Below are 448,937 nucleotides of genomic sequence, written 5' to 3'. Positions count from 1 at the left end.
GGCACCGGCCGCGCCCGCCGCGCCCCCGGGCCCGCAGCGCGGCTCTGCCCCGCGGCACGGAAGGGGCGCCCGCGACTCTCCCCGCCCCGGCTCTCCGGGCCCGGGATCCCCTCCCGCCGGGGTGCGGGAGGGCGGCCGGGGCCGCTCGGCTCGGAGCTCGGGTCCATGGCGGGTCCGGCCCCGGCGTTTCGCAGCCTCGGGCCTCAAGTGTGGCGCAGCAGAGTTCCTGCACGAACTGGTCTGAGCGGGTTTGGCTCCAAAATCTATCCAGCTTTTGGGATAGAAAATCATCAATCTGCAAATTAAGACATGTATGAGTACTCGACATAAACTGAATTTGAACTTGGAATTCAACAGGTTTTCTTCACAAGTGAACACGAACGTGGCAATAAACACAAACCAACGGAGCGAGGCTCAGCAATGGTCGCTGTGCAGAGGCAGGGCTCAGGACCAAGGCAATTGCTCCTGTTTTGTCAACTGCTGTCAGTTTTGTCAAACGTTCGTGGAGATGTTTGCTGGTGGGACTGGAAACTCCTAGCGCTGGCACAGCACTAACACCAGCCCGAGAGCAGCTCACAAATGAAACACGCTGCGCCAGCAAAAGCACCTTTGCCGCTGTAACCATTTCCACGCAGCCCTTTGCTAGTAAAAATACTACTTTAAAGTGTTTTTTCTTCTTTTGAATCACTCCTGTAAGGCAGAGGAGGTGAAGCGCCCTGGCAGTGAGGCAGGAGCCGGCCAGCAGGAAGGGGAAGGCCAGCGCAGCGCACTCGGCCGAGGCCGGGCAGCCGCGATGCAGCCGCGCTCACGGGCCTGTCCTTCGGGACACGACTGTGGCTTCACCGCCTGTCCCATGGCCTGGCCTCGCTGTTTCCCAACCCCTCAGGTGTGCTGCAGCTGTCTGGAGCAGGCTGGCACGCAGTGCCGCCCTGCCCCGCAGCGCCGGGGATTTGCTGGGCACGTTCCCCGGGAGCAGCGGGAAAGGCCCCGCTCCGCGGGCTCTGCCCCACGCAGCTTCCAAGGAAATGCCTGCAGCCCTCGCGGCGTGTTGCTGCTCGGTTCCCTCTCTCTCGACTGATTGCATCACCTACACCTACACCAGAGCTGTGGGGAACCTGCTGCCCAAGACATTTCGGTTCAAATAAGTCACTTTTTCCAGCAGGCTCCACTTACACACTTCAAAATAATTCTGTGTTTTACAGAACGTGAAACATGATGGCAGATCTTTGCTCAAATGGCTTTTATCCATAGAAACTCATACTTTTAGGAAAACCTTCTTGCTAAAGCAGTGCCACCTCCAGCATCCCGAGAGACCAGAAATTGACGTGGTTGTTTGGGAAGATTTTAACTGTATCTTCTGGAAACGTCACTCAGTTTTGGTTTTGTTATAAAGCTGTTTACACCTAGCTAATAGAAATTCACTGTGTTTAGTTTGGGTGAATACAAACAAGATGCAGGGGCTTGAGTTTCTGCTACATTTAAGAGGCAGTGAAAGTCGATTCTCTCTCCTGGAGCATTCCTGATGGCGCAGAGATTCTCTCCGGGGTGCAGATGCCTGCACAGCTCTGCAGTGCTTCTCACTAGAGACAGAGCAATAGACACAACAGATGGAAACTAAGAGGCCACCTGGTTTTAAAGCAAATCATATCATCAATCTATCAGTAGAAAATCTGAAACATGGGAAAGTGCTTAGAGAAACAAAATTAATTCAATTTTTTTTCTCCAAACTCAATTTTCTCCTAAAGTCTGTTGATGTACCATTTGCAAAAATGCATTCCTTTCTCTTAAAATGAGAATGTCAGTGGATTGAGGTGGAAGAACTTAAGTGCTTTACATCAAAACAACAACCAAAAAATATCTATTGTTAGGCTGCCATAAGTTACTGTCTATTCAGTAAAGCTGTTTTTAAAAATCAGCTACATTCTTGTGCACAGCTCCAAGATCCAGGTTTTTCATGGCTAAATTAGACCAGACAGAATTAATTTAAATTATCAACAGCAATTCAGTTAAGAAAGAAAATTAAATTTCCTCAATTAAGTCTTGACAGAAATAGACTTTTGTTCATATCTGTGCTACAGTTCTGTGTGAAATTCTCTTTCAAACAACCCCTAAAGTGAGAACTTTCAGATGTTTACATTACTTCTTATGTGTTTCAGGGTCTGCAAGAACAGCCACAGACCAAGTCTCCTGAAGTGTAAAAAATGTATTTTATACACACACATCTAAATGAGGGTTGCATCATTCACAGATCCCAGCTAATAATTTCATTTAATCAGTTAATTCTTTTATGTAGTTCAAGGATGGGTTGATGTACATCTTAATCTGCACTTCTTAAAATCACACTGATTCAACTGTCCAAAGGAATTCTTAGTAGTTACTCCAAGTCTGTAAGGAATGGAGAATTACCTAAATAAAAGTATTTAAAATAACTTATTTTTTAACCTAAAATACAAAGAAATAGTTTTTTATTCCTCTAATGCAAGGTTGTAGAGCACCCACAGCCTCCTCACTATTTACAGCCCAATGTTGCAGCACTGACCCACTGGGAGTGAGGCCACTTCATGAGGACTGATCCAGCAGAGCCAAGCACAGCAAGGGAGCACTGCAAACCAGGAACAGTCCTGTGTTACTTGTGGGTATGGAGATTCACAAGTCCATTTTGGGAAAACTAGAATGATCTTGACCCAAATCTTTAAGGATTTTAAATCAACATACAGTCAATTGGATTGACTTACTTTATTTTGAGAGCTAAATGCAACTGTCACTGTATCCTTCATCCTCAGTCCTTTATCGATAAATTCCTGGCCTTCCTGACTTAATATATGCCTATTGACTTCTTTATTTTCCATTCCTAATAGCACACAGTGAGCAGACTGCTAGAAGATATTTTTCAGGGGAGGAAAAGCAACACAAAAACAAACAAACAAAAATAAAAACAATCCCAAAATAACCTTCTTCTTCAAACGCAGGGTTTAAGGAGAGCCAGTCTCCAGCAGCAGCTGGAGAAGCCAGGCTGTGGATTCCTCCTTCCACAGGCAGGGCTGCAGCTCCCTCCACGCAGGCTGAGCTGCACAGAGCGGCTGCAGCCTGCACGCTCCGGCTCAGATTTCCATAAGGTTGGGTCCCAGAGGAAGCATTAATGCTGAAGGAATGCATACCAGCGTGGAACGAGGCGAAAAGGCAGCACAAAATCTCTCCAACAGATTGCTCACAGAAACACCTCTTTTGTACCATATTTAAGATCTGTAGATTGATCTCATGAGCATTTGTGCAGCAGTTTAGTCTCAAACTGATAAGCGTGCTCCGAAAGAAGAGAAACAGAATCAAGGGAGATTAAAAAGCGTTGGTTTGGGGAAGATAAGGACCGAGAGCCACCACGTGACTCAGAAAGCGCTCCAGCCCGGCCGCCTGCGGATCTCATCAGGGAACCAGATGTGACCAGTGGCAGAATATCCTTCTCAGCATGAGATCTGGAGGATGTGATTGCCATCCAGGAAAGGGGAGATGGGAAAGTATGATGGGGAAAATGGCCTTTTTTATAGAGTTTAATTGCTTAGAAGAAAGACGCGTTTTCCTTTAAAGAAGAAGGGATGCTTAAAAACAGGCTCAGGAAGGTGTCTGGAGGAAGGAGCAGAAGGATTTTTCACATGGACAGAAAACTGAAAATCGCTTCCTCTTTTTTGGTGGTTGTGTGTTTGAAATGATGAAGTGGCAGCAAAGAGTTCTCATTCATTTCTTTGGTCAGTTGAAACCAGCGCGGGGCAGTGCAAAAAAGTGGAAGAGGCCTGTTGTCCTCTTCTCACAGAGCAGGAAATTGTGCATTTTCATTCATAAATTTGCCCATTGTCCTGCATGGAGAGGACAGCTGGGAGAGGTGTTCCATCCCAGTGGAGGGAACACCTCGGCCTTAGCACACTCTCCTTGTCACACCCCAACTGCAGACAGCTTACAGCACGAGCTCCACTCTGCCTCAAGGGGCTGGGGGGCAGCTGTTACTGTTGCTTTTGTGGCTGCTCATTTGGGGTGAGGAAGAGGAGGAGGAAGTTTGCTGTACAGAGTTGCAGCTGGGACACAGAGTGAGCTATGTGTCCTGCACACACAGGAGCACTCACTGTGCTCTTGAGAGAGAAAGAGTTATGGATGCCTTGTCTCAGCCCCAGCAAAAGGTTTGGAGATGAAGCCTGTGCCCTCGAATCTGTATTCCAGCAGAGCAGAGAAGCAGTGCAGGGAGCAGCGTGCTGGGGTGAGGCCCCCAGCAGCCTGTGCTGCCAAGCAGATGGGCTGCCGTGTTCTCAATCAAGTGCAGTTTTTAAGGTCATGCCTAGATAATGAGCATCACAGCACCCAAGCCTACAGATCATGAATATATGGATGAATATTGACTCACTCGTTTTCCTTTCTGCAGCTCCGTCCCTGGAGCTGTCCCTCTGCTCCAGCTGTGCGAGTCTGGGGCTGCCACTAACCACTGGTGTTAGAGCTCACCCTGCCCTTGCTGCTGGGCTTTGGAGCACCTTCATTCAGGCGCCTCCCTCTCACTTCTCTGGGCAGGGTGTGAATGTGCTCACTGGGCTGGGGCCACAGAGCAGCAGGGTAACTGCAGAGCCTGGTCTCAGGAGTGAACTCAAACCATATGTTAAGCTGATAGAGAAGATAAACCCTTCTAACTACTTCATTATTGTGTAAGCAAGACACAAGCTTTATTGCTCTGTCTCCCTGTTTTCTTAATGAACTGCCTTAAGTTGATCCCTGTTTATACAGTTTATATAGTTTATATAGTGTCCCTGGTCATTAATGAGGCTCAAATGCCTCCCCTTGAGCAGCCAGGGAAGAGGAGAGAAGAAAGAAACAGAGAAAAGAGAAGGAGAAAAGCAATTGAAGCCAGATTGAGGAGCTCTGGCTTTAGCAGTCCTAGGCCCTTCCCCTGTTTTCACTGACATTCCTCCTGGTGACCCTTTCCAAGTGTTCCGGGCGAGTTTCGCAGGAATGCACAGCTCTGTCTCCGTGAGCTCGCCTTGTTATTCCAAAGGAGCTGGCACAGCTCCCCAGCTTTCACAGCCAGATGTTACAAGGGTGACCCTGCCAGACACTGCAGGCATGCACCTTCCCATTCCCAGCCCCTTGCATGGGGAATAGTTTCTGAGGAATCTATTCTGGGTAATACTTTTCTTTTGTGATTTGTTCTCTTCCTTCGCTCTGAAGATTGGTTCATAGCACCAATGCTGTATCATTTCACAACTAAGGAAAGTGGGATGAATTTTGCTATAAACTTTAACGGCAGCAAGACAGATTGGTAACTGAAGGATTTTTGGGTCCTACTCAAGAGTCAGGACCCAAGCTGTGCTTGCTGTTGTGAAAAAAAAAACAGGACAAAAGGAGACTCCTGCCCAGAGAAAGCTGCGGGTGGTTTTACATTTCAGACTAATCATATGGATCCACAGAGACAAAAGAATGCAAATGAAAAATGAGGCACTATTGGTAGCAGAACACACAGGGATCATATAACATCAACAGCTCTTCTCCCATCTTTTCTTTGCCTGTTCCAGATATTCCTGTAGCTTGTGGACAGTTCTGGGGGTGCCCAGACCGAGGTGCAGAGCCAGGGCCCATCCCTTGGCAGAGCAGCAATAAATCCATCACTGCACACTGACTGACAGCACAACTTTATGATCACAACCTCGTGTCCTGTGTGCTGTGGGACAGCCCAAGACTGTGTCAACCTCCAACCTTCTTTCTCTTCTACTGCTGTTCATAGTTTTGAACTAAACTATAAATGCTGTGTGACAAAAACTTTGTCCATTGTAGGAGCGCACTGGATTCCTGACCACTGTTATGCTTTCCAAGAGCTACTGCACTGCAAATGCTTAAAGTATGTCTCAGCACTAATGACTTGTAACTTCACTTAATTCATCAAGATGTCAAATGGAGATTGCACTTTAGCTCAAAATTAGCTGGGGTGGAGGTGGAAATAATGTCATTTAAATTTAATACCATCTTATGATGGTAACATACAAACATACAAACAAATTAGAAATTTAACCTTTAAAATAGTATTTTGAAAGGAAGTTAAAATAATTGCAGACCATAGCTCTTAAAGTTGAAATGCTTTCTGTTCCTGCACTGAAAAGTGCTGCAGAAATGCAAAGCATTATGTTTATTTATTAATAATCCCACAAAGAAATTTTCATGATCGCCACTGGGGACTGTCTGACAGGTGACACAGGCGACCTTCTGCCAGGAGTGACATCTCTCCCCTACAATTTACATTCTCTAAATGATTTGCGATCAAATTACTTACAGCACAAATTAGTTTCTCCCTCCACTGTTCACTCCCACAGCACCATATTCAACTGTTTGTTCCACAAGGCCATAAAAATAATAATATGGAAAGTCAGTGCCTCTGCTTCCAACATGGAAACAGTGCATTGGCCAAGAGATCGATTCCTGCACTCATTTTCTCAGGCACTGGGATTTGCATCTGGGGGAGATGCAGGTCATTGGCTGGAAAAGAGCATCCTGGGTTCACATTTTGATTGCACAACCAGATAAACAAACCAAGTGTCCCAATTAGAGGGAAGAAAATAATCAGCATTCGGTAGTACAGGAATGGAGCAGACTAAGGAACAGCTTTGGAACAGCCAAAGAACAAACCCCAGACATTTACTGGATATTAGGGAGACTGTAACAATCAGTGGCAGGGAAATGGTTAAATAATGGTTAATATATTAAAGGTGCAAAGGGTCTCCTGACCTCTGCCACTGTCAGTTCTGTCAATGGGCCAACAGACACCAGCAGAATAATTATGGCCTATATTTAGATTATGGATGCATCGGACAGGGTGAAGGTTGAACATGGGGAACATGGTTGTTTGCAGTTCATTAGTGATAGGAGCAGCCAAGGGTGGGAGGAGGGCACTGAACTGGATTCATCCCACCTGGAGTACTTGTGCTGAGCTGCATAATGTCAGGGAAAGAGATCTGATTAGATGGGGAAACGAAAGCAATAAACAATTGTGTTCAGCCTGTCACACCCAGCAAGCCCAAGGAAGGAAGGAAGGAAGGAGGGAAGAGCAGAGAAAGCAAGAGCAGGTTCTGGCTCCCAGCCATGCTGTTCCTGCAGCAAGGAAGGCAGCTGAGACATGGGGTGGAAATGCAGAGCTGGGAGCTCTGTGCATGTGATTGTGGGGTGTGTTTGCACACGCGTGTGTCACACAGAAGGACATAAGGAGTGGTCTGCAGCTGTACCCTGTGCCTGTGCATCCTGTGCCCGGTCCCAGCCCGTGTCCCTGGGAGTGGGGAGGCTGCTGTGGGCTGGAGTGGGCTGTACTCCATGGTGCACAGGCAGATGCACAGCAGTGAGATGTGGAAGGACTGTGATGACCCTGCTGACAAAGGCCTTGGGGTGCTGCTGCACAGGTCTCCATCTACTGATCGGTCAACACAACGATTAGTAAATGGCAAATCAGGTAAAGAAGAGGCTGCAGGGAATGTAAAATGCAAACCAGATGCCACAGCATCACATTAATTCTTCAATGCAGACTATAAATGACTGACAGTTTCCTATCATACTGACTACACAGGGCCCCAGTCAAATGGCTGGCAAAGTTTCTTTCAAGACACTGGGGATAATGAATTCAGAAGTTTCTGAACAGCTGCCTTTCATGGATCATTTGGAATTTGCGATGCAAATATGAAAAATCCATGTTAAATGCCCTCAACTAATTGAGTGGAGAACAGCGAATACAAAAGAATAGATCGCTGACCTTGGTAAAAACAGCACAAAAGCCTTAATCTGCCCAGAGAGACCAAGAAGGGAACTGAGGAGGAGGAGAAAGCAGAAGCCTCTATTCTCTCCCTCAGGTTCCTAATTCTGCTTGCCAAGAGATAAATACAGACTTTCCTTTTGGGAATATACAACAGCACCTACCTCCCTTCCCTACAACCCACAGCAGTGGAGAAGGAGCGGGTGGGGAGTTCTGACAAACTGCCAGTGTCAAACTTGACAGTTCAAGGCAGAATCTGACACTGAGAGATAAGAGACAACTGTTAAAGGGTAGCTGTTAGCAAAGGTGGGGAGGTGGGTTTTAACAGTTGAGAAGGCACAAGAGAAAAGGAGAAGAAAGGCAGGGCTGGGTGGGAGTGGGGCGGGTGAGAACCAGGACAGCTCAGACCCCTGGGGTTACAACAGTGCTGCTCACAGGCAAGGATGACATAGAAAATGCAACACTGGCAAAACTGAAAACAAGGGACAACTGTGGCTTTCTAGGAGGATGTGGTAGAGCTGTTCACCTTGGAAAAACAAACTCATGTTGCCTGCCTGTATGTTGCAAATCCCTAACACTATTCACTAGCTAGGTGTGTGCTCCAAAGGTATTAATTGTTGACCATCAGCCGCCTGGATGAGGGGCTGTTTCTGCTGAGCAGGCTGGACAGATAAGACATTGCTCTCCCGAGGCTCCCTGTATGGAAAACAGCAGCAAGGTCCAGTGAGTGAGCAAGTCTCCCCAGTTGCAGTTTTCCAAAATTGGAACATCATGTCTGCTGTGCTGCACATACCAGCTCTGGTCCTGTCAGCTGTTTCTCACTTTATCACTGTGCTTCTCCAAGGGAGACCAGATAACTGCTCTTGTGTTGCTGCAGGCACCGCCACACCTTTCCCAGGTTGTGTCTGTGAGAAGCAGCAGAACAGAAACACTGGAGACAGAAGAGGCCAATCTATTATTTATACTCAGCTACTCCCCTTGGGCCTGAACAAGCAAAAAGCTCTCTTTAAAGGCTTATAGTTCTTGGTCAGGTTCCAAGAGAGACAAAGGGATGTTGTAAAAAGAGTTTCATATGAGCTTGGTAAAACACTCTCCTAGGGAAGAGGCAGCAGGTTTCCTTTGTGTGGGAAGGCAGGAGGTAGACGATTTTGTTTAAATTTACATTCACAATGAAAGATTTTCCTGTGTGTTTCAATGGCTCTCATTCAAATTTACATTTCTTTGAGCAGTTTTCTGCATTTGTAGGGTTTCTGTGCCATTTCTAAAGCAGCAGCCCCGTTTCATGCCCTCTTAAGTCTGTACCACTCAGGAAGTTGAAAGTGCTGACTCAGCTCTCTGGAGAGCCTGTGAAGCATCGCTGTCCTCACTGTTTGCAGTTCTCAGATGTGAACAACCACGGAACAAAAATGTTTTGGTGCCCCTGGCTCAAATGCTGGGCAGATATGGGGCTTTCTTTTAAACTGGAAGGAAACAGGGAGGTACCACAGGGGCGCCGCTGCTGCTGAAAGAAGAGCAAAGACAACTGAAGCAATCGAGTATTGGGAAGAAAGCAGCATTGCAGTCAGGTGTTGTGCTAGAGGCTTGGGAAAATACTTGGAACGTGCTTTTGCTCCACTAGTTTCAGCCAAGATTTAAATGCCCAGAAAGGATCTGGAAGGTTGCCAAGACAACAGCGTTTTTGAAAACCGCAATGTTCAGGTTTGGGTGGGGATGAGGAACATGTTCAAGTCATTCCGCACTATCTGGAGTCACAAGCCAGCAAGAGACATGCGGTCAGTAATGCCCAGCAGGAACCGACGCAGCCGGCACAAAGTTCTATTATTCCTTTTACTCTGCACAAACCACATGTTTTTCATTAGGTCCAAATTGTAAAAGAAAATATATACATATTAAACCAAATACCAGAGTTGTGTGAATGTGTGTTTGGCAGTTTGCGTTCAGGTTACAAATGCTCACAGCGTATTTCACAAAAATGCTGTTTTACAAGGTTGCGATCCGCAGTCAATAATGCGAGACGTGCCATACTCTCAACCATCATTTTGGCCCACACTTCCTCAAAAAGCAAATAAACAAAGTAAACTAAATCATCCTGCACTTCAACAGCTTGCTTGGTTGGGTAGATTAGTGCCTCGGAACAAAAGGGTTCATGGATCAGAGAGCTCTTCGGTTTCCTGAATGTTTTAAGCCTGGCTTCCTAAGGACGCAAGACTCCTGCATTCACACCATCCATCTGTCATCTCCCCCCAACTCCTCCACCCCCATCTTTTTAGCTCACTGGCCAATTTTAAATAATTTTATGTAATTTGGCAGGCAGCTGAAAGAGGCTCCAACACCGAATTCAGTTTGCCAAAGTTTGTAAAAGATCAGTGGACTAGAAAGCGACGAGCTGAGTGTCCGTGCTGAGCCCTGCGGGCCGGCCGCGCACACGGCCGGGAGGGCACGCTCCGGACCCGGGCCCCAGGGAACAGGGGACCCGTTGTGCCCAGCAGGGCAGTGTCACACGCACACATCAGGGCACTTGTCACCGGAACAGCAGCGCTGTTTGGATGTGAGATGCTGCCGGCCCTTCCTCCAGGCATGCTGTTCCCTGGCATTGTGCACGGCCTGGATTTCACTGTTGAGAAATCGCTGAGAACAAGCAGGAACTGTTGAGCAGCAGTATAAGCGAAGGTGGTGCTTATGCCATAAAAGTATGCTGTGCTGGTGAGACATGTATAGAAGGAAGCAGGATCTGGGAAGTGATTGTTTTATGAGGGACTGACTTTAAAATGACTCATTTAGCACAGAGCAGCAATTGTGACTTTATTAAAAATCACCATGTTCTGGAGTGAACTCCTTGGCTTGGTTACATGTGCTGCCAACTTCAGCTTCATCAGAAAATAGGTCTTGCTGAATTCCCATGGAAAAGTCCTGGAGTGGCTCCCAACTCTGTCTCCCTCTGCGGGGATGGTGCTGGCACCCCTACTGCGGGGCAGCGGGGCTGGAGCCTGATCCTGCCCTGGTGCAATCACATCTCCTGCTGCTTTTGTAACAGCTTCCTGTTGTTATTTTTGTTCCTCTGCATTCTTTAGCTACATTTCGTGTCGGGCTCAGACACTTCGAAGTGCTGGTATTAAATAAAGCAAAAAACACTCACTTGAGATAAAAATCAGACTTCTCACACTTTCAGGATTTCAAACTGCAGCCCCTTCCCCACAACTGCCAGCGGGGGTGGCGGATGGCAGGATGCTCAGAGAACACAAAACCCAGGGAAAGCAGTGTGGGAGAAAGAGGACTTCTTGTAGTTAAGTTTCCACAGCCTTTAAGAGGATCCAACAAATTCCAATACAAAACAGACTGCTTCACAATTTAAGTGTATGGACTTTACATGGCCAATTTAGAACTCTGCATCAAACTGCTTTCATCTCTCCCTTGCCCCCAAAACAGGTTTTGGGGATGTAAATCCTGATCTAAACTAAATCCCAGGAGCCTGACAATCCTTCTGCAGAACTTCCCTGAGACCCTGGGATGTTGCCAGCTTCAAGAGATGGAAAGGAAGATTGCCAGGTCACAGGGCATGCCACAGATGGGATTTGACTTCTGAGCAGTCATTTAATTTAGGCCTGGAACAAGATTTATGAGACTCTATCTGAAATCACAGAGAAAGAAAAAGATAGAAGGCTGAGGGGACGAGGCAGGGAGATGTGAATTCAGATGACACAAACTTCATCTGAAGTGTGTAGAATATTCCTGTGAGGCTTCTAGTTTCCATCTCTGTTTTACAGATTGAAAAACTGATGCTTTAAGTCAAAAATCCATGCTAGCAGTGAGAGTATTAGCAGAGGGAAGACTAAGGTCATGCAAGTCCTGCTGCCCAGCTTTATGGTCTGAGCCTCCTCTTCCTGCACACAGTCCCTGTGCAGGGAGGATGGGGCAAAAAAGAAGAAATTTTGTATTATTTTCTGCTTGTACCAAACAAGGCCTCCACCATGGCATAGGCTTGCACACACATTATGCAGGAGAGGTCCAGGCAACAGCCCCAGAGAAACTTCCCCAGCACAATCCCTTTTTGCAAATGAGGCCTCAGCTCAGTGAGAGGGACAAATAGGTCAGTCCTGTTCTCTGGAACAGTTTCACCAGCTACCTCTGAGGCACTGCTGCTCCTGTTGGGCAGCACCTCACCCAGAACAAGCTGGTCTTCCCAAGTGCTTGTCATCTTCTCTCTTTGGTCTCCTCCCCTCTCAAACCAAACCACACCAAACCAAACCAAACCAAACCAAACCAAACCAAACCAAACCAAACCAAACCAAGAAACAAAATTGTTTCCCCATGGGCTGCAGACATAAGTGCAGGCTGCAGGCTGCACAAAGCTAATGAGCTCAAATCCCAGCTCCCCACACACCTGCCTAGGAGATGCCCAGCCTGCAGGCTGCCTAGGGGATGCTGCTCCTGTTTCAGTGGTGTTGGTGGCAGGACCCTGCTCCAGGATGCCACACTCACTTCACAGCAATGTCTTACCCTGAAGCATTTAAAAGTACAAGTTAAACATCAGCCTTTGCAGCACTGCAGTGCAGATGGTGATTGCTGTCCCCATATTACAGCTGTACAAACCAGGGTGCTGGGTACAACTGGGAACTTGTCTGTGCAGATCATGAGGTTTGTCAGGGCAAAGACACAGGGTGGCTGAGCCCACCCTGCTGTGCTGCTCCTTTCCCTGTCAGCTGTGGTCCCTGAGGTTCCAAAGCTCAGCCAAGGAACTCAGTTCCCTCCTTCTGTTAGTGGCAGTGACTGGTCACCATGGCAAATTTAATGTAGAGGGAGGAAATTAAAATGGCTCCTTTCCATTTTGGAGTAGCAGGAGCTATGTGAGACTCAAATTAGGCCAGGGGTAGCAACGTGCCACCACCTGCCCTGTGAACAGCACAGCTCACGGGTGCTTTCTACAGCAGGACCCACAGAGCTCCCCACGGGAGAGACACCGGAGCCAGGAGCAGCCGTGGATGGAGCCAGGCACCAACACCTCATCTTCTATCTCACTTCAGATCCCTGTGAAGTCCTGTACCTCACCCTGTCCCACAGGGAAACCACCTAAGAGCAGCTTTACACAGGAGTCCTGGCAGTGATGTGTCTTAATCACTGCAAAGCTCTGAAAGTCAGTGGGAGGAGAAACATGTTCCTACAGCTTTAGATGGTGCTTTCCAGAAGTGTCTCACACTTTTTTTGCTGGCAGCTTAGATTCCTATTACTTTGCCTGTTTGGCACACCTGGAGAGGAGGGGAAGCTGCCTCCTTCCCCTGCCCTTGACCGGCCGAGCTGCTGCCAAGCCCTGCACACCACTGGAGTGAGCAGAGGAACAAGGGGCCCACACTGCCCTTGCAGAGACCCCTGTCCGAGCTGTTCAGCTGCCCTCCCTGCCCTCCCAAGGGTCACCTTTCCCCACTCCTCAGCCACAAGCCAGACACATGTCATACTGCAACCTGGCAAACTTTACAGGATGCTGGAGCACCTCTCCCACACCCCAGGCTGACAGGGACATTTTTCTGCTCCACAACATTCCCAGTCATGTCCCACAGAGCTCTGCTGTTGTGATGTGTTCAGAGACCTTAAACATACAAACCCCAGGAACAAAGACACAACACCCATACCCACATGCCAGTGCCTGGATTAAGACAGAATCCATTAGGTCCTGCAGCCAGAGTGCCACACATGAACCACTTAACAGGAACAAAGCAGCCCCAGTGCCCTTGAGACACAGGCTTGGGAGATCCAGTTACCCTTTGGATAGACTCCCCTTGGCTGGTCTGCCCAGAGGGCAGGACACTGCTCCTCGCTTCTGGTCCAGGTGGGAGTTAACCCTTTCCTCCACATGCCACCAGTGTCGCCTGTGCAGCTGGTGGAGCAGCGCAGGCTGGGGCTGTCCGGGTGCTCTGGGGCTCTCCGGGTGCCCCCGGCTGGGACTCTCCGCGGCTGCAGGCTGGGGAAGCCCCTGTGCTGTGCCAGCCAAGCAGTGCCTCCGCAGCGTTCCTGCCCGGGCAGCGCTCCCCAGCTTGGCTGCTCTGCATTTACTCACCAGGAAATGTTTGAGCTTCACGGAGCTGCAAAGCTCTTTCTGCTGCTGGTTCCTAACCAGGGCAGGGCTGCGAGGGGGGCACAAGACGAGCCGGGAGCAGGGGTTGTTCACCCAGGCCCTGTGCACATTCAGCCCACAGCTGACAAGGGGCTAAAAAATTCTCGATGCAAACAAGTGGGACTCACAGCCCAGCCCCAAAAAGCCAGCACAAAGCCTGGCAGGAGCTGGACCCCGTGGGGTGGCAGGATGCAGAGCCCAGAGCTCAGAGCAGCTGCCTGTTTCCTCAGGGAGCTGAGCCGGAGCTCTGGCCAATGTGCCTGATTTCCCTCTCATTTATTTTAGATTTTCAGCAAGACATTTCCACAGCTACTCCCGATTTACACCAGTGGGAATAAGCGATGGTCCAGGCCCCTCCTCCCAGAAGCCTTGCCGGAGTTCCTCAGATTTCTTCCTTACAGAAAGCATTGAGGGTCCATTTTTTCCCTGTTAAATCATCTGATTTTTTTGGCTTCCCTTTTGAGAGGAATTCTTTCTTTCTTTTGAATTAATTTTGCTCAGTTCCAGCACTGACCCATGTTTATGAAAGGGGCTTATGAGCTGTAATGTTAACTAGCCTCAGTTTGCTGATTCAGCAGCAGAGTAAATAGGTAATTACACTCTGCCATATGTGTCTCTAATTCCAAATAGGTGGTGTCCAAAAGGCACTGTGCATTACCAGTGGATGACTGGAGTTGGGACTGTAAAAATGAGTAAATTGGTCCCCAAGGCCAGAAAAAGCTCTGTCAAATCCCACTGTTTATATCATACTGAGTGGCTGACTTGTGGTTATTTTGTAATTTAATACTGCTAAATGTCAACGGGAAATCCTTTCAACTGCAGTTTGATACCTAGTGACAGAAAATCATTCAAGACTTAGACAAAGCAGCAAGCTCAGAGAGGAGCATTTTTTTCTTTTAATCTTTGCATAAAGAGTGATCCTGCAGCAGCTGCCCTGCCCCGGGGTGGGGGGCACAGGGCAAACACACTGCTGCCCCCAAAGATGCCCCTGTGTCTGCTGTGCCTGTGGCAGTGACTGCCAGGCACTGGGCAGGGCTGCCTGTGCCTCCACCGGAGCAGCAGTCAGCTGGGCTCTGTGTCCTCAGTGCCACCCCAGGCAAGCCCAGCTAGACAAGTTTCTTTAGTCCTTGTCTTGCAAAGTTCAGTGTGCGAGCCCAACACTTCTGGCTGCATGTTAGTTTTTAAAAAAACAGAAACTCCAGAATTGCCACATTGTCCAAATACTTTCTGTAAACAAATCCAAACATTCAAGCAAGCGCTGCTCAAGCTCTGCTGGTGAAGAAGCTGCAGAGGAGATTGCAAATGACTTGCAGTGTGTCTCCTTCAAATGCTGAACTGAGTCTCACAGGCTGTGCCATATAAAAGTCCAAACTCTCCCAAAGCAGCCTACTGCACTCATTCACGGTGCTGTCCTGCCCCAGTGAGCTCTCTGAAGTGAGACAGCAAACTGGAGTCACCCACGCTGGTGCTTCCAGCTGCTGGTCACCTCCTCATCAGGAAGTCATCTCCTTTTCCCTGGCATCAGAGCATCACAGTGGCACATTGGCAAGGAGGAAGGGACTCGGCTCAGAGCTGGCTGGGCACAGCCCAGGGGCACCTGCCATCAGCTCTGCACTTTGGCAGGACTTTGTGCCATGGGGGAGCACCAGCTTGTGGCACACATGGCCTGGGGGATTCTGACACAGCCCAGACATGCAAGTAAAGAGTTTTCTTCCTCCCAACACGCAAGCATGGAGCTCTGCTCGGCCCAGGCTCTGGCTGTGTCCCTGCCACTCTTTGTGCTGGGCAGCAGCACCATGTTTCCCGGGGCTGCTGTCCAAGCAGGGTCTGTCGCACCTGATCTGCTCTGCTCAGTCTGCCTGCTGCAGATCCCTCATCTCTGGGGGCTGAGCAGAGTAATTAGAGGGCTGAGAGCTGGACAAAGCCTGTCTGGTGGATAGCTAATTTACAAATGCTCAGACTGTCCACAGTCCTAAGCCAAAGAGGAAGCTTAATTAGAGGCACAGGAGAAATTCATCTGGGAGAAAATTAAGGCAGAGAGAAGCCCCACCCCATCAGAGGCAGAAGGACACCCTCAGTGCAGCCTGATCCTTCAGGGAATCCTGCTGGCACAGGGCAGGGACCATGGTTTTGCTTGGAAGCAAAGGGCAAGCGGTGGCCCTGTGCCTAAAAGCAAAAAGGGCACTGCCATTGCTCATTGAGTCTCACTCCCTCCTGCTTTGGGAAGCTCTGACAGGATGCACTGTTCAGCTCAAGCATCTCTCCAGGGCTGCAGGGCCCGGCCTTATGTTGGCAATTCCAGCTCAGGCTAATGGGGTCTGCAGGGAAGCTGTTTCACACTCAATTCTGCTGTTCAACACTGCTGCCTGCAAAGTGGGGGGAGCTGCACAAGCTGCTCTGGCAATATGTTTGTATAGATCCCACAGGATCCTCAGTGACCCCTTAGGATCCAGTCTGCTTCTTCAGCTCTAGAAAACAAGTGAGTGAACAGCTCAAACCTTTCTGTGCCAGGCTGGGGTACAGCAGTGTCACACAGCAGGAGCTGCCCAGCTCTGCATCACATCAGGGCAATGGACACAATTCCAGCCAGGCTAGCGCCTGTCACAGCACCAGGAGTGCCAGCAGCTCGTGCCACAGCATCTGGGCCTGTGCCACTAGTTCCCCAAAAATCTAGTGAAGCCCTGTGATCTAGGAAATCATATTCTTCTCCCACTGTCTCCTGTCCCAGTCATGGGGATGGAGCTATTTTGTGGCTGAGGCAGCCAAAGGCTGGGGCACAGAGTCCGTGATCTGCTCCAGCCATTTGCTCTGGGCACTCTGCACTTGCACTCTGCAAGTGCATTTGCACTTTTTGGCCCAGTTTCTTGCATGCACTTGACAGAGACAGAAGCCAACGTTTAATGCATTCCTGCTTTCTACTTCCTACTTTGCGAGCTGGGCTGATGCTATCCCAGCCCTTCCCAGGACGGTGTCTGTCTGCAATAGTGCATGTGATGCATGCCAAGATCTGCAGGTAAAAGAAACAGGAAAATGCAATGAAATAATCTCTGTGCTAGCCCAGCCTGCAGAAGCTGGTGTCATCTTTAAGGATGATTTTAGTGCTGTAACATCATTTCCATGTGCTAAACACTGCCTCTCCCCACTGAAAACCAGCTCTTTGTGAGGCTTAGGGCACCTCCCAGGTAGATCGGGTGCTCAGGGCAGGACTGGCTCCAGCACAACCCACCACCAGCTTCTGCTGCTGCTACCTGATGCCAGAGAAGCACAGGAGAAGCAGGGAACGTCTCTAGCCTCTAGGAACTACAATTCATGTGATCCTTCTTTCCCCATGACCTCATCTGGCCCCAGCCCCAAATTCCACAGCACCCACATTGTGCTGCATCTTCACCCTCTGCCCTGCCCGAGGCTGTTGTGCATCGCATGGCCACAGCCTCTGTGAGTGGAGATAAGGCTGGGGGAGCTGAGATAGGATGTGCAGAGGATTTCCCAGCTTGTTCCATATCACTGATTTCTGCTTTTGGAATGAACATGGAAGGGAAAGTCTGGTTTGCACACCAGTCCCTGTAAAGCAAGGCAGCTGCTCTGTACAGCGGGAACAGCTTCACGCTGATGCTCCCAAAGCCAAGGTAACTCCTGAGCTGCTCACCCCTAAGGTTTCCTACAGCCAGATCCAGCCCTCTGGGGTGCTGAGGGGACCTGTGACACCAGGGGGTATGGCTTCCCTCAGTTCTAAAAATTTACAGCTAAAGACAACCAGTCCTAGTTTGTTTGATGAGGGCTCTGGGATGGTCATACCTCCTAAATGAAATCTGTTTTTCCTTGCATCCTTGAGCCTTTCACAGGGGACTGCTGACTCATGCATTTGGGGCTGCCTGGGCACACAGAGTGGCACTGGTCCTTCACACTGAGCATGGCTACAAAAGGGGAAGAGGGAACAGGGGAAGAAGAACAGCTTTGACAGAGTGTGACTGACCAAGACAGTCATTTGAGAAAAACTGGGATACCTGCCCTGGATGTAACAGCTCCCAACTCCAGGGACAAGGAGAGATGAACTCCAGAGCTGCAGGGCCCGTGGAAACAGGTACATTCTCTGTGCCCTGGGGTAAACGGTGTCTTGGGGAGGAGGCCCCAGGGAGGGGACAGGGGACATGTGGCTGTGCTTCAGCAGGCCAGATCTGCCCTGTCAGCCCAGCCTGAAGTGACACCTGCCAAGCCCTTCCACTGGCTGGGAGAGATTAAAGGATGAAGTGGCTGGCAGTTAAGGCTCAGTTCATTAGAAAGAGTCCTGTTAATTGGGTATTAACTGGCCTCTGCTGGGGATCAGGGACACATGGGCTGGGAATACAGGAGCTGCAGTGTGATGCTTGTCAGACATTTGAACTTTGGCAGGCTGGTGTAGCTGGCATGGGGAGGGCAGCCCAGCCCTCAGCTGGCACGTCAGGCCGTGCCCCTCGGAGATTCACGGCTTCTATTGTCTTGGCCAGACTAATCCTTCTTACTGGGATGCTGGTCTGGTGTTTCCTCCCCATCCCAGATTGTCTATCTCACCTCTTGGGCTTTTCTCAGTTTAAAAATACATGTTTAGGCCTTAATCTGTGCTGCTTTAGGGCACAAAGACCAGGCTGGCCCTGAGATCACCTGACGTTAAGTCCTGAAACAAAGCCCTTAGGGCAGAGTCCTCATACTCTGGCACTGAAGTCTCAATTCCTGTCGCCTGGAAACATAACAGGATTGTCTCCATTTAGTGGGATTATGTCTGAAAAAGCCTTTTGTTACTGCCATTCTCTGCTCCAGGGTTGACAGCTGAATCAAACCAGATGGGAGTCCCACGGTCAGAAGGAGGAAATGGTGCAGGGCTCCCGGCCCTGACATGGGTTGACCTCGGACAAGCCCCTCCATTGCCCTACACTCAGCCTCTCCTCCCCGGGGCAGGGGCGAGGAAAGGCCCCCAGGGATCAAAAGCCTTTTGCTGCAGCCATGCCAGGAAGCTGTGAGCAGCTCGAGTAGGGCAGGGGTTCCTGTCAGTCGTGTTCCTCCTTGACCCCAGAAGTGAGTCTTGTGTGCCACAACACATCCTGCAGTGTGTGCTCTTGGGGAACAAGCGGGGACTTCTGGCAATGCAGCAGGTCAGAGTCACAGGCACAAAGGGAACCTGGGCAGCATCGAGATCAGATGGGAGCAGGAGGCTTCCAGATATGGCTCCTGCCTCCCCTCCCAACAGCACCCTGTGCTACAGGCCAGGCCTCTGCGTTCTCAGAGCTGGTGCCATGAAGCTGCCCAGCCCAAGCTCACCCCGAGCAGTACCCGGGGAGGGGGAGGAGGAGGGTGCTGAGGGGTCTCTCAACACCAAGCTGCACCCAGCGCGCTCCCCCTGACACTTCCAGAGCTGCAGCATTGACGGAAGCCTCTCTACCTCTAAGGCATGAGGTATGCTATACACAGCAAGAAGGTTTGCCTAATTAACTCTGATTGTATATGACATTGTCATGTTGATTTACTAAATATACGCGGGAAATCTCTTTATTTCGCCAGCTGATTGGTGACATAATCTGGGTCTGTAAGGAACAGCCTTGACACCAATTCCCTCTGGTTATGTTACCTGTCTTTTCCACCTGCAATCGCATCAATGAAGCCCACAAGGAACTTCAATAACTAATTTATTCATTTTGCTTCTGATTTATAGTAAAAAGGAAAGGATGTCAGGATACACTTGTCTAGAATGACAATCAAGCCCAGAACCCTTCCAAGCTCACGCCTTCTCAAGAGTAGAAGGCTTCACCTTAGCAGCATGTGCACCGTGCTGATCGCAATTACCAACACTTCTGTGTTACTGCACACTCTCACCACCTGGGAGAAAGTTTCCAGGTAACACAAGCCTGGAAAAGTCAATTACCCTGTTCCCTTATCTGCCAAAGGTATGGCATCGCTGACTGACACATGGCATGTTCAACCATGCTCCTCATGTCCCCAGCTGCCCAGAGCAATTCTCCAGGTTTACCAGGCTGTGCTGAGAGCCTACTTTTGTACAGTGGTGTCCACAGAGCCCTGGGACAACTTGTATGAGCAGCAGGCACAGGGAGAAGACTCAGGTTGATGCAAAAGAATCCACAACTGTCTGTGGATGAGTCCCAGTAAACTGCAGTATGGCTCAAGGACTTCCTCCTTATTCACCCTTATTTACACCAAAGTACAGATATTCAATCAGTATTTGCTGTCTAAAGAAAATGGACTCCAAAACAGCTCTGCAATCTCATACTAAAGCAGGCGACATGGGAAATTTTCAGAAGTTTGTATTGGCAGGAAAACTGTTCCCAGTATCTGACCATGTGCCAGGAGGTCAAGGCTTTCCTCCCCAGATGGAGAGCAGAGGCATAATTACTGCTCTCCTCTTTGGAGGCCCCAATGAAATCTCTTTCCAAAAGAGAGTACAGTTTCTGGTGATGTTCTGAGAAGCAGCAGTTGTTAGTGACTGGTGCCTGCAGAGCACTGCTGAGACTGCCAAATGCCCAGGTTTGCACTAACAGGGCTGCTCTGTGCACTGTGCAGACTGAGGAACCTGATGTGAACTTTTCCAGGCTAAGACAGACCAGGAGCCACGTTCCCTGCTCTCAACAAAGCAATGGAAGGAGCAATGCTGTGCACCATTCATCCCACCCTGGCTCAGCACATCCCAGGCTTCTACAGTGGCATTTCCCATTTCCCACAGCTCTGCTTTGATTTGTTTCCCACATTGGGAGGTGTTTCTAAGGCTTAGTCCACAATGAAGCAGTAGTTCTCGGGGGCTGGCAATGTCAGTGGCCTTACACTGGCAGAAATACCCTGGGAGACCAAGAATGCCTCCTTCAGCAGTTCTCTGAGCTGCTCCAATTTCTGCCTGGAACAACTAAAGTTACAGACCAAACCCACTTCCTCCCGCACACAGACTGTCCTCATCAATGCAGCACTCCTGATCACAGTGAAACCAGAGCCTCATTTGGCAGAGCAATCAGGGCAGCAGGGTTAGCTGCTCAAGGGGATGTGCAGATACTCTGCGTCAAGCATGGAGCCCAGCTCAGCAGCAGGGAAAGCGGGGGACAGAGAACATGCAACTCCATTGGAGGAGAGCCTAGTTAGGACCCGTCTGTGTCAGCCCAAAGCTTAATCTGGATTGATGCAAACTGCAGAAAGTATCATTAGTGACTGTCTGGGAACTCACAGTGCTTCTCTGCTCCCTTCTTGTCTTCCACAATAATAGAGATATTTCTGTTTACAAAGGTGGACTTGATCCTCAGAATTTCCTCTGTAGATCTCTAGTATTTGCATGTGTCACCCTGTTTTCCCTGGCTCATTAATCACTCCCTGTGCTTGTCAAAGTGGAGCAGCGCCTGCTGTGCTCCCACAACCTGCTAGAGGGGCCCCGGGCTGTGTTTATGTTGCTGCAGTAGCACTGTTATGGCACTTGGGCCAGCCCCTGGTGTGCCCAACATGCCCCCACAGCCCCTGGGCAGCTCAGGGCACAGTCCTGCACAGCACATGCCTTGTGCTTGCTTTCCTGGCTGTGGAACTAAAAGCTTTCCCTAAACTCCAAAAAGCCATCTTCCCCCATCCCAGGGACCAGTCTGCTGTCCAACCTTCCCTGTGCCTCCACTGACCCTGGGACAGGGCAGCCACCCCGGGGAGTGGGATCTCTGCAGGCAGAGAAGGAGAATGTGACAGCAACATGTCAGGATTGCTCCTGAGCCAGGACGCAGGCAGGTCCAGGTCCAGCCTCAGCAAGGTCTGTGGCTGATGCCTGTGTTGAGCACAGTGAGGTTTGTCTCTGCACTGTGCAGCATCTCTGGCTGATTAGGAGCAAAGCCCATCTCCTCCTTCCTGCCTTTCCCATCAGCTGGTGCACACGGCTTACAGGAACAGTTCCTTGTTTTCTTGTCTCCCATTTTTAATGACCAATCTCTGTGATTGGCATGAGGAGCTGAGTTCTGGTAGGGCTGGGGAAATTCAATATTGCTAAGACCAGGACAGGAAACAGCAATGTGTTCCTGCAGTCACAACTCCACATTAAGTAATTTGTGTATTAAACTGAAGATGACACTATGAAATGCTGAAATTATCTGTGTCTATTCCAGCTTACAGGTCAAAATAACTTAAAGGGGTTCAGTTTGATAATTCTAGGACACCTATCACCTTTTTATCAAGCTTTGAAGCATGTATTTAGGCATTTTGCAGACCTGATCTACTGGGGTGGAGGCAGCACCATGGGAGGTCCAGTCACAAAACCTTGTGCAGAGCAAAGAGCATGCTGACTACCCCCTTGGTGAGCCCCAGAGCCACGGGACAGTGGGGTCCCTGATCCACAGGATCCACAGGGATCCAGTGGGATCCCTGGTCCAGTGCTCATCTACTATGCTGTCTTAACAACTGAAGCTGCAAGAGCTGCCACATGGTCCCAGATAAGGAAGCCCTGCAAGATCCCTATTGTACCGAGCAAGGCAGGGATGACTAGGGCAGGAGATGTTTCTCTGAGCACTGAAGAGGAAAATCCCACAGGATAAGGCAGTTCCTTCCATTTGAAGATTTTTAACAGAAATGTCCCTTTGCTTGCTGCTCTGCAGAGCTCGGTGAGAGACTTCTGCAAAGCCGGGTCTCTCAGGAGGTTTCCAGTCTGCCTATTTTTAGTCAAGTCAGAAGAACTCCAAGATAGTGCCAGTCAGGGCTGAGTGACACCCAGGAGGGCAGCTGGGCTCTGGCCCAGGCATGGAAAAAGTGAACTCTGCCTCATCTCCAGTGTCAGAGTCGTGGAGCTGAGAGCTCCTGCAGCCAAGACTGGCACATGCTGCCTTTGCTCACTTTGCTCTGCTGTGCTCTGCACCCCACACATGGACCAGGCTGGACCTGGGCACTTGCTCTGAGTGTGCCCGTGTCCATGTAGGGCTGTGAGACTCACTGAGGCTTCTGTTCCACCTCCCCCCATTTAAACTATTCCCCACTGAAAATCAGAGTTTGAAGGACAGTCTGAAATTTAAGCTTAATGCAAAGGTACTTCTGAAGTTCTATTGAAAGTTAAAATTAAACTCTGCAAAACTCTCATCAAGTCCCATGAATAGTTATTAAATTTACCAAAGGAGCCGATAACAAGTTTACTGATTTTTATGCTCAGAAGCAGAACACTGAAAAGAAAAAACCAAGACCACAGAAATCTGGGAGGGCATTGCCAGAATCACACTTTAACACAAACAATCACTGGAAGATATTTCATTTCAGGTTTTCAAATGTCAAGTTAAAAAAGGAAGTACAAAATATCTGTTGTTTTCAGAAATGTAACTGAACTGCCATAATCCTATGGATTATTCCAGGAAGAAACACCTGAAATGCCTTTTGCACAGCGTTATTATTTCTTTCCCACTGTTCATTAGGAAATTGCAATAAAAGCCTTACAAATACACACTCATGCATGTCTGTGAAAGGGAGGAGCAGGCTGGTGGAGCAACTCTGCCCTCCTCACTAACTCACTTAACGATGTGCTTAAATATAAGCTGCTACTTAGTCACATACCCACAGATACACACACACTTCCAATCCTATTTCGTTCATCCCAAACTTAGTATTTCTATTAAAAAACCTCTGCAAATGCAGAAAGCCAAGACATACCCCCGGTATTGAATGGCAATTAAGCAATTTGCTTTCCTCTAAAACTTGTCTTCTGTAATCTTCATCAAGAAAACCAAGCAAACCCAAAGCAAATTAATATAGATATGCCTGCTCAAAGTAAATAATTGTTAAAGCAATCTCCCTACTGGGGAGGGCCCAATTCTCTTATTTTCTTACTCTTTACAGAGCCACTGCCAAAGAAAGGACGTTTCATTTTCTCCAGTTCAGTGGGGTGACCTAATGGACCGGAGTGGACTCACTAAAGCTCCAGAGCATGGTATAAATGGGCAACAGCCATTAGACTATGCAAGAACAAGACAAATCAGCCCTTTCTAGCTTCAGGTCCTCTACGTGGCCCATGGGATTGAGCTAATGCAAGAACTAGGCAAATAGAAAACCAAGGATGCAGTCCCTTAATGACAGGAGCTGCCTTCCCTCGGGGACAGAATGCTTCCCTGCAAGCAAGACAGAGGGACATTGTGAGGGGACATGGTGGCAGGGAGCCACAATTAGGGGAGCTCTGTGGTGAACATAGCAGGGGAGGGGGATTTTCCACATTGCATGTTTTAGGGAAGGAGTTTGAGGAGCCCGTGGCACAGTTTCCCTGGCCCAGGGAAGGGACAGGACTGTTTCCAGCTGAGGCTGTGGGTGTTCAGGACAGAGACAGCCCCACAGCCAGCCCAGGTCGCTCTGTGCTGTCCTCCACAATACAGTCACCAGTCAGGACAGCTCAAATTCCCTTTGGCTCGTCCCTCTGGGGCAGCTCTGCATTTATTTGACTAACTTCAAGGAGCAGTCCTTGGCATAAGTGATCAGGAAAAGAAATTTTCAAAGTCACCTGAGTCAGCATCACTCGCTCAGCAGCCCAACCTGTCCCTCCCACAAAAGGCACTCAGACTGGCACTGCTTACAGGTTCTGCCAGTCTAGGCACCAGGAACAAGCCATGTCACCCTCAACCCAAAAGGGCAGAGCTGCAGTCTGGAACATCTGTGATCAATATATAGAATCAGAGAGTCTGAAATAGTTGCAGAACAGAAGTGAAAGTCCTGTTCTGATACTGCAACGTGTTCCAGGAACAGGCACAGAACAAGAGGGGATCAGTCACTGCTGTGGCCTGTGCTTTGGCCAGCACAGAGTCACACAGGGTTGAAACAGTGCCATTTCCTGGGAAAAGTCATTCAGATTCTAGTGCACACCCCACTTCCCAGCCCAAAGCAGTTTCTCCCAATTCTGCTCTATTTCTACCACTGCTCCAATGCTATGTCCCTTTAAAACCCTGCGAACACACCTGTTCAGAGGGCTCCATTCACTCTTTTCCCCCACATCTCCTTCCATAGCCTTGCTTGGTTTCTCTGCTGTGAAAATGACCACACCAGCCTTGCCTCAAGGTACATCAAGAGGAGTTGCTCTACTAAATGAGAGAAAAAACACTGGATGAATATCCAAAGAAAACGCAGGCAGCACATCCTGCATTCCCAGGGTTTGTTGGAAGATGAATAAGTGCACCTGCAGTGCACTTGTTGCTGTTGGGGATGTGTGTCTGTGCCTCTGTGTCTGACAGACAGACAGGACAAGAGAGCTTTGCTGTTGCCACTGTTTGCCCCATTTGGGCTCAGCCCTGTGAGCAGATCCAGGTCCATGCTGGGTGCCTGTCTCCTACTGCCCTTCAGTGTCCCAAAGCAGCACCGTGCACAGCTTTGGAAAGGCAAATGCCTTTGAGAGTGTGACCCACTGAAAGGCATTTACAGCTAATGGGGAATGGCAGAGAGAGAATAAATATGCATTTTTCAAAAGCCAGTATAAAAAAGTGTAGAATTAAGCTAGTGAAACAGAAATTACAGCTGAAGCCCATGATCCAGGCAGAATAACTGAACAGCTGGAGGCCTTGTCCTTGAGGTGCCGGGGTGGTTTGTTCTTCAGACAGGTATTTACCACTTGCACTTCCCCAGATCTATTTCTGTCTTGTTACAGTCTTGTTACAGACTTGTTTCAAAACAGTGTTCCCCTCTCCTTACACCAACATAAATTTTAAAAAGAGAGTCATAAAATACAGAGTAGCCACACATGGAATTGGAAGCATGGCAGCTCCTACCCACTGGGTATAATTTTTAACAACCCAAACCAGCTCCAGAATAAAGCACAGAAAATGTCACCTCTTTGTATGAAAGGGCTTTTGAAAAAGCCAAGCTGATTCCAATTTGCCAGAGGCATTAAGACAGCATATGTCACAGTGCCTGGGAACTGAGAGGAGCAGAGTTGGCTCCAATGTGCCGGATAACGGAGCCACTACTGCAGGTCCAGCGAGCCCCGGCTGCCACCCTGCTCCTGGTAGCAGTTTCCAGCATGCTGGCACTCAGTGCAGGCCACCTGCAAGCCAGATCTGGTCTGTCGGAGGAAACTGGGACCTCTTTTGGTTGCCCAGCTGCAGCTCAGCTCATTTGCACGAGGCAGGCTGCCACATGAGAGCTGCTCGAGGAAGCACCAGGAGGGAAACCAATCTGCTGCCTCCACACACAAGATGGGGAGGAGGGGGCAGCCCTGCCCTGCTTCCACAGGAGCACAGGGGGTTGCTGTGGCAGGCAGGAGAAGGCAGGGGCTGTCTCCTCACCAAACACCCTCTCTATTGCCATCTCTTCCCACGCCTGGCCTTTTATTAGATACAACTTCCTTCGCTTTAGTCATACATTCCTGCTCTCCTGCCAGAACTCGATCTCAGACCCAGCAGCAGAGATGGCTTAGCTGTCCATACTCATACATACTCCTGGATCCCCTTTCCTACTCCAGTTGCAAGGTGTCTGCTCAACTACCTGCAGAGAAACAATAACATTGTCCCTCTACAGTCAGTTGTCAGCCTCCAAGAGAGCAGAGCTGTTCAAGGCTGTTTATGTTTCAATAAAAAGCAGTGAAAATACAACCACAGCAAAGAACAAGAGACCTCTGTCCTCTGGAGAGAAAAACTGGCCATTCTCATCTCTATTAGCCTGTTTTCTTAAAAGAAACCAGTGGCCAGGTGGGATGGACAGGAATGAGTCAGACCCAGGACTGGTCATAAAGTGAGTAGGAAATGAGACGTACTGTTTGTGCAAAATGTGCTTATCAGAGAGCTGGAATGAAAACGTTCATTTTCTTAGGGAATGTTTTTAATGGAAATGTTCCAAGTATTTTTGTTAAGAAAAGGGCCTAATGCTTCAGTTTTTTCACTGTTACTTTTTTTCATTACAGAGAAAAGTTTTTAAACCATGTAGAGGCTGTTACTTGAGGGATAAAATGTTCTTCTGACATTAGCCTGCAGCGAACATCCCAGGAACGCTGGTTTACTGGTAGGAATGATCACAGCCCAGCAAGTCCTAAACCACCCTGAAAGAATGTTCCATAAAGGGAATTATGGGCTCATAAACCAGCTTTTGCACCTGATACCATGAGTTATGCTCCCCTGGTTTGGGAAGGGAAATGCTACCATGTGCACTGCATGTCAAACCAGAGCAATGCAAACTTCAATTGTACAGGCTGGCAGCTTCCTGTCACAAACAAACTGCAGACCAAGAGCTCCTCATTACTACCTCAGTCATTTCAAAGCGTAAATGTAATTATCATGATCTGATCAGGGACAACAGAGAAAGAGGCATAATTTGCTGACAACAGTATCTGCAATAATTAATCTCCCAGATCTCGTCTTACAGGGTCATGGACGTCTTGAAATGGGAAATGGGATGTTTAAATCATTTGAGTCCCTTTAATCATCTGCACCAGCCAGGGTGACTCAGGGACTCCTGTCCCCAGACTGGCATATCCAGAGGGGACAGGTGGGGCTCAGGAGCTCCCAGGGCTCAGCAGGGTCCTCTTTCCTTTCTCTTTCTTTCCAGGGACCAGGACTAAGCAAATCAGGAGGAAAAGCTCTGCTTTCAGTTAAGAAGGAGCTGTAAAGCCTTTACAGACATCAGTCCAGCCAGTATTTATCATCTGGAGTAGTTCAGCATGAAGACTGCAGCCCTGAACTGAAATGCCACCCAATTCAGTCCCCAGCTCTGGATTTACAACGGGTGGGCGTGGGGAAATTTCAGCTCTACTGAAGACTAAGGGGACACCCAGATAAGGCGTAAGATCAGTAACCAGACAGTGTGTCACGAGCAGGCACGTAGGCAGAGAGGAGTCAGGCACAATAGACAGGGCACCAGCAGGGTTTAGAGAAGCCAAGCCAGGCATTAACCCTGCCCTGCAATGTGCTGGAGGAGCTCAGCACCCAAAGCCTCCCTAGCCCATGGACTTGCTGACACTGCCCACAACAAAGCAGTGACGGTCTGTGGGAATAGCTGGATGCTGTGCTGAAGACGCCTTCACTCCCTCACAAAAATTAAGGATGTGTCTCACATCCTCCCTGTGCCCTGTCTGACAGCAAAGGGCTTCATTTCAGCCACCCAGCTTGCCTCAGGAGGGAAGGGATAGCATGAACAGGGACACGTGTGTTCCAGGTCTGCCCACGTGCTGCTGGTCCTCACGGCATCCTGGCAGGTGGGTGGTGCAGCAGGAGATGGGAATTGGCTGGTGCTGCTCTAGCAGCAACACACTGTAAAAATGAGCCTCAGAGAGTAGTATTTCTTTCATGGGGAAAAAAAAAATCCCTGCTCACTTGAAAGGCAGCTGAAGCAGAGATTAAAAAGGGAGCCTGAAAGAGGCAAATGGAGCTGGAATGCAGCTGCATTTGGAGACACCATTTCCAGTGCTGAGCTCTGGCCCCTGGGCTGAGATTGCCTCACTATGCTGCCTGGAATGAGACCTGTCAAAACTCTCCTACCTTTGATCACCTTTTGCAGGAAAATTATGTACACATTAGATGCTCATTAACATTTATGTAAGTCATCTGCTGCAGTAGCAGCTTATCTTGTCTGCTACTCGCCTGTGGGAGGAAAAAAGAAAACTCACAAAAGGCCTGCACAGAAAAGCACCAGGACCACAGCACTGAAATGATGGTGCTGCAAGGTCCATCTGATCCCTCAGCACCAGCTTTACCCTGTGCTCCCACAGTAATTCCTGCAGAGGCAGCTCCCAGGGAGCTCCCCAGCCCAAGCCTCAGCACTGCTGTACCAGGTGAAGTGGTTAACTGGATGTACTCTGCTTTTAGAAAATGGTTCGGTGAGCACAGCTGTCACCAAACTACAGCAGCAGAGCCTGAACAAATGCATTCAGGAGAAATCAGATAATAGAGGTGGGAAGTGTCCTGTGATCCATTTAACTGTGCCTGCTCCCACAGGAACACCACAGAGACTGCTGGGTTTGGTTAACCAGCATGACCGTGCACACACACAGGGTGGAACCGCTCACACCAGCAGCCCTGGGCAGGGCAGGACGTGTGGCCCTGCTGGCAGGACAGGACGTGTGGCCCTGCTGGCAGGACAGGACGTGTGACAGGCTGCGGGTACCGCACTGACCACGCTAATGGGCTCTGGGAGCAGGTCTGCAGGGAGGGGTGGGCTCTGTGCTGCGGCCAGGACTCGTTTCGCTGAGCTTGTTGCTTCACAGAGCCTGTTGAGCAGATGAAATCTCATCAAAGCACTGTGTGGCATTCACACTGAGCCAGGTGAGTCTCACAGGCTCCCCTGCTCACCTGGCTCAGACAGACTCAGACTACTCTTCCCACTGCTGGCTTAATAATTAAGGAGTTGTTCTTACCAGGTTAAGGACACATCTTTCTTTACAGGGCAGCCGGCTCAGTTTACCCCTAATTGCACTCTAGGTAAGAGGTTAAGAGGAGAAAGGATCTTATTATCTGGGTAAGCTGAAAAAAAAATCCCCAACCACGAGGGCCAGTGCAGCTGTTCCTGCTTCTCCAAGGGCAGGACTCTGTGTCTGGAGCCTCCCCAGAGCCTCATCCCTACCCTAGAGAATTAATTATCTGCTCTTTGTGCCGGGGCAGAGAGTGGAGAGAGACGATTCCCTTGTGTTAGGAGAGGAATTCTAAGACAGACGAATTAGGGCTCGCTCAGTGTTCAAAGTCAATCCCGGCCCAGCCCGGCACGGCTCAGGTCTGCACAAGGTGTGTGGAGTCCTGCACGTGTCCACACCCCCGAGCTGGGCTCAAACAACAAAGGGCTGCTCCTGCAAGGGCCTGACACCGCTCAGACCAATCCTACCGAGCAGCTGAGCCTGCAGGCAACCCCCGGGCCCCCGGCCGTGCTCTGCAGCCCCGGCACTGGCAGAGAGCGCCTGAGGAGTCCACGGCCCCGCAGTGAAGGTGCTGCTTCCACAGCTCCCTGCAAGCACACAGCTCGGGACGCAGCTCTGCTCAGCTCTGTCCTAACCAAAGAGGAGCAAGGAGGCTGCAATACAGCCGGTACAGCTGGTGCGAGGTGGAGCTGTGCGTGCCCAGCTCAGGGATGACGGGGCAGTCCCAGGGCACCCAGTCGGGATCCCTGCCGGACTCGCTCAGCCGGCGTTGAACGAAAGAGGACTTGATACAAATCACCACGACAATTCACCCACCTAGCAGAAAGAGGGCTTAAGTACAGAGTTTCAGAAAAAGCAGCTTCGGGAATGCTGAATTTCTGCAGCTGAATTGGATTGGAAATGGACAGTACAAGACAGCCATCGCTCAGCAGTAATTCTGCCAAAGGAATGTGGACCCCGTTTGGGAGGGCACATGGTCTGGGCTCATTTCCTTGCAGATGTACTTTGATTTCCTGTGCTGCTCAGGAAACATGCTTACCTTTTCCAGGTAGGGCTGCCTCTGGACACAGCTAAGAGATGCTGGAACACACTCTCTGGGAAGCACAGTGTGTTCCTGGCAGGAACCGTGTTTCCATTCCCCGAGCGCACCGCTCAGTTCTGCAGCAATTTCTCCTTCTCTGTTAACAATGTAAAGCTTTGGCAGATTACCCAACTTAAAAATAATTTAAACTGCACTTATAAAATATTTCATGAAACATTTCTAAAAACATTGCCACTTTCACTCCCCAGCCATGACAGCAGCAGTTGAAAGGAGGAGAGTGCAGTGAAATTTCTCTCTTAAATTCAGATCTCTTGAAATTTCTGCTGCTTCAAGCTGCTATTTCTATTCTGTATTCACTTAAAAGGTGTGGAAAATAGGCATATTCAATATCAGATTTTGTTGTTTTAAAACTCATGGAAGTAAATACTTTGATCTAATCACATGTAAATTATGTGTCACTGTTAAAATATGGGACTGCATGTAAATCTCAGATACAAAAGAAGTCATCACCGTCTCCATGTAGAATGAAAAGAAATATAGAATATTAAAATCAGGAGGTTCAACTTTATTAGCATAACAGCTACAGTTGATATTCATGTGCACCAAAAATGCATTCACAGCAAAATAACTCAGAAAGAAGAAAAGCCCTGATTCAGCACAGTAATTTAACTCATATTTAGCTTTGAGCATGTGCTTAAGTCCAGCTGGGCTTAAGTCCAGGTGAAAAAATATCCTCTGATAGACAAGGCAAAGTCAGTAAAAGTTAAGTAAATGATTGCAAACTGAGCAAAAAAACCATAATAGTTTTAATTTAAGTTCAGTCTTTGTTTCAAGTAAGTCCTGTTGTTACAAAACTCTTTGTCTGGGCCTATACAAAGCGACAAAGCTCTCTCTGATAAATTCATAATAAACACTCTCCTTGAAGGATGGGGAACAAAAGCTTTCGGGCTGCATCAATTTTCCATTGACAGCCAGAGAGAGACAGGGCAGTTACAAGTAACACCAGCAGAAGTCAAGTGGAGCAAACCGGTGTCTGTGGAGAGCTGAACAGGAGCTGCTCCTCCTCTGCTTTGTATGAAAAATTGCAGGAGGGGCCTGAGCTCCCACCTGCTCCCTTCTCCCTCCTGAGCTGGGCAGCAGCCCAGCACTCTATGGGATCCCCTCCCTGCCCATCCTCCTAGCTGGGGGCACACTCCCTTTGCTGAGAGCTGTGGAGAAAGGCCTCCAGCTCTCCCACGGGAGGAGGGCAGGAGATCGCCGTGTCCCTCCCCTCCACGCCGGGGGAAGGCGCTCCTTTTGCAGGAGGGGATGCCCACGGGCAGACGCTGGTCTGGAGGGGGCAGTGGGCACCACACACAGGGATCCCTGAGCTGCCAGGCGGCCGAGACTCCCCGGAGAGCCGGCAGTACCTTGTCAGGCTGCTCCCAGATTTCCCAGCTCACTGATCAGTGACAGCGCGTTACGGACCATCAGGGCACTGAATCCACGGCTCAGGAGGGGGAGAGCCGAGAGGGCTTCTCTCTGCCTGTCCATCACCGTGTGCATCTGTGTGTGTGTCTGTCTGTCTGTCTGTCTGACCCACCTCCAGCCCATGGAAACAGAGAAGGGCCTGGGGACTTGCCTGGGTGAGAACATGGCCCAATAACTGCCATGCTTGAAGAGACAGGGGTATGTTAAAAGCTGAGTAGGATAAAAATGATAAGGAATGGTTTTCAACCTCTGTTAAGTGGAGGAAACCTGTGTTACATTTTAAGTTACAGAACCTGGCTCACAAAGAGAAAAGGATGGAGTCTCAGCTCACACACGTGCCAAGGCCAACAGATGCCAGCTGAGGGTAACAGACCCTTGGACTGCCTGGGGAGGGTGGTCTGGGGCTGCTGGGCTGCACTGGGCTGTACTGGGACAAGAGGAGGAACTCCACAGAACCACTGCTGACACCAACCCTCTGCAGATATCAACAGAGCTGCTCGTTAAACCATGAGCCTTTCAGGGCAACAGCAAATTCTTACTCACTATGTACACAGCACCTAGAGAAGGAAAATACATTGTCAGTGAAGGCAAAGACCTTAAGAGAATTGTTCTCAAATTGAGGAAGAAACACACCTGAATAATCTGGGCAGTGGACTGTGCCTCTTGTGAGTGCAGGTGTCAGCAGCAGGGTAAAACATTTTGTCCTGTCTCAAAAGACTTGATGCCCTAAAAGCTCTAAACTCCAAAAAACCCCTCTTTAGTGACATGAATTCAGCGATTTCCCGGCAATCTTCTTTTCCAAAGCAACAGCGAGACACCCTCTTTCAAGGCACTGTGGAGAGTCGCTGGCCCCGTGCACACAGGAGGAGATCACTGCTTCCTCTCGCTGCACATTAGGTGACTTCACTCTGTTTGCTGTGAGCTTTTGCAAAAGGTTCCTTTCATCAGCTGCCTTTGAGGTTCTTTGAAAAATGGAAATAATTAGGCATGTGTATTTTCATTGGCACAGAGAGGCTGAAGCCTGATCTGAAAGGCTTTGCCTCTGCAAGAAAATAATAGGTCCAATTAAATGTACTTTATTCTGTGAAGTTCAAACGCCATAGCTTTGGGGGCAAGAATTACGTGCAGAACATGGATAAGGTATATATAGGACTGGGGTTAAAGATACTCTGCTTGGGTTTACCAAGTAACAATGCTGGTGATTAAGTGAGATGCAAAGGGTACAAGATTGACAGAGGGACAAGGAAAAGTCCTGTGTCCACTGGCACTCAGGCCACTGAGACCCGAGTGACTCCATCTGCACCTGCAACATCCAGCAGCCTGCTACAGCGATGGACATAGCTGTGATAAAAAACACTGGCCCTGAAGGGAGCTCGATCAGACCCCTAATTATCACTCGTGATTCCTTTTTCAGTTCATGCTTGCAAGAAGTTTCTAAAGTTTCAAAGGAATATAAATCTTATCAAAGTATTTCTAATTGCACGTAAATGACAGGTACCGAGTCATTTATCTCGGGCTGCAGGGAAGGGGCAGCAGAGCTCTCCAGAACCCGTGCAAAGGTCTAATACTGCATTCAAAACTCACAGAGAAATCAAACCTTCATATAAATGTTAACTGAGAGCAAAATTGCAGTTAAAAAACAGAGAGGATGCTCTAAAAGTAATTAAAAACGTGAGACAAATCAACATGCTCCCCTGCTTATGGGTCTGGGCTCTCTGGGGGCTAACGCCTGTCTCTGCCGCCTGCAATGGCTTTCTGTCTGTATGCTTGGACAAAAGACATTTTATTACAGTAATTTATCACCCCATAAAAGTGGCTTTCTTGTATTGCTGAATAATTTTGAAAGAAATATGTTTTAAAAATTAAAAATGCAGTCGGTGTACACACACTCAGGTCTGCTGGGAGACATTTCTGCAACTACTGTAACTGCCTGGGTAGTTTTAATACCTCTACCTTCTATTATTTAAAGTATGATGATATTTTTTCCTTCTCTGAGCTTTGTCAGCTATAAATAAAAGATAAGGGTTGAATTGTACAGGGTATCTGTAAGCACTTCCATTATTGATACTTAATGTTACTTGGAGGGGGTAGTGAGACCCTGGTGCTTCTCATTTGCACCTAAACCCCAAGGCCCAACTGAGAAGGGCGGTGGGTGCATGTTTGAGAGGTCATTTTCTCTGTGTATGCTTCCGTTTTTTGTCCTCCATGTGGCACCTTCCAGCATGAAAATGAGACCTATCTACAGATATTGAATGAAACATTAACCAAAGATGTTTGGGGTAGCTGTGAGGACTGCCAGACGGGACCCAGGATCAACAGGAAAGGCTTCCTAGGATAATTTCAGGACTCAGCAGATGTTCAGACAAGGTCTAGAACTGGGTCCATGATCCTGAAATAACAAAAATTTGTTTTGCATTTTATTATCCTAGATCTAAAGTGTTCTTTGCCTGCTGAACTGCAGCTGCTTTCTCTCCAGCTCCAGAAAAAAGGAAACCCTTTTCTTGGCACACTCTCGTCATCCAAGGTGTTGCCCTTGTTTTTAGCACCACATCAGTCTGTGGTTTCTCAAAAGCAGTAAATTGCAGGATGACATAAGGAAAAAGAACACACTGAGATGGGATTAGTAACAAACACACTCATCAAACTGCTGCAGAAGCAGAAGGGTTGTGTGACCTGGGGTCGGTCTGAAGGAAAAGGAATGTGTTAGCAATGCTGCTCTTAAAAGGCAGAGCTATAATTTGGTTTTGCAGGTTCCAGTGTCTTTTTTCCTCCCTCTGCTGTCCCCACCTGTCCCAACTCAGCATCCTTAGGCAGGACATTTGCCCCAAGGTGAGCGTCCCTATAAATACTTTATTTACAGCTGACTCACATCCTTGCTCCTCAGGAAAGCTGTGGCAAACCAAACCTCTTGTACATTTTTCTGCCCACTGATGTTGTTATTTCAAGAAAATTTTTGCTGTTCAAACAGACTCTTCAACAGGGTGAGGACTACCCCCTCCACAGTAATCTTTATCTCCACAACCCTCTGGGATTTGCAAAGTAGCAGAAACAGGGCTCAGAACAAACACATGGAAGTAATCCTGATGGATAAACTGGCATGAATCCTGCCCTTTGTGTCATTTCTTTGATGCTTTTAAGGATCTTGTGGCAAATTCCAGCCCATCCAGCCAGGTACAATACCAAAGCTGGAGAATAACTGGGAAGGGGAGTCAGTGTGAGACAGTTGTCCATGTATCCACAGGGTCACACAGGGAAAGGGACCACTCAGAGCAGCACTGCTTTGAAAACAGGGAATTTTCCTAAGAGCTAATGACCACTTTGGGGTTTATTGAAGCCCAGTGAGATGAGAGTAACCAGACTGCTTGGCCCTGGAACACCCAGCATTTCCCTGATGGATCAATAAGCACCCTGAGCTGAGTGTCCCCTTTGTGTTCTGCTTTCCATCTTGCCTCAGTCCTGGTGAGGTCTGTGTCAGATACCCTGTGCCAGCTGACTCTAACTGCAGACCTGCAAGCAGTCTGATGCCTCTTCAAACCACAATGTGATAAAATTAGATCATTACTCACATCACCCTCTTTGCTGACAATTATCAGAGGGATGCAACAGTATCTCCCCATTTCATTTTCTAAGAAGTGACTTCAAGACCCAGAGAGTGAGATAGTGACTCATGCTCAGAGGTTTCTTTACTAGCTTTTATTTAAGCAGAGCTAACAATGAGAAGAACTGCTCTCTGTGCACAGAGACCTAAAAACTGAACACACATGTTCACACTACAAGAACAGCCACACAAACCCCAGGCAGTGTGTAAATCCAAATCACTGATCTACATTTTAAAACTAAAGGGGCTGCTAGGCAAATTTCAGGCACCACTGAAAGCAGAAGAGTGGGAGCCTGCATGCAACCATGAGCAGAGTCCTTTATCTCACTGCCAGATGGGCTCCTTCTGTGTCACGTATCTTTGAACTGCCACTGCAGTTGGAAGCACACAGCAAACCACGACAGAGACCCAGCAGGATGCTTGCAGAGCCCCAACAGACACTCATGTTTTGCACTGGCAGGTTTTGGTAGAGTTACAGAGCTGTGTGTACCCACAGCAGAGGTTCACTGAGCCAGTGTCCCATCGCCAGCAGTAGCCAAAGACAGATGCCTACAGTAGGGTTTAAAGTTAGACCACTGTCTGTTAGGGCTGACCCAGGTCAGCTGTTCATTAAGGGGCTCATGCAGGGAAAGACATGCCAGGTTGAGCTGGAATTTCCCTCATAAGCATGGCAGCATTCCTGATTTCCCAAAGTGCTACAGCACCCCCAGCCCCACTGCTCACACTCTCCTGCAGCTACCTGTGTGTGTCTCTACCAAACACTGCTATCTTTCCAAGCATTCCCAGCCAGTCCTGCAATATCACAGATACTTTGCAAACCTGCCCTGATTATGCTTCATGTTACAGTCCCAGTTTTACACTGCTCAAAAGGCATTAATAAATAATGAATTGGAGTGGTTGGCCTGTTATATATATAAGCAGCATGTGTTCAAAATGGTTACCAGCACATCAGTGCAAGTTACCATAGATAATGATAAGCTACAATTAAAAGCAATCTATTGCTCTGCTGGACTGTGTAACAGCATGTAATAAAAGATTAATCACTTATTAAAACTGCTACAAGTATTTCATTAACCTTTATGCATTATTTCTAATGGGGCTTGCCTACACTGCAGTCACTGCAGTGACTAAGTGGGCTCTGTGGCAGGAGTGCTGGGCAGGATTTAAGCAGCCCAGTTCTGTGGAGCTGCTGCACTCGGAGCGTGGTTGTGCTCAGCCCCTCGTGTTTACCCAGCTCCTCGGCTGGGGTCTGCCCTCGCTGAGCCCAGCAGGACACAAAGCACAGGTTCTACTGGCTGGGAGTGCAGCTCCTGTGGGAACACACTCAGAGATGGCTCTGCACCACACTGCCCTGGCTGCTGCTCCCTGGGAAGTGCCCATTCCCAGAGCTGGCATCCCAGACTGACTGTCCTGGCTGCATTCCTGCACACTTCAAAGACATGCTGCCTGTGCCTACTGGTCATTCTCTAGTGACCAGCTGAGCTTTTGCCACCTGGTTTCCTCCCCATAATAGAAATCAGATTGGTCTGTTTTCTGGAGAGGGGCTCTCCAAAGAGCCCTGAATGTCTGTGCTTGCCTCACTTTGTGTCACCTATGCTGGGAACACCCATTTTGCCATTTGCACCTGGGGAGCTCATTCCATGCAGGGTGTTCTTCTTCCATTATCAGCTGGACCTGGATTTACATGGGCATAGGGAAACTCAGGCAAAATCTTTCCCTGTGCACATGCTATTAGCTCTGCTGATTACTCCCAGCAGTACTTATCACTGGATAAGAGAGGCTTTCAGAACTGAAGTACTTCAAGCACTGTGTTCCCTTCAGAGAAACCAGTCTGCTTCTTCAACACCTTGCTACTTGAAGCTTTCTGTGCCTATGGCAGCCTATCATGAGCCTGCAGAAACTAAATTAACTCAGAAATGATGTGTGCAACTGAAAAGTGGCTATCAGGAATGTTTTTAAAGTGTGTAAAGTAACTCGGTGGCTTGTTGAAAGCCATCAGGAAGCATGCTTGAGAAATGGTGTTTGGAGACAGCAGAAAATAGCTCTTCATTCCGATGGACAGCAAAATAGCTTTAGTTCTTTATTCCTCTCCTATGCAAATGTTATCCTTTAATGTGGCTGGTGCAAGGGTCATAAAGGACACAGCATTCTCCATCAGATGAAAGCGTAAGCTCTTCACTGTGTTCCCAATCACACTTCCTCTGTGCAGGAGGGAGCCTGAATTCTTCCTTAACTTCTCAGATTCTGCTGTGTTTAAGCTCAGCATTACACCCTATTTGGCTTTCCAGTTCTTCCAGCTCTCAGACAGAATCATCTGAGGCATTTCCTAGGCTGCAACCCTCCTTTTTGTCATATTAGTGGGACCTATTCACACATAAGGGACCTCCATTATGCTCGATCTGAAAGATATGTGACATGTGGAACAACATACTTTGAAACATTCATGTAGCAATTCCATAACCTCAGCCAGAGTTCACAAGCTGTACACAGAGAGATTCCCTAAATCACTCCACTGAAACACACTGCTCAGCAAAGCCACTTCTGTGCCTGGCTGCAGTTCGTGCTTGTTGATACCTTTTGCTTTTGAAAGCTGGAACTCGTCTGATATATCAAGGCTGGAAGAGGAAGAAGTATTTTGCTCACAAAGGTTTGAAATCCCCATCAGTTTGCACCTGTGCCTTCAAGCCAAACAAAGCTCTTTTATTGCTGGATGTTCCAACAACAATGAAAGGTGTTGCTTAAGCCCGTGGTGCCCTCGGCCGGAATCCCCCAGCAGGGAGCTCCCACACGGCCAGCAGCAGCTGCCGGAGAGAGAAGAGCCAGCGGTGCTGCCCAGGGCGCTGCCCAGGCGGGCGTTCCGCTGACCCTCCGGCACGGGGCAGTTCCTGCCTGAGCAGCTGGGTTTGGGTACCCGGCCCAGAACCACCAGGTGTTTGTAAACTCACTATTCTACAGGAGTAACGAGACAATCCAGACAGAGATGCCAAATATTTTTTTGCCCTGATAAATTCTTGACCCATACAATAACTTTGCCAAATTCCAAGGATAATTTGAATAAAGAAGGCTCTCTTTTTTTGTTATCTTAGGACTCCTGCTTTGCAGAACATTGTCTCTCTGCAAGACTTTTCACAGTAGCAGAAACTGCCCCAGTGCTGAAATGGGGGAAGGTTAATGAAAATTCAGGAGATAGCTGTGATTCCTTAAAACCTTCCTGGGGCATATGTCTCCCTTGACATTAAAAAGGAGTTCTCTGCTGTGGACCTTACAAAGAGGGTGTGGAGCACAAGGAAATTTATGAACTGTTTTCTGGAGTGCAAGTGCCTTTCAGTTCTGGTATGTACAAACTTACATCTTCTGCTCAATTTGACAAGAAAGCAGAGTTTCACTAAATTGTCCCTGCATTTGCTCCATCCCACTTACTGCTTTCACATGCAGAAAGCATTCTTCTTCTTTTCAAAGATCCAAAGAAGGCAGGTCTCAAAAGAGAGCATTCCTGCCCAGGGCTGGATCCAGAGCTCTGCACTTGACTCAATTAATAACGGGTGTCCCTGAACTCACTGTTCACAGGATGAATGAAATATTTTTCACCCTTTGTTTGCCTCCATTCTTGGCACTTCTGCAAACTATGAAAAGCTGAAAAATCTGGAGCTTGCCAAGAACTGTTATGGAAACGTAATCTTTCCTCTCTGGTCTGGCAGTCATATGTGTCAAACAACATCTCACGTCTGAACTTGGACAACACCTGAGCTTCTCCATAAAAAATGGAGCAGAGCTGGGGCTCGACACACATGTTGTACAGCTTTCCCTTCTCATGCACCATCAGGAGAAATCAGGCACTGCAGCACAGCTCAGCCTTCCTGTGCGCGGCTTTCACACCTACCTAGTTTGGCCTGTGCTGCTAAGTGGTATCTCTTGACAAATCAATATTCTTCCTAATGTTAAATATTTTGTCTCTCTTCAGTCATGCCAAAGTCAAGTGCAGTTTCCCTCAGAGGAGGACACACTACTGTGTAACTGGGTGTGTGAAGTCAGATACTAGGTCTGGTTTTAAGAAGTGCTGAGCACTCACAACTCCTGTCACAGCCAGGAGGGGCCTTATGTTCACTGAAACCACAAACCCTTCAAATCCAGATCTCCATGTCCCCCCATTCCTCAGTTCTGAAGCCAAGGCCACTGTATTCCCAAGTACTCCAGACTCTCAGCTGATGTAAATGAGCCGGACTGCACTGAGGTCAGCTGGACTCTCAGACTCGCACTGGTGCTCTGATCCCAGCTTTGGCAAGGACACCGTGGAGCTGTCCACTGTCTGGCCCATATTAGTGTTCCAAATGTATAAAATACTGCATGCAAGCTGAGATGAGACGGCTTGAATGGGATAGGGATTATCAGGAAGCCAGGCTGGGCAAGTAATTGCGTGATGTGCACGCCTTGTCCATGGCTGAAAGGCGGCAGCAGGCGCTGCTCTGCAGATCCCTGCGGGAACACCCAGCCTCAGCGGCCACGAGCAGAGCAGGGCTGCACACACCAGCCTTGACAGACTGTAACAGGAGCTGTGCCCCCAGCTGCACGTGCTGGAAAGCTCTCCTTGACACCACCACAGTCTGCTCTCTTGGAGCCCTGGAATGGTTTCAGCATTTCTCAGACAGTATCATATCAAATGACTGAAAGTATTTTCAAAGAGGTGTTTGCTTCCCTACATTTTGTTTGAGTTAATAAAAAGTGACAGAGTTGGAGAGAAAGCAAAGCACATGTGTTCCTGGAAAGAAAAAAAAGCCAGTCAACAAAAATGTGACCAACTGGAGACCAGTGCAATCAGGATGGCTTGAAAACATCTGCAGCCAAAGAATGAGGGAAGGACACAGAAAAAGAAGGAATGAGGAGGGGAGAAGGCAGTTCTGCAAACCTCAGGCTGCCCTCCATGTCCTGCCCTCGCTGCATTCTCTTGCAGATGCTTATTTAGCTGTGACTGAGTGTAACAAGCAGACAAGGTCAGCATGGCACAGGAACCTACTGCACTTCAGCAACAGCACCCAGCTCCTCAGGAACAGACACGGTCTCCAGGCTAGGAAGGAGAATCAATCTCCAAGGTTGACATTCGGGTACCTTTTAGGAGCACGAAATAAAAGATGGTGGCAAGAGGAGAAGAGGACTATTTTATTTACTTTTAAGTGCCAGAAAGCAGTTTTTTGTTTCTTTCTAAGGTCACCCATGTGTTTGTAGCTTAGAGCTAATTAAAATGCTAAATTACCTCCAGCAATTGCAGAGAAAAATCATAAGTTAATTACACGTGATAAAAAAATTTTAGTTTTTTTAGTTCCTTTTGAGATAAACAAATGAAACCACTAAGATTTGTTGCATTGGTGGTTTTTCATAACAGGAAATAGTAATAACACATTTCTGTCTGTAGGAACTTCCTCTGGTTCCCCTCTTGGCACCAAGGGAACTATAGGAAGCAGCCTGAAACAGGCACAAAAGCCTTTCTGTGGCAGGAAGCCAGTTCCGCTCACTTTCTGTCTCCTGCTGAGGGTATTGGGAACCTCTGAAAGGCTGCTGGCACTTGGCTGGAACAGGAAAGGACAGGTCTGTGTCCGGCAGCTCTGCATTCCCAACTTAGAAACACAAGGGAATTAAAAGAGGAAAAGTAATGCCCAGATTTCCTCTCCCAAGCTCTGTTTCTCAAGGCGATGCAGCCAATCTCCCTCGAGGACCAGAGTGAGGCAGTCTGACCCCAGACTGAAGCTGTCCATGCACACACACAGGTACTGCCCTCTGCGTTCATGGCAGCCTTCTTGCAAACATTAAAAGGCAGACAACCTCTGTGGCAACAAAATGAAAGCTGAACTCATCACAAATCAAGTCCTCTGGCATGTCACATAAGGTCCCATTAAAGTGTCCACATCCCAGCCTTAGACATCCCTACCTGAAGTTCCAGCCACTGCAGCTGCCATCCTGACCCTGGTCTCCAGTGTGGCCCAGCTGCAGGCTCAGAGCAGGGGCTGCGAGTTTGCCCCTGGTTTTAAGGAGCCTGTTGGTCAGTGCTGCTGAAGTTCCTCTGCCAGTCACTGTCCTGAGTCACTGAGTACACAGAGCTCTACAATGGCCTGTCACTGCTGTGTGGGGCCAGGCTGCCTGGGCACAGGAAACAGGACCTACAGTGCAAAGGGCAGGCAAGGGTAACACTGCAGATGCTCTGCGTGGGACACCTGGAGGGGCACATCTGACACTGCCCTGCCAAGTCTGTACCACTCCAAGGGGCCTTCTATGTGCCAGAGAAATAGAGGTCCTGAGTGTCACTATTAGCCACTGGAGTACGTATCTCAGACACACTGTTAAAATACATCTTTCTAATTTGGAAAAGCAGATTTTGCTATCCTCCCCCTCTTCAAGCTCAGAATTGTTAACAAAAGCTGCAGTTCAGAGGTATGAACATGGCTGTCCTAATAATGTGTCTCTCTAGATTCTTGTCATGCTGCCCTGGTGATATTCAGCGTGATAATGAAGGCAGCAGGGAAGGAAGAACAGAGAAAATAGCAAACAACCTGGGAATAATGTGGAGTTGCCATGAAGAGTCACAGATTTGGTTACTGGAATTTAGAGCAGTTTGATTTTTTCTCCAAAGTCCTGCTTTCTATAGCAGAAGCCCATATGTAGCAGCAGAACCACCCAATGGAGCTCAACACTGCAGGGGCAGCTCAGGTACAGATGAAAAGGTTTGTCCTGGGCACTTTGTCAGCTCAAAGATGCTCTTAGCCTACAAGATCCAGATGGAATGAGAGGATACAAACAGCCCCAGGGCTGACATCACCTCACAGCCTCCAGACATTCCTAGTTAAAATGCAGGAATGACCTCTCCTTTCCAACCACCCCTGGAAGGCATCTGGGCTGCCAGTCACTGAAGAGATCAAGGGTCAAGAGAGCAGAATGGAAAAATAGCTCCTCCAGCTTGCTGCAGAGCCTCAGAAGGTTATAGCAGCTGGGAGTGAGGGAAAGTGAGAGGGGATGGAGCAAATGAGAGAGGCAGGACCTGCTTGTAGTGGAAGGTGCAGGGGTAGGAGGGCCCAGAATGGCTCCATCCACACACTCTGGCCTTGCCCTTCCTTCTCTCACCCCAGCTACCTCTTGCCTGCACTTGCTCCTCACTCCCAGCACACTCAGCCCTCTGCTCTGTTGCTCCCAGCAGCCGTGGGGAGCAGCTGTGACAAGGATTGAACTGAGATCAGCAAGAGATCCAGACTTCTGCTCCTCCAAAACCGCAGTGCATTGGAATGAAGTCAGCTTTTTCTTTCCTGCTCATTTAACTGAACTTCAGTGATATGGTCAAGGTAGCAAAACTTCACTGCTTAACTGGACCTAAAGCTGTAAGAGCCTTTTGCTAGTTTCGGCAGAACTGTGTACATATAAATTTATCAATTTGTGAGATGATTTTTTTTTTGTCTTGACATTTGTTTTTTATCTTTCTTAATAGACACAATGTTTAATTCACTGTAACTAAAGACACTGGGATTTTAGTGAGTTTTCTGTCAGTTCCCATAACTCATTTTGATGGGAACCCATTGGATTTTAATGGAAACCTATTAGGTGAACATATTGTGATCATTAATGAACTTGATGTGCAATTATACGGGGAACCACCTAAAGGTAATTAAAACCTATCAAGACCACTAGGGAATAAAGAGAAAGGAAGTTACTCTTGTTTAAGACAATTAGCGTAGACAATGATCTGAAAACAAAATAAATGATCTCTGATGAAGAAAAGCTGTGTAGGTGGCTACCCTGGAAGACATAGGCCATGCAAACAAGGGTTTCTTTAGAAAACAACAATTACTGTAGATTTCTCTACTGCAAGTAGTGCTTTCACAGGGAAGTTCAGCATTTTCCTTCCTATTGCTTAACTCTTTGACCTTTTGCTAATGTCTGGTTCTCTGGGTCTGGGGTAGAAGGGCACAGATTGTTCTGATGCCTCTGTGCTTGTAGATCCAGGCAGAGGGAAGCAAAGTAATATTAATTCTTGTTGTTTCAGAAGGATCTGCTGATGACATTGTGCCTGCACTGTGCACCCACCCCCCATTTTCTCTGTGTCCAGGGTAGCTGGAGAGGCTGCATGTGGCTAACAGAGCCCAGGGAGGACAACATTCCAGCAGGTGGGTTCCAGCACAGAACAGAGGGAGCAGAGCTGTGTTCCACCCCCATTACAGGCACTCAAGTGCAATGAAAATTTTTCTTTCAGCTCTTTTACTGTTCTGCCCTAGTGAAGCACTGCTTGATCCCAGGGATAATATCCCCCTAACCATGAAAGACCAGCTATCTCACTGAGTAAGCAATCTGCAGACTCAGAAAGTATCCCCAAATCACTGCTATATTCCCCAAAATCACAAGAAATCTTGTTGCTTGCTGACCACTGGACAATTAAAGGTCCCTCACTCCATTGTCCCTGATCCACTCTGCATGCCTTTGGTGCAGAAGCAGGGAACAGAACGTAATTAGCTGGCGGGTGATGTCCACCAAATGTCACCCTGAACACATTTGCTTTAGTCCCTATTCACCAGCATCGACAGCAAGGCTGCTTCCCCATCCACTGGCAAAGGCTTTCGCCAAGATTTTAGAATTCAACAATGAAACAGGCCTGCAACTAAAACATTTATCTGGCAGTTTTCCCTCTTTAAGTCAAAGTGTTATGTTGGCACACGGCACTGTGGGTGGCGATTTGCCAGAGAAAAGCATGTGTTGGAAAACCTTGCTCAATATTACAGCAATCTCGTGCTCGCAAGCCTCGAACGAGTCGAGGAGGAGACTCTGCCAGGGGGGCTCCCGGCATCCGCCCCTTCCCAGGGCAGCACAGAGCAGAGCTGCACGCTCGCCTCGAGCTATGGACAAATGAGGTGTTGCTGGCCACAGCCTGGCGTGTTACATGTCCTGCTGAGGAGGAGTGGGAGAGCTGGGGGCTGTAGGGTGACTGCCTGGAGTACAAGTCAGCTGGTCAGCAGGAGGTTTTGTGGAGGATAGCACAGAAAGACATTGTTTTATATTTTTTAAACAGTGCCCTGCGGGTCCTTAAGTTTCTTTGGGACCAGCCCAAATGTTGGACAGCTCTAGTAGGCTTTTTATATGGGGCAGATAATCCTCACTAAAGCAGAAAGAAAGACCAGAGGGACTTGCCTGTAGTACAGAAAAACATATTGAGGAGGCAACAGTAACTTAATATGCAAGAGAGGCCTGGATTCAGAAGTCAGTTGCATCATTCATTTAGCAACACTCAAGCCATGGAGCAAGAGCTGGGCTGCCAAGTGTGTGCACTGGGCATTGTGTTCCTGCCAAGTTACATCTTAGAGGAACCAAGGAATGAGCCAGGACAAAAAAACAAGAGGATGGAAGGGAGTAGTACTGAGCCAAACAAAATCAGGACTCTGTTGCCCCTGGCCTCAGCTGCCCAGGTACATGGCCAATGATGGGACCAGGAGAACAGGGCGTGTGAAAGCTGTGCCCATCCCACTTGCCAGGTCAGCCGGGCAGAGCCTGTTGCCACAGTGGAGCTCAGTGCCAGCAGAGCTGGTCCCCTGGCGAATACTGGCAAGCCCACAGCTAAAACATCCCTCTAGCCATCCAGCTAACGTTCAGCCCTTTGGGGCACTTCTAAGCAGGTCTGTGAGACATGAAGTCTGCTGCTGAAAGAAAGGCTCTAACTCAGCCCTGGCTTCTGAGGCTGGTGCTGGGGGTCACTGGGTGAGAGAGGGGCCTCTGCTTTTCAGCCAGAACGGTCAGAGCAAACCCTCTTCCCAACAAGAGCATGAGCAGGACAGCAAGAACAACACACCTTCTGTTGTAAGACAGCTATCGACAAAGCTGTTACCACAACTGGCAGCTAAGTTGGACATCAAAAAGCCACAAAATAGCTTACCATTCATTCTGCTTTTTCAGCATTATGTACACCTGTATTTCAAAGTCTTCAGACAAAGCCTTATCCTGCTGCCTCATTTCACTCCTCTTCTGCTCCCTCATCCATCCCCAAGACAGCCTTGAGGCCAGATGTTCACCAAGCATGTGGCTCTGTGAATTGCACCAGACAATGGCAAACTGCACCTCCTCTGTCATCTGATTTTTCTCCCTTAGCTATACTGAGTGACAAAAACACTTTTTCACATCAATCTTTTTTATTATAAAGTTGTGCAATGCCTCCAGGGTCTGTCTGAGACTCCGTCTGTTGTGCTGGGGCAAGAGTTGCCCCTGTGATCACCAGGAGTTACAGCACCCCTTGAAAAGTGCAGTTTCAGCTTTGAATTCCTTAGTTTGGATTGTAATTTCTCATTACACTTTAAAAATGAAAGCAACAGACTTCAATCCTCTCCTATGTCCATGCAGCTGCAACACTAGAATTGTCTTTGAATCACCTGGATCTAGAAGATGTGGGACAAGCAAATGTCCAAGGTTCTGGGTGCAGTCTCACAGCACTTCTAGCTCTTCAGCCAAGCCAAGCCCGAGGAGCAGGGTAGCAACAGGAAGTGACAGGCCAAGCTGCTACAGCTATCACTGAGTGTGGTTAGAGCAAAAGCAATTTCATTTCCTTTTAATGAGGTTTCCAGGTAAAGCCATTCTGGGTTTTCCGGGACCTTCATCTTGCTCTGTTTCAAAGTGCCAGCAGGGCAGATGTCGCACAGGAAATCCCAGTGCTGGGCAGCTCCTCCTGCCCAGCAGAGCCTGCTCTCCTGAGCTGCAGAGCAAACACTGGAATCTAGCACACCTCAGTGGAAGTCAGTAGAAGAGCCCCCTTGTCGGGGCTCCTGTGCTTGGAGCACTTTCTCCTCCAACTGCCAGGCAGAGCAGGAGCCTTTCAGACTGAGAGGTATTAGAGGGCAACCACTCTGGAAGAAAGGATCACAGAATAAAACAGCCCTGCAGCATGTACTCAAAATTTCTATGTAAGCAGAGGAACATCTCACTTCCTCTGAAAAACAACATAATATAAAAAAAAAAGGTGTGTAGAGCAGGAGGAGAAAAACACGTAGCTGTGATTCATACATCAACCTTTTGTTAATAAGCCTTTATATTTCTATCTGCTCCACCTCACTGATGTGTGGAGCTGCTGTTTTTTCACGTCTTGCAATGCATACAGGGTCTTAAAAAAAAAAAATAAAGATAATACAGTAATATTGTGCTAGTGCCAGTAACACAAGTCATCCTTCAAACTGCTCCCCTCCCGACAGAAGTGCATGCAATGTACGTGCCTGAAATCCTCCTTAGGAATCCTAGCCTGTCTCGTCTTTACCCTCCATTTGAAATGAAGCAGGAGAGGGGAATAAAATCCTTTCATTTTCTGCAGTTCTTGCCTTTTGTCTCCATGGTGTGGCTGCCCTTGCCCCTGCTGTAGCTGAGTCCATTCTTTTGCTCCGTTTACCAGTTGGGATTTTTGACCTTTGGAAGAAAATAGCAGTTCCACCACCAGCAGGTTCTCAGTTCAGAAGTACTTCTTCCATAAGGGACACCACTCCATTCTCCTTTCCTCTTCCACCAGACCACCAGCAAAAGCTTCAATTACCTTTTCTTGCCACCCCTGCAAGCCATTTAACCCTCTGCTTTGCCCTGGGCAAGCTCAGTAACTGATCTGCCATTGCTTTGTACCTGTGTCTCCTCAGCTATCCGAAGCAGCACAGATCAGAGGGGCAGACACACAGCAAAACTCGAGGTAGGAGGTGGGATCTGGAGTGGTTTCACCTTTTTGCCTTTGTTTCGTGCGCCTCTCTTCAGCCCAGCTGCTTCTGATGAGGCCGTGAAAAGGACTTGAAAATGCCCACAAAAAATGAGGGAATAACATGGGATCCAGGATTTCATATTGTATTTGTTGTTCCAGTCTAACATATCTAAACATTAATATTGTCCTTGGATAGATTTACATGATTTTTGGTGTTTGCATTTCCTACATTTGACGGAACCATTCCAAACCTGTCACAGTCACTGCAGGCTGTCCCAGGCCCTTCCCATAAGGTGGGTGTCAAACACACTGTTTCTGTCTGTCTGCAGCCACCTAAACCAGTCACACATTGAGTCCCTGCTTCCCAAGACACACAACTTCCCTGTGCCAATATAATACACAGATCGTACCTGTATATCACATTAGCACTGTGATAGCCTATTTTCATCCCAATCCTCACACTTACTCCTGGCTCTAAATTGTTCTTTATAAAGAGGTCTGCAGGGACCTTGTTATTTTTATTGCTGTAATAAGGCAGCTCTACAGGAGAGAAGGAAAGTGTTTAGAAAGATAGTAAAGGCCCCGAGGCTGTCTGAATGTCAGGGAAGGCCTGTTGCAGAGGCCAAGCGACTTGGGCTCTTGCCTTGGTGAACACTAATCAATTTGGCTTGCAAAATGCATGCCAGACAATAAAATACAAAGGGTGGAGGTGCCCAGCTCGAGGATTAACCTGCACCAGCATCTCTGCCCAAGAAAGGAGGAAAACAGAAATACAACCCCTCCTCAGAGGTTCCTTTGGGGTGGTGCTCCTCCTTCCATCTCCAGGGAACAGGCACCTTCAGCCACAATGATCTGAATCCCCCGGGAAACACTCTGAAAAAGCAAATTACCAGCAGCACTTTTATGTATTTCAATTCATAGCACAGCTCATCAGGCAGGTGATTAATGGTGTCACCTAAGGTGTGTGCTCAGCAGGCACCAATGCTCAGCAGCCCTGTTAGAGGACCATGGACAGATAGACAGACAGATAGACAGATAAAATGTCCCATGGACTTGGAGGAGAGTAAGTAGCACACTGACAGGTGAGAGTGCCTGTTGGGAAAGAGGACCAGTACACTCACTGAAACAGCCATCGATCCCATCAGCGCCACTGTCTACTCCAGAAGCAAATCCTCCAACATGCATGACAAACCATCACAGCCTGGATCTAATTTCCAAATCATGCCGTAATAATGCAGAGAGAGATAATGCTAAAGGTAGAACAAGAGTAAGAGACTTTCAGGGTTACAGCTGAAGCAAAAACAAACATTAAACAAATTGGGTGACAAGAGCTGTGCCTGCCCTTGCCATAGCCACTTTGGCTGAGCAGAGATGCTCCGAATGCTTTTGACCAAATGTCAAAAATCAGGAAATGCTATTTCATCAAGAACAGAAGTGCTCCCTGGGAACATGGGCAGCTCAACAAAGCTTGAAATAGGAATACTTCTGAACAATTTGTTCCTACATTCTGAACTCTATATCCCTATATACTTTACTGTTATATATCATCTCTGACACTTAGAAATTATTGCAAAGAAATGCTTCAGTATAAGAGATTTTTAATGGTTTGATAATGTTACTTTCCAGGTTTTTTCCCAAATGAAATATTTCAGCTATTGTGACTAATATAACATTTCAACATTTTGATTTTAATCACAATTTAGGACCAAAAAAAAAAAAAATCTGAAATACTAGAATTTCTTGAGGGACCAATATTTTGTTTTCCAAAAAGCCTTATTGCTGAGGAGAAACTAAAAAGTTAGTGTCTTGGGAAGTGATTCAGTGCTGCAACAGCATCTCTGACATGAGAGCACACTGTACTAATAGATGAGGCTGTTGTGTGATGCTAATGTGGAAACTGGAGCTCCAGCAAACCGTTCATCTCCCTGGTGAACAGCTGAGCTCAGTAGCTCACAACTGTTTGCTTTATACGCTCCCTTGTTGTTGCCATGAGGCCAAGAACACATATTCAGTTCCCTCAACATTCCTGCAAGACTTAATACCCATTCCAGGTTCCCTCTTGGCACAGAGAATTTGCTGGCTTGATCCAAAAGTGAAAGCCTCTTTTCTTGTCTCAATCCCGTTGCTTTCAGCAAAGTGGCAACTCGCTTTTCCGAGCGCGCTGGGATTGAAAGAAAGAGCTCCCTGCTCCACACCTGCGTGACCCACAGAGGCTGGGCCTGGAAGATTTGCAATAGGAGCCATTTTGCCACCATTATCTCAGAGTTCCTCTTCAGATCTTACAAGGCAGTGATTGATCTGCCCATTGCAATGGGTTTGACTAACATTTCATTACCTGTCCCCACTGAAAATGTTGTTTGATTTAGGTTCAAAGAGCTCATTATGTAGGGCTTTTTTTTCCTCAGGAAAAAAAAAATGAAATGCAGAATAAGGGAGTATCAAGTCCTGAGCTAATTACTATTTGCCAAGGTTCGGTTGGTGTATGAGTGTGTCTGAGATTTTGCTCATTACCAGTTGTATAATATGATTTCTACTGCACAGTTAATTAGTACCCAAAAAAATAACCTAAGGAATTTACACAAGCCTAGTTGGAGGACAAGAAATAAATCACTGAGGAGTAGGTCTGGGGAAAGTCCCCAGCGAGGACACTTTCACTTGATGTAAACCACTCAGAGGTTTAACTTTCAAAACAGACATTTTGGGAGAAGCTCTGAAGCATCTCAAGGACAGCCTCTGTGCCATAATCAGACAGTTGAACTCCATCTCACTCCACAAGTTCTGTGCTTTTATGGGGCTGATGTCAGTAATCTCCAAACAGGCCCCAGCCCAGACTGGGGGCCCTGGTGTCCATTGCCTTGGCAGAGGCACCGAGGTGACATTCAGCCTGGCTGCAGGCGGCTGACTCTCATCGCTGCACTTGGCTTCCAAGAAAACCCTTCTTTCACCAGTTCCTTCCAAACACCTAAAGCTGACTTAGAGAAACTTGACTTAAGCATTAGCACAGACACCTCTTCCTTCCACCACCACAGTATTTACCCTGAGACAGTGGAAAATTTCATTGATCCTTTGAATTCAAGAGAGCAAAGATAGACTAGTTCACAGATCTGCTCCCCCATCGTCAATCAGGCTCCTTTAGGTTACGCATAGACATGTGAATTACCTCCCCAGCTGTGCAGTGTGACTGAAGAATAATCCTCTTACTCCTAAAAGGCTTCATCTTGGCTAGTGTTGTTCACCACTGCAGGAACGAGACATACTGGAAAGATGCCACTTCAATTTTGAGGCAGATGGGTTTTACTATATGTGTTGGTTTGGTGGATTTGGTTTGTTCAACAAGGTCATTGAGCTGTTCTGGCCTCTGGGCTGAACCTGAAAGGACCGTCTGTATATTCCTTCTAAACTAGTTCATTCAGTCCTACTTTCTGCCCTTCTCAATTCAAGATGCTTTTGCCCTTTCAAACATGTGCAGTTGTTCTATCATGAGTTCTACCAGCCAAAACAGAAAATAAAATTTACGATGTACACAAGCAGACTCTCAGTGAGCCTCTTCCAGCAGCTTGGCAAGAAATAAAGCCTACTGGGAAGTATTAAAACCAATGACCATCCCAGACTCTTTAAAAAAAAGTTAGATACCAGTAACCTAATACGTGGCTGTAAAATGTCTTGCTCTGTCTAGGTCTGTGTTTGTCATCATATCAAAGCCTAGAAGTGGTCTCCACTTTGCCTGTATTGGAATTCTTCATTATTCACCACTCCTCCCAAATCTGATGTGATCTGCAAACTAGGAAATCTTGCTTTCTATGTCCTCAGCCAAGTCTTTCATACACTGTAACTATCAGAAAGACCAGGATCTGCCAGTGCAGTCTCCTACAGTACACGCTCCTTTATTAACTTGTCTTTCATCTTGAAAGGCTTCTATTTATGCCTCCTTTCCCCACTCTGCTCCTGTCCTCTGGCCAATTTTCAATCAGTGAGCCAATTCTTCCCCTTTCCAACTCCCCACCTTTAGACATTAACCTCCGACGCGGGACCCTGTCAAACACCGTCTGAAGATCCAAGCCTCTCCTGACTCCTGCTTAGCCTCTTGTCTATGCCGACAGGAGTGTATGTTCTAAAAAAAGAAATTTCCAAAAGTTAGCGAGGCAGAAAAGGTCCTTTCCGGAAACCATACTGGCTATCTTTGGTCAAGCTGTGCGTTTCTCAACAGGCCACCTTTCATCTATTAAAACATTTTCTAAGACTTGTCTTCACCTGAAGGGAAACGAACTTCCCTGCAAGACCCTGGTGCACATCTGGGTCGTTCCTTAAATAATGGTGGGAGGCTGTCCGCCTTCCACCTTTGAGGAATCTCCTGCAAAACACTTCAGCTCTGTGAAGTGCCTGTGAAAACCTTTCCAATTTAGACCCACAGTTCCTTTAACCTCTTTAATAAGAGAGCCATGGAGTAGGGGGTTTGGTACCAACCATCCACTTCACACCCTTCAGCTCCCTGAAAGCTTCATTTTCTGTGCTCTCTTAGCCTTTGAGGAATAAAGTCTGGTTTCCACCTTTCTACTTACAACTTTGGTCCAGGCAGCTTCTCTCTGACTCAGGTGTATTCTCTCTGCCAGTAGCCAAGCCTGATATTTCTACTTGCCTTTTCTCTACTCCACAACCAATAGATTAGAACAAAATTAGTTTCTGTCTTTGCAGCCACCCTTTTCTACCTGCTGACGAGCAGACTCTGGCAGCTTGTTCTCACCTGCTCAGCTCCAATGCCAAAATGTCCCCAATTACCAAAGATTCCCATATATCCTGCTCTGTGTGTGATCATTCCTACACCATTACCTGCCTCTCCCAGAAGCAGCAGTAAACCTGTCTCAGTGTGCCACTTTACACCCACATCGAGTCTCCCTGGCCTCCAAGGAGCGTCTCAACTCACAGCCACTTGTTTGCCATGCCACTTATTGAGATACCTGTGTGCACAAGCAGCTTCCTCACATGCCACACGAGGAGATGAAGATCCTCTGTTGCTTACAGAGCTACATAAACAGGCTTTTTCCCAGGCCAATAGGTTGTTCTGCATGATTACAAAGAGCTGATTTAAACACATTCCCACAGTTTCATGGGCTTGTTACAGTCCATCATGGGGAGTGGCTGCAGTTTGTTTTCTCTGGGTGTTCCCATTGCCCTGGACAAAGATGCTACATTTATAAAACAGAAAGGAGCAACATCAACACTTAATTTGGGCAGTTGTTTTTGAGTTTGAGTCATTGTTGGTGCTTAGTGTGAAGCAAAAGAAGGCCCAGCTGTAAATAATTTCCAAGTCCAGCAAGGACTGAACTCTTCCCAGTTCATCCACAATGTACTGGTGTAGGGAGAAGTAGGAATGGTTCTGCTCTATCTGCCTGACTTCATGTTCTTCCCTGCAAGGCAAGGCAAGGCAACTCTTCCCTTCAGCTTCTCTTTCACTGTCCTGCATGTAGGTTATCCAAGGCAGAGATGGTTCCTCGACAGAAACCCTTCCAATGTCCAGGTGAAACAAAGCAGCAATTCTTCTGGCAGCTGGTGGAGCAGAGGACTGAGAACCAAGCTTGTCGCTCTTCATGGCATTGTTCCAGGCAGACAACCTGGCTGACAAAGCTTTACACTGTGGGCTACTCTGAGCAGCAGCCTTGTGAAGAGGAAAAACAGGAGCTCCTCTGGGTTTTCCCAAATTCTTCTGAGTCCAAGGGCTCCCCAGCCTCAGCTGCACCCACCTGGCCAGACGTGGCCTAGGGATGGTTCATTCTGTAGGGAAGAAGGTAAGTCAGGCCTCTCACAGGTGGCTTCCAGGCCACCCCTTAGGGTCTCGATGAGATCTTAAACCATCAGCTCAGCAGAGGTGGCAGGAAAGGCTGGAAAGGTGGACTGGCCCTCCACAGCACAGCCAGGGCTGCAGCAGGGACCAGACAAGGCATCTCCCCTGCTCTGCTGTCCTGGCTGTGAGCTCATCTGCCACTTCAGCTCCAAGCCGTGACTGCAGCAGACTCTCCGTGTCCTCTGGACTGCGCCTCTTTCCCCTTGGCCCGAAAGATAGCCAAGGTCACATTTGCTGAGCTCCAGGCTCCACAGAAATCTTTGTTTGTTTCAGACAAGCCAGGGGGAGCAGACAAGAGAGAGTCAGTTAGTGTTATCACAACTAATGCAGCTCATTAGAATTGTTTTAAGCTCTGAGAGCAAATGAATATCTAATGAGATTTCCCCCCAGGTGTAATTAGCAATAAGCTTTACATTGCTCTAAAAATACCCTCCAATTTTTTGAAAAACTAAATGCAGATAACTGGAAGCTCTAGTTACACTTAATGAACTGAACAAAGCACATTGAAAACTAAGAATATTTTAATTGTGTTTATTTAGCCTTCAGCAAAGGATCCAAGACATTTTCATAATCATCAAATTAATTTCAAAATGCTCCTTTGTAAGTTGTCCAGCCAGCAATGTCGATGTTGATCATATTCAAAGGACTATTTCCTGATCGGACAGTCCATTTACTAAACAATGCATTATTCAAGAAACTGGAGCCATCTCTTCACCAATTCTTCCTCCCATGGGCAGTTTAAAATATGAAAAGAATTTATTGATGCACGAAGAAACACCGTAGTTCTGGTTAGTGAAAATAATTATGATTACATATCTTCTTTCTCCATATTTGTCCCAAAAAGAATAGTGAGGAAAGTATTCACTTTCTTTAAAATTCCCAAATATTACTAGAGTAGATATTACCTTTCACATTCACTTCAGCAAGAAGTTGACTTCGTATCAGTGAGTATCTCAAACGACCAATTAATTTTGGCAACTATCAACCAGAGCTGTCTGAAACTTTGACCTTTGAAAGAAAAGAAGCTACAACTTAATACACATATCATCTTTCCCTTTAAGTGTTTAGCACTTAATTCTGGTTTTGATTAAACCAGGAAAATACCAGTAAGATTTTGTGTCATGTTTTCTCTGCCTCTGGTGGCTGCTGCCAGGCTTCCAAGATGGAGTGTGAAGTGGCCACTTGCCATCAGATACCTCCAACCTCAACCCACAAGCAGAGCTTGAGCCAAAGAAACAAATTCATAGAATGGGAGCAGTGGTGAGACCTTTTCTAGGAATTGTCAGTATTATTCTACTAGAAAATTCAAAATCCCACCCAGTCCCTTGGACTCCCCTGCACTTCCATCACAAATAACAGGATGGCTGCTTCTTCTCAGCTTTATCCACATGCCCCTGAGCAAGCACAGAAGAGCAGGACACAGGAAGGGACCATGGCAATTCTCCTGCCCTCTTCTGCTAACTGTGCTCCCGAGTGGCCGCTGGAGCCTGGCTGGGGCCAGCCCGGCCCAGGTAGTCACTTCCCATCCATGTCCTTTGTCTCCATGCTCGCTGGCTTCCTCTGAAGCATCACAAAGGAGAGTTAATTAATTCTGATCACTCCTAATAGTCTTCTAGGTCACAAATTGGTGATTCAGCTTCATTAATTTGATTTCTAACATTTCATCCTTTGCACTCTCTGCCCGATTAGCTTCTTGAAATTTAGTTTCAGTAAATGGGATGAGCAAGGCAGAAACTTCCAAAGAGATTTTCCTCACTGGCATTTGGAGGACACGCCACAGCGCAGAACCCCCGGACTCGCAGCCAGGGTGCGGTCATCTCAATTTTGCAAACTTCCTGATGACGGGGTGGTGTGGCCAGGCTGCAGTCCGAGTCACTTTGCAAAGGAAGCATTGATTCTCCTTTCACTCAGACAGGCCTAAATCAGGAAAAGCACCAGCGCAAATTGCACTAGAGCAAGACTAGCACAGGAGAAAAATCAGACCATCGAGTGTCTGAGAAGAAGAAAGAACTAATTTTGCTCATAGTGTTTTTAAATAAAAGCTGACATTGATTTGTAGGAGTATGTAAGCAGAGATTATATATACTGAAAAATTCTCCAGTCCCTCAGGCATCTACACAGGCAATGTTGGGAAACAAAGCCCATCGTGTCAGCCGCACTTCAGAGGAGTAAGGACACTGAGTCACCAAATGCTCTTCTTAGTCTTAAGGCATTCTTAGACAGGCCATTACTATATGACCCCTAAAAAGAAATATTGACGGTAGAGCAAGTGAATATATTCTACTGTATTTGGGATCTTGGTGGGGTTTAAAAACTAAAAGACTTTTTTTTTTAATGACCCAAAGATTATTATATTTCTGATTTTCAGATGAGAAATCTGGATTGTAACATGGTATGTTTATCTTTGTCTCCCTGACAAATTTTTATTGTATTCTATTGTACAGCTTAACTCCTCCAATGGGAGACCAAACCAATTTCTTCCTTGGGTAGGACCTAGTCCTCCTTCCCAATAAATAAAAACTTCAGAATAATAAAACATTCTTGCAAATCAATGCTGCATACACAAAAAATCATTATTTCAGCTGCAGCAGGGGGAAAGAGGGCAGGAGTAACATCAGTTGTGTAGAAAAGCAGCATGTAATTCTGTGACACTGAAAGTTTCATGAGAAGGTCAGAGGAAAACTAGAAAATGTTCCATGGTCCAGGCAGAAAACTGTACCTTTGTCTCCATGCAGATTCCTGAGAAGCAACATCTTCTAGCCCTGAAGCTCATTGTGAACGTCAGCCCCAGCCACGGCTTTTCAGCCAGTTTTGAAAAGGAGAGGTGCATGTGGTTTTGCCACAAAACCATGAAGCAATACAAGTTTGGGGACATTCTACCAAACCTAAGCTAAAGTTTATCAGAGCTGAGCCACGTGAACTCATCTCCCACCTGCCTGGTGGGTTTCACTGCAAACTCATCACAGAGCTCCAGCTGCAAAAGGAAAGAGATTTCTGGGGCCAGTGTAAATCTTGGGGTGAAAATATTTTCTAGGAAATTAGTTGAAACATGCAGATGTACACCCAGAGCAGCACAACCTGAGAGAGAAAACAAACCACAGCTGCGGCTGGAAAACCCCCTGCCCTGTCGGCAGCACAGCTTTTCACATCACAGGAGCCAATGAACAAGTGCTGGAGTGTTCTCACTGCTCAGACATGTGCAACCTGGACCCTTCGCTGGGCTTATTGTTCCCTTGCAAAAGGCCCATTTAGAGCAAGCCCAGCAAGCCTGAGAGGGGAAGGAGGACAATGGCAATCTCTCCCATTCAGCAGCACAGGCCTAGGAAATATTTGCTACTCCAGGAGAGCAGCAGAGGCGCCTTTTCAAAGCTCCCTTTGCTGGGAGGTGAGTGACAGCTGAATCACAGTGCTGCTTTCCAAGAGCCAGACCTCAGTAGCACTGCCAAGAGTGGCCCGTTGTATTCAGAGCCCCGACACAGCTGCAGTTACTGGGAGGTCCTGCCATTGTCCTCCCCCAGCAGAAAGATGTTTCTGTCCCCCCTTCACAGACCTCCATTGCTGCCCAGTACAGGCAGGCTGAATGAAAATGTCAGCAGCAAGCACGGAGCAGATGTGAAGGGACCATGCTCTCTGACCTGGATTCACCCATCACGTGGGCTAACGCTGTTCAATTGAGAACCGCTTTGTGAAACAAGTTCAGGGGGATGGGACGCTGCCACCCCCAGCAGCCCAAGCACAGGGCACAGATCTGACCAGCTCAGGAATGGGCCTTTGGGGCAGACTGAGCGAAATTCTGCCAGGGAGTCATCCAGGGAGAGATCAGCACCATAAGAGCTGTGCAGGATTTGTGCACTCAGAGTATACTAAAAACTCTCCCCGTCTAATCCCACCCTTAAATTCCACACAATACACGTGGGTGACAGCTAATACCCCTCTTCTGAAAAGTGACTGTAGGCTTCAAGTCCAAGCTTTTGTAGAAATAAAACCAATAAAACCCAAAAGTTTTAGAAAGCATTAATAATATAATATCTCCTGGAAGTAAGGCAAACAGTTTGTGGTACCATTCTTCTCCAGAATAGTAAAAGAAAGTTTATTCAAAACAAACAAACAAACAAACAAACAAGTTAAAATAACTAGTATAGTTTCACAGTCCAAAGTAAACAAGATGCAGAAAAAGCAAAGCTGAATAAACTGAGTGAAAAATGCCAGATGTTCAAAACAAATTTTAAGCAAATTTTGTCCCCATTATGTTTGTGACACTTCTTCAGTAAATGCTAGAACTGCAATTCATTAGCCCAGTGCTCACGGTGAGATCTTAAATATTCATCAGAAGCACATCCAAGTGCCTGCCTACACAAAGACTCATCCCTGGCCTGTCCCCGTGTCCCAGCAGAGCACTCACCGCCTGGGACCTGCCACGGCTGCATCCAAACATATGGGCACAGAGCTACAGCCACTGAGGAGAGCACCAAACAGCGTGACTGTGGCTGTGTAAGAAAGGAAAGGGAAGGGAAGGGAAGGGAAAAGACTTGGGAGGTCTGTCAACAGGGCAAGCAGTGTGGTCCAGGGGGGATTTTACTTCATTTGGGAAACAACAGGACACTTACGGAAGGGCCTGTGTTCCTGGGGATAGTACAGGAGAGCAGCTGCTTTACACTGTCAGCCAGATCAGAGAGAAGTCTGCGTCCAAGGGCTGGATGTGAGCCAGGTGTACTAAATGACTACAGAGATACCTAAGATACAGGGATGGTAATCTCTCACCAGGTTTGAAATGCAGATGAGGGTCTGCAGAAAGGGCAGCAACACAAATATCTTGGAGCTGAGAAACGCCAACTTTGAAGGGAAATGAGACAAAGCTGAAGGAAATTGGCTGGGATTCAATAAAGCCTGAGAAATGCACAATGGAAGGAGTTGAATGCAGTCAGAAATTACATTAGAACAATTCTGCTTTACAGCATTTTTTGCCTCATCAGAATTGTTTTCTTGTCTCTCTCGATCAGTGGGAGAAGCCAAAATTTCACAAGGAAAAAGTCTAATTGTCAAAGTACTAAAAACATGGGATCCATGGGCCCCCTGACTACTCTCATCCAAGGACGAAGGACCAGAGCAAGGCAAAGCCGGCGCAGGGAGCGGGCGGGTGTCAGCGGGGCTGCGGGAAAGCCTCGGCAGTTCCTACCTGCCCTGAAGGGCTCTCAGGTGTGCAGCAGGAATGGCCGCTCTGTCAAACAGCTCCCGGCAGGAAGGTCACTGCCGCGAGTCACAGAACAGAACTGGAGGGACGGAGCAACTTCTTACCCACACTTCAAAGCAAGCAAAGTGCCAGTACAGACAGCACAATGGGGCCATTGAAACCGGAGAGTGATAATGGGAGAGGAGGCAGCACCATACAGCTTAAAACCAAAGCAGATTCTTCCCAGAACTCGCTCCCAGAGGCATTACAAACTGAAGAGAAAAACAAGAGAGTAAAAATAGATTCAACTCTGATCCACAGTAATTGCACAACAGGGATAATAGGGATCTCAGAGGTGGAGATCATGAAGTGGCAGGATTTTAGAAATGAAAACTGTGAGCACCAAGAATTAAAGGAGAACTTGATGAATCTGGAAACTACAACCAAAAATGCTGCTTCAGCTCTGGGCTGGCTGGGACCTTTCTCTAACTTCAAGAAAAGGGCCTTCAAGGATTCCTTCTGCCTTGACAAACAGCCCCTTACCAGGAAAGTGGGGTATGTGAAGTTTATACAAGCACTAAACCCCAGGAGAGGGAAAACCGTTCTGCCCCCGCCCCTGGCTGTAAACAGAGCAGACATGAAGCCTCCACCTCTGTCTTCTCCCCGGCTCCGTAGTTATTCTGATGAACTACTGTTTTCCAGCCCAGCAGGATTCTTCCAGCTCGCAGTTCCAGGGGGAGCTCATACTGAACAAACGACGTGTGCTCTAACTTTAAAAGCTTGCTCTTCCCATGTATCTGTCTTTGTCCTGATTTTATCTGCCTCAAAAGGCAAGATAATTTTGACTAACAGAAAGCAATTAAAATGAGAGACTACTCAGCATTTGAACTTCTTCCAATTTACTGACTCCTAAGTAGGTTAGACACGGTGAGCAGGAGGCCCGGGCCGGCAGAGGCGCAGCCCGTGTGGTCGGGCACAGGAGGGTGCTCCACACCTGGGGAGCGGCTGTGGGACCCCTGCCCAGGGACAGCGCCACAGCCAGCAGCTCCTGAGCACGTTCTCTTCTCCCATCACTGGCCAAGAAATTGCCAGTGTCCTCACCTCCCAGGGGAGGGCAGATCAGTTCCAAAGAGCCTGGGCATGTGCTGAGTGCAGCTCCTTTTTTCTGTGCATATGGGCAGGTTTGGAACGGGGGTAATCACAGCCACTTTTATGTGCTAAAAAATAGTGACTCATTCTTCCTCCCCAAATCAACCACGTGATGGAGAGAAGAGATATACTTTGTTTTCTCTTTCTTTGCCTTCTGGTTTGTGGTCCATTCGCTGAATTCATTTCATGTTTTAAAACGTTCTCACAAAACCACAAAGATTAGAAATATCTTTGATAATGTAAGAGCTCAAATTGCACAAAAAGCCATTTCTTTCAGCATCTGGAAGGAAAAAAATCCCATCAAATATTGCAGAACTTAGTCATACTATCAACAGGATGCAGTGAGCCCTCTTCTAGCAATCCCAGCATGATCCCAGCAATCCCAGCACCTTGTTCCCATTAACAGTTCTGCCTCAGGAATAGCTAGGCAAAGTCAGAGAGCAAACCTGCTCTCACTGCTGCCTCCACCCAAGACCCTGAGGAACAGAAGCATGGCTTTTCTTGATTGACAGTTCTCTCACACCTGTAAGAAAATATTTCCAATATTACATGTACTGCTACTTAAAGAGAATCTCCAATCTTCCTGCACTTACAGCAGGAGCACAAGCCTGATGAAGAATGGAGCACTGGGTCTCTCTCAATGTCACACTAAATTTATACAGACCTCAGAGTAGAGGCATATGTCATTTTTCTCTGATTAACACGTTTCAAATGGGATCCAGACAAGTCTGATGGAGAGACAGGGTATGGAGGTAAATGAGGTGGTTTTGATTCGAACCCTGGCTTCCATCAAAATGCTGTGGTCTGCTTAGAATGTCTGCGGACATCATTTTACAAGGCACATTTACACAAAATCCCTGGGGGTTTTAAACACTGACTTGCAGCAGGACCCACACTAGAAACTTGTGCAACGAGACTGCCTGGAGCAGTCTGCCTGCACCCCCAGAAGATGCCAAGCGCAGTGGCTGCACCACACCACGCAGGCTGCTGCCAAGAGCAGGAGCTGACTCTGTACTCCCACCACAGAACCTGTGCTGCCTCACTCAGACAATGGGGATTTGTTCTTTCAGGATGTTCTACAAGTGCCTTAGGACTACATTTCTGAAAGCAAACCCTTGGCCTTGTTGCTGGCTTTAGGCTCCACTGCAGCTACCCTGGAGGAAATGTTTCCTTCATCCTGGCTCCTGGAGCAATGCCCAATGCACAAGGCAGCATCTCCTGTATTTTCACTGTCTAGTAAATCCTTCAGATGCTTTTGGCTCACAGTTCAAGCATTCGAACCAGCCTTGTCCCAGGGTAACACGCTACCCCAGTGTATAAAGAGCAATGGTTTATGCCTTTCTATCTGAGCACACAAGAGAACAGTAGCAGAATGTCACCATTCTTAGCTAATTTGGCACTTCAAGCAAGAACGAGGCTTTTATCTCTTCCTTTTCATTACAACATGGTGAGACAAACATTTGATATCAATAAATAACTAAGCTGGCTGCAGAGGACAAACAAATAGCTGCATACGGTTGTTTGGTAAGTGATGAGCCTTTTTGGGCTCGATCACCACCTGTAGGCAAGCTTTGATTCAGACATGAGATCATGGAGGAGAAAGGCACAAAGCAGACATGCATGAGAGCAGCACCTCATCTCTTCTGGTACCTGGGACAGCAAACAAGTGCAACTCCTGTAAACGCCAGTGGGGGAAGGGGCAGAGGACATTTCTCCAGTGCAGCTCTTTTTGCTACCCAAATTAATATCTATTCTTTGTACAGGTGCTCCTCCCTATTCCCACCCAAGCACACAGACTGCACTGTGTGATGATATCAGTGGTGCAAAGGCTGCTCCAAATAAACAATTTCATGTCACTAGAGAGAGTGTCTTTCTCACCTGGGTATACACATGAGCACACCAGCCAGATCACCAGCCTGAAAAACCTTTCCTTGGCGCAGGAGATTTAGTGGCAGCAACACAACAGCTTTGCTCTCATTCACAAAGCCAGGAGGAAAATCACTTGAACCATAAGCTGCTGAATCTGTACAGGGGGGAGAATTTGGTTCTGCTTCAGGGAAGTGCAGCCAGGCTGAGATGTTGCTGAGGCCAGGAAGGAACTTCAGTGCACCAGCCTGGCACAGCAGGACTGTGTATGGAGCTGGCTCCTGCCCCCGGAGGGCTGAACCTGACACAAATGTTTCCAAATTCCGACTCCAGTCCGGGACTTTTTGGCCTGACAGCATGTTTCACCTTTAAGCGAAGCTCAAATGTCAGACAGCCGCTAAGCCAAAGGGGAGCCGATCCGTGAACAGCACCAGCACGGCAGCGGGTGAAGGGGGGAGCAGCTGGCGGCTCTCACTGCGCTGCCGCCAGTCCAGCGGGAGCGGCAGCAGCGCCTGAACCAGGCGGGTTTAACCGGGGGTGCTTCGGACTCCAAGACCAAACCCAGCAGCCGCTAGATGGCAAACTCACAGCCCGGACTGCGCACGCTGACCGCCAGGCTCCTCCAGGGCTCTGAAACCAAGGGTGCCAAAAGCCGGCGGAGGGCGGGGACGCGGGGCTGACACGCACCAAACACGACGGGTTCAGCAGGTTCAGCCCCTCCGCGTGCTTCCGTCCCACCACTAAACTGCACAAAGATGAGCCGTAAACGTGCTGCCAACTGTGTAAACCAGCTCCTGGTGTTAATGTGGAGGTCCAAACATCCCAGGCACAGCTATGGCAGAAGGGACAAAACAAGATTCCAACACATCCACTAAAAACATATTGCTTAAGCCAGAAAAAAACCCTGCAGCCTGCAAATAACATGGCTAAAGAAGCCCAGACTGCAGATGATGTATTATTCATTGCTAACATCTCTGTAAGCCTCCAGCCAATCTCTTTTTCTCTGTGCTGGCTGCAGGAGACGTGGGGGCACTATGTAAATCAGCAATATCTTGCAAATGACTGTTACATATTAGCTGGGTGGCTCTGAAAAGAAATTAATTGCATGGTAGCCAAAGCTCTGCACAAGCAATTGTCTTTGTCTAGCAAAGTGGCCATTTGTATTTTATCTCAGCCTGTTATTATCCTGAATCAGTTCTTGAGCAAAGATCTAAGCTAGACTGGGTAAAGCACTTCTCACTCATTACATGCCAATAATATTTCTAAGTAGAATTCCTTTCCAGGAGCTGGAGTCACAGCAATGGGCACTGCAATGTGCAGGGGATCTGCAAAATGTCTGGGTCACACTGAGCCAAAATTCCAGCCAAGATGCTGAAGGCAGCTGCCCACCCCACACCCAGAGAGATGGATAGCCAAAATTGCTGTGCATCTGCACAAAGGCAGCAATGCCTTGGTAATTTTACAGAAAGCTCTGAACTTCTCCTTTAGCTGCAAGGGGAAACATCTCTTGCTGCAAAAGTAATAGAAAACAGATACCTTTTTATTTGGTGGCAAAAAACCCTGTGATTTTACCATGCTGCTGTACAGGGCACAACAAACTCTGAGGTAGTTCATTTCCCTTGTATGCTATAAGCACAGTAGTTACAGACTCTAACACAGAGCTGATCACAACAAATTTCATTTTCATGCCAATTCAAGTTAATGCTCGCCAATAGTAGGTTGTTTGTGCACTCAAAGTAGCAGTAATCCTGCAGACGTTACTGAAAATATTTTCCTCACCTGATGATACTGTTTCATGCCCCTTAGCAAATTCAGCTGAAATATAGTGTATCCTACTGATTTCTGGTCTTGAGTGTGCAAAGTCTGTCACAAGAAGAATTCATTTCCAAGACTACACTTTCACAGAATTTATTTTTCACCATCAGTGCTCAATTACAGAAACTCCAGAAGATCGGGGGATCACAACAGGCAAGGTGTGCTTTGGTTGTGACACTCACAATAACCATCTGCTCCTTGTGACTGCGAATCTCAGCTCCAGAAAAAGATATTTTCATTGATCCACTTTCCAAGAATCCAAACAGAGGTACTCTGAGGTCCATTCATATGGTTCATCCATATATACCCTCTCTGCTTTGCCTTTTTCAACCACATGGATTTACACTGGAAAATTTCTCCTGAAAGTGTGCTAACCAACAACACATTGTTCCCTTTTGCTATCCTGATTCTGCTGTTTCCCTCATTTCCATCCACTCCTTAAAATTGTTGACCCATCTCATGACATGTCCCTTATGACCAACATATTTGATCAGTATGTTGCAAACCTGAGCACTGCACTTGCCCATTTAATGAGCAATATTTTAGACATTTCCCAAACTTCCTGTCACCAGCATTAGCTAACACACGAGCGATCCAGACAGACTCTTTTGTTCTGAGCAGCTGTGCTGTAAAACAAGCTGAGTATCTCTGTGGCCACAAACTGCTCTCCAAGGTCTCCCCATTCCCGGTCTGCCATATGTTGCCCCTATAGCTTGTACAAACACTTTCATTTCCTTTCTATCCTGTTGCATTTCATCAGGTTTCACTAAAGCACACCCCAGCATCTGAAAGCCTGGCTGTTTGTGGTGCTCTGTGCTTTGCTCTGTTTTGCAAAGGGCACATAGCTTTTTGGTGTAGATCCTTACAGGGCCTCTCATTCAACTTCTCTGGTTTTTAGGGTTTTCAAACCCTTCTGTGAGCCTTTGCAGCCCACTCTACTGGAGCACTGGAGGTGCTACATCCAAAGCAGTCCACAGCAAAGAGTGTGCTGGGTGGTTGCACTACAGTGGGGCTATCTTAGGTCAAAACCAGAAAGTCAAAGATACTTAGATAAGGAAAACCACACCATTTAGCTACCAAACAAACACAATATCCAGCTCATCCATAACTGTGGAGAGAAAGGCTTGTGCCAAGAGCAGATTTTGAGAAAAGCAGGGAGAACCTCAGGTTGGAAGCAGCCATTTGTAAAGGCAGAGGCTGTGCTGTATAGACATCATTTGCCCTTCTCAAGGGGAGAGTTTGTGTCCTCAGTGGGTTCCTGGAGAGGTCGCACTAACACGACATAGCAGCGATGCTGAGATTGAAGAAGCATTCACAATCTCTTGAGCTCTGAACACAAAGAGGAGCTGCTTTAGCTCTTCTTGGTTTCCACTTTGGAGGCCAGTGAGACATGAGGATGTGTCAAGCGTCATGTTGGAAGGACGTGTATGTATAAGCAGTCTGACGGGCAGCCCCACTACCCGCAGCCTTGCTCAGCTCCGAAGGGGCTCCTCCCCGGCAGTCCGGCCCCGGCAGCTGCTGGAGCTCGCTCACTGCGGAGGGCCAGCATTTGAGTGGCAGCGCTGCACTCCTGCACCTGCAGCCCATGCACGTGTATTTCCGGCTGCACGGGCCGTGTGAGGGCCGTTCCCCAGCCGTGACCCCGCTGGCTGCACTCTGCACTCAGCAGACCTTCGGAAGCACCGTCCCTGCTCCAGGAGACACTCCCGAAGTCAGCAGAGCTCAGTCAAAATGTCGCTTCCCCTGCTTCCCCTGCATCCCGCTGGGGGACAGCACACTCTCCATTTCTCTGAACAATCTTACTGAGCTGCAAGCATCAGTAGCACTAAGTTCTGCTCTTTTTTGGGAAGGAGCCAAGACTGCCAATGTAAAGCACAGGATGTGATTTCCTGCCCCTCCTGGAAAAGGAAGCTACAGTCCAAAAGGTAGAGAAAGAACTATTAATCCAAGAACAACCATTTTAATGTGGATGATCACATGATGCAGCTGCAGAAATACCAGTTCAATTTAAACAGAACTTGTAATGTGCTAAACGTGCAGGACTCGTGATACTGAAAAGGAGATACCAGATCCGGGTGCCAAGAAGAGGAACTACTGTTCACAGTCTCTTGAGGAAAGATGCCCCCAGGACCACTGCTCTTCTGACAGAACTCTTTAATCAAGAAAATACTAAAAAAACCATTAAAAACTAGCAGAGATTCTCCACAGAATCTCCTACAGTTCTACTTTATACTGTGCATATGAGCCGATTAGCAGCAAGGTGCTGGGCTCCTTGGGAAAGGAAAAGCTTATGGAGTGAAAAGAAAACCAATGAACAGCCCCAGCAGGTTTACTTTTGCACAGGCTTTAAAAGAGATGGAGAAATAAGCAGTGCTATTGAGTTGGTGCAGAGATGGCCTGTACAATTCCAGTAGCTACTGCCTGCTTAAGCACAATGAAATAGGATGAATAGAAGCCCTAATGTGGCTGACTCACCCTCATTACCCAACAGCCTAAAATGGGGGGGTGGTCTTCTGAGGAGATCAGAAAGTGTATTTTCAGCTATCTGAAAGTGTGAGTGCATATGGATTATGCAGCCCAAACCACGAGTGCCCATTATTTTCCATCTGTATGGCTGTAAGAACTCTCCTCTGTACAACTACTTTTGTTTTCAGTGTCTGCAACCATTTGCAAAAGACTGACAGACATGTGTGTGCAGACACACACCCCGTGCTGTCATGGGGACTTGCCTTCTGTTCCTTCTCACTACAGTGTTCCTCAGCCTAAAATAAAAGCATGTTATGTGCAAAAAAACATAACACAAGAGTGTTTATTTGCCTATGAACACTATAATCTTCATAGATCGATGTTAAAACCCTTCACACTTATTTTCACTGCCTACTTCAATTGAACTTAGCAATTCCAGGGTATCTTGAAAGAGTGCTGAACAGCTGCAAACTAGCCAATGGATCACATTCCACAGATGGTGTTGAGTCCAAAGCTCTTCATGTTTGACTGTGGGATATGAGCAGGTCAAATAAGAAGTTACCCTATCTGGGATCAAGGTTTCACAATCCTTGCAGACTGTTACTTGTTTTTACACTTCTTTGATTTTATACTGTTTGCTTGGAAACCGTGACATTACAGGGGTTTCTGTAGAAGTAGCTCAAGGCCAATTGGCTTCACCAGAGCCCCATCATATGTGTAAGTTCAGGAATGTCCCAACTTTGTTGATTGCTTAAAGGTAAGGTCTGAAGTGATGTCTCCAGTGCTAATCTGACAGGTGTCCAGAGAAATGCATCAGGCTACACAGTGATCAAAGGACGGGATTAGGAGCTCGGGCCCATAAACTCCAGATCTGCTCAGTATCCTTCACTGTGCTTTGCCAGATTCCCTACCCTCATTTACAATGTCAGAGACACACAGTGCATTTCCTGGGTTGGGAAGGAGGAGGATGTACCTGGCTGGCTCTGGCAGGCACTGTCTGCTATGGCCATGCTCAGTGTCATGTGGAAGGTAAGGCTGGCAGCCCTGCCACCAGCACCCCTGCAGCTGCCTCCAGCTTGCAGCTCATGGTGTGAGTGGCAAGACCAAGGACAGCGAGTTGCTGTGCTTGTCATCATCCCTTTGCCTTCTCCTGAGTGATCTCTGTTGTCACTGGCTGTCCTTGGACTGGCCACTCACATGAGTGGATTCCCACTCAGGGCTCTCCCCAAGATACAGAAAGACAAGGATAATCTAATCACATCTGTAGAGAATATATCTGCATTGCAGCAGAATGGGCAATCTCAGCGCTTTCCAGTGGTATTCAGAGAGTCTTTCTTCATGTGAGCTCCCAGAATTAATCACCAGGGTATGAATTTGGCTTCCCATCCCTTTACCCAGCTGACAGGAATTGATGGCACCAACTGCCGTCACCATGAGAAATAAGTGATTCCTTCACTAGCATGGCAGACATATGCCAGCTAGGAAGAGAAGATCTGATCATCAGACTTGCTTGTTTTGGCTTTTCAATGCACAAAAGGCTGTTTTTCTCAGAATTAGGGTGACTGCGACAATCTGTTTTTAGACAGAGTTAGAACCACAAGATAAAAGAGGCAGAAATCTTCTCATCTGCATATTTATCATCAAAATGCAGCAACTGCATAATTTAAGCTTAGTGTTAAAAATATTGTATGTATATTTTAAGGTTTTCCTACTCAGGTGAAAAGGAGACATGCTTTCACTAAGGAGGTTAATTATTTTCTAATGGTGTGAAAACAACAGAAAAAAAGGAATCAAAAGGAATTTTTTTTTACCCTTCCCCCTACCCTAAGGCACGATAGAGAGGTATCTCTGTCCACATCCTTCACAAACACACACAGTGAACCGACTCAGAACAATAGAGCAGAGGATGAGCTGGTAACCAGAGTGCCACTGAGCCCTACGGGAGTCTGGACACTGGCACAAAGGTGCAGGTGACAGCACACTTGTAGAGAGAGCAGGAACATCCTCTCAGCTCACTAGACCTTTCAGCTGAGAACAGATGCACTCACAGGCAGGGAATGAGCACAAAGTGCCTGGAGGGCTCTGCCAGAGGACACGAGGGTCCAAAGGTGTCATCCAGCTGGGTGAGCACTGCACCGAGCAGCCTCCTCTGCAGGGGCAGAGCACAGCTGAGCTCAGGCTGCCCTGGATCACCCTCCCCATCCCATGACATGCACCCTCATGGAGAGGGCAGGGGTGTTCTTCACTAGGCCAAACCCTGCAGGGAAGAATGAACCAAACACAAGCTGCCTGTGTGGTACTCTGTGGTACCATGGCAGTTTCCTCATGGCTCCTCCCTATCTCTGTGTACACACAGAGTCTGTACTCCCTGTGGAGCTGAGGTGACTGCCCTAGCTGCGCATCAGATCCCTCTTCTTAGCAGGAGGACTTCTTGACCCAGAGGTGCCCTGGTTTATCGGCTTTCCCACTACCTGCCTTCTTAATAGAGACAGTTCTTATGTGACCTCTGCTGCTGTCCATGCGGACATGACACTCCAGACAGGACCTCACTTTCCCCCTAGGAAGCATGCTGTCCTCTCCAGCACTGCCCAGGAACCCCACGACACAATCAGTCACTGCTCAGAAATGTCTCTGGGAGCTTGGCAGCCCCTCCAGCGCGGCAGAGCGGGCTGGCTGGCCGGCCGGCCGGCCATCTGCTGCTCCCCCAGCTGACACAGCTTTCCCATGCTCTCTGCTGCCTGCCTTTGCATCCTCACACGGCCACACCATCCACTCTGCTGTGACAGGCCCATCCCTCAGATCCCAGTCCCTGTAAGTACCTGATATGCACATGTGCTTCTGTTTAAAGAGACATGTTGGAAGGGCAGTGCATGACAACACACCGCAATCTGAAGACAGCCTATCAAACCAATAAATCCCCCCTCGCTCCCCAACAGCTGTAGCCCAATTAAACTCAACAGTTCACAGGTGTTCATGTAATGACTTTAACACAAAAAAAAGCACCGCTCCCTTTAGGGGCCTTTAAAAAAATTTAGAGCTCTTTAAATTTTATATACCAACAACATCAAACCAAAGTAGGAAATAATAAAGAAGGAAAGGAGATAGAGCAAAGAAAATACACAGTGTCAGCATCAGCAACAGCCTAATTAAACAATAGCCAACAGGAAAATGCACATTCTGCTCACCCAGCCATGGTCCTTCTGGAGTTGTGCTGGATGCAAAAGCAGTTTCCTTATATTTCTTTCAGCATGGCTGCACCGGCCCTCTCCATTCATGCAGTCCCTCAGCCTCCCCAGAACAGAGCTGTGAATGAGCTCTCACTAGCAGAGCCAGGGCCTGCAGCTATCACTTCTCTCCAACGCTTTGCCTCTCTCCCTACCATGAGGTCGAGCCTGGGCTGGTCTCCCTGGCGTGCACAAGAGGCAGAGCTGCTCACCTCTGGAAGTGACTAATCACCTCACTAAGTCCCATGGCCTTGCAGCACACGTTGGCTGATCCAGGGAGCACTGGGGAAGCTGACACCATGGCTGGTCAAGTTGTCCGCACCATCTGTTTGCTGTGTGCCAGCAGCAGGCTCTTGCTAGGTACCTCCTTGTTCCTGGGTTTCCTTGCACCTGGCTGGCAGTTCTGGCCGTAGCATCGTTATTTGCTTTTGTAGTTTTCCCACTGCTAGCAGGTGTTCTCTCTCCTTCTCACTCACCTTCATCCCCCCTGTTCCCACAGACCTGCAGGCATGAGCCCCCAGCAATGTCAGGATCACAGCTAGGAGCTGCCACCTCTACTCACTGCAGGAGGGATGAAGAAACAGGAAACACAATTCCCATAAACCCAGGGAAGGCTGGCAAAGAACCAATTCTTATGGGACCTCACCGGGGTCTGAAGAGACAGAGTTTGCAATGCCTCAGTTTTGGGAGAAACCCAGTACAAGGCTTGTTAATACCCCTGTTTAGATTATGTGTTTGTTTCCCATAGTGAAATACTGAAACCAAAGTGAATCTAACACTTCTGCTTTGAAGCAATCCTGGTTTCAGCTCTTCATTATTATATAAAAACATGAGGTCCTCCTATAAAGGAACGTTGGTGTCCAAAAGACATTTTTAAGAGGGCCAGTGAAAAGACACCACTCTATTATAAGCCAGAAGGTTCTGGGAGGGGAAATCCATTTCTTTCCATCTTAGGGAAACCCAAGACCCTAAGAAACTGAAATATTTTGAGGCTTCAAGAATCAAGTTACAATGTAAGAACAGTGCAGAACAAACCTTTTCCAGAGTCTCTAAAGAGGGAAAAGGCCATCTTGGCAGGCCTGTGAAGCCAGGAATTTGGACAGGAGCAGAAGGGCAGCCATCATCCGTCCTCTCTGCTTAGTGGGACTACAAAATGTGATCTCCCTACAAAAAGGAGATTCACAGACAGTATGGAGGTCAGTGCTGCCCACATACCTCATTCGTGCACCTATAGCACCTTGCACACAGGGCCCAACCTGGGAGATTCCTTTAGGAATTATTGTAATATAAATAGTAAATAAGTATGAATAATTATGTGAGGATGATAACCAGTGATTTAGCTATGAAAAGGCCCCAGGATGCAAGTGCTAATCTCCTGAGATACTTAGCCATCCTTTCAAGATGCTTGAAGACATATAAGTAGGCTAATTACAAAGGAAAATGTCTCTTGTATATAAATCTCATCTAAATTCAGAAGTGATGCGAAAAACAAACTGAGAAGATACCCAGGAAAAGTTCAATAATGTTGCTGGGAAAGGTTAATTTTTAGAGATTTTTTTTAAGTTAACCCAGAAGATCCTTAAATATAAAAATAGTTAAACCTTATATAGCAACTGTAAGTGTCACACCAGAAAGGCACTCTAAAACGAGTAGAACTATTGAACTGTGGAAGCATCATGGCAAAAAACCACAATTTCATTTTCTTAGTTTAGTTTCAATTTATAATTCACACAAGTAGCTTAAACACGTCGATTTGAGATCAAAACAGAACTTCAGGTTACATAGCATCTGTTCTATAGGAGGGTGCTGTGTGCACTGAGATAATTTTAGATGAATGTGTTATAAACAAGATCTGTGGAACATTGCAGAGTAGCAAGTTTTGAGAGAGAAAAGCATACAGTTTAAATGCATAAATTGTTTAGAATGTTTAGCATGTGGTTGCAAAGCGATCAACCAAGTGATCTGTTTTCCAGAGTAGGACAGCTTGCACAGATGAAACAGCCGCTTCCTCAGTACTTAATGTAAGACTCATTCAACACTCAGAGGAGCAGCTTCACGTTCTGCAAACATGGTGATCCTACAGCCAGAGCTTTTAGCCACTGCTTTTGCTCTTTCCCAACACCTCCCCAAGCTGTGTATCTAGAAATGTAAATTAGATTAACATTGTCTATTTCTCTACAGCTCTTTTTTCTGCTATGGGAAAAAGAACATGTGTATGTGTAACACAGGAATTTCTGATATACTGTGCATCAGTTCATGGATACAAAAGTACTCTACATTCCAGCTCCTCCTTCAGTCAAAACTAGAAGCAAGTTCATTATAATGATGTGGTTTTGGTCAGAAAAGGCATTTCATATGTTAATACAAATGATGATGTATGAAAATATTTCTCCTTTTAGAAAAAAAAAAATCTGAGATTTAAAAAAATGGTGTGAAACAGCCTACCAAATAGAAGACAAAATCCATTCAGTTGGTAATGATAATCCTCTACAGGCTGCAGTGGAACATTTCCCTGAAACGTCTCCTCTTGTACTCGGTTATTTATGGTTTGCTTTCCAGCCTGACTGCAGCAACTGACACCCTGCACAGAATCAGCATCAGAAGGAAAGCAGCTCCCCCAGAGACAGCCACACCTTCAGGCATCCCTTACCAAGCCGTCACCACAAGGCACTACAGGAGCCCCATCCCGCTGTGGTGCTCCTGATGGTCACACCAGACCCAGGGCCTGTGGGGAGCAGCTCACGGGGTGGCCTCATTCAGCTCAACACCTGGATCAGGTGGCTCTGGAGATCTGCTCAGGTCTGATGCACTGGACAAGTTCTCACCTGGGTGAGACCTGTGCTGAACTGTCACATCACCTCGAGCGGGTGTTTGCAGGTACCCACTGGCTCAGAGATCAGCTGTGGTGAGGGTAAAGTGCCCATCTGCTGTTTGCACTGGCTGCTCACATGGCATGCTGTGACCTCCTCCCACCCTTCTCCAGACACCAGCCGCTTCCATACATCCATCTTCCTGCATATTGAGCCAGTGCGCTGTCACTCCCAAAGTTTATATTTAAATAAGCCCTTCTGTTGAACTCGAATTAAATATAGCCCTGTTGAATCTGATACCGTGAGAGAACCAAGGTTGGAGGCGAGAGAGAGACTGAGGAGGAGATCACAACTGAACAAATACATTTAAAGCTGCGAAGTTAACACCCGGCTGCACATCTGACTCCAACGCACACTGGGGTTGTTTCTTTTCAGTTCAGCTATAGTATTAGTTGCAGTGAGGTCACCCTCACATGTCCTTCTGCTTTATGTCTCTTACTAGGCAGACACACACAAATCTTCAAATTTTACAGACAGAATGAAAATTCAGACCAACATTTGTCTCCCTGACCTGTCAGCACTTACAGCGGTGTCTGACTGACTTGAGGTACAAGAGGGCAAGTCAGAACCTCTGAAAAAGGCAGGTGTCTCAGGACTAATTTTGGAGCCTACTGACAACAATAACAATCAGTTCTTAGTTAATGTCAGAGAGCAACAACAAAGCCTGTGGCAGCCTGTGCTGCAATTCCAGCCAAGGGCTCATTCTGGGCTCTCTCCTGATGTGGGTGGCCCTGCCAGCCAGTTTTCAAACAATGGTTAAAATGTGGTTTGGGGAGAGTGGCGGGGAGAGTGGCCTGAGTGTCTGGACCTGAGAAAGGATCAGAACTCAGTGTGTGCTTATTAGCAAAAATGTAATTAAGGAGCCCAGACATTAAAAAAAAACCAAGAAAATGTGTTCATAGCAGTAAAGGAGACAACTTTTACCATTGTGTTAAGAAAGTTCACAAGAAGTAATACAGTAAAGATAAAAACCACATCTTCAGGCCTGTGAGACTCAGGTGTTCAAATCCACTGGGTTGTGTCCTTAATGCCTAAAACTTTTTATTAGGCTTCAGGATGAACAGCTTCTAGCAGCAGAAGAGATTTCATCCAGGTCAGTCAGCCACAAAAAGACTCATCAGTCATCACATGATAACCCCGACTGAACCATCTATATATATTTAAGATACCAGTCCCATTAGTTGCACTGGAAAGAACCAAGCCAAGTTGTTCCTATTTCTGTCCCAGTATCCTAAAAGATAATCCTAAAAACTAGTCCAGGGCTCCTTTGCTGTGGCTGACTGACTTCCCTTACAGCTACTTGCTGTCTTTGACAGGAATGAAATCTACTACACCCAGTTCCAAACTGGGCTGGGGCAAGGAGCAGCAGAGGGAAAAGCATGTGGAGTGAACCATCTGGGCTGGCAAGAGTTAAAGCTGCTGTGAGTCCTGGTGCCTATGGACTGTCTGCAGCACGGATAAAACACTGTGTGGAAACATAGGATAGGCAAGCCCTGCTTTGTCCTCATGCAATCTCTTCAATTATTTTTTGTGTTGTGTATTTTACAAAGGATAAATCAGGGAACATTTCAAGAAATGTTTTCTCATTCTAAAACTTATCAAAATATTGCTGACACTGATCCATGGCTGGGAATGTCATTCCTGAATAAACATGATGTCATTCTCATTCCATTCATACTTCTCCTGGACAGCTGCTGTCAGCCTCAGTGAAGAAAAATGCCACCTCACCGGTGACAGCTGCCACTTGAGGTACTTTGTATATCAGCCTCCATAGGAGCAAAAAAAAAAAAAAGAGTCAGTCATGCACATGCTATTTAAAGTCTGTTGCATCTTGATGAGAAATGCAAAAGTTAATATGGGGCAGGTTGCTCAGTGTCAAAAGTCTGGACAATGAAGAATAAGGAACTTTTCTGGTCTCCTTCTGAAGAAGCAAAGCTCAGGCAAGGCCCTCACACCCGTGCTGTATTTGCTTTAAAATAAATTTATATTCTTATAAATTGTATCACAACAAAACTAATGAAACAATCATAGCAATCCCAGAATGGTTAGGGTTGGAAAATGCCTTAAAAACCATCTCGCTCCCCACCCCTGCCATGGGCAGGGACCAGGTCACTCCAAGGCCCATCCAGCCTGGACTTGAGCACTTGCAGGGATGGGGAATCAACAATTTCAGTTCCAGCACTGGAACTTCCCCAATCACATTTGCAATTTGTTGGCACCTAGCTCTCCTGCAATTGCTGTAGGAGTTGTTCTGGACTGGGGCAGCCCTCCAGTTGCTTTCCAAGCATGGAGACAGACAATCCCTGCCCCAAAGAACAGCCCAGACTAAATCTGTTTTCTGTTCCTTCTGGCCTCCAACTTGCACTGCTGCTTCAGTGTCAAAGGGGCAGATGTATAATCTGGGAAGCTTTCCAGATGCATCTTGAGCAAAGCAAAGCATTGTGAATCACTGGTACTAAGCAGGATCTTTCCATCTGTCACAGTACCCCCGGCAGCACTCACCATGCACTCACAGTACACACAGGATGACAAGCACCTCATGGAGGGGACACCAGCATCTACCAGCGCCAGATTCTCAAAGAACAAATAAATAAGTGCTCTTGTCTTGCACGCTGTGGTTTTTGTCACACAGACTGTGCCCCAGCAGCACTACTCTGCCCCCCAAAAGAATGGCAGCAAGCCCATGCAGGGCAGGAGCACCTTTGCAGCCATAAATGTTGCATTAATAAGTTTCTTTCTAGTACTGGGCTATCACTTTAACTTTTATTACTTCTCCTGTCCCATAAATGCTCTCAGGTGCTCTTCCAAGGAATCTGAGCAGATTGCCAAACAGAGAAGAATGACAATGACATGGCCTCTGGCTCTCCCCTGAAACAGCAGCTTTTCTGTCATCCCCTGGAAATGCTCCAGTTTCTTTACAGCTCTGGAAACGTGGCTCAAGCAAGGTTGCCAACACATGTTCCTCTGTGTCAGACATGACTCTGATTCTGGAGCTGTGAGGAGCCTGTCAGCTATCATTCTGCCAGGAATACCACAGCCCTGGCTGCTCTGCTTTCAAATTCAGTCTGCGTTAGGTTGAGTAAGAAGAGCTGACAGGTATCGGAAAAAACAATAGCAGCTCTTGCTTTAATTTGCATGCCTAGCCTTGAAATCCTTTGTCACTAACTCAAGTGGGCAGTGGATAAAAACTAAGTGAAATATAATGATGCAATTCACATAACTGCACAAAGAGAACATCTCTGCACCTAACCTCACACTTTGCGATGCTCTGGTGCAGATTTCTTGGGTGAAAGCATCAGAAAATAAGTGGCTATCCAGCATGCTGGAGTCGTCTGGTCAAAATGAGGTTTACTGAGTCTCCTGACAGGCTGTCCAGCTCTCCAGATTTCAGAGTGATATATCACCAGTCCTTTCTTTAACGTGCTCAACCCCAACACCTAAGCACCCCTGGCCCTGCTGGGCCTGGCTCCAGAACTGTCCCACATCAGGCTGCTCTGGCATTTTAAAGACAGAAAGAAAACATCTGTGTGGTCTTTTTTTGTGTGCTATGTCCTCTATGGCTGGACATAGAGGTCCTCTGCTTCTTGCTCAACTCTTCCTAACAGCCGGTATGCAGGTGACCTCGGGCAGCACCCGCACACCTCGGGAGCACCCGCACACCTCGGGCAGCACCCACACACCTCGGGAGCACCCGCACACCTCGAGCAGCACCCGCACACCTCGGGAGCACCCGCACACCTGGGCAGCACCCGCACACCTCGGGCAGCCGAACCCGGCACCTGCCAGCACAGCGGCCCCTCGCACCTTGTGGCGGGAGGGAAACGAGGAGCACCAGCACCTCCGCATGAAACACAGCCAAAGCGCAGAGCCGATACAGGACTTCCGCAAACCCTTGTTTTAAATCAGCACTGAATCACAGCTGAACTCTGCTCCACGACAAACCCCTCCAGGCCCACAGCCCTGCACCCGCTGTCGTCTGCCAGCCTGGCAGCCGCCGATCTCCACAGGGCTCAGGTGTGACACACACACCAAACCCCACGTCCTTCCTAATAAAGGTCCGTGAGCCTGCCAGCCCAAGTTCCAGGCTGTGCATCCCCAGCCAGGCCCCACGGCCTCCGCCTGCCCGCGCAGGGCCGAGCCCGCCTTGGGGAGCCACCGAGCATCTACCCACACACACCTCCAGCCGGTTTCCTCTCCAACCTTACCTGGTGTCGGCTTCTGGGCGCTGTTTCCTCACACGGTGCCCACCGTAGGCCTCCTGCTGCTCCGCTGGGTCCCCGCGGCACCGCCTGCCGGGGTACGGGGCACGGGCGCTCGCCTCAGGGCGCTCGCCTCAGGGCACAGCGCAGGGCGGGCGCCTCACGAAGGTTCCCGCCCCTGCCGCCGCGCGAGGGGTCACTGTGCTCAAGCGAGTTCTAGGATTTCCTCCCCTCGAGGATAAATCACTCCCTTTGCAGAGGCCACAGCCTCATCCAAAGCCTCTTGCACCTGAGCAGTGCCGCGGCTTCCTCCCGGCAGCGCCTCAGGGTCCCGAACTCTGTGGGACGCCTCTTATCGGAACACGGCGGCCTCAGCAGCCCGGCGTCACCTCAGGAACGGCGCCCACAGCCCCGCTGCAGCCGCTGTGGGCAGCCTGTGGTGGGCAAGGGCTGCCGGCCCACCCCGGCTCCTCACAGCGGGACCCGCCGCGGCTCCAGAACCCTCGGCCCCTTCCGCAGGGCAGGGCTGGAACCCTGCGGGGCGGCGGCGGTGGAGGAGCCGCTGCCCTCAGGAGCACGGCCGGCCGGGGGCAGCGGCGTGTGGGAGACGCGGCGGTGCTGAGGGAGCGGAGCGGGGCCCGCCGCGCCCGGGCCCATCGCGCTCTGCCCGGGGCCGCCCCAGCACCGAGTCCCGCGGGAGGGACAGGGCTCCCTCCATGAGCAACACTGGGCCTGCAAACCTCAACAAAGGAAAGCTCTAGAAAGGAGTTAATTAAAGAGTTCCAGTTCCCTTCGACGCAGCCCCTGGTCCTTTGTGAGCACAAAACGAAGCCTGGGCATTCCCACTGCTAATTATGAATGAGTTGAAGAGCTCTTTGATATTACTGCTGTGGTTCAGGCTGGTGCCATATAGTGCAAATAACACCCACATAAAACCTTCGGTGTGTTGGCTGCAGCCTCTCCCCTGTTCTGGTCATTTACATTGTATTTTGTTTATTTCTGTTGTGTTCATTGACTGTTTTCTGTTGAGTTACGCGTGTTCTGTTCATGCCAGTTGCTTGCAAGTTTCAGCATCAGTCTGTGTATTTCTGGAGCTAAAGCTGTAACTGTTTTCTCCAGAAAATTCTTACAACTGCTCCAGGTGAAGTTAGCCCTGTCCTGGCAACAGGGAAATTACAAAGTTTTTTACCTGTGAGAGGTTCCTGTATTTTTCCCTTCACCAAGTGGTTCTGCAGGTGGATACGTGCAGACCCTGTACGGCCGTGTTTGCAGCACGCGTTCCGTCTTTGGCCAAGGCTCACCAGAGGCTCCCGCAGCCCCGGCTGTTCCAGCGCGGAGCCGAGTGCCGGGAGCGGCTGCTCGGGGATGTGTGACATGGGGAAAGCAGAGCAGAAACACGGACAGTTCTTCAGGGCTGCCTCTGCTCCAGGGCTCACTGAGACACGCTCTGAGTGCTGACATATGCGGCCACCTGCCAGAAAGGGTGGGCAGGTGATGGCAGGTCACACTAACGCTGCCCCTTGCATCTCCGTGCCAGGGCATCCAGCGTTGCTGGCTAGTGCCAGCTCCGTGTGGGACGTGCAGTTAGACACAGTGCCAGTGGCCTGAGCCGGAGGTCAGCTCAGTACATGGTCAGTGTCACAAAAAAAAACAGCATTCTGGACTTTAGTTGCACTAAATGTTGCAAACACATGATAATTGTCAGCTCCTCTGCAGGATGTGTGGAACAGCAGGCGAGAAAACCGTGTCACAAAGGGGAGAATCTGGAGCTGTTTTCTCAGTGCCATCACCCTCAGGACTCGCCCCTTGCAGCCAGGCTTGTCAGTTTGTTACAGACCTGCCCTCACCCCCTCTGGTGAGCCTGACCAAGGGCATGGCTCGTGTTGGGCATTGATTTCCCCCGAAATTCCCCATGAGAACCCCAGGAGCAGCTGTAAGATGTTCCTCAGGTCTGCTCCAGAGAGGTGACACTGTCCAGCTGTCCACAGGCCACACTGGGCCTGACCTTCCCAGCTCTGCTAATCAGGGCCAGCTGCCACCAGCCCCAGCGTGAGGATCCCACTGGAGCAGTGAGGGGAGCAGAGAGCGATATCTGTGCAGGGGAACGACTGCTTCAAACAGGGACAAAATCAGAAAGCAGAAATTAGAGCTTCAACCATAAAGTTCAAAGAACACAGGGAAAAAAGCATGAAAAATAATTTTGACACTTTGAAGTAGAACTCAATTGTTCCATTAAACTGTATTTTTAATAAAAAATAACAATAACAGCATTCCAAATATCTATTTTATAAGCTTTACTAATGTATATTTTTTTAATACATGTCAGAAATTCTTACTTGAGGCAAATGCAATATTTATAGAAAGCAAGAGACTTCAAAACAGCTCCAGAGACTTTAAGCTCTCGATTTATTCACAGATTTAGAATAACTCAGGAATACAAAATGACAAAATGTACATTTTTTATATTGTTTACTAATGTATTGTCTCTTGTCCCTGATCCGTCATTTTCCTGACTGGAGGAAACACATTCAGCTTCTTCACTCCCTTTAATGCTACACATTTCTGGAGGGAAATATTCCCATTTGGTGAAAATCTATCACAATTCTGCCTTGCAGAATATCACTCCCAGAGAATTATGTGAAGATCATTAATAAATACATTTTTGCAATGACAATCATTCCTTCTTTGGTCATGATTTGTATCTATTATTCCCTTCAGCCTCTCCAGTTCCCAGAGAAATTGCTGGTGAGAGTGAGGAGGAGCAGAGGCAGCCGAGCTCCGGATGAATCCTGAAGGGAGGTTCTCCAGTGGCTGTAAAGGCAAAGAGATGCCGGGTGAGGAAAGCCCCAGGAGCCCGCAGCGTCTGCACAGTCCCTGTGCTGGGCTGGGCTGGGCGGGAGGAGCAGTGCCGGTGCCGGAGGTGCCGGTGCCGGTGCCCGGAGGAGCAGTGCCGGTGCCGGAGGTGCCGGTGCCGGGAGGAGCGGTGCCGGTGCCGGTGCCGGGAGGAGCGGTGCCGGGAGGAGCCGGTGCCGGTGCCGGTGCCTGTGCCGGTGCCGGAGGTGCCTGTCTGCCCCGGGACCGCAGCTCACGGCGGGCTCACCTCCCCCGGCCCCGGCCCGCCCTCGGCCGGGGTGACACGGACAGCTGACCAAGAGAGTCAGAACAATCCTTCTGTCACATTTGTACATCTTTCCTTTTCAAAACCAACGATGCACAAAAGCACACTGTTTGATGAGTACATCTGTATACTGTAAATACCTCCTCCTGTATCCTTGAGACATTCTTCAGTCTGGAGGCGCCTCTGAAAGTGCAGAATTTCTGCTGGTTCCTGCTGCCCTTTCAGCCAGAGGTGACAGGGGACAGTTTCACTGGGCTCCAGTGCTGTGCCCAGGAGTGGCACTGTCCCTTCTCATGTGTTTTTTCATGAGGTTACAGTGCACCTACATCTTTACAGCCAAACCTAAACACTGCTGGAATGGAGCACTGAGAAATTTCGGAGGAGCCAGCCTCACACCCCACCTGTGCACAGCACAACACCACTCCAAGGAGGATGAAGGGAAAAGCCTCCAGGGGCCTTGCAGCACAAGCTGAACTCTGCTGTCCTGAGCTCTGGTGGAACAAAGTTGTGATGTTCAGCAGCAAATACCTCATCAGTGAAATTTCCTAGCCAACACTATCTTTTGCTTAAAACACATAAATTCCTTTTACTCACTTATTTTTATTTCCACACCATGTAAGTTTCAGAATGAAAATTGTGTGATGTTCTTCAAAAAAGTAATCTGGCTTCTGATTTTGGGGTGTAAATTTATTCTACATACTTCACTGTGTGCCTGCCAGAGGACACTGGGAAGCAAAGGAATTTGACCCACATACACAAATAACTGTATATGCAGCACAACACGGATCTGGGCAGACACAGGGTTATTTTTCTTTTCCAGGAAAATCCTGGATCAGAATTAGTCACAAAGACACGCTACCCTGGCAAAAGACAAGTCCAGAGCTCTCCCAAGTGTGTTGCTGCTGAATCAACAGTGAGAGCACTCAGGCAGCTCTGGGCTGTGCTGGACACACAGCAATAAACGCTGGATGTTTGCTCCACACCCCACAGCAGCCACGATGTGCTGTGAAAGGTGCAACTGCTGAAAGATGAGCAGCACACACTGCAGAGGGTTTCTAGTCTCATTGGACTTGCCCTAATGTTTCTAACTTCTACCACTGTGTGAGATTTCTTTTACTGTTAGAAATAAGTGTTTTTAAAACTGATGCATTTGCATTCACGAGCCCACAAAAGAGTAACTCAAAGCACTAAATAAAAACAACTTAAAACTAAGTGCTGGGATTTTTTTTCCCTGCTGTCTCAAGTGCAATTCCCCACACAGTGTCTTGAGTCCAGCAGCTGGGCTTTAAGAAAAACCAGAAATTGTCCAACGGCATGTGACAAAACCAGGCGAGTTGTTAGAAGTAGAGCCAGAGGGGTGGAAGAGACTGGTGAGTCAGCTTGTCACAGAAACATGTCTAGAGTTTAACTGGCTGTAAAACCCAACAAGGGCTATGTGTTCTGGGGCACCAGGCCAAAGCATGCCTCCAGCTCTGGATGACAGAAGCTCTACCACGCAAACAAACTGGGGCAGTTTCACTACTAGCACCTGTACACTCTCTGACCTGAGTTATTTGATTTTATTTGTCCCAATATACACAAACCCTCTGTTTTTCAGGAAACCCAAGGACCAAGCCTTGCTGACACCAAAAACGCCCCCCATGTTCCCAGCTGCTGGATGAGCATCAGGTCTCAGTGCAGCAACTGGATGGGGGAGTGGGGGAAGGCTGTTTGTGCTTCGGATAAGCCGGATGAGCAGCAGCCATCAGCTCCTGGGCCACAGGAGCTCCTTTCCTCCCTGCTACTTTGTCTTAGCAGGATCTCACATTCTTGCATCTTGCTCCAGCGCTCATTCACAAGGCTGACACGTATGGCTGTACCCTGTGTGGCCCCTGCTAATTCATGACAACACTAGTGACTGACAAGAGCTGGCACCTTCCCCATCAACACACACTCTGGGCCAGCATGAGCAGCAAATCTATGGTCGAGGAGTCTCTTAAAGAAAACGCTGGAGTGAGTGCTTGTGGCTGCATCGTGCAAGCACTGTTCAAGAGCCTTGGCTCCTGGGGTGTCAGTATGTGATCTGATGTTAATATTAAAGTACAAATATGAATGCTGCAGCTAACACAGCCTGGTGCATGAGGCCAAGAGGAGAGTTTAGAGCAGAGGAGTCCCTGCAGCCTATTAGTTCTGTGGGAGGCAGCAGCCTGGTCCTTGCAGATGTGTGCCCTGGCTCAGCTCCACACGTGTGAGCACCGTGGGGCTGGCAGCTCCTCACACGCCAGATGTGTCACACACTGCTGGGAGCATCTGCACTGCCCACCCTGCCCTGCCCTGTGCTGGGGACACATCAGCCAGGTGCCACAGAGGCACAGCCAGCAATGCCCTGGAACTGCCAGTGGGGAAAAGAGGTCGAGCAAGAAAAGTGATATTTTTACATTTTTGTGTGTACCGATAATCAATAATTAGGTGTGTTATATATTATCCTCTCTAGTGTCACTGTCTGCCCCTAAAAGACCAATGTTTCCTGCTCTTCCTCTCTTTCCACAGAAAGCTATCAGTGACATCTATGCAGGTGGGGAACAAATTTTGTTCTGCCAACTTCTGACACATCAAACCTGACAAATATACAAGAGATGCAAGAGTAGCTAATGCTGTGTGCTCATTGCCTTTGTGCTACATCACCACTAAGGAGCATACAGAGGGGGCCAGTCCAGAGCAAAACTATTGTTTGCAATTGCCTTTCCCTTTTGACATTTTCATTGTATGTTCTTTTAGGATTGTAAATCTCCTGCGATGTCTTTACAACACAGCTGCGAGGAGGCAACATCTAAAAAGCTGAGGAAGAAAATGTCCTGCCACCTGGGATCAGCACTCTTCATCTCCCCAGTAACATTCAGGAGTCTTGGGCCGCTCTGGCTCTCTTCTCTTCCACTCTGATATTTTTCAGTCAATGCATGCCTGATTCTTTTTTTGTTCTTTCCTGAATTGCAGGTAGCTTTGAAAAAACACGCATGAACCAGCCCTGCCAGGTGAAAAATAAAGGCTCCTGATTGCTATCATTATTATTATACCACTAGACATTTTATTAACACTAAAGTGTGACATTTCCCTCCAAAGAAAGGCTTTCTCCTGCCCTTCTGCATGGCTACTTTATTGAATCCAAACTCCGTTTCCGAGGATCCTCACCTGTTTAAACGCTGCTGTATTTCTAAAAGCAATTTAACCTTTCATCTTTTATGGATGGATCCTTTTTTAACAAAAATCCTATAGGGCCATTTTTCTCCTCATCTCCTTGTGATCTCAGCGATATTACGTGATGTAGCTTTTGAAGAAGAAATGCCGAAACAGCAGCTTCACCACCTGCAGCTAATGCAGCAGGAAGACGGAAAAGGCAACCTGGAAAAATCCCTTTTCAACATTTCTCTCACAAGCTCCTGGTAAGAATCCCCCAAACTGAGAATGTCTCTTGCATAGAAATGAAGGGCAAGGGCTCAGGAAGGCGAGAGCAGCCTGGAGATTTGCCACTTTGTAAAACCCATCGGTTTGTTTTCCAGCCTCGCGTCCTCTCAATACATCGGTGACTCAGACACCACCCAGCTTTAATTATTTATTTTTGGCAATGGCTGTGTGTTGTCCAAGGTAACAGGAGCTCCTGGGATGAAGAACACAGCCAGTGCCCAAGAGGTGCAGTGTTCAGAGACAGAACAGTTTTCAAGGCATTGTTGGATGATTTTACTGCTTGCTTACTGCACGGCTCACATGGGACCCTTGGTTCAATAAAACACCAGACAAACTACAGACACCAGTACGTATTTTCCTCTACTAAATCCTCTAATCCTGGTTCAGTCCAGAGCACTCGGAGAGATTCAGCCTCTCTCCATGCCAGTCGTGTTTCTCCTTCTCCCTGCTGATGTCTGTGCTCACTGCCCGCCCAGCTGCCCCGAGCCCATCCCCCGGGCAGGAATACACCCCGGGGCCATGGAGCCACGGGCAGGTCCCTTTGTGCTGCCCTCACTGGCCTCGGCACCGGCACTGAGCGCAGGCCAGAGCCCACGGGGCTTTGGAAAGATCCCCCGCAAATGCCAAGCCCTCCCTGGGCTGCTGCCTCCGCTGCCCTCCTGGGACTGCCAGCACAGCCTGGCAGGTTGTCCTGCTCCTTCCCTCTCCCTTTCCTGTCCCTCTGCACAGCAGGTGCCAGTTTGTAGTTTTGGAGCTTTTGCTTCAGTAAAGCTTCTCCCAGTCACACCTGGGAACATCCTCTCGCTATGGAAGGTGTTACTGTGCCTTTCACCCCCAAATGAAAGCCTGTGCAGCCTCACAGATGTGCCACCTCTAAGCTGCAGTTAAAATCTACATTTATCTGTAATTTACTTTATAAAACACATTAATAAAAGTAATTAAAGCCACATAGCCAGAGCATCCACCAGCCAAAGAGACATCATTAAGATTCCCCACACCTGAATAACAAGCAAGGAAAAACAACACGGGGATTTAGAGTTCAACTTGCAAAAGATAACACCATGCATTAGAAGCGAATGAGCCTCCCAATGGGAGCAGCACTAGAGAATGGAAAGAAAATAAAGTAGGGCAGTGTGCCAAATTCAGGAGGTTTTAAAAAAATAAGCAGCACAGCCATCACAAAAGAATCCCCATTTCAGCCCAGCATGGGAGGAAGTATGAACTGAAACCCAACGAGGATTTCCATGTTACTGTCTTAATTTGTAAAGGCTTTGAAAAATAACACAATGCTGAGCTGGTCTTTCTTTTTTGGGAAGAGGGGAGAGGGTCAAAGGAAACTGTATTGGTTATCAAATAATGACAGAAAAAGCTATTCTCTCTGGCTCTCCTAAACTCCCAAGTGACTTGAAGGGACACAAAACACATCCAAAGAAACCCTCACACGGGAAGGCAAAGCAAAGCTGCACCTTTCCCCAGCACGCCGCTCTTGTGCGGCTGTGCCCGGGCTCCGTGCTGCGCTGACACTCAGCAGCTGCTCCGGGGGTCGGGGCTGCACCTTGAAACGGAGCCGGCCGCCTCTCCTCCCGCAGGAACACGGCCCTGGGCAGCCACAAAGCACGGGGCAGCAGCGGCAGGATCAGACCCCGAGCGTTCAGAGCCAGCTCTGGCCACTCGCCACCACCAAGGGCTCACACTTGTCATTACTGCTCCAAGCTGGAGGGAGTTTTTGCTCTCACTCCCGCAGGGACTGGACATGTCTCTTTTTGTCCATATTGTTGGGGGATGCCACATTCATCTCTAACTTTTTCTTTGCCTCCTGTTTTCAAACCTGTTCAGGATCTTTGCTTTTCCCCATTCTTACTCTGACAATTTTAATTGTACAAACCTAGCTTTTCACCTTTTGTTGCTCCACAGATATGGGAGAAGGCGAAATGCAGGTAGAGCACCACAAAAGCAAAAGGCAGGTGAGCTTTGAAGGAAAAGGGATCTAGGAAAGGGACAAAAAGGAGCATAGAAATGGAGGGTTGATCTCTGTTGTACTCACAGCATGGAGTAAGCCAAGCAACAGCTACTGTACCTTAACTAGGCAACCGGTAGAAAATCAAACCTTCCCTGTGATCAATAGGATAATGGTGAGAGTTTGATTAGCCTTGGAAAAATTACAATAAGGAGAGAATTTTTTCTCTCCATGGGTTGGGTGATTTCCCTGTGAAAGTTTTTACAAGAATGAGGCTGCATATAATGCGTCTTGTTAACCCAAATTACATGCACTCGAATTCCCTCTCTTTCCCCAAAGAAATCAGAGAAGAAATCAGGCGTGAAATGGCATGTGGGTGGGGCTGAGCCGAGCCAGCACCACTCTCATAATTAAATGAGACTCGCTGAGCCCCCACTTCTCAGAGCCTTTCAGTTCTGCTGGGCTCTGCTCAGTGCCCACAAACACGGGGCTGTACTACTTGTGTACGGGTTTTACACACTCTGCAGGCTCAAGCAGCTGTGGGAAAGGGGGAGCTCTGGCCTTTCTCCAGGTCAGGGACCCCTCAGAGCAGCCCTTCATGCTGCAGGGGGTTAAAGTCTGCGGGAGTTTTGCGGAGCCCTGGCCAGCCCTGGCCCAGCACACAGAGGTGTCACCCTGTGTGGGTGTGACACGGGAGCCTCCCCACTGCAGTGACACATTCAGAACTGCCCTTCGTGTTTTTTCCTGTGCAATGAGGCTGCAAAAGCCTCTGTGGTTTGGAGGGAGGCAATCTCAACCTGACTTTCCAGAGAAATGGGGGCATTTTCACCCCCAGGAGGTTCTTGCAGAGCACACAGGGGCTGCATCCCATATTCAAAACTCCCTGGGGAGCAAGGAATGGTGCTCGGGAGCCACTGCAGTGAGGCTGTGCTATTCCTGTACCCCACAGCTCCCTGGGGCTGTGCACTGAGCACTCATGTGGGCTTGGTGTCAGGTGTGGTTTTAGCTGAAGAGGCCCCAAGCTGGCCCAGCACCCCCGTGTGACCCCTGCCTGGACTGCTGCAGTTCACTGGTGAGGTGTCCCTGCCTGTGGAGGGGATTGGAACTATGGACTTGGAGGTCCCTACCCAAACCATTCTGTGATCCTGTGATTATAGTCTGAACCACAATTGGATGCACTTGGGAACTGCAATTCCCAATCCCTGGTATAAAATCCTAGGAATGGAATCCCTGTTTCCCAGACAGCACAGAAAACAGTGCATTAGGTTGCTACTATTACTAGCAACAGAAATGGAACCCCTGCTAATGTAAATACTACAGATCTGCACGGTGGAGGTGCCAGCAGGACTGTGTGTCCCACGGTGGGGGACACCTGGGCCAGGGCCCCGAGCACACACAGCACAGAGCCCTTCACAATCCAAGGACACTCAGCCAAATGCAGGTGGAAGGGGCACTTCAGCCCCACTCTTGCAGCTGACAACGGAGCTGCCAGTAGAATTTAATGGCAAGATGGATGTTTGGTTATGAAATAAAGATGTTGTGACTCTCTGGCTTTGCCATATGTTTCCGTGGGTAGGGGTAGAGAGCTGCCATAGCTTCAGGCTTGTGCTGCTCCGACTCTCTGGCCCTGCTCGTCCCTGGAGCCCGGTGCGTCCTGCGGGGCTCTGTGTGTGTCTGTGCCGCTGCTGTGCTGGCACCCTGCCTGCTGGGGCTCCTTCCTTCCCCGGTGCCTCCGCTCCCGGCTTTGTCTGCGCGCTGGTGCCCCGGTGACGCAAGGCGAGGCTGCGCTTGCAATAACGAGCGAGTAAGAAAAGCCCCGGGGAAGCAACCTGGGACAATGCACCCCCGGTGCTGCCTTCCTCGGGGAGCGGGGACAAGGGACACGAACAAAGGAGCCTAAGGCAGAGAGGCAAGCAGGTGGCACTGGGGAGGAGGCAGGTGGAAGCGAGACAGCGGCGCACAAAAGATGAAAAGAGGAATGTAAGGAGAATATGAAGCTGGAAGAGATGCTCCATCTGGGCCAAGGGAGCGCTGGAGAAGGAGCCACGTTTCAGGCCTTTGCAACAATAGGTTGTGAGGAGGTCTGCTTGAGAGAGGATCAGCTCGCCTCCTTGACTGGCAGCTGCTAAATGTGTCAGTAGCTCAAAAGGAGATGCTCTCAGTGCGTGCACCTCAGGCTGCCCTGCTGATCCGCTGCCTCAGGTCAGGTATATTTTACACACTATAAAACAGCAGAATTTCCATCAGTTCCTGAGAATCTCCCCTCCTCAGCACTCATCAAAATGCACTCCTCATTCACAGTCTCCTTCTGACACTGGGAATATCTCAACCCTTAGCAACAGGTGATGACAGGGCATGACATGTTGTATCAGTGTTTCACTCTCTAGAAGATTAAGATTGGATTTTTCCCACTTTTGCATTAATGTCCTGTGAGATGCACAGGGCTCAGCTTGCAAGCAAAGTATTGTGTTCCCTACAAACGGATCTGTGGCTGAGCTCTGCAAAAACACAAACTGATCTGTCTGATTTCTTTTATGTCATAATTCAGAACTTTACTCAGGGTCGACAGTGCAATGCTTTGACAATCCAGATGCCATGCCAAGAACACATAAACTCATTCTTCATTCATGCCCCCTTAAAACAGCAGAGATGGTCTCGTGGAAAGCACAGGCACAGCTGCTTTTTTTAAGAGATATTTTGTACAACACAGCAGTCACGAGATGACACGGGGGGTCCCCAGCCACCTCCACCTGCCTGGCTGGGGGTCCCACTGGGGCTGGAGGCTGTGGGCCAGGGGCTGCTGGGGCTGCCACCACCTGGTAACATGGCCTGGCCACTCCACAGAGCTGATCAGGGGCTCACCTGATAAACCCCCACAATTATGTGCTGCAGACTACTGCTTTCAGTCTTGATCTGTGTCCAAAAGCAGTAAGGACAATAAACGAGTTGTTATTTAGGTATTTACTTCTTGTTCTTCGTATATCCTAAATGTTCCTAGCAACTGTTAGGAAGTCTGAACACCAGCTTTCTTCCTGGTGCTGTGCCTCTGTGCAAAGGACTGTAAGCCCAAAGCAGGAGCTCTGGGAAGGACTGTGTTCAGTAGCAGGAGAATCTGGAGATTTAGTGTTAATCCAAAGAAACTGCTGCAGCTGGGCCCTATCAGCCCATTTTTGGAAATTAATGGAACAGTGGGGATGGACAGGTCTGGCCCACAGGACCCAGACAGGGGGATTTTGTGCGTCCCACCACAGGAGCTTTCCCAGAGAGGTGGTGCACGCACACACTGCAGAACCCCGAGCCCATCCTGCAGAACCCAAGCCTTGCAGCCTCCCTAATGAATCCTTTAGCTGGATCATTAACAGTGATCAGCCATGCAAATGGCAAAAGAGTAACCAGTTATTAAGAGGGCTCTTTTATTGTTTCTAAAAATAGGCCTGTGAAGTGAGGTGTGTTCTCGTTCTCTGCGCACACATAAAGAGAAACTGCAGAGCAATAAACGTTAGTATTTAAAAACACCCAACTTAAGAAGGGCACTTTCACTATAACTTTCCTCTTTATGGAGGAATAACAAAGGATCCCTAAGCTGCTATGGTTCTACAGAGACTATAAAACGATTGTGAGTTTAACTGAATCTTTCCTGGGTTTGAAGGTATAAGATTAGTGTCTGTCAAGGGAATTGGCTTTGTTAATACTTGAGGTTCAGTCCAGCTGCATTTTCCCTGCATTTTATGACGTCTGGTTTTGTCACTTTCAACAGTTTGGTAACGCACCAAGATAAGAAACATACCCAAAATTAAACTCTGTAAAAGGTGAAATTGGGTTTAGAGCTTCCTGTTCAGGCTTTGTACTGTTGGAAACTCAGCAGCCAGAATCGTGCGGCACCCGTGCAGTAAGTGACATTTTCCTTGTCAATTATTCATATGTAACAACAGATCTGCTGCTAAGTAAATACATTTAATGAAGAGAGCCAGCTTAGAGCAGCAAAGAGCAGTTTGGGATGCAAAGGCAGCATGTGCAATAGCTGGGTTTGTCTCCTTCACATTTCTGACAGAGCACTAGGCAATGTGAAAGAGAGCACACAGCCCTCTGACACTCTGCACCTCTTCCCTTCCCCAGCCCCACGGGAGGGTGGGACGGTCAGGTATTGCCAGCTTCCTCCCTGACCTGTGCAGCAGGAGTCTGAAATGGTTCCTCAAACCAAAAGCCTTTCTGGAGGCCAGAGGTGGCATCACCTCCAACGCAGTGACTTCTCCTTTTCCCGGGGATGCTGCACCCCTGACCTCCAGGCCCACTGCTCTTCCCAAACCCTGCTCTGTGGCTTTTGTACAGAAATGGGTCTTTGCTTTCTTTCAGCTGTAAAGCTCCTTGGACTTACCTGTCTCTCAGGGAAGGCAGAGGACAGACTGCTCATGCTCTCAGGCATACCTGTGCTGGCTGTGTTCAGTGTCCCCCAGCCCTGCATCACAGGTCCTGCTTTCTCATCTCCAGGTACCATACTTAGGACCTAGTGCCTCCTTCCTGGAAAACAGAGATCCCCTTCAGTACCTTCCAATCCAAATTCCTCTGAGCCTGTAGTGTGGGATTGATTTGTGCCTTCTCACATATCTTGCAAATGCCTAAAGGGAGGTGCAACAGTTTCTGGTTTCTGTTCTCCAAAGTAATGTAACCCAGGCCCTCCTGTGGTCGGCAGGGCCGGGTCAGCAGCAGTCGGGGCTCAGAGGTGAGATGGAGGTGCACACGTATGGTCACACTCATCTGCTGCAGTGCCATTTTCTCATGGCCTCCCATGGGAAGTGTAATGACTTCCACTTTGCCTTTTGCTCCAGTTTGGCACTGTTCACTCAAGGACTTCAAAGCACTTTCTCAAAATAACAGTAAGTAACCTCTGGCCAGCCTCCCTGTGCTGGCCACAGAGCGTCTGCGGTGGAAGCAGGAGGCAGGAGTGCTGCCCTGGCCTCTGCTCCAGCCAACAGGCAGAAAAAGAAAGAACAGAAATACCTGGAGTCCTGCCAGAAACACATTCTTCCCTCTAATGCCTGGCATCAGCTCCAGCATAATTCTAGAATTAAAATGGATTATATTTTTATGCAGATTCTTGTAAAAGCAGCCCAGCTTTTGGTCTGTCCCAAGGCAGCTGATAATGACGGTACCTGCATGTAAGTGGCTGCAACACACCTTGTGCTCCCAACACAGATCCCCAGGAGCTGGAGCTGTTTTGTGAGGAGAAAGTAGTTCTGCAAATAGCTGCCAATGTCTTTTCTGAGACTCCTCTTTTGTGCTGGAATAGCCAGAAGGGACTCTGGAGAATCCTGTCAGTGCCAGTGAGTGGCACAATCTATAATCTCTGGGATAAAATGGAGTGATAGAAAAAGAGAGTATGGACACAAAACATGACTAGGAACTGTCTGCACTCAGGGAGCTGAAGAGTAAGGAAAAACAGAAAATAGCATGGTACAGCTTTTAGATTAATCTAACATGGATTCCTGAATTCCATACACACAATAGGGGGAGAACTGGAAAAGACATACAGAGAAATGAAGGCCACAAATGGCCCTTGTTACTTTAAAAAGCCTCTCAGAGTGTGGGTGGTTGGGCCTGTTTCTGCAGCATGAGAGGCACTGGCTGTGGTGGAACTTCTGCTGTCATTCAGCGAGGTGGGTGAGGAGTCAGCGCCAGTGGGCACGAAATGGAGAAAGTCTGGGTCTGCATTAGCTAGAGGTGACTGAACGGGGTGGTAGGAACACCCATGACTGATCTTTTTAAGCACAACATCAGCTCCAAAATGCATCAGCAGCTGGCAAGGCCCATCCCAAGGACTCTCCTAGAAGCCCTGGCCAGGTGAAGGTGAGCACTGCAGCCAGTGCTGGGGGAAGAGCCTCCTTTAAAGAGAAGCACAAGCTCCTGGCTGTGACACCTCTCCTCTCCCCAGTCCATGCAGCTCACACTTGTCTGCCAGCCTCTCAGAAATGGTCAGATCATACAGGAACAAAAGTGGATACAAAAGCTTTTGAGCTACTTCTAAGGGATCCGTGCCTGTGAACTAACAAAGGCGAGTCTGTGGTCAGCAGGGTTAAACCCACCAGACACAGCCTGTGCTCCAGCAGAAAGTGGGGACGAGCTGAATCTGCCTGTCTGGGATAATCACACAAGCAATGGTAAATAAAGGGTTCTTCTGCCTCAACATGTTTCATAGGACTATTAACAAACTCTCAGAAGGTCTGGGTTCAAGAGATGAGATATCTTTGAAGATTTGGTCCAAGCAATGACGTCTCTTTACCCTCCTATCTGTCTGTGGGTGACAGACCAGCCTCCCAGAAATTGCTCTTCCCCACATTCCCAGAATCTCTGCCCAGACTTGGGCGAGACTTGGCATCAGCTTCTTGCTCAATCACAGCCTGCAGAGCCATATTACAGAGTATCTCTTTTGTTAGTCTTCATTTCCAGAGGAAGGACAGCAAAAATGACTGATGAAACACAAGGAAATTATGTGGGAAGGCAAAAGAAATAGTAGGTGAAAATGCAATTTCTGTAGGCTGAAGGGTGAAATCAGAAAAGAATACTTGGAACCTGTGCACTCTGCTAAGAACATGAATATGTCTCTTGGACTTGTTTCTTCCTTCAATCATCAAGGAGAGCTGGTATGACAGAGAGCTCTGTGCCCAGAGAGCCACTGGGAGAATTTGGGGGTTAGCTCTGTGCAGGGAAGGTTCATCTCTGCTGTCTGCTATGGGCTCCAGCCAGCACAAATAGTCCATGGGCTAGAGCTCCTTATCACTGCCACTCTGTGTCACACCAATATGCCCTTGGAAAATCAATACCCTTTTCTAGGAACACTAAATTACCAAAGCCTGAGGATCTTCTCACTGGTTTTGAGTAGTAACTAAGGAGTGTTATATTCACTGTGTATATAATTAATTACTGTGCCTGTATGTAATTACTGTGCCATGGACAGAGAACAGCCTCGGTAGTTTGGTGTCACTGCAAGAAGAACACGTGGTGGTTTCAGGGTTTGCAGTGCTGCAGATCCAGCGTGGCTTTCCAGCCCCAACCAGCCCTGGATGTGGGTGCACTGGAGAGAGGCATCACTGAGATTGATCAACTAAAACTGCTCCCACAGAGTGAAGTCATGCTTTCCAAATATTTGTGTCCTCTTGTTTTGGTTGCTTTCTTCCCCCCCATAGCTGCTGGGCTAAACTATGCAGGGGAAAAAATAGATTTCTTTCTTTAACAAAAAGCTTAATTATTTCCTTTTTTCTAGATTTTGTTGCAGAAGTGTAACTTCCTGTTAAGAGCTGAATTTTACAATGTAATAAATTGATACAGTGGCATGTAAACAAGCTGTGTAAATACAGGTGCAGAGCCATGTCTTTTACAGGGCAAAGAAGAATTTGCACAGAAGTGGTTTTCTGCAGAAATAATAATTTGCACAGTGTTATGCATTAGTACAATAAATGATATTGCAAGGTCTGAATTTACTGACAGCAGGTTGTGTACTTTGAGTACTATGTTTTGCTCAAATTAAAACTCAAAAAATATTTACTGGCTACAAAAATCCAGTTATTAGGCCAGAAAGAGCTGCTAACTTCGTACTAATCTGAGAAGAAATCCATTAAATGCCCAGTGTATCTTTTTACCCAGTCCCTGAGAAAAAGAACTGTTGAATTGATAAATGCCACTCACGGCCCTGGTCCAGCTCAGCTCTGGTTTTCCTGGGTGGAATGGTGATGTGGAGCACTTGTTTAATGAGCCTGAAGGGTTGGTGGAGAGTACAATTGCAGCAGAAATGGCAGTAATATAAATTTCTATCTATTAGGCCTGTCAGTATTTGCTGCTTCAGTGGAAGTAACTTTTGGGCTGGGCTCTGTCTCCCTGACATGGACAGGTCTGACGCTGGCAGGAATTTTTTGGGAGTGCTCCCCACTGTGTGTGGCAGTGTTTCACCTGCAGCCTGTGCAAAAGCAGGTGAGAGGGACCTCAGAGAGGCACAGGCTGATTTCAGCTAGCCACAAATTACTTGCCACCAGGGGTGGTACAAATCCTCCTTACTCAGAAGGGGTAAATCCCTGTGGGAGCAGGAGAAACTCCACCCGAGTACTCTCACCTAAGTAGGAAGCCCGATTCTTGGTTTGATTTGTGTCTTTTTCTCCTTTTCCTTTAGATGAAGATTGTTCTTACAGGTACCTAAGCTTCCTTCCAACAGACAAAAAAGAGCAAACACTTATAGGAAAGCAGCCTAATTATGTGGAGTTTTTAAACAGCTAGGAGGAAAAGGCAGCTTGAAAACCAAAATATCTTGGAGGCCCCTTCTGCATCCATAGCATATTTGATAAATTGACTTTTGCTTCCAGGGCACACATTCAGCATCTTCATTAGTATAATGATCCTTGGTCTTCTCTTCCCAAACTTAGATAATTTGAATAAAAAACCAAGTTTTATGAAATGTAGCCATTAATAGAGTCAATAAATTTTAAGCTGTGATTACATATTACTTGCAGCCATCCCATCCCTTTCGGCTGTAGATCAAAATATATTCAGCATTCTTAAAATACATTGTCCATTGTCTGTTTGACAAGAATAATCCAGTGTGCTGGTGAGTACCAAGGTGACCTGAAAGTTTTTCTAGTACATAATCTCCTCTTATTCTGTATTATGTATGAACTCAGAGACAGAATATCTGCATTATCTTAAATAAACTAGGTAAAATGTATTTCAAAAAGCTTCTTGAGTCAAAAAGTAGCAAATCATTGTATGTATTTCCATATTTGTATAGTTTCATTATATTCTTGTTCTAAGTTACTTTTAAGTCTCTTTCATATTTAAAAAATGAACTACACACCTATCATGCAAAATGTAAAGAAGTATGTTCAACTAGTTCAAATTAGATATACAGTAAAAATACACTTCCAAAGAAATATCATTTCCATTTTTGTTCATGTTTTTAACAGAATTTCAGACTAATACATCAAATGTGGAACTGTACAAGAATGTGAAGAAACATTAGGATTGCAGTAGTAAAAAAATGTACAGCATTCAAAACCAACAAGCTCTAAACAACCAAACAATACCACAGGATTGAAACAGTCATGGGGACAACATAGGTCATTGGAGCCAGAGTGAATCCTAATGCACCTACATAAAGACCCTACATAGAATATTGTCTCTTATTTATATGCAAAATCCCTGATTTGATTAAACCAGACAATTTCTCTAATTGTCTCGTATAGGTTTCAGATAAGATTAACATGAGAGTATTCCCCTTCATGAAGGTCAGGTGTTTGAAAAGGCAATATTGAGAATTGATTTGAAAGGTACTTTCCATCCACATGGATTCAGGTAGTTAAGATACAAGATCACAAATAATAGCAGTACAATTTTAAAGAACCACTGGAATTGTTCTCTGCTACATTTGTAACACTTCAGATTTCAAGATTCAGTATTTTTAAACTGTTCACAGGTTAATACACAGGGTTTTAATTATGGGCTGTAACCATTTAACAGTGGACCAAAATTGCCTTTTAAATCAAGAAAGATCCAGCTTACCATGTAAAAAGAAAAAAAAAATCTCCAAGGTGATTGACAATGAACAAAATGTTACAAACAGCAGAATCTCATGTCAGAACAGCTTTGAAAGGCAGATATGTACCTGTTACAGTTCACCAACCAGCACAACATCCTTATCAGACATTTGGATTACGAGGAAAAATGTCCTGGATAAACCTGTAACATTTATAAATTCAACACAAATCATCTTTTTTAATGTCTCATCACTGTGTATAAACTCAACAGACCCTGCCACCCGTGGGTTTAGTGACCAGACCCAATCCCTCTCACAGATTTCAGCTAGTTCCCATCTTTGAGGACTGTCTTGCTTTGCCCATAGCTCACCTCTGGGGTTTTTTAAGCTGAAGTGTTAAAAAGGTTAATAAATGATCCAATGATGTCAGCTTTTCTATCCCATAGTCCTCATGCTCTGAAATCTCTCCCTGATCTTGATAGGAATTTGGCTTGCACAAGAACAGCAAATTTGCAGCTCAGAAAGGTGAATAAATGTAGCACTTTTAAAACCAAAACACTGCTCGGAAGAAGTCCAGCCTACAAAATCATCTTCAATGCCCTGAGAAGGGCAAAGAACACAAATCTTGGCACCTATCTTGCTGTTTATTTGGAATAATCTTTTAGTAATTCTGATCCAAGGGGAATGAGGGATTAGTTTTAGAGAGCTGGCCAGTACAACCCAACATCTGACTGAAAGAACTGATTGGAACAGGTCTGAAAAGGAACAACCATCTGCATCTTATGTACCACTCCAAACCTCTAAACCTACTGGGCAAACAGCATAGTGTAGACTCATTCTTATACATATTTAAACTTTGCTGAGGTATTTATTTTATTACGGAAAAGCAGTTTTAAAAACAATAGGAAAAAAACCTCAAAATATGAGTTATATTCTGCAGAGATTTTTGGGGAGAAGGAATTCAATTGTGTTGAAAGGTCCATAATCCTTAAAGAAATAACCACTTTTAGTGTCAATAATATATTCTTCCTTGGCTTTTTATTCCTTCAAAACATTACAAAAAATGTAAGGCTGTGACTTTATAAAACGTAATTTTGCCTCAACTTTGCCCACCGGTGTTGTAAAATAACCTGAAATACTTCTGCCTTTTTCCTAGGGCAAACCTCTGCCAGTGTCCACCTTGGTGATGGACCAGCTGTGGCCACACAGCTGTGGGACCCCGCTGGCCTCCTCCAGGACATGGGACAAGCCACACCTTGCACAAAAGCAAGACTCATGCATGCTGGCCAAAGTCAGGTTTCTTTCAGGTGGCAAAATGAACCGTAGTTCTTCTATTGAGTTTTAACATTATCTGGTAACTTCTACCTGCAACTAACATTATTTCTCTACAATGAAGACACCTAGACTGTTGTACAAGCTGGATTTCTCACCCATAAATACTTTGGGAACCAGAGGAACGTGTACATCACATTTAGGGTTTTTCCTAGGCAGACACTGTGTTTGAAGTGCATTTTTCTAACCCTTTTAGATCCAGTCAGCCTACCTCGGTTGTGACACTAATGTTAAACGTAACTGCAGCCATTACCAAGTCATTTCCATAAGTGGTTTTATTACTGGTTAGATTTTACAAATTCTGGTATTCGAACAGACTTCGACCTTAAAATTCTAAAACAACAAAGCAACCAATGAAAGGCTTAGGACTATTCAAAGTAACAAACTCTTTAACATTTTTGCCCTGGTCATAAATATACAGAGAGAAAAAGAGAGAAGTGGACATGGAATCCAAAGAATGTAGATAAAACAGTATATAAGGCACATGGCAGTCTTTGAAAATACAGAAGCTTTAGCCAACTTAAATTAATTGCTGTTTCCCTTGCTCAGTCCACAAAACTGTACAGTTACACAAATGTTGTGTTGCAATAGATCTTCCAAGTTATTCTTCAGTCCATACTCCATAATACCAGAACACTACATTTCCTTCTGTTTTTTAGGAGAGATCCTAATTGTGGTTAGTCAGTTGCTCAAAGCCTCTATTAAAATACACTTGGAATTTCAGCTAAGAATAATTTCTTTTTTAAAGAAATTATTAAGAAAGAGTCATCAGAAAAGATTTGTAAGAGTTGTCTGTGAAGGACTTCGAGATTCATGAACCTCAAGACTTCCGGGCACTGATGTCAGGACCGACGTCACAGTTGGCATAGTGGGATTAGTCAAGTCTGTTAAAGTAGTGGGAGTGCTGGATGGACTCATGGAGGCATTGGATATTTCTGAGGCAGGACCTGAAGGGGTCCCTGCTTGGAGTGTTGAGTCTGAAGTCTTATCCACCCCTGTGTTTTCTTGACGTAAGAGGTTCCGTCTGAATTTGGCTCGAGCATTTTGAAACCAAACCTGAAACAGTTTAATATAACAGGGCAGCATTTAAAGACCTGCAGTGTTTAAAAATGCAAAAGCATATTCACAAATTCATCAATGCTGGAATTGGGAAAGACGTTTTTATTGGTAACATATTAGAAAAGCAGTCCTAGCCATGAGAAATGGCCTCTGCCTGCAGAATATTCCTTCTTCCCTGTCCTTCGATCCCTGCAAACAGTCTGCCCGGGCCAGGAGTGGGCTGAGGACGGAGGCTGGCAGGCTGACTGCACAAGGCAGGTGAAAGGATGCTCAGAAATTTGGCAGCATGCGGAATCCTCGAGAGGCCTCGATCCCAGCAGCACTGGTCTGGGTGAGGCCAACACCACGCACCTGATGAACACAAAATCAGGAGTTTCCTCCCTTCTGTCTCACATCCATCTCCCAGCAAAGTGCTGCTGGCACAGCCCAGGGCACCCTGCCTTCCCACGGGCTCCTGCTGCCCCCGGAGCCCCCTCACACACCTGCAGTGCTCCCCTCCTTGGAAAGGACTTTCCTTCTTTCTTCCTCTTCTCTTATTCTTTCTCAAATGCTCCACCTTCCTTCACCTATGCCTGTTTCCTTTATCAAATGTTTTCAGCACTGCTATAATGTTGGGAAAAGGGACTGGAAAGGTATTAAAGATCTACATTACAACAAAAACTGTGATTTCAGTAGGAACAGCAGCCGCACAGAATTTTTTTCCCAAGGTTTCTACTTCTTGCATTCTTTGCTTATCGGGGTGAAGGACAGGGAAAGTGAGTGTGTGGGACTCCTGAGGACACAGCAGCCCGTGCAGAGATTCTGCTCCTGGCTCTGGAGCTGCCTGGCCCTGCGGCGGGACGGGCTCTGAGCCGAGAGCCGGGAGGAGGGAGGGACGGAGCGAGCCGCAGGAACTGCAGCCCCAGCTGATGGACCTGCCTCGCCTGCCACACCTCTCTCCACCTTTCTTCACGTCTAGGGATGCTCCAGCTCCAAATTCCCCTTATCGAGCACTCTTCCTTCCTTGGAAAGCTCTCTCCCCCAGCCAAAGGTCTTTAATGTGCACACCCTGTCTTCTCACACGCTCTCCAGGGACTGTAAAGCTCTCTCCCCCAGCCAAAGGTCTTTAATGTGCACACCCTGTCTCTCACACACTCTTCAGGGACTGCCACAAGGAAGTAATCCTCAGGCACAAATTCAAGGGCCACGCATAAACCACATCCCTACAGGTCCTTCTTTCTGAAAGCTCAGTATTTTAGACCAGTTTTTGTTGGCATTTGCTTTGTTAAAACACCTCATTTAAAGGCTATTTATCAGTTTCGATGTGCACACCCTGTCTTCTCACACGCTCTCCAGGGACTGTCACAAGGAAGTAATCCTCAGGCACAAATTCAAGGGCCACGCATAAACCACATCCCTACAGGTCCTTCTTTCTGAAAGCTCAGTATTTTAGACCAGTTTTTGTTGGCATTTGCTTTGTTAAAACACCTCATCAGTTTCATATACAAAAGTTCTCTTAAACCAGCACAGGTAAAAATATTCCCATGATTTTATCAGAGTCCAGTGTAGCAGGGACCCTGCTACAGACCAGCAATGTGGTCAAAAAGGGGCAAACCCCAAAGTGATGTTTTTGCCTGACACGTTCCCAAGCAGAGTCCTCTCGTGGGACTGCTCAGAGCCCCTCGTGTGCAGGGGCTGTGGGTGAAGCCAATCACTTTGTTCTGGTCACTTAAACCACAAAGGCTCAAGCACCAACTGCTCAGGCGCAGCAAAAACAGCAATTGGAACTTTCATAGGACTTTTTACCTTTCAGATAGAAATCATTTCTATTTGTTCCACAAACTAATTTAGTGGTTGGTTTCTTTAAAATACCTTCTGGCAACTGTATAAAGGATAACAGCTGTGAAATGGAGTTTGGAGCTGGCTGCTCTCGCTACGTGTGTTCATGTAGCCATGGCATAATTAAAACACAACAGACAAACCAGTTGGCCAGCTGTAGATACACCTACTTCTGCATAATTTCACATTTATGTTCATTAAAATACCCATCTTTTTATATTCATTAGTCCCAAATATGGGAAACATGACACTCTCCTAAATGTCCAGCTGCTCCTTAACCTTACCAGGGCAAGAGGCTCTATGGTACTCTTTGGAAGCATGTAGTATATAAAGTGAGAAAGATTCCTGGTGTTTATGGATTTCCCTTCATCTTCCATTAATATGAAAACCTGAGCTCAGCTGCCCTTACCAATGACCACCCACACTGCTTTCAGGAGCTGCACATATAACATGGTTCATTGTCCCTTTTTTAGTGGCAATTCACGTTAGACATTGAAAATATCATATATTTCTGCAAGTATTATCTGAAAATAGAGATTATATGACTGCTTTTTACTTCCTTCCACACTGGAATATTGTCAAGGTTAATCAGTTAATGGTTACAAGGCTCTTTAAAATTGTATGATAATAAATATTTGTATTATTACTGAAAATATAGCTAATTATTTGAATTCTGAAAACACCTTGTCTTATGATGGAAGGGATAACATTATTTCCTCCATAGTGACATTCTGGCATGTGCTTTAAATCTGACATCCTGAGCAAAGCCTGCGTGTTAGAGAGTGGTGAGAGAGGAGCAGGGCTGCTCCTGGGGCTGTTCCAGGGCTGTCCCCGGGGCTGTTCCAGGGCTGCTCCTGGGGCTGTTCCAGGGCTGTCCCCTGCCCGTGGGGCTGTCCCCTGCCCGTGGGGCTGTCCCCAGGGCTGTCCCCTGCCCGTGGCCCTGGCCATGACCCTGGCAGGGACAGCAGCAGGGCTGTCCCCGGGGCTGCCCCGCTCCCATGGGCAGCTCAGGCCGTGCACCTGAAGGGCATGGCAGAAATAACCACCCAGCCACACAGAACTGAAGAATCCTTCCAGAAGGACTTATCTCACATCAATTACACAATTCCTTCAGGACTGAGGAATAAACAAAATCATCGGGAAGTATTTAGTGGGTTTCTGTCCAACTGTATCAGCACAAGGCTGAGCTATTTCAAATCAAAGGGGAAAATACAGACCAAAACTCCCAGTGAAAAATGAAAAGCAGCTGCAAGACCCACCACTGCTGCTGCCACACTCCGGTGAGCGGGGCTGCATGCGTGGAGCTGGGCACTCAGCAGTTAGGCAGAATAATATTTACTGAGGTGAAAAGATTGCACTCCCTCTTCAGTGATCTGTGGAACAAATTCTTTGTCTCCACCAAGTCAAATAGGAATGAAATAACATCTCCATATGATAAGGGAGTGTTGAAAATAAACACACTAAGTGTTGTGAGGGATTTGGATACTGAAATTAATGGGATCATCACCTTAGATAACTTTATTTTCTGGTTTGTAACACCTCCATTGCTGCATCTGTTACATATTAGCTGTGTGAACAGCTTCTGCTGAAAACAATTTTTTAAACCAATTTTGCTCATTCACACAGCTACCTGGAGACATTTAGGTTCTCTGAATTTCACTAAGTAGTAAGTGGAGAAACAAAACACAGAGGATGTAACACGACAAAGCAGACTGTGTTCACTCATTGCACACACATTGTGATGACTCTGCTGTAATTAATAACTGTTCAGTCAAAGAGATGTCTAATGAATGGGGGTTCAGGAAGAACTTGCAGCCTACAGCAAACCTTCCCCAAAGGGCAGCACAGGTCCCCACATGGGATGGAAATATTTTAGGCTCATCTACTACTGGAAACTGGACCAGCAGAGTCCAAATGCATGCAGTGATTTCTGTAGGATTCTGGTAGTGACTTTACTGGGGACTGATTCAAGAAAAAATAAGTGGTGTACAAACACACACTGAAAAATGATGCTTTATGTTCCTGAAGTGCTTGGGCTGTGGATAATCTTATTCCAGACACCCAGGGAGAGAAGAGGTACATACCTATAGCTAACACACCACACCTCCTCAGGGCTATCTACTTTCACCTTCCTTTTCTAAACTCACAGAAAGAAAGATCAGTTCCCCAGAGAGCAGCATTTATGCCAGTTAGGTTAGTTAGCTCACAATTAGCTGGGGCCGTTAATTACTAATAGCACACAATAAAGAGCTTGTGTTCCCCAGCTGTAGTACAAGAGATATATGAATTAAATTGTAAATGTAAGCTTAAATTGGAAGGAAATAAAATAAAAATAGGTGTTAAAAACATAAATAAGTTTGCTATGGTTTGAATGTGGCTGCTTTGAGAGAACAGTGTGCATTACAGAGGTGTTGAAGGAAATGCACCCTGAGAAGCAGAGTGTTGCATTTCCAGCCATCCCACCCCTGGACATCTGCAGCTGGTCACAAATTGTTATAAAGCAAAGACATCAGTTAGGGCTTCCAACTCCAGTATCACAGAACGTCAAAAACTCCTCAAATTCTCTGCTCCTCTACAAAGTCCCCTCATTACATGACATGTGACACTGTCAGTAACCAACACCATGATGAGTTTTCCCAGCAAAGAGCAACCCTAAAACTCATACATGTGAACTCAATTGTCACTCACAGGTAGAGATAAACCAACTGGGCAGAAAGGTTCTGAAACATACAAAATACAAGTTTGTGTTCTCATGGCCCAAATTAATTTTCAAACAAAACTTCCATGACTAGAGAGTGCTCATAAGAGGCAGGAAAATTCAAGTGATACCAGACAAAGTGTCACTCCATTTTCTAGAATTGCCTCCAACAGCATCATTCTCAGGGAACAATCCTCACCACCAACTATTGTCTTCCACCATGCTGCTAAAGGAGTCTGGGCATAAAGGAGTATTTAACTCTGAAAGTAAAAGAAGTGAAACACCAAAGACCAAAATGATAACAAAACTTGGTGGAATTGTAAAGTTCTGCAACAAACAAAAGAAGAACCACAAAGCACCTTAAAACTGCAAATTGTGACATGTGTAAGCCAAAATGAAGGCACTGTGAAGCAAGGAAGAAACTGAAAGAGGAACAGAAGAGAATGGGGTGAAGTCCAATTTTGGAGACAAAGAAATATGTTCTGAATAGGAAGAAACAGAGACAATAACTTGGAAAAAAGATGGAAGGAAAGACCCATTCAGTGAAAAGAGAAGAGAGAGATGGAAACCAAAGTTGGTGTGGAGTGACCAGAGAGAAAGATAATTGAAAGACACTTCCTAGACACTGATGTGCCATTTCTCAGGTAATTCAGGTGTGAATTGTATTACCAAAGTGTCTAAATTCTGAGGGTGAATAGAGGAGAAGGGTCAGTCTAAGGATAGACCAGTGCAGTAAATTACTTCAGCCATGTGTGTGGTTTAAGGGCAGCTGCTGTGAGACACCACATCAGGTGCTGGGATGTTCACTCTGCCAGAGGAATCTGTTCCTGCACAGCAAATCAGGCTCAGAAAAACAAACCCAATCCAGCTGGGAGGACGTAGCCACGAGAAGTCACTACGTGCGGTTTGGCATTTTACTGGGAAGCCTACAAAGCCCTTGTTCCTTCTTCTGGTAGGTGTCAGCTCTGAAAGCTCCAGGGTCCCTCCAGTGAATGCAGTTTTCCTCAGCAGTTGTCTCCTGCCCTCCACTTGCCTGTGACTTGTGAGCTGTCCACGATGCTTCCCAGGATGGGGCTCACAGCCCTACCTGTCTCTAGGAAGGTCACAAATCCTTTTTCTACAATTAAGACCCATTTAAAACTTTCTGCAATAAATCCTGGAATGTCATAGCTCCTATATGCCCAAGTTTATCTCTAGGTACAGGCATTTGGGTAAGTGCTCATTAAAACTGACTTCTTGAGTCAGAACTATAAATTAAAGTGCAGCTGAATCAACTAATACCATTCCCTTTCCTTCCCACAATAGCTCAAATGGAGTGTGTTCCCATGAACAAGAAAAAGTACTTTTAAAATGCAGTTTCATTTCATTCTAAGTTACTAAACTATGAGTAAAAGTTTTTGAAAAATTTAATTTACGTCCACTTCAGTTATGAACGAAAAGCCGTCCTCCTTGTCCTGATGAAATGAATTAAAACTGTTGATTAATTTTTTACAAAGGTAAGCATTGACAGGTTTTCTGAATTTCTAAACTAAAAGCTCTCTATGTACAGTGAGCACACTAACTAAAAGAAGTCACTTTTCTTGTAAAGCAGCCTGGAAGATAAAACATGCACCAGAATTAAAGAACTCCAGGAAAACAAGCAGGGCCCCAAACCTTCACAATTCTCATTAAATTTAGAACTCAAGTGATCTGCTTGAAAGAAACTGAAAAGAAATTAACTCTTCTCATACTTTCTGGGAATTAACTTAGTCTCAGAGAAGGTACGAATGATCAAGAATATCTTGAAAACCAGCCAAAGCCGTGGCTTTTTAAATATAAAATTGATATTTTGATTACTTTCCAAGGCAAAGGACGGCTCTTACCTGAAGAACTCTTTTGGTGAGGCCAGTTTTCTGAGCTAGCTGTTTCAAGTCCTTGGCATCAGGATTGTGGTTAATAGCAAAGTATGACTTCATTGTCCGCAGCTGGTGGTGCTTGAAGGACGTCCTCATGCGCTTTGTTTTCTGATTGCTGGGGTACTGCTGGTCTCTGTCCAGGTGGTCACCGTCGTTCTCATTGCAACTTAAAGCTTAAGGCAACAAGAGGAAAAGACCTGTAAATGTCCTGCTCCACAACCCATATTGTTCGCAATTTCCCTGAGTGCAGCAATTGAAATGACACACCACGGCACGCACTGGCACAAGCCCTACGGTCCTTTGCTCCATTTCATGGATTTGTAGGGCAGTTCAGTTTGGAAAAGCCCTCTGAGGCCATTGTGTCCTCGGGTTAACACAGCGCTGCCAAGGCCACCACTAACCCGTGTCCCCAAGTGCCACATCCACACGGCTTTGATGTCCCTCCAAGGATAGGGGCTTCACCTCTGCTTTTGGGGAAGTTTCCTAATATCCAACCTGACCCTCCCCTGGCACAGCTTGAGGCCATTTCCCCTTGTCCTGTCCCTGTTCCCTGGAGCACAGCCCGACCCCCCTGGCTGTCCCCTCCTGTCAGGAGTTGTGCAGAGCCACAAGGTCCCCCTGAGCCTCCTTTTCTCCAGGCTGAGCCCCTTCCCAGCTCCCTCAGCCTCTCCTGGAGCTCCATTCCCTTCCCAGCTCCCTGGACATGCTCCAGCCCCTCAGTTCTCTCCTGCCATGAGTGGCCCAGAGCTGCCCCCAGCACTGGAGGTGCCCCAGCAGTGCCAGCACTGGGGCCAGCACAGCCCGGGGGCCGTTGGCCTCTTGCCCACCTGGGCACAGCTGGATCACATTTTGCACCTTCCAGCCCTTCCCTTACAATAACCAGCCTGCAAGGACCCTGGCCTTCCCCTCTGTGGCTTTAAAATGTCAGCTCTGTTTCCTTTCCCCTCTGCCCCACCTCCACAGAACTTTTCCTCCACTTTCTGTGGGAGAACAGTAGCTGTCCTCAGCTCTGGAAAGGGTTTTACTGTACTTGGTGTCACCATAAATTGCACTGTAACACACAAAGAGAGCTGCACAATACACTCCAGTTAAATCTCACTGGAACAGACTAGTTAAAATCATAATTATTTCCTCCATCAAACTAAACCCTGTAGAGTACAAGGGAGACCATTAAATGAAACACTATAAAAGAAATAAAGTTTGTGGCTACCAGACAGCAAATTATGACTATAATCTGACTAGCTAAAGAAATAAAGCCGTTAATGCAACATATTCACTGGCATGCCAAATGAAAAATCTTTTTAATTATTTATATGTTTATGTTTCAATTTTTTTTAAAAAGTGTTTGCAAATACTGGTTTGAATTATCACTTCTGCCATATCCTTTTGAAAACGAGGAATGACACTGTTTGATACACTTACAGAAATCAAGCTCAAGAAGATCTGTGAGAAAAGACACTGTAAAAATTATCAAGTAGTATTAAATATTGAATGCCAAGCAAAATCATCTTGTAGACCAAAAGTAGTTTTTCATTTATTTGTGCATACAGTAAACCATAGAAACCCTCTTAAATAACATTAAGAACTGACCTTAAATCCAATAAAAAATTAGGAATATAACTGAAAATTAGTATTGACAAACTGTTGTTAATTAGCTTTTCCTGTCCAAATATCTACAAGACCCTCTTAATTTCCTACAAGTGTTATGCTAAAAGTAATGAAAAATGCGAAAAATTACCAAAAAATCCTTTTGTACAGGAATTGTTGGTAAGTTTCTTAAATGCATGAACAGGCTTGTTTTCAATTGTCCACCATTGCTGTTTAATTACAACTGAGTACATCTCATGCACCTATCTGTACATGTTACTTGAATTCATTGTCCATCAGTGGGTCTCAGCCCTAGTGAAAACACACACATTCTGAGAGCCATGTATTAAAAACAGATTTAAAAAATGCACGGATAATAAAATGCACAGATTCCTAAGTAAAGATGCACGCAGGTTCCCTAAGCAGGTTTGCAGTAGCTACAGCAACTGCTCTACACACCTCAGCCTTTCAAAACCTGCTAAAAAGCTGTGGCACAATACAGAGCAAGGCCTGCAAAAATTCAGCTCTAAGTCCAAAAGCACGTTTGTTTAACAGATATGCTCAAAGTGTCCAAAGCCTCAAAGTTTTCTGTGTGTTTCTGTACTCCTATAATTTAAAAAGCAGCTAAAAAAATGGTACTGTATATAGAAATGTGAGTGTCTGTGTGCGTGTGTGCGTGCATGTGCATACATTTGTATAAATCCTTTCCAGACCTCTGGATCTTGTGCCAAATTTTGGCCATAAGAAGCATTTCTGCTTGTTTTCCTGCAGCATGGAAAACTGCAAGCACCTGAATTTAAAAGGTGTAAGATACTTAGAGGGAGAGAGTAACAATGGAGTAGTAATGGAGCTGTTTGGGATGTAGCCAAATCTTTTTGGGTTTAAGATCTGGGACCTAGTTGCCCATCTGGAGTCATGGCATGTGCTCCAGTCTCCTTCATAGCCACAATTCCTGATATAAAGAACACGGGGATAAATAATATAATAATGCTCACAGAAAATTCTGTTATGGAAATGTAAAACCAAATCATGCTTGTTTTTAAAATGTACCCAAAGAATTTTAGATATTAGTAATGGAAAAGACCTTTGTGCATCATCTTAGAGGCTTTTGAACCCTCCAAGAAACAGCAAGACAGACATAGGAGGAAATGCATCAAAATATCTGTCTGCAGGACTGAGGTCTGGTTCCTGTTAATATGCAACAAAACAAAGCCTAGGGCTGCAAGGAGCTGGATTTTAATGTGTCCCATAGAGAATGAGATACATTCAGAATCCAAGGATATAAAACTGATTCTAAACCCTCCCAGAATGGAATGAGGGTGTCAGCTTTTCATCAAGCCCTGATGGGAAAAGGAACAACTTACTCTGGGAATTTCTCATCGTTTTACCTCATTATCTACTAAGTAAAAATAATATTAAAATGCCAGTAAACATGTACCATTTGAGAGTGGCAAAATGTCCTTGCCTACGATGGAAGTTGCAGAACAGATTTTGAAAGTGCGTGAGGGCGTGTGCCGTTCTCTGCCTTGTGCAAGTGGTTTGGCTACTCCCAGGCATCACCCAATATGACATAAATAGTCCTAGCTGGTGCCAATTCCCCTCTTGTATTTGGTTGTGGTGCCTGGCACCATCCTCAACAGGCTATTTTACTCAGTCTAATATTATCTGCATCTCTCACAGAATGTGCAGTGTCCATGGGTGTTACAGGCACAGATACACACAACGGGCCAAGGGTGTAAGTGGAGATTTTAAGAGCTGAGGAGTTTCTGCAAAAGGCACCAGGGTGTAAAACTAACACTGTACATGCTCCTCACGCAACCCTCTGTTTTCCAGGCACTGTCTTCCCTGTTCTTTTGTGGTGTCCTGTGTGTCTCCCAAAGGAATTGCTGAACTATCCATATGTAACATTTCCATTCCATTGCAGTATCTCAGGCTCCTGCTGGGATTTCAGAAATACAATTGGTAGAATTCCAGTCGAATAGAGGAGCCTTAAATTAACGAATGTTTCACTTCTATTTTTTGATAAAACAAATTCTGAAGCAGTGCCAAGTCTCTTTTTTGACCCTAGAACATTTCTAAGGTCCTGTGCCTTTCCCCAGGCCCCACACCCAAGCCACTGCCCTCCCCCCTGGGCTGGTGCAGCAGTGGCTGCACAACACCCTCAGCCCCATACGGGCCACCTGGTCACAGGATGGTGATGTCCACAGGCAGCATCCCTACACCCCTACAGATTAAGAGGAAACGTTTTGATATTGGTAGCCAAAATACCCTTTGCAGATTAATGTATAACACCTCCCTAAACCCAACAACAGGAGCATAAAGCAGGCTGTGCTGGTGCTTTTGTAACACAGTCTGTTAGAGGAGGAGAACTTGGGAACATTGCTTCACCCTCAGATCACCAGAGCCCCCCATGGCTTGGGACTCGGGGCAAAGTGTGTGCTTAGCAGTTAGTAGGTTGCTAAGGATTTGGCACATGAAGATGAGAAAGAGAAATTTCCTTTGGGGGAAATTTTGTTCTTAGTAGCTTGTGCTTGACATGTTAGATTATGCCAAAAGAAAGAAAACTAATCCTGATTCTGAAAGAGTGATGAAACAGGAGACACGTTGTGTGTGCATTATCTCTCAGTAGTGGCTCAGGAACATACACCCCTTTCCTTCTGTAATCGGAGTCAAGGGGGTGTTTTAACCTCCTGCTGCCTGGAGAGGGAACTTGTGATTAACTAGACCAGGCAGGGGTGCAGCCGCATTTGTTGTTTGGTCAGAGCGTGTAGAGGACTTTGTGGTACCCTTATCCTCAAAGGGGACAGAAGTGAGACAGAGCCCTCAGAGTGGTACTTGGGACAGGAACAGACATAGTCTTTCTCTTTGGGGGCAGGAGAAGACACAGAGAAGGCAGATTCCTGAAATTCTCACCACAGGCATTACAAGAGGTGAAGCTGTGGCACTGGGAGCAGGCAAGGTACCCCTGGCTGCTGCTGAGGTGCCTGGCAGCACTGAAAGGAGCGTGTCTCTGCCAAGCCATGGAGCAACAGACCCAACAGCGCTGCCTCAACCTTGACATTTCAAGAAGTGTTTCTGAGGAGATAAAGCCAATGAGTCTTAAGGAGCCCAGGCCGAGCATCACAAGGCCAGGACGGAGGAGAGCAGGATTAGAAGCACTCTTCCTCCGGCCTTCCCCGGGCGTCTCGGACAAAGGGGCTGCGCGTCCCGGTGCCCCCCGGGGCTGCCTGAGGCCCGGGCCCCGCGGCCGCGGTGCCCCCGGGGGGAGCGGGCCGGGCCGGGGCTGCGGGGCGGGAGAACAAAGGGGCCGGGAGGGGCGGCCGGGCCCGGGCCCCGCGGGAGGAACCGCCGCCAGGGTTTTTCCCCTCAATTAAGCCAGTTGAATGGCGCTGAATGGCCGGTGCGAGTGCGCGGTCAGTCCCTGAGCGCCGCGATTAACCCGGGCAGCCCCGGCCGAGCCGGGCTCCTCGCTGCAGCCCCGCCGGGGGAAGGGGCTGCAGCGGGGCTGCAGCGGCTCCGCTGCCCGGCCCTGCCCGGGGACCCCGGCCCCGCAGCCGCCGGGGGAGCGCGGGGCGCTGCCGGGGCCCGCTCGCCCTGCGGGGCGGGAGCGATGCCGGCGCCCTGCCCCGGCCCCGACCCCAGCCCCAGCCCCCTGGGGAGGGGCCAGATGCGCCCGGGGACCCGAAAGGTGATCACAGCCAGGGAGGAGGGAGAGAAGGGGGAGAAGCAAGAAGAGGGGTGGAAAGGGGTAAACCCCATTTTTTCCTAGGAAATCTCTGCAAGACATCCGATTTTAAGCCGCGATTCCCTTATGCTCGCTCTGTCACTGTAGTCACAAGGAAGCTTCTTGTGAGCTTTTAGTCCCAAGGGAAACAAGGAGGAAAGAGGGATTCGCTCTTCAAAACTTTCCAGGTTTTTCGCATTTTTGTCAGGAAAAAAAAAAAAAAAAAAAAAACAACCCAAACCGCTTTTGACACAGCCACTTGAGAGGGTCAGCTCCAGGCGTCCCCGGCGCTGCCCCGAGCCCTGCCGGGAGCTGGGTCGGCGCCTCCGCAGCCTCCCCTCCCCCGGCAAAAAGCCGCCCTCAGCCCCAATCCCCCTCCCCGAGGACGCCTATCCCGCCTGGATATTCCCTCACCCTCCCAACGAAGCACGAGGCATCTTCCTGCTAGCAAAGGAAGGAAGTGTTTCTTAATATCTTGGCTGTTTGTACAGATTATGGGTATTTTATCAGCCCGTCGTGCCCCAAGTTTGCGCAATACATCTGTCATTTTCCAGGATATTTTAGTGTCTTAAAGCCAGACTAGATACAGATGAATAAAACATAGCAGACTGTGGGAGGTTTGGGGTCTAATTCACAAAGGGAGTATTCAGAATTCTTTACAGGTGCTTCTGTGTTCAGCAAGCTTTCAGCCATTGATTTACTGACCTAAAAAACCCATCAAACTCCATTCCAACAAGTGAAGGAGGAAATTATGATCAGAGAAACACACTTAAAAAAAAAAGGAGAGAGAAAAGAAAGAAAAATAAGTCTTTTTGAAGTTTTCAGCATCCTTCTAAGCTATTTTCCACTTGTCAGGCTCTATCCACATCTAAACCCATCACCCCCCTGAAAACCGAGTCTCCTTTAAGTAGGAAAAAAAAAAAAAAAAGTCAGTCTAATTCGTGTTGCAGATGAGTATTTGCTGCAATTTACAAAATTATTTCAGTCTCGACTCTGCCAAGTTTATGGGTCCCCCTTTTCCCACCACCTCTGGGTGTAGATTTATTTACACAAAGTATTCTACACAAATCACCAGGAACAGATCCCCTCAGAGGACAACATTGTGCATTTGTAGTGCATTTCCGAGAAGGAAATGACAAGTTCCACTAAAAATAAAAAGAGAAACTATCACATTTTTAGATGGTTTATCTTTTAAAGGCACAAAATCCAAGGCTTTGCAGTAATTTACTCGTTTGTGGAATTTTACATCAACGAGCAACCCAGTCTGATTTCCAAGATCAATGGCACTTATTACCGCATAAATTAGTCGATTATAGGTCTAGTAAATAGTTAAGTAGATAAATAGCTTAAGCGAAGAAGCCAAAGGTTACTCAAAGAGGATCTCTAAAGTTTCAGTTGCACGCTCTAAACAACGATTAAAAGTCGGACGGCAATTATTTTGTAAACGAATTTTTCAAAATGCAGTTAAAGGCGGTTTATTTAGGAAGTCAGGGAGCAGTGAGACTTTCTCAGGCTGTGCTCCCATCCAGGACAGATGCCGCTGATTCGGTTTACAGGTCCTTTGAATCTGAACATCTGCCCTGCACAGGGAGACAGCGGAAGGACAATTAAAAGCTAATCCCTCCGAAAAGGAGACGTTTTTTAACGGGAAAAATGCATATTTGATGCATGTTTTAAAGCTGAACTGTTACTCGCGAGAACACTACATCCACCTTTCATCAACCTTCACCACTGGGACTACTACTGCTTTTTGCACTACTTCCAAATTATTCAGCAATTAGTACAACCAATAATAGCTGGCAAATTTGTTCCCGAGGTGCGTTTGCCGGTTAGAGATGCGCCTTTTCTCCCTGCCGTTTTCAGTGCAAACCACCCCATTTCGTCGCTATTGTTACTCCCTTCAGGCGCAAAGCACCCGTAGCCCCCCGTTCCCGAGCTGCCTCCCCCGGCCCGAAGCCCGAGCTCCTCGGCACCCCTGCACTTCTCGGTGTCCCCCCCGCGCCTTCCTCCCGCCGTTCCTCCTCCTCCTCCCAGGCAGGCGGAGCGGCAGCCGCCCGGCGCAGCCCGCAGCTGTCGGGGCGCGCAGAGATGCGGCTCGAAACAAACCGCAGCAAACTTGGCCTTCACCGAACGCCCTCTCCGGGAAAGAATAACGTGTTAAAGGCAAATCTGTGCCCTAGGGGACAGGTCCGAAGCAGGTAGGCTAAAAGAGAAAACAGGCTGGGACGAGCGCAGAAGCACAGAGGGCACCGAGGCACAGAACGACGCCGGGAAAAGAATTCGGTGCCCAGGGTCTGGCGGGACGGCCCGGGCGCCCGGCTCGGGAAACGCCGGACTGGGGGAAGCCCACCGCCGCCTCCAAGCCCTCGAATAAAACCAACATCTAAGAATTTTGTTTTGTCCAAGCTTTTTTTTTTTTCCCGTTGCATACAAGCAGCAGCACAGGAAGCCCCCAGGGTGGCAGGCGTTCTGGTGGCAGCTACACGGAGAAGTGGAGCCAGGGGCAGAGGGGAGCGGGGATGGGGGGGAGGGGGGCAGGAGGTTGCTCGAACTCGTTTGCCTGTAAAATTACAGTGCTGTGGCGGTGGGGAGGTTAAACGAGGAAACACGCCTGAAAGTTTGCTGCTGGATCCAGAGAGCCCCGGCTCGCTCCCGTTCCTCCTGCTGCTGGGCTCGGTTCAGGGGCAGGGGCTGTGCCGCGGGGCAGCGATGGGCTGCAGGGAGGATGCTGCGAGTTTCCCGACTCTTCCCCGAGTCACCTCTCATGAACAGAACTCCAGCGGAACTTGCCCCCGTGTGAGCAGGCTCTGTGCTGCCCGCAGACACCTGCTGCCCGCGGCCCCTGCCCGGGCACAGCCAGCCCTGCACCCCCGTGCGCCCCCCAACCCAGCCCTTGGGAAACGGCCACTTCCCCTCTCTCTTTCCTTCCAAAGCTTTGGGGTGCAAGAGCTCAGGACAGGGCTGAACAATTCACCCCTCAGCAGCTTTAGAGTGTAGCCACTAAGGAAAATTCACGGGCCTCTGAAGTGCTAACTTAAAATCTCTGGTTTCCAGATTTTATTTCAGGCTGCACTCCCCCTTCTTCCCCCCCTTAACCAGATGACCTTGCTTCAAAACATTTTATTTCCAGCTGAAGTGAAAAATGCTAACATATTAGCTTCTGTAATTGCAGTTTGACAGCACTTGATCTCAATAATTATGCTGCAGCTAAACTATTATTAACAGTTTAAGCTAAAATAAACGGAAATCCCCCTTTGGAAGTGAACAGAAACAGACCATTTGAACTGTTCTGGGGGAAGGGTCTCTTACCTGCATTGTAGGCTGCCAGATCTGCTCCAGGCCCCGGGCTTTTTCTTTTCCTGGGTCTCCCCTTCTGGACAGTCCCCACGCCATTGTAATAAGGCAGTCCCAAAGTGTTGGCAGAGCCCGCTCCCAAAGCCGGGCCCTTCCCAGCGGCTACATCCGAGTGATTGAAATGCACCTGGTACTCCCCCTGGATGAGAGTCTCGAAATGGAGGCGGCAGTACACCAGATTGTCCTTCATGCCAAAGTGATCGCCAGTGGTCAGCATCTTGTTGCAAGTGGTGCAAGTGAAGCAGTTTAAGTGATATACCAAATCCCTGGCCCTCATGACCATCTCGGAGGCAGAAATCCCCAGGTGACATCTCGCACATCTCTGCACCGAAAACCTCCTGCAAAACAGAAAGGCCAGAGGAGACGGTGAGAGGCGCACTCCCCCCCACCCCGTCCTTCATCGGTTCTGCCCGGAGGGCGGCAAAGGGCTGCGAGCCCCGGGACGGCCACCTCGGCTGGGGCAGCGGCACAAAGCCGGGACCTTTGCGGAGCTCAGCCGGGCGCGCATCCCGGGACGGAAGCGCCGGGAGTCTCCGTCCCCTTTCCCATCTCGCATCTCAGCTCCCACCCCACCAGGAAAAGGCACCGACCCCCGGCCCGCGAATGGGCCCTCGCCCCCGGGCCGCAGGAGGCACCGCCGGCGGGAGAGGAGCGGCCCCGCTGCGGGCCCCGGCCCCGCGCCCGGCACAGGAGGCCGAGCAGGGCACGCCTGGTGAAGGCCCCAGTAGCCAAAGCAGGCGGAGGTGAAGCTGTGCCCGGGCCGTTCCCCCCTCTCGGCAATACGGGACTCATCCTCACCACGAGTCTCCGTCCTCAGGGCGAGGTTTTAGGAGCTCACAGCCTGCCCCACGCGTGCCCGCGGATCCCCTCCGCAGTCTCGCCAGGACGGGGTCTGCTCAGCGGGGGGAGCGGCGGGCAGTGTCCCCGTCCCCGGCTGGCGGCCGAGGGCAGGCTGTACCTGTAATAGTCCTCCTTGCAGTAGATGCTGCCGTCCTTGCTGAAGCAGGTGAGCTCGGACTCCAGGTTGAGTTTACATTCACAGCACTTCAGGCAGCGCATGTGCCACTGTTTGTCCACAGCCAGGAGGTAATAACGGTCCGAGATTTTACCCCCGCAGCCGGCGCACAGGGCAGCCCTGTCACTGCTGATGGAAGGCATGGTCTGCTGGGGGAAAACAATTACAGACCGTTAGCGAGAGGGAGAAACTCTTGAGCACGGCTGAGCTCTCCCCTCCCCCTGCCCGGCCGGGGCCGAGCTGCTGCTCCCCTGGCAAAGCAGCGGGGGCTGCGAGCCGGCCACCCCGACCGGCCCCCGCGCCCGCTCCCCAGGGTCCCGCCGCATCCCACCTTCCCGGGAGGAGGCGGGGAAGCGGGCGAGACAAACAGAAAACCACCCTGGCTTTTAGGGGAGGCGTGCAGACCAGACCCAGAACTTTTTTTTTTCTGGTGGATTTTCCAGTCTCGAACCAAGAAAAGACGCTGTTCAATAAACAGGCGCAATAATAATAGAGTAGGGCAAATCACAGATAGTTCATTTTAAAATTCAGAATTACGGATATACTGAGAGTGTCTGCATAGTTAATGCTGTGTGAGTGCGTGTATGTGGAGCGTGTCTGTGTGTATATTTTCCTAGCTATAAAATTCCGAATGAATTACGATCAAACCCCCAGTAGTCACAGTGCTGCAGACACAGCTCTCTGCAAGCTGGTTCCAAACAACACGGATGGCGATCTGCTGTGACCCAAAGCGCTAAAGGGATCAGTAAATAAAGCTGCGGAGGAGATGAGCGTTACGAAATGCGAGGTGCAGAATGTTTAATCGGGAAAACGAAATAGTGGGAAACGTGCAGGAATGAGAGCGGGTTAAAACCAACAGAGCACATTAGATTATGCTAGGATAAACTTGGAAGCAATAAAACTAAATATAAGCCCTATATAATTTAATAGTTTAGTGTCAAATCGCAATCCAGTCGAAACCCTCAAAAACCCCCAAATTCACACATATCCTGTCAACTGCTACAGAACAAGAAAGAGGGAGAAATATCGGAACCATTTAAGCATGCTTATTTATTTCAGCAGGCTTCACTTAAAACAGCATTCGGGAGAGGAAGCTCGGGTGGAGCAGCGTCTGGGGCAGACCTTGCAGTGTGCTGCTTTCCACTTCGGTCCCAACTTACTCTTACCCGCTTTGCACAAAAGCCCACGGCAGATCTGTTCTTGTGCACAAGAACCCGAAACATTTCCTTACAGCTGTGCCCAACACGCAGTTTGTTTTGGTTCGGGGCGGGGGAGAAGTTGTTTGTTTGCTTTTACCTCCTCTAGAGCCTTAAATCCTCGCGCAAAGCAAAAGCAAAGACAGCTAATCGGAGGAAATCGAAAGAAACCGAGGCTGATTTTCCAGCACATGCCAAACCCATTGCTTTCATCCTGTGCTTGCGGGGATCACAAAATCCCATGTCTGTGAGCGCTCCCGTTTGCACCGCATCATTCCCACTAGGAGAACTCCACACAAATAAAACCCTGGCACTCCACTGGTGTTAGTCACAGGAACCCACCGGCAGCTTGTTTCTTTAAGGCATTAACTGAACTCCGAGTAGGGATCGTTTTATAACCAATGTAGTTTCTTGTAAATCCACTTTAAATGAAATAACGATTTTTTCTACTTTGCTCTTCCAGTAACAAAAATATTCTGCGGTCTAGAAATGGTATTCAAGGATCCAGTATTCCAACCCACTATTTGTTACATACACACGTGTATCCATATAGATTATATACAGTTACATAGAGCTATCACGCCACAATATTTATTCCAACAAAGATCATTGGATGTTGTTTAACTGTACGGAGAAATACTAACTTTTTAAAAGAAAACCAAAATCGTTTAGATTAGAAATCGCATCCCACCCTTCTAGTACAAAGGCCGTTTTCCAAACGGTGTTTCAAGATTAAATAGTCTCGTTGTCACCTTTAAGCAAATTTCATATAACATTACAAGAAAGAACACATACTGATGAAGTTTGAAAACCTGAGAACGGATCTTCCTTGCATATGCCTGTATCAGTTTACAAGACATAATTTAACCAATGTACGAGATAATTTCACTTCAAAATCGTAATTTGTTTTAAAAAAATAGTATACATAAATTGTTAAATCACTTAAGACACTTCGAAAATTTCTTCCACTTTGCCAGCTTAACGCTAGTTAGACGGATGCATCTTTTTATTATCTAAATGTATTAATATACAAGGTCTACGTATCAGCAGACAAGATGAAATGTGGTAAAGTTATAAAAATTCCCATCCATCCGTCTCCCTGAGACATATCTTCTAGTTCTGTTTGCCATGCTTACAAACCCACATATTAAAATTATTTTTAAAACCCCATAACTTAAAGACACTCGTGTTTGGTTTTTTTCTTCTTAAATAAATGCTATAAAGACTATCTCCATGAAGGCATCCTACCTGAAAAATAACACAGAATTGGATTCTTTGGTGTTTGTATTTCCATTCTGCAGACAAAAAAATTTGCTGTGCCAAAATGTTACTGGTATAAAACCACACTTTGCCTCTTCCTAAAAACTTTGGAAGGCCGGACAGGCTGGGGGAAGGGAAGGAGTTCTTGGACGCTACCAAAAGGCTGGTCTATCTGTTTTCTCACAAGAGCAGTACCGTTCATTTCACCCAAGCGTTACTATTACTATGCATATTATTAATAATTAACAGTTTCATGCCTTTCCCCACGGCTTCATTTAATCTTTTGGGGTGCCTTTATGCTTAATTTTCTTCTGATTTAGTATTTTGCATAGGCTTCCCCCCAGTTTGGTATTTTAGGGGAAAAGCTCTATCTGTGAGGGTTTTGGTATGTTTAGGGGGTGCATGACTCTCCCATTCCTTCGGCTCCTACCGTTTCCGTCTCTCCCCTGTCTATAGCCGAGCTGATGGCCGGTGCTTCGCTTTTGGTTCTCCGATCCATCTCGTCGATGACCCCGTGCATCTCCGAGCCGGAAAGACTGTGGAAAAGCATCGCTGAGGAAGCAGAGGAGGAGGGCCCGAGTTGCTGTTGCTGCTGACAGTTGTCGGGGTCCCTGCAGGAGCCCAGAACTTGCATTAACCGGAGCCCTCCCCCATGCATCTAGCACGGCCGCCCCGTCTCTCCTTGGGCACCGGGCTTTTCCCCGGCAGAGCTCTCCGGAGCGCGGCGCAGGCACTGATCCGAGGTTTCAAGGGATGGGGTGCAGAAAAGGCGGGCGGAGGGGATGAGGGAGAGGGGATAACTGGTGGTGTGAGCTTCGGGGCTTGGATCTAGTCTGTTGCGCGGCCCCGGCACATCTCTCTAGGAGGCTTCTTCAGTGCAGGGCTCATTGCCCCAGGTGCAGTCCCAGGCTTTATGCTCTGGCCCAGCTAGCAGAAGGCTGGGCAGGCTTACGGTTGGGAGGGATTAATAAATAGTCGAAATATATAAAAAAAAAAAATTAAACCATCTTCGGTGAGAAATAAATAAGAATTAGAAAAAAAATTACGACAAGCCCCTTACATCGTACTGTGCGAAATTTAGAGGAGGAAAGCAAGGGAGAGGGAGGCTACAGCAGGCGGAGAGCAGGCTGGTGCTGCAGGGAGGCTGGGGCGGATGCCCACCATACGCACTCACAGTCCAGAGGGCTGGCAGCGGCGGCAGCTCAGGGGCAAAGTTTGCTCCTTCCCCCGCTCCTCCCCCAGCCCGCTGGAGCTCATTGGGAAAAGAAAAAGCCAAGGGGAAGGAGGAAGAGTTGGACGGGCACCAGATGGGACGGGCACTCGCGGCCCCCCTCTGTCCTTAAAGCGGCGCGGCCCGCGGGGCCCGGGGCGGGAGCGCAGCCGGAGCCGGAGCCGCCGCGGAGCTGCGAGCGGCGCGTCTGCAGCGCGGGGACCGCGCGGGGCTCCGCGCCTTTTCTACAGCCCCTCTGACATCATGTCCTGCCCCGCCGCCATTGGCTGCGCCGCGCCCGGGCCGCCGGCATGTGCTCGGGGCCGGGCGGTGTCCCCGCGCTGTCCCCGCGCTGGCCCCGCGCTGGCCCCGGGCGCTGGCCCCGCGCTGGCCCGGCCGCCCGGGCACCGCGAGCGCTGCCGCGTCCCGCTCGCTCCGCGGCCTCGGGAGCGGCCCGGCCCCGCGCGGAGCTTGGCGTTTGTCGCCCGGTGACCGTCGGCGACGTGTCGGGCCATGGCGCGCCGAAGAGGCTGTGGGCACGACTCCTCCAGTGCGCGAGAAGGAGGCGTTCTAGAGTATATTTCGCTATTCCCCAAACATTTACGACCAGCTGAATGCACCCAATAACTCTCGTTATGAAAAATATTCTCTGTTAGAATACAATAACTTGAGTCGCTCCAGTTTGTGGAGCCTTCCACAAACCAAGGCCTCTTGCATCTCTCATTTCCAAGTAGACTGTAAGAAAACCAGGCCAGGAAGGTCCCTGAACTTGAGGAAAAGCTTCTGAAACTCTCCAGGAAAAACAAAGAGTGCACAGGGAGGCTGTTCATGATGTCTAAATATTTATCCAGGAGGTGGGTAGTAAGGAAGGACTAATTAGTATTAAAGATGTCAAATATCGCACTTCTAATTATGTTAGCAAAGGTAGCACAACGGAAGGTAAATCTGAATGCACATCTGAGATCATGAGACTCGCTGCCTCATCCGTGACTATGAATTATTACATCACTCTGCTCATTCCCATCAGATGTTTTTTTCTGACAGTGATTTGCCTCTTACAGGTGTAGTGCAGTTAAGATTATCCTTGTTAAAACTGGAATTCTTCTGTTTATAGCCCAACTTTGCTGGGTTTATACATTCCATTCTTACAATAATTGATGCTTTTTATCATCTTTCTGTTGGGATTGCTCTGAGTAGTTAAAGTCATTTGCATGTCACAGAGGAGAACAAAGTGTCTCTTGTAGAAATGCATATGAAATAGCCACAAGACCCCTCAAGAAACCATACAGAATGCAAGCTAATTTGGCATCTGTGGGAGCTATCCAAAGTCTGTCCTAAAATCAGACCTTGGAAACAATGGAAGTTCATGTTTGAATTCAGATTAGAATCCTGCAGCACCATTAGTGGCTCTGTAGAGTATTTATCTTTATAAAATCTTCGCTCCCTTCCTCCGTACAGTTGTGAGACGTTTTCAAGCCCCGTCTGTGCTGGGAGCTTTGCCTCCAGGAGCAGCTGTGGATCATTGCTCACCGGACACCACGGACCCCGTGGTGGGACAGCACTGGCTCACCTTTGCTCAAGCAATGCTGCAGATACCCTTCTCACAGCTGTGCTATCCTCTGCTTGTAATAGCAGATTAATTTCCTATCACTGAATTGATTACGTACTTTTTGCAGTCAAGAAAGGTCATGGATTTGTACACTCTATCAGACATTGCTAATTATCAAAAAGATTTTAGGTATTTAACAGAATTAAAGTACAGCATTTCATGTTACAGAATTGCCTCAGTGGATGGAACCAATAATACCAAGAGCACGCTGAAAAAGTATGGCACGGCCTCCAGTTCACAGGGTATCTCTGATTATCTTCTAATGGATATACAAACACAAGAAGACATCCAACCCTTGCTACCAAAACACAAGGAGAGTAACAGAATGTAAACATAAAGCTGCTAATGTACACACTGACACATGAATGGCATTTACATTGTTCAGAATAAAATCAAGGATACTTTCAAATAATGAGCCACAGAAAAATTGCTGGAGCAAAATCGTCTTCAGAATGAAACACAGGCTCATTTGAAATGAGAGTTTTTTCATTTAAAAAATGGTGCAGCTAATAATAAAGTCTTTTAACCTGTATTTTGTTATAGGTGACAGGTGAACAAATCACAGGTCTTGAGTTTCTCTACCCTGCCTCTCTTGGTAACGTCATCTCCAGTACCATCTGCTACCTACCAGACAAACAGACCAACCACATAATGAGGTACCAGCTTCCACCCAGCTACCGTGACTAAATCAGAACAAAAGATTCAACGCCTCCTTCAACAAAGGAACACAAGTCTAAGCTGTCTTTGCTAATTGCTGGGTTTCAGGTTGTCTGTTACAGATTTTAAGTGAGCTACAAACTTCCATCAAATACTTATAGCTGTTGGATAAAGATGCTAAGAATAAAAGATAAATGGAAGCAAAAGGTAAGAGAGAAGAGAAGAAAGCTTAGAAAATAAGCAACTACTTATGGTAATTTAAAGACTGTGGAATAATATAAACATGAAAGACCAGGGGGCAGAGTGATTGATATCTCATATGTTTTCGATGCCCCTACGGTTATTAGACTGCAATATACGGGAACATACAATAAACTATGAATTAAAATGTAATTGTAGCTTCAGGCATCTTCTTCATTGTCTGCTGTGGTGTTATGTCTTCATGCACCGTGATTGACAAGGTGTAATTAATCATCTTACTCAGTTGTAAATATGGGCACCCTTCACAGTAGGCATCAGGAAGTGTGTACCAGCAAAGGAAGCAATAGTTGACGCTGAGATACCATTAAATCAAAATCAGAACGCGTATATGTTCAGAAATGTGTGTTTGGTGTGATGCTGTTATCGTTTATTTCTAAAATACTGTACCAACAGATTTACTTGATTTGCAAGTTAACTACAACATTAACCGGTTTTATATATTTTGTCTCTTCTTCATTTTTATAGGCAATGATGTTGTTCTCCTAAAAAGTGAGCCAGTTTGCTTCCTGTCAGCAAGTGGAGCTCAGCTGAGCTCTTCCTCTCCCCAAGTTGCTGCAGACAGACCAGCAGCTCCATGGTCTCACTTGAAATGGTTCAGGCAAATTATTACTCCATTCATGGATCACCTTCTGCACTTCTTATATACTACGTTAGACACTTTGGGTCATTTTAAAGTGAAAGAGAATAATGAAATTATCCTAACAAGCAACACTGTTCCATTTAAAAATAGGACATTTCTTGCCACCAGTGCGGTCCCCAAATTGTAAATGAATGTCTTTTAAAAGATTTTTTTCAGTATTCCAGGGTAGGAAACATGTTATATCTCTTTCCTTTTGTAAATGATTGCTATCCTTATCTAGTTAGTACAGAAATGCTGTCCGGGTCATGGGAAATTAAGTGGTTTGTCTCAGGAAAATTTGGTGGTATGCATGTTTTTGATGCACGTAGAGCTGTTGAATGAATAATTGGCCCCTATTTAATGTCCTCTGCTTTAAAGCTGTCTAGTACATTTGCTGTTTAAAAAAATGTCTTTCAAAGCTGTAAAATATGTAACAAAAAGAGGTTGCTCTCCCCATTTTGACACGAACAAAGCCATACAGTGAGCTGCCCGAGGTACTTCCAGCATGGGACTAATTACAAACACAATCATAAATGGAAATTTTCAAAGTTCTCCAATTCTTTTTCTTTGCAATATCAGCTGATGAGTGTTTGATAAAAACAAGCAGTAAAAATATCAGTTCAGGAATTAGCTATTAAATATTGAGCCAAGCATTTTTCAGAGAGTATGGGATCTGTTGGATCTATAACTCCACCATTTACCCCTGATGGAGTGAGATCTCTGGCTGTCTTCAGAAGCAAACCGAGCTTAAAACAGGAGTGTATTCTCTAGAAGATGATCGACTAAGAATGTGTTTTATTTTGATTTGAAAAACCGTCAATCACAGATAAAAAAGACCAAATACTATTATTATATCTACTAGCTAAATCTATTTGTCTGGTAAACCAGGCACATGCAGGAAAGAGAACAAATACAGTTTAAAAGGAAAATATTCTGAAGGTTTTGCCCAGATGTTGTGCTGAAATTGTTGTTCCCTGGTACAAGCAATTGATTTCAGAGGAAAATGCAAGCATGTATCTATAGATGTGAGAGAGAAATAAGATGTCCAACGTCTCACATATTTCAGTTTATATAGCCACAGCTATTTAAACAATTCCAAAACTGCCTCTACGGGTGTCAAAGAGGGAGGGAAATCTTCAACCACATGATCTTCTCTCCAGAGTCCTGTTAAATCCACTGAACTTAAAACAGAACAAGAAGTGTGAAATATGGGTTTGAACATGTTATGTCAGAAATGTAAAGGTTGGAAGCCTTTTTAGTAACCGATATTAATATTGTATTAAATGTTATGAAAAGGTAGGTGTTGGAGAGAAGGGCTGGGCTCATGTGCAATTTTGTCAAGGTTTTTATCTGTGATTATGATTCCAGATGTATCTATTCCCTGGGGACAAAAATGAAGTAAAGTTGGCATGTGACATGTGTTTTAAGGTGTTTGGCACAGTTTCCCAAAGTGATGACAAAATGTTCATTTTTATTACAGTGAATTGGTACAGAAAACACGATTCTGAAGGTCAGTAGCTGTATATTTACCAGAGCTTTGGAGTTTTATTTGGGGGAATATACATTTTTGGTGATGTGCTTAGATCGGATAGCCTGACAAGCATCTATTATAATAAATAATGTAAATAGAATATCTTTTACAAAATATGAAGCGGTAATTACTAGAAAATCAGTAAATTCATGCACAGGACATGGCAAAGACTGCAAAAATGTCTATTTTTGCATCTAGTGGTGTAGCTGCTTCTTATTAATTTTTTTAAATCTGTTTATTGCAGACTAACCTTACTGCTCTACAGTTCGCGCTCAAATAATTGTAGCAAGGTCCTTCGTAGGAACATGCTTTTAATGTAAATGCAGGGATTTTTATTTTTCACCCGAGCGGGGAGGTTATTTTCTGGGTCAGGAGCTGAGAGCTGCGGTGCCCGCAGCCGCTGGCTGTGCCCAGCCCGCAGCCCCACGCTGGCAGCAGGGCACCCCGGGCCGCAGCAGCAGCAAACACTCCCTCGTAAACCTTTTACAAGTCCGGCATCCACCAATCGGCGGGGCTTGCAGCCTGCCCCGATTGGGTGTAGCGGGGCTTTGGTAAACACGGCTGCATGACAAAAACAAGGTTTGTACAGAAAACACTCCAATAGCATTGCCTCCTTTGAATATTCAGAGCCTAAGAATATGATTAATTCCATACTTTGTAAGTAAACTTCCCCAGCTCTGTATCCATCTGCAAATATTCAGAGCGATGTGCTCAATACATTCCTTTCTGTTCTACAACCACATTTCTTTGTGAATTTAACCACATCAGAAAGCACTTCAGATTTCCAACACAAATATTCAATGCATGTAATGTAAGGAAGCTTCCTTTATTGGAGGTGATTTGGAACATTTTGTATTTTATAGGTATATTTAAGAGGTTAGCAGTAGGGGGGAATCGTCTGTGGAAAATCTGTCTACAGCTGAAATTCTTAGATGCAGAAGTGTTGCTGAAATGCCTAATACATTTAGATTCTTTTGTTAAGTAGCTTACAGGACTATCCTCTTAGCTACCAGATACCCAGATCCCTTTTTTTTTTTTTTAAGGTCAAATAACATTTCTACATTTCTCCTCTTTCTTCTTATTTGTTATTTTCAGGAGAATATACTTGGTTTGAGGTTTTGTGCGCCATTAGAAGATTTTCATTTTTGCTGGCTTTTTTACTTTTTTAATCTACATTTTGTTGTTCTTTTCAATAATCTTTTGCAACTTTATTTCATCTTTAGTGCATGCAAAGAAGCCCCTCATTGGCTAGTATATTACTGAGAATGATTTACAAGTTTTCCCAGACTAATTTTCCATGGGATAATTTTTTCCCTAATATAACATAGCTCCAATTAAAAAAAAAAAAAAAAAAAAAAAAAAAGCCCAAAATAAAAAAAAAAAAAAAAAAAAAAAAAGAATGGCAAAGGTTAAGGCATTTTATAATACAATTTGGAAATTAATTTTTGAAGTAGTTGTGTTTGTATTTTAAATTTAGAATCTATTTATACTATACTCAGTATCAGAAAAACAGTGTAGATTTTAAAAATTAGCAGTCTGGTATTTTCCAGATATTGAAATGTGCCACCTAATGAAGGCAGAAGACTTGCTCACTAGATTAATTTTAAAGCAATGCTTTTAGATAGTCATAAATTAAAATGGCAGTTTTCAACTGGATACTTATTACTATTTTATTTGATATTTGCAAGATACCTGACCATTTAATATTTATCCTTTATTTCTCTGAGCTGATCTAATTGCACCTCTCTATTTTGCATTTATTTCTCTTTGCAAACACTACATTATTCACTCTCTCCTGTGCTTATTAAACAGTGCCACCTGCACCAAATGAAACAAAGCTTCTCCATCAATCTATCCCAGCTAAAGAACCCTGACTATATATTATAATTAATTGAAGCTCAATTGAACACTTGAGTCTGAACTAGATACAGTAACCTGAAAAAACATTAAAAAATTAGGATGTACTTTAAAGAAATCTTTTAAATGAAAATGTTCACTCAAAACTGAGAACCTAACCTTGCACCAAGCACTCTTCATCAGCTCTGCACAGTACCTCAAGTAGCAATTAGCAGGTCCTTTAATTAATTAACTATTCCCTGTACATCACAGGGATTTTTGTGGCACTAACGTCATCCCTCATAAGTGAATACCAAATCCAGTCAATATTTTGTCACTCCAAACCCTTCTCTGGACTACCTGAATGCCACCGCGGGGCTCTGCAGCATTCCCAGCCCAGGAGCAGGTATGGACAGAGGAAACTTTGTGCTGAGCTGGGCAGTGGGGACAGCCGGAGCTGCCACGGCCGGGGACCCACGGGGCACCTTGTGGGCAAATGCTGGCAGCCAGAAGAAGTTAGATAAGATGCAAATTGAAACGGTGGCAATGAAATCTTATCACTGTACTGGAGTGAGATGTTTTTCTGTAAAAGCTGAATGTACTGAGAACTTTGGGAGTGCTGGAGCTCTGCTGCTGGGCTGCCCCTCGCTCCCACTGCCCGCTCCCAGACAAGAGCAGATTAATTAAGTGGCAGGTCAGACACGAGAAGGTGAGAGGGCATTTCCCACCAATCCGGGACATTTTGCCCATTTTATACTTTGCAAACTTTTTATATAAACTTGGCTGATTATTTTCAATGTAATACTCATTTGGAAAATATGAAGTAATTTTAAGGGAACTACCACCTGAAAATGAGGCACAAAATGCATAGTGCTGGTTTTAAGGTTTCCAAAGATGCAGTATGTAAATTTGTTTATATAAATATGTATAAGATATATCACAGTATGAGGCTGTGTGTGTGTGGATGAACATATGTGTGTGTAACCATCTATCTATTTGCAGATTCAGACACAGACATATGTTATAATTACTTAGAGGCAAATATCTGCAGAAATAATTCTTTGTGTTCAGTAGTTTTCTTTAGTGTGCAGTAAGTTTCTCTTCAGAGATTTCTGTGTTCGGGAAAGATCTTATGAATTTATGTAATGTATAGTATTATGAAATCAAATAAAGTATGCCTTGTATGATTTTGCAAGAATTATACATTAGCATTCTCTTTCAACATGTGTAATATTTTGAATTATGTAAACAACTTTATAGATGTTTTAAAAATAAAAAATACATATGATGAACTTGAAGAAATACATACTGTAGAAATCTCAAGAAAGAAGAAAGTATTATTCAAATATTTTTATATGTTTGCCAAATGACATTATAATTTAAAAACCCACCACATTTAATTTGAACTCTTCACGAGGACTAATACGTATTCAATTACTAAAAGATAGTAAAAGATAGTAACTTACTGAACCCAGTAAAATTTCCTATTTTCTAAGAGTAACAGAAATTTTAATTTTCACTTTATGGATTCTCCTGCATCACTGTTATCATAACTTCAGTTAAAAAATTTTTGCATGAGCAAAATGTAAAGTAAAATGTAGAGGTCAACTGATAAACTATGATTGTATCTCTGTTTTTGCTGTGTAAATCTGCTCTTATCAATAATTCACTATTCATGTTCTACAAAGGCTCTGTCTTTACATTTTTAATTAGCTAGTAAAATTTTACAAAGATAATTAAAAAAGGGAAATACTCTCTACTTGGAGTCTTTATGTCATAATTTACTACACATTTTTTCCAATAGATTTGGCAAATGAATACCCTGTTTTGATACATCAATCTCAAACAAAGGTGGACTCTGATGCAATTTTTCACTGTTCATTTCCCTGAACCTTTTGGGATATAAAGAATCGTGAACAAATACTTAACAGCCTGATCAATAGCCATTGACCATTTGGAGCCCCTCGTACCCTAACAAGCACAGCTTGATCATGTATATTTGATCATGTAAAATTTCAAAGCACCTTGATACAGCAGAGCAAGGCTTTCTATGGCATCTTTGTGTTATTTCCTAAAGCACATATTTCCCATGATTTAGCTTTACCATTAATGGAAACTTATTGCACATATATTCGATGAAGCTCGAGATCATGAATTTCAGTGTTATATACCCACAGTATTTCATATGAATGGCAAATATAAAACACTATCCTAACATTTTAGGATAGGGAACTCTGGATGTGCCTATGGATTCAATGGACCCCAGAGTGCAAATCTAAAAAGCCCTATCGTTATAAATCTTGCATTCCTGTTAAGTGCTGGCATGCACATTACACTGAGGTGTGTTAAGTTTATTTTAGCGGAAAAATTGCAGCAAAAATCTTTCCCTTGATATCCTTTTAAATATATGTTCACATATGTATAAAATAAAAAATATTCACGTTTGCAGCTGTGTTAGCCTTCAGCCTTATTAATATCATGGAAAGAGATAAAGATCTAAGCAAAAAATATTTACGGTGAAGAATTTCTTTGCAGAACTTTATTATTGCTCATAATTCCACATCCAATGTTTTTCATACAGGAATTTTTAGTTTATCATTAAAATATAACACTGATGCTACATTTGTATAGCTGCCTTTTCTGCTTATAATCATAATGTTTATTCTAACTTTCTGGGCTTATTATTTTAGACAGATATCAGTTTAATTAGCTTAAGCTGTCATACTCTAATAAATACAGACGGGTTGCCTGGTTCGGGAGGAGGAAGGTGGCTGCAGATTTCAGAAGCAGAGACAGTTAATGCCTTGTACATTATCATGTAAACAGCAAAGGACAAAAATAATTACCTGATAAACTTTCAATTTCTGACTCTCCCCTATATGCTTTCTGACCAATTTTTCTATAGAAAATCCATTCAAATTAGGCAAGTCCTCTAAATATCTGCAGCATCTGCTGGTTCAGACACCTTCCTTTATGCAGAGTACCATTTTCATATGATAATACATGTAATATGATATAGAATGACAGAATGCATGACAGTTGCCCATAATACATAGAAAGTCACTCAAAGGACAGAAGCGACATTTGGATAATTAGCATCCATTGGGCAGTCAATCATGCGAATAGAAAAAACTGAACAAAACCCACAATGGAGTTAGAAAACAAAAGGGACCCTAGCCAGTCTCAGGATTAACTGCTCTAAAGCGATCTAAATGCTTTTGTATCTAAAGAACTGAGGCTCCCAGGGCTGCCCTGTTCCCCTCTAGATACCCAGGGAACTAATTGTGGCGATCAAAGTTAAAGCATTCTCTCTTCTTTATAGACTGCTAAATACACAGAAAAATTATTTCTCCATTCGTGTTCATTAAACTATTTTAAAGTTAAAAAACTGATGCCACGTTCTTTTGCCAAGTGAAATGAGCTAGAGCATTGAGATTGTCCTGCTTTTATGAGAACACAACAGACCTTTTAATTTAAACTCTGCCTTTGTTTGATTAATATTATTTTGCTGTTGTCCAGTCTGCTATCTCTTTCTTTTTGGATAATGAAGGCAATTGTCATTAGAAACTCCTGTGTGAGAAAAACCTGAACACAGGAATAGGAATAATAGTAATACAAAGCTCATAAATAAAATTAAGCAGGAAAGGTTCCCCAATTTCTTAGTAGCTTCCACTTCATAAAATAAATAAAATATTTTGTCACTCAATATATGCAGATCAAAATATTTCCTTTCCCCAGATTAGGTAGAAGATGAGGGCAGCCTCCTTTAAAGCTCCATCTAACAGAAGAGAAAGAGAAAGAGAAGAGATACAGAGAGAGCCCCAGGATGTGGAAAGTCATGAAAATACCTACCCTGGAGACAGTATTCCCATAGGATCCTTTTCATACAAATTCCAACTTGCCTAATGCCCTTAATGAATGAAATAAAAAGAGAATTCAGAAAGGCCCATGCTGATGGCTCCTGCTGGAAAGTGTGTGGTTTAAGGCATAGCTGCAGCAGTTCTGGGAGGGAATCAGCTCCGGTCCCCATCAGCCAAGCAGACAGGAATCACTGGGGCGAAATCTTCCCCCTCACACATTTGCAATTGACTTGAAATAACATCACGACACCTTTGGATAATTGACGCCTTCTTACCTTTCGTTGTCCTTTGTAATTAATATTTGTAGATCTAGAGGTTTCTGCCAGCCACAGATAACAGGAAGGTGGAAGGGGTGGGGAGACAGAGTGCGTGTGTGTGAGTGTGTGTGTGTGTGTGTGTGTGCGTGTGAGTGTGTGCGAGAGAGACAGAGGCAGAGGGAAGGAGAGAGGCAGAGAGAGCCTTTGGTTGTGTCTCTGCTTGGGGAATGGAGTGCTGCTGTATTTGTGTGGATGTGTACTGGGGGCTTTGCAAACCTCTGGAGCTCTAAAGGCAAGACAGAAAGTCAGAAGTAGGATGAGCTGGACGTCCCCTGTCAGTCCTTACAGAGTTTCAGCAGCCGTGACCTTCAACCCTTTTGCCGTGCGTCAGCCCCAAGTGCAGCCCCTTGCCCAGCTGCTGTGCCAGCCTCCCAACGAGGAGAAGGGAGAGGGGACAGCAGAGGTAAGGAGGCAGAGAGAGATTGAGATCAGAAGGGCTTTTCGCCCAGTCAAATGGGCCTCTGGTGACAAATCAATCACGGCCCTTTCAAACCAATGGTGCTGCCAGTCTCCAGCTCACCAAGCCCTCACAGCCTCCCCCGGCTCCTCGGGCTCTCCTGCATGACACTCAGCTGATGACGGGGGCTCCAGTCAGAGCAGGGCTGCTTTTCACAGGTTGATTTGGTCATTAGCATCATTTCTTCTCTATCTCCCCCTCTTGTTCCGTCTTTACCTACCATCTATTTATTTATTAAATATTGAAAACTAATATTAGAAGAGGGATTGAGATAACCAGAAACATTTGCAAATAAGTTGGTATACTGCCTTGCTAAAGGAATCCAGATTTATCTTTTTATTTGATTTTGTACTCTTAGGAAGAGCTACTTATTTTAATGTAATGAGTTGATCTGATCAGTATAATCAGGGACAAAGAAAGGAGGCCTTACAAGATGCTCACTTCACCTCCTCCTTCCCTTTATTTATTTTACACCAATAAAAACTAACCTCAGTGATTTTTCCTGCTATACCCATAAGACAGGAATTATTTTTCAATTTTCTTTTTTTGCAGACATTTGTTAAAATACGATACTAGGTCCCTTTTAAAGCTATGAGGAAGTTTCTTGTCTGAAACAAATTCGCATTGCCACTGAAATTCCTGTATTTCAAGAAGTGTACATTAATAAAGCTCTAAATGAGGTAGGAAAAGCCCTCAAAAAATGCTACTAAATCCTAATAAGTACTTCTTTCAATGCTGACTTTCTTCTGAATATCTGAAAAAGTGTTTTAAAGCAGAGAAGAAAGAGAAACAGTAATAGAAGAAGAGGGCTTAAAAGTTTAGGAAGAACAAAGTACTCTTCTGCAGATTTTGTGATTGCAGGATTGCATTCTCTGTTTCCTTTCTTCTCTCCTTGCCACGCCCCTCCCCCCAATTTCTAATACATAGGGGGAAAAAATCAAAACAAGGTCTTAACAGAGTATATCTTGCTCTGTTTAAATCTTCTTTAACCTTAATGTCTGGGATAAAATCCTCCTACACCCCCCCAAAAAAGAATATTGCACGTTAAGGAAAAGGGAGCAGTCCCTTCTCATCCTCGCTCATGTCCAGTGCCAACCTCCTGGGCTGCAGCCAGGGGTGGCACTGCATGTCAACTCACACATTTACATGTTGGCCATCTGAGAGCAACTGGCCAGTGTGGAGTGGGGTGGGAAAGAGGATGATGGAAACGTGCAGAACGGAGCCCAGCTCCTCCAGGCTCTGTAAAGAGAGCCTGGGCCAGGCACAGTGGCATCAAGAAACAGCACAATATACTCAAAAATGTCTCCCCTGTCTCCTCTCTACCATGAGTGAACTGTGTGAAACTGAAGTGCATTGCAGACAGCAGTGTGGGGTGCTGAACAGCCTGTAGCTGGAGAGTGCTTCAGTCTTTATCTTCAAAGCTGTCCTGTCAAATACAAGGTCTTTTAAACATCAGAGGGATAAAGTTTCTGATTCTGAAGGGTTCGTTTTCCTCTTGGTTTTCCTCAATCAGAAGTTAAGCCCATACGACCCCCACAGTAAGCTGGCTCTGGGATTGCTGCCCTGCTACTTGCCCCATGATTTGGGGATGCTTGGATAGAGCAATCTTGATTTGCTCACTGTTTGTTGAGTTCAGTTTTCTTCATGTTAGTTCTTTCTTCCATCTTACGTGTCTTGAGGCTGTTGCTGTGTGGCAGTGAATTGAATGTTATGAACTTAAAATTGTGGCTGGGACCTGGAGAATATTTATCTGCTGCAGAAAATGCTGAAGTCTGAACATGTGAGAATTGAACTAATGAGTTTTCCCCTCATTTCAGTCCCTCAGTCTTGTTTTTACGATACCTTAATTGCAGTGTTTTCTGACAAAATAATCCTAGCTCCTAAAAAATTTAAATGTGCATCTTCATTTCATTGCTTGTACTTCCTTCTACCAATATAATAAAAGAAATTAAGATGATTTACAAAATAATGTGCCTTTCTGTCATCTTACTGTCAATACATAAGTACTACACCGAAATCTAGTTGATTTCTAAAATGAAAATTCATTGCATTTCTGGAAACTTGAACAATCAGCTCTGTGCATTTTAATTAGATTGCCTGTTTTTTCATTTATTACTAATACAGTCCTCTTAACTATGATTTATTTGTTAAACAAAGTGCCATAATCCGTCACTTATTCATCTTAATTTCAGCAAAATTAAAGTAGTCGCTGTTATATTACACCTAATTGCACTTGCAATGAAAAGAACGGAGATGTTAATCAAAATAAATTGAAGATAAACAATAAAATCATTAAATCTTTGCTGCAGTAAGTGTAACTAATCAGTTTTGACTTGAAGCGACCGAACACAAATAATGAATCTGTCAGTGAAGACGCGCTCATTAAATCCAGCCTGGTCCGCCCGGGTCCGCAGGCAGCCGCAGCCCCGGCCCCGCAGCCTCCGCCGCTCCGGGGGACGCCGGGCTCGGGGACACCGCAGCCCCGGCAGGCCGGGGTGCCCGCAGACTGCCCTGCCGTCAGGCGAGGCTGCAAACGCCACAGGTACGCAGCAGCTCCTGCAAGCACCGCGCCAGCGACAGGGAAACATTCTTTGTTTTCTTCAGCCACCAGCAGGGCAGAGATTAGAAAAAGGGGGGAAAGGGAAATGAATCCCAGAAACTCAGAGGTAGGAAGCACCTGGTTTTAAAACTTGCTAGAAGTATTAGTTTCATAGCAGATCAATGTAGTTGGCATTGTGTTAAACAATGTATGTTAAATAACATGTTTTGCAGTAGTATGAAATACTGATTATAGTCTTCTGCTATCCCCACGGAGTAGGGACAATGCCTGGATTAGCAACAGAAGCTGTTCATGTCCTCATTGTCTTTCCACCAGCTACCACTTCTGGCCTCACTACCTCATTACAAGGGGCAAAATGGGCACTCCAGTTATTTCCGAATATGTTCTTACACTGGCAAGGAGTCCTGTATTTGAGCAGCCTGGTGAGCTGAGCTAGAGCAATCAGCACTTTCTACTTCAGCTTTTAAATTGTTTACTTAATGATTTCAGTTTCCCCAATGGAGTATTTGTGAGTAATCACTGGTTAGCAGGAATTTACATGGCAAGGAGCAATTTCTCTTAAAATAGTTTTGTGCGATACGCCTTTGTCTGATCTGAGCCAGCAACTCAGTGCAGATATAAAATACAGGCAGTGGTCCTTGCCTTTAGTCACACTGAGCAAAGTCATTATTTGCTTGAACAGTTATCAGTCCCTAAACAGAAGATACTGTTCTGTATTTTTATGTTTTCCCTCCTTGTATTTTATCAATCAGTTTACTTATTTACAAATCTTACTGTGCTTTTTAATTATAATTTACTTAAGCAATATAATTCAGCTTTAAGTGTTGACCAGCACAAAGGATGTCTGCCTGGCTCCTGGGATCAACATAACCAATTAACATTTTACAATGCTAATGCCTTCTCCTGTATTTTAAACAGTGGTCAGTACAAATAAGTGATAGTTTAACAGTTAATATGCTCTAGCTCAAGTATATTGAGAATTATACACATTTTCAAGCTTATTTTTTACTATCTCTGGATAAGAAATGGACAAGATAACCCAGTGCCCTCTGGGCAGGAGGCTAATTTCAGCTCACTTTTCTTTTCTCTTTCCTTTCTTCCTTTCTTTCTTTCTTTCTTTCTTTCTTTCTTTCTTTCTTTCTTTTTTTTCTTTCTTTTTTTTCTTTCTTTTCTTTCTTTCTTTCTTATCTGAGTCATAACAAAAGACAATAATCATGGGACAACAACCCCCGAATTCAGGGTTGGATGACGACTAAGCAATTTTTCCTCTCTGTTTTTCTCATACTAGTGTGATTTGATATCTGTGAATAATTACCCTTTATTTTTTTAATAAAAAGTCTAGCTGATGGACCTTTTAGTTTCTGTTCTGCATTTTTCCAGCATTTATAATGTTTAACTTGGGACTTGACATCTCTCAAGGTGCTCATTTGGAATGATTTATATGGGCTTTGTTAGTTCACTGGCAGGTGGGTAATTCTAGAAATTAAATATTACCTGGTTTTTATTGATATAACTATAAGCACTTAACAGAAGTAGTAAACATTACTATTCCTAATTTCTAGGAAAGGTAATAAAAATATAAACTGAAAAGTGGCTAGCAGGATAGGAACCAGGTAGTGATTAAAAAAATACCAAAAGGATGGACCTGATCCTTCATTAGCCAAAAACTCCTAGAGACTGCAGTCAAAATCTGCCTTGAATGAAAATGATCAAGGGCTTTGGAGCTGTGGCCTGTATAAAGTTAATCTGAGAATCTTATTCCAGTTGCTTTCAGCAGGTCTGCAAAAAATATTCCCCAATACAAGTGGCACTAATTGGACCCCATGTTGGGAGGCCTTGCAGAGGAGCTCACGATTGAATGGGCCCTGGCAAGTGAACTCCCTCTCCTGTCTGGCTGCGCTCCTCCAGGTCACAGTCGCAGCCCCCCGGGGGCGATGCACAAGGTCGCTTTTCCTTCCTGGTGCTCTACCTTTGCTGCAGTGAGAATCCTGCCATATTGAGGCTTCTCAATGTATTGCCTTCTGCTTGCTCGATATTTCAACTACCCTTTGTGGGCTTTTTTTTTGTTTGTTTGTTTGTTACTGTAAAGTGTTTTGGACATTCTTCAAGTGAAATACATTTTCAAACCAGAAGCATTGACCATACATGGTGAGAAGCTGAATGACAAGCAGTACATATATAGTGATTAAGGAAAGAGTGGGGGAAGACTGCAGAGCAGGAAGGAGGGTAGGAATTCTGTTTAGTCCCATTTTGAACAGCACATGATGATGAGGTATCTACGAAGACATTTCAAGAACACAAAGTGAGATTTCACTTTCACAAACAGGAGAAGACAGGTTCAGAATAAAAAAGTGGATCTGACAATTGGGAACATAGGGATGATAGCTGAATCTGTTTGACTGTGAGATTACACCAAAATAAGACTGGATTGGAAGGGGGAGAAGGCAGCAAAAAATATAATTCTGCTAAATATCTTCAGAGAGTTGGAAATGTGATGTCAGGATGAAGGATAAGTGTAGAAATTATTACAGAGGCAACTGAAGAAACATGAAAAGACAAAGGTCAGGGAAATCAAGAAAGACAAGATGTCAAAATCTGGAATTCAGTAAAAAATTCTAAATGATGAAATGCAAAGGCGAGCACAATTGGAACAGTATTTCTCAGCTTCAACAGAGAAGTCTGTGCTGTACACAGATCAGCCTACTTTGGGTATTCACCTCTTAGAGAGAAGGTTTGTGTGCATGTAACACAATTCTCATTCCAGATCTCTAAGCCCCATCCCACAGCTGCACTCACCACCTTGTGTTTATGCCTGTGAGCAGCACCCCAGTTTGATGGGCAGCAAGTGACTTCAGAGAGCAGCACAGCTGCTACATCAACAAGGTAGCTAAGGGTTGGAAAGAGAAGAGTCCTCTAGAAATAGAAGCATATTCAACTGTATCAGAATGTAATTTTGAGCATAACAATGTAACATTACAAACTTGACAAAGAAATAGAATTAATTTGAATCCCAGGACCTCTCAGTTATGGAAAATTATGCAAACTTGAGCAACATGTACTCTCCCAAAAAACACTGCAGGTTCCCTTTCCCCAAATGTTTTTCAGAATTTGGTAGGCTTTATTTCAATAAACTATCAGGCTTACTACTGTTTTTTTCCATTTGCTATTTCTTTGCTGGTTACTTTATAACATCCTTAGGTTTCTTTCCAACAGTTTTTGGTTATTTAATAGATAGCCAAGTTAATGCAAAAACATCAGTCTCCTAAATGCTCACTTCACAAACCACAGAATTTTGCCAGTTACTTTGCTGATTCTGGAAACATTTTAGTCTAGAAGGACAACATTAGATAATGTTGAAACTGCAATCTTCTTAAATATGAAAACCAGTGTATTCTACAGCAACCCAGGAGAATATAAAATGCCCCACTCTATCAGCAGCCTATCTAACCCAGTGGCCTGTTTCCAGAAAAGATGAGTTCCTACCAGAATCCTCAGAATGCTTCCCAGGGAAAACCCTCTTTAGATGCAGGTAGTTGGGACATGGCTCATTTCTCTTCACATGTGTAGGAGTTAGCAGTAGTTAATCCTACAACTACACTTAGCTGCCAGCCCTATAGAGAGAAAAAGGCACTTGCAGAGAGGGATTAATGTCCCCTATTTTGGGGTAGGATCCCAGGCCATGAGGGTCTCTGTTTGCTGGCCGTCAGTGAACCCAGACTGCCCTGGCTCTTTACCACTGCACAGCCCAGGTCAGGGCAGAGCCCTACACCTCTAGCACAGACATGCCTCACATTTACTTCTCATTCTACCACTGGATTCCTGTGAGACCACTTTTAGTTGGAAAATAGTACATTTTAAAACACTGAAACAGCTCTGTAGATTTGGAGGTCACTATACTGGAGGGCTGGAGAAGCATGTCCTTTCAGAACAGGCCTCTGAATTCTGATCACTTCATTCTAACTTAAGGGATGGGCAATTTTGTTTTAATGAGTTTATATTTCTTATGTATATGGATCTCTATGTTGACATTTCCAGATTACCCTCCATGCCTATTAGGGGATAAATTTCTACTTTATTATGTGTACTGATTTAAATCAGATTGTCTGTTCTTGTTGATAGTTCAGAAATTTCTGTTTGAAATCCCCTTAGAATTTATTTATTTACTTTCCAGTTTTAGGAGCCTGTTTTTAATTAATTTATGAATTTGCTCCAGCACATCTTTTAATTCTTATGTTTGACAAAACCTCTTCTGTATTACATAAGAGGAGAAAATTTAGTATGTCTATTTTACCCTAAATTCTGTGTGGAAATGCTAATGCAAACAAGTAATTTACCTTCATTTCAGTGTCACTGTATTCTCATTAGTTTTCTTACTTTTCTACCAAATAGCCCGCTGGACTTATAAAATGTCTTGCAGGCTTGCTGGTTCTTAATACTTGAAAAAATCTTATTTTCATGTCAGGCTATCTGCTCCTCAAATCCTCTGTCATCCTTCTAATCTCCACTGGGTATCTTAGCCACTGAGTTTTATCCCTATTGACTTTACAAGTTATAATTTTACCTTCAGAAAAATACACGTTTGACTATACAACTTGGTGAACCTTCCTGCAGCCCTGTGGCTTGTTTTTGCTTGTCAGCATCCGTGTTTGTTCGGGATTATGTGTGCCTTCTGCTACCCTGTTATGGTTGCTCAAGTAGCCTCCATGCTGAGTCGAAGGATTTTAATTTCCTCACTTCTGACTTTAGGGTCTTTTTAACTAGCTTCCTCATTTTTTGTACAATCTCTCCCCTGAGGATGTTGAAGTTAATTATATTGTGGTCACTATTACTTAGTGGTTCAGCTTTACTTACTTTATAAACTAACTCCTGTGTATTACTTGAGAGGCTTTTCTTGACTTAGTTCTTTATAGCTCTACGATTAAAACAACGAACATATGTATCAAAACATTTTTTAACATCCTACAGGACTAACTGGAAAGTCTCGAAAAAGGTGAGTACTTACAGGGGAATTAATAACAAGGACCAAGAGCATTAACCCTATTGAAATACCACCCAGTCTTCATTAACTGTAAGAGCAGGACAAATCAAACCACATTTAACGATGGCTCCATTTAGAGGCAGCAGGACAGGAGCATACTGGTATCCCCACCTTATAATTTTAAATTATACCACAAAAGTGTCAGAACTAGACTCAAAAGAGCATTTCCAGCAGGATGTTATCCCCATTTTAGAGCAAGGAAGCATATTTGCTGGCTTGCAGTACTGCCTATTTAAAGTTTCTCTATTGAATTCAGAGGAGGTTGGTATTTGCTAGCTCATGGTATCACCTCGTTATACCTTGATCATGTATAGTTGCAGTAATTACACAAATAAAATTGACTTTTTGTGAAGTATAAAGTGTCAGTGTCTAGGTAAGTGCACTTTGGGTTGTGTTTGGTTTTTACCTCCCAAAATATAATGGGATCATTAGCATCAAATAACTAATTAAAGTAACATTTAGAAATAAAGCATCACTCTTTTTTTTTTCTTAAACAATACCTACAGGTTCAGAAGAAAGCTATCCTGCATTGTGATACTGAAGAATAATGCTATGTTTTAAAAAATTAAGTAAACTACAGACACAACAATGACAATATAAAGACAATCCCCAAGTTAGTCAAGAATCTCTGAATTCTTAATAGGAGCAGGCTTCTTCCCCCACCAGGTACAGGACATCAGACACATCTTATTTGAACTTCTTGGACAAAATGGGAGTACAAACATGGGCAGATCTGGAACTTACTTACCCCAGTATCAATCAGGGGTAACATTACTGATGTCTTCTGAACATCAAAGCAGGAAAATCAGTAAAAGAAATTTGTAGGCCATCAACTCTATTTTATATATTTAAGTGCAGAACAGTTACTGCTTGCCTAGCATTAGCTGTTGCCAGAAAGGTAAGTTGGAATGGCATGCTTCAGCAATCATATGGAATTACACTCATATAAGACTCAGACCCCTACAATTAAATCACTGTTATGCTTTTGAAGATTATAGAAATTTTAATATTTGATCAATTTTCTACATAGCAACATGAACTAAATCTTGATTTTAACATTATATAGTTCAATTTCAATATTAACACATACCTTCCCATTGTTCAAATAACCAGCTTACATTACAGAAGTGCCACTTGATGTTTTCTTAATAACAGTTTAAAAATAATAGCTTATGACAACATGTTGTCTGATGACAACTTAATAAGTAGTGAGCCATCAATAGTTATCATGTTCCCCCATCCTGTGGCAGAAAAGATAAGCGACTCCTCCTTAGAAGGGCAGTGAAGCTGACACTGCTAGTGGTCTTTTGATTTATGGTGATTGTAGTGATTACATTTGAAGCCTGGCTCAAAATATGCTTTAATTTGATATTAAAAAGTTCTTTTAATTGCTACTAGAAACTCTGAAATTAGGATCCTATCAACTCTGTGAGACGGGGAAAACACAAAGAAAATAACACTGCCTTCGCCAATGCTTCATACCTAGATTTTATTATTCTTATTTCTAGAATGAGTGCAACAAAATATAACATCGTGTTTCAAATAATAAACCTCACCAAGTCAGAAACACTGCATTTTATAAATTCCTTGTTCTTTTGTTCATTCATTCATTTGTTCACACCTTCCTTTCTTACTTCTTCTTTTATCTATTTCTTTTTCCTTCCCTCCCTTTCATGCTCCTACCAGCTTAAGCCGGGCACTACTGTACAAGAGTTTAGTATCATCTGAAGTAAGCACTTCCCTCTGCTCCAACAACTTACGTCTTGCTGTTCTGGATTTCTCCTAAGGATCCTTGTTCTTCCAGGCTCATTAGTAACTTAGAGGGACTTGAATGTAGCAGTCTGATTTACATCAGTGATCTTATTCCTTTCAGCTCAGGAGGGTTATCTTTTCTGTGACAAAGGCTATCACAGATATGAATAACTATTTTCATACTGGGCTTTTTTTCGTCTAGCTGGAATCACACCATCATAGATTTTGCCTCATAAATCTGACTTCACTTTATAGAGCAATAACGGTACAGTCAGCACTCTGCCATCACAGCAAGGTGAACAGAGAAGAGTAACTTAGGTCAGTTGCTTCTTTATTATTGGCAGATGAAATAGTGTCTTCAACAGCTTCAGAGCAAGAACCAGGCAGACAGTGTTTGTGCTGGGGAGGCAGAGCTGTTCCAAGAAGCCAGAGCCAGAGGATTTTTGCAACATGCAAGGATGGGTCTACAAGCCCCAGAGTAAAGCAAACCACTGAGTAGGCAACCTACTGTTATTACCTACCTAGTGTGAATTTAAAGCTGCTTGGGTGAAAATTTGGAGAATGAAATATGTGTGAGACAGTATCAGGTAGCAGAAACACAGGAGTTCTGCTGACTCTGGTAGACTGCAGGAAGAGGAGGATAAACACTTTAAAGCCTATTCCATCGAGGTAGAGCTGCATTTTAAAAAAACTTTGGGACCAGTGATGCAGAACTTTGTCCCTTTGAAAGATGGGCATTTCCTGTTTTTCAAAAGATTTGAGTGTTTCACCAGTTTTTCTCTACCTTTCCCATGCTTTTTCTTTATTTCACCTCCTGCTGTCTTTGGTAACACACACAGGTATGTTCATATATATGAGCTCATATATATATGAGCTGGATATATTTTGGGTGCAAAACTCCTGTTATTGGCTAGAGAGTGCTCTGAGGTGAAGGTGAAGGCCTAACATGTTTATAACAGGAAGAATCTGAAATTAGAGAAGGGCTGTGTTAGATGATACAGGCAAACAGATCCAGCAGGTGAGAACAAAAGTGATCCTGGGGAAGATGCTGGCAGGAGACAGTGTAAAAATGTCTCTGCACACCCCAAATGTGAGACAACCAAAAAAAGGTGTCCACTCTTTTACCATACTTTTCTAAGCACTGACTTCCTGATGCCAAATGGGCTACTTCTCTCTTTTGCAAACAATGCAATCAGTAAAGGGAAAAAACCCCATTTTTCTGATAGAAGAATCACTGCACAGGTAAAGACAAAACCCAGATAGTTCTCATAGACTTTTTGCTAGTTTCCCCCTAAAATTAAATAATCAATTCTGTTAATCATAAGAGATTCTGATGAGGAAGATGTCTGTTGAGAGACAGTAACAGAGGGAAATGTTTGCCATATTTAGATCTCCTTTCATTAAAAATGAAGAGGCCATTTCAGGTCAATCATCTTGAGCTCTTTTCTTTAGGGGAATGACTCTCCAGCATGGCTCATTACATTAAAGGATTTCACAGGCCTGAGTTATAGCTATTGGTATAATCACAGGTATCAGAAATAAGAATAGTTATTTCTTATTTCTTTGTGAATGGAAAATGAAAAGGTCATTCAGTGTATGGTACTTCAAACACTTGAAAGGGAAAGTATTTTACTGCTTGCTTAGCTTTTAAGAGGAAGCCTACAGAGGGTAGAAGCAACGACAGGTAGACTGAGAGGAATATTGAGAAATTGTCTTAACAGCCAGCTATCAGGTTAGGAAAGCTAAACCCTGACAGAATTAGTTCTGGCCAGGGATGTCAGGGGCATCAAGAAAAGCCTCTATAGGTACATTGATAATAGGAAGAACAGGGAAAAAGTGGGTCCTTTCAGGAAGGGGATGGGGGACCTGGTTACTCAGGACACAGAGAAGGCTGAGATACTCAGTGACAGTTTTGCCTCAATCTTCACTGGCACATCTGGCCTCACTGCAGAGACAAAGGCAGGGACTGGGAGAATGAAGAACCACCAGCTGTGGGAGGAGATCAGGTTTGAGACCATCTAAAGGACCTGAAGGTGCACAAGCTCCTGGGAACTGAGATACAGCCACAGCTTCTGAGAGAACTGCTGGATGATGTTGCTGAGCCACTATCCATCAGGAGTCAGGGCAATCCAGCGATGTTCCCACCGATGGGAAGGCAGGATGATCGGTCTCACCTCTGTGCTGGACAACATCATGGAGCAGACCTCTTGGAAACTGTGCTGAGGCACATGGAAAATCAGGCAATGTTTGGTGACAGTCAACACAGAGCTGTGGTCAATGGCTCAGCTCGATATCCAAGGGGAGCACAGTGCCTGACCCCACAAAAGCTGTTATTTTGAAGCAGCATCTGTGGCTGAGAAAACACACTAATTTATTGGAGGCTGTGAGAGACTTCTACATATTTTCACATTCTTACACTCTTCCTTAAACATCTCCTAGTGTCCAGTTTTAGAGACAGAATGCTTTTGATTTACTCTTTGGTTATGTTCTTGTAACTGCATTTTGGTGGGGATTTTCCTTTTTTTTTGGTTTTTTATGTTTTCTTCTGTATTTTCTAAAGATCTGTTTCACTCTATGCACTTACTGATTATTGTCTCTTAACTTGTAATGGAAAACTAGTCAATATAACATATTTCCATCCATACAAACAGGTACATAGGCTGATTTAAACATCTCTCTTGTTTCAGGGCATAAGTGAATGTCTCTGAGGGTAACCAGCTATCCTAACAATGCCTGATGAATCCCAGTCTGGGAGCATTAAGAACAGGCTTTTTTCTCAAGTAACATATGTGAACACTTCTGGAGGCTGTTTGCAATGACCTGATCCATAACTCATGAGGCTCATTGTTTGATAACAACAAGAATTACAAAATTAAGGTTGATGAAATAACTTCTGCTTCATATCTAAAAAATACCTTTAATAAGCTTTTCATTGGTTCCTAAACATGGGTAGAGATTTTCCTAATATTCCACTGACAGGAAATTAGGAAAAACATACATGAACATTACAATCAATACTAGTCAGATAGCAGGATATTCTCTTCCAAGGCATAACCTTTTAGATGAAGCTTTACTATTGATCTCTAAAGTCAGCATTTTTTCCCTTGCCATTCTCATTGGCTGAAATGTAGCAGGGAGAATCTCCCCAGTAAATTCAGGTTACATTGTGCTTCAGCAGGGTTGTCACGGCGGAGCAGAAACAGTAACTGTGTTCTCATGTACATTTGTTGCTGTGAGTGTGTTATATATTAAAATACAGGCTCAGCTACATTCACCAAATCCATCCTAGAGCATCAGACATCTATTTCTATGGCATTGAACTTAGATGCTCAGGTCAATCTGGAAGCATCCTAAGGCTTTCACCAAGCTTTTAATTCCTGGATTATTTTCTTCTGCCTGAAGTTTCCCTTCTGCTTCCCTTTTGTTTGCTACTAATGCTTCATCTCTTCTGGGAGGGTGATTCACAGTTAATCAGCTCATCTATTCTGAGCCACTCACACCCAGGGCTCCGTGGCCAGGCCAGCAGGCATTGCTGGAACCCCTGGCTCTCCTCGGGGGCTTTGCTGTCCCTGCTGGCCTGTCACCGGGACACAATTACATCAACCATTGGGCCAGCTGCAAACGGGGGGGCCATCGACAATTGCAGAAAATGGCATTTGGGGTATCTAATGAGCAGCTTATTTACATGAATACACCAGGTAAAGCAGGAGGAAAAAAGTTCTACAGCTTGGAACATAAATTATTATTACGTAGATAGAGAGAAACATTTCCTGCACTTGAACAGGAACATCTACATTATGTTTAACATTTTCCCCCTCGCTTTCTTTTACACAGAAAATATAGTTTTCACAATTTGAACAAATATTTAAATATTCAGTGTGTATTCAACAGAGATTTCGAATGAATTCTCCTATTTTATTATCAACATTTGGGGAGTACAAGTAAGTTCTGTATTGTGAATTCTGGAATATACCTGACTTTGCCTGCTTCATATATATAAAATACAGTTAGAAAGCACAGTACAAATTCCATATTAGTGTCTGTTTTGACTTTTAAGTAGAAAAAATTCTGCACACTCATCCTGTCCTCACCTTTCTGGTTTCCTCTGACTTAGCATTCCCAGATTTACAAGCTCACACCTGTTTTATTAGGCAGTCTTTTAAACAGAGCTTCCATAGACTGAATTTGCATGTTGCCAGACCCATTAGGTGTGTCTTCTTTAGCAAGGACAGAACCTCACAATTTTCCATACATATGCCCATTTATTTTTATTAATTAAACTCATCTTTATACTGTGAATTTGACGCAGGTAATGCTTTTCCTGAAACGCACCACAATATTGTTTTTCAAATGTATTATCTCAAGCTTATCACATGGCTCATGTGAGTGAAATATCTCCTGCTCAAAAGTTCAGGCATACACCTGCACGAGACCCCGGTTGAGAAACTGTTGATGAACAGACACCAACATGAGGCTGCCATTATAATTCTTCCCTGGGGTAGGAAAATATGCTCATTACAAATCAGTCACCTACAAAATAGATATTTCACCAAGACATATTTAAATGAAGTTGCCAAACTCTATTTTTCCTGACATTTGATAGTTACCAGCCACTATCAGTTCATCCACCACCTCAGTTATCCAGTCCAGTTCACAGAATCCACCTTTTCTGTCTTGTTTTCCCCAAAGTGGGCTGAATGCATTCTTCCCAAACACTCACTTTCTCCAGGAGAGGGTTTACATTGCTCATTTGAATCACCCAGCCTTTTATTCCTTAGTATGTCCAGTCTAAAAACTATTAAATGTAAACCAGTCTACTACTCTTGCATACATGTCCCCATTAAATATTTACTACATCTGTTCATATTAATAAGTTTACCTTTAAATCTTTAAAAAGCTCACTACAAAAAACAGACCAAAACTAAAATTGTGAGTCTGTAGCTCTGCCTCTTAAATTTAACGTCAATCCATGTTCCAAAAAAGGAACATGCGATGAAATGTAACAGTGATGAAATCTAAGAAATTCCATTAGCCACTCCTAAAATGCTGGGGGTTTTCCACACTGTTATTTTACACTGCATCAGCATGGTGTTTACCAGCTTCCTTATTCTTTAACTCATTACTGACCATAGGGTTTTTTTGCTTTTGCAACCAATTTTAACAATATTTTTCTCAACTCACCACCATTTAATGGTTTTATGGGCAACCCTTAGTGCACTGATATGTTTAAAGGGTTAGAATATCCCTGTCTGAACACAGTAAATTTGGTTACAAAGCTACTTTACATGGCTATGGGAATGACTGAATGAGACAGGGAACAGCACTAGAGATCAAACAACGACTCAGGGCTGGGGACAGGCATATCCACAGCACAGCACAAGCCAGGGCTCAGCGCTGAGGTCTGAGCTTACAGAGGCTGTGGGTGGAACCTGTGGTGGAAGCACCTCATCTCAAGTACTCAAATTAGTGCTAGAAACACTCCTCCTCATCTCCCCAAACATGTCTTTGACTTACTGTAACTGTGAATAAATCTTCCAGGGCTTTTTGCATTGTGTTTAACACGTTTTAAATGTATTACTTGAATGAGGGTGGTATGATTTTTCCTACCCAGGCCCTCTGGGGAGCAAATGGGATATTAAAGGATCTCAGATGGGATATGCTCTCTCCCATCTTTCTAGCTGACTAAGTTCTTCAGCCAAGCACTCGGTGTCCACAATGATTTGCACTTTGGAGGCCTTTTAAAGACAAATTTTCAATTCTTTCATTCCTCAATGTAGATCATCCTCAACTCTAAATAAAAGTTAAAAATTGCTACATTATACTAGAAATGCTCCAAATCTTCCTGAAAACTTCCTGTAAATCACGTTTAATTAAATAGTTGGGTACCTGTTTGTTCCTGCTTGCCAACTCCTACACAGCACGTTTCATAAGCTGTCTGTCTGCGATTTTTGAGTCAATGTAAGACATGTTTTCAGCAGACTGCATTCCATTTCTGAGAAATCTCTAGTCTCCTTTATGACCTTGCTTGGCCCTGAGATTCTCTCTAGTCATGTTTTACTGTCTTTTCAGCTGCTTTGGTCTCTGTGCCCACAGTGCTCAACGTTCTGTCACAGTTCTGCCAGGCAGCCCTCCCAGCCCCTCCCTCTGCCTCTTTCCTTTGGCTTTTGCAATCCTTGGACATCCTGGATCCTCTTCCTGCCTGAGACTCCGGCCTGTGCCCATGGGGACGGCTCCCCTCTGCACGGCGTTTTCCAAGATGGGCAGTCCTGCTCCTCATCTGGCCTGGATATCAGTGGATATTCAGGGCTCGGGATCAAGCGGTTTGGCGCGGTCAGTCCCGGCCTGGCCCTGCTGTTCGGTGTCACTCCAGGCCGCTCTTCAGCTGCTAAACGCGGCGGGCAGCTGAGGAAGCCTGAAAGGAGCGCGGCCGGTCCTGCCTGAATCTCCGTGAGGGGAGCGGGGCTCGTCCCGCGGCGGGGTTCCTGCCTGAATCTCCGTGAAGGGAGAGGGGGCGGCGGGGTTCCCGCCTGAATCTCCCTGAGGGGAGCGGGCCCGTCCAGCCGCGGGGTTCCCGCCTGAATCTCCCTGAGGGGAGCGGGCCCGTCCAGCCGCGGGGTTCCCGCCTGAATCTCCCTGAGGGGAACGGGCCCGTCCAGCCGCGGGGTTCCCGCCTGAATCTCCCTGAGGGGAGCGGGGCCCGTCCAGCCGCGGGGTTCCCGCCTGAATCTCCCTGAGGGGAGCGGGCCCGTCCAGCCGCGGGGTTCCCGCCTGAATCTCCCTGAGGGGAGCGGGCCCGTCCCGCCGCGGGGTTCCCGCCTGAATCTCCCTGAGGGGAGCTGGGCCACTCCGCATTGCCACTGCCGACCCCCGGCGCTCCCGGCCGCAGTCACAGAGACACAGGATAGGTCGGGTAGGAAGGGGCTTTTCGGGGCATCTAGTCCAGCCTCCCTGTCCAGACAGTCATGAGAACACATGGTACAGGATTGTGTCCTGACGGTTCTGGAATATTCCCCGTGAGGGAGACTCCACATCCTCTCGGGACAATCTGTTCCAGTGCTCGGGCACTCGCGCAGTGAAGGAATTCTGCCTCGTGTTCGGGTGGAACTTGCTGTGCATTATTTTCTGCCCGTTGCCGGTTTTCCGGTGGCTCGGCAGCACGAGCACAGCCCGGTCGTTTCCCTGACGGTTGCCCCAGACAGGGACACACCGCCAGTCCTGCACTACAGCTCCCGGCAGTCCCCGCGCCGTGACTCGGCCGGGGCGCCGCGGCGCGGGCCGGGATGGAGTGAGGGGCGAGCGGCGGACAGAGCGCGGCCCTGCGGCCCCCGCCGTGTCTCGCTCCGCCCCGGGTCTATGCGGCCCCCCGGAGACCATGGGATCCAGGATCAAGTGAGTGCCCTCCGCCGCTCTCCAGCCCCGCTTCAGGCCCTCGGGAGAGCGAGAAGGGGACTGACTTCCCTACCCTCCCTCCGCTCCGTGTGAGGCCGCGCGGGCGGGACCCCGGCCGAGCCCGCGGGCCTCGGGTTGGGCGAGAAGGAGAGGGAGAAGGAACGGGAGAGAGCTCTCCCTGCCCCGCCGGCCGGAGGGACGGGCAGGACGGGCCGTCCGAGCCCAGCTCCGGGCGGGATCCCGGCGGAACCCTCCGGCCCTGCCCCAGGAGAGGGGCGAGAGCCCCCCTGCCTCACACCCAGCCCGCTGCCCCTCCCGCTCTCCGGGCCAGGCGGGGAGGGCAGTGCAATGTTATCGGTGCAGGCCCGAGGGAGGGCGGGGGTGCTGCGTTGGGAACATCTCCGTTGCCAGCACTGCCGACGCCTGTTCGGGGGTGTGGAGGGGTCGAGGGAGTGCAAATTTCTTTGCCCAGGGTAGAGTGTCCTGACGGAAGGACAACAGTCTGGCTAGGAGATAGCCAAAGTGCATCAGCAGAGGGTTTGGGGGAGGGAGAGGAGTGATGCAAGTGAGTGATGTGCTGGGCCTGCACATCCATGCCTTCAATTTTTTTTTTTTTTTTTTAATTTTCATAAAATTGGTGGTTGATTTATTGATAAGCCTTGTTGGTATTTTTGGTATAGTCACTTTAAAAGTCAGTTTGTTCATGTGCCCTGCCAGGAAAATTCAGTTCCTCGGACACAGGTAGAGGTGTAATAAAGCTGTTGCCAAGCAGTGAGTGCTGACATCTCTGTGTGTGAAAGGGTTATGGAGTGGAGAGACCCAGGGAGATCCTGTTTTATTCAGCAGGTGCTGTTGAGCACTTGTTTTTCCTTCTTGACCACAGTGTTCTTCAGGATTACATTGGGCTTTAACTTTTCACTTGTTTTGTTTAACATGAATACAAGACTGGAGGGGACATAGTTTGTGTGATGACACATCTTCGTGTTCCATAGGCTGGATAGATGAAAACATGTCTTTTCAGCCGGGTGTTTTAGGAAAATGTAAGTGGATAATGAGTGTTTGTAATGGTAGCACTGTGACAATTGGTTGGTTCCAGAAAGGAATGAACCTTTCTTCCTTCCTTAAGCATATTGTGGGCATGAGTTTTGCACCTTTTTGGAGCATGTGTTCTCAACTGTTGCTGCAGAGAAATGAAAGCCTGAGAAACTGGTTAAACTCTTACGGTCAAATACAGGTAGAATTGAAAACTACGTATTTTGGCAGCAGAGCAGGCTGTATCGCTGACTTGCACCTTCAGACCCTGCAGCAGTCACCCTTGCTTGGATCACTTCAAGATAATGAGCCAAAATGATTTCTTATGATGACCTTATCTTAAATCTACTAAGAGGTTGATGCTTACTTTAAATGCAGCTTGTTTTGTGGTGCACACTGAATCCACAGGCTGTGTTTGCCATCTTTGGGTTTCTGGTTGCTGATTGGACTTCAGTGGCTTTGAGTGCTCTTTGCTAAATGAGAATGTCATCAGGCAGGTGAGATGTTCCAACTAGAAACTTGTGTCAGGGAGATGTCGCTGTTAGAAATACTTAGTGCAGCTGGCAGAGTTAAGGACTTTTTCTGTGCTAAGTCTTTCAGTGTGAACTTGTCTTTTAAGGCTGTATATAAAACCCCCATCTTTCCCAATCACCAGAGTAGCAGAGGTAATAAACCCAGGTAAACATTGCTTTTCGTTCTTCTTGGACTTTGTGAGAAAGCTTTTTGTCCACTGAGTGATTAAGCAACTTTGCCTTGAGCAACACTTAGTAAACTGCTTTTTTCCTTACTAATAGGACACTATTACTAAGTAGTGTAAGGACGAAATTTCAAAACAGTCTAAAATATATAGAGTGAGAGAGCCTCTCTGAGTAAGAGGCTTTTCTGGTCTGCCTTTCTGAGCTGGATGTTTAATCCAGCAAAGACTTTAATGTTGGTAAGTAACTTCCTTATTGGGACAGGTTGGAAGTTGGATGGGAGAACTGTTTGTTAACTGGGTAGGGTGAGGCACATCTCCTTTAGGGGTGTCACCAGTATGTACTGGAGCTCCAGTAAACATCCAGCAGTCAGATCCCTTGCTTCTTGCAGTAGATTGATAACTCTGAGGGATATTAAATTGCTTGGCACAGGATCCCTTGCATGCACTGTGATAGACTCTGCATGAAACCTGGGCATATCTGTCAGATTTCTGATGGATGTATAATAATGAGTCATTTGAGTGAAAGATTGCTTAGAGAAAAGTATCAGTAGCTGCATCAGACTGAAGCGAAAGAAATCAAAGAATTGCCAGCAGTCCTGTAAACTTTTGGCTTCTGTATAGCTGCAGGCAAAAAAAAAGCTAAATTGAGTGTTGGGTTGCAGTGCTGGGTTAATCCTCTGTCAGGGCACGTCTCAGGGAATGTGCCAGGCACTCTGTGCCAGCCAGGTGAGGTAGCATAGCAGCCTTGTTGACCTGTTGCTGTCACTGCTCCCTAGCCTTCGTACTCCATGGTACAAGACAGAAAGGATTTCTTATTTGTTTATCTTAGGTAATGTGTCAGTATCAATCTGTTCAGCAGAATGGCATTGCACTGTTAAAATAGTTGGCATGTCCCTTTCCAGAGGTGGTTGTATTTCACTGGTGACACAATAGATGCCAAGTGTACATCTGGGAAAGCTTTCAGAGATTTAACAGAACATTTTTTATATACTAAGATGAAATATTATCTACCTAGGGAATGCCAGGCACAAAAGTTAAATATATGGAAATTAATCAAGGCTTCGGTTATAGTTTCTGGGTTGAATTAGTGATTACAGGTTTCTGCTAATAATTGACTTTCTGCAAGAGTTGAGCAACTAAATCTTGTTACAGGACAACTAATTATCAGGCAATGTCAGACTCCTTTCTTATGCCTCAGTTCTTTAGCAGAATGATACTTTCTGTCATAAGTGCTATTGCATTTTCCTATGTGTACCAAAAATGCTCCTGACAGAATTGAAATAGGCTGTAGATATGTAAAGTATGTACTTCCAGCCATCCAGCTTCAGAGAAGGGCTTGATTTAATTTTATTCTGAATAAATCTCTCACCGTTTGGTAAAAACTACATTTTTTGGTCATAAAAGGTGCATAAATATCTTATATGAAATATAATATTTCAGTGTAATATTGAATTTCATATTGAAACTGATGTTATTTCTAGATCAGAGATTTGAAACAGTTCATACAACTAGCACTTGTCACAAAAGTATTATTTTCTCATCAGCTCCTTCCTAAGTTAGTGTTTACAAAGAAGTATTGCATTTCCTTCTGAAATTACCTAGTTCTCAAATAAGTGAGGTACTATGTCTTTTTGTACCTCTGTGTCCCATGCATTTTTTAAATTGCATCTTATTGTTCAGTTGGTAAGTGACCATGGCTCCGTAAGTGATTTTTGGGAGGAGGGGAAACTTGGTGTGTGTGCAAGGCTCTTGTGCTGTGGAGGATTGCTGGGGCTGGGGTTTCTGTGCAATTCTCAAGTGACATTGGACTACAGAATACACATTTCTGATCATGTTTATGCTGTATTTGCAAACTGTATGAAGTCTCATAGTGACTTGTTTCCTTAATGCCTCTGAAAAGTTATAAAATATCCACAATCCAACAATGACTTCATTCTCATACTGAGGTGTTGGTTGTTGAATGCAGCCTTTAATACTGAGTTTCTCACTTGAGAAGGCTACTTTAATTTCACTGTTCATGGAAATAAATGGACGTTTGTCATGGAAAATTAAAATACAAAATGTGATGTCTTTTTGTCTGAAAGTTTTGGAATATAGTCTGTGCTCCTGCCAGCTGTGTTGCCTGGTGCTTTCACTTAAGAATTTGAACTTGGGTTCTAACATAATACTAAAAAGGTGTTTGTTGTTTTAACCATTAGCTGTAAAAATATGAAGTTTATAAACTTTTAATTAAGGAAACAGGGTGCTAAAAATAAAGACACAAACAAGGAGGGTATGATAAGGCTGCCCAGCAATGTATATAGAAGGAAAAATACATTTCTGGTGCTCTGTGGGTGTTGTTCCATCCTCACCCCTAGCGTGGCTGTAGGAATGGAGCTAAACCCCAGTATTTGCAGGTTATGTGCTGCAGCTTGAGTAGCACAGCGAGAACTGTGCAAGTTTGCTTTTATATTGCACAATAACAGCTGACTTTGGATTTCTCATAACTTATGAGTGGAGTTTTCTGAGAAAACAGCTACTTAAGACAAATCATTTGGGAACTGGTGGCAAATTAAATTACCATTAATTGAGTTGTGAACCATTGTTGCTCCTGAGAGGTGCTCTGTAAAACTCAGGAGTGTGATCCTGTGCTACTGAAAGCAATGGTAGCTTTTCTGTCATTTTAAATAGGTGTGGAGTTTGGCTTAGAGCCACTTGAGTTAGGCTAAGTGGGCCTGTGGCATGGTTAGAAATGTTTTCCTTAATCCTTTTGGTGTTGAAGCAGGATTAAAAATAATAGAAATTCTCCAAAGAGTTAAGCTGAGCTTCTTGACATGCTTATATGTTTGGTTTGAAATGTTGGGTAAGATGAGTTTAATTTTTAAATTATCATTCAATTAGGAATTCTAGCATATATATTTACGGGGTTTGTCATTATTTTTGTCCTTAGCTGTAAGGAAGTTGCAAAATTCACAAGTATGTTATACCACAGCAATTTTCTAATGTTAGTTTGCATTAACACATAGGAGACAATATTATCACTCTACAAGCAGCTGTAAATTTGGAACAGTGATTATGCAATTTTGATTCTTGATTTTAACCAGAAAGGCTAAGAATAAAGTGTCACATGTTCAGACCTGCAAAATCCTTATTTCAGGATTACAGTCTTTTTAATCTCATAAAAAAATATCTGGAGTAGCTAAAATTGTTAGTCAGGAATTAAGTCAAAATATTCTTTCATATATAATCACCTGCTGCCTTTGCATGCTCATTACAAGATGTAATTCCAGAGCATCACTTAGAGAGTTAAATTAATAAGAACTGAAAATATACACTAAATTGTTTGTTTGTTTTGTAGTAATATCATTAACTTTTTACTTTTACTACTGGCGTATTTATAACTCTTGAGCAAAGTAGATCTCTTTCCTCAAGCATAATTTGTATCTTTTGGTATTAGGTATGGCTTTTGACTGTCACACTTATTTCCATGCATCTGGCAAATTTCTGGAGTTAAGACTCTGGAGTCTCATGAGACCAAACCTTGTGCATTTGTAATATTCTCCAGCATGGCCTTTTTTTGGCAAAGAGGTAGAAATATTTTGACAGGTATTAAAAAGGCTGTCTTCATCCTAAATACAGCCTCTTAAGTTTTTCAGTAGTGTGTGCAGAAAGTGATTTTGCCTTCTCTTGACTGCATTACTTTTTTTTTTTTCCCTCTTTTCCTGGGCAAATAGATGTCGTGAAGTTGAACTCAGGGGTCACAGTAATGAAAATGTGCATCTGGATGCTGTTTGTTAGTGTTGGACAATGTGACTTTTCAGTTTGGTGAAAAGTTCTCAATATTTTTTTTTCCCCCTGAAAAAATCCCTGTATTTAGCACCTTACAGAGGTCTGATGAGAAATCCTTCAAGGCTGTAAACCAAGAAATGGAGATTCTCTAGTTGTTATTGTACTGTGTGCATGCTGAGAACCCTTTCTGACTGCCTTATTGCAAGTGCACTTAAACCAAATTCTCAGTGTGCTAAAAACCTTCCTTTTGTTTCAGACAAAATCCAGAAACTACCTTTGAGGTGTATGCAGAAGTGACCCACTCAGGAGTCAGTTGCATGGGGAAAGGTACTGTTTTGCACTGTTTCTACCTATTTATTGGCTAAAACTATTCTTGAGAACCATATATTGTGAGATAATGAAGTATATTTAACATTTTACTGTTCTAGCTTTTAAAAAATATCTTAATTACTGGTTCTGTGGAATCTTTTACAGTTAGGACTAGGAAATGTATGTGTCTGTACCTGATTGTGGACAATTTTCAGGTTTCTTTGACTGTTTTGTCTCTTTTTGTCTTCTAAAATATAAGTAACTCTTCTATTGATTAGGTTGAAAAAGTAAGTGCTTTTTCAGGTTGGTATTTGCTGCTCATTTAAAAAAGGATAGTTTTAAACCAAAAAAATGCTCTTAAAACATCTTTTTTGGAGTTTGTTTTTACTTCCTCTTTCGTACTTGTCTACAGAAGTATTTTTATCTGCTCCCAGAATTATTGCTTTGATCAAATGACTTTGTCTGAAAATTAGTCATGGATGCAGCTTATGATTTTGTTAACTGTTTTTACCATTTTTATCAAGTCATAATTACACAAGTATTTATCTGTAATATTATTTTTGATACATATTCCTATGTTTATGGTAGAGAAGTCCCATAACTGCTGAAACCAACATGTAAGTACATTTGGGAATTTTTGATTGCACTTTTATCTCACCTGAGGAACTTCATCAAATAAGCAGGAAAAACAAAGGTTGAAATTCATAATGCCAAAATTTAGTTCAAGGTACTGTTATGAGGGTTCAGTCTCTAGAATGATACAAAAAGGAAGTTCGTCAAAATTAAATAATTATGATTAGTCAGCATGTACTGAAGTAGTATTTCTTTTGTCTTTTATTAAACAATCATGTGTGTGTTGTAGACACAGTGTAATGAACCAACAGAAAGGATTTTTCTATTTTATTGCCTGGAAAGCCACTTGCCTCCTTCTATATCTGTATTTGTTACAGTCTGCGAAAGTCAAATAGCTGCAACTCCTTCCTTGCCTGCCAAAGCCTCCATAGGAGTTGTAGCTGGAATACAGTTTTGGCTTGTCCTACTGCTCTGTGCCATCACAACTATTTGATGTAACTGCAGGAGCCCTTTTAATAACTGCTCTTTGTTTCTGCACATCTGACCTGGATTCTAGTGCCAGAAAATCTGAACAAATTTGACCATAAACATTACATTGTACAGTACTAGTGTCTGGGTATAATCTTCTCTTTGAAGTTTGTTTGCATCCCCCTGGAGGGATTAATTCCCTGCTGTGGGAAGGTGGGTTAAAAAGCACGGAAACTACTTTACAGGTTTTTAATTGGAGAATTTAGTATACATTTTGTTCTATAAACCAACTGATTCTGTGGGAGTTTCACTTAGTTGTGTTTTTGGGTTTGTTGTATGCACTTGTAGGTGCAAAATCTTCAGAAATTCTTTTTAGGGAGTAAAAAAAGAATTTTAGTAATTGTTTTTACTAGCCACATATTTTGAAGTTACTCTCTCTGAAGAATCTTTTTAAGAGATTTTTCCCAACCAATTCTTTTATACTTAAGAGGTGTTCTTTATTCTCAGAAGCCTTAGATTTGTGTATACCCGAATATTTTGTCCTTCTGTTCTGAATGAAGGTTGTCTTGTTCTCTGCAGTGTCACCTGTATACTGTATCCTAGGCAAATCACCATTCCAGAAATACACACCTAGAAACCTCCATGTAGTCTGTGTCCACTTTCTGGCTGTCTGTTCCATGCCAAAACCCTAAGAATGTAGATTAATTTTTCTTTTTTTTGCAGTCGGGGCATGTATGTTACATGGCAAGGAGCAGCTACTGTTGAGAAAAGTAAAATGCATAAAAGTTGTGTAAGAAACACATTATCAGGCAGGTTTAAAACTATTTCTCCCTGTTTTATTGGTCCCAAAATTAACTAAGGCAGCTGTTTTTGAAGTTTGTGTCTAGTATAATAGGTATGATAGTGCTATTGATACTTAGAATGCTCTTAGTTCTGGTACCAGTCTTCTGACTTGGTCTTGAGGAGAAAGAATTGCTCCAAAGCTGTAACTGTCCTAGTGTGGGGGATGGTCTGGCTTGTGGGATGGTAAAACTTGCCTCCATTTTCTCATTGGAAAGTTTGTGTAGCTGTCATGCATTGACCCCAGCCGGCAGCTCAGCTCCACGCAGCCGCCTGCTCCCCCAGCCATGGTGGGATGGGAGAGCAAATTGGAAAAGTGAGAAAGTAGCAAAGGATGCTTCCGTGTGACTGTGAAGTATCAACTGAAATTTTAAGCTTTAATGTATTTCGAAGTTCACAGTCAACTGCAGAAGGGAAAAATCTGTTCTGGATTCCACAAAAGACATCAATAAACCAGACCAAGTTCAGTGGAGGGCTGCAAAGGTGGTGAGTGACCTGAAGCACTTCAGTGTGAGGAGACGAGAGTGCTGGGCTGGTCCAGCCTGGAGGAGGCTCCAGGAACTGAGCAGCAGCCTTCCATACCCCTCACTGTGGGGAGACGAGAGTGCTGGGCTGGTCCAGCCTGGTCAGCCCAACTGAGCAGCAGCCTTCCATACCCCGGGAGTTCTTCGGGATGAGCTATCCAGGCGTGCCAAGGGATGCATGGCAGGAGGACAAGGGGCAGTGACAGGCTGAATAAGAGACAATCTCAGTGAATATGGGGAACCTGTTCACCACGAGGAGTCAAGTGTTAGACCAGGCCACTCAAGAGATGCTGTGCATCTCCATCCTTGGAAGTTTTCAAGACTGAACTGCTTTAAAACCATGAAGAACATGGTCTGACCTCACACCTGACCTGTGTTTGAGCAGGAGGTTGGACTAGAGACCTCCCAAGGTCCCTTCCTGCCTCAGTTATCCTATGATCCTAAGATTTGATTCATAGAATTTATGGATTTACTTCTGGTAGGGCTTTAGCTTTCCTAGCCTGATGCCTGGCTATTCAAGCAGCTCCTCTGCATTCCTTCCACACCGTTTCCCTGCTTCCACCCTCTGGAAGCTGCCTGTTTGTATTTAGTTTGTCCAGGAGCTCCTTGTTCATCCTTAGAGGCCTCCTCTCCCCTGATTTCCTCTTTGTAGGGGTGCTTTGCTCCAGAGCCTGGAGCCTCCTCCCCAAAAGTGAGAAGCTGCAAACTGGAACAGAGCTTGTGTTTTCACAGTGACAGTACATGGAGTTTATCTAGTGAGAAATCTGTGTTGTGTGTGTCAGGTATAAGTACGTCAAGCATAGGAACTTTGCAATTATAATGCTTCTCACCAGCTCCCACACATTTACTTTCAGAAAAGGAGGGAAAAATAATCATGGTTTTATTGTAAAAATGAAATATTCTAGGGAAAATATTGGCTCAAAGTAAAACTGATAAGTTTTCTGTCTCTGGTGCATGATCTGCTCTCATGCATTGGAATTGTTCCATGATGTGGATAATTAAAAGCTTTTTATGAACTACTGCTATTTTACTGGATTTCTTTTCCTATTTTTAATCTCTGTGTAAAGGAAGGAAAAAAGCGTTTTATAAGATTGTGATTTTTGTATTTCTTGTGGCATTTCATAATACTGAAACTTCACAGAAGCTGAGGTAGTAAATTCCAAAGAACTTTTACTGTTTCTTTTACAGAAGATAACTGGTTGAGCTCACTTAAGCACTCCTAGATATCCAGTTCTATGCTATTGACACATTGTAGAGAAGTGCATTGCAACTATTTCCTATGTTTTTAATCTCAGCCAGAAGATTGTTTTGTGAGGGTTTTTAGAGATGCAGAAGTAGAAAGGATCTCCTAGCAAATTTAGTTTAAATACCTTTATAAAGAAAGTGAAAGCTTACTACATGTGAAATTTTTCTTTTAACTTTCAAAGCACTTTATGATCTTAAAACTGCTGCAGATCATTCATCAAAAATAGGATGTGACAAATTTAAGGCTGTTGCTGGACTTCAGCCAAAGATTCTCTCTTGTTAGAAAGGGCTGTGAGGAGAATTGTAGTCTGACTGTCAAACTGTTCATATAGCAAAAGAGAATTTGTTAGTCTAAAGTAACCGATCAAAATAGTCTCTGAAGTAAGAGCATTTGAAAGTAAATGCTCACAAGAGTAAAACACCCCCTACACCCCTGTCTGGGAGGACGTACCATGCTTTTGTGTGGGGTTTTTGTGTTCTTGCCAAAGCAGACATTATAAAAGTATGTCAAATCTGTAGCTTTACCATGTAGTGTGCCAAAAGGCCTTTCTCTCCAAGGACCTCATCTTTCATCTTTTTGTGAGTGTAGCATAAATTCTTGCTGTGTGTTCAAGGAAAAAGCTGAAATGGTTTAGTACAGCTAAAGGATTTCTTTCTGAGTGTTTTTTTAAAAACCATGGTAAGTTAGAAGCCTAAATGCGACCGCATGGACAAAGTGTAAGTATGTTAGAGTTTAACAAATGTTCACTGGATTAGGAAAGGAAATGTAGTTTATGCTACTTCTTTTATGACAGAATTTAAAAGGTCTTGCTGTAAGACTCTCCATGTGCTTCTTTCTTTTCTCGAAAACATACCGCTAAGTTGAAAAGGGAGATGAATCTTAGAAGGAAACTATTAACTCTGAGGTAGTTTATCATTGTTTGAGTGAAAGGATGAAATTTGCATTTGAATTGGCTCCTAGAGTAGCATGTACTACTAATCTTGTTCCTACTAGAAGCTTGTGAGTAGTTTAAGTACTTCCTTCTTTACTTTTCATGTTCTAGCCTTGGGTTGTAATAGCTCTTTCCCTCCCTCCCCCCCTCCCCAGTAGATCACAAATGTATAACTTAAACTAATCGAAGTCCTTAACTCTACTGGGAGAAGTCACGATGTACTTGGGCCTTAAAATTATTCTGCAGTTGTCACTGTGGTTTCTGTGGTAGGACTTTCACAGGTAGAGAGAACTAGCAGCTTTCTGTCTCTGTCACACATGCTGCTGCTCCCTACCATTATCTTTTGTCATAGATTATAATGTTACATAGCAGAGCAATGCCTCCTAAACTGATGAAGGATTTTCTTGAACATAAGCAAAGTTACTGGACTAGGATTAAGTTACGAGTTGGTCATTCGAAGGGGTGTAAATCTTACCCATGCACCTCTCAGAGCACCCTTTATTTTTTTTAAGATGAAAGCATTTTATGGGTTCCAATATGCCCATTCTGTACTGAGAAATGGATAAAATTTTGAAGGTTTAGAAATATCAAAGGAAGTGCAGAATGCAGGTCTTTTTCCATTAAATAAGGGCTTTGTGTTGAAGGGGCTGGAATTGCCATATCACGAGTTTTCCTATCCCATCTTTACAGTGTTGTGTTGCTACATCCAACTTCCTAAAGCAGGATTGGAAAAGTAACCAAAGCTAAGTAGGTAGGTGGTATTTGGGAATTGTAATTCTCCTAAGCTGCTGCTTTGTTTTTCTGTTTCCATTTGATTGCTTTGCTTCTAAGTACAAACAAGGTGGAAGATTTTAACAAAGAGCTTGCTGGGACTGCAGTGTCAGGGTAAGTCAATAGCACAGTTTGAGCTGTTTTCTGTGAAGACAGTTTACAGTTTGGTTTTTACAGTATAAATGAAATACAGAACTCAATTTGAAGAGAAACTCACCTTACAAACAAAATACTAGAATCTGTCGTTTTGCAAGTCATCGTACATTTTATCTAACACATTTTTAGGTGTATTCTTATCTGATAGTACTAGATTTAATAAACCCCCAAACCAGTAATATCAAATCTAACTGAGTGTTTCTCTGTTGCTGTGAGCTGTTTTGTGGGAAGAGAGCTCTTTGGCCTTTTTGCTTCATGCTTTAACTACTTCTGCCTACAGTCTTTCCTATTTCACAAGTATTTACTAATCTGCAGTATATTGCTATGCTGGCACTGTTTAACTAGACAGAAAAATTCAGCACAGAAAGTCTCACTCACAAGACTTTAAACTCTTTTGTTGATTTATATTTTTTTAAAGGAGCTTGACATCTTCATCAAGTTCACAGTGGGCCTGCTTTGTTTGCTTTCTCTTGAATGCTTGATAAGATTTTTCTTCTATTGTTTTGTGCAGCAAGGACAGAACTTGCCATGGCTGAGGTGGTTTTTTTGTAAATCCACAATATGGTCATTGTCTGCTGCTGAATAATTGTGACTGCTTTTTGTACAACCAGAACTAAGGCTTTGGCTGTGAACAGATTCCTTCTTAGCGTGAAAAGAGACTAATCCATGTAAATACAGCCCCAAAATAAAGCTTTACAGAAAAAGGGAAAGGCTGCTAAGCAGGAGGGCAGAGGTCAGCAATTTAACCTTTAACCTAACAAATAAGAAGCATGAAAGTTCCCGAATTGGTTTACAAAGGCAAGCTCCTGTGATCTGTCAGTTTTTCTTTTCATGATAGAGTTGGGTGAGAAAACTGACTGACAGCTAGTGCCTTTTTAACTGCAGGTTGGAATTAACTGCTAAACTGAAACTTTCTTAAGGGAGGGTTTTTCTAGTGATTCTAACAAATTATTTTCATTCATTAGCAATACTTTTCCTTGAATTTATAGATGAATTTGAGTGGTTGTTCCTTTTAAAGAGTTCTTGAGAGATTCAATTTAGATACCCAATATTACCGAAACTTTTAAGATTTCAGCGTTTAAGAATTTGGTGAAGCACTTGTTGCAATTAACTCTCTCTTACTGTGGAGCTTTAAGAACAGGGCTGCCATGCCAGTAACTGCAAAGAGATTGTACTTTGAACAGAGTCCAAACGTTGATGTTAAAGGGGTATATGTGTGTGTGACTTTATTGAAGGGAGTAGTTTAAACTTTAGTTCATTCTCAGTCATAAGCATTTCCATGTTCTCAGTCACAACAGGTAATCTTGTTAATGAGTGTTAACTTATTAACACTCAAAGCTTAGTGCATCTGTAGTTAACCTGGATACAGACATTGCTGTAAAGGACTTTCAATTCGAGTGTCATTCAGGTGAAAAAGAAACAAAGTAGTAATGACTTTAAAGGAGACTCCCTGTAGATTTCAGAACAGGGACTTTGAGTGGTTCCTTTCCCTGGAGTTAGCATGGTTCCCTAAGTCCATCCCCAGGTGGATGATGCTTCCTATGAATGTTTTCAATGGAAATACTGGAATTTAGAATTTGTGTCTGTCTTTAGTCTGTTGTTGTGTAGGTTGGTAGCTGTGGCAGAGCACTAGAGTGCTTCAAGAGCAGCACTCAGGCAAAGCAAGTTTGGGGCTGTGAAAGATGAACTAGATCTATTTGTATTGCTGGTTCTTTTTGTTACGGGGAGTTCCTTGCAAGAAGAGAATGCAAACTGGAATTCAGAAAGAGGCCTGTCGGAGTGCCCAAGGCATGGGCTGCCTGCTTTGGTGTGGTATTTTTTGTCATGAACAAAAAGTGACATTGTTAGGTTTTCCTGTGGTTTTTGTTGGTTTTGTTTTGTGTTGTTTTTTTTCTGTTCGTTTGCGGTTTGAGTGTTAGATTTTTTTAAATAAATTGAAATGGAATTTAAAAGAGGTGATTTGAGGTTAGACTATTATCAAGTAAGTGTAAAATTAATGCAAGGCTATTGTTTTACTTCAGCAGTTGTCAAAACCCAAGATCAAATCTAAACAAATCCTAAACTCCACCTTCTGTGCTACCAGAGGCAATTTTTTGGTCCTTCTTGGGCTGTCAAGATTGGTAAACCATTTGTCAAAATTCCAGATGCTGACAGATTTTTGGCTCTTGGGAAGATTATTTTTATGTATTTTTTTAAGATGGAAACACCTTTTTATATACTTTTTAATATAACTTATTTAATGGAAGGGTGAAATAGAAACCAAGGAAGTTTGGCTTCCTTATGAAGGATGATAACCTTGGATAGAGGGATAGGAAGAGGCAACTCATACTGATAATATCTTGTCTGGAATTGGTTATAGTCTGGAGAGTTTTTCCTGAACCTGGAATTTTCCTGACTGGAGTGTCTACCATTAGAATTTGCGCTGGGATTTCAAGTGCTGGTGAAGGGAATTAGACTCACAATTCCCATTGCATTCTACAGGTGTTAACTCAATCCCATATTTAGTTCCTTTGAAGAATCATTTACTTTGAAACTACATAGTAGTTCAGAATATCAATAGGGGTAGCGTGACCTCTTCATGAAGTGATTCTTACATGTTGCACCCCTTAAGTAAAGGACTCTAATTTCTATCTATAAGATACTTTGGAGACCCTTGAGATCTTCTGTTCCAGAGGTTCTAAAACCAGATTATCACTCTGTGGAGAAACACCTATCAAAAATACTTAATGCAGACTCAAACCAAGTGTGAAAATGTGAAGACAGAATGGCTGATTGAGCACCACAGTCTGGCAGAGGCAGAGTCAGCTTGCTGGTGTTTCCTGTTGGTAGGCTGTCTATTTGTGATGATCCATCATCTTCTTTTGTAGGCAGTAGTGGTAAAAATTGTTTTTAGTTTGTGTTTAGGAAAATTTACTTGTAAATTATTTGCTAGAAATATCTACCATTACAGTATATCACAGTGCATCAATATTGTGTAATTAAAGATACCTCTTTAAGGTATTTTCGGCTGGAAAGAATTAGCATGTTAAAGGAGAAGTGTGCAGCTTTGTGTGTACCTTGGCAGTGTTCATCAACAAGAATAGATGTAGTGAGTAAATAGAATTATTTAACTTGTTCAGTATTTAATTCCTTAATGAGCCATAGAGGTAAAGAGTAGTAAAATCTCACAGTTTGCCATCTCTCTTGCATGGATGGCAAAAGTGTGTTTTGTTGCACTTAGAAATAGTAAATGTGGCATCCAGTAATACAGTAATTACAGCTTATCATTTTGATGTATTTCTTGATTGCTTTGCTCTACCCTGGCCATGGGATTCTGTCCTTCACTAAATCATCTTGAAACAATTCTGTATCTAGACCAAGTCCTTAGAATACAGTGGGTATCAATCACATGGACAATTAAAATTAAGTATTGACATGTTTTTAAAATAGTCATACATCTCAATTTTGTTTATCTCAAAGTTTTAAAAACCTAATGACCTCATTGCAGCTCGACTATAATTACCATGTTTAAACTTCTGTGCATTTTTTAGTTTAAACAGCCTTTGTGTTTTTTTAAACCAAAAGAAAATTAATGAGAAGAGACAAAGAGACATCAAAGAGGTTTTCCCTCTGATTGCAGTGTTAGAAGTTTTGCCTGAAAATAGGTTACATTTCTTCTGTTTTCAGCTGAATCCTCATTAACTTTACATTTTAATGATGTCCAGAGCAAATTATACGATTATGGTAGATGCCTTAAAGGGAAGCTTAAAGGACACCTTTTTAATGTTTGTTTCTTTACTGGTGGCAGTATTTGCACCAGTATTATAAACAGCATTAGACTGCTGAAAGTAATTCCAAAACATATCAAAAATATATTCCATTTTTGCCATATATGTAGTATGACTGTCTTAATTTAATATTTAACACAAATGGAGCATGTTATGGGGAGATCTTCATCTTTGTAGAAGGAAAATGTAAATCACATCCTTTGAAAGAGTTTACAAATTACTTGTGCATCTTCTATTCAGTTTTATTTATAATGATCAAGTAAAATGGAGACAGATGATTTAACAAAGTCTTGGAATTGTTTTGTTTTCTTGAACCTTCCATGGAGACAATGGTTGAAATGTTAATAAAATGCTAGTTTGTATTTTTACAATGACAAAAAGCATTATTGGGGGAACTTGGTGGAATTTAAATTTATTCTATTTAGAGGAACTCTAATAAAGACAAGTTTTGTGTTGTAGTGTACTTCTCCTACTAAAAATTAAGTTTGCATAATTAACTTTCTAGATGAAGAATTGTGTTATATCAAATGCAGCAACAAAACCTTGTATTCAGTGCACCTTAAACAAGGTTACCTGGAATTGGCAATAGTTGGAATGGAATTGGGACAGTTCAGAACAAAATACATCATTTCTGACTGTAGCTCAATGAAAAGTTAGAGAAAAGATCTTGTGAAAAGTGGAGTCTTCTGTTTCCCTGTCCTGACACTTGGTGTCTGTGCTTTATGAATAGAACCTTTGATTTTGTTGTGCTGCACTTAAGTCAGTAAATTTTTGGGAGTTGGGATTATGACAAGGGGATGGGAAGAAGTAGGAGTGTGCTGAAGTACAGGTAGGACTCAAACTCCAGTTGACACAGTGAAATGTTTCCATTTCTTTGAATTCTTCATCACTAATTACAGACCACTGTGTCTTGATGGAAGCATTTGATATGCACATCATTAATAATCATTGAATAAAGCAGGAGTTGTTAAGACAAAAAAGAAAACTGAGCTTAGCCTTTCCATTTCAGTATGATCTTACAATCTTCAGTATGATCTTACAATCTTCTATTTCATGTTAATTTTCTCTAGAAACTTTTCAGACATCTCAATTGTCATGATTGTCTGGGAGTTATGACAGACCCCAACTGCACATGCAGCTTGGTGGACTTTATGTGATATTGTGTTAGAAAATGGATTTGAGTCTTTCAAAGGTTTGGCTCTCTCCAAGTGTGAAAACAGCTGTTGAAAGCCATGGTTTAAGTTTCTAGTTAATCTTAAGTCTTTTAGCTTTGATGCCTGCTAATGTAACTTCAGTTTGAAGATGGTGTTGCTAAAGGAAATGAAGGTGGAGTGCAATTTCCTGCTTTTTCTCATCTTTATTTTATAATTATTGGAGAATTGACAATCTTTAGTTGAGATGCAGAATAAAAATACTGATTAGTAAACTCAGGAAGATACAAGTTACAAACTTCTAGCTGACAGAAAGATGTGCATGTTATTTTTATTTCCTTGGCAAGAAGGATTTTGTATAGAATCATATTAGCACTGAAAACATGGAATGTTCTTCCTGGTAACTTGTGCTCCAAGTATTTGCAGTGTGGCTGTTTCCAGCCGGTTATGTGTTAATGATAGTGCAAGGCTGAAGCATTCCAATCATTCATATGCCTGTCCTCCCTTTCTCATAAGGGTTTCTTTGCTCAGGGTTTTTGCCTTATTCCTTTGCTTTGTTGTGGTCAATTCAGTCAGTATAATAGCAGAGACACTGGCTTTTTTTTCCCCTTTTTTTTTCTTTAATAAAGAGTTATGTTAGAGATATACTATAACAGATATAAGAGCTATTTATGTCCTAAGCTATTGATTTTTAATTAATGTTGCCTGGGCTCATACATGTTGGCAGAATTGCTAACAGCTTGTGGCATTTTTTAATTCACATCTTCTTTTTTGGTATTTTGACAGTGTCATTCATATCTCATGAAAAAGTACCTCGTCAGGTTAAATGTGTTAAAACACCGAGCAAAAAAAAAAAGGAGAGAATGGAACATAGGGCTGCCTAGAAACCTTGATCCATTGCCAAAGTATTTAAACAATTTAGTGTTTTGGTTTTCTAGCTCCAAGCTGCTTCTCAAATCCCTTGCTAATTAATCCAGTTAATTCTTTGTAGACTAACTGTATGCAGGGCTTTTTCTTGGGCCTCTATCACTGAGAACCCTGTTTTGTTTGAAGCAAACCTAAGCTCAGTTATAAAGGTTGTAGTAACAACGTGAGTACTTGCAGATGTAAATACAATGTTTTGAGCCTTTTTAGAAGGAGTTGTGTTTGTGTGGGTAACTTCTAATTTAATCTTTCATGTTTAAAAATTAAACATATATACTTATATAAAAAGATGGAGAAAACTTCATCATTAGTTTGATCACTTAAGAAAAGGCTGTGGAGCCTCTGTGGAACAATTATGGCATGGAGCATTGATGTTGTGGTACTAGAGTTAGGGATTTATGTTTATTTTTCAGTGAGTAAATCGTGGTAAATATAATTAATTTCTCTTCTCAAAAAAGCATGTTTGGGTGTAGCGCTAATAAGAGTTTAGCAAAAAGGAGAGTTTTTAGAAATTACCTGTTGGTGCTTGAAATTCTTCTGATGAGAGAACAACAGCAGTACAGATTCAGACCTGGAAAAAGCAGCTGGGGAGCAGAAAGCTTAGAATCCCAATTAGACATGGAATGAAAAAATGAGAACAGAATAGGTACTGCTCAAGGTGTGCTGGTGTGTGATAAGAGCTGCCCAGCTCTTGAGCTTCCTTCTAGTTTGTCAGATTTGTGAGAGCTGTTTCCCCCAGCATCCCACTCCTGGAGTTGATGGCCAGCTGCACTTCAGCACAGCCTGGATCATCAGCCTGTGAAGTTTGTACAAGTGGATTCAAGTTACAGTTTTAGATTACCTTTGGAATTGATAGTGAAGGAAAAAGATTGTTTTCAGCAGATCTGCTGCTAAGGGTGACCAGATTGAAACGAATCTGCAGAGCTTTGAAAAGGGCTGAAAGTTTAGTTGGGAGTTTGTGCATTCTTAAAGATGGGCAAGGGAAAGAGAAGAGAAATTAGTGAAATTGCTGGGTTTATATCTACCTGATTTCCAGGGCTGTGATGTGATTATGAAATGTTCCTGCTCAGAGCTGGACTACTCTGCTCTTCAGGAGCATTTTGATAGCTGGATGTATGCTCTCATACATCTTGGAAGTATCAAGCATCTGAAAACATTTTTTGTGGTTAAAAATCCCTTTGATACCCTTGCCTTTTCTACAGTAGCAGAGATGTTTTAAATTTTTTTAGCAGGATGATAGATTTCCTGTCTAGCTGCACTGAATTTCAGCAAACTCCTCTTTATCTAAACCAAATTTTTCTTCAAGCCGACAGCACTGCTTTAAATGTGCTAAACTTACTTTCACAGAGACCTTGCTTTTGTTTCAGCACTGCACACAGCACAGTGAGCTTTGCTAATGGTAGCTGAAAGCATTGCAGCCATGAACTAGGTCAGTCCCGCAAGTGTCGATATATCCATGGCTCTGTTGTGCTGCCTGATGCTGTCCAGTTAATGAACTTTCCTCCAAAAGAGAGAAGTCATTCTGAGCAGCTGAACACGGAGTGATTTTGTTTTTCTTTCATCTCACGGTCATTAGCTCCATGAGATGTATTTTTCCATGTTAGGACCTCCTTCCCCTCACCCCCACTAAGTTTTGAATGGTGTTCAAGAAGTTCAACTTCTGTCATCATTTCTGACTCCACGGAAATGTTTTGCTGGGGTGCATGTTGTATGCTTTTCCTGTTCTTACAAACTTTCTTCCCATTTCATACTTTGGTTGAAGGCTTTCATGGGACTTCAGTGTGCTGCAGGCTTAGGTGAGGCTTACTGTGACCAATCTCTGGTTTTTTGGTTTTTTTTTTTAAACTGGATTCCAGCTTATCTGTTCTTACAGATTTTTCCTGTTTCACCATTTTGAAAAAATGGGCAGCACTAATAGGAGTGGTACGTTGAGATGAGCATGTTGCATGGCTCAGGCTGAAACAAAAAGGTGAGGCTGAATACTGAAGGGTCCCAGTAAAATAATTAGTGCTTATGTATGATCTTTTAATATATGAACTTGCAACACCTCAAAGCTCAGGAATGCGTTGGTGACCCTGGAAACCCTTGGTCAGTTCTGTTTCTTAGCCCAGGTTTCTGGGGTTACCAGTGCAGTGAGGGTGAAGCTCTAAGTGTGTCTGCACTAGAAAAGCTACAAGCAGAGCACCACTGTGAAATCAGCTGCCCGGAAATGCCCGTGAGGTTTGGCTGTCTGTTGTTGGTAAGGACATGGGTGCATCACATTTTTGGTATGGTAGATAAGCTCTATCCTACTGCACGTGCCCAACAGTGACATCTCCACTGCAGGGACCAATGGAATGGAGGGCGAGGTTTTCAGGGTTTCATCTTTGATGGAGTTGTTTGTTTTGTTTCAGTGCCATACAGATCACTAAAGCATCCTGCACTAAGCAGAGGTGCACTAACAGAAGCCATCAAGCCCCAGCTGCTGGTGCAGCTCTGCTTTGTGAGCTGTGCAGTTGCTGTGCTGGAGGTTCCTCTCTGAGGGAATTAGTGCAGTTGGTGACAGAGCAGTGGCTGGGAGCGGTGCTGCTCCGCTGCAGGAGCACACGGGCACTTGGAGCCTGGAACAGTTGGAGACTATCAATATTGGGAGTATGAACGTGGGGTCAGAGTTTGAATTAGAAAGTTACATAGCTTGAGGCTTAGAAATCAGTATTCACTGTTGCATGGGTAACAAAGAAGGTTTCTCTCTGTAGTTCAGGCAATTATCCAGTTGCTCAAGAGAAGGGTTGTTGTTTTTCCTTTCTTAGTACAACACTTTAAGAACTTACGGTTGGCTACAACACTTCTGTCCCAGGTCCTTTTTCAGTCAGTTCAGATTAAACCTGATGTGTAGCAATCCATATTGCAATGAATGTATTTCTGCAGTGCTTTATGTATTTCTCTGACAATATGTCTATCTGAAGTTATTGCAGTTGGTAAAGTTTGAAAAGAAATTTTTAAAAAGTCAAACAGATGTAAAATGTTCTCTAAGACATAGAAAATACAGATTATTACCAAATTTAAATGGTCAAACTATCACTAAAGCTAAACCCAAAAATTACAAAAATAAAACAGCTTGGAAAATGTATATGAAACTCAAAGTATTTTCTAGTAGTGAAAAGCCTGGCAGTGTGTTGGAAAATACTGTTTGTTTTCATTAGCAATTCCTTTAGGTTTTGTAATGTAGTTGATTGATTTCCATGGCCACATTGTGGTTTTGCACAAGTTTCTTTTAATACACTATTGCTAAAAAGCAATATGAAATTAAAATGTTAATTCTGGTTTTCTTCAGAGCAACAACCAAGTTAAAAGTTATTTAGTTGACACAGGAAAGTAGAAAATGTATCATTACATAAAAATTTCTTGTAAAATTAATTGAATAAGGATTTTTTAAATGAAGGTGCTTAGTATGCTAATTAATACAGTTGGGTATTAATTCAGTTGGCTATATGCTCTAATTTTATCAAATATAACTTTTATTTTTGCTGCTGCACAAAGTGAGCTTAGAGAAATTGTTTTGGGTGTGTGTGCTTGGCCCTTCAGCAGAAGTGCCAGCAGATAGGCATCAAGAAGCCATCTGAAATACATGTCCTGTAAATATTAAAGAGGTGACTGTTTCTTGTTAAGCTGTCAAAGCTCTGGTTGCTTTGGTCTTAGCCTGAGAATTTGCATTCTGAGAATCTAAGTTAACAGATTTAGACAATTACTGCTTATGTCTGGTATTGTTAAACTCTAGATGATGCACTAATTTGGATTAATTAATTAATCAGGATTAATTTTTGCTGCATGTTAGCTAGATGTGATAAAGGTCTTTTTAGTTTTCTTTCTTTATTGCTTCTGAGACTTTTAGAAAAATCTTAGCTTGTAAATCCTGCTCTGCATGGTATTGGCACTTCCAGACTGTCACATTTAAATCAGAGCCTGAAATATTAGTTAACTGATTCTTTCATATCCCCAGGACAAGGAGGGCTTGCCAGCTGCTGTGGAAGTGGGGAGACTGTCACCAGGCAACTCCGCTGTCTCGGAATATAAATACAAAGAGGCAGGAGAGAAACAAATTCAGTATTCATGGCCTGAGCACTTAAAACACATCTCTATTAAATTTATAGAGTGTCAAAAAGGTTATGAGAAAAAATACTCTGATCAAACACAAATAAATTAAAAAATTATTAAACCCAAAAAAAAGCCTGCTTAAAGTAGGTGTTCCCATTCAACTTCTGCATTTAAACTCTTTTGTATAATCATTACAGGCAGCCTGTGAAATGTTTCAAAACACTTCGTATTTCATTTTGTAAGCCAGGCTTTGTGGATTTCTTGACCATTGGAGTACGATTTTACCTAATTATATTTTTTGCAAGTTTCAGCTGCTGTATAATTTGCTGACTAAAATTACAGAGGGAAAAAAAAAAATTAAAATATAATTCATTCAAAATTTGCAGTTTGCAGGACTCCTGGAGTTTGGCTTCGATTTGCAGGGATACTTCATTTCTGGGTTGGTTGAAGAACAGATGGTTATCAAGAGAAATATCCCCTTAAGTGCACAGTAAAGCAAACTCAAAAGATTCATCAACCGTGCTTTAATGTGGGCTCGAGGTATCACCAAAGTCATTAACCAGTGCAGAGAAAAGATCTGAAGACCTCAAGTGAAGATGGGAGAAACATGTAACAAACAGGACTGGAAATAAGTACTTGTCTTCTGGTTTTGATCTCTGTTATTTTAGTTTTAGCTCTATACTGTGCATCCCCTTCTTACAGTTCTAGCTTTAGTTCTGTCAGTATCAGCAGTTTAAAAATTAATCTCGACTGAAAGCTTCCTGCTCTTCTTTGTAAAGAAATAATTCTGAGTTTGCTGGTCACTGAAGACATCTTATGCTTTCCAATGTCTCCCTACTCTTAGCAGTTTAGAATGGTAGCAATAGACATTAATCTGTATCCTTATACAACTGGGTTTTGTAAAACCAATATCTTGGTATGGGTGAAACAAAAGAACCTGAGGATTTAACAGGGAGATATTTCCCCAATTGGATTTCATATTTTCAACACACTGCTTGCACCACAACTGTTTCCCAACTTCCATTAAAAGAATTAGTAAAGTTTTGATTAAACCTGGCCCCATTCCATATAAGAGTCCAAGGGAGTAAATAATAGCAGTTAAGGTGGAGCATGTTGCCTTAGGAGAGGGTCTGACTGAATGCTCTGCACGTGGCAAGCGGGCAGTTCAACAGCTTGACATGACACCGAATAATTGATGAGGAAAGCAATGGAGCCTCTTCTGTTTGTAAAAGGCAGTGAGTGTTTTTCCTGTCTTCTTATCCAAGACGTGAGCATTGTTTTTGTTTATGTAACAGGACTGTAAAGTGAACCAAGACCCCTTTAGATGGAAAGTTGGTTTATCTGCTGGAAACAGTGGAAGTCTCGTATTTAATGTTTACTCTGAATGGCTTATAGAGCTGCTGCTGGTCTTGTGCCTGCACTGGAAACCTGGAGTGAGGGCATCAGAAACCTGGGGTGAGGGCATCAGAAACCTGGGGTGAGGGGATCACAAACCTGGAGTGAGGGGATCACAAACCTGGGGTGAGGGCATCAGAAACCTGGGGTGAGGGCATCAGAAACCTGGAGTGAGGGGATCACAAACCTGGAGTGAGGGGATCACAAACCTGGAGTGAGGGCATCAGAAACCTGGTGTGCACCCCACATGTACAGATGTAACTCTGGAAAACCTGTGCCAGTTCTTGTGTTGTTAGAGCTGTTACCTCTCTTCATTCTGGATAGCTGTATATTGCCTTAAGTAAAAATCTGCAAGGTAATCTGTAACTTAACCTGCTTTTTTTTGGAAGGGTTTTTTTAAAAGCACATATAAGATGTTGCTGAACACTGCCAAGGAAAGTTTTGTTCCTCACTGCCCCTCTGGCTCTTGATGTGTTAATAATATAAAAACAATTATGGAAATCATTGTGATTTGCTTAATTTGTTCTGGTTTTCTCCCTTCCTTCCTATTTCCTATGATGTATATTTTATACTGCCTTTGCTCTCAGTCTTTTCTGCTTTCACATCAGTTTACTGAAGTCTGAACAGCATTTTGTGTCTGAGTTACAAACCTTATATTATGTTTCTAGATTAAACTGTTGTGAAAAGCATTTTCATGTTACCAGTGAGATATTTGGCACTTGCAGGGCAGACTTCCAGATGTTCTGTTAAAGAGAGAGAGGCAAGCTTAGGGGTCTGTTTTTTGTGACAGGACTGTCCGTGGCCCTGTGCGCAGCAGCTGATGCACCAGTCCTGGCTGGTTCTCTCGCTGCAGGGCCGTGTCCACCAACACAGGGACACGGCCTGGATCCTGGGCTGGGATGTTTGTTTGCACTGTGATGTGCTGGGTGAAGAGGTTGGTTACAAACTCACATGGGTTGTGTGTTTGAGTGTGGAACCTGCTGCGGGTGCTTGCTGTGCTCAGTGACACCTTGGGGTGACATCAGTGTCCCACACCGTGGTGCTGGCAGTGGCCTTGTGTGATGGGGTGATTTCTTGTAAAATTTTCTTTTCATCTTGGTTGTTTTCTGACTTGCACACTTTTAGAATAAAGTGCACTTTAAAAAGAAAGGATTGAAAGCTTAAAGCTGCACGTTAAATCAAAATGGAAATTTTTATTCCATATGCATTTTATGCCAGAACTTGTTCTGAAATTTCGTGTCTGTCTTCTGGTGTGTGTGGAGGTTTTTTCTCTCCCACATTTTCTCCTCCCATCCCCGCCTTGTCCCCTCCTCCCCTGCTTCCCCCTCTGCGAGATGGTATCTGCAGGCTGAGCTGCAGCAGGTTAGGGGCAAGCAGGAGTGTTCGGCTGTGCTGAGTGCAGGACACCAAGGAGTTTGCAGAGGTTTGGAAAGAAGTTTGCATTGCTTTTTAGTTGTGCTGCATAAGGATGAGAATGTGTAGTGGGTATTGAAATTAAAAGTTACTCTGAATGGAATTCCAGTTCATTTTAGAGGGATTGCATCTATAAGGACCTTAAAGAAGTGAATGAGGTAAATAATTAGTTAGGAGAAAAAATGAAGTAAGTTTCACTATATTTTTCAGTTTGGGATTGAAATGATTTATTTGTAGCCAGTATAAAATAACTGGCTGACTTTTATCAGAAAAAAACAAGTTTGTTTATATTGGGTTTGCATGGTTTACTCTGGGAAGTATTTTCTGGTAATTTTTTGAAAACTTCCGTGGTCTTATAATTTCCATACAATTCAAATACAGACCAGTTTGAGCTGTGCTGTTTGTAGAAGTAATTAAGCATGTGTCTTTTAAAAGCAAAACTCCTCACTTTATGACGTAAGAAAAGTTGTGAGTAAAAGAGCAGCATAGTTACACTAATATGCCATTGTAGCATGTTCCCATCCTGTCATCTGGAAAATTAAATCAGGTTCCAGCACGGATTAACATCCAGACTTGTGTGGAGGGGAAGGTACTGTCTTAAATGCCATGAAATTGAACAATGGGATTATACAGTTCACAGCTAATTTCAATATTCTGCTGTACTTGGCTTTTTGTTAAACAAGATCCTGTATGGAGAGGCAGGGATAGCTTTTACAACTTGGAAACATTCACATGTTTAATGAAATGCTAACAATAATAGCTGGAATATGTTTGAGTAATGAATGCAGTGCTCTACGTAATGTGCACAGATGTGACGTGGAATCTCCACTTCCAGAGGGAAAATCTGGATGTGTTATCCATGAGAACTGCACTCAGCCAGCGTGGGGTCTGTGCTCTGTGCTGCCCTTTGGTGAGTCTGTAAATGCTGCAGTGCCCGGGCAGGAGCCTTGCTCTCTGTCCCCAAGAACGAGTGCTGGCTTTGCTCACCCCTTTCCAAAATAACCCCACGTTGTTCCTCTGGGAGGTGATTCAGTCGCTTCCCTCAGACCACCTCTTAAAATAGTTGTAAGGGAAACTGCTGCAGAAATAGCCACAGAACCTATTTCCTACGGGGATTTCCAACTGGTCCTCCCGGGGACAGGCTGTCCCTGGTGGGTAACAAGGGCTGCTGGAGCTCCTGGTCTTTGGCCAGCCTAGATTTTGTGGCAGCAGCTGCTTTGTATGGAGCTGTATCCTCTGGGAAGAGAGGTTCCAGTGGTGCATGGCAGGTTGGTCAGTGAGCCCACTCTGGCTTCACTGAAGTCACTCATGGATCTTAGAAAACTGATACAACGTGCCATTGGTTAACAATTTAAACCTGAGTGTAAGCCTTAGGAATAAAATCGACTTTTTTCTTGGTACAGACAGTTTAAGTTTGTGACATATGTGTATTTCTTGTGCCATTACAAGAAGGGCAGATTGCAGACGGGATGGTGTATTTTAGCTTTATTTTGGAATGTTACTGCTTGTATTCTTTCTGCTTTACACTTGCAACTTAAAGTTTCCACTGCTGTATTTCAGCATGTATTTATATTCATGGATGGCTGTTTTCCAGGGAAGTTTGAGTTGTTTTTCAGGGAAGTTGTGAGCACTTGCTTTAGGCATAAACTGTGTGGATCTTGATCTTTGTGAGCTGAAAATAAAAAAAAAACCAGTTGCAATGGAAGATAAACAGGAGATTCTAGGTTACCAGCAACAGAAGAGTTCAGCGTATGGCACAAACTGAGTTCTTGTTTCGGGGTTGGGACAAGTTTAGTTCGAGAAACATCTCCATAATGCCTGTGCCTTTTTCCTTTTGGAGGTTAACCTGCACTGTGCTTGTTCCTGGTGTGCAAGGTCTCCTCCTGCTCTCAGCTGAGCTTTCAGAGCTCTGTTAAGTTATAGGTGACTGCAAGGCTTCAGCTCGATGCTTTGCTGTAGCTGGGCAAGAGGTTGGTTGGGATTTCAGCCTGGCTCTTCCCTTGTTCTGATGTCAGCAAATAGATTCCACTCTCCTGAACTTGAAAAAAGTATTTTACATGTGTTTACTTTGCATCATTTCACTCGAAAGCCTGTTAAGTACCTGGAATAACAGCGTTCCCTATGTTTTGAGTAGCAAAGGGCTTTCTTACTGTCTACAACTACAATGGAGCTACATCTAACTGTTTGCATGCACTGTGCAAAACAAATTACTGCGAGTAAAAGTGTTTGAAGTTCCCAATTTACTTTAGTTTTACAGGCAGAGTTGACAGTCATTTCTGTTCCTGTATTTGCCAAATATTTCACATGAGTGCTGAAGCAGTTTTCACTGATACTTGTGGTGCTGATTAAAGCTGAGTCCTGGGTGGTGGCTTGGCCTCTATCTGTTTGACTGTTTTCTTTTGTTCAGAATAATTTGGATATCATGTCTGTTCTGATTTTTGGGTGACTTGTGCTGCAGGGGAGAGCCTGGCTGTACTGAATAGTATAATAGCAATGTTTGGTTTAGAGATACTTATATTTCATAAAGTTAGATATCTTGAGGGCCACTATTGTATGTATTTATGTCAGTCCTCTTGGTGTAGTCAGGATGGTCTGGCTTCCTGAAACTTCATGGCAGACCATGCAGAATTTAAATATGCCTCTGTTGTGTATGCTTGTGTAGGTAAGTGTAGTTGAAAACACCTTTGAAATTCACACTGGGTTAACAGTGAAGAATGGATGCAGTGATGAAAGCTATAAGATGTAGGTTTTTTCCCCTGTGACCAGTGTAGTGTTTTCCAAATAAAGATAGTGAAAGTTTAGTAAATATTCCCAGACCATTTAAAAGGTGAGGTGATGAGCTGACCCAATCTGAAATAGAAAGGACTTGTGAAAACATGGGGACCTGTGGCTGCCAGGCTACTGTAGAGTGTTTTTCTTACCTGTAGTGTTGCAGTTTGTCTGGATTAGCCATCCTGATGCTGTTGTGAGATGTGTCAGCCCAAGTGGCCTGTGGAGAAGCTGTATCCCTGTGATGCACAGGGCAGTTCCCTCAGGTGGGACCAAGAGGCAGGAACAGGGATGTGTTTGCTCAGGGTGAATTCAGCTGCTGGGAATGCTGGAGTCTCACCAAGCCCTGCACAGACCTCTGCTCTGCACCAGGAGCTGAGATGGGGCTCTCAGGCTTCATTTAAATACACTCCAGCAGGTTTGTCTGGGCTGTCCTTCATGGCAGGGAGCTCCAGGAACACAGAAGGGCTTTCAAGATGCTAAGAAAACAGGAAAAATACATGTTTGCACACACACAAAATTACTTTGTATGGCTAATCTGTTTTGTTGGATTTTTCAAGAATGAGAATGTGGTTTGCCATCTATGGACAAATGTGTTTAGAGCAAACACACTTGGGATTTATGTCAAATTGAATTCCTCATTTCCCTAAGAAAATTGTAAATGATAAAATGTTGTGTGTGGTAGTATGTGTATATATATTGATAATAAGTTTGAGAGCAATGGATCAATAGAAGGGGGAGAAATGTAGGTTTCATGTTCAGACACTGTTACAGATGTCTGCAGCAATACAAATGTGTTTCTTTCATTGATTTGGGTTTCTTTTTTCCTTGGTGAAATTCTGAAATCTTGACCTCTATTAATTAATTTTAAAATTAATTAAAAATATGCATCTACATAGGTGTGGCATAGTTTCTTTTACCACTGATGCTGTGCTTGCTGTGCTGAAGTGTGAAGCCGTACTGTCCTGTTAATTGCTAACTGTGCAGAGGAGACCCATGGCAGCACAGCTGGTCACATCTTTTTGTGTGTTTGGACACTTTGCTCACTTACCTGCATCTAGGCTGAAGAATTTTCCAAGTAAGGCTTTAAAAGGAGATCCCTTGCTCTCTGTTTCTGATTTGCTGTGCTAATGTAGACGGGTTTGCTGATACCTGCCCCTACAGTTTGATTTATTGTATATGTATCACAGTGAAATGTTCAGACCAAGCGTCTGATTGTCTGGAAAACGTAAAGCTGGAAAATTTATAAAGTCCCAGGCTGTTGAATTTCTCATGTGGACAGAGTACACCTTGAGAAGGAGTTTGCACCTGCTGGCAGAAGAGCCACCATGGCCCAGCTCCTCACTCGGGGACTCTGGGCTGGCAGCTCTGAGGGACAGCAGGGAGGTGCCCGTGCCACCCCTCGCTCCTGAGCTGGGTGTGTCCCAGCCTGGGGCTGTGTCTGCAGCACAAACCCAGCCTGGCACCTGGCCTGGCACCTGTGGGACAGCAGGGGAGGTGCCCGTGCCACCCCTCGCTCCTGAGCCGGGTGTGTCCCAGCCTGGGGCTGTGTCTGCAGCACAAACCCAGCCTGGCACCGAAGGGCAATGCTGCCACGATACAGTTCGTTTGTTCTTGCATTGAACTTGATTTTGAACTCTTGCCTGATTGTTATATGGTTTGGTGTTTGTAATTAAAAAATTATCTTTGTAGAATGGAATGTGGCCTTCTCCGATGTATTCCTTTGAAAAATGGATGGCTTTGAAGAGATCTGTTTTAAATAGGTTGTCGTATAAATAATTTCAATCATGATATTCTGTTGTTTTATGAACATCTCTAATTAAATTTAAGATAACTTCTCAGGGAATACTACCATATTATTTATTCTGACAGCCAAAGGAGTAAGGACGTTGCATCAGTCTTGAATGCTTGCTACTCTGAAGTGTTTCACACTTGTTTTCCTGATGAGAGAGGTTCCAGAACTGTGTTAATTGCTTCTTTCCAATTCTGGATAAATATTTTTGGGTTTTTAGGGAGCACATCTTAACATAAGTCTAAAGTAATTTTGAGGGATTTGTAAACTGGTATCACTGAAAATTGTCCATGGAGATAAATTAACACAGTGCTTGGAGGTGGCAAGACTGGCTGTCTGATTTTAACCAAAATCATTGGGTAACCATTCCTGGTGATAAGCCCAGATGGCAAATTGCAGCCAGAAGGATGTAGCCCAAGTACCAGCCTGAAGTTCAGTCTAGCACCATGGCTTCTCTTAAAAAGTAATTTTTATATATATGTGTGTGTGTGTGTGTGTACACACAGACATTTTTGGTTTCATGTGTTTTGTGTGTGTTTTATGTACAGTTTTTTTCTGTCTGGAGGAGGGTAAAGGGAGAGCCTTGAAAAGTCCTTCCCTGCTCTTATCAGCACAGCAGCCTCAGCTGCCCTCCTTGGATCCCCTGCCAGGGTTGCTATCATCTTCTGATCAAATATTAATGTGTGATTCTCTGCTTGCTCACTAATCCAAAGCCAATTAATATTATCTGTCAATTATTTACAGATCCTGAGGTGCGGAGGCAATTCCCAGAGGGCTACAGTGACCAGGTTTGGAATGCGTAATTAATTTTTTACATGACAAAATTTATTTCAGGGTTGTTCAACATATTATTGCTGCTCTTTTTACTGAAAGAGATAAATGCATTCTTAGAAAGAAAAAGAAGCTGTAATTAGAAGCAGAAGGATAAAAACATTTTTATACATAAAGCAGAAAACGGAAGAATTTGGATCTCATAAGATTGGTTTACAATCTCATTTTTACCAGCGAACATGAGAGCGAGAAGGAAAATTGATTAATAAATTTCACTTTTTGCCTTTAGGTGCCAGAGCCGCAGTTCATTTGGCAGAGCTCTCTGCATTGTCTGAGGTTTATAGCTGTGTTTAACTGGGCACCTGGCACTACAGCACATTTTTTAAATTCTTGCCTGATCATGCAGTCTCTAGTCTGCTTCAAAAAGATGGTATAAAAGCCCAAATGTGTGGGTAGAACACATAGGGATTTATCATTTGGTTTAAACACGGATTGAATTAGGAATTTTTCACAGGATCTCTAGCTGACTCAGGAATTAACACCTCCAAATTGCCTTGTCCTTGCCTGTGCCATCGGGAGTGGCCTGGGCTGGAGCTTGGGCTGTTCTGGAGTGCCAGGGGGAGCTCTGCGTGTCCAGTGCCAGGCTCAGCACTGGGCTGGTGTGCCGTGGGTGACTGCACCTCCAGTCCTGGCAAGTGCTGAAGCTATGGCATGGTGGAGCTGTTTAATAGAACAATAAGTTTGGTCTCCATGAGTCTCTGAAATTGGGTGATATCAGGTTAGGGTCAGCATAGCTATATTAGCTCAGATCCTTTCCCTCTAATTATGTTTTCACACAATGTGAAATTTAGTGGCATTTAGACTAAAGCATTTAACAAATTGTTAGCTGTGACGGCTCACCACAGCCAAGACAAATGGTTTCGTATTTGGCTGTAATCACTGTGTGCAGTGGGACCTTGACCAGGCCTTCTGGGTGGTTTTGTAATAATAGTATTTTTTTCAAAGCACCTATTGAACTACCTGACTGCTTTTCTCTCTAGTTCATTGTTAGGACTTGCTGTACACATGGAGTAGCATGGAACTAAACCTTTTGGAGAACTGCATCCTTATTGCCACTGTAGGTCTGTAAGTTGTTAATAAACAGCTCTCTCAGTTTGGATTTCTGTGAGGACTAGCTGCTTTTTGGCAGTGCTGTGTCTCAGGTTAATCACGAGTGAATGGAGGGTCCTCCAGAGCTGGGACGGTCAATTGTGTCCAGGATCAAGGTGTTACAGGAGAGCCTTGGAATACAATTGACTATAAAATTCCTAACAATCCCCTTTCTTCTGCTGGAAATGGTTTTAGACTTGTATTATATTGCTGTGAATATGCAAGACTGAATGAAACTCAGAGGAGCCAGAGGCTCATAAAAATTCGTAAGATGTTCACCCAGTTCTAGTCAGAATTTCCAATCGCTGATGTCAGACCCCCTGAAAACACAGAACTGTGTTTGTGTGGTTTTGGGGTGGGGTTTTACTTTGTCAGATATTTTGCACATGGAACTTAAAGGGAAAGCAAAAGAAACGAGGCTGAACTTCTCAGATTTGAGTAGATTTCAAAGACATTTTTCCTGTTGATGCACGGAAGGAATATTTTCTGATCCTGGTAGCTCGATGTTCTTAAAGAGGAGAACATGTCCAGAGCTGACAGATTTAGATTTTAAAAATCACTTGTGAACACTCAAGTGAGCCAGAGAGGAAGAGCTACATCCATGTTTGTCCTTATCGATTTAGAGCTCTGAAAATACAGAAGTTGCAAATCAGTCAAGTTAGGTTTATTTCTTAAAACTTCTGGTTTATTATTCTTTGGAAGAAAAAAAAATGTGGAAGTGCCAAGTCACTGCAGATGAAAATCCATGGTAAAAACCCCTTGATTTTTCTGTGTGTATTCTGTATGCAAAGGAGAGAGATGATCTGCATGTTAGTGCAGGCAAAAATTGTTTCTAGCAATCAAACATTTATGATTTAATCCAGAAGGAATATTTGAGTTAAATCAACACAAGGTAAAGCACTTATTAGTAAGAAAAAAAAAGGAAAAACACCTCAAGTTTTTTTTTTTATTCATCTAAACTCTCGGTGCTTGTTTTTACATACACTGTATTTCCCATGTACCAGCACATCTGATCAGAGACCCTCGCTGCTGCTAGATGTTTTATTCTGTGTGTTCTTTGTACCTTACAGTAAAAGAATCTGTCACAAATTATTGTGCCTCACTGCTTTAGAAACTGAGAAAAAAGGGAGGTTAGATTGACATCTGTGACTGAATAATGATGACCAGCCTTTTGGCTCCCCTTGAGCCACAAAGCCAGCATTGCCTTTAGAGAGGAAAAAGGAGTAAGAAGAAAGGGGAGGGATAAAAGAGAGTTACAAATCTGTGGTCCCGGAGATGTATTACTGTTGGGCCAGTTGTCTGCGTGGTATGATAATCCATTTTGATCTTCTGTCTTAATTGTCTGCTAAAGACAAATGGGCAGTAAAAGTTCATCAGTTTCATCTTTTGCTTCTCATTTAGAGACAGAATAAATGATCCATGGCTACAGAAGAAACCTTTCTTTCTGACACGGAAGTAATGCAGACCCAACACGTTTTATTAAAATATTTCTCCCTCATTATTTCAGTCCTCTCAGCTCTGATAGATCTTACTGTTTCATGAAGAATGTAATCTGAAATGTAAATAAGGGGTTTGATACAAAGTCAGGAAGTAATGAGCAGGCCAGCCACATTGCAGGAATTTTGATTGTAATTACTGACAAAGTGAATTCTGCGTGTCCTGATTTTTTTCCCTCAAGTTGTCTTTGACATGTTCAGACCACAATGACATCTGCGGTTTAAATCTGTTAAATAACTGTATAAGGGAATATTTTATAGAAAATGTCATAGACAAGGTAACTGAGGAGCCTTACCAAGGGGAGAAAATGCTAATGATTGCTCCAGGCCTCTTGAAATGGGTAAAATGAGGCTTTTTTGAATGGCAGGAGCGACACTGGAGTAGTCTTGAGATACATTTTAAAATATGAGACTGTTTTAACTTGTTGGGCTGTTTTATAATAGTTTTTAAGAACAAAATGTATATGTATGTGTTTGTGGTTTTACCTAGCATGAAATCAGCAATTGTTGGTATTATAAGCAACAGTTTTCCAGTGCTGGATTTTCAGCATGACCTCAGAATTTAAACCAGATGAGAACTCTTAGTTTTTCTTTATAAAATGCAGTCACTGTAGATAGAAGTATACAAGAAAAATGCTTCTGTATCACTGTATTTTCTGCCTTGGGTTCCTAATAAAAAGTTAGTAATGAAGTTAATGTTGTTTAGGTGGAATCCTGTGCTGTTGGGGTATTGTAAACACCATCCATGGCAGGTCACCACATGAATTTTGGCTGTCCACTGTTTTGAAGATTAATCCCAAGATTAACAGCTCTCCTGGGTTAATTTAAAGACAAGGAAGTTTGCAGCAAAGATAAAAACTTCTGTCAGAAACAGTACAGTAAATAATTGTTGTATAAATATATGGAAATAGGAAGTAGTAAAACAATCAATGGAAGATGTAGGAGGAATTAGACAACCATGGAAAATGCAGTCCATTTTAAAATACTTCTTTATTTCGAGTAATGCATCATTTGGCTCCTGAGCGTTTTAATCTTTATAGCTCATCTGAAAAGGAAAGGAAAAATGCTGTTGTGATGGTTGCTGTTTGTGAGCTGCTCTCAGTGGTATGATGGCTTGTCTGTAATTTGATGAACTATTGTATGTTCAGTTAATTACTCCAGGAATGGCTGAGGTATGCGTGCTTGCAAGCTGGTACTTATGCAGATTGCTACTTCTATTCTGCTGGTAATTTTTCTTTCCACTGGCATTGAAACAGAGTTTATAACGAAACCAACAATCTTTATACATTTATAGATAAACTATAAAACTTTTATGGCAGTCTTTATATAGAAACTAATGGTCTTTCTTGTACAAAGTCTATGAGCTTTGTGCAAACATTGCACACAGGGAAAAATAGAAAGCTCTTTCTTTGTGTCATTGAGAGTTGTGTGATTGGAGAGTCGTTACACAGTGCTGGCCACTAATGGAGCAGAAACCCCCTGTCTTGGAAAGTCTGTGTGCACTAAGGGACTGAGCTGCTTGAACAGGGATGATTGTAATCCAGTTGGATATTTCTGAATTGCACATAATCTGAGGATAAACATTTTACCTTACAGGTTGCACACACAGTATGATAAAACCTGTCTTGAGAGTAATTTAAATAAAGAGCTGTCCTTTCAGGAGCAGATGAAGTTGGGTGGGAAAGGCTGAGCAGTTAGTAATTTAGAAAATGTAGAAAAGTGGTTCTGGTGATTTTTGTCTTTAAGATTATGGTTGAAGTAGCTGCTACACATGATCCTGTCTGGGAAAGAGCTGCGGTGGAAATGTTTGGTTTTCTGTTTGTGCATCATTGATAGCATTAATTGAATGTCTTTTCACTTATGATATCTGTGTCTCAGAAGTCATGGTGCAGGGCAGGAGTGGTAAAAGTGCAGAAAGCAAATAGTAATTAACTGGCAATTAATGTTTTGAAGGAGCTCAGGAGGTGCTTGATTTTGGCCTGAGAGTACCTGAGGTAGTGTTGGAATTTGGAGTCTGTGAAAACCACACCAAAAGCCAGTGTCCAGAAGTCAGAAGAATTCTGAATAGAAATAGAGGAATAATTGGGTTCAACTGTGAGGAAGTATGTCCAAGCCACTTTCTAAACCATCTCAGTTCTCTTTCATGAAAAATTTGAATAGATATTGGAAGTTTGCTAAACACAATTTGATTTTACTACAGATGATTCAGCGAGTGCAAGTATTACTGGCTCCAGTCATATGGCCTTTGTTATACAAGAGGTCAGACTAGATGATCATAATGGTCCCTTCTGGTCTTAAAAATCTGTGAATATATGAATAATTTAAAACCTGTCCTGCAAACCCTTATTCGTTGAGGTGGTGATATTAAAATCCTGTGGGACTGCTTGTGTGAGTAAAGGTTGTGGGATCAGGCCTAGTGTGAGTAATCATTATCACTTTGGTTTAAATTTATTGATAAAGGTATAAAATATTCACTGCAGGTAAAGCTGGCTTCTTTAAAATGGGAGATGCTTCAGCAGTATTATTCTGCTTGGGTTTGGTGAGGCAGTCAGTAGCAAAATAGTTTTGGAAGTTGTCTTGTACCAGGCTCCTGAACCATTCCGTTTTATACTGGTGCTATCGATCGATTCATAAACCATTTAAAAATTACTCTTTAGAGACTTGTAATATGTAAAAGCAGCTTTGTTTTGTTGGAGAAGAATACAAGAGAACATTCCTGGTCCTGCCGGTGGGGGGTTGGGCATGTTAAGGTACAGCCAGCTCATCTCCCTGCTTCTAGAGCTCTTCCTTGCTCCAACTGGGGTGGTGTTTGCATGGACTGGAGGTGGGGAGTGCTGCCCCTTGCAAGGAGGGTTTGTTGGTGATGATAGATGACACTCATTGCTATTCACACACCCCATCCTTCACGTGTGTCTGGACAGCAGCATGGAACTGGTGGCATGTTCCAGGGACAAGCTGGACACGACCCTTGTTAAACCAGGGGAGTCCAGAGTTCTTTGCTTTGCACTTGGAAAACGTCACATTCTGACTTTGGTCATCTTTGGTCATATCAGCTCTCCTTTCTTCAGATAAAAACCACTTTCCAGGGCTAATGAATGTTTTTATAGCTCTCAGGTTTTGACCATAATTCTCCCTAACACATTCTTCTATTTGAAAATCTGAAAGTTGTAGAAATGCTGATAAATTTAAAAAGCTTTATCCTCTTATAACCTTCAGTTGTCTGAAGTGATCACCGACTCCATCTCATCTCTGCAAAATATGTTAGAGAAGTTCTTCTTGCCCTGTGGGCAGGAGTGTCCTCATCATACTCATCATTTTAATCTTTGTTCTTCAGGGAATTCTCAAACCGGTGTGATGGGAACACGAGCCTGAGAAACAGGGCCTTGGGAAGTTTCAAAGTTGGTCAGCTGTTGCCCCCTTTGGGATGATTGTTCAGTTTTGTTACACTTCCTCCCTGCAACAGGCAGATACTACCTGGGTGAGGGAGGTTTTAAACAGCTTCAAACATGTTCCTCAGCAGAGAGGAGCATCTTGGGCACAGCATCTGGACACCTGTGAGAAGGAGAATCCAGGGCTTGTAGCAGCTGCTGGTGCTTGACAGTGCTGTGACAGCTGCATCCTTAGCAGTCAGATTTCATTTTCAGGTAACAACTCTCAAAGTGTTCTGTTTTCTTCCAAGTCCACTGGTACTGGTGGGACTGGTTTCCTCAGTGCTTGTCAGGAATTAGCTGTTTGCTCAGTTGTTGGTTTGGATTCCCAGTCTGTCGCTTATTTCTGCTGAGGCTGTCACTGATGGGGAATTATGGTACGAAATGACAAAGGGAATTCAGGGTTCTCTTTGGTAACCAGTGCAGGAAGAAATTGAAGTCTAATGTTCATCTCTCACAGTTTTTAATGCTTTGAGTTTCCATAAAAGACCTTTTCAGTGAAATTACTTCGTTTTGCAGTGGGAGATGGTAGAATTTCTCTAATGTGGAAATGGCAGAAATGTGATTCTAGAGACCTCCTGTACACAGAGGCAGGGGTTGGTGAATCCTTACCTTGTCCTCTTAGACACAAAATTCTGCTCTTGGCTTTAAAGTGTTCCAACACTGCAAGTTTCTGCACATCCTTTTTCTTGAGCAAGAGATGGGAGTTGATTTTTAATGATATTTACTATTTGTTGAACTAAGTTGTTTGTTTGTTTTTTCTCTTTTTTTTTTTTGTTTGTTTGCTGGTTGTTTCTTGATAACATCCTAGGGATTAATTTTTCCTTTAATTCAGTTTCCCATCTGTTGTGCCTGGATGTTGCAGAAGTGTATATGAAAATTTGCACCCAGCTAGAAGAGATTACAATCTTTAAAAAAGTCAGAACTGTTTGTGGTTTTTTTCCTACCTTGTGAAAAATGAATCTCCTGTTGGGACTCAACTACACTGCAGGTTTATAAAGGTGTAACGTAGTTACATGGGCAGGTTTTGATTTTAGGTTTTAATTTCAGTTTGGAGCTCTGGCCATTCTCTTTTAACATACTGTATTTGTGAGAATGAATTCCTGTGGCTTGCATTATCTGACTATAGCAAAGATCAAATCTGCTTGTGTATATGACTGAAAATCTAAGTGGAACAGTGCTGCCACAGTAGTCTGCTGTGATGGTAAAGTTTGTATTTGATGAACAGAGCTCTTTTTCGGGTGCTGTAGCAGACAGTGCTTCCAAGAATTTCCTTGCCTTGTATTTTGGAGAGGCTACACAGTGCATGGGGCAGTGGTGATTAGCAAAGCCTGATCCTGCCCAGTTATGTAAACAGAGCATTTCTTTCACACACGTCTTGTTAACTCTCTGCTGCAGACCTTTATTGGTGCTTCTTCAATAATTTGTTTAAACTATGCAGTACAGATTCCTTATTTTAGCACTAAGACTTACAAAGGCTTCTTTTAGCAGCCTTTAATTTCGTACTTATGTATGTGACATAGCCTGTGGCTGTGATCTCTGCTGTGAATCTGCAGTTGTTTTGGGATGAAAGCAGAAGGCAGCTGGAAACTCAGTAGCTACATCTAGCTGTCTACCTAGAGAAGGCCTTGATTTCAAGTTTATCTAAACAAGCTCGACTAATCCCAACTATCTGGGGGGATCCACTGTCAAAACAAGCAGCATGGCCCTAAGGCAAACACAACCATACAGAAATGAAGGCTGGGACTTCCAATACTCCAATGACTGCATACTGGAGGCTTTTTTTCCTGAAAAGAGAGTAAGAGAGGTACAATTTGCATAATGCCTTTTCATCAGGAACTTTTGGAAAGCTGACAGAGGTCCAGCTTATAGCGCTGTAGCCACAATACAGAGTCTATAGGAGAATCCTTGAATGACCTGACCATATTGAAAGAAAAAATGAAAGCATCGAAGTATAGCCAAGTGAGTGTGGAAAAGAGGGCTGGTGCATTGTCTAACATCTGCTCTACTTCTCGTTAGTTTTGTTCTTTGGTATTCTATGTGGACTTTGGAGAAACCTAAGACAGCCTAACATGAATCCTATAATCTTCCTTCTGAATATTTATGTAGTGTGCCAGCCTCTAAGCTGTCCTTTGCATCTTCCTACTTCCCCCTCATTTTCATGCTCTCAAATGAGGCCAACATTTCAAAAGCTAAATAAATGTTTGTGAATGTTTATAAAAGATTTGCATAAATTTGTCCTTGTTTGACAAAGATCACTTTTTTCTTATGCCAGTTCTGAAATATTTTAAAGGTTTCAGTGCTTGTCTTGACAACAAAGTCCTGCCTCAGAGAACAATGATTGCTGATTAAGTGGGTATGTGCTCGGAGCTGAATAGAGCGATGGAGTCGAAGGCTGAAAAGGCCACTCATCTTAAGCCAGAATTATAATATTTAACAAATGCTAACCCAAGGATAGATTTAAAGCTTTGGTTTTGGTGCAGTGTACCTGTGCAACTGACTGAGGGGCTGAGCAGGATGTGATTATCTTTTCACAGCTAATAGTTCTCACCTCATTTCTGCTAAATCTGCAAGTGAAAATACTCCTCGGTTTTAGTAATTAAATGTTTAAAATACATTTAATTGAATCAGTGTTCCAGCTCTCTGCTATTGACACTTCTTACCTTTACCAATTGATCACTGTTTATGCACATAATTGGACCTGATTTTTTTATGCCTGTTAGTATAATTTTTCAATTATTTGTGATTTAAGACTGGAACAATTATTCAACAGTACAACAGTAGCTGTAGATTTTTTTTTTTAGCTAAAATCTATTTCTCTTAGAATGAAACTAAATCTCTGCTTCTACTGAAGGGGTTTTAAAGACATTTGTTGAGGAGATCTCTTTGAAAAACTGCTTAAATATTTAGTTCAGCTTTACTTTCAGATTTTTTTTCTACTGGAGAAAAGTAATAGTCGTTCCTGTTCTTTTGTTCTATGAGTTGAGAGGTTGAAGTTGTCATTAAGGCAAAAACTAGAGCTACTTCTCTGACACAGTTTTTATCACATCTGCTAGGCCTGTGTCCCAGGAGGAGCCGAGCAGAGCCCGGAATTGAGCACAGCCCCATTATCTGCTGGTTCTGCGCGTGTTGGAAAAGGAGCGAGACCTCGGGGAGGCTTGGAGCCTCCTCCCGTGTAATGTCCAAATCACATTTGAAGGACTGGTGGCAGGAAAGCTTTGGCCTTGGGGTGTGAATTCTAAGAAACAGAGTCACAATTAGGTTTAAAAAATTCAGGGATTTTGAGCTTTGTCTTGAAATATGTTTTTAGTAATGCAAGGAGAAAAGTTGCCCATCTGTGCACGTATTTTGTACGTTTAAAATATTTAAATGCTAGCAGGCCTCAATATGCTTAGGAAATGTTATTTATCTCCTGCTCTTCCTGTTTCCAGGATTGTGGATATGCGTGTTGGGGTTTTTTTGTTTGTTTGTTTAAAACAGTGTTTTCCTGAGAACAGTCAGTTGCCTTCAATGAAATGATGTTATTTTGTGTGGCCCTGTTCCTCTGCTGACCCTCAGACAGGGACAGGCGACTCTGGGAGAAAAACCCTCCCCTAATTCAAGCTTTAGAATTGCTCTGAAAAAGCTGGTGGATTTCTGGAACACAGAACAAATGGATAATCTAGTGCTATAAAGTTGTATTTGAATACCAGTAGAATTAGAAAAGTAGAGATAAAACTAAATTCAGGCAATTTAGAGTCATTCTATTAAGCAAATTATGTCCAGATTTTTTTTTGGCACAGACCATTCTTTTAAAGACCTGATGAAAATAATTTCTTACAATATTTAGTACATTACAAAATTCAATAATGCTCAGTAAGGATATAAGGAATAAAAAGATTTTATAGCAAAATCAATGCAATATGAAATGTGGCATAAATATTTTAAACAAGCAATGATTTTTTAAAAAGAATCTGTGTTGTACCAGTTTTCTCAAAACTAGAAAAACCTTTAGAACTTAGAGAAATTTTGGGTTTAAGGTTATTGTTTGCTTTTTTGAATTCTTAAACCTGTTATTCCCTTGCAGTGGATCATTTAATTAATCGTTAGCTTAAAATTATCCAAATAGTTGAATTAAACATAACAGCAGTTTACAATTCTGTGGGTATAGGAGACATTAATGGACAACCCTAGTTTAATTGGATAATATTTTGCTTCAGTTAATCTCTTAGCACTTTTTATGCAATATTAACATTTCTGTAGTGTTTAAATTTGATGCTGCTTCTGAGGAGCGATGAAGTCACCCGTGGTTGTTGCTGTTCCCTGTGCTCACACACCCTGAGCCCTTCAGGCTGGCTGCATTTCTCTTCTGGGCCCCCCTTGTTGTCCAGTTTCTCCTCCATCCTTCCTCAGTCTGTTGATGTTCTTGGAAGTCTCTGGGTGTCCCTCCATGGCAGAGGGAGCGTTTCATGGGTTTGCTGGGTTCGGATGGCTTTTCAAACTGGGCAAGGTGAAAAGTTTCCATCCTCTCTGTGTAGTGTTTTGTTTGCAGCAGCCTCAGCTGTACTTTGCCTCAGGTGTAAGGGCAAGGAAATGAAACAGCAATCCCCCTTTTTCATAATGGAGTCATCTCTTCTCCATGGAAAACTCCTCTCACTGGCCATGCTCTGTTCTCTGTAACAAGTACCTGTGGGGTTTTGGGGTCCTTCCTTTCCACCTCCCCAGGATCCACAGCTGAAGCTCCAGTCTCTCCTCTGGGTGGTCCTTCCAATTTCATCTAGGTTTTCCTAGGTTTTCCAATACAGGTTTCCAGCCTGTTGGTTTGTGTGGTGTGTTGTTCCCCTGCTCTGACTCCCATTCCTATGGAAGTATCATACCTTAATTATTCAGCATTTTCCACAGATCTCCTGCTATTCTGATTTCTTTTTTGTCCCACTTCTCCCTATACTTCTTGTTCCCTTTTGCATCTCTGGTGTCTCGTGCATCTTTCTAGGAGCAGATACTTTGCAGCAGCCCCTTCTCTAGCCCAGTCAATTGCACTTCATTTCTGAGTGCAGTTTTATTTAATTGCACCTGCACGTGGGATATTTGTTAGTGATGTTCATTTGAGCAGAAGTGAAGCAGCCCACTGTATTTAAGAGAATCTGAAGTTGCTCTGTTGGTTTGGAAGTGGGAGCATACGGTGAAGGGTTTAAAAATAAAAAAGACTTCAGCTACAGCTTGCATATTAAATTCACAAGTGAATGTGCACATTTTTTTCAGCATTGTTGAGCTTTCTTTACTGTTTGGTTGCAACAGAGAGATGGTTTGGGACACGAGCCCGGTGTGTATTGTGTGTATTCCCAGCCTGGCTTTCCAAGTCTGTCCTGCCTGTGTAGGAAAGCCTTGCAGAGCCTGCCTCACCTTCCGAGGTGGCTGTGGCACAAAAGGGCTGAGCGCGGTGTTCCTGCCTCATTTATTTTGAAAACTTTGCTACTGAAACCAAACTTAATCAATGAGCTCTGTGTTGTCTCCGATAAGTTATGTACTGGCTTTATTGATTGGGAAGGATTTTAGAAAACCCATGTGGGGTTTATAATGTCAGCAGTGTTTTGATTATGAAAAGAGTTGGAACCTTGGGACGGGGAGCCAGGTGGTGCCTGTGCTGCAGCCCCCGGTGCCGCGGCTGCGCCGCATCCCCCGGGACACGGTTCATGCCCTGCACTTTAGCTCTGGTGACTGGCTGCTGGAGATGCACTTTTTGCTCATTAAAATGTTAAAAATCAAACTGCATGTAAAAAGATTTGTGAAAATATAAACTTGGGGATTGATCCAGAAAACTGGCGTGTGGTCCCCTGGAGACCCCGCGGCAGCTCCCGGGTAATTCGCGTTGATCAGCCGCCTGTCCTGGATTGCTGGGGGGTTCTGGTCTTCTTTTTAGGGGCTCCTGCTTTACAGGCATTTATGCAGGTTTTTCTTTAGGAAAATAGCCATAAGGGAATAAAACAAGAAAACAGACTATTGATATTTTATCTGTGCTTCATGTTGAGTTAAAAAAAAAAAAAAAAAAAAAAAAGACAAGATGTTGACATGGAGCAATTGTAGGTTTTGTTTTGTTTTGTCTGAAATCATAAAGAAATGAAGGATTTTCTAGGTCATAAGTAATAACCTATAGAGGTTGGGTAGAATGTTGCATATAAATGATGTAGGTATTGCTTATCTTTCAAACTGAGGAGTATTTAAAGAATTTTAAAAAAAAGTAGCATTATATTTAGAGTAACAAGCTTGCAACTTGAGCAAAAATGGGATAGTTCTTCAGTAACTGTTTTCTTACATGCAAAAGATCAGCAGTTTTCCTAATTAAAAACTAATTCTACATATGGTATTTATTTTATTAGTTACCATTGAAAAATAAGTCTGCAGTTAACCTGTGCTAATCTCAGTTTTTTTGGTTGTGAATTGAGGCAGATAAGAATTGGTGTATAATGAATAGCAAATTATATTGAATGACATTGCAAAAGTCAGATAATAATATCACTGTAAAATCCTTCTCTAAAAGAGAAGGCAGTTTAGAGCAGTACAGAGCCAATATATGGCCTGTTTACATGAACATTTCCTTTGCTGCATTTAGGAGCTGTAAATATCAAGGAATAAGTGCAGAGGAAGTTCTGAGTAATGCACTTCTCCAGTGACACAATGCTGATGAGATGCTGAATGTTTTATTGTGTGAATGGTTTTACTTGCAGTTACAGGAATTATTCAAGTCATCAAAATAATGGAGAGAATATATTCTGCCATTTTGAGGTGACTAATGGCTTTGTCTTCTAACACTATTTTATTTCAGAATGTTGTGTATCTATATGATTTTGTTTCTAAAAATCAATGTGTATTGATAGGGCCAATAAAGTTACAGGCACTTTGTTCTCCTGATATAATAATTTCACAATTTTAGAATTCTTTTGTGGGTTTTGTTTGTTTGCTGGCATTTTGCACTGTGAGAGCTCAGTTGTGGCAAAGGACCACTGTGCAGTAGTTAAAAATGTGTCCAGATGCAGTTTTTGTGCCTGAGCAATTGGAGTTGTTCAGCTTGTGAAAGTCAGTGAGATTCTGCACCAGCAGGAGCCCGATCATATTAATGAGACCTTTACTATCAAGGCATTATTTTGTATCAAAATAGAGATTTCTGCAGAGTTTACTCTGCAATCTACATAGCTCCTTTCCAAGTTTCCTGCTGCAATTCAAAGGAGACGTCTTTGCTCTACATGGCATTCTTCAGTAGATCCTTTCTTGTTCTTTAAAAACAGGAGGTTGTTAAATAATCTATCAATAAACTGTCAAGAAGTCAAAGTTTCCATATCTGTTTTTGCCTGAAATCCTCAGAACTTGCCACATTTTAGTTGTCAAGAAACCTCCAAAGAAGAGTGTGAGCAGTTGAGCCTGAAACCACGGCTCAGGATGGGCTGTGCTTGTTTGAATTATGCAGGAGGAACATGTTCCTGCAAGGGAGTCAATATGTTTTGTGCTTCACTGGAGAGGTTATTAGATTGATGGAGTTTATTTGGGAATGATGGCATTTGGCTTAGAAATAAATGAAGCAAGGAGCATCTATTTAGTTATTGATGATAATTTATTGCTATTGGTCGGAAAAGTGTTGATTTTATCTGAGGGTTTGTTCAGAGCTCTGAAAGCAGAAATGGAATTTACACTCCAGGACCTGAAATATTGAAGTGTGAAGGAGAATGAGCAATGAATTGGCTGTAGGAAAGATCTGTAAACTGAGAGAACTTTGTGGTGTCTTGTGGGTTACAGAATTCAAATTTTGAAGATCTAATGAATTGCTTTGTCTATGAACACAACTATTTTGGGACTAACATGTTGCTGGTTTTGCCTCTTTAGTAACTGTATTTGTTTAATGTTGTAAAGTTGAAAATTTTTAATTTATCTGCTGATCATGTTTTCACTTTTCATATTCATCCTTTTCTTTGCTCTCGTGCTTAAATGCTTTTCTGTTTGTGGTGCTGCTTTGCAACTTCTAGAAGATGGTTTGTAGGTTAAACAATCCACATCAATTTTAATACACATTATTTTAATCAGTCTTCTAACTCCGAGATTTCCTTTCTAATAGCAGTAGGCAACATTAAACATTCCTGCTATGAGACCTATTGGCTTCATCTTTTGTTATTTATCTTGCTGGTGTTGGGAAGCATTCTCTAATCCCCAGACCTCTGTTCCTAGGTAACAGTCAAAAGCTGTGCCAGCAGAAGTGGTCCTGCCAGGCCAGGCCCATGTGGTTTGGTGTTATTCACTCCGATCCATATGGTCAGGGTAGGGACTGTCCCCAGAGAGGTGTTAACACTCAACAACCCAACCTCCTCCTCCTCTTTGGAGAATTGCTGGATGGCTCCTGCTGCCTGCCCATGTGTGAATCTTGATTAATTTTTCATTTTTAATGAAGTTTGATCATGTTTATTATTTCACATGATTGACTGCCTGGTACTACTTCCATGTAATTGATAAAGCCCATATTTCTTCATCTGTCTTTTATTTCTTCAGGGCAAACTTGTGAAATTGTGTGATGTGGTTAATATTAGATTTATTGGTCCCCATAGATGTATAAATTATCTTTTTTTTTTCTCTCTCTCTCTCTCTACAGGAAGTTCTACAGACTCTGACCAAGTTTTGTTTCCCCTTCTATGTGGACAGGTATTGTTAGCTTTTCAAGCTTTACAAGAAAATAAGCTTGTCAATAAAACCCCTGTAGAAAATAAAAGCCATACCGTTCATAGTGTTCTGTCTGAGTGACTGGGACTTAAAGCACCTGAGTGCAAATTATAGTCTCAGAATTACTTTTTCCTGGGGTTTTTATGGGCACCATGAAACAAAAAGAAATTTTAAAAGTTGGAGTTGTTCGGTGGGAGTACTCTGAGGGCACTTTTTGCACAATGCTTGGATGGAAAATGCTTGGGTAGGAATTATCAAATATGCATATTAATACCGAAGCTTTGTCTGCTTGTGCATTTTATTTCTTAATTGCCAAAATGTGGGTGGAACAATTAATGAAATGCTTTACATTTGAAGGCCTCTTGACATTGCTGGAACGCTGCTGTTTTACTTGACAGCTACTTAAGGTGACTTCTGATTTTGGGGGAGAAATTGTAAAGTGAATGTGAGAAGATCTGAGAATATTTACTTCCTGTAATTTAGGAAACTGTAGAACTCTTTTTAGTTTTGCATTTACTGTGATGTATTCTTGATGGTTTCTTGAAAAGAACAACAATTGAAATTTTGGAAGACTGCACCAGTGCTCACCTCATCTCTGAGCATCACTTAATTGGTCAGAATGACTTGTCTTCATCAGCTGAGACACAGAATGGTTTGGGTTGAGGGAACTGACCTTTACTGTGATTAAACTGCTGCAAGTCTTTTTCTCATTTTAGAATTTGGAATCCCTGTTTTACTGCTCATCCTTTTCATTTCCTAAGGGGTGGAAGCAGGCAAATACTCATACATTTTTCTCATGTATTTGTTTCTACTAGAAATAGTTATGCTTTCTGTGTGTAGATTTATTGTACCTAGGGGTTTTGTTTGTTTTGTTGTTTTTGGTTTTCCTCAGCAATATAACATTTTGAAAGATAGAACACTGAATACCCATATGGGGTGCAAATGAGAACATAATGAAAAGTGATTCCCATTTCTGGATCCACTTGTTTGTCTGAATATCACAGACTGTCACTGAAAGACAGCAAGCCAGCCAGTTTGAACGAAAAGGAGACATTGTCACCCAGAACACTCTTAATAATTTCAGATGGAGAGTGGACTTCTCACCCTGCAGGAGGCAGAGCACACCCCAGGCTAAGGCTGTGGCAGCTGAAGGAGGTGCTTGTGCTCCTTCTCTTGTGGCTGTAAAAACAGGCAGTGGTGGCACTGGAGGTCCTGGCTCCCAGGGGCACAGACACTCCATTCTTTTTACATTGATTCTGTTCTTGTGTTGTGGCCACTGGTCAGAACCCCAGGGACTGCTTGGCCATTCCTTCAGGCAATGGCCCAGGAGTTTTTTGCTGCTGTGGTGGTGGAATGAGGCAGAGGCTCTTCTCCAGCTGCAGGAGTGCAGAGCTGCTCCTTGGTCCTGCTCCCTGCCAGGATTGTGTTAGTCAGGTGTAGGTGCTGGGGGGGATTTTATGGAAATCACTCCTCTCCCCTTCCCTCCAGCCATAACTTGTGTCTGCCCCCTTAGAGATGAAACTGATGCTGCTTCCATCCTGTGAGGCTCTAAATAGACCTTCTGCCCATTTGAAAGAAGAGCTCTGAATCTGAAGGGTTGGTACTAAAATCTTAGGAAGAACACTTTTTATGTGGGAAAGTTTATCCTTCCCTGTGAAAAACTGGCACCAAACTGGAGCAGGACCTGTCAGCAAGTCTGGTTTCTCCAGGTCACATGAATGCAGGACTCTCTAGGTTTGCTCTGGAGGAACTCACAGCTTGTCTGAGTTGTTTAATAAACAAGCTTCTCCCTGCTGCTAATGAAACGTGGTTTTTCCCCCTGTTCCATAATTTTAATTGTCAGTTCTAATGCTATTTCTCACACACGCTCTGCTCTCAACCTTGTTAAAATTAAGCATATAATCCCCTTTTAAAACACCCTACTAAAATCACCATAGTAACATTACATCCAAGCTTTACAGATAAAACACACCAGCAGTGAGGGATTTTTGGGTATCCCCAGCAGCTCAGTGTGGTTTATGGAAGTAGTTGCTCTGCTGACATTTAGATTTCAGGAGGTTGATAGTACTCATACTGGCTAATTCTCAGACTATTGGAATGCTTTAAATATCTGTCTTTTTGTTCATCTTCATCACAGCATGTTTTCCCTTCCCTCTTTGGAATCCACTGAAGGATTCTTCTTTCTAAGCTGGACAGTGACATCTTTCCCATTTGGATCCGGCTTTTATTTCTGCAAGTCTGTTTTTCCTTTGTTTCCTCTAGGCACTGAGTGTGTACTCTCCTACAAAAATTGGTTTTTTGTATGTGGTGTCTTAGAGGAGAATATTTTAAGGCCTGTGACTGTGAGTTAAATGGCTTTGAATTTACCAGGGTATTTGTTGCAGTTGGTAGGAGTGACTTGTAAAGCTACATGTCAGTGCAAGTCAGATTTCTCAGTTCTCAGAAAACCTAAAAAAACCCTAGAACATGACCTGAAATAAGTCTTAATTTCCTATAATTAGAAGTATTTGGGTTATATGAGAGAACATGGGATTGGTTGCTGGTTGATAATCAGAACCATTTTATTTTAAAGATAAAGTCATTATTAGTATCCTCCCACACTTAAAAAATGGGAAAAATAAACCACAAATCCCCCACTCCTCCCTCATCAAGCATATTTAAGCTTCTGGAGGGTGCATACTTTTTAGCTGATTTCTCAAAAAAACTCTGCTGAAAGAGGAAATGTTATAGGTTCAATGACTTGGATGTGATACTTGACACAGAGTTAGCTCAGCAGTAATTTTTCTCTCCTGCTCTCTGTTTCCAGCCATGCCATTAACCAAGTTGGGCAGAACTTCACCTTTGTGCTCACAGACATTGACAGCAAGCAGAGGTTTGGCTTCTGTCGCTTATCTTCGGGGGCCAAGAGCTGCTTCTGTATCTTAAGGTAGGTCTGTGGTTTGGCTTCTGGCTGACTGCAGGAGCAGTGCTTGACTTTGCAGTTACACTGCAATTACCATTTCCAGCTGCTCAGAATTATTTCCCTATCTGGTCCTCAAAGTCACTGTTCTTCTGCACAAGTGGTGCAAAATCCCTTGCACTTGGAGTTCCTCTGTAGATAACTGTATTTGTTTGTAGTCAACGTTCTGGAGTTAACAACGTGGAAAAAAAGTCTCTTTGCAGTAATTTGATATGACATAGCATGATGGCAGCTGTTATCTTTAGCTGTCACAACTGATCTTGTTAAGACATTTTGTGGACATTTGTACATGCAAGTTTTATTAACAAAACATCTGTTGGTAACTGAGAGGATGTCACTGATGCTCTCCACAGCCCCAGAGTTTGTACGTGTGAGCTTTCCTCTGTCCTATTGAGGGTTTTGTGAAGCTTGGCATAATAAAGACTGTCAGTGGAAGTTGGAACTATGCATTTCACAGAAAATGGGCCAAGAGGCTCTATCAGAGTAGTTTCTGATAACCTCCCACAGCCATGTTGGAATACAGTCCAGAAATTATGCCAGTAAAATCAATTTTGATGTCTCCCAATATTTTAGTTCCATTAAGAGCTTCCATGGATTTAAGATTTTCATCTTAAATGAAATGGCAAATGGTCTGTCTTGTTTTAAACACATTTAAGCATTGCCTGTCTTCTACTTTCTGCTTTTTGTGTGTTCATGAGGAATTGGAAGTTGAGGAACAGTAGCCCAGGTAAAGCCAGCAGGTGACAGCACAGCTGGGGCTGCAGCCTCCCAAATGAAGGCACTGCTCTGTGAGCAGCTGGACACATCTGTCAGGGCCATCCCTGGCTGGCTTTGCACAGGACACAACCAGGGTGAGGACAGAGGAACTTCTCTCTGTCCCATGTGAGAGTGGGACCCTGGGTGTGTCTGGATGTGCCCCTCTGAAGCATTCCAGGGGGGACATGGCAAAATACAAGGTCACCTCTCCTTGCAGGGGGCTGCACACAGCAATGCCATGGAATGGGAGCTTAATTTATGGAGAAATTGTGAGATCTACCCAAATTCCTAATTAATTGAGTGGGAGGCAGAGTGACAGGTGTTTGCTCAGTATCTTCTTCCATTCTGTCTGTGCTGTAGCAGACACTTCAGCTATTATTAGCTCTGGCAGTCCAGCAGCAGGGACTGGATCCTGCAGGCAGGAAGGTGTTTCCCAGCTCTTCCCACTGAGCTGCTCCCCTGTGCAGTCGGGTGCCAATTCCCTCAGTGTCACGTGGGCAGTGTCTGCTTACAGAGGGTAACTTTGCCTGATCAGTGTCAAATTAAAGGAGAAACACAGTTTTAAAAAGAAAATCTGAATGAGGAATAGTGTGGGTCCCTTCTTGATCCCTCCTGGTTCTTTGCTGTCAGCTCCCTTATGTTGAGTGAGTGCCAAGAAGAAATGGAGGAGTTCTGTTGTAGTTAAATGCCTTCTGCTTCAACTCATAACCAAAAAAACCCAACCACGGTGGATGAATTGGGACTCTTCACTTCCTTCCTGTTGCTTCTTCTGTGCACTGATGGGAAGAAGAAAGCTCATCATTAATGCAAGTTCATGCAAGTTTTAGAGGATAATAAAGAGTGTAAATCAGCAATACATGAAATCACTTCCTCTGTTCCCAGGACTGCAGCTCCCATTATTGATGTGAATCTTCTCAGTGTCCTTTATGTACTAAAGGATGGTGCATGGTAAATGGGTGGGGGAAAACATGCTGAAAAATGTGAGAACGATAAGTAAAAGCAAATGGGGATGAAAAGAACGTTTGTTTAATTGCTTTTAAATTACAGATTGGATGGCAGCAAGCTTCAGGTATTCCTTGCTATGCTCAGCAACAGTGTAAGAACTAAGTGATGGTGTTTATTACTAGAGATGATATTCACAGGCTTAGCAGGGATTTTATGGGTCTGGCCATGGTAAAATGGTTTGGAGGTGGAAAATCATCACATGTTTAGATCAGTTATTGAAGAGAAACAGCAGGGAAAAAAAATTCTTTTCACTCAGAGAGTGCTTGAAAAAATTTCTGCAATGTTCTGGAAGCAAAGTACTCTAAGTCAGGGTCTGGACTTGAGCTTTGAAGTGACCCAGAGGCTTTTCCCTGTGGATGCAGAGCACAGCGAGGCGCCTCTGGGAGTTCAGCAGCAGTGGGGTTATCCTGTGGCCAGCAGAGAGGCAATTCCATTTGGCAGGGAACTGTTGGACTGTTTTAACCAGTACTGCTTAGAAACCTGCTTTTGAGGTAGTTGCCACCGGGTTTTTCCTGCTGTAGTAGCTCACACAGATTGATGAACTCTCTGATAACTTCGAAACCTGCTTTTCCGGGTGTTCTGTGGTGTTTTCAATGCGGAGCCACTCGGTTCAGTGTCGAACCTGCCTCTCTTCTCCGGGTTCCTCTTCCCTGCCGGGGGTTGTGGCTCCGCTGGAGCCGCGGGGCCCGCCCGGGGTGACCCCGAGCGGCTGCGCTGCGGCGGCGGCGCCAGCAGAGGGCGCGCGGGAGCGCAGGGACGGCCCGGCGGGGACAGGCCCGGGGGGTTCGGGGTGAGGGACAGGTGAGGGACAGACCCCACTGGGTTCGGGGTGAGCCCAGGTGAGGAGCAGACTCTGCCCTAGAGGATTTGGGAGAACTCACCTGAGCCGAGGTGATTTCTCATAGCACACACCCACATCTCCCAAGGAAATTGGAATTCCAGACTGCCTTTTCCATTAAAACATGGTACAAGTCTTAAAATGGGCTTTTGAATTATTTTCTTTACAATCAAGTAAGAGCTGATGTCCAGTCATCAAATTCTGTGTTCTGATTTGGGAATTTCACACCCAAATATCTTTTCTTTCTAAGACTTTACTTAAGAATTTCAGCTGCAATGGGATAAATCCTAATTGCTATACATTAAGAGGCTGAATTTTTATTGTTTCTCTCTAATTTCACATCAGATTTCACATAGGCTTTTGAGAGAGAACAGTGTAGATAGTTCTGGATTAAGTGAACAGCTCTGGTCTTTTATTTAAAAAGAAAACAAAAGAAAACCCAAGTTTGTGTGATTTTGCTTTGGTTCACAAACTTTCTGGGCAAAGTTACTGGTTTGCAAAGGTCCCATGTTTGCAACTGTGATTTCAGTTTTACTGAATTTGAAGTTTTCTTGGGTTATTCAGGTTTTGTACGCAAACTAAAATCATTCTTTTGAAGTGAAATGCAGAAACATTTGTGTGGAAATCCCTCTCGGCCAAAATAGCTGAGCTCTGCACCACTCTTTTTCTAAGATAAAAAGAAATGAATCCATAATAGTTTGTGACAGATGGCAGAAAATGTAACTAACTGAATGTGATTCTGTATGGAGTTATTTGAGGTTTTTGGTGTGATTTGTTGTGAGTTCCTCTCCTCCCCCCTTTCCTTCCCTTTGATTGCAGTCTTTGTCCATTTATTCTTAGGACAGAATAAGATTTCTGAGCAGGGGCCTCTCTTGTGGTGCAAAGTGAGAATTGTTTTTAATTGAGCAGAAACATGTGGAAGGATCAGGAATATCTCAAGGGATTACAGAAAAATTCCAAATTTGTACTACTTACAGCTTGTGTTTAGAGCGGGGTCTGCTGGGAATAAATGTTAGTTAGTGTGACCTGTGACCTTAAAAACTGTTGACATGGATTTCAGCCAGAAACTGGCCACAGAACTCCTTTGTTAGGCTCATTCATAGCTCCTTGAAAACTCCAGTCAGTGAAAGTTGCCAGCTCAAATCTAAGGAAAGCAGAGCCCTTTTTTTTCCTTTTTTTTTTTTTTCTTTCTTCCCATGCTTTGGAAACAGTGGCCGCCCCTTAACCAGCAAGACTTCTTTAATAGAGCTGCAGGGCCGGGCCCTGATTGGAACTGACAGCTTCCTGGCCCGGGCGTGCCAACTGGCAGGGCCCTGAGCCATGGGACAGACAGACAGACAGACAGACAGCGCCGGGGGCTGCACTGCCCTGCCCTGCCCTGCCCAGAGCCCCGGGCAGGCCCACAGCCACAGGGACTGCTGGGGACAATCCAGCCCCAGGGACTGCTGGGGACAATCCAGCCCCAGGGACTGCTGGGGACAATCCAGCCCCAGGGACTGCTGGGGACAATCCAGCCCCTGGGACCTGCTGGGGACAATCCAGCCCCAGGGACTGCTGGGGACAATCCAGCCCCACAGCCCTGCTGGGGACAATCCAGCCCCCGGGGACTGCTGGGGACAATCCAGCCCCAGGGACTGCTGGGGACAGTCCTGCCCCAGAGCCCACAGTCCTGCTCGGGAGGGAAAAAACCCATCCCCACAGCTCTGCCTGTACCTGCTCTGTGGGAGGAGATGCAGTGTTTGTGATGGGGATTGTTTTATAGTAATTGTCCTGTTGTTTTCTAGAATTTTCCCGTTTCATTGATTTGGCCAAAATCAATGTTTTGCTTCCATAACTATATGATTCTTTGAAGCCTTGCAGAAGATGTTTGGTAATGGCTGGAAATGCTTGGAACACTTTTTGGACAGTCTGTTTGGTCCTTGAGGTGTATCGACCCTGGAATCCCTGTTCTACTTAAAATGCTTGGGAGATGAAAGCAAATGGCAAACTGCTTCTGTTAGACATGGCAAAGGCCACAAAATACATGTATAAATCATGGGCAATTGGATCTCTGATTCAAAACTGCAACAGAATTGTACCTAATGAAAATGTTGCTGTTGAGCCTCTGATGCCTTCATAGATTTTTTTTCATTATTATTTTTTTATCAGTGGCTTCAGCACTTGCACTGTCTGTCAGTGAGAGCTGGAGAGCAGAGATGCCTCAGTTCCTTTGCACGGGCCTTTCAGAGAGCGGAGGAGAGGGCAGGCAGGACTCGGAGCTGCAGCCTGACCTTCTTTCACAGAAACTGGAGTTTCTTACAAGCTGTAACTGTAGCAAGCCAGGGCAACTTTCTGAGCTGGGTGACAGGAAATTGAGCTGAAGTGGCTCAGAAAATGTGCGAACGCCCCGAGGGCGTGTGCAGGGCCGGAGGGGCTCCGGGTGCTGCAGGCATTCTGCCTTAACTTGACATGTTTATAAAACAGTTTACATCTCAAAAGTTTAGGGTTTTTACCCCCGTTGATTCGCTTAAACAGACACTGGCTCTTATTTTCAGTTGCTTGTCAGAATATATATGGAAAAGTGATGAACCTAGTGAAGAGGGAGCTTGACATCAATTAAATTTAGCTATCTGCTCTGTGTTTCTTCTTCCTGATACGCTGTCTCCAGTATAGCTTTTCCAAACTTCCTGTGGATTTTCCATTATTGTCCTTACAAGTTTTACAAGATAGAGATGAGCTGTTTGAAACTACTGTTCCAGGAAAAGAAGAATAGAATTTTGTATTACATCTGCTCATTTGTTGTCCTCCATTTTCATCTCTGCCATTAACCATTTTGTAGACTCTAGAAACTTCTTCCAGAAAGGCTGTAAGGCCTAGTATCTACTCTTGCTCAAGTATTTTTAAATAAGATAATGGTAATTTAAATAAGCTAATAATGGCTTATGGCTGGAGTAGGGGATTTGAAGTCTTTGCTACAGAAGCTTTACTCTGTGTGATCAGCTGGTGATGATGGTTGAACCAGAAGCTCCCCTCTGTTTCTATAATCTTTTTCTCCTACTGTCCACTAGAAACAGAATTTATTTATGTCCGTCTAGTGAGTTTGAAGTTTTATCTGCAGGCATGGCTGGCTGCACTCAGATGCTGAGTTCATAAGAGGTTATTTGGGTTGTATTAGGAAGATGTTTTTTCCCATTGAACATCTAGATAAACCAGACTGCTCGTTGGTAAGAGCAGCCATAAGCTGTACAAAAAAATAATATGACCTGGGAAGTACTGATATTGGAAATAAATATTGAAAGTCAGATTTTCAATAGTCAAACTTGAGTCTCTCCCTGCTTATAAATCATGGGTTGCAAAGAATGCCCATACTGTGCTTGGCATTGGAGTAAAGATGCTGATTTTGTGTTTCACTGTGTATGCATATACACATCATTATTCTTAGTTGAAAGCTGAAGTGTTATCCTTTAACACTGCTGCTTATTTATTTCCACGCTGATTCTGGTACCGAGGCTGACTGCGTGCTTGCATTAATGTTGTAGCGGGATGAAGTTATCCCACTTGTGAGTTAGTAGCAGCCAGAAGTACAGGGAGTTGTTTACAGGGAGCCCATGGATTCTGCCTTTCTGTGGAAGCATTCAAGCAGCAAGGCCTGCACAGTCTGTTTGGCACAGTAGCTGCTCTCAGCTGGCCCCGTGCCCTCCTGCTGTTAGGCAGGGCAGAGGATGTGCCAGATCCCGCCTTGTGCCGGAGCAGAGCCTGCCTGCAAATCTGCTTGTAGTTAGCCTGGGGCCTTTTGGCAGCACTCTGCAGCCCATTGATTTAGTTGCAATGCTTTTTCCTTAATATTTTCCATCTGGCCAACAATGACCTATAACGACAGACACAAAACAGAGTTTGAATTATGAGCAGTGTAATTGTGCAAATGCTTCCAAATCTCACTCTAGAACCTGCACCGATGGGCGCCGCCGCAGGGGTTCCTTCCACAGTGCTGCCTTGGAGCTCTCGAGTTCCAGCTCTGTCCCAGAGAAATGTGCATCCAGTTAAACTGGGAGCGTGTTCATTCTTGCTTTTCCTTGCTGTCTGTTGATCCTGAGCTGGGGGTGCAGCTCCCAACAGAGAAATGTGCATCCAGTTAAACTGGGAGCGTGTTCCATTCTTGCTTTTCCGTGCTGTCTGTTGGTCCTGAGCTGGGGGTGCAGCTCCCACAGCCTCAGCTTCCTCACGCTCCCCTGCACACACTGCTAGGGCCAAAGCCTGCCGTGGGGCCCTGGGCCAGCGGGAGAGAGGGACCCTGGGGCAGGCAGGGCAAGAATGTGAGTATGGAAATGCTCCAGGACATACAGCAATAGGTTTGGGGCCTTGCACTGTCAGGGATGTTCTGAGCTCCCACCTGCAGCCGTGCTTTCCAGAGGGAGCTGCTTCCAGAGCTGGGCCGTTTGTCAGCTCTCCCAGTTCTGGACAAGCAGAATTATTGCTTCCATTACAGTGATCACAAGCACTTCTAGTCCTCTGTGTCTTTAAACTCTGTATTCTTGAAGAAGACCTGTGAACTTATTTGCACAGTTCCACACATTCAAGCAGTCCTGCAAGCTTCTCCTCTTCCCTCTACATTGCTAATTCAGGGAATACTGATTTGACTTTTAGTAAATGTGAAGAATAGTGAAGCTGTGTCATACAAAGTTTATTGCAGATTTTATTGAAGCTTTAATCTTGACTGCAAGTCAAACCACTTTTGTAAAAGATCAGTGAGAAGGATCACAACAAAAATGTCAAGTGTTAGTGTATTGCTACTGGTGGAATTGGATAAAGCTGATAGTACTGCATTCAGTCCAGCTGCTTCACTGGTCTTGCCTTCTGACCAGAAACCAATTTTACTTAATTAATTAGGCCTTCATGTTGCGCCTTTTTTCGTTGCTGAACAACTGTAACAGAAGTAATTAAATCATGTCACTTTTTATTACCTTTGGCCCTGGCTGACTGGCTTGGAAACTTCATCTTAGAGCTAATACAAACTGAATTAGTGCATCACCTTGGGGAAAACCCCCTCCCTGGCATCAAAAAGGCAGCGAGGAAGTAGTTAAAGTACAAGATGGATAGATCCTCTCTTCCACAAATGGATCACTTTTGGGTTGCTGTCTGAAGGCTTACAAATGCATCTGTCAGGAGCGAGAGCATCCTGTCCCTGCTGACAGATGTGTACAACATTCCCAAAGAGATTACATGGCAGCTTCCTCCTTCAGAACTGGAGCTGTGGCAGAGCCCTCGGGTTATGCAGAGGTAATTGGAGACGCTGGGGCTGATCCAGAGGTGGAACTGCAGAGAAAGGCTGCTTGAGTAACTTGTGCATGTTGTTCCAATAGGAGCGTGATCCAGGCACTGTAATCATGGCAGAGGCTTTGTGTGGCTTCCTAGAGCCAGAGTTCCCTGGGCTATGCAGGGAGCACAAATAAAGCCCCTCATTTGTAACCCTGGCTGTTTATGAACATGCTTGATAAGGGACAGATCTTCCTCCACACTAACTGTCCTCAGTGTGTTTTAGAATTTATTAGTGTTTGGATATTCAGAGAATAAAATGATTGTGGGCAGTTTCCTGGTTTAATCGTTTGCTTAAGCTGATGTAACGACAAGAAGTCTCATAAATAAAAATTTGGCTTGCTGGTCAGGAAACGGGCCAGAAAGACTTTTCAGTTAATTAATGTGTCATACATTTTCAGGAATTCTGTGGATAGGTTCATCAGTGATATTTCTGCAGGTGAAGATCAAGTAATATAATTTTATGTGCTTATTTTTACATCTGAATGTTTGCTGTGAATCCTAAGCCATTGTACAGGGTGGTCATAAACAATCTGCACTCAAATATCAGACTCTGACTTGATCTTTGTAGCCTTCCTATTGACATCTTGCTCTGCAAGTGCTTGTTTGCTGTAAGTAAGGTGATTTTTACATGCCTAGCCCAGTTCCTTGCATTCTCAAATTATCAGTTGCAAGTACCACAGCACTGACATAATCATGAATTTTTCACTTGGCTCTTTCAGCTCTGCTTGTGGTTTAACTTTTACGACTTCCTACCAACTTTGCTTATTATTAGGAGCTGTGTGTACTCCCTCTGAGCATGTGAATATTTCTTCCCTGTGATGAAGCTCCCTCCCTGTGAAGGGAACTGTAAAACCTCTTGCTTCACTTAACTTTGTTTCTTGCCAGTGGGGAGCACAAGTGGTTTGGGGAATGCAGAAGAGAGGTACATGTAATTGATTTCTGCTCTGTTACTGAAATACCCTCATTCCCTACCCCAGTGTCCTCTGTAGCTCATTTGCCAAAATGCAAGGACTCACTGTTGTGTCTCAGAACTCACACACAGGTATCACAAGTGCACACCTGATGCTTTGACTTTTCAATATGTGGCAAATGATGCTCAGCTTTGACTTTTCAATATGTGGCAAATCCCTTTAGCAGCCGAGCACAGCTGGCTGCTGTGCAGTGGGGCTCTCGAACACAGGTGTGTAAAATTTTCCTGTATGAGGCAAAGTGATGCAGAGTCCCCAGGCAGGTGCAAAAACCTGGCCTTTTTAAGCAGTTAGGCCTTTATCAGTTGCATAGTTTTAAATCATAATTCAACCAACCACCATACACCAGGAAATGAACACGTAATGGGTATAGAACTCGTTTTTCTGCCTCTAATTCAGCTGAGTCACTGTCCCATAGTCCTCTTCTACCTAGCCCAAGTAGCAGGCCTGAGCCATGGTTTTACAAGGGTAACAAGGCCCTTATTTTATAAGGCATTACCTGTATGCAACATTTTTCTTCCCTCAGGAATAATCCGCGTTACAGATGGTGCCACAAACTCTGTCCCAGAGTGGCTTTGGAGCTCACTGCAGCACGTGCCAGAGCACGGGGCTTGGTGACTGGGAGGGAGCACTTTTGATTTATAATAAAAAGTTCATAATGCTACTGAAATTTCAGCTGAAACTTAGTACTAGAGGGCATAGCTTGACAAGCACGTATGATTGGAGTCAGTAATGAAAAGGAGCTGTTTCTCTGGTCAAGGAAAAAGGGTTAATTTGCATTGGGATGAAAAGGCTGTTCAGGATCTACTATTTCAACCTGTGATAGACTTAACAGCAGGCTTTGATCCCCAAATGAAATGTGATGGATTTCAACTGATGCCAGATGTCTCAAACCTAGTGGGATCTCTGATTGTCTGCCACATCTAGAATTCTCTCTTCCAGCACTTTCATGTATGCTTTTAAACGTGGTTTGAGAAGAGAGATTCCTTGACAAGCTAAGCCTTTGGAATCCTCTCTCTGTATTGTCACTTTGGTGGGGATCTTGAGGCTCTCATGCTGTCTGGTGCATCCTGCTTTTTAAAGTCAAGCTTTTTGTACCAAACTGCTCTAACTCCTTCATAACCAATTTTTAAAAGTCCAGATAATTTAGAGGCAGTATAAATCTGTAACTCTTCTCAGTTTAAGGCTGTTCTCTACCCTCTTCACGTTTGTTATTTAGAGCACTTTAGCCTGGCTGGGTAAAGCCATTGGTCAGTGTGTTTCTGTTGGTGTTGAAGGGAACATAACTGTTGATTTTTTTTACTCCAAGGATATCTTGTTGCATTTCATATATCTCACTATAAAGTGCCAAGCCCTTCAGCATGCCCATCTTCTTACCCAATGGGTTTTCTGGGATATCCTTTGCCTGTGGGTTTAAGAAAAGCATACAGACATAATTGTCAGTGTGTGTTGTAAATGCAAACAAATGTTTTTGTTATGTATCTTTATTTCCTGTCACTCCTTCAGTCCTTTGCTCTCAAACATGCTTGAAGTGTTGGTCTTAAACTAAAAAATTCCAAAAGTCTACAGGTTTCTCTTCTGAAAAGAAATGAGACACCTTATGATTGTGAATGATCTACCTGAGGGAAAACAGACAGTGCCAACAACAGACCAGGCCACAAAGATACTTCTGAAATAACTTGAACACAAAATAATCTATCCTAAAATTCAATATGCTTTTTAAAATTTTAGAGTGATTAGTAATTTACAAGGAGAAAGCTTGACTACTGAGAAGGTACTTCAAATTTTGCACATTCTGAGCCTTGCTGTGCTTGTGAACATCCAGTCCCTTGTACAGAGCGGAGGGTGGAGCTGCTGGCCCTGGGATTCACTGCAGTGCTCCAGGCTCCTCAACCCATTGGTTTCAGATGAAATGTTTTCCAATGAAGGGCCAAGGCACGGTTTTTAATTAAAAAATGGTTTGTTTTTGGCACTGTAAAATGCAGTTGTTTTGTCCCTTGCTCTGCCAGAGGCCAGGAGGTGGCTGTGGGTGCTGCACGGTGCCACACACTCATGCTGAAGTCCTCTGAATTCCTTCTGTTCACAGCAATTCCACAGTGCAGCTGCACTGGACTCTGTTTCCCCCAAGGTTTTAGAGTGACCACAAAGAGCCCAGGGAATGGTGACAGCTTTGTCCTGCTCAGCCTGCAGCTCCCATTGCCATGTCCCAGTTAGATGGCAGTGCATGAACAGAAGCTCCTCCAAATGGGCACATCGAGCTGCCCTGGCACTTCTGAGCTCGCCTAAAGTGTAAAATTGTTACATCATAAATCTCCTTGTTGCAGTTTTCTGGCTCCCTGTTGCTCTGGGGGCATTCAGCTGCCTTGAGCTCCTTTGGGAGCTCCTGGGGAGGGGCTGGGCTCAGCACTGAGATTTAGGGAGCTGGGAGTCTGTGCAAGGGAGTCCTGCTGGAACTGCTCAGGCATGGTCACGCTGCAGAAAAACAGGAAAGGGAATGTTTTAATTGACTTTTATTGTTAATACACAATGGCAAGTCAGCAAAGCAAGCACTTGCTGTTGACAATTATTTATTAAGATGCTCCGTAAGATGAGATCCAGTTCTGTGGGGTTTAGTACTTCTAAAATATGTACATGAGTCATGCTTAAGCTGCATAACTTTAAACTGAATCATGGAATGATCACTCATGGGTAGTAATCAAAGGGAAGTTTGTTACAAAACTGGGGGAAATGCAGGAAGAAAAGATATGCTGTGGGAGCAAGGAGAGGCAAGGGTGCAGCTGGCAGGGGCACTTACACTGGGGCAGGCAAACCTGAAACAAACAAACAAATAAATAAATAAAAAGCTGATGTTCAAAGGAGGCTGTTGGCTGCTCTGGGGAAGGTAAGGTGATCTCATCCACACGCACAGGGGTTGCTATGGAGATTTGGGGTGTCTGTGCTGAAGCTCCTAAGTGTGAGAAGGTGTCAATAGACTGAGTCTAGAGCAGAGAATAACGAGGCACTGAGGCCCATGAGGTGTGGGGAAGACACTGCAACACAGAAACAGCTGAACTGAGAATTTAGCCTGTGGAAATTCCCAAATGAGCCTAGAGATGCCTTGGTTCTTTCAAATGTGTTTTGTAAAGATGCTGGAAACACTGGGTGACAGAAGGAAAAGAAGGTGGGGGAAATAATTTAATAGTGTATTCCTGCAAGGAAAATAATAGCATGTGGAGAGTCATCCCTCTCTTGAGCAGAGAAATGGGATTAGTTTTAAAAATCTGTAGTTTAATGTCATTTTACTTCATCTTAACTGTAAAAAATTAAGGTGAAATTTAGAAAGAATTAAAAAAGGAAATGAATACTTTTCATGAAAGGAAGGAGAAGGTGTTTTCATTGTGTTTTTGCTATTTAAAATCATGTTTGCATAGAAGCCCTGAAGAGCATTGTGGCTTGGTTCATTAGAACCATTACTAACCAAAAATAGAATGTGATTCCATGATTAGGAATAATGCTGGCTGGGGGGAGAATCATTAGTTGTCAGGTGCAGGAGGATGGAAAGAAGCAATACTGGGTTTAAGTTTAAATTGCAGAGTTTTATCTTTAAATGCAAGAAGTCCTAAGACAAGAAATCACCAGGAGACTGGGGTAATTTTTGATTTGTTTTCCATCCTTGCATTTTTTCAAACACAAGTGTTGGGATTTTCCACAAAGATCCTTCTGAGCTCCTGCTGAGGACCTGTCTTTGTCCTGCAGGAATTGACAGGCACTGTGAGTCAGAAAATGTGTTCTGCTTCACCAGGAACCTTCACTGGGTTCATACATGGAAATGAAAAATGGTAGTAATAATAATAATAATAATAATAATAATAATAATAATAAATTCAATCTCTTTTCTCAATCTGCTGACTCTTCCTTGGGATTTTCAGCTCTCTCCCAGCTGTGCTGGGGTTTTGCTGTTGGTTGCAGTGATGGTGTGGAGGGGACAGGGAGAGGAGCAGCTGCCCATGTGGCACAGGTCACTGCTGTTGCAGTGCCACCCTGCTGGCTCTGTGGTGACATCACTGCCACAGCCAAGGACCTGGGCACAAGGGAATTATTATTTGTTGTTATCTGTTCTTCAGAGTCCATGAACAAGGCACTGGGTGTTTTAGTGGCACATGCAGGAGTAGTGCTGGCAGAAGATGCATTTGGCCTGAGTTTCCTCTTCCTTACACTTTTGTCAGTGAAGTTAGTGATGATGTGTCTGTAGTTCATGTAATAACTGAGGTCATGATTGTGTTCTGTGTTCTAGGTCACTGTAGATTATTGTGCTGAGCAAAAAGGTCAAGATTTGGGAACTCCATGAAACCAATCCTGGCTAATACAGACAGATTTTGTAAGCCTGTCACCACAGAGAAGTGTGCCCATCTGCAAAATGGAAATGACTGTTCTGTTTTGCAAGGGAGATGGCAGTTGGTTATGCTGTTATCAAAATATATATAGTATGTGTTATAAATAAATACGTGTTAAAAATTCCACTTCTGATCTGTGTGAATGGAAGGAGTAAAAGTTATGTGTGCTTGCAACTCAGTCTAGGAGGAGATGCTGCAGATATGTGTTGATGTCAGACTAGTGACTGAGTCACATTAATGTCAAACAAGAGTTGTGCCTGAGTGCACTCAGCCTGTACATGGCCCAGGAGCTGCTCTGGTGCTCCAGGGATTGTGAGCCAAGGTCCAGAGGAAGCCAAAGGTGCCACAGGTACCCTTCCACAAGTGTTGGCTCTGCTTTTTCATGGTGTCAGCACACCAGTAAATGGAGTGTTGGAGCTGGCAATGTTAAACATTAGTTTTATAAACAGTTGCTATGGTAATTGGCAAATCCTCATAAATCATTTGAGAAGGCCCCCCTTGCCTTGCCACTAGGGTTTGCTGGTGCTGCACTGGAACATGGAGTGCTCTTGCTGACAAGGTTCCCAGACCCTGGAGTGCTCCCTGGAAGTTGGGTTTGCTGAGTTCAGCAGTCTCAGCTGGGGTATCCTGCTATTGCATCCTCCTTCCTGGTTGCCTGCTACAAATAACCCTGGAAAATCTCTCCTTTCTTAAACTGCCTTCACTGGAGATTTACCTTTCCAAGAGTAAGCCAAAAGCTCCTAAAGAACTGAAATTTCAGATTGCCCTTTACTGAGTTTTCAGGCCGATGGGTGTGTGCTCTGTGCAGCCTTTGAAGCACAGCCCTGCTGGGCTGAGCTCTGCTGGCTCCTGGGGCCGGTGCCGCGGCCGGGGCGGCTCCGCTCGGGCTCTGGGCAATCTCACTGCAGAGCTTCCCTTCCTTTGCTTAACCTCTGACCTGTGAAAACAAGAGTTAATCAAAACTTCTGAGGTAGCTAAGAGGAAGGGGAAGTGTTTGGTTACAAATTAAATATGAGCAAGTCATAAGCCATAAATCTTCAGTAGTGCTACCAGTTGTGCTACTTGAGGTCCACGCGGTACAGAAATTTTGGGTTATAAACTCTGCCTGTGTTTCTTTGGAGGGGTGTTTAAGGGCTGCCTTGAGGATTTGCTTTCTGTAAGAAAAAAAATACACATATTTTCCCTTTGTCCTTTTGGCAGACATCTAGAAACAAATTCAGATAGCTGTGTTTCTTAGGGGATTTTGTTTCAACTTTAACTGGTCACAGTTTGGTCTAATAAAAGCAGAACTGTTTTATTCTTGAGTGGTCAACACATGGATTAAGTGATGAAGTAAGGGTGTTGAAGATGGCAGGATAAATTAGCTTTCTAATGTGTCCAGAAATTTTGGGGTGAGAGAGATCCTGAATTGTGTGGTGACAATGGAGGGGGTGAAAACTGAAGTGAGATTGTCTGCATAATTTGCACAATTGGTGGTGAGTTTGTCTTTGTTTTTCTTGGTTTTTTGTCTTTGTTTGTCTTGCCCCTCTCTTGAGCAAGAGCCACACAGACCCCCATGTGTTGTGGAGGGATGAGTTCTTCAAATACCAGCTCATTTCCTCAGGTTCCAAACTGTGACACTGTCCTCAAAATGGGAAGTTAATCTCAAGATAGAAAAAGAAGCAGTCATGATGAGATGCTAACCCATCATTTGGAAAACAAGCAGGAGTGAATGTTAAAAAAGGACAGTAAGTTCATCAGAGGATACTGGGGAAGAGAAGGGAAAGCCAGGGAGTCTCAAGGGTAGCAGAAATGGGGCTGTGTCTGCTGCTGTGTGGGGCTTTGCTGGTGTTCTGACACTGTGTGAATCTGAGATGTATCTGGGCTACTCTTATTGCAATCATAGAGGCTCTTCCCTGAGTGCCCAGTACAAATGTAAGGCTGGTTTGGGCTGGAGTGTTCTCCTGGCTGGAGCCTCAGCTGTGCCATGCTGGGTGTGTGCTGGCAGGCAGGAAGGCCCTGGGAGCTGCAGGGAGCCCAGCAGTGGGCACCGGGCAGGGCAGGGCAGGTGGGGGAGGCTCTGAAGGACCCCCAGACCTGCCCCGCTCTGGGGGCTCAGCGCTGCCCCCCGGGCCCTGCCCCAGCTCCCCTGGGCCCGAGGAGGTGCAGGCCTGGGGGAGCCTGCCTTTGTTTTCCCCTTGTACAAGGCATGCTCCACAGACATTAGGAGCACAGTCGTGGTTTTAAGGGCTCTCTTTTAACTCGGTACATGTATTTTTCTGGCCAAGTCCCTGAGCGATTAGGTGGAACTCTTAATGGTGCCTCTGTGGAAGCAGCTTTGGTTTCCCACTGCCAGGGAGCTTTCTGCCTTCCTGCTTTTCTGTCTTCTCAAACTCTTTTGATAGATGCCTTGCACGGATTTGTTTACCGGGTTCTTAATCTCTACTTAGCAGATATGTTTGGAGAGGATTTCTTGTTACTCTTGTAATGGCTTTTTAACTCTGCTGAAGTTTATTTAACTAAACAGAAAGAAAGAAACTTATCTTCTACCTAATCCTTCTGGATTGTTTACAATATAATGTCAAACTTAAATGCTGTTTAAAGTGGTAATTGTCTGTCTTTCTGCTCTATTCGAATACACACTTTGTAAAGATGTTTAGAGCGTATTAATTTAAACGATAATACTGTCATATAACATGAAAAGTTAAGTTGCTTATCAGTATATTTTGATAAGCTACTTACATTTTACAGTAGCATTTGCAGGCTTCAAACAAACGCTAATGATGGAGTGCCAGTCACTTTGTCTGTCTCATAGAGAGCTTCTCACCTCATTTATCACCAGAGCTGCACAGGCAGGGACCACAGGGCACTCCATTCCTTACAGCTGTCAGGATGTAGTCATATTTTATAAAAACTTTAAATCCTGTCTAACTACATCAAAATAGAATCCATTTGCTTCAGAAAGCAGCTGTGATTAAAGAGCATCAGGGAGTGCATCTCTGGCTGGCTTTGCATTCGCCACAGCCGAGGGAAATTGCTGACTGGTGTTGGGAAAGGGATTGAAATCCAGAACTGTGCCATGCAGGCAGGGCACGGAATCCTACCTGAGCTGCAGGGAAAAGGAACATCCTCACTGTCTTACTTTGTGGAATGGACATGTAAAGTAAATGAAAAAAATATGATTTTTCTGCATGTTTCCTTTTATAATTTTGTTTCTTCTTCTCTTTTGGAAGTTGTGTGCATACCAGAGGTGAAGTTTCTGTTTGACTGAAGCAAGGGCCAGGCTAAATACAGTGATGGAATGAGGTTTTAAAACAATTAAAAACTGAGACACTGATTATTCAGTTTTCAAAGCCCACTTGTATTAGGATTTAAACCAAAATAACTGTCTTTTCTTTTTTTCTTTTTCGTTCCAGTTACCTCCCGTGGTTTGAAGTCTTTTATAAACTGCTCAATGTCTTGGCAGATTATTCAGCAAAAGGACAGGTATTATTCTAAAATACTGACCCTCCTTTTCCTATCCCAATGTCAAATGAATGAGGGTGAGAGGATGAAAGAAGCTGCTTGAAGAAGTGCTTCTATCAGAGATGACCATGTGAATTATTAATCTGTATGATGCAGTGATACAGAAGATCATATTCAGCTTGGCAAGTGCCTCTGAAAAATAAATACACATTTAATTTTCTTTTTGAAAAAGATAAAGAGCAAGACTGTGGCTGTGGATCCGACCCAAGTCCCTGCAGTCACCCATCGTGGCTTTCCTGACTCCCTGAGCTGTGTCCAGCACAGTTCCTGCCATTCTGCAGTTCCCATATTGCAGAGTCCCATCAGTCTCTGCCAGCTGTCTGATCCAAGTTTATCATGGGCAGTAAAAGTAGAACTGATCTTACAAATGCAAAATGTTTACCCACCCCCTGGCCTACCCTGCCCTTGTGGCTCAGAGTTTACCTGACAGCAGCAGTTTGCTCAGTGTTCCTGGTTTATTCTCATTTCAGGATAGTCAGAGGAGTGAGCTCCTAGAAACATTTCATAAACTCACCATCCCTGAGCCAGGAACCTCTGTTCATCTTGGAGTGGTAAGTGTGGGGGGGAGATGTAAACTAAGGTGTTTAATATTCATTCCATGTCATACTAGAGGAATGTCAAAAGCAATCCTCTCTCCTGGAGCTTGTACACAGGTGTTGTTTTCCTGTGAGGAGCTGTGAAATTCCCTTTTCACAATTGGGGCCCTCTGCTTCCCTCTCCCTAACCTCAGATGTCTTTGAAATGCAGTTGATTGGAGGAAGGCTGTGTGTATTCCCCTGGGAATGTCTCACCATACCCTGGGTGACCTGCAGAAGGTCAGGAGCACCAACAGGACATTTATTGCCCACAGCTCCTGGCCCTGGGAGTTTGAAGGGGGAGCAGGCTGGGAAGCAAACAGGCACTTCCCTGTCACAGCAGCCTTGGGACTATTAACTGCTCATCACATTTTCTGGTTCCTTCTCCTCTTCCTTTCCCCTGCCTCAAAAAACCTCACACAAAAAAGAATTTAATTCATTTTTATATTTTGTGAGAAAGTTAAGCAAAGCACACTGACAGTATAGATGTGAGATTTTATTGATAGGATTGTATTTTGAATTTAATCTTTTGGGGATTTGGTCTTCATTTTAGCAGCACAGCCTTGTGCTGCAGCTGTGGTGAGCACTGCAGAGACTCCTTGCTGCTGCTGCCAGCTGAGAGTTCATGTGGACCCTCCTGGGAAGTCTGCCTTGCATTTCCTTTACTCCCTTAAAGCACTTTCTTGCTCTCCCCAAGGCTGGCAGTGCCCAGGGAGCAGCTGTGTGCCCCTGCTGGTCCCAGCTGGCTCTGGACACGTCCCCAGCCCCTCAAAGACCCCTCCTGAGGAGCAGCATTTCTGCTTAGGGCATGAGCTGTCTCCCAAGGCCAGGGGCAGTGGGGATATTCCAGTTTTTTCATACCAGTGGTTCCAAGGAATGCTGCCTGTCTCCCCTTGTCTCAGACATTTCATGGGCAATGGAGCAAGAAAGGATAGAAAAAAGCAGCCCAGGGACCGTGTCTTGCTGATTTTATTTTGGCTGTTTCTGAGCCCATTGCGGGGTCAGACTGAGGTTCCTCTGTGTGGTACAGCTCTGAGTGCTGTTCCTCTGCCTTGGCATTGCATCTTTGCAACCAAACCAAACTAAACCAAACCAGTGAAGCATCAGAAAGCCAAACTTGTGTTTCTCATTTAGTGTCTCCATTCAGTGGAGCTGTGGTCCCTGCCTGCTATTTCAGGTTACAGCCTGATCAGGAAGCCCTGAGACGGCTGAGATTTGTGTGCAAGAGAATTGTGCCAATTGTGGAGCTATGCCAAGGATGGAACAGCCTTTAAGGCTTCAGCCAGTAATTAATAAGTATCCTTAAGACAAACTGTGAAAATCTTAAAAATTATATGAATTGTATACAAGTCCTGTTCTCTCCTTTCCAAAGCCCTGACCAAGGATCATGCAAGTCATCCGTGGTCAGACTGGGAGCTGCAGTGAGCCTGGGCTCCTGGAATGCAGACAATTAAAAATATTGAACATTAGAATGGATTATGAAAATATGAGAGCAATATGGTCTTTCAAAATGTGCTTTTAAGGTGTATAAAAGTGACCTAGAGCTTTTCAGTATTTCTCAAGTAAGCAGGAATTGAGCTTAGGAAGCATTTCCCAGTACATTTCCATAACTTCCCCTTGGTTGGAATGAACCCCTCTGGTGCTGAGTCAGAGCAGGCCCTGCCTGCTGCTGCTTCCTGAAGTCCATCCTGCCGTGGGCTGGGGGAAGCTAGCCTGAATTACAGCCTGCCTTGGAGTTTCCTTGGCATCTGTCACAGCCCCTGTGAGCCTGTCTGTGGCAGCAGCTCTCCAGAACAAAAACATGGAATATAACTTTCCAGGAGCATTTGATACTTTCTATCCTACTGCATTTCCTATTGCCCCTGTGATGTGAGAACCCAGCCTGTGGAGTCCAGGACAGAGAGCTCAGGCTGGTAGTTGGTAATGAATGTTCTGTCATTTTTACTTAGCTGAGCAACTGCTGTTCCTGCTGATACCAATACCAAGCAATAAATTTAGATTGCTTTCAACATTATTGAAATAATCAATATTTGCTCTTTTTGTAGCACTCTTACTTTACTGTGCCTGACACCAGAGAGCTTCCCAGTATACCTGAAAATGTGAGTATTTGGGAGGACCCTACACTTTATTGTTTCCATTTAATGTCAGCAGCTATATAGATGACAAATATTGCTCTGTTTGGGATAGGTTTTATTCTGTAAAATACTGAGCATTCAGGAGCTGACAATCTGCATGTGTGATTAAAAGCTGAACTGTGTGAAGAACAGGGCACTGGTGGGCAGATTGATGTGGGTAAAACAGCAGCTCTGCTAACCCTTCACTGCCACCCCTCTGGAAGAATGACCTGAGAGAGCAGGGAAAATGCTCTGCTTGCTAGATGGCTCCTGAGAATGCCAAGCACACCTGGGCTCTTCAGAGTCACTTTTTGGGAGACTTTTTAAGCCTCACACAGTCGTGTGTGTTCCAGCCTGGCTCAGCTTTCCAGCCAGATGATAAGTCTGTGGGGAGACAATGCTGGCATTTGCTTCTCTTAAATACTCTTTAATGTGCTCCTGCTCTGTCTCAGCCAAACTCCTGTGCCTGACATCTCCGTTTTCTTCCCTGAGCATTTTGCGGTCGGTCTCAGCATCATATCCTTCAGCTGATGGCATGAAAGTAAAAAGGGAATCATCAAGACATTCCATCTCATTTGTGGGTGATTTGTATAGCAGATAGCATTCGGGCCTTTTTGTTTGCCTTTCAAAACAATGTTGCTGGTTTTTCTGTGCAGACTCTTCATACTGACACGTATTCTGACAGGAAATTTAATAGATGTGCTCTTTCTTCTGAGGTGCTTTATTTTTGTGCAAATATGATACGCTGGGTGTAATTCAGGAATCTATTCCTGAGTCTAAACCAACCATCAAATCTTGTCCTGACACACAGAATTATAAAATCCCAGAATGATTTGGTTGGAAGGGGCCTTAAAGCCCGTCCAGTGGCACCCATGCCATGGGCAGCAACACCTCCCACTATCCCAGGGTTGTGTAATTTCTTGTTAAAGCAACTTTCCTGTGGAAGAGGAGCACATTAGGGAATAATACAAGGAGATTAAATGGGCATAAGTCTGCTGTATTTTAATAAATTGATCTGATTTAGTAAAAATTCCACACATCTTACCAGGAATTGCATTTAAAACACATATTAGCAAAAGTTTTAGTGGTGCTGAACTTCCAAGCTGGATGTGATGATGAGTGGAGAGCTGCAGAGAGCTCTGTTTGTAATGTTAACAAAACTCTTGGAATTACCTGACTTTGTGTCAGATCAATGTGTTTAATGAGTCCCAGAGCCATTTAGCGTGGGCACTTTTCTGTAACAGCAACTCATTCCCTGCTTCAGGAGATGTGAGTTGTGTGACGGATGTGTAAATGCAGAGTGACTCCAGAAATAAATGGGGCTGGTTGCAGGAAATACAGTGCACGACTGAAATTCCTGGTACTAGCTGTTGTGTTTCAGAAGTAGCAGGTAAGGTAACAGGCTGAAATGATGGCATTTTCTTGGGATGATGTCCTGTGTGTTTTTGTGTCACTCAGTCCAACTTCCTCTTCAGATGATGGTGGGAGAGAAGTGATTTTTAGCCTCAAAAGTCTGTGTAGTCAGTGTGTGTTTATTGATACTAGATAGCAAATGATCAGATGGATGATTGATCTGGGAATAAACTTTCAAAGGAGTGTGAGGGAGCTCTGTAGTGCTCCTGGTGAATTTTGAGAGGAGTGGGGTTACCTGTTCTGAAAATCCCCGTTTTTACTGCCCCAAGAAAGGTTTAAATCCTAGGAAGCAAAATACATAACAATTACCCTGCAAACTGGAACGCTTTCATTTGTATTTATTTAACTCATTCATGGTTTTGTCACTTACGAGACATGTCTTTCAAAATACATGTGTAAGTCCCAATTTCAGCTTCAGAGCTGACAGCTTTCTTATAAATACAACTTCGAGGGAACACGTGAATCTCCTCAGTACCAATACATTTCCATGCAGCCCACATGGTTCCCAGGTGTCCTTGGCAAATCTCTGAGAGCAGACAAGACTGAAACCTTATAAATCTTTCCATCTGAAGGTACATTTGTGTGTCATGTCATCACAATAAACTCGATGAAAGAACAATTGCAAATCAAGTCCCCACGTCTATTTTCCTCTTGCAGGGGAGGCTGTTGCCTCACAAACAGATCTGTGTGGAGCAGGGCTGCATCCTCGGGCTGGATGCAGGGATTGTGTGCTGCTTTTGCTGTGCCCCTGAGTTGGGTGGCATCAAAGGCAGTTCAGGGCTCCTTAAAAATTCTTTTAATTCCCACTATTAGCAGGAATTGTGTCGTCACGCGCTGTGTTTTGGCGTGGTGGAAGGGTGGGTGAGAGGGGGAAGAAGAGCTGTAGAGAAGACAGCTTATGTTTAGACAAAAATATCATGTTAATCAGCACAGATGGGATGAGAAATACAGAAAAAGTACATGATAGTTTAATAGGTTGTTGGCAAAATGTGTTGGCTTTTTTTTTTCTCCTTTGACTGTACCTGTCTGTGGCTCCAGCTCTGCTGTAACAAAGACCTGAATGATTGTTTTATTTTACATGTTTGAAGCCAACCATAATGAGCTCAGTTTTTATCCCTCTACATACTGGTACCAAAGTCTCCCAAATACAATGCTTAATTTTCCTTCAGCTCTTTGTGTTTGGATGGCAAGCTGGGGAACATATTTTTGCACAGTATGAAGCATCTTGGCAGACTTCTCAGGCCAAGTATCTTGGATCTGTCAAAAGTGCTAATAGGCTTTGTTGAGCTTCTTTAAGTTTCTAAATCATATTTGCTTTTTGCTTTTCTGCACTTTTTTATTTAAGGATGATTAAGATTGCACTTGAATTCATGACTAATCTAATTTTTCTCTCACATGTGCTTTTTGTATAAGGCTGTCTTTATCCTATAGCAACCCTTTCATGTCTGTAAGAAGCTATTCAGAAACAAATTCCCTAATTCAGCATTTTTGGGTATTACCTTTTCCTCCACCTCTCCCCTTTTCTTGAATTTCTCTGTTTTAAGGAGTGAAGTGCTCAGAGAGAATTCCCTTTCTCAGCCTCCCCAGGGAAGTGCTCCTGTCTCCCAGCTCCCACCCAGGGATGTCTGAGTGCCCCAAGTGAGGGGTTCAGTTCAGACAACTGGGTTTGTGTGTGTGAAATGAGCAGGTGTGTTCCCAATAGTCAGAACTGTTTTAGCTCAGGCTGAGCTCACAACTGAATTTGCTGTATTAAAATTGGCCTCTGAGAGCTGCTTTTAGTTTTGGGATGTGGGTTTTTGGTACTTTATCAGGCAGCTTTGTGGTCACCATAAAAGTGACAGAACATTTTTTTTTTCTCAGAGAAGTATCTTGTATTCAAAAAGCTGTGTGTGAAACATCATCACTGTTATTACTCCAAGACCCAGCTTCCCAAAACTTAGGGGAGACATACTGCAGTTAGAAAGGCCTCTGCCATAAGATGAAATCCTGCTTTCTTTTGTTAAGCCACGTACTGGATGTAGCACAATAGAAGGATGAAATCTCTTTGGTTTGGGGTTTGGCTGGTTTTTTTTTTTGTTAAGGACACTTAGTTTTGTAATATCATGAGTCAAAAATGATTCTTCTCTCTCCCCAGAGAAATCTGACAGAGTATTTTGTAGCAGTTGATGTCAACAACATGCTGCATCTCTACGCCAGTATGCTGTACGAGCGCCGCATCCTCATTTGCTGTAGTAAGCTGAGCACTGTAAGTAAAATGCACAAGAATTTCCTCTAGTCACAGTATTTCATTTTTTTAATCACAGTCATATATAGGAAATTAACTTATTATCTCCAGGTCTGTCTTTCAACCTCAGTTATGCAGCCCAGCTGAGTTCTGCGCCTTATTGTGAGGATTTTGTGGAACTTCTGTTGGCCCCTGATGTTCAAAAGAATTTTTTGGATACAGACATTTTTGTGTCTGTTTGGTACATGAATGTTCAAAGACTTTTGCCATAGTGAAGTCCTTTACTCAGAATTTACTTGACAGGGTTAAAAAAAAGATAAATGACACTGTCAAATGGATGTTCCAGTGACCTCTTCTGGATGCACCAAAGGAGTGGGCTAAAGTACATTGACAATGCACAGTTTTGCAGTTGTGTTTGATAAGGTTTAGTCTTAATGCTCCTTAGGCTCTGTCAAGTGTCTGAGAGATGAAAGCTGCTGAATATTCTAGAGTGCTCTCTTCTAAAAATGGCTGGAGATCAAAACAAGCACAGGGCTTGATTCAGTTCAAAGTTTTGTGTTATGCATTTCATGGTTTAGCAGTCAATAAGATTGTGATTTTCTTTATGAAAGCAAATGCTCTGTGGTCGTGTTTGCTCTGTAAATGGCTATTGATTGTTTTCCTTTGTGTGTGCTGAAGATGGTTTAACTAATTTTGGTTTCTAGTGCTGTGGGCTGAGCACTGGAGCAGTCCTGGCTGAAGTACAGCTGCCAGTTCCATTTCCTGGGGCTGTAACTGGTGTCTGGCTGTAGGACCAGGTCTGCTTCAAACTGCTCCGTGGCACTGTGAGTGCTCTGCAAGGCTGGAGTGATGTCCACAAACCCTTGTAAGGATGGTCTGTCAGCACGGGGCAGAGAAATGAGAGGAGTAAGACCTCAGACTTAATCCCAGAAAAACTATCACAATATCATTTCGAAAGGAAGCGAAAGGAGAATTACAATAGCCTCTGGCACCTAATAACAATTATTAATAATGGTTACAATCAATCCCACCTTTAACTGAAAGCATTTAAGCATTATAAAGTTTAATACCATAGAAAACTTGTAAAATCTTAACTTCTCTATCTGCCACATGTTCTATGTCCTCACTACTAAAATAAGGAAAATTCCATCCAGGTCTGGTAATGGAATAAAATGAAGGAGAGGTGTTTATTTCAGCAACCTACAGAATGAAAAGAACAGTAAATGATCAGAGAGGAGGGAAGAAGAGAAGGGCTGCCCAAAGCATTTCAGAGGTTGTGTGGTTGGTTGGTTTAATCTCTCCCTTTGTGACAGAGCCTGGGAAGAGGAATTACTTACCTGTCACTGTGCCTTCCTTAATGAGCCAGTTCACAAGTGGGGCTGGGTTTTTTTCCTCTCTTTCTGCTATTTCTCTTCCTTTTGCCTCTGTCCAAGATAAAAGCACGTCTGGTTCTTGGGAGGGAGGGGTATTCATACTGTGTGTTCTTAGCTTACAGGTTTCTCTATAAACTGCTGGCAGATTGGATGACAGAGTAAGGCAGGTTTGAGGAGCTGGGCCGGAGCCAGCGGTTGCCGCTCGCCGTTCCAGCCCAGGAACATTCTCTGCTCTCAGCCTGTGCTTGGCAGTGCCAAGACCTTGTCCCTGGAAAGGAACCAAACCCCCAGTCCCCGAGTGCAGCCAGCCTGGGGGGCTGCCCAGGGGCTGCTGCCTTTGTTTGGGGCTTTTAGCTTTTTAACACAAAAGTGGAAGGGACCTGTTTGCAGTTCATTTCTGTTACCCTTGGGAGACACACTTCATACTTAGGGCTTGAATTTAATACCAGGTAAGAGAGAGAAAATGAAACCACTACCCTGGGTAGAAAGGCTTTTATGGTGGAATGAATTCTGTGCTCCAATACCTGATCTCAGATTCAGATTTTGATTTTAAATATCCTTATATCCTTAAGTTGAATAATATTTAGAGGTAACTGAACAAAGCTGTGTTTGTTAGCTATTTTATAAACCATGTGTAGCAAGCTTATGGAGAAATTATAGCTGTTTGCTTGGATTTTGTTCTTCTCTACAAATGGAAATGCAGGTAATTTCTCAAAATGTTAAAACAGGTATTCCTGTTAAATTTCGTTACATATTCTGTGATCTAACTCCTCAAGGAAAGCCAGATATGAACCAAAATGATAAATCCCCTGTGCCTGGCAGAAGCTCACCTGCTAGTGGGAGCATGCTGCTGCAGAAATGAAGCCAGAGCTCTCCTTGCATCCCGAGTTCCCTTCTCCTTCAGAACCCCAGCGCAGCACCCCGAGGTGTGCCCTGGGAGTGGGGCAGCAGCAGCTGCCTCTCATGAGGAGCTGCCTTATGAAGCTCTGAAATGGCTTAAACTTGGGGATTTCAGGGATGTTTCAGTCTGGCTCCATCATACTGAGGTGGATTTCTTTGCTTGATTTTCCTGTGACTTTTGGAGTTTTAGCACGAAGCAAAGAATCCCATTGTGACATGGATACTGCTTTGATCCTGGAGCAGAGCTTCCCATGCCACTTGTGCCATGGCACAGGGAGCTCTGACACAGCCTCTTACTCCTTGGCTGGGGTCTGATTGGCCTCAGGGCTCTGAGGGTGAGGAATTAGAACATATGAACAGTTTGATACCCCATATATGCTAGAATCAACATCATGATTTGTCTTTGCTTAGTTTGATCTTGGACACCTTCAGACCACACAGGGACCTCAGTCCCCTAGAGTTTGTCTCCTCGGGACTTGTGAGCAGCACTGTCCCTCCTTCCCCCTACCCAGAAGGCATTAAATGCTCAATTTCCTCCTGCCTTCCAAGAGCTGGGAGGATTTCTTGAGAGTTGTGTTCAAAACATCTCTCACAAGTGAAGCTCAATGTAGTGCTTGAGCTGGGTGTCCCTGGAGATTGAAGGACAGTGAGCTGGGAACATGGGCATGTCTTCCATGTCCCCTCTGAGTCTGCCTTGGATGTGTCTGTGTGTGAGGGCTCGGATTTATTTATTTATTTATTTCCCCAAGTGTTTGTGCTCATATTCCTTTCTTACAGTATTTTGCCTATAGCTTTTGCTGAGATTGGCTTATTGAGCATTAGCACCTGCTCCATATTAATATCCTTCGTGAATGTGACAAATATCCTGCTCATCTTCTTCTCCAGATTAATAATTATTGTTTGAAATAGGATTGAGAGCAGTAATTTCCTCTGTAAGGATTCTCCCCATGGCTTCACTGGCACTTGCCTTTGCTATTTCAGTGCCTGTCACACCAAAGCTCTTCTGTGTGAGTTTTAACAATATAACTGATAAATTAAATGGATCAAATGATTAGGTGAAGGGCAATTAGATAAAATTCCCTTTTAATTCATCAAGATTTAATCAGTGAGTTTAGTGTACTGTGTTTTTAAGAAATGCATGTCACATATTTTTCAGTTGGTGTTGTAATTTCAGAGGAGTTTTATGATATTTAATGGATGGTAATTTCCAGGTTTGGGACATTTGCCATTACTATTTCTTTTTCCCTTTGTGTTTTCATTTCCGTGTTTCTGCTGCTTTGTACAATGCTGGGTGTTCTTTGCAGGTTGGGTTTGTTGAGTGAATCATGTTCTCAGCTGTTCACAAAGGCAGATGGCAGCCACTCCTGCTCCCCCCGAGACCCTTGTTTTTGCCAGCACTGCTGTGTATTTTCTAATAAAGCATTGATAGGAAAGCAGAATTGGTTCTTTACCTTCTTGCCTCCAAGTTTACCATTTGAAGCTGGGGGTTTGTCTCACGCTGTGGTTTCTGTGTGTTTTTCAGTTAACTGCCTGCATCCACGGGTCTGCAGCCATGCTCTACCCCATGTTCTGGCAGCACGTTTACATTCCTGTCCTGCCCCCACATCTCCTGGACTACTGCTGGTAAGGCCATCCCTGTGTGTGTGTCCCTCACAGCACAGCCTGGGCAGTGGCTCAGGGTGAGGGGGAAGCTGCTCCTGGGGGTCCAGCTGGATAACCAGCACTGAGTGAAGGCCTGGACACCAAATTGTGCAGCTTTAAAGGAAGTTTGCTCCTGTGCAGCTGGTTTAAATGTTGTGTGTGGCTGTGTCAGGAGCGGGGAGCAGAATGTAAAGAGTCATCTCCTGTGGAAATGAGCCTTCCCTGGCTCCCTGCACAGGAGGGGCAGGTCCCAGTCATTTGCAGTGCCAGCAGGTGCCTCTCCCTGGATAATGGGCTTCTCACGTGTAATTAACACTTGGAGAGGCTGCCCCAGCTCCCCTCAGGTACCTGCTGCTCCAGGGCTCAGCCAGGCTTTGCCTTCGAGGTCAGTTATCCATGGACTTCCTGACAAAGGCAGGGCCAGGGGCCCGCCCAGAGGGTGAAAAAGCAAACCCTGGGGCAGGAGAGAAAGGCAGGAGTCACTGAGCATCACTGAGGGGACTCTCTGGTGGCCAACACCCAGCCATGGCAGGAGGGAGCCAGGCTGAGTGCAAGGAATGATTTCAAACAGTATGACTGTTAGGCAGCTCACAAATGCAAAAGCTGATTTCCTTACCCAGCCAGGAACTTTAATTGCAGAGGTAGCTACACACTCGGTCATTGTTTGAGTAGGCCAATTTAGCAACAATTTGTGAGCCATAAAATATTTCCCAAAACAGAGTCCACCATCTATTTGGTAACCACGTGAACTTGGAGATGTCATTTTTGCCTGGGAGGACAGAGCAATCAGCTCCCTGCTTTAAGGCAGTATTTCTGCTTCCTGGTGTCTGCCTTTAAAGGGAAGTGACCTGAGATTATTTAAAATAGAAGCGTTCCATTTAATTTTAATTATTGTCTGGTTATTTCTTTTGCAAATATGACATAAGAATTTTAGAGAGCTGAAATGGGAACAAAACTTAAAGCAATGAGAATTCTTCATTTCTTATGAATACAGAATATCTTTGTTCATTCAGCTGGCTGTGCTCATTTCTGACTGTGCTGTGATGTTTTGAATCTTCTCCTGCTCTTTTGAAACTCACAGAAGGATGGATAGAGTGTGTCACTCGAGATCTTTGAAAGTTTTTTGAAAAAAGTATATTCCACCTGTGATTATTTGCCTTTTGCTTCCCATTTCCCTCTTGAAAGGGTTTTCTTAAAGTTAATATTTCTGTTTCCCTGCATTCCTCACTGATGTACCTTCCCTCCTCCCTGAAAATGCTGAAAGGCTGTGGCTCCCAAATGTTTGCTCCCAATGCTCTTGCTCTGTAGTGGGGATGCTGACTCAGTGCTGCTGGTGGCTCCTCCATGGAGCTGGAATGGCTTCAGTCACCTCATCCCTGTCATGTAGATTGTTCAGGACAAGGGGCAGGGGGGGAAGCAAGGGATAGAGTGCTGTCCTTTATTTGTATTTTTTAATTAGGCACTGCTCTTTAATGTATTTTCAGCCCAGGGAGACATTTTTGGTTCAGGAGACTGAAATACTGTCACTAGAGACCATACCAATGCACAATTGCTTGTTCCTTTGAGCACAGATCAAGAGAGGAAGTACAGAAGCACAGCTGCTCTGCTGGTGGCTGGTTTGGGGTTGTTTGGTTGGGTTTTGTTTGTTTAGAGCACATGCCAGCAGGTGTCAGAAGTCCTGGTTAGTGAGGTGCTGCCACCAAGCATCGATGGTCAGGCACATACAACTATTGGAATTTGGCTAGATCTTGTCCATCCTTTTCATTGGGAATTTAAACATTTGGTGATATGAAGGAAGCAGTGTATCAATTTTCCTCATTACTCTTCCCACTTTGTTTTCTGTGTGCCATAAACCCACTCCCACTGTGACTGTTTGTTTCCTTCTTGCTCTCAGTGTCTGTTTAAAGTGAGCCCTTAGAAAAGCCCTGCTTTGCTGAGCTGGGACACAGCTGAGTGTGTGCTGAGCCCCAGAGCTTTGTCACCACAAGAAACAGTACATTTTGTAGGGTGATTAAAACAGTCTTTTCTATCAGACAGACAGCTTAGCAGCCAGCATGAATAAATTCTGAGAGCACCCTGGCACAGCTGCTGAACAAACGCTTCTGTTGGGGCAGTTTGTCCTTTCTCCAGGAGATTTTTTAACCCCCTTTCTCCTATTTTCTAAATCTGCATATAGTCAATGTGCTCCTCGAGTAGGTGGAGGCAGAGCTGGAGTCCTCCTGCTGCTGGGAAACAAAAATTCCTGCCTGGGGAGCTCTGGGTGGGCATTGCCATTGAGGCTGGCACACCTGGGCACTCACTGGAGCCTCTTGTAGCTGCTCTCCTGCTGACAGCTGTGCGTTCCCTGCATTGTTCCAATTTATGCAGTCAAGTTCCTAATTTGCATCAATTACCCCAATAAATTTTGGGTGGAATTCTGTTGCATTTCAATGAGGAATGTGAAGAGAAATCAGGAGACTGCCCTGGAGAGGGAAGTACCAAGTTGTGTGGAGACAGCCACCCGTTAAGTCAATGTTTGCAGAGCAAGACATGAATGTGGTAAATGTGCTCTCATCCATTTTCCTGGAACAATGAAGCAAAATGGTGAAATCCCTGCGTAGCTGTAAATAGGAACCTTTTGGAGATCCTTGGCCTTTTACATTACTTTCCTGGTGAATTGCAGTGTTTTTTAAGGCTGGGCTTTTTTCACTTAAGAAGAAATGTCCCTCTATTTCACCTGCTTCTCTTCCAATTAGTAGTTGCCCACCTCTTGGGAGCATAATTAAGAGGTCTCTAGTTTGCCTAAGGAAACGAATTAAAGAAATTGTAAAAATGCAACTGTAATAAATGGGCAATATATAGCCATTATGTCCCCAAAATCCATATTCATGCTTATGCATTGCTACTTTAATGATTTGATATTTACCTATATAACTCATGTGATTATAAATAAGGCCGATTGCCTTGGGAGCCAGCATAGCACAAGAGGAGTAATGACCCCTCTCTTTGTTCCAAAAGGCTCATGCAGGCACTTTGTTTGAGCAGTAAATACATGTGGTAGAAACTGATACTTCTTAATTTTGCACTTAATGGCTATTGGCTGCCAGCAAACAACTTTGAGTAATTAGTAGTTGTGGCTGTAAGAAGCCCCAGGACTGATGAAGTGTCAAGCAGTGGGGAAGGCCTGCTCTGAAGGGCAGTCTTTAATCTGCCAGGGCTCCCAGAAGGATTAAAGGTTGTGCCGAGTGTTTCTGCCCTTTATCCAAGGGATGCATCTTGCTGAACTTCACTTGGAAGTCTTGCAAGTACAAATCTACCCTGATAAAATATTAAAAACTGCTGGAGTGTTTCACATCTCAGGACCTGAATGGCAGTGAGGAAGGACAGTTTCAGAGTGCCCTGGGTGGGGAAGGGGGGACACACCACATTCCCCTGCACAGGATGCTAAAGGTCTACTTAAATAATGGCCTATTATTAACTCATGGTCAAGAGAAATGGTGATAAAAACAATTTATGAAGCCTGACATGAACTCGGGGCATTTACTTCTAGGTGTGTTTCCTATTCAGTCATATTGATGAGTGATGATGGAAGAACAGAATCTCTGTGGTAGATTTTATTGGAAATGCTTATGCTCTTTACCAGAATTACATTTTATTGAGGTTATTTATGCAGTCCCTGTAATTATTTTATGTGCTGCATTGCCGTTCTATGTAATGTTTGTCACTTCAAAAGGAAAAGATGAGCCTTTGCATCCAAAGCTGATCCACGTATCTTGAGCCTTATCTTTTCTTGCCACGTTTGGAGATGTTAATAAATGGCTGGTTTTCAGGAATACTGCACTCTTCCTGCTTCCTTGCATTACATTAGCTGAAGTTCCACTAGATGAGACATTTGCAGGGTTAAGACTTCCTGCCGAGGTTCCGACTTTGGGTGGAGGGATTGAAGCTGTGGCGTTGCTGGAAGTCCTTAATTGGAACCACATTGGTGGCGGTGGCAGCGGAGGGGCCGGGGCAGCCCGAGCCAGAGCAGTGCTTCGTTCTCTCGGTGTAAAACTCCTGCCTGTTCCCTTGCTCCTGAGCTGCGGCCGCTGGAGCTCAAGAGATGGCATTTGCCACAAGTCAAACGCGTCCGTGCCAGAGCCGTGCTGAGCTGAGCAGCCCTGTGTGTGGCAGCCAGTGTCCTGGGGAGCAGTCAGACCTTCTGCCCCGGGGCTTGGGCGCGTGTTCCAGCTGGCACCTGCGGGATTCCCAGCAAGCAGAACATTTGGGATAACTCTGTGCTGTAGCAGCGCCTCTGGGCTCTGCCCCAAGGGGCTCTGGGGGTGCACTCATTGCAGTGATGTGGGACAAGGCGCTGGAATGTTCTGTCAGTGAGCTGGGAAGGGGTTGTGGAAGTTGTATGTGTTTAATGTCTCAGAAAGGGAAAAAAAAATGGTTTCACGTGGAATTTCTACTGCGGGGGCTGTTTCCACCTCGGTAGAGCATCCTACAGAGTGGCAGTTTGAGGGGGTGTATTAATAAACAACATAAATATTAATATGCTTATCAGTAAATATATTTTTTAAGGTATTTCTCAGGAATAGGAGAAGCAGGGATTTTTGCTGGCCTGGTGTCTCAGGAGCTTTTTCAGTACTGTACTGCTCTTACTGAGCAGTAGGCACCAGCTTAGAGCAGCAATATGGGAGATATTTTAATCCAAGGCAGTACAGTGACATTTCTCTCATTTTTTCATCTGAAATTGAAAATGAGCTCTTTGAGCTTCTGTATCCAAAGCGAGCTGAGGCTCTATTTTAGAAGTTGTGTCTGTCTGTGTGCGCTGCGTTTCGCAGGCAGGATGTGCCATATTTGCAATTAGCAGCTCTGGCAGCCTCGCTGATGGCTCTGATTGCGAGGGGGAGGCTGCGAGCAGCTCAGGACGGAAATCCTGGACACCAGAGGCAGCTCCCATCGGGGCTCTGCTGCTCCTTCTCGGGCTTTGCTCACATCAGGGAAGGGACGTGGAGAAGATCAGGCTCCCCTTAAACACTGGGGCTAACAAAGGTGTCACGCCTGTGTCCGAGGCTAAAACCTGGCCTGAGCCTCCGGGGTTTTTAAGTTTTGTGTCCTGAGGGGAATACTGGTATCAGCAGATGTCCCAGGAATTCTGGAGTTTATCAGGACCTTCAAAAGTATTTTTTATATTTTCTTTTAGAAATGAAAACATGTCAAGATTTATACTTCAAAGTAAATTACTTAAAAATGTGTTTGGACTCATTCAGAGAATTCAAAACTTGTACTACTGGATGATGTGTATACATTAAATTAACCACTTGACACTACAACAGGGTCCAGTTTTTGAAAGAATACTCTTGGAAAAGTCTGTGTATGCTTTTAACATTGCAATAACACATTTTGTTGGATTTCCAGCAAAAGACTCCAGTGTTAGGTCTATGTTTAATAGCTGTCCTTAGGTACCTGCCTAAACTTAGTCACTTAGAAATTCTGTTGTCAAGAAAAAGTGAAGGCTTACAGGAGTGGGAGACTATTGCATACTAAAAAATGTATTTCAAATATGGACTGACACTTTGTTCACATGTAATTTGTTTGTATGAACGTTATCTATTATTTTTTAAGCAAAACCTAATCCAGTATCCCAGTGTTTTGCTGTAGCTGATTTTATAAGTCACGTGTGTTCTTCAGGGTTACGAGGATGTAAAGCTGTGTTTCTTTTCCTCTCCACAGTGCCCCCATGCCCTACCTCATTGGAATACACTTAAGTTTGATGGAGGTAAGACTCTCACAATTTCTGAAACTATATATAGTGGTATGATTTAGAGCCAGATTCTGCAAGCAATTACACATTCATTCATATGCTTAAAAATGCAATAACCCTGTTAATTTGGGAGTGCTGGGGGAATTGAGTGAGGCATACATGGTAATGTGGAGTGTTCAGGAGCCTGCTTTGCTCCCCGGTGCTCCTTGGGCAGATTTCCCGTTCGCAGCTCGGCGGTGACAAGCTCACGTCGTGCTCCCCTCCCCGCCCTGGGCCTTCATTTAATCACTTCAGTGCCTTGCTTGGACTCAGGCACAAAGGCAGAGTCGGTATTAAACCACAATGTTGACAGTTACAGTTCTCTTTTAGGCTTTTGCAGACAGATTGTAATTTTTTAAATGTTCAAAAGATCTGAAAAGAAGGAACTTGCAGTTAATGTTAACACAAAGCTGGCAGAGCACCAGCCCTCACAGAAAGCTTCTCCTATAAACAATTCCCAGTAATTCGTGTGACTTTTTTTAAAAAAACTCTAGAAGTGGAAATAGCACATTTGCTTTTGCTTCCAGTACTGGTGAAACAGTGGATGACTTTCCTCAAAAGCATCTGGGGGGACAACAAAAGGTGCTGACTTAAGGTGCCTCTGAAATCCTCATCCCCCCTGCCTGTGCCCCTGCCCCAGGAGTGCTGGGTGGGAAGAGCCATTCCTGCCTCGGAGCTCGGCCTCCTGGGGACAGGGTTGGACAGCTGCTCTGCACGTGCCCTGGACAGGAGGGCACCTGTGTCCCTGTGTGTCCCTGCTTCAGATCCTGTGTGTGGAAATGGGTACAGAACAGTTCAGAGAGCTGGGGTTTACATCACATAAAGGAATTGTTCTTGTATTGCACATAAAAATGTGCCATTTCTGGAAATATTGGTTAATATTCTTTCACTAGGGCAAATGTGTGTAAAAATGATGCCCTGTGTGTTTGTGTGTGCTGTGTAATATCCCCCCTTTTTCCAGCATTAATGGGAAGTAATTTTAGAAGGCAGTTTTTTCATGAAAAGCTAGATTAAATGTACAGGATGTCTTTTTTCTTCTTAGCATCCTGGCTACAGATGATTTTTTATGCCCTTTATACTGCTAAACCAAGTAAAGAATTGCAGTACAATGTGTTTGTGAATAACCAATTGGTTAAAAAGTCAACACATACTTTTGTTTGCACATCATATGCTTCTGTTCAAGGGGTTACTCATAATCACCCTTGGATACTGCACAGGCAGGAGTGTGGGAATATCTAGGAAGAAATGTATTCTTCATATAGATCAAAATGTATTCTTCATATAGATCAAATTTTCTGCCCCACATCCATCCCAGGCAATCATTGGTGTGATCATTGTGGTATCTGTAAAAGATGGAAGAGAGCTGCTAGGGGCTGGGAGAACATCTCCATGCACACACTTGGCAGCTTTCATAGATATTTGTGCTCACAGCGAGCTCTGTGGTTGGCCTGGGAACGGATATAGAAAAGATATTTAATAATTACACCTTGGAGTTGCTTTGTGTGATGTCTCACTCCTGCCTTGCTCCAGAAATCCATTGCCTCTTCCTTTGTCTCCGTGTTTCAGACTGCAGGGCTCTGTGGGCCTTCCAAACTCCATCTGTAAAAACTCAAAAAAAGGAGTTGTTCTTGGAGAAGCCAATTTTCATCCATTTTAGTAACTTGTGAAAAAATCTGTTTAGTACTAAATCCAGTCTGGCTTTTGAATAGCCAGAGATTCTGGAACACAGACATGCTTTGGCAAAGTACAGTTATTCAAAGTGCCTTATCAAATAAATTAAATAAATAAACCAAACTGTTTTCTCTGCTCTTATGGATAAATTCAGTTACAGACAGAACTGCATCTTGCAGCTAACTCTGCTTTTTCCATTGAAAAATAACATAAAATTCCACAGTGGCTGCTGGATCTGTCTGGTGGCAAGTGCTGCAGAATTTTTGTGCCCTGAGCAAGGGAAGGTGACATTTGTCACCTGAGCTGGACACTCCTAGGTTGCCTCTAGTTTGTGGTGCTGAATTCTCACTCTCTTTGTCCCTTCCTTCATATGTAAAGTTGTGTGGTCTTTTTGTTTAGAATAACATTGTAGTTGCAGCAGCTCAGTTCTTTTTCTCACGACCTGTCAGTTGTGTTTGTTTAAAAATATATTATCTTTTCCATACCAAAATAATTTTATAAACTAGAACTACAAACCACTGCCATTATTCAATATTCCTTTTTCTCTAAATGCTGAGATTTCACAAGTAGGACTTTAGAAGTGTTCTGTTAATGCACATGTCCCAGTGCAGGATAGGGGGCTCATCCCCAGCCTTGCACTGTGCCTGAGGCAGGTGGACCCGTGCCCTGCTGTGGAGCCCAGGAGTGCTGCAGGTAGGTCTGGGCTCAGCCTCTGCCCCAGCACCTCCCAGGCTTGGATTTGTCCTTGTGCCAGCACTCATCTTGCCAGGGAAGGCAAGATGGGATTTGGGATATAGGAAACAATTATTTTCTACCTCTAGTCTTCTTTCTGTGGGTTTTGCTATCCCAGTGTTGGAATGGGGCCTCTGGAAGAAGCAGAAGTGTTGGTGACTTTAAACAAAATCCAGCCTCTCTCAGCTCGACAGATCTTTCCTGAACTGTTTGGTACCTTCAAGTTAGTTTGCAGTTTCTCGTGTTCCATGGGGGCTCTGTAGAAGGAACAGTTATTTTAATGGAAAATGACAAATTTTTCTTATGATTAAAATATCAAGCCTATCCATTGACTGTTAAATCTAATTTGCTGTGACTGAAATGTTCTCCAGTGAGATAAGATAATCTCCTGTTATAGGTCAGAGGGCTCCAACTGATTTATGGGGGAAAACCTTGGTAGAAAATACAGAGCTGTGTTTTGTGCTCTTATTTTTCAGCTTTTCTATCATCACCTAGTTAGTCATTCTTTATAAGATTTCCATTTAGCAATCCATAAAGTGACTTCAAAGAAGGCTAAAAGTTTATAAGCTGTTGGATAAGCAAGGCTGGAGCTATCACATGAATAATGGAACATGCTTATGGAACTAATTGAATTCATATTAGATGAAGATAAGTACTTAGTAGTGATAAATAATGAGATAGGAAAATGAAACTCTATCAAAAGAACACACCCCTTTCTTTATCTTTTTTTTCTGCCTGTGCACTGTAGGCTGTTTTAGCCTTCAGATTATACAAAACTGCCCCGTGTGTCGGAAGCTGTGTCAAACTTAGTTGCAGCCCTTTACATTTTGTCAGAGAAAACGATTGTTTCTGCAACTGTTTGTGTAGGAAGGTTATCAGTGTGATGGTGCTGATGGAGGGGAGTGCCCTTGACCTAGGAGCTCCCTGCTGGAATTCGGGCACATGTGGTTTGGATTGACTGCTGGGGATGGCTGTGCTGGGCTCGGAGCTGTGCAGCTCTGGCAGCCGACTCCAGCGTGCTGGGATCCACTTAGGGAACAGCCACCCTCTCCTGCTCTGTTTGGGGCACAGACCCAGCGTTTAGAGTTAGAATTAGAATTGGAAACGTATTTCATATATTTTTTTATTAATATTCCAGTTATTCAAGAACTTTTTCTGGGACTTCAGAACTGTAATTCTTACAAGATTATCCAGAATTTGTGTGTGAAACTACACACTGCATTTCAGAATGTTCTTCTAACCTTTCTCCTAAGGAAAGAGGACACTGATGTATATCATAAAAGCTATATGTGTAGATTTTTGTTTTACTTCAACCTGATATCAGCAAAAATGTTCCTGTGAGGAAAGCAATGCTCAGTGAAATTCCTGTTGTGTGACTGGTGGTAGGACACGGAGGCTGATCTCACCTGGTATCAGTAATGTCTCCTGTGCAGCCAGGGGAGTGGAGCTGGGGCTCTCAGAGCCCCCCACATGCTTTTGGGGAGCACTTTTTGGCACATTCCCCTGCTCCTGTTCGGGGTGAGGATGCCCTGCTCGGGATCCAGTGTGACCACAGCCCAATTAGCGTGCACTGAATCTGAGCTAACGAGCCCTGAGCACGGGTTCTGTGAGCTCGGGCTCAGGCCTGACCCTGCCATGGGGGTTCCCTTCCCAGAACACACCCTGAGAATTCATTGACCACTGGCATCTGCCGCTGGTACTGTTAATTGTTAATTATATTTTTGATTGGGGTGAGAAGCGTTAATTAGCTTTTCCCACCCATTTATACTTAGTAAATCAATGCCTTCTCTACCTGTAACTGAGGAAGTAGAGCTTTTCCATTGGATTTTAATGGAGGGTTATAGATTAATTTAAATCCAGGTCTTAAACCCCTAAATGCAGTTTAGCCACTCACAAATATTCCCAATATGGCTGTACATGGTTTCAGGAATATTGATAAAAATGCATTTAAAATAGGGTAGATTACTTATGGAATTGTCTTTTATCTAGTTATTGGGGAAATAGAAATAAGAACCCTGTTTTAATGAGGGGTTCTGGGGGCATGTTTGAGGGTGAGTTTTCAGAAGCCAAGCCCTGCAGTACCTAGCAGGCTTCCCCAGAGGCAGAGAGGTTTTTCTCGTGTGCCACAGCGCCGGGGCAGCACGGGTGCAGTTTGTCACTCAGTTGGCAACAGCTGCTTGTGATAAGGATCTGGGGAATCACCTGTAGAGGCTCGGGGTGCCCGGGCGGAAGGGTGGGAGATGGGCTGGGGGGGCAGCCCACCTGCTGTGCCCGGATCAAAGGGCCCCGGGGTCAGGGGGCACATCCCGCTTAAGCAGAGCTGTCTGCTGAATAGCCATTTCAGATTGTAAATCTGGCCGTGATTTCATTAAGTCCTTCTGGCTGCTCTTGGGGCATGAAATAATAAAATTTTATATCCGCTGCCTTTCCTGCTTCTGGCAGCCAGATTGACACATTGTTGTCTGCAGCGTTGTGGTGTTTTCCTTAAGAAAATAAATGGAAACTATTAATTCAGTAGAGACAAGTCATTAAGCAAATGGATTTTAGACTTGTTGTGAATCATACTTTCTTAACAATTTCAAACCTAGTGCACAGGCTCGCTAGAATGTTAGTTTTTGTTAGGAGTTCTGTCTTTCCAAAAGAATCGGTGGAAGGTATCACCCTTTTACTGTTACAACAATTTTTTAAGATGCTGATCACGTTTGTATCTGGTTATAAAACCTCATGATCAGCTTGGTTTATGTTTTGGCAGCAATTTAGCCGTGAAGTTACGCAAACCTGGCTTGTGGGAGGAAAGGCAGGGGTGCTGGCGTTTGATGGTTGTGGAGGTTTTTTCGTTTTGTTTTAAATTAAACTATTCAATGAAATTGTTCACCTGACAGAAGTTCAACTTGGGATTCCTTTATGGCAGAAAATGCAGAACCTGCCAAGTGTAGCCAGTGCTGATAAAATAGCATTTAGTGTAAACTGGTGTTATTGTTATGGATGAATACTGCTTCTAGAGTGGGAGGGAGGAGCACCCCTTAATTCTTCTATTAGAATATGGTTTCTGTGTTTTTGTGAACTTCCACATAAAACATTTAAATGACTCAAGTGTTTGGCTGTCTGTGAGCAGGGCAGGCACCCGGACTGTGCTTATTTACGGACCTGGTGTTTAAGGCCCCCCGGAGTTTGTTTGAAAAGTTAAGAGATTTTCACAGTAAAGGTGCCATTTCTGAAATTTAAAGTGCTCTTTTCACCAGGAGATAAGTTCTCTCTGATTAAGTCAGTAATTCTTACTAAGCCATGTTTATAGAGGCCATAAACAATGGGTTCAGTGTGCTTGTTAAACCAGCTTTCCATACCTCTCCACTCTTTTAAAAAGAGACATTTAAAATAAAAGGCAGGTGTAGATGTTAGTTTGATTTAGATGGATTTTAGGTGATTAATTATGGCTACAAGTAATTGGGCAAGGATGGTTAGGAAAGGTTTGCAGGAGTGAGATGTGATGCACATTTTCTCTGAATCTCTCCTTTTGACTCAGTACATCCCTGACCTTTGGGAAAATGAGATAAGGGATCTGTGATGTTCATATTTCCTCTTGGTCCTTGCTTATCCACATTTCTTTTCAGCAGAATATGAACCTACTGAATACAGTCCAGTCTGTTGCACAGGTATCACTTGTAAAACTTTGTTTAGCTCTTCAGGAAGTTGTGAAATATGGACTGGGGCTGTGTGTGGCTTGTGGCTGTCCCTTCCCATTCCTGAAAATTATGACAACACACAAACTGTATGTGGGAAAAATGACCTATGTGTTTTTGTGATTCACAGAATCCAGTGGGGTTTAATGTGAGAATTGCAGCTGAATGATGGGAATTGTTACTCAAATTCCAACAAGAGAGCAAATACTGTGATTTCCATGTTGGTTGGGCTGATTAGGTGCCAGGTTTAGTGAAAGAAGCATGTGATTATTTAACAAAAGCCCTTATAACTGCCTGATACTAGCTGTATCAAAGGTGGTAGTGACAGGAGAGATGACAAAACCAGCTAAAGACTAAGGTGAACTGGTCAGTCTGCATTTCTGTAGAATGAGCCGCAATTTGACCATCAAAAAATTACACGTTTTGAATGCATTGCAAGACAGATGCTATTAATCAAGTCAGTCTCCAGTGTTTTATTAAATCTGAGGGCTGGTCTCAAGGGAAATCCACTGCCTTTGTACAAATATTGCAAATCTTTACAGTGAGGCTGAGCTCTTGGTGGTGCAGAGTTTATCAGCTTCCTTTTGCATATGATGATTTCTGGGCCAGGTGTGGGGTGATCACACTGAACAGCATTTACAGTCCCTGTACCATGAGGACATCCTTCTGGATCATCCCCCCTGGCTGAGCCCTGCCTGGAGCAAGCCTGTCCTGTGCTCCAGAAAAGCCCACATTTGGCTGAAGGGAAGGTGCAGACTCAGCAGCAGAGGGACAGAAACACCCTGGCACGTTCACCACGCCTGTGCTGCTTCTTCGGCAGCAAGCAGGAGAAGGGTTTCCTTCCTCCTGTCTTGTCCTGCCAGCACTGAGGCTGACAAGCTTCTGGCTTTGGTTAAGTACTTTGCAAGACCTTTTTGTTGGAGGTTTTTAGACTCCTCTGAGTATAAGTGAGATTTTTAATTTTCTGAAACAGGAAGGAGCAATCAGTTTGTCTGGTGCTTCCGGACTCCTAGAAGGAGCGAGGCTCCTGGATTGCTTTAGAGTTTATCAGATGCAGCCAACGGGGTGACCTTTGGTTCCTGCAAGCAAAGTACCTGGATTGTCAGGCAGTGCTGCTGCTCTTTATATGGAAAGCATTAAATGTAATATTCTTCTATTTAAGTTAAAGAAATGTCTCATGAAGACCTGAACTTAAATGTCTACAAAGTGGGTTTTATGGTTGTTGGGGTTTTTTTCAGTCCTAAGTACACAGCAGTTTGCTTTATAGACAGAGGACTGAGCCTTGAAAACTGAGGGTAATTATTTAGCTGCCTAAGGCTCAACTTTGCCATTGTTTTAGGACTTGAGTTCCTTTCTTTTAAAGGAAACAATTCCCTCCACCCCACAAAACCTTAATTAAAAATTGAGTATGTTTTTGTTCATTTTCCTGCTCAGTAATTTTCATTTGGTCCTGCGTGTAGGTAGGTAGGTACTTAAACATTTTTTACAGTGTCACTGGGAAATTTCCTCAATTACCATATTCTATAATTCCAGTTTTTCTGGTTTGGAATTTTCAAAGCTTTATTTGAAGAGATTAAACCTGTGTGATTAGTCAGTCAAAAAAAAAAAAAGATTCAAGTCTCCTGTTAGTGGAAGAAGTGTTAAGTGTTTAAATGCTGCTCTGTTTGGTATCAGTGACTCATTTACTGTTGATTAAGCAGGGAAGTCAAGCCTGGCAGTGTTTAAATTTGCTTAGATCACAGATACCTTTAGACACTCAGAGTCACAGGTACTGATGATCATTCTTTTGAGAAATAGGTTGTTCTTTTCTCTTTAATGTGTAAGTACTGTTACAGAAGATGTGAACTTTAAACTAGATCAGAAACTTTCCCTCAATTCATGGGAACAGAAGAAGAAAGTTCAGACTTGCTGACCAGGATATGGTGGAATTAAATTTCTCCTAGCTTTGGTTTTGTCCCCCAATTTTAATTATTTACTGATTAGGCTCTCATAGGATCCAGTTTACTTAAATGCAGTTGTACACTTGTCTTTATTAGACTTCCAAAATTCAACCTGGAATTTGGAAACCAGTTCCCATCCCTGACTTAATGCAACTCTCAACCCCTGGGAAATCCTCTCTTTATTGTTATTTAAATGAATTTCCAAATATAAAAAGATTTGCTTGAAATGCTGACTTGACTAGAAACTGGTAAATGTGCAAGTAGGACACCAAGACAAGCATTAGTAGAGGTGTTTGAAATAAGTCTTTGCTTGAATAATCACAGACCCTCTGGTTTGACAATTTCAGTGTCCATGTTGTTAAGAACTTCCGTCTGCCAACTGAAGGTTAATTTTTTTTGCATTGTAAACTGAATAAATAAAACAAATGATGACGAAGTCAGGAATGTTGATTGTTTTTAAAATGGTTGTTCTGCCATCACTTGTGTCCTTTATGCATAAAATTTAATTTCCCACACTTACATTTTCCTTTCCCTTTTCCTGAATTTGCTCACATATAGAAAGTAAGAAGCATGGCCCTGGAAGATGTGGTGATCCTTAACGTAGACACCAACACACTGGAAACCCCTTTTGATGACCTTCAGAGCCTCCCCAATGACGTGGTATGTATGGAGTGACTCATCCAAGGGTTCAGTTCCTGCTGGCTGTCACCGAGGGGTCTCACTGGGAGCTCTCGCTGGTAGCACTGAACTGCTTTCCCTCAGCTCTTGCTGTCCCAGAGTGTTTGGGAATGTTTGTTTCAACATTTACACATGTGCACTGAAGCCTCCCAGTGAAAGTCAGCCAATGCTCACATGAGCTAGAAATCCTGTATGTTTAGTTAAGTGTTGTTTCCAAATGAAATTGTGTGAGTTTTTTTCCTGTGACTGCTTCCAGGTGAGCTTTAAGGAATTTCATGCATTTCATACCCTGAGATATCATATGAAATGGATGCCTTCACATTCACTTCAATCACAGCTAGAATTCAGAACTCATTTTCTTTCTCATTCACCGTTCTTATTGGTAAATTATTTCATGTTTTTAATAACTTGATAGTAATGGTGTATAAATACTTGACATTTAATGGGACTCAAAGGCATCCCACTTACTGCTGCAATCATCTCCACTGAAGGAGCTGAGGAGAGAGCAGAGGAGTGAGAGTGTCAGGAGCTGTTTTCAAGGCAGAGAGTGAATGTTTAGGACAAGGTGGCAGGGGAAAATCTGGATTTCCTTTGCTAGTTGGGAATATTGTGCTGACAGTCAGAGCTGAACATTTTTATGTGCAGTTGAGAAATAGAATTGATGTGCAGGGAGCTCAGTGTAAGCTGGTGTGTGAGGAGAAGCTGCAGTGAGGGTGAATGCCCAGTGCTTCCTGCTGTGACACCCTGGCATTCCAGTGGGATCCCTTCTTCAAAACCAGGGAGCTCAGGAGGAAAGGGCCATCTTGATTGTGAACATTTTGGCTTTAGTCAAGCATTTAGTCTGTAAAAGTTGATTCCATTATTTTTTCTGGCATTACATAGTTTTTCATTTTGATTTCACTCCCAGCATCCAAATCTGCCAGCTGGTCACTGCTTGTGCCATTATCCACAACCCGGGAATGACAGACTTGTAAATTTCATGGAATTATGTAAGAAATGTCTGGGTACAGGGAGCACGGGGCCTCAAACATGTATATGATTTGTCAACAATCAAGTATTATATTAGATTTTATGAGACTTCATTAAAGGAGCTGTTGTGGGCACACTGTAGAACATCAGAAGAGACTTCTCCAATAAACACAGAACTTCAAGCTTTGGAATGTAATAAATTTTAAGAGACTTCCTTCCTTTCATTATTTACTTTTACTTCACTTTTATAACAGTAGAGAGTTGTGTTTTATTAGTTCAAATTTCTTGATTCAGTTTTCCACAGGTCTATTTAAGAGCTCCATTTTATCTCGGAGGATGTTGAGAGCAGAGCAGAGGAAGTGCTGCCAGCAAATTCAATTAACTGGCAGGGCTCACCAGTAGCATATATGGTGTATTTTTTTTCACAACTGCTATATAAATACAGCTGGGATTAATATTTTTCACAACAAAGCTTTAAGTCGAGTCGTGTTGCGTTGTGTAATTAATGTTTGGGCCGGGGTTTATGTGGGATTTAGCTGTGGCACATTGCTGCAGTTACCTGGATGAAGCAGCTCCTCCTCCAGGCCTCTCCCTTCACACGGGTCCAGAGTTGGCTTTGACCACTAGAGAGCAGCTGCTCTGCTGTGCAAGAATTGAATTTCTGTCAGTTCTTTCATGCATCATGTGTTTGGAACTGTAAGTGGATCAAGTTGTTCATCTCAGCAGGGAGATGCTAAAGCCAATCCATTATACTTTTTTTTCTTTTCTTTTTTTTCCTTTTTGCTTCCCTGGGAGATTTTGGGAGTGTGTTTCCCCACTGGTCTTAGTCTAAGTAGATGCATTTATGATCTGAGAAACTAAAAATGTCTCCAAGAGTTTCCTGATCATAAATGCCTGTTATGTCAAACTATTCTGCCACTTTTGCTACTTAATGTGAGCAGTGAGCAATTCATGCACTGCTGAATAGGCAAAATTTACTTTGCTAAATTAAATCTATCTATATTCATCAGTGAGCAAAAACATCTTCTCTGTGGTGCATTCACCATCAGGTAATTAATCCAGTGGAAAATTTCTAAAAGCTGTTTTCCTTCTCTCCTTGAACTGCTTTTTAAATCAAGTGAATGAAGTCTTATGATTATTTTAGAGCCTCAGGTAGTGAGCTGTTCTTGAGTTTCATAACAGTGATGTTGCTACCTAAACTGGTTATTGGAAATCAAGAATAAACTGTTCTTTATTCTTTAATTCTTAGGATCCAAACAAATATAGGACCCAGTGGAAAGGTCTTCCCAGTTGGAATTTGTGTCCAGAGGAGCTGGACAGAATTGAGGCAGTTCCAGCAGAGTCAGCTCAAGTTGTTCCTTTGCCCCAGTTTACCTCAGCAGTACCTGCTGGCTGTCAGGCTTCTGAAGTGGTCAGGTCATGTCCCTGAAAATCAAGATTTGTACTACTGTGTTACTGATTTACTATTTGAAACGTGAAAACCTGCCCCTTCTCTTCACCTTCTGCTTCTGATGTATTGCTGGAAATCTGGCAGCATGAGAGCACCCTGGGAAGTAACTTTCCTTTTAAAATAATCAATATTAAAAAAAGAGATTTATTAAGGACTGTGATTACAATAAGTGCATCTGCTGCTGACAAGTCTCCTACACCACCGTCTGTGTTGCAACGAATAGCAAAGAGGGGGTAGGAATTTAATTTTTTTTATGCAACCCGTATGGATTTTTCATGTATTTCCAAATAAGTGTCATCTTCTAGTCATAGCTGTAGTCAGAGCCCCACGTTAGAAGGAATAAAGTGTAAGCTTGCTCTGTCAGCTCGTGGTTGTTGCTGAATGAAGGCCTGGGGGTGGCTGGGGCCTCTGTGTGTCCCAGGCTCAGCCGTGGGGCTCCTGCTGCCACCTGGGCTGCTGGTTTTCACACAGGGAATGAGCTGCTTCCAGGGCAGCCAGGAGTACCAAACTGCAGCTCTGTAGCCAAACCATTTTCCTAAAGGTGAATCCATTTTTACTTCTTACGCTGTGTTTGCAGTAGAACATTTCTTGCTTTATTCATGTTGACAACTGAAAAGCCTTGGACCTAATTAAAAGAATTTCCACTAGCACCTTTACTGAACCATTTCATTCTGCTGCATTGCACAGATTGCATTCTGAAACATGGTGAGAGTTGAAATTGGACCTTTAAACTTCAACTGCCAGAAGTATAAAAATCTTATTTAAAAACATTCTCAGGGTAGACTGCATGTATATGTGTCTGTTTGGCTAGAAATAATCCTCATTTTCAGTGGTCACAATTTGAGGTTTTTTTAAAGTATCACTGTCTCTTTAGGCAGGAAATAACCCTAATTCTGCTTGTATAGTCTACTTTGTATTACATACTAATTTTTTCCAAACAGTACACATGAGGTTGTTTTGGGGTAGATTTTTTTGCTACTTGTTAGTATATTTAAATGTGTTGTTGTTAATTTTTTTTTAAGTGACATGCCTATTGCAGTAATCCCACATCTGTATAAAATGGACACCCTATAGTGTTCGAGGAAGTAGCAAAATACCAGTCAATATTCTGCTTCTGTCCCAGCCAGGGGAGCTGAAGCACAGAAAGGCTGTGACCAGCCCTCTGAATTCCTGGTTTGTTTAAAACAAAGCTTAGAGCTTTTTCCTTCTATATAGATGGAAGGTTCTGTATCTTCACATGAATGTTTACAGAAAACCCCTTATAAAAATGTTGGAGGTGGATTTGAAAGCTTCTCAGAGCTCTGGATATTTTATTATACTTTTAAGAACTACCTTTAAATGGTTTATATAACTTAATATAGAAAATAAAAGCATATTTCAGCCTTACAAGTCTAGACCCCTTCAAACATGAAGTATGCTGTTTGGGTTTGAAAATCTGGTGAAGCTTTTATATTTAGAGGATTACAGAACTCCTTGAGGAACGTTATTTCACTGAATAGGAGTCAGCTTATTTTACGGGCTTCAGACTAAATCTGGTATCATGTGTTATGTTAATATGGGTTTGTGGGCTCATTAATGCGTGGATCATTGGCATAAGCATTCAGATTTATAAACAGTGCTGGACACATTCTTGGTTATTTCTGTTAAGCTAAATAATGAAACGCCTTTTACAGCGGAATCTGCAGAAGATTTAAAAGGAAATGTCTTTGCAACTGTTTTAGTAAACACAAGCGCAAAGATAACATCTAAAAGAAAAGTGAGTAGTGCCCAGCATCAACTATATTTATTATATTATTATTATTATATTTCTATATTTAACACCTCTGGAGCACGACAGGGAGTCCCTGTGGAGCCCAAAGCCAAGGCTGCTGAGGAGGAAGCTGAGCTGGGGATGTGCTACGGGAGGGATGAACTGAGGCACTCACAAACAGTTCAGGAAAATCAGGCAGGCTGGTGGCAACACCCAAGGCTGAGAACATTCGACTCATCTGGTAGGATTTTGGAGATATGGATGAGGCCACAGCAAGCTTTTGTTGGGAGCTGGAGGATGGGAAGAAGGTCTTGAAAGTTAATTTGAATATTAAAACCATCAGCTTATATTTTATGAGGTGTTATTCATACTCTCCAAAAACAGTTAGTTAGTTAGAGGAACTGCTCACTCTCTCAATAATATTCCTGCAGCGTTTCTTGCATAGTGGGAATGAAGTACACAGAGCTACCCCATGGAGATTTTCAGTATGGCATTTGGAGAAGGAAGATTTGCTAGTTATTGGCTCTTTCTGTTAAATTTATCATATGGATATTTATAGAGTCAGTCGTGTTCTCCTGCAAATCGGGTCAACTGGGGATTTCCTGCATTCCGTTTTCCCCCTGAAATTGCGGCTCCTGCCTGTTCTCTGTGTCAGGTATCTCACTAAACTCGGGCTTTGCCCGTGGCATGGCCGCGGCCTCTAAAAGCACCACCTGAATTCCTTTCCAGAACCAGCGCCCTGGCTATTTGGGTTTGTCTTGCTCTGCGTTGTGTGAGATCTGAGCCTCAGCGTGTCCCGGTTCTGTCTGCGGCGTCAAAGGCCGTGAGGGAGCCGTGAGGGAGCCATGAGGGATCGTGAGGGAGCCGTGAGGGGCCGTGAGGGAGCCGTGAGGGATCGTGAGGGAGCCGTGAGGGAGCCGTGAGGGAGCCGTGAGGGGCCGTGAGGGAATCCTGAGGGGCGGCCGGGGCAGGACACAGCGGATCCTGGGCACGGCCGAGCCTTCGGCAAACAACTCCAAAAATGTGTGAGAACAGGCAAAAAGCTCCAAATTACTGAGAGGAAAAGTGTGAGGAGTAACGAAAAACGGGAGAAGCTGTCGGGACTGACATCAGAGGAGGCGGGGCTGGGCGGGGAGTTGGGCCGGTGTAAGGCGGCGGCAGGGAAGGTGTTTAAGTTTCTGTCTTTGTTTCTCACTATCTGACTGTATTTTAACTGCCAATACATTAAATTAATTTTCCGCATTGGAGCCGGTGGCTCATGGGTACACATCTCCTTGAGCCCCCGAGCCTGGTGTGCGTGTTTCCCCCGAGTGCTGCTGAGGGGCAGCGGGAGGGCGGCTGGGCCGGGCTCCGGGAGCCTGCTGAGGGTACCCGCACAGCCAGGAACTCAACCCTGGCGGGTCACTGCCCGTCCAGGCTCTGAAATGTGAGGGAACATAACCTTAAAAACCCCTTGTATTTGTGGCAAATAGATTTTTCAGACCTTCAGGATTTGTTCCTAGCCTTGGTGGTGATGGATGGCCTGGTTGTGTGGAGCAGTTTCTCTTACTAATCTGATGTTTGAATTAATTTAGCTGCAGTTGTTTCATGGATTCTAATCAAGAGTGACACAGTTTTATAGACTGCCTTTAAAAGAGTACTCAACAGCATGTTAACAGTGGATTTTAAGTAGGAGGGAAGGTTCAGTGAAGCTTTTGGTATCCTATTGGTTTCTGAATAGAATCCAAACATATCTTAGAGAAGCAAAACAGCTTGAAAAGTAATGCTCTTAGAAATGAAAAATTCATCTCTGAATTCACAATATCACCTTTTGTCATAACTGCTGCTGTGGTTAGCACATTTTTCATTTAGCTGTGCCCCAATGTGTTGCTCTTTGTTTGTGATATGAGAGTGATCTAGACCTGCTGTGTGATTTCAGGTTTCTGCACTGAAGAACAGATTGAAGAAAGTCTCTACAACCACTGGAGATGGTGTTGCAAGAGCGTTTCTAAAAGCACAAGCAGCTTTCTTTGGGAGCTACAGAAACGCCCTGAAAATTGAACCTGTAAGTAGGCAATTAGTTGGCATAAAATGTAAATGTGCAGCTGTGGTGGAGAAAAAACCTAACAATTCAAAGTGTAGCATAACCTGCTCTTCCTAAGGTCAGCATGGTGGCTCTTTGGCTGACTAGTACTGAAAACAGTGTTCAGGTCTCCAGAATGAAAGAGGTACAACAAGCATGATCCATCACACAGGGAAAGACCTTCACATGGAAAGGTATGGGTCTTGCTTGGTTTTGAAAGCAGTCGAATTAGAGGAGAGATGATAAGAAAGAATAAATTAATGATCATAAGAGGTTAGTGCAGAGCTGAGCATTCCTTCCTCTGCAAAACTCATCTCTTCATTGTGTTTTTGTGTTAAAAGGTGGTGTATTTGGCATTTTCCTGCTCTTTGAAGATTAATGAAAAGATCTGGCCTGTAGACATGTGATAAATTTAATTTTAACCATGATGTTAAATGGTTACATGGCCAAAAGTTGGACCATGGGTATAGTGTTTCTTGAAGACTTCAGTAGCTAAAGTCTCTCTGGTACTGTAGTTTGTCTTGTTATTTTTAAAGCCAGGAGGAAAACACAGCTCAGCCTGACTTTTAAACAGCCCAGTTATTACCATCATTTCAATGGTTCATATTCAGGTTTCAAAAATTACTTTTCAAGTCAGCACAAGTCCTTCCACATCTTACTGGGGGAATCATTGTGTGTGGAAAAAATAAATTGTATGGACTTGTGTGTGTATGTCTGGGTGTAAGAACTGGGCTTTTAAAGCATCTCAGGTGAAATCATGGTGGTATTTAAAATGGGGGCCATACAAATGACAAAGATGGAAGCAGCGAGGCGCTCTGGCTGTGAGCCTCCTTTATCCCTGCTGGGGAGACACTGACTCCCCTCCATCCCTGCAGGCTTCCTTGTTCTCCAGTGCTCCTCCCTGTAGTTGCCAGGCAACTCTGGGAATATTGGTGTATGCTTTGCCTGGATGTGTGTGTGAGATTAACTAGTTAAGGGATTTATGAAGGAAAATAAAAATTTAAATTGCTGTTCTGAAAATACCATCTGGTATTTTGAAGGCTGAATGTTAAAGATGAACATTTGAAATGAGTTGACAGTGGCACGCCCCTAGAAAGTGCAACTTTGAGGGACAGCTAACCTGAGGAAGTAACAGAAATGGTTTCGTTTGCTTCTCATTCCATCAAAGCAAACTTATAAATATAGCTGCACAAATATGTCATAAAACTCACTTTAATAATCAGAAAGTGGAAATTTTCAGGGCTTTGTTTTCTAAGGCTTTTTGTAAATCAACAGTTTGATTTGTGATTATACCTTTCAGTATTAAGATTTAGATAAAGCAAATTTGCAGGTGTTTCATGTTCATGTATCACCTTCACATGGAATAAGTACAGGGCATAAGTAATACCAAACATGAGATGGTTCTTTGCATTTCATGTCCTGTAACTCCAAAAACCTGACTGTTCTTTTAAAATCATCGATAATTAGAAAATACATTCAAAGAAGTACATACAGAATATATTTTCCTCCTTTCATAGTTTCTGTCTCATAAGACAATTTAATTTCCTAGACGATCTCATTGGTATGAGCTGACTTTCCAGGATAAATGGTGTGAATCTATTTTTCATTATCCTGTGTTATTAGGCCCAGAATGTGTCACTGAGCAGGCTCTACATTCACATTATTATACTTTAGCATAGTAAGAGCTCATTCTGTTCAGAGGCTTTCACTTTAGAGATACAAGGTCCTGTAATGCACATATAAACAGAACGCTGGCAGTGAGTTTCTGTTGCCATGAACTTTCTGAGGCCTTTGGTAACTAGAAATTGCATGAAAAAACATATCTAGGTATACAGTTGGCAAGCATAGTAATAATAGTAATATTTACTGGACAAAATAACTGCTGCAGTGCTGTTTCCTACGGTGTTTCCTGTAGCTGCACTAAGCCAGTTTTAAATGCAGAGCAGTATCTGCTGGGTGTGATGTACTTACAGCTCTGTTACTACTAAGTCCAGTCAAACTCAGCAGCAGCTGGGTGTTCACTGGGCTGTACTGAGGCAGATTATCCTGATGCATATGGCTTAAATGTCTACCAGTGACACCAGTGTGAGCATTTTGTTCACTTGAATGACCTTTTTCAAATTCCCATTTTTTTTGTTGTTTACAGAGGGAATGTTTTTATCTCTTTTAAATATTTAATTCACACAAGTAGGTCATCTTCAGCAGGACAATCTGTGTGAATACGTGGGGTGTGTAAAGGTGCTTGGTAGGGCTGAGCAGCTGGGGATGTTGGGAAGCGAGGCTCACATTTTCGGGATGGGAGCCGTGGCCGTGCACTTTCTTCTGCTGACACCTAGTGGTTCCAGGCATTCCAGTCGGACTCTCCCGCTGTTTGTGAAGAACAACCTCCCCACCTGTGGGTCGAGGTAAGCTCCGGGTGGGCTGGCCCAGAGCAGTGGGGTGTGGGTGTGACCCAGCAGGGTGTGGGGGCTGCAGGGCGGTGCTGCTGCTGCAGCCTCAGCCCTGTGGGATTTGTCTCCATCTCGCGTGGGAGCTGCACTCCCGGCTTTGCTGGGACGTACAGGCATCCCAAATGACAAGAGTTCTGCCTGTTCTCTGGCACTGCAGTGATTGTGACAGGGCTGGTACCTGTAGGAAACCACTGGATTACATCCTGTTACTGTGCTGTAAATACTCCTCCATGAGTTACACCTTTCACATGGAACTGGGACTATGACTACTGATACCTCCTTGCATGCAGTGGGAACCACTGAGGATAAGTGAATCTCTGCAGTGAAGCATCAATTAATTCTCTTTGTCTTCATGGTTAATTATTCAGTTTTATTCAGGCTTATTCGCCTGAGCAACCGTTAGTTGTAAACTGGATAATTCCTGGTTATTTGCATTGTTCTGAATTGATTTGGTTTAAATTTAACCTAAATATTCCTTGGATGCATCCACTTAGAAGTAAGCAGAAAATCAGAGGCAGAGTCAATGTGCTTTTCTATTCCCACTCTTTTTGTGTGCTTCCATTGATGAAATTACTTTCTAATTTGTGAACTGCTGATCTTAATATGAACCTACTTATTGAAACTCACAGATGTTTTATATACTCCAGTTTTCACACTGCTTTAGCTGAACTACCCTGGTGGAGGAGCGTGTGTTATACACACATTGCTGCCTAAGTTCTGTTGTCCTGTCAAAACCTGATAATTTATATTTGGAGAATTTATAAATGGAGAAGACAATGTACTATCAATTTTCATAATTGTAACTTTGATATGAATTTTTTTCATAATGCGATACAGTTTGAGCAATGGTGGGGGAAGAAACCATTATGAATAGCAGGAAATAAGTTTTTTTCTTTTTCAGCATAACACTCAGTTCAACTTAAGGAGATAATGCATTAATTATTTTACAGGAATCTCTGGAACAGACACAATAAATGCCTTCAATAGTTCCAGATTCATGAGATCAGAGTCAGAAAAGTATATGATATTTGCTGCAGAGTAAAAAAGCAAATGCCAGATGAGTCAAAAAGGAAATTTTGTTGGAATGTGTGTGCAGTAATATAAAGCAAGTGCATGCTACGTACTGGTGCATAATTCATTCTGCAAAGGCTTTGTAGCACTCAGTGCTTTATCTACTATGAAGTATGATTGTTGCCATGGTGAATTATTTTTTTAAGTTATTCAGTGGAAGAGTAAATAGTCATTTCCAACTCCCAGTAATTGCCACATCCCAGTTCCTTCCTCTCCGTGGCCATCTTCTGCCTAGCTTCTTTTTCTTGCATGTATATTTTAAAGGCACACACTGCATGCAGAGTAAATACTTCCCTGTCACCAGAGCTGTCTCCACAGTTCAGAGCTTTAGGAGTGTTTGTCCATCTGTAGAAGATATGAAGAAGGATGATCCCTAATGCTTATATAACTTGTGCACAGACCTGTTAAAATGAACCCCAAGCTATCGGGGAAACAGTGAGCAGAAGCTAGTTAAATAGAACTTTTTGTTTTACTTGCAGTTTTGTTGTGTTCTGTTTGAAGTCAGTGCTGATGTATAGCATCGGGAATTTTCTCCCACCCATCTTAACTCTTTTCCTGTTGAAGTGGTTGAGCTCTCAAATCCATCCCTGTAGAGACACTCTAGGAATGCCTAAATGACAGTAATTTCTAAATGTCATCATGGTGACTTTACTGACAGGTAGGAGTAGACAATGAGAATGGCACTGACAGTGTGTAAATTTTTTTGCAATAAAAACGGACATAAATTGAGTTTCTGTATATTCTGGAACTGAAATTTAAGACCTTTTTCTTCCTACTCGGAAGATTCTGTGTTTTGTGACATTTTAAAGAGCCAAGGTTTCAGCAACCTCCCTTAGAAGCCACCTGTAACTATTGCTGTGTTTTACCATCTATGGGAAGTGCTGAATTCAGCCACTGACTGGAAAAGATTTAGTGGGGAAACACAGTTTTGTTTGTTTTCTGTGTGATGTTTGTTTTCATTTCAATTCTGTTGCTGTTTCTTCTCTGAGCCTTACTGTTGCTATAGACAAATTTCTGCTTTTGCTGTTTTAAACCTTAAAAATGGCTCTTTTTCTAACAAACAGTTACTGTTCTTCAAAATGGCATTTATTATTCTACATCTAAGTCTGTTGAGATATACATATGTTAATGAACCTGAAAAGACATTTTCTTTAATCTCTTCCAGCAGTCTGGTATGTAGTAAATAGAATTGTTTTGTAATTTCCAAACTGTTCTAAGATCCTCTGTTATCTAATTCCGTATGCCATGCTCAGGGGAGGGGGAGCCCAGGATTCTGAGGGGAAGGTAATACAAAGTAATATTTGAGAAAGTTAGCATGACCCTCTGCTGATTGTGGTGTTTCTGCCTGGAAAGGTGCATGCAAACTTCCCTGTCCATCATACATGTTAAAGTAAAACTCCAGCAAAACTCAAATCAAAGCAAAAATAGCAAACACACCTCCGCTAAAATCCATCATGGGAATGGTTTTGGGTGTAGGAACTTTGCCCAAAGGGATGGGGTGCTCTGCATCTCGCTGTGCAGTAATAGCAGAAATGTGCATTTCCTTCAAGTGTGGTGCCAGAATGCTGATGTGCATAGTCTGCTTTGAGATATTAATGTTTAGCCGCTTCATGCTGATGTTTAGCGGTTTGTGGTCGCTTAGTTTGTGGAACCTTTGAGCAGTCTGAGAACTACCTTTGGCTGTGTTGTCTGAGTAACTCTGCAGCCCCCATACAAGTTGTGTGTTCAGCCATCAGCCTGGATCAGGGCACTCTGCGTCTTCTGTGGTGGTGCTGCAGAAATAAAAGGAGCTTTGTTCCAAAGCCTCTCAATCTCCCTGTTACAGGGCAGGCTGTGCTCTGTCAGCTTTGCTGTGCGAGGATTTGGATATTCACTTACTTGGCTGTGCCTCTCACACCTGATTCTGGGGTTTGTGCTATTTGATGCACTTGTTTTTGCTTCTTCTCAATTTGTTTCAAGCCTTTGGTTGTTTGTTTTAGGCTGGCTCTTGCCTGTGTTTTCACTGCATTGTCTCCTGATACTTCAGTTCTAATTGTGAGTGCACAGCCTTGTGCAAATGCCTCCGTGCAGGAGAACTTGGAGATATTTCCTGAACTAATAAAGTGCAGGGGACTTGGAGGGGAACAAGGAGGCACATAAACAAACACGAAGCAGAAAATAACATCACCCTTGAATTCAGCTTCTGTGTGAGGCACTCAGTGACTGTGTGTTTTTTCAAATGAGCTGTTGTATCTGGTATTAGGGAAAAAAAACCACCAACACACACAAACCCATGAAAAACCCCACCCCAAGGACCTTTTAGGCAGGTGGCAAGGAGTGAACATTATCAGTAGTGTGAGCAGCTGCACAACTGAAGAGAGAGTATCGCTTCCGTTGACAGAAGATGGTGGAAGAGATTTTGGGATTTGGATTTGTAAAGTAACCTTCAGTGGCAGATAAAGTTGATGAAATTATGATAAAAATTAAAATATATAATCGGGTTAGAAACAGAATAGAGAAACCATGCCACTCTGGGCTTTCACAGATGGGCTTTCACGGTGTATATTGTATATGAATGGGAGTGTACAATTTGTACTGGTGTGGTACCAGTGGAGGCAGGGGAAGGGCAGTAAATCCCAATTAGTTGTAAGGATTGCTTGCATAGCTGGTGATAGAGCTCGTACAGTGACACCTGGAATGCAGCGGAGCTAGAGGCAGAAGGAGCCCTTTGCTCCTGAGCCAGGACTGACAGTGGAGTGTGGGAGATTCTGACACTGCCCTGGGGCTCAGGGACCCCCATGTGTGCACTGGGAAACTCAGAGGGGACCAGGGCCCCTTCCTGCTTTGGCTCTTGCATGGCATCAGGGAGCTGGGCAACTGCTCTTCACATGGAGCATTGATTTTGCTGTGGGAAGGCATTAGTGACAGACAAATTCTGGCTCATGGCCAAGATGCTCTATAGGCAAAACTTAGTCTCGCACTGAGGACCATTTTTTTTCCTTCCTTATTCTGTTTTGGGGAACACAAAAATGTGAACTCTGCAGAGGGCTGATAAGTACGTTGTTCTTTAAAACACACGCTACTTCAGTCTGGTAAAACATCAAATGAAAACATTCTGTCCTTTCTTATCTTTTTCTAATTTAATTCATTGTTTTCTGAGACTTTCATTCAGTGAGTAGCAGCTCTGGCAATGACAGATATTCTATTGTGACTGAAATATGCATTTTGTAAGTCATAACTTTACTTGGTATTTAAATAAACTGTGTATGTACAGCGTGCAAGATTTATGCAGAGCACAGCTGGAGGTATTCTGCTCAGAATTCCTATGGTTTAAAATGTCTCTTTCAAGTTTGAAAATGTGTTGTGAAGTAGATACCATTATGATAATTGGAAGTTCAGCTTTTCTGTCTTGCTCTATTATTTTTTTGAATACAATTAACACATCACACACATTTCACCTGGTCTCTCCTCATTTACCTCTGACACTTCCTTGATATTTATTTAGACACATGTGGTGTCTTTGCTTTGAACTCAATAGTTGGTATATTCACTAGATTTTTTTTTTTTAATAAACATTTTTCTCATTTAGAGAAAGGTATACATATTGATGTCAATTTAAATCTTTTACTTATTTGTTAGGTGATCAGGACGTAAATTGTATAAAGATTGTAGAGAAAACTGTGATTACTCTCAAATCAAAATACCTGCTGTGTAGTTGCAGAAGCAGCTCATTTATTATAGTTCTCATGAGAAAACGGCAGAGCAGATATGCACAAAGCTGTCTAGAGAAGAAATTTAAAAATATATATGAATAATACTTTTAATTTAGAGTTGCTATATTTTCTTTCAGGTAGCTTAAAGGTGAAGCACAAATCTCAGTGTTTCATTTGAAATAAGCTTTATTCTTCCAGAGTCAGTAGCAATGCTTTTGTTTCTGATGACAAAACAAAGACTAAGTTTTGGTTTTAAAATATAATCGAATTCTTGAACTGGAATTAATAACATACTGTTGGCATCGTTTTTAACTAAAATAATGTATGTGGTGTGCTGTGTTCTATGATATGTATAAAACTGTCAGCAACATAACACCAGTGGCCTCCAGAAGACAATTACAAATTATATCAGGTTTATAATTTTGAAGGAAAAAAAAGGATCTGACTCATCACATTTCAGTGATCCAGGAGAAAAGAATGTGAAAATATCATTAGATGTATTTCATTTGTGGAAATCAGGCTTGGAGTTTTCTTTATTTCTTCTTTTTTTTTAAATTTCATTTTGGTTTTAGGAACACTTCTAATGCTTGGAGTTTTAACAAGGAATAAGTCCATCATCCAGCCTAAACTTGATCCTCACAGAAACACAGGACATTTTTCTGGATTATTTAAAAAATTTTGGCTGCATATTGGAGTGAACTGGGGCTGCAGTTTTGCAGAGTTCCTGTTCACTGTCCCTTCCTTTGATAGCTGTTTCCGTAGGATTTTCAATAACTGTATTACTGGATGTGTTTGAGATTTGTAAATTAGTTTATGACAGGAAAAAGGTATCATCTACCAACTAAGAATTCATTTGCTTTGTCTTATAATTGAAGTGATCAACTAAGCTTTTCATGTCCAAGGCTTCTGTATGAAAGTTTCGAAGATCCTCTCCAAAGGGAGTTTTTTGTTGGCTTGGTCAGGGCAGTCAGGGCCTGGCAGTCAGGGCCTGGCTCAGCCCTCGCCGTGCCTCTGCTGGGTGGGAGAACCCATCGGACAGGCGTGTGCGCAGGAGAGCCAGGGCCAGGAGTGCTAAAGGAAATCAGGGGCTCCTTTCAAGGTACCTTGCATTTGCACTTCAGTTTTCAAAATGCACATTTAAAATTATCTCTGTAAAATACTCCTTGGAAAATTATATATATATATATATATACATATAATTTTTTTTTTTAATTTTTTTTTTTTTTTTATGAAATCGTTCTGTAGTAAAATATTTCAAGTCCTGGCTAAGCTGTAAAGCTTAGGGCTGATAAACAAAGCATCTGAAGCCAAATGGCCCCTTAGCTAACCCCAATTAAAATAAAGATTTCATTGCGCTCTGTCCTGACAGAGAGGGAACATATTGTTGCCTTAAAGGGAGTTTGGTTTAGTTAATGAAAGATTTTATTTCATTTTTTCAAATACAGAACCTAATTAAATAAGTTTCAACTTGACTTGTAGTTGAGGACATTTTAACTCCTTAAAGGTTACTCTTGTGTCCAAGTATAGCTGTCTTTTGAATAATTCCTGATGCGGTATTTAGGTTAGTGACTTATATAATAAGAATTTTATAGTAGAGCTCATGTAACTGTTTGCCTGTTAAATGTATATCATAAATATATGTTGTTGATTCCTAAAGTGTTAAAGTTGTTATCGACATTACATTATTTTGATGTATTACATTAATTTGGCATCAAGTGTTACTCAGAGCTAGCAACTAATACAGGATTCTTAGAAGTACTGTGGAGCTGAAGGTGCCAAGAGTTTGCTTTGAGTGCCTTTTAAAAGCTGTAGATTATATATGTACTTTGCTTACTCCTGGTGCTCAACAAAAATAAAAATATGTTGAAGAATTATTTAGGTGAAGCTCTCCAAGCAGTAGTTAAAGTCTGTATGTCCAGAACATTTTTTCTTAGAGAGGATTAATGGTGAAAATGAAAGGAATTTGTGAGGATTATATGTATGATTAGTTTGCCTTTCCTTAGGATCTGTCTGTGCTTGTATGGATAAAGCTCATCCCCCATTTGGCAACCAGTGATTTATGACATATTCTCAACATAGTCTCAAGTATATACAAAAAATAAAGCACACTTCTATCTAAAGATACTTTCTTATTACACATGAGAATATTTTACTTGAAAGCAGTCAAGAATGGGCATGCTGTTGCTTACCTGAATTTCCTGCCTAAAACTGGAGGCGTGTTGAATGGTTGCTGTGTGTCTGGCAGTAAAACCAGAGGAGGTCCAGGCTGTGCTGAAGGACGGGGGTGGTGCTGCTTGGCTCTGCTGTTTGCACTTGGTCACAGGAGTACCTGGAGTTAACAGCACCTAACCAGTATTTACACAAAGGGAGGGTGCTTGTAATTATTTGTTACTGCAACTGAGGCTAACCAAGGGAGTTCATGCTTAAAGGAACATTTTTAGTTGTAACAAGTATGTCAATATCTTCCCCAAATGTATCTATCAAACTCTAAGTATGTTTTGTTCTGGAGCAGTGGCTTCCACTGCATAGGGAGGACTGCTTGATTTAAGAACATGCATATGTGCTCTCTCATTTGGGGATTTTAAGCTAACATTGGAGTGTGTGTTCTCTTCCAAATGTCACTCAATCACGTGCCCTCCTTTACACGTTCAATGGATTGCAGTTCAGCTCTCTTACAATGAGTTTTCAGGGTGAGCAGTGAAGCTGTCTCCAGTAAAGGACGATTGATTTCCCTGAGCCAGGGTCATTCCCAAAGCTCTTGACAGTTTCTGCTTCAGGTTTGTGGGATTGTTGCCTTCAACTGTGGAGGTAAATGATACACAAAGAATTCCTGCCTCTGAGAGGAAATTAATAGTTTTATTTATGGATAAGTAACAAAATATTAAATGGTTTAGGAGGGGCTTGCAGGGGCTTTTTAGTTGAAAAAGAGTGTTCTTTGGTGTGGGTGTGAACGTGAATGAAATTAAGGGTTAGGTGGTACTGGAATCCTAAAAATCTCTGATTTATTTGACATATGTTACAGATCCTGAGGTAGCTGAAATGCAGTGCTGTTCTTTTCTCTTCTGTGAATTTCTGTAGATCATTATAATTACACTGTGTTTCAGAAATCTCAATAGTTGCCAAATGTAACCAAAAATAAAGCATCACATCCAGCCGGAGTTCCAGATATCCTCACTCTGCCCTAAAGCCATGTTTCCAGCCATTATCTTGTCATAGCTTATTGAGCTCAATTTTAATTAAATGTTAATAGCAATTTTGCAGTCAGAACTGACATGAAAGTTTTCCAAAGATTATTATACCCACAGGATATCTTTATTATGTGTTTTTCTTGTTTCTTTTTTCTTATCTTGTCCAAGCCCTGTTCTTTGGAAAAGTCTTTGGTGATGGAAAACATGAAACAGAAAATGGTGCAATGTCTTGACTGACAAGGATCAGTTTACAAGTCTACAAATTCTTGAAGAATTTTGTATTCTTCAAGAACATCAAAAACGTACATGTTTGATAAGGGTCTTGGGGTTTATGTTTATTTGATTTTCTTTATTGTGATGTATACACTGAGTGTTCTACATGTAGGTTTCAACATACAGATGCTGAATCTTTAAATACAAAAAGGACTTTTGCAATGCTGCAACCTGTAGTTCCTGTGTCTCTGCCTTTAAGGATGTTGTGTTCACAAATGGCAGGCACCGCTTATACTGTTGGATGTTGGATCACTGGTTCTTGTTGCTGTATAGGAAGCCCTGTAGTATTAATTGGTTGTCAAATCCCTAAGAAATAACAGATTAATGTGCTTGATCACAGTGCCCTGTTTAGAAGCTGCAGTTTGCCCCCATCCCCAGCCTCTCCATGTAACACAATTACAGATGTGCATCCAGGACATTTAGTGGATTGCGTTTCATTAATACAATTTGAGCAGACAATACCAAGTTGCTGTCGGGCCGTGCTGACAGCTAATTACTGAAATGAAGGGTGTGCATGGCTAAGGAACAGTGGAGCATGTCTCAGGAATAGGAAAGCAGCACAGAAATAGTGCCACATCTTGGAATCACTCCTCTGGACAGTTTGCTGTCTCTGCAGACCAGCTTTGTCACATATCTGGTCATGGTGGGGAGTTAGACTTCAGGGAAACAAAGGTTGTTACTGTTGATGAAAATGCAATGTAGTTCTGGTTTGCCCTTCCCTCTGGTTAATTCAGACACTTGTATGTACTTACCCATCTGCTGACCACACTTACCTCTTGCTTACAGACATCACTGCATGTTTTCCCCATAGAATGTCCAGTCTGCTTATATGAATATCAGGGATACTGTGAATGTCAGTCGATTTTGTAGCATTATTTGTAGGGAGAGCTCTCGCTGACAGTTTGAAGAAGGAAGATGAGGAGAGACTCCTCATTGTTTCTTCCAGTATAAGAAACCACAGGCTGTCAAGTGGGGTTTTGTAACAGCAGAGGTTTAAAAGAAGCAAGTAGTGTTCTGTGTAGGATAGGCAGTAATCCTGCCAAGCACTTGATCAGGTGATACTGAGGAAGCTGGGATTGTTTGGGGCAGTTCGGAGGGAGACTTGGGAGAAGCCTTGGTTCAGATTTGTTCGATATGCAAACACCCCCTTCACCAAGTGCTTCTGGACCTGTCCAGGAACTCCTTGGGTGTTGTTCTAGAGCAGGGGAAGCTGAAGCCCAGGGTGTTCACTACTGGGCAAGGTGCTTAGCTCAGAATATTTGTAAAAACCTCTATTGCCTAATGGGATTTGGTCTTTACAGTATATCTGCAGAATTATTAAATATAATGGGATGCTGGCTACAGAGCAGTTTTATCATCCAATTCATTCATCTGACATCTGTATTGGAAGACAAGGTGCTAGTTATCGTTGGAGATATTTTTTCTGTTGATGCTCAGAGAACTCTTACTTTACCAGTGTGGTTTATCCATATCCTGATGGTAACAAGAGCCAGTGGCACTTCTGAGCAACTTATATTGTTTAGTCTTTGCATCTCCAAGTCCACAGGTAACATGCACATAGCAAATACTCTATTTCTTGTTGAAATGGAATTGAATCTTAAAAATTTTTGATTCAAATCTGCTGCTTAGTTAGAGGAAAAAAGATACCAGTAGCAGGTTGCTAGTAAAGGGTCTGTTCTTCCTGATGAACTCAAAAATTCATGTTGAGGTGCTGCAATAGCTTACTCTTTTTGCAATTCATTTTATGAAACAAGTTCTAGATTGAGCTTTGCTTACATGTATTCTCTCTCCATAGAAATTATGTCCTTTTTCTCATTTCAAATTAGGTGAGTACAATGAAATCCTTATTTTACATATTTATTAACAAGACATTCATCCCTGTGGTATTGTAACTACCCTCAGTACTCTGTGCAAAGAAATTACACAGAGAACTCGCCTTCAGGAGATTATATGTGATCACTCTTTTTCAAACATTACTGCTTGAAAAATTACAATTGCATCTCTGTTATTCTTACGTGTTGCTCTGTCAGCTTTATTTTGTGCCCTTCCTTTCCAGAAGTTGTTGATGGCATTGATTTTTTTGGTTTTTTTTTAATTCTGAAATAAATCACATTAAAGGCCTCATGCCAAATCTGAATCTCATTGGATAGTCATTGATAGAAAATTGATGAGTGAAGAAATGATATCAACTGTGCTGTCTGGCACATAGAGGGTTAAAGGAATTTTTGGTCTCACCAAAAAGTATTTGGTCAGGTACTCAGGTGCTGGAAATTTTCTTAGCAACATCAGTCACCTAGGAACATGATCATCTGCTGTTCTGGGGTAGAGATTACAGAGCTTAATGATTAGCTTCTATAAGCTGCAGCTGATGCCAGACTCTACCCCCTTTACACCTAATTAGCCTCATTAATGAGCTCTTCTGCTCTCCACAGAGAGGGCTTCCTCCTCAGAATAGGAGGTAAAAAATACTTCACCCAGGTAGATGTGCTGAAACCTTTAATTATTGCCCACACCTGCAAAGCGTTGTGTGTCTGACAGCAATATTGCTTACTCCAAACTGCTTATTTACAGTGACCACAGCACCAAGCATTAACTCTTTAGCACCAGCAGAAGTGGTTTGAACCTTTGCCAGTATTTCTAGAGGGTCCAAAGATAGGCAGTTGCAAATTTAATGCTTAATCAAGTTGGATGTGATCTGGGGGCGAGGTAGTTTGTATGTGATGAAAATGTTTTTAAAAGTTTCTGAGTGTTTTGTTTAATCCTGAAAAATGAGCTGAAATTGCTGTTGCATGTCAAATACAGCAATAGCCGGACTAAGAGCACCGTTAGGTGATGAGCAACTTCTGTGCTTGAAGCAATGTAATTTAGTACTGCTAAAATGGAAACATGGAAAAATACACTTGTAGTGATCAATGGAGCAGGCAGTAACTGTGCTAATGAAGTGTTCAGGGTGATTCTGAGCCGTAGCAATTCCTGGTCAATATCTAGTGTAGACTGTGGGACATGCAGCACGCTGTACGTTACTGGTTATTAGCGGTGCTGCTGCGGCAGCTCTGAAACGTTTTGTGTGTGCATTTGGGCCCCAGCGTTGTGCCCATGCCCACAGTCAGAGCTGGCTGGTTCCTTAGGAACTCTTTCCTCCGTAGCCAGCGTTCCTGAAGCTTCCGCAGTCAATGCCTGCTGTGGGCATTCCCAGCAGCTGTGGTGCAGGTTCTCTCTGGCACTGGCAAGAATTGCCATCGGGTTGGTTCCCTGGAGTACTCGGCCTTGTGGAATATGACTATTGGGCTGCAGGATTCTCCGAGGCTGCAGGCAGCTGCACTCACAAGCTGGGCATCTTTCTGAGGGAGTCTGAGGCAAGAAAAAAATGTTTTCCTGGAAAATTCATCTTCTAAAATGTGTAGAAGATGATGTGCCTCCTGCAAGGCATGGGCAGTGCCTGTGTGAATGAATGAGCTTTCCGGCCCAAGTGATGAGTTTTCATGCATTTTAGTCAACTGTTTCCCTTGAAGGTGCTCTTAGCATGGTGCTGAGGTAATGTGAACAGAAGCCTTTGAGTTAAAAAAGGAATTTGGAACAAAAAACAGGTATTCACGTAACTGAAAATTATTAACAGAAAATAGGGTCTCCAAGCTGTGAGGTCACCGCAATAAGGGACATCATTATTAACAATTATTTTATCATTATTAACAATTCTTTTGTATGTGTAGGGGAACATTTGTTTTACTTTATTAAGAACTAAAACAGCGTCATACTTCCCCAGCCAAGATGGAATCATGCACTGTGCGAATCACAAAAATTCCTGTCCATTTTTCCACGAATGCAGTTTTAACTGAATGCCAAAATAAAGCATCAAAATGAATGATTTTTTAAATATTTGCATCGTGTTTTGTCAGTTGTTGCAGCTTCACATCATCATTACATAAATGGGATGGAGGCACTGCATGTGGACTCTTCTGGTGGAAACGTTGGCGTGTTCAGTTCTGTTTCCTTGGTGGAAGCCAGAGGTTCCAGGGCAGATGAGAAGGACTTGTACAAGCTCCAGCTGATCTCTGAGGGCGTGTGGCTCTGGAGGGGAGCAGAGCCCGGCGGTCCCTGCCCATCTGCTCCCTGTCAGAGCACGCAGCCGTGCTGCTGGCCCCGTGCCCCGGCCAGCCAGCTCCGGGCGCTCCCGCCTGGTCTCCACGACAACTCCGGGAGCCGCCGAACCGCTGCTCCCAGCCAGATGCTTCCCTGCACATGGGCTCTAATTAGATGGCATTTTCCCCCTCACAAAGGAGTTGGGAATTTTGCACGGTTTCCATGTCAGAAATGTGTTGCGGTAGGATGGGAGTTGGGAGGAGCCGTGTGGCCCAACCGTGGTTGCACTTGCTGCAGACTGCAACGTGTGAGCCGTGGGTTTGCAGGAATGCACAACAGTTCATGGACAGAGCAAAACCTGTGGGGAGAGTGGAGAAAGGAAAAGTCTGCTTCCTTTTTTGTCCTCACACTGGATGCAACTTCCTGTTTATGAATGTACCATGGTGGAACTGGGGGACTGAGGCACTTTGCAGATCTGGCACTAACTGCTTGGAAGACCCAGCATTCCCAGGCTCTCAGAGGCAAGGTTTCTTTTTTTAATTCTAGTTTCTTACTTTTTAAAGTGTTTAAATAAGAACTGCAAGCTGTGAGATGTTGTACAGGAGAGCCTGGGAAAATTAAATCTAACCTATAAAAATGATACTTTTTCATACATTTGGATCCTGCGCCTATTGTGAGATAGTGATTGAGGAGCTCTGATGAAAGTGATGGAAGATCAGCAGCTTTGATGATTATACTGATGTGTTTTCTGTGTCTTGCCTTCTCATAAGGTAAATTCTGTGCCTCTTTCTGACAATGGATGAGAAAATGGAAAAAGGAGAGTAAAAAGTTCTCATGTGTATGAGGGAATGGAACCTTTTTCCAGTGTCCTAATCCAGGGCCCCTGGTAACCTCTCTCAGGGGACAGGATCTGCTCTAAGGTGAGCCTTTTCTGGCTGTGTTTTTCTGTGGCAGCAGCTGAGGCTTCCTCACCAAGTTGTTGAGTGGCATAACAGCAGGACAGATCCTCCCTCAGTGAGTTCTGCTGCAGCATTTCCTTTGCCAGTGACTCTGTGAAAGAGGAGGCACTGCAGGCCATGTTCGTACATCGTGTACGTCAGTGGATCTACCAGAGATTGGGTGTGTCTAACTCAGTGCAAAATTAAAGTTTCATTCCATTAGATCCATTTTATTTATAGAGTCAGGAGGTGTTACTTAGCTAAGAGAGTGGGATTTCATGACCTCTTTATGACTAAGGCTTCCCTCACATTGCTTTAGTCAAGTTAAAAACAGTTTGTTCTCTTTCTGCATCTAAATCTTATAGTAAAATACCCTGCTCTTCAAAATACCTGTTTATTGAATATGGTTTTGGGGATCTTGAGACAAAGGAGTCATTTACATTGTGCACAAAAACATATTTTCAACATATTTTTCTGGAAACCTCATTGATTTGGATGAGTATGGACTTTTTACATGTATCTAAGAAATCAAAGTAAACAAAATATTAACATTAGTGTTCCGAAGGCATGTTGCTCATTTGTAAATCTTGGCCAATGATTTGTTATTTCTACAGAGATTTTTTTTCCTATTTTAACAAAATACTTTGTATTCTATTGAGTTTTAATAGGGGAAGCAAAAATAGCTCGTGGTTTATCTGATAGGCAATACTTTGTGTAGATTGTTTTTCCAAGCACACTTTTATATTTTGTCATAGTATAAAATAACTCATTTAAAGAATTGCACTGCAATTTTTCTCCTCCTCTGTATTGTCACTAATATTCCACAATAGTTAAAATAGAAAAAGGCCTTTTCATTGCAGGGACCCTGAATTGGCAGCTGCTTTGCATGCCGAACGTCCCAGCTTCAATGGGAGCATTGCTCATGGAATGATTGCAGAACCAGGCCCTGAAATTACCTTGCCAGCTAATGATAAAATCGCATGCAGGCCACAGGGGTTTTTGTGGAATAAATATAAGAGTGGAACAATATCCAGTACACATTATACCAGTAATTTAAAGCATATTCAGGACAAAGAGAGAGTTCCCAGTGCAGGCAGCATCATAGAGATTTGCTGTATCTGATAAAGATTAGGTTTCTCAGCTCATAATACCATACTATTACTTTCCTTTTGTTAGTCTTTCAACACCTACACTCCTGCATTGACACAATATCAAGTAGGAAGAGGAAGAATAGCCTTGTATTTAAGGGACTGAGCAGGGATTAAAGAAATTTCGGTTCTTTTCCCTGGCTCTGCCAGAGACTTTTGTGACCGTGTACAAGTTACTTATTATTTTCATGCCTCTATTCTTGATCTGTGAAATGGTGATTTTTTTTTTCTTCCTTTCTTTTTCCTCCCAGCCCTAAAAGCTTTCTTGCTGGCTTCTTTGCACTTCATGTGCTATGCTTGTTGCTTGAGTTCCATCTAGGAAGCTGTAGCAGTTGCATAGGGACAGGAAGTATCTGACTGCTGTAGGTGATGAAATCAGGGCAGGCAATGGCTGGAATTAGCCAAGCAAACACTTGGAAAGCTGGTTGGCTCCAGCTTTCCAGTGATGTACTTTCATTAGTTGTGGGTAGGAGTGCATGTCATTTTACGTGGTCTAACATGAAAATGTCAGGTATCCTGATGAACTAACAGAGTTTGAAAGAAGAAGCAAAACCAGTGCTCTGCCATGGAAGTTTTCTCTGGTTACACATTTCTTGACAGTTTAGTTTTTTATTTGAAGTTGGGTTTGTGCCTTCTTGCTGTGTCTCTACCAGAGGCTATATTCTGTAGTGAGGAACCGAAAAAGTCTGAAATTGGGCTGGTGATGGAGCTGAGCTCTTCCATGAGACGCTGTGTGTTTGGGCAGTGCAGTCTGCATTCGTAATACATGGCTTTAAAATGCTTTTCAAGATTGCACTTGGCAATAATCATTTATCAGAACTGGTAGTCTCTTATTGAACAGAGCCTGAATGTACTTTTCTTTAGAAGGCGTGTGGTCAAATCTCTGAACACGTGATTTCTTTGTTCCTGAGCTGCATCTTGAGATGCTAATAAAGCTCTGGTATCGCTCATTTAATGCGGAGAGTTTGATCTCTGCTTTCTGGATCCCATTATGACTGAGGTGGATGCGAAGAGCTCTCTTGTGCTGAATGTATGGACTGGTTATGGGAGGTTATTTGTCAGTGCAATTGCAAGCTGAATGAGCTAATGTCCTATCAGGTGTCTGTCACCAATTTCAGGTTTTCTTTATGGAATCCCGCTGGCTGGCTGATGATCCTTCTTCAGCTGTGATGAGCTAATCTTTCCCTGACATTGCAATCACAGTTCTGGAAAGGTCTGCAGAGCAGTGCCTTGCCTTTGGTTGCTGCTGTACTTGACACAGACACATATATATCCAGATCATTCTCCTGTCTCGCTTTATCATTCTGGATGGAACTAAGGCTGGTGAGTCCTAGAATATCCCTACTGGCTTTGCCATTTGCAGCATAACCAATGTCAGTACAGGGTGTGGTTATTTGCAACATCAGGTGATAATAAACAGGTGATACATGGCTGGCTCGCGTGCCCTTGGTTTGCTGTGTCCTGGGGCACTGGCACTGGGCTTGCAGCTTGTCCACTGTCCCGTGGGCATCTCGCTGTGTCCTTGAGCCCCCGTGCTGCAGCGTGTGCTGCTGTGCAGAGCAGCTCTGCTGTTTGTAGTGAGGCTGTGCTGCAGCACCCACAGCACAGGTTCATCACCTGCCCCATGTGCTGCCCGTGCTCACACGCACGCTGCACTCCTGCCTTCCATGGCACAGCTTTGAGAGCTGTCTAAACAGTCTTCAGCTGTGGCTTCTTGGGCTTGATGATCTTTTTGTTGGGTTTTTTTCCTCCCTCTTAGAATTGAATTTTGTGAAATCTTTGCTTGTATGAGGGATTCTCACTGTTGACCTGATTTGACCCCTGCCTTTGACCCCTGTCTTTATTACCTTGCTGTTTTGTCCAGCACCCACGTGCTGCCTTCAAAGCACTCTTATCCAGGTGCACACTCCTGCAGGAGTGGGAGTAGTTGGATTTCCATGGCTTCTCTGAGCTCCCGTGTCTTTCCAGAAACATCCTTTGTGTTTGCCTCTGTCCCTTCCTCTATGTCCTTCTCATCTGAGCTGTCTTCTGTCCCACATATTTTAGTCCTTTATACTCACTCTGAAAGTTCCTACCATAACTGGTGAGCTGAGGAGAAATTATTTCCTTAAAATATGAGGGATTGTGATGAAATTTTTTACAGTGTAACTAAACAAAATTGGGCTTTGTCTTTTAATTTGTATTATGGCTTCTTAAAATAAAACAGCAGGTTTCCTGAAACTCTAGAACAGTCTGAAATAAGTCCTAGACTCCTTTTATTTTCCAGTTGCTGCCTTAAGTAGTTTTAAGCATTATTTTAGAATGTAATGGAATTCCAATATAAAAATAGGTCTGGCAGCAGATCAGATGTGGGCTGAAACTTTTCAGCTTTTTCAGGGGTCATGAGATGCAGCAGTGCCCTGATGAACTTCATTATGCCAGATGAATATGAAATAGTTATATAAAGGGAGATTTGCAAAGGCATAAAGAAAAGGCATCTATTTTTTCAGCGCATCTGGGAATCGTAATCTTATATTTTAAAGTTTTTTCTGTTGTGTTAAGATAGCAGATTAAATGTGTACATTTTGTAATAAAAATAATTCTGTGATTCAATCTTGAAATAGATGTGAATTGTCTGTAACATCACAGATCAAGTCAGATTCCTCATCGCGTCATGTGCACATGAGCCTTTGCAGTGCAATACTTCAGCCTCTGTTAGGCATTTACAGTTGAAAAAGATATTAATGGATATTTAAGGTGTTGATGAATCATGGCCTAAATTTTAATTGTTGGAACCAGTGAGTTTAGGAGTTGATGAGTTTTTCAGGACAAGTTATTTTACTTGTTTCACATGCAAACAAGACCATTCATTTCTCACCAGATCTGCAGTTCTGCGGGTGTCCCCCCGTGTATAATGTCATTTGTCAGTAAAAGCAGAGCTGATTAGCTTTATAATTTACACTTAACCAGATCTGTCAGGAAAATGGTCTTATTGTCCAGCGTGTCTTTTTGTCCTGAAGCTGTGGCTGGGGGTGGAACAGTGTATGCACCTCGAGGAGGTCAGCGAGGGTGGAAGGCACTAATGCATTCTGAGCTGCAAAGCTCACGCTTGACCTCGATGATTAAAGTTTTTTTCTGTCATCCAGCAGCCGTTGAGCCCGAAATGTCTCTTAAGAAGTCAAAAGGTCTAATCAAGCTAATGAACAAACTCAATCATTAGTACTTTGGGAAGGAAGTGTGCTAGCACTGCTGGTGCCCCAGCTGCAGGGTGTGTGTTGCTGGGGGCACAGGAGGAGCTGCTGGAGGTGCAGCAGGGCACAGCCGCCTCCCCTTCGCAGGGCTGAGCTCATCCCACGGTGTCCACGCTCTGCTCTGGCCAGGGGAGAAATTTCGCATTCTTGTAGGTGGTAGGAAGGGCTGCTTATTTCCTTTGAAGGGTTTTTAAAGTGAGGATTAAACAAAAGCTAAACCTTCCTTGGATGAACGTCTGTGCTAGTGAACTAATCTGCATTTCTCTTTACCCATTCCTCCCACCTCTTTTCACTCAGATTTCTCTAACATGGATAAAATATTTTTCAGGGATCCTTTGTTACATTCCAGTATCTGAAGTTAATGGGAAAGCCTTTTTCACGCTGGTCAAGTAGATGACAGCTGTTAGTCATTTAAACGCAGTAAAACCTTTCAGACAGTGCACACCTTGACTTTGGAGCCAGAACCTTTGTCATGTGTGTCCTGGAGACTGGCACATACCAGCCAGACCTGTTTTTCCAAACATTTTCTCTTTGTTTATTTTATAATGAAGTGTCTTATAATTCTTTATTCTGATGAGAGCAAAGCCACAGCAAAGAAGAAAAAGGTAGTTTTTTCACACTCACGCTTCTTGCCGGGAAAGCATGTAGTGATTTCTGTTTTCCCTGTAAAAAGAGTAAATCAAAGCAGGTTATTATTTTTAAAATAAATTACCCTGAAAGTGTATCATGTAAGAAAGCTGCTGTTTTTTTTTTTTCAAATCCATGGAAATTCACTGGTTCAAGCAAGGGGTGACAGAAACTCTCGTAAGAAAGTAACTTCTTCCCTCTGTCAAGAAGACCCATCCTGTGCTTAAACAGGCACTTGCAATTAATCCTTTCCTCAGTCATTTTAGCTGCCCTGTTGATTTTACACAGCCAGTGGTAAATAAGAGATTACTAATTTAAAGCTTTCAGAAATAGAATTATATCATCCTTTTAAAGGGGATGCTTTAAGACTTTTTGCTATCTAGTGTTAATTTTGAATACTCAACAGATGAAGAGTCCAAATATATATTGGGTTAATATGAGTATCCATAAGCATATATGTGGGTTAGTATGAACATTCATAATAATTATACATCAGTATAATTTAGTCTTTCTTTGTTACTTGTTTTTAATTCATTAAATATATTTGCTTGCTATGTTGTCTATTTGTAGATGTGTAGAAGAAATTGGTGCCCTTATGGCAGATACACAGTAGACTTCAGCATTACCATAACTCATTAAAATAAGATAAAAGCAGAGCTGCAAAACAATTTCTGTCTTTGCCGACAAGATTGGGAAAAAGGGAAATTCCACTCTTCCGCTATGAGTTTTTCAGAGATGTGGAAAGAACAGAGTGGACATTCCTGACCCGTTTGTGCTGGCTCTGCTGAGGCAAATAAGCAGAGTATATGGAATTCACATGACTGTGTGTCATATTTTGGGGAGACTAAGTAATATTAACTTTTTGAGTGATGAAAGTTCTTCAGCTTTAGCAAAATGTGTGTAAAGGCACTCTAGTTTATTTTGATGATCTGCAATTTTCCAGCCTGTTTTTCCATCCTGTGGCTGGGACCTGCAAATAAAGTGCAGTTTACTGAATGCTAGGTAAGGCCTGTGTTCCTTACCTGTTTGTTTTGGAAGGGAAGAAGGTCAGGTGCGGGCAGTGGATTCACAGGGGCTCAGTCAAGGCTGTTGGAGTGTTTAATGCTCTGAACTCTCCAGGGTGAACCCATCACTTTCTGCGAAGAAGCGTTCGTGTCCCACCGTTCGTCTGTGATGAGGCAGTTCCTGCAGAATGCCATCCAGCTCCAGCTCTTCAAGCAGGTACTGCCTCCAGTGATCCATGGGGAAGCAGATTCTCTAACAATTCAGGTGGGGTCTGGGGGGCTGTTTCTGTATCCCTTGATCCTGTAGTGCAGTACCTCAGATCCTGCTTGCTGGCTTCTCTCAAACTTGGCTTTCTGTGTATTGAGAGGTAGATGGGTTTTCCCACTAATGGTCTCTGACCTCAAGGGTTTTTCATATCTGAGCATGCCTAGACCCAAGGTATCGCCTGTAAATTTTGTCCAGGAAGCATATTACTGTTGAACATAGAACTACTGCTTTAGGGCAGCTGAAAACATGTATGTGTAGCCAAACATGAATGCTGGCTTTTAGCAGAGCCACACACCTTAGGGCAGTGGTCAACATTGTGCCAGTTTGGGTGGTATTTTCATTCTATTTTGAGTCCCTACCCAATGCAAACATTGAGGTTATTCCAGCTAATGAAGGATAAAGTCTTTCTGAAAGGATGAAGAATGGGATGGTTGATGTGTTTCTGTCTTCTAATGCTGATGCAGTTCATTGATGGGCGTCTGGATCTGCTGAACTCTGGGGAGGGCTTCAGTGATGTGTTTGAAGAGGAGATAAATATGGGAGAATATGCAGGTAAGAAATATTTTAAGGTAATTTCAGACACTTTTGTTGGCTTACCATTTGTGGGTTATCATGATGTAATTGGTCATTGCTGCTGAATAACTGAGGCCTAGTGATCTTGGCAGCCTGAAATGTATTAAATTTTTGTTCTTTCGTCTGTCAAGAGCTTTGAATAATGTATTGTAGTCTGAGTAATGCTTGTTCAGTCTTCAAAAACCTCAGCGTTACCACTTTAATAAAATACAACTAAAAGAGCTCTTGCACTGGAGGAAAAATCTTGGCTTTACCCAGAACCACCTCAGATTTCTCTATGTGAACTTAAAAACATCTGTGTTCTCAAATGTCTGAGACAGCACAGAGAAAACAGGAAAGTGTAAATCTCTCATCAATGTTATGTTCTCTCCTGAAAGAAAAGGCTGGCTGTCCTGTTCTGTCCATGCTCCCGAACCACTGAGTGCCAACACTTCACTTTTTGAGCTTGTTTTCTGTTCAGCAGAGGGTTACAATTTGTTTGTTTGTGTGTTTCGTTCTCTCTAGGTAGCGACAAACTGTACCACCAGTGGCTGTCCACAGTGAGGGTAAGCACACGAGATCCTGCCAGACACCCTGAACTGGGCTTGGCCTGTTGAAGATTTTCATGTAGTGACAGAGACAGTAAATCTTAAAGCTGTTTACATCTGGTTGCATATAATCAAATTTGATCTCTGGAAATGTAATTTTGCACTGAAAGTAGGAAATACAACATGAATTGCTGGGATTTTGCCCTTCTGTGTTTCTCAGTAAGGTGCTGTTCAGCAATAATCTGTGGGGTATGGCAGGGGTGTAGAACACCAACCAGGTGAACAGATCATTGCAGTTGATGTATCACTGGCTTATCACTTTGATTATATTAATCACATGAAATTCAGCTGTTCTAGAATTAATGTTTGCAACTGGAGTTAGATTTCATTTCCCTCGGCTTATCCCTTTATCAACTACTTGTATGTTAAAAAGGCACTGTGTGTATGTTAAACAGGACTGTGGGATGAGGGAAAGGAAAAGAGCAAAGTAAAACCAGATCTCCCCTCTTCAGACTGAACGTACAGACTGTCCTGGGACAGAGTCTCTGGCTCAGACATTGAGTGTTGCTCAGGATACTTGTGTCTTAAGCTTAGTTAGGATTTTAGTGGAAGGTACAGAACAGCTCTGAGGTGAGTGGAAGCACAGGACACAGCTGTGAGACATGTAGGACAAGGGCTCTTGGGAGGCACCTGTATTGTCCCTTGGACAAGTGCTGTATTAAACAGAGCTGGGCAAAACCAGAGTGACATTCAGAGTGGTTTTCCTTGGGTCTTTTTCTTTAAATCTGACCTTTTCATACTCAGCTCTGCTAATAAGGATAGTTAATGCTCTGTTATTTTAAGTTAAGAATAGTGGATTTTAGATGGCTGTTTGCTTTAAAGAGCTTTGATAACATTTCTTCCCTTGTTACTATAATTACAGAAAGGAAGTGGAGCCATTTTAAACACGGTAAAGACCAAGGCTAACCCCGCCATGAAGACTGTCTATAAGTTTGTAAGTATTGAGTACTGGCTTACTACTGAGATAAGAGTCTAATTACAATTCTGTTTTAACCTTTCAAATGAGACTCAAGACTTGCATCCATTTTTATTGGACTCACAAAATTACTCAAAATATACATTCATTCAAATTTCAAATTTAAATGTAAAAGTCATTTTGAAATTTAAGCTCAATTGAAATGCAAAGTACAATGGGAACTTGTGATTTCTTTTGAAAGTACAGATGATAAATTCCGTTTATTACACAGAACTCTTTCTGGGAAATGGTGCCTGTGTTCTCTGCTAGTCAGCTCTACCATCTCATCATTGCTCTGTTGGAAATCATTGTTACCTCAGCTTTCCCTGCTTGCAGCTTCATCGAAAGAAGGGAATCCTCTCATTTTCCAAATTGTTTCCATCTTTTCTAAATGTCAATTAATTTTCCCTAGAGATTTCTTATACCTGCTTATTTAGAGCCCAACTTACTGAGTTATTCTTTAAATGGAAGTGTTTTCAGTGCTGTTAACAAACAGCTGGTGTGTTGCTGTGCTATCGTGTATGGCTGCCAGCTCCACTCTGCCAGATCAAACAGCACAGAAGCAAGTGAGGATTTCTTACATGCTCAGTTCTGGAAAATAATGCTACAAAAAGCATTGAGATAACCGTTCAAACTTTGCTTTTCTCCTGCCTTCCTCCAGCCTGAGAGAGAGGAGTAGGATGAGATTAGCTCTACTAAATGGAACTGGCACCCAGAGCACTGCAAGGAGAGTTTTCAGGCTCACTGCCAGTGTGGAAGAATAGAAGTTTATAGCACAGATAAATACTTACTGGGGAACACTGAGGGTGTGGAATGCAAAACGATGAAAGATGTCTGTGGCTTCAAAACAGGGAAAACAAAATTTTTGCAACAGAGATGGGGTGGTGTTTTTTGTTTATTTGGGGTCTTTTTAGCTTTCTGTTTGTTTTAATATGTCTTCAGTATCCTGTTACATTTTCTATTGCCATTTTTATTAACTGAAAACAAACTTAATCACTGCTGGAAATAGACAGGAATTTTAACTTAAATTATTTTTCATGCAGGCAAAAGATCATGCAAAAATGGGAATAAAAGAAGTGAAAAACCGCTTGAAGCAAAAGGTACTTGAAGTTCTTATTCAAAATGTATAAGCACCACGTCTGAAATCCTTAGCCACTGAAAGCATGATGTGATCAATAGGAAGCTGTTTGATACAGTGCTGTTAGCACACTTCAAAATGCATTACCAGCTGTCCTGGATTTTTCACACTTATAAATATTCACAGACAAAAAAAAAATTGTCTTCAAATACATGAAAGCTCTGACTTAAACCCACAAAAGCCAGAAAATTGAGTGTTCTGCTTGGAGTGGTCCTGCTCCTGTCTTTCGTGCTGGGGCACTGTGTGAGGGGACTGCATGTGGATTGGGAGCACTTCCCTCCAGTTCTGACAGTGAACTTTTTGCAAGTGGCAAATTGTTATTTTTGCAGTAATCAGTCAGGAAAAGTAACAACATGTTTGTCTGCCATTGGGAAGAGGATTTCTGCATTTCTTGAATGTCTGCTACTAAGTTCAGACAGGAAGGAATTTTTTAGAGTTGGTGTCCATTGCCAGTTGGAATTATTGCAGGAAATAATACTCAGTTTGTTGTTTCCCAAATCTGTGCATGTGTTTGTAAACAGCACAATTCCCAGCTGCTCCGCTGTGTTTGAGGGATGTGTTATCCAATCCCAGCTGCTCCTTTTAAACCAGAGGAACAGTCATGAGTACCTGGGTAACTCTGCCCTGGGTTATTGCAGATATGCCTTTATTCTGTGCATCAGAGCTCTCAGAGTCATGGAGGAAGCCAGGCAGCTGACCTGCTGGGAGAACTGAAGTTCTTATTCAGAAATTTGTATTCAATTTGTTGCATAGGAGTTTGGGTGGATTTTGTTTAAACTGTGCTCTCTCTGTAAATTTCTTCTCTAAATTTCTAGACCATCCTCCTAAGTTAGGGCTACAAGTGCTCGTGGGCAGACAGAAGTGCTCCTGAGCCTGTCCCCAGGCTGCTCCTCCAAAGGGGGCTCTGCACAGCTGGGCTGTGAAGCGAGGTTTGCCTGTGTACATTCCAACTGCTGCTCCCTCTCTGAGCACTCCAGACCCTGCTGCAGAATCTTGGGGAAGATAAAGTGGCTTCAGATGCTTTTATGTTATTTTATTACTCTACACTATGTATGACCACTGTAGGTATAATTTGAAAACAATAGAAACATGAAGCAGTTTTGTTGTACATGGATTTCTCTGTGTCACTGCCTGTGTTTCACTTCTGGACATAACGTTCTGCCTTTTTGTGTGTGTTTCTAAAGCAGTTGGAGCTGTGTAACGTGAGCAGGTTTTTTCCTGCATTTTAAATGCGAATAGAATTGTGTGCTGTTGTGTGACATTTGTATACTAGGCTGAGAAAAGCCTCATTCAGTCATTGCTTTGTTTTATTATTATTGTTGTCTTCCTGGTCTGTCAAGCAGCAAGTATCTCTTTAAAAAACACATAACATTTACAACTAAATGGCCCAATTTTGTTTCACCTTCTTTATGTGGTGTATCTGTAAGTGAGATGCTTAAACATGATTGTTCAACATAGGCTTTCACAGGAGCTTAAAAGATAGCTGTGAATAGTTGACACACACTGCAGAACCTCTCCTTCCTTTATTATTCTGTCCTTTTCTATCCCATCCTCTTCTCCACGTGAAAGCAGGTAGGAAGGTAACTAAAATTAGGGATTCCTCTGTTAAAAGCAATAAAAATAGCAAACATTGCTTTGGTTACCCTCATTTTTAATCTAAATGTCTGTGCTGCTTCATTATGGGTCTGTTATGCACAGGTCTATTAATGCATCCTTCCCATATTTTATGTAAGAGCATTGTATTTATCCCGTTTCCTCACTAGGATGTGTGAGTGTTAACTGTCTGACATTCTGGTATCATTAAATACTTACTTTTTGCCAAATTTGGGATGCTAGTCTTTCATCTTCTAAGAGTAACCTAAGGTTATTTTTAAACTGAACTTACTATCCACTGCATTTTAACATACTATTTTCCATTATTAATATAGAAAGTATGCAGGCCTCTGGTGTGGAAAAGTCAAATATAAACATCCCTTTTCCAGTTTTTGCTGTCAAATCTGAGCAGCTTCTTTACAAGATATAATTTAAAAATGCAATAAAGCTGGAGGTTCTGCTTCTTCCAACTCTGCATAGCAATGGTGACCTCTTAAATATAATCAAGAGCCCATTTTGCCCTTGGTCTGCTCCAGTCTTGGGTTTGAATTGCAAATGAGAAATGCAGGATTGACCTGTTGAGAGGTCACTGTGGTGTGTGTAAGGTCCTTCTTTAATATGATAGTGGAGATTGAATGGTGCTCCATTTCCATCCCTTGTTCATTTGTGGTACAGTATTTCAAAGCAACAGAAATAGTTTTCAGAGGATTCTTATGAGTGAGAGCAAATAATTGTTAATAGATACAGCCTAGTAGCTTTATTTTATATCTGATACAGTTCTTTTTTTCTTTTTTTTTCTCTTTTTTCTTTTTCATTTGCCTTTTTTTTTTATTTTTTTGCAAAGGCTGCCTTTTTCCATCTCACAGACCGTGGTGGTCAAGTCCCTCCGTTAGTGGCTCATTTGAAGCTTAACTGCATAGAATTAGGAAGAGGGAGGAATATGAATGGTACCATCCTCAACTTTCAGTCAGGAGAATGGAACTTACTGAAAGCTCTGGCTAAGACAATTTATATAAGTGGTTGGGCACTTGGCATTAATATATTCAACATTATTTTAGTTACTAGAGCCCTGTGTGGCTCTAGTTAGTGACTGATATTCTAGAAACAACTCATTTAGAGCTTTATAACACAACCTGCACAGCATTCAAGACACTCAGAATGTGTTTTGCTCCTCTCTAGCCAGTGTTTGCTGTCCATTACAAAATAACATCAGATTTCACTGTTTTTTGACTCCAATGTGTTTTCATTGAAGATAGAAGACAAACTTTTGTGAAGCAGATTTTGCTTTGATAAATGAAGCTGTATTGATGATTTGTTTGCCTTTTGGAGATGTTGACAAAATAGAGAGGAATCAAATAATTTAATTCTTATCTTTTATTAAGCAGTTTAAAAATATATATAGTGGTTTCATTGGAAGTCTGTGCACCAAACTCAGTAGAAGTAGGCTTTAGGAACATGTTATCTTTTATATGCAATTATATCATCAGAGAAGTAGGGGCAATCTATAGCAATAAAAGCTCAAGGATTTGCAGTGATCGTTACACATCTGAGGGGATTTTGCTTAATGGCTTAATCTCTCTCTTTCATCTCCTCCCATTCCCCTCATGTCCAAACTTTTGTGTCCTTTTTTTGGCTTTTTGGGGATTTGCCTGGGAAGGTGCTTTGCTCTCCACTGCCTGCCAGCCGTGTGCTGCCTTGGTTGGAGCTCTGCAGGGCCAGGAGCAGCCCTGCTCAGCACAGCTTGGGTGGCCCTGGGAGTGCTGGAGCTTTGGCAGCTCCAGGCACCTTCGATGTGCCTCCACCCCCACAGAAATATGGAAATGGGGTTTGTGTTTAGTTTCATTGCAAGGAATGGTGCTGCCACAGGCTGTGTGAGTCCGGGGCTGAGGAGATCCCTTGGAGGCTCAGTGCTGTCTGGAGCTGGAGTAGGAGTTTGGCAGACACTCAGGTTTCTTGTCAATGCCTTGCTTTGGGGCTCTTTGTTACTAATTCGGAGGACTTTGTTGTACCTTTTCAAGACAAGGTGGCATTGTGCAGCTGAAGGGCGGGGAGAAGAAAAAGTTTTTCTCTCTAGTTTGACCTTAACAAGTTGTTAATTCCCCATGATCCTTATGCCTGTATTGGGGAACCACTGCTCTACCAGCTGGATCTAAAGAGGGGTCTCAGCTTCTCTGTGGAGCAGACAAAGCCCCTTAGAAAGTCCATCCAGCTTTTTGTTTCATTTGACCTAAACACATTAGGTCAGTGTGTGTCCAAAGGAACCATTTCTAATTGGCCATCAGCTTACACGGCTCATTATTGTACCTGAGCGAGCCGGGGGCTCGCGGGCCGTGTCAGAGGTCAGGGAATCAAAGCCCTGCTGGTGGCAGCAGCCACCCTCAGGTCAGCCTTGCAGAGCTCCAGCCTGTGCAGCCTTCTCTCCATATTTACCCAGCATTATTTCCTTGGCATTGTTGCAGAGATGTAAGGTTTGGGGCCCACTGCGTTACAGACTGTTTCTCAACTCACTTTCAAACTCTTTGCTCCTTCTCTGATTCCTGGTGTCTGCAGGCCTTTGTCTTTTTCAAAACCTGTGTTGCACACCCTGCACTTGCCAAGTCCTCTAACCTGGGCTGGTGGGTCACTTCACTTCTGGAGATGAGAACTAAAGTCAAAGCAAACAAAAAGTGTTCTGCCAGGCAGCCCTTGGTGTTGTACCCTCTCCTGGAGGCATATTCAGTGCACACAGACTCAAAGATGAAATGCAAAGCTAACTAAGCTCTGAGTTCCATCTCTCCTTGCCACTTCCACCAGTAATTGTTCTGCTATGGATAATTCTGTGTGGTACGTTAATGGAATTACTGTGTTCATTTAGGTTCACAATAAGCAGAATGCCCTGTCCCTGCTCTTCTCTTGAGTTCATTTCTAAAATAGAAAATCTGAGCTATGTTTTTTTCTCCATGTGCACTTCCTGGCTTTTGCGTGTTCAAGTCAGACATTTTATTGAATGTCCTGTTTGCACCACTGGTACTGGGAGGAGAGAGGGGTTGTGTACAAGCTCTGATGGATGAAATGTTGTATTCTAATGATATTTTCTTTTCTGTACTTTGGTGTTTTTTCCCCCTAACATCCAAATTGTTAGTCAGCATTATCCTCTAGTGTCTCCTCTGTGCACCTTGCCCTCTCTCAGGAGTGTTCCTGGCCATGCTATTCACCTTTTCCTACCACACAGGACATTGCTGAGAACGGCTGCTCGGCAGCGCCGGAGGAGCCCCTGCCAAGGACGGCACCATCGCCCCTGGCTGAGAAGAAGGACCCGAAATTAAGAGAGGACAGAAGACCAATCACAGTACATTTTGGTCAGGTAGGTCTTAGTGTAAGTTGTTCTCAATCATGTGACTCAGCAAGAATAGTTCAGAGAAAAGTCATGATAACAAATGTGCCAAATGCTTCATTATCTTTAATCACTGAACTATGCTAGTTTAGTTTTATTTCTGTTCTATCTGTTTAAAGGGGATTCTAAAACCTGATTTTTCTGGGGTTTGCGGATTCTTTTCATTCAGACGACGATTTTGAGGAAAATAAATGATGAGTGAATGGGGGGAAGCATAAATATTGTAGCAATTTTATAAACTATTTTGCAGCTGTTTTAGCATGCAAGGTGCTACAGCTCTCAGGACTGAGGGTGTAGAATTTAAAACATCCCCTGTTATCTAGCCAGATCATTAGTGTCAATATGGGATGTCCAGCTATTAAAGCATTTGAACATTCTCTGAAAATGAAATGCAATGAACTAAGATGGAAAAATCAATTAATAGCTTGTTAGTGTGCTCTGTATTCAGTATTGACAGCTGAGCTGATCACGTTAGTTACTCATGTAATGTTTCTTTTGATATGTCTGCAAAACAGAGAGTTTGGGGGTGGGGTTTGAAGAGCTAGCTATTTAGAAAATGTTGTAGTTGCTGTGATTTTCATGGAAAAACATCCAGTGTTTATTATCAGTTTGCCAGTGTTTCCCTATTAGCTACAGACTGACTCAAAAAAATGACATGATTTGTGTTCACAGTTCTCTTTTCTTTTGCTGTATCTATTCTTTACACTGTTCTGACCAGAAAACAGGAGGGAATATCTGATTTCTTCTAAGGAAGCAAAGTGCACATTTAAAGCAATTGTAAAACATTATAAAATGTGAAGCAAACCCGTTTTAGAGAAGTATCTATGAATAGAAACCAGTTGGTGTGGCTGCACTGACTGTTCAGGTATTGGATGGGGCTACCTGAGGTCTGATCAGTGCTCACAGCAATGCTGTCTGCATCATTTCAGAATTAGATTTATTTTTTCAGTAGTTTCACCAGTGTGCTAAAAGTAAGTTCTTGGAGAATTTTTGAAAATCGTTCTCTTCCAATTAAATATTTTCAGTAGAGATTATTTTCTGTTACTTTCAGTGCTACTACAGTTGAGAGGAATTGGGGCTACTGGAGGAATGCAGCCATCTAGCTCCAGCAGGGACATGCTACATTTCATTTGAAGCAGTTAGAAATCAGATCATATTACAATTTATTTTCAGTTTTTCCTTTAGATTTTTGTGAATGATGGATTGTTCAAACATGATGGTAAATTAATAAAATATATATATTTGAGTGGGAAGTGCAAATTTAAATTCATGAGGTTTTTTAACAGTCACTTTCAAATTTTTTAATGATCACTTTTCTGTGTTGCAAGAAGCACACATCAGCTTTCCTGACCCCTGGCTGTGGGGAGAAGCTCGCTGGCTAAATGCTTACTGCTGTCATCACATTACAAATGTTGGTTTCCAAAAAGCGATCTGACTTAGCAGTTGTAGGGTGTCTGACTCAGCCTTCGTCCTGGCAATGGTCTGCTCTTCCTGATAGCCCAGTGCCAAAACAAAAATGAAATCATACGTTCATTCAAAAGGAAAAGATGTTCAGGTTTATGAAATATAGATTAAGGCTTTGGAAAGGAAAAAAGCAGCAACATTTACTGTATAAATGGGAGATGGCTTCTAACTCGTGATTAAAGGCAGAGATTTTAATGTCACTTTTAACTCCGTCTAGAATACAGAAGGTGGGAACAATTAAAAAGGCACAAGAACTCTGAAATAAGGGCTGTTTGTGCATTCACAGCTCTTCTAAACTGAAGAGGATGAAAGAGGCTTTTTTCTCATTGTCAGGGGCTCTCTCGGAGTGCAGCATTGTGCGGCTGGCAGCGAGGTTTAAAATGCATGCGTGCGCTGGGGTCAGGGCCCGGCTCGGGGCGGGCGGTGCAGGAGCGGCCGCAGCGCTGCAGCAGCGCTCCGCCGCCGCGCGGGCCTTTAATTGAGACGTGCTGTCAAAGTGACAAACACATTTGCATACAGTCTATTTATTTTCCTCGGAAAGGTCTGCAGTCTGCTGTTGGTTGAACATTCTTAATCAGCTCGCTGTAAGTGAGCCGGCAGCGAGCTGTCCTGTGCTGGGTGCTTCTCTTCATTACATGACAGATTAGCTAAAGGGGGATGGGCTAGCGAGCCAGCAACAACCTTTAATTTTAACTCATTATCTCTCACCCTAGAGTGAGGGAGTTGCTGGCTTTTCCAAACACAGTTGTGTATCTGCAGTTGTTCGGCTACAGAAAATATCAGCAAAATGTCTTGAAATGCCTGTAAAAGCACAGCCCCTCAGCTGATGGCTCACCAAAATTTGGCAGTAATTGGCTGACTGGGGGAGATTCTATATGTCCTGGCTCATCTTGGTGAGTGGCGATGAGGCATCATTGGAGAGCCTTGTTTATTATGGAATTGTTTCAGTGATGCTTTCTGCAATACTCAGACATTGTGGGAAAGCTCCCCTTGATGGTGAAAAGAAGGATTTTTAGCCAGATAGCCTGGGGCAGTGTAGTAAAGACCTAAACGGAGTGTTCTTAGTAAGACACCACCATGGGAGGGTGGGACCACTGCTTTTCCTGGGTGGGACTTTACATGCTTTACCCAGGGCGTGCCTTTGTTCTTGATCCCTGCATCAACCAAATACAGGAACTATCGCCACGGGCTCTGGGGCAGCAGAGCTCTACTCAACAAGTAGCAGGAGCAGTACAGGCAGCTCAGGGTTTAATGGGTGGGGAGAAGAGGGAGCAATTTTCAAGCCAAGAACAAGATTCAAATGGAAGGTTTGTAGTACTGAGTAGTGCTCTAAGTTTGGAGGAAGAGTAAGGTTAATTATTATGGAAGATCCGGAGCTACAGAGAACATCTCTCGTGGTGCTGGTTCAGCAACCATGCTGATGGTTGGACTTGACCATCTTTCCAGTCTTTTTCAACCTTAATGATTCTATGAATGTCCTATTACTTGCTTTCTTCTGGTTTGTTGTCTTAAAAGCTGACCAAAATGTCCTTAAAGCATTGAACATATGCTGCATATTCAGTTGCCAGAGCTGTCCTCAAGATCCTTCCCAGTGTGCCAGGCAGGACAGCACTGGGAGCCCAGTAAGCCCTGACTGGGGCAGAGTGGGACACTCTGGGGATTTGTGACTCGGTTTGGGCTCTTGTTTCCATGCCCACACTTGTACATTTTTGGTAGAACACATGTGTCTGTGTTGTCTTTGAGCTGTTTGGAGAATAAACACTACACTCTGTCATGGTGACTGTTTTGAACAGGTTCCTTGTCCAAGCAGCTGTTGGGGCTAATTTGGCAGGACCCACAGAGTTCATACAGGATTGGTACCTGTGCCCAGTCTTCCCACCAGTCTGGAAAAGGTGGTGTGAACACACAGGATGAGCCAAGGGCTTAAAAATCAAACGTACACTTAGGAACATTCCTCCTTAGGAGCTTTCCCACAGACAATAGCACCCTGATTTAGTACAATTAAACTAGCAAATGATAAGCTGCCAGAAACATCACTTGTTGGGAAAGGGAATAATTTCATTAGAAGTGAGTGATCCAGGCAGTTCTGTACAGCTCTCTAATTGTGTCTGTTATAATTCGAATGTCTTTTGTCAGGTTAGCTGGGTTTATGTTTTATGTGGCTTGTTTTTATTTACTAGCAAACAGGATATTTAATTCCATTTATGCACCAAAAGGTGTAAAGCTTAAGAAAATACAAAAGACTCTTCCACATATATCTTTAGTAGAGAGATTCAATCAGGTTCCACTCTTGATGCAAACTACAGAGAATCAGTGCTCTGGGGACTAATGCAAATAGCTATGAAACAAATGGAAAATGCACTGATGTACTGAAGGAGCTTGTCTGAGTGTGGAAAGGATTCTCTGAGTTCTCTCCGTGGCTCATCCTGACTGCTGTTAAACTCTTGCAGGCCACAGCATGGAAATTGCCATCTTATTTGCTGTTTTGAATCCTTTTGCTGTAAGTGAACATGTTCATTTTTCCTAGTCACAGTCTGCACTTGGACACATAGAACAAACAACTCTGCTTGGTAGGGCAGTGCTCTTCTTCCAGGAGATTAAACGGCATTAAGAGGTCAGGGGAAAGATGGGGAGAACACCAGCCAGCTACATTCCAGGAATGCAGAACTGGATCACTGAGGCCAGAGGCAGCAGAGGAGGGATTATCTCAGGGTAAAAGGGATGAAGTAGGGAAGGGAGGAAGGCTCCTTTGCCAGACCCTGTGACTCCCTTCACACCCAGGTGCATCGGAACAATAGCAGATTCCCCTGGATCACAGCAGGCATTGTGTGGCACTGAGGTAGAAACCAAAGGGGAAAGGGGAAAACAAGTTCATTTGCTAACATTCGTGTAACCGTGTGCTCTGGTTGCAGAGCCAGCTCCTCCTCTGGCCACTCTGAGCTGCTTGGACAATAGCAGGACCTTCATTAAGAAAATGAACCTCCCTTCCACTCTTCCCCACGGATGAGCAATGTGGGTTCCCATTTCCTTTCTCTGGAGCCACATGGGGTTTCCTCCCTCTCTCCATTTGATTCTTTATGGATTTAGCAAAAGTATAAGTTCTTTAAAATGATTTTGTCTTCAGAAAGCGTATCTTCTACCCTCATTTGTTGTCATTCCTTTCGTTGCCTGTTCCTTTCAAGAAGGAATTCAGTGTTGCTCAGTAAAAGTCACCTCACAAGAAAGACAAATGTCTTGGCCCAGAAGCACTTGTCCATCTAATGTCTGCTTGAGACCACTCACATGTCCCATCAGGTTCTCAGGGGACAGTGTTCTTAGTCAGAGTAGTAAAACCAATGTCAATGGAGCAGGCACAGCTGGGTTCACTGCAGCAGGGGGCCTGGTGCTGTGCCATGCAGGAATTCATGCTTTGCAGTGAGATTGTGGCCCCAGACTGCATCCAGCACATGTGTTCAGCCATGAAAAAGCACATTGCAGACTGTGGCTTTCAGTGTTTTCCAGCTGTCTGTGAAGTGCTCCTTACCCAGGGATGCTGGGAATCACTGTGCTGCCCTGAGTACAGCGTGTCAGGTGCTGCACTGCCTGCAGAAGGCTGGCAGAGCTGACCTCCCAGGCCTTGTGACAAGCAGCAGCAGCTGTAATGTGTCTGCAGAGTCTCCTTGTTAGTCCTGTTCTGCTGAGGAACCCATAAACATCTTGTAGGGAGGATCTTGGTCCATCACTGCTGGCATGTGAGAGGAGAGTTGTGCTTTATAAATAATACATGCATAGAAAATAAATACATCAGTACATGCAAGGCTACCCAAATCACCTAGATTGACAACTTGAGGAGAGCTCACAGTGTCTTATGGGTGACTTGCTTCTCTATCAATGTAGATCAGCATCCAGAGGCTTCTTATGTATTACTTATGAAGTTGATATGTGCAGTTAGGCCAGAACTGTCTGAATTGACCTCTGGGCCACTGGATTAAACCAGGAGATTAAAGGGGAAGAATATATGAAACGTATAATTCTTCTAAATGCTGACCCCACTGTGACTGTTCACTTGGCCAGGCATTTTTTGGATTTGCCCTTCCGAGCTGGGCTGATGAATACCACATAAAACAGCTGTGGGTGCCAGGCTGCAGATAGAGGGTCCATGTCCTTCTGTGGCTGTGTGGGGGAGAGTGTCTCCCCAGTTATGCAGCCTGGCTTGCTGAATGATGAAGGTGAGAGAAGCAGAGAGTCATTGCTGTTTGTAGAATTCCTTAAATGAGAGACCATGTCTTTTTTCTTTTTCTTTTTTTTCTGTGCAAGTATTCCACTTGCTAGAGAGAAATAGCTGTTAAGAGATAATAAGGGATATGTCCATTTTCCAGCATTTTAAATCATGTAGGTTACACAATCTCTTTGATTTGAATTCCAGCATCAGGACCACAGAAAGCCAATGTAAAGCTGGTAAAATGACCAGTTAAAAAACACACAAACCACTGTGGCTTTTTTCTTTAAATTTAATATTGCATTGCTGGATTTTCTAGTATTTTAAGTGAAAAATATACGTAGTTAGTTCCATGTTGACAATGTCCTTGAGGATTTGACAGTGAGATTTTCCAGCAGTTGCTCTTCGTTAGAATCCTGGTGGTGTTTAATAAGGCAGCCAAACTGCTGGCACCTCGGGCTCGTGTTTGTTCTCCGAGGGCTCGGGGCTGCTGCAGTAAGCACATCGACCAGGGCTGATCATTACAAGGGCGTACGCCACCATGAATAAAAATGTCACACGTTCTCCCATCTCACAGTGGTACAAAATGTCAGTCCTGTCAAACAGACATTGCAAGTAGCACTGAGCAGTCAGTACAAATTGGGAAGCTGAATATTCCCCCAGCTTTCTGATATTCTTCATCTGAAGCAGAAGAAAAGCAGTTGTTAACCTATTAGCTGTGATTTTAAACTCTGCTGAGGTAGTAGATGGATAGGCTTTAACACATGGGGATAAATATATTCCTGGGGTCTGGGATTTTTTGCAACATATCTCTCCATCCATGCATGTTGAGGAATAGACAGAATGAAAACAAGCCACAGCAAAATGAACCTCATTTTGGAAGAAGTCCTCTGGAAAAATTATCATCTCAGTGAGATTCTCTTTCAACCTCTTGCCAGTTTTACCTCTGTGAACAGTTTACAAAAGCCCTTCTTGCTGTTTTGCTGTAATCCAGAAAGGACCTGCTTTGATGAGTTAAGGGAGTTTTCCTTCATGGCCTTGTCATTATGCAGCAACATCACAGAGAGCTGGATTTTATTCTCCTTCTGGACAAATGAAGTTGTGCTGCTTCAGGGTAAGGCACACTGTGCAGAGTCCCTAGGATGTGTTCCTTCCTGGCTTAGTGTAGTACCAGGCACATCCCTGTGTGTTCACAGAGGATGTTCATCTAGGACTGAGGAGTGGATATTGTCAGTGCGGGATTGTGCTGTTATTGCTGGGTCCAGAAAAAAATATGATGCAAAAACTGAAGTGCAAAGTGGTGGAAAATATTAAAGCAATAACAAGAAATTATACAAAGACTCTAAATTGAATTAAATATTTTGTATTCTGCAGCCACCTGTTTGCTGTGGGAAGAGGTACCTATTGCATGTAGCTCAGTGTGCAGTGGCTTTCAGGCTGTGGTCTGCAGCACCTGGGCTCTGGGCCAGACTTGTTCTACCTTCCCAATCTACAACTGTGGCTTGAAGAATGAGGCATCCCTTAAAACATGGAGATTATTTTTATTGCAGGACCCAGCAGATTTCCATTGAAGTATTTCAGAGTGTAAATTAAAAATATATTCTGTAAAGCATACACTGTTCCTGTCATACCAGTTTGTGAGCTGTACATATGGGGGCATGTAAAAAGCAGAGTGTGCTGTGCAGGGATCTGGCTGGATAATAAAACAGCTGCCTCGTAGATTCCGTCTGCTTTCTCTACTGAATCTTTTTAGGTACCACACATTTTTCAGTGTTGTTATTTTCTCCCTTTTTTTTTTTTGAGAGTTCAGTTGAGTCCAGCATGTTCTCCCAAAGTCAGCACTTCAGGTCTCCTGCAGCCTGGTGTGTGTGAGCCTGGCCTCATCCAGCACAAGGCATCTCTCCCATGGCTGGTTGACTTTAAAGTATTTTCAAACCAGTCCTCAATTTCGGAAGGAAATAAGATTCTCATCTAGAAGAGCTTTGCTTTGGAAATTGTTGGAAACACCCTCACTGCTAATTGAGAAACACTTCTTTCTCCACATACTAACAAACCAGTTCTCCTCTGGTGGTGTTTCCTTTAAGCATTTCCTTCCAGCACCAGAACTAGCACCTCTGATTTACTCACAAGGCTCTGTTTTGAATACCACCTCAAAACACATCCACAATTAGTTTGAGATAATATTCTACTCACAAGCTGTTATGTCACAGACCAAAAATTATCCTTTTGTAATGTTTTCTCTGGTATAAAACTCTAAATATCTGTATTGTGAAAGTTCCTTGTGTATATAATAGCTATTTTGTGAGATGTGGGATCTGTAATTTTTGAATAATATTTTGATAGTGTAAAAGTGAATGTAAGATTTTTCTTACTCCAGCGTCTCATAGCTTAAAGTCACTTGTCTGATAATTAGCAAAGCAGTGCCAGATCTGCAGTCATAAAAATGGCTTTCTGCAAATTTTCTGTCTTGTTGCTTCAGAAGTATTTAGAACAAGACGATTAAGCAAATATCCAGAGGAAAAAGGTAAGCTGGTAAACAGCTATTGGTGAGAAAGTGCTAATTTAGAGATTTCTCCCTTCACAGAAAAAGCTATAGTACATATATTTAGGACCATACCTGGAATAGCAATTTAGCAGCTTTTAGCACTGCAGCCATGTGCTGGCTGGTGCCCATTCCTCCCTACAGCCCAGGTAATTAAGTTGATATTCCAAGGCAGCTTCACCTGCTGACCTTTTAGAAACAATGTGTTTTGCTGCATTAACAAATTAACTTCAAATCAGTAGCTTCCCAGCAAACACAGAGAGTTTGAACATTGCTTGTCCCGCTGTGGTGACAGGCAGGAGCAGCAGGCTGGCAGTGCAGCTCTGGGAGAGCCCCTGTTCCCTGTGGGTGCCTCTCCTCCCCTCAGCCTGCTCCTGCCTGTGTTCACAGCCCTGTCCCTGCCGCAGCACATACAAACCTCCCAACAAACTCCACTGCTGGGAGCACTGCAGTGAGAACAGAAATTGGAATTGGAGTGTTGGGTTTGCCTGTGTTGCTACAAGCACTGAGGTCACAGTTCTGAGAGTTAACACGATGCCTGGTTAGAAGTCCAAGAGACAAAAAAGTTTCTACACCTTTAATCTTTTCCCAAAGCAGCATTTGTGTGTGTCTTTATTGTGGAAATACATAGAACTATTTTTTGATCAGAGATGAAAGCTTAATCATATATGATATTTAAATCTCAGCTGGAGAAAATAATCTAGTGACAGGATAAGGATATGAAAGTATTGGCTCCTGCAAAGGAGTAGTTTATTGTAATATAAATATGTAGAAAATTTGTAGTATGTTCATTTTCACTTACACAGAACTAAAATAATATTTACACAAGTAGTTTTGGGTTCTAGGCCATCATGTTGCTTTAAGACCTGACGTATTGTTGGTCACTTAGGAATAAAACCCAGGACAGGATCTGAACATAAGCTCACATTTAAGTGCATGAAAAGTTTAACTGAATCGAGGTTTTTTCCATGCTCTTATACATCTGGTTTGTGGCCTTCTCCATAAGTTCTCACAAGCACTAAAATCACTTGAGATTTTAGTTGAAAGTGTTTTTGAGTATCCTGGTTTCCATTTGCATAAATGTAGCCTGGAACACTTGGGCCTCGAGGTCCAAGAATGCACCCTGAACATCTTTGTTGTGTCGGTCCGTTTTGGCTGTCTGGTGCTGTCCCTGCTGCCTTTGCTGTGGCAGGAGCTGAGTTCAGCCTGGCACGGGTACCTGTGCTGCCGGGGCACATCGTAGGCCCTGGGGTTTGTCACTGCTTTGGAAAACAGAGTAAGAAAAATGGCATTTTGTGAGGTGAGTATGAAGGTAAATCACGTGCTGTCACATGCTCATGCTGCTTTTGCCAGGACATCAGAGGTGTTTCCATGCAGGTGACTTTAATTTAGTCTCCACTTTGCTGCAGCAGCACAGACTCCGCCCACCGCGGCCACCGCCCCCAAAGATCCAGCGCTCCTCCAGGCCCGTGAGTAGCTGGGGATTGTTTCACTGCCACAGCTTAACACTGCCTGAGTTACACTCTTTGTAGCACTACTAAACCCTGGTAGTTTGGATTGTCAAGCTCTGCACAGAAGCCATGTGTGAATTATGCTCCTAAACTGCCTTCTCTCTGCTGCGGCACAGCCCTGGGACCCGCGGTTGTTCTGCTTTTCTCTGGCGAGCCCTGCAGCTCTCGGGCAGCTCTGCAGGTAACTGGGGCTGCTCTGGCCACCTCTGGTTTGACTTTTGCGGTGGTTTCTTACACACAAAGCCCTGCTAGACTGGCTGACGGAAGTTTTTAGCCAGTGAGCTTTTGAAGACTTGCACTGAACTCAAATCTGAAAGGAAGCAGAAGTCTGAAGACATATTTATTCTCTGCAAGTTATGCTTTTCATTAATTTGGGATGCCTAATTCTTCTCCATGTATGAATAGAGTTGAAGAAAGCAAGGTTGATCTTTGGCAGTAGAACATTGGTGCCATGTTATGGATGACATACACTGGATAATTCCATGGTGTAAAAGAAGGCCCAGAGGATGGCCAGAGGAAGGGGCTCTTCCATGGAAGAACTGCACAGAAATTACTGGCAGTGCAGTGCCTGTACGTGTTAGGTAGGGATACCTTACCTCAGCAGTTTTTCCCCAAGAACACTCACTGTAGGACAGTTTTTACCTCTGGACTATGCAGGATGGCATTAAAACTGGACACCCTGCTGGGTCTGCACCAGATGTTTATTTATTTTAAAGGCACAGGCAAGAATTATCAATTTAGGAGGGGTGTTGGTTTTTGTCACAGCATTGGAAGATATTTATGTGTGTTCAGGATTATATTCAGCTTTATGAATATAGTTCCCCCCCAAATCATCTTACTTCTTGCTTCCTTATCCATACACATACGTGCATAAGAAAGAGAGAGATGCAAGTTTTCAAATCTGATCTTGCTAAAACTTGTTAAAATATGTTTTGGATGAGCAGGTAACTGGTTAACAAGTGCAACTGGGTGTGTCTTTTAACTTTTGATCTCTGGTGCATGTTCCTGTGTGACATTTCAGTGGCATGTGTTTCTTCTCCTCCGTCTTTTTAACTCTGGGTGTTTAGCTTAATAGAGTAATTTTTATGGATTTTTTCCCCTGAAGATTTCTGTTTTCTGTGTTTAAAAAATAGCATCGACTATGATTATGTGTGTTCTCTTAAGTACAATGGGCATGGGAGACCCTCCCAGATGTATTTCACTGGGATCAGACTCTCCATGTGCTGTGGGCTTCCTGTAGTGTTCCCATGCCCTTGTGTTCCACATTTGGCAGGTGTGAGGGGGCATGTTGTGATTCCTCTGTACCAAAGTTGCTGAACTGTATTGTTCAAATGGAGTCATTTATTATGTGGAGGTCTTGTTAAGACTGTTTAATCTCCCAGCTGTAGGGTATTAATAGTCCTCACTGTAACATGGTTGGTTCAACTGTCTTTGCTCCCAATGTGATTGATAAAAGGTTGGAAATGTAATAATGAAAGCTCCTGTTGCATTCCTCTGGCTGTGTCAGTAAGTGGAACAGAAAGGCTTCATTCATCAAGGGGAAATTCAAGATAAATGTAAATTATTATAATCAATCCCAAAAATATGCTTGTATCAAATATACATAAATTTGTTGTTGTTCAGAACTGTTATTTGGCTTTTAGTAGTTGCAACACATTTCTGTATGTGTAAATAATACTTTTTGCAGGCTGCTTTTTCCCTCTCAGGCTTGGCAGCTCCTACAGAGGTGGGTATCAGCAAGTGATTTATCCTGGCCTTGTACACAAGCACTAAAGGGGGTGACCAGGTCCCTCTGCTCTTCCAGCCAGGGCCACATAATGCCAGAATTCCTGAGAAATACTTTGTGCTGCAAGGAGGAATACATGAGCACTAGTGCTTGCAATATGAGTAATTGCTGATAATAAAGCCAAAAACACAGACCAAAGAAAGGTTAAGGAAGCAGAACAGAGATGTTCTTTGCATTCTGCTGCTTTGGAAATAAGTGGTGGTGGTATTATGAAAGAGAGAGGGTTGTTGCTTCTAATTAATGGAGGTCTGTTTGGATTAATAGTGGTTGTTTGGAAACTTTATTCAATTAGAAAAAGTTAAAATATAGTAATTATGCATTAAGTTGATGGGAACAGTAATAAGCACATTCAACCCTTCTGTCCTGGAAGTTTACCTTTTTTCTTTTGGCTGTGTGTGCTCATGTAATTGGATTTCTTTGATATTTTGCATTTGATAAACATTTAACCTTGCCTCTGTGGCTATGTGAGACTCAAAATCCACCAAGGAATTGACTTGATTCCTGGCTTTTCTCTGCAGTTCCCAGGAACAATGCTCTAAATCCTGCTCAGCTTTGTCACCTTGCACCGCACTGGGCTGGGGCCCCCTGGAGCCACCCCAAACTCTCACCTCTCTCCCTCCCCAGCAGCACACCCACCCGAAGGGTGAAAGTGTTCCCAGCACGCTGACAGGCCAGCTTTACACATCAGCTCCCAGCTCCCATTTAATTAAGCAGCTTTGCTTTCTTCCTCTCTTTCCCTCTCTCCTTCGCGCTCTCCTCTCCGTTCCTCCCGCCTGTCGCCCCCTCTCCCGCACTCCTCTCTGCGGTCTCTCCCTGTTTTATCAGCCCTAATGAAGCAGTATTCTTCATCGATCCTGCTGATTGCCAGCCCATTCCTTTTGTTTGTTGGCACCGAGCCATTCTGCTGCGCTCTGACAGCTCAGCTCCTCTAATTAGCTCTGTTGTTCTTTTCCCCATGTTTCACCACGTTGCAAGTTCAGTTGAAGTTGCCACAAACTTAATCCTTCCATTCCTGCCATAAATTCACATTCTTAAGCTGTCTTTATTGTAGAGAGGAGCAGCCTTGTGTGGGGACTGATCTCCAAGACCTTAACATCTGACCTTTTCATAAGCCCTTTTTCCTAAGAAATAGTGGCAATACAACTCTGGATTTCTTCATCATATCTGCTGTGCACCATTTCCTTTGAAATGAAAATTCAATGCAATAATGCTGCTGCTATTTTCTGCATACTGGTGTGTAGGGCAGAAGCACTACACACAATTTGGTGGCTTTCTCCTGGCAGGAAAATTTGAGGTTTATATACCTGGGAAAAAAAACCTAAAAAAAACCAAAACCAAAACAAACCTGGAAAGTCCCCAGTCCCCAACAAATTATATCTTTTTTTTAATTTATGTAGTCACTCCAGAGCACTCAGGCTGTAGGCCATGAACATCTCCTTTCTCTTGTGCCTCTTAAGGGAGCACAAGCTCTGAAAGGTCAGGAGCTGAATTGTATTCTCAACTTTATTTGGGTGTTTGGCCATTTCTGTTGAGATTAGTGTTGAGCTGAGCCCACAGATCCGACTCTTTTTCAGATAGAGTTGTGATTTCTTAACAAAACACGTGAAGCTGGTGTGTAGTCTGCCGTGGTGCTGCAGATTCCCTCATTTGACTCGCAGGGATAAGTTCAGCCCAGGATTCCTCAGCAGTGTAAGCTGGCACATACACAAGCTTTGAGCACAAGTGCTTATTCCTTTCCTTGAAATACAACTTGTTTGCTTGTGGAGATCCTGGTCAGAAATCAAGCTGAATTTCCATACATTAGAAGGTGATGGATATGTATGTGAGACTGGATTGGCAGCAGCATCATCTTCCACAGAAAAGCTTTGGATTTTACTTACAGACAGCAGAAGTCTGACTGAATACCAGGAGTGATAATGACGATATGGCTGGTGAGGGTTTGTGTTCAGCTGCTGAAAGGAAGAAAATTTTTAATGAAGAATGAGCTGAGTTTTTCATGTTAAAACATTTATCTTAAGTACACATTTTTCCTGACACCCTTGCACAGAAGTCCTCACCTGAGAGGTTGGGTTCCTGGGAGCAAGTGGCCAGAAGGGTCATGGTGTCAGAGCTGAGCCCCACTGCCAGTGCACTGTCCAGAGCACATGGACATTCCCAGCTTTTCTCTTGCCACTGACTGCTCAGGGGGAAGCTCACTCTTAGGGAATCTTTCTCTGAAATTCAGCCCACACCAAACAGGACAGGGCAAATAGCAAACAGTGACAGGCATATGTGTTTCATTTGCAGGTTGTGGGGCCATGTGGTTTATTTTCATCCTTCAGATTCATTGATGTATCCACACTCATGTGTAACATTATGGCACAAAAGACAAAGCAAGGCCCAGTGGAAGATCCCTGTAGGATACTGGTGGTTCTCCATGTGTTGTGTGTGTGCTGTTGGAGCAGGAGCAGTGTTTGATGAGATGTCTCTGTGCATGTCACAGGTTCGCCCCCCAAGACCTCATGTGGTCAAGAGGCCCAAGAGCAACATCGGTGTGGAGGGCCGGAGGACCTCAGTTCCCAGCCCAGAACAGTAAGTACTGTGCTGCTCTGCTTCTCTCTGCTTGCATCAAACAGCGTGTTCAGAGCTGGCACTCACAAAGGAGACATTAAAAATACTACAGATCAAAGCTAGATTTTAACTAAGAAAAAAATGGATTCTTTAAAAAAAATTTTTGGAACATTGTAGAGGAAGTGTGAAAAGTCAAGTAACCAAAGTTTGCTTATGGAAAAATTGTGGTTTGCCAAGTTACACACACTGTGATCAGCCTCTTCAGTGAAAGTTTTCAGGTTTTGGAGGTTTGTTAATTTCTTTGTTGTTATGGTTTGCACTTTTCTTTCAAGGAAATTGTCAGTTCCAGCCCTGCAGATGCAGTGTTCTTGCCAGGCTGTAGCTGGAGGATGCAGAACTGTTTGTTTGACAGTGAAGGGGCTGTGTGTGACTAGAGTGCATTAACAGGAGCGTGATGTCTGTGTGAGCTCTGTGCTGAGGGTTTGTAGGGCTTCACTTTGCACAGTGCCAGCAGATTTGTCCCCCCTTTAGCTGTGACAGTGAAGGGGGAATGTTCCAAATCATCTGTGCTGCCTCAGCCCACTGCTCCTGGACAAAGGTATTGGTTTCCAGTGTCTCACTTGTGCATACCAGTAGGGGCATGTTCTGTTGCCTCAGGGAGGCTTTTTCAGGCACTGTCACTAATGTCACCCTTTGCACAGACACAAGGGGTGTGTGTTGCAGGTTCCTGACAATGCCAGAGTGGAGTTAGCAATGAGCCCTAAGGGGTGCTCCTGCCCAGGGAATGGATGTTCTGAGCTGTGGATGTTCTGAACTTGCCAGCACAGCCCAAACATACTGGAGGGGATCAGTGGGCATCAGTGCATGGATAGCCCTTTCCAGCCGTGCCAGGGTAGGGGCATACTCTGCCTTTGGCCTAAACTGAACGGTGATTTCTCCCTTGTACAGGAGTATTTGTCCATTTTACAGTGGAATTTGGTTGCCCTCTTGTGGAGCAGATGCAGCTCCTGCATCGAGCCATGCTGGCCCTGCACAGAGGTTGTGGGGATTTTTAAACTAAAAGCATTTTTTTAATATTTAATCTGATGACTCACTGCATTTAGGTGGAGGATAATTGAATCAATTTAACATTTATGTGTGTTCCTATGGAGGATTCTGCATGCTTGGGTTCAAAAGCTGCTGACATCCCAGTGTTGCTCTCTGCTAACCTGTATCTTCAATTCCTGCCACCCTCAGACTGCAGATAAACATAAACAACAAACATTGTACCAATGCTGGAAATATATTGTATTTTAGTTATTTTATTTGGGTCTAGTTTATTGCTGCTAGTTTCAGTGAGTCTTTACAGCTCAGCTGCTTTCACAAAATACAGAATTTTCATGATGCTTCCTACAAACTTTCTTTTTTCTGTCCAAGTAAGAAGCAATCTTTGTATAAGTGTTCTGAAATGGAAACAAGAGAGGTGTTGTCTCTTTAAAAAACTCAAACTAATTTCTCTCTTTTGGGTAACACTAGAATCAGTGAAAACACCATAAAATATATTTCCCTTGTTTTACCTGGTAACATTGAAGGTTAGGAAATTTATGCCATTAGTTACATGAGTTAATTCTTTTTATGTGTGTAAATGAAGTGCATTGTTTTGGGGATGTCTGTGCTCATTATCTAATCAGTCTGCAGTTAAGGTGCAGGGGCTGAGGAGCAGTGACTGCAAAGAGCACCCAAGATCACAGCTCGTGTCTCTTGTTAAACCCGTGTGTTTGCAGGAGCAGGGGGAGCAGCCGTGCTGGGCCCGCTCACTGTGGCCCTGCTGCAGCAGCTCTGCGTGCCTGGCACTGGGGGTGCCCGGGATTTGGGATGGGCTGGCTGGGGCGCTGTGGCATGGGACAGGCTCGTGGGCAATGCCAGCCGGGCTCTCAGGCCCCACGCAGCAGTGAGGGGTTCCATGGCCTCGCCAGAGCTCTGACACTGAGCGTGCAGGACCTGCAGGAAGGAATTGCAGCGTGGCTCGGTGCTGTGCTCACAGCTGCCGGCTGATGCCCTCAGTCCCAAGCCTCCTGTCTCACAGCAGCAAGAAAAAGCCCATGCATCCAAATCCCTCATTCTCTGCATTTACTGGCTAAGAGGGACAAATTTCTTAATTCCCTAGAGCTCTTGTGTAGCTGTTCTTTAAAAAAGCTATGTCAATAAAAAATAATTCTTCCTCAAATCTGTGGAGCCCTTTTTAGGAGAATAATGACAAGTCCATACACCCCTTCGTACCGTAATCTCAATATTCAGGAAAAAGCAATACCATAATAAAACGAAATTAATTTTCTTATCATCAGATCATCCTTTAAAATTATTACAGAATTCTCCTTACTAATTCCCATATCCTGCACTCCCATTTTCTATATGTATTTTTTTTCTATCTCATGTACATTTAGGTGTCAATTAAATTTGAAATATCTACATTTGTCAGCATTTCATTTTTGGCCAGCGTGATATGCTGCTGATTTGTCCATGCATCCTGACACATGAAAAAAGCTCCCGAGATGCAGATCTTCCTCATTAAAACGGAGCCCCCGCTCCGCGCTGCTGCCGGCGCCGTGGAGCGCTGCCCGTCCGCGCGGCGCCGGGGCTGCCACGGCATCTACCGAGCGCCTGGCAGCGCCGGGCACGGGCACGGGACTGCACCGGGGCTGCCACGGCATTTACCGAGCGCCTGGCAGCGCTGGCAGCCCCGGGGCCGCAGTGGCCTCACCGCCTTCCCCTGGATGCCTGTTAGTGAAGGAGAGGGGAAAGAAAGCAGTGCACTGGCTTTAACTGGGATAATGCAGGCTGTGATTTGCAGCCACTGCCACCTGTTAGAGATGTTGTATTAATTTGCACTGACCTGACTGTGAGTAAACATTCATTGGCAGCGGCAGCTCAGGCCCTTTTGGGCTGTTGGTTCCAGCACCCAACTTCTCTTTCCCTGTCCTAATCTTTAAGAACTGATTTTCAATTGACTGCTGAGGAAGGGAACATATACACCTTACTTGACAAACTGCATTTCATACCAATCCTTGGACAGCTTAGGTTTTATTCTAGAGTGAAGCAGTTTCAAATGTGAAAAATAGATACAAGTAGGAACTGGTGCCCTGGAGTCAGCTCCTCTTGTACCTCAGACTAAATGTCTGTAGAGCAGAGAGGGAGATCTAATGTTTGTCAGAGCTCAGAGAGCCTAAGGAGCAGAACTGTCTGAAGAACAGAGAGATGCCCAGCTCTGTAGGGAATGTGGTGGGGAAGGGGGGTTTCTGTATTGTCCCCTGCACTGTGGGGTGGCTGCAGTCCCTTCCCCTGGCACCCCACGGTGCCCTGCCCTTGGCCCAGGGGTTGTGTTCTGTGCCTGGGCAGCAGAGCTCAGCGTTCCCTGCCGAGCTCTCTGCTGTGCAGTAGGGGTCAGGGTGATCTGGGTCTCTGGAGCCCCTGGTTTCTCTCCTCAGGAGCTGTCACTGTGACTCCATAACCTCCTTTTCTCTTCCTGTTCCCCAGCCTCGTAAAGCCCATGCGACACTATACAGTCTTCCTCTCTGAGGACTCCTCTGATGATGAATTTCAGCAGGAAGAGGATCCTGTCTCTGGCTTCTCTGAAAACTTTTTCTTCTCTGCTCCTTTTGAATGGTCTATCCTTTACTCTTTTGCTGTGTTCATGCCAGTTTCGAACAGTGGGGTTTGCATTGCTCAGGGCATCTACTCCTGCACTGGGATTTTGGAAATGCTCCTGGGGTCTCTGTACAGTGCTTGATGAATGACCAACATTTCTCCTCCTTGTTTGTCTTGATGTTGAGCAGCATGAAAAAGCATCCTCCTGCATGAAACACTGCAGCACCACACAGCTTATGGGCTTCCATTGACTCAAGCTCTGTGGGATGTCACCCTTCCATTTGTCCTTTGTTCCAACATGCTGCTTGTGCTCCTGTCCAAACCTTTCACCATTCATTCTTGTGTGGTGTTTCTGTGCTTTTGGGTTATCCTGTGAGCTTTGTTCCAGTGCAGCTACCAGCCTTTTCTAGGGTCACCTGTTTGATCCCAGCCTGTCTGGTCTGTCAGGTGTCCTCTGAGGGCATTGAGTACAATCTGACAATTATACAAGAAGCAGGAAGTTTGTTTGGCCTGTTTGTATCCAGCTTTTGAATTTGTAACTTGTACCTTCCAAAGCCTCTGTAACTGTCTTGAAAGAGGATGTTGAGAGGATCTGGGCCAGAACTTCTCATTGATGCTGTGGCTGGAGGGTTCTGCCCCTGCCCACGGTGCCTGTGGTAGGGGAAGGAGCACGGCCTGCCCAGAGTGCCCGTGTGAGGTGGGGGGAGCTCTGCCAGCTGTGGGTTCAGCTGCACTAAATCCCTCTTGCTGCCTATTTGAATATCCCAATCCCAGCAGGCAGCTCTGAGCTGAGCCCTCCCTGAATGTCAGCAGAGGATTTGTTATTTCCTAACCTCACCTGCTTGAGGATTTCTAGAGGATGAAAGGTAGATAAATTGCATGGAGTTGCACTCCTTCTTTTAACAATGCAGCCACTGGTTTGACCAGAACCCTGGAAGAGAGGCCAGGGTACTGTGAGCTGCTGCTTCAGAAATCCACAATGCCACATCCAAGCAGTTCAGGGCTGGGAGATGGACAATGCCCAGTCCCAGCTGAGCAGCTGAAGCCTGGCAGCCCCAGCTGGGTCAGACCAGGCTGGAGAAGGAGGCTGCCAGTGGGACAGAGAGGTCTGCAGGTCGGTGGGATGGGGAGGATCAGTAGAAAAGGGCCAGAAAATGTTCCCACACTCCTGTTTAGGGTGGAGGAGACCAGTTTTGTTTTCAGATATCCCTTGGGGGGTTGCAGTGTGACCCAGAGTGATGTGAGACTGCCCTGAGGCCATGTGCTGTCACTGTCTGCCCTGTACCTGCAGTGTCCCTGTCCTGCTGCAGGCTCAGTGCCTGCTCTGTGTGTGCTGGAGAGGAAAGCAAGCTGGGCTCTCTGAATTTGCATGATATAGATGTATTATGATAAAATATGGAAAGAGGAGAAGGGTTCTTCCTTAGGATGTGTTTTTGCAGGTCTCACAAATATTTTCTTTTAATTGAAAGCTTGTTTAAATGCCACAGTACAACTGGCTGCCAGTCAAGTGCCAATCCCCACAGCCATGCGTGGCACTTGTTGTTATTAATTGGATGCACATCGTGCTGCTGTTCTCTGTACACACACCAAAATGCAAATGTGCTGGTTCCATTTTTTGCTGAGGTATGTGCAAGAGAAGCATCCTGCTAGCTCAGCCTTGGCTGGTAATGTAAAGGAGGTGTCTCCATAATGGATTGTGGTGTTTCTTGATAAGATGACACCAATGAAATCATTGGAACCTGCACAGTGTTCCCAATTATTGCAGGAAAACACTGAGTTATGCTGTGTGCTGAGTTAGCTCGAAGCCTGAGGATGTTAGAGCCTGCAAACCTGGGGTGCAGAGGCCCATGCCCAGCCTGAGGGGAGCCCAGACAGTCAGCATGGGGAGCTGGTATCCCACTATCCCTGCTCTGAGAGCTCCCTCCTCAGCCTGGCTGTGCCTGCATGACCACAGCTTCCCTCTGAGCGCCTGCCACTCTGCTCTTGCCCTTCCAAGCACCCTTGGGTGCCTGGTCCCCTTCTGCACGTCCCCCTGCCCTCAGGCACTGCTCACAGCCTGCTGTGCATGGGGAGCTCTCTGAGTTATATTTGCCACTGGGGACCTCTTTGTAACTCATCCAGCTCCTCTAGGAAATTGTGTCCAAAGCTAAGAATTAGAAATATGGTCATTTGCAATGTGATTTGTGGTTCTGTGCCAGGCCTCAGCCGTACCGGGCGCTGAAGGAGTCGGACAGTGCCGATGGAGAGGACGTGGGCAGCCCGGAGAAAGCCAGAGAGCCGCTGCCCCCGAGCCCTCTGCTCTCCAGCAAGGCCTCAGAAGTCAACCTCCTGGAAGACATCTTCCCCAACTTGGAAGTGGAAGCCCAGCCCCAGCCCCTGAGCCAGGCCAAGAGCCTGGAGGACCTGCGGACACCCAAGGAGGAGGCAGAGCAGCGCTGCTCCTTTGAATACCAGGTTGGGGGCTACCTGTGCCCTGGGGGTGCCACAGAGCTCATTCTGAGGATCTTTTTCATATTATTGGGTAGATCCTAATAATAATCATCATGGTCATCATCATCATCTGTTTCCCAGGGATTTGCTTATGTGTTTCAAAATTGATTTCTGAATTAAGAAATGGCTTAAATGAGACTCAGTGATAAGTAACTGTTTCCTCTGAGGCCTTTGCTTTTGAAGCAAAGGGTACCTTTTGAGGGTATATTTGCCCTGTTCCTCAGAATCTGTTTGTCCAGTGGCCATCACACAGAGCTATCTTTGAAGTTGATGGTCGGCAGTGAGAATGAATAGTTGGTGGTTTTCAGGTCCCCTCCAAACTATTTTTAATTTTAATCTGGCTGTTTTGGTCTAAGCATCATTTGAACAATCCCCTTCTGAAGAAATGGGATTGTTTGTGAAGGAACATTGCTCAGAAAGTGTTAAACTAAAGCAGACTCCAAGATCTTCATCTGACATTAAAGAAGCAAATGTCATTTCTACCTTATAATAATATTGATTTTAGTGTTACATTCAGATATTTCATTTGTCAGCTTATTCCATGCAGCAGTTAAGGCTTCTCAGCTTCTGTGCCTTGGACACAGGTGTGTGCTCCTACTGGGCTGTGACAGATGCACAGCATGTCCCAGCTGAACAACCCCATGGTGGCAGAGCTGGAATTGGAGCTGCAGAGTCCTGGCTGGTTCCTCTCTGTCCTTCCAGGCCACACGCTGTTGTCCCTCTGCACTGCTGGCAGCCTGGGGACAGATCCTCTTCCCTCGCAGCAGCCTGGACTCACTGTCTGCTCTGTGTTGTGAGGACATCAGTTAGAGTTAATGTTTGTTCTGCTCTCTTGCAGAGAATGGATCTTGGTGTGTCTGAGAGGAACAGGATTGTGCCAAGCATGAAGCTGTCCCACCCTTACAACAAGCTGTGGAGTATGGGCCATGATGATATGGCTATTCCCACCAAATATTCCCAAAGCTCACCCGAAAGACCCTTGGCTGCCCTGGGTAACATGCCCCCCATCACCAGGAGACCCCAGAGCAGAGACAGTGGTCTGGCTCCTGCAGAAAAGGATGAATCCAATCCTGCCATTCAAGGGAACATCACCATTCCTAGGCCACAGGGACGAAAGACTCCAGAACTGGGGATTGTGCCACCACCACCAGCACCCAGGGCTGCCAAGCACCAGGCTGCAGCTGGGTCAGCGGAAATCCTCACCCCTCATGGGCGCAGCCACTTGGTTTCAGATCTTATCCCAGAGCCCTTTGGGGCTGGGAACGTGTCCTTAGAGCCCGAAGTGCAGCAGTCTGTGAATGCCTCCTCTCAGCCGCCGCAGCTGCTGCGCGGTGCTGCCGGCAGCGCTGAGGTGCTGCAGCCCGTGCGCGTGAGGACGGAAGGTGCAGGTAACGAGAGCGAGCTCCTGCTGAGCCTGCTGGACCCGCTCAGAACCACGGCCTGGCCGCCCAGGGCCCCGCAGGGCTCGGGCCCCGCGCCCGCCTTCGGTGCCCTGCCAAGTGACTTCGTGCCTCCTCCAGCTGCAGCGTTTGCCCAGCCCCTTGCCTACCCTGCCCCGGTTCCACCACCTTTTCTACAGCCCTCACCCAATCCGTTCACCCAGACGCTGCCAGGAGCCCTTCCAGTGTCCTTGGTCAGACCCCCGAGGGGCTCCTTTACCCCCTCCTTAGGTCATGCATACAGCTCCAGCTTCATAGCCCCCACTGCCAGCTTCTACCCAGCACAGAGACCTCAGCCCCACATGGCCACACTCTCCATGCCAAACCTGTTCAGCCAGGCTCCAGCTGTGCCAGCAGCTGGCTCCTTGCTCCTACAGAGCCACAGCCCTTCTCCCACCAGCTCCCTCCAGCCGTGTCTGGGTGGTCCCTCCAAACCCCGAACGTTACAGGTGGGCCAGCCCAGCACAAAGGTAGATCCCAAACAAGCCCTGGCTCTTCTGGCCAGTGAACCCCCTCTGGTCCCTGCCAGGCCAGCCAAGGGCTTGGAGTCGGTGTTATTGTCCTCAAAATCTGAGGAGACAAAAGATCCGTTTGAAGATCTGTTAAAAAAGACCAAGCAGGACGTGTCACCCACACCAGGTAAGGTGGAGCAGCTCAGAAAGCGATGGGAAACCTTTGAGTGATGCCCCTATGGCCTTGGTGTCCTTTTGGAAGTGACATAGGGATTTTTTGGTTTTTTTGAGCCAGCATAAAACCAAGCATTTCTTTTAAGGAAGGCTGAGCCAGGACCGCTGCAGGACCATCGCTGAGCTGTAACTCAACACGAGAGCTTTTTGCCCACAGGTCAGAGTCCCCCAGTCCCAGTCCCTGACACTGCTCTCTCACTCCTCGCCACCAAACCCTGGGATTCCTGCACTGACCAAAGCGTGAGGGAGGTGGGTTGGGTTGGGTTGGGTTGGGATTTCCACACACAGCTTTTCAGGCAGCACTACTGATGCACAAGTTACTCCCTCCCTGTATTTTCAGTCCTTGGCACACCTGGAGCGTGACACAACCCACTCTGCTGGGGTTCATTCCTGCCCCTGGGAATGGGAGTCACTTTTTCTGGCACTACACAGAGATACAACGTTTTGTTCCCACATGCAAAGTGCAGCAAACCAGCCCACAAGTCACTGAACTGATCCATTGGTTTCTTTTGTGCTCGTTGAACCCCAGCCACTCCTGGAGCTGTGCTGTCACATGGACTTTGGTGGCACTTGTGACTCCCCCCACCCCAAACACCAACAGCCAGGGCAGAGTTGTCACAGGCCTGGAAACCACAGCACAGAGCAGCTGCTCAGGGATTGGTCCTGCATCTCTGTTGGGAAACTGGAAACACCAGCAATTGTTTTCATTTTTTTTGTCTTTGTTTTTGTTAAATACATCAGAAAATAGAGGCCATAAAGAGTATCCTAGTTCTTATATATGTGTATCTTAATATTATCTATCAATATTATAAATTGCAGTATATGAATGGAATGTAACAATATCTTACTTGATTATTACAAAGAAGAGAAAAAATGTGGGGTATCAAGGTTCCCAGCTCGAGTGCAGGTGCAGGCTGGTGTGCTGAGGGGCTGAGTGAGGCAGGGCCTGGCCGGGGATCTGGGCTCTGCGGCCTCGCTGGAGCCTCGGGCTGGCCCCGCCTGGCCCGCGAGGCACCGGGGGCAGGGGGGATGCTGAGCTGGGTGTGCTGAGCCCCCTCTGCTCATTTCACACGAGCCTCAGCATCCCCAGGAAAGCTGCTGTCTCTGATCATTTCTGTTTCACTTCAGTGGTGCTTTTTTGGTTTGTTTTGTATCTGGGCACACTCTGGTGTAAAACCTGTCACTCTCGCAGAGGGAATCACATCACCATTGAGCCTTTGATAAAGGAAATCATCTTGGACACATGAGGAAATTCTTGTAAAGCTTTATCTGATTTCCAATGTATCTATTTTATTCATGTTATCTTGGAAGTTTTCTTACTCTGGGGAATGGGAATGGCTGTCTCTGTGTTCGAGTCTGGACAGGACAAAAGAAAAATAATATCTGAAATGCTGCCGGTTTTGGGAAGACCACAGTATTCCAGGAATATTCTGTTTCTGTGCAGTGCTGTTCCTCTGACAAGCCATTCACTTGGATTTGTATTTTCTTTTTGTGGTGAAAGACAGATGGGTTTAGTATTGAATAGTAAAATATTTAAAGTCTAAGATACCAGTTCCATTTTATTTGATAGAGTTCAGAATAAGAATGTTGTATATAATTCAGTCTGGCATTTCAGAGCTCCTTTGCTATGAGCTGGATGATAAAACTTTCTGGACTATGGTGGATGTGAATGGGCACTGGACAATCCTGCCTGTGCCAAGCAGGGCTCCCCAGGCCCTGTTTAAGGTCAGTAATGTCACACAGTGATCACCCACGGAGGAGCCCATCACAGATGCTTTGAACCACTCAGGAAATTCTGTCCCACTGCAGTTCATTTCCATCTCTTACTTTGCTCGTATTATGGACAATTTGCTAAGTCAGTTTTGGGGCAATGAAGAGTATTAACACCCATTTTTTCACCCTTCACTTTATTTAGCACCTCTGCGATCCAGGAGGACAAGGGGTTTGTGACTTTCCTCACTTCTGGAGTAGGGTTTGCAAGCAGGAGACTTTTTTAGGGGTTTCTTGTAACATAGGAATTGAACTATCCCTAGAACAGCATTTAGGGATTTTTTGTCTTATTTAAACTCAGGAATGCCTAACATGATTCTTTGGACACAGGGGGAATAGTGCCAGGTGTAAACAGCTGAACCAGCTCTGGTTCAGCCCTAGAAGGAACTTGGATGTTTTTATTAATCCAGTATAAAAAGTGTTCCTGGTCTTACTCATCAGTGACTTTATACTTGACTTTGTCCATGTTCCTGTACTTGCCCTGTGTTTGGTAGCACTTTGCTTATTTACAGCTGCTTCCTGCCACAAGAAACAAGTTTATTTTAAAAACAAACAAACAAGACAAACCTCTTGGAAGTTTGTGGTGCATGTGCTGCTGCACAGGAGGTGAAACCAGTTCTGCGTCTTGTTCACTCTGGGTGGAGGCTTCCAGTTCACTGCACGTGGATGGGGCAGTCACTGGACACAAAGTCCCTTTTCCCACATTCCAGTCCCTTTGTTGCCCATGAAGTCAGGGGTTAATGGTGAAATGCAGAGAGCTGAGGTTTCCCCAGCTCCCCCCTTGGTGTTCAGCAGCTCTGTCCTGCTGCTGGGCAAAGCTCTGCACCCAGGGCTGGCTCAGGGCTCTGGGCTGTGACAAACCATCACAAAATGAATCCTTTAACTGTGCAGAGCCAGCAAATTTGCAGCTGTGCAGGGGGGGGTGGCACAGACCACGATCAGCCATCCAAACAGCAAGGTGTTCTTCAGGGAATAACAGTCACAAGTCAACAACCAGGTCTGTTTTTAACCAAATTTTATTGTAAATTTCTTTTGAAGAACATTCTAATTATTTACAAATTATAAAATTTACAATTAAAAAAGAAATCAGGATCATAATCATTAACTACAGCAGTCCAGTTTTGTGAAAAAATATATTCAAAAATTAAATATCAAAAGAAAGTTAAGTTCATTATTGAAAAAAAAACCCCACCTTCCATAAATTATTTTGCAGAAATGCTCAAGACACTGACAGAGTATTTGAACACCTTTGCTAATACTGGCTTTGGGTGCTTGGAATGCAGCCCGAGGAGCTGTGGGGGCTCGGCCGGACCTGCCGGGCTCCGGGGATTTGTGCCCCGAGGGAACTGCAGGAGCTCAGGCTCGGGAGCACGGCTGCGTTCAGCACCCTGGGGCTGCGTTCAGCACCCTGGGGCTGAGTTCAGCACCCTGGGGCTGAGTTCAGCACCCTTGGGCTGTGTTCAGCACCCTGGGGCCGTGTTCAGCACCCTGGGGCTGCAGGACCGGGCTCTTCTCAGTCCTGCTGGCCTCATTTCTGTACAGAGGAAACACCAAATGTGGAGAGCAGCGAAAAAGCAGAAGCAGGACCTGCCCTGGGCTGCTGGGGTAGAGGTGGCAGAGAGCCCAGAGCCCCCTGAGGTCATTGCACCCCGGGCTGCAGGAAACCACAGCTGCCTTTGCCTGGCAGCACCGGGCCCCAGGGCTGTGCCCCTGCCAGGAGCCCCCTCCCCTTGCTCGGCCCCACTGCCCTGGCACAGCTCTGCTGCCCTGCAGCCTCCTGTGCACAAAGCCACAGGAAAACTCCCCTCACCTGCTCCCAAAGCCCCACTGCCACAAGGGGACCGGGCAGTGCCACTGGCTCTGTTCCCAAAGTGTGCTGGACCTCCCAAAAGAGCAGCTGGGAAATGCCCAGAGCCAGCCAGTGACAGAGCAGTGCCAGCAGAGTCACTGCTGAAGAGCAGAGGACAGCAGCCACAGGCTCCACCTGCAGCCAGGGCATCTCTGGCACTGCCAGCTCCAGCTGCCTCCCCACACAGCTGGGATCACACCTTCCACTCTTCACTACTACAGGAAAAGTGATCTTACAGACAAAATGTTGTCTGTCTCCCACTCCTGGTTTTTTCTGTTTTCTAAAATTCATTCTGTCAGCAGCTGCCTGTTGCAGACCTGGTCTTACACAGACACAGCTGTTCTTAAACAAACACGTGAGCAGTAGTTCCATGCTTCTCCCTTTGCTTGGAATTACAGAAACATTTACAGCTACAGTAGAAAAAAAAAAAATCCCAACAGCAGACCAGAAGAAATAGCATTTTCTTGTGGCAATGAGCTACAGTGGGCAGGTTCCCACTCTGATTTGTAGTAGTATTTTGGAGACACTGTTCTAAAATATTCCTTATTGATAGTTGTGATTATCCTGAAACACTAATGAGTTTAGACCTTACCTGGTCTGCTGTGCTGCATTTCCTTCCACAGCCTCTGCCACATTAAGCTAAAGAAGGAACAGCACATTCAACAGCTAAACAGTAACACAGGAGAAGTGAAGCCACAAAATCAAACCCCTTTTTAGTGCAGAGGAAAGCAGATGCTGTGTCACTTCCACCAACCCTCATTTGGGTTAAAAGATTGGTTAACTGAATTCCACTCTCCTGCACCAGCAAGCCCAACCCTGTCAGTCCAGAGAGGTCACTTCTAGAACTCTTTCCTTCTCCCCCTCACCCCAGCAAATACCCCCTGCTCAGCCCCTGGCTCTCACAAGGGTCAGTTCCATGGTCCAAGCTGGATCAAACAACATGGAAACGTCCTCCTTTCACAAAGGTTAAACTGTAACTGGCACCTCAGGGTCAGAAAGGCACTTCAGATATTCCTGTGGTTTGGTCTAGTCTCAGGGAAAGCTCCAGCAGCCATGTCCAGCACAGCCCAGTGGGACTTACTGCCCTGGCAGCTCTGGCCCAGCTGGAAGGGCAGCAGCAGCTCTGGGAAGGATTTCCCAGCACTCACTCACCTGGCTTAGCCTTGCAGAGGAGCCACAGGCATGTGTCTTTTTGGAAAAAAATTATTATTCACATTCTTTCTGAATACAGTGGTTTAATTCCCGTTCACTGCACCTGCCTCAGGGTGGTTTTTGTGCTGCCTGCAGGAGCAGGGGCCCAGCCAGCCCTGGCTGTGACACAGCCCTGTCCTGCCTGGTCCTGTGTCCCCGCTGTGCCACAGCCACTGCTCCCTGCCCTGGCCCTCAGCAGCGCGGTTTTTGCTCCCCAGCCCTGCCGCTATCGCTGCCAGAGCAGTTTGCCAGGAATGCTGCGTGGGATGAGCTGCAGAGAGCAGCCCGTGGGGCGGTGCCAGCGGCCGTGCAGAGCTGTAAAAAAAAAAAATCCCAACAGCAGACCAGAAGAAATAGCATTTTCTTGTGGCAATGAGCTACAGTGGGCAGGTTCCCACTCTGATTTGTAGTAGTATTTTGGAGATTAAAAAGCGCCAGCGGCCGTGCAGAGCTGTCCCCCCCAGCCGCTCCGGGCGTGACCCCGGGCTCAGATCAGCCGCTCGGTCGGGGGCATCTTGATCACGTTCCACATTTCCACTCGGGCCCCGTCCTTCTCCTGCCGGCTCGGGCTGTAGGTTCCCTGAGTCGCTCTCCTCCTCTTCATGGCAATCGCCGTGGCTACAACCAATGCGAGAAGCAGGGCAGCCCCCGCAGCCCCGACTGCTCCCACCACGGAGGAGTGGCTGAGGTGCGCCCACACTCGCTGCTGCGGTAGAACAGGGAGTTACTCAGAGCTTCCAGCAGGCCGCAGCTGCATTTCACACCCCTCAGCCCCCAGTGCCTCCCTCAGCTGCGCTGTGCTGACAGCGGTGCAGGGCAGGACTCCCCCTTCCCCTGTCCCCTCCCTGTCCCACGGAGCCCAGGGAATGCACAGGAGGCTGTGACCCTTTTCCTGCTCCCCTCTCCCCTCCTTGCACACCCGAAGTCCAGCATCCAGCAGCTCCAGCACTGGCCTAAACCCCCGGAGTCCTGCCTGTCCCTTCCCTGCATGGTACCCATGGGAATGTCTAACAGCACCATGGCATTCAACACTGGTTTATACAAGGATTTTGATGATTCCTGACAATTCCCTGTAACACAGGGCTGTCACAGGGAGGTCACAGCTGCTGTTGCTGTTGAAGACTCTGAAAACCTCACACACCTGAGCTGAGAGAGTTTGAATGTTTTTCAGCTGTTGACAAAACCAGAGCAGAATACACAAACCAGCCACGACCCTCCCAGCTCCTGAGTGGGACTCAGGGAGCTGAACCTGCCCAGGTGCCGCAGGTCACCCTGCCTTGGAAAGCAGATTTAATGTGCCTCTTCTGCCTGGGAGGGGACAGGAGCCAGAGCCGCTTCAGCTCCTGCCGAGATGAGCGATGGGCAGCCCAGGCAGGGCAGGAGGGAGGGCAGAGGCTCCCTTGGAGCCTTGGCTGCTGCCCGCGCCTGGCGTCCGTTCTTGGTGAGCGGCCCGAGGGGAGCTGGGGTGGGGCGGATCTGCCGCTGCCAGGGCTGGAACAGCTCCAGCTCCAGGCAGACCTCGCAGTGCAGGTCCTGTGCACGGCAGGGCCTAGATTAGGCGCTCTTCGGGTGGCACCTTCAGGACACTGTCCATCTCCAGCCGAGCTCCTGCCACCTCCTGCTGGCTCGGGCTGTAGGTCCCCTCGGACTGGCGCCTCTTCCTTGCCGTGAGAACCATGAATATGAGACCAATACTGAGGAGCAGCACAGAGCCACAGGCTACAGGGACAGCTACTTCAATTAGTGGGGAGGGGAAGAGAGCACCTGGAGTCCCTTTCTGTAAGAGAAATTAATGGAGAAACAATGAAACCCCAGTGGTTACAATAACTGCAATAACTGACCAAAATGGTCAGATTAGAGGGAAAAAGGTTTTTAGAAAAGCAAAAAACAGCACTTTTTCACAGCAAGACAGCCCCGTAAGATGTAAATGCCAGTCTACTCAGCATCTACAGTGGGAGTCTTTAAAGGTGCCTTCTTATCAATATCAGACTAAAACACACAGGTGGCACTAGTAAAGTTGTGACCAGTGTTGCAAAAAAAACAAAAACAACTAAAAAAAAAAGAAAAAAACCAAAACAAAAAGCTTTAAAGTTAATGCAGAGTAATGTGAAGTTTTAGTAACCCCAAAAATTTCCCCAAGCAGGAGACTGATACTAGAAAAAAGTTCAATGATGCCTTGATGCCTGTAATGGCAAAGCAGAGAATTGATTAAGCTGTTAAACTGTGAAACAGAATTGCAGAACTTGCAGCAGGAAGGGGAAGATGTTGAAGAGGTCAGGACATGGATGGGAGATGGAGATGATAAAAAGCCCAAGTACTGAGGAAAGAAATGAGAATTCCCTAGATTCTGGTGGAATCAAGGATGGCATGGAAGACAACATAACTAAAACAACTGTGGAATTTTTGTCATGAAACAAAGTTTTAAAATTATAGTAAGCTTAAAAATAAGATATTCCTAACAATGGTATTGGCCACCTTACGGGTAAAACCAGAATAATTCAAGCTGGATTATTTACAGCTTTTTGATGCCATTCAGTCTGTGCTCATGTCACAGAGCAAAGAAGGAACATTCCCAGGGGATCTGGAAGCCCTTTGCCCTTTCCAAACGCCTGAAGTCCCGGTGGGTTCCCTGAGCCTGTCCAAAGTTAGTCCCAGCCCAGGCGGGTTAGTCCTGCACCACGAGGGCCCAGCAGGGCCCCTGGAGCTGCTGCAGTGGGAGCAGAGAGCAAAGGGAGCTCAGCTGAGCTCCAGCTGTCCCTGGTGGTGCCCAGCACCATCCCCAGCCCCTCCCTGCCCCAGCAGGGGCCTGGCTGCACAGGAGGGAAAGGAAAGAGTGAAGAAAAGCAAGGGGAGTGTGATGAAAATGAATACAAGGAATCCACAGAAATGTCCTGGGACAGAGGAGATAGAGATGCCTGAAGGAGTCTGTGCATGCAAACTGGAAATGTCAGGGTGACCTTGGCACGTGCATTAGAGCCCTGGGTAACAGCAACAGCAGCAAACCCCGCCTGGCACAGAGCCCTTTCCATGCAGGATGGGTTAGTACATTCCCAGGTTACACAAAAAGCTGCCTGACCATGCAACAGCTTCACAGAGAAAGCAGAGATGGATCCCATCTCCCCCCAGGAAGGATCCCAGCCCCACCCTGAACACTTGGATGATGCACACGGGGATGGCTCAGCTGGGCCAGGGCAGCAGCAGCTCAGGGACAGACTCAGCTGTTTCACACAGCCCTGAACCACTCCTGGCCTGACTTCATCCAACTTCCCTTCTCCAAACATCCATTTCTACTCAGATGATCTTTGGAGAAGGAAGGTGTTTAGTAACTCTTATCCAAGATAAAATACCAAATGAAATTCCACTCTCCAGGAACCTGGGTCAACTGCAGGAGTTGGATTTTTGTCCAAAGAGTTGTGAAATCTATGGAGATGTGCAGAGACAGCCCCAAAAGCCATATGGCAGCACATGCAGATACTGAGGAGCATTTACTGCAGTTGTTTATATGCTGGAGACCAATAAGCAGCAGCACTGCAGAGAAAAAAACCATTGAGGATTCCCCAGCTGTGCTTTAGGACAGGAGCAGGAGGAGCCCCAGCGGCCGGGCGCAGGCGCGGGCGGTGCTTACGTTGATGTCGCAGCGCTCGCCGGTGTAGCTGGCGCTGCACACGCACTCGTAGCGGTTCTCCGAGTCCTGGCACGTGCCCCCGTTCTGGCACGGGTTCGGGTCACACTCGTTTATGTTGATTTGACAGCTGGGAAGGAAAGAGTGTATTAGAATTGTCATGTATATTCTTGTGCCATAGAACACGAGATCACCCAGTCTAAAAAAGCCTCTTTTGTTTGAAAAGCCCCAGTGCAGCTTCTCCAGGTGCTTTCTCTGGAGTCAAACAACTTGAAATTCTCCCCTGTTCACACCAGCCCTCCTGCTGTGGTTTCTATGGGACTGAGGCCAGCACAGGTCTCCAGCACAGCTAGTGTGCCTGAAAAGACTCGGAAGCAGTTCTTGCTACAAAACCTGGTGTTGGCAGCTCTGAAGCCTCCCTGTGCTCCAAGCAACAGCTCGTGTTCCCATCAGGAGCAGCTGTTTGACTGGCACAAGGCCTTGGAGGAGGGTGAGGCAGTGGCCCTGCTCTGCCACCCCCTTAGATCAGGACTGCAGCACTGGATCCCAAAGCAGCACTTACTTCCTTCCAGTGAAGCCAGGCCTGCAGGAGCAGTTGGCTCCCCAGCTCTCAGTGATGCACCTGCCACCGTTCAAGCAGGTGAAGTTCTTGCCACACTGCTGAGGGGGGAACGGCCACCTGGGGAGAGCAAGGGACAGCCTTTGGAGCATTCAGGTTTTGGGGAAGGGCAGAGTGTTCTGGGGCTCAGGGGGAATGGGGCCAGTGAGGGTCATAAACACAGTCCTTGGTATTTCTAGGAAGGGGTTTGACATAAGTGAAAAAGGGAATAGTCTCAGAAATCATCCGTAACATCAGAATATTCCTTGGATCACGCCCTGGGAACAGACAGGAGCTCTATCAGTGCTCAGACAGGTCTGTTCTTGCTAATGAAAATATAGGCAGGGACAGGACACTGCTGGAACAGTACAGCCAGGCCCCAGGAAGGATAACTGTCTGTCCCAGCATGCAGCAGGAACAACAGGAAAATCATCCTGAATAGATCAGATAACTGAAATGCAGCCATGTCAGTATTTAACTCTGTGTTCCATTTGAACTTGTTTAAAATCAGCATAGGAATATGGCAGAGGGGAATCAAGTCACAAAGACTTGAGTGCTAGAGGAAATGACAACAGGCCAGAGTATGTGCCCTTCAAACAGCTCTGAAAGGTAGCACGGGGGTAACCCACATCAAAAGGAAGGATCCTTATCCTGTACGAGGCTGAACCCCTGTCAGTGAGGGTTTGGACCTGGACAGCACCTTCCAAGTCACAGCAGGATTTAGGTTCTTTACCTACGAGATGCTTGCAATGAAAAATTTTCCCAAGGTGTCCCAAAGTAAAAGCCCAGTTTATCTGGAGGTTCCTCTGCCCCCTGTACCAACGCAGCCCCAGCACTTACTCGCAGCGAGGTCCGGAGTACTGAGGGGGGCACTTGCAGGAGTACCCGTAAACGCCATCCACGCAGGTGGCTCCGTTCAGGCACTGGTGCCGCACGCAGTCGTCCACGTTGATGTCACACCTCTTCCCGATGAAGCCCCGGAAGCACTCGCACTGGAAGTCTGCCACGGCATCCACACAGTCCCCGTGGACACAGGGGCTGGGCTGGCAGTCGTCGATGTTGGCCTCGCAGCGCTGCCCGGCCCAGCCCGCGCTGCAGCCGCAGCGGAAGGAGTTGAACAGGTCCTCGCAGGTGCCGGCGTTGAGGCAGGGGCTGGAGGCGCACACGTCGGCCCCGGAGCAGCCCAGCTGGACGCTGCCCGCGCCGGCCCGCTGGAACTGCTCGGCCTGCGGGTACGGCTGCTGGGGCGGGAAGGGCAGGAAGATCCCCCCGATCTGCACCCGGCCCAGGCAGCCGGTGAAATTCTCGGCCAAAACGACCGATGCGTTGCTCTTGAGGAAGTCCAAGCTGCCGGCGCTCCCCTGCAGAGTCACGTTCACGGAGCCGTCCAAGCGGAGCAGCCAGCGGGACGAGAGCGCGGCCGGCTCCTCCATGGACACGGAGACGCTGTGCCAGGCCCCGTCCGTGACGGGCTGCGGGCTCACGAAGCTGACACCCTCGATGCTGTTCCCACTCCTGATGTCAACAAGCAGGGAGGAATTCTTAATGGCTACCTGGAGGGAATCCACCTCTTCCACAGCCCGAAGCAAAACAGCATCTTCATCCCTGGTTCTGAAGTCCATGTGGAGGCTGCTCAGAGTTCTGGTCACTGATGTGTTGGTGGTAAATTCTACGGCAGCATAACTATTAAATGTTGCATTAGCCAGACCTATAAATAAAGGGGGAGAGCACGAGGGATTTCAAAGACAGTTGGTGTCCTGTTTGAGCCAGACCAATGGCACACCCCTGGCAGGTTCTCTCCCTAAGAACCCCTAAGCTTAGTGTGAGCAGGATTACAGGCGAGCTGCTGGCAGCCTTAAAGCTCTTCCTGTTTACAACTGCACCTCCTGTAATAATATCCAGCTCTTAGGCAGCAATTTTTACTCCTCAGCTGCGTTCTGTCACACCCAGGGCAAGCCCACAGAGCCCATGCTGCCTGCAGCAGTAGGTACCTGGGCACCACTCTGTGTGCTCCTTGCAGCATGTGTTTGTATTGTTTTCAACAGCACAAACTGGGAACATTGATTGTAGACAGGGAATGGGGGGATTTTACCAACACACAAGCAGGAGAACTTACACACATATCCTGCCACAACATCTATGCAGGTGGTGGCTTCAGGACATGGGTCACTTTCACACCAGATTTTCTCTTCACAAAATTTCCCAGTGAAATTTGCTGGACAGCTGCAATGGAAATCATTCCAAGTGACAATGCATCTGCCACCATTCTGACATGGCTCAGACTGAAAAACAAAACAGGGGAATTTAGGGGCACAGTAATTCATCTAGAGGTCTAAGAGACTTTGGTAGAATTGTGACGATGAAGATGAGAACAAGCAGCATTTGAATCAAGACTAGAGGGAAATTGAACAATTACTCAAGAGCAGTGAGGGAAGCACAAGGGCCTCTGTACAAGAAATTCCTGAGCCCCTGCTCCCCCCTGTGCACAGCACTGACCAACAGAAACTCCAGCAACTAGGCAAAGAACAAGGCACAAAAGCACAGGTGAGGAATGGATGAAACAAACTGTGATGCTCCCAAGAAGCTCACAAAGTTCTGTCACAAGAAGGACACCCCTAACACCACAGGTGTGACAACACTTCAGAGCACCACAAGCAAGAAGGGCAAGATTAGGGGGTATGGCCTCCCCATCACCAGGTGTGGCACAGAGGAGAGCCAAGCTCTGATCCAAGGGCACATGGAGACAGCTCCTTCTGTTGTTGAAATGGCAGATTCCTGGGGAAGGGATTGTTGTGCAACTGGAACAGGATGAAGGGAGGGGCTGGCAAGATTACAGGTTAGGGAAGGGAGTCTGGAACCTATGTGGGCTCAGCAAAGTGGAGATGGGCAGCACAAAAGCCACTGCCCAAGTTCTAAAACCACAAAAACAACAGGGGAGCTTGAGAAAACTCAGTGTTTAAATCATATGTAGCATATTGAGTGAGGTGGGAGCACAGAGAACCATGTGTTCTTCAATACATCAAAAACCTCCTCTTTCTGGTATCAGCAACAGTCAGACTTCTGTGTAGTAACAGAACTACAATGAACCCCTGCACACACAAACACAACACAGCACATACCTTGCAGGTGTCATCAGAGATGCAGCCATTCACAAGACTTCCAGTTTGAGTCCTATTGAGTTCCTCTGGCAAACTGTCATTCTCCACCTGGAAAAACTGTATCTGGTGGCTGTTGAGTTGGATGTCCTGCAAACAGCCCTTGAAATAGCCCCCCCACAGCTCAGCACTGTCGGGGTTCGGGTGTCCCCCAATGAACACTTCAGAGCCAGCTCCCAGGGCTTGTGCTGGCAGCTGCCCCAGCTCCACGAACGTGTCTGACTGCAGAGCACCAACAGAGCCTCCCCGGAAAGACAGGGCTATCAAATGTCTTCTCCCATCAACCACATTCCCTGGAAAGGTCACAGTGTCCGTAGGGGACATCTCTATGCTCAGCTGGCCATCCCTCAGGTACAGGGTGAGGCAGGGGCCTGTCCCATTGCAGCCCTGCAGTAACAAACCATCGGGCTTCCGGCTCCGCAGGAAAAAGGAGAGGTTGAAGTTTGCACCAAGGCTGTCAGAAAGGGTGAAAGAGGCAAAGCTGGTGGAATTCTCTAGGCCAAATGTTGCTGCTGGGCGCTCTGGAAGAGAAAAGAAACAAACTTCAGCTCAGAGATAAAGGGAACGCAGCTGGCACAGGGATGCAGCTCCTTAGGAATGGGGCAAAGGTCTCTTCTCAGTGTTTTCCACACGTGCCAGGGTAATTAATGATGCTCCTCCCCACAGGTCTGTGACACTAAGAAGTAGGTGAATGTGTCCTTGCTTCTTCTGGAGGGCACAAATTCAAGTATCCAAGTAGCATGAGAGTGAAATACAGGTCTAACAGAGTCCTTGCCAATCCAGCAGATTTACTCAAGGACTTACTCAAGCAACTCAAGATACAGAGTTGCTTTTAAAATCTGTAAATTTGGTAACAGCAGTACTTGTCATATTCACACTACTGCTCAGAAGGGTTGAAAAAAACCCCAATACTAATACAAGCCTTACAGGAGCAAAAAATGCAAATAGATACAATTTTAACCGAAAATTATCAAAGAGCTTCCTTCAACAAAGCAATACATTCCTATTCATCCCAACTCAGAACCTCAAGATCAACTTTTCACAGTAAAACAACTTCCCTGCTTCCCTGCATTCACACAGATCTGTTAAAAGATGAAGTCAGAGCCTCTGGCTCTACCAGGAACAACCTGCACCACAAAACTGACAGTCATTCCTGCAGGAGCAAACAGGAAAGGGATCAATTAGGATTTTATTCACAAAGGCTTTTCCTTTATTTTTCCCCCTGCTCAAATAGAAAGTCCTGTTTCCAGAGCTAACATCCAAGCTTCTCCAGTACCTATGGAGCTGGCAGGTGTCAATCCCATGGCACTTACCATATGAGCAAGCTGGGCCTCCATAGGGCCTGGCACAGTCACACCTGAAGGTGGCCCAAAGGTCCACGCAGAGCCCTCCGTGGGAGCAGGGCTGGGAGAGGCACCACTCGGTGCGGTCACAGCCCGGCCTCGCCGGGGACGGCTCCCCCAGCGGCAGATCCGCCGGCAGCACGGCCTCGGCGTCCACCTGCACGTCCTGCAGGCAGCCCACAAAGCCTTGCTGGCTGCGTGTGTTGTTGGCCAGTGGATCCTCAGCACCTCCAATATACAGGTTCAGGAAGGCTTGTGGGATCACAGCAGTGCCCGGTGGGACAGGAGAGCTCTGCAGGCAGACCCCGGCCTCACATGAGCCATGCCAGAGCTTCAGCTGCACCGCGCTGTGCACAACAACTTCCACTTTATGCCACTGGCCATCGTCCACTCTCAGCCCCTGCAGGAGCAGCGGGTACCCAACGTCCTCCCTCTTCAGCTCTGCATGCAGGATGCCATCCAAGAGCTCCAGGAACAGGTACTCAGCTTCACGGCCTCGGTAAAAAAGGACAGCGCTGGGCAAAGTGGTTCGGAAGCGGAGGGACACGCTGGCTCCTCCTGCGCCCCTCCTGCTCTCACTGTTCTGGGGCAGCTCAATGAGGAGATACCCTCTGGAAGCAAAGGAAAACGTTGTTGGTGTCGAGCACGTGGCATCATAGAAACCAGGCTGGCACTGGCACAGGTGCCCGTGGCTCTCAGCTTGGTAGGTTGGGATGCACAAGGCCTCGTTTTGGCAGTCGTGCGTCTGGCACCCAGTGAGCTGGACAGAGCAGTTCTTCCCTCCCCACGTAATGCCATCCTGGCCAGGGGCACAGTGGCAGGAATAGTCAGCAATGCCATCCTCACAGACAGCTCCATTCTTGCAGGGACCCTCCTCACACTCATTGATGTTAACAGCACATTCCACACCTGCGAAAGAGATTCAGAGATGGGATCTCACCGTGGGACTGGGACGCCCTCCCAGAGCCTGCTGGGCACAGCCCTCCCCAGCTCTCTCCAGGAGCAGCTGCCAGCAAGGAGCCCCACACTCACTCAGAGGGTCCTGTTCATGATGCAAGAGCAAGAAAACCAAACTTCTGTGTCCTCCCAGTTGCTATTTATAGAGCTTTGGCCTGTCAGCCCAAATCCCCCCACCTACTGCTGTCCCGTCCCAAGCTCAAACCCCACAGGCAGTCAATGTGCAGAAGGTATGGAAGGACCAAAACACCACAGACACGGAATTTATGGTTTTTTCTTAGTAGATTTGGTATGTTGAAAGGCCAGGTAGGTCTATAGATCTGGCTGGAGCATGTTCCAGGCACCAGTGTCGCAGACAGCAGTAAAATGGGAAGTTACTGGAAAGCCCCAGTTAAAAAAATCCAATTCCAAGACAACCCACCAGTTGTAAAACTCACAAAACCCAATTCATTACCAAACAACAAACACAACATGCTCCACAGGCACTCTGCCATGCTGGCACTAAGCTGATTTCAGTTCTGCCCAGTCCTGCAGAAATGAACTGGGTGAGGTTCACTGCCGTTCTGTCTCCTGGCAGCACATGCATCCCAATGGGGCTCAAGTAAATTAGCAAATCTGGCTAATGAAAATCTGCTGTCATTTTCCTGAGCATCCCAGACTGACAGAAGAGCCCTGTTCACTTTATCGAGCCTATAACATCGGTTTTCACTAATCTTCAGAGACAGTCCCACAGATAAACCAAGCATGGATTATCCCAATCTAATAGCATTACACTCGATCCAGCCAGCAAGCACAACGAGGGCAGCAGGAAGAAAAAGAAGGAATTCACACACAAAGGAGGGGAATCAAAACACAAAGGACATTTGTAAAGAAAAGCCACTAGACAGAATGTGCATGTCAAAGAGATTAGAGAGCTGCCTGGAGCAGAGAGATGAGGGGAGATGGGGCACTAGGAGCACTGGAGCTGGACTTGATGTGTGATTAAAAATAAAAACTTAGCAAAGATACAGGTTCTTGAATATTTGTAGTGATGGTTTGTCCCCTGAGCTCTGCAGAGAGATGAGCACCAGCTTCCAGCTCCAAACTGTCCAATTGTGCCAGGGTAGGGACAGAGCTCTGGGAAGCACTGAAAGAGAAATGCAAGGCTCTAGTTCTGCACTTTCCAGATGTGCCAGAGCTGTTCTGTAAGCAACAGCACCTTCAGCACAGCCCTCTTGCTCTTACTGTTGGGCTTGCTCAGCAAAGGAACAGCAGGGACAGGATTAAGACTGCAGCACAAAGCTATGAAGGAAATGTGTTGGAATAAACAGAGTATAAGGGACATCGCTGGGCCTGCAGAATCCCAGTTTGGGAGAAGATGGGTGGGTCTTCTTGGAGGGCTCTCCAAGCTGCAGGAGGCAGGTCTGCAGTCAGATTTAAGGGGAGAGGCTGTTGAATACCGAAAGAGCTTTAGTACAGTCCCAAATCCTCGAGATGCTGCTGTTTCAGATCAGAGTTGCTGATATTTACCAAGACAATGAGGGGAAGATAACATTGGTTTGGATAACAAAAGGAGAGATGCCGTGAATTTTTGCATTTCTGAGAAGGCTGGGAGGCAGGAGAGGCCCATTTTCCCATTCCACATTCCCAGCCTGAGCAGGTCTCAGCTCTCTCCTGGCACAGCAGCAGGAGCACCTGCCTGGGCTGTTCCTGTCCCCCAGCCCCCGGTGCCTCACACCAGGGGGGTGTGAGTCCCCAGGGTGGGTGCACAGCCCCAGGCTGGGGCTGATTAGACACCAGGCTTTCCCAAGGGATGCAGCTGGTTTGATTTCTCAGATTATTTGTTTGAAATAGGTGAAAAGGAGATTGCACAAGAGTTCTAAAAATCTGGCTAATGAAAGTTTTTTTTCCTGGAAGACTTACTAAGCAGTTATCTGGAGCTACATCACTGCAGTTTCCAAAAGTACAGATCATTTCCTGGATATCTGTTACTCCAATCTTCTCCAGGACATGGACAGTTGTGTCATTGCAGACCCACTGGGAAGTAGATATTAAGAAATTGTTCAACACTAATTGTTTTTTCTAAGAGCAGCATAGGCATCCCTTTTCAAGTTTATTTTAAAAAATAAATTGGGGACTGTGACTCTGTTCAACAAGAACAAGTGACAAAACCAAGCTATTCTCCTTGTAAACAAGTAGTACTCTCCTCTGTTTGCTCTAAATTTCATAGCTGAAATGTTTACTCCATCAATAGTAAAAGCAACCAATCTGATTCATTACACCATTAGGAGACTTTCAAACGTTTAATGAGTTCCTTATCTAGTTAAAGACTAACAATAGCAAAGCAGTGGAACCTGTTATCTGAAAATCAGACAAGTGGTATCTAAAAGGCTGCTATCTAGAGTCAAGGATTTCAAACATTCCCTTCATTCAGCAGTGTCTGAGGTAACAGTCCCAAGCCACAAGGACTGGCTCAGAAACACTCAAAAGTGGCTGAATTTTCACAGCCTCCAGTATATTCAAATACAAAACCTTCACCACACTCAGAGTGTTACTGCTGTGGTGGGAACACTCCTGTTTTGTAGATGCAAGTGTGATTAAATCCACACAGCTCACCACTGCCTGAATGGAGGGAATGATTTACTGGCTGCTGTTAATAAGCCAAGATTCATGGTATACAGAATAAGAATCATATACTTCAACAGATACATAAAATCTTAAAAGAATAAGCACAAATGAAGTGAAATATTCTAATTTAGCTGTCAGATATCAAAAAACCTTGAAGGACAAGGTCTATTCCTTGAAACACGGGAGTTCAGCAGGGCTGCCCGGCCAGCACCGCCTTGCCCTCTCCTTAAGGCAGCTGAATTCCTAACGACCTTTCCCTGCTGCATCCTAATTAGGGATTGTATTATGATTATCAAAAGGAAAAAGGAGGGGAGGAAGAGGGGGTAGGCAGAGAATTAGCCTCAACAAACGGACCCCGACACAATTATATTTGCACAATTACTGCCATTTCCATGGCAACCCCTGCTCTGCCGCTCTCCCACCGCGCTGCTGCTCGGGGCGGGGGGAGCTGGGGAAGGCGCTGACCACCAAAGGGTTCGTCCTCAGTTACAGCCACCAAACCTACTTCTCAATAAGGCAGCTTTCAATCAATAAAGGGAAAAGGACAACTGCAGAAAACATCAGTAAAAAGCCCGTGTGCCTCCAGAGCTCACCTGGGCACAGCCGAGCCTCGGGACAGCCGGCTCTGACACTGCCCCGCAGGGCACAACTGCAGCACGGGGACCCTGGAGCTGCCAGCCAGACCCGTGCAACAAGGAAATTCCTCGCCTTAAAGTTTCCAAAACAAAACTTTAGGTCTCTTCAAAATAAAAACATTCTTCCTTTCTAATCAATTCTGGTTCCTCGTCATGCCTCCAGGCACCACTGCTCACACACCCAGCCCCCTGCTCCGGGCAGGCACGCACACAGGCAGGACACACTGCAAGCACCGTACACATCTCATTACCTGCTAGCAGAAAAATTCCCTTCAGGATCACGCCAATCAGCACAGATTTCATGGCCGACTCCTTGTGGACATTGGTGACAGTAAAGGGAAAAAAAATGGGGGTGAAGGGGGGGAGGGATGACAAAAAAGGCTGGGCTGACAGGGCAGTGTGTGCAGGCGCTCGCTGGTGCCAGCCCCACGAGAAGGGATTGCAGCGAGCGCCGGGGCAGCAGAGCCCTGCCCTGCGCCAGGTCTAATCCAGCCCGGCTCTGACCCTCCCAGCTGGCCCCTGTCCGTGCTGACACCAGGAATGTGTGCTCCCAGCATATTCCTGCTCCGTGCCTCCCGCAGTGCCCAGCAGTGCCCACAGCCTCAGCCCAGCAGGGCAAAGCCAGGAGACAACCTCCCGCCCTTGCTGCGGCCCAGGTGAATCTGCTAAATTCCATGAATAAGGCCAAAATGTTCTTTTCATAGGCTAAGCCAAAAAGCTGCATTTCCACCATTGTGCAATATCTAAACGATAGGAACAAGGGGAGTTCCAAATGCAGAGTGAACCTGGGCCCTGCTGCACATTCACTACTGAGGGAATCAGGGTCCATCAGGCAGTTTTCCTTCTCCCTGTTCCAGTGATCTGTGAGCACAGACATTTCCACTCTGCTGTATTCACTAAGAAAAGTCTCAGGTTTTAATGACCATGGGTCTGTTTCCCTGAAGTCAAACTGGATGGAAAGAAATTCCCTGCATTATGCTGAATGTACGGGTTCAGACATGGCAGTACATAATCAAAACTCTCTCTTTTCCTCATCAGCCACCTTACTAAATTAGCTGTTGCAGTCTCCTTTTTCCTCTGTGGTTCTGGAGTCTGTTTTTATTTTGTTTTTTAATATAGTTACTTTCATATCTCAAAATTTCTGGAGGCAGAGTTGTATTTTTGTGTTGTAAGAACCCAGAGAAGTTTCTTATTTCTGTGAAGAAATGTTATCTGAGAGCCTTTCCCCAAACTTGGAGCCTCTGTTTGTATCAATGTCAGGTCCAAGCAAACAAAACCTCCCACATGTCACTGTCTGGAATCTCCATTAGCAGTATCACTAAGATATTTTAAAAAGCGTTCCAACAACTCCCTTAGCTATTTCACTTTTGTAATTTTACTCAGTTCAAACACGCCAGTCACTTTTACAGATACTTGAAGTGGGAGGGATATAGTGAGTATTTGTTTGGAGTCAAAACTTCTCAGATAGCCACAGACCTGTGCACACACACAGACCTATCCCAGCAGAGATTTGGAACATTAACTCTGTTAGCTACTCTGACCCTTCTGTTATTGTTCAGGAGAAAACAAACAGGCAGTTGTGCACATTCAGCCACTACTGCAACAATAAAGTGTAACAACTGTGAAAACTGCAGAAAATTCAATGTCTTCAAAAAGATGTCTATTTTGGTTTATGCACCCACACATTTATCTCACATACACACACAGAGTCTACCTGGACACTACTGCCTGGAAATCCATCACACCCCAATGCACCCAGCAGAGATTCTGCTCTCACCTGGCACCAGGCACAAGCAGGCTCTGGACTGCAGCACTCACAGCCTTCTGATCAGATGACAGGGAAGTCAAAAGGTCTGATTAACATGGAGCTGTCATCCAGCAGGGAGAAGAAACGTGGAGGGGAAGGGAAGGGAAGGGGGGGAGCCTCACCAAGTGCTGCCTAGCTCCCTTCAGCTATATTTACCAAAAGGGATTTGGTTGAAGGTGGAACAGGTCTCTAATCTCTTTAATATCTTAACCTTTTAGCTGCCCTTGCTCTAGAGGCTCTGTCTCTAAAACAAATCTGACTTAAGAAATACGTGCACAAAAAAATTACATCTATCCAAAGGTGGTTAGAAGGAAGAAGCATCTCCCATTTATTTCCTGACCCATGACCCAGGAATTCAAGCCCATTTGATCTGGGCTGGCACCCTTACAGAGTCACCATTTATAGCTGCTGCACAGAAGGTTTCTACTTCTTTAGGGAGACAAAGACATTACGGCTGAACAAAGTGAGATGGTCAATAAGCTCTCCAATTATACTGGGACACATTCACACCACATCACCTTCTGATTTCTCATGAAAGTAGAAGTGTTCCTCAGCCATGTGCAGAAGAGCTCAGAATGCTCCCATGATCACAAGGTGCCAGTGCCTGGGGCTGGCTGGCTGTGATGGCAGTGCCAGCTCAGCCCCCCTCATCGGGGCTGCCCAGTGCCACAGTGCCTGCTGCAGGACACAGCCTCTTCTGCCTGAGCACAGCTTTAGCTCTAGTGGGAGCTCCTAGGCCATTTAAAAGCTTTTAAAGAATGAATGATCCAAACTTCAGTGATGACATTTTTGCAGGTTAAAAATCAGTGTCCATGTCAAATGGAGGTATCTGTCTTTTTCTCGTCCTGGCCTAGCCTATCGCCTATAAATACCTGATGGACTGAAACCATTTGTGGGGAAAAAAAAAGAAAAAAAAAAGAGGAATTCATTTTGGTGGATTTCTTTTCCCCCTAAAAGAAAGACTTTTCCTAATATGCTTTGTCTCTTGACCACAGCTGACAATTTCCAAGAGCATGCAAGATTCCCTCTCCTCTGCACCTCATTTAGTACCCATGTAATTTTTTGATTAGTACTTTTTGTATCCTCTCAGGGTACCTATATCCTCTGCTAAAGCACAAACCATGGGCTGAACAGACTCTTCAGGACCTGCTGTGTTGTTCTCAGGAATGAGGCACCACTTTTGCAACAACTACATTTCAGAAAGAAGGTTCATCTGCCTGCACTACACTGAGAGAGCACTGAAGCAGTTAATTTGCAAAGAAGGAATTTCTCCTGACTTGCATTGTTATCCCAACACTCCCCAAATTCCTCAGACTGAAGAAGCAAACACACAGAAGGAACCCCTGCCGCCCCAAGAAAGCATTCTTCATCAGAGTAGCAAGTTCACTTTAATCAGTGAAGGCAGCTTAAACCCAAGTTCATGGCAGATCTAAGCTGCCACAGAAATGTGTTTTGAAGAGAAACATTATGGGAAGCTTCACAAAGTTGTTCTGTGATCCTAATATGAAGTAATAAGCTGTTTACCCAGCATGACTGTACTGGGATTAATTGACAAAGGAGGGGAGATTAATTGCTATTATTTCCCTGTCAGCTTCACTCCTCCACACGCACTCACTGATCTCACAGACTGCTCCCAGCCTTTTGCTGTGTTGATGTGTCAGAACTACCTCAGCTGAGACAAAGTCCTTTACCAAAAGTCATATCCAGAAGAGCAACCTGCTTCTAATCCCCTTCAAGTACTAATGAACCCAAATTTGATGCAACAGAATGAACTCTAGCACTCCTTTGCCCATCAGCCCATGTTTCTGTCAGCTTTTCTGCCCATGAGCACGCTAAGAGTTGGAAAGGATTAAACAGATCTGCAGTTTGGCAAAGTACAATGAAATTCTGAGCTCTGTGTGGGTGCTGGGGCACTGCAGGAGGAAAAGAGAACAGGGCACAGATGTGAGTGGGAATTGTGACAAGAAGGATAAACTTTAAACCATCTCTTTGGACAAGATCTCAGTTCAGAGTACAGCATTGTAAATGCCCAGAAAGCAGCGATAACGAGCTCAGATAAAAGCTGATTTTCAAAGGCCTCATCTACAAAAGCAAATATGTCTTGATCTGGCCTAAATTAGCAAATAAGATAGGCCAGAAAACCCACAAATAATTCAGCCCAGTTACAGAAGGTGTTAACTAGTGGCTGATTTTACATTCTGGGAAGGAAAGTAATAGGTTTTCCCAGGAAAGAGCTGGGCAGAATTAAAACAACACAGCTCAACCGCTGCAACCACAGAAGGAAAACAGAAAATTTTCCCATGCTATAAAGGCCTGAGAGAGTCTCTGGAACGTTGTTACCTGCTGTTGCAACTTAAGGGATAAGGTTTTCTTCTGGCTTCAAGTGTTTCTTTTTCCCACGAGATGGCAGCCTGGTAACACTGTGGAGAAATTACCCTCATCTAAAATCCAGAAATCCAGGATTGTGCTGGGATCACGTTTCTTATAAAACTACTCTGGTGTTAAATTGCCCAACACATGTGGAATTTAAAGATGAAGAAGACTGAGAAGGAATATTTTAAAGAAAGATGAGGTTTAGTACCAGTTAGCAGAGGACCTTCCCAACAGGGCTAACATTCACCATCTCACAGATTCTCAACCAGCAAACTGAACCCGTAGGGTCAGGCAGGGCATTTGGGGAAGATTCCAGACTCCTCATTCCCTTGTAAACAGAGAAGGCTTCCTTTGCTCACATCACAAAGACCTTTTGACCTCCTAACATAGCAGATCACTGCTTTCAGCCAAAAATGGGTGGCTCTTATCATCCCAGGGTAGTGAATGGAGATGTTTTACAGATGCTTACGTGCTGGTGAGCCGATCTGTTACAGCCAGTACAAACTGTGACACTTAGAACGTTAAACATCCTTCTCTTATTTAAAGGCTGGTTTTCTATATATTTCCTACATATAGAAACCCCCACAGTTCTCCCAGGTAACTTTCACTCCAGGATACAGATGCCCTGGATACTCTGATCTTACACTCTATGCAGTTGATCTTATGTCTCAAGATCTAGTTCATGGCCTATCAACTTACTTGCCTACATTCACACATCTTTGAGCCCTGAGCTGCAGACATCCTGCTGCACACTCCCAGTCCAGCTCAGTCCTGCCCTCTCATCCTGGAATCCTGCAGCCAGGCAGCAATGCAGCAGTTGAGCATTAGCCGACCAGGAGGCTCTGATTCCAGCCACCCCTTCCCCAGGTTACCTGAATAACCAGGTGGGCACTGACAGAGGAAACCATTCACCAGGTCCTGGCAGAGCCCTCCGTTCTGGCAGGGCTGGGACTCGCACTCGTCGATGTTGGTAAAGCAGGTGTCCCCTGCAAGGTGAAAAACAAACACTCCTTGGAAGTGCACTTGTGCAGCAGTGAAACAAAAATGACAACTGCAGTCATAAGTTTTGCACTTCTTTTCTTTCACCTAAAAATGGAAAAATAATTCCTTGAAGTCTAGCATGTCTCTGCAGGCACTGGCACACAAACACCAGCATGGAACAATGGGGACAAATGAAGTATGAAATTATTTTCCAGTCTCAAACACTGGCAAGATCAGAACTTCTGAACCATTCCCATCTGTGCAGCAGTGGACCAAACACTCATATTTCTGCCATAAAATAATAAAGTATTATTGTTTATGCCTTCCCACTAGGGAATTTCCCTAGCTGTTAAATCCAGCATTTTACACATATCTCCAATCCATGGAAAGGGTGCCATTTCAGTGCAACATCCACAGAGCTTCTAGCTCCAAGAGCTCCATACCAAGAAACTCCTCTTGTCCCACTGTGATTATGCAGTTGCTGCCATGAGAGTAGTCTCACCAAGAAAACACCTAGAATAGTAACCTGTGACTCCAGGGAATTAGCTTCCTCTGTTGAGGAATTTCAGAGATATCCCTAGGGATGAATCCTGCCATATGCATGAGAGACTGACAGAGGGAAAACACTCTGACACCTGCATAGCCAGAGGACATTCATGGCAGCATGGGGAAGTGCACAGGCTGTTGCCTCAGCCTGGAGACAGTCTTGGACAGGGAATGACATTCAGCTGACTGTAATAACAGCAGAAGCACATTCCTGATGCATCAGGCTGCAGCCCCTCTGAAGTACCAGTCCTTAAAAGATTTCTGTTGCAGAGATAACATTGCCCATCTCCTCAAACAGCAGCATCACCCAGTGCAGACAGGATGAACATTTGCTGTGCAGCTCACCTGTAAAGCCTGGCTGGCACTGGCACAGGAACCCAGCTGCTTGGCTGTAGCTGAAGTTGCTGGGGAAGTGGGGCTGTGTCCCGTAATGGGCTGGGTTGGAGCGCTCCAGGCACAGGCCGCCGTTGTGACAGGGCTCTGTCACACACTCATCCACATCCTCCTCACAGTCCTGCCCAGTGTAACCTGCCACGAGACACTGCTGTCAGCACTGTGCACAACTTCACTGGAGATCAGCTCCCAAATGCTGGGCTGAGTCAAAGGAGGGAATAAGACCCCCAAGTCTCATCTAGCAGAGTCCCTTTAATTTCTCCACTATGTAAAATACAGGAACCAAAATCATCAATTTACAGGAAAGCACCACCTCATGATAGAGGAACTCATGATGGAAAATGTCAGAAAACAGAAAGAAAACTTTATGGTTGGGAATCAGGGTGATTTTTGCAGGTCAGCTGGATTTTGGGATGACCTGTAAAGGGGCAGCAATGCAGCCTCACTGTTCAGGCAATGAAAACTCACAAGGGGTCATGCAGTATGGTCATTAATTCCCTACTTGTCCAACACAGCAATCACGAATGTGCTGTCCATGGCCGTGCCCACACACCACACGAGCAGAGAGGCCCCAGCCCACCTGGCCAGCAGGCACAGCTGTAGCCCTTGATTCCCTCCAGGCACGTGGCACTGTTGTGGCAGGGGTCAGAGGCACACTCCAGGATGTCCAGCTCGCAGTGGGTCCCCTCAAAGCCAGTGTCACTGCAGTCACAACGGTAGCTGTGGGGCACCAAACAGAGCAAGGGCATCAGCTCAGCCTTGGACAGCAAAGCCCTGGGTGAGGAACGGGCAAAAGAGCTCAGCTGTCAATGCTCACACCCCTTGTGTTCACACCTTACCCATGGAAAGGTAAACTCAGACACACAGGTATGTTCTCAGCAGTTGCCTGTGCTGTTCATGCTCTGCAAACCACTTCTCTGTGTTTGTTCCTCCCTTCCTTTAAGCCCCCCTGGCGTTCTGCTAAGGGAGGGGGCTTCTCCCTTATTGTCACAAATCATTGTTACTGCCACTCAATGTACAAAACACTAAATCCAATTCCCCCCACAGCTTCCTACTCTGATTTTCACAGGCCACACTGAGTAGACCTTTAGATCAGCCCTGGTGTCTAATTGCCCCCACCACTGGTTTCTCACCCGTTAACGAGGTCATGACATGTCCCGTTGCTCTGGCATGGCTGGCTCTCACATTCATTGGTGTCCACCTCACACTGGGCTCCTTGATAACCTGGCGCACAGGTGCAGGTGTAGAACCCAACATGATCATTGCACAGGGCCCCATTCTGGCAAGGGTCTGAAGCACATTCATCTATTTCAATTTCACAGTTCACACCTTTGTTAAAAAAACAGAAAAATACTGTGTTAAAAATCTACAGAAGTGTATATGTGCTGCCTGGAATTCTGAGATGAAATCACAAGAGTTATCTTGTTATGTCATCAGTTATCAACCCCAGCTGGCTACCAGAGTGATCTCTACTTGCTACTCTGAAAACAAATTCTATTTATTTCAATTGTTTGTAACTTGCTTTGTGATACCCAGGAAAAAAGCACTAAAGTATTGCAAATCACTGGGTACAGTGATACCTGATGTTAGGAAGTGATTTTATTGGGAAATGCTATTAAAAATACAATGTTAGTTCCACTACTGGTCACAGCAAGTAACACCTGTTTGGTACAAAGTCCCAAGCTCCTGAAAGAACAAGACCTCATGAAAGATTTCTATGCAATTATCTTATCTATATTCCACCTCTTTGAGCTGCCTGTGGCCTGGCATCACCTCCAAACCTCACTCATTACAGTGGCACCTATCAATCCATCTAATCTGCCCTCCTTGGCAAAGGCTCCCCACAGAGTGGGCATGGCCATCCTAATCCTGGTGGAATGTGGGCCCCCTAATCTGGTTCAAACCCCTCAATACCCACACAAAACTTCCTTCACCCAAATTCCAGCTGCAAGCACCAGGAAACGACCTGGTCTTGCCAGCCAATGGTGCTCAAACCTCTGGATGAAGAACTAAATCCCAAGGCTAAGCCTCATGACTGACATCAGAATAAATTGAAGCACAACAAACTCCTCCAGCTGCCTGGGTCACTTTATCACTCCTTTGGCAGGGAATCCCACAATCCTGAATTGAGGATTCAGCATAAAGATAAAAAAAGAAACTGATTTGCAAAGACAGAATTATGCTTGATACTGAAAATCACCAGTAACCTTAGGGCCCACATAAAAAATCTGCCTTGCTTCTCCTTCATCTCTCTTCATTTTATCAGAGAGTGAGTCAGCATCAGGGACTACATTCCTAATGTTGTAACTTCTCCTCATTCCACTGGTAATCAGCAGCATTCCTTCACACAACTCGACTCCTTAAACACTTCTGTCTGTGAACAGGAGGAAGGCTGAGAAAGTTCTCGTGCAAGGTGGTACCAGGCAGACATGGACACATTCCACCCCATTCCACTCCGATAAGCAGGGCTGGGGGAAGGAGAGGCCCACACTGCCTCCCTCACAGATAACTCACAGGTGTGGATTCCTCTCTGAGTCACCATTAGCACAGATGCACAAAAGAGAAACACTTAAATCATATGCCAAACAAACATTCGCCAGGCACGAAAGAACTGGAAAGCTCCAGCTAGAAGACACTTTTTTCCAAAAGACAAGTACTTCCCTTGGAAAAATCCTGCTGGACAGGACAAAGAACTACAGGCCAGGTCAGCAGAGCTAAGTTATACCTGGAAACACTAAGTATCCATTTCCTGATGATAAATATCTTTTTACGTAATCTCCCTTAACTTTATGCTGAGAACTAATCACAGCCATGTGCCTATACCTGTGTCCAGTCTCAGACATTCCACTCTCGGATCCCTGTCTCTCAACACCTGTCCCACACATGGAATTCAAGGCCTCAAGCACTGCTGGAAGCTGCTGCCAGCAGCCCTGCAGCATTACTCACTCCCACGCCCAGACCTGTGGGGATGCAGAGCCCCAGTGAGCAGCGAGCAGCTCCAGAGCCCGCGGCAGGGCGGGCGGGCCGTACCTGCGTAGCCGGGCGCGCACTGGCACTCGTAGCGGTCCATGTGGTTGAGGCAGGTGCCGTGGTGGCGGCAGGGCCGGGACGCGCACTCGTCGATGTCGATCTCGCAGTTGGAGCCCTGGAAGCCGGGCACGCAGAAGCAGCTGTACTCGCCCGCGCTGTCCCTGCAGATGGCCCCGTTCCTGCACGGCCCCGAGGCGCACTCGTCGATGTCGTCCCCGCACGTGGCCCCGCTGAAGCCGGGCGGGCAGAGGCAGCGGAACCCGCCCGCAGCCGCCACACACGTGCCGTTGTTCAGGCAGGGGCGGCTGGAGCACACGGAGCTTTCTGCCTGGCAGCCTTCCCCACCGGGGCCCGGCTGGCACCTACAGGTGTATCCAGTTGGGCTATCCACACATTCGAATCGAGGGTGTGTGCAAGGGCTGCCCTCACACTCATTGACGCTGTCACAGTCAGCACCTGCAGAGCCAGGTGTGCACACACATTCATATTCCAGGAGTCCTGGAGTCCGGCTGCAGGTCATGTGGGCAGGACAGTCATGTTCAATGCAAGCATCATAGAGGAGTTCACAGTTTATGCCCATGTAGGCTACAGGCTCCACAGGGCATGTGCACTGGTAACCCACTTCCAAATCCTTACAGCTCCCCCCATTCTCACATGGGGACAAGGAGCAGCCACTGTCATTTTCAGAGTATGAAGTTCCTGATGAGAAAAGAGACTTTTTGTTAGTCAGCATTCATAGCTCTAAAGAAAAAAGTTCTGCCAATCCATTCCACATACAGCTCGGAGACTGCCCACCTAAATTCCACACTCCACAGGGCTGCACTAGCCAGGAGATAAGGATGATACTGGAGAATCAACATTTACTATAAAGAAGACAACAGCACTTCCTTTGTGGCAATCAAGAATCTCTTGCCAATTTGGGTAACCAGTTACCTGATTTTTTAGGAGACATTCACAAACCAACTATTTTACTTGTGCTTAATCATCCATGAGTCACTTTCAAAGCAGTGACACGTATCACCTTAAATCCATTCACAAGATTAACTTAGTGTAAAATTCCATGACCCCTTTCACTGGCAGGGCACAGCATTTGTGCCTGGAAATCCTGAGAGGCAGGATGAGTTCAGGTATTGGCTGCAGCTCTGCATGTCCCAGCTGCTCCTTCTGGGGACACAATTTTTCCTCAGCTAATCCAGAAGTGGTTTGAGGATGCTCCCATAAATAACCCAAGGCAAACTCCAAACGGGCGCATCTCAGAGTCTCTGATTACATCAGGCAGCTCGGGTTGATAACCACTGACCCTCACCCTCTCCTCATGTTAGACATGTAAATTTACACAGCAGGACATTTTTAGCAAGGAAGAGCAGAGACTGCTGAGATCACTGTGCTGAAGGCACTTTGGATCAGTACCTGCTGAGCCAAAACACCAGTCTAACAACCAGATAACAGGAACTAATGTTGAAACCAGATTCCCCTAAATGTGGGGGCATTTGGATGTGATCAGTTAATTCACACTGAGCCACAATGCCTTGCTGTCCCCTCAAAGGCAGTGGTTAAAAGGCTCTTGCCCCATTAAGCAACTCCACCATCCGGAAATGTGATGGGACGTGCCCACTGAATTGCAAATTTAGTTCATATAAATGAGATTAAGTAGGATACACGATATTTAAAAAAAAGTGTTCAACATAGATATTTCAAATGGAGCAGAATGGAACAACAGGAGGAATCCTCATTTCTTTTCCACAAGAAATTTTAAATTTACTTTGTAAAACAAGGGGCAGATTGGCCAAAGGGCAGGACAGCCCAGGGGACAGGAGATAATGGCCTTTTTGTTAGAATTAGGATATATGTCCTGGATTCAATGCCACAATTTAGCACTTTCCAAGGCATAAACCAACCAAAAATTAAATAAAGGGACAAAGGCACTGGAAACAGAGAACTTCCGCCTTCCACAAAGGCAGCAGTCATTAGCACCTCATCCCACTGTGGCCTTCTGAGATCAGAGCTTTTCATTCTGCTCAATTCCAAGACAAATAAGAGAGAAGCTGTGTGGTAGAGATATCCCAGCCTGATTCCTGTATAAGTGTTACGAAACATCCAAACTTGGAAGTAAATCTGCAAACAACTACATAGCAGATGTTTGGAAAATGTCTATGAAAAATGGTCTCAAAGCAGAGATAAAGCTCATGAAGGAGCAAATGCTCCTGAGAAATTGCTACTGGTGAGACAATCCAGACTTTCCTGATCCTGGAAGTCAAGCCATCACTCGAAGCCTTTGGGCAAGCAGCTCTTCACCCTTTCTGCTGCCCTCTCTATGTAGCCATGGCCCAGGTAGTGACAGGCCATAAAGCTGCAGGTGGAGAGAGGACAGGATCCCAAACCCCTGCAGCTCCCTCAGCCCCCTCTGCTCCATGAGGAATGTTGCTTTACCCTGCCACGCTCCATGCTAAGGACTGGCCAGGATCACACACCTCAGCATGGCTCCCCAGCTGACCTCCACATCCTCTCACTGGTGCCAGCATTATCCTGGCCCAGTTTTGGGCACGTTTGCCCTGCTCTGGTGCACCTTATCCACCCCTGGCAGTTAATCTGTGTCAGTGGTGCTCTAGCAACTCTGCCCCATCAGCTCCTCAGGCTCTTTGTACCTGAAGGTGGAGGCTCGACTTCAGGGCCTGAAAGGGATTTATAGGAGACTTTGGTTTACAAAAGCCTGCCCCTGCCCTGACCTCCCCCAAATTCCTCCCACCAAAGACTGTAGTGTTTCTAAGTCTTCTTTTAAGAGGCAATGCTGCTGGGGGAGGGAGGGTACTCAGGGATTTAGGCAGCCCTTTCTCTTCCCAGCATCATCTCCATGGCCCACCCCTCCCTTCCCCTCATGTGATGCTGGGGAGAGCTGCTGAGCCCTGCACTGTCCAGCAATCCCATTATTCTGCCATCAACCCTTTTATTCTCAGATTCCCAGTCAGGCAGAAAACAAGGATGACGGAATCTGCCTGGAATCTCTGTGGCAATTAGAGTGGAAGCCCAGGAAACTATTTGCAAAAGAGCTTTACTAGGCAGGAGATATGAGCCTTTGTAGGCTTAATGAGTAACCGGCCCCTGCCTGCACTTTGCAGAGGCCAGGAGCACAGTTTGGGACAAAAAAAGGAGTCTGGTGCATGTTGGGAAGGAGCTGCAGCACACTCCATCTGCAAAGAAACTCCCATTTCCACAGAATCCCCAGGCACTGCTGGCATAGCCAGGCCGAGTCACTGCCAAGGCTCATGTGTGGCTTTCTGCTTCCATGAGAAGAACACAGGCAAAATGCTTATTTGCAAATAAAGCTAAACATCAAAGCCCTCTGCTATTTCCTGCCTTTCCCAAAGTTTTTTCACAACAGACACACCTTTTTGTACCTTTTCTGGTTTGGTCCATCATATAGCTCAACCACAGACAACACAAAGCTTCCATAATAAGTGCAAAGGTCTTCCTGGCTACCAAAGACAGCAGTGAAGGACCAGGGAGAACTGTGGTCTGCTCAAAACTCACTGACCATGAACAGTAGCACTGGTTAATACATAGGTACTTCAGCAGGAGAGCATTTTGGAGGAAAATGTTCGTTTTCTGGAACAGATATCCTGAAGTAACACAGTGCTGCTCACAGGGCATGCATGGAGCAGGCTGAGGACAATGCAGTGTAAATCACAAGAAATGCAACTTATCTAAATAACTGCAAACTATCCTGTGAACTGCAGCTGGCAGAAAATCCCCCACGTGTTTGACTGACTCAGTGGAGGCTTCAGGCACACTAACAGCACAAACCCCAAAGTGTACCACACAGACCAGGTGTGTGTATCCAGGTATCCAGGATGCCTGTACTGATATGGAATATTAGGACAGAAACATGGCCCTGTGTGAATGTATTCTAACCCTAATACTCCTTCCATGGCAGTGCTGAACATCTGGCTTGACAAGGAGCACCTCTGATGTTTTTATTCTTTTCAGCCATCAGTCCTTACACTTACAGTCCTCATACACTTACTGCTCTCAGTTTTGGAATAGATTAATATATGAATGTGAATAGCACATGAATATGCACCAAACACTAATGAGAAAAATGAATAAATTAGCTTTTCCTGCTGCACAATATAACAACCATGACAATATGTAGTTCAGACTATGCTGTTTAATGAGCACTGTGAAAATCATGTCAAGGAAATCACTGAATGACAAGAGTTTATAGTTTTCCATCAAAGTAGTTGTTGTTGGATTAACAATGACATTCAGAAGTTTTCCTTTACGTTTCACAAGAAAAATACAAATTAGTGATATTTGTAAGGGAAAAAAACCCCAGAAGTGTATTATAATCATACCATCCTGCAAGCCTGTGCTGAATTGAAACTGGAGGAGACCACAGCTCCTTTGAAGAACAGTTCCAGGCATTTAGGGGTGGATTAGGAGAAACTTCAAAGGCTACCAGAGTCCCATATAAAGCATTCATTGAGCTCTGTCAGGACAGGGCTGGTTTTACACTTTAAAGGTACCTGACAAAGATTTTCCCCAAACGATGAGGTTTGTGACCTTTTGTAACACTTTAAGGCAAACAAGCTGCATTACCAGGCTCTGTTTAAATAATTGACTTTAATAATTTTATACTTTATACCGGAACTATGTGATCTTGTCAGAGTTGCAACAGTGAGTTTTTTGACCACAAAAAATCAGAAATTAATGAGAAGTTAGGCAATTACTTCTGTGATTGGAGATGCTGCTTTAGCATTACTCCCTGGCTTCTATTTTGGGAATTTGCTTTTCACAAGTTTGTCTTGGGTGACTGATAGAGGATGGATGCTGTCAATCTACAGACACTCCTGACCTTGTGGAAGCTCTCAGTGCTGCACTGATAACTACCTTCAAGGTGTCTTGCTGATTACTTAAAATTCCAGCAGGGAAGAGGCAGCACTGGGGTACTCAGCTCACAGTTTCCTTTGTACTGAAGGACAGAAAAGAAATCCGAGCAGAGGTAGTGGCACCTCCTGGAAATCCCCACCCCTGAATACCTGTCCATGCACATGCCCTGCTCTGGGTGGAAAGTGAAAATGTACCATCACCTGTGCACAACTTGTGCAATGGTCACAACCACAGACACAGCTCCCAAAAGAGTCAGACTGCCAAATGTTATTTCCTGGCCTAGCAAGAACTGAATATGAGCTTGGGCAAGCCAGATCCGCCTCAAGTGGAAAGAAGCTTCCTTCAGATGTTTTTCACCTGCCCTACTCACTACAACAACTGAAAAAAAACCCAGTTTACAACCAAGAGGTGAGAACAGCAGGATTCCCAGGGCACCACAGGTCCCAGCTGCACCACAACAATCACAGAGCTTGAGGGAGATCCAATTTCCAAAACCACGACTGGTCAAACCCCAGCCTGGGGCAATTCTCACCAGTCAGGCTGTGCTCCTGCTGCTCATCCCAGCACACCTCCCACTGCAGAATGATCCTGAGGCCAAGGGTAGAAAGGGAACCCTTCCACCAGAAGGAATCCAGAGCAACACAGCTACTAAATAAACTCTGAATAAAGGAATGGAGAGTTAGGTCTCCATGACAACAGCAAGGCATGTGCTTATATTAGTAAATCCCTGCTGACCTCTGCTGATCTTTCCCTATCCTGGTCAGTGTAAAGGATTAGTGAAAGGGGACACACTTTGGCCTGTTCCCAGGATCCACACAACCAGAAAGGGAAATGGACAGGCTTGAAAAGAGGCTTTCATATTAATCCTCTCTCTTCCCCACCCCTGCTCACTTTGGAAGGACAGCTATGGAAGAGAATGGCAGGATAAAACCAAATTCTTCTCCAAGGAAGCACCTTCCATGTACCTGTTCAGGGTACAAGGCCTCTTCAGCTGCCTTCAGGGGCCCAGATCTTCCTCCCCATTTTTTAAATGGCAAAAAGGATTCTGAGATATATTTACTGGTTGAAACTAAACATCATTGTTACTGTCTCAGGTTATCATCTTATCAGATCTGATAATTTATGTGAAGCAGGACATGGCACTATGACCAAAACCCACAAACCCTGAAAATAAAGATTAGCTAATCCAAAAATACTGTTGGCAATCAGCAGGCAGGACTTCTGAGACAATACTGAATAAATGGCCTGACAAAATGCCAGGGTTCCCAGCCATGCCAAGAGTGCCTTTTGGAAAAGTCAGTTTTAGAAAGAGCCTTGCTATTCATGACTTTGATGTCTCTTGGAGAGTTTTGGTAGGGTAAACACACAAGCCCAGTGTCTCAGCCAAACACCACCTTGGATACCAACTTCAAGGCATCTCCTCACGTCCCTGCACATAGGCTAGACTACAGTTTTACCCAGATATGGTGTGTCCATCACTTCTCAGACCTCTTCTGACATTGTTTCTCTTTGTTACTTGAGACCAACAAATTCCACATCACGTTTGTGCACGAGGTTTTTGGTGTGACAGAGTTTTTCATGCCAGATATATGTATGTAAAATATTTATATAGAATTTACGAAGGCCTAGACCCAGACTTTCATTCATTCAGGCACCAGAAGTGTGGCTCAGGTTCTTCTTGTGAAATGCAGAATATTTACCCCCTCAAAGAAGGAGGATGGTGATTCCTGGCTTTCTGTCCCCCAGCTTGCCCAGTGAATTGCTAAAAGGTGCCAAACAGTGGGCACCAATCCACAGGGCCCAGCAGTGCCAACATCATGGCCCAAGGCATTAACAGCATTAGTCAGAAATACCACTTCAGGGAATTGAACTCATTCTTACACAGAACAAAAAGCCAGCCAGCTTGTGTTCATTTTCTGCTCAGTTTTACTGCAGATTTGAAGGTGTAACCCCTATCTTCATGTATCATGCTTCTAGAACTGGGAAGAAGACAGGAGCTGTGAACCCCTGGTTTATGACAGCATTGAATATATTGCCACCATAACTCTTTGATCTTCTGTGCTCAGGACACCCCAGTATTTTCCCTTAATGAAGACTCCTCCAAGCTGACCTTCATGTTTCACATATTCTCTGATCTCTCAGCCATTTCCACACATCAAACACTGGGACAGGGACTTTCCTGTGTATTCAGTTCACCAGAGTGAATCACAGGCTTTCATTTCCAATTCTTATTTAAATATACTGACAGTGAACAAAACAGCTGCAAAGATTGAGTCTGTTTGTTCCCCAGTTTTGAAGTTAAGGCTTAAACTGTCCCTATGTCCGAGCTAATCTCAAGAGCTGGCTTTAGAGCTGATAGCAAAAAAGGTTTGTCTTGCACATGCTCTAACTCAGCAGGCGTCCAAAGCATCTTCCAGGCAAAAGGTATGTGAATTCCTGTGCCTGCTGATGGCTGGAGCTGTGGGAACAGAAGTGAGAAGACACTCCTTCTGCCCTCCAGAATCTCTTTGAAAGACAAGGAATTAGCTGGGAGCTATTCTATTGTGTTCCCATTACACAGGCAGCAGCAGTAAAAGGGGAGTCACAGGCAGAGCCTGCATCGTTGCCCCTCCAGGGTTTCTTTTAAACCACTGGAGATTGTGAGGATCTGCCTGCAGGATGCTCTGATGGGTACAGATTGCACCAGGCCAACTGCATTCTCAGAATTTCCACAACAATTTTGAACAAGTAGCTTAGGCACTCTCTGCTTCAATAACATTTAGACTCAGTCAATTAGAAATAAAAGAAGTAGTGATATGGTTTATAAGGGCAAGAAAAGACATTTCTTTATGGACTTAAAAACCTGCAAGGGCTACCTAAATGGCACCATTCACTCCAGTTAAAATCTAGCAGAATTTCTCTTGTAAAATAGGAGTAGGTGAAAAGACTATGAAAATCAGCACTTCCCTCGAGCTTTGCTGGCTCCAGCAAGAAGAGTCATCCACCTGCACCCAAAAGAGCACCAAGTTCTCCCTAAACCAGTGCTCCAGAGAAGAGCTTTCTCCAGGAGTGAAAAGCCACAAGTGCAGCAGGCAAAGAGCACAAAGCCTCCGAGCCAAGGGCTGGCCTGGCCTGGCAGACACGCGGGAGATCCTCCATGCACCTCTGCCCAGCACAAAGCCACCCTAATTGCTTCACACTCCAAACCAGTAGCTATGGTTACTAGATACAAAAGACAGTCCTGCTGCTTCCCTGTGGCCAGAGGAATTCCAGGCACTTGGAGCAAACACACCAGACAAAGAAACTGGTACAAGGAAGAGGAAGAAAAAAAAAAAAAAAGACAAAAATCACAACATATTTTGACTTTCACATTCATGGTCTGAAGTGGTCAGAGCAACAGAAATCTTGGGAGGCATCAGAAGGGAAAAAAGAGACTGTTGGAGGATCAGAGGAAAAGCTGAAAACTTTCTCCAAGTCTCAAAAATTACATAAACATCACCTAGTAATGCAAGAAAATGCCAAGTGCCACATTCAGCAGACACAAGCAGAGAAAAGGCTCTGACTGTATTTTCTCAACGTTCTTCTATTTTACATCCATTTCTTCATGTTGTGGATCATACCTGTACTTGCTCAGTGGAAACCAAACCTGACTTGCACCTACAGGTAACTGGCCTGGCAGTGCTGAGGGGCAGGATGGAGACCAGTTCAATCCCAATCACACTTTCCAGTAAAAGGCTGGACATGTTCCTGACATGACCTTATAATCCCTAGATGACTAAAACAGATGTCTAGGCCCAGCAGATCTCTAGGCACCTATTCCAGAAGAAACAGAGATCCCTATTTTTCAGGGAACATAAGATATTGTAAACAAGGGTGTCAATGGAACCCAAAGACAGGATCTTGAGAATTTGGGGAATCTCAGCGTACTCAAGCAGATTCCTTGTCTATAAAATAAGTTTTCGGTGTGGGAAAAAACACAAAACAAAACAACTCCCCACAGGCTCTTTTGTTACCTCACTGCTTCTTGCACTTTGAGGATGGATCTGCTTTTTTCAAAATTTCTAAGTGAAGACACTCCTGTCCTGTGATCTCCCTCCACATTTTGCACCAGATGTATCTGGCACTACACTCCCCTGGGTACCACCCTCTTGTGCTCAGATGTATTTCTTGAGCATATAGGATGGAAATAAAGGTCTGTGTTTCTTCTCTGTGGGCACAACCAAAATATTCAGACCTTTCCAATGGAGAACATGGTTACTATAATAGGTGAATACTTAATTACATGAATATTTAATTACATGAATACTCAATTACTTTTATTTCCTGTGAATAAATGCAAACATACATGTGCACAGGGAGACAGACAAAAAGAGACAAGAAATAAATGGAAGGAACAACACGTCTAGAATGAAATGCCTATTTATCTTCCTGACAAAAGTTTTGAGGATAAAAATCTAACTGTAAGATGCCAATTTGTACAATATAAGGGCAAGTCACAGATTTGACCCAAAGTTACTGCATAGTAGCTGGGTAAGAATCAGGCACAGAAGACAAAAACTTACCCCAAAACAAGAGGAAAAGTGGCAGCAGGAGAGCAGCATTGTACGGCCTGGAGGTAGTTTTCTTTAATTCCATGACAAGTGTAAGAGTGGCCGCTCTAAACCCCTCCGGGGAGAGACAGGAGCCGGAGCCCAGCAAGCCCCTCCTGTGGCCACATCACGGTGCGGGGCGGGCTCTCCCCAGGCCGCGCTCGCCCCGCGCCCGCCGGGCCGCAGCAGCAGCACTGAGCCCGCGGACAGAGCCCGCAGCCCGCGGGAGCGCCGGCAAAGCCTGCCTGGATCGCGCCTGCCCGGAGCGGACTGCAGCCGCTGCCCGCGCCTCGGGCTGCCCAGCGGCACCGGGGCTCCCTCCGCCCCTCCGAAATGCCAGAGCACACCCGGGCTGGCCCCGCAGGGACAGGCTCAGAGCGGCTAAGGGACTCTTCGAGGCTTTCTGGAGGATGCCGAGCTCTGTATCGGCTCACATTGACCAACTCCACAGTTGGATGGAAGAGAGCTTTCTGAGAAGCTGCTTCGTTCAAAGAGAAATAAGACAAAAGCACTCTGTTAATCCAAAAAACCCACATTAATCGTTACTATTGTCTCATCAAGGTGGGTGATAACACAGGTGAGGTGAACTCACAAAATGTACAAGAAGCCTCTTCTCAATTGAGGAACAGTTACAGAGATCAACAGAGGTGCAAAACACAGGCACCAAATCACACCACCTTTAGATACATGGGTTCAGTTTTAGAAGTGGAAAAAGTTAGCAGTGTGCATTGTTTAATGACAGTAACTGGAAAAAGACAGCCCACACTCAGCTGAGACCTACTAAGTCTCTCTAAATCCACATCACAATTGGATTAAACTAACTGTAATGAGAATTAAGTACATTGCCTCACCCTTCACTAACAACTAAAAATAGAACACAGGTAAGATACCAGACAAATTCCTAGTTTAAACACTATGCAAGATAGCAATGAAGACACACCTAGGCTGCACATGAAGAAAACAGGAGCAAAATTACAGTGAGTATCTGCATTATCCCAGCATCCTTGCAGGGCAGCAGAGGCTGGTGGGATTTGTGCATGGAAATGGGATAGTTACTGCAGGGGTTTTACCTTCAGTGCAGAAGCAGAACAGCCACAGCAAGAGCCTTTCCACCACCCAGACTCTGCAGTTCAGGAACAAATGGTTCATCTCACTGTCCTGCCTTGGAATGCTCCAAAGATGATATATCATGTGTTATCAACCTTATCTGCACCACCCTGCCCCCTCTTTCATCTCTGGTGTCCTCAGTCTGTTTTCTCAAGATCAGCCTCAGTATTAGTTTCTTGCCAGTTACCACAACCATCTGGAACTCATTTCTGTCTCCTTAGACTCTGGTTTTGCTGTCAGGAGATGTAACCAAACACTGACATGCGCAGAATCTTTCTGCTCAGAATATTTTTGCCTCACCTGTGTGAATTATGCTCTCAACAATCCAGTTTTTCCAAATCCCAGCAAATACATATGAATCATTGCACAATTAACATGGCAACAAAGCACCATTCTTAGCCAGGCATTGCTGTAAGTCGAGTAGTGCAACACTTCACAACACCAGGAAAACACACCCAATCCATGGTAATTTATGGCTTCTGGGACTACCTGAAGGACCTGCTCAGCTTTCATGAAACAGAATGAATATGACAAACCCCCACACACAGAAGGTGGAGGTCGTCCCACAGAGGCTGAGGTCTTGTGCAGCCCTGCTGTTCCTGCTGTGCTGTGTGGCCTGTCACACCCCAAACCCTGACAGAGCCATGACAGAGTCTGTCACACTAGCCAGACTGAGGGAAGTGGAAAACAGTTACATCCAACTTCCTCATAGTAATCAAAATACCTTAATCTATTGTCTACCTGTGAGGACATTAGAATTCAATTTATCAATGTCCGTGGTTGCAATTTTATGAGATTTTGCCAGCATAAACAGCAAACCATTCCTGTGCTGGACCCCTGGGCATATAAAAGCCAATGCGGGTATTAACCAGCTTAGTCCAATTAAAGGACCCTAATGCAACTCTGTTAAGACCCTGATTTGTTAGGCTTGACTACATTTCCAAAAGAGCACAATTGGGTGGATTTGTTATCTAAAGCATAAGCTCCAAGTCCTTAGTCATCCTTGCTAAAGCCCTCCCCAAACTGGTCATGGTTTGTGCTACCTCGGCATCGCTGCCATCCAACGTCACCATAATCTGCTCTTTAACATAGCATTAAAACTGGAGCCAAAGGACACAGCTGCTTTCCTTGGTGTAACACTCATTATGGGAGATTTAAGGACAGCACAACAGCAAGGCTTCTATTCTCAGCCTGAAGCAGGAACCTTCGCAAGCCGGAAATGCATGCCATGGAAATGGGGCAGCAGTGGGCAAGCTGGATTAGAGGAAAAAGGAGAAAGTAGGTTGGGGTACTCAGCAGAACCTTCCTGCCCACTTATTCTGTACCTTTCTGTACACTTGTCATAAACCAGTCCTATACATCTTCTACAAAAGTTCAGAGAGAATCATATACCAAAGTACCTTAGCAAAAGTCTGCTTTTCACTCAAAGAACAATGTACACTCGCATGAGTTTCACAATCTTTCCTCACACAGGGCTTAAAATAATCCTAATACTGCAGATTGGATACTGGAGACGTGTGACAGGCCGGCAAATATCAGTGGTACAAATAAAGCCATTCCTCCCTCCTGTCACGTGCACGCTGTGACTGCCACAGAGGACAGAGCTCACCTTCCCTCCTCACCATCCTGGAACCACTGGGCACAAATCTATTTTACTGAATTGAACAGTGGAAGCCAACAGCATCAGTCATGATTTTTTTCCCCAACTTTGTCCTCTAAGGGTCATAGGCACAACAGTACACAAAGCAGTCCATACTAACAGTGGCTGCAGGCTTGGGAAGTTGAGTCAGAAATTAAAAACGTTCCAGTTCCACTCAAAAACTGCCAAACTTGACTGCTTCCATACACTCTCCTGTTTTCTGACACTGCTGAAAAGTGTGAGGAATATTTTTAAAACTCCCTAAGTTCTGGAATTTCAAGCCTCCAGACTCACAGGCCAATTCTGTACACTGAAATGTTTAAATACAATTTGGTGCTGTAATGCTCAAGGGTTCCCCAGAGTCCAGTCTCTAACTGGAAATTGGCTCTCTCCTGCTGGCCTGAACAGGCACTGTCCCCACTCTCCTATCAGCCCACTAGATGTCCCTTCTGCACCGTCAGAGTCACCAAAGGCCCCCGTAGGAAAACAGGAGAGCTGGAAACAAATTAATGTTCCAGCAGCACTGGGGAACCAGAGCAACCGGACACATCCTGAAGTGCTGCAGAACTGTGCCAGCAGCACCCTGGACACTGCAAGACCTATTGCAACATCCCCACAGCAGAGCAGCCAAGGCAGAGTGTGGGCTGTGAGCCAAAACTTTAAAGTTGCTATTAAAACCTGGCAAAATCACACAAAATGTCCAGTCTTGAGAGATCCTAATTGCATTTTTTAGACACAATAAATTTAGTTTCCTATCACTGCTAATCAGAACTGCTGGCAAGCAAATCATGCTGCCTGATAAACACCAGAGTCCTGAGCCTGTGAGATTGGTCAGTTCTGGGCAATGGCAGTGGAAAAAGTGGCAGAGCAAGAGGGTCGCTGTCTGGGCACTGGCACGGGTGTGCAGAGTTCTGGCACAGCCTCACTTTCCTGGAGCCTGATCATCAACTTCAGATAAAACTGCAGTGCTGAGGAAGAGGAGGGGAGCAGTCCAGAGGACAAGAGCAGAATGAACATGTTTGTCTGAGGTCTGAAATCACCTCCTCTGCCTCGCAGCATTGGCTGCTTGTTCAGAGACCTTCATGACACTCCTCATTCCAAAAAAGAGCTAATTGTAAGGACCATAACAAAGATATCCAACATGTGCACAGCACCCGTGCCTCCCTCTCCAACAGATAAACCATTGAAACACACAGAGATGAGGCTGTGGTTAAGACAGGGCCACACTCCTGCCAAGCTATCTCTCGAGGAAGTCACAGAAGTCAGGCTCTGACCATGGGTGTACCCTTTGATCTACATGAGACCCCGCTGGACTGCTGCAGGTCAGCTTCATGCCCTTTGATCCTGTTCCCTGCTTACAGCTGCCTGGTGGAGGTGAATCCCTTCCAAGGGGCCTCTCTGGCAGACGGGAAAATCAGAATGTTGATCACCTAATGGGAGGCAGCCAAAACAGTGTAGAAAGGGTCTCAGGCAAGATGTTCTGCAGTAAAATGTTATAGCAGGAAGGATGTGCCCAATACATTGCCAGGATCCGAGGGTGTTTTGAGAGGCCTTTTTGCTGCTGTTTGTGTCACAAACGATCCAGCGAGTTTGTAAACAGCCGCTTCCCAGCGGGGTCAGGGAGGCTCTGGCGCCGCTGGAGGGCAGGTCTGTGCTCCCAGCCCCAAAGCAGCCTGCAGAGGTTGGATCAGCAGTGTTTGCTGCAGAGCTCCGCATTGCCAGAGCCCTGGAGCCGGGCTGGGCTTCAAAACCAAAGGGAGGAAGGCTGCCCCGCAGCACGGCCCGGCTGAAGGAGCCTCCTCCTGCTGAAGTTTGTATTCCGGGAAGGCCAAACGGCAGTGGGAGAACAGGGAATTTTGGACCTGAAAAACAAACACATCCAGCTGCACCGTGTGAGCTCTGAAGATGAGTGTAGCCTCAAAATCCTGTCTGACATCTATCACTGCCATGGAAATTACACCTTTGGATTCTGCATAAAATCAGCAAGCTCTGCCTCATTTTCCTTCCAGCTGCAATCTCTGCTTTTCCTCACAGACTTCACGCAGTCTGCTCAGTAATAAGGCCTCTGGGAAAACTGGACATTGTCACCACAGTAGGTGGCAGGAACTAAAATGGATACAGATCACAAATGTGCCAAATGTTGAAGAACGAGTAATGTTCTCCAAGATGCCAAAGATGTGGGGTTCACTTTTGTGTATTTGCACCTCAATGAGCACTAAACACCTCCATTATCTCCAAATCTAATCTAGTCAACTAAAGACAGATTTTTCAGTATGAAGGCAAGGGACGACTATAAAGAAACAGTCCCACATTCAGTTTCCTGACTCAGAGGTGGGGATATTGTCCAGTACTTTCAGTATTCTAGGCTGGCACACTTCTGCCTTTCAAGGAAATACTAGAAATATTAGAAAAATATTGAAAGTACTGTTTCACACCAGTATTAGCATTATTACTTCACAGACTGAATCTCCCATGTGAATCAATTGTTTCTACTTCACAAATGCCCCAGAACAATGGCCCTGCCTAAAGTGGGTGTGCACAAGTTGCTGATTTGCTGTCCCTTGGCTGAGGAGCTGGCAGGGATTACCACAGCACACGCTGCCATTTTGCTGGGATGCTAAACCCTGGTGTCTCCATCACCAGCCATTTGTCAGATTGCTTAACAAACCTCTAAGAATGACCAATACAGATCTTCACATAAGCGTTAACAGCATTCAAGCTTACTCTCATGGTCTCCAAATGAGTGTTTTTGTTTGTTTCTACTTGCAGAACTGGACCAGAGACAAGGGCTTCAGCGCTTCCCTGTGCCCTGAGGGAAGCTCTGTTCCACTCCTCTTAGCCACCATGGTTTATGCACATTTTCTACTTCATGTCTCACAACAGCAGGCAAACTGAGCTCCTGCTGGGCTTCTGTCAGAGGAGATATTGATCTGCAGCACAAATGCTTGAAACTCTTGCTCTGCTAACTGGTGTGCTGAATGTGCACAGGAGCTCATCAATATGTCTGAAACAAAATCTGCTCAATGGCTTTTGGAAAAAAAAAAAAAGAAAAACAGGTTTCTGAAGAGGTTGTATACAAATATTCAAGTGGATGGATCTAGAAACTTTCCAAGAACTGGTAAAAGCACCATGAAGCACCACTTCATCTGGTTTACAACCATTTCAGTAAGAGCAAGGATAAGCACCTAAGCATCTCTCTGATGAGGCACACATAAGGCTTCCTATGAGGCTGTATACAAAACATTGAAGTGGATGGATCTAGAATCTTCCTAAGAACTATGGGGAAAAACATAAAAAGAATTATAATACTTTAAATGAACTATTTAATGCCAATCCAGCCTTGTAATTCACCAATTACACGTATCATTTCTGGAAAGAAACATAATTGACAGCTTATTGGAACAGTACCCATTTTATCCCCAAGAAACTTCACTGCATCTGAGCCAACTTTATATATACCCCAGTAAAAAGCAGCATCTTGTATATTTAAAGAAGTTTTCCATGCCAAGGCCAGTGTGTCAGCACCATTTGTTATGCCTGAATGCTTTATGAGACAGAAGTCACAAACCTGACAATTTAACTCTCATTAGCTCTCATTTAACTCTCATGCCAGCCCAGCTACACTCTCTGGGCAACTTATGAACAAAGTTTTTGCTTCCAGTTCAGCTTTAGGTCCCCATCTATTACAGGACTTTAGGAAAACTTCTTCTGCTGATTCTGGGAGGAGAAGGGAAGCCAAAGTACAGATGGCTGAGCTTCCCAGAATGACAGAGAGCAGCAGAAGCTCAGCTCTGCTCCGTGCTGTCCGAATTGTCTGTGGCTCCTTGGCTCTGCTAACCCACACCTTCAGCGAGTCACTGGAAGGTCACGAGGGCCCATCAGTGATTTTCACAGAAAACCTTCGGCTGGAGGTTTAAACTCCATTTGATCCAAAGCCTTTTTTTAGTGCATGACTCTGAACCAGGGCACTTTGCATATTTCTGCCAGTCTCCCTTTGCAGGAGGTCACTATGGCAAGCATGCTGGAAAAAAAAGAATCCAAGAAGCAAGAAAATCTATTTGGGGTATGTGTGTGTGTCTGTGTGTGTTCTGAGAAAATGACAAACCACTGCCACTTGTAATACATGAGACTAAGTGAAGATTTCTTCAATTCCATTTCTGCCTCCTGTAAAGCTTGCTAAAACACTGGTTCCCTTAGCTTTTGCATTTCCTTTGATTCAGGCCAGACAATGGAGATTAATCAGTGCCCAGTACCCAGTATTTCTGAGATTTTACAGCTTCCTTTCACTTAGGAAGGTAAAAAGTCAACTTGTATGTGCTGTTATAACATTTCCTCTTTCAACCTGGGGAATCATACAGGCATTTCCCTGAAATCTGAAATGAGCAAATTATTACTTTTAATTTTATTATGTCTGTCAGAGTTAACCCAAAGTAATCTTGTGCACATTACAATCTGAACTAACCTCTTATTATAGCAACCAACTTTTGGGAGAACAGCAATGAGAAAACCAAAGCAACCAAAATGCAGGGGGGAAAGCCAGCAATGTCAACACAATGTGTTTGCCCTTGAAACAGTTTCTTCCCATTCATAAGAGGTTACATCCTTCAGACAGGATTTTAAAACAGTCAATCCCATTAATGGCTATTAACTTCCACACTGAGACACACTTAGCTCCAACTTCCTTGTTTCTTTCCCTCCTAATTCAACCCTATTGCCACAATCTGTTACAATCAGAAAGCTGACATGGTATTCCCACCACTCAATATCCACAGAGTTGTCACTGAAGTCAAAGCCACAGTTCATCTTCTTTCTACGACTTTAAAGCTCATAATCCTCTGTTACATCAGCCACAAAGACAGTGATTTATTGAATCTGCCCAGCACACTCTTGTCTTTTTCTATTGCTTTGCAGAGATGGTGCTTCCATTACAGGCACATCCTCGAGGGCTGCTGGAATCTTGCTGCTAGGTCAGAACTGGCCCCTCCAGTGTAGGAACTAAATAACTTATTTGGGCAGTAACACAGAGGAATTGCCACAGCAGCAGTGAACACAAAGCTTCCCAGTTCATTCATCCATCTCCAGCTGAAATGGAGCTTCCAGGAGTGAAATGAGGTCAAAACAAAGTAAAAGAGGAAGTGGAATCTGTCCAACAATAAACCAGGTGTCAACATCCATTGCACAGAGCCTGACCAAGGACAGCACGGTCATTCTCTGTTAGCTGTGCTGGGATGTTGGGAATTTTGAGCAGATGTTAATAGGATGAATACATACCAGTCGTACAGTCTCAGAATAATAATGCCTGTGAATGCCAAAAGCATATTGATCTCCTGAAGTGCATAGTCAGAGCACCTAATGGCTCTAGAGAGAGCAGGGAAACACTCAGAAGGGGAAGAGGGGAAAAAAAAAAGAGAAGATGCTTCAGATTGGAGAGTTCTATCAGCTGAAAGAGCCTTGAGGCACACAGGGATGTTAGACTGCTGCTGCACAGACACATTCTGAGGGACCCAAGAACACACAGTTTGTGCACAGGCATGGAAGAATGAATTTACAGAACCTGTATAATTATAACAGGTCTAAACCACTTCTTCTAATTAGAATATTAGAACCAGGAAGAACCTTAAGAGGAAAATAAATCCTTACTGCACTGTCCTGATGGACCAGAACTGCGGGAAAAGAAAAGTTAACACCAGTGACACAGAGAATGCAGATACTGTTCAAAAGAAATTAAAAGGGAAATTCTTTCAATTTTAATGACCTCAGCTGTTATTAGTGATGCAGATCAGGGCTTTGTTCTAACAGAACATCTCATAGCTAACCTGTGGTGTCTTTTCAACTGGGAGACATTGAAAGCTCCTTTTTACACCAGGGCTGTGTAACTGGGAAATTCAATTAATTCTCTTTGCTTTGATATCTGTTTAGTTCAGCCCTACACACACTGTCAGAAACAAAATGTTATCCTTCACTGCACCTGAGGGCCAAGTGGTCCAGTGTCATATGCTCCATGGAACTGATCCAGTGTTTTCACCCTCTCACAAAGACATGCAGCTCTTTGAGGGAGGACAAGACTCCAGAACAAGAGGACTGAAAATTACCAGCTTGGTCAGAGGGGATTTTCTTTTTTATGAGTTACAAACCAGACCAAAATACACTAACAGAGATATCCTTGTAAAGTTCATTCCCAGCAGTGCCACCATAGGAGCATATCAGAATTCTAGCAGCTCTGGTCAATAGTATTATAAATCCCCTGAACCACTAAGGACATTAAGCAAACACATTGAAGAGATGAGAAAAGATTCCAGTTATCCTGAGCTTCCCACTCTCTGACCACAAAACCGCACTCTCACATCAAATGGGGAATGCAACTCAAGGGACGTTTTAATCCTACACCCCTCTTCTAATTAATAATCCTACTTTATCAATATTTGATGGAGCTGTTATTGTGTCTGCTCTGGCCACTTCACTTTTCAGAGAATGCTCTGAATTACACTGCTCAATAGCAATGCAAGAGCAATGTGCTCCTTTCAAGGTAGTACAGATTGGAACCACGGCACGTCCTTTCCTAAGGCAGTGCCTCTGCAGAAGGTCCTGCTCCAGGAGCAGCCTGTGGGATGGACTGGCAGCTGCAGCAGCTGCAGCTGAGCATCAGCTAATGCACAAAGATCTATTGACTCAGCCTTAATGACCCCTCCCCACTGTGGCCCACTATGCCACCATCGGATGGGAAAGAAAATAAACTCACATCCTGAAAACCAAGCCACAACAGAGACAATGGTGAGCACAACAGAGCACAGTCATTATGTATGTTGGCACAGAGACTAACAGTTAATAAGGCACAAAACCAATTATGACAAGAAAAACTCAGTTTTTTGCAGACAAAGTGTTGAAGAGAAGGAAGCAGACTACACTGTGCTAAACACGACAGACATGCCTGGCCCTCACCACAAACCTTCGCTCATGGCCTCACTCAGATGAGTATCTGACCAGGGCTGCTGTTGGGATTGCATTCCCACAGGGTCAGGAGGTTACTGCTGCTCCCCAACTCCTCAGCAGCACCACACACATGACAGTGCAAGCACAGGAACTGCCCCAACAGCTGCCCTGATAGGAGCAGCAATATGAACTCAGCAATTGCAAGTGCTTCAACTAAAGTCCATTGCTTAGGGAAAGGCACTCAAAAACAATTACATTGTTTTCCTGCTGCTACAGGAAAAGTTAAACATTTCACAACCCACATCACACTCTTTAAGAATCCTCTCTGAGAAACAGAATACTCAAAATCCTCCATAAGATCAGACCTTGCTGTGGAAGAATCCAGGGAAAGGCAGTACAAACCCATGGATACAGAAAGGGCTTTTTCTGTACCTTCCTCAGACTTGCAGTTTCTGCATCCTGTACCTTCCACCTGCAAGTGCATTTTCTAAGTGCTAGCCAGCTTGTTTCTGTACAGCATAAGTGTTGCCAAAGCAGAAATACATTTTTACTGCATTGTACAATGCAGTATCATAAATGCAGGTATCAATTACTGTACAGTGAAGGAGCAGATAAATTCATCCCAATTCAAAGGCTGGCAATAATGGCTATTCATGGGACAACAGGTAGCAGTCAGAGTGCCAGAAGAAGCCAGACAGATCCCTAATTACTATGTACCTTCTACACTTAGCATCTGACTCAAAGCCCAAAGAAGAAATTAAAGACAGCTAACAATTACAGGAGGCTTTGGTTCAGGCCAATGGAGAACCTGCTCCTAGGGAGCTCTTTCCTTCCACATTCCAGCAGGTTGTGATGGTCACAAGATTGTCAAAGGTCAGAAAATCTATATAGAGAAGGAATAAGTCCTGAATAACAGCTGTCCAGTGAGTCAAAACTGCTGGATCATGCAAATTTTGAGGAAAATTTTGTATCATCTATTCTGTCTTTAGAGAGAAGATGCAATGGCATTATCTTCTCACAGCAATGATACAAGCACAGAACAGCAAACAGATGGAGGTGTCATAACAAAGTGTGAAACAGAAAAAAGAATAAAGTGAGAGCCCCTCTGCTTGAGATCCTCGTGTTGTGAAATCCTGTTTGTAGTGACCTGTCAGAAAATGCCTCAATTACTACAAGCTGGGATAAGCACAGGTACTTAACCTCAGAGACAGAGGGTCTGACATCCCCCAAGGATGGGCAGGGGATCCACACCATGGAGCAGGGCAGGTCCTGGTACTGGGCAGGGTGAGGGCTACAGCAGTAGCACAGCAGATCCATGGCCTGGCGTTGGAAGGAGCCCTGGAATTAAACTGCTTGCATGAGTATTCATGCAAATTCTGAGTAGTGGAGCTCCTGAGAGGTGCCAAGTGACAGAACAATCCTGTGGGTTGTTTGTTTGCAGAAGGAGAAAAAAAAAAGGGAAAGTACAGAAAAGAAACATGCCAAAAGTGGAAGGAACTAAATGTTATCAAGACAAAATGGAAAAGGCTTAATACAGTTTATCAAAGACTAGGTATTCCCATCACAACACATGCAAGCAAGGTTCAAGTGAGCAGTGTGGATTTTGAAGGACACTGTTTCATCTAGAAAAGGTTTGGAGATGTTACAACTTAGTCTTTTTGCCAGAAGATACTTTATTAAAATTGCTGTAAACAGTAACTCATTCAAACAAAGAAAAATTGCTGTAAACAGTAACTTGTTCAAGCAAAGAAGAGGCTCCTCCATGAGCTTAAAAGGATGTAAGCCTTCAATTCTGTTTTTGAAGAATGTTTCAGATATTGATTTCTACCTCATATTCAACATAAGTTATGTTTTCTGCACAGTTCTGGTGCTCAGAGGAGAAAGCAGCAGCATTTTCCTGAATCTCCTGAATCTTTAAACAGATTTTTTCTAACACCATGTTCTCTGGTTAGATCTTCCCAATACTTCTCCAGCAGCTGTAGCAAACCAAAGTATTTGGCAATACTGAATTACTCAAAGAAATCTGAGGCTTCTCTCTGTTCATAGGTCTCCCTCAGGGCCCTGAGTGGGTTGCAATAGCACAGACAGTTGCTCTAAATAGCTTGGATCCAAACACTCTACTTGATGGTGATTAAATATATAAAATGTTACACATCCAATGTTTGAAATGCAAAGGCCCAGGGCACCTCAGCAATGCTTTCCACACAGAGCAATTACAGCACTGGAAGTACTGGAAATACCATCATGTGATCCAGTCACAAACTACTGATCTAAAAGAGAAGGAATCTAGAACAGAAAGGAACAGGGAGAAAGTTCAAGATGTACTATTGTTTTCCCTTTTGTGCAAGCCAGGCTTTATTGCAGACCTGTATGAGAAAACAGATGTTGTACACACTCAGCTGCCACACAGACACTATTCCTAGGAAGGATCACAGTCTAGGCCATTCAAGGCAGAACTCTTTTGCTGCTACTGTTACATCTGTACCCTTCAAAAGTTAGGGTGTTTTACTTTGAAAAGGCTGTGCTTTACAAAGATGTTGCTAACAGAGGAAGTGAATCTGTGATACTGCAAATTAATTATTCTTTGTTATATATATAACAGCTATACTTTTTTCTAACAGAATACTAATCCCGACAGTTAGCACTGATTAGTATTTTGGAAGTGGTTCTCAGGAGCTGCTGACTCACTGGGCCGTGGTCCTCACTGTTTCAACAAACTACAGAAACAGGCAAAGCAAAAGCACAGATCAGGCAAAGCCCATCTATGGCTCATCAAGGAATTTAAATACATGAAAGTAAGTGTGGCTTTATAGTCCTTTAATTATGCATTGCATCTGAATTATGTATGGAGCAGAGGGCACGCAGGAATTGTGGTGGAAGGAAGCAGCACTGTGCACTGGCTCTTCCTCCCAGGATAAGACATGACTGTGCTCTGCACCAGGCTCTCTCCAGTCTAATGGAAGCCTGCCATTCCCAGACGTTTTGCACACCCATTCTCACGGAAGGAGCTGTCTCATCCTGCTCAGCAATCCCTGCTGCCCCCTCAGAGGAGCACATTTCCATTGCTGGAGAGCAATTACTTCCCCTAGATCCTGCTGTGCTCTTATTTAACCCAAGTACTCTTCAAGAATAATGTAATCCATAGGTACTTTAAACCTATAAAATCTAACTTACTTAATGTCAAGTGTTTAAACACAGATCATGCCTTTCATATCAGTCAGGGCTTTGTAATAATGTATGGCATTTGTCTAATCTGCAGTTTTACCATTCCGTTGGCTGTAATAACTGTTTTTCTACTCTAAGTCAATATTTACACCTTCCCCATTTTTGTGAGGCACAGACATGAATCACCTCTTGTAATGCCATATAATCTGGCTGTAAGGTCCCTTGGAAACAAAAATCAACTTTAATCATTATATCATTAGTCAACACTAACCATTATCCCAAGTTCTGCCATTGCTACTTATAGTGGATCTATAATAAATGTATACATACACAAATCATGCATGAGTACAAAAACTCCACCTTCAGCCCTTACTTCCATACTCTTCTTTCCATTTGCTTTTGTTTTCTACTTACTCTTTTTCACTTTAAATGCACAGTTGTATTATACATGAATAAATACAGACTATTTAGAGAAGCGATAGTGGATAAAGGATTAATCCTCTGAGACAGTTTTACAGGTTGGTCTGTCCTTATGCATTTCCATAGCCAGACATCAACAAAGAACATCTCTCCACCTCCACCCCACCTCCTCCTTAGATTGTGCCTCGCACTGGGTGAAACACTAACCCTGCTCCCTGAAGCAAGTTTCATGCAGAAAACAGACACTGTCAACTTCAGATACAGCCCCACACACAGGCTGACATTTGGTTTGTGCAGGGAGAACATCTGAAACTCCAGGTGTGATTTTGCAGAAGGAATATGTGTGCTTTTGTCTTTCCCTGAGGCACAATGACCTTCCCTTGAGCAGGAGCAGCACAGCTCTGCAGCCGGCCCGGCCCGGCACTGAGCTGCAGCTGCCACGCGGTGGCAGAAGCTGGGTACCGTCACCACAGCGCTGCTTCCCAGGAATGCACCAGGAATGCTTATCCTCTGCTCAAGGTGACTCTCAAGACGATTTCTTGCCTCCTCATTAGTTACTATACATATTTATAGACAAATTAAAGACTCAAATAAACGCTTATTTAATTAATCGCTTCGAGCTCTAGTGGAACAAACAGTATCACACCAGTTCATCAGCTCAGGGGCTTATGACAATTTAACACAATTTAATTTTTTTCTGCTCCCTCTCTGCAGTATCATGTCTCACACAAGAGTTGAAACACCAAACACTGGCAGAGTTCTTTGTAACAGAAGTAGCATAAGGAGTTCTGAACCATCAACTATTTGCTTCAACTCACAATGAACAGAATATTGATTTGATGCAATAATCAAGTCAGGCTTGCTTCTACACCCCTCTCCCAAAGACATGGTGTCTAATCTTTCAATATTTAGCTGATAATTCAATTACCAGCTTATTGAGAGCAACTATAAAGACAGTGTATGCTACTCACTGTGATTTGCATCATGTGAATGAACAGTATTCCACACAAGGTGCTTCTGAACGCCTGCTTTGTGAGACCCTGCCATCCTCCCATTCAGAGGAAGCTGCATATTTTATCCTTTAAAGATGCTACAACAGCTATGACTCTGTATAGCACATTCTATGTATTTTTAGATCACACCAGGTCACCCAAGCCCTTTTCCCCCTCTCTGCCACACCATTCATGAATCCTCTAATAATGCAGCACAGCTTCATTCTGCCCTCAGTATTCCAGCCTTGCCTTCACAGAATTTGGCCCATTTCCTTTATTCAAACCCTGTACAGTCTTCTGCTTTTCAAGTAAAGAAGCTGTGCTAGTGCATGTTTTTATTTGCAGTTCTCCCTGCAGCATGGCACCCAGCTTTAAGGCAGGCACACAGTGGCCTGGGCAGGGCTGTGGGAGCTCTCCTGTGCCTGGAGCTGTCCCTGCTGAGCACAGCCCCAGAAAGGCCCTGTCGTGACAATGACAGGGACTGGCACGGTGCTCAGTGAGTGACACGGTGCTGCCACACTGACAGCCTGTGGTTGGTGCTTGTCCAGGTTTTTAGCTCCAAATTTCCATCACCTTTCTAATGGTAAAGCGCCTGAACTAATCAAGAGTCAGCTCTGGGAAAGCAGCATAAATGATTGCAAGCACTTTTGCAAAAAGAAAACAAAACCCAAACACATGAATGCCTTTCAAGGCAAGCATGACAAACCTTCTGCAAAGAAAAAAATTTGAGAAGATCACATAATACTTGCTTAGGAATCATTTTGCCCTTACAGGATCTGAATAGGAATACTCATGCAGTGTTCTAATAAAAATGGAAGTGGAATTACAAAGTGAGAAAAGAGCAATTTGCAGGATAGGGCTCACCCACAAATTGCAGGAACAGGTCACAACGGACAATCTTCTGCTCTCAGTCCTTTCCAAGTCTCAGACTTCTGCAGACATAAAATAGAAGATTCAATAAATTGTCTATGAATTAAAAAAAAATTATAATCCAATCCTAGGTACTTCTACTGTTCCCCTTTAAATTTTCCACAGAACACTGTTTTTATAGCTGCCAGTTCTGTGACCTTGCTGGAAGTGGCCAAGCCAGAGATCAATTAGTGAGCACAGAAGAGAGGAGCAGCTTTGCCTGCGTTGTGCTGTCCCTTGGGAGGAGGGCAGATCGTTATCCAGCGGGAGTGCTAACACAGCTTGGGACTAACAGCAAGATGCACAATGCAGCAAAACCAAAAGGAAACAGCAGAATCTCTTTTTTCCTTTGGCTTTCACATTTACATTTCCCTATAATTTAAAAATACTTTAATTTTGCACATAACAAAACCTTGTTACACTAAATGATATCTACAACAAACACACCATGCTGGCTTCAAACACAAATTATGAAGCAAGCTCTCTAAACCCTCAGGAAATCCCCACTGTCTCCCATTTCATAGCCAGGATGACCTAAAGCACAGAAGAATTTAAAGATTTTAGTGTTACACTCTGCAAACCACAGTGACAGAGAAGGCTAAAAGCCCAGCACCTGAGCTTCCAGGTTTCTAGCAAAGGGCCCCAGCTGCTGAATGCCTTCAGAACACAACTGGGGGGTTTTCCACTAAGGACACAACTGCTGCCTGACATACAGCTGTGTGCTCAGGACTGCAGGAACCCCAGCTCTTTAGCATTTAAATGAGTACATAAATATTTCAGATAAAACTTAGCCTAAAATAAGCCACCTAAAATAAGCTGGTTACTACAGCATTACTACAGTCTATCTGCTTGCCTTAATTTGCAGGCAGCTATAATGCTGCTTGTGAGACACACTATTCCATAAGTCCTCCCACAAAAAAACCTGAGAGATCAATAGTTCTTAAATAAGTAATTAGAACAGCTGAAATAATTTAGGTCATCAAAGAACAAGCAGGATAAATAAAAAGTTATAGTGCTGTGGACACTTGCATGTAATAGAATTTTTACATTTATTTAACTGATAGAAAGGCTGAACACCAGAGGATGAGGGAGAACTGCTGCACAGCATCTGTAACAGGAAGGCCAAATAGGATAGCACTACATGCACATATTAAAAATATTTGGCAGGTTAATTAAAATAAAAAGAACGAGGATACAAGATACACCAACAGTGCTCAACTTTCCACTCTTAATGCAAGCAAACTTGGGAAAGTACATGTAAAATATACTCTTCCCAAAATACAGGTACATTTCTGCTCAAATGCCTAATCTGACCATTTTGGACTCACAATGGGGTGAGAAAACCCTGAGAGATCCTTTACTGTAAATGCTCATCACAAGGATAACTATTTGTCCAAACATTTGGGCTGTCCACCCTCTTTACAGACTGGGCTCAATTTTCCCTTTGAGAGAAATGTGATACACTTCAAAAGTGATAGTCAGCATTGCAGTCTCCATACCTCCTACGACACAGGCATCCAAATCTTCCTCAGTGTTTCAGCAGACACACAGCTCATTTGCTAGTCACAGCTCCCTGACATCTCCAGCTACTGCATATCCACATTTAGATAACATTTGGCACATCAAAGTTGATGAAATTTTGAGGTACATGCCTAAAGTCTGGAATATGACTTGTATCTGTTGCAGATCTGTTTTCCATTTATCACATTATGTGACAAAACCAGTCAGCTCAGCAGCAGCTTCATGGCTACATGGAGTGAAGAGTCTCAAATATGGAAAGGTCACTTCTAGTTTGTGCAGCATGAGGGGACAGCACATCATCAGAGAGGAGACAAAGCAGACTGCAAAGAGCCTTTGGTGCTGGTCAACACCCATTTGTCACCTGCAGGCTTCAGCATGCTGGACCTTCTCTGTTTGCTCTGGAGCCTCAGCCACTTGGAGATGAACCAGCATGAGGCTCACAATCTGCTCCAAGCCACATCCTGTGTTGGGTTTGGGTACTGGTGCCTACAGCAAACACCCTCACCAGCTTCAGCAAGGTCAGTGTTTTATCCCAAGGGTACAGCCTGGGAGCAGTTTCCAAATGCCATTGAATTCTGGCTCTAGTATCACAACATTTTTGATGAAGTTATAACACTCCTTCATTAGAACCAAAATTCTCATTACAGCAAGATTTTTAGACCATATTTCTGACCACAGTTCAAAGTGAGACAATTACAATTATTCCTAAGAGTACCCCACAGTCTCCTGATGAAAAATTAATCTTGGTAAAGCTTTTTCTTTAAATTATTATGACTGTGTTGCCAGCTGCACTCAAACAAACTCTGATTCAAGTTCTAGGCTTCAGGGTCATTGACAGACACTCAGCTACTGCTTCCACCAAAAATATACTGATTACCAAGACAGAAACAGATATGGGAAGGAGAAAACATGAAGCTAAAAAACTGAAGAGGGAAGAAACCAAACCCAGTGAAAACAAAAATTTTTTGTACCAGAAACAGATTGAAAACAGAAAGGAAATTAGCATTTAGGAATAAAAAAGCCTATTCACTGTTGATGCTGAATACAACACCCGGGGAGACAGAAGCTGGGTTTATTTTTGATAGCAGCATAAACATTAAAGATAAGCCAACAGCATTTAGAAAATATGGGTGCAGTACAAAGGCTCATGTGATGAGAGCTGTTTTGCTTTTAATCTTGACCTGGGAAACCTCTTGTATGACAGAGCCTCTTTTCAGTGGAGTCCTGCCTAGCTGCTCTGACTGTTAGTGATAAAAAGGCCACCCAAGTTGTTTCTGCTTTGGAATGATGGCAGATTTTCAATCTTAAACTTCAAAGGAAATCTAAAAAACCCACCCTAATATATCTGTCCTAAGGACCTGTACCAAACTCCTGTCATCCCTTATCTGGTCCAATCACACTCTTCCCTAAAACAACAATCCTTGCAACTGTATCTCTGTTTTTCTAGAACGGATGTACATATATCCCCAAATATTTATCTACTTGCCACTGATATAAATGAAAATACTTGTCTCATATTCATATGAGATAAACACATATCATGTCCTACCCACAAACAGAAAAGCCCTCTGATTTCCAGATGTCTACAAGCCCAGTAACACAAGTGCAAACCACACCAACCACAATCACTGTGAGGGCTCAGTGATCACAGAATCACATCTCAAATGTGTATTACAAAGTATCAAGACTGAAAACAGTGAAGCTCTGCGAAGGTCAGTCCTGCTTTGGATTTCTGTTCACATGTTCCAGGCATGTCTAGAGAGCAGAGTTACAGAGCAGTGCTCAGGCTTTGCAACTCCACACCCTTAAATTGCAGCGTGCAACTTGTTGCATACGATACTGCCAACCCCACAGGCTCGGTGACAACAGGACCCTAGAACCTTTCTGCCCCTTTTCCCTCACAGCCCACACAGCAGAGGTGCCCTGCAACCAGCTGCAGCCCCCATTCCCATGGGCACAACAGGCACACACACCTTCATTCACACCAAAATGCTGAAGTGCAGATGAAGTACCAACACCCCAGGTTGATATGTCATGTTACACCATGGTACAGATCAGGAGAATTCACATGACCATTAAGGGCATCACCTTAATTAGAAACTGTAATTAAATGCCCACTGAAGGTTGGTAATATCATTTGCTTCCAGGCCTTCTTATTTCATGAGGAATGCTCTGTTGGGTCAGATCAATTCCCCCGTGGAGCCTGGTACTGTCCCTCAAAGCTGTGTTTACTGCTATGAGTTTTGTCATGGCCACCAGAAGAAAAGTTTTACACATTGAGCAGTTGCCAGATGGGGTGAGAACACAGCCAGAGCACTGAGGGCAGCACAGTCTGCACAACAACTGAGCTGTCAGGAATGCCGAGCTGCGCTGCCCTCTGTCCTAAACAGCACCTATAAAAATAAGATTAAAGCACTCGTGTTTACAAATGTTTCAGGAAGCTGCAGGCCTGCAGGTGACCGCAGACACTGCCTTTGGGCTGGCTCTGGCCAAGGCAGGTAAGTGTGGTGGGGTGACAGGGCCCAAGAGCAATTCATGTGCTGGTTTAAGGAACACTCTGTACCTCAACTCTGCAAAGCTGAGACACCTCAAACAAGAAAGTGAAATCAGAAAATTAACATGCAGAGCAGCACATATTGAGACGTGCACTCTTTTTTTTTTTAACCTAGACCTTTGCTGTTTTCAATAATTGATATAAAGTAACAGATGACTCACTAATTGCACTTCTAAATTGTAACCCAACCTGGAATCAATCACACATGGCATAACTTCTGTTCTTATTTGAAGCTAAATCCACCACAGTGCCTTCAGTAGCCGCTCTAATAATTGCATTAGTCATAACCTGAAAGTATTTCCCATCTCCTTAGTTCCAGTTTTGCTTGCTTTTCAAGCTGATCCTCATCCCTATTGCTTAAAAGATCTCTGAAATGTTACCCTGCAGAGCCTGCTCTGGGACTTGAGGAGCCCTGTGCAACATTTCGTGGTGTGATTTCTCCTTTCCTGGTGTCTAATTTTCCTCCAGTACCATTTTATCTCCTTTGCTCTAGCTCAAAGTCAGAGAATCATTCAGGGTTGCAACAGATACTAGCAAGCACTATGTAAAACTTGGTGAAGAGTTAAGTACACAAATGACTGCTAGCATAAATCATATAATCTTTTGTTTTGCAGCACAAATTCTCAGTTTTTAAGTGTCCTCTACACTGGATACTTACCCCCTTGATTCTCTCCCTTCCATGCCTGAGATACACTTTAAAATAAAAATTAATACAGATCTTGTAAGGATTTTTCAAAATAAAACTCTTTGCTATATCAATCTTATGAGACTAATTTCCCACATAAAGACAGCTCTTTCTATGAAGATTTTTAAAAGACATGCACAAGAAATTATTTTCTGCCATTCAAATTCTGTCCTCAGCTATCTTTGCACAAATCCCATTAACTTTAGTATATGTCTATAGGCAGAATTTGAAACCCATAAAGAACTGGGTCACTGGACAATGGTAAGTCTCAAACAGAGATTTCTGAGTTATAACAAGAAAGAAATCCCTCTTCCCTCGGGCACTACAGGAGCATTGCCATTTGTCTGTAAACAATACCAAACACTTGCAATCTGACAGGCTGCATTTCATCCTTGCTCACTTAGGGGTTTCCCCTGTCCTGTAGCTAACGGGCACTCGGTGCTCAGTGCAGCATTGGGGCAGAAGTGCATCCCCAGTGGCCATCCCCGCTGCACAGGCCAGCTCCTGCCTCACTCCGACCTCCACACTGGCAGCACCCAGCAGCGCCTCGCAGAGGGCCCTCGGCTGTCCAAGGCGTGCAGGTAACATTCAAGCACACAGGACAATGTCTTAACCATTTCTATGGAAAAACCTGGAGGAAACACACATCATTTCCATTGTAGTTACATATCTTAAAAAAATAATTATTTCTATGCCAGTATTTTGTCCCAAGAAAGAGCATGATTATTGTTAATTACTTCAACTTTCACCAAGGTAACTCTTAATTCCATGTTGTTTTTGGTATAATTCAATCCCCATCTTTTATTGACTATACTTAGAGCTATGAATTCAATTTTCTTCCTTTTCATTCCATGAAGCCTAAAGACAGATGTTAACTTTTTTCCAAGCCTCAGATGTTCTTTTCCTTGTTAAATGTATATCCTTGTACTGCAGAGCCAAAGCTCTTCCAATCCCCTGTATTCTAAATTAATCCATCAATCCCCTTTCCCCTGTGCTTTTGCCCTTGGCAAATCATTAGCCCAAGGGAGAACTCAACAGAAAAATTCAAGATTTCACTCAGACCACAGCTGAAAACATCTTTCTTGTACCTCTGCAATAACCCAGTACCTGAGGTGCCATTTCTTGCAGGTTTTTCCCTCCTCACTACATTTCCAGCTGCACTGCACAGCCACTCATTTCACAGCTGCCCCTTCCCATCCCACCATCCACCCAGCAGCCTTCCTCCATGCTGTATTTATGCTGTGTCTCTATTTGATGCAATCAATTTCAAATAAAACTGTTCTTACGTTAAGTCCTTGGACCAGTCCTTGATTTCCAGCTATTATCTTCTGCCTCTTTTCAAGGCCCACACTAATATTTTAAGGTCACACAAGAGATTTGGCTAAATTCATTCATCGCTTTGAAATCTCTCGATCTAAGACATGAAAGCAGTAACTGAGATTCTTCATATTTGTTTCTCCTTTCTATCCTCAAACATGACAAGATAAAAGTCTGTTACAAAGGCAGAGCAACGTCTGACTGTTCAGAACCAGGGTGACATTTCAGCCACAGGCTTGCAAAGGAGTACACAAAATGTAAGTCTAATTGGAACAAGGTGGACCTCTCCCTGCATGTAAAGTTATTAATGCACACGTGCTTTCCACTTCCACTCTAATGCTGAAATCACTCTTTTGAATGAAAGTTACTGTTTCACTTTAGCACCACAAATCTCCTGATCCTATGGTCTTTGGCCAAAGTTCCCTCAGAGGCTGCTTCAGCGCAGCACGTTGTGTACTGATTATTTTGGAATAGAGCACCCCAGTCTTTCATCTTCACAGCCTGTATAAAATCAGTTTTGAAAAGTATAAAAAGTGATATTGAATATGATTGCCATGCACATGTATGCTAGAAGCTGAGTTCAAAAAGGCACTTAACCTAGAAAATTTGGCAGAAATTCTGAAGCACTCAAGTGACTATATTGGCCATTTGAGTGTTGACGCACATGGAATGCTGAAGGATTATGAAGTTCTGTAACTGTTCTATGTACCACACATACAAAGAAGAAAGAAAATCCATCAGACTCAGCTCTCTCTCTCCTCATACCTAAAGGTTCTGCTCGTCAGGGCTGCTCTGGAGCGCGATGAACATCAGCTCTGGGAGCTCTCTCCACCTCCACTGCAGTGCCCGTGTGCTCTAGAACAGCCACCTCTCTGGGATTGGGAAGAGCTATTGCAGGGAGCTGAACACTAACTTAAACCCATTTGTCTTGATCTCTAGAAGAGAAAGATGGAAATCATTGACCACCACACTCCTTGTGCATCCCAACCTGCCCAAACACACCACGAAAGTGCCTTGCTTTGTCCCCAACCACTGAGGATTCCACAAGGACCTCAACCACAAGGAAGATTCCACAGAGAGCTCAACTGCTCACATGGTAACCCTATTCCTCAGCTCAGTTTGGGAACCTGCTCTTTCTTTGGATTTGGCAGCGGGATGTTAAAACCCTCCAAGGTCGGGCGCGGCGTGAGGGGCCGAGGCCCTGCCCTGGCCCCCTCCCCTCAGCCCTGCCCCCGGGCCCGCCCGGCGCCCCCCTCAGCCGGCGGGGCCGGGGCTGCCGGAGCTATTCACGTTCGCGGCCGGGGCCGGGGTCGCTGTAGCGCCGGTACCGCCGCATTGTCGGTGCCCGCCTCGGAGCCCCGAGCGCGGCCGGGGCCGGGCCGGCCCTGCCCTCACACACCTGCCCAGCCCGTGCCCTCAGCGCTGCGCACTCTGCGCCCGGCACGCTCGCGCCTACGCCGTTAGCGCGGCGGGAGCCCTCAGGTGCGGCGCCCGCGCTGACGACATTACGGAGACTCCGTAACACACACCGACCTCTTGGAGGGGTTCTACGCAAGCGGCGTTTCCAGGTGCGGCTCAACCGCTCCCGCACCGCGCGGCCACGGAGCGCTCCAAGCGGCAGCGCCGCTTCCGAGGCGGCGGGCGGGACCGCGCGGGCTGCTCGGGGAGCAACGGCCGCAGGTGGGGAGCCCTGCGGGCAGAACCGACCTACGCCAATTCCGTAAGGCTGCGCCGGCCTGCAGGAAACGGCCGGGTCCGCGGCGCTACGGAGCTGGCGCAGGGCGGCGCGGTACTCCGTACGCAATTGGCGTAGGGCGCTCTCAGGTGCAGGGAAGGGGCGGGCGCGCGTTGCCCGGCAGCCGCAGCCTATGGGGGCGCGGGGCGCGGTCACGTGCGCAGCCCCGCTCGGCGCTGCGGAGCCGGAGGAGCCGGACGGGGCCGCGGAGCCGGGAGAGGGGCTCGGCGGCGCCGTGCGCGGGCGGCCGGCCGGCCCTCCGCCGGCTGCGGGGCGCGTTACCTGCCGGCGGGGCGCGCACCTGTCCGGAGCGCGTTACCTGCTCGCGGGGCGCGCACCTGTGCGGGGCGCGCAGCTGGCGGCGGGGCCGGGGCGCAGCGGGGCCGCTGCTCGCGGTGTCCCCGGGCGGTCCCGGCCAGGTGCGGGCTGGGCGGCTCCCGCCGGGGCTCGGGGCTCGGCCCGAAGTTCGCTCCGGCGCGGTCGGTGCAGCGCCCTCCGCGCCCCGGCCCCGCGGGGCAGCCGAGTCCCTCCGGGCCCGGGCAGGCTCCTGGCTCCGAGCGCGCTCATCAGCGTTATGGTCTATGGTTTGTTTGGGTTTTTCCTCCTCTTTCATTCTGTATTTGCTTTGCACTGGATTTTGTAATCATTAACCCGCTATCCCTTCTGGAAGTGAGAGCGTGAAAGGGATAACCAGCGAGTCATATGCCTGCCACTGAGTAGAGCAAAACTTGAGTTTTGAGTCAAAGTGGAAATATGCATTATCTGGCTAAATGTCTTATTATTTATTTACGTGGCTCTGAAAATGGTGCCTTGTGATTTACAGAAAGAAGAGAGTGAGCATTCCAAGCAGCTCCCGCACAGGGTATGGCAGAAGCGAAAATTTATAATGTGGGGGGTCCTAGATACGTTGGAATTAATTTTTTTCTGTATCTGTGTCCTCTAGTTTGTTAACAGTTTTTAGAAGTTTTATTGTACTTTGTCATGACAGCTCAGAAATGCTAAGTGTGGTTAAAGCAAAGAAAGATTTAAGTGGAGATTATCGTGAAGAATAGCACATATTTCAGATCTCCAGTTCCAAAAAATGTTTATGAAACTGTAAGTTAATTAAAATAACTGGGCTGTTTAACTTAAATTAAAATACTTGTGTTCTAGCAAACATTTGAAGCCTGGCCTTCTACGGTAAAGACAGAAAATTAAAATAATTTCTTCCATTCATGCAGACTACTTTAACATCTTCAGAAAGAATGGAGAAGAAAGGACTGTTTGCAAACTTGGTCTAGTCTTCTTTGATTTTTAAAGACATGGTAACCATTTTTGAGACCCAAAGGAAGCAGCCGTGGTGGCAGAGAGGAAGGAAGGAAGGAGTATGGAGCAGTGCTGGCTGCTTGGAGGGGAGGCCTTAGAACAAAACTTCTGGAATGGGAAGCGAGGAAGGCCTGGCAGTGTCTCTGGAGGGGCTGCACTGCTGTGCTCCTGTGTTTGCTCAAGGCTCTTGTTCTCTCTCTGAAGAGCAAAAGCGCTTTCCAAGAATTTAGCGAGCCCACCTCTTCCATGGAAGGTGTGCAAGCTGGGTTGGAGTTATTTCCTGCCAGTGTGGAGAGGAAGGAGAAATCTGTCAGCAGACTGCAGCTGGCTGTAGCTGCTACCAAATTCCTGGTCATTTTTAGGAAGTTAGACTTGTCTCTGGAAGTTTTTGGCGTGTATACTTTTCTTCTGTCTGGAGCTTTCCAACCATTTTCCTTTGCTTCATGTTGTGTAGAATGCATGGAGACATGTGGAGAAGAGAGGGTAGGACTACTAACAGTGAGGGTTTAATGTTTTCAGTGCTCTGTTCCTCAGAACATCATCATTGGTGGTGCCAGTCTGGTGCTGCTTTGGCATGTGTAGTTCAAAGAGAATCTTTAGTCTTGCGAGTTTGGTTAGTCCTGGTTTTATAAAGGGCTTTCTTTGCACGGGCTGTTCATCCAGACTCGTCGCTTCTCCTGAACTACTGGCAGTATTTTTCACCTCTGCACAAAGTATCAGTTCTAGCTCTGTGTGGTTGACAGGCTGAATACGAGGTGGAAATCCAGGACTTGATTTCTTGTGGAACTGGAGAAAGATTCCACATAGAGATAGCTGTGTGTTGGGGCTGGGGGAGCCCAGGGGTAACTGGTGTCAGTGTTGCTGAGGAAGTGACCAAACCCAGCTTTGTGGCTTGTCCTAGAAGGAATTTCAGACACAGCTGATTTCAAAACAAAGGCTCAGAAGTAAATAAGAAGACAGTGAGCAGTTGGAAAGGTACAACAGAAGATGGCATAAGGCAAGCCATGCCAGACCTAAACATGGCAGAAGCAGTTTAAACTGTGGTGGATATGTGGCTTTTGGTGTCTCTTGTCTCTGCCTTGTACACAGTTTTTCCATGGATGTTCATCCAGAATGCAATGCTTAAGGTCACAGAGCTCTCTTCTTTTGAAGCCCCTCTGTTAATGTTCCTCAAAAGCCTGTGGGTGGACTGAGATTTTTTTTTTTTTTTTGAACCGTGAAATCTTGTTTGGAAAAAAAAAAAAAAAAAAAAAGTAAAAAAAAAGTAGTCTAAGAAGCTGCTTCATGTTGTGAAAAACCTCACTGTAGAATCATAAAAGATGCAGTTTTTCCACGTTGCTTTGTAGCTTGGCATGTAAATAGAGCTCTTTGAAGAGCACATCCATGGCTGGGAAGGGGGAGTGGGAAAGGCTCTGGCTGGTTAACAGGCTTCCCAGTGTGTGAAAAACCACCGTGAACATGCAGGTGAAGTGTCAGCTAAAACATGCAGCTCTGTCCTGGGCTGGGTGAGGTACCTACACCAGGAGTGACAGTGTGTCAAAGTATCAACATGCAAAGAGCAGAACGGTGGCAGTTTGTGGATTTACAGCCTGGGCTGGGAGAGGGCAGCGCTGGGGGCAGGAGGCAGGGAAGTGCTGGGATCATCTGGCTGCTGAGGATGCACAGGGTCAGTCTGCACCTCTCTGGGCTCACCTCCAGCTCAGTTTGGGTTCCTGGTGTCTCTCACCATGCCAACAGCAGACCCCAGCGTTTTGGGGTCTGTGCCTTGCTTTGTGCTGGGCTGGGGAGAGCGAGGACGTTTGTGAACGGCCACACGAGGAGCACTTGGCTGGTGTGGTGTCCTGGATTTGCTGTAGCCCAGCAGTATTGGCAAGTGAAGATTGCTTTGCTGCTGAATATGCTGCAGTGAGGAAATGAAAAGGAAAATTCCTGTTTAAAGCAATATGAAAAAACTGTTGAGATTTAAAGAACAGAAAAATACAAGTCTCAAACCCTTCTGTAGAAACCACAGTTTGACTATGTTTGTTGTAGTTGTGGCATGATTTGACAAACAGAAACTTTGTACTTGATATTTATGGAAGGAGAAGCCTTACCTGAAAGGCATTGCTGGTGTTTTTGTTAAAAGCAATAATTGATATAAGCTACAATGCCAAAGACAGTGTTTTTTTCCAGCTGTACTTCTGCAGTTCTTGGCACTTGTGTAGTTTTTCCTTCTTATGTGCAAGTTTTTCACTGAGCACTGATGACAGAAAACAGTGTCACAGTTCGTGTCAGTGTCAGCTCACAGAAGGACAGTGTTCCCATTTAACTTCTTTGAAAACCTCAATTCATGTCCCTTAACAAAAAACCTGCAGAGCAATTCTTACGAATGGTATGAGCGAGTAAACATCTTGCACTCTGCATTTTTAGACTTTATTTAGTAGCTAAATTACCTTATGTTTCTGGTCCTCTTACTGTAGTCATCACGGAATAGGAGGGGACAGAATTCTCGGAGCCCACCCCACGCTGGTCTGTTGTGTTGTGCTCCTAGCTCTGCTTGCAGTGCACATCCTGACCTTTCTGCTAAATTCCTGTGTGGTGTCAGAATGTGGACGAGGTGCTGGCTGTAGGGGAAGCCCCAGAACAAAATCAGGGTATGTCATTTGTTGTGCTGTTTGTGAAGGTATGCAAAGCATGGCCCTGGGCTGCTCTGTCCCTCCTGTGCTGCTAAACCCAAGAACTGTGGGACTAACCCAAGGCTGGATTTTGTGTCCAGCTGAGCCAGGCTGCTGTTTCTCTGGGCCACCTGCACATCTGCCCCTTGGCTTCTCCACTAATAAAGACCAGGGATTAATTACTAAACCCCTTGTGGTCTTAGGTAGTTGATTTTTCTATAACTGTGCAAAACCTTGTAACTCTTCTGTAGTAAAATATTGTCATAACCTGTTGGAAACTTAAAGGTGTAAGTGGATGTTGAAGAGGAATAATCTTATGAAATCCATTTTAGGGATCTTTTGGATTGTGGAAACTTGAGTGATCCTGCCACATGAGTTGATTTACATTAGTTCCCTTATGTTGTGGTTTGGCATGCTATTTAAGAGCCCTAAGATGCTCCTGGTGATTGACATAACAAAATGTAAATTACATGCTGTTTTCCTAAGGTCTAATTTATCTGTCGTAAGGTTTGTGTACCAACAGTACTGAGCTCTTCTTACAATAATGTTTCCCTTTCATGTAATGCCTACACAGGGGAATTAAATTACCCTTAATTGTATGCTTAAAAAGAAAATAAAATTGGGGTGTGTATGGCTATGCCAGTAAATTAAATTTTGCTGCTTCTTGTTCTTTTTCTGCATTTAGTTTAAATTGTCTTTATTGAAAAAATTTATGTTTGAATATCTGGTTGGGAAAAACACTCTTACTCGTGGGTAGCTGTGAGATGTCACAAACTTGAAGAAATCTTATGAACCAGAATTAATTTAGATTTTAAAGCAGCACTTGGCATTTGGCTTGGCAGTAAATGAACTCAGTGGTGAGAAACTGGTGTTGCCCCATAGAAATTACCCCCTGGTAGGAGCAGAAAAAGGGCAGGCTGAGTTTAGGGCCTTGTACTTTTCTCCTTTTCCTCTGATTCTTGTGGGGGAAGACACTTTGAACACATTTCTTGTTTTACTTGCAACACAGCAGATTGGAGTGTTGGCACAGCGTCTTAAATGTTGGGCCCTCAAGAGTCTTTAGCATTCCCTGAGACACGGGGATGGTGTTCCATGGGGGAATGTTCCTCTGGAGCTGTTGGGCTGAGCTCATGATGTCCTAAACCAAATGTTCCCTAATCCCAGCTCTCATGGCAGGATGTGCCTGTGGAAAGGCCAGCACAGCCCACGGGTGTGTGGGAAGCCAGCCCCACAACCTCAGTTGTGGCACTTTGTGCTTGCAGAAAGGAGCTTGGGCAGAGCGCTCCCTCGAGGGGCTGAGGAGGCCTGAGGCTGTGGCAGGGGTTTGGGCACACAGCAGCTGATTCCTTCCAGCACGATTTTGCAAAAAAAATTGTTTACCATAGTTCCACTGACATTGTGAAATGAATACATCTTTCTTAGTCTGTATTTTGCAGGGGATGGGTCCCATAACAGGATTATGATAAGTCATGGTTGATCTTGAAGGAGGCATAAAGTTTTTTTCACTTGTTGCAGGGCTGGTTTTTTGTTTGTTTTTTTTTTTTTAGGACATAGCAGCCAAAGCATGGGTCCCAATTTAACCCTCTCAATAAACACGGTATCTTTCTTCATAACATGAACTAACATAAAATCATACACATGATATCTTGCTCACTAAAAAACTACAAAACTACAAAATTCAGCAAGGAAACAAGCTGCACTGCACTGAATTTAGTTGCCATTGTTGAAATAGGTGATGTTTTAGAATTGCCAGCTGGTATATACCTGAGTAAAGGTGTGTGATTGGCAAGGTCTTTTTACAGCCTGCTTAGCAAGACACTGACCAGCTGGACCAAACACATGATGTGGAGACTACATGTCAGGAGAGTATGAATAGATCCATTCAAGAAACAAATTAAAACTTGTATTAAAAAAGAAAATAAAAAGCATTTGACTGAGCTGCCCCATGGCAGTCAGCTGGTGCTGTGTTTCTGACAGAGCAGAAGCATGATCATCAAGGGTCCAATGGTGGCACCTTGTGTAGAGAAGATCTGTGGCACTGGGCTGCAGGTGTTTTTGTTAACCATAAAACAAATCACATCAGTGATGTGGAAGTGCTGACTGCTGTGTGCTAAGGTTTGATCAGTTTTGAAGCTGAATGCACAGAACAGCTGTTGGTGTGGTGCTCATTCCCTGGCCGTGGTGGCAGTGGCCCAACCTGCGTGGCTGGTTTTCCCAGCTGAGGAAGCTGTGTGATGTTCTGACACGTGTGACTGATGCTGGGGCTGGCTGAAGACAGCCATTTCCAGTATGAAGACAAGGAGACAGATGAGTAATTTATTCCTATTTTTGATACAGCTGTGCTGAAAGGGACAGCTCTTTGCATGTGGAAACTTGCTCTTTTTCCCCAGGTATGGGGGCTGAGTTTGCTCTGTGACCCTCCTGGTGCTTTTCTACTTTTCCTTCTCTGCTCTGCCTGATTGCTGTGTGTCTGATGTGACAATCTGGGGGGATTTGCTTTAATGGAAAAGACTGGAATAGAAGGGGAAGCTGTAGGTGTACAGCCTGTGACTCCAGGGAGGGAGGTACCAGAGAACAGACACAGCCACTGGAAAGCTGAGGGCTCTGGTATGATGGAACAAACAGCAAACATGGGTCTTTAAGTAGGATACTTGATGGGATTTCAAGGAAACAGACACAGAGACTCAGAACATTTGGATTCCTACTCTCTGACTGGACTGCTCTTCCAATCCCAATCTCTTCCCCTTTACTCTGATAGCTGGTATAGCTCAAGAGAAGATAAGGGAAAAACATAAATGTCCAAGAACTGATTTCTCCCCACCTCTGCTTTGAAGGATGCCTTTTCCATGTCATAGGCTCTCAGTGACTGTCATCTTTTCAGAGAGCTAAAACAGTTTGGTGAGCAGTTATTCCATGTCCTAATGCTTCATGATCTCTTGATTCGATGGCTAGGTAATTGGACTTGGCAAATAGATTAGGGCTTCTTTGGTTACCCAGTCATGCTCTCCAAGTCTTCAATCATGCAGAGACTTAATCTGTTCCTTTAAAGTGCTCAGCTGTGCCATTTGGGTGACCTTAAAGAGCATCACCGGGGCTGAACTGCAGAGTGTGCTATGTGGGGATGGGGCGTAGGAGAACTGGGACCACTGCTTCCAAAACTGGAAATGGGTAAAACTCTTCAACAGCAGGCACTGAGCAACACTGTGTTCCAGTGAAGAATGTCTGGCAATTAACCTGCAAGTATTGATTAGGGCAGCATTTGGCCTCTTTTCAGGTTCTGCTGCGGACTGACCGCACAATTTCATTTCTTCGTGTCTGAAGTTCTCCCTATAAAGATCTGAAATGTTTTCCTGTCTCACAAAAACTGTTATTTTAAAACCAGTAATAAATGTAGTCTGGTAAATATGGTGACAAGTGTTCTAGAAAAGCCAGGAAGAAAGGCAAATACTGGGAAAGGGCGGGGAGACAAAACCGATAACTTCTTTGCTTCTGGTGGGTGAGGGTGAAATTGGTGACTGCCAAAAATATGAGCTCAGAGAAGTAGCTTGTTCTGCTCTGAGCCCACATCTGTACACACCTCCTCATCTCTACAGATGGCCAGAAGGCTGAAGAGAGAACACAGTTGTCTAAATTTGTGTAAGAGAAAAGAATCATGACTCCCACCTTGGAGGCACATAAGAACCTCCTGTAACTGGGGGGATTTTGACAATTTTAAAAATTTGGTTGAATTTTCAGTCTTAGCAAATTTTGTGGAATCTGACACTGTTTATAGTTGCTAAATAAATTACTTCTAAAATTTTAATTTGTGTTAGAAGATGACTGTCTGGAATGGCAGTCTTTATTCCTTCAAAACTGGCCTGCTAAGGAATATATTTGATCCAGAAGTCATCTTTGCATGCTTATACTTTAGCAACTCATAAGATGCTTTTCCACTTAAGATTTCATAGTTCTTCGTGTTTTAGAAATAACAACTGTCACAATCACAGTGATGGTGCTGTTTGGATAAATCATGATAAAAGGCATGAAGATAAAACCAAAATATTTTTGCTTTCATATTTCTTTTCTCCTACCATTAGTGTGGGAATGAGATTGTCTTTTACACTGAATATATTCATATGGTCTGTTTTATCTTTCAGGGAATTCAGTAATTTTCCTTTTGTTAGCTCAGGAGATAAAGGACATTTTTTAAAGCAGGTAGTTGGGAGTCAGTGCTATATAAGTAGTGATCTCTTGACCAAAAACCTGGGTTTGTGGATGTGGCCTCATGGAATAAACTAACAGAAGAGAGCAGCTTACAAAGTGCATCTTTGACAGGTCTCTGATCAAGCCCATTCTGTGCAGAGAATGAATACTGAATGTCCCTGAGTTGTGACTGTAGGTACTGTTCCCTTCCACCCCAAACACTGAGGAGCCTGAAACTGGAAACCTCCTGAACCTTTTAAAAACAAACGAGCAATTTTGTTTAACTTTTTGCTGCGGGTCAGGAGCCTGAGCTTCATGCCAAGTTTTACTGTGATCCAAAGTAACACTGCAGACTTATGGAAAACCTCCTGCAAAATGGAACTGATGAAGCTGTGACTGTTGAGGTGCTGTAATTTATTATAGCAGATTCTTAGAAGGGGAACAAGACATGTCCTGCCCTAAACATCCTTCAGTAAATGACAATTCTTAGGTGAGAACTTAGCAAGTGTATAGGTGAAATATTTTGTGTTCCTTAATATGGCTTCTACATGAGTGTTAAAACAGCCACGTTCCAAATGGATCTGCTCTTTCTGTGCAGTTGGGTGGTAACTGGCCTCTGTTTTGGTTCCCTTTGAGATGCTTCCAAGTGTGCTTTTAGTGGTGCAGCAGCCCCAGTGCCACTGTCATAACAGCATTCCACCCTCCTTGAGGAGTTGCAGCAGCACCACACATGGATGCATTGGTCTCTCCCTTGCAGGATGAGGACACTCATCCTTCCAGCACTGTGTCTACAAAACTCTCTGGTGGCTGTTCCATGAAGTTTTGAAGAGGAGCAAGTGTGCTGAAAGACTATTAAGGGCAAAGAGGATTCAGAAGCATTTGCAGAGAAATGGGCAACTCCACAGCTGAACGGAGCTGATTGGGATCAATGGATTGCCCAGGGAGGCAGAGGATCCAGGGGACACTGTCAAATATTTCTTCTGGAGTATCCATTTACGGATGCCTCTGCAGTTACTGCAGGGTTTGAATATCATTGAACTGGTGCTTCTGCAGTTGCTGTAGAAACTGTTGGCTCAGGCTGTCTCCTTGCAGCTCTCCTTCAGAGGAAGGGCTGCTCTGGGAGAGCTTGGCTGGGCATGGGACTCACTGGTACGTTCCCTGTTTCTTTCACACTGTGATCTGCAATCTTTATTTTAATACAAATCCCTTGGCTAGCTTTTCTCTTGCTTATAAATGTTTGATCTGTATGTGGTACTCGCAGTAAAGGAGTCCTCTTGTGCCAGAAGAACAAAGACTTGCTTTCTGCTGGTGCTGGGCACCACTGATTTGCAGTAGCTGCCTGGTTTTAGTGCCAGTTTTAGCAGGTGCACCTTGTCTCAATGAGTTCTCTTTGCCCTCATCACACAGCACAGTAGCAAGTCTCATGCACAGTCTATAGAAGACTGAATTTTGGCAGAGAGCTGAAGAGTTGAGGATTTACTGTACTTCCCCTCTCCTTTCTTTCCCTTGCTCTGCTTCCATTATTTGTGCTCCTCTTGTTACAGTTGGACTAGGTGATCGATGTACCTGACAATATTCTAACAGAGTTTGAAATATCTCCTGAAAAGATCAAAGTAGCCATCCTGAAAGAACTCACAGGAGTTACAAACTGCTTTTGGATGGCTGGAGCTCAATGTGGAGCAGTCCAAAGGGATCTTGTTTGAGGGTGTGGTTTGGGTGCAGGCAAGGGAAGCCATGCACTCCTGATCATCTGGGAGTTCCCAGTGGTTTTCCTGGTTTGTAAGAGAGATGCTCTCAGACCCTGTCCATCCTTCACATCTGATTTTAGGTGTTTTAGATGGTCACTCATCTAAAAAGTGAAAGCTGGGTTCTGACTAGTTATTCTGTTGGTTTTTTAAGAGAGAGAAGAAGAAACTCCCTTCTCCTCCAGAGCCTATTCCTATGTCAGCTGGAGCTTTAGAAAAAGCAAGTGGCAAAGAGAGCCTGTGGGTTTTTCCTTCAAAGCCACCGATGTGCTGGAATGTGGTGTGCAGAGTGCTCGTGCTGAGGAGCTGCTGCAAAGCTTCCCCTTGTCCTGCACACTGGCTCAGGTCCCTCGATAGCCTTCTGAAGTGTTCTTGTTTTTTTGGCTTCTGTTCTTCCTGAGAACAGACTGTGTGTGTCCTGCTACCTGACAAAAGAGGGGCTCCATTGGCCTCTTTTGAAAAAGACACAAGGTTCCTGAGTCCTCGTCAGTTTGACTTTCAAAAGAGCACAGTGCTCAAAAAATTTGATGCCTGAAAGTAGGACACACTGTGAATTAGGTTCCTGAGTTTAATCATACCATATTCAGATACTGAATTGCTAATTTGACTCTCATGAATGGACAGGTAATTGTTGTCAAGCAGTTTCCTGGGACAGTTTGCCAAGCTGGCCTGTGAGGAACCCATGATCCTGCAAGAGAGATTGAATAACAAAAGCAGCCAGGAATGCAGTGTCTGTTCAGATTAAACTAATGAAGCCTAAGGAGGTGGAAAGCTAGAAAGGGAAGAGGATGCTCCATGCTTGGTGTGTGTAGTAAATGAAAAAATTACACTGTTCCAATGCTACCACTGAGTTACTGTGGCCCTGGGCAAGTCACTTGAATTTTTGAGCAGTGGGGTCTCTTCCCCATGCAAACACCACAACACACCTATCACAGCAATTAGAGAAGTGATCTTTGAAGAGTTGTGAAATTCTTGATTATCTAAGGTCTGATTTTGGCTTTTTTTTCCTAATAAAAGTACATTGAAACTTGATAAACGGAATCAAAATAGAAAAGACTGAGTAATGTTTTCTCAGTCTCCTTTAAAGTCCAGCATGGAGGTGGCCATCTCCCCCAGGTTAGCAAGAGGAGGGTGGGCAGTCCTGTCTGGTTTCTGGGAGACAGAGAAATAATTTCCAAGATTTCTTTGGTTTGTTACTTCTGAGCTGTTTCATTCAATTACTCTTGGTGGTGTTGAAAAACACACTTTATCTTGAGTGGCTGCAGAAACTCTGCAGGGTTTGACACTTCCACAAAGCACCTTGGTGACACCTGCATGCTTTGATATCTCATTGCAGTGTTTAGGAATGAGATCAGTCTAGAAATGCAGTATATTCTCCCCATGGTAATTGGGAAAAATTGGCCACAACCACTTGGATGCAGCTCTGTAAGTGGTGTTATTCACCAAACTGTGCTTATCCTTCAGTGGGCAGAACGTTGGTTCCTCTGTTAGCTTTTAACTTTCATGGCAGTATTCCAAGAGGAAAAAACAGTACTTAAGTTTCATTCTCAGCACAGAGATAAACTGAATGTCTCTGTCATTTGTCTGAAACCATGTGGTGAAAGGCATGATTTTTTTTTTTCCTAACAGTTTTGCAGAGTAATAGGACTGACCATGATTTGGATTGCACAAGACACGTGCTGGGTTACTTTAAAGCCTGCCAAGTTTTAATTTGCAATTTCTGGAAAATTTAGAACAGAAACATCTGAATGTCTGCAGAAATCATGCTTCTAAATTTAACTTCTGGATTTTGTGTTGGTAATGCATGAAATTGCCTGGTAATATTTGTCCATTGAATTTCAGGGACAGCCTTTCCTTATGTTGACAGTGTTGCACTGGTGGTTCTGCTGTTCTGTTCCTGGTCCTGCAGAGTGTGAATTATAAATGTTTGGAGCAAAATGCTCAGTGAAAAGGTGTTAGCTAGGTTTAACTACTTTCTGTTTCTGTCAAAACAAGCAACAAGCCTTGGCAAGAATGTTCTTTTACCTTGTTATTGTTTTCTTCAGTGTATTTCTGCAGTTAATAAATAATGACCTAACTTTCCCAGGCCAGTAAGAACTGTTTCTGAACACCCTGTTACAGCAAGTGTAGGAGTGTGCAAATATCACTGAGAAAGCCCAATACAAGGACTTTTGTTTCCACAACAGAGGAGCTGTGCAAAGTGAAGAACTCATAAACCAGCAGAACCAAGTGCTTTTTCAGTGCACAAAGTACTTATGTACTTTTTTTTTTTTTTTAAAAAAAAAGGATTATTTTCACTAACACAGAAACAACAGGTTATAGAGATGAATTCAGTTTAACTGTGGAATAAGATAGATTGATGGCATTATAATCTGATATTCTTATATCACTAAAAGTATAGTTTTGGACTGAAAACCAGGCAGTTTTTTTGTGCTGACAAGAGCAGAGTTCATTATAATAGTGGTGTTGACATGGACACAGATTTCCACAGGTGGCTAAGCAGGCAATAAAAACATTTACACTCTAATCTGGACTGAGGGATGAAAGGGTTTCTAGCTCTGCCCACCTGAGGAGAGCTCCCTCAGTCTGTGGCAGCTGGTTTCTAATCCTGGTTTTGATCCTGCCTCTGCGTCCGGAACCGTGTGCTCTCCTTCCCTGACAGGTTGTGGCTTCCCAAGTGCAACTCCTTTTGAGAAATAAAATAAACCCCATCAGTGTTGCATTTAGACACAGCAGGTTTCCTGTTATTGGGGGAACTGAAGTGGCCAGACACAAATTGCAGCTAATGGCCCAAAATAAACTAACTTTGATTGTTTTTCTCTACTCTTTCCCTGGACAGTAATTCCAAGTGTTACTTTTAGCAGCTCTAGTGTATGAAAGGAGCTTTGGGGACAGAGAGTTCTGTTGTTGAGAGCTGATGTCCCTGCAAGGCTGAGAGCACTTGGAATGCTGCTATTGATTGGCCAGGCTGTTTGTTCCTCCCAGACAAAGTGGGGTTTGCCCCTGCTCCAGGAGCTGCAGCAGCTGTGCCACAGCTCCGTGTGTGTGCCAGCCTGGCTGGGGGTTCCTGACCTGCCCAGGGGGTTCCTGACCTGCCCAGGGGGTTTCTGACCTGCCCTGGGGGTTCCTGACCTGCCCTGGGGGTTCCTGACCTGCCCTGGGGGTTCCTGACCTGCCCAGGGGTTCCTGACCTGGCCAAGGGGTTTCTGACCTGGCCAAGGGGTTCCTGACCTGCCCAGGGGGTTCCTGACCTGCCCTGGGGGTTCCTGACCTGCCCAGGGGGTTCCTGACCTGCCCAGGGGGTTCCTGACCTGCCCAGGGGGTTCCTGACCTGCCCTGGGGGTTCCTGACCTGCCCAGGGGGTTCCTGACCTGCCCAAGGGGTTCCTGACCTGCCCAGGGGGTTCCTGACCTGCCCAAGGGGTTCCTGACCTGCCCAGGGGTTCCTGACCTGCCCAGGGGGTTCCTGGGCTCCTGGCAAGTGTGGTGCCTGCCAAGATGCTGATCCTGTTTTGCTGTTCAGAGATTGGTTGCTCCATGCTGGTGGGAGGATGGGGTGTGATGTCTGGTGGAGAATGCAAAGGCTGAGGAAGCTTCTTTAGCAAATGAAGAGCTGGAAGTGTCTTTGGTGCTCTTGTGAGTGGCAGGGTGGAGATGACATCACTATTTATAAAGAGAAATTAAACTAATTCCTAGCCCTGTAGGAAATGTAAAGGAAGAGACCAAACCAGCTAGGTTGTGTCTGTGGTTTAAAAACACCATCCTCCTGGGACTGGTGAGTTTATCCTGGGAGCTCCTTTTTCTCCCCCTCAGATTTTATTTGAAATTCAAAAGATAAAAAAAGATTAACTGTAGCTTTTCAAGTTTGAGATCAATTACTTAGCACAGTCCTGCTCTCCAAACATACTGGAGAATACAGTATTACAGACACCTAATTTAATTTAATTTATTTTTTTTTTTAATTTCAGTGACCTCTTAAAAGTAAGCAAACAAAAAAAAGGCTGTGGAATTCATTACTCATCTCAGGATGTTCCTAAGGATCAGACTAATATATAGAACTTAGGCTGAGAAATTAATTTTGTAACCTACCTTGTGGTCTACAAACTGAGCATTTCCACCAGTGATGGTCCCTGCTAAAGTCATCCTTTTTTTCATTTCCATGGCTGTACTGTGCTGTGTGAACTGTAGAGGGGAATAATAGATGAGTTTTGCAAGTGAAGTTGGCAGATCTGACAGCACCTGCATGCAGTGGAGGTCTGCTGGGCAAGAGCATGCTGGATTGAGCCATCTAAAATATTTTTAGACTCATGGTTTTCCAGGGAAATAGGACTTTTGTTTTTATTTACTAATTCTGCACATCTCTAAATATGTTTGTGGCTCTTTTTCTTTCTCTTAGCTAAGCTGGGACTTCCTACTACAAGATCCTGTCCAAGGCAAATGGTGGGCTTGGGTCACAAATGACAGTTCTTCCTCTGCCATCTCAGGCTGGTGTGGTGTTTTACTTCGATGGATATTGTTGCTAGCTTTCATGCCTAAGTAACCTAATTCAAATCTTTTGGTAGGGTTATAATGCACTTGAAGCAAATAATTGTGTTCTGAGGCTGAAAATGGATGCCAGGGTACCCTTCCCCAGAGACAAACCCAGTGCTCTCTCTTGAATGGGTGCTGGGTTCTGAAGAACCAAATTTGGTTTGGTCTCAAAAGAGCCAAATTTGTTCCCTAAACAGCCCAAGATTTTAGTTACAAATTCTGTTTCAGACCTTCCTGTGGCATTGCATGTTGTGATGCTGGATCAGCTTTAAAATAATGTGGTTGGATGGGCAAGAGATGGCAAGAAAAAACACTTAAAACCTTAAGCTTTTAGTAACCCAGAAACTTCGACAATGTGTTCTTTGACAAAACAACCAATTAGTCAGGAAGTAGAAAATTATCCTGGACTTGTTCAGGAGTCAGAGTGGAGGTAAAACATGGGAAAAGTCTGATGGAGGATGTTCACTGGCTGGGAGCACAAGAGCTTTTTACACAATACTCACAGAGTCTAGTGATCTTCCATTCCAAATCCTTTTAAATCTTCTCTCTTTAATTTAAAAAAAAAAAAAAAAAAAAAAAAAAAAAAAAGAAAGTCACTGAGGCAGCAAGACTGACATACTAGAAAATGCATTTCAGGGGAGAGTCATGAATGTTTAAACTGGCTGAAAGGCAGCCAGGCACAGTAACCAAGGGGGTTTGCAACACTGCAAACACAGGGTCTGTATAATTGACATAAGGGAAGAAATTCTGGGGAGAAACTTCCTTAAACTGCACCGTTTAGGGTTGCTGAAATTTTAGTCAGGAGAGCATTTATTCTTAAAAACTTCTTAATGCTTTGACACTTCATGTAAACACTGGGAAAACACAACTGTCAAACACGTATTTGCATTGTGTTATTTGTAAGAATGACTAAATTTGCTTTGTTTATAACCAGAGCTTTAGAATCCATGTTGCTTTTCTCTTTGCTCTTGCTAACTCCCAGGATGTGCTTTAGCCTGGGCTGCAGAGCAGGGACAGAGCCAGTGTTTGCCTCATGGAACTGATGGAAAGTGCAAACCACCAATACAAGCAGATCCAGTGTTACTGCAGGACAGTTTGGGCTCCAGCCTCCTTCTTCTTGTTGAAATTGTATTTTATTTATTGCCAACCCAGAGGGAATGCCATGCTCTCCAGCCTTTCCATGAGTGTGCCTTTGCCTCCTTGGCGGCAGCTCCGCCGTCCTGGCTGAGTCCCTGGGCTGCAGCTCGGGTCCACCTGCAGAATCCCACATTCTATGGGATATGAATCACAGCAGCAAAGAAACTGGGGCACTGCAGCTATTTCAGTGAAGCTGAAGGGTGCTGGGGAAGGCTTGTCCCTGTTCTGAATCTCCTCAACATCGTGGCTGTTTCCTGTGGTGGTTTCTGACCAGTGAAAGCCGTGCAGGTAAAGGCAGGGCTCACAAATCCAGGATTGTGGGGAGTCTGGGAGTCTGGAGATGTGCAAGGCTTTAGTGCTGGGGTGTGATGCAGGACAGGGCTGGCGTGGTGAGGACCCAGCATGGCACAAACTGGGTGGAGGAGGTAGAACTGTGATTCTCTTTTGGAGAATGTGATGTCATTTCAGGCACAGATCCAGAATTTTGCTTAAACCAGCTCTGTCTCTGGGAAAATGACATTGCAGATGGTGAGTGTAATTTCAGTGTAATATAATTCTGTTATTAATTTAGTTAATTTTTCAACTGTAAATGAATGCAGTCTGAGTTAAGAATTTCAGATGATTTTGAGTGTGGATGTCACATTATGACTGCAAAGTACTTTCATGTTTCCTTTGACCAGTTTAGCCAGGAAAGCAGGAGTGCAACATTAGGGTGTTTCAAGTCACAAATCAGTTCAGTGTTTCACAGATATTGAGACATTGAGAATCCAGTGGTGGTTTCTGCCTTGTCTCAAATGAATACTTTGCTATTCATTATTTATGTACTATCTAATCTGTAACTTTTTATTGAAGACACCTGCCAAGAAATGCACCCTTTAAGATATTTTGTCTTCTGCAGTGCTCAGTTTTACAGGCAATTCAGTTTTGCCTATTTCTTACTGTTTGAAGAGGAAAAACATTAAACTGTTCATGTGTCAATTTGTTATTTAAGTGTCAGCAGCCAGTTTTTAAAACTTTTTGCACTTGGTCTGTCTCTAGTCAGTCTTGCATCTTGACACCCATACCAGGGGGTGAAGGCAATTTCAAAATTATTTCATTAGAGACCCTCTGCAGCCCTGGCTCTGCTGGGGGTTGTACAGGTTTCAGGGAATGTGAAGCCAGATAAAAATCTAGAGGGAGATGTAAAAAATTGATGTAAAAGATACCTTGAGGTCTACAGCTGGTGTGCTGCTCTGAAGACCACCTGGTGAGTGTGGTGAATACCTTCCTGTTCTCAGGAGTCTCTAGTAGGTTCAATCCCAAGAGGATTTACATTCTTTCCAAAACTCTTATCTATCTTATACATTACAATTCAATAGCTGCAGTTATTTCTACTAATGTGTACTTCTTTCTGAGACTGGATGGTGTGATTCTATCTGAAACAGAGCATTTTTTTCCTCAAATGATTGCATATGTGCTCACACAGTGCCTCTGTTGTTCCTTTTTTAACCTTCCTGTTAGGCTGGTAATGATTTCCCCTTAGACCATCTTTTCACCTTCTTTCCAGGAGCTAAAAATATGAGCTACACTCTGCACATCCCTGTTTCCTTTACCTTAATGCATTAATTTAGATTAAGCAATTGCTTGCCTTCGATTCTTCAACTTCTTTAATTACTACACCAGTGTGATCTCTTTTGGCTCTTCTTTCATTCCTCACTCCACAGTGGAGGGGGCTCCATGTGTTCACTGATTTTCAGTTGCATCTCTGACCCGAGGGTCCTGCCTTGGCACAGATGGATTCTCCCCAGGAGCTCTCCAGCAGCTTCCTGCACGCTGACAAGTGGGCAGCTGTGCTCCTTGCACTGTCAGAGCTCTGGAGCCTGGAAGGTGACTTTGATTTCTCTCTGCTGATGGTTACATGTGCTGTGGTTCCAGATCTGGTTATTGAGTTTGTGCCTGCCCTGTCTTTGGCACTTAGAGCTGGGTGTGGGGGTGCCTGGCAGGGGCTGCTCCCAAGAGATCTCCGAGCACAGGAGCTTTTGACTGAAATATTATGAGAACTGAACAGGCAGGAGTAATCCCAGACTCCAGTGTTTGTTGTATGAAGTGTAAGTTTGCCAGAGGAAGTACCTTTTCAGCTTCTAACTATAGTGTTGCTTTGTAATTATTCATTTGGATGGAAAATTCCAGCCTTCTAAAGGTTATCCCAGATGCAACTTTGCCAGGAAATGCATTACATGGAAAATAATAAAACTCCTATGAATACACAGTCTCCAGGTGAAACTGGATGCTGAGCATACTGCTGGAAGCAGTCTGAGCCTTGTTAAATATGTGTCCCAGTGTTACAGGGCAGTGCTCTCCACAATGCTGCTGGGGCTCTGAGTGGCCAGGATTTCTCTTTGTGTGGGGAAGGGGAAGTTCCACACAAGGAGCTGGGATTTTAAATAGTGAATATCTGCACAAGGCACAGGTCAGTCATATTTTGCAGATTTCTCTGCCCTGTGCTCCTCTCTGAATCCTCATGAATTGTATTTCTTATCTGTCCCCCCCGGTTTGTTGATACTTTTAATGTGAAGGAAAACTATTTTGATATTTCTCTGTCAGTTATTTTGACATTAATCAACACTGCAGATCTTGTTTTGTTTGGTGTCTGGGTACATCATAAAGAGAGTTGCTGAAAGAGTTCAATTACAATATCAGCATCTCTGCCAAATGTATTGAGCTGTTCTGAAAAGCGGCTTGTCTTTTCTGACCCAGATACACAGTTTCCAACTGTGGGAGATGCTGCCAGAAAGACTCTTGGCAGAAGGCCAGCAATAAAATTATACTGCAGAAAAACACAACATATTTTCAGCAGCACTTTGTGTGGTGTGATGAAAAATTACCTGTCTCCTGAATGCAAAGCAGAGGCTAAAATAAACTTCCAAACTGAAGTTGCAAGCCTCTCACTCTGACTTTTGAAGGTAACAAAAACCGGTATAAATTCCAGTTATTTTCTGTTATTGCGTGTGATACACCTCGGGCTGTGTTAGATACTCATTGCTTTGTTATTAGCAACCTCTGTTGTTCTTGCTGCCCTGTCAGTATAAACTCTGTCTGCTCTCGGGGTGCTGCACACTGCAAAGTGCAGTTTCCCATGGCAGACACTGGTGTCGGGGTAGATTTGGAAGGTGGAGGGTGTTTTAATGCTTCAGCTGAATATTGTTAGCATGTGCCTTCTTGATGGAGCATTTTAAACCAATTTTCATGGTGTTCTACTTGGCCTGGCCAGGAGCCTGGAGAGCAGCTCACTGAAGTGAGGGGTTTGGAGCTCTGGTGCCCAGTGACCCCAATCTCCTCTGTTGCACCAGTAACACTTCTGTGCAAGGGGATGCTGGAGTGCCAGACACAGTTCATGTCTCCTTTCTGGAGGCTCAGAGCACTCTAATTCTGGTATTTCAGTTTCCATGGAATGCAAGTACCTGTTTCTCCTCCCTTTTCACCTCCCTGTTCACAGGCACTGGGAAGTAGCTGAGCATATTCATCACCCCTGGCTGTTTAACTGTCTGTCCCCTGGGAATGCAGCTGCAGATGCAGGAATATCTCCTACTACAAAAGCCTCATCTGAAATTCTTTTTGCTTGTCTTGAGCCAAAGCATAAACTTCCTCTGTGAAGGATGGGATGTTTAATGGAAACGTTGCTCCACTGTCATGGTGTTTTAATAACATTTCTAATGTGTCAAATCCCCAGTGATTTTAAACCACACTGCAGACTCTGCGCGGCTCCACTGTGACCTGGTTTGGAGACAGAGATTATTTACTCTGGTTTTACACTTTAGGGGCACATGATGCAGAGCAGTAGTGACTTTTTCAAGGTCACCAAGGTCTCAGTGGTGCAAGGAGCTTCCTGTACAAGTCTCCTTGCAAGTGTGGGTGGCTGCCCCTAGGTAAAACAGCCACACAATTAAATATTGTGCTTTTTAGTCCGAGCATCAACTGTTACTTCCCTGAGGATGCAAGAGCAAATATCCTGCTATAGTCTGGTTGTGGAATGAGGCTGTTGGATTTATGGAATTGCTGTTCACTTCACATAATGCTTTCTGATGTATTTGGTGCTGAGCTATGTTATGCTGCCTTAGTCCATATGGTTGGAGCAGATTTGATTTTGGTTTTCCTTAATTTAATTCTGTGTGCTGTCAAATGTACTTTATTCTGTATATTGTGTCTGTACTTTTATAGTAAATTCCCTCCTGTTTAATGCTTTTGTTGAAAATGTTTTCTCAAAGTCTGAACTAAATTAGGGTTTCACTCCTATGCGTGTTTCTGAAATATTCGTAGGATGTTAATGACTTGGAAGACATCGTGTATCAGCTTTGACTCAATTTTCAGGGTTTTTTTCCAGCTCTCTGAATTTTATAATAAAGATCCCTTTGTAATTAATATGTGCCCTGACTTCAGCCACACACTGCTGAAAAAAAGAGGAGGTAAAAAGCTCATAAATACCTCCATCCAACAACCTCTACTTGTCTTTAAAACAAGAAAGCAGGTCACTGCTCCAAGCACCTAGGGCAGAGTATGGAGAGGTGTTGGTGTTTTCATCAGCCCAGCAGAGATTCACCCCCATTGTGGCTGTGACACAACATTCATTTCCAGCCTGTTTGGGATTTTTCAAGACCCTGAGAAGCACCCAGCACAGGCAGGGCTGCCCCTGAGGAGTGAGTGTTTGCAGCCTTGCCCTCTGGACAGCAGCTGCTCAGCACTTAGTGAGCACCAGAACTTGCTCAGCCACCTATCGTGGCCATCTGCTTGCCACAGCCTGGGTGAGCTGATAAGCAACAGCTTGCAGTAGTCTTGGGAGGGAGGCTGGAGACATTGTACTGGGCATATGCTGAAGTCAGCAACACATTCCAGTGTCCTTCTCTCTGCCTGGAACTGCCAAGTTACAGCTACCACAGAAGATAACAAACCAAAAATGTGAAATGTGGGAGTGACAGGGAAGAAGAGTAGGTGAAGATAGATGGAATTCAGTTTGGAGAGAGAAATAATTTCAAACAGATGATCTAGAAATGTGTCTCATAAAAGTCTCTCTAGTTTGCTATTTGCTGACTCAAGTTAATATTATTACAAAGCAAAATGACCTTGTAAAGAGTCTGGCTGGTTCTGGAGATGGTGAAAGGCTGTTGAGTGTGGAGGAGCTTATGACTAGTTCACAAAATAAATACTGCCAAAGCAGTGATCTTTGCTTAGTTTTCCTCCCAGCTGCCCCTGTCTGACTTCCAGGATTTCTTAAGAACACCCCCTTTGCTGATGGGAAGCAGTTTGGTAGTGTTCATACACTTTGGTGGGCACAGAGCCTCTGTGATGAGAAGTGGGGTCAGTCAGCGTTTTCATTAGCTTGCTTTTCCCAAGTATTTTTAGTATGACTGCACTTAACTCTCTTGGGGTTTCTTCCTTGGCAATTTTCAGCTGCTGGAACAGACAGGTCCCTGCACAGTGTTCTTGTCTGGCTTTTTGTTTTACCCAATTCTGCACCCTCAGTTCAGTGATGTGACTTACAAACAACTATCAGGCCCTTGCTGCCAAAGCTACTGGTCCTGTAAACCTCCTTAATTTGTTCCTAACCAGGGAAGCAGGATCTGCTGTTACCTTTTTACCTTTCCTGTCACATTCAAATCTCTGTGGGATGCAACATTTTAATTATTCCCTGTCACATCACAGGTTTAAGTATCTCCTCAGCTTTCATGTCATCTCACCTATCCCTCTGCTGTTGCCAAACATGCTTTTAATTTCTAACAATGTCAGGCTTCTCTGACACACAATATGCAGAGTGTTGCTGGAGAAGGGGTTCAGCATACAGAAGAAAAGGAAACGTGTGTGTGTGTGTGTCTCAATCTGCAGAAATTTACTGACTGGGTTTCCAGTTGCTTCAAAATGTTGCTGGAGAGCTGATGCAACAATATGTGTAGAGAAAGGAAAACAGGAATTTTCTGCAAGGACAGGAGTGTCTTGCTGTGCAGTGAGCTTATGCTTCCCTCTCTCACATTACCTGCTCTGTTCATCTGCTCTTCTCTCTCACAGAGCATTTCTTTGCAGTTTTATGGTGCCAGTGCTGGTGTTGTTTCCCAGTTTAGTACAAGAAGGCTGCTCTTGCAGGATCTTTTCCATGCTGTGTGCTGGGAAAGGGAGTGCCTGGGCAGCACAGGCGGTGTGGGTGATTTCAGCTCCTCACAAGTCTGACGTCTGCAGTTTGTTAGAATGTGCTTGTCTGCCTTTAAATAACAACTTGCAGTTATTGCAACCTAAGGCCTTGGTTCTTGTGCAGGATTGAGGGCTGCACTGAGGATTTCCACAGAGAATTACCTTCTGGTAATTAAATGTAGAGGATTTAATTCCTAACATGCATGTGACACAAAAATAGAGACTTTGTGAGCTGGTTTCACATGGAGCATGTTTGCCATGTTGGATTTCCTGTCTTCCTCATCCCAGAAGCTGGGATTGCCAGGTGCCTGCCAAATGTCCCTGGGATCAGCTCTAACTGGCACGGGAAAGCCGTTACATGTGTGTGGGCACATCACAAAAAAGTTGCTTTCCACAATGACATCTGTTTGCTCAGATATAAATGGATCAGTGACTGTCCCATCTGGAAGCTGGGGTGCTCTGAGCAGTGGTTTGCCTCATGTGCTGCATCCAGCACTTCTGGAATCAACCACCATCACTGCTGATTTCAAGTTGTTTCTCTCTTTTTGCAGGTGAATTAGAGAAAGTGACTCGCAGAGCACCTTGGCTGTATGAACTCTTGAGCTGTCAAGGGACTGAGAGGCTTATGAAGAGGTTCTGTCAGGCAAAACAGTGCTTAGCAAAGACACCAAGGAGGAGGGAAAAGGAGAAAGGGAGGGAGAGAGAGCTGAAACACTAACAAACCATGGTAGGTATTTGTTGTCTTTCACAGGGGTGCATTAAAAGTATTTTCTGCTGCCAGGCTTGCATGGGGCCTGATCAAACCCGAGAGAGGGGATTTTCTGACCTTGCACTAACTGAGGGATGGTACTGTGTGCTTTGAGCAGAGCAAGTGGGGTTTGATGTATTGTCAGCCTCTTAAAGCCAAAGAGTGTTCTTGTGAGCCTGCAGTACATGAATTATTAAATACGAACGAAGGGGATGCTCATAAGGTTTTCTAATAAAACTGGCATTAGCAGGCTGTAGCAAACAGCACCAGTGACCTTGAACTCGCAAATTTCATTACCAAATGCTCACGTTCCCTTTCCACCTCTACCTCACAAAAGCAAGTTTTGATCATTCACGTGTGTGTGTGTGATTGCAGGTGCCTCTGTACACACTTTGTGGCAGTGCAGATGAAATGTGTGTACCAAGTGTGCTGGGTATGATTTAAGTGAGGAGTTGCTCCTCATTTGCCTGGGTTTGGCTGCAAATAGAAATGCCTGAGATGTGGGATTTGTAAAGATGTGCAAATATGAAGTATTGTGATGGTGAGATTCTGAAATGTGTTCACAAAAAGGGAATAAACCTGCTCAGTTGCTGAACAATATGAGTGGAGAGCAGTTTAAACATATTTATATATTTTTAAGCCCTCTAAGGTTATTACTGAGAGAATGGAAATGAGAATAAATGCAATAAATTTTAAATACAGTTGCTAGCATTTGTGTGGCTGGTTGCTGCAGGTAGGCTGTGTGTTTATATTTGTATTTAAAAAAAAGACCTAAACCAAGACTTTTACCAGTTACAGAGGGAAAGGGAGAAAGAACTCTTTGCAAAGCAGAGTTGTTAATATATTTTAAATAGTGTCCCACTCTGTCATTCTTTTTGGCCTGAACTGTGATGAGGAGTTGATCTTGTCAGCCCCTCTTCATTAGAAAAGAAAATGTGTCTCATCATTAGGAATTACCAGTTTGTTTCTGCTCCAGTGCTGTGACATTTTGGAAGGCAGAAGATGGTGGGTGAGTTGTAAATGCAGCTCGGCCGTTTCCCTGCAGCCCGGCTGTATCCATGTTGTGGATAACCACAAGAGGGACCTCCTGGAAGCACTCTGCAGCCTATCAAACTGCAGGGGATAAAACCAGCCCCTGACAGATGAATTGTTTCTGCCCAAATTATCCATCTGGGTAGGAACTCAAAAATTAGGAAGGGAATGATGTCATGACCTTCAATGGAAGAGACTCAGGGAGTGCAGTAAACCAGGAGATCATGGACAGTTCCTTAATAAGGATCCAGCCTGGAGGCCTGTGAGGTTGTTCAGAGGCCCTTTGTGTCCCTAGGAGTGGGTACAGCTACAAACCCATGAAGAAGGGGTGAAAATGACACCTAATTAAGGTGCTTAACGTGTAGGAGGAACAGAGGGGTTTGGTTGGTGATTGTGTTCTGGGGGGCTTTCAGCAGTGGCTGATGTGTCTGTGGAGACCAAGACTTATTGCTGCCCCTGCCACAGGTCTGTGCTGTGATCACAGCTGGTCTGGGGCACTGTTTAGATCAAAAATGTCTCACCTGAATCGTCTGCAGCAAACCCAAAACTTCCTAGCACAGGTTACCCAACTAGTGAAGTTCACCTCCCTCAGCAGTATCACTCAGGACTCTGAACTTCACTGCAGGCTTTTTTAATTAGCACTCTAATATCTTCCTATTCATTTGAATGTTTTTAAAAAAGAAATTTCAGTCTCTTACCGTGTATGTTTATTCTCATCTTCATTCATGCCTTTGCAAATCCCTGCACAGTGGCTGAGCCTCTCACAGTTCTGTACTGCCTGTGACTTCATCTGCAGCAGCAGCAAAGCTGTGAGGGATTGGCTCTTTGACTGCCTGTTCCCTGGTGTGTGCTGCTCTGGTCCCTGCCATAAACAGAGGAGGGGTGGCTGCACTCAGCACTTCCAGAATATGCAAAATTGCATTTGGAAAATATCAATGCCTTTTACAAAACAGGAGTCCTCTCTCCTGCCCTCCTTTCCTCAGGCTATGCCCAGTCTGCAGCCTCCCTGCCAGGCAGGATTCCCGTTCAGGCAATGTCCTATCAATGCTCCAGTAACTTTCTTCTCTTTCCTCCTGTTTCCCACTCCGCAACAGAGATCGATCCGATCTTTTGCTAACGATGACCGCCACGTAATGGTGAAACATTCAACCATTTATCCATCTCCAGAGGAGCTTGAAGCTGTCCAGAACATGGTCTCAACAGTAGAATGTGCCCTTAAGCATGTCTCTGACTGGATGGATGAAAAGAACAAGTCTGCAAAGTGTGAGGGTGATGTGGAAGCCAAGGAGGAAGCTGCAGAAGGCTCTGCCAAGTGAGTGAAGCTCAGCTCACAACGTGTCCCTGTGCTGCTCTCAACGGCTCCTTTCCTCCAAATAAGAGTGGTAGTGTTACCTGGGTCTGCTGCACATGAATTTCATAGAAGGAGGGGGATATATTTGGACTTCTTGATGTGGGAGCACGTGGGGGGAGTGCAGGGAATGGCAATAAGCCCAGTGTGGGCAGCAGTTGCTCTCTATTTCTTTGCTTATTTTACTGTGATGTTGTGAAGTTGCATTTAGCAGACAAACCTTTCAGCAGTTTTAAGCAAATACAATTCCCTGGAACACACCAGTGCAAATCGACAGCCATGTGCCTGGGGGCTCCTGCAGTCTGATACAAAAAAGAAGTTTTGATAATCCAGCAAACAAAGTTTCCTAAGCCTCCATTACTTCCCATTATTGCCATAGTTTAACCCCAGCTGACAACTCAGCCCCACAAAGATGCTGATTTTTTATAAAAGAATAATCCAAGTGTGCAGTAAATGCTTTGCAGACAACTGGATGAGAAAAGAGCTGGTGCTGGCCTGTCAAAGCAGCATTTCTTGCATTTTACTCCAGGCTTTTAAACAGTCCTAGTCTATAAAAGTGGCTTTTGTCACAGTCTTTTTTCTCAGCACTCAAAAATTAAGGGTCCCTATGTTGCTTTGAAAATTCTTTGCTGTGACTCTGAAAGGTTCCCCTAAACTGTAGCTGGAGAGCAAAATCTCCTTTAATTACCCTAAACTGTTTCATTTCCAGGGATCAAGGTGGTCGGACGTTGTGTGGTGTTATGAGAATTGGCTTGGTTGCAAAGGGCTTGCTGATCAAAGATGACATGGATCTGGAGCTGGTTCTCATGTGCAAAGAAAAACCCACAAAAACCTTGTTATGTATCGTTAAAGACAATCTCCCAGCTCAAATTCAGGTGAGTTCATTTGCAGCAGTCCTCCCACAATGGCTGATAGCACTGCAAGGGCTGTTTGGGGAAAGGCTGGAATTTGTTCCAACAAGAAAGACAAGTGATGTAAAGGAATATACTCTGAATCTAGGAGGGCATCTGGGGCATGTGACATGTTTAATGTGGTGACATGAAGTCCTTACTCACAAATGTAACCTCTTCCTGCTGTTGTTGCCCTACTCCTGTTTGTGCTGTCAGTTCCCTGAGGGCAGCTGACCTCTGTGTGTGCAACTAACCCAGGGTGGGTTTGGGTGCTCTGGGCCACCCAACATCAGCTGAACTGCAGAAATCTTTCCTGCTCAAGTGTGTCACTCAGTCCCTGTTGTTGTCCCCTGCCTGAACCTGCAGTTCCCCATTGCAGCTGCTTTGCTTGGGCTGTTCCCACATAAACCCCTCTGTGCTGCCAAGGTGAGAACATGTCACTTTAGGTGGTCACTCATTTGGGCTCATGTTAATCATGACCTCACTTTTTTTTTTAATTTATGGCTACTTAATTCCGATGCTGGCATCCAGTGGGCAGCAGTTGCAGCTTGTTTAGGGATACTTCTGAGGCTGAGCAGTCAGTCCAGCTTCCAGACTCACCAACCAAGTGCCAAGGAACTGCCCTCAAATGTTCCACTGCAAGTGCCCCTCTACAAACCACAACCAAACTCAATCTGCTTTTCTTCTGATCAGCTTTTCTCCCCCTGTTTTACCATTTTTGACAGCTGTTAGTTCTCACCATTAATTTTGTCACACAAAGGGCTTGTTTTAATGGGCTAATGTTGTTCCTGGAGATGTGGCCCTATCCATAGCTAAAAATGCAAAGGATCTTTTGAGTAGTAAAGAGTAAATTTTACTTGTTTGAAAATGATAGAGATGTATTGAGTATTAAAGAATAAACCTTGTAGTGAGGCATGAAATGAGGAGGGCTGAAAGTGAGAAGAAAAGTTAATTATGTGCTTCAAAAAAAGTGAGATAAAATTAAAGAATAGACATAATTAAAATATGTGAAGACTGAATAAATTCAAGGGACAGGCAGGTAAGATCCTGTGGGGAAGGACTGTGAGGGATTACAGAAAATATGAGGGAAGAAGACTCTGACTTGTGAAATGCACCAACTGTTGTGGGCATGGAAGACAAGGAGAGGCTCTGCAGAGGGATCAGATGCTGTAGGTGAAGGAGGGTTTAGTGGACAAAAAGAACAAGCGAGGCTCAGACACTCAGGAGCTTCTGCTCTGCTGATTGAAGGCTCATGGTGAGCAGGTGCTCAGCCATTTTCATCCCAACAATAAAGGAGCTGCAGAGCAGACTGCAGCAGGGAAGGGCTTGGAGCAGACATCCTGACCACGGGTGTGCTGAGCAGGCTCTGCACAGAAGGGGTGCCTGGAGGCCTCTGAGCCCTCTGTGCCTGCCCTTGTGCTTCTGGAGGGTGAGAGAGGTCCCACAGGGTGGCTGAAAGGCCTGCAGAGAGATCACTGCAGAGAACTCTGACACACTGCATGTTAATGGAGCACTCTGTAAGGCAGTTGTAGCACTGGCTACAAAAGAAATGTTTTAAATTGTTTTTAATGAGGGAGGCAAGGCTGCCTTTGTTACTGCAATGCCCTGTAGCCTTCTCATTAGCTGAGGCACATACACAGATTCTTCACTTTTTCAGTCGATTGGGAGAGTCTTGAAATCTTTCTTGGTGACTTTCAGAAACTTACAGAAGAAAAGTATCTGGTGGAGGAGCATGTAAATGAGGCAGCTATTGTTATCCATAACACAAAGGAGCCCAAGCTCACTTTGAAGGTGATACTCACATCCCCTCTCATCCGAGATGAAGCAGAGAAGAAGGAAGGAGGTACACAGAGCGTTTTAACTTGGTTTTAAGACTGTTCTAGCTAAATGTCCTGACTGTGCAGCACAGGGTTAATTGGCAAGCAGGTGTTTAATTGTGCATCATGTATTGACTAGACTGGCTATTGCCACCATGAGTTACATTATCTGTGCCTTAAAAAGACAGCGGTCACTTAAATTTCATGTAAATATGTGTAGTTTTCCTTTCAAGCAATATTCCTACAGTGTTAACTCTGATATACAATTAGATTTTAGTTCTCCTTTCTTTCAGACATGCTATTTAATTCTTAAGCACCTGGCGCTGCACAGTCTTGTTTGCAAATTAAGTCAGTCAAGTGGGATTGGTTCATAGTTTCTTGAAAAACTCATAAAAATGTTTCTGTTTATGTAAAAGCCCTCTCCTGCAAAGCTCGCCAGTGTGTCGTCCTGGCCCTCAGTTTTTGTTGATTGATGACATGTATGTTTCTGGCTTGAAGAATTTCCTAACTGGGATACAATTGAAGTTACGGTGCTGTGATACAGCACTTTTGCTTCTGAATTGAACGTTGTACCTCATGTCCTTAGAGCAAAATAGTTCTAGAAAACTGTCACTTAGTCCTTTCCACTCCTTCTCCCTCACCGTGGCGTCCTACACAGTGCTGTGCCCGTGCTGCAGGAACGGTGCCTGTGGTACCAGTGAGGCTGCAAACAGGCTGTGAGCAATAGAGAAGAGCAAATGTAGCCACACTTGGTTGTATTTTTTAAATCTTTTCAGTAATTTCTGCTTCCGCTTCCCAAACCTATCCCTAGAAACTTTGTCACTGGATGATGTCAGACCTTTGACCAACTGGCCACTCTCTGTCATGACAACTGAGGCAGCTGGGCCCGTGTGGGCTAGGGAACTCCCTGTCGCTCTCTTCCCATTTCTAGACTTGCCACGAGTCCTTTGCTTCCTCCCTCTCCCACGTGGAATACCGACGGGGTGAGAAATGTTGGTCAGTTTCTCCTCATTTTGTTGGAGGCGACGGCAGGAAGGATCCCTTTCCAAGTGACATGTAACACTTTGGCAGCAGTTGAATGTAGAAAAATCTTACAGAACAGATGAATGGCAAAGATCCCTTAATTACACTGGCTGTTTATTCTGAAATTAGCAACAATGCTGTTTCCAAGACCATTAAAAATAAACTGCATGTTGCTTTAGTTGTTCAGCTTCCCACAAGATGCTGAGACCAGCCCTGGAGCTGCTGCAGCTCATCCATGTTCATGAGAGAGTCCGAAGTGTAGGACGAGTTCCGATGGTGAAGGATTTGTGAGATTCCCACCAGGGGATATGGTTTTACACAAAGGCTTCTGCCCAAGTATTTTCTTGTAAAAATTGATGCTTAATGCCAGCAAAGTCCAGGAATTTTTGAATTCTTCTCAAACTAAAGGAGGGTTGGAATTTTTATGCTTTCTCATGCTTAAAACGTAGGTGGTCTTTTTTTTTTTTTTTGGTATCTTAAAATATTTTCAAAGGTCTCTACTATATTTTCGAAATTTAATATGGTGTTACCACTTCTCCTGAAGTGGTGATACACTGTCATTCCGTGAAGCTGCTGAGAACAGGGAATAGGGTCATGGATCTCATTTTCAAGTCCAGGTTCCTTGGCATTGATTCATCACAAAGAACAGAGACATTTATCTTATTCCTTTTCAAGGTATATGGAGCATGATGCAGATGTCACTAAGTAAGTTGGGAGGGATACATTTTTTTTGTAATCTTTCCAACCATTCAGATTGGAATAACTTAGATTCAGACCAAAAAAGTTTCATGTCTAGTGAATAGGGAGAATAATTGGAGAAAACTGCTGGAAACACCTTGATATCCAAAGCACTGGTGTATTTTTTCACTACCACTGAACAGTGTCAACCAAATGTAAATAGACTTCCTATGCAGTTTTAAAAACCTGTCAGGTGGCTCCATGCATTCTTTTGACTGAAGGAGCTCAAAGTGCTGCTGAACTTGCCTTTCATCTTCCATGTAAGATAGGCCCAGACTGCCCGAGCCTGTGGAAAACTGACCAAGGTTTCTGTGGTGGGATTAGCACTAATCTGTCCTCTAACAACCCAGGTCAGGCCAACGGCCCTCGTTACCAGTGCTCCCATTGTTCTGTAGGAATGCTGTGTGTGCCTTCATGCCCTGATGTCAGAATGTACCGAAAAACATTCCTGGATTTCTCTTCAGTCCCCACCTCTTTGGAAAAGTGTTCATGTTTAAGATGTGGTGTTTGTCCTATTTGTTTTTGCTGCTCCTTAGCAAAAATAAATAGTGGCCCAGTGTGTGTGTGCATTTTGGTGTTTCTCACAAATGGCTACCCATAAAGCTCTGCTTTCTCATGTTGAGAAGTCAAGCACCTAAATTTGCCTGCATTTTGCATCAGTTTAAATTTTAAACTTCTTAAGAAACTGAATTTTTAGTCACAGCATCAAATACAAATTGGGCTTTCCAGACCAGAACCTTGTATCCTGAAAACCAGTTGCTGTCACTGAGCATACAGTAACAAATTCTGTCATTACAAACAAGCTGATTCACCAAAGGGGCTGAAGCTCCTGGAGCAGGACATGGCCAGTGATGCTCCCAAGGGGCCAAGTGCCTCTGGAGGGGCAGCAAGCCCCAGCCTGCCCTCCCCTCTCTGGAGAAGACAAGGCTCCTCGTACGGCTCAAATGAATGGAGTTGGCAGCTCCTGTGTGAAGAGAATGCTGCAGCAGTGGGGAGAGAATTCCTGAGGGATTGGTTCTGCGTTGCATAGTGTGAGCTAACGTCAGGGCTTTAGAATTTACTCTTTACTAAACTCCTTGGATCGCTGCCCTTGTTAAAACTACAAGGAAAAAAGGAAAGCTTTGCAATCCCGTTGGAAAATTTTGATTTGGTCTCACTTTCCTGACTGGCAGAGCATGAAGAAACATGCCATTCTCCCGAGGGGGTCTGAAGGGAGCCCGCTGCAAGCCGCTCGCCCTCTTCACTGCCTGTTCTCTTCATCTTGCTGTTTAATAGAATCTTGCACCCAAAAGTTGGCAGACTGCAACATCAGGACACTGGGGCTGAACAAGCAATTGGCAAAATTCTCCAAGATATTTGTAAATTAGGCCTTGGAAAATGGTCTTAATCTTGTAAGAAAATGTATGGTTCTAAATTGTTGAAACACATCTCAGGAGGCTTTTGGTTCACCTGAATGACAGGTGACATGTATTCTGTTTGTAGTTTAAATGAAAAATTAATTTACTTTATCAATGGCTGCAGCACTCTTTAGCAAAGCCTCATATAACACTGAACCCCAGTTCATTGCAAAACCAAATAATGATTTTGCAGTCAGTCACCTTCGCCATTTCTAACGTTTTAAAATAAGATTCTGATCATTCATTGACAGTACTTGTTTGATACAATACTTGAGCTTTAAGCAGATGTTTCTATTGTCTGCAGTGAAGTTTTCTCAGAGAACTACCCAGATGGATGTTGAGTAATCCTGTGCCACAAATGTCACTCCTGAAAGCAACAAAACTGCAAAGGAAATTTAGAAGCAAATCTTGTGTTCCAAAGTGACCTTTTGTGCTCAAAGAAAGCCAGAGCTTTGAGACTTTGCAGCTTTCATTTGGACACTGATTTGCAAAGCAGACAAGAGGAGTGATTAATCCCAATCCTGGAATGCTGTTGATGAAGGCAGTAACAAACAATGCAAATATCTGCTGTGAAGTTCACAGGGGTTAGAAAATAAGCTTATAGCACTTGAGTCAGCAGCTGTGAACTGCAACCATCACCTGTCAGACAAGATACTGGTTCTGTTCAGTTTTACACTGGTAGGTTTTTTTTTGTTTGTTTTTTTTTTTTTGTTTTTTTTTTTGCTTTGGGCTTTTTTATTCATCGTAACATCAAGTGCTTTTATCAGAGTAACCTTCCCAGGAAATGGCTTAGGAGAGGCAGCCTTAACATTCAAGATGCAATTGCTTATGCAGCCAATCCCATTCAAAGGAACCCATGAAAAAGTCCTTGGAGATGGCACTAACAAACTGATGGTACCTTTTCCTTGTAACTTGTCCTGGTATTTAGATGTCTTGCTCATCTAGCAGAGTTTTCAGTTTGGAATGGATTTAGTGTTTCATTCATGTCTGAAAAGGTCTCTGAAGACCTGGAGAATTAACCATTATAAATAATGAAAAGAGTGCATTTCCAAATTATTTATTTTTAAGTCAAGAGTAACTATGTATTCATAGGAAAATGTCATATTCAAGTTTTTAGTTAAGCCATGGATTCATTTCGTTATTCCAGTTGTTCTCAACATCAGCTAAAACTAGAATATGACTTCACAGAAATGTAGAAACTGTCATTTATATAGAGTTTCCAGAGAATCTGGATATTACAAACTCCTTTGGATTAAAATAAAATAAATACAGAAGAAAGGACTGATAGAAAATTCCCCTTAACACAGAACTGGATGTGGCTGCTAAAAGCAGTTTGTTACAAATTGGTTGATAAAGGGGAGGGGAAGACAAAAAAAGTGTAAACCTGGACAGAAAGTATCAGTGTCTTGTCTCTCAAATCCATCTTTGAATTTCCTCTGTTGGTTTCAGTTGCTGTTGGGAAGCTTTTATACGAGGGCACTTCCTCTCAAATACATTAATGACCTGGAAGTTACCAAAGCCACTCTTTCATATGCTCTGGTTATATGAAAGACTAAACAAACTAAAGTATCGTACTAGCATTTCCTGTATATTTCTTTCATTGAATTATACTGGCTAGTACTGTTCATGCAGTAGCATTTCAAATATATTCAATGTTTTTCTTTGGAATTCTCAACAATTGCATGGATGTAATTTAACTTTCTACCTATTACATTTTTTTTTATTACCCCCTGAGAATATCTTCCTCTTATCCAAAGAAGCTTTGAAATTCTGTGCCACCTTTGTGGAATAAAAGTCACAAAGAAGAAGAGGAAAATAAAGCCCAATACATCCCAACAGAAAAAAAAAAGAAAAGTGCTATAGAGCTATTTTCTGCCCTGAAATGTGTTCTACATTTTTAATAAGATCCCAGATTGTCTGTAGCAGTGGCCATCTTTATTATTACTATTATTTTACAAGGAGTGAATGCCTTTGCTTCTGTTGCACACGTGCACATTTACTACCTTTAATGGCTTGTTTAAATTAAATAACACCGTGCACTTAAATTCTGGGAGTCTTATTATCTCATTGAGATGCTGCCGCTCTTTTTGTATTGTGACAGAAACCCCTTGGTCAAATTGTATCTGTCTCTTTTTATCCCATTTTTACCAGTAGATAATGTTGCGATGAAAGATCCTCCGGACTTATTGGACAGGCAGAAATGCCTGGAGGCCTTGGCGTCTCTGCGGCACGCCAAATGGTTTCAGGTTGGCTCTTTGTTCTTACCTTGTTGTTATTGTAGCCTTGCGAGGTTTTATTTGAGACAGTTTTAATTTTAATGCCTCTTTAATTTCTGACTAGTCCCTCCTAGAGCAAAGGTCTAGAATTCCAACCCAGTGCTGTACTGTGCGAGGGCAAACGTGACAGGGAGACAGCCAGCTGGTCCAGAGTTGTCATGAGGCTACAAAAGCAATCTTGACATTTCGCTGCCTTTTTTATACATCTCTCTAAATTCAAGTGTACTTTTATATAAGTGTTTTTATTTTGCATGAAGCTGATTAAGTATTAAGTAATAATAATTTAAAATCTATCCCAGGACTCTGTGCATTTAAAAAGAAAAGCAAAATTGAAGATCAGGCTTTTGCAGGTGTATTGGAATCATTTTGTTTGTTTTAGGCCAGGGCAAATGGACTAAAATCATGTGTAATTGTGCTTCGTATTCTGCGGGATTTGTGCAACAGAGTCCCCACATGGGCACCGCTGAAAGGCTGGGTAAGTACAGAAGGAGCTGAAGGGCACAGGCTCACGTCTCAGATCTCCTGAGAGTTGTAGCAGTGTCTAGACTGGAGAAAGCAATCTTGTATGAGATTCCTCCTTCCACCCCTGTTCCTTTGCTCACCATTAACTGCTCCCTGTGTAGAGGAGAGAAGGCAAGTAGTCCTGGAGCCTGTGACACATCCTGATCCCATGGAAAGGGACACACATCCCGGAGGATTGGCAATAGACTCCTGCTTGTTGCCTTCCATCCCTCTTGTTTAGTATTCCAAAACTATCCTGCTCCCATGACAATGCCACTCCTGCCAGCGGCTGGCGCCCTTTCCTGGGCATATTTGTTCTGCGTGCCTGGAGAGGAACACTGCAGGGCAGCAGAGGTGATGCTTCTCTTGTGTGGAACTGAAAGCCCTCTGAGAGGAGAACATTCATCTGGCTTGACTTTAGACACCTCTCCTGTTTGACTTTTTGGGCAGACAGTGCAGAGCAGCTAGTGTCCTCAAAAGGTGACTCAGACCAGGGGGACAAAGACGTGCCCTGCACGAGGACATGGCCTCCCCTGGGGCAGATCTCTGTCCCTTAGAGCTGTAGTGGATTACAAAGTGTCCTGATGTGAATGTTCACCCTCTCTGCCCCCCCATTTTTAACTTTCAGTCACAGTTACCCTTGTGTCCATACTAATCATAATTTAATGTCTTCTAGCCACTCGAGCTTATATGTGAAAAATCTATAGGTACTTGTAATAGACCTTTGGGCGCTGGGGAAGCCTTGCGACGAGTGATGGAGTGTTTGGCATCTGGAATTCTGCTTCCTGGTAAGGGCCAAATGAACTCCAGGAACACAAAGGGATGGTCAGACTACCTTAACATTTAGCTGTAGGAGTACATGAGAAATGCCTGCTGTGAACTCTGAACCTGCCATGGAGTGAAATTAATGTTTTTTTCTTTAAAATATAAAATTAAAATAAAGGATTTTGCATGGCAGTAACTGTGTGAATGCTATTGCCACTGCAGGAGAAGTTAATGGGGAATATGAGATTTGTTATAAATTAACCCCTACCTCATTAAGGGGTTGCAGGTAAATAGACTTAATGATTATCTGGTTTCTACAGATTCCTTGAAATCTACGTATCTGTCCAAATGATGTGTTTTCTTCCAGACCTACTGATTTCAGTTAATGTTATCACCCATGAGCAGTGTTTACCCTGATAAGGTCTGTGGCCACTGCAAGGGTGTAAAACCTCGGGTCAGTTTGCACTGTGTGAGCCTGACTCCCTGCTGGAGAAGGGCCGCTGCCCTCTGTGCAGCAGCTGGGCTCAGCTGCTCTGTCAGTCCCTGTTTGCACACTGCTGCTCCTTCCCCTCAGTAATCCCCTTCCTCTCCCTGCCAGGGGGCCCGGGGCTGCACGACCCCTGCGAGCGCGAGCCCACGGACGCTTTGTCTTACATGACAGTTCAGCAAAAAGAAGCCATTACACACAGTGCTCAGGTAGGGAACTCTGTGTGTGCTGCAGGTGAGGAATTCAGCTCATTAGCACCGTTTATTCTCTGCCAGGATGGCTTGTTTTCATGGCAGTCCTGACAGTTCTTGGGCTGCACTATCCTGGAAAGGTTCAATCACAGACCAGGAGTGCAAGAGTTAAATGTGTGTGAGATCTTATCCTTGCAGAGGCAGTGGGGTGCCTGTGCACCCACCTCAGCTCCCAGCAGAGCCCCTGGTGAGCTCCCTGTCAGTGTGCCCTGCACTCTGTGGTACAGAAATTCATGAGTTTTACTTTTTTAGACATTAGCATTTTCCACAGCTATTGCAGAGGCCAGCTGTAAAAGCTGTCTTCTTGTCTGTGAAAACCACAGAAGTAGTTTTGTGTCTAAAGACTTAGTAAAACACTTGAGCAACTGAGGTGAAATCCTGCTGTGATTAATGTGTGTGTCTACTGTCCCTTTCAGCACGCTCTCAGATTATCAGCCTTTGGGCAGATCTATAAAGTTTTGGAAATGGATCCCCTCCCATCAAATAAGTCATTTCAGAAATATTCCTGGTCAGTAACTGACAAAGAAGGTAGGTATTATTTGTTCCAAAAGTCACTAATTGGGCAGTAAACTAGGAGTTAATTTAGAATGGGTGAAGTTCTGAATTATATGCTGTGAATGTGAAGTAGAAGCTATTCTTTGTTATATATGGGGTGATTTTTTTAATATTTCATTGTGAGAATAAAATCTGGAAGTTCTGGTCTCTAGAAATACCAAGAGATGAGAGGCACAACAGCCATAATACAGCTGATGACTGTCTTTAAGCACAAAGTCCCTTGGCATCCAATGATTCTTATGCTGGCAAGGAGGGACTGCAGACGTGTCAAAAAGCATATAATGAGTGTCCATAATAAGAATGACTCAAAAATTATTCCTAAAAACTAATATATATCTAATTAAAAAAAATTTCCATATGTATTTTTTTGTAAAAACAGTACTGTTGGAGGTCTTGCTTAGACTAAATGTGGAAAACAGCACTGCAGGTTTGCAGTCCTTATCCCACACCTGGTACTGGACACAGAGACCCTGCCTGGCTTGGTGGAGTGAGCAGTAAACCAGTATTGGCTTTCATATAGCAATAAGAAATCTGTGACTGATGGATGAGTTCTTTTCTCTATAAACAAGCAAGAAACAGTGTGGGACTAATCAGACTCCTGCTGTGGGATCGTGTTTTCCTAATGGCATATCCATATTACAAGGAACTTTACACCCTAGGTACAGGCTCCTCTGCTCTGAAGAGACCGTTTGAAGACAGTGTCGGGGATGATAAAGACCCAAATAAAAAGATGAAGCGTAATCTGAGGAAAAGTAAGTGCAGCACTTCTCCATTCTGTTTTCAAAGATCTATTGTACAGGGGGAGCTGCTTTAAAAGCTTCTCTGTGTTGGTGTGGTAGAGCATGTGAAAAAGTCTTTGGAACAAAATTGTTGTCTCTATCACCCTGCATTCGGAATGTCAAACACATCTCTGTGCATCTGAATTTCCCCTGACATGCTTTACTAACTGAATGATTTGCATTTTTAAATGGGATTACCATCAGGTTACACCAGAACTGAAGTTATCCAAGCAGCTGAGGTACTTTATTGGTAACATCCCTGTATTGTGGGGTCTTTTTAAAGTACTGCAGTGACTTTGCTGAGTGAAGATTGCACTCTCTTCACTCTTCCCCTTCCTGAGTTAGGTGCTGATCTCTCAAGATCTCCCACAAGGAAAATAAAATGTGTAATCTGCAAAACATTTATGTTGCACATATGCACAGACCGGAAGTCTCTTGGCATTGCTGGGATCCAGTCATTCTGGGGGCTATTTTCATTGTGCTGCTTGGATGCCAGTTCTGGATCTGGTTCCCCATTAGCTATCAAACTTGTTACTCCTTTTACAGCAGGCAGGAGGAATACAGGCCAGCTGCAGCAGAATGTTGTTAATATAAAACCAGGTCATTATACTTGTTACCCCAAATTAGAATGGCTTATTAAGGACTTAACAGTGTTATGGCTCTCCTCACCCTCTTGAGAGGCTGAGGGATGGTTTTGCTCCTTGATACAGACAGAAGGCACTGAAATGCAAACTGTTTCATTTTTCTGTTCATCTTGTTTTGTTCATTTTCCTTTCCCCTCCTTCCCCTACCCTTTCTACTATCTTGTACTAGTACTAGATAGTAAAGCAATAGATCTCATGAATGCTCTGATGAGGCTGAACCAAATCAGGCCAGGGCTTCAGTATAAGCTGCTGTCACAGTCTGGTCCAGTCCATGCCCCAGTCTTCACAATGTCTGTAGATGTTGATGGTACGACTTATGAAGCATCAGGACCTTCTAAGAAAACAGCCAAGCTCCATGTGGCAGTGAAGGTAAGGCAGCCTGAAATAATCTGCTAACCCCAGATCTTGGGATGGAGTATGAAATGTGCTTAAAACTAGTAATATGCAAGCTCAAAATTAAAAAAAAACAAAAGCTGAGCTGCTGACTGTGTGCTCTGAAGACATCTGGGCATGGTTCAGAGAGCATCACTGGTTTTGTGCTGGGGGAGGAAGAATTTCCTGGGGTTCTACAGGTCAGCTCATGTTGCAGTGGGCTGAATATGGTGGTGAAATTCTGGATGGGAGGGGTTTAGTTGTGTTCTGTTCTCCTTCCTCCTGTTGGTTTGGAAGTGGCATGTGGTGCTTCTTTCTCCCCCTCCTTCTCTGTGTCCATTCCTGGCTTCCATTCCTGGAAATAGAGTTCTGTCCTTGGTGCTTGAAGAGTACCTCTGTGCACTGGGTAAACCATGTCAAGGATTTATCCAGTTAAATTGCCCAGTGTGAGCATCCACCAGATGTGGTGCTTGGAGACATGGCTCAGTGGTGGGCATGGCAGGGCTGGGGTAATGGATGGTTGGACTCAATGATCTTAAAGGTCTTTCCCAGCCTAAATGAGTCTACAAAAGAACATCTGTTAATAGAACTGCTCTTCTGATAGGAACAGGCCCATCTGTCATTCTGTGCCTCATTTTGTTTTGAACAAGAATTCCCTTTTTAGAATCTTCATCTGGCAACTTTCTGCTTTCCTTTGATTTCAGTTTTGAAAATCCCATTGTCCTATGTGCTTTCAAGTTCAAAGTGTCCAGAAGCATCTGAGGGCATGTGTTATTCCTTCAGGAAAAGTAGTTCTCTGCATGTGTGTCCTTCCAGACCTTCTGCCTCATTCTTTTATTTTGCCTTCCTCCCTGCAGTTTAAAAAACAACAACATAAAAAAGCCCAAAAAACCCCCTTGCCCTGAAAAACTGTGACTGCTCTGCCCTTGAACCTCTCTGCGTCAGCCAGATCTGGGCTGGTGCCGGCCCAGCTCTGTTTTCTCTAAATTTACACATCAAAACATCCGCGACTCAAGCCAAGAGGAAATGGGTGGTGTGGTCGAGAGTTGCTTTTTTTTTTTTCTCTCTTTCTTTCTTTCCCTTCTCAGCAGACCCAGACCCTGCCTTCCAGTCTTATAAGAGGGAATAATGTGAGATTTCACTTTCTAATCTGATGTTTTTAAAATGCAGAAGCCCTGAAAACACAGCCAGATGTACCCCAAGTGCATGGCAGCTGAGCCAGGGGTTTACCCAGGCAGTTCTCAGCTCAGGGTTCAAACACAGTCATTTTTGCAGACTTTGTTCTTGGCCCTAAATTTTCAGCAGAGTTTCAGGTTCCTTTCAGTTTCCCTTGCCCTATGTGTGGTAGCTCTGTGCAGCTGGATCAGGAAGCTGGTTAAGGGAGAGGCTGGCCTTGCTCATGGAGGATGTTTTTGAAGGAACTGAGCTCCAGAAGTACCATCTTGTACAAGGCTTGAATTCTCACAAGACTGTTTGTCATGTTTGCCCCTCAGTCTGTCTCTTGATCTGTCCATAGGCACAGGAGGGAAATCATGCATGAAACTATTTCCTTATAAGGCCATTAAACAGTGTCTTTAATTTCTTACTTTACAAGGAATCCTTGAGATGATGAATGATGCTCATGAGTATCTTTGAGACTCTTAAAATTCTGCTTTGTGTTGATTCCACTTTTGGAAACCTGAAATTATTTTCCCCATTGATTTTGTATTCCCTACTGATAACCACTGAAATGGATATCTCCATTTCAAACAGGAGAAAACTAATATTCTAAGCAACCTGCCTTTTAAAAGTGTATGGTGGACTGTTTGTTGTATTGTGATCAGCTTTGTATTTGTTCCTGTTCTGCTGCCTCTGTCACAGTTCATTTCACGGGGCTTTGTTGTAGGTTTTACAAGCGATGGGGTATCCAACAGGTTTTGATGCAGATGTGGAGTGCGTAAGTTCTGATGAAAAATCAGATACTGAAGGTAAAAATGAAACAACGTCTTCAATCTCAAGCAATAATAATACTGGCAATTCCACAGCTGACACCTCCGCTACCCTAGAGGTGAGGATTGCATTGAAAGTACAAAAGATGGAGGTGTGTGGGGTTTGGGGTTTCACTTTTCATTGGGGTTTTTTTCTGTTCTACTTGTCAGAATGGTAAAACATAAATTTCTTCAGCTGGGCAACAATTTCCAGACAGTGTGTAATCATGGATAACTCAAACTGCATACATGTTGAGCCCACTGAGAAATTTCCAGGGCAATGGAAATGGAGTATTTTTAATGGAACTGCCCCGTTTTTATCCATAGCTGAGAGAATTCTATTGCAGACTGATCTGGTGTGCTGAGATCTCAGTTTCACTTTGCTTTCCAAACAGTTACAGACATTTCTACTAAGACACGTGACTCAGGGCATGAGATTTCTTCAGTCTGATCTGGGTAGTGCCAGGACATAACCAGGTGGAACAGCAGAGACATGTGCAGGGCTGGGAAGGCCAGTCTCTCCTTTCGGTGTGAAAGCCTTCGATTTCAAGGAACCTGACACCATGGCCCCACCTTCAGCTTCAGATTCTCTCAGGGTTGCAATTCCAAGCGCAGCTGGTGTCATGTTTAGTTTGTGCAGGCACCAGATCAGGCCATGAGGATAGTAGCCCTCACCAACAGAAATAAATGGGTGTGACTTCTGTGACACCATTGTTTGTCCTCCTGCCCTTCTTTAGAGACTTGCCCTTTGCTGTGCCCGCATCGCAGGTTGCTGCAGCCAGGGCAGTGTTACCTGTGATACAGCTGTGCAGAAGTTTGGCTGCATTTTGAAGAGAGAAAGGCTCTGAAGTAACACCCTGCATGTCTCTTTAGGTAAGAACTCAGGGTCCCATACTCACAGCAAGTGGCAAAAACCCAGTGATGGAGCTCAATGAAAAGAGGAGAGGTCTGAAGTACGAGCTCATCTCCGAAACAGGGGGAAGCCACGACAAGCGCTTTGTGATGGAGGTGAGTGGAGCAGAAGTGCAGCTGGTCAGGGGTTATTAATGGTGTAGCAGAGTCACTTGCTGCTGCAGCTGACATTTTCCTATTTTGCCTTTTGCAATGCACATTGGTGATTTCTCAGGTTATGTATCTCTTTGCTGCTGTGATGATTCAGCTGGCGAAAGGACTAGCCTTTCTCCTTCAGGAAAATACAGTGAGAATTAAAACTGGATTCTGACCAAAACTTCATGACAAGGAAGACTCCAGGCTATGGGTTAAATCTATTATCCAACAGATGTGCTGGTCCTCTTTGAGTTGCAGTTGTAATTTCCAGATTCCCAGTATCTGTGACACACTGGTTCCCAGGATAACCTTGGTATCCTTTAGCAGTTTCAAATCTAGAATCAATAGGAATTTGTCACATAAAACACTAAGCATGTTTTTTCCTACTGAAGTTCTTTATGGGTGGCACATCAGCTGAGTGGGTGCAGCATGGTGCTCCTGTGGATCAACACTAGGCATAAACTCATGTCTTAATTTTCAGGTAGAAGTAGATGGGCAGAAGTTCAGAGGTGCAGGCCCAAACAAGAAAGTAGCAAAAGCAAGTGCTGCATTAGCAGCACTTGAAAAACTGTTTTCTGGGCCTAATGCAGCAAATAACAAGAAAAAGAAGATTCTTCCTCAGGTAAGAACTGTAACTTGCTTTTTGGACCATTATCCCAGGTCTGGGTTGGTTTTTGATACAGAAGGCAGCATTCTAGTAAAGTGAGGTTAACACAGGCTGGTGTTGTGAGCTGGTTGTCTGGGGGTGAAATCCTGGCCCTGCTGCAGTTATGTGGGTTCAGGAGGGTAAGTGAGATGTAAAGCCAGTGCTGTTAGGTTGAGGAAAGAAAAATTGTAAGGAGGTGGGAAAGATGGCAGAGAGGCTCGGAAGCCAGCAATGTTCAATCATGCCCAAATCTGAGGTAAATAAGGCACAGTCTGAGGGAAGGGACTGCCAGGGCTGAGCACGGGGAACGTGCTGGGTTCTGCAGGCAGTGACAGGGCCAGGGACCTGCTGTGTCCCTGTCACTCACATCCTTTGGCACAGCACTCTCCAGTCTGTGCTCAGCCAGCCTGGCACATCAGGCATGTTTACAGAGCCCTCTCAAAGGGGATGATTTAATGCAGGTGGCCTTGTATTCCTGCAGCACTCACTCTCTAAACTGCTATTTTTTGTCACTCTGGGCAGACTAAAGGGGTTGTCAATACAGCTGTTTCTGCAGCAGTCCAGGCTGTTCGAGGCAGAGGACGAGGTGCTTTAACACGAGGGGCGTTTGTTGGGGCAGCTGCTGCTACTGGATACATAACACCAGGTAAGGCACCACACCTGTAGCTGACAGCTTAGGATTTGTCTGCTATTCACCTGTGCAAGTGATTCCTTTAACCATCTGACATGGAGCAGAAGGCTTCAAGGGGGTTTAAATAAATCAAAGAGCTGGAAAACTGGCAGAGTGTGTCCTTTATGAGTGTGCAGCTCAGAGCTCTGTGTGCACAGAGCACACAGTTATGGGCATAATGGCTTTCCTGGCTTTATTATTTTATAATTTGTCTTCATAGTTCACTGCCATGGCACAATTCCCAAAACTCTCTTCCTGCCTAAGAACCTTCTGGATCATGTGCTGATTTAGCATTAGCAGTGCCTTTTCCAGGAATCCTTCGTGAACATGAAGTCAGCAGGCTCAAGAGTCCTGAGCTCCCAAAAAACCTCTACATTAATTCCACCTGGAAGTATCTAATAGTAGCTTCTGTGGTGGCCAGAAATAAAAGAATTTCTTTTCATATTCTGCCTGATGGAGAATCATCATCTCCACTGCATTGTTCTGATTAGCAGAAACAGATTCTGAAGTTCAAGGGCTTCTCATTCCCACTTCACATTTTCACAAGAAAATGTTCATGAAATGATCATTTTCTCCATCCTCAAATTACTTTTCAAAGTACATTTTATTTGTGACTCTGCAGCATATCTGAGGTTTGTGTGTGACATGTGAAAGGAATCCAGACATTGTTTTCACTTGTTCTAAGAACCACAGATTTGTAAGAATGAGATGCTGAAGATGCCTCAGTCAAAGCAAACCCAGTAGTAACTTCCAAAAAATAACACTTCTAGTCCTCATGCTCAGGTTTTCAGATTGCAGCATGAGCTCTAATTACACCCTCCAGCAGCTCGCACATGCTCATAGCACAGCCCTGTTGTTGGGAGCCTTCCTGCCTGGCAGTGTTGGCAGCCTGTCATCTTCATTGTTCCTGTATGGTCATGTCATTTTAAATATTAAAACCCAGTAATTCATTTTTAATGGCTGTTAACATTGTTTTTGGAACTGTCTGTCTGCCTGAGGAGTCATTTAAGAGACACTTTAACCTGCCAGGGGCATGCTTCTTGCCAGTGTGGAATTATTCCAGAAATAAGTTTAATTTCCCAGTTGCTGTAGTTAAGCTTTTATTGGCCTTGGCCTTCACAGATTATTTCTCTCCATCCTCTATTCTCAGAAATCTCTTACTTTGTGGAGTGACACCAGCAATCTCACCAGAAAAAAAACAACCAGTAAAGCCTTCATGAACTATTGACATGTAGAAACCAATGCTGGTGTTACCTGTGTTGCTTTTTCTCTCAAATACTTCAGAGTCACACTATGCTCTCTGGGGAAAAATGATCTGTTTGTGTGGAGGTGTTCACATGTCTTCTGTGGAACTCTGTCTGTTAGAAATGGCAGAGAAAGCCAGGAGCTTTACTAAGGGGGACGTGACATCTGCCACAGGCATCCAGTGTTCTCTTCCTGAAGGAAATTCAGGAAAGTGACTGTTCTCTGCATAGACTGCATTTGTGTTTTAAGAACATAAGCAAATATGGGCTGTCTGTGTCACAACAACTCCATGCTCTGATAGTGCAGACTTGAGGGATTCAGTGGAAAAGAAAATGCTGAGGAAATGAAATAGGGAATTTTAACTCTCTGATCCTGAGGCCTGAGAAAGTCCCTGGCAGCTTGTCCTTCTGGCCACCGCATAGGAACATTTCAGTGTTTTCAGCAGTATTTGTATCTGTTGGTGTGAGTTCGGTTTTGCTGTGCTCTTGCTTCGGGCACAGGGTCCCTGTCCATGTGCAGGTGTGCAAACACTGCCAGGCAGGGCAGGAATGACCCCCTCCCTCCTGTGTTTCCCTGCAGGCTATGGAGCACCGTACGGATACAGCACAGCGGCACCAGCCTACGGTACGTACAGTCCTGTCATTAACACCTTAGAAATTATGCAGAAACTGTTGTGGCAGTCCAAATGTGGCAGTCCAAGGAGAAATTCAAAGAGATTTAAGCTCTTAAACCATGACAACAACACCACTTTTATGCCATAACCTTGTGGTTCTTTTTTGGTTGGAGTAGCTTTTTGCCTCTGCTTTGCCTGGTCTGTGGAAGGACTGCTTGTTCTAATTGCCTGTTCCCTTCATACTGGAACCCAGTCAAAGTAGTTCCCTTACTTTTTACAGCCAGTCTGTGCTCCATTCAAAGACTACCGAAGGGCCTATTTCAGCATCTGTGACCCAGATTTAGCTAAATGGCATTACAGTAACATTGGTGCAATGTTTGTCCCCAAGTGTAAGTGACTTGTGGACAAAGCTCCCTTAATGCTGTCAACTCTTTGAAGTCTATGGGCAAATACCCCCCCACCCTGCAGGCTAAAACACCACTGCTTGAGACACCAGGATGGGTTTTGGGTAGTTGGTACTGGTAGCAATCAGTCTGTGAGGCAGCCAGGACACAGTCGTTTGCCACAATGCTTTTCACTATGAAACAGGTTCTATTAGGCTGGCAAAGCACTGGTTTCATGGAGATTGTAAAATGAGCTGATAACCAGAGAGCTGTGATGGAAGGGTTTTCCTTAACTTGGCTTCTCCCTCCCCACTGGCTTGTTTTATGCTGGACTAACAATGCATTCCTCTAACCGGCCCTTTTGGTTACTTTGAATGAGGTTTATGTGGCAATGGGAGCAGGGCACTTTGGAGTCAGTGATATGTCCTGGCACATACAACTGAGCCCACCAGGACCAGTCCCACCGGCCTCTCCTGTGGCAGGGACTGGTCACAGTCTGCTGCTCAAATGACTGGCATGTTTCAAGGCCTGGAGTTTTTCATATGGGAAACTGTTGATTTTTAGCACTTTTAATAAGTCATTCCTCCCATATCTGTCTAACTTGGGCAATACCAACTCCCCTGATATCATTATAAAAGTTAAAAATATTTTGAAATGTCAATTACATGACTTTTCTAGAGGTATGAGCTCTAACAGGGCAAAAATGCTGCTGCTTTATGGAAAATGTTTGCTTTGCCTGGCTGGGACCAGCTGGTCCAGTTCTGTACTGAGAGGGAGAATGGGCCCATGGGCTGTGTTCAGTGTGGAATTCTCCCCCAGGTCTGGAGCAAACCTCTCTAGTTTTATACCTGCTCACTGGCCCTGTCCTCTGACAGAAGGGCAGCTGGCAGCAGGGCTGTCCCATGGAGTGTTGTCCTTTGTGGTGCATCACACAAGGAACAGCAACATGTTTTTTCAGAGAAAAATGAAAGGGAATTCCGTTTGGGGTATGGATTTTTTGAAAACCCCCTTGGTTCTTTTCAAGCAACAGTCTCAGAGTATAACTAGGATTACTGGTATCTGCATGTCTGTGTTTTTACAAGCAGTGACACACTGTGACATGAGGAATCCTTTCCCTGCTGAAGGCAGGAATACAACTGTTACCAAGTTTCCCTGCAGCTTTTCTTGCTTTTTTCATTCATTCCTTCTGGTTTGGGATTTTTTTTCTCATTATGCCTATTCTGGGAGCTGGATTTTAAGCACTTAGGTGTATATGTGTGACATATCACTGACTTCAAAGCATTGTGGAATTGGATGCCCCCATTTTTCACATAAAGAGTTTCTGTTCTTAATGTCTTATGATTGTGATGCAAAGTTCTGGGATAATGCTTTTTGGCTGTAAGGTAAACATGTCTCTTTGCCTTTGTAAGCTGTTGCATGTTGGGAAACTTCACTTTGATCATCTGGTGCTCTGAAATACCTGCTGTTGCTGCTTTGTGATTTCTAAATGGATACATAGGTTAAATACTAGAATTTAAATAGGCAAGATTAAAAAACCAAACAAACGTTTAATTGTGCAGAAGTTTGTGAGGCCACAAGAACTCTAAAATAATAATGAAATCAGGCAGATGTCAATCTTTCCAGATTTACTACTTCAACACAGGAGAGGAAGTGCAGAATAAGGAAGCAGATGCAGAATTTACTGTAGGTGCTTGATTTTTGGCTGACCTACCTGGATGCTGATCAAAACTGCTGAACAGTTTCCCTGTGAGTTGTATTTTATGCACAGCAGTGTCTGTCTAGAATATCTGCAATTGCAACTGGCCTGTGAAATTACCTCAATGTAGAACAAACTAGTAGAGATTAATTACCATAAAGATTATGAAATAGAGCTTCAAGTCCAAATACACACTCTGCTTTTGAGAATATCACTTCCTTAATTTTACCAAACACCAGGACAAAAATAAAGCAGACTTTAAGCTATAACCATCTGTCTGAAACAGAGCAAAGTGGTGAAGTGTTACTGTTTATGGGACTCTGCACCCTGACATCACATTGACTGACTGATCTGGAAAAGGTTAATGAGAACACTGCTGTAAGCTCTTATCTGACTTTCTTGGATTGCTGAACTTATTTGGAGTCCTCTCCCTTTCTTCTCTCTGTAGGTTTACCCAAGAGAATGGTTCTGTTACCAGTTATGAAATTCCCAACTTACCCCGTTCCCCACTACTCATTCTTTTAGCAAATGGCAGAAGCTAATTCCTATTGATTGAACAACACAGTACAGTACAGAATGTTAGAAGAAAAAAAGCCTTTTTATCCTGTTTTCTTTGAACACATACTTGAGAAAGTCATTTGTAAAGAAACATCTTTTTCCTACTTTTTGATTTTAACAAAATGCAAATTTAGTTCTCTAAAACTTGAAAAAAATGTTCTGTGAAATGTTACCTCATTTTAAAATAACTTATACCAGCCTTCTGTTATAGGGAAGAACTAGAAGCTTAAATCTTACGTTTTAAATGAAGTATCCGATTATGTAAAATTAAATTTGTGAAGGATGTATAGAATATAAAACACTGATCACAAATAAACTGTTTTGTTGTAACACGAGAGTACTGCCTGTTTCCTAATGCAGTCACACAGACTCAGTTAATGACCTGTATTTGCTGTAGGGTTATTAAATGCAGGGCATAGTTCTTTAAAAAATAAAAATAATAATAATAAAAAAACACGATAGAAACTTTACAGTTAACATTTAACTTTGTAAATATTATGGTGTGTAATAAACTTAGTAAAATATGGGTTAAAATATTGTTTTATCTTATTTTTTATAGTTAAGCATCAGTACCTGAGTTTCCTTATAGATCAGCATACTGTGATTTTAGACACAGTCTTAATTATCCAAGAAGACTTTTCACTCATACACAAAATGCTGAAAAACAAATTAAACAAAGGGAATTAGTCTGTCTCTGTATAAGGCTGCATTCTGTGAAACAAGTATTAAACAAGTACTAAAGGAAGTTCCCACAGAAGGATGCAATTCCAGGGATACACCTTACACCTGTATTGCCCAGAGAAAGGACAACAATAATGTTACAATCAGGTTCTTTAGAGCTCAAAACTACATGTTTTCCTTTCTGTTCTGTTTTTACAAAAAAAAAAAAAAAAAAAAGAGAGAAAAAAAAGAAAAAAAATTCCACTTGTTCTTGTGGCCTTCTTCACTTTTAAGATTGTCTGCCCACCCTTGATTTTCCATCCACCATTTCTACAGAAAGCATTTTATTTGTCAATTGTATATTAAACCAAAGGTTCTCCTTTCCCCCTTACATTTATAAGAATCTAAAGCAGCAACAAGGTCCCCATGAAAACTTGCTATTTAATTGTCCCAGTTCTTGTTGAGTGCTGCTGTGAAAAGTGACACACTTCAGCCATAGGCCAGTACTTTTTTACGAGTTGGTGCTCAAACCCAGAGTCCTCTTTTTGATGAGGAGTGTGTGCACCTGTCTGAAATTCCAGGATAGGCCCCAGCTCCACGCTTGGAGTCTCCATGGATTGTGGACTGCTGTGGGCTCTAACAAGGGGTTCCAGTGGTCTTTATTAAGGTATCACCCCACAAATAAGCAGCATTGTTGGTTGCACTCTCTCCTCAGCCCTCGCCCGTTGCTTTTCCATAGGCTGGCTTTAGTTCCTGCTCTTCCAAAGATTTGCCTCTGTCCCCTGTTCTCTAACAGACGCTGCTGCTGAGGCAAGGGGAGCTGTATCTGTGTTGAGGGTGTTGTAAGAGCGGTGCTTAAAGCAGTGTAAAGTTCCTCCTCCCCACAGCCCCCTTAGAGGGAGAGAAACCTTAGAAAAGCTGAATAAGGGGTGGCTTATAGAACAAGCTGCTTTCCCTGGAATTAACTGCAGCTGTTATTCTTAAGCTAAGTATTTGTGCTTAGGAATGTGTTGACATTTCCATGGTTCTCCTCCTGCCGTAGCTCTCGCTTCCGTTTGGTGTCGGTGGTACTTTAATAAAACGTAGATGATGGCCCAGGAGGGTGAGCCTGGTGTCACCCACGGAACACAGAGCAGGGCCGGGGATGGAGCCAAATTGAGAGGTGCTCAGAAATCACTGATCTGTTTTGCTGGCCTATGGATGAAAGGAAGCCATCACGGAGCAGAAAAAGCATGGCTGATCAGAGCCCATTTTTGTTAATCAAATATTCATTAAAGGAATCTTTCCTCTGCACCACATTTCCCCCCCCTTTTTGGAGTTCCCCTGATTGGCAACTGTTTGTAGTTTCCTTTTTGTTTTCCCTGAATCCCTAGTTTTGTACAATTCCAAACAAAATATTCTGTGAACCAATTCTATACAATGAACATTTGTAAGCCAAAAACAACTTCTTATTTCAAAGACAAGAAGGGCGCTATGCTCTTTTCCAACATGATGGCAGTCATTTCAGATGATTTATAGAAGTCATTTTTTATTTTTTGTCATTTGTTGGGAGTTACTAACCACATTGTAAACTTGCCCCCTTGCTGCATATTTTACATTTCTCTGCTTTACTGAAAATATGAATGAGCTGTCAGTTCTTTGTTTAGAAAGTGGTAACCTTGGAAGTGTTAGATGTTTCAATACCTTCAAAGAATTCAAAGTGCCCATTTTACAATGAAAATTCCACTTGCAGCTGAAAGAGCAGAGAAATTTAAATGGAGCTTTAGCTTCAGCCAGTCTCAGAAATTAACGTGAGGTTCTTGCTTCTCTGCTCTTCTCCCACTGTAGGTGGTTTTTTCATTGACAGTCCCTATTGCCAGCCTCTCAGCATCGCACCTTTTATTATTCACTTGGGCCCTCAAGATTTCTTCTCTGACTTCTAGAACCATCAGGTTGTGTGGCTCCAAATGGCATTTTGTACATGTCTTAAAAGCAAGAAAAACGTGGCTCGTTTTGAGGTTTCTCAACTTCAGACATGGGATCTGAGCTTTTTTTCCTTCTTTTTTTTTTTTTTAAAGTGTTTTTCTCACTTCTTGAACTTTGCTCCATGTAATGAAAAGCAATACTTAGTCCAAGCCACAAGTCCTCTCTTTGGGTACATAGCAATAGATGTCTATATACTCCTGGTTGTTTCTTTACACTAGAAGGGGAAGGACTGGTGTGTTGAGGGGGGAAAACCAAATGCCAAACCAAGGCACAACCCGGGTCGAGTGCTGCTTCAAGCACTGAAATCTGCCTTTACTTTCACTATTGAAGTCCTTCAGAATTTTGATACTATACTGTATTTGCATGTTTCCTATCAAAGTTGCTACAGAGCTGTGCAATGGTCACTCCTGAAGCAGCAGTGCTTTGTACCATTGTGCATGTCAGCAGACATGAAATGTAGCAAAATGGCAGAAGAAAAAAAAATAGAATATTTTTTCCCAAAATGTAACTGAATGATAGATATATTCTCTCTCTCTCTTTCCCACATCATTGATATGAGGCACAAAAATGGTAGGCCTGAACTTGAAAATCAAGTGGATTGCTTTTGTGTCTCTTAAAATCATCATCCAAATGATAGGAAAACACAGTATTTGGGAAACATCCAGTTCAAAAACCATTGCTGCTCTAAATTTACTGAGATTTTTCCCTCTTGAATATTTGTATGTTGATATTTTGAGATTGTCAATCAGCAATAACTGAAAGGTGAATGTTTTTTTAAATGGTATTGGAACATCTATATGTTGCAGCTTAAGACTTCTAAGCAGTTTTCAGCAGGTTAATTCCACTTTATTCTCATTCTCTCCGGACCTTCATAGCCATATGCACTTGTATAAAATAAGCAGAAATGTAGTGACTGTAAGCTGAGATCGTGATATAAAAGGTAAGAGATTTTATTTTCAGCTTAAAGAATATTTTTATTGCTTTTTTTCTAAAAATCTCATATACCTGTGACAATCTTGTATACGGCACGTTTTTATTATGTCTTGTTAACTCAGTGTTTAAAGAAGTAATACATAGGTCTGAATCCCAACTTTGTATTTCTCAAAGCCAATTCAAATACTCCAGTTTCAGTTAAAAAATATTACCTAACACTTAAGAAATTGTTTGGTTTTATCAACAGACTGTTCTCCTTCAAATATTTTTCTCCTGTGTAGCATACAAAGCTGTGTTGATACTGCTGTGTCAGGCACTGCATTCCTTGCATCCCTGTGGACACGTTTGGGTAGGTACCAAAGCCAGGCCGTGGCCTGCTCTGAATGCACACCTTGGTTCTGGCTGAGTGCAATGGATGACACTAATCATGAGAGAAACTATTTCCCTAAACCATTAAAGCTAAACTCCAAATGAAGAACGAACAACTCTGATGATATTGCAGTTAAAATCTGCAGAGATCAAATTACATTAGGTCAAATTAATTCAGGAAGCAGCCAGGTTTGCTTCCCTCCTGTGGGTGCAGTGCAGGACAGGAGGGCAGGCAGGCAGGGATTTATCTCTGCGTGAATCCTTTGCTTAGCTGTGGTTTTCTACAGCTGGAAATTAGGATACAGCCATCCATAAATAATTGCTTTCAGTTCTGTAGTAAACATTTTAACAATATTTTACTTAGATTAAAATGGGTTTGGATTATGACCTATTGGTGCACATGATATGTGTAGTTTTAAAATACTATTTTTTTATTTGTCTTTTAAACCTTGCGTTATGCAAAGTTGCATAGTACAGTACTCCAGAAGTGCAGTACTTGCAGTACTTGAAGTTGCTGGAAACAACTCTTTTTATATAAAAATGGTTAAAAAATAAAAAAGCAAAAGGGAGCAAGCTGATGATGTATTAGCATTTTAGGGTCTCAGTTCAGAGATGAAAACATGAACAACCCCTGACTGGTAACAGTTGACACTGGTGTCAAACAGAAAACCACTTGGTACAGAATATGTAGTGGTGTATCAAGCCCAAGGGTCTGCATCAAAACACTAACAGCAAATATAAACTATATTTGATTTTAATATTGAATAATCAAATTCACTAAGTAACTGCATGTACATCCATTCCTCAGGATATTTCTAGATATAATGCATAGGCTGGTAAGAGAAAAAGAGCTGTCAATGGTGTCAGCTTTGCTCCTGAACTTGCACCTGGGAAATGAACTGAGGAACTGTTCCAGGGCCTGGCCCTGGAAGCACATAATCCTTCCATGACATCTGCAGGACAACTGATGAGCAATCAGAACGTCCTTCCTGTTCAGGGGGCAGGTTCCCATCTGCTGTTATCTTCAAGGTGCAAACTCAGGGCTGGATCTGCAGCTCACCTACAGTTCAGTCCTTTTTAAGCCTGGCAGGCTCAGCAGTGCTGATCCTGGAGCAGCAGGCTGCTCTGCTCCTTCAGAGAGGATATTATATGCATCAAGGTGCATTATAATGAACTTCTCCTGAATATTCCTTTAATATTCTTAACTGCTGTCAGCCTGACAAGCACTGTCCACTTCAAGGACTGATAATAAACATCTTGCTGACTCTCATTTGATCTGCTTCTTTGTGGACTGTGCTTGGCAGCTTAATCCATGTGTATTTCTTTCCAGCAGAACTGTTTAACTGTGAATTTCTGTATTTTTCTCTTACTGCTCTTTTTAACTCTTAAAATCCTAAGTTTTCCACTCTCCTGCTGTTTTTTTTAAATGATCTCAACTTTCTTGCATCTTTTTTTCCTCTAGATTTCTCTAATACCCTGCTGTTTGTAATGCAGTAAAGCACTGCAGTATTTATGTCTGAGATGGCCCCTTGCCTTTGCTGCCTCTCTTTTCAGTAGGAGAGAATAATTTTCTGATATGTGAAACACACTAAGACTCCTAAATCTGGGTTCTGCAGCCACCTGGAATCAGAGATAAGACCCTATTGCTGGGGTCCCATTATTGCCTGGGAACCCTTCTCATTCATGTGGAACTTGAGCAACATAGCCCCATGCACTGAAGGGTTACGGAGTAGGCTCTGAAGTGTCTGATGTATTCATGTTTGAGAGAGCAGCCAATTCCATCAGTAGATTTTAGCCTAATATCAGGCTATTATCTGATGAGTAATCTGGGTAACATCTGCTTCGTCAATGTTGCATCAAACATGGTTTTGCTAAAGCAAAAGTAGAAACTCCTTTTTCTGCATAATACTTTTAGGTTTCCTTTTAAAAGTCTCCTCACAGGAGCTTGGTCGGAACTGCCTTTTCTGTGAGGTTGGAGGTCTGTGTTACAGCTACTGAGCTTTGCATTTCTGCATGTACCCAAGAGCCAAACACATAAATCTGGCTGTGTATGCTCTGTGCAGCTGCCAGTAGCGTTACCAATTCTGAAGTACCTTTTCAGTGGAGCAGAAATGGTATTTTACAGTTCAAATTTCTGGTTCATGGAAAAGAAATCTGAAAAGTTCCTTTCAATTAGTACATCTATATATAGGAGACCAGGGAAAGTCTGTGCCTATACACTACCCACCTTAACGCTAGTTTTAGCTAACCAGACGATCGTGTGTATTTTGGGAGATGGTGTCTGGCACTTAAAGGATTAAAAGCCAGAGATTTACAATGAAGAATCAAACTGTTTAATGTCTTCTCTATACTGGAAATGAATGGCATCACCATTGACTTTGCAAAAAGAGACCTGAGCTTTAGGGGTCTGCTTCAGTCCTACTTTGCCAGCCACAAGAGATTCCTCCAAGCAGGCTCTACCTAGAGAAGGGTTTAGAGTAACCAGACTGGTTTGGAGGGCTTGGCCAGCTCAAAGCATGGTATGTGGTGCTTCCTGCCATGGTGTTCTCTCTCTGCCAGTGCTTGCTGTCTTCTTAAGCACACATTCAGGAGCTGGAACACAGTGACCTTATTCCTGGGCATCTCGCCAGTTGGATGGAGGGAGGCCAGCCTATGCTCCTGAAGGGAATGTGTAACACGAGGCCTCGGTTGCCCAAGCAATTTCTGTTGGACACAGTGCACAATCCAACCCTCACAAAGGCAATTTAGTGCCTGGGTAGGTGGTTCCTAATCTGTCTAATTTGCTGTCGTGTAGCCAGTGTGAGCTAATTAGATGATTCAGCAATTGTCATGGCTCCCCACTTAATGTGCTGGAAATGCTGCTGCCACGACTTTCACTGCTGTTAAATACCTTTGCTTCTGTGAAGTCTGTCCTCCTGCTCTGCCTTTTCTGATCATCTTCTAGAATCCTAGTAAATAACTGATTCTCTCAAATTATGAAATTGTTACACAGAAGTGTCTAGATTCTTAAAAACTTTTAATCAGACTGTGAAGCACTTCAGAGAAACCAGTTTTCCTACAAATATTTCAACTTATTCATGTGCCAGAGGACTATTTCTACTCATTAATAAAGATCTGAAAACTGCTCCAGTATCTCTCATCTCTGGAGACAAGGATTCTTTCTTTGAGAACACTTGCCTTCTGGTAGGAGAAAAAAGATTTAAAGTGTGTCTTAATAAAAGACTGTGCCCTCAAGCCCCTGAAAGAACTTAACTGGGGAAAAGTGCACAAATCTAAAATTATTTGAGGCTTTTTGCTTTCATTGAGCTATTGAGAACAATTTCCCTGACAAGAAGTTCCTCAGATTATTAGGATGTAGAAAATGCAGGAGGAAGGGCATGAAGATTTTTCAAGTAGTCTAGGGAAAAAATCTTCTGTTTGTTCGCTGTTCAGCTATGCGACATCATTCTCACTTCTTTATCTCCAAGCTGGCAATAAATGTAAGCAGCTTTAATGTACCATCTCTGATCCAGGCCTGGCAATGTCCCTTGGAGAATGAGAGTGGCACTCCCTGTTTTTTCTGCCACCAACTCCCTGATATAAAGTCCCTTGTTTCATTTGTAATTCTGCATCTGTACTTCTGAGCCAGTCTAGAGGTGGGACAGCTGAACATCCTTCCAAATCCGTATAAACAAAAGAGAGTATTTCAGTCTTTACTCAGATAAAATTACAAGTTTCCTTCTGCCTCTTGTGCTTGGTATACCAAGATACGCACACTCACTATTAGAACTTCTTGCCTTTAGCTAAATTCTAAGACAGTTGCCTCTTACTTAATGAAGGGAAAACTATGTCCCAGCCTCAGTGAGTTCCAAGTCACAAAGCAGCTTACAAAAACAGCTCCTATTTCCGGTGGCTCGGGGAAACAGCAGAGGAGCTCTGCTGCCGTGGATTCCTTTGGATACATGATGAGATGTGTAAACATGAAATTCAGATTGTTGTTCTCAGTCATGAAGCCGACTAAGACCTTGCCTCTCTGGCATCAGAAGAATGAAAATGAGCTCTGTGCTGGGCACACTGAGGAGCTCTGTTAGGAACGGCTGTTCTGTCTCAAAAAACAGTAACTCAGCTCGAATGTTCAGCACACAGACCCTCTTGGGCTTCCTGCTGAATAATCCAGTGAAAAATGAGATCTTTTATTGACTTGTTTAAAGCAGAGCAAAAAGACAGGGTAGCTGAATCTGCTGTCTTAGTACAGGAGACAGCTTGTCTAACAGCTTGTTGGTTTCATTCCACTGGAAATGGAAATTCTGCTAAAGTCATTTTAGAGCACTTCACCAGAGAAACCCAGCACCGAAGTCCTGTGCCTATGGACCACAGCAGCAGTTTCACATGCACTTTCTTTTGAACATATTTAAGTTAGTGGTTAAGTGTTTGGCATTAAGAGAATTGTCACCACTAAACTGTTTTATTGCTTAACCCCAGAGCGATGCCTTCTTAGCTTTATTTGTGTCATCTGAATCCACACCTATTTATGTCCAGGTATTGTGGTGTTTGCCTTTTCTGCTCATAGATATGGGATTCACTTGTTGGTTTGTAACTGATATGTGAGCTAATACAAAAAGCAGAAGCAGGACACATCTGCCTGTTCCTCTGTCTACTCCTCTCTCTGGGGTTTCCTAGGAGAAAGGGGGCTCTTCCTCCCACACCAGTCTGATGCTGTGTAGGCAAGGCAGTGCTTTACTGTGAGTGCTGTGATTTAGGTAAGAGAAAACTTCATCAGACAGTAAGGTTTAAATTCAGTAAAGTGGGGTTTTTTCTCCAGTTCCTGAGATTGCATGAAACATTCAGACCACACTGTTTACCTTGATGTTTTTGAGGAGCTGAATGTCCAAAAGTGGTGTGTGGAGATGTGCAGTCCTAAAGCATATCTCTTATTTTGGATGTTGTTTTATCTTGTATTTGGTGCCTTAACTCTGTACAATTTAAGGTCATATATACTGTACCACAGGCAGTTTAGCAGTTGTGTACTTGAAAAGAACCCATCAAGCCTAGTCTATAGAAACTCTTGTACAGACTGAAGCCTTCTCAGGGGGAGTACTCTTCCATGTTTAACTAATAGTCCACCAAGAAGTGAGAGTTACAAGAATGTAAAGAATATTTAAAAATTTCAACTGTAGAGACTGAATTTATCTGAGACTGAATTTATCTGATTTCTAACTTCAAGATTTGGGGCAGGAAGATAATTAAAGCTGCAGTCTCTTCTATGCTGTGTAAGTAAACAACTTCAAAATGTTTTCTCACCAGCCAGAACTGCACATTTGTGAAAACCTCTGGACTGTTACCTCTAGTAGAATAAATAACACTTAATTTGAAAAGGCATTAATTGAATGTAACTGGCTATCCTTCATTGGTTAGCTCAAGAGAGTTGCAATGAGTAAAAGCTGCAGTTAATTTTTATTTGCTTAAACTTAAGCCTCATTCATACCTCTAACCAGGATCTAGAAGCTCCAGCTGCCTTATGCTGCTTTGCAGTTCGTGAGGTGTAGTGCAGCATCACCTTGAACACAGAATTTCTGAATGCATCTGGTTCTGGCAAGAGAGAGAAAAGGTAACAACAGAAGAAAATGTCCTTCTCCAGTTTTAGAGGTTAGAGCATCATAGACAGAAGTTGGAGGGAAAGTTGCACTGCCTTTTCCAAGTCCATTAAGACAGTCTGTGGTAAAACCAGGAGGTTTATGTGTGCTGGGGAAAGCCAGCAACCTTGTGTACTATGAGCAGGAAGAGCTGGGATTACTTTTTCAATAGTTAGTGAGAAATTAGGTAAGAGGTTTAAGCTATCCTTACAGCAGGCTAAAAGCTGCTAATGATGTTGCTAAAGGAGATTAATTTCTTTTTTTCTGCTTAGTAAACAAGTCCAGGATTGCTGGATTTCCAGAGGAGGAATGTGAGAAATCCAATGGACAAATTTTGTTTCCTGATGCAGTCCTACCCAAAACAGAGAGATAGTTCCAGGCAGTGTACAGAGCATGCAACTGAATTTTGGGAGGAAAAGGAATAGTAGTAATTTCCTCAGAAGGAATAGTAGTTAGTTATTTCTGCAATGCCCACAGTATTCTAGACAAGCTGCCTTTACACAGAGGAGCATGGCAACAAGGAAAAGCAGATACTGCTCCCACAGTGACCAGCTTAGGTCACCAATATTGGTGTAACTCCTTATGACAAAGTAGGTTCATCTTACCAGCAAAGTGTATTTTGATATTGTATCCACTTCTATTTTTTAAGCTAAAGGGGAGTTAATCATAGCACTCATCTGTTTCGATGGGAGTAGAGCAGAAGGTAAGTTTTAACTTCATACTTTGAAGCTGCTATGAATAGATTAACAGTGTTCCATGGAAACAACCTGATGTACTTCTTTATTTTCCTGGAGTTTCATTTCTGTGTTCTTGCAAAAGCACAAGCTTGCAGAAGCGTAATCAATACAAAGTTACTCAGGGTACTGCATCATCTCAGCAGTGGACACTAACTGCATCTTAAGTCAAAAGGCACACATAAATCAAGCTTAATTAAGAGGAACAGGACATCTTGGCAAGTTTTGCTTTTTTACTGGCACTGCTACAATTTAATGATCTATGCATACTGAAATGTGTGTATTGCTGCGCTCCCAACAGAATGTGAGTCTTGTAAGGGTGTCCTGAAAAGTAACAAAGTCAGGGCAAGAGAGACAGTATTTATTCTTCTGTCATTATTTTCACAAAGAACTGTTTCTAAGCAGATGGAAAGTCATTCTGCTCAAAGGAGAATAACGGTGGGCTAGAGAACAGCATTCAGAGTAGTACAGCTTTTGGAAAGTTAGTGATACTATGAATTTAATTACAAAAATTCTGATTTGCAGTACAGATTCTTTCCTGTGTTTTTAAACTCATATCACTGTTTCCCTGCTCAAAATAACAGGATAAAGACAAGTGTAGTTTTCTGGTAACATCTATTGTGTGGAAATCCACATACACTGGAAGAAAAGGGAGGCTGTACTGCAGAGAGCATATTCAACTACAGAGCCATTCTCTGGGCAATGCTGCATAATTTAGGAGTGGGTAACCATGCCTTCAGGGACAACAAGACACAGAGCAGATGGTTGAAAAAAAAAATCACAGAAAAAAGCCTCCAAGCTTTGTCCAGTCACACATTTACCCGTCCCTGCAAAAGGGGACAGGTACATTCATACATGCATAACAAGTTATCTGTCAGGCATCACAGAGGTCCTTAAGGACAAATGTTTTGGAGCCAGTCTCCTTTAGGACAGAAAAAGGAGGAAGTTGACTCTGTCTTCCAGTTCCAAGGTGCAGTGTCTTATTTCTCATCCTAACCCTAAGTCAATATTTATTGATCAAACTGACTAAGCTTTTTAGGCCGACCAGCTCTCTACGAAGCAATTCTGTTCTCTTGAGCCTCTGCAGGGGCCAGTAACTGGTGCTTAACTACTGCTTCCACTCCGGAATGTCACCGTCCTCCAGCTGCCCCAGAGCCAGGCTGGGACACTTGCACTTCTCAGAGAGCAACACTGCTGGGGGTGGGGGCTCTCCAAAGCACTGAAGTACAACAGCAGAGCAAGTCCCAGTGGGCTGTATGCTTTTAAAGTCCTGTCCAGTTCTTAGTGACAAAGTTGAGCATGAAACCTGTACTGCCAAATCTATCAGCCCCTTGCTGAGAAGGACATCAGTGGGAAGCAGTCTCAGAAGTGGAGATTTTGAGGAAAGGCTGGTGCTTTCCAAGGCCAACTCACAGGCTTTTTTTTAATGGCTGAATTTCCACCCACCAAAAATCACCATCAACCAAATAAATTAAAATTGCTGCTAATTTGGGCTAAAATATCCTTTGTGCAACTCAAACCACCACCATCCATGCATCTAAAGAATTCCTAAGCAAAGACTCCTCAGGAGGCAGAGCCCTTCTGACAGGAAATCTGCCAGTGCAGTCTGATTTGACTTTTCTGATGATAATTACTTCTCCAAGACAAGGCAAAAACAGAGGCAGTGCTTTGGGGCAGTGTTTCATGCTCAGCAAGTTTGTAGAGGGAAGTAATGCAATTCTATAAATCACTTGTACTGTATTTGTTTCTAGACTTGAATGAATTTCACTTTTCCTTTGTGAGTCAGAGTATTAAACGTTGAAGAAAAGGTCTATTTTTCTAAATCTCTTTCACCAATAGAGGTCTGACCTGCAGCCAAGAGATGGATTTACTTATCCACAGAGGATGGAGTGTTTATTTTTGAACTAAGATTGGATATGGCATTGAATAAAAAGTATGACCTATAAACTATCTAAACCTTAAATACTATGAACGAATTCCACAAATGAGTAATATGGTGGACGATTCCATCTTTCTTCCCAATAAATCTCTCTCAAAGAAGTTACCCAGAATTAAACTTCCAAATGAAGTACAAGAGATCCTTGTGGTCTAATTACAGACCACTTTCAAAATACTTCCGTTTTCTCCCAATTTGTAATCACTAGAGAACAATGATGACTGAACTATTCCCAACTATAAATAAAGCAATTTCAAATAAAGTAATCTGGCAACAACCATGGCTATTTATAGCACTAAAAATGTAATTTGAACATTCAGATTTTCTTAATTTGGTAGCAGTTGAGTGGGAAGAAAAATAACTGCACAGTGAATTTTAAATTGAGCTGTATCTACTCACTAGCCAAAAAAAGCGTACAGATGTAAAGGGAACGCTCTCTGTACCTTCAGTTGCTTCCTCCCGTGCTGCTGTACCCCGTACACTTGGCTTCATTTGGCTTCTGTGCTGTGGTTTGTACGCCAGCCACTGTTACTGACTGTACACAACACGATCTGCACTGTAATCTCGGGTCATTTCCACTGGTTGTAACCCAACACTACAGACTTCTCTGTATATAAAACTGGAACCATGTCCCATTTGCTTCCAATAGCTCCAATAAAGACTTATCTCTGTAAACAGGAATTATGGCCTAATGACTGGTTGGGGGGGTTGGTTACAAGCTGCCTCCAGGGGGGTCCTGAAGCCTGGGATGCCAAACCACAGAGGTCCATTGTGCCTGAGTCAGGTAACAGGCTCAGCAGAAAGGAGAGCCAGGCTCCCAAAGGCTGCAGTGTTAGCAGAGACGACTTGGGAGACGCAAACATAAAGCACTTTATGCTGGAACAAGCAGAATGCATTCCTGCACAGAGGTGAAAGTGAATAGAGCATTACTGGATTTCAGTTTCTGAGGGCTGCTGCACACAAGTGCCTCTGGGGGCTTGCCTTGGAAGCAGTACCAGAAAAGCCCAGAGAAGGCTGTAATTGCTGTGATCAGCCAGGAAGGCAAAGTTTCACTCCAGAAAGAAATCTGGACATTCCTAGTATTTAGCCAATTAGAAAAACTGGATGCTTATTTTCTTAAAAGATAAATTATACACATAAAGAACAAGTAAGGTTCCTTCAAAGTTCTCTCCACCCCTCTGATTTCATTGTGTTTCTTAAATTCCTGTGGTCCCAGTTTGTCCTCTGAGGTCCAAAGCAAATCCAAGCAATTTCCTTGTCCGGAGTCACTGAGGGCAGCAGTTGGGGATACCACGACAATTGTGTGGCTGGTGTTTTTTGCCTGAGGTTGCAACTCATGGTAAGATTTACTGGAATATACACATTATGTCCAGCCTGGAGTTACAGAACCCAGCTGTACTCTAGAAGAGAAGTCAGTGAACATATAGTCTTACTTTTCTTAGAAGTGTTTTTCTGGTCTTGAAATGCTAAATTGAAGTCTGAGTGCAGAGGTCATTAATCAAATTCAGAGGAGATCAGACTTGAGAAGGGATTAGAAACTGTTATGAGCTGACTATAATTGAGATTGCTCTTAATGAAATGAGATATAGGAAATCCCACAGCTTGGAATGTATGATAACTGGACCAGGACTTGGTATGAGACTTTTGCCCTCGACAAGCCAGTGTGCAGCCAGCCCAGTCTGCTGGCATACTGCAAACAAGTCAGTAATGCACAGAGCTACTCAGGCACAACTGTACCAAACACAATGAAACCATGCATCACTTAAAATTTAGAGCTGTATCAAATATTTAGCAAGTAAGATCCACAAAGCACTGAAGAGAGTCACTTAAGAAAACATCATTAACACTTAACTGAAACTGAAGTCAGTCTTACCTACTGTATTAGCATAATGCCTGTCTGTGCTCATGCCTGATGTTAGCTGGCTCACTAAGAGGTCATTCCAAAAGCTCCCTTAGGATTATCATCTCTGAGGTGCTGAGAAGGCTGTCAGCTCTTCGGCAGCAGCCTGGCAACTGCTGGTCAGTGACAGCTCAAAGCGAGCTGGGCCCACTCCAGGAGCTGGCGGGCATTCTGTGGCCTGGCAGGAATGGGAGAGGGGCACATATGGGAGTGGGACATGGGAGAAGCCACACAGCACTGGGCCTAGACTGGCAAAGGAGGTTGGCACATCCTTCTCTCCTCACTGAGAAAATGCCTGGCATCTCCAACTCAGTTTTACTCCTATCCCACTGTAGCTAAGCTAACTTTGCCCAGGCAGTTACAGAATATCTTGCTTGGAAGAACAGGGAAACTGCGGCCCGCCTCCTCCCCAAAACCCCCTGCAAACCAAGAAACACGAAGTCCATCTACTTCTCCTCGACAACCTGCAGTGCCTCTCAGATTCACTATGAATCTGCAGCTGAATGCACGCAGTGAAATCTGCAGCAGAAAGCTCCTTCATTTCAGGCCCTCCCCAACACTGCTTGACTGCCCCATCCCCTGCTGGCACAGCACCGAAGGGATCCATGCAGAAGGAACCATCTGCTTAACAAGCAACATGTCCAGTTTACCTTGCTGCAGTCAGCATCACCTTGGAAAAGTGTATTTGATTACAGAGGAAGCAGGAAAAAAATACTGACTGACTGATGTCCAAGTCTGATGTTAAGCAACTAACAAGCCAGGCTGTAACTTCCATGTGCAAAGAACTGCTGCATCTATAAACCTACCCAAAACAGCACCCCTCTTTCTGCAAGAAGTGTCACCTCACTTAATTGCTCACGACATAATGCTGACTTTGGTGGTTTGCTGCAGGGTTGAGTTCCAGCAAGTCAGCTAGAAAGAGTTTTTCCCATTTGCTAAGCTGTAAATTATCCTTCTCTTTTGTGACCCCAATCCTTGGTAGAATCAACTGAAAGAAACTGGAGCTGCCACTGCTTTCAGGGCCCTGAATTCATCTTCACTTTAGGCTATACATTCCAGCGCATTTATTCACAATGCTGTAAAAAGCCTGTGTGCACTCTTGTTAAAGTTACAACAAAAGGCCCATTTTCTTGCTCCAGGCATGAACATGAGGCAAAATCTTAAAAAGGTCTTTAGATCCCAAAAAAGGGTCACATACCCTGCACAAATAACACTTCCCTCTTCTCCTTTGCTTAGGTGCTGGCACACACCAAAGGTGGGATTTCCTGCCTGCAGTAAAGGCAGGCTCAGCGCTTTGCTGGTTCTGATTCATTCAAAGATTCAAAGGGACTTTTTTTTTTTAGATCGGGGCAACTTTGCATTACAGTAGAAGGGGGAAGGCTAAACCAGGGCAAGATGACAAAATACAGCTCAGTAAATCCAATTATGTTGCCCTGCAAAGCAGCTCCACACAAACTCCTATACGACCAATACTGCAAGTCCTGAGGTAGCCACAGGACTCCTGCATCCAGCACAAAGCAAGCACATGGACAGGGGTTTGAGCTGCTCAGGTCAGTTATCCTGGGTTTAAAGAACTATGCAGTTTTGAGAAAGATGCTGTTACATGTAGAAGACATGTAACTTCTGTCTGTACATTAAACTATTCTCTCTGAGATCAAATGAATAAAAACTTGAATGGAATTTAGAACTTTCCAGTTACAGCAATTACTGCTCTCCTCACTCTGTCCTAACTGTGGGAATGGGCAGCACCTGTAACTTCTAAAACCATTCAGAGTTCAGGCTACTCCTGTAACGCTGAAGCTGGGGGCACCCAGGAACTCCAGTTTGGTGTTCCTGTCTACAAGCAGCAACCAAGTTGTCTGCAATTCACAGCAGCCTGGCACAGGCTCCCACAGCACCTCTGGCTGTGGGTTTGCCTTGTTCCACACATAAACCACCTCAGGGAGACACATAATCATCCTCATGCAAAACCCTTCCCTTCCATCTTGTTCCTCAAGTGATTCCCTGTGGTATTATGCAGCAGTTCTGCCATGGCCTGAGTAGGTGGCAAGCTCAGATATACATTGCTCTGCAAGCAACCAGCCTTCCTCCTCCTCCTCTTTCCCACCCATTCTCTCTGGTGCACCAGTATTAATTACCATCACACCACTTCTCTAAGCTAGCCAAGCCTCCAGGACACAGAAGGCATTAGATCACTCCTGTTTTCCGGGCAGCCAAGACTTGTGCCAAAACCCCAGTGGTTTGCTGTGGTGTTCCTAAAAGAAATGATAAACCCCTTTTGCTTACACCATGACAGCTGACAGTGACACAGCACTGCCATCTCAGCGAGTCCTTTACTAGCCCTTCTCAGGCGCAGCAATTGAATAAAATCTGCACCGCAGTTTTCCCTGTGTGGCATAAACTGACCAGCCACATCAGAAAACTGCATCAGGACTCATTCCAGTGTCCCCTCCCAAATGACCTTTACGAATGTGGCTCCAAGGCCCCCTTTCCCCACCACGCCGCCAGCTCTGTGCATGAACAGATGCTCACAGCAGGGAGTTTAAACACACAGCTTGGATGTTTTCATGGCACACGCTAACTGTGCTCAGCACGAGGAGGGCTTCTGCTCAGAGCCGGCAGCCTGCAAGCCTCATCTCTTCTGCACCTTCTGGAGCCTCAGAGCCCAGTGCAGCTGCGATTCCATCTTAAACACTGCAGCACTTTCCTAAGAATCGTCACTTTTGCCACACAAGCTGTTGATTAAGATGGACCTCTGCAACTCCACAACTGAACCAGCCTGCTCACTGCCATAAAACAACCTGCACTTGGACTCCTGATCCCCTCCAGTGACCACCATGTAAGCCACACATCAAGGGCCCGTAAGGTGAGATGCCAAGAAACCAACTCACGTCACCTACAGCTGTAACTCAAGCCACTAAAGCTGATTAAAAAATACTTTTGGCCTAACATTTGAACAAACACTTAATGTTTTTTATATTCTGAAAAACTTCTGTGATAAACTTTTGCTATAAAGTATGCTACATCTCCTATCTCAACCATTATTCAGAGGATCAGAATGATTTACCCGTAAGTTCAAAGTGTAATAGAAACACATCCCATAGATTTACTTCCAAGACACTTCAATTTTACTACACTTCCTCCTAGGAGATCGTTTTTGTACAAGGACAGGATACAACTTTCTGATCAGATTTGTAGGAGGAACCCATTAATTACTTAACCAGCTCAGTGGTGTGACTGACTTCTCATGCAGATTCTCCACAGGGACAACAGCCCACGGCAGCCACTCATCACATTAGAGATCAAACAGCTCCACTTTATTAGCTCTTACAGCCTTTTTCCAAGGTTTCCACCTCAGGAGGCCTCAGCTCAAACCTGCCTGAGACAGGCTGCCATGAACATCACCCACCTCCTGCTGAAAGGCTGCTGCTGCTGCCTGGGAAGAACCCACTGCCTGCCTCAGCCTGAGGGGTGTCTGCAAGGGGAAAACAACAGACGAGGCCATTTAAACCCCGTGCAAATTAAGGCGAAAATTTTACACCTTCTCCACAAGGGGCATTAATGCACTACAAGTGCTGTGCAGGTTTTCCCCAAAGTATCACGCATCTCCAGTGGTTATCTGGATCTAAAGCTCTGGTGTCCTCTGCTGCCCTGGTGCTCTTCTAACACCCACAGACACTGGAAGAGCTCTGGGAGGATCTGCATGGTTCCCTCTGGAAGCACCGCCCCGCCCGAAGGCCGCTGCTCCCCTCCAGCCCAGCAGCTCAGCGGTGTGCCCGCACTCCGCACCTTCTTCCCGCCGGACAGCCCCTGCCTGGGCCCCGCTCCAAGGCTCCTTCCCCCGGCACCGCGCCTTAGCTTCCCCGGCCCACACAGCAAACAAAATGGCGCCGCGGCCGCCTCCACACCCAAGGGCTGCTCCTGCTGCCAATCACCCGCCAGCCTATCAGAGCTCCCCGCGGGCCCCGAGGGCCCCGCCCCCGCGAAAAGCGAGGGAAACCGTGAGGGCTCTGAGGAGCGCCCGGCGGGGCTCGAGGAGCCGGAGGGTGTGGGGTGGTCTTCGAGCCCCTCCTCGGCTAAATCCACCTCAGACAGCCCGGTTCTATTTCAGTTAGTTTGGTTCCACTCTCCCCCCATTCAGCAGGAACTTACACCACCATGAGGAAACACTTGACTTCAATGTTAAACTCAACAAACATGGCTCCCGGGAAAAGCCCTCCTTCTCGCCTCATAGCCCGAGTTTCCTACGGTGCCTGTGGCCAGATTATCCCGAGGAAAAGCCCTCAGTCCCAGATTATACTGTCATGCTTGTTGGTATGCAGAAAATGTAGCAAAACCAAGGCTGTGTTGCTCAAACGCATTAGGATGTGCAGTGGTAAATTCTAGCAAAATCTCTGTATGAAGAAACCTTGATGGTCTTTGGCAATACAGAAGGAAAAATACTGCACAATACAGTGATGGGAAAAGGAGGAAAAATTAAAACAGAAAGCAACGCTCTGAGTGTCCACTGATGGCTCATTTCCAGTAATTTTTTTTTTTATTTAGGAAGGATTCTCAGTTGAGTTTGTGGGCTCACAGGAGCTCCCTGATCCATCAGGGCTCCGGCACGAGGCTGGGTGAGCCGCCCGCCTGCAGAGCTGCCCCCGCACCCGCCGAGGGCTGGAAAACCTCCCTGGATTAAACTCTTATGTTAGGCACCTCCAAAGTGTCTAAAGTTAGGCTGGATGAATGTGAGCCAAGCTGTTGAACAGATGGAGTGAAATCCTCCTCTAGATAACAGGAACTTTATATCACTGCCACAGATAAGAAGGGCAGCTAAAAAAAGTCAGGGAGGTAGTTACATAAATTTCAAGACGGCTTACCAGCAATGCTTAAAGGTAAAACTTTCCGATAGATCCTGAATATCCACTTCCAGCTGCAGACCCTGAGCTGCCAAGAAGTTCTGCAACACAAATGAGATTGTGACACTCGAGCTCCCACACTGAGACCATTGGAACTTAATGATACAGCACAAACACGCAAAGCATTTGGAAGCTGGAGCCTGGGGCACAGGAGATTAATCCCAGCATCAGCAAACTGGCACTGAGCTGGAGTTCAGTACTCAAACCCAGCTGAGGCACATGTGAACAGAAAGGTGATTGACTACCAGTAAATAACCATCTCATTAATGCCCCAAATGCTACCAAACACACTCATTCCTTTTCTCTTACAGGGCTGTAAAATACTTGTGCTTACAGCAGCTCTGACTCTATGTGGTTTTCTACCTTCCTTATTCATAGTTTTGAACATCTGCAAATTCAATTTCCTCATCTTAAAACTGACCTGCTTCCTTGTCTTTGACATATAATTATGCTTCCAAAGATGCACACCTCAGCACCGGATCCATTTTTCTTAGTTAGCTGTGGATATTTTAGATGGAATTGGATGTGAAATACATTGTTAATATTTATTTCTGAGCACCAAAACCCTTCAGGTAGGCATCTAAAATCATCCATGACTGGAAACTATGAAGTGTTTTGGATGAAATGCTGTGAAAGAATTATGCATGTTCTGCATCCATACTAAAAGAGGAGTATATGCTGCATGCAATTTGAAGATAATGTTTATTTAGAGAGTGGAAGACATCTGAACAATAAAGCAGCTTTTTCTCTTCCTTCAAGTACCTCATTTTTGGAAGAAAATGCACTATTACACTATTTCCCAGTCCCTTTGAGAAAGACAAGTGGATGAAGGGTTCTTGTGTTGCTTGTCCTGTTCCCTACTCACCTTTAAACTTTCTCTAAAGGTTGCAATTATGGAGAAACTGCAGAGCTGACCTTACCAAGGGATGCACCTCTGGGAAGCCAAAGCAGCAGAGACCACACAAGCACATAATGCCATTCTCTTAAAGCAAAACATGGCTGGGAAAGTGACATCACAGCAGCCTCCTAGAGCAGGGCTGCTTTCCGAGCCACCTCTGGTGGTTTTGGTGACAAGAATCCATTTGTTCTCGTGGTTATCTCTGCAGAACACAGGGCTGGGGAGCAGAGCTGCCCCGTGACCCAATTACTGCAGCCCTGAAGTGGGGCGGGCTCAGCCACGGCCACAGAACCCAGCTGAAGATGACATGAACCACGCTTGACCCCACGGAATTTGTTACTGATGGTGATAAGCACAGATAGCCTACATTTATTTTGCAGATTCAAGCAGAATTTGGAGGGCCATGGGAAAAAAAAAAATGTTCTAAATTGGACATGTTTGAGAAATACTGAGTCACAAGTTTCAAGCTGCACAAGGTCACTTTTGCAGTTTCTTTTTTCAAAGCAAACCCTAGATTTTATTATATAAAACCAGTGTTGGCAGCACTCAGAACATGCAGTCTTTTTTAGCAAAGCCCTTTGCAGCATGACTGTGGTTTCAGTCTTGGAGAAGCCTGCAGATGCTACTGCTTCTACTTTAAGAAGAGAATTAGCTTTATATTGCAAAATATTTAATAATTTTCAGTTCAAATGAAATGAAACAACAAAATAGTTATACAATTTTACTAGTTTATATTTCAATTCATAAAGTATACACACTGCAACTATGCTACCACAATGTCCACGCATCTAATATTGATGGAGTTACAGTAATTTTTTTTTTTTTGGTATTAAACAATAGAGATAATGTATGCAGTTAAGGAAAAAAGCTTGGACATAGCATGTTCTATCCTGTAGTTACAGAGTACATTAGCTAGCATTAGTACAGTAAACAAGAAAAAGTTAGAAATACAAAATAAACCAAATATCTTTATATACAAACCAGTGCCTCATATTGTTACCAGCTTATACTCACACTGCACACAAAATTTATCCACTGATGCAATAGATACTTCAGCATAACACAAACCATTATAAATTAAAAAAATTACAAGGTGCAAAACTCCATTCTACAGCTTTCTGGTGAGAACTCAATACAATCCAAGGAATGAGAACTCCAAGCACGTTTAGCACCTACCAGTGCAACTGCATCGAGTGTGAAAAATGACCTACACCACCTCAGAACGCTACCAGGGAAGCGAGTTGGACAGCTAGAGATGCTCGCAGCTACACTCACGCTGTGATTTCTGCCTCATATATATCTCAGTTTATTGTTTCTTCGTCCCATTCATACCTATGTGCAAAACTAAAACCTGGGAGCTCTGTCGGAGCTCCGCAGAAGGCCTGCTACAGCCGGGTAAAAACAAACAAACACAAACAAAACAGAAACCTGACAAAACCCAGACAGACTCCACTGAATGTCAGACCATCCACATAATTCATTTATCAGCAGTCCTGGTGCTGGGATTTGAACGCTGTTGATATGTGGATCAAACAATATGACACAAGTGAAACGGAAATTTGCCCACAATTCCCATTATTCTTGTCTAGAACTTCGACAAGTCTCCCAGCCTCCGGTGGCGAATCGGTTTGGCAGCCCATGCCAAAAAAGCCCAGAATTGCATAGAATTGATTAGTAACAGAAAGAAATGCCAAACACAGAGAGATGGATGCTGCATCTACTAAAACAAAGTGGGGTTGCTCGACAGGAATGCTGAAATCATCCCCATTCATAAAGCAAAACATGTCACCTCCTACTCTCCATTTCCTACCTCTGGGGACTGCTTTCTGGCACTGATGTAGTTCTTGATAAACTTGTATTTTTTGTTGCATTTTTCCTTTTTTTTTTTCTTTTTTTCTTTTTTACCTTTGTTAGTGACACTTTTCCTTTCAAATAAAATATTAAAAAAGGTTATAACTGTAAAAAAACCTATCATATGTAAACTTAACAATTAGGGTTTGGTAAGTTCTCGTACCTAGTCTGTGAAAAGCCTCCAGCCAGACGCAGAATGGAGTGTTTCTCGGAAGAGCTTCAATCTAGCTACATCACCTGTTAAATATCAGTAGTATGAACATCCCATGTCTAGCAATAAAACCTCTCTTGTGTTTCCATCCTCTTTATCACTGACCTATTGAAATCCTGACATGCTGTGTTTCTATTATATTTACATTCTGGTCCTCTCATGTCACAGAATTAAACATCTGGCCAAGGAAGGCAACAAAAGGTGTTGTGTTAAGAAGGTGTGTTTGACAGAACTGCTTTTCAACAAGTCTCTTTTCCTTGGACTCCAGTCACTGTTTTTATAGAGCTTATTGTTCTGTTGAACCACGTTTTCTTTGCAGCTTGTACTTCATTCAGGGCCAGACCCAAATGGTGCTCCAAATCCTGCAAACAGAAGAGTAATTTCCTTAATTTGTTACATATTCACAGCACAAGGTTATAGGAGTTAAAGCTAGAAGGCTCTAGAACATCTACAAACTCTTGGCTACTTCAGAAGTTAAACAAGTCTTACATAAATTAAAAGCAGCACAATAAGCTGACAAAGAGAAAAAAAAGCTTTGAAAAGCAAAACAAGACTTGTGTCATTGCCCTTAGTGAAACATTCCGCTTTCTTTAGTACATCCAAACTCTTTAATTGTCTTCCATCTGAGGAGGAGCTATTCCCACAGGAAGTGGACTTTCTACAAACTAATTTTTACCTTTCCGTGAACAAGCCGCACTGACACATCAGTTTTAGGCTAAAAGCACAATGTTGTCATATTTTACAGAAATACTTCAGGTACCTGGAGTGCCTTGCAATCATGTTTTAAGAAACATGTCTAACATTTGTCAATGTTACTTCTTCATTTAGCACTGATTGTGAGATAAAGACATGCATGATTCAGTACTCTGTCAGAGCTTGGGCTCCTTCCAAGCAGTTGCAGGAGATCAGGCAGCCAGCACTGCACTGCAGACAGGCAGATGTCTGGAAGCTGTAGTGGCTGCTAAATACAGTTCATGCAATTTCAATTATATCGTCTGCATACAGCGAGTTTCAGACGCAGTGTTTGGTTAAATAACCCGTGCAGGAAATAGCAGGTTATGGTTTCAACCAACAGGATCTGTTCCAATCCCTCTACAACTCACACACACATTTTTCTAGGAATGCAGACACGCTGTACAGACTACAAAACAAACTTCCAGAGCATTACCTGTATTTTACATTCCGCCTCCACAAGCTGCAGCTTGGTCTGGGCCAGCTCAAGCTCCATTTCCCTCAGCTGGTTCTTCAGTGTTTCCTTCTCCTCATCCGTGTCCTCGTCTGAACCATCCTTGGCAGTGCTGGCAACCTTCACACGGCCTTCCTTGTTGAAGAACTCGCGGCAGTGCTCGCAGTCATCCACCTTTTGCTGAAGTAAACACCTGGCTGTGAGCGACGTGCTGGGATGTGATCAAAGCCCGTTCCTGCCTCTGCTCTGGGAGAGCAACTCCACACCAGGGAACCACTAATGGCAACTTCTGGGGAGGCACAGCCAGGCAGGAGCTCCTGCCAGCCCCAGCCCCATGGCTTTGGAAACACTGCTGTGTTGTTTTGCTACAATAATGGGCTCTGTCCCTCCCACTGTTACTTTAAGGTAAAAGACAGTCAGAGGATCTCTTCCAGAAAAAAATTTTCACCCCTCAAAAAGAAAAAAAAAACAAACCCAAAAAAAAAAAAAAAAAAAAAAAAAACAAAAAAAAACCAAAACCAAAAAACCAAAAACAAACAACCCAGCATCAATATTACCATGTAACCACTATGGCAAGAGAGGACTCACCTCTTCTCCCAGATCTCCCCCTTATCATCTTCTCTTTCATCTATGGGGACTCTCAGCCACCATTTTAGTAATGAAATAAATTGTGTGTTTGCTGCTATGATTTTTCTAAGAGATTAAAACATTGTAGACTGTGGATCTATCTGGTCTCTTACCCGTATTTTCTCAATTTCAGCTTTATTTGCTGTTTGTTGCTTTTCCAGTCGCTCACTCAGCTGGGAACAAATCTGACAAGCAAAATTATGTTACCAGACCATTTATAAATGTAAATTCCCTCCCAAATGAATGCTAAAGCAAAAATAAATGCTGCTGCAATATTAACATGGATAGTCTAAGGACCCTTAGAAAGCTAGAAAAATTGGGATGCTGCATTAAGCTGTCTCACTGTACATTTTCCCATTCTCTACATATTCTTCCATTCCCACAGGAAAAGGTGCAGCTCCAACAGAAGTTATTAACAGTTTGGCCTTGCTAAAGGAGCCAGAAAAGGTTAGGAACAGCATGGTCCTTTTGTTGCCTTTGGGAGAAAAGAACAGGCAAGACAGAGTAGTAAAAACCCTAATTCATTCCCTGAGACCTGATATGGGCCTAACTAAAGAGACACATGAATTTGCTCCCTTGATACCTTCTGATCAGGAGCTTGAATGCCAAAGCAAAGCCTTGAAAGGAAAAAAGCATCTTTTTTTTTTTATTATTTCTGAGGTGCATTTGATTGACAAAGCAAAGATGAGAGAGAAGCTTTTTTTGGCATGAAGTGAACCTTTGATATCCAAGAGCCCATTTGAACAAGATTTGTCTGTAACTGAGGCTGTGGTGACTGCTGATCTACAAATCCCCACATCAGGGGCAAACAGGACTGACTGACCACTTCAGGATCTTGGCCAAAGAAAATGCAAAACCAGCCACAGGCTTGCCATTTAGAACAGCTAAACCATGTCCTCAAATGTATGGCACAGATGACATTGATTTCCAGAAATCTGAAATACCTGAAAGTCTTGTACTTTGACAGCAAACCACATCATCATGAAGTTGTACTTACCTGTTTGTAGTCACCAATAATAGAGCTGTTCTTTTTGATCTCTGACTCTGCTTTATCTAGCTCCCTACGACACATTTCCTTCAGCTGTAGGGGGGAAAAAAAAGAAAATAAAGGGTTTATATAGCTGTAGTCTGAAAAATACCCAGGTGGTATTTCTTCCTTCCCCTTAACCTCACTGCTCTGCTCTACCCAGGGACTCAGAGTCCAGCTCAGCCCCACACAGGCAGGGTTAAGCCAGGCTTTGGTGGCCATCACTGAAAGAACAGGGGGCTAGCCCAGGAAAGGAAGGATTCAAAAAGTGCTGACAGCTGAAGCCCTGCCTCTCTGTGCAGCATCTGGCACAGGCTGTGACACTGTGATTTCAAGTTAAAAATTCCCCACCCTATGAAGCACCTGGCAGGAAAATGCCAAATTCTGCTCTGCTGACGTCCTTTACACCACAGAAGAGGGACAAACATGACTTAGAACACTAAGCCCTTCCCACACTTGTCACTTGTTATTTTTATCATTTCTGTACTGTACAGAACAGCGAGAATGACAGAAATGCCCCAACCTGAGCAGATTCTTCCTCCAGGCGCCTCTTTTCTTCTTCTGCATCAATCAGCTTCTGTTTGGTCATTAGCAGCTCCTTATTGAGGGCATCTGCCTTCTCCTCTGCCTGGAACACAGAGTGGAGGCTGAGCAGAGGCTTCCCTGCTGTGCCTCCACCAGGACAGAGCCAAGAGTGCAGCCATTCCAGTCTTATTAAGGTTTGGTTCATTGCAATTAAAAACACTAAAACTTTACTCTGAAAATTATTTTTCTAAAACTTCCCATTTGCAACAGCAAGGCAGCAACACATCAAAATTAATGGCATGTACCACAGTACTCCAGCCCTCCAAAATGCCTCTTGAATTCAGTGATTCATTTTAGCAAAACTGGAGTAGGGATTGCTCCAAAGAAATCCAATACCACAAATAAGTTTCATTTTCTTGTCCAGTCTGGAAGTTGACCAATACATTCTGAAGACAACCAAAGCACAGAACAGCTCACAATGTGCAAAATCAATAAAAGACTATAACCAGCTCAGACCTAAGTTTAATTTGCAAACATTCAACCTTGCAATGAAAAGAGAATTAATGAAAAATGCCTCTAGAACATTTAAAAAGCCCCAGAACTCTATGAAACCTCCCACTGGAGGTAATACCATCCCAGAAAATACTGCATGAAAAAACTGAGCTACCAAAGCAACACAAGTCAGACCCCTCTCTCCTTCCTCCTTAAGAGAAAGAAATGTCCTTCCAGAAACCAACAACCCTTTTTTACTGCAGTTTTTAAAGTATGAAAATATATTGTTGAAAAATTTCAAGCTCTTTATAAACCACTAAAACTCTGCAAAGTTAAGACATCTTTTCCTGTCTCATACACACAACACAGCACTTCCCAATAGGTGTATGGATTCTACACAAAAATAGATCAATAACTCAACCGATATATAAATTCTTCAGAAAGTAGCTGTACCAATTCTTTTCAAAGGAAGAAAATCAAAAAGTGAATTTTAGTCCCTTAAAGTCCTGCTGATCTTTTAAAACAGATGGCAAAGGCAAAGAGAACATCTTTTCATTACAGATGGGGTTTAAGCTGTTTTAAAGTTAAAGACCACTGGGATGTAGGAGCCCAACAACAGTAGAAAAATGAAGCCTATTTTCTGGTCTAGTGAAAGGATATTAAGGAGATTCTTGTATTGCCAAATGCTTTGTTTTGATCTTTTGGGTTGCAGATTTCAGACATGCCATGCAGGTATCAGAAAAGGTCTGTTAAAAAATGTCCTTTGGTACTTTCCTTTCAGGACCTCAGGCTGGCAGAATGAAATTTATCACTTCAGGATCCAATTAGAAGAATTAATCATGTCCTGAAGTAGGATCAAACCTACCTATCTCCTCCCAGGGGATAACCCAAATGCTGCCAACATCATTTGCCATCTTTGAGTACAAGACTATTATATATCAAATTAAGCATATCAATTTTGCCTAATTTTATTCCTCTCCCAGCTCTGCATTTAAAAAAAAACAATGTAAAAATATAACCGTGTCTCATACAGGCTCAAGACACAAACAACAGTTAAAAACTGACAGAAAAAGCTTCTTCAGGACAATTTTTGCTGGAGTCCACCTCCTGAGTGCCACTACTGGGCTATCACCAGTGTGAAGCTTCTGGAAGCTTCATTAATGAAAGGAAAAAGCCCAGGTAAGAGGGAATGAACGTACCAATGTGTGGGGAAAACCTGCTTCTAGAACATTCTTCATTTTAACACCTAAGAACAGGAGTGTAATAAACCCAAAAGTCCTGAACCAAACCTCATTAAAGCAACATTCATCCAGCGGCATCAACATTTACTATGAATAGTTTTCCAACAGCAAGTTTCCAGGAGACCGTGGGAAACCTTAAATTGTCTGAGGCAGATCCAATGAAACGTCTGAAAGCCTGTCAGCTCCTGCACTGTGCAACTTTCAGAAGTCATTTTCCTTTGAGATTTCAGAAATGCACTTATCTTGGTACAGAACAAGAATGGCAAAACATGAGCACTTGAACTCTTCCCTCACCTCCCCAAACAGACAGACTAAATGTGGTGCAGCCTCTCCTGTGCTAGAAATGCCAGTACCTTTCTGTCTCTGCATGTCCTGGAAAAAAAGAAAAAGCATATCCTAATAAAATCTCCCCCAACTGAATATGTAAAGAAGGGAGTGGGACAGCAAGCTGAAAAAAACTGCTGTAACACAAAGCAAACCTGAATCTTCCTCCTGAGAGTTCTACTGATCTGGAAACAGCCCAGGATGAGGAGTTCACACAGGCAGATTCCAACAAGCCAAATGGAAACCACAACAACATTTTCAGAGTTGCCTGAGGTACCTGAGAACCTGATCCATGCAGAGCCAGACAAACTCAGACTTTCAAGTTTATCAGGTACTTTGCAAAGCCTGTCTGCTGTGAAATTGTATTCATAAAAATCCCAGGAAAACACAAGCTAGCATCCATGTTATGATTTCTGAGATGGTTCAAAGACTTGACACAGCTCCTGCTAGACTTCCTTAGAGAAAAGAAAGCAACTACTCAAGTACAGGCTCTCCTTTCCCTCCAGTCACTCTGAATGCTTTTCAGAGTAATGAGTATTTCAGCCAGCACTCCTGCTTCCCATGGACCTCAGTCACAGGCCTATGCATTGTCAGGGTGCAATAGGGATGTGCAGGAAGGAATCCTGTGTCACACACAAAAAGTATTCCACGTCTCTCCTCTCCAGTGAGGGAAGGAACAAGGAGTTAGCCCTTCTGCCCTGGACAGCCTGAGGACATGACTTACATTGTCCAGGTCCTTCCTCAGTGCAATCTTGCTGGTGACCAGCTCGTGGGCGAGGTCGTCGTTCTCCTGCTCCAGTCTCATGTTGGCCTCCTGCAGGCGCCGGTTCTCGCGCTGCGGGGACACCAAGGGGCTGTCAGGGAGAGTGTGACACACACAGCTCCCTGTGCCCACTCACAAATGCCCACCTCCAGTCTGCAGAGACAACTCTACCTGCAGGAAATTCCCTGGGACAAAACTACAGCCATAGTGTAAATGTAAAATAAATACAGGATTAGGCTTGAGGAGACACCAGGTACAAATAACTCTGCTCAGCCATTTCTTGTTGAGCTACAGAAATGTTTTTGAAGCCTGCAGTGGTAGGGGTATCATTGTGGTGTTGATACCTTGCCAGGAGTTTCCTACAAGTACTGCTTTTCTTGGTTCAAAATTGAATTACCATGCTAGGGACAGGTAAGAGAGGAGAATCCTGGAAAAAATATTCTATTTTCTCTCTCCTGTTACAACTCCCAGCACATAGATGGATACTGAAGAATGTTTACTTCTCTAATTAAAATACATTAATTTATTGTATCTATTTATCTATGTGTATTATTGTGGTATGTGTATGCATACATAACTTGACCTGTGTAATTTATCCCTGTATTACATTTATTTGATAAATAAACTATTTATAAAGTTATAAGCTTACTGCAGTATACATAATTGAAATTAAGAAGAGGAGTAAAAGGGGGAGTATACCCATGGAAGGCAGAGTTAGAATCAGTCAGGCATTTCCTTTCTGTTCATGGCTTGTGGTGCAATCAGCACGTTAAACAGGCTCTACTGAACCAGTTCTGTAAGCCCAAATAAAAATTCATACTCTTCCTTTTCTTGCACAGCTGGGCTCACAACAACCCCATCCTGATCAGCATTGCCAATAGAGAGACATTCCCTTCACGTTCATGGAGCTGATTCCCCTGTTGCATCCAAATTGGTCAGAAAACAAAACCAGCTCAAAAAAGAGCTCAGAAAACAAAACCAGCTCAAGTTAAACCAGACTGGAGAAGGTAAAGCATTACCTCAAATCTTTCTATAGGATCCTCCTGTTGAGCCTGCTGCTCTCTCATGGTATGATATTCCTTTTCATATTTCTTCAGCTTCTTCTGGCTAATCTAAATTAAAGCAGCCCATTAGTTCCTGCCCAGAACACTGATAAAAGAACACAACACACACAGGTTATGGAACAAGCTTCAGGCAACTCCTGCTCCTACAAAGCACAGCTCATGGCTTGCCCCAGCTCTGAGTGCCAAACCCTCAGGTGTGGTCAAAAACGGTTCCACTCAATAGAATGACAGCAGCCTCTTCCTGTGGAATGCAGGGAAAGTTTCAAAAGGCACCCAGAGCATCCTGGCCGAGCTCCCCCTGGGTGCTGCACAGCTCCCTGCTGCCCCACACGCTGCAGAGCTCCAGCCCAGCAGAACCCTGCGAGACGTGGTTCATTTTAGGACTGGCCTGGTGCTGAGCCTTCTTCAGCTGCTTTCTCAGCTGTAACATTTATCACACAGAAGCATTTGGTTTACTTTCCATGAGACTGTAAATGCTGAAAGGGCAAGTGCAGGCTCAGCTGACATTTCTGCCAGTGTCACTCAAGCCCAGCAGAACACAGCCCCGTGCCCGAGGTGTGTGGGCAAGCAGCAGCACCTCAGAGCAGCAGTGCTCTGCTCTGTCCCTGCTCTGACACACACAGCACCACAAAGCCACTCTCAGATTCCCCTTCTGTGACAAGGGACAGAAAGGTGATGCTGAATTCAGTATTTTGTGCCCGGAGTTCAAGTACTGCAGGGACAGGGAACACAAGGGAAGCTGTAACAGATCCTGACCAGCATTTTCCTGGTGTCACCTGTGCCAGAATGGTTTAGGAACACCACACCAAGATCACTGTGAGCATTTCACATGCAAGACATTATGCATCTAAATGAAATCTCTAGCATTCAAAGTTGCACTTAAACATTTATTTTTATCTCAGTAAACAAAATAAATTTAAAAGCTATAGCTAAGATTTCCTCTTTAAAAACCCTTTTCTGAGAAACATGTTGAATTTTACATGCATAAATGACAAGCAGAATGGAAAAAGTGTTTGGTTTCCCTGAAGTCTGCTTTTCTCACCTTCCTCGGAAGGAGCTGCAGAAAGCGGTGGCCAAGCTCCCTCTAGTGAGAGCTGACCAGAAACGCCTCTGCACTGGGGGAACATTTCTTCGGAGATGAACCATTACCTGGTCCAAGCACACCACAACTGCACGAGGTATTCCTGCACCCCAGACACCCACCTAGAGAATTAACCCTTCACTGACAATGCAGCCAGTAACCTGAGGAGATTATTTCACTGCTCTGCCCCTGCTCAAGCACTGCCCAAAGCTGGGGGTTTCACACCCCAAACCTCCCACAATGTAAAGTTAGGTCCTGACAAGTGAGGCATCCACCATGCCACAGGAAAGGAAGGCAGGCACACCACTACCACTATATTTTCATCTTCTACTTTTCAAGCGCATTGAGCCAGTTTTGCCTTTTTTAGGTGATCTTGAGCAGATTTGTCATTGTCATAAATTCTGGGCACGGGAGGCCTGGGGAACTCAGCAAGGATTCTGCATTTGCAGAAATGAACACTGATATCCCACCACATTTTTTCAGGAGGCAGCAGCAGCTGTGCTAACATCTGATGCCCAGAGAGGTGAACTCCCCATGCCTGGAAGAGCCCAAGGCCAGGCTGGATGTGGCCTGGAGCACCCTGGGATAGTGGAAGGTGTTCCTGCCTGTGGCAGGGGTGGAATGAGATGGGCTTTAAGGTCCCTTTCAACCCAAACCATTCTGGGATTCTGTGACTTGATGGCAACACTGAGGAGTGACTTTAAGAACCTGGTGCTGTCTCCAGCTGATGACTTCCTGACCTCCTTTCCAGCAGAATGCTGTTCTAATCACAATGCCTTAGCCAGGCTACTTCTCCCTTCCTATAAATTATTTATTTGATATCAGGCCCTTTTCTGCTCAAAGAAACACTTCCAAACACAGAGCTGGAGATTTCTACTGACAGCAAAGGATTTACATTTTAGGTCAAGGAAAGCAATTACGTGCAGCACGCCCATCAAGGAGGTGATGCAGAAGTGTTCTGTGCTGAGCCCAGCAGTGCTTCCCCCACAACCTCCCCTTTAATGCCCCCAAAGCACCCAGCACCCCAGGGCAGCCTTGTCCACTCAGAGCCTGCTTGTGCCACTCCACACAGCACTGGGAACACTGGGAATTTTGGCAGAGTGGGAAAAGGAACAAGTTGTTATTTGGAAACATAAAATGCAAATGCACTCATTAGGATGATGTGAACCAAATGCATGTGGAACATTTAATCTGTGGCTAATGCTAAATGATTAGAGAGATAAAATAGCTTTATTCTTGATTATTCTGTAATTTCTACATTAGTTTCACACAAGATATGCTAGGACTCCATGCAGAATACTGGTATCCACACTGCTACTACACCTGGATCACAACATGCCTGGAATGTTAACACACCAGGGAACTTGTGTACTTCCACACTGACACTACAAAGAATTCCTCCAGGGAATTTAAGGAAAAGGACACTTTGAACCATGTCAGTGTATTTGACTCAAAATTAATCTCCATGATCACAGCCAATTAACCTGCATTTGCCCTTGGGGCTGGAGGCAGGAGCTGCTGCCAGGCTGAGGCTGCAGTCCCCCCCAGCTCACCTTCATGTTGCAGGCCAGCTCCATCAGCTTCTTGGCGTTCTCCTCGGAGCGGTACCGCTTGGGCAGCTGCACTCGGAAGAACTTCAAAGCCCCCTCGAAGTCAGTCAGCAACAAATCATCCTTGGTAGTCTGGAGACAAGGGAAGAAACACCAGGAAAAGCCAATCTTTTGCAGTTATTGAATCCCAGAAACAATAAAGCCACGACAGCTTTGGAAAGCTGCTTCTTAACCTTCAGCAAAGAGTGTTTGTTTCTATTTCTGCAACCTTCTATTCCACCCTCCCAAAAAAGCACTGTGCTGCACAGGACATGCCAGATTACAGCACGTGTGCCACAGACAGTTGTTAGCTTCTCAAAAAAACAACATATTTTTGTAACAGGCATCTTAATCTTTATATGGTGCATGAAGATGCATAAACCACAGTGTAACACTGTATACTCACTTTTAACAATCCCAGTGCAACGTTGAAGATAACACTTATTCCCTGGAAAGAAAAAATAATGACAAAATAATTTAATTTCTCAGTATTTACAAGCTTGGATAGGAATTTATTTGGTGGGTTTTGTTGTTTGTCTAGTTTCTGTGAAATGGAGAAGCAGGCTACAAGTGTAACCAGGTGCTACATAAATCAAAGGCACAAAGAACAACTTTGCAAACCACTGGCAAAATGTCTTTACTGGAGAGTCATTATAGAGAGCAAAACAATCAACACTGGTTTTACTGCCTCCTTAGCAGTCTGAAACTCCAAAATTATGTTGTGCACTTTATTTCTTAATGAGTAGTTGGTCAGCTCAAGAAAATTTAACTTTCATACAGCAACTTCTAAAATCAGATTGAAATGCAGTAATGTATACACCAATATATTAAATTCTGGTCTTCACAAACTGGGATAACTCATGCAATGAAAAAGAAAGTGACTCACTTTAGGACAGAGTCCCACAGCATCTATTCTGCCTCTACTCCTCAGAAGAGTTCTATTCATACTGTCCAATTAAATTAAATACAAACAGTTCTGTACTCAGGAGTAGCTCACACCTTCTTCAGGGGTCCCACTCATAACCATGACACATTGCTCATCTTATTTCAAGATCCTGCCTTTCTTCTTCCCACCAAGTTATTCTTTCACCATTACTTTAAAATGATGAAAAAGCCCTTAAAACTTCTGTGTGAGCACATTTACTGTTTATGAAATGAAAACGTGTTTCTAAACAAACAGAATTGATTTTCTCCATACCATCTGCTGCTTTCTATTCCACTGGCACATGGACAAAGCAAGCAGCAGACACAGGGAAAGGGCAAAAACATTGACCAGGAGGTTTGTGAATGCTGAAAGCCTTCAGTAAAGGCAGGAAATCAGCCACTTCACAAGTGCAGATCCAAGAAGAATGGGTGCATAAAGTTACCCAGCAAATCATTAAATAACTCAAGGATGCTTCAGTACAAAATGGGATTTGTTCACTGATGGTAATAAGTGCTGATTGTAATTACACTGCTTACCCACACATCACTACATACACTGTTCTGCACATGATTACAGACAACGCCTCAATACAAAGAATTTTGCTCTCTAAATATAAGTTGTGAAATGTAGAGAGACTTCAAGTTCTCCAGGAGAAAGAGCTTCAAGTTTGTTAGATTACCAGCATGAGAGTTAGCTGGGCCATTTTCTACACAATGGCCTCCATGCAATAACATGATAGAGAAAAAAAAAAGTCATCGCTGTGTATAATGTGACTTCAGAAGAGAGGAGCCCACATATTTGGAAATCAGCTCTCATCAGGCTGTACAGTGCCATAGGGAATAGGAGATTATAACCTTTTACATAGCTATTGATTCTTAATTTGTGTCTTTAAAATGCTGAGAATCTTTATCATTGCAGAAATGTAACACTTCTACATAAAAATATCACACGCCTTGCTCTGAGAGAACAAATAGTAACAAGGACATGAACCAAGATAGTGACAAACTGTCAAAAGCTGGGAACTGTGCAAGTCTCCATTATAACACATACCTCACATAGGAGTAAGTCAATAATATGGAAGACCATGTAGAGAGGGAATTTTGCAGTGAACAGGGTCAGGAACCACTGGGAAGCATACATGTGTGCTTCAAGGCTGATGTCCAGAAAGTGGTTATACAGATCAGGAATGTATTCCTAAAAGTAAAACACACAGAAGCACTGAAGTTAATTTAGGCTATTTTGGAACAGTAGCTGAACCCCCAAGCTACAGAAGGAAGCTGGGTAGAGAGACCATCAGTGCAGGGTCCTGCATCCACCAGGTGTGACAGGACCAGGCCTGGGGGCCTGCTAAGGATGCCAAAGGCTTCTCCTGGGGTGGATGCCCAGCAGGAGCCTGGGATCTGCCTCAGCAGGGCCCAGCAGTGGCTGTGCTGACACCAGAGCCACTCCAGCAGGCAGGCACATCTGCCTTCAACCACACTGCTCCTGAGACCTCTGCTAGAACACCTGGGATGGTCCTCGCTCTCCACCCTTCCCCACAGGTTACAAACATCGTTAACTCTTCCTCACAGCTCACAAACACCATTCACCCTTCCCCACAGCTTACAAACTCTATTCACCCTTCCTCACAGCTTACAAACATCATTAACTCTTCCTCACAGCTCACAAACACCATTCACCTTCCTCACAGGTTACAAACACCATTCACCCTTCCCCACAGCTTACAAACACCATTCACCTTCCTCACAGCTCACAAACACCATTCACCTTCCTCACAGCTCACAAACACCACTCACCTTCCTCACAGGTTACAAACACCATTCACCCTTCCCCACAGCTTACAAACACCATTCACCTTCCTCACAGCTCACAAACACCATTCACCCTTCCCCACAGGTTACAAACACCATTCACCCTTCCCCACAGGTTACAAACACCATTCACCCTTCCCCACAGGTTACAAACACCATTCACCTTCCTCACAGCTCACAAACACCATTCACCCTTCCCCACAGCTCACAAACACCATTCCCTCCACGAGAAGCAGCCAGGGCTGAATTGCAGGCTCGGGTCTGTTCACCCCCCCTGTGAGCCCCACCTGCATGAGGCGCTCCAGCTGATAGAACTTGCAGTGCAAATCTTCAAAGTTCTGTTTGAAAAGTTCCCTGAGTCCATAATCAAACATGATTTTGACCAGAACACTGAAAGCTTGCTCCTCAGGCATCTGTGAGACAGGAAAGTGGATTTAGCAGCCAGCATTAAATCCTTTCACATCAGGTCCATGTGCCTGAACCTCCCTTCTCCCTCTGAGTGAAAGGCTGAATTGCCACAACTTTTTTATCCAGTTTAAAAGCAAACAAGAGTATTATCACACAAAATGAGGTTTACTGTTGCAAATGGCATTTTAGTGGAATAAACCACCTCAATTAAATCACTCAATTAAAAATACATCTTCCACACATGAAGAGCAGAGCAGTTTCCCTGTGTCTTTGCTCCAGAACTCATCAGAATCTGAATCCTACAGATTTTGACCAGCCTAAGCCTTTGGCACCCAAGTAAAATAAGGCAGAAGCAGTATTACTAAAGGATGTTAAACAGGACCCTTCCCTTATTCTTAACGATATATTTCTCTTTTTCAATGACATTATTACATTTGATGTTTATTTGTTAGATGACAGGAATAAGAGAGACCAGTAACTGCTAACAGAAGTTGCACACCTCACAACTCAGCACCAGTTTGGGAAGGTTCAATGTCCCTTTTCTGCCAAAAACTGAAGGAAAACTCAAAGCCCATCAGTGTTGTGACATTTTTCCCGGCCCTTAAAATTCAGTTTTAATATTTCTGTAGAAAAGTCTGACTTCAGGTCAATTGCTGGTTTCTATAAAGAACAGAACATCCATCTCAAGTATTCTATTATTAATCTGCAGATGGAGTTTATTAAAACAGAAAACTTTGCTGAAACATTCCAAACTGGTAGTGAAGGACTCGCAGAAACTTAATTTCCTTTTCTGCAACATTTGTTTTTATTATTTATTTTCCCTAGCAGCCACACTCCAAAGGCTGACTTCAAAGAGAATCAAATAAAAAGAAACTTATTTGAAATTTAGCTTTTCCTTACATGCATACATTAGTCCCAGAAGCCACAAGCACTGTTAAAGAGAGAACTCTGGAATAACACAGGGCTCAGTCATGAGAGTGAATGTCTCTAAGGCAAGGGACCCATGACAATGAAAATGTACAAGCAAGCACATCTGTGTCAGTGGAAGCGTTCAGTTCTCGTAGCAGGAAGTGTTGCCCTTCCCTATCTCATTCAGTGAAGAAATAAAGAATTAATTGCTCATCTAGGAAATATTTCAGATTACAGTTACAAAGAACTAAAAGGTTGTTATCATTAATCACTTGGCTTTTGTTTCACAAGAATGGAGTTTACAATCTCTTCTGTATCCTCCCCTGACTTTACAACAGTATGGAAAATCCTCCCCTGAAGGCCAGACTTCCTCTTCCACCAAAAACTGCAGAGAACTCTTCATGCTCAGCCCTCTATGGCAGCAACAGCTGGGGAAAACAAACCTCAAAGCACTGCTGGGCTCAGGAACTCTGCAGTTCCAACCATCCTTGCAACAGAAACACTGACAAAAAGCAGACGTTACTTTGAAACAGAACAGTCTATAAATATACAAATACAGATTTCTAATGCTCTTGTATTTCCCAAGCGTGAGTGAATCGAAAACTTTTGCTCCTGACAACCATAAATCTCTCTCTAGCTTCTGAACACACCAGCAATTAAAGGATATTACACTGATGAGATCACTTCTATCAACAGCAATTAAGTTTAAAAAAGCATAATACAGTTTCTTTTAAAAATATGAAGGTATTATTGTATCCTTCCCTAACCTCTCAAACCAAGAAGCACAAAGACCTACAGGACAGCAGCCCACAGGCAGCACAGCCTGCACTGAGACCTAATGAACTGACATCCCTTCAATGTCCTAAATCCTCCTCTGTGTACACAGGACATGGCAAACACCATCTGTATGTCTGACTGATTCCAATAGAAACATCTTATAAAAAGCTAAAATCTGACCTTGAAACCCTGTGACAGAAACATGCACAGTGTTGTCTTATACACAAATTCCATGCCTACTACTGCTCATGAGTGCAAGCCTGAATGGAAGAGGTCCTGGTACAGGAACACAAGGGCATGAACGCTGAGTCCTTACAAACACCACAGCAAGCTTTAATCCATGTACTCCTCCCTGTCTAAAATCACTTTATTACTGACCAACATATTAGTGGATGTGTGCCCTGCAACCCTATTAGCTCAGAAGTCTGTTCTAGACAAGTGGAGCAATGTTTATTCTTAGGTCTAAAAGAGCTGAGGGTAAAGGCACCACTTACATGTAACAGCAGCACAGCAGCAAGGAATGACTGGCCTTGGCAGTAGCCAATCTCTTCATCATACACAGAGTAGGCCTAAAAGAGGAATGAAGACTTTACTGGTACCTGTCTCAAGATAACAAACACAAATTAAACAGAACAATGCAGTGAACACAGCTCCACACAATTCCCATGGATGGAGTGCAGCAATGTTCCAGCAAAGGGAAAATCTGTATGACAACCCAACTGGGATACACAGAGGCAGTGGCTGGTTCCAGTGATGCAGCAACATTGCTGCAACCACTTATTTGAGTGCTTTTATCTCTAAACAGGTCCCACAGGGATGTTAGGAAGAGAGAGAAGCCCTAGGAATTCAAAAGAAACTGCTGGAAGCTTAAACCATTTCAGCTGAGATACCTGAATACACTGAGCTGTCCATTTTTCCTTATTTCCTCCTTTTAATAATCAGCTTCAGCGCATGCCTATGGCTTTATAACCTTTATGGAGGTACACAGCCATCTCCAGTTACATAATTTGTCCAGCTTGATCCAGGCTGACAGGTCAGGAATGATGTGAAGTCTTTGCACCAAACACTTCAGTGCAGAGAAATCTGGGAGGGCTTTAGGTCTCCTGTGTGAATAACCAGACACAGCCCAACAGCAACCACGGAGAAGAGCCTGAGCCTGGTGCCAGAGGCTGGCTGCATGAAGACAATGCTAACACATCCCCCTTCTTCTCAGCCAACAGTCACAGTGCTGATGATGCTGAAAACAAGTTACCAAAAGCAGCTGAGAATTTAAAGAATACCTTGCATATTTTGTACAGGGAGTCCTGGCCATCTCCCCCAGTGTCTTTGAAATAATCATGAGCAGGGAACGTTCGGTTGATGTCTCGGGTGATGGCACTGTCTTGTGGAGACTCCTGTCAGAAAAAGAAAATAACATGCCAATTAAAGCACATCAAAAGAATATAAATTACAATATGCTAGGATTGGGAGATTAGCACTGCGTTCTGTGCACTGTTCTAAATGTAACAAGACCCAGTGTACCCCAGCAGAGCTGGCAGCTGCAGATCACAGTTGGGATAGATTTGGGTACCTCAGCACATCTGGGAGGTCAGAGAGTGGCAGAAGGAGCTCTCACACACACACACACACGCCCCATTTGTGCTCCAGGCCAGGGCAGTGCCGATGCAGCCATCCCTCAGAGATTCCTGATGCCAGCACTGCCCAGGCACACTGCTGCTATCCCACAACTGCAGGAGTCCCAGTCAGCTGTAAGCAGCAGCTGTCCAAAATGCTGTCCCTGAGGCTCAGCTTGAGGAACCACTCCTCATCCCCTCAGAACTCAATTAGAGAAAACAGCACGAGCCCTAGGGAGTGTCATAGAGGAAAACATGAGGGAATGCAGGGACAGGTCCTGCATGAGCTGGGATTTCAGCGTGAGGAAGATGAAACTTTGTTCTCTACATCACTCTGACACCATCAGCTGCAGATGCCTTGGACATTTAGAAAGCTGAACAGTTAAAAAAAAGGGGTTTAATCTATCCAAAACCCCATGTTTCTGCTAGGCAAATGGAAAAAGGTTAGAAGTAAAAGGTGGTAAAAAAGCACATGACATAATCAGTGGAAGGAACATTCAATACAGCTTGTAGTTCTTTTTCTTCACAAAATTATTTTTCAAACAACAACAACAACAAAATTACCACAGTGTGCTTCATTTTCAGTGTGTTTCATTTCTCTTCTGATTTTAATCCAAGGTTAATGCTCCTCTCTGGGGCTTAACACAGACATTTCATTAGGAAAGAAAGCATTATGCTGCTATTAGAATCAAGAGCAGATTGTTTTGGAAATTATATCAAAAGTACTGTTCAGCATTCCAATTTGATAATAATTAACTGGTAAAGAGGTCTATCTCATTATAAGGAAATTAGAAACAAACAAATCCAATGCTCAATAAATTTAATATAAATAAACACCTTTTAAGTCAAAGACAATTATGCTAATGGCTGGCTGTTTGCAAGCAGGGAAAGACAAAGCTCAGAAACCATTGTGCAAACTTTAAACACGGGAATACAGACTTAGTGATAACTTATAGTTTCCTACAAGTTTGCAAGACTGAGTTCCAGTGAAGTGCTCCCAGGAGCACAGGTTCTGGCCACTGCCAGCAGCATCTGTGGTCCTACACAAGTGCCTTTCCTGAGAGTCACCTGTGTTCTGCTGCAATGGCAAAATAACCTCAAATCCACTTGCCTTTTAATCCACTTATTTAACAGCAGAGACAAAAGCATCTGGTTGGAAACTCTTAAGAGAGGATTCTCAAAGGAATCACTCATTATGGCTAAAGAGAACTAATTAGTGGCCTCTCTGGCTTTGCGTGACTTGCTCAGCTCTTGACTCCCGTGTCTCAGTACAATTCCTCAAGCAATCCACCGTGAGTTCCTGCAGCTGAAACACAGCTTGGGAAGAGAAAAATCAACGGAAATGATAAGGTTTAAAAAATGTTTTTCAAACCATGGCTTTGAAATCTCCCCATTAGTACAAACTGCTGCAATCCAAGCATTGTGTAACCTTTTCTTTACTCCTATTTTTATACCTTGCTGTGAGAATTGGCTCAATGGGCAATTTCTCATGCTTTCAGGGGACTGGGAACTGAAGGAAACCCTTCTGAACCCACACCCTTCACAAACTGAGATTGAAAAATAGAAAGCTAAGAATGACAGGAAGAAAAAGAAAGTAATAAAGAAAACAGAGTGGAAACCAGCCATGAGAACTGAGGCAAGTGTAGTGAAGATTAAAATTCTCATAACAGTTTGCTGCTCTGAAGGAAAGCAGGAAAATGTAGATGCTCAGACTCAGAATATGCCCTTCCTCCCCTTTTTTATACACTTTAAAATATTAAGGGAGTTATACTGAAACCTTCCTCTCCAGTTGATTTAAACAGAAACTACGTGAGTAATTATGGAAACCAGGATGCAGTCCAGCTGGGAAGAGCCCATTTATTCTGTCAGGATGCATATAAAAGCATATTGGCTCCCACCTCTTAAACCTGACACATTTAAAGATATTTTCCATGTATTTTCATGATCTTGCAGGGAGCATCCTAGGATCTGCAAACCACAGCATACAGTTACAGCCTTAATCAACATATTCAGACTGAGACTGTGTTACTTTAGAAGCTTTTTCTGTAGCTTAAGGCACAATTTAAAACATGGCAGAGCTGGAGTTCCCTCTTCCTGGGATTGATCTACTTGCAGTTTTCAGCAGTTCAGGTTTATTCCTCCTAATCCACTACATAAACCCAAGAGCATGAAGAAGCTGCAGCAAAGAATTGCTAAAGGACAAGATTTGTGATGAAAAAAATGAAACAAGAAACCTGCAGAGAACAGAGGAAGCTGCCTGTTGGAAATGGCTCATCACCCAAAGATCAGCTCTTGTCACACCAGGCTCCTGGAGAAAATCCCCTGGGGGTATAAAACAACCCTGACCTGGACCCAAGCTGGCTTCAGAACCACCACCAAAACGGAGAAATTCAAGGGGTCCAAACTTTGTTCCCCCTGCCCCAAGCCCCAGAATGATTCCAACAGTGGAATTTTGCTCACTGCTGAGTTATCTGACACACCCACCACCAGCCCAAACTGTGCCTGCCTCTCACTCTTGCCACATCCATTTCCACATTCCAGTCACTCCTTAGGAAGGTCCCAGTGACTGCAAGAATTCTGCCACACGGTCAGAGATTACTGTGGGAAGGGTCTGCAGTCCCAGTCCAGCACTGGAATTCTCCTTGCTTTGCCAGGGTGGGACCAGCACGTGGTGTGTTGCTGCAAGGCATGGACAAGTCACCCTGGAGTGCACCAAGCCAGGGACAGATTCCAGCAGATCCAACACGCAGAGAGAGCCAAACTTCTGTGCAGCTTTCATGGGCAGCAGCAGGGGTAACATTACACGATGGGGATGAGTTATTTTGAGCAGATCTGTACATTTTAAGTGCATTCAAATATATTAAATGGTGATTTGACAGCTATTTTCAGTGTCAGCAGGATCCTGTGCCACCAGGTCTATTTTGCAGGCTGATGGCATTCCCATAATTACTTTTATTAAGCAATATTTACATTCGTTTTTACACAGAGTCCACTTCCTGCATTTGTTTTTGCCCAAACCACTGGAGAAGGTTTTGGTAGGAGGAACTGCACCTGTTACTGAGACCTCAAGGAAGTGACACAAACCACAGTTTCAGAGTAATGTACTTGTTAACTTCCCACAAGGAATGCTGCCTGCAGGATGTGTTACCTGCAGTCAGCACTTGCCCTGAACATTCACAGATAAAAAGTATTTGTGGAGAAAACCTGAATAATTTAGACAAATTTGGACTGGTTAGACACTGCAATTGGATACAATAGTGCATTGATACAGCATAGTTTCAGGCCAAATATGGCAATATAGTGCAATTCTAAAAATAAAAGTGAATCCCTTGTGATATCCAGCCCTTTCGCTCTGTTCGTTTCCTTTTAGGGCTCAAGTTTCCCACAGGAAAATTAAAGCGAGGAGTTTGCCTACAGTGCCCTGCAGCATGGATGGATAAAGCACAAACACCAACCAGGCTGGAAGCTTCTCCTGCCCCTGCACTCACTCCAGGACTGTTTAGAGCCATGGAGATAAGGGGAAAGCCCCACCCAGAGCCAAGGAACACACCTTTAGCAGCACAGCGACAGAAAAGTCATCCGAGACAAGCCGTGAAAACATGTGACGTATCATTTATTTCTTAAATGTATTTATGATCCATTCAGACCTTTCAAATAAAGTGTACAAGTGCATTTCAGAATAAAAAACTACACTCTTCACACAGCTCTGTAGAACACTACATTTCATCAAGAAACTTGAAGCAAAAACTTCCTATTAAACCACCCATGCATCCTTTGGCTACAATAATATCACTGATCAACAAGTACTGCTAGTCAATTCCGAGTTTCCCTTTAAAGAGAAGGAGCATCCTAAAATATGCCACCCCTTCCAGAGACCTCTCTTTAAAGAGAGAATATTAAATAAATTAGCTAGGCTTTTAGGCAAAACAGTAAGGCTACTTAGTACTGTTGATGCATGATCCATATATTTGGAGAACAGGCAATCCCAGGCTATGTGAAATGCGTCAACAGCCCTTGAAATTTTAGTAGTATCAAGATTACATCAATCCAGAACAAATGGCAGACAAAAATGTAACCAGTGGAACAATCACTGAAAAATGTGCAGTTTCTTGTAGGATGGGAAGTGCTGATAACAGATTCAGAAAAGTGTTTATAAAATCCGCTAAGAACCACATTGACATTCTTAAAATTACATATTGTACAAAGCCCTAAACTCTGTGAGTGTACAACCACTGCCCTGTTAAACTGCCTGTTTGGGGATACATATACACACATATGTAAAATACACAGATATACTCATCTGAAAGCAATCCATTTAGCATGGCAGTGACTGTACAACTGCACAGCACACAAATATATATATGTATGTACATCTACAGCAAAAAGGAAACAAGCCAAGAGATGTATGACACAGCTGGGGTACACACCATCTCAAAAGGGAATAATACATTTCTTGGAGTTTTAATAGCTCTTAGCAAAATTACCTCTTGGAAATAATTATGCAAAGATTTAGAATCAGATATTTACATGCTTCCGATTTATCTAATTCTATTTAATAATTAAAAATATGCAAGTATTATTTTAAGTCAGTAACATTTGTCATTTTTGGCTCAACTGTAGTTTTTCTTATTATTAGTCTTAGTTGAAAAAACAGCTACAGAAATGTCTATTAAAACCATGGGATGGAAGAACCCCTCTCCCCTATACTTTAACAACAGTTCTGAGTTGGCACAAACAGGTAATTCTGGAGCCCCAGCATAAATCTTCCTCAGCTGCCTTGTGCATGAGAACACCCTTCCCTTGTTTGAGGCAGAGCAGCCCCAGCAGAGCCAAGGACCACCGAGGAACCCACCCAGACAGTCCCCACCGTGTCAGAACTCAACCAGAACTAGAGTCTCGAGGGTCAGACTGCCTCTGATTCACCTGTCTGCTTTTCTAATCTGCTTTGGTGCAGGTTTCCCCACAGTTCTTCCTAGCAGGGGTTCCACACTCACAGCTCTTTCTCATCTTTTAATACAAAACAATTTCCAGCATTAAAAGGTGCACAAAGTTCTTACAAACACACACATACACATTCTCACCTGTGATTTCATCTACTCTTGGCCTTTGCGCTGACATTCAGGAAAAACCTATCCGTTGGAACTTGTGTAAGGAGCTGGATTGTCTCCCAAACAAAACTCCTGAAAACAACCTCTGACAATGTCAGATCTCCACAGGACACACCAGAATAACCCCACTGGTGGCTTCTGCTGTGCCAGGTGCTGTGAAAGGTGCAAGGAGACAGGCGGGACACAAGGAAAAACGAGCATCACAGAGCCATGGAATGGTTTGGGTTGGAAGGGACCTTAAAGCCCATCCAGTGCCACCCCTGCCATGGCAGGGACACCTTCCACTCTCCCAGGTTGCTCCAAGCCCTGTCCAGCCTGGCCCTGGGCACTTCCAGGGATCCAGGGGCAGCCACAACCTCTCTGGACAACAGAGAGGTTTTAAAGTAAGATCACTCCACTGCATTTCATTCAGCAAAGCAACCTAAAAGCACATGCACACACAGCCTCCCATGCTCGTGGTTTAATTGTAAACAGCATGTGAAAAAAACAATTTAAAAAGGTACGAGTACAATTCCGAAATCCCTGAAGAAAAGACATACCCACGAGTATTAAGAACAGTAAAAAACTCATCATTAGCAATTGCAAACGTGTTTCCATCCTGTTGCATTCATTAGAGGAATACAAAATTGAATCTAGTGTTTACATGCTAGAATTACAATAGAAACTAGATTTCAAAGGTTACATATGGAGAGAAATGTATCAGCAGAGGAACTTGCAAAAGACTGTGCTGTACAGCATTTCTAAAGACATGAGTCTGTCAAGACAATACAATGATTGCAAATCCTTTCAGACAGTTTAAAAGCGTGGCTGGAGGTAATGCTGCTTTCTGTTCTCTGAAAGGATTAACTGCACCAGTATTTTTAGCAGGTTTTAATGACAATTTAACCTCAAGAAATACCTAACCCCTCAAAAACCGAGGTGATCAGAAACATACAGGTACCTTACAGCCCTCAGGTTTTATTTCTTTGTACACTAAACATCAATTCATTCAACAGCATCTACAGAAAACGTTTTAAAAAATGTTTTTATGAAATACTTTTCATACTCAGTAATGCTAATATTTAAAAATACTTCACAGTGTGGTACTAATGTAACTTCATAAAACGAGCAACTTGAGTTCGCTAAAGCTCAAAGCCTTACATTATATTAAAATAGTCCAAAGATCCCACACACACACACAGAATCACTAGCACTATAAATATACTTAAGCCACTTTAGTGCAAAGTCTGGTTTTGCTTCCCCTGACAAATCCCTCTATATTCCTGCCAGCATATTAAAACGTCATCCTTTACTAATCTAATTATTGATTTTCAAGGATTCATTTACAGTTGAAATCCCAGAAGAACTTTTTTCAATTTACCATAAAAGTAATGACTTGGTTTATTAAGCATTTGATTGCTTGGTTCACGTGGTGTGTGTAACACTGAGAATGACTCGCATATGCACAGCAAGATTTGAGTTCATCTTTATGAGGAGCCACTCGAATTTATTTCACCTTTTAACAGAAGGATCTCCAGTAATGACCATCAGAAAGAAGCCAAAGCTTTGAATTACAAAATTGCTGTCCTCATTTTACAAATTCATAAGTGGAAGTTGGGACAGTCAGGACTGCCTGCTCTGTCCCAAACCCCTGAGCTGCAGCTCAGGCCTCACACACAGGCAGGTGGAGCCTTCCCCAATCCCCTCCTTCCAAACACGGGTGTTTCTCTAAACCTCCAAACATCATCTAATGCAACGTGCATCCACTCAGCACTTCTTACAGCTTCTCAGCCAATAAAGGCACTGGTTACCAACCCACCGCCAGGTCTGTCCCACAGGGACCTGCTGCCTCCTGGGCTCTCCTGGAGCAGAGCCTGCACATCCTGCCATCAGCTCAGGGAAGCTGCCTCTAGAAACAAACATTTCACCTGTCTAGAAAACAATGTCACAGGGGGAAAAACTGAAAAGCTGACCAAACAAAGTATATCCCATCAGATTAACTCCCTGCGGCTGGAACACCTCACACAGACAACGTGACCTGAACTCAAACGAGGGGCTGATCATCACCCCAGGTCTGCAGGGAATCCCTCTGGGGTGGGTGGCTCTGGGGGACCCCAGGCTCAGAGGAGCTGCCTCCAGGGAGCAGCAAAGCCGAAACAAGAAGGTAAAACTCCGTATTTAAAAGTGTGCATTGTAAAGAAAAAGACCCACATGAAACACTCCATTGTTTTGACCCACCTCCAGCAGGTTTCCTCTCTTTGTTCCCATCAGTTTCAGTTTCTTTCTCTGAACACAACAGCACCTGGTCCTGCACTTACTACATTTAAATTTTGAAGACCTATCCCCTTCCAAAAACATAACTTTAGTATTAAATGCCTTTGCTTATGTGCAGAAACATCTTTCGAAGCAGCACCTCTGCAAAGCACAGGCAATAATGGAAATACCAACTGGAAGTCAGACATCAGCTCAGAAGGCAGAACACATTTCTCTGCAGTGAAAATGGGAGATTCTCCCACCACCCCAAAAGAGGGGCTGTTTGCTTTGATGGAGACAGGCTGTAAAACCTGCCCAGCTGCAGCCTGCCCAGCTCTGACCACAGCCCCGTACACACAACAGCACTCACTGTATAGGGAATATTAAAGGTAACATTTGCATAAACTTGGATTAAAATCTGAATTTTATCTTGAATGACACCACGGGAAGGATGTGCTGTAGTTTGCAAAGTCATGGAAGGGAAGAAGAAACATTTCTAAAACAAGCCATAAAATAAGGGCCAAGTCAGGCAAAATTTTCAGCAGGTGCTTCAAAAACTCAGAATCAAACATGTGCTAAAACAACAACAAAAAAAAGCCTTCCAAACCCTCCACCTCCTCTTATTAAATGATCTAAAACAGATGAATTGGGAAATTTTTAGAAGGGTCTTTTGTTTGTACAGTCCGAAGGCAGATTCCTGTGCTCACATACTGAAATTTTATTTCACTTAGGAAATAAAAAATATTTCCTAAGAAATATTTTTTAAAGCACCAACCTGACGTAGAAGTTCTGTCAACTTCAAACCCTGTTGTGAAGTAAGATCAGACTGAAATATTTCAGACTTCCTGACTCATGGAGTTACTGCCTTGGTAATCACAGCACTTGGGAACACCACGATAAATAGCAAAAAATCTCCATGCTGCATTTGCATGCTGAATGTTTCCATCTCGAATCACATCCAGGCCTTGGAAGTGTCTTTTTTCAGAAGAGACAAACTGAATTTTAGGGTTCTCACACATCAAGTGTTTATATGAGAGGGAGGGAACGATGCCATTGGGAATTCTCTGTCTCCTGCAGTTCTCTGTGCCTCGGTACTTTGTACCCCCTTCTTCCTGTCAAAGACTTGTGACAAATATCCAAAACTGCCCCTTGGCACTCTGACACTGAATGTCAGAATCCCAAGTAGCAGAAACGTATTTCTGAGTGATAAAAAGCTTAAAAACAAACTCCCCAACAACAAATAAAGACCGTAGAAACTGGTAACATTTAATAAAAAAATTAACAGTAGATAATAGCAAAACTGTTGTTTGACACAGAAGATTTCTGTTGAGTTTAAAAATACTGTCCCTTGATTGAGATAATAAAAAAATAATATTTCACAGCTATTTTCCCAGTATATTTGGAAAATGACAACATAATCACAACCTAAACTTCCAGTAATATTTTTTTTCTTTAAAAAAAAAAAAAAAGGACTTCTACATGAAGCAAATTACCATCTTCTGAGAAGCTGTGAGTATAGAAATCCTTCCCATGGCACTAAAAAAAAGCCACCGAATTGCATCTTGCAAATTGAACCTTCCAGCAGCTTAATTTGAAAGTGAGGCAGATAACTCTAATAAAAAATAAATTTATAGTCTGAGATGGAACTTCAAAATTAGTTCATTTAATCATATCACAGTCCCATTTTTATGAAGATGCAATCTGATTTCTGTCCGCTCCTCAGCGTGGCATTTATCTGTGCAATGCTCTCACCACTGATTTCCAAAGCACCCAGACACAAACAGAGCCAGAAGTGGATTCATTTCACATGTGGAGGATGAAAATGACCCAGCTGTAAAATTTGCTGCCTGACCATTCCTAGCACGGAGTGTGATGGGAAGGACCCTGTGCCTGTGTTGGGTGCATGACAAAAGGTGTGCAGTGCACTGCTGAGAAACAAAGTCAGGTTTGTCAAAATTATTTTTCCCACCATTGGCACAGTGAACAGAATTCACCCCCTGCAATTTCACTGAAGACAACAGACTCAAATGCTATAAATATTTAAAACACCTAAACACATACTACACATACCACATCAGCATTAAATTAAGAGGGAAAAAAAGTAATTTAAATTTTTAAAATATCAATAAATTAACACAGACAAAAAGAGAATTATTTGACACTAAAACCAAACTAATGAGGCAACACCAGAAGTGTCTGTACAGTGGATGAAACTTGAATGCATCAATTGGCTGCAACTCCTCTCCATCCTTATCACTTGGAGACTTCCAGACTCTGATTTTCACCTCTTACAGGAAATGTCTGAGCTGAGGGAGACTTGGAGATGAGTAAGGCAACTGAAAACAGCCTGGCTGTCAGGAATGCTAGAACTGAACCTTTGCTGCAAAGCAGCAACAGCTGCAGGAATGCATCTGCATCTGGATCAGCCACCACGCTCCAAGTGCAATCCCAGGCTCAGGGCTGAAGGAGCATCTGCTTCAGCTCCAGTTAAATCTCTATGCCATGATTTAGACCCCTTACCAGTTTCAAAAACTTTCAAAATTTTCAAAAACTAGCACACAATGCTCCTATTTAAACCTTCTATTTAGCCATAAAAAAGCCTAAAAGTAACAATCTTTGCTTTGCAGCTTCCACTTAAACCTGAAACTGCCATTTCTAGGGTTTTAGGCCCCAGCAGATTCTTCTCTTCTATTAAGTTCAATCAAATGCTATTTCAGTGATACACTGCATCATTTCAAAGACTTGGAAATGTTAGATAAGGTGAAGAGTCAGAGAAAGGCTACAGGAGTTTACCTGAGAGGCTGTTCCAAAAATACCACACACACACTTTGATATTAGTGACTAAAGCCCTTGAATTGTTCCCCAAGCCCACCTTTGCCATCACACCCACAGAGCACCCGAGACAATCAGCCAGAGATGTGCAGGAGCTTTTTACCCCACTTCTTCTCCAAGTGAGTCACTCCAGCCCTGTGCTGCCCCACGGCTGGCTGTGTCTAACCAAAATTCCCACTGAAGGGCTGTGCCAAGCAAAGCCCCCCAGGCGTGTCTGCGAGGACCCAGCACAAGCTCCTCTCTGCTCCTTACTACAGAGCAAGAAATGGTGGCGTGAAAGCAGCAGGGTTTAGACAACCTGTGCTTCTAAAATTTCAGATGAACTGAAGAGGATGTTTATCTTGAGAGGTTTGGACTGACTATGGATGAAATAGCTGGAAGCTGATCAAGATGCCATTTAAACACTTTGCCCCAGGGCCCTCCAACAGAAGGAGGCAGCAGCAGCAGGGGGCTCTGCCCCATCCTCCCAGAACAGGTACACACACATCCAGGAGAGGAACTCGAGTGTACCAGCAGTGAGTGCTGACAAATACATGCCATGCCAGGAATGCTTCATCCTGCTGCTCTCTCTCTCCTTCCCCATTTCCTCACTGGCAGCCCCACGAGTGCACTGGAGCAAATGTGGATGGGCAGCAGGGCTGGGCTGTAGCAATCCTGGCATGTGATGGGGCAGAGAACAAGCTGCTATCCTCCAGGGCAAGGCATAGAGAGGAGAGGCCAGGGCTCACAGCACAGCAGAGAGGAGGGGGGAGTTTGCAGGAGGGACAGGGCAGAGTATTAAAAATATGATCTTGATCTAGAACAACACAGACTTGAAACGATTTAACAAAAACAAAGCCTTCCCTTTGGCCAAGAGAATTACCCCAATTCTAAAAATATCACATTATTTTCCCTATCTTTTTTTCATTCCCACTGTGACTAAGAGCACACCAGCTGTACCAGAGGAGCTCAGGGAATTCCCCACTCAGCAGCCCAAGGCAGTGACGGGAAGCACAAGGAGGGGCACAGAGGGCAGATGGTCAGGGGCACAACCTGCTCTCAGAGCAGGAGAGACAGAGGGACAGCCCTGCGCCAGGGACAGGGTGACACTGCAATCCACCACTACAGGAATACTTGGTTCACTTTCCAAAATGGCATAGTAAAAAGACAAGGATATTCTTTAGGAAAACCTCAACAATTTGAGGGCCGTTCTGCCTTCTTAACAGCATGACAGTACTCAAAACATTTAATCTAGGCTAGCTTGAACAAGCTGTGGTCAATGAGATTTGGTTCCTCAGATATTGCCTTTGTCTGACCAGTTAGATATGCTTTTGTCAACAGGATTTAGCTCCTGCTATATTTGAACCATCTTTAATCCCATGAAGGCTAAAGAAAAATGTCTCTGATTTAGCTCTGTGCACTTATGAATAACTCAAATACTACAGTTAAATTTACAACATAGTTGCCTTAGCTGTTTAGAAGACAATTGTTTTCTTTCCTTTCCCCTTAAGTTCCAGTATGTAAAATATCAGAAGAATTTAGATTAAAAAAAAAAAAAAAAAAAAGAGGGGACATGTTATTTTTAAAGTTGTTCTTGAGAAAATTTCCACATACAAACCCGCGGCATTTCTCCACTGGTTTGAGAACAATTTTCACATGTTGGCATCATCCTTGAGTGGCTGCCACAACTCTGGTATCATAAAGCAACACGTATTTTCTCTTAGCTTATCAAAACACATTTTATTTAACTGCTAAATTTGGTCTGATCCAAGTTTTTCTTCTTACTTCACAGCAAACAGGAAAACGCAGATGCCGCACTCAGATCCAAACATGCATCCTACCAGGGAAACGGGGCACGGAAGCCAGATCAGCCCTAGGAGTACGACTGCCCAGACCACACCGCTGCACTCACGGCTCATTAACAGAGTTCACACTGAAATGTTCACATTGTTCACTCCTGTTCTACAAGTCCTGTCTAGGTAGCACTGAAAAACAAATTGTTTGGCCCCTTCTGTTCTGACGCTGGAACATTGTGTCAATATACTTTGGCATATATTAAAAAAATCCCTGTAATATACCATAGACTGTGACATTTCCACTTCAGATCTATCATTTACATGTGAAGCACGAATCTCCAAAGAACCCAGTAAAGCTGTAAGAAAGACTACATTTTGCCGAAGCTCTCAGACACCCACTCCATTCAGTCACACCAGCTGGAGAGGTAAGTGTCAAGATACAGCTTTATTCTTTAAAATGAATGTGGAGGTGAAACTCCACAGCCTCCTCCACAGCAACCATTTTTTAAAGTGAAACCACAACGATATGTGCTCCTGATCCTTCTATGTCAGCAGCATTTCTCAGAAACCTTTTTGCAAATCTGGGTATCTTAAAATCATATCTAAGTTATTTTGCAATCTACGCAATTGTCCCTGCACTTCCCAGTCCAGCTGACAGGCGTCCTAGACATGACATCCATTGGAAGATCTTTTGCTCCTAGAGGTAGAGGAGTCCTTAGCTACCCTCTGTCTAGCACACGAGGCACAGATGGCCCCCGAGAGACGCTTCAGCCCCTTCTGAAAGACACTGTTGGAGAGACTGTAAATGACACAGTTGCAGAAACTGTTGCTAATGGCAAGCCAAGTGGTCAAGAAGGACGCCACGCGGTTACTGTAGACATTGGAGCTCTCCAGCAGGAAATAGATGATGTAGGGCAACCAGAGGATGTAGAAGACACTGGTGATGCGGAAGAGGACCATGGCATAGCGCTTGTCCGGGCAGGGCTGGGCCTCCCCAGCCTCCCCGTCCTGCGAGCTGAAGCGCACGCGCCGCTCGTTGATCTCCTTGGTGTGCTGCTGGCAGATGCGGAAGATGTTGAAGTAGGTGAAGCAAACGATGAAGGCGGCCGGGGCGTAGAGCATCACCACAATGAAGAGGGTGAAATAGGGATCGGTGTTCCAGGAATTGGCGCACCACTGGAACACATCCCCGTGATATCCAGGCTTTCCCCAGTGAAAGGAGGGTAAGAAGACCAGGCAGGAGTAGAGCCAAATGGTCAATATGCAGATCCGCAGCCTCCACGGGGTAACCAGCGTGTTGTAGGTCAGGGGCTTCGTGATGGCAATGTATCTGTCAATGCTGATGCAGGCCAGGGAGGCCATGGAGACGCTCTTCAGCACTGATACCACATAACCAAAGATTTGGCAAACCAAGGACTCACTTAAAACAATAGGATAGTGCAGCAGAGACAAAGAAGGCACCAGACAGCTCACGCCCACCAGGAGGTCAGCATACGCCATAGTCTGGATGAAGTAGCTGGTGGTGTGGTGGTTCAGCAGAGGTGCACAGTGAAAGACAAATATAACAATAATGTTGCCCGAAATAATCAGCACCATGAGGAACACAATAATAACCACTTCCAGGAGGCAAAAATTGATGGTCTCCAAATAGCTAATGGCCAGGAGACAGAAGGGCCGGCCACTCTGGTTGCCAACCAAAGAGGAGTTCATCTTGAGCACTGCAGTGATCTCTCTACTTCATGCTCCTGCCTGCTGCCTGCAGCCACTCCAGGCAGCTGCTGTCATTGCGGCTGGTGCTGTGTGTGCAGCAATGTCAAAACCGGAGCTCCAGTCCCCAGGGCTGCTCCAGATGCTGCTGCTGTGCATTGTCTGCAGCACAATTCCCCTTTAAATCCGGCTCCCCGCCGCTGCCGCTGCACCGGGACCCAGCGGCAGGCATGTCAGCAACTTCCCCGGCGCACCGGAGAGGGCTGATACTGATGCCCTCCTGGGTGGGCTGCCGCGCCGAGGAGGGATGAGGGGCTGGGGGAAGAGGGAGAGGAACCTCCACCGAGTCAGGACGAGAGTCCTCCCAAAGGCTGACAGAGAGAAGGGGAAAGTGTTTTACAGAACCGCCTCTCCCCCGCGCTGCCACCTCCGCCGCTCCCCTCCTTCCCCACGCCCTGCTCAGCGCTCCCCGTCGGCCCCGGCTCCAGCCCCGCTCCCTCCCCACGCCCCGCCGGCGGCAGCGGGAGGCGATGCCGCCTCCCCGGAGCCCCGGCAGCCGGGCGGGGGGATGCGCGGCGGGGAGGGCGGGGGTCCAGCCCTTCTCCGCTGGCTCCATTTTGCACGGCGCTTTTGTTCGCCGCCTCTCCCGGCCCCGCCGT

The 448,937-nt window shown here is 44.4% G+C and overlaps 6 protein-coding genes across 24 annotated transcripts in view; 2 read left to right on the top strand and 4 right to left on the bottom strand.

The window, feature by feature from the left end:
• Positions 1-95,616: 95,616 nt before the first annotated feature.
• Positions 95,617-118,008, bottom strand: LHX2 (LIM homeobox 2). Of its 3 annotated transcripts, XM_041484031.1 has the most exons (6): positions 117,993-118,008; positions 114,944-115,065; positions 112,001-112,203; positions 110,998-111,380; positions 102,345-102,550; positions 95,676-95,963 (listed from the first exon to the last, which is right to left on the bottom strand). In XM_041484031.1, the coding sequence occupies exons 2-6, from the start codon at positions 115,061-115,063 to the stop codon at positions 95,676-95,678; spliced, it is 1,200 nt and encodes a 399-aa protein (XP_041339965.1). In that variant the 5' UTR covers positions 115,064-115,065; positions 117,993-118,008. The 3 variants fall into 3 exon arrangements, with proteins under 3 accessions (XP_041339963.1, XP_041339965.1, XP_041339964.1); XM_041484029.1 differs by lacking the exon at positions 117,993-118,008 and having other exon boundaries at positions 95,617-95,963; positions 112,001-112,206; positions 114,944-115,171; XM_041484030.1 differs by lacking the exon at positions 117,993-118,008 and having other exon boundaries at positions 114,944-115,171.
• Positions 118,009-143,474: 25,466 nt separating this feature from the next.
• DENND1A (DENN domain containing 1A) lies at positions 143,475-292,394 on the top strand. Of its 7 annotated transcripts, none has more exons than XM_041484011.1 (24): positions 143,475-143,609; positions 149,363-149,433; positions 172,954-172,997; positions 187,665-187,714; positions 190,539-190,658; positions 207,322-207,391; positions 207,901-207,981; positions 210,051-210,104; positions 213,667-213,777; positions 217,552-217,652; positions 223,371-223,416; positions 232,022-232,123; positions 238,229-238,354; positions 260,189-260,290; positions 260,806-260,893; positions 261,419-261,459; positions 262,364-262,435; positions 263,500-263,556; positions 268,399-268,530; positions 278,174-278,233; positions 282,544-282,632; positions 286,125-286,253; positions 288,434-288,689; positions 289,564-292,394. In XM_041484011.1, the coding sequence occupies exons 1-24, from the start codon at positions 143,593-143,595 to the stop codon at positions 290,845-290,847; spliced, it is 3,303 nt and encodes a 1,100-aa protein (XP_041339945.1). In that variant the 5' UTR covers positions 143,475-143,592; the 3' UTR covers positions 290,848-292,394. The 7 variants fall into 7 exon arrangements, with proteins under 7 accessions (XP_041339945.1, XP_041339946.1, XP_041339947.1 ...); XM_041484012.1 differs by having other exon boundaries at positions 143,477-143,609; positions 278,177-278,233; XM_041484013.1 differs by lacking the exon at positions 278,174-278,233 and having other exon boundaries at positions 143,477-143,609.
• A 3,705-nt stretch (positions 292,395-296,099) lies between these two features.
• CRB2 (crumbs cell polarity complex component 2) lies at positions 296,100-350,064 on the bottom strand. The gene is made up of 15 exons (XM_041484010.1): positions 349,935-350,064; positions 349,167-349,336; positions 342,284-342,347; positions 317,708-318,406; positions 315,811-316,006; positions 315,258-315,397; positions 314,630-314,812; positions 313,630-313,743; positions 304,349-305,287; positions 303,000-303,556; positions 301,997-302,162; positions 300,721-301,588; positions 299,845-299,961; positions 299,286-299,412; positions 296,100-297,437 (listed from the first exon to the last, which is right to left on the bottom strand). Exons 4-15 carry the CDS (start codon positions 318,285-318,287, stop codon positions 297,210-297,212), a joined length of 4,215 nt encoding a protein of 1,404 aa, XP_041339944.1. The 5' UTR covers positions 318,288-318,406; positions 342,284-342,347; positions 349,167-349,336; positions 349,935-350,064; the 3' UTR covers positions 296,100-297,209.
• LOC121362480 (spermatid perinuclear RNA binding protein) lies at positions 349,971-409,176 on the top strand. Of its 10 annotated transcripts, none has more exons than XR_005956506.1 (19): positions 353,817-354,074; positions 372,396-372,571; positions 374,719-374,936; positions 375,682-375,847; positions 377,561-377,705; positions 382,989-383,083; positions 383,493-383,588; positions 384,291-384,402; positions 384,978-385,075; positions 385,534-385,645; positions 386,332-386,424; positions 387,265-387,464; positions 389,353-389,514; positions 390,308-390,442; positions 390,963-391,103; positions 391,650-391,773; positions 393,622-393,666; positions 399,793-400,199; positions 405,694-409,176. XR_005956506.1 is itself a non-coding variant. In XM_041484026.1 (19 exons), the coding sequence occupies exons 2-18, from the start codon at positions 372,569-372,571 to the stop codon at positions 399,813-399,815; spliced, it is 1,968 nt and encodes a 655-aa protein (XP_041339960.1). In that variant the 5' UTR covers positions 353,817-354,074; positions 372,396-372,568; the 3' UTR covers positions 399,816-399,857; positions 400,132-409,176. The 10 variants fall into 10 exon arrangements, 9 of the variants coding, with proteins under 9 accessions (XP_041339954.1, XP_041339953.1, XP_041339956.1 ...); XM_041484026.1 differs by having other exon boundaries at positions 399,793-399,857; positions 400,132-409,176; XM_041484022.1 differs by lacking the exons at positions 399,793-400,199; positions 405,694-409,176 and adding an exon at positions 398,780-399,783 and having other exon boundaries at positions 353,814-354,074; positions 382,992-383,083.
• Positions 409,177-416,914: 7,738 nt separating this feature from the next.
• The window catches only part of RABGAP1 (RAB GTPase activating protein 1), a 62,251-nt gene continuing 30,228 nt past the window's right edge, over positions 416,915-448,937 (bottom strand). For both annotated transcript variants that reach the window (XM_041483952.1, XM_041483953.1), the window contains exons 14-26: positions 434,292-434,405; positions 433,506-433,580; positions 431,205-431,330; positions 430,157-430,300; positions 428,588-428,629; positions 428,146-428,274; positions 425,467-425,559; positions 424,409-424,519; positions 421,626-421,730; positions 421,073-421,156; positions 420,189-420,260; positions 419,431-419,628; positions 416,915-418,624 (exon numbers count right to left, since the gene is read on the bottom strand). In XM_041483952.1, the coding sequence (XP_041339886.1) occupies positions 418,502-418,624; positions 419,431-419,628; positions 420,189-420,260; positions 421,073-421,156; positions 421,626-421,730; positions 424,409-424,519; positions 425,467-425,559; positions 428,146-428,274; positions 428,588-428,629; positions 430,157-430,300; positions 431,205-431,330; positions 433,506-433,580; positions 434,292-434,405 (1,416 nt within the window). In that variant the 3' untranslated portion in view covers positions 416,915-418,501. The remainder of the gene's footprint in view (positions 418,625-419,430; positions 419,629-420,188; positions 420,261-421,072; positions 421,157-421,625; positions 421,731-424,408; positions 424,520-425,466; positions 425,560-428,145; positions 428,275-428,587; positions 428,630-430,156; positions 430,301-431,204; positions 431,331-433,505; positions 433,581-434,291; positions 434,406-448,937) is intronic.
• GPR21 (G protein-coupled receptor 21) lies at positions 446,362-448,646 on the bottom strand. Its single transcript, XM_041483956.1, has one exon. The coding sequence runs from the start codon at positions 448,279-448,281 to the stop codon at positions 447,235-447,237; it is 1,047 nt and encodes a 348-aa protein (XP_041339890.1). The 5' UTR covers positions 448,282-448,646; the 3' UTR covers positions 446,362-447,234.

The sequence above is a fragment of the Pyrgilauda ruficollis genome, unplaced genomic scaffold (assembly GCF_017590135.1).
Source record: "Pyrgilauda ruficollis isolate IOZ18807 unplaced genomic scaffold, ASM1759013v1 scaffold62, whole genome shotgun sequence".
In the NCBI taxonomy this organism is placed as follows: Eukaryota; Metazoa; Chordata; class Aves; order Passeriformes; family Passeridae; genus Pyrgilauda; species Pyrgilauda ruficollis.
The sequence above is the reverse complement of the archived record's forward strand: the minus strand, read 5'-3'. Positions and strand labels throughout refer to the sequence as shown.

Coding starts and splice junctions, on each gene's coding strand:
- LHX2 (XM_041484029.1), bottom strand. CDS start 115,171: ATGCATGGGGGAGGGCTCCGGTTAATGCAAGTTCTGGGCTCCTGCAGG. Junction 112,207..114,943: donor ACAGGGGAGAGACGGAAACG/GTAGGAGCCGAA, acceptor GTTTTCCCCCAG/CAGACCATGCCTTCCATCAG. Junction 95,964..102,344: donor TCACCAAAAGAGTTCTTCAG/GTAAGAGCCGTC, acceptor AAACTGTTTCAG/GTTTGGTTTCAAAATGCTCG.
- DENND1A (XM_041484011.1), top strand. Junction 217,653..223,370: donor CATCTCCTGGACTACTGCTG/GTAAGGCCATCC, acceptor TCCTCTCCACAG/TGCCCCCATGCCCTACCTCA. Junction 282,633..286,124: donor TCAGTTCCCAGCCCAGAACA/GTAAGTACTGTG, acceptor CCTGTTCCCCAG/CCTCGTAAAGCCCATGCGAC.
- CRB2 (XM_041484010.1), bottom strand. CDS start 318,287: ATGGGCATAAACTGTGAACTCCTCTATGATGCTTGCATTGAACATGAC. Junction 314,813..315,257: donor CAGCTGTGCCTGCTGGCCAG/GTGGGCTGGGGC, acceptor GTCTCGTGGCAG/GTTACACTGGGCAGGACTGT. Junction 302,163..302,999: donor TCTCTGATGACACCTGCAAG/GTATGTGCTGTG, acceptor TTTGTTTTTCAG/TCTGAGCCATGTCAGAATGG.
- LOC121362480 (XM_041484020.1), top strand. Junction 374,937..375,681: donor GCTGCAGAAGGCTCTGCCAA/GTGAGTGAAGCT, acceptor TTTCATTTCCAG/GGATCAAGGTGGTCGGACGT. Junction 383,084..383,492: donor GGCACGCCAAATGGTTTCAG/GTTGGCTCTTTG, acceptor TGTTTGTTTTAG/GCCAGGGCAAATGGACTAAA.
- GPR21 (XM_041483956.1), bottom strand. CDS start 448,281: ATGAACTCCTCTTTGGTTGGCAACCAGAGTGGCCGGCCCTTCTGTCTC.